Consider the following 533,818-nt stretch of genomic DNA (forward strand, 5'->3'; position numbering starts at 1 on the left):
TGTAATGTTGGGAATGAAAAACTGTACTTTAAACATGCACGATGAAAAATGTCTGAGCCTTTTTGTAATGACTGTCATGTCTATTTTTTTATTGCCTTAAACAGGCGGAAAACACACATTTGACCCAAGGTACTTCAGAGACAGGCACATTTAGCTAATTATTTTGGAAAGTAAAGCTCACAGTGATTTATTTGTCAAATGTGCTCAGAATCTGAAAAGCTCTCCCCTACATTACAGGTTAAAAGTATCGGCATCAGTATTGGCATTACTGCCCCTGTGTTTCCTTGGTATGGAGTATGACACGGCACTACTGCAAGAGAGTGAGAGCATTTACAGGAACAGGCCCCTAGCCGACAGCCTCTCAGTTTAGGATTCACTCACCGCTGAGGTGATAATTCAACAGCTTTGACCCTAAAGCCAAATCTGATTCCAAAAAAGTAAAAATAAAGAAGTAGGAACTGTGCTCCTTTCTGTGTTCGCAATGTTAGCCCATCTGACTGATTTGTGATTTTTGAAATGTCTGTCTGTGCATCTGCTGTTTGCATATTTTAATAACCTAGTTTATGGCTATGTGCAAAAGTTAAAATACCCACATTTCCTTAGGTTTTGCTAGGAACATGAGAAACAGATGGAGAAATCTAAAGGCACATGTGCAAACAGAGATGGAAGTACAGTATATAAAACAAAAGAAAGTTTGTACGACTCTAACAAGCTTGAAAGTCATCGCCTAGGAACTCTCTTAGTCAGCTTTGGATGTTGGCTGTTTTTTGTTGACTTCTCTGTCAAGACGATCCCACACTGCTTTAATAATGTTGAGGTCCGGGCTCTTAAAAGGTCAGTCCATGACTGATAGTTGTCATGGTTAATGGTGAACGAGGACGCCCAGAGCAGAGTCGTGAGCTGGCTAGGATCAAAATACAGATGAACATTAATCGTAGGCGTAACAGGCAACTAAATAACAAGTCCGTGGATAAGCAGAGGAAACGCTGGGGGAAATACCAGGAACTCGGGAACCACAGGGGACGACAGAACAACACAGCAAACACAGTAAAAGCGACAACAAGCAGAAACAAGGGTACATAACACACAGCTGCGGGGAACTCACAGGTGCAAACAATTGGAGAGACTGAGGAAAGTAAAACTAAAACGAACACATGAGATAAAGACTATCAAAATAAAACAGGAAGTAACATAACGGGAACACCTAATGCTAGAGAAGGGAACATGAGGGAAGCAGAGAGCTGTAACTATAAAACCTACAGACTAATACAAAACAAACAGCACCTGTAACGAGAGATCGATACAAATGATGATGGTGCTCTACTGTGTGTTCACTGCTCTGGCAGTGTGTTTGGGATCATTGCCATGCTGAAAAATGCATGACTGGCAATCAGATACTTTCCAGATGGTGTTGCACACTGGGTCACAACCTGACAGCACAGTGCCATTCATAATTTTATTCATTATGATAATGTCAATCCCAGGCCCCTCCAGTAGCCTATCAGTATATACAGCAGGTCACCTGTTAAGCAAGCAAATAAAAAATAATCACTTCAAAATATTTTTTTTAGTTTATACTCTCAATTAAATATTCACATAGAAAAATCTAACTAATAAAACAAATTCATGCACTTAAAGATTTGACATATTTACAATTCTGATTGGCACACAGGGAGTGGAAGTAAGGCTTTTAATGGAAAATCAAACACTTCAAATTAAGTCCAGGTCACAATCGGAACTGCGATCAAAGGGTTAGGGGGGGATGAAGATTGTTGGAGTTTGAAATAGACTGTAATGGAATTAAATTTGGGAATGTCTGCCCGGAATGACTGCTTCCTGTTTCGATTGTTACCGGTGAATGGCTGCAGAGTTACAGCACTCTGAGATCGGATGATTCTCTTTGATACACCCTGCAGTTCAAAAACATAAAACATGTATACCTTCTGGCTGTAACTGCTAATTACTGCCGACATTGTTCTTAATTATGACCTTTTATTTTATTTTTTTTTAAAAAGGAGTAAACTTTAACTTTAAAACACTAATGAATGATCAGAAAATGTGAAAGGATCTGATAAAATGTAATTTTCTGTGAAGCTGAAGGCAGTACTTCTGTCATTGTAAAAAAATGCTCCAAACCATCAACTGTAAGCATCTAATGAACTTATAATGATAATTAAGGTGCAGGATCCCATTTGACTTTATTACACTATTCTAAGAAGCCATTCCTCAGGACCTATAAATATATATATATATATAAATATATATATATATAGATATATATATATATATATATATATATATATATATATATATATATATATATATATATATATATATATATATATATATATATATATCCACATTCATACATATATATATATATAAATGGTGCCTAAAATATTTATTTTAGGGTTTGTTACTACTGTGATCAAGGTCTTTTGTCCTCAGTCGTCTTTTAAAACTATAGAAAACTTTTCTTTCCCGCACAATCACTCAAGGGTCAGTGTGACTTGCCTGTGTAGGTCCATACTCTCAATTAGTTACAGACATTCACACTCATGGAACCCAGGTGAAACACCGACTGCCCAAAAGTAATTGCTTCGACTAATGAAGTGCTGCCGCTTGAAGGTGCCAGCGCAGTGGAGTACACCTGCTGTTCCCAGGTCAGTAAACCCTGCATTAGTCTAGCCATGCTAATGAAAAACACGGGGAACATTTGCAACAGCGTTACCTTGTCATTTGCCTCTTGCATACCTTAAGGAGCAAAAATGATAATGGGAACACAATCCATACCTGACAAGAAGAAATGAGCCAGGGGCCTCAGACCGACGGGTGTGCGAGAAGTAAAGCAAAAAGTAGTGGAAGAGGTAATAATGAAAGCAGATATTCAGCGTAGCAAACTATTAATTTAATGGTTTTTCATCTCCGAGGAGCTCTGTGCCGGTGCATTATTTACCGTCTTTGGCGTGTCTGCGCAGAAAGATGGACGGAGAGCAGACTCTGAAATAATGCAGAGGAACAGATGAAACAGGGCCGGATTAAATGATAAAACTAATGGGGCATTTAGAGGAAAGAAATCCTTTTCCCCCCTTCAAAAATGAGAATGAACATTAAAGAGAGACGAGACGTTCCCACTATCCTTGCCTCTCTGCTTTATACCATCCAACTACTCAGAGAGAGGTAATGTTTGCTGTGATTTACCCAAGTAAAATGATTCGTCACCACACGACCTAGTGGATGGAGTAACAAGCTGCTTTGCAACCCTTATTGATTGTATTGCCCCGGGGGAAACTGAAGAGCAGAAAAGTTCACCCACTGACTTTTTTTTATGTGCATCAAAGTTCAAGCTGGCACTCTTACTCGGCTAGACCCCTGTGTGTGTGCTTCATTTCAATCAATTTCAGCTAAATAAGAGAAATGATTACAGATGAATGCCCAAGTCGATAGCTCAGGCTGCTTACTAAAGACTCGTGGGGGGAGAAAAGCCAGACTGAGAGCCTCTGAGAGATATCGCCTGGACTCGCTTCCAACTCTCCTGGCTGATGAGGTGAGTAGTATGCACTCAGATGACTGTGTTATTTCTTCCTTCCAAGCAGGTGGAGAAGTGTCCTGGGGAGAAGAAAAACCAGAGAAGTTGAGGTAAACAAATAACAGCCTCACTCGACAGATGCTGTTGCCTCTTCCTGCCTACTGGCCATGGCTACAATTGTGTTTGTTTCGACTTTAGCCAGCACAGCCCACACAGACTGTGCAGAGGCAGAGCAACGATTTAAAAAGAAAAAACAACTTACGTGCTCTATTTTGACATCGCCACAGTGGGAACATGGTGTGAGGAAAAACACCAAGGACGCCGGTCACTTTTACATCAGCCATGTACTTTAAAGCTACATTTTTGATCAAGGTGAGATTGCAGCGTTATTGTTCATGAGGAGTCAAACGAGGACTCGGACACTCAGGTATTCAGTGATGTCACCTTTTCCCACCAAATCAGAGGAAGATGCTGTGAATAGGAAAACAAGCAGGCGGTGAATTAAAGGAAAAAGTATTATAAAGCTTCTGAATCAGTGTTTTGCACTGATTGTTTAGGACTTTAATGATTTTAATGAGTAGGGAAACACTGTACAACACTTCACCCCTCCAAAATAAGACTCCTGTACAGAAAGTGTTCGACCAGAATGAGATCTGGTGGACGCACATGATTTATATCAATTTCAGTATTAAGTGACCCCTTCCTACCCCATGAATAGTGTCATTGTGGCGCCACACATATACCGATGTGCTCCCTCCCTCTCTATAGGTTGGAGGTTGCTGGATCAGGAGGAGGGGCATCAGCAGGTCGTCCCGTGCTTCAGTCATAAGTAGGGATGGGCGGAGTTGATTTTATTTTAGGTTTCTCTTTTCAAATTCGCCTCAAATATGAACTACAGCAAAATAAGCCTTTTGTGTTGAATGTCAAGTTTAATTATATACATACATGCCAACCCTCCCGATTTTTCCATGAGAATCCCAAATTTCAGTGCCCCTCCCGAAAATCTCCCGGACCCACCATATCCCAGAATGGTCCAGCCAGTTCCAGTTTTCAACAATAGCTACTACTACTGCAGCTACTTAGTTTTAATATTACTCTTATTACTCTTTCTGGGTCGCAAAATATACTTTTAGCATATTTGCACTCAAGAATGTAGCTGTGTAAACTTCAAATATCTGAGTGGTCATTCATTTATGGTCAGATTCAGCAAACTGACAATGTGTCTCATAAATCATGACTCCCCTACATACACTGCCTTTATAAGGCCACGTATCAAGGTCAAGTATCGGTCTTGGTATCGGTATTAGCGTTGGCTTTACTGGCCCTATATTTACTTGGTGTAGAATCAACACCAAAATTTCGAGTATCGCACAGCTCTAGTCCCCATATCTGTCTCCCGTATTTCCTGATCATCCACAGCGACTCATTCTTCCATGCTCATGCAGACCACTATTGCTCTAGTAGCAGTAATCAGGCTCTAGTTTTTTGTGTGCATTACTTATCATTAGCTTCATAATATGGATTTTCGTCCTCTCTCTCTGGTTCCTCTCCCGGTGCTTGTGGCTAAGGAGTAATATTTTTGTCTTAGGAAACACACCTGTTACAAGTGACTTCCGAAAAACTTGCAAAGGAAAAGAAAGAAAATTAGGTTTCTCACCTGTTTACTTACCTGCTTGCCTATTCCCCGTCTGCATCCAGAAGACTCCCCAGTCAGGTCACTCGCTCCCCTTGATTCTCAAGATACTTTCCACTATGTACAGTCTGCCTTCCTCTAGCCTAAAGAATCGCCTGCCATTTAGGATTTTGGAAGGAGAGGCATCCTAGTGTAGTGGTTAAAGCATTTGCCTAACATGCAAAAGATCCCTTATTTAATACAGGGAAATCCCTGGGAAGGGTGTGTCAGGCTTGGTGTAAAAAAAAAAATGCAGAAGCTTTAGGTAATCTTTGGTTTACAAGAAATTCCTTCACACTCGTGACTGCCTCCTTCTGAGTCCACCTCCTGTAGTTAATCATGACATAAATGTGATGCTCCAGAATAGCTATGTACTAATTTACAGTGACTCTTCCATCTGAGGAGACAGGCGGACAAAAAACCATGGCAGCAAAAAGAAAGAAAACAAATATAGCCGTGGGATTTCCTCGCTGTGGGCTCAAGGGTTCAGGTTTTCTTTCATCCTGAAAAAATAAAGTTAATCTGAACTGACAATGATCTGAATGGCTGCTGTATGGATGGTGAAATCGATGTTCATAATTAGCTCTTCAAAATGGAAATTAATTCTGACTTGTGGTTAAAGTTCCACAAAGTTAGCAAGTACGGGAATTTTACACTGAAACGGATCATTACAGATGATTGTCTTTTGTTCCCCCTCAGTGTTCAAATAGGGATTTAAATTATCAGAATTAAAACTGAGAATTATAGAAGGCATATAAAATACATTTTGCCTGGTTTTTATGACTTCACGTTCATCTGTGGCTCACTGTGGTAGCTGGGGTTCAGAGGGTAGAGCAAGGCATCAACTAATAGGATGGTTAATGGTTCAACCCCAGTCGTGCATGCCTGGGGCAAAATACTGAATCCAGAGTTGCTCACTGAAACATGCTTTCAGTGCCCAAGTAAAAGATAAAAGCATTCTATGAGTTCTATGAGTTCTTGTCCTTGTATCCAAAACATAACTGTGTAATTTGCACATCCTTTTATGTTTATGCTCATCATGGAAAACCAGTGAGGGCTCATAATTTTGCCACTCTACAGCCATCGTCAAAAAAGGGCAAGCATTACCCTCAGTGCACGCCTGCATGAAAACTGCTTTTGAGTGAGTCCGTGTTTTCCAGGAAGTGTACGATTGCATGTTTGCAGCAACAGGAACCAGTGATAGGAAAACTGAGAGGGACTTTCCTTCTCTGCGCATGCGGACAGCCGGTGATCAATGGGCTAATAGACTGCCAGTCCACAGCCAGGTGTGACACCTGCTGCTACACTGGCATGGAGAAACGACAGGAACAACAATGCCAAGGCTGTTCTGTGCCAGCAGTATTGATGGGGCCAAAGTCAGCACAGGTATCATCTGCAGTAGACGGTTCTGCCCCACCGGCTTGGCTAGGTAGAGTACCCACATGTACGGGTGGATATTTCCATCAGACTAAAACGATGCTAACAAGTCTTTCGGGATGCAGGATGCAATGCTGATGTTATCAGTGTCAGAGTGTTATCAATAGCTGGGTTAAGTGAATTCTGCATTTATTATTGATGGCCTTGATGCCCATCTTGACTCAAGAAACATACGTACATCTGCCCATTTTCTTCACCGCTTATGCAGTTCAGGACCTCGGGGAGCTCGAGGCCATCCCAGCTGACTTTAGGGTGAGAGGTGTGGTACATCTGGGACAGGCTGCCAGTCCACCACAGCCAGACAGCAATACAGTCCCACATACACACCTATGGCCAATTTACACTCACCCAGAGGACACCCACGTAGTCACAGAGGGGGCTCAGCTCACATTGGGAACCTGTAGGCTGTGCTGCCCATCTCCAGAAACACAGCGCTGAATTGCTTTGCATATGCTAACTGTCAAAGCTGACTGATTTACAAGATCTGCAAATTGGGTAAGTCGCTCAGACAAGCTTGTTAAAGAGTATTTTGCAAAGCAGGTGTGATTTCTGTGATACAATCCAAACTTTTTTATTCTCTCATTTTTCCAAAATAAAGCCATCGAGCCAATTTACAATCTTAGTTTTCAAAGCAAAAAGCAACAAAATACACCATGCATTAAAGATAAAAGCTGCACTACGAATACAATTTTGTTTTTAAATCTGTATCCCTCCTTGTATTGTGGAGTGTTTGTGCCTTTTTTGAAAATATCTAATCTTCACCATTAAAAGAAACAAATAGGGAACTCAAGAGGAAAGCACACGACATTAAAACCCAAAACTAACTACACAATTTTGAAAATGAAATTCACCTGCCGCTCACTTATCAGGATATTAACATCCATACTGTATAAAGTGTTGGTGCCGTGTGCCGCTACATTATTAATCTTTTCACACGATCCGTACACAAAGACACTTAGACAACAAACAGATATACTTAGCAGCACTACGAGCTCCACGCGGTACTCTTAACCCCACACAGGGTCTGAAAGTAAATTTACCTTAGTATACTTATCCGTCAACCTTATCTGCATTATCCAAACAGTTGCTCACCAGGGCCCAACTGACAGATGGGTTTCTCTGTCCCAGACTGTTTTCAAAATAATCATCACAGCACTATTCTTAATACACTCTTTATGCCGCTTGCAGGTGGAAACTCTCTCAGTCATTATCCGGCACAGACGCACGGATTTTGACCTTATCTAGGCTAATGAATGAACCTGGAAAACGTAGAATATGAAGTGCTTTGGAGAGCCGCTGCACTATAGCTTTAGTTTCTTGTGTTTGGTTGGTTTTAAATACATACGTGAGTCTTGAGGCATCACTGATTATTTTATATTTTGCAAGACAAATGTGCAGTAGCTTCTTGACAGCCACCCTTCCACTGAGACCATTTCTGATGAGGCTTCAGTGAACAGTAGATAAATCAGCTCAAGGCCCAGGTGTATCTCTCAAGTCCTTCCTGGGTTGTTTTTCCTGTTTCTGTTTCTTCTTTCAGATACTGCTCATCTGCTGTATATATATGTGTTTTTCAGTCTGCCACTTCTTTTGTCCTCCATTTGTGCGGTATGCTGAACATTTTTAAGGACAAACTGCGCACAGTGCTGAGATATTTCAGGTAACGAGAAAACGCAAATATTTTCAAATTCTTTAAAAATCTAGTTTAACAAAAAATGAATGAATTCCCTTTTTTATACCCAAATTTGAAGCAGCACACTGGACTTCTCTGAGAAAATAATTCTCTGTGTAATAATTATTACACTCTTAAATCCTGCTACTTATTCCTGCGTCTTTTGTGATCTTACAAAGCTTCAAACGACGCGTCGACTATTAAATCAGTTGTCGACGATTTTGATAGTCGACGTAATCGTGACTAGTCGACTAATCGTGGCAGCCCTAGTTCTGATATTTACATGTTTACACATCTGGATGTTTACACATGCATGTTCAAAGCAGTAATGAGTATGTGTTGAATCTACCTAGTTGTTTTCCCTGCATTGATCCAAGTATAGGATTTCCTGGCTTCTGATTGGCCAGTGAAGTATTCATGAGGGCTGCACACAGGAAGTGTTTTTCGTTGTTGCGGTGCGCTGAGAGTAAAGAGGCTGCTAAGAAAGTTATCCGTCTCCATCTTGCTGTTTCTAATCGTTCGGAGCGATTCCAAACCACACAGCGAACGCTCACGTTACGTTCATAACAACTTTTATATTTTAGCATTAAAAATATAATTTTGATTAAAGATCTCACATATTCCATTAAAGAAACACCGAAAATGATTTTAGTAATTAACAATACTGTTAATTCAGGGCAGCTGTGGCATAAATATTGGCCATTGGTCTAATATACTCAACTAGTACTATACTATACTAATATACTATTCAGGAAAAAAATGGCAATTTCCAGAAATTCAACTAAAGAAATGGGAACAAATTATGTGTTTCTGACCGGCTGCCAGTAACAAAATGCCTAAAGATAAAATTTAGGATTGTTTCTTTGCCAAGTTGTCTGTTTTGTGTAGACACAACACTGGTTCACCCCTTGAGTTTGGTACATGTTTAGGCTTGAATGACTCAAATAGCTAAACAAACAAACCCCGTTCCTCTGAAAATGATCGGGTACAAGGACTGGACTAAAAGTGAGTGAACAAAGAAAAACTGGAAGCTGTTGCTCAACACCACTTTACGAATGCAAAAAAGTGGCACCTTGGAAGCAAAATATAAAGAAATCAGGAATGGCTCAAGACTTTTGCACAGCACTGTAGATGTGAGTGAAAAAAAACCTTTGGCAGATGGACAAGAATAAAAAATCACCCCAAAAAGTTTAAGCATAGACACTGAGTGGCTGTTTTGTTGGTGACAGGTGACATCTTCCTGTCTTCATTCATGCCACACTTTTACTTTTTAAAAAATAGATTGAAAACAATACTCTTTAGGTTTGACAACAATCATTAATGCTTCAGCGTCTTTAAGTGTCGAGCAGGCAGCTCGGGTACGCGTCTTTATCTGAGGTCATAAACAGCAGAAGCTCCTAAAAAAAGATGTTTGTTTGAAGGTAATTAAAAAATAATCTAAATCCAGAAGCCAATTACGGTGCTGTAAAAATGACTAATTTGGTCTCTTTTTCAACATCTTGTCAAAAACTTGGCAGCTGAATGCTGAATTAGCTGCAGGGAATGAACGGCTCAGGATATGAAGACCTACAACACTCAATCCAAGATTTATTACGCAGAAGAAGTCACTTGTTCCCTGTCAAAACATGCCCAATTTGAAGATGCCTCGCATGCCTTTTGAATCAGTCTTGATGAAAATAGGATTGCACAAACCTTTGGAGTTGAATGAAAGATGACATCCAAGTTCTCGGCAGCTAATTTGGTATTTCTTGAATAATTCTGAGAATTTGATGGGTGACAGAGATATTAGAGGGATTTTTAGAGTGGAGGTGGGAAAAGAAATCCACCAAGTTTTGACAGTTTTGACTTTTATTATTAAAGGTAAAAACAACAGGGAATCACTTTCATTGATTAAAATCATTGTGCTTTTATTAAGTGTCTCCTTTGGTGTATTCTCCAGAGTAGAGGTGTAGAAAATGTGGACAGTGGTGGGCTCTTCCCCAAACGCAAAGATCTTTAATTTATAATTTCGTCTTTTCCTACTATCTGGTAAATCTGTCATTTTCCAGTTTGTGCTGCAGCTGAGATACAACTGCTGTCTCTGCTGCGTAACACATAATCATTTTCTACAGCATCCCGTTGATATCCCATTCATCAGCCTCTGCCTTCTAAAATGACTCCCCCAGGTTGTGAATGACAGAGAATCAGGAATCAGTTGAAGCCACAAAACAAATGGAGCCCCACAAATAAACCTGCTCGCGGGTTCAGACTCTTCCATCACGCCATTAAAAAAAACAAGTGTTAAATGCTTCTCAGTGTACAAATATCACATGAATCATAATAAACATCTTCGGCTATCAGAAATCATGTGTGATTGCCGATGTGTCGAGACAGCAAACTCAATAAAACCAGACGATCTGGAGTATCACAGTCTGGGCTGATATCGATCAATAGAAAAATTACAATCATAATTTTCTTCTTCATACCATTACTGCTGATTGTAGCATATACATTTTTGTATATATGTTCATATATTTGTCAAATTTGCATCGGTGAGTGAAATTTGAATCACTGTTAAATATAAAGTGAAGAATTTGAAAAACTATTAGATTTCCAGCGATATTAATATCAACAACGCTGCCTCTGCCTCCTCCACTTAACACCTAACTCCACCAAGTCCCTAGCCAGTTAATGTGAGCTGTTTTAATTAACGATAGCCACATTAGCTGTTGTGATTAAGGTGGAGGCTAGCTGCTATGGCTAATAATAAAACTAGATGGATGCCAGCATACCTCAACTGGCTGAGCAGTAGGGGTGGGTCAATCATAATATTGGCAATACCGACACAGACCAATGGTATCAGACCAGTACTAGTGCGACTGAATAGATGGTGTGTTTTAGTGTTTTAACTAATTATTGTTGAGAGTAAAAAATCACAGTGATCTAGTGGTCAATGCTCTCCCCTGTAAAGAGCCAGGTCGTAATTTTGTGTATTCCTTCAGCTCTTTCACACCTGAGGGTAGCATTGTTCATTTTCGCTTCCGATCATTGGCTGAAAATTGGGACCCGTCAGGACTCGAGTGGTCCAACTCCCTGTTTCCAATCAGGCTGTGTGTTTAGTTGAGTACTCTTCATGATAGGCAAGTTATTTGTGTTTTCCTTCTAGACTGTTTTGGGGTTTTTTTGGCTGTGCCCAACCTGATGTTTCCTACCTCTAACGATAAATAAAGTATTCTGTTGTCGTGAAACTGCAAAACTTGTGGTTTGGACCTACATTGGGAGCAGCTAGCAGATTCGTTTTTGTGTTGCACTTTGGTTTCCCCTATGCATAAGCTGGGTTTTTAAGTTAAAAGTGTCAGTATTAGTGTCAGCAATACTGGCCCTGTATTTACTTGGTATCAAATCCATACTAAAGTTTGCAGTAACACAGACCACTACTGGGCAGGTGACCCCAATGCCAATGACCAGAGTGGTTGCATACTGGTATTCATATTAATCTTAACTGTTGTTTCGCTTATTTTCTTCCTAGATTGATGGCAACTCTTTGTACTGTCCTGTTAATAAAGTAAATATAGAATAACAATGATGATTAAGCTAGGTAGCAAACTGTATAGCATACTATGTCTAAAGTATCAATTATTTGACACTTTAGTATCGTTACTGGCTATCGGTATCGGTATAGGAAATCTAGAACTGCACCACCTACAGGTAGGTGGATATAATGCAAACCTTTCCCACTTAAAGCGCTTAATGTGTTCACGTAAATCTCTGCCACTTTTTGAGTATTTAGTTTTGTGAGTTTTGAATTGTTTTCATTATGTTGTGTGAAGAAAAAAAGAATTAATTCAACATGGTGACATCAGCTTTATTAGCTTTACAATCGCAGCCTTCAATGCATGCCAGTTGTATTGGATTGTATTATTTTGTGCTGAACATCCTATTCATGTCCACCCTGCAATAGGTGCCTCCGGTCATGTTGCCAACAATGTGAAAGTACTACCAAATCATTCCTTTACAAGACTAAATAAAAATAAGATTTGATTGGGTATCGATTACTTCTAGATGAAACAATGGGAGAAAGGCTTCATGCTCCGATCTCTCTCCAGTAAGCCTGGAGCTCATTATGAGTGCTGATAACAGAGCTATTTTTTAGAGCCTCTTCAAAGGACCTTATAAAAAAGAAAAGATAATGAGATCACTGGACATTTTGCACAAGCCTTATTGAATCTATAAAGCAGTGCTGTGCGCTGAAGTATACCCGGACAGAAGAAACTGTCAGAAGTTTGTTGTTTTTTTCACACTGGATCAGCAGACAAAGGCTGTCTCGGTCTGGAGAAGGATGCATTTGCACTAAATGTCCCCACGTAACCGAGGCTTCATCACAGAACTTTATGAGCAATGCTTATAACTCATGTCTCAGGGATCAACCCGTGTTTTGTTCAAATAAAACCAACCTGGATAAGAACAATATCCTCTGAGATCTTGAGCGATCACTGTAGGTCAGCGAGAAAAGGCTTTCTAAGAGACAAAACCAAAAGTTAACCAACCCTACAAACATCTAAGAGAAAAGCAAGTGATGGAACCACAGTCCCCTTTTTGGTTACAGACCCATCACTAATCAACTCCTTTGCTGTTTCAATCTTCTTTCATCTCCAGCTTTATTTTCAGCTATTGTGGGAGCACCTTGGTTCAATATCTAATTACCAGAACTGCTAAAAGTAGTAAGAGGCTCGCACACGGAAACATGGGGCACCCTGTTGAGGTGAGAAAGGGTCACATACGTACATCTCTGTTTTCCCATTACTCAGCATACAAACTGCTTAAAAGTAGACAAACCGTAAGAGGCCATTGTGGTGACGGAGAGAAATTTAGGGGCTTGCTCTGGACACTATACACAACTTCAAAATTATTTATCATACTGTAAAACCTTCAAAGAGAATTAGTGTTTTAATTTGGTGAGTAGTGCGCCGTGCTTGCTGTTTATGATTCCACATCAAAGAAAATGGCAGAGTGCTAATGGTAGGCCATGTTCCCGGAGTAAGCTCTGCACCAACTCAGACACAAATGGGCATGTATTAATGTCAATTAGTACAACCGTCAAATTAGCTTCTAAACTGCAACTTTATGCTTTTATAGAAATGAGGCAGAGATAAGACAGGGGTGTTCATCGAGTTAAATTGTGTAACCTTGCAGGGGTCGCATGTTTCATTAAGTGCTGTTAAAATAAATAAAATTGGGTCGCAGCACAAAACATCTGCAGCTATTCCAGTGAAGCCAACAAAAAAACACCTTTGTATATTGAAGGGTTTTTGTAGGAAAATTTTCACAGCGTGGGAGCTGCTACATCAAAAGTCTACAAACCAGGCGAATAAACCCGCAGTGTGTGATTACAGAATATACTGGCCAAGGCATTATGCAATGAAGACTACATGAATGAAACACATGAAAAGCTGCATAGCAGTATTTTCAAAACAGTTTGGTGAGTAATGTTCAGTCACAGACCCCTAAGTTAGGCACACCTGTTCAACTGTTTGCTCATGAATACTTTGAATCATCTGGCAGCAAGTTGATGGATTTATACATGGTCACAATGACCTGCTGAAGTTGAAGCTGAGCATCAGAATGGACAAGAAAGGTGGTTTAAGTGGCTTTGAACCAGACGTGCTGGTCTAAGGATTGGAAAAATCTACAGCAGCGGTCCCCAATGTGAGTTGTTTAGTACCGGGCCACAAGAGTTGAGGCACGGGTGTGAAATTTATGGTTTTTAGGGCTTTTATTGTTATTTTTTTAAAATGATTTTTAGCATTAACTCGGTTTCCCTGAGACTTTTCCCGTGTGTTATGAATAAATCGTATTTTTTTGGTACCAGTACTGTTTTTATTTGTTGTATTTATCCGCAACACCTTAAAGGCCGGTCTGTGAAAAAACTGTCGGACATAACCGGTCTGTGGCACGAAAAAGGTTTGGGACCGCTGATCTACAGGGATTTTCCCACACAACTATCTTTAGCGTTTATAGAGGATGGTCCAAAAACCAGAAACTATCCAGAGAGCAGCAGTTCTCTGGGTGGAAATGCCTTATTGATGCCAGAGTTCAAATGAGATTGCTTTGAGGTGGTAAGAAGGCAACACTAACTCAAATAACCACTAGTTACAACCAAGGTATGCAGAAGAGCATCTCTGAATGCACAGCATGTCAAACGTTGAAGCAGATGGGCAGCAGAAGAGCACATCGGGTGTCACTGCTGTTAGAGAAGAACAGGAAACTGAGGCTACAGTTTGCACAGGTTCACCAAATTTAAACAACAGAAAACTGATGGGTATTTGGAGTAAACAGCATTTAAAAATAATGGATGTTCCCTAGCTTGTATCAGTGCTTCAAGCTGCTGCTGGTGGTGGTTTTGTGTTCTTGGCACACGTTGGGTGCCTTAGTAGTGCCTGAGCATTGTTTGAACACCACAGCCTTCCTGAATATTGCTTTTGACCAAGTCCATCTCTTCAGGAACACAGTGTACCCATCTTCCGATGGCTGCTTCCAGCAGTATAACACACCATGTCACAAAGTTCAATTCATCTCAAAGTGATTTCTTGAACATGACAATGAGTTCGCTGTACTCAAATGTCCCCCACAGTCACCAGATCCAATCTCAATCCAATAGAGCACCTTTGGGATGTGGTGAAACGGGAGATTCACATCATGGATGTGCAGCAGCGGTGTGATGCTATCGCGTCAATATGGACCAGCACCTTGTTGAAGCCGTGCAACAAAGAAATGAGACATTTCTGAAGGCAAAACTCTGCACCAGAGAGCAAAGTGGCTGGTGAGTGTATACTTCGAACACAGATGGCTTAAAATGATGGCAACAGCGGGCTTGCAGTTTTAAAAGTTTTCTTTTAACAACTTCTTCTGAAAACTTTTTTTTTTTGACTTCATGAACTACACAAAGTAATTTCCACTGAAAATCTCTGAAGTGATTTTTTTTGTTGTTGTTCACATGTTTAACCTATTCACATTTTTGCACCAATTACTCCCTTTATTCACAGAAACCTTAAGCTGTCAAACCGATAATAAGTCAGAACGCTATTACTGATATTAAGGTGGTCATTACATGTAATTAGTTAGAGAGAAATAATATTTCAAAGCTCTCATAACTGTGCTACTCAGATCAACTTGTCAGTCACTTTCATTCCCTGATTACTCATTCATTAGAAATAAATTAAACTGATGAATTAAAAAAGTAATCGCTGGCACTTAAATGACTCATTAAGACACGTACAAAGGTACACGCTATGCGGCATTGCCTATACTTAGCTCACTAGTTGAAGCAGGCCTGGCGTTCATTACACAATCTGATCTTTATTAAACTGATACTTACAGTCCAACACAGACTGAAATCAGGAACTTGTAGTGGTTTATCAGTATGCTTAAAGGAAGTGAAATGCATCTCAGTATCTGAGAATAAAGCATCTGATTAGAGTTCTGCAGGAAGCTACCATACAGCCAATACAAACAACCTGTTTTCCAAGCATGAATATGACATTACTGGTAGTATAGGGCACTCGATAAACCCAAATATATCCTGATGTGAAAGTAAAGTAATGAATGTTTTATATGCTTCCCGTTTTATTAGTCTTCCCGAGCCTGTTTCACGGGTGTGAACATGACAACTCAGTAGGTGTGTAGGAAGTTTCATTAAAGCGAAAGAGCTTTGATCATGTACTTCACCTGTACCATAAAGCCTCTACGTCTGCCATGCAACTGGCTGCACATATGAAGCCTGCCTTTATAGTTACATCACTTTGAGATTTGACTTGAATAAACATGCCGTGCTGCAGTTGTATACCTCCGTTCATTTCGCATCAGCGCCTCGTCTGTCTTCATATCGGCGTTTGAGTGTGTGGACAAACACCAAAACGACAATACGATCTTTTAAAAACAGAAATTGTCTAGTGACAAAAGGACAAACAGGCCTCCCTTTACAAACATCTCCATCTTCACATTAAACTGCCTCCCTTCAGCATTAACGTTACTTTTTTTTTTTTTTTGCACTTTGTTAGCTAGCGTCTGCTCAGAAGAAGCACCTGTTTGTTTAGCTTAGCCTTTGAACAGAGTGCATGCACCAACACAGAAAATAGAGCAGATCTATAAGTGTATTAAGAACCTACAGGTCATTTGCATGCTGGATTCAAAACTGTGAAAGGCCAGATTTGGCACTAGGTCCTTAAATGGGACACTTCACTGGTCGTGGATCGATCCCCCCGCTATTCTTACAGTATCCATGTGTCAAAGTATCCTCAGACAAGATGGAAGACCGTGAGTTCCCCCAGTTCATCATTCAGAGTGTGATTGTTAGATAAAAATGTTAGATATAGATGATCGGGTGAATGAGACTTGAAACAGAAAGCTCTTTGAGTGCTCATACTGGGTAGAAAGGAGATGCATATATAGGGACTATGTCCAAGAAACAACCGAAGCAAGCTTGCAAAATTTCGTTCGTAGCACATTTCATCCTTTGTGGAAGCACAATGTGCTGCACAAAGAATAAGCTGCCACAGAGATTGCAGCACAAACTACTTAAAAATATACAGATGTAAGCCAGTGAATTATTGGCAGTTAATTAGCAGTAAAAGTCAATTGAAAACAATCAAAAAAGGAAATAACAAGTTATGTGATTGTGTGTTTCTTATTATTTTGCCACACCTTTAGAAATCCAAAGACAGCCAGCCTAAAAACACTATAGTCGGTATTTGATTCATTTGTTTCTGTTTCTCACCTGTCCAAAATCCACCGAGCCCTCCTTTGAGTTGGTATGAAGACAGGATTTTAGACATTAGGTAATTATCTTTGATAGAACTACTTACGTTCTCTCGTTGTTAACTTATTACAATTACCTTTTGAATAATAGGTTACACTAAGTGCTGCTATAAGTTAATTTAGCACTTAATTGCTATTTCCTGTAATGGTAGGCACGACTGTCTATATAGGCAAGAGTCACAGCTCTTCTGGAATTTAATTGTGTGTCAGGAAATGGCAGAGAGCAGGTCACAGCGGCTGTACCGCCAGGAGAACGACTAAAGGAGGGTATTATATTTTTCCTTAGCCTGCATGGGCTTTTCATCAGCACTGGTCAAATTGATCTGCACTGCAATAACCCACTATGAAATACTAATACAGTCTGGCATGTTGGGCATTGTGCAAATAGGTGTTGCGCACTGAACTCCAGCTAACAGGACCGACGCGCTATGTCATCGCGCACAATCATACTACAATAATGATCTCTGTTTGACGGTAATTCATAATGCACCGCACACAAAAAACTGTGAGTTCAACTTGTTTTGTGAGAGCATATTCAAGGATACTTTCCTCCGTTTTCTCTCCACATAAATTGAAGAAGATCAAGTTGTTGCTGTGGTCGATTTAACCGAAGGCCGCCGGAGCTTTTAAGTCTAGCCTTGATAAAATTTATATGATAAGGACCATCGAAAGTGGGAATTTAGAAATGAGAAAGGCTTTTGGGCAAAATAAAAAAAATAGAACAAACAACGCAAAACACGATTATATTAATTGCACTATGTGGCAAACAATACAGACAGAAAAGATAGCAAATGGGTCCACATCTCTTCAGACTAGTGTTTAAAAATAATTTCATTTTTAAGTTGTTTTGCATATAAGTCTGTGGCAGTAAGATTATCCTTATTCTTTTAATAAATATGAATGAGAAATGATAATTCGCTCCTTTTGAAAGCAGTAACAGTTTATATGTCTGGTACAATAAAAACATACTCACATTGAACAATTATCTAGCTTACCGAAGCACTGTTTTAGTTTTAATACACCAACTCAGAATAAGATCTGACGACACAAAAGTCCTGAACTATTAGCAAACATCAGAATCTACATTTAGACTATAGTAGGAAAAAAGAAAAATCTGAAAATGTAGTTCTCATTTTTTAAATTATTATTTTCTATTCTTTAGCGCTGCTACTGTGCTGCCACTGAGGTGATGTGTAAAAACCTCTAATCTACCCTGAACACATTTTATGTGTGAATAGACGTGGAATTCTTCCACACATGAACACGTATAATGATTGCCAAAAACTGCCGTCCTAATCTGCCGCGCGAAGCAAGATTTGTTCAGGTTTCATGTGTGAAAAGGAGACTCGCTGAGGCCCGGCTGCAAATAAACTGTAAAGTCATCTTAAATGCTGCGTGTTCATAATGTTCTCCAACGGGACCAGGCTCACACAAACACAGATGTTATAAATTGATCTCAGCGCAATGTTGCAGCCTTGAGCTCTAGCTGGCAATATGGGAAATTGACTTGTATCTTTTCATGCTGTATTTGAGAACAAGAGGTTTCTCTGATTCGCCTCTCTGCATGAGGGAAACGTCGATAACAGGTGGATAAACTGGCTGGAGGATGTTTGCAGGAGCTGCATCAGTCTCTTAATAAAGACCGGCACTGGAACACTGGTTGGATCAGTGTCTGCACGGATGCAGTTTTCCCTGGATTTCTTAAGTAGGCACTCCTACTAGGAAGAGTAATGACAAGTCATTCCCAGCAATATAAGTATATGGTGTATCTGCAACGCACCAGGGCAGCACAAGAAAAATAAGCCAAGTTTTACACCATTTGTATTAATTTACTTTGGTGGAAAGAAAGCTAGCATGCAAGCTGTTACACTCTCACGGTTCACTTGTTCGTGCAGGTTACGTCGCCTAAAGCTATAAATTAACTGTGGTGGAGGCTGGCAAACTAGCACAAAAGGGTGAAACAAAAGGTCCGCACAGTATATATTTTATTTTCTCTTACACATTTTTACTAGCGTTCTTTCTTGTCATGTTTTTGTCTTGCTTTTCTCTGGGTGACAAAGGATATCTAAAAGGTTTGACCTTGGCCTCACACCTCACAGCAGAGACAGCTCGGGCTGATCCAAATTGCTCTCTGTTCAAAGTCTGATTGGCATTTCAAAAAAAAAAAAAGAAAGAAAGAAAAGTCCATCGATTTGTCCAGGTTATTTCCTCCACTATGACACACTCTCCGGGCTGTTATCCCAGCAGGAAGTTGACTTGTGGCCCGGTGTAAAAAGCAGAGCCGGCTGAAACCACCATGTAACAAGTTATGGTTCAAGCACAGCAGAGGTGGACAGATGATGGCGAAGACGCAGAGCAGTACACTAACACAGACTGAACTGTGAGATATATATAAACACAGTTGTATTCAAAAGAAAAGAAAAAAAACACCAATAATGCCAAAGTCACCGAGTGTACAAAGTGCTGAAAATCCATAGGCCCCAGTAACACCCAGCGTGGGCACCAGAGTGATAGTACATCTCCTCTGGCAGTATGGCCTTAGTATACACAGGGGTCTCCAACAATGACTAATGATGCTGTCCCATCTCCCACAGGACTTGGACAACACTTTATCTATGAAGCCAGGGATCTGCCTTGTTCGTCTCTCATCTCATCTCTTTGGAAAAAAAAACACAGCTTAGTGGTACTGTCATCATGGTTTACAGACCGGTACCGCTCCATGAGTTGTTTGGTACCGGGCCGCGAGAGTTGAGGCTCGGGTGTGAAATTGATGATTTTCAGGGTTTTTATCATTAACTCGGTTTTCCTGGGACTTTTCCCGTGTTGTAGTTGTGCGTCTTATTTTGAAAGAAATATTTACACGTTACCATAGCAACCAGAGAGCATTAAGGGGCAGAGACGGAGATGTTACTGTCAATGTTGTTGGCGCATTTCAAGAGGATCCTACTAATAAAGTTACACAATTACACAGTGAATTCACGTTTACTATTATATTTACAAAATACCACAGTTTTTCCCTTGGTTCCCATATGGAAAAGAAATAGTAAAAACTTATATGTGATTACTCATGAAAGTGGCCACTTTCTCATTACTTTCATACATTGTTTTACTAAGTATCAAAAACATACAAGTTTCATTATATAATTTTTCAAGGGATCTTATATCTGTTTTCACTCTTGTATGGTTTTCATACAAGTTTCACACAAGACAGATACAAACTTTATAAGATTTATATATATCTTTTCCATATGGGTTGTATCATTTTATTTTGGCTGGTCCGTGAAAATACTGTCTGACATTAAACTGGTCCGTGGCCTAAAAAAGGTTGGGGGGCCGCTGGTTTACAGGATGATTCACTAAGCCATGTTCAAGCCATTTTGCGTACTACAAAACCACAGGTCACAAGTAGCACAACACTAAGGAAAGAAACAGAGTTACACAGAGTTTCAAACAATGCTGTAGAGCAATCTTTTTATATCACTGTTTTGTGAACACTGATCAGGCCGAACTTTATGACCAATAATGTGGGCATCAGGGAAATGGAAGAAGGTGGTCTGGTCACGGGTTTGATTTGTTGACTTGGTCTCCAAATCCCTCACATCTCGATCAGATCGAGTGTTTGGGATGTGCTGGACAAACATAGAGACCCCCACCTCACCTTACAGGACTTAAAGGATCTGTAGCTTGCTTGGTGCAGATACCTCAGCACACGTTATGGGGTGTAGTGGGGTCCTCGACAGGTCAGGGCTGTTTTGGCAGCAAAACAGGGTCCAACACAATACTAGGCAGGTGTTATTCCTGATCGGTGTACAGATACATCACTCAACAACATGTAAAATGCTAGAGTTCCACTTCATTTGGGTTACACAATGCAGATTAAAACAACTCTACTTCCATTTGTATTAATGTGCTATCAAAATGCTGAAGAATAATGTGGCTTCCTTCGATTTTAGTGGCAAGACTTTGAGTATTTAACTTGCAAATCTTTAAATTCTACCAAGCTGGAACTGGGTAGATGGATTGATTCTTCCTTTTTTTAAGTAAGTCAGTCTCTTTGTGGTTTAACATTTTGTGCTTCAAATTCAGAACAAAATAAATTGTCGGAATTAAATTTAAACTTTCAAGAAGTGAAGATTTCAATTCTTCCTTCATAACGAATGGAAATGAAATTAATACATTAGATGCGATATTTTGTGTAGAAAACCACATATTAAATATATATGTAAACTTAATTTTAAAGTTACAAGCTGTGGTGTAAGTACTATGTATGTATTTAGATCTCTGATAACAGAGGCATGAAAGGCTTGTGACATTGACATTACTTTTATGTTTCAAACTATCAAGTGTATTTTGAAATAATACAAAAGCCTTCACATTTGTCCTCCAGCGACCTGCCATTGCAGACAACAAGGACCATAGAAAGAAAACATACATTCACCTGGAGTTGGTCTCCAAAATGCTGTTTTCAAATCCGCACCCAAATGAACCCTTCATCCACATCTCTCCACAGTAAAGCCACTAGCCTGACAAAAATATTTAGCCCTGCCACTCTCTTGATATTGGATATGTCACCCTCCATTGCCTGTACTATGGAGCAATGTCAAAGTCATTTTGCCTGTGGTGATTTTCTGTACCATGAGCTGCACAATACCTTTCCTGGAGATGATGCTGTCCATGAGAAGAATTTCAAAAAGGAAAAGTCTAAGGGTGCCATTTCTGGAATTGCCCTGCCACAGAGATGCAAACAGGCGATTTAACAGACTCTAGTGAAAATATATAAATTGCTTTACACACAACCGGCCTGCTGATGTCTGCTCACTGAACCAATCTTACCCTAAATACTGACAGACAACTAGCACAGTCTTAGACTGACATCTCCCTCAGTTTCAATTAAGACCTAAAACATGACAAGTCCTGTTAGATTACCTCACATCATTGCCGTCACCTAAATAAAATGCCTTTCCCATCCATATACCAATTATCAGCTTCCTGAAACATACAGCAAATGGATTTGAAATTAACCATTTTTACAAACAGCTGAGGATGCACCTGCTGCAAAGAGGATAGAAAAAAGTTCCCACAATGTTATAAGAGCTTAGATACAGATAGCTTCAATATTTGGGAACAAAGCAATTTACTGTGAATGAATAAAATTAAATGCTAGACATAAGTTTGTATCATACAGTCTTTTTTTTTTTTTTTTTTTTTTTAAATGACATCAGAAACAGCAGTATGCGACATTACGTGATGGCAGAGCTTCAGTTCATCCTTTGTCATTTTTTTTTTTTTTTTTTTTTTTTTTTTTTAATAAATAGGACAGGGGGAATGAATGAGAGAGAGAGGGGGAGAGAAAGAAAGAAAACCCAAGGGGAGAAGAGACGGTGAGAAGGGGGGGGAAGAGAGACAAAAAAAAAAAAACCTCCTGGGTCACCTGTATGGAGAAAAAAAACAAACAAACAAACAAACAAACAAACAAACAGAGGAGACAGCAAACAACAAAGAGCAACATAATAATAGAGAAAACAAAGCACCATCACAATAAACTAGCTAGTCATAGATATCAGTATTTACTAAGTAATAAACGATATTGTGCAGCACGCAAGATAGACAGCGCACAGTGTGCTTTGGGGCAGCAGCCAAGAAAGCTTTAGTCCGCGTCTGTGAATACCCATGTGTGCATACCTGTGTGGATCAGCATGCTTGCATTCCAAAGGTTTCTCCATGTAATGATCTGCTAGGGAGTGTGGGGGGGCCACAGCCCCGTCCTCCAGGGTGTGAAGCGGGTATGGAGGAGATCAAAACTCCAGACATCCAGAGGCCCCCAGTATCATACAGTCTTGTAAACAATATCTACATTTGACATCTGTCAGCATGTCCTAGCTACCATCACACATATTCCAGTGACTAATGACAGCTCGTAGCAATGAAAATGCTAAAGCTAACAGAGGTGAGTTAGCTCTAAATGGTAAAGGGAAGTTACCTGTGCATTTCTTTAAAAAAAAAAAAAGCAATGCACATGAGAAGCACACATCACACAGTTATGACAGTTAAGAGACTGATAAACATTAGCATGGCTGCACGGGCCAAATCTTCTGAAATCACACCTGAAATAACATGTGCTAGCATGCTAAATATATGCTACAGCACATGCTAGAGTTCTTCTCTCCTGACCAATCACAAAAAATAAAGTGTTACCCAACATTATAAAGAAAAGGCACAAATGCTTAATGGGAAAATAACCAACACAGCATTATACCTCATCTGTCCAAAGCCAATTTTCTTCTCTTTTATTATCTGTCATCAATATCTTTAAGCACATCCTTCACGTTATTAGCATTTGAATATCCACCACTTTCACTGAATTATTGCCTCGTTGGACCAGCCAAAATGAAAAGCTTTTAACAGAAAAACTACAATGCCAATATTAATGTATGATACATTATTTGTAAGGTGTCACCTTCGATTTTTTTGAAGATTTGCATTTTTAGCTTGTGGACAAAACTTCTGAATGCATGTCAAACATAAGTCATGTTAGATATCATGGTAGTATCTACCTAAACGTATTTTTAAACGTAACACTGAATTTATTCCTTCTATTTCATAAGAAAAAAACCCCACACCAAAATCCATAAAATTCATCCTGCTGTAGCTAACAGTTAGAGCTGCACGCTGAGCAAACAAGCAGACCTCCACAGACAGTGAAGATGTGCCAGTAATTACCTGGTGCCTCCGTAGCCTACGCATTTTGTTGATGACATTACTGTGTGCTATCTTTCAGCTTTACCACTGTCAAAATAAATATAAAAAAAAAACATGTAACCTTACTGGCAAGATATGAGGACAGACAGGCAAAAAGAAAAAGGATGGGATTATAGTGCACACACTGTGACAACCAATTTGGCAAGACAATCCAGGCTGCTGCAATGTTTCACCAGGGGACGAGAACTTTACATGAAATGTCAGGGCAAACATTGACCGTGACAGGCTGACCATTGAGGTAATCCATTACTGTGCTCTGATAATGGTCCCATGCGTGGAGCCTTCAGAATCTCTCTGAGTCTCCCCCTCAACACCCTTGGGGTTTAGTGAGATGACTGTGAATGATGTGAGTGATGACTGTGAAGATGAATGACTTTCGGTGGAGCCAAGTCTGAGCTGCAAGTAGTGCACAGAGACTTAATATACCACCTTCAAATATGTCTTCCAAGTAAAAGAGCCAAGATCAGCCCATCTGCTTCAGATATTATGCCATCAGGTACAACTCTCATAAACACTTCAGCCGAGAGAGACTTCTAAACCGACTGTAATTTAATAGTGCTAATACCCAGTAAAGCTATATGGAGAGATACAGCCTGGTAACACTAATAAAATTAAAGTGAGAGCGTTTTCTCATACTCACTATACAACAAGATGACACTTCTCAAGTGTGTTTGCCAAAAAATAAACTTCATTTTCTAATTTCATATGTGAAACCGTCGTACCGGGGGAGGACTCACACGAGCACAGGGAAAGCATACAAACCTCAACAGGCCAGTGGATTTCAACCGAGGACTCTCTTGCTGTGAACCTAACCACTGCAGACCCCTGGAAGGCAAAAATAGTGGTCCATCACTCCACTGAACTACTTCTTAGGCCTGCCAATTTATTTTCCATATGCTTCACACCACAAATATTTAGATTGTGTCTTCAAATAAAGATGAAAAAAACATATGTGAACAAACTTCAAGCTTTTGTAATCCATGTACAGAAATAATCACGGCAGTTCACAGTAGATTATTCTGCCAGACCTCTGTGCTGGTAATATTTTATATATATCTTGTGGAGAATCCCACCTCATATTCTGCTGCCAAAATGAACAGCCACAAAAGTACGCTGAGTAAGTATGTCGAAAATGGATCAGTTGATAATGACTCCATCTCAGGAAAGACAAGACAATTCTTGAATGACAAAGCATGCGTGTGAGCTAATTAGCTAACATTAGCTGTCTAAATTGAGCCAAGGTTTGTATCATGGTCATTGTAGTAGGGAGCAGCAATACTTTAGTTAACACAATACCTGCTTGCCAATCTAATAAAACTTATTTCACATGCCTGCTGTAGCTAACAGTTATCTACAGCAGGCATTGCAGGTATATCCTTTTAGTAGCTGCTATTTTTAGTAGCTAATGCTAGCAGTTTGCTGATAACTTAGTACTCCACCTTATCTTCCAAGTAAGTTGAGCTCAGAAAAACTAACCTGGTGATAGAGAGAATCTTGATATTAAAGCCAAGTACACACTAGGAGTGATTTGCGGCGACCAGAGAGCATAAAAAGTGACTGAAGTTTGGCAATTCCCAGCGACTACAGGTAACTGCTGCTGACGCTAAGTGAGCGGGACTCTCTCTATAACCTTTTAGATTAGTCACTGAAGAGACTACCAATGAGAGTGAGGAATACCGGCAGTAAATATATTATACTTTAATGTATTTACTAGCAGGTCACCCTATAATAAGTAGAGGGTCACCTAGGCAACTGGAGCCTGGAATGCTACTAACTGGGAGCGAATCAACGAGCAAATCGCTTGCAGTGTGTTAGACTATTAAGACTAAAATAGACATCCAGATCCAGTGTGTGTGTGATGTCACTGTTTCTACTGCCATTTTTTATATACAGTCAATGGCTTACTTGCGTCCTTTCTGTGAAGAAAAGGGGGAATTGGTCGAATTTACTCACTGCAGACGAGGAGGATTTTGGTTGCGCGTCGATAGTTTTTGCCTTGCACGAAACAGTTGCAGTAAAAACAGATGTAGAGAAATGGGGCGAAAAAGGCCCTGTTTTCCCCTCCGGGTGGGTGTTCCTATAATGATGTGACATCATGTGAAAACCATGAATACAAGACTTAATTTAAAAAAACACACACACACACACACACAGAAAAGAGATTCTGTTGCACTGCAACAGAAAAAGGTCGGACCACAGCGAGGAATTCATTGCCATGTTGCAAGTCAAAGTGAAATGATAATTATAGCCACAGGAACCGCAGCTCTGTGGGCAATAAAGAGGAACATGGGTATGGATGAAAAAAGGGATTATTTTAATGGGTAAGAATTCTGTATTTGATGTACTGAGGGAGCACTGAGTTTGAAAAATAAAATGTGCACATGCATTTAAAGTCTTTAAACGCAGGACTGGCTTTGTCTTTTTGCCAGGAGCGTATTTATTCTTCTAATTAGGCACACTCTACAAAAGCAATTAGATCCGTCAATAATTGCTCAGGTTCCAAAAGTAACTCGTACATTTACTGGAACTTTTTATACGTACATTTTCAGGTAATTCTGATTTCTATTTTAAAACAACAACATTTCAGAGGGGACAGAGGGAATTCATGTGTACACGGTTAATTTTTCTTGACCACTGGCTTGCAGCTTGACATTACATTACAAGAATATATTCAGAGGTTCCTGCACTGCTCACAGGCAGCCACACTGGTTGCAACCCATCATCTGGTTTGCTCACAATATATACACAAGTCAATTTCTTTCTCTACAGAGCAAGTCAAGCTGTCAGGATGCCTGTCAAATAATGATCTACATGCATGCACAATGGGAGGGCACAAGTGCACGTGCCCCTGCCTTTCCTTTTAACAAAGTTCTTTCTGCTGCTCCTGATATTATCTGTGAATATTTCAGCAGCGCTGGAGCAGGCAGGCTGCAAGCTGACAATAAAAGACAAAAAGGGGAAAAAATGAAATAAAGTTACAGAAAGAAGAGAACACTCTCAAGCTGAAATACAAAATTGCCCACCACTGTGGTTTTCCTGTCACCAGAATCCTGGGCCAGTCTGAGATACTCATTTATTTGTTTTATTCTGTCTCTCACTTCACATTCACAAGTTCTGGGGCTTTTCATATCACTCTGTGTAGTAGAATGTACCCATTGTTCCCCCCTGGAGATTAAACACCACGAAATGTCAATTTGAAATAAACACTAGGAGGAAAAAAGTGACTCAAAATCCAAACCCAGCAAAAGGAAGTGAAGGTGCAGGGAGAGAAGAGAGATTAGAGAGAAACTGGGGAGGCATGATAGGATAAGAAAACAGGAAAAAAAAGAGAAAGGGTGGGGTCCAAAATGTCTTCGGTCGTGTCTCCGGTAAAGAAAGAAGAAAGTGTGAAAGTGCTGTAATAAAATGTTAAAAAATAAATACATAAATTTTGGACCGCGATGCCAAGCAAATCCTTTTTATTCCCCGAGCAAAAAACAGCCGTCTCAGAAGAAAAGCATTTCATTCCTGCACATTTTCTGCTACGGGCAGTTGGAGGAACCAGCAGCCAATGCGTTGTAAAGTGCCACAGGAAGCTCGGGTGAGGAAGGTTAATGAACCCACCTTTTCCATCGTCCCAGTGGGCGTTTTTTTATGGGAGAAAAATTAATTACTTGTGACAAATACACCGGCACTTGGATGAGCTGCCATTTCTGCCAGGCGGTCTGTGAACAAAAACATTTTTCCAATGCGGTTATATTAGCCGTGGACTTGCCTAATCAGCGCCCGATGCACAAACTTGCCTCGGCACACACAAAGAGACACAAAACCAAACCCTGCATCCCGAGACACTGACAAAACATGACAGCGTATAAAAAATGCAAAGTTCACAAGCACTGACACTGATGGCGTGCTGTTTCCAGAGTAAAACATTGTACATTCTCTGCCATTATGACTTCGTCCTCTGGGGAAACAGTCGTGTGAACTGACAGACATTCTTCCTTTTGAGCTCCCTGCACAGCAGCGATTGTGCCTGGAACCCTTACAAACACAGGGTTTGAGAGTTTTATTTATTTATTAAATGCATTGCAGCAGCATGCTCAAAACTCCTAATGAAATAATTTGCTCTCATTTCTCCCACGAGTATCGTCACGATTAGAATGACGTTTTAGCTCGTCCCCCCTGCCAGCTGCATATTGACCCTGTTAATCATGCTGCTAAACGCCGTTTCCTTTTCCGGATCGGTCAATTTGATGAACTGTTCATTGGCTTCCAGTTTTTATCTGTTGTACAGTGTCCTTGGGTGCTTTGAAAGGCGCTATTTAAATAAAATGTATTATTATTATTATTATTGGAGGATGCCAGGGTCTGAACCAGGACTATTAAGCCAATAAAGAATATGGAGTTTTAATAATTAAGATCATGCTGGCTTATGATTGCGTTCAGAGTTCCCAGCAGACGCTGTGGAGAACATGATATTGCATACAAATTAATCTTAACTTCGATGAATTAAAAAAAAGAAATGGGAAATAAAATGTTTTGGGAACATTAGACACCCAAAGCGGCATCTGTAAATGATGCTTCTAGAACAAGAATTACAACTAGAGTGCTGTGCAAAAGTCTTAAGTCACCCTTCATTTTGGGGGAAATATGGGAAATAGATGCACCTATAGTCTTCAGGAATAGTTCTACAAGCTTTCTGAAGGACATTCAAAGTTCTTCCTTGATGTTGGCTGCCATTTGTTCTGTTCTCTGTCAAGATGATACCACAATGCTTCAATAACACTGAGGTTTGGAGAGGCTAGTCTATGACTGAAAGAGTGCATTGTGTGTTTTTCTATCCAAGTATATTTTTACTGCAATGTGTTTGGGATTATTGTCATGCATGAAAGATGAAGCCTTTCGAGATAGTATGTCATGGTGGACCAAAATCTCATGTGACTTTGCTTGTTATCAGTTTTTTCTCTATCACACAGGGGTAGAACTTACCCAGTATGTCAGTAGGCAGGCGGTTCTTCCTCAGTGTCCTCAAGAAAAAGAGCCGCTGATGGGCTTTCTTGACCAGGCTGGAAATGTTAGTTGACCAGGACAGATTCTCAGAGATGTGGGTCCCCAAGAACTTGAAGCTGGAGACCCGTTAAAGAGCTGTGCCATTTATGTAGATGTGGGCATGGGTGTCTATCATCTCTCTCCACAAGAAACTGGAACACTGTTGTGTCCTGGGACACTTTATGTTCCAGCTACAAATAATTTCTGAGAATCAGAAGAAAAAACACCAGGAAATAAGCAATACACATGATAGGTAGAAATAAGACTTTGTTTTGAGAATTCTTTTTAAAAAGTCTATTGAGAAGTCTCTGTTCTGTACTTCTTCATCTTCAAAAACGTAAAGATTACGTCAAAAAGAAGTCCAGCCACTTTCTTTCCAAGCTCCTTGGACTACCATGACCTGGATGACTGAGAACCTACACAGACACTACTGTATGAACCGCACTAAAAACTAAAGCGTGTGCACATGTCTTAGCTCACCTTAAATGCTTTCAGCTAATAACAGTAAGTATCCCTTAAGGGACATAAGATTCACACCTTTGTATAATCCTTATAGAGAAATACCAGTAAGAGCGGCAGAGACTTGAGGTAAAGGAAGAAGGGTGCAAAAGGTGACGAGTTTAATGGTGATGTCAAATCAAAATAAAGCAAGAGGAGGTAATTCAGCAAGGCTTTGGACACTACTGTCAGTGAAAGTACTGAAGTATAGCCACAGTAGGACAATTAAATAGCTATCCATTTCCTCTAATGGTCGCGTTTGGTGGCGGAATGACAAATTAGAATTCAATGAAGTTGTACTTATTATAGCTGGATGCTTGCCTTTAATGTCTGTGCAGTGGCACCCTGAACTCACAGACAAATTACCCAGAACATCACAGTGATGAATTATTTATGTGATATTGGATAACGGACACCTTTAGTTGAAACTTCCACACAAAAAAAGGTAAAACTTTGAATGTGTCAAGTGGCTCTGCGGCTCGGTTAGCCTGTTTGATGTGGTACAGAATATCTGGGGGGGAAAAGCTGGAAGCTCTGCTAAAATGTAGATAAAAACAGAATTCAAATAGCACAGAGGCATCATATTAAATGTTTGGGAAAAAAATTTACTTCAGGATATTTTATGTTAAGAAAGATATGCTTTTTTTGGATTTACAGCAAGCAGCATGTTTCAATGAGGATGGCAAAGGGGCAGGAAAAGATTAGAAATGTTGTGTGCTGCCTAAAAAAAACCCCTCAACAATAACAGTGTAAAACTTTTTAGAAAGTCTAACAACTAATTAGGGTAGTAGTGTCATGATAGGTTATTAAAAGATCATCCAGGAACACCAAGCACCAAGAACTTTTTGTTTAATGGAAACATGCCAAAATGTTCTACCCCACAGCAAGGGATGAGTTTGGATTTGATACCAATTTCTTGAAGCATTATAAATCTTGTTTTTTGGTGCCTGTGACCCATCTTATTAATTTATCAATCACGCAGACAGTCGTTCCTCTGAGTTGGAAGGTGGCAAAAGTTACACCAATTTATAAATCGGGTGATAAAACAGACCCTGCTAATTATCGACCTATTAGCATACTCCCTATCTTTTCAAAGATAGCAGAAAAGTGGGTTGCTAACTCTATCATCAAACATCTTAATGACTCCAATCCGGGTTTGCACCCTATGCAATTCGGATTTCGCACTCTTCATTCAACTGAAACGGGTGTCTGTGTTTTTGTTGAGAGAGTGAAATCTTACTTAGACAAGAGCAGTTATGTTGCGGCTGTTTTTCTTGATTTCAAGCGTTCGTTTGACACTGTGAATCATCTTAAGCTCTTGTCTAGACTGTCGACATTTAACTTTAGTAATCACATTGTTAAATGGATACAGTCTTATCTATCAGATAGAAAACAATGCGTGCAAATAAAGAATAGCAAGTCACCCTATCTTTACTGTACGCAAGGTGTCCCCCAGGGTTCAATTCTAGGCCCCCTGTTATTTTCACTTTATGTAAATGACTTGCCTAATGTGTGCAAAAATGTGGACAGGATTATGTATGCGGATGATACGGTAATTTTTACGCAAGCCAAAACTGCTGATGATGCAGCCCATCAGCTTTCACTGGCATTACATGATTTACAAAAATGGCTGAATGACTCATGCTTGTGCCTTAATTTTAAAAAGACTGTATCAATGTTTTTTAGTAAACCTAAAACAACCGTGGCTGCAGTAAAAGTCTGCTTGGGTGCACAAGAATTCATTAATGTTGAGGAATTTAAGTATTTGGGAGTGCTACTAGACTCTAAATTATCCTTTAAAAAACACATTAAAAAAGTAGTGAAAACTGTAAATGTTAATATACAGAACTTTAGACATATCCTCACATCATTAACAGACACAGCAGCGATTACATTCCTGCATTCTATGATACTGGCTCATATTGAATATTGTATTACAAGTTGGTCCTATACGAGCTCTGCTGCTATTGGGCCAATTGAAGTATGCTACAAAAGAGCATTGAAAATATTAGATAAAAAACCTTTTTCATATCACCATTGTCAAATTTTAGAAAAATACAAGTTTTTAAATTTTACTAATTTCAAATTATTTAAATCTGCCTGTCTAATATACAAAGTTATACATGGTCTGGCGCCTCCACCAATGAGTGATTTTATTAAACAAAAGTCTAGCAGTGTTGCCGGGTCTCGACTGACTCGAGCCACTGTTAGAGGTGATTGTGAACTGGCACTCAGGCGGACCACCTTTTCACAGAATGCTCTGTCATATCAGGGAGTGAGCTTCTGGAATAGTCTTCCACTGTCAGTGAGGGAAAGTACAAGTCTACCCATCTTTAAGAGTCACTTAAAAGGGCGGCTGAGGGACACACAAATATGTAATCATGTTTAATAATCATGTTTTATATTGGACGGGAAAAAGAGTTAGTGTATTACAAAAAGGGAAACAACTGTTAGTGCAATGGGTGAACGCAATATCACGATGGTTTGGGCATGTACAATACTGGGGTTTGTGCAATATAATTGATGTGTTTCCATTATTGTTATCTATACTGTCCTCTGTGTCCACTCTCCTTGTCATTGTTTGTTCTAGTATAATGTGATCACTGTTTTTGTCCTTGTCACATGACCTGTAAATAGTGTTTCTGTATGTTTTTACTAACTTGTGTTTAACACCAACCTGCCAGAGGGTCTGCAGATGGAAATTAGCCCAAGGCGATATTCTGGCATATTTACATTTGTTAAAATGTTCATTAATATGTATTGCCCCTCTTTCTAAAAAATAAATAAATAAAATAAATAAATAAATAAAACAAGAGCAACACTGTCCAAGAAAAACTTACTCTTTGATCTTATGTGAGCAGTATTACAGGATGACTACTTCTAATCCTCCTCAGTGTTTATGCAAGCAGTCCACCAACATGCTCTGAGTTACGTCTGGGTGATACTCCATGTGCAGTGAGCTGCTGAATGGTAGAAGGTTTACAGTAAAATCAACAGAGTTAAGTTACATTTTAACAGCTTGTGGCACCCCATTATCAAAAAGGTCCTTTAACATTTCTTGGTCTTTTTGACACTGACCCAACGCAACAGTAGACAGATACAATATATAGATGGAGATGTTCATACAGAGTTTTGATTCCGCAAAGCTCTGAGCAGCACTAATGCAGAACCAGTGCAATATCATGCTGGAGCCTTTAATCAGCTCTGACCTCTGGGCAAAGGGTCTTGCTGCCTTAACTATGTGGTCTGCTAGGAACAGACACACTGAACTGATTCCTCATGGCAGCGATCCACGACTCCTCATTAGCGAAGTACACAATGCTAACTAAGTGTAAAGAAGTGTAGCTTGAGCCAGCATCAGACTTTACAAGCACTGGAAAACAAAGTAGGTTTAAGAGCTAACTGGGCAAGGAAAATAAAGGACAGACCATTTCCTCCAAACTGCAAAGGCCAAAAAAAGGACAATGACAAAGCCTTCCCTTGTGCCCATAGCCAGACATAGCGTAGCATTAGCATAGCATGTTGTAGCAACAGAGTACATGTCAAAGCACAGGACTTCTTCACTTTGATCACTGTTCAGCTAGTTATTTGGATAATTTTGTTTGCCTTTGATCACTTTTCAAGGTTAGGTTATTGGGTTAGTTAATATTACAACAGCTATGCTTCTACAAATCCAGCTTCATGCATGCTATTGTTCATCTTTGAGTTTGCTAACTTTGTATCATTTCCCCACTCTGATCCTCTCCAAATGGCATTAACACTTTAAGAAGACAATATTGAAAAGATATAAACAATGCAATTTTCTTCCTAGCAAGTCCAAGGACCGAATAAGGCTATAATTGCCCATGCTTCAAGCAAACAATGAAAAAACGCATTCAAATGTACAATTTAATCAATTCACTTATCATCTAGGTGGCCTGTTGGGAAACACACTTAATTGACACTATTTGCACTGAACTACTGAAGGAGCAGCAGCATAGATTGCCTTTAAAACTCTCTTAGTGGCACATTTATAATTATGGAAACACAGACACAGATGCTCTGGGTGATATGATGGCATCAGAAGGCTCTTAATTTAATGCAGGCACATCATTTGTCCTATGGGAGCTTCATCCTAATATAGGAGCTTATTGCAGATTTAGTTAGATCCTAATTTCGGTCATCACTTACATAAAGGACAAGCCAGAATTGCTATTACACAAAATGCACTGTAGGACATCTCTCAAGGTTTTGACTCTTTTTTTAGTTTACAACTCAAGGTCTTAAAATTATTATATTGTTGTAGGAGTTATACATTGGAGTGCAATTTCTTCTATGTGCTAAAATTGTAGACATTGTATTTCATAAATATATTTGTATTGCTATAAACACTATAAACAGGGACTACGGCTGTACTTTCCACAATAATAATAGTTGGAACTCTTTCCATCCAGTGGGCCATTTGTTGCCCTAAATTGCTCCCAAGACAAGGCCATTTGGTTCACTCATGTATGGTCTACTACAAATGCTGTATTGTCAGAGGCTTGGAGACTTGTCATGGTTTGGTTATCTTAGCGAAGAGAATACCACAGCTGTCTACGATATAAATGAGGCCATGGCTCTGAATTGAAATAGATCTTCGCAAGCTTTGGGGTCATTACTTCAAGTTAGATGGAAGAAAGGTGAGTTTGACTTAAAGTCGTATCTCAGCAGACAATGTAAGGTCATGGCAGTTGTGCTAATGTTGCGGCAACAGGGTCATATAATATCACGATTCCTGAAAGTGTTCTGCTCTGTTTTAATAATTTAGTTGAATAAAATTTAAAATTAGTCATTAGGATATACATGATACAATGATATAGCTATTCTAAGACAATGCAACTTTTGCAGAAGTTGATGGAGTAGTGGAGTAAATGAAAAAGGCACGTGGGAAAAAAACATCATGTCCAAACTGAAGGGTAAATAGCTGCACTGTTATGAAAAATCTTCAACAAAGTGTTGAAGAAGCAACATATTTTTTTTATATTAACCAATCCAAAACTTTATATTTTGGCTGAGGATTTTAATTTCAGTGTGTGAAAATACAAAAAGGCTTCGAAAAGTATCATTGTCACTGTTTTTGCTCTTTGTTTTCTTATCTGCCACTGTCAAACGGGATGGATTTGACCTGACAGGCTCACAAACCACAAAAACAGAAGAGAGACGAGTATCAACCAGGGAGCTGACAAAAATCAAATGGCTTCAACAACTGCACAGATAAACTGTTAGGCACCAGAAGCCTGTGTTTCTGGGTAATTCCAAATATTGGATTATTGTACTTTGGTGATATTTTCTTATCATTTTTGTCACCTCAAAGAGCCACTTGGCACTATGATGCAGTCTCTTAACAAAGTCCAAATCCAATCTAACTTTTTTTTTCAGAAAGAAAAACAGTTCAGAGGCAAAACTACAGTGTAAATAAATGACTTATTTTTTTAACCTTTAGCAGTTACTGGGAGGATATTTTTCACTGAAATTCCTCATGTTTCAGTCACACTAGAGTACAAACTGGATAGCACCCGATTTGTGATGAGGTAAATAAGAAATCGGTGGTTGTCCAGTGATTACATCAACCTTTTTCACATGGGGTAACCAATTGCAAGTAGCAAGGCAATTGTACAGGACGTCTGGTGGAAGGCAACCTGTCTCCAAACAGTCGTAACTCTGAAACTGCAATCACTCCCTGACAAATACATGAAGGTTTGTAAACAACTCTTATATAAAACCAAATTTCCTCAAATGTGAGGCCATCTGTCCAAGCTAGAACTGTGGGGCTGCAATGGGCCAGTCAAGGTGCACACTTGAACCCAATTAAAACACTGTGGTAAGACCTTCAGAGAGCTGTGCACAAAAGAACACCCTTAAATTTCAATGAACTGAAGCCAAAATGAGACTGATTAAGTCAGAAAATGATTCCTTCAAGTTATTGCTGCTAAATTTGGATCTATAAGCTATTAATTCACATGTTTACTAGTTTTTCACAGGACTGCAAAACTGCAAAAATATTCCTGTTCCCACGACTGGATATCATGAATGTAAACAAGAATACACAAGCGCATCTCTACAATGAATTGCCGCGATAAGAGTCTGCATTGTATCTTTCTTTTTCACGTACAGTATATCATACAGTATTACTGCCATTAAGTGTGACATTTGCACAAGCAGGCCCTCAGCATAACAATCAACTATATTACAAAGTAGCTCCTTCTCCCTCTCCATCCGTCTGACAGTTCAATTTCCTGTGCAAAGCTTTAATTTGGAGCATCCTCTCTGCGCTGTATCGGGGTTTTCGATCTTACAAGGTCATCCTTGCATAGAGAAGAAAGGGCTATTGTGCAGATGTTCATATGAAATGTGATTTTTTTTTTATGTTACCCTTATGCCACGGCACCTCTTGAGCAAAACAAAGCTTATCTGTGGGGTAGGAAGGGGGGTGGGGGTGCACTTTAATCTTATGGATGTGTTCTCGTAAAAAGAGCCAGCGGGCATCTAGTTTTGACAGCTGCTGCTTAGAGCTAACAGAGCGGTTACAAAACACACTTTCACAAAACATAATGAAAAAGTACCGAACACGCTGAAAACGCTGTCCACTCGACCACTTCTTATCCACTGAGGCGGTGGCACAGAGCAGAAAAGGCGGTCAAGTGTTGCACTTCTAAGGCAAATCTAGTATAATAAAATCTATACACACACACACACAAACACACATAAACACACACTAGTGGTATTTTATTGATTAAGGAAAACCCTTAAAGTAATTGGCTAAAGTCAATCTAGCCAGATAAACTGTTTTCTTGCTTCATTAAAGGGAACCACAACTTCTGCTTCAGTCATTCAGAGAAACTTATTGACCCCTCCCACACACACACACACACACACACACACACACACACACACACACACACACACACAACCACCCTGTGACATTTTGATACAAGACCCATGGATCTGAAATAAAAAATAACTGTGTTCGTTGCCCTTTACACTGTACAAGAATTAAGTTTGGTTTTGCCTGCAAGTCCCTGTAAACGCATTTAGTCTCCGACAGGATGGATGAACATGACTTAGAGCTCGATACGCAGTAAATCCTTCAGAAGTGTGATGAGTAGGAACTAAGCATGTCTCGTGCAAGATGATTCATATCAAAAACACTCGGGCATCATGATAACCAGATTATCATTTAATCCTGACTGCAGATTTATTTTTCTTATAATTACATAGTATCAGTTGCATTAGCGGCAGCACTAGATTCCCATTCATTTGCACAGCCAGCACGGTGAGTGCTTGAGTTCGATTACAGCGGCCTTCGTATCCACTCTTGTTTATGTTCCATTACTGCTGCATAGTACATCATCTACCTTTGGAAGTAGCATCGGATTAAAAAGAAAAGGTACTGGATCATTTTCAGCAAACTAGTGCTGCATCACATTAATGCTAATGGGAAAAAAATTGATAAGAGTAATAAAAAAGAGGCGTTAACCCCTGTAAAGGATTACCAAAGCCACGCGTGAGGTCTCAAGTTGATTTTCATGCTTTACAGATTTGGAATGGAAATCAATGGCTACCCTCAAGGTGAAAACCCAGCGTAGATACGGTAACGCATGCTATCTATATGAAAACATTCACTTGTGCGTGCGTAACAGCACCAGCTAACGTTATTCCATTGCACAACCATCCCAAAAGTGCATGAAATGAGGTTTTGAGTTTTCTTTTTATGTATTATTATTTTTATATAACTCCGAAAGCCTCTCATCTACACATCAGCTACAGACAGTGCAATATAACTGCATGTAAGCATGAGGAAGTTTGTCCTTTTGTAGCAGATTACAGGGCGCTCTCCCAACTAGTGACAAATAGGATTTGTAGTGAAAGATAATCCATCGGGATATTTTCTTTTGCTCACTGTCCAACTGCGGTAAATAGTTTAACGCTGGCATTCTGCCTCGAAATTAGTTTTATTCAAGACTTGGAAATAAAACTAAATCCCGATTTAATCACATCCTTCTGATCACATTCAAACATGAAAAAAGGCTAATTATGTAATTATGTTTTGCTGGAAGATAATGTCACCACAAAAAGTCACAGTTAAACCTGAGCTGACTGATAAAAACAGTGGAAAATAAATGTTCGGTACAACAGAGAGTAATATTTAGTTAGGGCATTTTTTCAGAGATTAACCAAAAGTATATTAACATCTAAATAATACCTCAAAATTACAAAGTCAGCACTTTCCGTCACTTTTTCCTTCTTTCTTGTTTCACTGTGAGCTCAGTGCTGCTCCTGCTGTTACAGTGGCCACGTAGGTGGGGGTCTTTTTTTTTGTTTGGCTCTTTTGCCATCAGAATTATTGTCTAAAAGCAAAGAAAGATGCCCAACGGATTTACTTTACCAAATGGACCATCCCAGCTTTGCCGTAATGGTCTATTTGATTCACCTTTCATTGTTTATTTTATTTTTTATTTTCACTTGCTAAATACGGGACAGACTTGACTGAGGAAAAGAAAGGGAGAAAGAAAGCGGGAAAGAAAAACAGCGGGGAAGAGGGACGGGGATAAAGGGCAAAAAAAACAAAAGCCAACAAAATAAGCAGACAAAAAATACATATATCAATCACCTGGATCACCCGTTGAGAAAGAAAAAAGAAAACAAGCAGAAGGAAAAAAAAAAGAGCAACATAATAAACAACATCACAATGATCTATGGGAATATAACAGTAAATACTAAATATTAAACATTATTGTGCAGCACGTAAGATCGACAGCGCACAGTGTGCTTTGAGGTAGCAGCCAAAAAGGGTGTAGTTTGTGTGTGCGAGCACCTGTGTGTACTAGAGATGGCACGATACCACTTTTTTATGTCCGATACCGATATCATAAATTTGGATATCTCCCGATACCGATATGAATCTGATATAGTGTTTTTTAATCAACAAAACTGTTTTTTAAATATCTTGCTGCATTTTGTATAAGTTCATACTCAAGTTTAAAACAACAACTACACTAAAGCTATTCTGTTATACCTGTATGCAAAAAAAAATGTTTCATAGTTCAGCAATACTGATCAATCTAATAAACTTAGACCTACACCATCCTCACTATTCTGGTATTTTAAAGAGTACTTAGCGTAAATATTAAGCAACCTAACTAATAGGGTTTCAACTCCCAGCAACAACAAAAATAAATAAATAAAAAATAAGGAACCACCCCTCACGCTCCACCTCATGATGCTTAATCGACGTAATCAACCTTAATTTGATGCAGTGTGAAAAAAAATGCATAGAAATCAATTATTTTTCAAGAAATATTAAATAGATTCAACATCTTTCTTCAACAAAATTGCAGACTGCACAGATGGTACCTTCCCAAAGGAAAAAGTACTATAGCTTACTAGGGTATATATATTAGACTTAATAGTCACTATATACAGTAATTGACTTCTATTCATTTTACATCAAATTAAAACTTTGGCTGTCAGATAATTATTTATTAAAAGCTAGACATTTTAAATGAGAATAAGAAAGAAAAGTATGTCTTTGTGCCCCCTTTTCCCTGTTCATGCCCTATCGGCCCCCCTGGCTAAACTTTGCTAGATCCGCCCCTGCACAGTTACAGCCGTCAGCTACGTAGAAAAAGATCCTCGAGTAGAAAGTAATATTAATTAAATTCTAACAACAGCTTATCAAGCTTAAACATGCTGCTGTTGTTCAGCCGCTGGTTTCCTCTTTCTGGTGCAAAGTGGGCCAAAAACAAACAAGAGAGACGTACTCGCGACAGAAAAGCCGATCAGCTGATCGTTAAGCAGTTTCATGATTGAAGTAGCAGCCGGAGAGCGAGAGGCAGTCGCTCGTTAAGCTTAACGCAGGAATGCTTTACAAACATTCAGAGATGGACTTACACACTTGCTTTACTTCTCTCGGGATAACTTTGTCGGAGATGAAATGCCGGGTTGGTAGCGAAGCTCCAAATGCTATCCAGACCACCGACAGGTCCCGCACGCCACAGCCGCTCTATCACGTGATGCATACTGCTCCGACGTGCTAACGTTCTGAGGTGAGTTACGGCGTGTTGCAAGTTTTGTGAGGTGTTTTCGTGATATTTAATGGATCGGATTACATTTTTTATTTTTCTCCGATATCCGATCCAGTAATTTAGGTCAGTATCGGACCGATACCGATACGTAATATCGGATCGGTCCATCTCTAGTGTGTACACCTGTGAGCATGAATGCGCTTGTATTTAAAAGGTTCCTTCATGTAATGATCTGCTAGAGGGTGTGGGGGGGCCACAGCCCCGTCCTCCAGGGCATGAAGCAGGTATGGAGGAGATCAAAACTCCAGACATCCAGAGGCCCCCAGAACACAAGAGACCAAGGAAGACCAACAGAGGGGCAGCCGCGCCACTGTCCCAGTAAGAGCTAAGGAGAGTCCCAGATGAGGGCTCACTCAGCAGCCGCGGAGCAGAAGCCAGGGGAGGTTGCAGTGACGCGCCCGTGAGCTCCGCCGGCAGCCAGCCGTGCCTGAGTGACCGAGCCCCAGGCCGAGAGGCCAAGGGCACCCCACCCATAAGCAGCCACCAAGGAGTGAGCCGGTGTGTGCCTGGACGCCCATCCCCGGACACAAAGAACCACCAACGCACCGATGTCTGAGGGTGTCTGCCACTGGAAGGGGAAGTGGTGGGGGGACATAGGCCTCCAAACCTTGGAGGGCCTGAGGTGTCCCCAGAGAGGTGGCGTCTGATACCCAACCTGACATATAGACACAGACATACAGGCACACACAGACACAAACATCCATTCCCACCCTCATGCTCTCATATGCACTTACTCCACACTCAACCACGTGGAGACAGACATAAAGAGACGCTGTACACACGATCACACTCCCCAAGCGTACTCTACGAACCGGGTCTAGGTACCCTTGCCCCTGGAGGGGGGAACTGCACCCAGACCCAGGTGGTGTTACCCTTTTCCCTGCGGTGGGGAGAAGCAGACCGCCCCGACTCCGCAGCAGCAGGGAGGCCCCACACTCCAGACCCCAATCGGACGGCCAACTCCTCCTCCTAGCCCCCCCGCTCCAGCAGGCCACAGAGAATGGGGGTGAGAGAAGACTCCAAACCTCCCTCCACCCGCTCATTGTAGTGTTGATGCATGTGTGTTCTAAGGTGGCAAGGTGGTAACAGCGGCAGTTCTGACAAGAAACACTGATCAGGAAACAACATTAAACACGACACAAAGGGGATTTAATACTGCTGAAAAACCTGTGTCCTCTCCGCCATATTTATATCTGGATCAGCTCTGTTGTTTCACATTAGCAGCTGCGTCTCACTCAAGTAGACAGCCAAACATTCATCAGTGACCCAGCGCGGGAGCTGAATGTAAAATGCCAGCAGAGTTATTTTAAGTCCAAATGAGAGACTGATATTCATTGTTTGGTTTCGTCGCCAGCACTTTCACTGCATATTTCTCTATGATTACCAAAATACAGCATAGCCCTGTATGCGAACACGGACACCTTACAGTGTGAAGATGATTTGTGTTAATGAAACATCTGAACGTTAACTAGATGTTAACACCAAGCAGGCTTTGATTGGATACTTGCTGCCTCTTTGCAACATTGCACTCGTGTAGTAGTGAGCTACTACATCTGTAGTATAGCAATGTACCTAAATACTGCACCGACTGGATTTTTAAGAGTAGGATAATTGCATTTTTGTAGCAGATCCAATGCAAACATATATTTGCACTCTCAAGTACATTCACTCTAAATATACCTGGACTTTAGAGCAATTGACTCACCGTCCTCTCCTAGAGAGCCATTGATTGAAATTAAGCCAACCCAAAAAGGAAAAAAGAAAACCAGAAGCAGCCAATTAGTCTTGAATTCTTAGTTCAACATCTGAAATCAAACTGCTTAATCATTGCACAAATCCTCTGACTCCCTGCAATCGTCTTCTATTGTGCAGAATGCAATTGCATATTTATACTAAAATACTTCCCTGTCAGGCTGTGAAAACAGAGTCTGTTGCACTGTTACCTTAATCATAAAACGCAATTAGAGTTGAATAAAATTACACCTGTGTTATAAGAATGTGTAACCATTTATTAAAAAGAAAACCAAACGAACCTAAAAGCATAACAGAGTCAAACACTAAGTGATATGAAATCAGGAAATTCCTGTTTTTGTGCAGCTTTCATCTTTTAGAATCCAGAGTTCACCTTCGCTCATCCAAGAAGTGCAGACTGAACCAGGTTGCCCGGCGACCAGATTAGAAAACATGGCACTTTACAACTTCATCATTTGTATCTAACTGCGTGCCGCTATGTGCTAGCATCCATGATATACCACGGTGTTGGTATTAGCATCGAGCCATATCCAGCCCCTGTGATGAAAGCAGATGTGTGCACATTAGTGAGAGCATCCCTTTAGGAGATCTCATTAAATTGCTGGATCGCAGCAGTATCCAATCAACAGTATCCACAGAGAATCCAGAGGAATATTTTGTAGCATTCTAGCTGGGGCTGCAAATAATAGTTTGGGTGGGATTTGTCTTTTCTTTTTACATTTATTTAATTATTCCTTCATTTTTGGCTCTAAAATGTTTCCATGCCAGTGATTAGTACATTGAAACATAGACCTCCAACAGCAGACTGCCTTATCTGGGCTCTCAATAGCATATTTCCCAGGAACGCTGATTATTATCAAGCTAGGTCAAGAGATTAATGGATCTGTAAGATTATTTAAGCTACACATGGCCTTCGTGTTGGCTAACATCAGGAAACTCTCCGCTTTCTTCTTTCCCTTTCGGCCAAAGATAGAAAACAATAAAGGAAAATATCTGCAGTGTGGACATGGCTGTATGTTCAAAGGTTTTAAAATGCTGGTGGTGCATCTGGGACCGGCCACCTAGCCTGCCGTGACACTATCGCCACATTCAATCTACAGTATGCTGATTCTATCATAATAAAGAAAATTGGCTCAGCCCCTAAGGAGAAGGGCCCTAATAGAAAATAATTCTGCCCTTGAAACACTCAGGGCCATGCTTTGATTAGATGATGCTATCTTTTGTTTAGACTTGAGCATCTGGGGCAGGACCATGTGTTCATATATTTAATTAAAATACCATTGGCTGCACTGACAAAGGGTACTTATCTCATCAAAGTGTTCACCCTGGATTTTTTCTCTTAATTCAAAAGATTATCTTTGTTGATTGGCCATAGAGGTGGGATGGATGGATGGAGGCGGGAGAGGGGGGGGGGATGCGGGTGTGCGATGATGAGTATGGAACCCATTGGCTCTTCAGAGCACTGGCTTGTCTGTTATCCACCTTGACTGCAAGCCAGACCTCATCACAGAGCGCCATCTGGCTTGGAGACAGAACTATTTTACCTTTATCACCGGATTTTTTTATCATTCATCTAGGAGGTGCAGGAGAGCATAATTACACTGTCATTATCGCTGTCACAACCTTGCGGCAACAAAATTTGTAACACTGACCCACCAAAAATTATAACAAGCCTCCGCTTCTACCGACGCACTGTCAAAGTACAACAGGGGCCAAGCAGGTTTCAGATCCATTACTAAGTGATTATGTCAGTTTTTCAAAATTAATAATCTGGTCTTTCAAATGACAGAAAACTGTAATAATATTTTCATTTTGCAGAGTACACTGACTTGCAGCTTTTATTGATCTGATGCCATCTCGGCCTCACAGAAGCTAAAATGTGCTTTCAAAAAAATTTAATTGACTGTATTGGAGTATATTCCATATTAAAAAATATCATTTGAAAAATATATTTAAAATATAAAACTTTACATTGAAGTGTTTAGTTTTAAATACAAATAATTAGTGTGTAGATTATGTTTACCAGTATGTGCCTGTGCTACTGCACCGTTTGGTGAACAGATATACTGAACTAATTGTGAAAAGTAAAAAAATAGAAGTAGCAGATGTTGTTTATATAAATGAATGGAAGATAATTATGCTGCTGATTGCTTGTTTATAAGCTGCAAAATGTATTTGCACCTATGTATGTTTAAGAGACCACACCATTGCTCCTTTGTCTATAACATAAATGCACTACAACACTCCGATTAAGTGCATAATTCAAAATGTATACAATTGTTCAGCCCAATAAACACCCATATAGTAAAAGAACTATAGAATAACTTCATTGTCATTGAGGTTAAGTTTTATTTGTACCTGTAAATTAAATTCATCTGAAAAAAAGCAGGAAGATGATATGATGCGGGGAAAAGTGGGGGCTATTTCACATTGATATTCCAGTGACATCAATACATTTACACAGTTATTTATCAGACATAAAACTTCTAATCTTATTCTTTCAGCTGCTGCCTTATTCACATCGCATTCTCACATATCATCACAGCAGATGGATCTACATAATTGATTTGGCACATATTTTTATACCAGATGCTCTTCCTGACATTCATCTGATAAATTTGATGTTACTGTTGTCAAATTACAATACTTTTTGCCTTCACTCACCTCTTCACTCCCTATTTGTTCATACACCACTTTGCATTTAGTCATTAGTTAGTATGAAACTCTGGCTTTCTTCCATGGTGTGTTCTTTTGTCCCGTCACCCTCTCCACACCCCCAAACGGTCGTCCTCCTCCCTGGTTCTGCAGGTTTCTTCCTGTCAAACGGGAGTTTTCTCTTCCCACTATTGCCAAGTGTTTGCTCATTATTGGATCGTCTGATCTGATGGGTTTTCTCTCTGTTATTGTAGGTTTTTTTTTTTTTTTTAACTTACAGAGCAATGTGAGGTGACTGATGTTGTAAAAAATGAATAACTGTCCCAGGGGTGTGTGGCTCTTCCTGGTCTCAAACCAGGGATCCTTTGCATGTTATGAAAATGATGCTAATCACTACACTGTGGAGCCATTAAATCTTAACCGTAAACTTGACTTCATCAGTTAACGTGCTGTAAAACTGACGCCAAAAACACTGCTATTTGCAGATATCAAGAATGAGTATTGAGTATTTGCTAAATTAGATGTTACTGTTGTGAAATTAAAAGGATAAGGTTCTTTTCTAAAGTGTTCTAGGTGAACAAATGCTACAAATCTAGTCTGATGGTATGTGGTTGCTAGGCAGCATGATGATGTCATATTATCTGATACAGATGAGAACCTTCAGAACCCTAAGATGCACCTGTGTGGCAGTTTTGGTCGGTCAACTTGTGATTGCGTGGGTGGAGTTTGCGGACAAAAAAAGATACAGTTTGTGGATTATAATAAGATTTTAGGAAACATAAGCATGCCTGCATACAGTCCATTTATTAATCCCAGCTCTAACTGTACAGTATGTAATCTAAAACACTATAATAATAAACTGCTATCTGTGATCCAGTTCAGTTATCCAAGGTCAACGTGTTCAAGTCACAGCCAGCCTGAGTGTAAACAGCACTGCAGCTGAACTGAACTAAAAGCTTTCAGACCACTGAGACCATACCTAGAATTAAGTAAAACGACATCATGCTGCAGTAGTCATCTCGGTTATGTATAGCACACTCATCCCGCGACCTGAAGTAACACTTCAAAAAATTCCCAGGGCAGCCATTACCGCTTTCCAGGCTTCGCGTGCTTCTCCTCCTGTGGCCTGCGCACCGCAAATGATCTTCCAAATGAACTCACAGAGGATTCTCGTGAATGTCACGTAACCTGTTTGCCCGTGGCATGAGGGGCCTGTTTGCTTCTCCCGGGCGAGTAAGTGTTGTGATATAGTCAGGCGTTTAAGAGGTACAAGAGGTTTTGCTGCTTATCCCTTCAGTCATAAAGCCAGGCAATGATGGGACACGATGAAGTGTATTTACGAGTGAACAAAAGTCAGTAAAGCTACTGGGAGTGACTTTAAGATATGGAACAATGCACAAGGGCATACGGATATGCAAAGATGACGCCGTGTGATTTATGAAAACATGCGCAGGATACACAAGAAAATAAAAATAACAGAAACACACTCTGAAGTGACTAAAGCACCCATGTAAAAGGTTGCTGTAGCAGATCTAATGCTAATTAGCACCATGACTCAACCTCCTCTATGACAGTGAACTGAATATCTTCACTGCTGGTTCCACAAAGCAGACACTTAATTGATGTCGCCTTGGTCCCTGGGAAATTGTGATAGGAAATTTTAACTACTTTCTAGCACATTACAGACATTTAAAACTGCTGCTAGCCAGCTTCCAGTGTTTACATTTAATTATAGCAACTGTAGCCACAATTTTAACGTGACCTTAAAACAACACTTAGAGGGAGGCAGAGGGAGAAACAAGAGAGTTCATTCATGTCACTGAGCCAGAAAGTTGACCTTGTTCACTTCATCTGTGCCAATACCCTATCCCTAACCCCAACTCTGACCCCAGTCACTCAGAATATTTAATTCTGGTTTTGATGTTAAATTGTTTTTCGAAGTCTTTGCAGTCATGGAACAAGGGAAAAAAAAACAACAACTCAGTTTTACTTTTCTCCAAAATAGGGTCACCACCTATGTTCACAACCAATGCCATTGCCATAACTCCTTAACTCCATCACTATTTGTGGAAAAATGTCTGAATTTTTGTTTTGAATCTGAATACAATTCTGGCTCATATGTCACAATATTATCACAAACAGATTGAATTAATTGCTCTTTGACCCCATTCAGCTGCAGACTGATAGCAGGCAGCAAGTCCATTGCAAACGGTCACAATAATTTTGGTCCTGCCATGGTCTCCAACCACTGTTTTCCCCAGTGTTACTGTAGCATAAAATACAATGATTGCCACTCTTTCAAATCTTTGCTTTCTTGGTTGCTATGGCGATTGCTGGCTTGGTTCAGACGGGAAAGAAAATTTAGTTGAAATATATTACTTACAAATTTGTGCACTCGCACACAAAAGAACTTGACCATTTATGTCCATGAACATGAAAAACCGGCTGCCTTTTTGTGACTATTTCACATGTTGTTATGAGACCTGGTTGCTCAGTAACACATATTGTTATCTCCTGTTTCACTAAAGCATACACCTTGCCCAAATTAGTTTTCAAACATGTAAGTTTTTCATATGTGCTGTGACAGCCATGTGCTAAAACACTTTTCTGTGTAGGTTAGCTAGTTTTATGGCTAAAAACAAGCTAGGTTAGCTTAGCCCAATGTACTAGGTTAGCTTGTTTATAACCCTTGTGTTGTCCCATACACTTGTTTGCCATACACCTAGTCGTCATTTTTGACCCGAGGACAACAAGCTAGGTTAGCTTGTTTTTAGCCACAATTTAGGATCTCCATCTCTTTTTCTCTCTCTAAACAGCGGGATAGATGATGAGGTTACATCCTGTAAAACAATATTAAAAATAAACCAGCAGAAAACTCATAATGTGATAAACTCTTTTTCTTTTGGAGTCGAGCTCAACAGGAGCAGGTGGGCAGGACGACAAATTAAAACTTGCTAGCAGCATTTGTGCTACTATCATCTCCAAAGATTTCATATTCATTACTTAATGATATTAAGCCATTCAGCCTGTTTAGTTCAATTACAAATTAAGAGAGAAAAAAGACCAGTAATATTTCTAACACTTCCCAAGATAATCTTTCTTCCCTTGAACAACTGTTCTTCTTCTAAAATGACTTGCAACACTGATAAGAGCTCATCCTAAACAAAAACTAACATTTGAAAATTAAAATGAACATAGTAATTTGGTAGAAAGCATTATGTTCATGTGAGGATCATTAATCAAGGTGTCTTAAACTTGGTTGTGTGGATTGAAGACCACAACCCCTTTCCCCTATTGCTAATAAAAATCCCCAAAGTTTGCAGTACAGTGGGGCAAAAAAGTATTTAGTCAGCCACCGATTGTGCAAGTTCCCCCACCTAAAATGATGACAGAGGTCAGTAATTTGCACCAGAGGTACACTTCAACTGTGAGAGACAGAATGTGAAAAAAAAAATCCATGAATCCACATGGTAGGATTTGTAAAGAATTTATTCGTAAATCAGGGTGGAAAATAAGTATTTGGTCAATAACAAAAATACAACTCAATACTTTGTAACATAACCTTTGTTGGCAATAACAGAGGTCAAACGTTTACTATAGGTCTTTACCTGGTTTGCACACACAGTAGCTGGTATTTTGGCCCATTCCTCCATGCAGATCTTCTCGAGAGCAGTGATGTTTTGGGGCTGTCGCCGAGCAACACGGACTTTCAACTCCCGCCACAGATTTTCTATGGGGTTGAGGTCTGGAGACTGGCTAGGCCACTCCAGGACTTTCAAATGCTTCTTACGGAGCCACTCCTTTGTTGCCCGGGCGGTGTGTTTTGGATCATTGTCATGTTGGAAGACCCAGCCTCGTTTCATCTTCAAAGTTCTCACTGATGGAAGGAGGTTTTGGCTCAAAATCTCACGATACATGGCCCCATTCATTCTGTCCTTAACACGGATCAGTCGTCCTGTCCCCTTGGCAGAAAAACAGCCCCATAGCATGATGTTTCCACCCCCATGCTTCACAGTAGGTATGGTGTTCTTGGGATGCAACTCAGTATTCTTCTTCCTCCAAACACGACAAGTTGAGTTTATACCAAAAAGTTCTACTTTGGTTTCATCTGACCACATGACATTCTCCCAATCCTCTGCTGTATCATCCATGTGCTCTCTGGCAAACTTCAGACGGGCCTGGACATGCACTGGCTTCAGCAGCGGAACACGTCTGGCACTGCGGGATTTGATTCCCTGCCGTTGTAGTGTGTTACTGATGGTGACCTTTGTTACTTTGGTCCCAGCTCTCTGCAGGTCATTCACCAGGTCCCCCCGTGTGGTTCTGGGATCTTTGCTCACCGTTCTCATGATCATTTTGACCCCACGGGATGAGATCTTGCGTGGAGCCCCAGATCGAGGGAGATTATCAGTGGTCTTGTATGTCTTCCATTTTCTGATGATTGCTCCCACAGTTGATTTTTTCACACCAAGCTGCTTGCCTATTGTAGATTCACTCTTCCCAGTCTGGTGCAGGTCTACAATACTTTTCCTGGTGTCCTTCGAAAGCTCTTTGGTCTTGGCCATGGCGGAGTTTGGAGTCTGACTGTTTGAGGCTGTGGACAGGTGTCTTTTATACAGATGATGAGTTCAAACAGGTGCCATTCATACAGGTAACGAGTGGGGGACAGAAAAGCTTCTTACAGAAGACGTTACAGGTCTGTGAGAGCCAGAGATTTTCCTTGTTTGAGGTGACCAAATACTTATTTTCCACCCTAATTTACGAATAAATTCTTTACAAATCCTACCATGTGGATTCATGGATTTTTTTTTCCACATTCTGTCTCTCACAGTTGAAGTGTACCTCTGGTGCAAATTACTGACCTCTGTCATCATTTTAGGTGGGGGAACTTGCACAATCGGTGGCTGACTAAATACTTTTTTGCCCCACTGTACATTGGGCCACCAAGGTCCAGAAGCTGAGACGTTCCAAACACCCTATTTTAAATCAATGTGGGCTGCTAAAAAGAAGAAGAAGAAGAAGAAGAAGTAGCTTATTTTATTTTATGTGCTGAGGCTGTCAGGTCGTCCCAATACACATAGCTGTAGATGACATTGATTCACCTTTCATTTGGAATTCTGCCAGGCATTCAGCCATTGATTTTTCAATAGTAGGCAAGATATGAAATGTGCCATTTTATATTATCACATCTCAGCTACTCACATGCTGTTGTTCACACGGCATGCAGGTGTTTCTACCCCCCCTACACACACAAGCAAACATCCACGCAGGCTTGTGTCCTCGCTCACAGACGTGAACTCACACATACACGGCTGCTCGTAATGACACAACACGAGCCGCCAGACAAGTTTTCCAATACCATCTTCTCGACCAGACGGCTCACAAATGGACACTTGTCCTTATCAGTGCAGCCACACTGTTTCTGCTCTACCTTTCCTTCCTCAGTTAATACTGGTTTAAAAGATGCGGAACGAAAAGTAGACCACAGAAAGCAAAAAAGGTACACTTAAACGTATTCTTCGTTTTCCTGTCTGCTGTAGAGTTAACATTAACCATGAGAGAGGCCAAAACTGGGAGATTTAATATACTGTATGCAGCTAAATGAAGAAATGAGGATATAGGCTACTGATTTGCATTTGCTGAAATTCATTTATGCTAACAATAAAATAAATCAGCTATGGATGAAGCGATTAGGAGAACTGGAACGCTGGTAAGAGCTGGAGGAGGAGGATGACGTCAGCAACAAGGATACCTCCAATCACATGGACTGGCCAATGAAACATCCCCTGGAGGTTAAAAGATGTGTACATCTGTCAGTGTTTTCAGCCTCTTTTAACCTGTGAAACACAAAAATGATAACAGCACGTATGTATCATTTAATCTCATTTCATTTAAAAGTAATTTAAAAACTGTGCGGTGCTTTCAAAAGAAACTTTAAGCACTTACAGTGTATATTGAATCTTCCTGTAGAAGCTCCAAAGTGCCCTATTTTAAGAGCTGTGAGCATATGTCAACACTTATTTTGTAGTTAGGGAGGTAAGCAGAAAACATTTAGCAATTAAAGATTTCAATCTAAGGTCTGATGGCCTAGCCGGCAAAATCAATATACATTTGTGGCAGGCAGAAAATATTCTCACTTGGGTAAACAGTGTTAACAAAGCATAATGTCGGGCTTCAAAACAAAAATCGAAAGAAACCTCTATCTCTGCATGTGTCACTAAATATCTGTGGGCACGAGTGTCTCAAGCCAGGGGGAACAAGCCACTGCTAATTCCACAGTGCATTTTGTGCCACGTGAGCACGTCCCTGGTCAGCATCAGGGCTCGTTTATAAAGTGGGTAGGGGCCCGGAGTCACATCTTCAGCACATTTCATGAACTCCGCGGGGACTGCAAATGCCAGTCAATGTCACGCGGCGGTGATGTCCAGAGCACTTTCGGTCATATTTCCAAGTAAAGAGAGCCAATGCTTAAGCATGCGGGCTTGCAAAAGTGCTAGAGCTGAAGCCCCCTTCATCCTTTATCTTGCGACCCGAGATCCTGGCTGTAATAAGAGGAGCGCCACATCTTTGGCAATTTCTCACAATGACTCAGCCATCCATCACAGTTCCAGCTCTGTGAAAATAGGCTGATCTCCCCCCACAGTCTCCCTGCAACAGCTACTTTACATGCAGGACAGAGTAAAATATAATAAGCACACATGGTGAGACAGAAATAAGCCTTGGTCTGTTTATCACATGGTAATTTAATGAGTTCATTACCCCAGTGGGAATGTCTTCAGCTCCAAAAACTTGCATTTGAAGAATCTGTTAATAACTGTAGTTATACAATCTTTAGGTTTGGTTTAATCAATTATTCTACAGAATCTGCAAATGATCTAAGTCTTAATTTAATGTTCACAAAGTCACCTGTCTGTTTGTAAATAGTCCAGTGAAAGAATATATTAGAATGTGCATTAAGTTTTGCTTTCAGTATGAACATTCAATCAAATGCCTCTTTATAATGAAAAATGAAACTTTAATCATTATCAGCGTCTGCTGCTGGATGCACCTGTTTGTCTCCTTATTTTTACCCTTTACTTTTCCAACACACTGACTGGTTTAGCTAACCGCTGTAACCAACTGAGCCACATAAAACTGTAGGCATCCACAAACCAGCCCTGCCAAGAGAGCTGAATTAAATAAGGGATAAAAGGATGTTGTACATTTACTGCAACAAGCTAACATTTTTCAGTTTAGTGCAGTTTTATTTCTTTATATAGCACCAATTCACAAAAAAAGTCACCTTAAGTAGCTTTATATTGTATGGTAACCAGTGTTGGTCAAGTTACTTGAAAAAAGTAATCAGTAACTAATTACTGATTACTTCCCCAAAAAAGTAATCCCGTTACTTTACTGATTACTTATTTTCAAAAGTAATTAATTACTTAGTTACTTTTTAAAAACACGATTTACAACCTGAGTAGGTGATAAAGCGATAGATCTTTCAGCCCAATTCGACTTTTTCTGCATAATCCATCATACAAAATGTAATCAAATGGAAAAGTCTCTTTTTAAAACTTGTTTTATTAGTTTTAATCTTTTAACTTTATGCATCAAGCAAAAATTTAATTATATGCAACATTCTCTGACTGGAATAAATTAGTTTAACATTTAAACCTATTTTCTGCACATTCCAGCACATAAAATAAAATATTTTTTGTGTTTACACTCACTCTTTCAAATAGATGCAAGTAAAACACAGCAGAAAATAAATAAAGTCAAAGACTAGAGGTCCTGTTGCTCTATTTTCACCTGTAAAGCAGGACTGCGGTAGGCGGAGGTTTACCCTGGTGCAGGTGTGCCGCAGCGGTCAGTGGAAGAATCCTCGAGTTTCTCTGAGTTTCCCATTACGTCGTTGCGCACTCGGTGCTTCCTTGGAAGTTTAGGGGTTGTTTTCGCTGTAAAAAGAAGTTTTCTTCCCACGCACGATGGACGCTAATGTTTTTGTCACTTTTTATGGAATCAAACTCAAAGTAAGGTCAGTACTTCCACGCTTTAAACGCTGCACGCTCATACTCTCTCCCACAATCGATATGTGATCCACTGTTGATCTGCACACAGCTGTTGTCACTAACAGCGCACTCGCTTACGTCACTGTCATGAGACATTCTCGCAAAAAAATCACGGTTTTAGTAACGCAGCGTTCCTACGGGAAAATAACGGTAATCTAATTACTGTTTTTGCAATAGTAATCCCTTACTTTACTCGTTACTTGAAAAAAGTAATCGCGTTACAAGTAACGTGTTACTGCCCATCTCTGATGGTAAACACCCTACAGTAATATAGAAAAAAACTCATCAAACAACCTTCTATGAGTAAGCACGTGGCAACAGCGGGAAGGAAAATCTTCCTTTTAACAGGAAGAAACCTCCAGCAGAACCAGGCTCAGGGAGGAGCAGCCACCACCAGTTCGGGATGAGGGTAGTAAGACAGGACAAAACACGAATGATTACTATTGATTATATGGAGAATGGTGTATAAATACATGGAGACTGAAAATAAGTGAATGAATTAAAAAACAACACCAACAGTCATATCAGGGGATCATGGGAAGCCCCCAGCAGCCTAGGCCTATTGCAAGGAAGGATTCAGGGTCATGTGATCCAGTCCTAACTATAAGCTTTTTCAAAATCTTTTAAGCATAACCTTAAAAATAGTTAGGTCGGTCTATCTGCCTCTCCAAACTGGGAGCTGGTTCCCCCTGAAGAGGAGCCTGAAAGCCTCCCATTCTGCTTTTAAATATCCTAGGAAGCATGCTATGAGGGCTTTGGTATAAGACGGGGCCTGATTATTCAAGACCTTGTATGTGAGGAGAAAGAATTTTAATTAGACTCTGGATTCAACAGACAGCCAATGAAGAGAAACCAATATAGGAGAGATATGCTCTCTCTTTATTATCCCTGTCAGTGCTCTCGGTGCAGCATTTTGGATCAACTGAAGGCTTTTCAAGGCGTTAATGATGAATACCGAATAACAGCAGTCCAACCTAGAAATAGTAAATTCATCCTTAATTGTCAGGATCACTCTGAGACAGGATGTTTCTACATATTTGTTTAATGTGAAAGAGTGAAATTCTTCATGTAAGTAGAAACAATCGAAAACATTTGTTTATGTTAGCTAACAAGCTAAGTGTCAAAAACCGATAAGCCGACAGTGCATGGGAGATGCATGTTTCTGAATAGTTTATCCCCAGCGTGGTCAATAATCGCTCCACGGCCTTAAAACATCCCACTTTCCCGCATGTTGTAGCTAAAAATCTGATCAATATCAAAGCATCATTCAGTTCTTTGACACACTCCGACAGGTTTCAGTTTCCTCTTGTGGTGTGTTTTTATCTGATGCTAACATTTGTTTGTTTTGTCACACGAAACAAGCTGCAAGCACACCACCTATACACAAGCAGCACACACAGAGCCATTAACATCCATTAGGAGTTGTGTTTTAGGCCAGCTAATGTAAGTCCAATATTTACTTATAGGTGTTAACCGAATCTCGAGGGAAAGTGTGGCTTTTTAGTAACTAATGGCTCTGCTGCTTTCAAAAGCTAGTTCTTAACTCTTGGTGTGCTGTTTGCTGCAGCACAGCAGAGTTTTTCTGAAGAAGAAAATGACCAAAACTGCAGAGCTGGGTAATAATCCTCTAAGTGAGTCACTATGAGCAACACCATTTTCACTACACCCAATCATCTGATCTGATAAGCAAAGGAACGGCTGTATGTTTGTTTGCCCATCACTTTACCTAACAAGTATTTCGTCACACTTGGAGTGTGTGTATTGCTGAGGACCCAAAGAAAGCACTGTTATGTTGTCTGGATGAACAGTGGCCATTTCAGGTATAGATGTAACCACCTGTCATCATCCACTGGTTGGTGAAATCCTGTGGGGAAGCTATCGCTATCGTCATCCTGGTGTTTTGAAACCAGATGTGACAAGCCAGAGATGGAAATCTCTGAGAAGGGACACATATAGCAACTTGTCAACTGGATTTTAGGTCCTCCCTAAAGAATCCCCTACTTTAATTTTTGACTGTACTGGGGAAAAAATAAACCTTTGTATTTGGTCAAACCTGAAGCTAACAATATAGATCATGAACTCAAGTAAGTGTCCATTGAGTCCATCTTCTCATAGACATCCATAAAACCAGACTTCTGTTTTTAAATAAGATGAATCATCCACTGCTAGCCATCAGTAAGAATGCATCTCCGTATTGGCTTCACTTTTCAGACACTTGAAGGCTACAGTCATACTCTGAAAGCCATCTCTGACTAGAGGGGGAAACAGTAGGTCCCACAATATGCAACTGCGAGCTCAAACTGAAGAAAATGCCTTCAGAATGTTAAAAATATGAGATTTCGTTGCACCAGACGACCATTTTTGATTTTTTTTTTGTTATAAAGCTACAGTTAGCTACATGTTAGCAAATAAATGTGACTCATAGGCCTAAAAAGATGCACATTTCCTTGCTGAAGTTCAAATCGAGCATCCAAATAGGGAAGAAAGATGATTTAGGTGACTTGTTGTTGGTGGCAGACGGGCTGGTCTGAGAATTTCAGAAACTGCTGATCGTCAGGGATTTTTCCCACACAACCTTCTTTAGAGTACAGAGAAAAGTCCGAAAAAGAGAAAACATCCAGTGAAAAAAAAATGTTGATCCCAGTGAACAGAGGAGACTGGCAAGACTGCTTGTAGCGGAGAGAAAGACAACAGTAACTCAAGTAACCACATGTTAGAACCAAGGTATGCAGAGGAGCATTTCTGAAAGCACAAAAACATCGAACCCTGAAGCAGATTAGCTACAGCTGCAGAAGACCGCACTGTCTGCCTCTCCTATCAGTTAAGACGAGGAAAAAGAGGCTACAATTCACACAAGCTCACCAAAATTAACGATGCCTGGTCTGAAGAGTCCCAGAGTCAGAATTTGGTGTAAACAGCATGAAAGCACGGACCCATCCTGCTACGTATCAGCGTTTCAGGTTGTTGGTGGTGTAACGGTGTGGGGGATATTTTCTCTGCACTTTGGGCTCCAAAGTATCAGCTGAGATTTATTTAAATGCCACAGCCTACCTGACTGTTGCCATGTCCATGCCTTTATGAACAAAGTGTACCTATAGCTGCTTGGTGGCTGCTTCCAGCAGGATAACACACCATGTCAAATAATCTTAAACTGGTTTCATGATCAGAACAATGAGTTCCCTGTACTCCAATGGAATAGAGCATCTTTGGGATGTGTTGAAATGAAAGACTGGTGTGATGGATGTTCGGCAAACATATCTGTACCAACTGTGTGATGCTATTGTGTCAATATGGGCAAAAAACTCTGAGAAAGGTTTCTAGCAGCTTGCTGAATCTGTGGCATGAAGAATTAAGGCAGCACTGAAGGCAAAAAGAGGGTTTGAATCGATAAAAGCAAGGTGTACCTATCAAAGTGAGTGCATGAGTCATCAACGCACATGTAAGCATCCTGCCATTACCTAATGTCCTACTGCCTCAGTATAAATGCTCAGCCTTAATTGTGCTTTGTCTTTGTGCTCTATGTGTGATCTCACAGATGTCACTCTGCTCTATGATCTCATAATAATGCCACAAGTTCAGGTAAGAGTTGCTTAACCTTTAAAATCAAATATAAAACAAGCTAAGGTTGACTAGACGGTCATTAAGGGTTTTTTGCCTTTTTGTTTCTTTTTTAATACAAAAAAGCTCTTAGTAAAGTCCAACCAACAAATCCTGTCCAATAAGTGTATAAACATCGACTGCCTTCAGTTGCTACTGTTACTCAGAGGTAAGGCTGCTCACTTGTTTTCAAGCGGTCTGCGGTCCACTTTACTCTCACAACTCCAGCGCAGCTTATCAATATCACATCAAGCACACCGTATCTGTAAAGAATCCATTGGTTACAACAGCAATGATATTGAAATATTTATTACAGCTTATGAAACCACTGCTTCTATTATAAAGCAGACCAGAGCATACAGAGCACATCCACTGTTGCCGGGGCCAAAACTGACTTGGCACTAAAATGGACAGAGGGCTAATGACGAATACGAACTCAGAAGTAAGAAAAGACTCGATCGTTCCGTTATTTGGAGGTCTTCGGCTGTTATCCATACAAAAGTGTCCCGGGACTCAGACAAAACACCAGCACTTTTGTCATAGCTACATGATAAATCTTAATCAGTAATTTATTTGTTGGCAAACAAGTTTCACTGTTACAACAAATATTAGTTATGAGGTCATTCAACTCGGAAACCAATACAAAAAAAAAAGAATAAATAAGAAGCCATAATTATAGCCAATAAGAAAAACTTCTTTTTGCTGCTAAACTTGCTCCCATCCTTTATTACTGTTTATTTAACAAATAAATAAATAGATTTTCTCCTTGAGGAAGAAAAAGAAAAACACTTCCAGTTTTTCTCACTTCAAAAGCTCTTTCTTTAATAAGTAAAACAGCCATCTTTCTTTGTTTTTTTTGCACAAGTGTCTAGTGCTCATCAAGGTTCAATTTGTTCTCTTTCTGAGAAGCACAAGCGTTTTCTGAATGCCAATATAGATGCAGGATGCACTATAAACTTTCTGAGGGACACCTCGTGATTAAATTGGACTGATTCTGTCTCCTTGACAATCTGTGAATCAGAGCTCTGCTATCTACACAGTAAAAAAAAAAGAAAACGAAAGAGAAAACGAACCAGGCGGAAATAATAATAATAAAAAAAAAAACAGACCTGAAAAAGAAAGGTGAATACGGTTCACGAAAATGCGGCACGATAAGTGTGTTCTTGTGGTATTTTTTGTGTAATTTTGCTCCTATTTCGATGGTCATTTCTCAGAAAGTGATAAAAGAGAAAGAAAAAAAACAGACTGGCACCAAAAGCCCAGAAGGGCCAGCACAAGAGAACAAAATTGCTCCTAATCACTACATTTACAGAGACAAAAGGGTTCGCTTGGAACGGGAAAAAAAGCATACTATTATGTGCAATGCTAGTTATCTGTACAGTTACATAGAAATATCTCGCAATTCTCTTATTAGTTTTTTTCTCCCTCTTTTAACAACTGGAATTACAGTAAAATCAAAGAAAGAAACAAAAACAAACAACAACAAAAAAAAGAACAGTTATGCTTAAAAGCATACAATCAATAATTCCTTTATGGTAACTGTCCAAAATGTGTGTGTGCGTATATGTGTGGTTTTTGTCTTTTTTTTTCATTGAAGGGACACTTCAGCAAACAAAATGTGCTGCAACTCACCAAAGAGGAAAAAAATCTCTCAAAAAGTCAATATAGATACAGAAGTATAATAAAATAGTCTTTTTTTTGTTTTTTGTTTCGTTTTAATTCTGGTGAAGTCTTCAGTTTCAAACTTTAGGGGTATGCAGTTCCTGTAGACTGTCAACACTATATCTCTGAGACCTAAAAATCCTGTGTGAGTAATTGTCTCTTTTCACAACGAGACAAAACACGGCAAACCACACAGGGTTTGGGAGGGGACGGGGTGGATGTGGTGTTGTGGGGTGTTCGGTGTGTGGGTTGGGGGCGACGAGTGGAGGAGAGGGGGCACAACATCAACCTTCTGCAGTGTCTAACTAAATAGAGTCACATATTAACTGCCGACGACGCCCCCCACCACCGCATTCGTAGCAATTATTATCCTGCTTATGGTCGGTAACAGCGAGGGTACAGTTCCTTCCTCCGCCTCAGTCTTCGGGACACAGAATAAAGAGAATAAAGGCTACCACTTCCAACGACTGATGGACCAAGGGCACACGGGGGAAGAGTAGAGGACTGCGAGAATACAATGGGCACGGGTGGGAGGGGGTTCGGGCCTATAGGCTGGTGACTAGGTGCGAGGGCTCCTGCTGGGCCTCTTCTGGAGATAGATCCTCTCTGTTGGGGGGAACAATGAAGCCATCACTACTGCCCCGCCCTAGCTGGTAGTAGGAATGCAGCTGATGGAGGTGGTTACGTGAGCCCAAGTTGGGCATGCTTTTGTAGTAAACGTCGTCCGAGCTGGCCTCCGGGCTCTTGGCGTCGCCGCCATCCTTGGAGCCATCTGCCGATTCTCCGGACACGTTGGGCAGGCCGGGCAGCATGGGCATGCTGGTGTAGAGGGAGTCTCTCTGGTGGCTGTGGCTGGGCGACGAGCCTTCGTCCTCAGTGTGCTCGTTGGTGAGTAAAGGGAAGAAGCTTTCGCTGTTCTCCTGGGGGATCCTCCTTCGAGACGAGGAGGAAGCGCTGGCGGACGAGAAGGGGTGGTGCGGCAGCGGCAGGGGTGGGGGTGCCGACTGGTGGAGGTGATTGTGAAGGTTGTCCACCGCCTGCAGGGATGGGGGCGGCCTCTGCGGCAACAGCGGGGCGTTCGACTCCTCGCGTATCAACTCCAAACCGAGGCCTTCGTCGTGGTGGGGGACAAAGGTGGAATGGTCATCAAGGCCCAGCGCGACATTCATGCCCATCCCTACGCCCAAGCCCATCCCGTAGCCGCCATCCTTGCCGCCATTGCTAACATTATTGACCAGCTTATTCATGAGGTTCCGATTCTGCTCGCTTGAGCGCTCGTGGGAATTGTTAAGGTAGGAGGGGATGTAATTGGAGGTGAGCTCTTTTAGGATCTTCTTTTCCAGGGTCGTCTCCTTGTGGTTATAGCCCCGATCAATGATCTGGACGCAGTCACTCATGTACTCAGCGCTGGCAATGCTATAACTGTTGCCATGGTTACCATTCAGTGGTAGAGTATCCATGACACTTGTATCCCGGGCATTGTTCAGGATTCCCTCTGGAATGACAAAGATGAGTAGGGATATAGCAGCTGAATGAGAACAGTGAACTCTTGTGAGACATAAATGCTGTTTTTATCAGCAGCCATCAAATCACCAACCCTCCCAGTTCTATGAAATGCACTCGGACGTAAAGGCCTGGATTAGCATTTTTAATTAAAGCACACAGTTTACAGTAAAATCCTATGAGCTCACACTTACCTTCTTTTAAAAATTGTATTCAATACCAAGACTTACTTCATTTTCATGGAAATCAACAATTAAATGATGGCAGTGATGAAGACATTGATACATGTGCGATACCAGACAGCACCAAACTTCGAGCACGGCACAAAAGCACAAAACGCGTGCAGGCAGAGACAACGGACACATCGAAGCCATGCAATTAACTCTTAAAAGTGAAACACAAACCGGAACACCAGTTGTAGAATTTGGATCCCAACCATATTGTCCCATGTGAGCATTTAGAAACAACATTGTAAAAATGCATAGGCGGGGTGGGTATATATTGATATGTTTTATCAATGTGAACACAACTGATACTTCAAAGTAAAGCCACACTGGAAGGAAGGAGGCTTTCTGCTCTTTCTATTGCATGGACATGAAGCTTTCATAGCTTTATCAGTTAGCCAAGTCCATGCTATCAACATCAAAGCATATATTTGAAGATAATTCAAACTACCTCAGACAAGGCCATCCAGCTCGTTAAAGTGTCAAGCTCGCAGTCTGACCTCTTGAAAATTTGACAAGATGCACGTCTCAGACTTCTAAGAAGGAAATTAGCCTCGTAAAAAAATCTAAATATATATCTATGTACGTTTTTGGTATAATCAAATAAAAGGTGCACGAACGAAGGCACGGCGTTCTATTAAAGATCACAGATCAATTTATATCGACGTGCCTTTTCAAGCGTTGAGGTGAATCTTAATGTTAGCTGTAACTGGCTTCACTTATTCAAGCTGTGATATCAAATAGGCCTAGGACATGTGAGTGGAAGAAGTCTCTCTCTTGTCTTTTTTGAAACTACACCAAGTAGTGTAAATGTCTGTAAGCAGTGGAACTCGGGATGCGATTCAAACCAATTTAACTGGCATTCTTGTCAAGGTGAGGGGCCTTTGTCACAAAGAGAATTGTATTGCTTCCAAAGGGAATGACGTTGTTTTCATTACCCCTTTGTCAGCATCGAGTGAAAAGAAAGCAAAGCCAAAGTCAATTACATTTGATAAGCAATGTTTAGTTTGACTCCCATACTTGTCTCTCTGTAGGGCTCTTTTAGGGACAGCATGAGGGAAAGGAAAGAAGAAAAGAAAACACAGTAAGCATAACAGTGACAGGTAGAAAGAGGAAAACGCACATATAGTATGCTGATGACTCATCAAGAAAATGTTTCTGCAATGCAATAGATTGTTTTAACCCTCATGCAAATTCTGTGCACCCACACAAAGAACCTGAACATATCTCATAACAAACAAATATATATATATATATATATATATAGCAAGAGAGAGAGAGAAAGAGAAAAAAAGATGGAATCCTTGGGTAAAACACACTTTAGTGTCAAATAGACAGATAAATCTTTTGATGCATTAGCAGTCTTACTCTTCCTCATCTATGGCAGTGTAAGTGAGTCATAGCCCTCCATCACAACCTCCAATGTAAGCACTTTGTATTTCATACATAAATTATCAGCTGATCAAAGCTCTCTGAGGTTCTTTGTTGTTGTTGTTGTTTTTTAACTTGAGTTTTCCCAGTTTTACAGACTCGCAAAGTTACAGCAAACACATATTGAGTTGCTGAGAGCTGGAATAGCTCTGCAGAGAGAAAATAAAATAGCATTTCGATAGTCATACTGACCCACGATAGCTTGCCGGTTTCTAATACCCAGCTCTAATACTTGGAATGCTTTAATATCTGCGATACTGAAAATGTTTTTTGTTTTTTTGTTTTTAAATCACAATAAGTAGACTGAATCTATGTTGAGTTGAAAATCTACATTTGAACATATGAATGAGTAATTATGACAGTTACCAAGTTTGAAATGAAGTGCTAAATAGCTATTTCTACGGTGGCCCTGAGAGGCCAAATGGACTGCAACTTAAGAAAACACCAGCAATAAGAAAAACACTGCAAAAGCACACAAAACACAACAGAAATAGAAAAAATGGAAATAGGAAAAAACAGATTTCCAAAATCACAAGAGAAGTGTTTCTGGGGAGACAATAACCCGACGGACCAGTTGCAGGAACCAAAACATGCTAGGTGTGTTTTATTCTCATGATTCATGTAATGCTGATGGCTGATTTTTAGGCTAATAGTTAGGCTAACACACTTACCTCTCATCTTTTCTTTCCTCATAAAACCGATAGATCCTCCACTTCTTTTAAGTGTCACCCAGCGCAATACTTAGCATATTTTGGTTCCTGCAGCTGGTCCGTCTGGTTTTTGTCTCCCCAGAAACACTTCCCTTGTGCTTTTGGAAATCTGTTTTTTCCTATTTCTGCTTTTCCTATTTCCATTGTGTTTTGTGTGCTTTTACAGCGTTTTTCTTATTGCTGGTGTTTTCCTAGGTTGCAGTCCATTTGGCCTTTCAGGGCCACCGTAAATTACAGCTAAAGAAACAAATGAACTGTAACCTCTGAATTTTTCCTTCAAACCGCTCTGTTATGTAGCACCGGCGATTTGCATTTTTAAATTCTTGCTTGCCTCAGCGACATTTATCACAAAACAACAGTGTCTGAGAATCTAACAGCGGTGTTCACGAGAATGCAATGCTAAAAGCTAAAACAAAAAAACAAAACAAGAAAACATTGAGACAAAGCACACACGAGCTTCACTGACAACACAGGAGCACATTTAAAATAAATGACTGGTGTTGTATCTGGCTCCCTATAGGCGCCTACTCTTGATTTCAGAGGATTTCCTCATTTTTACACTGTGTGTTTGGCCAAACAGCCACGAGTGAGTGCAACTTATGTAATCGAATAGCACGGCTCTGAACACAAGCCAAGATGCAACACCACTGAAAAATCCCACAGCAAAACAAACCTGTAGGATTTTTATGATAAAGCTATAGCTTGTTCAAAGCTAACACAAAGACAGCAAGGGCAGTGTTGTTGTTTTTTTTTGTTTCTAAATTAAAGCGCTGTTAAAACTCTCAAGGCGACTGCTGGGATTTCAGCTTAGTGCATTACTTTTAATAGTCCAATCATAAAGTTGCTTTTTGTTTTGGGATGGGAACAAAGATGTGCCCCCTAGAGTACCTCCAGGCTCAGACATGAAAAAAAAAAAAAACACTGCCCTAGCCACAATGTTAAAGAATGAAAGAAGCTTGCACACCTTGTGTGTTGTACATGCCCAGAGGGTTGTTATAGACTGCCGATTCCCCAAGCAATGTATTATAGGGATTGTTAGTGCCATGAGGACGTAGGAGTGCATTAGGTATAAGATGGTTAGCCATAGCCCCTGGAGCAGCCAGAGAAAGACAGAGTGAGACAGGAAAAAAGGAGACAGGAAAAAGGTAGGTGGGTAGATAAATTGAGATATAGACAGAAACAGAGAGAACATACATATCAGTTGGGCAGATGCAGCTGAGCAGTGACAGCCATTAACATCCAAATGATCATATGGTCATTAATGTGAGGGAGGTTTTGCTACATGAAAGTGGCAGAACTGACGCGGCTAATGGAAAGTGTATTAATTGTACCGTTAATGTCGGCCATTAGCTTTAAGCCCTTTTTCGTGCTCCACATTCAGGCAGTATACAGGTAAACTTTCCAAAGGAGAACCGACATGGCCAACACAGCACAGGTATTGGTACGTCTCTGGACTCAAACAGGACAACACAGAGGGCACGCACCTGTCTGAGGGTGTTTTAGGAAACTGCATTACTAATTACTTTTTTTACCCCCAATATTAATGTTAGGAATGTCATAGGTGTGTCTCAACTCCTAGGCCAGGTCCTTCAGAGGCCACATTTGAAGGCCAATTACGTCAGAGCTAGGAGACGAAGGCTGTCCCAATTCGAAGGCTGCTCCAAATGCGGCCAACAAATACGTCTTTCGTTTCCCTGGATTTGAAGGATGAGTCGGGTGTATCCTTCATGGCCCAACCTATCCCAGAATTAATAGCGCGGCCCAGCCAATTCCAGTTTCCAACAATGGCGGCAGCTACTTAGTTTTATTACTCTTTCTTGGTCACAAAATGAATTTTTAAGATATTTTCAGGCGAGAATGTAGCTGTGTAAACTTCAAATATCTGCTCGATTAATCAAGAGATCACACAGGCCACGCAGACCGCGAAGGCCAGGTCCTTTGAAGGATGCGGCCTAGGGGACACAGCTAAAGCTGCATATTTCTTTTAAAAGCAGGGGTGTATTGCTTCTCAGACTGGAGCTGAATATGCAGTACAGCTGTCCACATTCTTCTCTCGCTGTCCCATCCGCCAATTTCACGATGGCCCTCGAGCCGACTCCACTGAGAGTCTTTTTACTGCTTGAGCTCACATTACATTACTACTAGAAGTATGATATAAGGTTGAAGAGAAAGATGTATAAGTGCAGAAGCCTGGGAAGTAAACACAGTCCCAGGAAGAGGTTTTATCTGACAGCCATGGAGTAAAAAAGGAAGGATTGCTTCATCCCTGTAACTGAGCTGCTAGCTAAAAGCTACTGGTATGTTAGCCTAGCTTAGCTGAGCTACTAGCTACTTGCATGTTAGCAAAGCTCTGTTTTTGCTTTAGTTTTTTTGTTTGTTTGTTTTTATTAAGGCCAGCACATGTAGGCTGATAACAGATTTGTGTGTTCATGATATGCTAATTAGCCATGTTCTCGTGATACTTAAGCTAATTAGCATTGTTGAACTATAAAGGAGCATCCAGACAGGGAGTGATTCACTCATCCCGCATTGCTTTCAAGTTGAGCATTGGTCGCTGGCGGACATTCCAGACTGGGTGACATTCCAATACAGGGGTGGGCAATTAGTTTTCCCAATTTGAGAGACTGGGACTGTTGTGGATGCACCAATAAGCTGAAACAATCTGCTCGATATTAATTTTAACTTTATAAGCTTATCGGTGGGCCCTCCACAACAGTCCCAGTGTCTCACATGAACAAATAGGTTCATGGCACAGGTCCCCCACCACCTTTGGGATTGGCTGCTCTAACATGTACTACCCAACCCTATGTCACTCACCAAGAGCAGGTAGCAGCTTCAATTGGCAGTAAGCGTTATATACATGAACTTTTATCAACTCATCACAAGCAAAGCAAAGCATCAGATCCACAATTCAGTTCAACAATGCAAGAACTCTGCTCCGTTTAAAGTGAATGAAATGCACGACCAAGGATGCCTGAAACGCTTACGTGTGTTTACATTTTTAAAGACCCTTCAGGTAAATATTGAACTGGAAAATAATGATCCAAACATCATCGAGCCTTTAAAAAAAAATAATAAAAAGAATTCTCTCCCTTTTTCACACGTTTAAAAACACAACAAAAAATAAGCCTGGGTATAAACGCTAGTTAAAAATAAGATCTATTCACAGCTTTGTTGTTGTTGTCCTGCCTGTGTGGAAGTTCGGCCTGAGTTTAGCTACTTTAGCGCCTCAGCTCTGCTGTTGTGCTCAATTGCGGGAAGTTTACACTCTCTGACATAGCATTGGAAATGAAGTTGACTGCTGCTGAAAAGAAATGATAGGCCTGCTTTTGTCTATCTTTAAAAAAAAAAAGAATTTCAAGAGGCAGAGCCCTGACTATTAGCGCTGTAAATTGCATGCTGTGTGAAAATGGGAAGCTTGACAGGTGCAGCTGTACGAAGGAAGCCTACCAACAGCCGGGGCCTGCACCATTATTATTACTTCTGGCATTGCCAATCTTATGAGATGAAGTGGTCTAATATTTCCTTTTCTCCAAAGAGCAAAGTTCAATACTTGCTCATTCTCTTTGCGCAGTTGCCGAAATAACCTTTGAATGAAGCGATATGTCCTCTCCATAGTGAAGACGGTCATTACTTTGCATCAGCCTCGCCTCTTCCACGGAAACAGAACAGAGGCTCATTTTCTATTTATGCAGCGCTTGTCTTCAGATTCTTGCTGCCAGGATCTGGCCCAAATGACTCATCAGTTTCCCATCCACATACTACCGCACCAAAGCAACCTTCACAGTCTGAGCCCGGTGATTAGCTGCAGATTTGAAGGCTGCAATCTCAAACACGAATGCTGCAGATTCAGTAATGTTTGTTTTTCTTACAGTAGCTGATGGTTAAAAAAAAAAAATCCAAGTGTCTGAATACATTATGCGGGATATCAAGTATGCTGAAAATACTTCTCAGGCGCATTCATTTCCTGTTTACAAGTCGTTGATTTTCTTTTTTTCCTTCTCTCTCCACGTCAACGTATGAGGCTATTATTTTTAAAGGAGACGAATTTAAGACTTGTGAGGGCGTTACATGCGCGCGCCTCCTGTATGCACTGTGCCAGAGCGGGTAAACATCTTTTATCTGAGGTGCGAGTACACCGTAATTAGATCCTCCGGCAGAGTGTACTGTTCTTTTTCCAACGCTCTGAATCTGTCACACCACTGGGGAAAGGTTTTTATAGTACCCCGTGACTCTCCCCTTCCTCTTAAAAGTTAGACTTCTTTTTTTTTTTTTATGGCGTTCTAATTGCACTTGTACTTTTTATGTCTAAAGACTATGCTTAATGAAATTTAAAAGCACTATAGTGCCGCTGCGTTGGTCTCATCTTTCAGCATTATTCCTACTTTTTTGAGTATTAATTAGCCACGTTATCATTTTGCCTGGGAATCTGGATGTTTAGATTTTTAAAACAAGAAAAAAAACCTGTAATTTGATGTTGCTGTTGCTGCTTGCCCTAATTACAGAGTATTCCATAAACACCAGCCCCCCTCTTGAATTCTCCCAATGACAGATCCCCCACTGACTGTGCCTGTGTTTGAATTGGACAATTTGCCCCCCCCCCAAAAAAAGAAAGAATCACACTGATTGTGCAGAAATAATCTTGAATGCTGGGATAAATTGAACATGCAAAGCTATCAAGATGATTGCATGACTCCGCTCTCGAGATAATCACAGTCAGAGCGTCAGCTGCAGGCTCACTCTCTCACACACAAGGAGTTTTGGGGGGGGAAGAAGAATACGGAGCACAAAACAGCTAGGAATATTCGCTCCTCAACATATAATTCCTTAATAACAACACGGGAGCAGCCTCGGAGAAGTGCAAATTCTATTTGCATCTGTTTCTTATAACACGTGGGATGGAAGAACACACTTCCCAGCATGCTCTTTAGCTCATGTGAGTGTTTTCTCAATCAGATCGAGCCTTGTGAGAAGGCCGGGGGGATTGAAATGAACGTATAATTTTTACCTCTTTTTATTTTAACATATATTTACAGGAGATCCATGCAGGCTTTTCTTTCAGTCCTGCCCCGTTTCAGCCTCCCCACTATTGATAAAAGCTGCGTCTGTTGACGGTGCTAAGCCGAGCACCTAATTATTGAGATCATGACACTTCCTCCCCGTGTCGAACATTAATCCATCATTGTAAGTGTGCATTAGCGTCTATGCGAGCAGACGCCCAGAGCGAATTTAGAGAGTGAGCGGTGTGGCACTCGCGTCAAGAGATGTCGGGGAGGGATGCCAGCGAGCGCAGCATTTGCTCCCATTAACCTGAGAGACTCCAAAGTTTACTCTGTCTGTCAATGAATTATATGGAAACTCTTTAGTCACATATATATGAGAGAAGCTCCCAGCCAATTGATTTTTAGGTTTTTCAGTAAGCACTTTTCCTGGTTTCTCACTCAAGGCTTTTACAGGCAGAATGGGTGGGGTGTTCAATATATCCTTTATTGCACACTCATCAAATGAATTAAATGTGATGAACTGCATGATTTACCTAGAACCTGCTATTCTCTCTACCACCTAATCTATTTAGTGTTACTTTTCCTAACAAAACGATAGAAAACGGTTGGTTTGTACTTCAAAATAAGACATAATAAACAATTTTCTGCAGTGGTGAAGCATTTATCCTTTCAATCTGTCACTTGAACAGGTAAGAATTTGCAGCTCTATTGGCAGGAGTTTTCATTTTCGTGATTTCTTACATTGTAAACCTTGCTGTGGTATTTGGTAATAATTAACAGCCAAGTAGGGTGGGGGAGATGCATATTTCACTTGGCGTTTTTAATTATTTCGCAGTATGTGAGGAAAATTGCTGTGAAATGAGTAATTTGCCTTGACTTTTTACAGCTGGATTGAGGTTTGCAGCTGAAAGCTTTAAAGAGGCTTTTAATTCTGCAAAGCCCTCGTGTCATTAAGAGGAATGCAAGTCCAAACGCAATTTGAGAAAAATAGCGTTGCTTTTGTGAGAGAGAGAGAGAAAAAAAAATAAAAAAGTTTCTCAGTCACAGTCATAAATTCTGAGGTGAAGGCTGGTGTATTGAATCACTCAAGAAAAGATGTGCTGCGGAAACAAATACCTCTGTTGAGCGATGCAGAGCTGTTGATGTCCCCGGTCATAAAAGAGGACTCGGACTGTTTTCTGACCGTGTCGTTCCACATTCGACGGATGCGGCTCTGCGGAGAAAAATAACATTTCACCTTATAAAAATATTCACTCTGGGGGAAAAAAATAGAAGTCTGCACATGGAGGACGAGTGAAAAGTCTCAGGCTTTCAGCATATTTCCTCAAGCGTGCACTCATATTCTTCACAGCTCAATAACGGCTGAGATATGAAGAAAAAGAGATGCTATCGGCTTTCGAATCTAGTATTTAACCCTGAAACATGTCAGCTGTAGGGATAAGTAACCTCCAATTAAAAATGAGCATTAGCACTATGACAGGTTAAATCAATAATAAAGTCATCAGTCAAGCTCTCTTGAGTCTGTATCTTGGGTTGGAAAGGGCTCAATCCAACAGAGTTCATCCTGGTTAATTATCACAGTCCCGTGGGCTATTGCACAAGCTAAGGGAGTGCATCTAACCATAGAAAAGAGTCCTTTCTATCCTGTGTGCAGAACATTTGAGAGTTTTCTGATTAAAGTATAAAAAAAATTGTTGTTTTTAAAAATATACATTTGTGATGGTATACTTAACCAGGCCGAAACAAGGCTTGGTTGTCAAATGTAGGGAAAAAAGGGATAAAGGCTGTTTGGTAACCCGTGGCAACATATGAAAAAAATATGCATTCCTCAATCAGTTGGCAGCTGGTTGCAGCAGGTGAAATTGGCCACAAAGAGATGTTTGGTGCTACACGAAAAAACCTCCTTGCGATTGCTCTGGCAGATTGCTACAGTTACCTGTAGTTGGCGTCTTTTATGGAAATCGCCAACTTGTGTGCAGACACTTGCCAACCGCTCACTGAGCAACCTTTAAAATAAAAGGTCCACCTTCTGATCCGTGTTGGTTGCAGCACTGAGGGACGGCCTTTACTTTGAAGGTGAGCAATTTCCACTCTGTCTGTGTCCTCTGTGCAAATTATAGGTGACACTGGCAATCTAGTAGCTACCAAAGAATGCACAAGAGCATGCTGAAGTTGCCAAACGGTCTCTAGGCCTGTGTTATTGGAGCCTTACTAAGGAGTTTTTCCACCACATGTGGCCAGAACAGCTTCAATGCACCTTGGTATTGATTATGTGCATGTGTGAAACTCTCCTGGGGACAATGAACACCCTTCTGCTTTAACATTGCTGGTGAAAAAAGTGGTCTAAATGACCCTGAAATTCCCAGACACGGGATTGATTGGTTTGAGATTTTTTTAACTGAAGGTTAAAAATTCAGTTAACATAGTTTTCATACTTATCAGACCAACGGATTTCAAGGGTCATGGGTTTTTCCTTTAATCTGTCACATCTGTATATAATACATTTTAAGCAAGACTCCAAGTTAGCCAGACTTCTCAGGAGGAAATTATCCTCCCAGTAATCCATTCATCGAGTTTAACAACATTACGCCTTTCATCTGTCTGCTTTTACTGCAGCCTTTACCCCATCACTGGTTCACCCCTTCACCAGTGCACCAATAACAAGTCAAGCCTCCATCTGCACTTCCCTTAGGGGACCTGTGACTGGATGTGAGTTACAGGGCCCTAACCCTATAAATCTAACTAATCGATGCGGCCGACTGCAAATTTTTAATTAAATGAATCTTGTTCATTTTGATGATTTACTACTACTACTAGACTTGTGTGTGGAACAGTTTCCAGTTAAAGCAGAGCTTATTATGGTCCACTTAAAAATAATTTGGGTACTAAATGCAATCTGGCTAAAGTTTTAATTTGGTTTGATTATTCACTCAGTCCTTTAATTTTACCCATGGTGAATTCTTGATTTTCATAAGTGATGGAAAATATTTTTAAATACAGACTCATTGTGTAACCATAAATGGAAGGCTGGTTCAAATCCCTGAAATCCCTGAAAAAATAATGCAGTTCAAAGGTCTAAGACAGCGGTCCCCAACCCCCGGGCCCCGGACCGGTACTGAGTTGAGGCTCAGGTGTGAAATTTATGGTTTTCAGGGTTTTTATCTTTAACTCGGTTTTCCTGGGTCTTTCCCCGTGTTGTAGTTGTGTGTCTTATTTTGAAAGAAATGTTTACGCGTTAACATAGCGACCAGAGAGCATTAATGGGCAGAGAGGAGGATGTTACTCTCAGTGTTGTTGGCGCATTTCAGGAGGACGCTGCTAATAAAGTTACAGAATCACACAGTGAATTTGCGTTTCTTATCATATTTACAAAATATCACAGTTTTTGTCTTGGTCGTATCCTTTTATTTTGTTGTATTTACACCTTAAAGGCTGATCCATGAAAATATTGTCTGACATTAAACCGGTCTGTGGCTCAAAATATGTTCGGGATCGCTTATCTAAGAGGAAACTATCCTCCTGTAATGGGAGCTAGAGCACAATAGAGCAACTGGTTCAAACCCCACATGAAGCATTTTTAGATTTAAACATATATACCTCCACACGCTCAAAATGTAGGTAGGAGGACTTAAAATAAAAGGGAAAGTTACTCAGCACGCTGGCTGTCTTTTTTCATATGCTAAATGCTTTCTTCCACCTTTTCTATATTTCTTCCTACTCCGGCTTTAACTAAAATTGGAGCAGCTGTCACTATACCTCACCTAATCTCTCGCTGAGCTTCCCCATCGCAGTGTGACATTTAAACCGAGGGCATGTTTTTATTTATAAAAGCTTAAAGCATTTTTCACATCATGAATTGGCGTCTGTTTCGAGCCGAGATGACACATCGCTCACATATTCAAACAGCAACATATACTGACACAGCTGATCTCATTATCATATTGCACACGATTCTGTCCCCAGACCTAAGGGACACAGATGGGTTGAAAATGACAGTGCCATTTCTTCTTCTTCTCCTTTTTTTTGGACGGACAAAAACTTGAACCATTCATAGCCGACGGGTTCGAATGTGCTCTGCTGATTACACATTCATTCCGAAGCCTCGGAGTTAGCAATAAACAACCACATCTTTCTGAGTGTTTCCATTCCTGTCTCGCTCATATAAAGTGACTGAGCATGAGGTTAGAGCCATCTTGTCAAACCACTGTGTATAATTAAACGCTTTGATCTGTGTGCGGAATCCAGCTTGTACCGTGGGTTGCCACTGCACGCTTGACTCTAAGGACTATTTATAATTGAACACTGGAAGAAATCGCACTCTTTGGGATATGGATACGATGTTCAGCTACGGCGTATCGCGCCAATTCATCCTATACTTCACGTCAACGTGGGTGGAATCCATTAACAATTTACTTTACAAGGAGACTTACCATCTATGCACCGAATTTACAAACCCTGGCATAGACAGTCAAATTTGAATTTGTAAGCATGAACAAATTCCCCATAAAGCTGAAGCCAGTACTTTCCTCAACGTCACTGTACCGATGCGCAGCCTAAATCCGCCCCAGTGAAAACGAATTGCAGACTTACTCTTTTGCTTGCCTACTTTCTTCAAATCTTACGTAATCCTGAGTATCACTCGGGATCAAATCATTTCCCGCCTCTAGCTGCAGCATGCACATACACTACAAAGAAATCATCTTGCTGTTCACCTTTTTTTCCAAAGAACATATCACGTGGTAAGTTACAGGAGTGAAAAATGCTATTTAACCTGCGATCCCGTCGAATAACGTCCAGGAGCACGCGAGGCGGTGCCCTTGCCAGAGCCAATGGAGCTGTCCACGCTTTTGCCGCTGCAGCAGTGAGTACGCAGGCACTTCCCGTACTCCTTACGCACCTGTAAATTCAAAAGCACAGACAGGTTCGCACTAGCAGCTCACCGCTTTCCAAACTTGCTACACTCCAGCATGCTCGTTATGGAAATCAATTCCAATGTGCATGCAGTTAATTAATGTGAGACCGTGCTATTTTCTGGATACGGGAGAGAACGCAAATGCCGACCTTCTTCTGCAGCACACAGTGGAAGATGAAGATGAACATTCCCTGCAGGGAGTTGAAGATAGTGAAGAGGTAGGCCATCACCACTGTGCTCTCGTTGACGTACATGAGGCCGAAAGCCCAGGTTAGGCCCAGCAGACATAGCAAGGCGATGGCGCCGATCACCCAAGATCTGAAATGTAAGCAAATAGCCATTTGATGAATAATTAATAAAAGCTGTCATTTCAGGAGAAGGAACATAAACTGCACCAAAGATATTAGGTCATAAAGCAATAAGGTACAACTTTAACTGTAAGGTCTGGAAATGAAGAACCTGCTTAATCCACAATTATAAATACAGTTTGAAATGAACAGGGAAAGGAAACTGATGATAAATGAGAATGATTTTTTTTCCCTTTTAGTCTTTTTCTATTCTTTATTTTTACACTTGCACTCTTTCAAACAAAAAGAAAAGCCTTTGATCCTCCCACAAAAATTAAGTGCAGTCTATATGTGTGGGCGACCAGTAAATACAGTCCTCGTTTCCAGGAAAAGAAAATTCATTAGTATATTACATGTTGGATTCTAGTGCCTGAGCTGAGTGTCTTGTAAAATCTTACTCAAGCAGAAGGTTTATCTGAAACAAATGCCCTTGAGATTACAAAGTCTATTAAGAGTAAGGGCTCTATCTTTGTGCTGGTGCACTGCGCAGAGAAGTGGCAGTTTTTTTCCCCCTTCACCTGCACCCTTTTGTATTCTGGTGACCCCTCTGGCAAGATCTAGATAAGTGTTTAATCACATTAATACACGATTCTTGTCAGAATGTGCCGTCTACCCTTACATGTACAGTATCCATGTAGTGCGCTTTGTCAAAGCTTAACCTCCTAAGACCCAAACTCTTCCACGGCATGCATTTTTAATTTCTCTTTGATATTTGGGCTGATTGGGGCCCGATGAATGTAAAAGCAAAGAATCACCAGATTTTTTTTTACCTTATTTTTGTTTTTATGAAAAATAAGAGCAACATATGAGGATATTAGTTTAAAATTTTGATAGAACAGTAGCAGTATAATGTCCTCATAAGTGGATATCAGGCCCTTGTAGAGCAGAATTGAGTATTTTGGTCTAAATAACCCAAAATGTGATGTCCACATACAGTGGGGCAAAAAGTATTTAGTCAGCCACCGATTGTGCAAGTTCCCCCACTCAAAATGATGACAGAGGTCAGTAATTTGCACCAGAGGTACACTTCAACTGTGAGAGACAGAATGTGAAAAAAAATCCATGAATCCACATGGTAGGATTTGTAAAGAATTTATTCGTAAATCAGGGTGGAAAATAAGTATTTGGTCACCTCAAACAAGGAAAATCTCTGGCTCTCACAGACCTGTAACGTCTTCTGTAAGAAGCTTTTCTGTCCCCCACTCGTTACCTGTATGAATGGCACCTGTTTGAACTCATCATCTGTATAAAAGACACCTGTCCACAGCCTCAAACAGTCAGACTCCAAACTCCGCCATGGCCAAGACCAAAGAGCTTTCGAAGGACACCAGGAAAAGTATTGTAGACCTGCACCAGACTGGGAAGAGTGAATCTACAATAGGCAAGCAGCTTGGTGTGAAAAAATCAACTGTGGGAGCAATCATCAGAAAATGGAAGACATACAAGACCACTGATAATCTCCCTCGATCTGGGGCTCCACGCAAGATCTCATCCCGTGGGGTCAAAATGATCATGAGAACGGTGAGCAAAGATCCCAGAACCACACGGGGGGACCTGGTGAATGACCTGCAGAGAGCTGGGACCAAAGTAACAAAGGTCACCATCAGTAACACACTACAACGGCAGGGAATCAAATCCCGCAGTGCCAGACGTGTTCCGCTGCTGAAGCCAGTGCATGTCCAGGCCCGTCTGAAGTTTGCCAGAGAGCACATGGATGATACAGCAGAGGATTGGGAGAATGTCATGTGGTCAGATGAAACCAAAGTAGAACTTTTTGGTATAAACTCAACTCGTCGTGTTTGGAGGAAGAAGAATACTGAGTTGCATCCCAAGAACACCATACCTACTGTGAAGCATGGGGGTGGAAACATCATGCTATGGGGCTGTTTTTCTGCCAAGGGGACAGGACGACTGATCCGTGTTAAGGACAGAATGAATGGGGCCATGTATCGTGAGATTTTGAGCCAAAACCTCCTTCCATCAGTGAGAACTTTGAAGATGAAACGAGGCTGGGTCTTCCAACATGACAATGATCCAAAACACACCGCCCGGGCAACAAAGGAGTGGCTCCGTAAGAAGCATTTGAAAGTCCTGGAGTGGCCTAGCCAGTCTCCAGACCTCAACCCCATAGAAAATCTGTGGCGGGAGTTGAAAGTCCGTGTTGCTCGGCGACAGCCCCAAAACATCACTGCTCTCGAGAAGATCTGCATGGAGGAATGGGCCAAAATACCAGCTACTGTGTGTGCAAACCTGGTAAAGACCTATAGTAAACGTTTGACCTCTGTTATTGCCAACAAAGGTTATGTTACAAAGTATTGAGTTGTACTTTTGTTATTGACCAAATACTTATTTTCCACCCTGATTTACGAATAAATTCTTTACAAATCCTACCATGTGGATTCATGGATTTTTTTTTCACATTCTGTCTCTCACAGTTGAAGTGTACCTCTGGTGCAAATTACTGACCTCTGTCATCATTTTAGGTGGGGGAACTTGCACAATCGGTGGCTGACTAAATACTTTTTTGCCCCACTGTATGTGGACGCCAGGTCCTAGGAGGTTAATTATGCACACCAGAAACATCATGTTGTGGCTACTAAAGACTGCACATACAGCACCAGACTGACTAAACCAACTCTTGTGCACATTAATTTTTGGTTTTATCAGGATTCATCATAGCTGGGCTGTTATAGTTACATTTCTTGGGAGTGTTATTGGTTTTATGCTTTTAATGTGATGAGCTAATGTGATGAGCTTTTCCTTAACAGCAACATTTAAATTCATGTTAATGTGATATTTCTTTGTCTTTAGCAATTATTAAGAATATTATTGATTGTATACATAAATAAGACTTTCATATTTTCTGAGCTGCGATTTGTGCAAACTGTAATTCCAGTCGCCAAGTCTGTTTTCTTGTTGCTATGTGCTCATCTGACCTGGTTTTGAGAAATTATATCATTTTGGTTCAAGAAATTTTATAAGAGTGAACTGATAATCTCTGCTGATAATCCTTGTGCTTATGTCATCTTGAGCTTTCCATTTGTTTTAGCCATTGAGTGCATGTAGCTATTTTATCTGTTTTAATTTAGCTAGCTTATGAAGCTAAGCTTTAGTTATTTTTAGCAATTCATTTTAAACATATATTCACTATTATTAAACTGCGTCAACCTTTTATTCAGCTTTTGCCATTACTTAAGCTTTATATTTCAACTTTTTATTGATTACTTTTAGCTACCAATCAGTTACTTTCAGAAAATTAGTTCTTCCATACAATCACTATTCTTAGCTAACGAGCCATTAGCCATTAATTTTGATGGTTACTTTTAGTTATCATTAAATTGTTTTATACAAAAATCTTATAGTAGAATTCCATCTTTCACTTTTAGTTTTTCAGCTGCTTAAAAGTTACTTTCGTTTATCACTCACTTTTTTTAGCCACTTTTAGCTAGTTTTCAGGTTTAGGTTTTTGTCTCATCTGTAGGCTATGTATATCTAAGATCAGAGTACTTTGTGCACACTAATGTGGCCTTCAATGTGACTGAGTGCTCTACTATAAATCATGTTAATGATTCAGGGAGGCAGCCAGATGGATTTGGGTGCTGATTTGTGGTGGAGTAAATGAAAGATGGCATTATGAGAAAAAAAGGGCCATTCCAATTTTGTCTTACTTCATCTTAGGTTCATAATCCTGATAGCTGAGCCATATAATGAGAACAAAATAAATTAGAGAACAGACAGAAATGAATCAAATCACATATTAAAGCAATGCAGAGGTAAAATAAATAAACAAAGATGTGGCAATAAATCCAGTGTAAAAATTTAGAAATGAAGATGGAAACAACACAACGAGAAGGACGATGGCTTGCTTGCCTGTATGGGATTGATGCTAGCCTGCATTAATCCAATACATTTCCACATTTCCACATTTTGGAAGTGGATTTGTTAGTGATTTACAGATGTTAACAATAATTATCTCTTTTGCATAGGTATCTAGTTCCCTTCATAAATGCTGGCAGACCTTCACATTTAAGCGGTTATAAATGGGCCAGGTGCGCAGCGAAATAAATGATTTATGAATTCACCAGAGCAACCATTAAACATAATTTTCCCAGGGCTGTCTTAATGACCTGGTGGGAAAGGTACTTTATCAAGGCGATTGCCCCCAGATTGGACACAGAAACACAGGCAATGGACACACACAAAAAAAGAACAAAATGTTGTCCTCTAACTAGTGGGAGTTTTGTTGGAGGGATAGCGGATGATAGAGACAAAAGAGGTCATAAGAAATGCGTTGAGAGGACAGGATATGAAGAGGGTACGACTCATATCAGCACGGCACGGCTTATCTTCTTCTGGAGTTATCAGATAAAAATATGAGGGTGATTTTGAGGGCTGCATAGTAGGAGCCTCGAGGCAAAACTTCTGAGACTGCATTACAGTCGCTGAAAAGCATAACAGCTCACTTACAAATGAAGCGGGTGCATCTCAGCTTTTTTAGGCCCCATTCAGAACTGTAGCCTGAAATCTACTAATACAATATCACTTACTGATCTGCTCATATTCTCAGCATCATTAACTTCAAAATAGTTTATGTAAAGTATATTTGACAAAGCTAATTATGTCGTAAAGGAATAATTGTAATTAAATGCTTTAAATACATTTTAGGGTGTCAAATTTAGCATTTTAGCAACTTATGCACTTTAGCTCAATTGTGGTCGTCACAAAGCCCGTACAAAAGCCCGTATAAATATATAATACATATACTGAGTGCTGTAGTAGACAGCTTTCAGCACTTTCCCTCCAAAAAAAGGTTTTATTGTACTAATTGTTGCCAAAGGGGGGCAATTTTAAGCAGAGAACTATTTCAGTCTGTGACATCAAATTACCTATTTCCCTCCAAATGACTTAATTTGCAGAGGTGCCATTCATTGCAATGTCACAGATCATTTATGTATGAGATTGCAATTGGTCAATTCAATTTGTTTTAAATCTACATAAAGTCATTTCATAGGCTCTTTCTGGGAGAGGAAAAAGAAGTGCCGTGATCAGGCCAACAGGGGTGTTAATTATTTAACCAAAGGTATGCTCTAAATGCAAATCACCCCAAAAATGTTTAAGACATCAATAGCGCAAAGTTTTTGATGACGGCACAGACATTTTTTTTTAATCTTTTACATCACAGCATTAGCATATTTCATTTGAAGCTCTTTATCTAAATTGGGAGGACTCTATGCTAAGCTAAAAATGTTCAGTCCATCATCTTCTAAGAAAGCTCAATTCAAGAGTAAGTTTGGTATTCAAAGTTACATCGGTGCAAAAGTCACGCTGCAATCCATGAATCACGGGGCAGCAGCAGCCACTGTCTCCATTACGGGGTGAGGAGGGGGGAAAAAACCACATCAAACACGATATCAATTCTATTCTACTCCTCTTCTGAGAAATGTTGCATCTTACCAGTGCCATTCTACAATAACACATCCATCATAATAACGGTAGCTAAAATGAAGAGGAGGGAGGAAAAAAATAGAAGATGAGAAACAGAAAGATGTTAAAGATAAACACGGCATAAGATAAAAAGGCAGGATGTGAGTGCTAATCAAAAAAAAGAAAAGCAAAGAGGGAGAAAGAGATACTCGGTGAAACAGAGATGAAACACTCATATTAAAACAAGGCAGTATGATGAAATCTGAACAAAAAACATGACATCAAGCCATAAAGAGGAACCAAATAGCAGGAAGATGAAACTAAAGAAGGCATAGCTCATTAAGCTAGGCTAAATTGACTTAATTAACCAATGCTATCATGATCATGTTTTCTAAAAGGGAACGGGGATACAATTTGAGGGGGGAATTAAATTTAAAACATCCTCGTATCCGTACAACATTAAAAAGTTTTTGCATCTCTGTGTGTGGAGTGAAGCTGTGGAACAGACTAAGTAAAGATATGAAGCAATGTCCGAGCATGGCGCAGTTTAAAAAGCGGTTTAAGGATATGGTTTTTACAGGGTACAGGGAAAAGGTAGAGATTTGATAGGGTGTTCTTGTCTAATATTTTCATGTGTGTGCGCATGCACGGGTTTGTTGGTATGGGTATATATGTGTGTGTATGTATATATTATATATATATGTGTATGTATATATTATATATATATATATATATATATATATATATATATTAAATAGTAGGTTGTGTATCCTTCAGGTGTTAATGGGGTTATTGAAAATGTGTATATGTGCGTATGTGTGTATATACGTAGGTATGGATAGATAGAAACATATATATGTATATATAAAAAAAAAAAAAAAAAAAATTACACATAACATATAATGTAATTACAAGGAGGTATTTCTGTAGTCTATTGATACTAGATAGTGGAAAAGGGGTGGGATTAAATAAGCTTATGCTTCTTCCTGCTCCTTTTTGAACATGGACGTTATTTGGAGTTGTGGTTGCTCGTTTTCCTTTTGTTTGCTTTGTTCATTTTTCTCTTTTAATTCTATTTTTTTTTTTTTTATACTTTTTCAACATGTTCAAAATAAAGATTCAATCAATCAATCAATCATTAAAACCGGCTCACCTTGATAGATCATTAAAGGTAAAAAAGCATTGGATATATATATATATATATATATATATATATATATATATATATGTATATAAAAGCCCACAGTAGCCTACACCTAATTCCAGTTTTCTGTGTGTGTTCATAGCGTTTTCTAATGGATGTTGGTGTAAAAACCTCATCAGATGAATGACGGCTGACAAAAAGCTGTACAGATCCATCTCTTTTTCTTTTTCTTTTTTTTTTCTTTTACAAACGGCCAACACTGCAGAGTGTTTTCGAGTCGGTAAGACTTGGGTTGAGGAGGTCAGTGGGTTGCTACATTTAGGAGAGCGCAGTGTTATAAATCACGTGACACTTAGGACCACAGCAATCAATATTTTTCCTGCAGAACCAACTACACAATGTATCTGGCCTTTGGAAAAATGGCCGATGTACATAAGTGGTCACATAATATGCTGGCGTCTTACTGAGTAGTAAGTAGTTACCTACTGCAAACTTTAAGATGAACTAAATCACATTGAATCATTTGTTGTATTTACTTTTTAAAGCATTTTCGATCAGTGTTATAGTCAGCGATGTACTTGCTGGTAATCAGCAATCCATTTCCAGGCTGAGCAGGCTAGGCACAGGGTCTGTGTGGGCAGCAGGTGTCCTGCTTGTAGTTCTCCAAATATCTGAAACATGGCACATTTGTGCTTCATAGTAGATGTTCGAGATTGGCCGTGTGCCTCTCCTTACACATACTACGCATATGTCTTGGTGTGAACGTGCAGTAAATGTGCAGAATCTATTGTTTAAGCATGTCGGTTTCTCGAAGCAGATCTGCCTGTGAGCAGAACACATACTGTGAGCCTACTCCCAACACTCTTCATAAGATTGGGAGGACACAGAAAGAGGCCATATGTTACAACGTTTAAAAGTGAGCTGCCAACACAAATAACAAGAAAATCCTGAAACACTTGGAGAAATGAGGTGGCACTGATTGGCTTTCACCATGAAGCCGCTGCAGGAGGTGTCAAGTTTGGATTAAGTATAGAAACCTCGTTATAGCTTTGACAAAGGATTGCAGAATAAAGAGAAACGAACAAGGTTAGGCTTAGTTAGGTGAACATGCATTAGTCTGCAATTTTGCATTACTAGATGCACTATTAAACTTACCCTGTGACACCGCTCATTGGAAATAATTCCCCTAACTCTAACAGCACTGTGAAAATGATATATCAAACCTAACAACAATACTGTGCGAATGCACGAGGAATTATACGTACATAGAGTCAGTGCTACTGAATGTGTTAGAAATCCAGTTATGCTATAACAGCACAATTATTTGAGACTAATGGATTAATGGATAGTTTTATTTGTTCTTACGAGGAATCTAGGATGTTAGTGATATTCAGTGACTTGCGAAATAACAGTAATGCAAAGTGAGTGGGTCCATAGTTAACTTTTCCCAGTTTTGAGATGAGTAATTGAAGGAAGAATCCATTAAGGGTGGTAAACACAAATTCATTACCTGGTGAGAGGTTGCAAGACGGTGCCTGCTATTGCTAGGCGAAACTGGTAAAATGGTGCTGCACTGAAAACCTCTTTGTGATTGCTTTAGCTGCTAGCAGATATCCGTGGTCGCCTGTAGTTTGTATTGTAGATGGTTAATGGTCTGCAAACACTTACCAAATATGATACTATGTGGTTATAAAAAGTGGAAGGCAAGCTTTCTTCAAAAGTAAAAGTTGTGTCTCAGGCAACTGCAGCAATCTGCAAGTGACCAAACCAAAAGTCATAAGGAGGTTTTTGGTGCAACACGCTCTTTGTGGCTAATCTCAAACAGTGACAGCCAGCAACAACTCACCAAACCATCAGGGAATACACGCCGCTTCTGTAGCGTAAGCTAGTTGACTGGGATGTCCATTAACAAACACCTGTCAGCTACAAAGCAATGTGCTACAAGCAGATCACTTCCAACTTGGATGGGGCTTTACTCTTCACTCTTAACCAAGCTTAGTACTGATAGCTTAGCATAACTAAGTAGGGTACCTTGTTAACCTTAGCAGATATGTTAGCTAAACCACTGAAAATAGCAACTTCAATAAGTCCTCATAGCATGTAGCAGCTCATGTTTGACATTGCCTTTTAATGCAAAACACCAGAATAAGACTGCTGAGGTTAAACGTAGGAGGAACTGATGTAGGGTAACAGTCGGGAAACACAGCTTCAAATCTAGGCAAATAATTTACTTCGCAGAGTTCACAAAACTAGTCAAAGCTTATTATTGTCCAGGTTACATTTTTTGGCACCGCTAAGAAGCAGCATATAAAAACCACAGCTCTGAGAAATCCTGTAGTGAATTTGTGATATGAAAGCACATTGGCACACTAGGGACTGACGTGGCGGAACCAAAGGCTGCCGTATCGAGCCTGCTGAAGATTGTTTTCTTTTCTTTTCCTTTTTTCTTTTTTTAAATGTGTGTATCACTTGGTTGAGAGGAGCGGGGCAGACAGGGGCCACTGTGCTGAGACAACCGGTGATGTGATGCCATGAAAAAACCGCCACAACACGGCCATAAAGCAGACTAATGTGTCCAGAGTGGCTTAAAAAAAAAGCGAGGCAGACAGCAAAAACAGAGCAGAGACCCTTATCCATCATAGCATACAGGCAGCAAAACAACTTTACACCATCTGTGCAAAGAGCCTGCCCTGACACCAGGTAGCTGGAGCTTACGTCAAAAGCAATGACCGAAAATGCTATGTCACCCTACAGTGCAAATACAGAAACTTTCTGTGTGCGCATGAAACTTCTACAATCAAGTAATGAAATAATGCACCTAATGATGAATGAGACTAAAACATGTAAACACTAAAGCAAACTACGGCCTATTATTTTTGAGAAACCAGTGCACATTGACACAAGAGCATGTCTCAACAGGGGTGGGTGTCTTTTTACTATTTATATATACATATATATGAATTATGAGTTCATCTTTTGTGGCAAACATAATTACTGCGTGCAACACAAACACACACTAACAGTGTTGTAATCTCAGGCAGTAGCAGCAGAGGCCCTCATCTATCCTCTGGCGCCATGTGAACATGCAGTTTGATAACCATGGAGGAGCCCGAAGGGAGAACAGGAGGGGAGGTCTGATGTTAGGTACGTTTTGAGCCAGTGATATTTTTCAAGTTTACTTTTAGTCGTCCTGTTGGCTCATTGCTTAATGCAACTTAATAATTTATTACGTCTCTATTGCAAAATATCCTTTTATTCAATTTTCACCAGGCTTTTTTTTTCTCAACACAAATTAAGCATGCACCTTACAAGACAACTTGGCATGTAAGGTCTACTCAAGAAAGAAGTCATAACCCAATGCAGCCTCAGGTTATTATACAACATGATTCATTAGCATAAAGCTTTAGACATGTTGCAGGTTTTTTTAATGTATTGTGCTTTGTTTTGCTTGTGTGCTTATGCATAATCATAGAGCATGTGTTGGGGCAGGAGCTGCTACATGGCAGTGCAGCATACAGGACCGTATCTGATAAGACTGCCAACTCTGCACCGGTAATACCAACTTGTAGCCTGGTCACAAATGTTCCCTTGCAAAAACATGTTTTGATTATGATTAAATACATCCCAAACACACAGCTGTGTTATGTATGCAATCTCAGTTGTAGTTAACTGTTTGTTATTACGGCCGACTGTTGTCTTGGAACAGATCAGGCAGTGCTTTGAGCTTGGCACTAGCTTAATTGCATGCATGAGCATCAGTCTCAAAAGAGAATAACTGGCAATGCAATAAATTGGCTGTGTTCTCAAAAATACAGGCGTGTGCTAACAGGAAAAATCACACAAAAAAAGTTTGTGCTTTTGGCGTGATACTTGTTTATTTGCTCTTTTGTACTGTGTGTCTGCTCCTGATCGCACCAATTTCACCGTTTCCAAGCACTCGAACTCCTCCTTAAAAGACTATCTCATTATTTCACTGCAGCATATACAGCTATGGTAAAAAGAAAGTGCAGGCTAAACAACAACATGACATATTGCACTGTGACATTATTTATGTAGCAAAAACTAAGTCATAATGCAGAAGCAGTGTGTGAAAAGCGAAACACACCCCGTGATTCAATATCTTATAGAGCTAAGTTTAGCAGCAATAACTTGAAGCAATCATTTCCTGTGTGACGTTATCAGCCTCTCACACCATTGTGAAAGCACTTTGTTGTTTTGTAGCTGTGCTTCAGTTCATTGAGGTTTGAAGGCATTTGGGGAGGACCTTAAGAGGACTGTTGAGGTCTGGACTTTACTGGATCCCGCCCCCCCCCCTTTTCAGCCATTATGTTGTAGATTTGCTGCTGTGCCTACTTGCATGAAATGAGCCAATTTTCAGTCATAACATTACACTTTGGTATACAGAGAACTTCATGGTTGACTCAATGAATGCAAGGTTTGCAGGTATTAAATAAAAAATGATAATATGTCATGTTTTGGTGCATCGGATACCCCTGTGTAGGTGTTTTGCATTAATCATAACAATTAATGTCAGTCCAGGTTCAGCATTGCATGTGACCGATGTGCACTCAGGACGAAAAGTCCCAAAAATGGGCCGGTTAGGGTCAAGGTTAGGGGTTCGGATGTGATCGTGTTTAGGGTTATGCTAATGGGGTTGGGGTTAAGGTTTTGTGTGTTGGCGTTTCCACGTCGCAAAACTACGACATCACAACAACGTGACTGGTCACTTGCAATGTTGAACCTGGATGAACATCAGCTTTGATGATCCAGGAACAACACCAACGCACAGATATCAGATCATGCATCATATTTTATATCTTATCTGAGGTTGCATTTAGCTAATGTAATGATTAGATTACTTGTGATTATGTCCGTATGCACGACTACTGAAAGTAACAGATACAGTGAATTTGTCCTGCATTAAAGACATTTTATATCATATTTGAATAGAAATATTTTTCCACCTTGGCCCTAGTTACCTTTGCAACACCGTCATTCATCTCACCTGCAGACTAAGTGTTTTACCAGCAAAGAAAATCTTCACCTTTGTTATAGTCATAATTGTCCCAGAAGCTTTTACATTATCTGAAAGCAGCCATGCATTAGAGGATAAACAGACTGAAACACACATAACGCACACACAAAATGAATATTCATCTACGGCGTGTTGACACCAAGATAACACCGGGTCGGGCCTGTCAGATTGTCTCCTGGCCTTTTCCTGCGCAGACAACAGTTTTCTTCAGATAATGATGGAGACGCAGCAGAATACCTGTTTGATTTTAACCCCATCTGACACAACCTTTCAATGTAATGGGAGGTGCTTACCTCAGATTTCCGCACCCTTGGGTTGGGTGTTCGCAACCTTAAGTGCTTTTAATGAGGTTTTGAAATGTCAAAAGTGGAGGCAAGGCAAAGGGAACTGCTCGGAAACAGAGCCTTGAATACAAAGTACCACACAAAAGTTGCTCTTTAACCAGGGGTTCATTAAACCGAAGGAAACGGGTGGAAAAAGTCAACTCGAGACGACTCATACGAGACACAATCGAGCCGTCAGTGAAAAAGCATGTTTGGTCGGAAGCGAGCCGAGCACGCTCACGTGGAAACATTGTTTCCCTCCCGTAAAAAAACAAGCAGTGCTATTTCTGGGAGACTAATGGATATCTGGGTGATCTGAGTGCTCTTACTTGATGTTGTCCAGGCAACCAGAGTCTGGTTTCAAGATGGCTGTGTGATGGAACATCTTGTAGAGAGCGATGCCCAGAAAGATCACGTTGAGCTGGAAGAGAGAAACAGACGGATTTTTACGGGGGCAAGGAGAAGGGAAAGCGAGAGAGGCAGAGAAGAATGGGAACAAAGCCTGTGTGTTTCCTGTTACTGGTCCATTCATTTTAAATCAGGGCACTTTGTAGCACAAAGCTGGAACAGTGCGGCCAGACTCGGTTTCCCACTTTGCCAAACAGAGCGCAAAATCCTATGAAACCTCTATCGGACTAAACAGGGATCGGTGAGACGAGGCAGCTGCACAGTTGCACGGCGGAGCCTTTCATCTGACTTATTCACACTTGTCTCATCATATTCACACTTACAGGCAGCCATGGGGAATTACCGTCCTTTCCTCTTTGCATTTGGAAAAATAAATAAATGAAATTTGTGCAAACGAGAAAACTTTGAGCCTTTACGGCATCGCAAGCTGCGGCAGACTTCAATGGTTATTCTTACTTCCTGTTTTTCCTGTTTCTGTTCAAAAAGCAGACAAGTAAATAAAACTTAAAAAGAAAGTCAAGCACATCTCAGCGAGTTGAACTTTTGCTCCCGTGTTTGTCAAACACGCTGTGATTACAGAGGGAAATTAATTGGCGGTCTTATATCCGACTGCTCGATTTAAAAAAAAAAAAAACCCACATTAAGCAGATCGACTCTGGTCTGTCTCTTTATTCGCATTTTCTCTGTTGAGTCAGAACAATAATAAGAAAATGAGTCAGTTCTGGTCATGTGGGTTTGCTCAGAATGGCTCCCTCCAAATTACAGCAATTAGGTGGATTTCATTGGCGATTTGCAGGTAGCGTTCAAGCTGACGTAAGACGAGGAGAATTAAAAATTGCACCTTTGTCCAAACACTCGCCAAATTTTCAGGGGCAGAACTGGAAGCGAGCCGAGGCCTTCTCTCCAACGAGATGGATATTCTTGTTTGTAAATCGGAGAGAGAAAGGAGTGAGTCATGAGGCACGCAGAGATGCATTGTGAATGATTACGCCAAACTGGAGCGTGAAAGTGAATTATGCATGTTTGGATTTGACAGCCAGATCGCGGCTGGGCAGCGAGAGATGCGTTTCTCGGGAAATAATCCTATTGGACAAGCATATTGTGACTTCTTTTTTTTTTCTTTGTTGTTAAAGATATCTATAAGTTTTGTGCCAATGCCGGATATTTAGCGTCATGGCTGACTGGTGTTTTTGGAAAATTAGGAGCGCATCTCCTGGTGACAAAGCAGTATTTTAGTGCTCGGCATTAGTGTAAATACTGAGATGAATGCGGGTCTTACATCAGATTTGGATCAATAAATGAGCTGTTTTATTGGGAGAAAATGAGGCCCTGTCCTAGTTGGGAAAGGCACAAAAAGTGTGTGTGTGCTTGCATACCACATACTGTACGCATCTATGTCCGGGGCTGAGTGTGTGCCTGCGAGGAAGAGATGGTTGGGGAAAAAAAGGTAGTGGAGTAGGACTTGGAACGGGAACAAAATCAATCATAATCGCAGTGCGGATTACTCCAGCGCTGCATACTGAGCAGTTCGCTCTCTTTGTCCCTCTCCCTCTATCGCTCTGTATCTCACTTCCCCCACTCCCCCCCAAAATCGTCTCAGCCGGCGACTGCGGCAGGGTGACAAACTCCAATATATTCTCTACACCCCTCATTTGTTTTTCTGGACGGCTCCGTGCCCGGCGGTGGCATGTATGCTCAACCGGGCAGAGAGAAGAGGGCGATGGGAGCTAGGAAAAAAAAATTAAAAAGGGATCTCTGTGGACCATTTAAGCGACGACCCGCAGGCTAAGTAGGGTTAATGAGCAGAGGGGGGAGAGGTAAGGAGGGTTCGTGACGCTTACCATAATTATCAAGGTTGCTGGTCCTATGAAACTCCAAATGAAGTAGGTGTCCAGGCGAAGCCAGCAACTGAAAGAGACAGAAATAAGGTGAGCGGTGAGGGGGATTTGAAGTAAGAGAGAGGACGGGTGAATATGAGTTGAGTGGGCGGTTGGGGGGGATTTGAGGTTATAGCCCTATGCTCCTGCGCAGAGGATATACATCAAGTGGGAGTCTGAGAGTGACACAGAGGAATGGGTACTTCAAATCACAGATTGCCGCAAGTGGCCTAAAGAATTACGAGCACTGGAATTCGGAGGAAAGCGGAGCTTTCAGTGCCAGTGACAGCCATAACGACGTCCTTTCATTGCCAAAACATGTGCACAATTCAAAGTGAGAAAAGTCACGAGCACGTTATGGATAAACCCGCGAAGGAAGGTTGGAAACTACCAGAGTTTAGTTCTTTTCTTGTTCCACTCTGATTAAATCGCCATTAAGGATGATAATATATGGAGATTTAATTAGTTCTCAATTGAATCCTAACTGTATCACTCCAAAGGAATTGGATTGACCTTGACCCCGACAGACACGGCCGCACGCACGGTCCTGAAGCTCTCAACAAAGTGCCTTACGTGTTCGTGTTAAACCGCGGCGACTCCGTGCGGGACTGTTATAATTATGTCAATAATGAGATAAAGCTCTTTCCCGACCCCACGCTTCACATCAAAACATTGCGGGAAGTCAATCGTCCTCTCGGCTGAAGAGAACCGAACACTGAGCAGGAGCAGAAGGTGACAGCGCTCCTTAAAAATGGCAAAAGAAAAGATACAGGAAAAAAAAAAAAACATGATTCATGACCTGTGGTTGAATTATTAATCTTTTAATCTCCGCCGCAGCAGCAGATAGACGGCTCCATTTTTGGCCACTGCAAAATTACAGTCCATACAGCACTGTTGTCATTCGGGCTGACGGGGAGGGGAAAATGGAAGCGGCCGAGAATTCGTTTCAAATCCATTGAAGGTGGAGGTGAAAAATACACTTAAAAAAATGTTTTTTTGTTTTCTTATATGGAGCGAAGGCGACGTCAAAGTCCGTTTTTATTTTTTCATCCAAAAAACCCCCCAAAATTGAGCATCTACAGTATTTACAGCAGTGCCCACAGATTTAGCTGCCACTTTGTGTGCATTTCTTTTTTCTTCCTGTCTGAAAAAAATTAAATAAATATATCCGCAGACAATACTTTGAAACAAGAGAAAATACTGTATAACAAGTGACAGGACAAAAATCGACTGCTCCTTTGCTATTACCGGGACTTGATATGTCTCCCCTTCGCTCGTATCAATGGATGCGACGAGGCATCACAGAAAAACACATATGGACAGATAAAGCGGCGAGCAAACAAAAGCCTAACAACACACGGAGAACTCTGGCAGCTCATCAAAGCGCACGCTCTGAATGACTCTGTTATAAATTAAACTGAAGCTTCCATTGTTCCTTTCGCCTTCTTCTTCAGATCATAGAACGATTTAAAGACTCGGTAGGCGGCAGGAGCTGCAGGCTGTCATTTTGTTTTTGTTTTTTCCTTCCCTTTCCTCCTCTTACCTATCCTTCTCCACTTATGTCATGCTCGTGTTAGGCTTTCGGAGCAGTTTTATCTTCCCCTCCTGGTGTGCTAGTTTTTGCACTACTCCTACAGTAAGTGAGCAATAACAAACAAACACAAAAAAGTGCCGGTGCGCCATTTAAAAAAGAACCCATGTTCATGCCAACAGCCTGTTCTGTTGCCACGCCGTCCTTAGAGTCAAGGAGCCTTACTCTTATTCCCTGCAGCAGGGACAGTAAGCTAATGACCAAACAGGTGAAAAAAGGCATGTGAGATACGTAGGCTAAGAAGATGAGTCAAATCATCTCTTCGGTGTGAAGTTCTGCAGCACTTTTTGCCTCAAAGAGTGATCTGTAACTTTCTGGAGTCAACAGACCTCCCACCGCATCCAAATCACATGACCTACTTAAAATAAGCTTAACTAAAATAAGCAGCTGAGCTAAACTATGTACCAGTTCTGCATCCTAACAGTGCAGTTATGTAAGATTTGATAATGAAACCATTAAACCAGGGGTGTCAAACTCCAGGCCTCGAGGGCCGGTGTCCTGCAGGTTTTAGATGTGTCCTTGATCCAACACAGCTGATTTAAATGGCTAAATGACCTCCTCAACATGTCTTGAAGTTCTCCAGAAGTCTGATAATGAACTAGTGTGTTGACCCAGGGTGAGATCTAAAGCCTGCAGGACACCGGCCCTCAAGGCCCCTTGTGTTAAACTATTTCAAATAATACATATAAAAGCAAAGCTGCTCTGAATCAGACAGTGTTATGTGCTTTGGATCATCTCAACAGATATTTGGGTTTCAAATATTTGTTTTAATTTGATATTAAAGAGCACCGTTTGCTACCAGTTGGTTGGTGTTAAGCTTATTTTCAATTTGATGCCACAAATTTAGGCCAGCAGTATCGAGCTATCAAGAAACTAACTTTTCTATTTATTTATTTATTTTTAAAAAGGTACCTCATGAAGACGTGCAATTTTCTTTGTGAAAAAAAATACAGAAACACATGTAGGGGAGTTTACTTTGTGCCGTCGATGTTATGTAAGCTGCCAACGGACACCCTTCCTGATGCAACCCTCCCAATTATCTAGCCTTGGGATGGGAGTGGGAGTTGCGACTCTCTGATTTTCAGATTTAAATCGCTGATCTTTTGCATGCAAGACAAACGTATCATTTACTACACCACGGAGCTCCTCGTATGGTCCATGTGAAGTACATATAACAAAGTCTAAGCAAACCCTTCCACATCCAGTTCTAGGTAAGCTAGCCTCATGTACCTTTTTCACTGGCACCCTGACATTGTTAACAACACAACAACAAAAAAATAAGCTGAAATAATTAATAAAAAAGGCACTGGATTGGGCCATATTTGAGGCCAGATTAAGGCCCTTTAACCTTTTCTCTGCACGTTCAATGGGATGAAAACGATTAACCAACTACTGTATGTAGATTACTGAATTACTTTAGCTAAGCACTGAGTCTACCCCGTAAATTTCGAGGTGGTGTGATGTATTACTTTCATTAAACTGGAGAAATCACACAGACTCGTGTCCTTATTTGCTGACCATTAAAGCAGCCTCCCTGGACGAGATGAGGGTTAACGTCTTGCTCAAGGGCACATTTGGAGAGTAATTGCTCAAGAAGCTGGATGGAAACCCTACTCAGATCAGCTTTTCCTTTTCAATCTTGGACAGCTAGAATTCAAAAGCTAGCTTGACCTTCAGGCTGCTGTAGCGATTTTTTTTTTGTTGAGTTAATATGAATCGCTCGAGATCGCTTCATTCATCTGCGGCGCCTGGTTCACAGCAACTTGTTGGATATCTCGACTCAAACGACACCACCCACGATAACGCCACCGCGGTACCAAAAATCAATTTGCAGCAGGACCACGCGCCGTCCCCCACCTCCTGATCTTCGCCACGTGTCGCGCCTCGTCCCTTCCCCTCATCCTTCAATGGCTGCGTATAATTGTTCCACCGGTGGCAGGCTTTAATTATTCACATGATGCCAAGGCTCAGGCGGTGGCAGCTATCGCCTCATCCATCACTAAGAACTATTGCTCCGCCAATCTACAAATGCGCCGTCTACCAGTTGCTTATGTGTGGAAGCCTATGTGTGCGAGCCGTTTATGATAAACATCAGAGAAGCAAACTGCTGATGCTGGTCTTCATTATTTTCAGATCGGTTTGAGATTAACTGAGAGGAATGGAGAGTGATCCTCCGCTTGGCACCGCTTTATAGACCGTGCTGCATTTCAGAGAGAAGAGCCAGGGAACCGTATCTTCTGCAGCTCGTGAAGGAAAACACAAAACGGGAGTCTCCGTCACTCCTCATCATTTTGTTAATCTCCTCTCTCTCTGCCAGTCTCCATGTTCACACTCCCTCTCGCCTCCCCGCTGAACCTTTCTCGTCCTCTTTGGTAATTTCGCTTAAGACGCCAACTACAACAGCTCGCCGTTTGCTCGGCTGAACTTTCCCAGAGTTAGCATTTTTTCACTGTCAAAACAATGTCCATTCAGCAAAAAAAGGGGAAACGCACTCAGCTTAAGTAACAGCTGAAGGATGAGTGATAGCTATTGGAGTGTCATCTGTGAGATTATTAAAGCTCTTCAAACCAGCGCAAACACATACAAGGTGCTGGCAGTGTTTTTCATCACAGTCAGTCTCCTCATATAGGGCTTTCATCGTTTCTTCAGGTTAGCGTTAGCGCGGTATTGGATCCAACATGCAGCATGAACATGTGGAAATGTTCTATATTGTGGGTTTTCACCTAGAAAACGTTGGGGGAGTCACAACAGATACAATAATTCACAAAAAGGAACTGAAAAAAAAATGATGCATAGATAAAAAGAAATAAAAAAATATCCCAAGGCTTTGATCCCTGGTATAGAAAATTGGCTTTTGATAGAGGCTTCTTGATGGAAAAGCCATCAAGAAGATCAGAGGCCCTGATATAAGCATTTTGGCCAGCTTCTTCTTGTTCTTTTTCCTCTTTTGGAGCCACATATTTGGAAGAGAGGATGGAGTTAGCAGCAAAGGCTGCCAAGCTTGGTTAGCAAGCCATACCTGTTAATCAGTGCAAGTCAAAGACTTAAAATAACATTTCACTCACTTTTGGATGGGCTGTTAGTAGATTTAACCGTCCAGCAGGCTACATCTAAAAGGCTTAAAAAACCAACAACACCAGACCAACAGGGTCTAGTTGAATTATATAAGATGACCATATCTCCTTGTGTCTGTGCGGGGTTTCTCTGGGTGCCACTGCCTCCTCTCACAATGGCAATTTTGTTTATATAGGGCATTAAATTATATGTAAACTCATATAATGTAAACTATGTAAAAGCTTAACACAGAAGATAAACATAAAAACTACTGCATGAGAGCTACTGAGTGCAGGCCTGTGTGAGCAAGAAGGTCTGTATTTGAATCTTGGTAGAGGTGTAATTGATCTCAGGTCAGCAGCTTGTTTTAAAGAACAGGACCACTGATGACCTGAGAGGTCAAACAGCGAACTTCAAGAATGTGGTGGAGGGGCAGACAAGTCCAAATACATGCAGTTAGTGGGGTTTGGTTAACTGGTGATTCATATAGGTTTGATTTTGAGTTGTCTGCCTCTGTGTGTTAGCCCTGCGACAGAGTGGCAACCGGTCCGGGGCATTCCCCGCCTCTCGCCCTATGACAGCTGGGATAGGCTCCACTGGATTGGCTTGGATACGCGGGAGAAACAAGAGGAGGATAGATGGAAATACTCACTGCACATGATATACAGCCGTCATATTATGGAGGAAATTAGCTATAGAGCTCAAACCCATTTTGTCTACGATGTAAAATCAAGTGTTTCCCATGTCAAGTTCTGGATTTTATGGGTCGAGTAACTTTGGAAACGACACTTTTTGGCTTCATTTTTCAGCCCCGGAGGTTTTACGACTTGGAAAACACCCACATCTGTCATGCCTCTAGTGTAAAAATGAGTCTTTGTATTAAGAGCTGCAGTAGTTTTAAAGCTTAACATTAAATAAAATTGCAAAATACACTGATCTGGATGTGTAATGGGTTTTATTTTTATATTGATTTCATCCCCAGAAAGACCTGCAGAATATTGCCCTCTCTTAGAAGCTGCCCATATACAATAAATGATTAAATCCAAGCAAGAGTATTTTCCATTATGGTCTTAAAAAGATGTCAAAATATTATCTTTGTGGGAATTTCGTAAAGAAAGAAAATCCAATTCATCTGAAGAAATGTGGCAGTTTTGCTCACACGCTCGCTCCACATGTACTCACACTCGGTCGGTGCCGTAGCTGCGGTAGTCCACCGCAGCTGAAACGGCCACAATTAGCGCTGGGACCCCGTAGCCCACCAGATAGAAGTAGCGTCGCCGTGAGTGCTCGCTCTCAAACACCTCCACCAGCATGATGTAGAGCTGCACGCCCTCTAGGAACATCCACGTGAACGCTGCCAGGAAGAAGAAGTGGAGGAGGGCGGCGAAAACAGCACACGCAATCTGGGAAGGTTTAGTGGTGACAGAGAGAAAGAGAGAGCGGTAAATAGGGAATGGAAAAAACAAAACAAAAAAAACAGACAAGCTTCACTCGCTCTTGGCTGTTTTACCAATTTCCTGAAAGATTTAAATGTCACGCTGCAAGGCACAGCAACTGTGGCAAGGTGTGCCGGCAAACGAGCAGCGTTTTTTGACCTCTCCGTGCTCGTACCTTTCTAACAATTAGCATTGCTAAGCTTTGTTTGGCTGAAGTGACTGGATGTTTGCCTGTGTGACTGGCAGAGGAAACGCTGCAGCTACTGAGCCCATGTGCTCTTGTTTGCTGCAGCTGGCATGGATGAAAGAGAGATATGACGGAGTGAAGTCAGCAGTCCAAGAGCCATTTGAAGCAACGCTACGGCCAGGTACGAGCAGATAATGTGCTTCCAAACTTTCCGAGCTGACAAGAGAGCTGTCCGGACCAGATGTGGAAGGCATAGATTGTCATTCGCATGTATGCACACGCCTACGCGCTTCTTAACAATAATAAGATACAGTACTTACATAGACTCATCTAATCATTGGCACAGTTGACCATAACTAGTGTATTTTGTCACTGAAATGGATTCAATTAAATTACTAAAAGGTTGAGTGGACATTAATTGCGGTCCAGGAGAGCGATCTTACAGCTGAGCTGTGAATCGTGCCCATAAAATGTTATAGAAGCAGGGGGGGCTAAAAGCATTATCTTCAACTTCACAGGGAGTTGAGCTAAACTAGGAGGCTTATTTTAGTTCTGATAGCTTTAATGATATTTAAAGAGCAAAATATCAATCTGCTTTGATTGCTCGAGGCTAGAAAGTAAAGGCACTTCCTTTCTTTCTCTGCGAGACATCATCATTTTTCTGCACTTGTAACCCAGCCGTGAACTAGCATGGGAGGACGGGCTATTATGATAAAAACAATGACAATAAATAGATCAAATTATTACGAAGACTGTTTGCAATAATGTGCATTCCAGTGTCTGTGCCCCAGGAACGCAAAGCTAACTGTGTACTCTGGCTCATTAGCAAGTAGAAATGCCGTGATTGCGAGAAGCTGTGGGAGGAAATTAAAAAAAATCCCTCTGCCAACCTGTACACGTGTAATGACTCTGCATTTGTCTCCCGTATGAGTGTCGAGAACACACGCACACTTGAAGATGACTGTACAGTGACAGCAAGCCTCCACCTGCTACCCCAGCTGAGCTCTTGAGGAAAGTAATGCCATCCAAACTACAGTTATTATACTAGGAGGAGGTTTAGTGCATTGAACAGCTTAATCCAGATTAGTCTGAAGTGTTTGCAAATTGAAAAACTGCAACAGGAGGCTGGTTGTGGGGGTGAATGGATGAATTCACGCTGGCGAATGCATATAATATAACAGCGATCGAGATATGAGAATGTGACAGCGAGTTGGCAGGTGTTGCTGTGCGAGTATGTGAGTGCACTTTCAAGTATGTGTTTGCTTCGGCACAACCATAGGTGGGAGCATTTGTTGAATAAGAAGCATCCGATTCTTTTATTTCGCTGTTTCGTCTCACCGAGCCCGGCAGAGGCTGAAGAGTCCGCGGCCACTGACACTCGCTGGGAAGCAGCACTCACAGCACCACAGGACGCCAAAGGTTATATTTTCTCAAAACATTTTAGGCTCTTAAAACTGGGAAGAAGACAGTGGACGTACCTCACAGGCGATTCATCGAGGCAATTTAAATGCATCGCTCCGGTTTTACAATAAAAAGAGTGGCTTTTAGCTGTTTGAATCACTTCTACCTGAATGCCTCCATGGACTAGGAGATGGCAGACACATTCGCATCAGGCAGGTTTTCCACTTTTAAAGGTACGTCTATCGGCAAAACCGATATACTGAGGAAACTGGTTTCAGTGTTTGAGGAATTAGATGACCTTTTGTTCATAAGAAATTCTGGGAACAACAACACCAACAGTCATCTCAGCGTGATTTATACTATAAGGCAAATACTCCAGAGAAAGCACTTGGTGAGAGGTGGGGAGGAAGAACTTCCTTTAACAGGAAGAGACATCTAAGAGAACAAGAATGAGGGAAGAGCAGGCATTTGATGTTGCACCTCAGTGCTCATAAGACCCTTATGAAAAAGGACACCGAGGGAACAGTTTACCCTGCCCGGGATAGGGTCACCGGGGCCCCGCCCTGGAGCCAGGCCCGGGGAGGGTGCCCGAGGGCGAGCGTCTGGTGGCCGGGCCTTAGTCCATGGGGCCCGGCCGGGCACAGCCCGAAGAGGAGACATGGGCCCATCCTCCCGCAGGCCCACCACCCGCAGGAGGCGCCATAGGGGTCGGGTGCATTGTGTGTCGGGTGGCGGCCAGGAGCGGAGGCCCTGGCGGACTGACCCCCGGCTGCCAAGACTGGCAATAGGGACATGGAATGTCACCTCTCTGGTGGGGAAGGAGCCTGAGTTAGTGCGTGAGGTTGAGAGGTACCGGCTAGATATAGTCGGGCTCACCTCTACACATGGCTTGGGCTCTGGAACCAGTCTCCTGGAGAGGGGCTGGACTCTGTCTCAGTCTGGAGTTGCCCCTGGTGAGAGGCGGCGGGCTGGGGTGGGTATCCTAATATCCCCTCGGCTTGCTGCCGGCAGCGAGACCTGGAGGGGCGTGATTGGGAGGAACGGCCTCCCTGATCTGAACCCGAGCGGTGCTCTGTTATTGGACTTCTGTGCTAACCACAGCTTGGCCATAACGAACACCCTGTTCGAACATAAGAGTGTCCATAAGTGCACGTGGCACCAGGACGCTCTAGGCCGTAGGTCGATGATCGATTTTGTAATCGTATCAGCAGACCTGCGACCATATGTTCTGGACACTCGGGTAAAGAGAGGGGCTGAGCTGTCAACTGATCACCACCTGGTGGTGAGTTGGATCAGGTGGCGGGGGAGGACGCTGGACAGACCTGGTGCACCTAAACGCGTAGTGAGGGTGTGCTGGGAACGTCTAGCAGAGGCCCCAGTCCGCGAGATCTTCAACGCACACCTCCGGCAGAGCTTCAACAGCATTCCGAGGGAGACCGGGGACATTGAGTCCGAATGGACCATGTTCAGCGTCTCCATTGCCGAAGCTGCTGCATTGAGCTGCGGCCGCAAGGTGGTGGGTGCCTGCCGTGGTGGTAATCCCCGAACCAAATGGTGGACACCAGAGGTGAAGGGAGCCACCAGGCTGAAGAAGGAGTCCTATCGGGCTTGGTTAGCCTGTGGGACTCCGGAGGCAGCCGACAGGTATCGACAGGCCAAGCGGAATGCGGCTCGGGCAGTGGCTGAAGCAAAAACTCGGGTGTGGGAGGAGTTCGGAGAGGCCATGGAAAAAGACTTTCGGACTGCCTCGAAGAGATTCTGGCAAACCGTCAGACGTCTCAGGAGGGGAAAGCGGTGCTCTACCTGCACTGTGTATAGTGCTGGCGGAGCGCTGCTGACGTCGACTGAGAAAATTGTCAGGCGGTGGAAGGAATACTTCAAGGACCTCCTTAATCCCACTGACACGTCTTCCGAGGAGGAAGCAGAGTCTGGGGATGAGGGGAATGACCCGCCAATTTCCGGGGGCGAGGTCACTGAGGCAGTTAAACAACTCCTTGGTGGCAGAGCCCCTGGTGTTGATGAGGTCCGCCCCGAGTTCCTGAAGGCTCTGGACATTGTAGGGCTGTCCTGGTTGACACGCCTCTGCAATGTTGCGTGGAGATCAGGGGCAGTACCTGTGGACTGGCAGACCGGGGTGGTGGTCCCCATCTTTAAGAAAGGGGACCGGAGGGTGTGTTCCAACTACAGGGGGATCACACTCCTCAGCCTCCCTGGGAAAGTCTATGCCAGGGTGCTGGAAAGGAGAGTTCGTCCGTTAGTCGAACCTCGGATACAGGAGGAACAATGCGGTTTTCGTCCTGGTCGCGGAACACTGGACCAGCTCTTTATCCTCTCCAGGATACTTGAGGGTGCATGGGAGTTTGCCCAACCAGTCTACATGTGTTTTGTGGACTTGGAGAAGGCATTCGACCGTGTCCCTCGGGGTGTCCTGTGGGAGGTGTTGCGGGAATATGGGGTGTCTGGCCCATTGCTACGGGCCATTCGATCCCTATACAACAGTTGCAAGAGCTTGGTTCGCATTGCCGGCAATAAGTCGGACTCGTTCCCGGTGGGTGATGGGCTTCGCCAGGGCTGCCCTTTGTCTCCGGTTCTGTTCATAATTTTTATGGACAGGATTTCTAGGCGCAGCCAAGTGGCAGAGGGCTTTCGCTTTGGTGGCCTCAGAATCTCATCTCTGATTTTTGCAGATGATGTGGTTCTGTTGGCTTCATCGGGTGAAGGCCTCCAGCTCGCACTGGAACGGTTCGCAGCCGAGTGTGAAGCAGCGGGAATGAGGATCAGCACCTCCAAATCTGAGGTCATGGTTCTCAGCCGGAAAAGGGTGGAGTGCCCACTCCGGGTCGGGGATGAGTTCCTGCCCCAAGTGGAGGAGTTCAAGTATCTCGGGGTCTTGTTCGCGAGTGATGGGAGAAGGGAGCCGGAGATCGACAGACGGATTGGGGCTGCAGCTGCAGTAATGCGGACGTTGCACCGGTCCGTCGTGGTGAAGAGGGAGCTGAGTGTAAAAGCGAAGCTCTCAATTTACCGGTCGATCTACGTCCCTACCCTCACCTATGGCCACGAGCTGTGGGTAGTGACCGAAAGAACGAGATCGCGGATACAAGCGGCAGAAATGAGCTTCCTCCGAAGGGTGGCTGGCCTCTCCCTTAGAGATAGGGTGAGAAGTTCGGCCATCCGGGAGGGGCTCAGAGTAGAGCAGCTGCTGCTCCACATCGAAAGGAGCCAGCTGAGGTGGTTCGGGCATCTGACAAGGATGCCCCCTGGGCGCCTCCGGGAGGAGGCCCCGGGGCAGACCCAGGACACGCTGGAGAGATTATATCTCTCGGCTGGCCTGGGAACGCCTTGGTATTCCCCCGGACAAGCTGGAGGAGGTGGCTGGGGAGAGGGAGGTCTGGGCCTCTTTGCTTAGGCTGCTGCCCCCGCGACCCGACCCCGGACAAAGCGGATGACGATGGATGGATGGATGGACCTCAGTGCTTCAGTGATAATGTGAAGTATCAGTCGTAAGAGTTCATGTCCGCAGAAACACACTGGCTTTGAGCCACCCTTCATTTCTTTATATTTTACAAGGAAAATGGGAAGTGACTTACTGAAACATACATGGAAATAGAATATACAAGGCAAAAGCAGAGTCTATAACTCTATAAAGCCTGAAAGTCAATATCTGGTATGGCTCACCTTTATTCTTCAACAGAGAAGGAAAACTATTAGTCAGTTAGGTCAAAGCTCTTCTGTTGTCTGTCCAAATGATCCCACACTGCTTCAATAATGTTGAGGTCCAAGCTATGGGGAGGCCAATCCATGACTGATAGATATATCAGTCATAGTTCCAGAGATAGTTCCAGTTTCTATCCAGGTATGTTTTTCCTGCATTGGCTGTGTTTTTAGGATCAGTTCCAGATGATCCCAAAATTTTGGGATGCTTTCCAGATAGCATTTTAAGTTGCAGATGGATTTCTACATTCATAATTCTATTAGTTTTTTTAGAAGATGCCTAACAACACCGACGGAAATCATAACAGAGCCTACATCTTGTTTCACACATGCCTATCTATGATACAAAACCGCTCCTGAAATCCTCAGGAGGGTCGGATGCATCTCTCAGGCCCTCTTCATCAACTGTTCATCAACTTTTTTTAGGCCTGCCTTCTTATTTTGGCCTTATCAAGTGGTGGAAAAACTTTTAAATACCCTCAGAAAGTCAGGCGAAATATTGTTCAGAAATGAGGGGTGGCTCAAGACCTTTGCAGAGTACTGTTGCTACCTGTGCTTGGCTATTAATAAAGCTTGTCGCTTACAGTGTGAACACTGGAAATTTGAACAGAATGATAATTATGTACAAGATGAATAAAATCCTCCCACCATCACACCGAATTCAACATCATTGCTCACTTATTACACAAAACATAACTATCGATTATTAACATTTTGAAACATCTTATATTGATCATTGATGTGTCCTAGCTTGATCTGCATTCTAACTGCGAGCACACAACAAAGAAATAAAGCAACGTTGTGATAATCTTACCGGCTGGTCACCCCGATTTATCCCCACCAGAAAGAGGGACTCGGCAATGAACAGACTGATGCACAGGTTTTTATGGATGGTGTTGCGATCGCTCTGGAGGCCACGGAAGAAGCAGAAGGTGAAAAGGCTGATGAGCAGGCAGACCAGCGACAGGAGGATGCCAACCCAAGTAATGACGTCTAGAAGCATTTCGTGAACAGGGTTGGTGTTCTGCAACAAAAGTGATGAGAGAAACCGATAAAACCAAGGCCAGTCCACTGTTGGTCATGTCATCAAAGAAAAAAAACAACACAAAACAAAGAAATTTTGAGTTATTTTTCATCTTCTCAAGAAGCATTTTGATGTTTGCCAAGACCGCTTCTTTTATATCGATATAGATTTTACTGGTAAAGGCAAGACAAAAAAAATCTGTGGTGAAAACAACAACAATAACCGTGAATACCAGCGACAATCCTGAAGCTTTTATTTTCATTATTGTTTCGTGGGGTAAAGTGCATTCACTCCACCAGCCAATAAACCACTACCCACAAGCCACAGGTGGCAGAAATGAATCATGAATTAGTCAGTGTGAATCAATTTAAAATGCCCCCCCCCCGTTGTTTCATTTTGGTCGGGCAACAAAGTGAAACAAAGTGAGCCGCGCAAAGGGCCACAGGTGTCGTAGACCAGCACAACAGGAATTCAATCAAACCACTACATGGTCAATGACTTTCACTGTTGCTTTTAGATAATTTGCCCTTTTCACAAAGTAATTTGCCACCACAGCCAGTTTTGGGCACTAAAAAGCCGTTTGCTGACAGTAAATTCAGGCTTTAGCGGTAGAGATAAGAATCAACAGTTATTCTCCTGTAGTCACGAAAGGGAATTTACATCAGCCCATAAAAGGCAAGTGCACATAAGGGATGATTGGACAGGAGTAGGAAAAGGCAAAGTCGACTAAAACAGCAGAATCTGCAGGATGGTTGAGTTATTTGATCTCAGTTAGAACGAACCAAAAACCCAAACAAACCGGTGATGCCTCAAACACTTCTCAATAACGTCCCAACCGTTACACTTATTTAATTTATTTCCACATAGAGTCGGCTGTAACACCTGACACACTGAAACATTTAGCTGAAAGTTAGCTAAACGTAATGGACAAATGGCTAAAACAGCTAACGGTAGAGGAACATTATCTTCTTTCATTCCAAACTCTGTTCACTGGCATTTCATTTCAATTATAACCATCTACTAAGAGTGAAAGCTAAATAATGTACCATTCAAAATCCCATTAAACAGACTCAATTGAAACATAATGGTCAGTGCTAATAAAAGCATGCTAACAAGGCCGATGGGCCTTGGAGCAATGTTGTGAGCCGTGGCTCCGAAGATACAGCATCTAACAAAGCCTGCATGAGTGATTTCCAGTGCAATCCCATCTGGAATCAGGAGAAGGAAAATGCCATTATTCTGATAACTCCGCTACCAGCGAGGAGAAGCAGACTTTCCAAAAACAGACACCATCTATATGTAAAGCGTGTGGTTCAGAGAGCAACATCTTGATTTAATAACTAAACATAATTACTGCATCAAAACATAACGATCAGCTACTGTGGCTTCTATATTTCCCGAAGGGATTGTCCTCTTTCTCGGGACTGCCGGGCATTGATTCAAAAATAAATAGAGGAGGGGGGAGGGGATAAAGTGCAAGTTTGAAAGGTGGGCTGTTAATTTAAAAGAAATCTGCCAACCTCACAGCCGGCTGTCGCTCCTGACGGGGGTCAAAAAAATGTCTGGGTGGAACTTTTGAGTCTTGACTTAAAGATTACGTCTGAATGCTAATGAAGATCAAACAGGCATTATTTTAAATGTCACTTACATTTAAGTGCAGACGGTAAATTTGCATTGATGGGCTGTTAACAAGACCACAGCTAAAAACTAAGCCAACTGTGCAAGCACTGACATTGTATATAACCACCTAGCTGTCTGTTATCAAAGGCTGTGCATGCATACATTGGCCTGCAGCAACTAAACATACGACTTTGAGCTACAGCGCAGCAAGTAAATATTTGCATACACTGAGCAATCACCCTACAAGAGGCATATGCCTAATACGTCACTCAGATGAGTCTCAAAATCAAACTTTTCGAGCACGGTCAGCAGAAGAGTTCGAGCCAGGATGGGGGTGACAGACCAACTTCTGAGTCAGGTAAGGCTGAGGAAGCTTAGGTGATGCAGAATCACAAAGAAGCCTTGTTTAGTAGCAGCTCAGCTAATACTAGCAGAGAGGGGAACAGATGCTGATCATTAACAGGCTCTGGTACAATAACAGCCGCAGTGCTCCTTGAGTCTGGAGAGAGCGCTCTTTTGATTTTCCTGCCTGATGAGCCGTTGTGTATATGTTGGAGGGGTGGATTGGGGGAGGAGTGGGGCTGGCAAGATGTTGTATACAGGAGATGTGTATGTGTGAAACTAAGGCTGATTTCCTTATACTTTAGAAGGACGCTTATGCAGAAGGTGTCAACAGATGCCGATGTTTGCGCTTGCATGCTCTGCGGTGTGCGGTGCGTTAGTCTTGTTTTCAGCCCGACGTGCGACAGAGCCGTCGATGCAGTGGGTGGTACCGGCCATGGTGCATTGCGAGAGGACCCCGAGGTCTCCCGGGCTAGCTGGCTGTGCAGCGACTGCAGCCTCTATCCATCACAATCTCACCTTCAATTGAAGAGGGGCCCGGTCAGAGAGAAAGAAACAGCAAAGGAAGAAGAAGAGAGAAAAAGAGACAAAGCTATAGAAACCGAGAGTAGGAGCAGGGAATGTATCTACACCTGGGTGATGGATTTACTGCGGGATGATTTCTTTGTTCTGGGAGGTGGATGATGACTGAGACGTCGCCAAACACAAAGTCTCTGCTGAAAAGTTCCTTTTACTGCAGGTGGAGGGGGGGTCTGCCCAGGCAGGGTGGCAAATGATGTGATCTACAGTGCCTCTGCGCCTAGCCTTACAACAACAAGCCGGCTTGATGGGACTCCATGTAAGGGTCTCTAAAGTGGGCAGACGTAATTTACTCTGAAATTTACTCACTGCGGCGCAAGGGCGGCCCGGTCGGACGGCGTCCATGTTACTTAGCAGGGCGACGCACATTTGTGCACATTCGATTTGTCCTCCAATGTTTTTCTGCCCCACATTTTTCTTTTATGTCTTAAACACACACGCTTTTTTCATTCCAGACAGACGCCCGGGTGCGCACAACACAAAATAAGGTTTGTGGGAGCTCTAGCAGTGTTACACGAAAGGGCACACACAACAATGCATCGGTAATAATGGCCGAGCCGTCTTAACTTGACGTCACATCACATGCGCTTAATTATGATGACATAATTAAGCGCCGAGTCCCTCACATTTTTTACCCTCTGTGTTTTTATACACCGCTTTGTATTTAATCATTAGTTATTCTTCTCTGACTCTTTTCCACAGTGTGTCATGAGTCCTGTCTCCCTCCCCTCACCCCTAAACTAGTCGTGGCAGATAGCTGCCCCGCCCTGAGCTGGTTTTTCTGGAGGTTTCTACCTGTTAAAATTGAGTTCTTCCTTCCCACTGTTGCCAAGTGCTTGCTCAAAGGGTTTGCTTCATTTTTAGTTTTCTCTCTGTGTTATTGCAGGCGCTTTACCTCACAATATAAAGTGCCCGGAAGGGACTGTGGTTGTGATTTTACGCTATATAAATAAAACTGAATTGAATCCTGTGTCAGAAGCCGGAAACCAGCCTCTGAAATGATGTGGAGGAGGTAAGGAGCAGTGACAAGAGCAGAGTGTCAATCCTTCATACCTCAAATAACCGCTCTTACTGTGGGGCCACGAAGCCAATCCAATTAAAATGCATAAATCTCCCCATATGCCTCCAGAGCTGGGCTCTGACTCATGAAACGCAGTCAGGCAGGGCAGACAGTTGCGCTATGGGGTAGTGGCCCCACTGCGGGGAGTCATGTGACAAGTTCACCTACGGTATGACCAAGGATTTATGATCTGCACGGGGATGAGAAACAGTTTCGGAGAGGGCACATGAATCAGGGCTCTCGGCAAATTCGTCACATTTAAAAGGGCCGGGAGAGAGAGAGAGAGAGGGGGAGAGAGATTCCGGCTCGCGTAGCGGGAGTTGACATTCAGCACATGCACCGAATGTCACACTGTGTTCTAGGCTACAATAACTATGATATAACGTCCAAGCGTGACTTTGAGTTGCTATGGAAGTTAACATGGTTTCTCTTCTCTCCATCTGCGCCTTAAACATATAAATAGATTTATTTTGAACCACTGCTCTCTTGTACAGTGCTGTACCATACTTCCTTTGTTGCTCCATAAAATACACGGCGAACCTTGGCTGCATCATCATAGTTGCTGTCTGATGGTGTAAGCATGGAGATGTTCTATAATGACAGTGATGAATGTTGCCTAAATATCACCCTCTCCATCATCCAGTGGGATGTGTCACTGATTTATACTTACTGGTCTGTTGGGAATAGTGACACTTACTACTATCTCAATGGCTCACACGGGCTTATCTTAGCACATACATTTACTACGCAAATAATGGCCTACAGGTGTATATTCTTTGAGCTGGGGTGTTTAAGCCTATATTAAAAAACTTCTGACTTTGCATTTACCAGAGGTGGGACCAAGTCATTGTTTTGCAAGTCTCAAGTAAGTCTCAAGTCTTTATCCTCAAGTCTCAAGTCAAGTCTCAAGTAATGTCAGGCAAGTCAGAGTCGAGTCTCAAGTCACTGGTGTAAAAGTCCGAGTCAAGTCACAAGTCTGAAACTTTGAATTTCAAGTCCTTTCGAGTCTTTAAAAAAAAAAAACGAAAAAAGAATGTTGCAGTTATGCTAAATGTAAATATTAGACCATGTAATTTTTTAATCTGTGTTTTTCTCAACACATGACAAAATAGTGAACTTAGAAAATATACACAAATTGTGAAATTGCACCTCTTTAAAATGCAGCTCAATTAAACCTAGCTCCAAGAATAATTTTCACCGACAGTTCTGAGATAAGCTGCATGTTATTCTTGGATGCGGTTGTAGGACCAGCTTTAAAATCGCATGACAAAAATATCATACACATTAAAAAAAACTGTATCACCAACGTAGCCTGGACAACATTTGCTAGTTAGATGAAGTCAGCTATCTCATCTTAGCATATTTATATGCATATTTATAATCATACGGTTCTTGGAGTGAGTGCATACACTCATGAAATTTAGTAACTTCAGGTCACTGCAACAAGCCCAGGTACAGTTTACCGACGGATGGGTGCAGGACCTTGAAACGCACCGTGTAGAAAGTAAAGACCATCGTACGTATCATAAGTTTACCAGTCTCACAAATCGTCGTCATAAATACACATTCGTTAACCGTTTATTAATAGGACCTTTGAGCTCAACGGTAATTAATTAGCAGTGGAAATAATTTCTGGTAGCATCACAGAAATGTAGCAGTGACAATAATATTGTATGCTGTAATCGTACTGGGCAATTAGTGATACAAAAAACCTGTTTTATCCTGTGAATAAAAGTATATGTTTTTGTCAATGTACCATAATAACAGAAGCGAAACGCAATATTGTGTCAGGACAATTCACTATTTATGCACAATAAATAAAGGAGCATAGCGCGACAATTTCTGTTCAGCGCCAGACTTGCTTGTAACCTATATCACTAATTATGTTAACTACAACAGCAGACTGACCTTTGTGTAAATGCTTGGAGCAGACTAACCTGTGAGCTGGAGTGTTCTGGGACGTTATATTTGATCTTTGAATGGCTGCAATCCAGGCCATCCGTCGCGTCTTTGTTACTTTGGAAACATGGCTCGAACAATTTCTCTTCAACGACGTAATCCGATAACAACCGATCTCTTTACCCGTCGGCTTCCCGTGGCTGTCATGCGACCGGCTATTGCAGTTAATAATACAACAGCTTCTTGACATTTTTGTGTTTCTTTTTATCGCTGTGTAACTGATTTTAATTGAAAGCCTGCGTGCGCTAGTACCGCTTGCCACGAGTTCCCAGAATCCTTTGCGGTTCTACCCGTGAATGACGTCACATTTTCAATCTCTATATAATATGCATGTTAAATTTTATATTTGGGGTAAAATATCAAGTCTTTTCAAGTAAACCGGTTCAAGTCCAATTCAAGTCCCAAGTCATTGGTGTAAAAGTCCAAGTCAAGTCACAAGTCTTACAACATTTTTTCAAGTCAAGTCTAAAGTCATAAAATTAATGACTCGAGTCTGACTCGAGTCCAAGTCATGTGACTCGAGTCCACACCTCTGGCATTTACCACTAGCAAGCAGATGGTTACATATTAGCATAGAGAGTATGGGGGATGAGCGTTAAATTTACCCTTAAGCAGAAGTTAATGTGATTGTTCCTGATTGACGGAGACAAATGCAGTCATATGGCAGGAAAAACACTGAACACGGACCAAACTTCAGTCGAGAGAACACCTGAGACCAGGGGTGTCAAACTCCAGGTCTCGGGGGCCGGTGTCCTGCAGGTTTTAGATCTCACCCTGGGTCAACACACCTGAATCAAATGATTAGTTCATTACCAGGCCTCCGGAGAACTTCAAGACATGTTGAGGGGGCAGTTTAGCTATTTAAATCAGCTGTGTTGGATCGAGGACGTATCTAAAACCTGCCTGGAGTTCGACACCGCCGGTCTCGGGTGTTCTGTAGACTGAAGTTTGGTCGACGTTTAGGGTTTTTCCTGCCATATGACTGCATTTATCTCTGGCCATCAGGAACTTCTGAGACGATCCATCCAGACAGTCTCAGATAGTCTCCATCCAGAACGCCTGAGACGATCCATCCAGAGCACAAGGTTAGTCATTAATCTGCTGCTGCATGGTTTAGATAACTCACGATTGAAATCTTAATTAGCCTCAGAGTGACTCTTTTCTTAAGCATTTAAATATTTGGTGTCTGGTAAACTTTGAGCCCATTGGTTGCAGTTACGTCTTAAGGTTTTAAAAACTGAGCTTAAAGATGTGTAGCACATGGACAGGGCTAATAAAAAGTCAGTTTTCAGGGGCTTGTTTATACTAACTAAAATAAGATACAGAGCATTACAACACATTAAAGAGCTAACAGCCTTGATGAACGCAGCAGGAGCTTGGAGTCAGAAGCAGGTTGATACGTCATCGCTTAGCAATCGTATGTTGATTCTTCAATAGTGAGACCAACTGACCTACTAGATTGGTTTATACAACAACAAAGCAACATGTAACCGAAAACCAACTGGAGCCGCCAGTGCTAACAAGTACTATGGCGGTCAGATGATTCATTTGAAATTTTAACGGGGTGTCCAAGCTCAGCGCTGCTATGAGAAGCAGCTAAACCCTGTCTTCTTTATGAAGTTGAGTAGAATGAATTTATTAATTGCGGTGAATGTCTTGAGGCTCAGTGAGGGTTGCATCTCAAGGTTAGAGTTATCCTTGCGAAGTCTCATCAAAGTAAACTCATTTGCGTCAATTCCTCCAAAAGCTTTTCTGCAATCGTTCTGAAAAGATACAAGCGACGCGTAATCTCTCACACGCAGACGCCGTCTGTGAGAACGCTTTTAATTTGTTTATGTGGCCAATGGCGTTTCTCTGCTCGGATTGCAGAATCAGTCAAAGGAATCAGCTCTGTGGCCAGATAGACCCAAATTAGCAAACTTAAGTGGTAGCGCATACAGCACTGACAGCGCTCGATGCCCTTGTGATAATCTTAGTCGCAGCTACCCGTTTCTCCCATTTCTGACATATACGCTGCGTGTTAACTCCTTAAATCAAGGAGGCCTTAATTTAGTTCATTGAGGAGAGCTCATTTGGAAGAACTGAACATGATTTATTAAGACAGAGAAATTAATTAATCTATTTGGCGATTAGAGTCCGATGACCCATCGTGGCAGAACAGAAACCCAACGGTGACTGGAATTAGGGCACTTAGATTGGTCTAGACGCTGGTGGTGGTGAAGATGGAGATGGAAGTTTGGATGAGTGACATTGGTTAAATGGAGATTGAGAGGAGGTGGGTTGCAGGAAGAAAATATGAAAGGGAGAATGATGGAAGAGCATTGAGATTTAAAGTAAGCAAAGTGGAAGCTGATTGGCTCAAAGAAGGTGGACAAGAAGGTGATTGGACTAAAGCAATAATGACAGCACTGAGTTTGACAGTGTGGCAAGGAAGAAGTGATGTGAAGAATTGACTGGCAGCAGATGACTGACTACAAGCTTCATTTGTGCGCAACTTCATAAAATTATCAGTTATTATCATGTAATTGTCTCTTAAAGGGGAGCTCATCTGTGTTTTCCCATTCCCCTTATAGCCTGTAACAACAGTGGATGCTCTTACTGACAAGACAGAGGAGACGTGTGAAGCTAAGGCTGATTTCCTTATACTTTAGAAGGACGCTTATGCAGAAGGTGTCAACAGATGCCGATGTTTGCGCTTGCATGCTCTGCGGTGTGCGGTGCGTGACACATTAGTCTTGTTTTCAGCCCGACGTGCGACAGAGCCGTCGATGCAGTGGGTGGTACCGGCCATGGTGCATTGCGAGAGGACCCCGAGGTCTCCCGGGCTAGCTGGCTGTGCAGCGACTGCAGCCTCTATCCATCACAATCTCACCTTCAATTGAAGAGGGGCCCGGTCAGAGAGAAAGAAACAGCAAAGGAAGAAGAAGAGAGAAAAAGAGACAAAGCTATAGAAACCGAGAGTAGGAGCAGGGAATGTATCTACACCTGGGTGATGGATTTACTGCGGGATGATTTCTTTGTTCTGGGAGGTGGATGATGACTGAGACGTCGCCAAACACAAAGTCTCTGCTGAAAAGTTCCTTTTACTGCAGGTGGAGGGGGGGTCTGCCCAGGCAGGGTGGCAAATGATGTGATCTACAGTGCCTCTGCGCCTAGCCTTACAACAACAAGCCGGCTTGATGGGACTCCATGTAAGGGTCTCTAAAGTGGGCAGACGTAATTTACTCTGAAATTTACTCACTGCGGCGCAAGGGCGGCCCGGTCGGACGGCGTCCGTGTTACTTAGCAGGGCGACGCACATTTGTGCACATTCGATTTGTCCTCCAATGTTTTTCTGCCCCACATTTTTCTTTTATGTCTTAAACACACACGCTTTTTTCATTCCAGACAGATGCCCGGGGAGACCGGCGTCTACACACGGAGCAACTAGCAACAACCAGAGACCATGTGACTGACATTCTGCTACGACGGGCCAAATAAAGGCTGGAGAAATGAGCGAAAATAAAACAACTGACAATGAAAGTGATACTGCTGACTGACATAGGGCATGCTGGTAAATATATTAAGGGGTCAACTGGAGCCTTAGTGTGTGTGGTAGCATTGGGTGGTCATCTACAAAGTGATACCCAGTGAACAAATCGCTTACAGTGGACTATGGAAATAAGCATTATTGGGCCCCTTTTGGGAACATTTGACCAGAAGCACTAGAAACAGTTGGGCCTCTGCGTGCTGGCTTGCTCATTTTCTTCAGTGATTCAGAATGCACAATATCTGAATTAGTCTAAGGAACTAATTGACTTCAAAAATAATGAATCCCAATGAGAGACAGTCTGGAATAAACTGCTGAGAGTGTCTACTAACCACGCATACTGTTCAGTAGATTCCAGTGGTGGATACAAATTTACGTTGACCACACTCATCATGGTCAAGTTGAGCGTGATTACAATGTGTCACTCTTACACCGAAAAGTAAAAGAGTGCACATGTATCGCTTTTGTAACAAATGCTTGGCCTAAAAGGAGTGACACCAAAGACTGTATCACGTGTCGAGTAAAATTACATACAAATTGTATTATGATTGCTATTTTGAAACAATGTATCACTTGAGGAATAGCCCTACATTAAAATAAAATGAAGTCAGCGTATTAATTTTTTTTTTAACCAGATTTGAGTTTTACGGGAAAAAACATAAAAACAAAACAAAGAAAGCCCACATTGAAATTCTGCTGGGCACATCCGAAAGCATGCAGCAACTTCAAACCGCTGTCAAGGACAAAAAATGACAGCATTCATAATGTCAGACGGGCAAGCAGAAACATTTCGCCTCTTCTAATTTGACGCGTGCAGATTTTGAATGCAATCATAACTTGGGGTTATAAATGTAACGCCGATACCGATGACAGTTTATTAAGGCCCAACGTGTAGGTCTGTGGATGTAAGGCTCATTATTTCTGGCTAGTGTGCATGCATGGAGGGGGGGTGTTAATGATGATGGCGATACTGCAGTGAGTCTCCGTCCTCAAAAGGAAAAATTGTAATTACAACTTGCCGATCTCCCTCTCTTTTTTCCCTCCTTTTGCTTTGGCGATGCTACTGAGAAATAAACAAGGCAAAAACAATCTGTGGCTCTGAGGGTAATGAGTAATAACAATGCAAAGATGAGCAGTGGTATGTCCTGTTGCCATGGATACAAAAACAGATAGTCTCTTCAGTTTATGAAATTTCTTTCTCTGCCTCTTTCTTGCACACATCCAGTCGTGCGTGCACACACTGCCTATTTTTTTCCCCCCCCTCCATTCAGATCCAGCACGGTGACAGTTTGTCAAATAAAAAGCCTCCGTGGCTTCAATTCAGAGCCACCTTGGAACAAGCCGCCTTTTATAACGTACAAGTAGAAAAGATAAAGAATAGGGCAGGGTGGAAAAAAACACTATCACTCAAAGCCGGGGTGTAACTACTGTCCACTTTCCGCGGCTGAACGCAGTGCCACAAGCAAGCCAAGCTTTCCAAAATGTTAGTGATTGCCTTGACTGAAAGAGCTCCTTTTACTGCATCCCTTTCTTCTCTTTTTTTCTGCTGCTTTGCTTTCATTGCGTGAAGGCTCCCATTCTTCGTGGCTCCCTCACTATTCCAGACTCACCCTGCAGGGAGCTTAGTGGGTCCAAAAGTCATGCTGCTGAGTGACAAACAGTGGCTCTCTCTAGCTAGAAGTAAACCACACCATACAAGACTGTGTGGGTTATGTGTGTAGTGAGAAGAAAAAAAAAACCAAAACATGGTGACTTAGCCACTTTCTCTTATTAAAAAATCACCCTTAGAAGCAGAACACCAAACAAAGACAGCATTTTATGACACGTGAGAGCCAAAAGATAGGACATGATGGTATTACATGATACTCCAACGTGCAGTGTGAACCCTTCTCCTTCAAAAACAATCACTGACGACTATTCTCCACCAATATGGTGCAGATGCCATTGGGTGTACGAGCCAGCGCCCTGGTTGTGCCAGCCGGTGTACTTCCTGGATTTTAGGTGTGCCTGCTTTCCATCAGCTTGAGGCCTGCTGTGAGATCCTCTTCCTGGGTGCCTGCGCTGCTCGGGATGTGCTGTCTCAATAGGAATTGCTGCTCTGTGTTCTAATATCTAAACTTTGTATCCAAACTTGTCATGTAACATATATACAAACTGAACATGTTGTATTTTTGCCAAAAATTTGTCCTAACAAAAAAACAACAACAACAACAAAAAAAAAACACTGTGAAAAAAGTCGACATCAAGCCACGGCGAGCTGGTCGAGACATTTCTCCACAAGAAAAGGAAGAAACTGAGATTCTGGGTTCATCGAATTCTCTCAAGAAAGCAGCAGCAGGGAAAATTTCATGGTTTGATCCAGGAGTTGAAGCTGTATCACGATTTTACACTTCCAGTGTATGAAAGGCTTTACTTCTTAATGTTTCTGCCCGTTTCTTTAGTCGGCGTTTGTTTTATTTGTGGGTTCAAATTTGCTGCACAGGAAACTCGTATTTAATGGACTACTATTTTAATTTTAAAAAGTATTTGGATGTGTGGAAAGCCACCACCTCCAGCTTGCAGTTTAGTTTTTTTTTTTAGTTATGCTCTCTCCAAAAAGCTACCTAATTAAAATATAGGTTAATCTTTTAAAGAGGGTTGGTGAAGATCACGTGCAAAAAAACAATGATGTATCAGAAAAATACAAGATGACTCAACCTGTAGCTTGTGTCAAATATAATGACATGTCAGTTTCCTGCTTCCTGTTTCATCTACAGCAGCAGGAAACCTGCCAATACATTCCCAAAGCTTCAAAAAGAAAAAAGAGTGAAAGAGTGGTGCAGGCGGAGAGCCAATTCTACTGCAGTCTGAGAAGCAGCCATCACTTTGATAGGATTGAGAATCAAATGTTACGTAGCAATACTTTGCAGAGGTTGGTGTCATTTTAGTGGGAATAAGAATCGTGGTGGACGCTGCACCTGCCAATTTTTGGAGAAGTTGTTGCAGTAGTGTCTACCATATCCATTTAGCAGTTCCAACTTTTGGCACAGCAATTTTGCGGTGCTCCTCAGATGCCAAAACCGCTATTTGGGAGGAGAACCTTGAAAATGCATGAAATTGGTACTAGATTGTGAAAAAGATGTACAAATGGCCCCTTACATCTTGTTGGAGTGGACGGGAAAAAGAAAACAACCTTTCCTTTGAGCACAAAGAGACAAAGAGAAACTAAAGAGGCCCCCAAAATATTCCAGAAGAGATATTATCTGCATTAAACATTATAATCACTGGTCTTTCTCTGCCTTTGCTGCGACTCTCTCTGTGAAACACACATCAGCAAACACAGATTTTTAAACGTAACATTTCTCTGAGCACAGGAAGCGTTTCTAGTGAATAGCCTTTGACTTCTTGATATGCGGGCGTGTCTTCAGAGAGGCATTGACACGGACGCCTCCCCCGGGTGACGAACGCTAAGAATTCTGAAGTATAATGAAGAGTCCTTGAAAATAAATTCAAAAGTTGAAGCTGAACCTGAAAGCGGAAACACATAATGATCCTAAGAACACAAGCACATTCACTGAGGAATAGTTGCAAAAAAGGAAGAAAGAGAGGGCTAAGGAAATGGCCTGCTCAGTAAAAAAATTTTTTATTTAAAGCCTGTGGTGAGATTTGAAACCGGCTGTACATGCAACATAACCCTCAGGCATCTTGTATCTGAAGGAATTGTGCTCGGAAAAGTGGTCAAACTTTTTTAGCGAGCTGTTGTCAGAACTGTTGAAAACCTCTACAAGAAGTTGCAGATGCCAGGGGGATTGGCATACTACAATTTGTTGACAGAAGAGTATTAACTTTATCGCTATTCTTATTTAATAAATCACATAAAATATATTTTTCTTGAGAATGTTTGAAGGTACAACATCCTTCCCTTCTTCTAGTTCATAAAGTCAATTTTATCATTTGCTTCTGTGACCATAATGACCCACACCCACCAGATGTTCAAAACCTGGGACACCACAATGGCTTTTAGAACTAAAGAAGCCTCTTGGTTGTGAAGCAAATATAAAATCAATTTTATTTATATGGCACCAACAGTCATCGTAGTTAGGGATGGGAATCGAAAACCAGTTCTTGTTGAGAACCTGTTCCCACTGTTTCAATTAATTGGAATTGTTTGCCATTTTTGCAAACGATCGATTTCAGTCGCCTCGAATGACGTCACCACGTTGCGGAGCGTCATTTACCTGGCAGGAAACATGGCGCCTAAGTGGCACAAACGCTCAAAAGTTTGGTTATACTTTTTCATTTCAGGGAGGAAACACTACGAATATGCAAAAGCATTTGCTCACAGAACACGCGATGACCTTAAATGAATGTCGTGTTTTTAATTCCGCTCCAGACTCGTGAATCTCAACCCAGCAGCAGCGGTAACGTTTGCACGTCCTCTTCCGTTAATGCGGCAGGTAAACTAACAGTGCATATTATGTTAGCGCGATCTGCCTTATTACAAAACCTGCCATTAGTGTGCATTTAGGTGACCATGATGGCAGAGACATTACTGGATATTCTTCTGTAATTGTAATTATTGCTACTGAAGAATATTTATTTTATTATTTTACATTTACAATTTTTTTCCTGGGGACCCTGTGACACCCCATTGAAGAGCCGTAGGCTGTGGATCTCTTAAGATCTCACTGTTGGGTTTGTAAGGCCATGTTACTCCTAAATTTCTATCTTGTTCAAAGAGAAGATATAAAACAAAATTCTAAGCTAATCGGCCTGTGTGTTCTCCTTTTTTAAAAACAAGAATCGATAAAGAATCGAATCGTTCAACAGAATCGAAAATGGAATCGGAATCGTGAAATTCCCATCCCTAATCGTAGTGCGCTTTATATTAAGGTAAAGACCCGACAATAATACAGAGAAAACCCCAACAACGACACCTATAAGCAAGCGCTTGACAACAGTAGGGATGAAAAACAGGAAGAAACCTCTGGCAAAACCAGGCTCAGGGACGGGCGGCCATCTGCTGTGACCAGTTGGGTGTGGGGCGATAACCAAGGGGTGGTTCGGGGTGACCTGATCCAACACTAACTATGAGCTTTATCAAACTGGAAAGTTTTAAGCCTAATCATAGAAGTAGAGATGGTGTCTGTCTACCGAATCCAAACTGGGAGCTGTTTCCACAGAAGCTGAAGCCTCTGCCTTCTTTTACATCTACTTTTAAATACTCTAGGAACCACAAGTAAGCCAGCAGTCTGAGAGGAAAGTGCTCTGTTGGGATAATATGATACTATGAAGTCTTTAAGATAAGATGGAGCCTGATTATTCAAGATGTTGTATGTGAGGGGAAGGAGCCAGTGAACAGAATATAATATGGGAGGAATATGCTCTGCAGCATTTTGGATCAACTGAAGTCTTTTCAGGGAGTTTGTAGAGCGATTTGATAATAATGAACTGCAACAGTCAAGTCTAAAAGTAATAAATGCACAAGCTAGTTTTTCAGCATCACGTTTCTAATTTTAGTGATATTGCAAACATGAATTAAGGAAGTCTTACATATTTGTTTAATATGCGCACTAAGGGACATGTCCTTGACAAAAATAACTCCCCTCACAGGGGTACAAATGTCTTCATGAACCAATAAAAGAAGCCCAGTTGCTTTCAGCTCAAACACTTAGGACTACCAAGACCTGAATGACTGACATATCAAGAGAAATGTTTTTATTAGTCTTAATAACTTTAATTCTGTGGTATTGGTCAGCTATGTTCAATAATTCAGGTTATGCCACATTCCTCTACATTTAAGATTTAACATTTTTTTAACATTTCTTTTTAAATTATGTGCATAATGGTTTAGTTTTTTAAAACATAGATGTATGCTCTGTCACTACGATAAAAAAGCGAGATAGAATCAGACTCGGAAAGACGGGAAGGTGAAGGAAGGTCTAGTGGTTATATGGACAGGGGCCAGCTGGAATGGTGCAGACAGAGTGTATATTTCTTTTCTGCCGCTGAATTATAAGAGACACTCTGAAGAGACAGATGCCATAACAGATACCAAAAACTACTCTGCTCTGTCAGCAGTCAGCTCCTAAACTTCCTGTGACAGAAATAATTAAGCTGTCTGTCAACATCAGAACTAAAACATGGCTTCCTTCGTGGCTGGACACGGAAAAAGACGTTTTTTTATTTGCCAGCTCCAACATGCACAGTATTAACGTCACCCAAAATCTCAACTCCACTATTCTTTTATACTTTTTTGTACAGCTTCCATTAACCCCTCTAAGTTTGTCCAACGCCAGGATAGCAGCCTCCAGTCTTTACGCTAGGCTAACTGCCTCCGGGAATACAATCGAAAGTGGAATTTTGAAGTGGAGAGAAGCTCTCATGTGAGGTTTTTTAAGAGAGAGACCGTACAAGGACAGGTGAAAACACACGTCTTTTAGCACTACATCGACCAAGGCCCATTCACAGAGCTTCAACAAAGGCTTGAAGGCCAAAAACAAATCATTATTTATGAAGGCAAAGCATAAAATGCATTTCTGAAAGCCGCTGCTCACAAAACCCAAAACAACACAACACAGTGGAGCCATCACATATTGGGTTACTTCACACAAATGGAGATTTAAGATGGCTGCAATCAATGACACAGGGTCATTGTTTAAAAGCGTATGAATGCGGGTACTTTAAATGTTAGCAGACAAAAGCCTTGTGAAGGTCAGAAAACAGCTGGCAGTCGATTACCCGCTAAATTGAAAAGCAAAGCAAGTATAAAACATATAATAAACTCCAACGTAGATATCAACTTTATACGACGTGAACCAGCTTTTTATCGCCAGCAAACCACGTCGGAAGGAGTCGCTTGTGTAAACCACAACGGATCAATGTGTTTCTGAGGATTAAACAAGTTAAAAAAAACAGGCTCACCTTTACATCCACGTGAGCCATGAGGACAGCAAAGTTGGTCAGATGTGTACAGGAGCATGTGGTGTGTGTCCTGTTGGTGCCTAGCAAGCGGCAGTCCTGCGTCGACCAGTAACCAGTCATGGTTCGCTTGCTGTAGCTCCAGAACGAACAGTTGGGGTTGAAGTTCTCCTCAGATTGCTGTTCGGAGGGGGAAAGACAGCAAAGGGATTTGAAGTTAATCGCACATTTGCTTGGCTTATTTCTGCTTTACTTTTATTTTCAGAGCAAACATCCCTCAAAAAAACAAAGGGTCCAATTTCTCCCCAATGCAATCCATATCCATTGTAAAGTGAATAGCAGGTGTTTTTGCTGTCATAAAGCATCAAGCGGCCCCCTTGCCTGTCATCCATTGTGCTTTTTTGACCTTTCTCTTTAACTTTCACTGCGTGACAGTGAGCTGCCCCACAGCTTAATGGGCACCACTGCTGTCTGTGCCGGGCTCCGGTCCTAATGACGGGCACGCCTCCCTGCCATCTTGCTCGCCATTTCATAAAAGTCACCCACAACACCGAGGCTGAGTAACAGACAAGCACAACAGAACGCAGCTGCTGATAAATAGACACATCAACAGCCTCTTCCTCTTGAGCCCAATTCTTTTGCAGCTACGAAAACAAAGAGCGAGCGTGCACACAGAGACGCACGATATCCTTTCCACAGCGACCCTCAGCTTCCAAGGTTAAACGCGTCTGCGTTCTTGCTGGAGATGCTGGGCGATGCTGCAGCTTTTCATAGTTTCACACGCTGCAGGGTGATTAGTCTAATAACGTTGATCCTCTGCGAATGTAAATTTGCCGCTGATTGAGTTTACCCTTCACACACCCAAACCCTGCGTTAAATATTACACGGAGAGGAGGTAGGATGACCCTCTGTCCCATTAATGGCTTTAATTGGTCCCATTAAGTGGCGAGGCAAGGAAGCGAAACCATAACTAGAGGACACATCATCATCTCAGAAGACCAGTCATCCAAAACCGCATGGTTTAGATGTTAATTTTCAAGGGCAAAGTTGAGCTAGATTCAACTTAGAAGAGCTATAAGACAAGTACCTTGGATTTAGTATGGAAGCCTAATATAGAAGTAATGTAATGCCTACACTATACAGTGGCTGGATTCGGTTTACATGAAGCTGCTATGTACCTCAAGTTGTTTCACACAGTGGATGGACTGTAGCTGTACTAAGGCCCATATAAATACACCAATACCTAATGCTGTGCTGGTTCCCATTTTACTCCCAGAACAGCCCTGACCAGTCGAGACATGGACTCCATGAGACCCCTGAAGCTTTGCTGTGGTATTTGGCACAAAGATGTTAACAACAAATCCTGCAAGGTGTGAAGTGGAACATCTGTGGATCCGACTCCTTCGTCCAGCACATCCCAAAGATGCTCGATTGGACCGAGATCTGCAGAATTTGGAGGCAAAATCAACACCTCAAACTCGTTGTTGTGCTCCTCAAATTATACCTGAACCATTTCTGCTTTCTGGCCACTATCAGGGAATACAGTTTTTATGAAAGGGTGCACATGATCCACAACAGTGCTTCTGTAGGTGGTGTCAAAGTAACATCTGCATTAACGGCACGACCCGAGGTTTGAAGCATCACATTGCATAATGCATCCTGGTGTCAGGTGTTCCCCAGGTAAGCAACACACACGATTCAACATAGCAGGACACGTCCTTCCACTGCATCCAGTTCTTATGCTCACGTGACCATTGTTGATGGTTTTGGTGGTGAACAGAGGTCAGCACGGGCACCCTGACTCGTCTACAGCTATGCAGCCCCCTACACTTCCTTGGAACCCTTTTTGATAGATAATCACCACTGCAGACTGGCGCCGGCCATCACAGTTTGGTCCTTGTCAAACTCCCTCAAATGTTTACAGTTGGCCATTTCTTCTGCTGCTAACAGATCAACACTGAGGACAAAATGTTCACTTGCTCACTAATATATCCCACCCAGAGCAAAAGCAATCCAAGAACAAACATATGGAGTTGTAAATGAGCAGAGTAGTACTCACATATCACAGTCTTTACAGTTTTATCACACCAGAATATAATAAGCAAATAGAGACCCGTTAAACGAAGAGCTCATTCAGCAGCACCTCTGTTTGGTTTACAAGAACAGGGAGCTCTCGATTTGATGCAACAGTCAATACTATATATAATAATGCAACCAATCAAATTTAATTAACGGAGGAAGACGAGATTATAATCACGACTATCATGCGATTAACTGTACAGCCCCTCATGAGGACGAGATTTGCTTTAAAAATAAATCTTTTTATTTTGGCGAGGGCACATTTACGTGAGGAAAAGACGAGGCGGCTCTCTTGGCACACTGCAGGACTACAAGCAGGAGAAGCTTTTCCAAAAGGGCACTTTTTATTGAAATGACTTGATCTGAGCTAGAAAAGGGTATAAAAAGCGCCAGTACCCTAACATTAGAGCAACAGTAAAATTAGTGAATCTACAGTCCAAATGACAAATTACACTTAAGGCAGGTGAGTCAGAGCAATAACTGCGCTGACATTGCCCCCCTGACATTTCCCCACCACTTAATTTTTGACTTCCATAAGCTATCGTCCCTTTCTCTTATTCCCTCCCTCCCTCTGCGCTCTGGGTCCTTTTCCTTTTTTTTCTGCTGTTGTAGCTTTCTTCCAGGTCCCTCCCACACGCGAGACCCGCCGCAATTCTGCTATGGTTGCTCAACATCTCCGGTAATAGCTGAAGGCTCTGTTTGCAGACAAAACAGGGATATTTTGAGGGTAGCAGAGTGTGGAGAAGATAATACAGTCAAGAGGGGAAAGTCACGACTCCCCACAATGACTAAGCAGCCTCCATCGAGGCCGAATATGACTGATATTTGTTCAGGAGATCAGGTTGCTGTTCAAACTAATAAACAACAAGGTGTTCTTGCCATCACCCTGTGAGCAACGTTGTTTTCCACAATTTAATTTTCCACACCTTTCCTTGAATAAAACTTGTTCACATTCGCTTAATTTTCCCGGGTTTGTGATGGGATTTGTACGTTTTGTTGCGCTTCGGTGATAGAGGAAATCGTGATGACAGGTGCTATCAAGAAAGTGAATGTGTGAGCGCATTTTTTGTACGTGAATGAAAAAAATCAGAGGCACTGACATCAAAGTGAAACCCATCTCTCAGATACACAAACATGCGGACGCACAGAATTACCTGCAGATGTCTAATGGTGAAAATGACCGGGTCAGAGAGGTAGACTTTGTTAGAGTCCTTGTTGATGGCGGCTGTGATGACCGGCGAGTTGACAATCACAGAGTAGTTGGTGGCCAGGGCTTCGCTGCCCAGCTTCATGCTGGCGTTCTCAGTTGAAAGATAGACCCCGATGTGCTTGTACAGGACGAACGCTATTCGGATTTCACCTGCAAGAGGACAGTTATGAACAGTCTCGCACTGATTAAAGAACGCACTGGATGGGGTATCACTTCATTTTAAAATAGATCTTTCACACACACACACACACACACACACACACACACACACACACACACACACACACACACACTCACAGTAAGGCTGGGCACTGATAGGAGAGTCACTGGCCAGTCTTCTAAGCTAAACATGTTTTCAGACAGTAAACAGTTTCCTGCTCGCTTTCAGTGATGATTGAGTGCTTTGACTATTGGCTAAAACTTCCTCAACCAGTGGCTTTAAATCATGTCCCGTCCCCTTTAAAGATGTCCCGTGAAAAGACATTGAACTATAGTTTCTTTCTTTCTTTCTTCTTTTTTCCCTAGCTGGCGGTCAGGAGGACAGGTCGCCCGAAGCCAATACGTCGCAGTGGGTGCCGTAGGGTTTCCATCTTGGTCAACGATGCACTTCCAGGCCTTGTGATATCTGGCCTTGACCTTTGCTTGATCGAGGATGAGACGTCGTTGTTTAAGATCATCTTCAATTTGCTTGATCCAACTCTTCTTGGGCGCATGTCTCCAGTGGGGTGCTGCTACAGCAGAATGCGATATGGCAGGCGATGGTCACTCATGCGGCAGATGAAGTCGTCACTTCTAGATCAGCTCTTCCATCGAGGGCTGCTGGTGACACTGACTACATACCACGCTGTGGCTGAGACGGTCACCGAGCGACACTGAGAATCTGATGCAAACAGCACATTTGGAAGACCTCGAGCTTGTTGAGGTCGTGCTTGATTATGACCCAGGTCTCGGATCCATAGAGAAGAATGGGCAATACCAGTGTGCAGTACAGGCGGATTTAGTGATGAGGGTGACGTTTGTCTTCTTCCAGATGCACCATCGGAGGGAGGCGAAAGCCGCCGCTGCCCCCTGAACGATTCTTGAGTGTACTTCCGCCGTTGATGCCACTTTCTTTTCTTGCACCAGAGAGCCGAGGTATCTGAACTATAGTTTAAAATGGTTTATACTCAATGTTTTTTTGGATTGTGTCCACAAACCTAGGGTGCAGTACTACTTACATAATGTGAAAACAATGCACATGATAACCTGTCGTGTTATTTATACCGCTCACACAGCACACTCAAATTAGAAAAATGCTAAAAGTGATAACGAATGGACCCACTCACTAAACAAAGCTTCTTAAATCTGAAGTCAGAGCAGCACATAGTACAGACAACAGACAGGGCTACAAATATGGCTGCACACGAGGCAGAAAAGCAGAAATCATTCAGAAATCATCAGACTTAAATAAAAAAAACAGGACTCCTATTGGCACTGACAAAGGCAACCATTTTTCTTGTTAATCATTTCCTCCTTTTTCCTCTCCCCATTGCCTCCTGCTGTCTCACTTTTGTGCATTCAAAGTTCCCTCCCGCCGTGTCTGAGATCACTCACTCTGATGAAAAGAAAACAATTTGGGTGCTATGGAATTGCATATCGGGGAAATATTCGCCACCCTGCTATAATGATCCGCCTGGGCACGGCTGGACATGGACTTAGTCATCCAGCACAGACACGGGGACGCAGCTTGAGTCGATTCTGATTTGCATGAGCTGATAATAAAAGTCTAAAAATGGGGCGACACTGCTCCCAAAGATATCTATGTATAGAGTCTAACTGCCTCATTTACAGTTTAGTGGCAGAGCTTGAATGTAACTAATTCAACAGCCAGGGTCTTATTCAGAGGCTGCAGAAAGATCTAAGCGCTTTATATGCAGACCAACAAAGGACTGGGGAAGCAAAGCGAAAGTTATTCACCAGCATCTGTGATAAAATTCCTCCAAAACCAATGGAGGCCCATGCAATGACACAAGTGGAAGAAGCAAAAAAGAAAAGACGACAAACAGCAAAAGAATTTTTGATTAATTACAGCAGCTCTCGTAAGCCAAGTAACATAACAATATTTCTATTGTAGCAAAGTTGAAACTTTTCTCTTAAATTTATCATAACCATGAATAATAAAACACAGAGTGAAGGCGCGCATGAGCCAAGATTGCACTTCAAACCCACAATACGGGAGCAATAAAAGCAAATTCAAAAGGTCGAACTTCTTACCGTTTCTTCCGTGCTGCTTCAGTGTGTTCGCTGAGAGGTGGATAGAGTTGCCTTGTCCTCCGGATTGTGGGAACTTCAGATCAGGCAAATTCCCATCTGTGCTCATTCTCGCTACCTCCAGCTCTGCACAAAATAGAACAAACCCAAGCAAGCAAACAACATTAAGCAATCAATAGAGGGCTACAGCAACCGCTTTGGACACTGGGGTCCTGTCTCTCAACTAAGAATTTAGCTAGAGTATCGAGTACATGGAAAGTATTTTGCAGACTGGCTGAGTCTGACTCACTTCTTTTACAACATTAATAAAAAATCTCAGAGTTATAGCCTTGACACAGAGCTGGATGTTCCTTTCCCCAATTCAAACCAAGCTGACTTTACTTATTTTTTTGACTTTTCTATGACTTCCATGACTGGTTTACAAAATGGCTCCTGGGAAGAACAACAACAAGCAACCGACTGAATCATTGTATCAAATTTTTGTTTTTCCAAGCCCGTAAATAAGCATGCAGAGCAGTACCCAAAAGTTTGGGAACACTTTGAAAAGTCTTCATAAAATATGTACACAGTCAAACAATCACTGCTTTATTTTAATGACATGTTGTATTATCTAATGCAATTTTATCATTTTAATTGATGACATGAGCAAAGATGGTTAAAGAAGCAATAAACTTGGCTTGAGTTTGAAGCACTGGCCCCAGAAAAAGATAAACACCAGGGTTTGCAACTCCCTTCATGGATAACCGTCTTTAAGTCTGACGTCATTAGCCATTTTCCGGGTCCAACCTCAACCTCTGCTTCAGGTCCCAAAGTAAAACATACACTGCAGCATCACAGACAGTCACTGGCTAAATTATTTCATCTGTAATAAAATGTTCGATGTGGCTGCTCTACCAGGTATAACAATTACGTTTAAAATCCAGGCATCCATGAAAACAGAGTTTATTAACTTTAACAGAGTGAGAAGTTAGCCGGACGTTAGCTCGCTAGTTCCCACCTAAACATGATATAGCATGTTCTGACCGAGAGATTTCTGAAAAAATTAAAACGTACAGCTCTGCTATCACTTCCAACATAATTGAAGACAGAAAAGTAAACAGCAGCGACATTTGTAGGGTTACTGAAGTTGGATTAGCTTTATATAATGATGTGCTATGTGGTGGCTAGCTAAACAGCTATGGTTAGCATAACATAAAGACAGTGAAGCTGGAGGATGAACGCTAACTTTTTAATGTGAGGGTTCCTGATAGTTTGGGACAGATGCAATTACATGACAGAATCCTGTAAACGCACTGAACTTCAGTCAGGAGAACAACTGAGATAATCCATCCACAATAAAAGCTTAGTCATTAACATACAGCTGCATGGGCTGGGCTGTAGTTATCGTAAGGCTTTAAAAACTGAGTTTAAAATGAACAGTGACAATAAAAAATGAGAGAGGCCAACAGTGATCACTGACTTTGTAGGGGCTTGTTGAGATTTAATAGAACAAGATACAAAGCAATAAAACACGCTAAAAAGACAACAGCATTAATAAACGCAGAGTAGTTTCGACCCGGAAACAGGGTTCATACGTCATCACCTAAACACTGGATAGGACAAACTGATCAGCATCTTTAACTGGTGAAAAAACATCTGGCCTCGTCAACAAGCTACTCCGATTTATATTTAGGGAAGCCAGATTGCACTGGATAGTGGAGGGAGTAGCAGACAACGCTGCAGGAAATCATCACTTTTTCAGCATTTTTCCAAAAGAAAGTCATTTTTTAGAGCTGCATTTTGACGCTATTATTAGCTGATGCTCCGGCAACTCAACTAGAAAGATCTATTGCTTCTTTAATCAGCACCAAAGTTTCAAACTATGCTAACATAACAAAGTTTCCTCTGATGATCAATCAAACTTTTCACATGATAAGCTCGCATTAGGTAATAACATGTCCCATTCGTGATGGTAACAGATATTAGATTAAAAATCATAAGTCATCCAAATCCATTCATTACTGGTCGTTTACAACTTCTCTCATCAGTTTTTATGCTTCATAGGTACATGAAGAAAAGCAGTTTTCCAAAAGCCAGCATTAATCACTGCATCGCCAAAGAGCTCTAAATACAACACATCCTCACTTGATTCACTCAGCATTGACAGAAGAAGTTATCTGTTGCGACTGTGTACAGTTTACACATGGCAATGTTGTTTTTCCCCTAAACTGTAACAACAAAGGCTGTCTTTGCTTTATTAAAAAAAAAAGACACCTTCATTCTGAGGAATCTTTTTCTCTTGAAGAGCACAGAGAGTGAACGATGCAAGGAGAAAATAAAGACCGACGGGACAAGACAAGCTCGCTTCTGCAGCAGTTCAACAGCTGTTGTGTCTGAAGCGAGCACCGAGCTCCTAATTTATGGTTCAAAGACTCTGGTGTCACGCAGCAGAGGAAAATGAGCTGCTGATAGGAGCCTGGCTCAAATAAAAATCTCGTTCCATCAAAGTTATTACGGCATGATACAATTCAATTTAATAAAGCAGTCTAGTGTGCTCCTCTCTTAAGTGCAGGTGACCTGTGTGAAGTCTAGGCATTCCTAAATGTCAAATTAACTCCCAGAGCGCTGAGATGAGTCTGCTGATTCACAGCTCGGTAGAAATACAGAAAAGAAGTTACACAAATGCACATTTCTAAATGTGCGGTGTGGATTAATAGAGGCTGTGGGTGTAAGTAAACAATGCTGACGTTTATGTAAGAGATTACAGTTTTAGCCACGATTGTGCAGCTCTTGTAAAGAAATGTCACTGCAAATGTGTAAAATCTGGTATAAGCTGAAGAAACAGTAACGGAAATGGTATTAATAGGTTATATTGTAATCTAGACACCTACAGACTTCCATGAGATGGAAAAACAATGGGACAGTCCAACAAGCAGTGACCAGCTTACAGTAAAAACCGAAACCGCAGGAAAACAGCAAATGAAAAGCTGTAAGACCCTACGTCTTCTTCTTAATCCTTATAAAAAAAACTGGCACTCACCAGAGCCACCCCTCAGCATCCTTGTAGATGCACCTGTGGTATAAAGGTCAAAATCCTAGGTGTTTTTCAGAAAAGTTGACCTCTGACCTTGAGGTCAAGGTCACCAGGATTCAATTTGAAAATCCCAAGTGACCACATTTTTAAGTTATGGCATTCACAAGATTGCCTCGACCTCTGACCTCTCATGTAAAGCACAAACTGTGGATAAAAGATGGCCAGTGAGGTGAATTCTTTCTAACGGCCAGCAGGGGGTGGCTACTCTGGTTTCAAAAAGTATGTCCAAATGCATGTGTGTGTGAAAAATATAATCTTAGGAAACATTTCTTTTTCGTTGAGGGTCTTTTTTGTTTTTTTCATTAAAGTATAATGTTTATTTTGTAAATTGTAGTCCCATTTAAACTGAAAATGGATAGAAAAAAAGAGACACTTTTAGGCTGTGTCTACTTTGATTGACAAAGTGCTACCACATGAGCGTGCAATGGTAAATGGATTGGTGCTCAAATAGGACTTTTTAAAGTTGTACTACAGACACTTTCATCCAGCGCCTTTCTACTCACTTCAGCACTCAAATTGCCTTCCACTACAAGTCCCATTCACCCATTCATACATGCATTCATACTTTTATCGACTTCGAAGTGCTTTCTTACCTTCACACACACACAAACACTCTCACACTCTGATGGATGCTTCAAGGGCAACTTGAGGTTCGGTATCTTGCCCAAGGGTACTCCAGCGTGCGGACTGGAGGAGTCAATGATCAATCCACTGACCTTCTAATTAGTAGCCAACCCGCTCTACCTGCTGAGCCTCAGCCGGCAGTCAGACACCTAACCAGTGATGTTTGGCTCAAAGACAAAAAGATGGCGGTTGCCAGCTTGGTACGGATTTCTTTGACTTACATGTCTCTGCTACGTTTTTTTTATGCTTTCTAACGATGGCGACATGATCAGTTTGAGGAATGCGTTCTGAAAAATAGTAACAATCACGTCTTTTTTCCTAGCCTTTATTGATAGGATAGTCAGGAGAACAGTAACGCAGGGGCCGAGTGGGAGAGCGACACGCAGATAATGACTCGAACCCAGGCCTCTGCAACAGCCTTTCCACTTACAGGTCGCCTTCTCGAGTAAGCGAGCCACACCAGTTCACCCAAAACACCGTTTGAATGAGGTGACTGCCGGCTGCGATCAGTCCAGACATCCGATGCCAGCTAAATGCCACTCAGTTATAATGCGACTCGCCAGGAGTGGCAGCCTATCCAGAGTTCTACTTGAACTAGCAGGCAGATTAGTCTGTAGTGGAGAATCTCAACTTGAAACAAAAATTGATTCAGTGTAAGAAAAAGAAACTTAATTAAGGCCGATAAGGCATTCAGCTGATGATCTCACATCAGCGGACTGTGACACCTCTGACTTTGATAAAGGTTACAGCCAACAGGAAGCTACGAAGAGGCCACATTTAATCCTGCCTTTGGATCTGTTCTCATACCAGGGTTTCCCATAAAAAAAATCTTTTGTATTAGCATTCTCCTGCGCTTTTGTAAAGGCCAGGGGGTTGTGATACATTCCTATTCAACTTAGCTAAGACAATACCCCAGATAGCTTACTGTTCCCTGGATTCCAAGAGGCTGCCTTCTGAATAAAGGAAGCATTTTTCCGTCTCCCTCCCTCTCTCCCTCTCCCCCTTGCTGTCTTTCTTTTCCCCTGTGCGGTTGTGTAAAAGAGCTTACGACGGGCTTTAGGGAATTTCTTTGATGCCATAGGAGTTGTTGGACCCCGAAGGCTATACCTTCAAAGCTGGTTTAAATAACACGCTAATCGGCAGAAATCTGTTCACAAGATTATCATGCAGAGAGCGGAGCGCGCGCTCTCTCGCAGACAAAAGCTCGAGACGGGCACACGCAGCGTGACGCGTAAACACAAACACAGACACAATGACTGCAGAAATATCCTTCTTTGAAAGCGCACAGAATAGATCTCATTATCAGCTTGAGCCTAAAATTATAGCAAGGCTTTTTAAAAAGGGTTCGAGATTCGCTTTAAAGCGAGAGAACCAGCACAGCCTGACGCTGAAAGGACGTCTCCAGGTGTCTTAAGTGCAGTGCACCTGCTCTCACACACACACACACACACACACACACACACACACACTCTTAATGTCACATGCAAGGCAAAGTGAGGGATAAGTAATTAGCTGCTGTAGTGATTACAAATGTTTGGAAGGGCCCCCTTGTCCTCATTTAACTACCCTGCATGGCATGAGGGATTGCAGGAGGCGACTGGCTGGGTAAAAAGAAGAAAAAAAAAGCCCAGCAAACAGAGAGATAAGGCCCAGTAAACATGTCACCAGCACATAATTAACCAGACTACCACAGTGTGCTATAAAATCTCACTCGTGTTTTGCAGGCATCGTTTCATCCCCCCTTCTCCAAACGAGCCCAGAATCTCCTTAATACCCAGATGAATTGTGTGCCAGATACAATAAAACCCATTTTATTAATTCTCCTTACGCTCGCCTCCTTTTAAGCCAGCAGACCTATATTTTTAGGTTGCCATGGCAGCAGGAACTTTGGGGGGGGGGGGGGGGGATGGGATAAAAATCCTATGTCTTCAGAGAATAGGGCGATACATCATGGCATTATTTTTGCCCCGCTAGCTCCAATTATTTAAGTTTTACACGGTTCTCGATGTAAGCTGCAAAAAAAAAGAAAGTCCCAGCGACGGATGCATCCAGTTTGGAATTACCCCACCAGAGACAACCGTAATGACACAACTTCTATTATCTGAGCTCGCTTGGTATTTATACACTGAATAATGAGCACCGATCCCTGATCTGCAGCACCAGTGGTTAATTCCTGCTAATAACTGACACGAATATAAACACAATCATTAGAGATAATTGTCAGTTTACAGTCGGCTGCCATCAGCTATAAGCAGCCCTGCCAGATTTCACCTCCTGCAAGACAGAGAGCATTACTCCAGTGACCTTCACACTTGATCCAACACCTCAAAAGCTCCCCTGTCAGCGCGAGGGGATCAATAGTTGCGTGGTGAACTTCGTGTGCAACAAGCAAGATCGGCCAAGGCTCTTTAGGCACGTGAGAGAAAAATACTGGGAAAAACAAACGATAGCAAATAAAAATGCAACGACAGAAACGAACGCTCGGCTCTTTAAACTCATCTTATGATTGTCTGTCATAATTGGAAAATGCAGTGTCTTCCAGATGAGCTAATAATCTGTTTCCCAGCAGCTTGAGAACATAATTCTACCCAAGCTGGTTCACTCAAACAAAGAACGCCAAATTAAATGTAATGTGCTCGCTGGCATTCAATTTCACATCCATCCACTCATCCATATATCCATCCACTAATTCATCCATCTATCATCCACTCATCCATCCATCCACTAATTCATCCATCTATCATCCACTCATCCATCCATCCACTAATACAGCCATCCACCTGTAATTCATCCGTCTATCCATACATCCAACCATCTATCATCCATCCATCCGCTCATCCATGTAACGATCTATCCATCCACTTATCCATCCACTCATCCATCCATCCACTCATCCATCCATCCACTCATCCATCCACTAATACAGCCATCCACCCACTAATTCATCCATCTATCCATCCACTCATTCATCCATCCATCCAACCAATCCATCCATCCACTCATTCATCCATCCATCCATCCATCCATCCACTCATTCATCCATCCATCCATCCATCCATCCATCCACTCATTCATACATCCATCCATCAATCCATTCATCCATCAATCCATTCATCCATCAATCCATTCATCCATCCACCCTAAAAAAAGAAAGCAAAGAGAAATCCGTCCATGAGGTTTTCCCCTCATTCAAACATTTAGATAACTTCAAATAATTAATGTGTATTTTTAACTTGGTAAACAACCGTTTTTGTTTAATGACTACAGCCACTACATTAAACACATTACCACACATACTATATTGCTTAATGATCATTAGAAAAGGAGGCAATAAAATAGTAAATGTTTCATTTACCATATACCGTATACTTTCAAAGGAATGCATTAGTCAGTGTGTTGTAAACTGGCACTCTCTTTCTTACAAATCATCTGATTTTGCATACATGTACGTGTTTTATTTTGCTTTTTTTTTTACATGACAACATGCAAACTGCAAGCGTGGCTGTGCATACTTACGGATGTTGTCGGTGTTCTCTTGCACGATGTCCGTCTTGAGCAGGTTATCAGCCAGGACGAAGGCTCCCTGCTCGACCGTGTCCAGCAGCATGGTGGCGGCCCTCAGCTGCTCGCCTGTGCTCAGCTCCCTCCAAGCCGCCTGGGCCTGCGGCTGTAGCAAATTGTTGACGGTCTCCACCATGGCCTAGGGAGTTCAAATCATTGATTTAGTGAGCGGAAGCTAAGCTGGCCTGGGACTGCGGCAGCTTGACGTGGCGATGTGGTAAATGGTTTGAGTGAAGGAAGATCAAAGGGAGCTGAGCACTGAGAAACAAATTGCACAATCCTGTGGGACTGTGTGAGGAAGAAGCGTGGAGAGTTTCTTTTTTCACCCCTTTCTCTTTTTCATTTTAGCTTAAATTTCATAATAATTTTTATATTGAGCAATTTCACGAGTCTATTTCCCATTCACTTAAAAGACATGGATCATCGACCTGCAGCAGCGACACCTGAATCTGTAATGACAATGGATGTTGCTCTCTTGTGTTTTTGCTGCTGTTTGCTTTTATCTACAGGGAGAAAAAAAATAATCATGTAAATGAATCAGAGTCAGTGCTCACAAGTCCAGAGACCAATTCTTACATGACTTAAGGCAACGGTCTTTAATTGGTGTGATAAATGTTCTTCCATGCAGACAATCCCAATGCACAAACGCACTACAAAATAAATGGATAAATAAATTTTATAAAAATTAATAATTATAACACAACAATTTTCAAGGGATGTAAAAGATCTTTGCTAGCAGCAGCAGCTATCTGCAGCCATTCGAATCGGATCTTCTCTGCATATTAATGTCGTCGAAGGACTAATATGCCATCTTTAATCTCCCCGCAACAATGCCGGAGTGGGTAAGCAAGGAGGAAACAAGAACATCCTCCAGACAAGATGAAAAATTAAGAGCCATTAAAGATTTAAAAATGCCAATGGCGAGATTTAGGAATGGAATACTAATTGGTCAAGCAAGGCAATTCATTCCTGGTACCAGTGCTCCGAAAGAGCTAAAAGAGCCTGACCGCCGCTGGGACAAAAAAAAGAAGCTGTTTCTAAGCCATTACAGTGCAGTAGGTGGCTAATAATGCTAGTAATAGTCGCTTTTCCGGGCTTCATCATGAAAATCACAGATTTAATTCAGTTTAAAAAAAAAAAAAAAGGTCAAATTTGGATTCCCTCTTTACGCTTCTTTAAAAGCAATTGTGACAGTTTGTGCAATTGTGACATCCCGAAAGTGGAAGTGAAGGTGCACGTGAACGTTGGTAATGCCACACCACAGAACGCCCTCTCTTTTTTGATCAATGGATTTATGAAGGGGAATAAGAGTTTTAGTACGACTCCACAACAGCATGGGGATAAAGCTAAAGGCGATAAGAGGAGCCATGTGCTCGAGTGTATTAAAAGCATTCCTCATAAAAAAAAAAGGTGGGGGTGGGGGTTACAGTCACGTGGAATAAATCTAATAGCTCCCCCAGCCTCGGATACTTTATAGTTTTAACTTTATGTTTGTCTCCAGCCACCGTGATAGCAAGAGGAGTCAGAGCACTGATTGGGAATTACAAATAGCACCAGCTGGCTGTTCCCCATTCAAAACATACCCTGTACACATTAATCCGCCCACACACAGTCACAGACACACACAGCACTCAGAGGCTGACGCAAGAGAGAGCACACACCTTTGCACCTGTTAGTATACAGGAACATACACAAAGTCAGTGGCAGGCACATACGCCGACTGCAAGCCGTGCCGGGTAATACAGACACACACACACACACACACACACACACACACACACACACACACACACACACACACACACACACACACACACACAAGCAGTGCACCAACTTTGATGTAATTATTCATTATCTGCAGCCAATCTCCAATCACACCTTCTGACATTCAGCTAGAGGCAAAGGTTGATTCACTCTCAATTAAGGAGCTCTCTTTCTTCAGGCACTGACATTTTTTTTCTCCTTCTTTGTTCCCTCCTGCAAGATTTGCTTTCAGCACTTCTTAAAACACTGAAATAATGGTTCTTCGGGGGGGAACGATTGATGGACTCGCAGACGAGGTCGTCTCGCTTTTTTTCTTCCACATGCACAATAGATGCAAAAAGAGAACAAGGTGGCAGACCAGTCCAATCCTGGGGCTGGAGGGCTGGATCAGAAAACGTGACGTCCGAAATTAATATTGGAATAAAGGATCGGCTCTCACACTGGTCCTTCAGGCATTTTATTTTTTTTATTAGATCAGCTAAAAGAAAAGCAATAAAGCTGACATTGATGCACGCCGCGTCATTTGGATGCAACAGATTAACCAAACCACTGTGACACAAATTACTCATTACTGTTATTAATATGTATAGAGCATGCAAATCTTTACCTCATTTAAACCAGAGAATGATATTATGACACAAACACTATAGGATATTGTCACTGTGTTGGACTGACAGTATATGCTAGACCTGATAAGACCTGAAATTGAGCATGCGGTTCCAATATGCCATTACATTGTAATGCAAAAATGTATTCTTCAGTGTTTATAATAACCGGCAGCCGGGCTGGTTTATGATGAAGAAGCTACAGACAAATTGTGTTGGAAGGAAAATCCAAGGCAAACTTTATCCTTCTGCACCGAAACTCTCATTACCATAATACTTTTTGTGCTCATTTCAGGCCTGTGTTTTGTAAAATAATATGCAACAATTTTGACGGCTAAAATAATTTCAGATAAAGGTCACAGCGAAGGAAAAATAGCTTCTGTGCCAATACACTGTGTCACCCCGTGTTCATCTGTTCATACACTGCAGCAATGAATGAGCACTTTCTTTTAGGGCCTTAAACAATCTGCAATTTAAAGGCTGAACGTGTTGCCGAAATGTCAGATATTTAGTCAAGCAGTATATGGATATACTTTTATTAGATTTCTTGTAGGTAAAGTCATGTGATTGTATGCACTCCTGTGAAAAAATAAGCACATCCTTGTAACCAAGTGCTGCTAACCAAATGTACTTAATTAGCAAATAGTCTGGTTTGGAGCATTCAGCTGTGTATTAGCACAATGCCACAATCTTCCCAGGAGTGGACATCTCAGCAAATGCACTCCAGGGTGCAATGCAAGGCTAAGGGAAACTCTAGAAAACCCCAAGAGCAACATGTCAGACTCTACAGGGCTCAGTTAGAATGTTAAAAGTTCAAGTTCATGACAGCCAAGTTTGGTTGGAAGGGTTAAACAACATGGCAGCATGGCTTAGCTTTGCAAAGCTGCGTCTGAACAAACAAAAAGACTTCTGTAACTTTGGGCAGATGAGACCCAATTGGATGTGTTTGACCATAATGTAGAGCAGTGGTCCCCAACCTTTTTTGCACCACGGACCGGTTTATGTCCGACAATATTTTCACGGACCGGCCTTTAAGGTGTTGCGGATAAATACAACAAAATTAAACCAGTACCTGTAACAAAAAAAGAAGATTGATTCATAACACACGGGACAAGACCCAGGGAAACCGAGTTAACGATAAAAATGATTTTAAAAAATAACGCTAAAAACCGATAAAACCCCTGAAAACCATGAATTTCAAACCCGAGCCTCAATTCTTCCGGCCCGGTACCAAATGACTCACGGTAGCGGTCCGCGGCCTGGGGGGTTGGGGACTGCTGATGTAGAGCACCACGTTTGAGAACACTAAACATGGCGTATCAGCACAAACGCCTAAATCATCCTGAATCATAGTGGTGGTGGAAAGATGACGACTTGTGCTTGTTCAATGGGCTCAGGGTCTGGGCACCTTGAGCGATGGTGACCTCCTCTGTGTATCAAAGTATTCTAGATTCAAATATGAGACCATATGAGGCTAAAACAAAAGGACAAAAGGACAATGATCCCAAATACAGCAACAAATCTACAACAGAACCACTGAAAACAAAGAGAATCAAGATGCCACAATGGCCCAAAGTCCAACCTTCAACCTGAGTACATTAAGGAAATATTGCACATGTTTAAATAATAGGCTTTAGAGATGCTGGCAGCAAATCTGGCTTCCCTTTGGAGAAATCCAGGGTAGTCATGATTTCCTGTTTCCATATTTGTGAGAAGTTTGGGTAAATGGTTACTTTGGTTAGCTTCAAATTTCCAGTATAGGCAGGAAAAGGACACCAAGCTCTTAACCTAATATTCCAAACTGTTTATGTCTAATGTTCAACTGTTTTTCAATGGACGCTATTTTGTGAAGCAATCCATTGTGAATACTCAGTGGTGACACCGTGTTCTTTATTTACGAAAGCTAGCGGCATCTTTACCCGTCTTCCCATTAGATCAGGCTGTCACATTTTACTTTTTCTCCAAGATCTTTCACCCAAAGGCAAATCTCTAGTCTGCAATATGTTGCCATGGATTGATCAAAAAGCAAAGTTTCTTGGCACAGGCAGTAGGTTAAAGAGGTTTGCTTTGAAACATGAATGAATAAAAATAATAACATTAATTAAATAAAGTAAAAGTGAAAAAATGCAGTTAAAGGGAAATACTAACAGTCATTAAGTCAACTTTCCCTTTTCCAGTGAAGACCCTGGCCATTTGCTCACGTCGAAAGTTGTCATTTTGCAGTCCACAGCTCTTATGTTTGAACTCTTAAATTAAATCCACCCACATGTTAAACCATTGTTGAACCCCAGAATTAATGGAAAAGACAACAAACCAAAGAAAAAATGATCAAAGCTCTTTCACTGGACCTAAAAGGTTAATGGCTGTGTTTAGCACAAATAAACACATCCAGAAAATCTTTTTATTAAACTGATGGACCTGAGGAACACGCTAGCCCTGCCTACATCGTCAGGCTACTAGACAGCTAAAATACCCAACAATTCCCAGGAGCTAACAAGTCCAAAGGCATGCTTGTTAGATTAATTGGTGATATCCGCATCCATCTATCCATGCAGCCATACAACAGGCAAGTATGGCTGCCAGTGAAAGTGGGCCTCTAGTGGTTATTGATCATGTGACTGCTGATAGAAGCAGCAGGATGAATTGTGAAGTTCTGAGAGCTATACTCTCTGCTTACATTCCCCCAAATGCTGCAAAAATTATAAGCAGCACTTCACAGGGCAACTAGATAATGGCCAAAAGCACACTGCAAAAGCAACCCAAGAGTTTCTAAATGTAATGAAATAGCATACTTGAATAGACAAGTCGTTCACCTGATCCCAACCCAACAGATGTTTTCCAGCCACTGAAGCTAAAACTGAAAGCAGAGAGACTCAAACAAGCAGCAATTTAAGGAATCTGCAGAAATGGCCAAGCACAGCATCTTGGTGGAGGAAATACAGCACTCGCAGGCTACAAAGAGCTTTCATTGAAATATAAAAAACAATCTTCTTATTTAAAGTTATGTCAATTTGCCCATTTTACCCTTGAGGCAGTGAAATTGGGAGAATATCTATAAAAATGGCTGTAATTCCTAAACAGTTAATGCAACACTTTTTTAAAGCCTTTGAATTAAAGCTGGAAACCTATGCACTTTAATCATTTCTTGATTGGGGCTGAGAACACTGCACATTTGCAGTTAGAGAAATGCAGAAGGGGTGAGGGTGGGAGGTGGAACACCACTGTTATCATCATAGTCTGTGCAGTTAAGTCCTACTGTGCATGTGTGGTGGTGGTTTGCTGCTATTAGCACACTGCCACTCCATCTGTCAAATGTAGCATCTCACTCTGGTGCTGCAAACTCCCAAAGACCCCCCTCCCTTCTTTTTTTGGCTAGTTTATTTTTTTCTACGGTGAAATGTGAGGCAGCAGTTAAAAAGTATATTTCAGTTCCCAGTACATGAGGAAATGCTAATCGTTAGCTGGACTCACTGCTGGAATGTTCCACTTGGAACAAGCATGATGAAAAGCTGCAGTGCAGAGGCCATTTATACCAATGCAGAAGGAAGGAAGAAAGGGAGAGGTGGACATTAGCGCGCGCTTGGCAAGAGCCCAAGCTAACCCGTAGTGTATGTGCCTCTATCTGTGCGCTGATTGATGAAATGAACTCTGGGTCTGGGAAATTGATTCTGGCTGTGGCTGATCTCCCCTCTTTTTCCTCTCTGACTGGCTAGCCTGGTTGGCTCTCCCTGTGCACTTAGCTCTCATCCCTTCATTTCTCCACACTCCTCCCTTCCCGTTTGCCAGTTGGTTCCTCTCGCTTGTTTCCTCTCACTGACGTTGAAGGCTGATCTCAAAATGGTAGGGGGAAAGAACATAAACAAGGTGGGATGCCTTGTTCTCTCTGTCATCTTCTATCTGACTTCTTGTCTCTGGGCTCAAATGAAGCTGTAGCATCATTTCTTGTCTGTTCTATATTAGCTGCTAGCCATATCATCCCTCTTCTTTGAGAATCTCTGAAACCTTCTGCTTTAATATTTTATCAAGCCTTCTTCAGTAAGTGGGTGGTTGCTTCTGTGTAGGTGAGTGTCTGAGGGGTTACCTTTGTATTTCTGCCTTCTGTCTCAGGTTTCATCTCACTACTGTCTTGATAGAAACACTCTATTAACCTCAACAGCTGAAGAAAACAATCCTTTCCTTAAGACTTACACTAAGAGATACAAAATGGATAGATGTTAATCAGTGATACAACAAGTGATGCTGTTATTTTCTTATTTGGTTGCATTTCAGTTAAAAGAAGATTGTTATGAGCATGGCCTAATGGAAAGCCTAAAACAGGGAGAACAGCAGCACTAAACCCCGAGCAGGCTTCAGTGACATGACTCTAAATCCGAAATCACATGGCAAATTGGAGCTTAGGTGGAGGTGGGTTGCAAAGAGGCTTGCACAGGCAACTGTACAGCAGCTGTATTCATGCTAAAACAACTCAGATAGAAAATCTAATGTGAGATTTTCTGATTTTCTTTTTTCTCATTACAGAAAAAAAATTCATTGCTGCACAGATTCCTCCAAAAAGCCTTCTACTGAACAATACTGCGAAACATTTGTATTTAATTTGAATGAACCTGCAGTAGACGGCACTTTGGTCCACAAGTTGCTTCACCTTTTAATTTAAAGCAAGACACAGAAAACTTTATTCAAGACTAGACACTCTAAAACGATCATGAATTGTGTTCAAAGTGTTCAGATTTTCATTTTCAGGCCTTAAAAATTATAACGACTTTACCAAAGAACACCAGAATTTCAGTGTATGCATACACGTGTATGGATAACCCAGACATCCTCTCAACACACACGCATACACGCACACAAAAAATAACCACGGGACTTTCTCAATTATTACACAACACTGATCAGCAGAACCTTCCTCTCTGTGAGGAGAAAGCCCTCATTATTCAGAGAGAGAGCTCTGCACTGCAGGCCAGATGTGGAGGCCTCTGTTTCCGAGGAAGTAGCAATCTTCATCTTCCAACATTTTGTCATCTCGTTACATTTCCGAACAAGGATCCTCCCTGTGTTTCTGCCTGCTCTGAGGTCATCCTGCTTTGCGACACTCCCCCGCCCCCCCTCTGTCATCTTTTCACGCCATCAGTTTAACTCGGGTCGGAGCGCAACATCCTCCCTGTATTGCGCAAATCCACACTCACTTGGCTCCTACTGAGGTATGAGACATTATTTGGGATATTTTCACGTGCTGTACATCCCTCAACTCCCGCACAGTCGTTCGCTCGCTTTAAAACGAAATAAATAAAAAGGAAGAAAACCTTCAAAGCAACTTTGTTTGACATTAGAACAACATGGACGGATATAATCACAGTAATTGGACAACCATAACGTCTCTGCCCATAGACACGCTGCCATTAGTAATGACCAAAAAGGCAAGGGAGGCAGGGCGTCGTTTTTATCCTGTTTATGCAGAATCAAAGGGCACAGCAGAGAAACATCCCTGCAGGGGAAATGCGGAACATAGTGCGTTGATCATTTTATGCTTTGTAGCTCTATCAAGACCAAATTCTGCTCAGTGGGATTAAATTGGCTATGACATGTAGCAGATACGACTCTTTACAAACAAGCGGGAAAGATACAGGGGCACTCATAATTAATCATTGTTGTATCTACACAAGCTCAGCTGAGGCAGGGAAATTGCCACAGGTTGAATTGGTTATGAATATGCGACTAAAACGGCAAATATACAGTAGCTTCGCGCTGAAATTCTCTGACGAGCTGAAGAAGATAAAGACCTCGCGATGAGATGAATTAAAATGTCATTTACTTGTTTACCAATTAAACAAGATAGAAGCCCTCAATTAAGGAAATAATCACTCCTTATCTAATTTAGACATCAACCACAAGCCCTGCACTTTATTTTGGACTCTGCACCTCCTTCGACTCCGCCGCACCTGCACTCCCGCAGCCTGCCTTTTCCCACGGCGCTGTCACAGTCTGTTTTCGGCGCCACGCGTGTTCTCCGAGCAGAGGGACAGCAGAGGCAGGTGCAGCTCTCATTTGCTTTGTATTCCTCTGCTAATCCCACTTATGTCAACCACCAGGGTCCTGTTGGAGAAAACATTGCCCAATTTCCCTAATCAATGAAAGTCTCTCAAAGGCTGCCAGCGCGTGCAGTCAATGCCTGTGTTTACTTAAGGCCACAGATGTTGCTCCATTATTCCAGTTCGTCAAGTGAAAGCGCCTCACTGTTGTGTGAATTTGTCAACATAGCACAGGAACGGAACAGAGGAGGAAGGTGCGCAGCTGGGCTGTGTGCACAGTCATGTATAGATTTACATTGTAAGGTGAAAACATGGCCCAAAACATGAAAGCCAAATCTTCGACGGTATATAATGATGTCTGTGCGTGTTTTAAAGATTCTTGAGGCACGGCTGTGTCTACACTGTAGAGCCTCTGGGTAACTGTTAGCATGAAATATTGTGCCAACAGTCATGAACCCAATCATGGTGACGGTGGCATTGTTGGTTTTTAGCGGCACCGCAGAGAGCATGAAACATGGATGCAGTCCAGGTCGGATAAATGAAGCCAATGGGGAAGCGCCGTTCTGTTTGAAGTCCTACAGATGGTGATTGTCATGGTTACAAAAAGACTTCTGGTCCTATAGAAGTCTGTGGGAAAATATCTTTCTGACTTAACTAGGGTCATCACGACTAACGCAGTTTAGTTTGCGTCAGTTTTTAACGCAATTAACCCATCTGGAGCGCAGAATGAGTCAATATCCCTGAAATGTCTCTGCCAACGCATTTCAGGAAGTTTGACCAAAGTTTGTCCATTCTGCGCTCCAAGATTGCGCTAAAACATTTTATAACCTTAATCATGAAAGCCCTAGACTTGACCTTTGTAAACACTTTCCTATTGAGCTCGTGGGCTCAGGCACTCACGATGAGTAAAAAAAAAAAAGTCTGTTTTTAAATCTGGGTGCACTTTTTCATTTCATTTTGTATTCTGTGGTGTATTGAACTAAACTCAGTCACAGACACAAAGTTTGTTGAGCGCCAAGTTACATGCCAGCAACATGTGCTGAACGTGACACGCGAAACGAGCCCAAGCAGAGACTGTAACACCAATTTATGTGAAAATCAAAAAGGATTAAAAACCTAAATAATTTGGGGTTTTCTTAAATATGGATGTTAATCGCTATACGTGTGATATTCATAAAATATTTGTCTCAGATTGGCTAATTGGAGGATATAGTACAGACGATACGATCATTATAGTAAGAAACAAAATGAAGAGGTATGCTGCCCCTCAACAATTTGTTTTTCTAATTTTAAGATATTATATTAGTCTATGGCACTTGAGGGTTATCAACTTAAGGCCCAGCGTTGACACTCTTAACTCCAACAGGGAATGAATGGACCATTGTACATTTCACTCAGCCACAGTTCTTGTTCTGCTATGATATAGCAGCACATAACAAGCTCAAGGGAGCATTTCTTTTCTACCCATCACAGCAGACTAAACCTTCCTTATATTTTCAAGAAATGTAACATCCACCTAACATAAAGAGAAACATGGCAATTACAAACCTATAGCCTCAACCCCTGAAGAGAAACCCAACAAATACCAACTCAAAGTCTTTGATGTCTGCATTTCTTTTCAATTATACATATGTTGGCTCTCTAAATTGGCACTCAGACATCAAAACTTTGAGAGCCCCTGATCTTTGGCTACACAAAGACCTGACAATAGTTGCATTTCTAGTCCTCCTGTGGCATCTGTCGACAACAAGAAAAACAGAACACCACCTGATTTGTGCTGAAAGCATCTTTCACTCAGAAACCCATTTAAACATATGAGCACACTCAACCATATAAAACCATAAATAACAAAATGCCTTCTGACATGCCTCGGAGGGATCAGTGTGAAATACATGTTTCTTAGCATGCGTGCTACTGAGCCTACATATAAAAAGACAACATCTGGCTGCAGTGTGCAGCTTAATTGAAACCATCTGCATGAAGACAGGGATGTCAACTTCTCCCATAGTTCTCTTGTCAAGGTAGAAATTATCCTGATGGCAGCTAAAAAGTCACCTCAGGGACAACAAATCCCACTCGGTAGCCCGAGAAACAGCTGAGAGAAGCAAGAGAACCCCTCAACCCCCCAAATTGGGACAAATATGTATTATGCATCATGCAGAATCATAACATGTCATACCTTTGGCTGACTTAGTAGCTAGAAGAGTAGTTAGAAGTTGACTTGTTGGTATAATGAGGTCAGTTCTTTTGGCTCTTAAGCTTTTGCTGAGAGATGCAGGCATGTGCTAAGCATTATTTTTGACTGATGCTTTCCACTTATGTGGGTTATTTCACTGGAAAGCAGTGCTGATATGATAGTTCTGGGGCATTTTTAAAATGATTGAGACACTTGAGAAAATCCACAAAGGATCTACGGCATCTCAAAATAGAGGAACTCTCAGGCTCGTGCCAAGAAACTATCATTACATGTCATATGCATGCAGGGTGGTGGGTGAAAAATATGAATAATAAACTAAAAGTTGAGACACGATGACAAAAATGAAATTTGACCCTTTGATTTAAGACAAGCGTTGCAAGGAAAGGCGACACATGGCACACACATGTAGTGACTTTGATACTGTGGCACTGGGCGCCACTTCAAAAGGCCAAGTTTCACATTCTGTGGTTAAAAATGGAAAACGACAGCACAAGTTACCACAATGAGGAAACGAAGAGCAGGAAGTGAGGAATAAAATTTGGTCCAAATACCTGAACATAAAACCGACACGAGCGCTCTCTCTTCTGCAACTGCAACCCAAAGAAATTCAAGAGTTAGCATAAAAAAAGAGTCAGGCAATTCCACATGAAACATTTCAGCTTGAAGTACAGATTTCAAAGTAAGTGAGAAACTAAAACATTCACTCTACAGTTTTATGAAAAGCACTTGGCACAATGACTGCGTAATATGTGGGGGAAAAAAGTAGAGACTCGTGTTAATTAGCCCTAAAATTAGACATACGAGACCAGTAGGAAAAAGCATACTGCATGACACTCTTAACTTTGATTTCTAGGTTGTCACATTTTAAGTTTTATGTTTTATTTGAGAAATTTCCCAAGAGAACACGGTGCAGTTATCCATTAAACGTCTGCCACCACCGAAGAAGAGTTAATGCTAATAGCATTTTAGCATACCTGAAAGAAAGAAAGAAGAAAAAAAACACAGACAGGGAGCTGAGGCACAAAGAAGTGCTGTTAGGACTGCATGGGGAGTGAATCATTTTAATTGAGTTCTGATACAGGCGGTGTAGCCAACAGAGCTGCTGTGTGGCTTAACAGATAGGTTCTAGTACCGTGCTAAATCCCATGCAGATTAGCTCCAAAGAGTACCATTTCCCCATAAAGGAGCCTCTTGCTCTACATCACAGCCCACTCTTCTGGAAGCGTTCCCATCCGCACCGTTAGCCAGCTAACCGTTTGATCATGAAAACGACACTGATCTCACCGTTTGCCAACTCAATCCTTTCATTGTTTGCTGGCAAAGTCTGCTCTGCTTCATTATATTAACAAAAAAAAAGAAGAAAAAAATCTTTAATTTGCTTAGCAGATTGTGTCAAAATGATTGAACTTTGGTATTGCCAAAACAGAGAAGAAGAAGAAGAAGAAGAGTTTTGTGGACTCCGGTGTCTCCGTTGGGAGACGTCTCACTGGCGAGGGATGCGGAGCACAAGAAAAACCCGTAGGGACGTTTTTTTGTTCCATAGATGCACCGTACTGCAAAAAATGGACTGTATATCAGCAGACAGAGAATTATAAATCACTGGTAAGCCCTGACCTCTTGAATAAATTATCCCTGTTGCAAAAGCTTTTCCGCCTCACCCCTTCAATACGGCTGCTTTCTCTCTTTTTTTGCCATTTCATCAACTTTAAAAAAGAGACTAAAGACTTAGGTGGCAACCGACACCACGTTAGTCGCCTCTCCCTCAAACAGTCTGTTTTATGTGAAGCCAGTATTTATTTTTTCGAGAGGTATTATAAACTCTAGTTGCTCCGATGCCATTTCACTCATCAAGTTTCCCTTCTGAGGCCTTTTGGCCATCTTTACTGCCTTCCCTCTCCATTGGAGAAAACTGGCACTAAAACCTCAATAGGGACATCTGTGTCTGTTGCAGCAATGAAATAAAAAACAGTCCCAAAAAAGCAATCCAAGAACAGGTGTTCGAGTTCGTCTACAAGTGATGCCGCTCCAGGAAATTAACGATTGACATTTTGAATTTCACTGATGTTTGCTTTTCTGTTGGCCGCTCAGCAGATAGAAAGTATTATTTTAGCTCTCTCTGCCTGAGTGCCCCTTACTGTGCTCTGCTGTGAATTGGGTAATAAATACATTAGATTCAAGTTCAGCGAATATGAAACGCTCTGCACCCCCCACCGCTCGCATCCAGCCCGCTGGAATCTTACCCCGTCGCATTAGCAAAAACAAAAAACACAAGCGGGGCAAATGTTGGCGCCTGGACGGCAACTTTTAAAACTGCGTCAGTGTAAAAATTGATTGCACTTAGTGTAAGAGAAGTGCTCGAAATTGAAAGTCGGTTTTTATTATGAGGCAGACTACAGGGAAAAACGGGGAATATCATTTTACTCAACAGCACAGAGCCAAGCGGCAGATAATTAAAAGAATATCTACTGGTCGGGTTCCGATTGAAGCCTTGTGGTAGGCAGGCCTCTAGACCGGAAACTTAACAGTCGGAATTAATGGATGCTTACACACAAAAGCAGCTCTAGCAAATCAAATCATTCAAATAAATATGTGTAAACCAGTTTCCTCCAATACCTTATTGAGGCTCCGTGCTGCACTGTCTTTGCCACCTGGTGTGAGGTTCCTCAGCTGCACGTCAAGCAGATCCACCAGCTGAACCATGGCCTTCACCGTGTAGGTGATGTCCCCCGCCTGAAGATTGCTCTTGGTTTGCTCTGCCAGCTCCCGGGCGATGACCGCCGCCGTCTCTCCGGCTTTTATCTAAGGAATGGGACAGCCAATCCAGTTAAAGCTGAATTTGTGAAGTTTTTAAACGAGGCGGCTGGCTTGTACGGAATGTTTTTCTCTATAACTAAAGGCAAATCAAAACAACCCCAGGTCCTTTGCTTTTTGCTGCTGTGGCATTCAAAAAGAACACTCTAGAAAACATGACAAATTACTGTATTCATGTATAATGCCCCCTAAAATAAAAGGTGTTTAACCTAAACCTTTTCTGCAACTGCTGCAATATCGCACACAATTAATGTGGTGAGACGATCCTCAGCCGACTGAACACTAGGAGCCAATATTGCATCCAGACATAATTATGAGACTATTGAGGGAATTTCCCAAGAAAGCCTTACACCTTTGTAAAAACTAATAGAGAGCAGTGCAGCTTGGGGATAACAGTGTATACACAGCACTGAATATATGAAGTTCAACAAGTTATGCGAATGTGCTAGAATCTGACAAGGAAAACGATTACTCTCACCGTCACCCTTTTATTGTTGTATGAAAATTATTGCTTTTTTTTATTTGCACAGTGAACCTTTCATATCTTAAACATTACTTCCAGTTTTCACTGCAGAAATAGTTCAGCCAAATGTATACATACTGTAAAATTAAAGCTTCTGACATTCTCTAAAGCCCTCCTATGAAATGTCATCGTTCAATCATAGCTTAGCTACTTTACAGTACTGTGAGAAAGTCTTGAGCCAACCACCGTTTCTTTATATTTTGCTAAGATAACGGAACATGACTGCAGTGGTTTACTGAAACATGCAAATATACATGTAGATATATAAATATATAAGACAAAAACTGTGCAATTGACAAGCCTGAAAGTCAATACATGGTATTCTTTAACACAGCCCAAACTGTTTCAGGCTTTCCCGTCATTTCTTTAAGTACAGTAGTCATCAGGAATTACACCATACCAAGGGGAATCACTTGGTTGGGGCACAAACACTAATTTATGCCCGTCAAACGATATTATTCTTGCAATTTTTAGTAGAACTGAAGAAATTAAAGCAGTGGGAACAAATTTTATGTTTTGTCGCAGGCTAATAGTTGCAAAGTGGCTAAAATACCAACTTTTTCTGCTCTGTGTAGACAGAACGCTGGTTTATCTATTGAGTTAGGTGCTTTTTTGTGCTTGACAGATTCACAAGTTAGTGTTAATCGGCTTAACAAACAATGAAATATTGCTCTGAAAATTGTCACATGTAAGGACTGGACTAAGAATAAGTGAAAAGCTTCAAATGTCCAAATAAAAACTTGCTAAAGACAAGAACCTCAGCTTCCTCGGAAGCAAAATACAAAGAAGTGAGAGTTTCGCACAGTAAGCAGGTCCGTAAAGCATTGCTGAAGTTTGATTTGTGGAACTTTAACAAAATAAGTACTGGATGCTGTGTTTTGAATCCCTTTGCTGATGAAACATATTAGCAAAAATGTAAAACTAACTTTTTATATGCAGTGAAAGATATCAAATATCAAAATAAGAGTAAAAACTGAGTTTTTTCACTATCACCTAATATAGTATGCTTGCGAAACATAAATTAAAAATATTAAAACACCAACAGATGAGCTAGAGCTAGCTTACTTAGCTAGTAAGCTAAGTAAGCTAGCTTACTTAGCTAGTATAGCTAAGTAACCTTAAAACTGCTACCCACAGTTTTCATTTTAGCTCAGAGTTTCCACCAAAAAGCAAAACCAACAATCTTTCCTCAATAAGTTCCCAAAGAGCACATTATTTAAAACAAAAACAAAGCAGTTACAGGAATTTTTTCAAATAATATATGAAAAGGTTTCCCCTGATGCCAACAAAACGCTGCTTTTGTTCAAAACGCTTTGATGACAGAGATTTAAATGAAAAAGAAATAAAATAAATGCCACATTCTTTTAGAAATAAATCACACAGTAACTGAGAAACAGATCACTTTAATGAGTAATGCTTGAAATTACCTGACAGCAATGGTGACCGATAAGACAGCCCTGCATGTTGCATATGTCGATGACTACAATGGGAAACTGTGTAGCCTCAGTAAATAAATCTAGAGTTGATTAAATGCCCAATACATATCTGGGTCTTACGCTCTGGGTCAGTTCCCTTTAAAGATTGAACTAATCGAGTCGTAAGATGAGCCCCAAAACAGCGGTGGTATCATCTAAAACAGGATCGTCCTGATTTACTCTGACATTACCTGCTATCATCGCCTGTGAGTTTATTAGTGAAGCCAATTAGGCTGCTTAAATTGGTCTTTACAGAGGTGTAAGCAGAGGAATGTTTCTTTGGAAGATGTTTTCCTCTTTACCCTCCCTGCTCTCGTCTCTTAATGAGGGGATGTGGGGATGCTAGGTAAATAGCTCTGCTTTCTTTTTCTCCCTTCTGCTTGTCTCGTGTCATTTCCTTTCCTTTTCGTGCTTTATATCTTCCTTTCTCATTTTGAGAAACCATCTGGTAATGAGCAGTGCCACATACAGGACAATGGCCCTAGATATAAAATAACGAAGTGCCAGATGGGCATTCCAATTGTCTGACAGGTTGATCTTCATTAGAGTCTTCCTGTCTCTGCTCCGACAGGCACGCTGCCGGAGTGTGATTTGTTTTAAAAATAAGAAAAGATTAATAACACCTTTGTTTAAAAAAAGCGTGCATATTTTGATTGTCACATCTTTCTGTAGAACTTAACAGGCATTACTCTACACTAGAGTCACCCTGTTAGACCTGAAGTGAGCCGCCCGCCACAGCAGGTTCAGAAAAAGCTTTGCTGTAGTTAATTTCTCTAAACAGCAGCCAGTTGCTGAGCTTTATTGCACTGCTGAAATGGGCCCGCGCTGCACAGAAATGCACCTGATAATTTCCCCGCCTTCTATTTTGTTACCCAACAGCCGTTCTCCATCCATATCCGCAAACTGCCGTTTGTTTAATGGGCTGAGCTTTGTGCCGTCGAGTACACCATAAGCGTTATAACATGTACGCCTCGGGGTCCTATGAGTTTAAGGGAGAACATTTGCAGCACTGCCTGCAATTCATAACCTGGAACCCTGATCCTCCCTTGCAGTAACCTTCCCCTCCTTTAAGATTTGATTCCCTTACAGATTTTAACAACGGGAGCTTTATAAATATGGAGCTTTGCATAATAAATCGCCTGCAGAGGAGGAGATCCGAATCGTTTGCACTTGAGAAGTATAGAATGCAAATAACCGCCGGTTCATGTAAGACAGAAAGCGGTCTGCATTAGCTGTTACCCACAGCAGGCTATTACACTATGATCCTGTGGTATTGGTTTTCACTCCAACCCAACCCAGCCACCCACTCACGCCAAACACATGCACGCACAAGAATAACCTTTCTATTGAGTAAAGCCTTTGGCTAATCGATGACATTAATGGACCAATTAAGAAGAGACAATAGGACAAAAGGAGAAAAAAAAACCCCACACAAAAACTAAAGTCCTCTGAGTACAAATGATGTACGCATCCCCGATGTGCATTGTGATGTGCGGCGAACGTTCGTCAGAATAAGGTAAAAGGGTGCCGTTGTGTTCAAGCTAAATCCAAATACATTTAAGCTCAAATCCTCCAGGCTATCTTCAAGCTTTTTCCCACAATTTTATTCTAAAGAGAAATGTGTGATAATTGCTAATCAGGAAAAACAAACACACACACAAAAGCAGTCCATGAACTAAATTATATACCCTGTGAATCTGTGCATCTTTCTTTTCCAATACTTTTGTTACCTTTTGGCTGATGATGTTGACCCAAGGCGAGGTACAGTTGCTAAAGTCAGGCCCCTGGGAGTCCCAGTATCCTTCGGGGCCCATGCACATGTATGAGGCCACACCTAGAGAGCGAACGAGAGATAGGGAGGAGAGTTAAGAGGCTTTGTGGGAAGAACTGCGTCAGATTTACTAGATTGGGTTTGTAAACGCTCAGACAATCAACTTTATCCATATTTTGTGTAGTACTTTTGCTATTTGCAAGAAAATCCCAAGGAGCATAATTCTTCAAGTGATTAAATTAATGGATGTAGAAAAATGTAATTGGACAGCTTTATCTTATAGCGACTGAAATGAAGTTGCTTCACTCGAGGCCAGTTGGAGTTGCCCACGCGGCGTCTGTATTTAATCATTAAAAGTCAGACGGCGTCTGCATGTGTGTGACAGTTCGGCTCCTGCATACGCAAGAAAACGCACCAAAATAGGTACCAATTAAGTCTGCCCTAGCTTGAATTCATCAGGAAGGTCAATTAAGACGGGCTCTCTGCTGACAGAGAGGTGCTCCGGTGAGTGAGCTCCTTGCAAAACGCTCCATTTTTGACTTTAGCACAAACACACATCCAGAAACTGACCAGTGTCTGTTAAGCCCCTCTGAATCTGCTGTACCTACCATCGCTTTCAGCTGAACTCACTGTTACTGCAAAATGGCATCGAGGTAGAAATGTAGAAATGCAGCTTGCTTGTTGACTCGTTCTGCCGCGCGCCTCAAATAATTTGCTCCCATATTTTCATAGCTGACATCAGCACGGCTACACGCTGACATTAAATCGCCCTTGCTTGTACTTAAAGGGAGGGTGAGACTGCCGGTATTAACAGATAGAACTTTTGACTGACATATAATTTCCTTCCCCGGTCCACCTTGGACAGCTGTACGTTTGATGGGTTTATAAGATAAGGGACTCTGTATTTCTGCCTATATTTAGAGGCAAAGGGGCATAAAAGACAGAGGGAGAAAGAAGAGGGAGTCGGAGGAATGCTGGGGGATGACAGCGGGCGAAGTGATGGTACATGGAAGAGGAGCTCGAGGAACTTTCAACGAGTGGCAGAGGAAGCTCGCACAGTTGTGTATTGCTTGGCAGTGCCGTCTGAAGTGCAATGGCTTTGAAGAGTAGCGCTGAGAGGAGGTGGGGTATGTGTGCCTCTTATCTTGCCATGTGATGCCTGTTAGTGAGGTCTCGATGGGTGCTGGTGTTACCCAGTAATGAAGACTGTATGTAAATGTGTGGGCCTGAATCTCGGTGCTGATTGATGAAACGAACAGACTTTTTCCAGCATTCGAGCAGGATTTGGGGGCTATGATGTCACTCTACTATGTATAAAATAAAGCATGACAGCTTTTGTTTTATGTTTTAATCATTTATTATTAACACTGAGTTATTTTGCTGATGCAACAACTGTATGAATGTAGTAGGTAACCCCTTTAATTTCTCCTACCATAATCTGGCCCTGCTACAGATTGGCCCTGAACTCTGGATGGAAAATGGATGGATGGACTATAATCTTCATCCGTGTATTACGAGAGGATTGGCCTTAAAAAATAATTTGATCATAGCCAGGTTCCATTTAAATATGAAGTGCTCCCCCCGAGTTTTTACTTCCTGAGGTAAAGCTTTTATATCAAAAGCCGGCCAACGTTGATTTAATCTCGATGTACTCAGGCCTCCATTCTCTTAGTATCGATACGGCGACGGGGCTCGAACGAGACACGCACAAACAAAGGCCCGATGCCTGACAAATGAAGCGCAGCAGCCCTTTCAAAAGAGCCGAACGCAAACGTGTTTAGCCGCTAATTAATTACATGAATTGCGCCCTGAGAGACAAGAAGTAAATATGGCCGTGCGCCGTGCCGGTTACCAGTTTCCACACAGATGCGATGCTAAGCTATCTTTAGCCGTGCATCAGTGAGTCAGGAGGAGAGAGTGAGTTAGGAGGACAGGAGGCGAGAGAATGAGTGCTGCAGGGGGAGTGTAAACATAAACAAAACACACACGGTGACAACATCAAGGCAAAGAGGCTCACAGTAGACTGTGTCTCCTAAGGAGAGAGCTGACATCCTCACACAGACGAGAAGCAAAGAAAGCACATCCGCGTATCTCATCAGGAGAGCGCTTTCAGCTCTAAACATGGGAATCTTTGAGATTTGCAGGGAGTGATTAGGTCAACTGCAGGTCGTTATTTGACGTAATGTCACTGGCATTATGTAAGCGGCAGGAAACGCAATGAATAAATCATACGCCCATCTGAGGTGCGTGAGGCACGTGCAAACCTATTTTCCTGGTTTTGACCAAAGAAAATGAAGAGATCTGGGAGAATAGTTCCAAATGCTACAGCATCCACAACAGAAAAGATGACAACGACAACAACAGAAACAGCGTACAAGCCAACAGCTTCACCAGATAATTAAATCTCTTCTCCGGGGAAAGACCTTAAAAGTGAGTGCACTAAAAATGTCATCACCTACACTGCACGGGATAACTTATGTTATTTGTACCGAGCAACTGTAAAGGAATTCAGCCTGGAAGGATATCTTTTTATTGATCCCTGTAGTGAAACTAATTCTCTATATTTAACCCATGTCCAAGTACTCGGAGCAGCGGACGGCCACTGACCAGAACCTTCTTTCCGTGAAGTTCAATTTTATCTGTGCGTAGGTAGGCTTGTTATGGAAGTCTAGATTGAATATCATGGGTAATTACAGTTGCTGCTACTACTTTTTTATCTCTGAGTTTATTGGGACGATAATACACTACCTTAGCCCCCACTCAGGTGTAAAGACCTGCCATTGACCCCATGTAACCTAGTAACTGGGGAAAAATGTGTATTGACAGTGGTTGTCAGAGGTTGCTAGAAAAATTAGTTGCAAAGTAGCATGCTGCACTGAAACCTCCTTGAGATTGCTTTGGTTGCTATAAGACTGCTGCAGTCACACATTGTTTGCATAAAAGTTGGCAACTTGTCTGCAGTAACTCTGCAACCACTTGAAAAGGAGTCGTTCACCTTCAAAATAAGAGTTGCACCTTTTGAAATTGGTTGGTTTCAGTGATGAGACAACTTTTTCAAGTTTCACTCCATCCACATGGTTACTTTGTGGCTGATTTAGTTTGCAAACACTCACTAACAGGGTGTTGGTGCAGCACCCTCTTTGCAACCGTTTTTTCACCTAGCAACAGCTAGCAAAGTCCAGCAACCACTTGCTAGCTAGTCAGGGAATATACACTTTCCCCTAGCAACAAGATGTTCCTGGCTCTATCCATACATGCTCATGTCTTAGTCCTGCTCTAACTTTTCCTTCAATTCAATTCAATACAATTTTATTTAACTGTACAGTATCAATTCACAACAACAGCCGTCTCAAGGCGCTTTAGCCCAGCAATTACATTCTCCTCAATGAGCAAGCAGTTGGCGACAGTGGGAAAGAAAAACCCTCCTTTAACAGGAAGAAACCTCAAGCAGAACTAGACATCCATCTGCTGCGGCCAGTAAAGTGAGACAGGACAAAATAAATAAATATAAATACCTAATGATCCAGGTGGACAGGGCATCTTGGCTAACGTTCCCTGCTTCGTCCTCGGCCAGGACACGTCCATCATCACCAGTGGACTGCAGTACTCCACCCTAAGATTTGGTAGCTTAGCGGTGGCCGGGGCCGCGTTGACATCTTCTTGCTCCAAATCTTCCAAGACCGTCTGGTACGGTTCCACCACTGCCGATGTGGTTCGTGGCGACTGGACCACCAAAGGCGTCGTGGCGGGCACCTTGGTGGTGGTGGTCCTGGATGTCGTGGTTGTCGTGGTAACAGGAGGTCTGGTGGAGGTCCTCGTTGTTGTGGTCGTGGTATCCATGTACACCATTATCGAGGAGGACGTTTCTAGGAAACGACAAAGAGAAAGGGGACGACAAAGTGAGCCGATGAATTCAAATGTAAAAAAAAAATTTAAGAAACTTGAAAGCAAATAATTTTGCTTTTAATTTAATTTTTAATAATTTTTTTTACTCCGTCTGTGTCGCTGAGAGAAAATTTATTTTGGTGCAGGTAGAAAAAAAAACCAAGCCTGAGTGTATGCATGTGGGTTTATTCTTTCCTCCTTCTCCATGTGTCAGTTGAAAGAAAACAGTTCAAAGAGGATCAACTGGAACTGGCAGGTGTGACTTACACGGGTGTGCGTTTGGTCTAGTTCTAGACCCCCGTCGGCTAAGCTTACACACACTACACAAACTTCCAGCTGTGTAGTCTAAATGCGGCTGTTGACGAGGGCATATCTCTGCGAGTCAATACCCGGGTTTTGTAGCTCCGTGCTATTTCGAGGTCAGCTGGGACAAACTGAAATACCTGTTTCCTGCATGCGAGTCTTCCCTGCGGTTACACTCCAGGAGGTTTTTGCTAATGACGCTGTTTGCCTGAGCTGCTGGGGGACAAAGGCTATCATAACACCGGCGTGCACCGAGATGTGCTCGCACACCGGCTCGGTAATCCTCTTCCTCCTACTCAAAAGCACATACCGCTCTTTGACTCCCTGTCATCAATCACGCCATCTTCTCATCCATCCTGTCCCTTTTAGAAGCTTTCCCTTGGGCCCCTGATTGGAAAATAGAGGTCCCAAATTAATTTAGCTACAGGCTTTTTATGAATGCGTGGACTCGATTAAGCCAGAGAAGGTCAGAGGACACATGGGGAGGCCATGCTTCATAATGCATTTTCCAAAGCTTGGCTTTAGTCTACAAAAATATGCCCAATGGAATATTTTTACTCCATTTTAATAATATGTATAATCTGTATTATTCTTTATACAGTGCTATTTTTGCTACCCTGACATTTCTGTATGTCGTGATCTTATTACTGAAAGCGATTCGAAAGAAGAAAGCTTGCTGTAGACTCTTTAAACAAATGAGAGTGCTCTCCCTCTCTCTCTCACACACACCCACACAATTTGGACCTCAGCAAAAAGAAAAAAAATGCAATTTGTGACATTTGTCGTTTCCGACTCATGCAAAGATACAATCAAGATGACAGAAGTGACAAATGGTACTAATCTCTGTATGAAAGGAGAGCAAAACAAAATGTAATGAGGGTTGATTTTAGGTTGGCACACGTAATGGACGTCACGCGTCCCAGAGAGCTCAGATAACAGACACCCCCTCACTCCCTCCCATCCTCCTCGAAACGCAATTCCCTCTGATTCAATTTACAATCGGACAATTTCTCTGTATGGTAAATTTGGTAGGAGCAAAATAAGACAGCATAAATTAGCGCCGCTGTTGGGGACGCAGAAGCCCCCGGAGGCTGTAATGACATCCGACTTCTATCAGCAGTCAATGCATTTAACGCTTAACAGCGTTCGACGACAGCCACGGTTGATTAAATAGTTTGCCGCCGCGGCGAGAGTTCCAGACTGATTGAGTATTTGTCTTCTCCCGCTAACAAAAGAGTTTGTTGTGTTTTCAAGATCTGCAGGTACCTTGGACACTCCTGTGGAGGCACTCCATCAGTAAAGCGGAACTATAACAAGAACCTCATTGAGCTGCAATGTGAACTAAAGGCACGCAGAGCCTATTTACTCCCGACTACCCGATAATGCAGCTTTTACAACTTCCAAATTTCTATCGCAGGCAGGAAAAAACAAAAACAACACAAATTAGCGCACGTAGCAGACAACAGTGGTAAGTGGGAAACACAAACATTTCAAACAGCAGGCTGTCACAGAAGTGGATATGGGTGCAAGCGCTTAAAATAAGCCCAGCACACACGCCAGCCCTCGTCAGCATCATAAACTGACACTGCCACCCATCAACAGGGCTTTAAAGAAACCACACGAATGCTCAAATACTTATTTAGCATTTCCACCAGCCGACCAAGACATCCCCATTTACATCCTACATCCCCTATTAACCGGCGTCATCAATCTGCTCCGCAGCAGCCTTCAGCTGCGATCATCGTGGAAATGGGACGAAGAAATATCTTCAAGGGCACCACCAGTCTATTTATTTCATTATTTATGAGATAACTCATTTACGCGTATTCATATCTGTATTTGAGAAGAAATGACCTCGTATACGATACGCCAAACCCTGGAAAAGGGGAAGCACAATCAATCTCAGGATAACTGAAATCAGCTGGAGGTGCTAAAACTGCGTGTTGTAAAAGAAAAACCATTAGAGCACCTGATGGGAATCTGATCATGGATATTCACAGCTCATATGGGGGTCAGCAAAGGTCACAGTGCGCCGGCGAAGATAAGCCGGTGGCTAAACAGGTGTGCTGAGGGGCCTGTTAGGATAAGGGGATGATTGTACTGGTCAGGAATGCTGATACTGAAGTGATTGTGACCGTGAGGGATTTTGCTGAGGGCGTGTTTTTTGCTTAGACACCTATAAATGCAGACTAATGTAAGCACACTACTGTAAACGGATAATGAGGTAATTCTTTGCTGAGTAAATATACAGAGGAGTACATTCTTCCTCGTATGACTCATGCTAGAGTTAAAAAAAAAATGAATGTAATCAGCAATAAATTGATCCATTATTTGTTTTAGTGCACTCAAGAGGGCTAAAGCTCCTGTTGGTAATAGACTGTATATAAAAGACACACATAGCTAATGCTTTAAAGCATTAGATGCTAGCGCCGAAACCCTGAAAAGCCTGTACAGTTCTCACATGAAAACAAAGTGGTATTAAGTATGTGATGGCAGGATTTAATTATGCTGTTCCATTCATCTAATTTTTCTGCTTATCTCATTCAGGGTCGCAGGTGTGCTGGAGGCTATCCAATGTTATGTTGGGCTCATGTTGCGTGGTAAGAACCAGACTGAATAGGCAATTGGGAAAAGAAATAGGAATATTCTGTACCACCTCCAAAAACGTGCATGCATACTAGACCCTGAACGATATAGGATTTTTCAGACGATACAGATATTTGGTGATATCGGATGATATTTTCATTATATATTATATTATATATTTCATTTTGCTCGTTTGTGTTGTTGTGTTTGCACATCTCTGTTGCTTGTGGGGCTCGCACACAAGAATTTCACTCGCATGTGCTGTGCCAGTGTGCCTGCACATGTGATGTGACAATAAAAGTGATTTGATTTGATTTGATTTGATTTATAATTTTTATTTCAGCCACACCAAATACAGATTTACCAAACAGTTGCTAGATGTGGTTATTTATTTACTGGTTACGTTCTCCCCAACTACTTAGATTAGCGGTCCCCCGGGCTGTTTGGTACCGGGCCGCGAAAGTTGATGCTCGGGTGTGAAATTTATGGTTTTCATGTTTTTTATTGGTTTTTATATCTTTATTTTTTTAATTGTTTTTATCGTTAATTCAGTTTCCCTGGGTCTTTTCCCATGTGTTATGCATAAATCTTCTTTTTTCTGGTACCGGTACTGGTTTTATTTTGTTATATTTATCCGCGACACCTTAAAGGCCGGTCCATGAAAATATTGTCGGACATAAACCGTTAAGTGGCGCAAAAAATGTTGGGGACTGCTGACTTAGATAATCAAGGTGTTGTGTTTGTCGCACTCCAAATACAAGTTGCCAACAGCAAAGTTGCAGTGCTGGCCTTTACAAATGCCTGAATAGCTAATGTTTGATCAGATTTAATAACATCAATCTGCCGATAAATCAGCTGGCCTCTAATGCATACATAGATTTGTAAGTAAAACACTACAGGAGTGTTAGCACTGATAGCAAAAGAGGTTCAAAGCTCATCAATAAATAACGACAACTAATTTAAAAGACTGCACGACTGTGAGATTCGGTCAGATTTCCCCTGTAAACTATTCTCTTTATACACAGCGTAAAAGGAGGTGATGTACTGACTTTCTTTCCAAGGTAAAGATTACCCCCCAAAATACAACCTCTCTATATTTTATGTTAGTAGCTTTTTGGTGTTACTTCTTATAGATGGTTCTGGCACACTCATCTCCCAGACTAATGTTATTCATTTCGGAGGACAGCTTGTTTTGAAAATGAGATTGTAGCTATTTGTCTGCCGTAAGTTGAATCTGTGAAAATCTTTCCGAGTAAGTAGCCGATGGGGTGAAATTCACGCTTTAAGCATAAAGGATGTTGTGCTGCACGACTCTGCTTAGACGCTAAACCCGCGTACACAAATGAAAATGGAGAAATGACAAATTTTATGTCGTGTGCAATAGCCTTCTGAATATTTTGTCAACAAACACTGCCAAAAAACTGAAAAACGCCAACTGCTTCTCGAAGTCAGAGGCCATAAGATCTCTTTAGTTTACTATTTCTTTTAGAATAGTGATGATAAAACTCATCGTGCCACCTCCCTGAATGCTGCCGGTGATACGACAGAGAAATATGACTGGAGGATATAACCATCACGGCATGAGGTTAATTTAAAGTCACTGGGAACCTCGTCTGGAATGTAATTCCATTCTTCCATTTGATCCCGTTGAGTCCACCGTCAAATTATTTTTCAGAATGTCCTGTCTACATACTGCATGTTAAATATGCCTGCACACACACACACACACACACACACACACACACACACACACACACACACACATATGAAAGAGAAGAAAGTGTCCTTGAGCAAACTTAAATATCTTTTCCATGCGATGAGCACAGGAGAAAAAAAGAGAAAAGCCAGCAGCAGCAGACAGCAGCCACAGTCTGCAGGCACTATCGCCTTGGAGACAACACAAGGACATTTTGTTTTGCTTTCGCCAGCTTCCCCATTCGATTCAAAGTGACAACGAGAGAGCGAGAGGGGGGGAAAACGATGCGAGCAGGTCTTTGGTATGCCCCGAGGAACTACTCTGTGACCTTACGGGACGATATGAAGGGCTTGTCACATTTTGGTTTGAGTCTCTTAATAAACTGGAGTAACTCTTTTATTACCCAGATATTTTATACAGCGATCTTTGTATGAAAAGATTCCACATTATAATGATGCGGAATACCGCAAAGATTCCTCGGGAATAAGGCCATAAGTATGTTCCAATGCCAGCAACCTCTCGATTCATGAAACAAAGCAGGCACTTCAGCGTCCTCTTCGACTTCAATAAAATGACATCAAACCTCAAAGTGATTCCTCTTCTGTATATTTAAGCTTCGATGCGTTCTCAAAGGCATTGCAAAGTTGATTAAAAAGAATAAGAGCTACGAGCTGCTCCTGCTTTCTAAGCTTGAGGGCTCCTGAACGTCCCGAATGTTCGTGCACCACCAGCCACCTTTTCATTCATAGGATAGTAGCGAACTTCTGTGGGCACTCTGACTTCTACTTTCACTGAAACGCAAGCTGCACTCATCATTTACACCTCGCTTCTGTTGCCCCCCGCCCCACGCCGAACGTGTGAAGCCTGTTTCCACCACACATAGAGCTTTGTGCTTCATTTCAAAGCATTCATTTCTAACTAATTAGCCTCTCTTTCTGTATCCCAGGGCTCGTGGCTCCCACAATTAGATAAGCCCGCTCTACTTTGCTCCAGGAAAAAAACCTGCTATGCTATTATGAAATGGATCCGGTTCATGTGACGTGCCTTTCCGCACCGTGAGCAGACTTGCGTCTCGGAGAAACTTCTGCAGACTCGAGATCAAAAGAGCTGGAAAGGGCTTTTGGGGGTAAAAATGAAACGAGCATCAGCCAGTAGAGTGACACTTCCAGCCTCGCGCTGAACCCAATTACCTCCTAATTTTAGCATTTGAACCCTTATGCGTTACATCTTCAGCCGGGCTGTAGTAAATTTTGGACAGTCTATGTGTGATGTCACCCATTAACTTTCTTCAAGTTTGTTTAAAGCGTGTGAAATGAGATTTCTGTGAGCTGCTATATTTTTAGACTGAATCGTACGTGAAGCCAGAATCCACGATCAAGGTTGTTAGCAGGCCATAATGATACTTCTGTCATTTGGATGTTTGATCTGAGAGCGCTGCTTTCACGTTGTAAATTCGTCTGCGTCTTACTTTTTTTTTATGACATCAGCACTGTTTTGTAGAAATAGGAGGTATAAAGTAAAAGTGAGAAGATCTTTTTGAGCAAATTACAGTGTGGCTGTGATGTCCACCCAAGTTGGACATTGTTGGGTACCATGTTGAAGGCAAAGCTTTTGGATTCTTCAAGGAAATGAGGTAGTGTACACGACATTTTTAATCAGTTCCAATTAATCTGTTGAACAAAACAAGAAAAAAATGTTAACATTCCCGTGTGATATACTTGCAATTTAAAAGTCTGATTATTTGTTTCTCCTGTTTGAAGCAATGCATAAGACTGCAGTCTTGTTTGGGCAGCATGCATCAAGACAAACCAGAACATGGTGGCTCTTAACAGTTCATTAGCTTAACAGAGTAGCTAATAGTAGCTAATTGTAATTTGTGGAAAAAAGCGAGTTTTCTTGTCGTTGGTTAGTTTTATTGCACAAAGTAATGAGAACTGAAATCTACTGAGAATAACAAATGTGAGCTTGAGCATAATTTGGGTGAAAACCCATTTGGTGATTAACTATAATTAAAGTCTGACTAACTGTGACCACAGACTTGTGGGTGGTCAGACAGAGGACCATGGATACCTCACTGTGGCATAAGTGCATTCGTCTTTGAGCAAGATAGGTTAAAAATTTGCTATGTAGCTCGCTTAAACTGCAGAGCTTGCTAGTTAGCCCCTTGATTACTTGCAGAAGATTTAATATGATATGATTTTTTTTTGTCTAGGAAGCTTTAAAAAGTGCTTAAATTTAATTTTCCTTCAAGGAGAGAGTCACACCTGTTGCTTCCCCCCGTTAGCAGGGCTTACGCAAAGCTAGCAAGCTTCATCGTACAGAGCAAGGTGTCAATATTTTCATCAACTCTAGACAAAAAAAAACAAACTTCTAATTTCAGACAAGTCCAACAAGTTTGAATCAGCTTTCTGCAGCTTCTCTGTAGAAATGGATATTGAACTAAATTGATAGTCATAAAAGTCAACATACATCAATGCTGCATGTCATGCTAGCAGGCTCAAAAGAAATAAACTTTATGACTCTTTAGCTTCACTTTAAGCACATTTAATTGATGTTTCTAAATGTAAGACAAAATGTTTAATGTAAAATGAAGAGATTACATCCCAATGTGGCTCTAACCTGATATGGCAAAGAGAACTGGCTTGTTCACTCATTCAGACAACAGCTAAGCGATCATAAATCAGAATCATAATGTAAAATTTTATCTTGGGACATTTTTTTTTCATCTATGCAGAGAAAAATAATAAAAGCAGTAGCATCTCTTTCATAACACAACATCAGTAGCCATTACTTTCACGGCTTTATTCACTCATTTCCCTAATGTTTATGTCATACAATCCCACTGAAATGCTACACGTCCTCATGAGTTGAGGGGAATGGGTTGAAAATAAAATGATGATAATTATGATGAAAGTCGTCCTGCCATTAAATGGAACCTTTTGAGACAAGCCTACAAATCCATCAGGGAGTGTAACTGGGGCTGTGGGTGCGGGGCTGCTGCTGCTGCTGCTGTGGGTGTTGGTGGGGAGGAGGTGCAGTAAATTATGCAGCCAGACATCCGGTAATGCTTCGATATCATCTGACATGATGAGAACCATAATGGATGGGAGCCATGCATTGTTTGGCAATTAATTTCTCATTCCCGAGCTCTCTTCCCAGGACTTGAGAGGGCATCGATGGAGGTCACACAGTGCTGGGAGAAGCGTATGCACCGGGCTGATATGTATGCACACATGGACACGGGCCCGGAGAGACACTCACTGTGTTTGAGGTAAATGACAGAAGAGATATGAGCTAAGTCTGCCTGCAAATGCGCTATCCTGAAGTACTGAAGGATGAATTAGCCACAGCTGTGCAGTAAACAAGCAGTGTTTTAGCCTAATGTGAACGTAGCTTTTGTGCATTTGCAAAACAGGATCTTCTGAATTTAATCTCTACATTTATATTTTCACATCTCGAAAAGGCGCTCAATTCGCCCTACCAGTGAAGCGTGGTAATAAGAAGTATGCAAATCTGTTCCAAGTCTACATGTCTACAGTATGAAAGACAAAGCTGTGATAGGGTTGCATTCAAACTCACAGTGTACAGAAACCCAATATTTAGCATCAAGCTACAAGGAAGAATGCTGGAATGAGTTTTTATCCTTAGAGCCAAACCTTGAGTCTCTAGTGGCTAGTGACACAGCCAAACATCGTCAAACATATCAGGGAAGGCAGAAAGAGGAAAAAGTAAGGTGCGAGGACACGCGCAGAGGGAATTGCGAAATCACTAAAGGAAAAGCACGCTCCTCCAAGGTCCCACCGTTTGCCAAAGAAAAAGAAAAAGAGCAAAGCTTCTCAAAATACCGTCAACCAACAGCAGAAAGGGCCAAATGGATACGGCCAATCTGACACTGGTGATAAAGAGAGTTAAAGATGCTTTAGAAGCCTCCAATCAGATTTACTCGGTTGATTGGCCAAAATAAATCACTTTGAGCTTGTGGGCCACCGAGCTTACCAAGCCTGTTAAATTTACTGTGGCAATTTTGGGGGGCTCTAGAGAAACCAGCTTCCACACACATACTCACATAAAATCACACATGAGGAGTTATAAAAGACGAGATGTGGTGGAAAAGATCCCGGAACTAAAACACCCAAATGCATACACTACAAACAATGCGAGAAATCACAAATATTTGTCTTGCAAAGAACTTTGACTGTGACTTTATGTTTTTTTTTCCCATTTCTGCAAACGTCAGGAGAGATGGATTGGTTGTTGGCCTTAATTGAGGGATTGCCTGCCACCTCTCTCACTACACAGGTGATCTGTGTATGATTTCTGGATCAAGGCAGAGCCGCCAAGGCCAGTGATGGATGACCAGTCAGGAGGAGAGACGCATATGATATATATTAGGGTATCACAGAGAGGGTATGAGCACATGGCACATTGTAAACTACCTGAAACATGGGCATACCTGCTCAAAGGTCTCCCCTAATTCAGTCTCAGAAAAATGGGCACAGCAATTATATTTGCTAATATATCACAATTTGTTTTTAGCCCTGCTGTGAAACATCCAAAAACATCTCTTAAACAACGACAACGAGCTCGCTCTCTCAGTGCAAAAAAAATCTAAAGCTGCATTACTAACAGAAGGCCATTGTGTTGCGGCATTAAAGGGTTTGCTAGAAGAATTTGTGCATAAGTTTGTGTATGTGCAACATCAGGGTTGGGTGCACAGATTTGCGTACACGTGTTAGAAAAATCATTTTCGACTATAATCCTAAACCTTGCACTTTCCCTCGAAGAAAATTGCCCTCTGCGAGAGGTGCACCGGGCATGTGATAAGTGCCTCGCCTGCAAATAAGCATGTAGCCTACATTCCTAAGCCCCAACATCAAAAAGGGCTTCATTCAGCAAGCAAAAGGCTGCATTTTTATGGAACGGTAGCATTTGGTTTGAATTGCTCAGCATTATATTCCTCAAAGCATTGTAAGGATAAAAAAAAAACTATGATGATATATGACAAATGCAGGGTATCTCTGAATCTATATAATAGCTTGTCAAAAAAAAAGCAGAAAAAAGTGATGACAGTTATTCTAAGCCAAGCACATGAGCAGTGGAACAGAAAGGACAACAGTTTGTTGCCTTTAAAAGCACACTGAGTCACACTCACATTATCTGCAGCGACTTTGCCAGCCTGCATTTACTGCTTAGACAGTCTTAATCAATTTAGCATGTGTCAGGCTCTTCCAAATAGAGCCAAGATGGCCCGAACGTCCAAAACATTGGCTGTTTCGGCATGAAGGTCGGGGTGTCACGTCTGCTGACTCTCTCCAGGCCAGCAGGGCTGGCGTTGTGCCTGGGCCAGATGGCAACATGTGGCAGAATTACAAGATTGTCAGACAATGAATGTATCCATGACACCAACTGTGCCACATCAAATGCACCAATCATGAGTCGATGAAAACAGTCACTCACGCAGCGACACACGCAGACATGAGAGGGTGTTTGACTAAAACGGCAAGATGAATCAAAGACCACAGAGGCACTGCTGATTTCTGTAAAGTGTCATAATCAGGCATAATTAAAGCCATTCACAACAAACACACCATTATAATTAGGGGTGGGGGAAAAAATCGATACCGTGTAGTATCGTGATATTTTGTTTGCTAATAATGTATCGATACAGGGACAGCAGAAATCGATATTTTGTTACAAAAAAGGTTTTTGTGCTCTGACTTCAGAGCATGTTGATCCTTTTTCTGAGCAAGAATCCTGACATTCCTTCACTGTCCAAATGTGTTTAACTTATTTTTGGCAGCAATAAACATGACAGTTTACTTATTTTAATTTAAGACGTTTTATTTTAATTATGTTTAAAACTTTTTTATTTAATGTAAAATTATTTTTTGTTTTAATTTACTTTCAAATTCTTCAGTTGCTGAATGGGCTGCATAGTTTTCATAAATTGCATAGTTCAGAATAGCTATAATTGTACCAGATGGTTGCATTCAATTAAGTTGGACTAGACTGTAATACAAACCGTTCAGTTTGTCAACAATAAAACTGACTTAAATGAGAGAAAGACTGAGTGTGAGACTTTGATATTAGATAAAATGAATATTGATAAAGTTTACCTTTCTGTACAGAATCTGAATATCGCAAAATATTAAAAAAAATTGCAATAATATCGTATCGTGCGTTAAGTATTGTGAAAATATCGTATCGTGGGATGTATGGTGATTCCCACCTCTAATTATAATGTTTAATCGATGATGTGAGGCTAAACATAGAAATCTCTCAGAGTCTTGGTGTTACGCCGGCATAAAAAGGCTGTGGAAGCAGCTTGGAATATTAACTTATGGATGGTATGTTACTGCTACAGACAGCAGCAGCAGGTGAGAGAGGCTGAGGCAAATTTTCTCATGTGGCTGCCCTTGCCTTTCCTGTCCTGTGGAGTTAATGCAGCGAGCACCTCATGCTCACTGTGGCAGACAGCACAGAGGTTAGTCTGGTAAAGTCGAGGCCTGGAGAAAGTCCTTTCCACAGCTAAGTTTGTCAGGAAAAAAGCTTTATAGTTTTGTAACTGATACCGTCATTGTGGAGATAACTTCATTGGAAGCGAGCTACGCAAAAATATTCATCGCTAAGATCAAGACACATACTGCAAAAGGAAATCACGTGCTTCCATGTTTAGGCTTACATAAGTGTATTTAAGAACATATAAAAAGAAAAAAAGGTTAAAAAAAATAGTATTGTGAACAGCTGTATATATTTCAAGATGATTGCCATCTTGGCAGCATAAGGGAAGATCAGACAATTTTGAGAGGGATCAACAATCAACAGACAATTTTGAGAGGGATATTTAGCTAGCTAGCTAGCTTCTCAATTAGCTAGCTAGCTAGTTTGCTAGCAGGGGCACTATTTTTAAAGCTTTTGAGGTTATATACATGTCTCATTGTTTTAAACTGTTGTAATGACTTAAGAATTTAGTATTACAATCAGAGGCAGGGTATCATTTGTCAAGAGGGGTCCTTTTATTGTTTGTTGTTTTTTCCCGGCACGGTAGTAAATCATGAACTAGAGGGATCTTATATATTCTGAAAGCTGTTAGAATATTTATTACATCAATGTAATGTTTATAGAATAATTATGAACTATTAATTATGACTAGAAGATTCCAAAACTTAATCATAACCACAGTTTACAAGAACATTTCAATGTGTTTTTTAAAATTAAATTAATATGCATAATAATCTCATATATTCCTCTTCACAGACAGGTGATCAAACTAAACATAAAAATACAAATAGCATAACATGCCAGATTTAAATTTCACCCCCACTTAACGTTGCTGCGAGAGTAAGAAAACAGTCTGCTTTGATAATGGATATTTTCTGATTTCCTGCGGAGCACTGTTTGCAGTGCGCTGCCTCTCTTTTACCCACAATTTGCAAAGTTACAGACGGTAAATGAAGCAACTTTATTACATTTACTGAGATCTGCTCAGAAATTTGTAGCTTGAGAGTCAATAAATATGTGAAAATGACTCAGCTCTGTAACCTGTTCTACAGCATCTTGGGTCGCATGTTTTAAATGACGCAGGGAATTGCGGTCAAGTTAGGGTTGATCTGTTCATTCAAGAATGTAAAGCCAACAAATTGTAAAGCCAACAAATGCACAATTCATTACACCGAATTCAGCTTTTGTGTGTCTTCTGATGCTCTGAATCTACTTTATTGTTATTTTATTTAATTAATGGCAGTCTTCTCTTTGAAACAGTGATCCTTAGTGACTTAATGAATAGTTAGAACAGAACTACACAGTGTCATTTCTGTTGTTTCTACTGCGTTGGATGAAAACCCGCAAAGTAAAAGTCCGTTTTTGACTTGACTGTTGTTTGCGCTACATGCAGTGCTAAAAATCAGGAGCGAGGTTAAATATATTTAACCCCAGTATACACTCCAGTATATAGTGAGAACACAGTAGCATCAAAATACAAACGATAATTAGTTATCGTGTTTGTTTATCTAAAGGAGGTCTTTTTTAAGTGAATAATATGCTAACATGTCGTTTAGCATGTTAGCATAATTACCTTTGCTGATTAGCGTAAAGTCCAGCTGAGATGGGTCGTACTAGTTGAAACTGTTAGTTAAAATATGTTTGATTTGGTATTTTCTAAGCAAGGTACAAACCTAAAAACTGGTATATTTCCAAATGAACCATTTCAGGATCTGTTTCAGGGTTATTCATTAGCACTTTGTTGGATGAGAACCAATGACAGTAAACATAAAGCAGTTGAGAGAAGGAGTAATTGTTTTCAGTTGTTACCCGTGGCAGTCCTTCAGTAAGAAAATTGTCCATGTGATGGGACATATTTGGTTTCATTGGAACATCAATTTTTTCAAGGATTTCTTTTTTTTTTTTTTCTTTTGGCTGCCTGGTCTTCAACTAACAGCGTTGATACTAATTTCATGCAGCTCCTCAACTTGCTGGGCGGCAATCTTCGTAGTCCTAAAACAATCCCGTGAAGTCTGTCCTCAGTGAAGGAGATGATTGAGCTGAATCGCAAAGTGATGGAGGAGGTGAAAAACACTACAAAAGGTGAATTTGAAGCGCTGGCTGATGGATAGTTGAGAGTCAGCTACTGTCAGATCAACATGCTCTAGAGAGGTTGCTTTGGCCTTTGTAATATTTTCCATTTACCACCATGTTTTTTTTTTTAAGTTCATGCTTGCATGCATGCTTACTAACCATTCATGTAGTGTTGTCCTCAAGCTTTATTTTCATTTATGCTTTAAAAATATTAACACAGCAAATTTATTTCAGCTGTCCTCACATAATCAGCATTGAATGCGATCATGAAAAGTGATAACAGAGCTTTTATATCTGCCTACTAAAAGCTACACTTTCTACTGCAAGTTAATGAAATTAATTATCAGACGAGCACACTTGTGCATGGATCATCTGTCTTTAAAAACATCCTGTCTGGATCAAAATACTGGTCGGCTTGTTGAGGAGGCTGCAAGTGGACAATTAAGTGAAGCTCACAGCCAGTGTGCACATCCAACCTAATTTGTAGATTTTTTAAATTGGACACATTTTTTAAGGTTGTAATGTGGTTTTGGCAATTCCAGTCATCATCCCCCTGCCCCAACCTACTCCCCCCGTAACATGTGCTGTACCCTGGGCATACGGCAATGGAGCCCCAGCTGTGGGTCTGGCCATGTATCTGCTGCTCTGTTGCCCATGTACCATGCTCCACTGCTGTGGCAGGTCAGGCATGCTCGTGGAAGTGGAAGCACAAGTGGAAATGAGCTTGTGTTAGTGCGATCAGAGAATGACACCTTTCTGTAAGCGCTAACAGGCACTGTGATCATGACACTGGATCAAATTTCAGAAGCTCATGTTTGCAGGAAAAGGAAGAGACTACATCGGCTTTTGACTCTCTAGTGTTCTGTGGTTCATCGAATCATTTGTTCTGGGCTCGCTGAATGACAACAATGACTCAGAATGAACTACAACTAACACTTAGCATTTCTTTTTAGCTTAAAAACAACTCACATTGTTGCATCAAAAGGAATCATATCCTCATTTTCCACACTTTCTCAGCTGGTTCATCGTTGTGCTTTTCTCTGACAGATGTTTCCAGGTTTCCTCTTTGCGCATCCTCACCGGACTAGCAAATTAATGGAAGAAACAATGCAATACAGCTGCGAGTACAGACTAATTTGTGTGCAGTGAAGTGGTACGCCGATGCTGATTCAAACAATGTGGTTGTGACTATCCTGCCATCTTAAAATTAGGCTACTCGTGAGAGACAACCATGTGGAAGCTAACAGCCAGTGCTTTATTCAGATTAAGTCTGTATCCTTCCTTACTCTGGAGCCCATTCAATCACTCTTTCATTCCTCGATCAGTCTGTTTATCTGACGTTTATATTTGCTCTGCAACTCCATCCATTCACTTAATGCAACATTTTACTATCTATATTTATGCAGCAGACTCTTTGGAGGGCAGCCTGTTCTGCAACAGCAGCCAATAACACAATCAAACACTTCTCACTGGAAGTCTGCTGCTGAGACTTTGCACTTGCAAGTTTCTACATGACAGAAATGTGTGACCACTGCGTATAAACGCCGAACCATCTAATATAAAAAGCACATAACACCACTCTAAGGTCCTTAACTACGACATATTACATTTTGGACAGTCATGCATCGTCAAAAGTGAACGCTGTAAGTACGGCCACTGAAAGAATGAATGCATTACAGGGTGTGCTGGAGCGTGACTCGATGTGTAAAAAAAAAAAAAAAAAAAAATTTTTGAGAAAAGTAGCAGCCAGCTAAAGAAAATAAATTAAACTGGCAAGCGGCAGGTAGAATAAAGCTCCATAGAGAAAGCAGGAGTAAGGATTTCACAGTCAAATAACTTGTGACATTTTTGACTGGAGCTGTTGATGAGATAGCGCAAAGAATTACCTTGGTGTGTCAAAACAGGTTCTTTTTCTCCGTTTTATGCTTCCCAACAAGCACCAATTTATAAAAAGAACAATGGAGTGGAGAAATTAGACTTTTCAAAAGAGTTCTGGGAAGTTTAATGTGAGCAGTCACTTGTTCCTTTTTCAAAGTCAACAGCCAGACTGAATAAAAGCCCTAAGCCTGTGGCTAAAGAATGTGCGGAAAAACTCTCGAGTTAAACGGAAAATGTGCGACGCGCCTGAGAATTTAAGACAATAGAATTATTATTTCTGTGCCTAAAAAATCTTTTCTCCTATTGTTACATGTGATGAAAGAAAACACATCATATGAATGCTAAAAATGGTGCTTAGATTTATGCTAGGCACAGTTTTTAATAGTCATCTGTCTGCAGTACGTCGCCATGTGTTAAACTGTGCTTCGCTTCCAATTTGGGACGAATCAAAATACACTGAGCACCATACCCCACAGCCAATTGCCACTAGCCCACACACTCTTTAAGTATAAATGCATATGTTTATCAGTGTTTGACCAAAATCCGACAAAAACAAGACGTGCCATGCCAAGCTGTTCTTCACGCAACACATAAAAAGTGTCAGCCAGAACAAACACGCTAATAAAAAGTTTAAAAATAGCTGGGGTGAGATCAAAAGAGTCATTAGTAAAGTAAAATCACTCATCGCCCAGGGTAGGGGTGTCAAACATAAGGCCCGGGGGACAGAATCAACCCAACCTCAAGTCCAATCTGGACGGAGTTCAAAGATCTTGACATTTTAACTGTATTTTCATCAATTTTAAGCTTGAATTGTCATTCATGCTACACCAAAGTAATTAAGTAACAGATAAACAATTAAAGGGTTGGAAATTCCAATAAATTTTAAAGAAATTTACTTTTCTTACAGTAAGTTCAAAGTAGAGTGCATCTGGCCCTTGATGTAAATTCAGTTTGACATTCCGGTAGGCATGTCAGATCGTATAGCAATGAGCTCACTATGAACCCAGACAGGTCATTGTTGCATTCAGCTTCCTCATATAGTCGCTCATCCAATATTATGTACTACATGACCGCAAGTGATACACAGTCTATGTGGTTATTGTAGAAGGGAAGGGAGGCAAAGTGTAGTAACAAAATAAGATGATTATTAAAGTTCAGCTCATAAACTGTGATTCTGTGACAGCTCAGGGTCTGAAAAAAGACTTCCTTTAGATTTCTGCGAGATTAATTAATTAGATTTTTTTTCATGTTTCTGCTGTTTAGCACGCTCTCAAAATCATATCTTTCAGTGATCTGAATAAATGAATGAGACACATATGCAGTACTTGTCTTGTACGTGCCTTTCCATTAATGTGACTTCATTCAGCGGTGAATGCAATACAAAAACGTTAGTAGGTTCAACCTGAAGCCGCCATGACTTTTATGGAAAAGTGACTCATTCAGATGGAATCAGACACATGAAAAGGAGGGCACGTCTGAAAGTCGTTGACATCAGAATGCTTTTACGGCTTATTTTTAAAATGAAAGGGTAGTGGATAAAAATAATAATAAGCTGGGAATCACTGGTCAAATTTTGGTCAAACATTGATAAACACACTGGGAATGACACCTAGCCAGAAGGCTAGGATTCTGCTACGTGCCTGCCATCTGAAATTGCATCATTGTTTCATTGCAGAAAAAAAAGTAACAATTCAAATTTAATGAGATCCTCATTTCAAATTCTATGTGTGCAAATCAAATCCACTGCTCATGTGATGTTCCTATGCATTCAGATTCTCTTACACCTTCAAGTCTTTCAGTGCCATTTCATGTATATGAAAAATAAAGAAGCTGGTCTTACCTAGCCTGTTGTCCAATGCTCCAAAATCAAGAGAGTACTTGACAACGTGGTAATTGTTCCAAACATACAGCAGATTGTCCCTGGGGTTATAATCCACAGCAGCAATGTACTGATAGGAGTTGGGGAAAGGGATGTCCAGGAAGCCGTCTTTACTGAGTTCTGTGTTGTAGATGTAATCGATCTTGTTTCCCGTCGCTTCATTGTCATCATCCTCATACACCGACTTCACCACATAAAGGATTCCGCAAATCATGAAGGCGTTGGATGCCGAACGCTTGTCATACGCCGTGTCCCAGGTCCCCTCAACGCGCAGTGTGTAGGGATTGAGTTGGCTGATCACAATCCGCCCGTTGTTCTGCTCGGTCGCGTAAATCACCCACAGGCCGTTTTCGTCAACAGCCAAATCAATGTCTGATTTCCCTCCCCAGCGGTACGGCGACGTGTCGTGGTAGTTGGCGTTGGCTATGATGGCCTCGCCGCTCTTGATGCGAGTTCGCAGGTCAAACTTGACAATGTTGCGTGTGCGCTCCTTGTTGAAGAAGAGCGCCCCGTCGTAGACCACAAAGCCCGTTCCGTCAACGCGATGCGGAAGCTTGTAGGTCGTTGTCGGCCTTCCAGCGACAAAGTCTTCTTTGGATGAGTATTCGGTCAAGGTGTCCGTGCGGTAGGGTGTCCAAGGCATGTAGTAGATCTTATCCGAAGCTTGAAGAGGGTCTTTGCACCAAGCTCCGGACTGGTGGTCCGATTCAAAGAGATGCTCGCTCTGGTACACCCTCCGCAGAAGCCCTGGGCACAGGAATACTGAGGAGCCAAAAATGGGGAAAGACAATTACAGAGTTACATTGGCAGGTATTAGACAGACGAATCAGAGACAAAATTGAACAGGTTGAAATCTGTGTTAAGATGGGCAGTTTTAGAAGAAAAGCAGATAAAAAAAGATTTGCGTGAAGAACACTGATAGTTAGAATTATTTGGATTTTATTACTAAAATTAAACAGAACACAATCAATAACAAAAAAACCCAACCCACAATGAGCCTTTTCATTATTTCCAACAGTGTCTCCAGTGCAGTGAGCACTGCTTTGCTTTCAATTACTTACTGTAGTCTTCAGCTGTTACATATGATACTTCGACTACAGTTACCGGACCCCAGAGGCGGGTAGTTACAATCTGTCTGAATAAACTGGCTTTGAGTTTGGAGGGAGAGAAGAGTAAATGAAGTCAGGGTTATCTCTGCTGACTTAATGCAGAGCAGAAACGAGTCAGAAGTCACTGATGGAACTTACCCGAACACCACTAACTCGCCCACAGAAACACACACAAATTACCATTTTGGTTCCCTTTAGTTTCAGTTAAACTTTGCACAATGGCTTCTTTTCACATCCAATTAGATACTGTGCCAGGGAAGAAAATAGGTTTCATTCTTCTCTTTGGTTAAAGCACCCCAGCGGCACTTCTTAGTAAACAGCATTAAAGACACAACCCCCCCCCCCCCCAACCTAAATTTTTTGATAAATAGCTGCAGTTCAATTATTGGCCAAGGTAGAGATTTAGGAGAAAGAAAACAAATTAAAGTGACATCATCTGTGTAATGATAGCCTGTCCATTATTTCACCTACATGACATTTTTCAGCCCCGTGACATGATTTACAGCCCCACACACAATAAACTAATTATATGTAAACCGGTTTGTAGTCAGATCTGATAAAGCCAATACAGCTGGAGAGGGTCAATGGTGGAAAGCTAATTTTAGTTCATTATGGATTATCGTGGACTGAGACAATTATAATTTTCTTTTCTTTCTAAGTAGATTGCATCTGCATACAGAATTACAACAACAACACAGCGTAAGAGTTTAATACTGCAATTAAAATTGTACAAACAATAACACATGTAACAACGAAAGCTAAAACAGCAGACGAAGGAGAAACACAGGCAGAAAAGAAGGCACAATTAAGAGCTTCCCCCACTTTCAACAGGTTTGCTCCAGACGAATATCAGAAATAAAAACGATGTGTGCGAGAAGGCTCTCTCCGCTGTAGCAGGATAGCAGCCTGACAGTGCGCTGACAGCTTCTAGCCGTGGATCCATTGAGAGGTAAAAGCTCTGGGCTCCGTCGAGGAAGAGACAGGGAAGAAAAAAAAAACAAAAAAAACACAGAGGCTTCTTTCCCTTGTAATCTCCTAAGATTAAACATGTTGTCTACCTGCAGGTGAAAATGTGGCGAGATGCGTCCTGTTGACATACAGCCTCGGCACACATCTCAGCGGTGCTCAGCTAAACGCTAAGAGGGCCGTTTCTATGGTTGAGAAACACAAGATGCGCTGGGGTACAAGGTCAGAGTCGGCAAGCTTTGTTCTGACAGCACACTGGGCTCTATGGAGGTTGTAAAATATGCTTTTTTGTTGTTTTCAAGGATGCAAGAGATGGAGGAGTGAATGGAAGACATTAGAGGAGCGATACAAAGGCTCACATGGCTTTCATGGGGAACTTCACAACCGTTACCACAGCACCGCCCGTCACATCGGTAAAACGTTTGTAACTCACCTTCGCTGCTCGTTCTCGTTGCTTTTGGTTTCGCGACACGCCACTAACTAATGACTACAACGAGACCGAAAAAAATGCATTGCCTCGGCCACTTCAGCAGAGCTCTCGACTCGTTTAATGATTTCAATCCCATCTTTAACTCGAACCCGGCTTTATATTTATGGCATCGTGCAAAAAGATAATGCGGCGCAGGTATCAAAGCCAAACTCATTCCATTTCTGCGGTTTGGCTTCGATACATCTTTATTGTTAACATCTGACAACGAACAAATTCTCCAGGTCGTGTTAAAAGGTAAAACTACAAACACGGTGCAAAGCTCCTGGGGCACAAGTGTAGCTTTAGCATATGTTTTGCAGCATCATACAGTGCTGATAAGGTAAGAATACAGCTGCTATGATTTATCCCTAGTATTGACTCTTTTTAGTCCCTGAAGGTTATAGTCATCATCATGTTAGAGGTATAATGAAAAATGCTGACAGCTTACTGGACAAGCTATTGATCAACCTGTATAGCCCTCTGCTTTAATATTATGCAGCTGATAACGCAGAGCTGGAAGAATTTTCAGTTATTACAGGGAATAAAAACACGCCGGGGTTATGAGATTTCAGCAGCGAGGAGGTTTGCGATGGCTTGGATATCAGAACCCGTGTGGTTGATACTGCTGATGAACAAGAAGTGAAGGCACGGGGTCGGAAGGTTAATTAATATTTTGGACGCTGCTGTACATGAAATTCCCTAACGGTGTTTCATGGAAAAACCAGATATTCCCCATGAAATGCATGTTGAGCCACAGTAGCGAACAACACAATGGTCCTACGAAAAGTTGCCGTAGCGGCCCGTCACCGGAAAATAGCAAGCGCGTGCCCAAATGGAAATGCAAGGTGACAAAGACAAAGAAAAGTTGTTGGTATTTAGTTACCTTTTTGTTCCACTTCTATTTTTTTAGGCATGAAGGGGAGAGAGAAAGAAAGAAAAAATACAAAGAACAGGTTAACATCATGATCACTGTCTTTATTTTCCAGACACTCCAAGAGAAACATGGGTTAGTAACAGAGGGACACACAAAATTTGATTGTCAGTTGTTTTTTTTGGTTTTTTTAGAAAGCAGACAGCGTTGCGCCTCATATGAGCCTGCTGGAAAAAGACAGATTAATCAACTCTGAAATTGTTGTAGAACATGCTCTGGGCTTTTGCACTGACGCCTGCACGGCAACAAAAAAACAGAGACATCGCTGTGGGGATGGGAATGTATGAGACGAGGCAGGGCTTTTAGAAAAGGCTTAAAAAACATTTCAACATATTGTCATTTATAGATGGCAGGTTTAAGCTTAATGCTTCTGTTTAAAGCTTATAGTTAGAGCAGGATCAGGTGACCCCGACCCTCCCTTAGTTATGCTGACCTAGGCTAGAACCCTTCCCGGAGTACAATCAAGGCAAAGGGTCATTCACTTCACATCATCATCGTCATCAACTATCAACAAATCAACCATATATACCCGTATTTACCTGCACATATACACCTCTCATTCACCATGACAGTTTTTCAGCATAAATATGAAAATCCTGTAATAATAATAATAATAATATTAATAATAATATAACGTATAACTATCCGCTGTGACTTGAAAACACTTGTTTTTAGAAATAAACCACAAGAAAGGAAAATTTATTCTTATTTCCATTAAGTAATCTACACTAAAAACCAATAATCCAACATTCACCCACGTTAATCTACTTAAATTGACCTAATTCTCCATATACAGCACAATGTGCAGCATTTCTGTTTAACTTAAGTAGCTTCTCTTAGCTTTGATTTCTGTATTTTGGCACTATATAAAATGCAACTGAATTTTCTCCAGTCATATAAAATGTTTACATATTGTAGACTTTTTAAAATGTTATGATAATTAGAAACTTCTGAATTCTTCAGAAATGTTTTAACCATTTTCAAGTTTGTTCAAGCGAAAAGAGAAAATAATCTGTCCAACAATTCAGCCACTGCAAAACACCACACATTGATTTAGCTCCTAAACTAATAATCAGACACTCATAACCTGAACAGACTGATGACAATGATGATGATTACCGTATACGATACCTCCCCTTATTCAATGGGATGCAGCAGATGATGTAAATCATTCTAAATTGACTGGTGCAACTGTTATTAGATTATTATAATGGATGACTTGCTGGATATTGATTTCACTTGGACTGAGATCGAGATTTAAATCTGCATAAACACATTCTTATTGACACACACTTGAAACATTGACATATTTCCAAACACGTTACCATTTGCACGGCAGACAGAGAGCAACGTTAGTATTAAATTTGAGTTTTATTAGTGGTCATCAGTGTTGAGGTAGTAGTTAGATGACTAAGTAAAGGAATAATGTGTTACAGCACTACTCGTTACTCTAAAAAAGTGCTTATGTTACTTAATTACTCTCTGGAGTAAGTAACGCACTACCTGCTGCATTACTTTTGCATTACTCTGTAAATGGCCTGATTATCAGTTAATAATAAAACCCTACAACTAGAGTCTCATTAGCATAAATCCCTATCCTAATGAGGACGTATATACAGTCTTTCTTTTAATGCAAAGCTGAGAACAAAATCAATCCACTGAAATTCTACTGTAGAAATGGAGGCTACAATACTAATGCTGACCACTGCCTGTTTTGAAGATCAGCCTCAGGCGGCTGGTCTGGGGTCAGCATACTTTCAGCTTTAACATCATTCTGGGTGTTTGGCTAGCTTTGTGTTAGCATGCTATCTGCAGAGATCTTTGCAGAGAATTGAAGTTATGTTAGCAGTGTAAAGCAACTGTGTCTGTCTTGGACGCAGTTTGCATTTACTGTCACACCCTTGTTCTTTTGTGCCATTAAAAATTTAAAACGATGCCCTTTAAAACTGAAATCAGGTGATGTAGTGCAAGTGTGAAGAAAGAAACATGCCTGTGCTGCTGTAAAATGTCATCTGATTGTAGCTCATTGTAGCCTGTTTTACCCAACACTGGTGGTCACCTAGCATGTTCAAATTTAGTATTCTCAGCCTTTCTATCTACCCAAAAAATATAAAAATAAACGATTTAAATAATAAAATTAAAAACCTGCTAGCTAAGAGATGCTAAATCACACAGAAGAGCTAAGCAGATCAGCAGAATCAAGTGATTAATTCACTCCAAGAGATCTCTCTCGCATTAGCATTATCCACTGTGAATAATAACTCCATGTACTTCTGAGTTCAGCTTCATCACGGTGACTTCAGGCAAGAAAATATGTTTCTCACTGATCTACTTCTGTTACTCAATTCAAACGTTAAGTAGCTCATTTCAAATTTAAAGTAAATTTATGTAGCATCTCGTATTCAAGTGGGAGCTTGAGTGACCTATTTTTTTAAACATGACTCCTGCAAGTAAGGGAAAAGTAAGAGCTGTTTGCAGTCTACATCTAAACAGGCACGCCGAAAGCCTGCTGAAAACAAACTACTGAGCCTATTACATCTTAACTCTATATATAATTATTTTTTTCCGTGAAGTGAACAAGCCTTTTATGTCAGACATGGCGTTTTGTCAGTCTCCTTCATTCGTAGTTGGCGTTAGCATCCACCCCGTGCGCCTGCTCCTGTCCCTTCCCCTTCAGTAATCCCGGTTCTAATAAGAGAGGATTAACCTCTGTTACTAGGGCTTACAAGAGTCCTCTCCTCCAAATGGAGAGTGCAACAGAGTGAGGTATGGAGGTCAGTGGGCAGGGGGCAGGTGGGGTAAAGTTTGAAAGATGGGAAAGTTATTAGAGGAGAACAATATTAATGAAGGCACTGAGCCAACGAAAAGGAGCGAGAACGAGGACGGAAAGAGCACGAAGGAGAGGAAAACAACGGGGAGGGGAGAGGCTTGAACAAGTCGTCTGTGTTTGTCAGATCATAAACTGGTACAGCACAGCACCTCATTAACAGAAAACACTCCAGCTGTCACTGCAACACAACAAGTCCATACCAAGCGCGAGCAACCATTGCTTCGGGCTGCATGTGAATCGCTGTTACCGACACCCCAAATTTGCCAATAACTCTGAACAGCATGCGGACCCCATAGATCAAATCAAAGTAAACAGCCAAACGCTACCCGATCAAAGCCTCCTCACCTCCCGTGAGCAATGGCCACACAACGGGGACCGCGGGGAGGCCGGCGTTTCTGATTGAGCGATTGCTAACAGCGCCGAGGCGAGAGGAGGGTAATGATCTAAAGAAAAAGGCATTAGTGGCGGGGTTGTGAGAAGCGGTATACAACGCAATCATCGGGGGAGACGGCGTGAGGAGGGAGTAAAGGATGTGGATGAAATCCCTGACAAGGAAATACACCGCTCCCTGGGCGAAGTCCAGCACGGCGGCCCTTTCGCTCGACCGGACGACACCGCCAGATGCAACAAGGTCACCCATCAGAACGCTTGAACCGACTCATGTTTCGCCGTAGACAGTACAGACTGAGATATACACCTGCGATATGCGCCTTGGACAAACTCAGTCACACACACGCAAGAGAAGCAGCGGGGAAAAGCAGAGATGGAGAATTGATTCATTTGAAAAGCTTCTTTACTCCACCGCACCACCCCCATTGTGACCTTAATACGATTTTGGTCACGGCTGTCACTGAGTCACTAAAAAGCACTTAGCTCTCTCATCTCTTTCTTTTCTCTCTCCCTTCTCCTCGCCTTTTTTCCTCTGTCCCCACTTTCACGTCTGAGAAACTATCAAAAAAAGTGCGCACAGATCAAAAAACATAAGGGTCCTTCCAGATGAAACGCGGACCCGGCGCGGAGCCGTCGCATAAAAGAGGCCCTCGAGCATCATATTCATTGACTCGACAAAATATAAATGATCCTTTGCCTGTACCCTATATTTGAAACATTTGATGGAGCCTTGTCCCGATGGCTTCGGAGGGCTATTCGTGAGTTATATACAGCGCTATGTGTCAGTATTATTCACTATAATATCTGGTTTTATTATGGCTTAAAAATTAAGCTTAACTGTAGCCTTTACTCTGCATTTTGCTGGTCGAACTTTTGTAGGTCTTTTTACAGCCAGAAGTTACCATCTGTACCATGCTGGACTGCTCAGCTTTCAGCCAGCTACCTTGATTAGCAAGCAGCAGCAAACTGTGCTAGGTAGCAGAAAACACCATTATGCCTGTCACCAAAACAGAAGCCCAAACTTCTTGGATGGTCTATGCCACACAGCGTGCCATGTCATTTGTCAGATTAGTCCCCGACACAGCAAAGGCAGCTGAGAGGGCGAGTTCAGAGACTGGAATTAGAGGAGGTGAAGCCCAGCAGTCAGCACACCAGTCAATCAGGTGGCCACGGACGTAAATTTAAGCCTTAACACTATCAAAACTGACGAGTTATTTGAAAAAACTCCACCGCCATCCAGCTGTTATGAAGGGGGGGAACTACCTATAGGGACCAAAGCTTTTTTTTTTTAAATGCTGCTAAGTTAGTTGTTTAAATATGGGCGTCCTAGAAGCTTGTCTCCCTTTGTGTTTTTCATCTGTTTTATTAAACTAATTTAAATGTCGTCTTGATGCACCCTCAATCATCCAGTTGAGTAAATCCCTCAAAGTCGATTCTGTTCATATAAACGTAGCGTTTTGTGGGAGAAACGTTTCGTCACTCATCCAAGTGATTTCTTCAGTCTCGGCTGATTGCAGGTTTCCCCAATCCTATGAACAGTGATCAAGGAATTGACCTCCCAGCCCGCTGTTCCTTCAGTGATGCTAGTTTCAGTTATTGTACAAACGTACTGTTTATAAGGTTGGGGAAACCTGCAATCCGCTGAGCATTGAATGTCATTTATATGCTTACAGTTGGGGAGATAATAATTTGATCCGCTGCTGAATTTGTAATTGTGCTCACTTTTTATGGTAGTTTAATTTTGATCAACCAAAAATCCAGAAAAAAACATCATCTGTTGGCATGGGTTTGCCAACAGATAAAACTTTATCTGAGATACATTTTTTTAAAAATGTAACACGTTGCCTCAAACAGCTACATGCTGGCATACCTGGAGGCAGCCCGGTGCAAGCAGGATAATCTTTTAGCCACAGAGAAGCATGGGTGGAGCAGTTTGAGGTTGCAATGCCTAGCTTTAACACACCTCAATGCTCCCGCTCACTTCCACAACCTGATTTATCTAGGGACTGGTCCAGGGTTAGATAACCAGTTGACTCACTAATCTGGGAACATCGGAAACAATTACCCAGTGGACCGTGAGCACGCTACATGCAAAAAATTAGCTATTGTGCTGTGAAGAAGACAAAAACAAGCAGAAACATTAGCAAGATGGCTGAAACAAACCGGAAACCTATGTACGGCTTAAAAAGATGCACGTTACCGGGCACTAGCTGTTTATCTTTCAAAACATGCCACAGTTTGGGGGATATAAACTTCACCTTCAGTTATGTAACTAACAGCTGAACATTGTGCAGTCAGCGCAGGTCAATGTTTAAGGTTAATCAGTCACTGCTCTGCCACTAGGTTAAGTCAAACATCCACCCATTAACTTTCTTCCGCTTACCCAATGCGGAGTCAGCGGTCACAGGTCACAAGGCGAGGTAGACCCCAGACTGGTTGCCAGTCTATCACAGGGCTAAACCATACATTTAGACCAGAAAGTGTAGCTGTAGCCATGCCTCCCCTAAAATGTTCTGATGTAGCGGTGGCTGGATCTAAGGTTTGTTTTTTGCACAGGGCGCACTGAATATATTTTCATAACATTACAGGAAAGCAAAAGGCAAACTTGATCATCTAATCACGACGATGAAGTCACTTTGCAGAGCATGCATGCTAATGCAGAAAGCACCGCAGACACCGCCATGGTTGGCCATTTTGCTAACAACCTCCCCTCCACCCCCTAAATCCCCCATTGGCTACAAATGAGGGCAGCAGCTGTTCGTAACAATGAAAAACTTAAAGGAAACGCAATAAGGATTTTGCTTGTGTGCATATACATATTTCAGTTTTGACAGTTTAGATAATATGATTATATGCACCCCGCCGCTCAGCAATACCATACCCTATAAAATTCAATTTTAAAGCCTCTGTGTAACACAGTCCTTACTTCATTTTTCCCCCCCACAAGATTTCAAGTATAATTTCCACCTGACAGGTTGCTGTGCAGACCTCTCACAGCCCACGTCCTGCAAACGGCGAGCAGCTAACAATGGGGATCTTTAGCCGCTGCGAGCGCATACACGCTGTCATGTGAGCGGCAGCTGTATGGATTTTCATTTGAATAAGTAATGCTTCCCAATTTCACACTAATGGTTGAGAGGTATCAGAATGGTATCATTAGCCACTAATAGAGATTCATGGCAGAATGGCAGCAATATTTTTTACAATACGGCCCCCCCAAACACCCCACCCTGACACACTCCCGTCCCCCCACCCCACTGTCTCAAGCAGGGAGTTGCAGAGAGCAAAACCCTCAACTCCATCCCATCAGCTTTTTAATTAATGACACAAATTACAGGGCTTTGAATAGCATGTGCCTAAGGATGGGGGAGGACACGCAGGCAGCCATCTCTCTTTCTCTGAATTCTCTCTTCATCTCTCTCATTTTTTCCCTATCCCTTCCCTCGCCTGACGCTCATGAGTCTCCCATACCATCATTACAGGTTCCATTTCTCAACAGCCCTCTTTTTTTTTTTTTCTTTCAACCACTTGTCTGCTCTCTTTGTGCTTCCTTCTGGTACTTATTCAATCTCCTCCCTAGCGTCTCCTTTCTGTCTCCATCGCTTTCTGCCTGCCTCCTACTGGGAAGCAGCTATGCCGTCCTATAACCTTGACAATGCAGGATGCTGTGCGCGCGCGCGTCTTCTTCTGTCTGTGCGCGTGTCTGTCTCTCTTTGAGGGACAGGTGCAAGGACTTGGCGCTCATCCAATCTGCTATCAACGTGAGACCGACCAACGGAGGGAGAAAAAATTTAAAAAAATAAAAACAAGGGAATGCTCAGCAAAACAAAATTAAATACATTTTTATGGAACATAGCAGCAACTGGAGCAGAAATAACCCAATTGCACCTCCTAAAATACGTCTTGATTTTCAAGGACCTTGAAATTATGGAGGAGAACAGCGGGGTGGAGGTGGGGGCGGTGGGGGAGATTGTGGAGGAGAGGCAAAAATAACTGTAGTGTTTAGTCTGGTGTGCGGCTGGACGCAGAGGAGCACCAGCGAACAAAGAAAGGGGAAAACAAAAAAAAGCTTTGATTAGTAGGGTGATCATTAAAAAGGAGAGACCCCCTGAAGAGACCGATCTGTAATTAGTAATGTATCCTCGACACTTGGCACCCCAGCATCTCTTCAGACACATGTGCGCGAGTGAGTGTTTGTGTGGGGCTGTGTGCAGTGGGTGGGTTAACACTGAGATAAAAGCTTTGCTTGTGTTACATAAATGGGTGTTTATGAACATTTCTGCAGCTCTTTCGGCGATTGTGCATTATTTTTTTTTAAACAACATAAAAAAGAAAGGCAACGATGATGCTGTATGTATGTCACTGAGCAAAAACAGCAGCTGCTACAGCACAGGAACCTGATAGATTACAGCAGCTTATTCAGCTATTAGTGGGGGGAAACAGCTTCCACATGTCCAGATTCACCCCTTTAACACGGCCATTTATCCACACCGGTAATCACCGCTTCCCTGTGCAATTATATCGCCTCTCAACTGGGAACATCATTTTTTTTTTCCAGGGGATAATCCCACCCCTAGAAATGCCATTTTCTATTTTATGTTTACCTTTTAACCACCGTGGCAGGCAAACTCTGTTTTAAAATTAGTGGCTATCAATTTCATTTTCTGTACATGTGCATTTGCTTAATAGTAAAAATGTTTTTAGTCAGAGTACCTGGCTATATAAACACAAGATTTCAGTTTCACTGTAATATCTACAGTCATGGTAAAAAGTTCACATTAAGGATTTATTAAGACTAGATTATTCTCAGTTGCAGACACCGACATGAACGGCTGAGTGCTGTAGTCCTTCCTGTTCTACTTCTTTATAGTTTGCTTGAAGTCCACTGCCTGAAATTTACGTCACAGGGACACTAGCAGACTCACAAACGTGGAAATTATAAAGTCCTCTTTACTAGTTCCATAGGAATACTGTGGGAATTAACCCTTTAAGACCTACCATAGAACCAAGTCCGCCAGAGCTTACTTTATATTTTTACATGCTGTAGGGCCATTTGTGGGAGCATTTCAAGTTACTATACATTAATACAACCATTATAGCCCAAATATTAATAATATGTAAGCATTAAGTCCATAGTAACTACATAAATTACAAAAAAGTGCAATAAAGTACAAAAAAATAGAAAATCGTTTTTGTTTTCATATATTTCTAGTTAGAGAAATTTAAGAGGTTTATCCCTCAAAACAGTAAATACAAAAAAGTTGCACAAAAGAGTTTGCAACAACAGGAAATCTATTTTGAGTGTCTTCATAGTTTTGTTTTTGAGATACACCAATTTTTATATACTGCAGGAAAAACGAAAATAAATATTACAATCCAAATTTGCAAAAAAACATCATGTGCATCAAAATAAACTATTTTCAGCAGTGCAATTTGAGTTCTAAGCATCCCAGAAACTATTCAGAAAAGCATAAAGTCAAACATGACTTTTAAAAACACCAGTATAGGCTTATAAGGCCCCGAAGGTAAAAAACTACATTTTCCGCAAAATGACGTCACTTCCGGTTTCGGGCAGGTCATGGCGGACATGCGATAGTTCGCGCTGATGGACGTAGGAAGTGTTACAAACAGCTGATCGGATCGGCAAAGTGTGTTTCTGGAATATTATGTTTTTGCTGCTGCAAGTGCTTTTTATGCAATTTTTGCAAAGCTATATGTGGAAGGAAACCATGACCTAGGGCAAGCTAATGGCATAAGATGTAAGTACAACTCCTCTGGTTTCATATGCAAAAAAAATTATTGTGCTAGCTCACGTGGTTCCGGTTCTACAGGGATTTAAAAATAGTTACGCAAAACGGAGCGTGCCCGCTCCGACCGGTTTTAAAGGGCTAAGAGGGTAAATAGTAGCCAAGTGCTGCTAGTCAATCCACTCGATTAACTGATCATCAGCAAGTGTTAGCACCTCTATAAAAGCATAGGTTGTGGCAGTTTACTGCTCTGGAACATTCAGATGTGTGTTAACTCAATGCCAAGGATGAAAGACATTAAAGTGTTATAAGGCCAAGACTTCTGGAACAATGGTTGTTGGACAGATGAGACCAAAGGTGAGATGACTGACCATGTGCCAACACAGCACATCAGCACAAACATCTCAAACCAACCATTAGTCATGGTGGTGGAGGGGTGATGATTTTGGTTGGCTTTCAAGCCACAGGACCTGGACACCTCAAAGTCCATAAACATTAACTATAAACTCTGTATACCAAAGCATTCAGAGAGCGTGAAGTCAACTTTGGCTAAAACTGACTCATGCAACAGGACAATGATCCCAAGCATAGCAGCAAATCTCCAACAGGAGTCCAGAAAGCTTCATACTGACTGAAATGCTGCGGTGGAACGTTAAGACAGCTGTGTACAAATAAATCCCTGCAAACCTCAAATGAACTGAAGGAGCATTGTAAAGAAGAGTGAGCCATAATGTGGTCTAGCTACATCTGCAAAGTACCAGATGAGTTTTAAATGTCCCGGTACATGAGGGCTTGAACTTGCACGAGGCTGTACTTTCTTTATACCTCAAATATATATTCATATGAGCTTGTATTTTCTTTTCATTGTTAATATTACTTTCAAACTGTGTGGAACTTTAAAATGCATCCTTTAGGAAGCTTATTTTCACAAACTGAGACAGAAATCTCTACTTGAGTTGCACATTCATCCATCACACTCTCCAGTTTTACTCCTCTGAAGGGTTTTACCCTGAGTTTCATTCATGGATTATTCAGAGCTGAATTTATGGATTTTTTTTATATGACATTTATTTAGTTTTCTAGTCTGTGGACAGTAGATTGATTTAACAATTGATCCATTTTAAAACAAAATAAAACAAGAACTTTTCTATGTATTGCCTGCAAACCAGCACATAGTTGGTTGAATGATATCTCATTTCTCTTTTTCACACCAGGCATTTTGAATAGTTGCAACAACAAAATGCTACTATGTTTCCATTAATATCAACTATGTCTTTGTGTCCCACTAAACTGCAACAGTGTGACAGGAAGCCAGCATGAACACCCTAATTGGATGGATTCGATAAAGGGCCCCCCCCCCCAAAAAAAAATAGCAAGAAGTTTCTGACCAATCAGTGCGAATTCAGGCCACTGCACCAGTGTGAATCTGGAGTGTGAGATATGTGGCAGGAAGTCACAGTCGTCAAAGCATACCGCGTGGGCTGGGGAGTGGTCAGCCATCTCTGAGTGATGAGATGACATTACAGGGCCCCTTCACACATGGGAGGAAGTGGAGCTGTTCGCCCAGGTGGTAAGATTAAAAAAAGAAGGTGTCTGAACAAGCAGTCTAATGCTCGCTGGCATTTCAGCTGGGAGTGAAGAGGGTGTGGTTTGGTGATGTATCTGCTGTCACAGTACTGACTCCCACGCAGGACCTTATGAACGTGGACTAGAGAGCTCAAGGGCGAAACGCCACTGAACTTCCGTACAATCTGCTAAGAAGATTTACAGATAGCATCTAATGGGGCGATCTACTCTTCAAGAAGCTTAAATGTTGCTGCGAGATTATCCGAGGGGAAAGAGAGCTGACTGGGTGCTCGTAAGGGAGAGCGCTGACGGTGTAGGAACGCCGAGCGCGAGCAACTAAATCAAATCAGATTTGTGCCTCGACATCACCATTTCTGTTATTAATGATCCAAAATCCTTACATGAGTTCACAGCAGCGAGCCGCGCACCCTGTTGAGACGCAGACTCCTGGTCACACAGGTGGTGTTTACTTTAGGTGTAACCGCTGCGTTACAGACTCTGCAAATCGCGCGCATTATAACCAGGCTGCAGTGTAAGCGAGAGCCATGTGTACAGCATCGATTTCACAGTTTAACCTGCCAACAGTGAAGGATAGAGACTGGTAGCAGGTGCTGGGTAAAACCTGCCAAAACAATCTACACCATTATTCAATTACGGGCCCCCAGAACCTGTTAGGTGTGTTGTTATCACTGGCGAAAAGAATTAAAAACCAATTAGGCAAGTTTGAAACGAGAAAAAAACAAAAAGCGAATGGATGAATAAATATGAGAAATTACACCGCAACTTTACGAGGCGTGAGCTCCGGGATTACTGCGGCCCCAATCAAACGAGGCAATCGATTCCATGATCGTATGTCCTGGCTTAGCTTCCAAAGAGTGAGCCGTATCTGACAGGGCTGAGCTGGATCCCACTGTGAAAGGCAGGATTTTACACTGTCCTTATTAGCTGCAAACAGTGGGGGGAACCAGTGGCTTATGTATAGCAACAGACTGCCAGCAGGTTTTTCCTCCTTTGTTCTTCCACTCTCTTCTTGTCTTCTGCCTTTCCGTTTCAGCTCGTCTGCCGAGCACAGTGAAGTGTAAGTTTTGCAAAGTGAACAGCGCAAATACATTTCCCTCATATCCACTACTTCATCTTTTTTGTGTTTGTGTGTGTGGGGGGCAGGTGGTGGGAGGGTAAGGGACATGATCGCCTGCCTGGATCATCGAAAGTGCACAGAAAGATACATGTAATTACCAAAAGATTGCGGCCGACGTGAGGGGAGGAGGACAAGGAAGACAACCACAGGCTGTCAACGGCAGAGCACTGCAGGTCGGAATCTTGTGCGACAAGATGGGGAAGATGACGGGGAAGATGACGGGCCTGCTGAGGAGATCTAAGCGCTTCATTACAGCCGAGGAAGGAGCGGTGGGTGTGTAGGAGGGAGACGCAGTTGTGTTGACCTCTCATGAGCTCGGCCTTCGGGAGGAGTTGTTAAAGTGGAAGTTACACCGAGAGAAAGACGGAGCGAGCAAGGAAAGAAGGCTGTAATAAGGCACGATGAGAATACGCTTGCATCTCTCTGCTTGGCTGCGGAAAGTCAAGGTGAGAGGGCGGGGCGGAGACAGATGTCAGCCATAAGAGCGCGCTCGTGTTTATGAGTCATCATAAAGGGTCAGCGTGTCACTTGTGCCCGAAGTCGGCCTTGCTAATATGTGAACTGAGGGGCGTGTGCAATCTGCTGTGTTGCAAAAAGAAAGAGTCGTCGGGCAGATTAAAAATTAGTCATGTTCACAGGACTCTGATGAATTCCTGAGGTAAATACAAGCGCATGCTATTAAGCTTTATTTAGTAAGAGCTTAATGTTTCAAATGCAAAATGTATAAATTCCTTTTTTATTGTTTCACCTTTATGTCGGCGCTGCTTTCCCACCCTCATCGTTCAACGCGGTGGCATTTCCTCATCCAAGAAACTCGCAGCTCATATCGAATAATTATCCAGACAGCAGCTCAAATGAAAACATGACGGATCGCGCCGCGCGTGCCACAGCGCCAGCACGGGCAAACACTGGCACCCACAACGGTAATTGTTCTAACATTTCTTCCATTACAACTGATGGAGCGGGTCGAATCGCAAATTAATAAAATCAATATTGTATCTGCAACATGTGTCCATCGATTTGGCACAGCCCTCCGCTGTTATTGACAGCGGATCCAATCGCACAATCTCGCCGGCTTATAGAGATGTGGAGAGGACGGCGGTAATTTGTCCTAAAAGGAAAAAGAAAGAAAAAGAAGCTCCTCAAGCAGAAAACAGATAAAAGCTGTCAGCGAAGGTGGTCGGGGAGAAGAGAAGGGGCAGATGAGACTCTGGAGTGAGGGAACAGAGGTGGCAAATAAAGGGAGATAGAGTGGGAGGGGTGGGGGAGGCCAGCGAGAGGACTTAAAGGACGAAATGTTAGAGAAAGTGAGGGTAAAAAAAAAAAAAAAAAGAGTATTAGGATTGAGAGGGAGAGCTTGTCAGTGGAATACAGAGAAAGAAGAGTTGGAGTCATGGGTGGCTGCTCCTCTTATTAAACACTCAAATCCTTCAGTCAGTCTCAGGAACTCTGTAAGGAGACTTGTGTTAAAAGCCGATCCACAATTGAGCTGCCATGTCTCTATCCATACCTCATTTCCAATTAACACACAAACCACTTAAATCTATTGTGCTTTTTTTCCTTCATCCTCCCCATTGAGACTTATTTTCGCAAGACACGTAGCCATAATCAAACACGTAAGCATGACACACAAATGTGAAGGAAGCACTTTCAGTGTGATTCAGTCCAGCCAAAAGGTTCTGATTGATTCATCTGGGAGGTGTGAAGAGAGTTTACCGGGCCGTCACAGATGAATTCATTCATATCCCGCCACCGAATCCGTTTCAAATGCGTCTCCAGTGACCGCTTGTGATTACACTTTGCTTCCACACTCAATATACAAATAAACTGCTACATGACTGCTGCCATGTTTATGCATTGCCAGCAGATTTCTCGATCTTATGGCCATATCTGGGAGCGATCCATAGTTAAACCACACAAGGTGCCTCGGTATTTCTCCCTCGTGGAACCCTAATAGGAGTCCTGGGTATTAAAGCAATTAAGCTGCAGAAACTGTTTTACAGCATTATGGGAATGCAGTCAAGTTATGAGTTATGGTTTCTTTTTTTTTTACTGTTTAAGTCAGACTTATCGAGTAAGAGAAAACATTAAAGAGATCGCTGAATGAAAATGCCACTGGATCCTGAGGGTATTGCAGAATTTTCCATCACCTTAGGGGACAATTGCATGTGTTACAGGGATCCAGACAGGACAGGAAAACCCAGCTTCTGCATTAGGCAGCAGCTTTTTTACAGCATAATATATGGAGCCATAATGTGTGTGTCTATTATTTTAGAAATCTGACACCAATAGAATAAATTGGAAGTAATTGTAAGAGGATGGGATGGGGGTGGAAGTCCTTATGTTTTTTCCATGCTGTTCAAGCATGTGGAAAGGGCAAAAATAATTTCATTTCCCATTGAACTGGAGGTCAATTACATTGCACCACTGGGATAAGGTCCGGCTGAAAACAATGCCTATGTGTTGGAGAAAAGAAAGAAAAAATGACTCCAACCTACACTCGGTGGACTGGAGTAGCAACAATGTAAATTAAGCAACCGACATAATCATGAGGAAAAAAATTGCCATGTCCATCTGAGTAGTCAAAGAGAGCAAGAATCAACCAATCGTATTGTTTCTCTATGATAAGAAAAAATAATGTCCACACTCCCAGTTAAGGTTTCGAAGAACGAGCCTCGTTCACTGATATGTGCACAGAAATGTTCTTACACTGTGCAAAAGTGTGCGCGTGCAATTTCTACAGGTAAAATCTTGAGGACCAAATGATAAAATAATATCTTTTTACGTGTCAGCAAGTATAAAATGGTTTCTCACACATGTGGTAAGTCTTGCTTGCAAGTGACACTGGATGACCCATCTAGGACTGTGTGCTGCAGGCTAATTTCAAAGAATCAGGCCAGTGAATCATCGGTCACTGTCTCCAACTTGCAGCTTGATTATTAACTAAAGAGGGAAAAAAGCCACAAGTTTCTTGCAATAAACCAGTGTAGCTATTAAGCAATGTAGTTATTGTAGCCCTCGAGGACTTGTGCTGTCTTTGTGTTTAAAATGTTAGAATTAAACTCATTTGCTGGCAGTTACTGTGTGTTTTAAGAATTACCCAAAATTAAACACACATAGCTGAGATCTTACTGACCGGTAATAACCCAACCGGCCTAAAGCCCATACCTTAAAGCAGGGGTGAGAAACTAGGACTGTTGTGGAGGGCCACACCAGTAAGTTAAACTCAGTTCTGCTGAAAATAATTTTCCCTCTTTATTATCTCATTGGTAATCACACTAATAATAATTATAATAATTATAATAATTATAATAAAGTTGATTTGTACAGCACTTTTCAAAACTTGAGTTTTAAACTGCTTTCCGTGCGGCGCTCCACAACAGTCCCAGTTTCTGATGTAGCCCCTTGGTAAAAGTGCCCGCCTCCGCTAAAGCCTTTCTCATGATCTTGCGCATATTTCAAGAATCTAGCTGCCTCATGGTCAAAATGGTAAACTAGTGAAATGCTTGAGTTCAAAAGGTTGAAAACTTGAGTAGATGCAAGTGTGACAGACGCAAAAAGTGACTGAAAGTGGGCTACTGTTCATTGCAGTGGCTTTATCCTTGTTAGTATCCCAAGACAATGACACCTAGGAAAGACAGTGGCACTGGGTGACTGAAATAGCATAATGTGCATATTACAGCGAGGAATAAAAAGACCATTTGCTAGCTCTGGATCACAGACAAAAAGGGCTTTCACTTCACAACATGAAAGCTACTGTCAGGCCCACTACTGAGGGAACCATGTAAGGACATCAAATGTTAAAAGATGGCTTTGATTTGAATTACTACAACTCACTTCAATGCAGCCGCTGTAGACTACACAGCTAAATGCCCATGACTAAATATTTCCCCCTTTTTTGAGCATCAGGATTTTTGGCAGGCGTAATTATTGTGACTTTGGTGTTCCACTTCAAAGTTCATTAAAAAGACAATAGCAAAGGTCATATGGCAATGTCCATGCCACTTCCTTTAGCCTCGCCTGGATATCCTCTCAGCACGCTCATCCTGTCACCCCATGCTGATCCTTCCATTCCCTGTCCAAATGCTTTCACTTAGGTTATGTTGCAGCCTCACAGTGTTTTTCACCTGCTGCACTAATTAAATCATTTTTATTTACCCCCTTCAGAGATGCCTCACTAGTCAGAACATTAGCCGGCGTCCACTGAGCTGAACTGAACTGAGAATGAGTACTTTTCTTTTTGATGAAAGTCGAAACGGCCTTTCTTGCTGTGATGGAAATAGAGACTTGACATCATCAGACGTGATTCCTCAAAGATATTAATGCGCTTTGAACCGAGGGAGCTGATGGGAAGGTTGTGACAAGCGCCATTTAAAAAAACAAGAGAAAGCCTGAATGCATTATGGGATATATGCCTTACTCCGTTTTGGAACAGCAGCAGCACTAACAGGTTGACGAAAAACGGATTAAAAGTTCAAAAATGATTTGCTCGCTTCTATTTTTATAAATTGCACGGCTCCAAAAACGCCACTCGGAGTAAAATAAGTGTAAACTGTAACACTGTTGATCTAACTGATGCCACATGGAATTAATACGACGCAGGAAGCGTTAATCACCTGTCAGTTATAACAAAGAGACGGCTTGATAAACAACAGCGCTGCATCAGCAGGTAGCGTTCCTCTAAACTGATAAACTGTATTATTTTTCACAGGTAAGCAACACTGTCATTCACATTTCCTGCGCTCGTGCAGGGTGTTATGTTTTCGGATAACAGAAACCATCGCGTGTCTTCGCACTCACTGCAGGGTCCTAATCTTTTCCACTAGACTGGATGACACATCTGAGATATTTAGTATTTCCGACCATTTCTGATGAGGCGCTGTTGTTAAGAGGAAACGAGAATGGGCAAGAACATTAGGAGAGCTGGGGGATACATACTGTAGGGCACACATTCATACTGGACTTCCAGGTATTTGTAGGTTCCCGGGCACGGGTCAGGAAATACGTCTGGTCCTGCCACAACAGCACACTGGGTCCTGTTGTTACATCTGAAAGCAAAGAAAAGTCATTCTGTTAAAATAAATAAATAAGTAAAGCATTAGATAATCACGTCCTTGTGAATGGCCACAATATACAGTGGCACATTAGTCAGACATTTAGTGTGTGGTTAATGAACTTTAAAGCACTTTATTCCGTAGAAGAGATTAAGACGATCACAAAGCTCCACTGTTTATGAACTCAACTCATCTACTTTTATGCCTCGAATTCACGGGGATACATTTATTTTAATTAATTTATTTCTATTTTTGGATTTCTCGGAGGAAGACTGACAAAATATGCCATCACGATGTCACTAAACCTAGAGACTACACTAACACAAAGTCTGTTACAAACTGGAAATATGAATGGAAGCAAATAAGGGCGGCCTAATCAATCAGGAAATGAATTCACACGTTTATCTATTTATTTATATTTATCTATAACTCCTATGGTTCAACTGCCGTTTCTAAAAACAGAATTTTCAGTGATTCAAGTCGATCCAGACACAAAATAGTTCAACTGTTTGATCGCTATTAGCTGTTAGTGTTTCTAAATTAATGCAAATTTCAGAGTTGATGTATTTTTCTTGTTGCATTTATATGTTTCTAGCCGTACTTTAGACCCCAAGCTACATTTTAACATAGATTCCTACGGTGTTTTATTCTTTACACTTCATCAAGGACTTCATCTACCTCTCATCCACAGCTAATTTTAGAATCACCCATTTGCCTATTATGCATGTCTGTGGACTGTGGGAGGAAGCTGGAGTACACAGAGGAAACCTACACAGGCACCGGGAGAAGATACAAGTCGCCACAGAGAAACGCAGCATTTAGATCTGAACCAGGAACCTTCTTCCTGTGATAGGATTGTGCTACCAATGCACCTCATAGACTGCATATATGGTGTTTTTCACAGCTAATATAATATATGCAATATCTCATACAACACATATGAGCAACGACTAGTGGATAACAATACTGACAAGAGACTTGTTTAGATATGCTGCCCTAAATAAAGTAGAAGAGAGAGAAGATAGCTCTGACATTGGAAGCTCTTGAAATTGCCACAGGCAGCTAGCAGCATAACAGCTGGTGGCTGTCTGCTAGGCAATGAGCTGATTTCACTCATGAACTGAACCTCTAAATTGTATTTGTCGTGATGATGGTCTGGGGAATTTTTCATTCAAATATCCAACAAATAACATGACTTGCTAACTGGTCATTTCACAAGCGAAATTTTAGTATTTATATCTGTAGTATGGATATTTGCACATACACACCAATGTGCAGTGTTGAGAAGGTTACTTTTATACATTTTAAATGTATTCCACGACAGATTACAGATTACATGCCCCAAAATGTATTCCGTTACGTTACTGAATGAGAGTAACGTATTCTGAATACTTTGGATTACTTAATATATTATCATGCTTTTTACAACTACATGAATGTACTATTGCTGTGTGATTTATTACTATTACTGAAGGATACTCACCATACCAACACCAACTAGATTTTTAAATTTTATTATAAAATGAGTAACAGTAGGGTGGACATTAGGTAAGGCTGCACTTTTTGCAGCGATCTCATATAGAAAACTATTCGGCGCGTATATAAAACAGGTGTTTGGGTTTGGCGTGGAATTACCAAAAATAGAGAGGGCATAGCCTAACATATGAAACAGGAAAAGACCACCGGATTACACCCTTAATTTCAACAAAGTAACTGTATTCTGAATACCACCTCTTTGAAAAGTAACTGTAACGGAATAAAGTTACTCATATTCTATATTTTAAATACGTAACGCCGCTACATGTATTCCGTTACTCCCCAACACTGCCAATGTGCTATGATGACAAAACTTGCTACCATTAGCTGAAAACACTAACATTTTGTCTCACTATGGCCTCTTCTGGCCACAACGAAAGCAAAAATGACTAAATTGATAAAACCGGGGCCTAAAAACTAGATTTCACAAAGAACTGTGTGATGCCACAGTGGCCACATCCACGTTTTGTATACAGCCATCGCTTGAGAGACATGTTGTAAATGAATAACGATCATAAAGTTCACTTTAATTTAGGTTCAGGTGACACAGTCAGGGGCAAATTCATCTTTCTGTGAAGGATTAGAGCGGGAAGTCACGGACTTACGACCAGGCTTCAACCACATACAGGTAACATTGTTATGACTGCATGATGGATGGTGGCAGCGGCGGTAGAGAGGACGGAGTAGACACAATCGACCGAGTGCGAAATCAGCTCCCACATAAAATGTAGGTCTTCATTAAAAAAAACAATTACGGTGCCTGTGGTAGTCTCATGTGCCATTTTGTTTTTGGCAGTCATCAATCAAAGCCCCACTCCATATGCACGGAGAGCCTCTCGCCACAGATAATAGCAACACTTATCTCACAACATTAACTCTTAAATCTTTTGACAGGTATCGATCTTTTCCAGCTCTGCATCTATTTAAAAAGTGAAGAAAAATGAGAGGATACGAAGGTGGGACAGGCTTCTGTTCAAAGCACCGGGTTGCATATGTGATCTTAGTGAGGCCCTCCTGCTCCAAGCTCCAGTGTATACAGGATTGCCATTCGTCAGATCTATACTCGTTTACAGACCGCCATTATATTGCCATATATAAAAGGTATTTATGCCCCACCAAGGCCGTTCACAGCGCAAGTCTTGTGAAGGTCAAGGCAGGGTCTGACACAATGATTCATACACCACAATTAAAGGATTCTCTACACCTTAATTAACATTGATTGGCTGCTGACTAATCAATCGCACCAGTGACGGACAAGCAAAAAAGGGGCCCCATCTCATTTCGAGCCAGCCAAGTAATGAGATATGGTCTGCCGACTCTCGACTCGTGTGAGCTTTATGTGTTACGTGACCAGCTCCCACCTCCTTCCAACATCCGCCTCATCTTCTGCCGCTCGCCTCATCTGACCGTCAGCACCATGAAGACTTAAACTGCAGGCAGTAAGCACCAGTCGAACAATAAGAGGTCAAGCCTATGAAAGTGGGGAACAATTATCAGGGCTCATCTCTATACCCTTTTTCTTTGCCATACTTTCTGATTTATTCTACTTAGAGACCGGAGGATTTGTAATCAGCAGGTTCAAAGATGATATGTCAGAAAGAACTGCAAAGGAGATGGTCGGCAGAGATGCAACTAGCTAGAAGCTGGACTGGAGAGTGGATATTGCAACACATACACACATTTTTCCTAACTATATTGCACAGTAGCTGTTGTTGTGCAGAGTACTGAAGTACCGAGCTGATACCGTCTTTTAGGTTTACCGACGCTCACTGAGAATTTAAGCTATGATCAAATCCAAAAATTTAATCATACAGTGGTTTATAATAACTTACTCTTGAGGGAATAACGTGTATTTACCATGTATTTAATATTATTGCAAACTTAATCCCAGCCTTATCATCCATCTTGACCCAAATCCCTCTTATCAGTCCATGTTTTAACCTACACACACAAATGCCTCCTAATCAGTGTTCCTATAGTGTCCTGAAGTCACCCAGACACTGAAAAATAATTACAATTAAATGTATAGATAGAGGGAGATGGAGGGAGAAGCTACGGACACCACAAAGACTTCACAACACCAATTATGGGTGTTAATCGGGATTGCGTCAGACAATTGGCACTGGTTTGATCCTTGAACTAGCAGTGGGGAGGGGTAATAGAGTCAGTATGAGGGATGAATTTAAATATGTATAGGGGTATGTTGCTTACACACAGCACAGCTCACTGAGGGAAGTAAACAGCAGGTGGCACGAGCTGCTGTAGGTATCGCCTTGGAAGGTTTCAGAGGCAATGAGACGCAAACGGATTTGTGTGTAGGTTCAATGGGCACATAAGCCCCTTACAGCGATGCAGTCCTTTCCATTAACCTGGCAGTATCTTAATGTGCTGGCTACATGTCCAAGCCAATGGCACTCTGGTGACAGATCAGATTACTGGAGTCAATCCAGTCAGTTCTTGAAAAAAAAACAACAGGAGCTGACGTTAGCTTGTTGCTTCAAGCTGTTTCTGGAAGTTTTTCTTAGGAGTGACTAAAACCCTAAAAGCCCGCTAAAAAAAGATTGCAGTCCCGTAACAACAAACGGAAACTGCAGGCTTTTATTTGTACGTTTAAACCCTATTTTAAAACACTTGACATAATTCCGAGTATAATATTTTTTGTTGATATAGCTCATGTGTAGCATTCATTTCATTGTCATGTCATTTCTCAAAAACCCAAACAAACCTTTGTTCACTTATTCAAACTGTTATGTATTTAAATGGTTATAACCTGTTACTGTGACTTCATAATAAAATGAATCGGCTATAGCCAAAAAGTATCCCATGCCAATATTACTGTCAGGCTGAAAACCTGCCCTCAGCTCAATCCGTCACATGTCACATGACCTTTGACCTTGAAGGAGAGGTGACAGATCATGTGACATGATATTTTAAATCTTTCTACATGTTGACAATACACAGCACACTTGTCAATTTGCAACCAATAAATCATTAAGTTGACCTTGGAGACCTTGAAGCCAATTTTAACAGACGGCTAACATGACCCGACTCTACACCCCTACGACGTTTTATCAAAATTCATCCATTTTTGAGTCACTGGATGGCACGGATGCGAACGCTGTTTTTACTTCAGATGTGTGAGCTGCGTCTATAAGCTCCACTTCAACAATTGTGAAATAAGTTAACCAGAGCGTGAGCGGATGCATTCACATAACTGTATCTCTGACTGTCAAGACAACTATGAAAACACAGCTGCCGATTTAAGAAATCTCCAACCAGAACACGCCGTGTGTCATTTGATGTGCTGTCCAACTTCCCACAGGGTACACAGCGATGTGGAAGCACCTTGGCTTGTTCCGTGAATGTAACGGGAGAGCGTGTGAACGATGTCATGAGGACCATTAAAGTTAAAGTGTTTCAACGTTTGAATGACAAAATGCCGCCATCGACAGACTGATGAAGGCAGCAACGTTACATACGGCGTGCCTGAAAAGGGCTTTAATGACACCAAATGACAAGGACTGCATCTGGATGCAATCATGTATGAGATATGATCTCAAAAAGACCATAAGAAACATTTTGCTATTTGGTCTCCAACTACCGCATTTCTATCCACATTCCCGATTTCCCCTCCCTTATAGCTTTTTCCTCCTGTTCCCACGTCTGCTGTTTGTTATAACTGGCAGATTAGAACTCAGGCTGCCAGCTGACGAGGGGAGATGTGGCACAAAGCAGCAGAACCCTATGTAAGCACAAACCGTAATCACTATAATCGCCGGGCTGATCCGGCTGCTGCCTGTGACGACAGTAAGTGGGTCGAGTCCCCTTTGGCCCGCTGACCACCGACGCAGGTCAAATACTGTATCAATGGATCAATGGGCGGATGGACGAATGGGTGAACAAACGAATCGATAAAAGAAAAGAGGACGGAGACATGCGAAACAGACGGGGACGGTGCGGCCGCTGTCAAAGACAGACAGATCCGTACACGTTGGAGAGTAATAAAAGAGAACTGGTGTGCACCACTGTTCTCCTTTCAGAACTCAATTGATTTATATCAGGAGGGAAATACCAACCCGAGTGGAAGAAGAGAAAGGTTTGCCAGTTTTTAAAGGTTCAGCGGGGGGAGGGGGAAAAATGCTTTACTGCATTTCCTTCCAGCATGCCAAATTGCTCTGAGCCATTTTCCATTTGTAATCCAGAATCCACATGAAAGAATTTCGCCTGAAGTAAGTCAAATATGAATGGAGACGTTTCAGCTGGCGTTCATGCACTTATTTTCGGCGTGTATGCCGAAAATAAGTGCATGCTGTTTGTTTCCTGTGCCCCTTTGTGTGCTGTGTGCACATTTGTGAGGGTTTATATTTGTGAGGAAGGAAAGGACGGAAGTGAAAGAAGAAAAAAAAGTGACGGACGGGTCAATATCCCCGTCCCTCTGTTGGGACCCATTACGCTTTAGTGATGGTCTTCGCCACCCACGATCGACTTCATTCATTATCTTTCCCAGTTGCATGCAGCAACATCCATCTTTTCCCATTCAGCCTGTCTCCTGGTGCAGCACACACACAAACACAAAAGGAACTCACAACCTTTAAAACACCCAGAAAAAGAAAGAAAAAAATCTCAGAAAACATGATAAGAGGAAGTGAAGCGATGGCCTTGAACGCCTTGTGCATTTGGCTCCTGAGTAAAACCAAGAAGTCTTACAAGTTAGCAATTCAGTGTTGATTAGTGGAGCTCCTTTACAGAACGAGGAATTATCAGTTAAAGCCCTGGTGGAAAAGCTCCTGTTCACACAGAGAGGCTTGTTAGGGAGCATAAGCTTGAAGTTTTCTGTAACGCTGCTATAGAATAATGTGTTTTTGACGCAATTTGGAGTTACTTCAGCCACGAGCTGGGGATTATCAGACACATTAACTACAGCTAGTGTAACAGAAATCAGCCAAATTGAACTAATTCATTAACTCCTCCTGTAAGCTCTGAGGTATAACTCTTAAACCGGACTTTTACGCTCATTTCCAGCTCTATATTTCAGTCCTGGGCTGCACTAGAGTAGCTTTGCATGATTCACAGCTGAAGCTAATCCTTATATATACACCACGCTGGACCATGTGTGGTCCAGAATTATGTTCATCCTCACTCTGAAACAAAGTTTCTTCTGATTGGCCGCCTCTCAAAAAGAGAAGATCTGAACAGATGAGCATATAAATGAACGGCCCCCAACTCGATTTTGGTCATCACACTGTTCTCCAAAAGGAGGAAAAAGCTGTTGGATATTAAATGCTTTGCACGTATGCTTATCTCATTATTTCAAACTATGGTTGGGTTCATAATAGAATCATAATGGGTCAACTTTAATATCCAGCAAGAATAGCACAGTACAGTATCTGAATTAAAGGTGAAAAACTTACGGGGAAAGAAAAAATTTTTTTATTAGCTTCTATATTTCGTCGGCCTTGATGATAAATTGGAAAGGATTGTTTCCTGGCAGCCAATCTTCTATAATCATAACCACATCATACCTGTTACTGGCAGCCCATACATCACTTAACATGATTGACATGTTTCTAGCAACTTGACGACTTTATTATAGGAGTGTGGACTTAGAAGCTAGGAGGAAATACAGTATTTGATTATTTTACTTATTTATTTGCTCTAGATTTCTCTTCAGGCTATGAGAATGGACTCTCTGTTATTTGGTTTACCCTCTGGGACAGTGTTCCTGGGCTTCCAGTGAAACCAGCAGATGTCCAGGCCAGGACTCGTGCGCCTGTGTGTAGGTCAGAGTTCACTCTTGAACTGACATTCAACAGAGCTAATAAAAAGATGAGCAGTGATCAGACAGTAAGAGATGATTTTGAGATTGGATTTCATCAAAACTGTTCCCTGCGTTTACTTTTACTTCCTACCTCCATGCTTCACTTCAGCCTGCTCAAACATGATTGGTTGACAGCACACATTCCCAGCGAATCACCTCAACCCAGCACCTGACGTCCTGAAAGGTAAACTAAAGAATCCTCCAAAAATAATCCAAAGCTGTAGCTGCTGCACGCCCACACCCAGCTCAGCCAGGAGGCACACCCACGTTTTTCTAAATACATGACTAAATCATGCAAAATATACTTTGAGGCGATAAATAACAACAACAAAAAAATGGATGGACTCAGACTCCTACAGACTAAGACGGTGGAAACCGAGGGATAAGACTCACAACAGCAAAATGGAAGAGACAGGGAGCGCCAGCGCTAACTGCTTAACTTTCAAAATAAGAGTGTGGGGCTTGCTAGATAGTAAACAGACCGCATAACTTACCTGGGCAGCCCACCAACATAATTGATATGCAAGGGAAATACTGTATGAGTACAAAATCTGTTCATAAATAATAACCAGTGATGCAGCCTCACTCAGCTACATAGGTCATAACAGAAAACTTTGTGTTTGTGAATGTTTATTTTATCCATTCACAGGCACACATTAGACTATATTAATATATGTACTTAAGCTGTAAAGTTAACATTTTCTAACAAAGTTGTTGATTTGAGGAAGAAGGATTCAGGCTCATTTTAAAGCAACATATATTACATCTACTTAAACTGAAAGATTGAAAACATAATTCACCTCATTGTGTGCCACGTTTCTGTGGTTACTGTATCAGAGTTAGTCCGGTCTGCCAGTCTGCAGGGGAAACAAACGGAAACCAAAACTCTTGTCCTTTGCCTCCAGAGACACAGAACCTATGAAGAGACTTCCTCACTCATATGCAAACACATAACCCCATGCTTTACCCCATCTGTAAAGCAGCGCTGAATGGAGACAACAAATTCCATCGTTTTTCTTGTCTTTTTCCATAACATCAATAGAGAGAGAGCCACTCAACACAGATTAAAAAGCAAAAAGAGGCAGATTGGGAATGAATGCAGTGCATAAAACGTAAATACAATGGCCGAGCGTGGGTGCGAAGGATTTGGAGTGCATTGCCGAAGGAGCTCAATGTTCTTGAGTGCATAAGCTTGCAGAAACGTGCAAACATCTTCATGCTAGTGCACCCGTCCTTAATATTCAATGGATAATCGATGACTGCGAGGAGCGCTAACACACCGAAGCACTTCCTGCACGATGGGTGGCATCTGCAGCACGCCACGAAATGGAAGAAAATCATTTGTCAGACCGTTTGCACACAACAAAACATCAGCCATATTCTTTTTTTTCTTTTCTTTTTTTACAGGATTAACTCAGTGGAGCTGAGTAGAAATAAATAAAGTGCTGAGTGAGTCCACAGTGCGGGGAAGATGGCGCGTCTGCGTGCATGAGCTCTGTGAACGGCCTTTATTGGGCTGCGTTAAGTACGGAATAAGACTTTCATTAAGAGCAGTCAAACAAAGGTCAGGAATGATCATCTCTCATGAACTCCTTCCACTGCTTACATAAATTCAATGCTATTTCTGAAAGAAAAAAAACAGCATCTCATTCTCCTTCCCCCCCCTCCTGACAAGCATAATCCCTCTTAACCATTCACACAGATTAGTAGCTTTCATAAGATTTTACATCACACAGTTTCCTCCCTCTCTAATATTGTATTTGGAAGATAAGCCACAGTTCATTCCGACGCAACGACAAGCTGAGAAAAACACAGCGGTGCTGGGGCACTCTGACTGGATGTGGAAACATGATTAACCACAACACAGACTGCAGTATTTTAAAGATTCAAGTCTACACTGAGTTTACGGACGGGGCGACATATAGATTCACGTGTGACGTCCTTTGCGTAGAGAACCTGAAGCACAAGCTCAGCTCGATGAACATGTGCACTTTAAACATGATTTTAAGGGTCACCTCAGTCAGAGATGTTTCAGTCTAAACATCGGTTATAGCATTTCCCCGTTTTGGTTCTTTTTCCAGTCGCTAAACCCCAAACCCTGCCACATTGTTTCTGTGCTCATTTGCACTTTAGAGTTCCTCCTTTGTGGAGAAAGCTTGTTATCCAACACTCTGCATTCAACTATACACAAACAGCCTGCAGGGCAATGACACATGCTAACGGCGGCATTCATTATGACTATAAGTTGCTAGCGTACAGCCGCCATACATAAGTGCAGAATGACTGCAGCAAAGCAGCTACACCCACAAAACCGTGGCCGATTCAAATGATATCTCTCCACTGCCCACAAGTGCTCATGAGGAGTCCTAATAGTTTCTCTTCACCCTTCTGGAGAGAAACAGACGCTCGGCCACACAGACTTCTGTTTGTCAGACATCATCGCCGAGCCAAGGTCTGGCCAAACAAAGGTTACCACCTCAAGGAAAGCCTTTCTCGCCACGATGATCGGGAGGAATTTATTTACTGCGGTTCACGCCGCTGTTCTGATTTCGCTCTAAACCACCAGCGGTTTCATGACTGCTGAAAGACTGATCTGCTGCAGTAGGCATTTGGTAAATGCACGGGTTGCACTTGCACTCCTACCAAACGTGGACTCACTAGTTTCGTGAGAGAGGTTTAGTTACTCAGCACAACTTGCTGTGCTTTGAAATTTAACTGATTAACAGCAAGCAGTTTGAACTGTTGCACAGGATGTGGTCAAAGAAGACAAGCCCTTGGGGGATTTCTGCTGTTATTTGCTGCATTTTGCAGCACCAGTGAGTGTGACTAAATCTAAAAGAGCTGGAATACTGCTGCGTCTAAGTAACTTGATGCTTGAGAGGAAGACAAACCTTTGAGCTCCTCGGTAGAGGTTTATTTCACCTTTAGTTCACCCTAACAGCTTCCAAGTCACTCTGCTACTGCAGGTAGACAGTTTGAAAAAAGAAAAAGTGTAGCTCATAAAAGTAAGCCCCAGCATTGAACTTGTGAATTCAGAATGTGGAGTACACAAAAGTAAAAAAAAAAAACGCACTGTGTCTCTGGATGTGAAATGGGGAAACAAAGGCAGGTGATAAAAACGTCATCATGGAATAAAAAAATTAGAACAACACCAAATTTCCTTTGCGAGAACTGCAAATCAAACTTCTCTTCTTGGTGTTTTGAAGCGCCCGGCGTCACGCTGTGGACGGCTCAAACTCATTCGGCTAGCCTGCTTCAAATTAATCCATCTATTTATGTGCCACAAAAGGTATTAGATGATGCAATTTCTCTCTCCACCTGAAAGGTCAGTCCGTGATTCTGCACATGCTGTCAACATCCATCTGGCTGCGCACACCGAAATTCCATTAAAGTATAAATTTGGCTCATGCTGGAGAGTGCTGAGGGAGTTCGACGCTTCCAAATTCAACATTAGCCAAAAAAAAAAAAAAACAAGTGAAAGAACAATCCCATGAAGCTGGTTTCATAAGGAGAGCTGCAAGTATATTGCTTAAATTATACAATAAAAGCTCGGCCGTGTAAGATGGTTAATTTAGACGAGTGTTAAGAGTTCAGTTGCACTCCTTCACACATCAGTGACACACTCTTCTGGAGACAACACAGCTCGTGCGGCGGGTCCTCTCTGTCGTAAGTGTTCTTTTTTTCCTCTTTTTTTATGTATATGTATGCATTCACATGTGCAGCTTATCACAGACATGACTGTCTATCTCAAAAGGGCAAAGATAAAACTCCCCTGAATAATCCTCAGCCATTTCCTTGGATGTCTGGAGATAAACATCTTGAAAATTGTGCAGCTCAGAAGAGAGCAAAAGAACAATGTTTTCTTGAAACTTGATAGTGATTCCGAGGCTTGCCAATATTAGTTTAAACACACACACACGCACAATTTCAACCGCAGCCTTACATCCATAGTGGAAATTCGAATAAATAATGCATTATCTGCACACTGTTTCCTTTGTTTTATCCCGTGACTAAACTAAATCCAACACAAACATTTTTTGAAACAGTACATTTCCATTTTGATGCAGACTTTTATCGAACGGCTGTGAAGCGGAGCTCTGTGTAAGTGGTCACATCGCAGACATACGCAGATCAGGCATAACATTATGACCGCTGACAGGTGGAGTGAATAACACTGATTATCTCTACATCATGGCACCTGTTAGTGGGTCAGATATACAGTGGGGCAAAAAAGTATTTAGTCAGCCACCGATTGTGCAAGTTCCCCCACCTAAAATGATGACAGAGGTCAGTAATTTGCACCAGAGGTACACTTCAACTGTGAGAGACAGAATGTGAAAAAAAAATCCATGAATCCACATGGTAGGATTTGTAAAGAATTTATTCGTAAATCAGGGTGGAAAATAAGTATTTGGTCAATAACAAAAATACAACTCAATACTTTGTAACATAACCTTTGTTGGCAATAACAGAGGTCAAACGTTTACTATAGGTCTTTACCAGGTTTGCACACACAGTAGCTGGTATTTTGGCCCATTCCTCCATGCAGATCTTCTCGAGAGCAGTGATGTTTTGGGGCTGTCGCCGAGCAACACGGACTTTCAACTCCCGCCACAGATTTTCTATGGGGTTGAGGTCTGGAGACTGGCTAGGCCACTCCGGGACTTTCAAATGCTTCTTACGGAGCCACTCCTTTGTTGCCCGGGCGGTGTGTTTTGGATCATTGTCATGTTGGAAGACCCAGCCTCGTTTCATCTTCAAAGTTCTCACTGATGGAAGGAGGTTTTGGCTCAAAATCTCACGATACATGGCCCCATTCATTCTGTCCTTAACACGGATCAGTCGTCCTGTCCCCTTGGCAGAAAAACAGCCCCATAGCATGATGTTTCCACCCCCATGCTTCACAGTAGGTATGGTGTTCTTGGGATGCAACTCAGTATTCTTCTTCCTCCAAACACGACGAGTTGAGTTTATACCAAAAAGTTCTACTTTGGTTTCATCTGACCACATGACATTCTCCCAATCCTCTGCTGTATCATCCATGTGCTCTCTGGCAAACTTCAGACGGGCCTGGACATGCACTGGCTTCAGCAGCGCAACACGTCTGGCACTGCGGGATTTGATTCCCTGCCGTTGTAGTGTGTTACTGATGGTGACCTTTGTTACTTTGGTCCCAGCTCTCTGCAGGTCATTCACCAGGTCCCCCCGTGTGGTTCTGGGATCTTTGCTCACCGTTCTCATGATCATTTTGACCCCACGGGATGAGATCTTGCGTGGAGCCCCAGATCGAGGGAGATTATCAGTGGTCTTGTATGTCTTCCATTTTCTGATGATTGCTCCCACAGTTGATTTTTTCACACCAAGCTGCTTGCCTATTGTAGATTCACTCTTCCCAGTCTGGTGCAGGTCTACAATACTTTTCCTGGTGTCCTTCGAAAGCTCTTTGGTCTTGGCCATGGCGGAGTTTGGAGTCTGACTGTTTGAGGCTGTGGACAGGTGTCTTTTATACAGATGATGAGTTCAAACAGGTGCCATTCATACAGGTAACGAGTGGGGGACAGAAAAGCTTCTTACAGAAGACGTTACAGGTCTGTGAGAGCCAGAGATTTTCCTTGTTTGAGGTGACCAAATACTTATTTTCCACCCTGATTTACGAATAAATTCTTTACAAATCCTACCATGTGAATTCATGGATTTTTTTTTCACATTCTGTCTCTCACAGTTGAAGTGTACCTCTGGTGCAAATTACTGACCTCTGTCATCATTTTAAGTGGGGGAACTTGCACAATCGGTGGCTGACTAAATACTTTTTTGCCCCACTGTATTAGGGAGCAAGTGAACACTTAGTCCTTAAAGTTGACAGCCTAAATGGACAGGATCATTGATGCACATGGGGAGGGAAGGCTGGCCCATGTGGTCGGACCCAACGAACTACTACTACGAACTACTGCAGCTCAAACTGCAGAAAAAGTTCACGCTGGTTCTGATAGAAAGATGTCAGAATGCACCGAGCATCACGGCAGACCAGTCAGGCCCTGTCCATCACCCACTGTCCATCACCGAAAGCACCAACAATGAGCAAGTGAGAACTGGTCCATGGACCAATGGAAGAAGGTAGCCTGGTCTGGCGAGTCATGTTTTCGTCTACATCACGTGGATGGATCATGTGGACTACATCACGTGGATGGCTACATGCTTACTTGGGGAACACCTGACACCAGGATGCACTATGGGAATAAGATAAGCCTTCTTAGTGTGATGTTGTGGGCAATGTTCTGCTGGGAAACCTTGGGTCCTTCCATTCATGTGGATGTTACTTTGAAACGTACCAACTACCTATGCATTGTTGGAGACCATGTACGCCCTTTCGTGGAAATGGTATTCCCTGATGGCTATGACCTCTTTCAGAAAGATAATAGGCGCTGCCACGGAGCAAAAAAGATTCAGGATTGGTTTGAGGAGCACAACAAGGAGTTTGAGGTGTTGACTTGGGCTCCAAATTGAATTCGTGGAGGCCCCATGTTGCAGCGTATAAGACTTAAAGTGTCTGTTGTTATCTGTGCCAGATACCACAGCACAACTTCATGGGTCTAGTGGAGTCCATGCCTCAATGTCAATGCCTCAATGGGTCAGGGCTGTTTTGGCAACAAAAAAAAGGGGACTAATCCAATATTATGCAGGTGGTCATAATGTTATGCCTGATCTATGTATATGTTAATCATATGTTGCGATATTTATGACAGTGACTAATTAAAAAGCCAGCATGACCACTCCTTTCAATCTACCAACAGGGGTTTTGGCCATGAAAAGATGCATTGTTTAATCACTTCCCAAGAAGTAACAGTGACTCTCACAGAAAAGTCTTTGCACTGTGCAGAAGCTGTTAGAAGTACCGTGCACTACTCAATTAAATTAACACAAAGACCAAATGTGTGATTATGTCAGAATAAGTAAAAATAATTTTTTTTCTAACAATGGATCGTCAGGACATGTCATGAAATCTTTTTGCACGAGAATAATAGGCACTGATTGGAAAAGTGATTTCACTCCTACTCGACTTACCAGAACCAACTCCCTTAAAACTATCCCGCTGACACCAGTATTCATTGCAGAATATTTGAATAAATCACCCCCATTAAAAAACAGATCAATGTGCGACCTAAGTATTAGTTACTGAAACAAACAAAAAAAAAAAGCAGGAAGTGTCTGATCCCTGGTTATGTATACCGCTATGTAAATCATAACGCCCACAGTGTCTCTCCAGGTGCTTGTATAGAGGCAGAAGGCCGGATTGAAATGTGCAGCAACTCCGCAGATCGATTTGTTTGGAGGGTGAGGCTTATTCACTGGGGCCTGCCCGTCTAATGATTTACGATTTCCAGGATGAATTTTTCTATTCTTGCCAACAAATGATGCTGCTCCACATCTTCCTGGTGACGCTTGATTTATCTTCCAGCCAAAGGCCTCTGGGACTTTCAGCCTGTAGACCCATTTTAGACTAAGCCTCATTCCAGAGGGGGGTGAGGGGGGTGTAAAAGTGAGGATTGGGTCATATTTTTTTTTACAACCACCGTCACATGGATATTGATGTGTCACATATTCAAGAAAAACGATAATTTGATGTGCAAGGTGTGAAGCAAGATTCCTGATGGGTGTGCGGCTGTGCACCAATTCGCGAATTGGGACTTAAATTGAAATTATGCTGCTAGCATCTCTGCAGGCAGTCGAGTGGGCACAGAAATGTGCACACATGCACAGCCTTCAGTATGCTCATTCATAAAGGAATACATTTAGAAATATTATACTGACAGGCTCGGTTGATGGCTGACCGGGGTCAGCCTTTTGAACCGCTCATGCTGAGATTCTAAGCCCATCTCAAGCATCTCTGCGAGCGTCAGATTCTTCAGCCAGATACCCAGTGGTGCCACTGCTGTGCTGGTCTTCAGAGGGATGGATGGGGAATAAAAAAGAGAGGCAGAAATGCCACTGGTTTGACTTTTCAAGGCATCAAGCCTTGTTTGTTACGCACAAAAAGCAATGTCTGCTGCTGGTTGGAGTCAAAGGAATGCTTTGGGGAGCTTATGTGGCTGCGTGCACCGCACAGCGACAACAAAAAGATTCTAATCCTTTTCTCTGGACCGTTATTCAATCTGTGTTTTGGAAAATTGGAAGAAATTCTGAGGACAGTTCTGAAAAAGAAGAAGAAAAAAAGCGCACACACACACACACACACACACACACACACACACACACACAAAACTATACCCAAGCTCAGATAGAATAGCACTCCATTCACTGTATTTATAATCTACACACAAATCAATAAGCACACTGTATCACTGAACCCCCCTCCGCTATCTTTCTCCCTGACTTTCCTGAGTGTGCATACACATACATACACACAAACCGACACACCAACACACCAAGGCCTGCCTTTAAGCACAGATTTTTCATTTCCAGTCGTTGTCACCATGGTAACTTCCAATGTCCGACTTGCGCCAGAATGTGCTTCCAGCGCTTTCCTTCTTCAAAGCCCTTTTTCAAAGCCTAAAACCGCATTGCTTCAGTAACGGTCACCCACAGTGCTTAGCTTCTAGGAGGGTGTTCACCCGCTAATGTGACAAAGGTGCTGCTAATAACAAACTGCTCTACCAGTGCAAGCTATACGATTTAGCAATTTATAAAAAAGTCCATGTACAGCTGCATGGTCTTTTAAGGCAAAATAGCAGCATGAATGAGACCGAATGCTACAAGTCACTCAAAGTGCATGCTCGCCACACACGTGTAACATTTTCTTTTACATTCAAAAAGCCAACCTCTGTTGCAATGAAGAGGAGTGCCTTGGCAGAGCCGCCTGAGCGACAATCAAATATTCCTGTGTTGACCGATCGATGAGAGCCACCCCCTGACCTTCCTCATTCACATCTCAATAATGAAAGACGAGCAGGGGTTATGAGTAACCTCGGTGCTCGATACAGGAGGTAGGGGGGGGTCAGGCGTCGATAGCTCGGCATGAGTCCAGGGCTCCATTGGCATGCGGGAAATCACCGCGGGTCTTAAGGATTTCGGCTGAAAGATGCATGGCTGGGATTAAAAGCTTGGGCTTGACTGAGCTCTCCTGTCTCCGTGGTGTCAATATGCCCAAGGTACTGTCAGTCACTGTGTACAACTTTACCCTGAGAGGAAAGTAATTGACTGACCCTGTGAGAGTACAAAGGTCCACATTCAGTCGAAGACATACCAATTACGTTGATAGTAAGGTGACAGAGTTTATTTTCATAATTTTATCCAAATCTGACATTGCCAACTACGCTTCTTCAAAGTTTTGATAAACTAGCACAATTAATGAATTAGCTATGGATAATCACTACTGCAATAAAACAATATGGAAGAAAACGCAACAATGTGAAGAACCTCTGACAAGCTCTGCAGTGCTTTAGTCGAATGTCTTCTTTATATGAAGTCTTGGAATGCTTTTGAATCAGAGATAATGACATCTTAGCAAGACTAATTTGAAAGTATGTGTGTCGTCTCTGTTTGATCAGATCTGACACAGTTTTGACGCCAAGTTGTAACGTGTCTCATCTGCTCTTTTGTAAAAACTGAAAACCCCAAGCCTATAAAATGTCAGCAAGATCACAAAGAATAACCGTCATAACTGTGAGGAAACCAGAGTGACAACTGAGTTGTTTTTTGTTTTTTTTAATCCTGTGCCAAACCGAAACATGTGAAATTATCAGTAATGTAAGACGGAAAAGAAAGGAAAGTAGTTAGAATTCATGATGCTGCTACTGGCAATTGTACGTTTGCCAGTAGCATACAATTTTCAGTAGTGAGTTGTTTTTTAAGCATTTTTGCTTGAAAAACAATAAATGAATGCATAAATAAGCAGTCTCTTAAAGGTTCTTAAACCTGCATTCCTTCTAAGGGCCAGCAGGGGGCAAGAGTTCTGATTTAGAAACAAACAAGCAAACAAACAAAAAAGTCAGAATGTAAATCAGAAAATTACCCTGCTTCAGCATTCTACATACAACATTCCTCATAACCAGAGCATCAGACTTTATGATGGTTTGGCAAGCTTGTTTTGCTGCTTTTCGTGTGTTCAGCTGCTAGTGGGGGGAGGGGCTGTACAAAGTTGTGTTACAGCTGGAGGAGGCAGTGACAGCACTGCTTGTATGGACATTGTCACAAATAATATTGTCTAATCCATACATTTCTATAGTGATTAGTATTGCAATATCTTTTTCTACAACCCTTTATTTTAACAGCACTTTAATCTGTATTGCTAATTCCTGAACAAGTCCTAAGACTTACATAATACTTTGATTTGACAGAGCAGGAGTTCAGCCAAGGTGAAAAAGAAGGGAACAAGAAGTTCTAAGACTGATACACTTCTGGTCTTTTCCTCTACGGCTAGAGGTGACAAGGCATCTCTTGTATTTCACCCCACGCAGCACCACTGTCCCACTGAATTTGTCAAGGGAAGCCAAGACATTTAGCTGTCTTTTAACTTCTCTTCCATACCAATAGGTCTCCTGAGATATAGCCTGAGGAGGAGGGGAGTCTCATTCTGGTGGAAAACAAAGTCTAGAGTGTGTCATCCTGTCTGTTTGTTTCTGCTCGGCTTGTTTCCCAACTCCGGTATGTATTTGGTGTCAGTGTCTGTTTGTAGCAGAAGATTTATTGCAAAACACTTTGAAAAAAATGACAGTCTTTTGGCTCACACTTTGTTGTGCTGTTGTACGGAACATAAAAACGTGTTATCCTCACCTAATTCCATCATTTCTGGTATCTATTATGACCCGAGGCCTGTCTCGCAAAGCAGGATTAGCGGGTAGGCGAGCTAACTTTGGGTTTAACCTTCACTGCTCGTCACAAAGACGTCTCAAGTTCAAACCGCGCTGCGTTGCAATGGCTGCTAATGCCACAGATCAAACCCCTGAGGTACTGTTTTATTCTGGGACCATTGATATACATGTACATAAAAGGCCATCTCTTCAGCGATCAATTGGGAAGGAAAAAGGGAGACACCATTCCGGGAGATATAAAAATACCATCTTTTTATGAAAGCTCAGCTCAGAGAGGTGTCTTTAGAAGATGAGTTAGAAAGATGTTCCACTTTAAGCACAATTAGAAATCTCACTCTGCCTATAAAACAGGGTCTCCTTCCAAAAAAAAATCCACAGCTACTTATTATCAGTGACAAATTTAATTTAATAGTTCGTATTAATAGCTGCTACAATATTCTGCAGCACTCCTGGCAGTGATTGGTGCAGTGCATTTAAAACCTGTCACTGCAGTTATGACATACATTAAGGGACATGAAGTGAAACTATTTAATGAAGAGCAATTATAAATGTAAAATGATCTGTATATTTGACTGAAATTGCGCTCCAACCAAATTGCTTTGGTTTTATAAGACAAGCTATTCCGTTTATAAGCAATGAAGTGAGAGCGTGTGATGTTTTTTTCATACTTGTGATTGATTATATACCGCTTCTGTGTTTTTAATTCTTTTATTTTTTTATACCTTGCTGAATTTTATTATTTTATGCTCCTATGCAGCCTCCTAATTTCCCAACTGGAGTCAACAGTTCCATCATATCTTTTATTAAATATACTGACAGCAGGTGTTAGACTGCGTGCACAGTTCTCACCTCTTTCATGTGAACTTGCATCACGAAGAACACCCTGGGTGTTAAAAAAAACAATTTTATATATATATATATATATATATATATATATATATATATATATATATATATATATATATATATATATATATATATATATATATATATATATATATATATAAATATATATATAAAATGAAGGGTATACCTTCTTGAAATTCCACAAGAAATGCTAATACATAATGAGACAGCAGAGGCCATTAAAAGGTGGATGAGACAACAATGTTCTGGCTGGCAACATCTAAATGTTTAACATCTTTGTGAAACACGAAGTCAAGTCATGACACTTGAAAGGACAGATTCCTGTGGCAGCGGATCTAAAATAAATTCAATCAACTTTTCAAGGTGACGTGAGAAACCAGATTGTGTGGTGACAGCGTCAGCGAAGAAAAGAGTGGAAAAGGGTCTGCAGTGATGCAGATGAAGCATCTTTTATCTGTGCTGCTTCCCTTGCTGTCATTCTCCAACTATAAAACCAGTGCCTGCCTCCTCCCTCTCTCGTCTCTGCTTCTATGGCGCAGATACAGTATGTAGCCATGATGCATAAAGTTGCCTCAAATAATTATAATTTGAATAATTAAATATAATTTAATTAAAATAGGGAATTCAATAAAAAATCATTTCGTGCACTCAGGTCTCCATTAAAAATGAGACCTTAATCTGAATAGAAAATTACCTGATGAATAGAGGTCATAGAGGAGCTGTTAATTAAAATATCCAAAATTTAAGCAGATATCAGCCCTGATGGGCAGCCGATTTTACATCTTTTTTCTTTTCCTGTTGCTGCAAGCACAGATTTTAAGAACTGATGCAATTTATTTGGGGGTTCCTGTAACATCCAAATAAAGACTCAATCCAGTTGCTGCACCGCTGCACAAATAAGCTTCACGCTACATTCGCTTCCACTGCAAAGTCCATAACGGGAGCCGCGCAGCCTCCACCACCAGCCATCCAGCTTTCACCCTCTTCAACCCCCCCGCCCTCACCCATCTCAATGAGCATGTACATGGGAAAAATAGGTCCATGTCTGCACTCACAAAAGGCCTTTTCTTGCTTTATATGCAGCACTTTGGAACATGTTTTAAGCAAATGGCGAGAGGGCGGGGTTGTAAGCTACTCTCTTTTATGGTATAGCAATCACTCCGTGGCAGCTACAGGCACTTTCCTTAAAATCACACCTTGGTAAGGAATGGCCACGGTCCAGTGGTCTGAGAAAGCCATTGATGGAATTAAGGCTCATGAATACGAATGCAGCGCGCGGCAAGTGAGAGCTCTCCCACTGTGTAATATTGACATGCTCCCTGGTCAGAAAATAGCCTGGTATAATTAGCTTTCACAAGCAAGTACAGGGTCAGCAGGAGAGGCCACTCTAGACACCAACAATACCCTCAACAGGAACATGTTTGCCACTGAAAATGAGTGCGGTGCAGATCTTCAGTTGCCAGCACTATTATTCTGTCTACCTCTACAATATCAAGTGTTATTGATATAGTTATACAATACAAAGACTAATATGGCCCAAAAAATATCAGGTTATGTGAGTAAATGAAATAAATAGTTCCTAAAAGCTGTCTAACTATAAGGTTGGATATAAAAATATAGACAGATTCAAAGCCTATAAACACACCACAGACTGTATATTAAAGACAGATGTAGCCACTGTGACATCACCCTTTGCTTTTGCCATCTCTGTGTTATAAGAAGTGAAGGTGATGAGTGAGGAGGGTTACTACACTCTCGTTAGCAAAGTGACTCTAAACAGGAGAGTAAAAATACATAAACATTATGTTGTATTGAACTGAGACCGTAAACTTATAAAAGTGTTCCAGGTGATAGATAAAGGCCCAAAGGGTTGTTTTCCCATAGATTTCAAAACATTTTGTCGCTTAAGTTGATTTAATCTACAAGAAAGCTAGTCAGAGAGTATTTCTTTTCAGGTAATTATGCAGTTTAGCCAAAACAATTTAGAAAGAGTATGTGTCAGCATGGCTGAAATAGTGAAATTTTAATATTTCAGTCTTGTATGGTTACTTGTAACTGTTGCACACAGGAAGAAATGGGATTGTCAGAACTGCTGGAACAATCATTGGTCGACAACAAACCTCATGAGTTAACCCATATGGAAAAGATATATATAAATCTTATAAAGTTTGTATCTGTCTTGTGTGAAACTTGTATGAAAAGCATATAAGAGTGAAAACAGATATAAGATCCCTTGAAAAATTATATAATGAAACTTGTATGTTTTGGATACTTACTAAAACAATGTATGAAAGTAATGCGAAAGTGGCCACTTTCATGAGTAAATCATGTAAGCCTTATATGATTTACTCATGAAAGTGGCCACTTTCATGAGTGATCACATATAAGTTTTTACTATTTCTTTTCCATATGGGAAGATAAGCCCGGTCTACTGTTGCTGACCGAGAACACCCTCTTTATTCTGATGTAATGTCCTCAGGACGACATTGCAGGATGCTTTGCTAGTAAAAGTGCAATTAGCATGCTAAATAATAATGTCTGTGTGATGTCTGTGATTTATGACTTGGTGAATCTTAGACTAATTTCGACGAACAATAAAGTTATTTTAAGTGTAACAATCTGACCTTTTTAAAAAAGGATTTGCCCCCTGCTGGTCATTAGAAAGAATGCAGATTTAAAGCACTTCCATCTTTTACATACAGTTTATAAAACATGATAGGCCACAGACCATAGATCAGGGAAGTCCAACTCCAGGCCTCAAGGGCCGGTGTCCTGCAGCTTTTAAAAATTATCCTTGATCCAACACAGCTGATTTAAATGACTAAATTAAGTCCTCAACATGCCTTGAAGTTCTCCAGAAGCCTGGTAATGCACTAATCATTTGAGGTGTGTTGACCCAGGGTGAGATCTAAAACCTGCAGGACACCGGCCCTTGAGGCCTGGAGTTCCCCACCCCTGATTTAACACTTGAGTAGAGACTTGAGATAAGACCTGAAAAAAGTTTTGTATGGTAGTCTAAGCATCATAAAGGCACAAAGATTCCCAAAAAAGAGCAAGTGGAAGGTCAGAAACATCACAGAAAGCCATTACGCAGACAATGTTATCTGTGATGGTTAATGACTAATTAATCTGATGGTAAAATACTATTATTACTAGTGATTATCAGAATAATCTTAATCATGTTGCTCACCTAAGGGAGGAGGAATGTCAAATGAGATTCATCTATTGTTAGAAATATAAATAAGTTATACGCAGTCCCCCAAGACAGGAATCTCCTGCTGAGGTTTTCTATGCGCGGTACTGGAAATGCGTAGAGTCCAAGTGGTACAAACTCTATGAATATTCAGCACACTGGAATAGATCAAAGGGAATTACGCAACTGTGCTATGAAACATTAATCACCAGAGAGTGTCATCAGTTTTCCAGCTTCAAGATTGATACACTATGTTTTCCTTGTGTTTTTTTTAACGTGCACATGGATCTGGCAACCACAGATCAAACACAGTGATAATTGAACTATTTTATACCGATTAGTATTTGAAGGTTGTGATGATTCAAAGCAAAAACATTTACCCCATCGGGCAAAATTGAGCTTGAGATCTTTTAATATAAAGAGGAAATGGGATATGAAAATCTTTAAAGTGCTTCTTTCATTTCCAGATGTATCATATGTTCTCGTGACCGGCTGGATAATTCATAAAACAGATACCAGAGACCAAGATACCAAGAAATGTTGAGATTATATTGAATCGAGCTACTTTTACGGAGCGGGCTTCAAGACTGTGCGGAAAGGCAGATGTAGAACGGCAGGTATTCCTGTGAATATCTTTCTAAAAGGCATTTGGAAAACGAAACTTCTAAGGCATTGTGCTTGGTTGGTAAAACAGTAAAACAAGAGTATCTAAGAGTAGCTTTTCACCACTGGATAAAGTGCTTGGACAATAAATAAATGATGATGCTGAGTACAATTCTGATCTGGCTATGCTTCTTCTAGACTGAAAAAGACCAAAGCTGTTAATACTCAATACTGTCCATGTGCTAAGCATCCAACATTACAAACAGTGCAGATGTTCAGCCAGGAAAGCTATAAAGCCTGGTGCAGCAAATCAGTGTAGCATCCATGGAGGGTAGATGCAGTAGGCCAGGAAATTTCATCATAAAACATCATTAAACAGGTAAAGAGACTTTCAGTAATGACATTTTCCTTTATTCTCTATTAATTGATGAGCTTGACCTAAGAATGGCTAATTATCCTACAGTATTGATCAGAACTGAATCAAACTTACACGCAACGATCACCTGGGTCTGCACACAAACTGTGTTCAAGAATATATTTGCTGTTTTATTTTCCAGCAGCTCTTGAGTTTTTAGTTTAACTTGTGCAAAATGATCAGTCTTCTAAAAAAAAACAGTAAAATAAAGAGAAAATTCTGAATCTTTAGACTCAGCATTGGCTCATTGTTTGTGATTAATATGTCACAGCTATGCCACTGATTGCACAGCTTAGAGTCACAGGGCCCATGCTTGTTATCATCAGGCGAGAGGTTTCCACAGAGAAAGCAAAATACTATTTCTCTCATATGTCACTGAACTGTGGGAGAACGCACAAAGTAGACAGGAAGACCCTGCATGAGCAGAAAGTTCAAACCCTCTTACCAAGAGGTGACAGCTGTAACCACTGGACCACTACAGTACAACTTTCTGATAAAACATCTTCATCCACCGGAGAGATTTTCTGGTAGACTTTGCAGATTCGGATTATAAATAGCACCTTTGAGCACAATTCTAGACATATCTTTTCGGCAAATTGGAATTGGGGTAACCAGATGAGAGCACTAACTAAGAGTGGATGGGACCAGGCTAATAAAGCAGATTCATCCTGAAGGTGCTTACTGTGTGCCGCCATTAGAGAATTACAAAGCAAACAAGGTGAAACCTCACCCCGTTTTGCTCCCTTGAACTTGTCTTGCCAAGGTTAGAGGGCGTGTGTCATGAATGTAGATCCTGCTCCCCACGCCCTTGTACAGCGCTGCAGAATTTTGATTGCGGATGCTCATTCATGCCCTCCTCCCAAAGAAAAATTACGTGACAGACACAAAGAAAAAGAATCACTGAGGTAGTTTTTTAAAAAAGAAGCTTAAGACGAAGAGAAGTTCTATGGAGTCAAAAAGGGACTTAAAATCAAAGAGTAATTGAGAGGACAGGGAAACGGGCTGAGAGGTAGTGAGATAGTAGGATTAGGGCGGGAAGAGTATCTTGTAATGCCGTGCTGAGCAGCGACCTGAAGACTTCTCAGCCGAGCAGTTTGAGCCGTCCTCAGTACGACCTAAACTCACAAAGATGGCTGACCTTTCAGCAATGTCAAATGGCGATTACGCCAAGTGACAAACATCCACATAAGCTATTTTCACACATGCGGCGCAATCCTGAACTTCTATGAAGCTTACCTGAGAGAGGTACATGTGAGAACGCAATTCTCCAGCACAGTCGGTACAAAGTACACGGGACGTCAGATTGCACCTATGTGAGAATAGCTCAGCTAATAGCCAGGAGCATTAACCGACTCCTGCACGCAGCTCCTTCACCAAGCTATTTTCACCCTTCTGAAGAGGACCGTTTCTTCCTGTGTGCCACATGTGAAAAGGAATATAACCCAGCCTGATTTTCCTCAAACAGTTTCCAAGGACAAGCGTGTAAATGTTTAAGTTCACTCTTTAAATGTGCATGACAAAAGCTGGCAGATTTGTACTACATTAGAGGAAAAAGAGAAAGCTGTGACCTCTCATGACCAAAGTGAAGGTAATTCTTGAAAGCACAGCAAAAGCCATCAAAAGCAACCAAAAAAAATCAAACCTAATCAAAGAGAGAAATATCATTTATCAAAGTTTTTTCGATGAACACTGAAGGTCACTGCATGGAAAAGCAAGAAGATAGACAGAGATGCGCGATTAATGTGATTATACTGAACTCAAAAAGGTTGGGGAGTTTACATCTAAATGTCAGTGACATTTACATTTATGAAAGCCCCGCACCAGTGATAAACACCTGTTCACCAAAAGCTCAGTCGACTCAAAGTTTTGGTGAGGAGAATCGGTTTAACCAACACCGAGAGCTGGCCTGAAAGGACGTATCACAACATAATCACGACGAACAGCTCTAGGGTGTTTCTTAATGCAGCTGTTATTCTGATTAATTTACCAAAGGCACAGATGAAGTGGAATATAAAAAAAAAATAAAAGAATGTAGTGATTAATCACGACCATCACATTTTAAACAGCTCTGTCACAAACACAGTGTGTGAAAACGAAGTTGTTGCCCTGGAAGTTCACGACAGCGTGCGAGCGCGCGAGGCTGAGGGCAGGTAACGAGCCTCCCGACTCTGTGGTAAAATATAAATGAATTATGTCCCGCATCACATCGAGGTTCGCTTTTGTTTCACTTAAGTGATTAATAAGGCTGGATTCAATTAGATACGCTTACTTTTATATGCACCAGTATCATCGCCACTGCCAACAGACTCAGTTTGTTTAGGCTGTTTATATGATTGCATAAACTGACAATTTCCCGCAATAATCCTGTTTACATGACTACACAGAGCCGAGTTGTTTATTTTTGTTCTTAAATGATAAACTGTCTGCTCGCCCCTATCAAATTTAATCAAAACTATTACAATTACAACACTGCTGTATAAAATTATACTGCAATTCATTTTTTGGGGGGTGGAAGCGAAGGGGGATAATTAGAAGCGCAATGCTATTTTTTCTTTTTTTTCTCTTCGTCAGACTAGTTGAAAGGATGGCGATGACTCACGCAGCTGTTGCCCCTCATAACCCAGGGTTTTTGGATTTGGATATAGAGGCAGGACTGCTGGGAAAACAGTTCACAGAGACGGGAGAAAAAGATCTTTTAAAGTGGCTTAGTGTTATACTGAGTTCCTTAGGATGTCCCCAGCTCTAAAAAACCAATCATTTGTAATGCTCGCAAAATAACGGTCCGTGTGCATGGGCGGCATTTTTGGATTGCTTTTTTTTTCCTCCCGGAAGCACCCATGACCTCATTTTCAGCCCTTACTGTTGCTAGGTTACAAAGTACTTCATCCTAAACCATCTTCTTTAAAATTTTCTCCTCCACCATCATTTACTGATTTAATACCATTAAGTTTCATGTGTAACTGGAGTCAATCCTTTGGGTCCAGTGGGTTGCGGGTTGGGGCCTGCATGGCTCGGGCTTGTTCTGGCACTTTCTAAAGAATGGGATCTGGAGAATTCAGAGGTGAGTAAACGTTTTGGACTGCATCCCATCCATTATTTTACCAGGGGGGAGGCCAGTGCTGTTGAGTGGTGCCATTGTGCATTGGGGGTAGGCAGAGTGTGCAGCAATGTTTAGGTGGGTAAGTAACGTTCATAGGAAACCCAGGGCCCAAGGTTTTCCAGCAAATCTCTGCATTGTAATAGGATAATCAATGTTATCCATTTTAGTAGTTTTACACAAATCATATTTTAAGATTTGGACACACTAATCTAAAAAACTGTCATCATATCAAAGTTTTTAAATTGCAAAAATGATAAACTGATGGGATGAAAGAGCTCCAAGAAGCTCTCAAATTCAGCATCAAAGGATGTTGTTTTTATCTTGGGGGAGAGAGATGAAGAATACCCAGCAAAGTTATTAAAGGTCAGTTAAAGTTGCATGCCCTCACTATGTTGGAGGAAAAATAAACGGATCCAGCTCTTTAGGGCAAAACGAAGAGATGGAGCTGTAGACATCAAATGTGTTGGCTACTCCCAACTGCCAATTAAAAAAAAAGGAATACCAAAAAGAGAAAAAAAAGTGATAAAAAAAATGGTGGAGCGCAGCGAGGAGCAAACATCAGATAGGGGGAAGGAAAAAGCCGAGTCGGCTCCCTCCACTCTGACTAAGCACCTGCTCCTGCCTGAATTAGCCCTTTCTTTACTGTTTGGACTCGTCCAAATGAAACTCACTCCCCTCATGACAAATGGACCAAAGCCTCCCACTTCCACTTTTTTTAACACATTATAAAACCCCATGTTTAGTGAGGCACCACTGTGACAGCTATTAATCTGATAGAACCCAGCTCCCGCTTCCAGGCTTCCTGTGGGGCAAAGAATAATAAAAAAAGAAAAACATTGCTGAAAACTTCCAAAGTTCTGGATTCTCCTGGCAAAGCTTGTAGGGGCATAAAGTCTATGGGGTATTCATCTTGGAATCCAAAAGCGGACACGGTTACGGTAGATTCAAACCACTGGCTTGGTCGTGTCAATCCGCTCTTTTATCTCCATCTCCTGAGAGTTACCAATTTTCTCCGTGTAGGGAGATACTCTTAAACATTTTTTTTCCCCCCACGCAGGCTTCCTTTTCCATCTAATCACCACAGAGTCTCGTATCGCCACGTCTGGGAGACCCGGGCTTACTCAAAAGGCCGCCAGCTTGAAATTTATTGCAACTAATTGGCCAAAATTGAATGCGGCAGGTTCTTATCAAAGACGATTGGAGTGGGGTTCGGAGGCAGGAAGGCTGAAAAATGAGACAGGATAATGAATGTCAGGTGATGTCATCCAATGCGGGAAAAGAATAGAAAGTGGAAGAAATAAAGCTCTTTGATTTAAAAACTCTCCATGAAAAGAGGGTTACGCCGGGGCAGGCGGCAAACAAGCACAGATGGAAAGGCGGTTTGAATTCCTGCAGTAATCCAAAGAAGTTCTGAATGCGTTTACTGCGTCGCATGTTTGGTTTACAGTAAAATGGAATCTTTATCTTCCCTTTCTGTCAGAGCTTTTATTAATACCCTTTTTGCATATTAACGCCGGCTGCAAAGAAAGAAAAAAACACCTCCCACCATTCTCTATTTGTTCACGCTATTACAACAGGCAGTTGTCTCCCGCTGTGCTCATCGGTCATGTTTTTGTTCTGTAATTGTCAGGTGCTCAACACATAATTGTATCATGGAAAAAACAGCCTCCAACCAAGAGTAAGCAAGACAAACCAATGACTCCTGCATAAACAGAGAAAAGCTGGCGGAGAACACTTGTAGTTGAGAAGGAACAATGCCAAATATCGCCTCGATGCAATCTAATAAAATATATATAAACCTATTTCTTAGCCCGTTGGGAATCAGATCAATAAAGGTAGTGGATCTATATATGTATATACATATAACAAAGTGCTAGAGTGCTTCTTTCTTATTGAATCTGCCTGATTGAACTTAGCAAGCGAGGAACACCTGGGTGATATTCTGACATTAATGCAAATGTAAATGTATTAAGTCATCTGACAGCTCTTTGTTTCGGGAGTTAAATGTTTATGCAAACCCTGATTTTAAACAACACGGGCCACTTGTGGTACGGCTTTAAAGTCGTGCCTGAACAATGACTGCATTACGCTCACATCTGCTCGGCATTATAATCGCTCTCAATGCCAGCAGCAGCTGTCTGTTATATTAAAGCTTCATAAATACTTAAAGCTACTTGTGCCGTGTAATTTTGCTTGCTTTTCTGCTTTCTTTGAGCGTTGCACTTTCATCAGAGATATCTTCACTCTCTAGTTTTTGGCCGGGGGCCAAAATCACCCAATCTTACATTTCTTATAATGCAACTTGATTTAATCTTTCGTCAGCTCATTCTGAAAGCTTACATCTGCAGTTTGTCATGCAGGGTTTTCTGATAAAAATGTTAGGCTCGGTCCAGGCTCAGATCATGATCATCACATCGAGAGTTATGGAAGACACTGTAAAGCTGTTTCACAGGGAGAGCTGTACATAAACAGCATGGACTGGGTGAAATTTAATACTGACATCATGCTGGGTTTTTTCCTACTTTTGTTTTTTGTACTTTCAGGGATGTAAGTATAAGGAGACATTTACTGTAAATAGATGTAGACAGCCAGAAAACTTGACCTGTTGACATACAGTACAGTACAAAAGTCATGTATTAACCCTTACTTTGATTTATTTTGTTACGATAATGGAAATTAGTTACTTAGACTTATTAAAATACATGCAAACATACATGGAAATACAGTATATGAGGAGAAACAGAATTTGGACCATTGTAACAAGCTTCAAAGTCAATATTTAGTTTGACGACCTTGATTCTTTACCAGAGAATGAAACCTATTAGTCGAGCTTTCTTGTCATTTCTTAAAGTAATATTTCTCCAGACTTCTTGAAGGATATTCAAAGCTCTTTTTTCCAATGCTGGCTGTCCTTTGTTCTGTTCTCTATCGCGATGATCCCACACTGCTTCAGTAATGTTGAGGTTCAGGCTCTGGCGAGTATTTCATTGTATGTTTTTCTATCCAGGTACACTTTTACTGCATTGGCAGTGTGTTTAGGATCATTGTCATACTGAAAAATAAAGCCACACCCAATCAGACACCTCCCAGATTGTACTGGACTGTGGCTCAAAATCAGATGGTACTTTTCTGTGTTCATAATGCCATCAGTTTTAAAATGGATCCCCAGTCCCACTGGCTGAAATCCAACCCCAAACCATGACACAGCTTCACCCATGTTTTTCAAATGACTGTAGTCACTCACTTTTCCTACCTCTCTCCTGACCTCAATTGCTCCATAAGACTGGTTGCCACTAATTTAAAGTCCAGTCTTTGTGTAAATTGGCATACTTCAGGTATTTGGCTTGTTGACAGCCACTCTTTTCACTGAGACCATTTCTGTTGAGGCTTCGACGAACAGGAGATGGATCAACCGAAAGGCCAGATGCATCTCGCAGGTCCTGTGTTAGCTCTTTGCTGGATTGTTTTTTTCCCATTTCGTAAAGACATTATTTCCACTGTTCATCTGCTACAGGTACGTCTCTTCAGTTTTTTCAGCAATCTTCAGCAAGAGGCTCCACACCATGGACAAGCCAAGTTTTCAAGTTAATAGCAGCCAATGTTCAAAGAAAAACGTTGAAAGATCTTCAGAAAGCCTGGAGAACTCTGCTTAAGACCAGTTTAAAAAATTACAACAAGCCCAGCTCCTGAGGGCTGGCTCAATACTTTTGCACAACACTCGGTTTCTAATTATTTCCTTTTTGACAAACAGCTGTGATGATCAAAGATTTGAAGCACATAAGGATAAAATCAAAAACAATGCCAAGGGTTATAAGGCAGATACTGCAGTCGCCACCCTCTTTGCTGAGGGGATATCAGCACAGATGTGCTTGTTTTTTAAGCTATTAGGAATTACAGGTGCTAGGTCTGTGTTTTGTAAATATCACAACCAGTTAGCCTGAATAACTAATCCTCGTTTGGTCAGTGAAGAATACTGGTTCTTTAATCTGACGTTGAGCTAAATCAGTTAACAGGAACTGTTACTTTAAAGCCTTATGAAGGAAAAAAAGGCGTCAGCGTGTTTCTTCTCAGCGTTTGCACTTTGAGTCCCACGCACGGCCCATTTGCCAAAGACTACGTGTTTTCTTCCAATAAATCATACGTCCCTAATATCCTCCGGAAGCCGATTCTTCAGTTAATCCCACTCTCCTTCTCAAACAAATATCTCATTCAAATCCTCCAACGCTGAAATAAGGTCACAGGAGAAGGATAATGAGAACTGCTACGTATGGGGAAGATCATCGTCAAAGGCGAGAGGATCCTCCCATCTGCTTTTCGCTCCTTATCCCTTAATCACACTTGTCCCTCGGTCAGCACGAGGTTCCATCCGTCATTTGTCTCACGCATTCCCATCCAAGTGCGCTGGGATTGTTTGTTTTCCTCGTGCACGTCATTAACATGAAGTTTGTCAAATGTCAGCTGTCATGCGGCCGGCGGGGTGAAATCACAGGTTGTGTTAATTTAGTTTTGCTGTTCCTCGCGGGACTTATTACGCTGTGACATCCATTAACCTTCATCGTTAGTGTCATCTGCACCAAACACAACACGCTCCATGTCAAAAATACATTTTGTTCTTCTATTTTTTGTTCTGTAAAATGACAAGTGTGACGGCGCAGCGGTGCGAAGGATCCCAGGGAGGCTACAGAAAAGAAATAAAGTGCATATGGAAGAAAAAAGACCAAAAACAGATCAGAACATGTAGGTGTTTAGATGTGTATGTGTTGAAAGGGGGGGGGAGTTGCTCCATCCTGACCTGCTTTTCTCCTTCAGGGGTCGTACACAAGCCTGCCACAATGCTATCAGCTGTCCCTTAAGGTGGCTGCTGAGGTCTACTGAGATATAAGGTGATATATAGCTTTGATATAGCCTGTAATTACTTGCCGTGAAGGCCACACCGCCTTCGGGAAAAGAAAAGGGGAACACACAAAAAAAAAGGGTGGAGAGAGAGACAGAGAGACAGAGACACTGGGGCTCTGATGAGAAAAGGGTCAGTCTTGTTTGATAGCACAAGTGGCCAGCCTCTCCAGCGATTTCACACAGGGAAGTGGCACTAGATGTATACACGTGTTTGAAAGAGGGCAGATTCAACAGATACCTCAGCTGCAGAGAATCGCCTGTGAAAGTGTCCCACGGGGGAATGGCGATGATTGCAAAAAAAAAAATCACAGCGGCGTGTGTGCACACACTATGCAAATGGTGTCAAATTGTGCTAAATTAAAGCTCGGTACCATGTTTCAATTACAGTATCATTAGCCTCCATCTAGCTTTCAGCACAGCACCACCTATAAGTGACATGTTTATCCAGAGGCTATGGATTCTGCACATCCGCAGTGTTCAAAGCACAAAAGGGGGGGAATAGCTAATGAAAGAGACCCATTCATTTCACCCTGTCACAGGATGGTGCGAGACAACCTTCATTTCAAGATGCATTACAGCGCTTGCGAGCTCAGTGACGCGCTAGCACTCACATACAGAGTGCTATTAGCTCTCGCTTAAAAGACTGTAATGGAACCAAACACCTTACCAAAGTAGCTCTTTTATATGGCTTTATAAGTGGGCTAAACTGAAGCAGGTAGAGTTTGGGTTTGATAGCTGAATAACAATGGGGCTCTTCTTAGTGGTTGGTGAGGCAGGTGGAGGAGGGCTGAGCTGGCTAAATGTGTGTTGACAGCGCAAGCGAGCCAGTGACATGGCTGCACTTTTACCAGCGATGGACGCAAGCCTGGCACACAGACTAAGCCTGCAGCAGCGTGGCTCATCTTCAGACGCTACGTGAATGCTAACAACAGGGCTCGGCGGTCACCACGACTTAACTGGTGCCAGCAGGAGAGGCAGGTGGTACACAGGCCATAGTGGGATAAAAAGAGTGCCGAGTACCACAAGAGGAAAATAGCATGAGACCATTCACGAGTATGCCAATTAGTTTTTAATCAGATTAAGGTGACTGTGTTACTAAAACCACTTCTTCAAGTTAAATTGAGAGATTAGAAAGATTAGTCAACGTTTTTTCCCCTTAGTCAGCCGCCTACACTTGTTTCAACAGTCCGCAGTTTTAACAGCCACAACATAAAACTATCATTCATCAGCATTTTATGCATGCAGGAAATTTAATCAAACTTCAGGAAAGAAAATAAACTCTGATCACCTAGTTTCTCTAGTATCTTTCCATTGACTGTATGTTTTTCTATCCAGGTATGCTTTTACTGCACTGGCAGTGTGTTTGGAATCGTCGTCATACTGGAAAACCAAGCCACTGCCGATCAGTCACACTCCAGATGAAACATCAAAAATCTGACAATATTTTTCTGCGTTCATAACTCAATTCTAATTTTGACATGATTCCAAAATGCAAAACTTTCCAAAAAATGTCCAATGAATTCTGCAGTCCATAAGACCGATTGCCATTGATTTTCAGTAATTTGGCATACCTTAGCTTTTCCCCCCCCCCACCGTTTCCCTTCCTTCCCTTCCTTAAGCTTCTTGACAGCCACCGTTCCTCTGAGACCATTGCAGTTAAAAGGACTGCACTGAAATGAGCTAATGTTCAAAGGGAAACTTTGAAAGGCCTGCAGAACTATTGCTCAGGTCTTGGAAGCAAAGTATAAAGAATTTAGACTTTTGCACAGTACTGTACATCAAGATTTATTTTTTTTAGGAAGTGTCCCTGTGCTCGTTTCTAGGTCTATATTTTTATTCTTGGACTCTACTACTCTTTCACCTTTTATTAAAGCCCATTCCAATTTTTCAAACAGAAGGTTTGAAAAACAAATAGGAGGGAACGCTGTGTTTGTGATGACCATTTCATGGGTATCGCCTCCCTTTGACATTTTAGTTCCAAAAGTAGGGAAAACTATCTAAGACAGATCATTTAGAGAAGTTTTTGCTTCACAGGTTCCTGACATTGGTCTTATTATTTGCAACTTTGGCCATGTTTCCTATGAGCGTCCAGGACTTTAACAGTATATACATGATAATAAAAGAAAAAGCCAATATGTCTCCTTTCACCATTTGCTCAAAGCATTTGAGGAAGTTTTATATACTCTAAAAATGGAACAAAGACTTTGATTTACTGACAGATGGTGGTCATTTCTACACAGAACAAACTCAAGTGAGCTCTAAGTGAGTCAGAGTAAGCTTCACAGTTGGTCTTGTCAGCACCAAGCTGTGAGTGTTGATCCCCGCTGTTCTTGAGGACCACAACTGCAGCTTTAGGGAATACCATTTATATTAAACACTGTCCATATTTGCAAGATGCCTTATAGATTGCATCACTCTGGCTGAAGTCTAAACAGTGTCTGCCATACTTCAGAATGAGAACGCATCTGTGGGGTTTTGAATAATTAGCAGAAAGGTTACGCAGGAAGTCAGATATTCGTTAGTTTATCTGTTGGAGTTTAACCAATAACCTATTTTACTGACTGTAGGGCTGTTTTTGACAGGCCTGTTGCACATGTTTGCTTCGCTCGTGTACTATAACACAGACCTGTATGTTATTTTATTATGTTATTCTTTTTGATGCTTATATTTCGTCTTCTTTTTCTTTGCAAGCTACATATTCATGGTATCAGACAATAAGCCAATAACCAGCCACAGGCACTAATAGTGTCATTGTTTGCCAAACATATATTTAAAAGACATGCATGACATACTTAATCGAATCCAGAAACAACAACGTACGTGTAACGTACACGAAATATCTGTATAAGCGTATCCGTAACGTATACGTTATGTAGCTGTTTGAGATCAGCTGCCAAACACAATATATATAATTTAAGGACTTGAGTGTTTTAAAAATTATTCCCAAAAGTTCTACAGATGTGTATGTTGTAAATTTCATTCAGATTGATTAAGTTATCTAGGAGGAGTTGGCGAACAGACGTACACTACGATTAGAGTAAGACACTTTCAGCACTACTAGTCAGTTATTACGTTAAAAGAAGTGCCGTTCAACACAAATGTTTCATTCGTGGTTCTTTAAAAAGAATATATATTTAATCCAGCCAAGTTCTGTATTATGTGTGTTTTTGTAGCCTAACAAATTAGCTCGGTAATCAAATACCTCATGAAAGCCACAATCAGGGGGAAATCAGGTTACTGGAAACCATGTAAATGCTCTAATCAGACTATTACCGTACCTTGTTTGGATTGTTTCCAGTGATTAGGCTATGGACAGAGACAGGAAAGTATGAGGTGAAGAAGGAACGTCTTTTAGTTAGTCAACTAAAAAATAAAAAGACATGAATATCCATAATCTCCCTGTCCTGGCTTTGGCCTTATCTTTGTCTGTTCTAACTGCTTGTTTCTCTTTCAGGCTCATTTTCCTTTTTAACCCCAATGAGCTTAGACGCAGGTGCCTAGCAACGCCTGTGACAGCTCGACAGTGAAATAGTCGGAGGTGGCCATTCATTTGTTGTGCTAACCCCCGCATGCTAATGCCTAGCTGTGTCACTAAAGCCACGACCACATCCCTTCTTTGCCACCCTCCCTCCCAGTTCCAATTCATGCTACCCACACCTTTCATCCACTCAGCAGCTTCCTCTCCCAAGACAAAGTGCCCTGGCTCTGAATCAGGTTGTAGTTCCCTTTAAGCATCATTGAGACACCCCCGGTAGAAATGAGATGCTAAAAAGACACACTTGTCCCTGCTACTTTATGCTAGTTTTGTGTTCTTGACAGTTGCAGGACCCGTTGATTCATTCCTGCAGGGATTTTCGTCTGAGTGGGCGGCTCGGAGAACAAAGGAGCTACAGGGTGCATCAATTATCTGACAACATGTTTCAAACTACCTCGTTTTAGCATCGGCTGCTTTTCACACAGCTGATTATCTGAACTCTGTGTTACCAAACTAAAAAGCAAAGAGCAATAGTTTGATAAAGCCCAAACGTCCATTAGTATTCTCAAGGGGCCGTGACCAATCTGGAACTAAAGCTCTGGTAGAGGTGAACATACATTCAGCTTTGGAAATAAAATGAGGCAGACAAAGTCAATGCAGAGCAGCAATTTAGATAAAGTCCATCGCTTCTGAGTGCTCAAGGGTGTTTTGACCTCAAAGGCAAGGGAAACCATGCTTAGAATGATAGCAGATAGGAGTTTTTATTCTGCTCTTAAGTGCTGCAGTAAGTCAACAACACACCAAAGACTGACTATATGTATATTCACTCGGCACTCTCCCTGAGCTCCCCGTTCACTGCTTTCATACAACTTGCTTCAAACACTGAAAACTTGTTTATATATTACCTTAATGTTAGCAATCTATTACACGCAAAAAGCCGAAGTACAGTAAGAGCATCCTCGCTCTCTGGCCTGACAAATAGGCCTCCATGTCCCGGTTTCTGCACAACAGGCTCATAACTCTGAAAACAAAGCTCACTTCTGGCAGTGAAACTCATCACACATGTTTCTTCTGCTTTAACAAATAACCTGTTCATATTATTTGTAATGATCATTGATTTGTGTCAGTTTAAATTTATGGCTGGCACAGATTAGCAGCCAGGTATGGTGAGGTTTGTGGTTAATGCTGCTTGTGGCTCACTCGTTTTCTCAGTCAAATTAATCCATAACAGAGAAAAGTGTATGCACTATACCCTACCCTAATAATCTGCTCTGCATTCATTTTGTGGCTTTGTTAACTTGGAGCTCTGTTTTATACTTTTAACAAATCTCAAGGGCTGGTCCCAAACCAGACCCAAATAGTATTGAAATAAAGTGTGTACATTCTTGGGAGTAAGTAAAATATATTAAAAAAGCTACTCTTTTAAGAAAACATGTTTCAAAAAGAAGACATTTTAAATTTTTTATTAAATATCAGCAATCCTCAGGTGTGAATTAAAGTATTTCTCATTAACACAAGACTGGTTGATTATGTTTTCAAGATATGGCAATTATTTAAGAGCAAAAAGCAATTTGTTTCCTCTGAGCATGCCTGTGTGTGAACACGTACATATTCATGCATGCAAATAGTCTCAAGCTAGTCTTCTGAATGGGAGCCCAAACAACCTATCATTATTATTATTATCATCATCTGCTGTGGTCAACAATACACCTTTAAAATGAGTGCATATAAAAAGACCTTGCATCGTGGCCCTGGATTTCTTTTAGCGATGCTGCATAAAAGAAAGAAAATAGACTGGGAATGTGTTTTAAATTCTCTTTTTCATCCAAGGATAGAAAAAAACATAACTATACTGCATCTATTATGCATATTTTTCAATCGTCATTATGACCCTTTTCCACCACAATTCTTGGAAACGGTGTAGGAGGGTTTTTGGATCTTGTAATTTCGTTCTAAAGCTAAGTATGTACAGTTTTGACTACTTCCTGTTTAGTAGACTTTGGAGAACACACTGCACGGTTAAGTTTGTAACCCACAATGAAGTGAAAGCTAGCAAAGTAGGCTAATAAGCTTTCAGTGGGAAGGCGGTTTTAGGTTATTTATATCAGCTCCCATGTAGCTGTAGCTACATGTAGCTGTAGCTTCCATAGACTGTATATAAAATATGGATGTAGCCTCCAAATTATCTATGATTTTGTCTTCTAGCATAATGAATACTCAGCGTTAGATTTATGACCATTGCTATAAAAGTTTCTGTGGACAGATGTGACCACTTTTAGACGGAAAAAAGCTAAGTAGAGTTAGCCTGCTAGCTAAGCTAATGCTACCACTTAGCTAACACTAACAGTTAGCTTTGCTAGCAAGCTGCATCCATACACTCTATAGATTAATTACATAGACACTAATAGGATCTAAAGTTTAGAAACAAATAAGATGCTAGATTTTCACTCCGCAAATGTGACTTCTTAGACTTCCCACTTTATTTGTCACATAACAGCATTTAAAATGGTTGGTTCTCCAAACAGAACCAACACCCATGAAGAAAAGTAGTCCAGTTACTTGGCTCTCCTGACCTAAAAACTAACAGGCAGAACCATCTATAGCCACCTGTGTTTGCATTTACCTGTCAGCCCTTAATGTACATTTTAAGCCTCATAGAAAATAAAATGCAGCTATGAAAGGGAAAATTAGCTACAACCATTTTCATCCTGAACTGTAAACATGTTCATTTGTACAGCAGGAACCTTTAACACAGGTGTCTACGGGGAAGTACTCAAGTTTTTTTTACTTCATCACTTTTTAACCTGGTTAAGTCCTCAGTGTGAAATTAAGTTTCATAGCAAAGCTGATTGCTATAATTAAGCTTGAACTCTTAAATATTAATTATATAGCCGATTAAGAATATTTACTACAATTCAGACAAATTCATGTCCGTACCTTTGAGACATGATCTTGTATGCATCTGGAAGGTAACACCGTGTGTTCTCCATCTGTGCTGGGTCTGCGTCGCAGATCTTATCATCAGTACGGCCGTAGTTGGCGCTTTCGATCAGAATGACGTCAGTGCCCGGGCACCGTAGCTCAATGGGGTAGCTCTCGCACGACAGCTCCCTCCTCACCACCGCCATGGGGATGGGTGCTCGACTGAAGGCTGAAAGAATACAAAATAAATAAATAAATCAGTGTGTGAGAATTTCCGTTTTCTTCTTACCGGTGAAAATATTTCTACAAATAAGTGTTAAAGCAACTTCATACTGCAGTTGTGGTTAGCTCAGACCTGCATTTTTTTAAAAAAGTGTATACTACTGCAGGAAAATACAATCAAAAGGTCTGACACAGAGGCATAGGTGAAGAGGTTAGCCACCCTTTTCTAGAGAGTGTGGGTGGTTAGGACGCTGCTTGTTTGGAGTGGGAGGATGAGCGCTAACACAGGGGCCCCGGAGAGGCCAGGAGCTGTCGAAAGAGAGAGTCGGAGATACTACACAGATCAAACATAAGGAAATGGACACGGTGTTTGCTTTTGGCTGTGAGAAAATAAACATTCATTACATGGGCACTCAACTGAGAAATTAGAGACAGGCAGAAACACAAAGGCAAAGGATCCACAGCAGAGTGTGGCCCAAGTAAATTGTTGAAATTTCCCTCTAGACTAAAATCTATAAATCATAAGAAGCGCCAGATTCTTTGTTTTTTAAGGTGAAACAATGCCTTTCAGTTAGACAACACAAAGGCGAGAGGCAGGAGGTCAAAAGGTGGCCCTGTGCCTCAAGCCAAAAATGGGAGTCAAATTGGCAAAAATACGCTGTTTACTGCAGAGCCAAAATGGCCAGGAGACCCCAGTGAGGCTGAGAGGCGGCCGTCCAAAGGTTGCCATTTTTTCCCTTTCCTCTGACACGCACGCACATCTGCGGAGACTCACAGTCGCGCACGAACACGGCATGTGCAGAGCAGTCTGGAGAAGTTCTGTGTTTACAGCGAGAATAAAAAATGAGCGAGAAGCGTAAACATTGGCCTGAGTGACTGCAGGAGGACTGTGGCAGTTACGGATTTCTATAAACATCCTTTCAGACGAGTGTCTGAACTGAAAAAGCCAGCGCTGGATGACATGGAACACAGACATTCATCAGGGAGGACGGATGGAGAAAAAGAGGCACACGGAGTGAATCCACATGTGAAAACGAGAGTGGGTGATACCACATGTATCTCTAAAACTCCAAACGTGGCCCCAATGTGTCACTCGTGTGTGTTTGTGACAGTATGTATACAATAAAGAGCTATGTATGAATGTGAATGGAGAAGAGCGCTATGCGAGTGCAGTCCATTTACCACGAGCTCATTTTGACCTTGGAAACAACAACAGCGACAATAATCTCACCACAAGGTCCTTTTAATCATTCCTCCGCAGCCTTCAATCATATCATAAATACGCCATCAGCAAGTCGAGTGCAACTGCTGCAGATACAAGAAGTCTCCATTTAAAAAGCTCAAATGGGAAAAATTCTTACTTTTAAGGTCACGCAATTGAAAACTCCTGAAAAAAGACAATTAATGAAAGGATCCACATCAGTCACAGTTATTTAAATCCACGATCACAGAGCGTACTTGTCTGTAAAGCACAAACCAGTGTTATTTGCTAATGAAAATCCTAGAATAGGTGATAGCATACAAACCAAGATAACTGAACCTTTTGTCACAGTTTTAAATATATATTTATGGCATCCATCACCTTGGGTGTGAAGCGGCAAATGCTTAAGTAATAAACAGCTGCGTCTGAGATGTGTGAAGTGTACAATTTTCATCCATCGCTCTCTCGTTTTTCCTCACCCTTTTGCAGCCATCTCATTGTTTGGTTGTGATTCACACAAGAAACAAAGCAAAGCACTAACAATGACGGTTTTCTGACGGAAGTTACATTCAAGTTCGTCCAGCGCTGTGCCGCCGCGCACGGCTCGTTTCTTTCTTTACCAGCTCTTCCCAGTACTGCTGCTTTATTGAAGTCAGACTGGCTTATCATGTTTAATTACATATCTTAAAACAGCTAGGCGCAACAATGTCGAGCTGACACTTCATGTAATCTCAGACGGATTGGTTGATGTTGAGATCAAGGCTCTGTGGGGGCCATACCATCTGTTGCAGAACTCTTTGTTCTCGCGTCTTCCCTATGGTATCGTGCCATCGAATGCAAATATAGGAAATGAACACTGAACACTTTAAAAATAAAAGACATTTTTAAAAGTAATGTAGTGGTGGGTGTTTTTTAGCCAGTGGAATAACTCTGAGTAAATGCCTTTCTTTATAACCTAAATCAAACAGCTTAATACAGAACCCTGCCAGATTTTTGTGGATATAATTGTATTACTGTGCATTACAGTAAATTAGTAGATTTACTTAATTTACTGTATTTTCACAGTGAACTTTCATGGAATCCACATTGTGCAGATACAGTACCGTGCAAAAGTCTTGGGCCACCCCTCATTTCTTTAATTTGCTTCCACAGACCCAGATTTATTTAAAAGTAGTCTTAAGCAATAGTTCCCCAGGTTTCTTTTTCATTCATTATCAGCCCAGATCGTGACCTATGAATCACTCAAGCATAAAAACACATCTAACTCAAGGCAGGAACCAGTATTGTGTCTACACACAACTGACAATTTAGCAAAGAATTTTAAATTGTATCTTTAGGCACTTTGTTGCTATCAGCTAGGTTGCAAAAACACATTTGTTCCAATTTATTCAGTTGAGTCTGTGAAAAATGCCAAAGATAACACAGTTTCACAGGAATAAAATTGTAGTTTTGAACCAACAAGGTGATTTTAAAAGAGCTATTAACTGAAAACTTGGAATATCTAAGCATGGATTGTCTTTAAAAAAATAGAAGAAACTGGACTAGAAATGTCCTTAAGCAATAGGGAAAACCCCCCAGAAAAGACCTGACAGAGGACCTGAGAGCTGCATCTGAAAATCAGTGGCAACAGTCATCATCAACATATACAGCGGTCTATACTTATGAAAAGTACAGTCACATTTTGATCCAACACGTAATCCCATCTGGAAAGCATCTGATAGGCTGTATTTTGCAGCATGAGGATGATCACAACCACACTGCCAATGCAGCAAAAGCATGCCTTGGTAGAAAAACACACAATGAATGCTATCAGTCATAGACGAGCATCCCCAGACCTCAATGTTATTGAAGCAGCCTGCGATCGTCTTGATAGAGAACCGAACAAAAAGGCAACCAACATCCAAAGAAGAGCTTTGAATGTCCTTAAAGAAGCACGGAGAACTATTCCCGAAGACTTCTTGAAGAACTTACAAGATATCTTGCCTAAGAGAGTTCAGGCTGACTTAAAGACTAAAGTTGGTCAACCCAAATATCGACTTTCAAGCTTGTTAGAACTGTTCTTTCCAATAAATTGCTGCACCTATTTCCCATTTTCCCAGGGGAATATAAAGAAATGAGGGTCGGCTTGAGACTTTTGCACAGTACTGTGTGTGTCCCATAATAGATCATTATGCCGTATTTATGTAAGGGGACACAATCTCTACCATTAGCAGTTTAAAAAGTCATCCAAGTACCACTTTTTATCTTTCCCTGGAGCTAAACAGAGAAAACACAAAGGCACACGGCGAGGTGAAACAACAAAGTCCCTCATTATTGTGTCATTTCATTTTGTCTCATAAATCATTCAAGCCCCAACACAGTAAAGCACTCTTGCCATTGAAATATCACCGATTGGAATTGTTATATTCAGTGGCGATGAAAGCCATCAATTATCTCCCTCTTAATGGGAATATTTATTCCACCCCCTGAAAAGCACCGCTGTGGATCACACCAAACTTCTTTGAAAGTGACAACAGCAGAGCAAGGGGGATAACACGGGATGAATACGGCAGGTGCACTTAGCTAAATGTCTAAAGTGTAATTGACTTTGATTGAAAAGAATTAATTGTTTATTTATCCTCCTGCTTTTAAGTGTGCATGCTTACTTTGAGAGCTGCCTCAGTTTAAAAAAAAAAAAAAGAGGCCCTATTGAATAGTCTGCATTAATCTCGATAAATACGATCTCATTGATTTGCTATGAAATCTTAGAGTCATTCTCTCAAACCTCATCGCAGCGCTAAGCCAAGGGCTCAGTTGATGCCAGCATCCCCCCCGAAAGAAACATTAAAAAAACATCAGAGAGCGGCGAACACGATGCCGTAAATGGGCACCAGCAATCCCCTAATGCAGGCGAGTAAAAGCAGGCCAGTGATGTCTCAGATTACCCAGCTAGTCAACAACTGTAGTGTAATTACATTTGTGCCCGGAGGCGGTGATTGATAGGGCTCATATTCCTCAGGTGCCAGAGCCGTCATCTCGCCCTGCTTGCACGCATCCCCGTCTACCTGCAGACATCATTGTCAGATCTATTGAAAATCGAAATAGTCTTATTGAAAGTCCATCCTCTACCCTAAGCTCCCATGTTCTATTCACTTCATCTCGCTTTCCCTCTCTTCAACTAATAGAGGTGTATTTATATGCAGTGTGGATCTCTTTTCTCCACTGCAGATTCTCCCTGGATAATTCCTTTGACAAGAGCTCTGCTGAACACATACATATATATATGTGTGTATATATATATATATATATATATATATATATATATATGAAAGAAGTGATTTGGGGTAAGCAAAGCGTAAAGGGCTGGATACTTCCACCGCCTTCATGCGAGCAGTGTTTTTAATCACGATGCTTGCAAATGACATAACTCACAAATGAATATTTCAAAAATTGCAATTACTCGCCAAAAAGGTCAACAGAAAGGTCAGACAGAAAAATGGTCATTTGGAAAATGTCGCACCCCCGCAGAGCTTTTAAAAATCACCCCGAGGGTGGGGGCTTCGGCCTCCTGATTGCGGGTTTGTAAGTGGCAAATGGTGAGACAGCAAGCTAAGAAATCTCGCTGTTAAAAAGCTCATTCTCGGGTCACTGACACTGAGCCCAGACCCCATCGCCTTCCCACCCGAACCGCGAGGCACTGAAGAGCAGACAGAGAACGATGACATTTAAAAGTCAGCACTCGTAACAAAACAGGGGTCCTTCGGGGGCTTGTTTTCCATTTCATCTCCCAAGAAAACATGTCAGGCAGGCGCAATTAAGGTCGACCACCACACACATTTACAATGAACCCCCCCTAACCCCACCAAATGAGCCACCATCAATTGGAAAAACAGATGTCGGGGACATGTGCGGCTCCTAACAAGAGAGTTTTAGATCATTTCGCAGGCTTCAGCTGAAGAGTGCAAGCTCATACGCGGGAGATAATTTCCCAATAAACATGTGCTCTACAATTAGGCAGAATCTGGCAGAGACCCAAATATGTTCCTAGTTTGTTTTTGTTTTTTAAAAAAGGGAGAAAAAGATGTTTAGGCTATGAATATGTAAGAGTTTAACATTTTATTCTTAAAAAGAGGCTCGCTTTCAGCAGCAGACAATTTAAACTGGGCGGGGGGGAGTTTGCATTCAAATGAACTCCTGACTTCATTGAATTAATGTAAGATAGATGGAGGAGAGGGGAGGAGATGGCGAGGGAGCTGATTCAACAGATCAAATGTCTCGTTTTCCACCGAGAATCACTGGATGGGTCCGGCCCCCAGAGCTAGTGATTAATTAGCGCATGAATCTGGATCCTGTTATTTGATTAGACCAATGGGAGCCTGTCACACCGACTTCTTAGTTTGCAAAAAATGACATTTTCTGGTGGGCATGAAGTTGAAGTGGTTGGGGGGGTGGAATAAGTCGCACACACACATACAAGACTGCTTTTCAGTGAATTGCTTGGGAGAAAAGGGGGGGGGAAGGATAGCTTCTTCAATAATGCATGAGGGATTATTTATCTTGAAGTGAGAAACAGTTCAGGCAAATTGTTCTCCCAAATAAATTACGTTTACATATGGCCCAAGGCAGGAGAAATCTCAAAGGCTTTTTTTATGGGGGAGTGCAAAATTATCCAGGAACTGAACTGTCAAAGAACTCCGCAGATGGAGCGCTTAAGAGAACGGCATCAATAAAACATCGTTTTTCTGCTGAGCGTGAAAAATGCGAGGCTCGTGCGCGATCGAGGCGGTCACACAACTTCCGGGACAAAGAAAAAAGTTTTTGAAACTTGAAAAACAACAACAACCCCAAAAAAATGGACTCAATAAGGCGTTTTATCGAAACCTGCAGCCGGGATGACGGATAACACCTCCGTAATGATAAATCCATGAGCCCACCACGGGGATGATCGTGACAAACTTCTCAAATCGACTTGATGGCTTTTGACACTGACCAACGATGCCGCTAAGCACAATTAGCATAACTCATTGTGACAGCACCCAGATATCCATTCACCACGCCAAATGAACGAGCCATTCATTTTGCCTCTGCTCCCGTTCAACAGCGCACGTTTGAGCACATTAATTGGCAACACACCACGAACTTGCAAATTCCAGCAGAGGGGGGGGAAGACTGATGGGTGGGGTTTTGGTTTTTTTTCCTCATTTTCAGTGGAAATTTGTAAACTGTCAGTCAAACTGGCTGTGATTGCCCGGAGCGAAATGAGGTCCTCGGTGTTAACAAATTAGTGCTGAGGGATAGAGATACGGTGAAGATGTAATAAACTACTCCAGCTTATTGGCTCGGCCTCCTCACGTGGTGATGATGTTTTTATGAGAAGCCGCGTGCACCTTCTGTCTGACGCAACCCACGGCGCAGCAATCACTGGAAGTGATTTTCTTCTTTCCTACCGCAACGCAGTATTGACACAGTTCAAGTTAATAACTGTAAGAGTTAATAAATTGGTCACTAGGTGGAGCGAAATCTGCAGAGCTCAGCAGCTTCCCCTTCTCTCTGTGATATACTTCCAGCAGACAGAAGCCTTATGTTTGCACACGCCGGTAACAAATACAAGTGGCTCATCACTCCATAAAGGCTTGATACACATACTCAGAACATAGAGGTGAAGTGTCTTTCCATCCAGCGAGCACTTCCATTTAATTAATCACTACTCCAATTCATTAAGTGCGTAACCATGACAAGAAAAGAATGAGGAAATGGGAAGCAAGTCCCATCGAGGTCTTGCGTTAAAAAACACTTTACTGTGCAAATTACAACATTAGAGTCTGAGGTCAAATCCTCCGCAGCTTGCCCCCGATTCTCTCGCAGCGTTGTACGAACTCTTTGTTTTGTATTGAGATTAACTAGGTTGTTTTGAAAGTCGTCACATGATCAAAACCCCCTTTTCCATGACCACGATCGCTTGAAGTTTCGTAGAACGGTCTGGATGAGTGACGTTAAAAATGAGAGACATTCGCAAAACTAAAAAGGCAAAGAGCTCGTTACTTTGAAGCTGATCTTTATAGAAATACTTTGGATTGCACATAAGAGTGCTGTGTGTCTGCAGCACGCATTATAACTTATTCAACCACCTGAGAAGACACCAGGTAGAGTATAATTAATGCATAAAGGCCAAGAAAAACAATGCAATGGTCGCAAGTGTAAAACATCAACAGCGCATCACTGCATCCATCCAGCTCAAGAAGACGCATTGAAATCACCAACCAGCATCAAAGATATTTAATCAGAAACTGAATCGTTATTAATCATTCGTTATTATTAATCTCTTGCTCTCTCCTACAGTGCGCCTGTTGTCTCATCTCCCTTCCCTTGACTCCAACCGGTCACAGCAGATAGCTGCCCTTCCCTGATCCTGGCTTCTGCTGGAGGTTTCTTCCTGTTAAAAGGGAGTTTTTCTTTCCCACTGTCGCCGAATGTTTGGTCAAAGGGGGTTGTCTCATTGTTGGGGTTTTCTCTGTGTTGTTGTAGGGTCTTTATCTTACAGTATAAAGTGGCTTAAGGTTAGTGTATTTGTGCTTTCACACTGCATAAATAAAACTCAATTGAATCTATTTTTTCAAAAGCGAGAAAACCTGTCCTGTATGCAAACTGTCGCAGAGAAAATAGAGAGTTTTATTCGTATCTACCATCAGGGGCGTAATTTCCAGGGGGGTTAGGGAGGTTATGACCCCCTCAATGATCAGACCTAACTAATATAACCCCCAATAAAATTATGGATTATCTTGCATAAATAGACTGTTGATTTTCTTTACTCGTTTCAGTTATTACCAGCAAAATAGTTGCATGTTTAATCATCTGGGAATTAACCCAGATTTATTTATTTATTTAGACAGAGATCTTGACCCCCCGAATGTTCAGCACAAAGTTACGCCGATGTCCACCATTCACATCTACCATGCCGGCATAGTGAATGGAGTGAAAGACTAAATTATTTGTCTGCAAAGATGAACTTATACAGAGTAATTTCCAGGAATGAAGCTGGATGTAAAGGTGAACGCAGTGCATGGTTACTTTAATTCTGTGTTGTTTTGGTACAGCTATCTTTTTTCATATGTTTTCTTTTTCTTTTGAGACATGCACTGAATTTAGGTGAATAATGAGGGCTAATTGCATTTTCGTGCAAAGGTTCGGACAGACGTGAAGACGTTAAAGAGGTGTTCTGTTTACGTGACGGTGCAATAAAAAAAAAAAAAAGAGTCTGTCTCTAAAAATCAGTGAACAATGATGACACATAATAGCGATTGTCATTTTGAAGCCGTAATCATGCAAGTGTACTAGTACAAATTCTTTCCAATTTCCTTTCCTGCATGCAAATCACGCAGAGGTCCCGCTTTTGTCAGACAGTCCAACCCAGAAGTGAGCCTGCAGAGAGGGCTGCGCCCGTGGCAGCAGCTCATCCCAGCGAACCCGACTTTGTTCACCTCGCCTCTGACATCGTTTTGCCATTTCCCTCTCCTTTCCTCTCCGCACTCCCCCTCCTTCCTGTAATGTTCCCAGATGTGTCAGCATCACTCAAGGGAACATCGCAGCCAAGACTAACGCACCTTGGCCCCCACCTACTGCACGCTGCCTCCTAGTCTTAAATGAACACAATCCCTGTCACACAAGCACATAGGAGATACTCGCACACCTCCCAGAGCAGACATGACTCAACATGCCCCTATAGCAACACATGCCCCCTTAGTAATTGAGGTCAAAGAAAAGAAACAACAGCCTGATTTTTGCCTTGTGTGCGGGGAAAGAGGTCTTTCCCTTGCTCCTCTTTTGCTCCATATCATCAGATGGAATTGCCCAGCAGCGTACTGGAGGCAACAGCTTAGCTAAGTTTAGCTCGGTGAACTGAGACAAACTGCAGTGCAACCTTGCTAATGTGAACTTCTCAAGGAAAGGTGGTTCAGACGAGGAAAACGCAAGTACAAGTGGTGTATCAGTTTTTCTTTTTGGGGTGGAGGTGGGCTGTACTCGTCTTAAACCCATGTTTATAGCAGTCCTTTACTAATGTAATCACATTCTGAAACACAGTTGTTGCTGATATAAACTGACGGTAATATAACTCCAAGTGACATATGCAGTAATCGCTGTCACCACTTAGTCTTTCACTTCAAACCATTATGAGGTTTAAACGAAATGTTTTGTTTCCATGGTCACTCCCATAACATCTGCTCTTAATGAGGAGTATGTTTTAAGAGATACCATCCTCTTCTTAAGTGAAGGAGCAGAGAAGCCAACTTATCTCTTTTTTTTACTGCACTATGAGACATTAAAATCTAGTTGTGGTCAAGCAGCGACACTTTTTAACTGAAAGATGATAGGCTAGTCTCCTGATAAGATGTCAAAAAGTCACGAATAACTAATCTGTTTTTCAGTGTTCACGCACACGTTTTGTTTTTTATCGGCACAAATTTGCAAGTACTAGAGTTATATTTCGTCTTTAAGGTATATATTTTGTGCAGAAAAGCAGGGAGGCCTGACCATGGCAAGTGAAGAAACAAAGCTCCGAAAGTCGCGGTAACCATTGCATTTCACCACAAACCATGAGCTTTATCTAAACTTTAGGCCTCACTCACACGGGACATAGGACACCAGGCGCTGACCCCTTTGCAACCTCCTGTTACTAGGGAAAAATGTTTATTCCCGGAGGGGTTGCTAAGTGGTTGCCGGAGGTTGTCGACTGTCACTTGGGTGAAATTGGTAACAAAGAAGTATACCGATCAGTATTCAAGTTCACAAACTGCCATGAGCCTGTGCTGAAAACGAAGCCAACACAGGTGACAAAGGGTCCTTCTTGAGGCCGACTCCATGCTATCTGGTAAGCTAGACTAAATTCCAATCAGTGGTCCGATCCTCTTGACCATGGACTTGGTCAAGAGGATCGTTTTAGGCTACCTTTCAATGCTGTTCTCTGCTAAATAATACGGCTCACAGGGTAGTTAATTGCGTAGTGGTTTATACATTCGCCTAATAAGCAAAAGATCCCTGGTTTGTTCCCAGGAGGAGACAGAAATCCCTTGGGGGGGTTTGCATCAGGAAAAGCATCCGGCGTAAAAATCTGCCAAATCAAATGTGTGGAGCTACCTGCTGTGGGGACCCCACTGTGAATAATGGAGCAGCTGAAAGTAACTGTTACTGTGTAGACAACTGTGCTAAAAACCTGCCTGCGCTCAGGCTTTTGTCGGTTAAATGCTAGCAGTTTATTTTTACTTTGTCTCAAAAATAACTGTGGTGACATCTTTGAAGCCTTCAAGTCAAAGGGTTAAAGTGTGAGTCCATCAACAAACGTGTTGGATGACAAACCAGACAGTTGTCATATCCAGTTATTATTATTCCATATTACTTTATTTAGCTCATACCTACCATGAAGAGAGTTCTGCTTTTAAATCATAAATGACTTTTACATTTTTAAATTTTACTTTTAAATTTAAAAGTGACTTTTTAATGTGTCTTTTGCCCCGTCTTCCCCCATGGGTGCCCCTCACTGAGCCTGGTTTTTGCCATAGGTTAAAAACTTCCTGTTAAAAGGGAGTTTTTCCTTCCCACTGTCGCCCAGTGCTTATTCATAGGGGGTCATCTGATTGTAGGGTCTTTGCCTCACAATATTAAGCACCTTAAAGCAACTACCAACGTGATTTGGCGCTACATAAATAAAACTGGGTTGATTCTTCAAATCTGTGGTCTCAGCATACACACTCTGGTTTAAAGGACACTTGAATATCTCTTGCTATATCTATTGCTTAACTTTAGGCAGCACCATTCATCTGAACACCTGAGTGCACTTCATTCATTTCCATAGCAACCCACAGTATTGTAAAAGGCCCTTTCACATAAAATATAACACCAACCGATGACAGAACACCAGAAAATGTGTTTCTCATGTAATGAATAGGAACCCAGGCAATATCACTGTCTGAATGGATCCCTGGGGCTCTACTTATTATAACTGTATTAATAGTGCAATACTGAGAGCAAATGGAGCTGAACTCCAGCACTAACACAGTGGCCACCAGGTTAGCACAACGCCAGCTGTCACAACAAAACTGATATTAACTTTCTGCTTTTGGCTCAATCCCGATTTTTGAATCGGTTGATTGTGATCGTAATGAGGTTAAGATTTCATACGAGTTTATCCTGAACGGTGTGCACAGCAGTCTGAAGAACAACAGCGACCACCGCCGCTGCAACATATCTGCTGTTCACACGGCAGTTTGTGATTTGCTGTAGCTTGAGAAAGACAAATGTGTGTTTGAATTGGAAACAAGGAGAAAGAGAGTAAAGTATTTACATAAAACAGCATATTGGCTGTTGATGTAATTTCCCTTTTGAGCGTGTCATTAAGGCGGTATGAAAAATATGCCCTTATTTGGAATTTGTAGCAAGTCGGGGTGAACATTTTTCAATTTCCTGCCATTTGAAGACAAATCCAAGCAAACGGAGTCTCGCTCTCGTCGCCTTCTTTGCGTGAACTTGTTTGCATTCAGTTTTATCAAACGCACCCTCGTACAAGGACCCAAGTCTGAATTACATTGTGGTGATTTGTTTTCTGTGGCAGAGCGCGTTTGGAAATAAACCTAAGCCAATTCTCTTTCTCACACTTCTGCGAGTATTTTATTTATTTTCTTTACACCGCAGTGTAATATCCGAGGGCAAAAAGCATGAATTAATACCAATTAAAGCTGGGTGCTCTAATGTTTACGCACATAATGAAGAACAAGAAATTATTTAAATGACAAAATTAAAATGTAATTTCATGCATATGCATCTGTTATGTTTGTAGGTGAACAGAGACTTTCTATTGTCCCATTATGTGTATCAGTGGAGTCGCTTTCATAATAAAAAAAGATCCTTTTTCTCACACATGCAGTACCTAAGCTAGTTGAGCTATAGGCAGCCATCTGAAATATTCAAGTATCTTTAAGATGCATAAGTACAAATAACAGTGAGATGAAAAAGGGGGAGTGGGTGGGATGGCGGTGGGGGTTTTGCCCTATATACTGTGGTGCAATTCGATGTGCCGGATGATATCAGCAGATTAAAAAGCTGTCTGTATCTGCACTTAACTGCATCTGGCTGCTTTTGTTACCTCCCTTGTGATGTATTCATTTGTGTGCCGTGCACTTGTGTTTGGGTGCGCATGTGCCCATTTTAATACATTATCCAATGGGTGTTTCACCCTGGGGAATCGTGCTGGTGCGTACGCCTAAAGGATGTGACACTGCTCAAGGATGACAATTTTCAAACCGGGCCCCCCACTTGCTTTGTTACACCTCCTCCCTGCTTGGCTAAAACACCACCGACAGTGTGTAGCGCTGATTCAGTGGCGTCAGTCCCTTCACAGTGCACCAGCTTGTCCTGCAGGATAGCGCGAGCCAAACACGGAGGACATTTTAGCACCCCTCCGCCCCCACCCCCCACCAAGACCGCACATCTCTAGTAGAAAGAAGGTCTCTTTTAGTTGGGTCACGGTGCCTTAAGGGCTGATTGTGCTAGCTCGAAGCAAAGCTAAATGGTTTGCACTGACATGATGCCAGTTGAGAAGTAAAAAGACACAGAAGGGAAGAGAATGGAAAGTGTGGATTTGTGAAGGAGAAAAAAGTAACAAGGAAAAAGTGAGATAAAAGGTGTTGGAGTCAAAAAATCTACTGCTGGAAATGAATGCCAAAAACAAAAAAGAGAAGGGAAAAAAAGTGATTCTTTAACCACCCACGAAGAAGAAGTAATCTCATTCCACATGTATGCAATCAAGGCATTGCTGCTGCAATTAGCCTGGGTGGCTACGCTACATCTGAGACACGCGGCTATGATGATTTCCTTTGATCGTCTTTTCTTCTGCATTTCAAATGACAGGTATCAGACGTGGGGTTATTGTGCGGAGATAATGACTTCTGAATATGTATGAAGTAACGTGTACGCGGTTCTCACGCATCGAGTCATCCGGCTACAACTCTTAACATGCGGCACACTGAGAGCTGACAACAAGTGTAAGGCGCATGAAATAGCAGGGAACGTGAGATTTGGGGCAAAACGCGCCATACATGGCTTCACACGAGCAGGTGTGGAGCTGCGATGTGTGCTACAATATCACACCGAGAAAGGATGGCACCTCAAATAACAACTAATTTACTCTGTAAACCTGTTACTGGGAAACAAAGGCTTCAGTGGTTGCATATATTATTTTTAGGCTGAACTCCTGCAAACAATTTCAGGTTTCTCACACATATCTTAGAAAGGTCACGAAAATTTTCACAATTTAATGCTTAATGGAAAAAGTTTTGCAAAAATATTAAGAACTACTTCACTGCTTGCTGGATTAACATGCAGGCGAGACTATGCGCCTTTGTGAAATACAATAGTTAAATGCAAAAAAGAAAAGGCCTGTTTTGGCAGAGTATTGTGCTGGATATGCATGAATAAAAGATATAAGATAAAAGATATGTTGATTGGACACGTACTAACTTGTTGGTTAAGTCCTGTGAAAGTACATGATTTGTGGTTCTGGCTCTGAATTACGTGAGGTGGTAAATAAAAATAAAGATAATAAAATATTATTGATGGGCTCGACATACAGGCCGATATTAGCTACTTGCCAATAAATCGGTATCGGCATTTCTAAAGGCGATGCATGAAAAATTTAAATAAAGAGACAGGAGAAACACCCTTCAACTATGCTATGAGGGTTGATTTTGCACGTCTTGTCCAGCAGAGGGCGCCCTGCAACATCTCTGGGGCCAATACCAGCTTATATTTTGGATTGTTAACTCCTAAACTAAATAAAAGAAGAACAAAAAGCTAATATTATTCCTTTATGCTTGTATTTGCTTGCACTGCAGCTACAGAGCTTGTGCAATAAACATGATAAATAATAGTCTACAGATATTGTCTTCTGGTATCCTCTGGTATCCTAAAGATACATCGTTCCTCATCCATGTAGCTCATCCATGATAAGAGTAATGCATCAGATGGGAGGCTAGGCTAGGATTTAAATCCCGACCGCTCAGTTGAAGGGTGGTCCCCGCCATCCCCACCGTGACCTCGATACAGAATGCACCCCATTGTATGCGCAGATCTAACGTGCAACTGGGAAACATCTGCAGCGGGCCTATAAAAATGGCATGCGATGCGATGCCGTCGCCTGCTGCGGAGTGACATCGCTCACTCTGCCTCTCCGGTTTCAAGCCTTTCCTCAGTCCATATCACGGCAGAGAAAGGAGTGTATTATCGCAGTGAAAAAGGATCTACTTCCACCCCCCACCCTCCTCTTACAGCCTCTGTCTGTGTGTGTGTGCTTGCATGGCCTAATATGTGTGCGGAGAGTGGGAGGCAAGAGGGAGTACACCACTGGGGAATGTGCACCTGCAATTTTTCTCATTTGACACAGTTGGTCTTTTGTAGGGTCTCAGGGATAAGGAAATGTCTGTGAAAGTTATGACTCCTGCCCTCTGCCTCCCCCCCTTCCAACTCCTTAAAAAAAGAGACATCTTCACTATGGTATTCTCCATCTCAGAGAGGGTAACACATTCGGCAGACTGACCGAACCGAAAAAAAAGCTGTACGTGCCGCACTTAACACTGAAGAGCTATCAGATGTATAAACAAAGCTTGCAACAAGCTGTGGACCCATAAGGAAGGAGATAAAACAGACACAGTGTGAGTGGGGGGGGCAAAAAACAAAGTGTAAAAGATGTTTGGAAGATAAACGCTCTGATTTATTTTCATTTACAATTTGTTTAACATATTCATTTCTGCATTTTGCTTGAGCAGTTTGCTGACAAGCCGTTGCAGATTGTGCAATTATATAATATAATCAAGCCAAAAATAGGGAGCAGGAGAAATATCTGAAGAGAAATAAAAAAAATTTAAAAAAAGCTAATGCTTGGATATGGCTTCCACATTAAAAAAAGATTACAACACCAGATTTCACATACAATAAATCTAAATCCAGAAGCAGCGTGTGAAGCGACGCGAGGTAAATAACACGCTTTCGTGTTTTGGCGAGAGGTTTTGGAAAATGTGCGTTGCCTGCAGTGTGTGGATGAGCACAATTACATTTGCAGCTGGTCAAGTTGGTCCTTGGACGTTTTCTCCTGTTTTTTTCTTGACGTTAGTCTCTACGCTCGGTGTTCACTGCAACTCGGTGTTTTCAATTATCCTGGCTTTTGCACGCTCTGATGCAGACTCTCTCCTGCATATGTGAAAGAGAACCGCTACCACACCATCATTAAAAGATGCTAAAAGCTGGATAAGAACAAGTAGAAGCCAGATGACCAAACAGGTTTTCATCGCAGTTCATAGGCCTTCCTCTTGGTCTGGCCTTGTAACCTTCTGTATACAGATTATTACATAAAGAAGGGCTATTGTGAGCATTTTGGCTGTGCTCACGTCCAGGGTGTTTTAATAACCACTAGTATATTAAGCTTTCAGGCTCTCTGATTGCTTGTGGGGGTTGTCTTTTTTCCTACGACTTGTTGCTGTACTCCCAGATCTCAGCATTTAATTCGTCCGGAGCTGTGCTATCATAACTGATAAATCTACTGAAAATATGACCCAGTCTGTAATAAACTGGAATTATACTTTGAGCACAGAGTCAAGGGCTATCTCGGGGAGTCTGTTCGGTCAGGATATCAGTGATCCATGGCCTAAACAGACGACTCCTCCCGTGGGTAACAGCTGTGGTGTGAGACTCAGGGCAAGCTGTGACCCCTTGAGCCTTGGATACTGTACATCTGCAGAGGATGCAGCGGGAGGGGAGCACTATGGAAGATTTGTGTCCTTCTGTGTGGGAGGGTTTGAAAGAAAGATAATAAAGAGGGAGAGGGAGTGTGTGTGTGCGCGCTGCTCATGCAGTACATAAAACGCATAAACTACACTGTATTTTCCACCCAGTGCAAAGCACTGGAACTGTAAACTACTTGACCCTGGCATCCTTCCAAACAAGGAGGCCACGCTGAGGAGCTACCATTACTCTCGGGCTATCCATTCCCCTCTCTCCTTCCTTTTATTTTAATGAGAGCACAATTAATAAGGAAATGGACCAGCTTCCCAAAGGAGGCTGGTTCCTCTACAATGGAAGCCTTCTTTTGTCAATGGCTGTATTGAATTCCTCTACAAGGCCACTGGGCTATACTGAAGGCCATCTCTAGTATCGTCCCCACCCCCACGCGACTAACTCTATCGCTTCTTACCCCTCTTTGTTCTTCTCGAGCTCTCATGGGCTAATCTGTGCCACGGTATCATTTGATCCCCCTATACTTTTGCTATAAATGCACACTTTACAATACTCAATATTGATTCACTGTGCATGGTTGGTTTATTCAATGATAGAGCTGAGGGAAGAGAGAGCAGGGTCCCATGCTACCTTGACTATAATTGGCCTGCTGCATCTGTGGTGAACTTTAGTTTGAGGCAAAATGGCATTGGATCTTTGTTTGTGAATGAATACATTAAAATTCACCCTGTTAGCTCAAGTGCCGCATAAGGGAAGGAAAGGAGATCAAAAGGAGCAGTGGCTGATTAATCCTTTGCCACTTTTGTTTTTCAATTATTCCCTTTGTTGGTCAAATAAAGGAGGTATTGCTTCACACGTCCTCCGAGTCCCACAAAAGAAGGCACCTGTATTTTCCTCTGCATTTGTCTCATGCTCTCAATTGCTCCTACAAGGCTGAACAACAGCAATAATGCCACATGCAGCAAAAGATGTACTGATAATGTGCAAATTAACATTCCCTCATTGTACTGTACTGTACATAATAAGGCTACTGTAATATGCTCTTCATTTGCAAGGCTGTTTTTTTGTTTTGGCAACAGGGAGCCGTTATGCTAATTTCTTTATCAACAGAAAGTTAAAATGTCTCTCGGTTGGGCCAACAGAAAAAAACACATGTTCCACTGATATGAGACCTCAGCATCGCCCACCAGTGCCAAAACACCACAACTTGGTCAGTGCTGCCCTTAATGTGAAAGACACTGGTAGCAAGTTGGCAGTTTAGCTATTAGCTAGACTCAGTAGACCGTCTCGGTCTAACTAGACAGTGATAGCTAGTCTTGCTAACAGCTAGGTTGATTACAATGATTAGTTTTAGCATCAACTTTTTTATTTTAAGAATGTAAAAATATCAAATCCCAGCTGTGCTGAATAGAATAGTAATTTCATCTAGACAACCTAGCTAATAGCTAGAATGTCTAGCTAGGCTGTTTAGCTAGGCCGTTTAGCTAGACTGTAATAGCTAAGCATTTCTAGCTATTAACTAAACAGCTGCAGTTGTTGTGAGGTAAGTTTTAGGATTGAATTAAAAATGTTCTCTTTAAAGCCCAAATAGGATGCAAATTGATTACAATGATTACTTTTGCTATCATTTATTTAATTTTACAAGGGTAAAAATATCAAATCTCAATTGTGTTGAACAGAATGCTGATCTCATTTTGAACCGTGTATTTAGAGAGATAAATAGGAACTAATAAACAGACAGATATTAAGATGGAAATATCCCAGTTCCCAACCACATAAACACAGACATCTATGCAAATATCAACTCACACTATTAGCAACATGTGCTTGGGAATGACAGATTGTAATCTGAGTAATTAGCAAAATGCGTACAGTATGCCTCAAGGCATGTTTAAATCATGCACTGCTGCAGCAGCAATTCATTATGTGGGTGGTTGGGACACAGTTTCACCACCATCATCATACCCTCATCCGTGATTGTGAAAGCCTTATGGTGGAAACAGTGCTTGGAGGAGGAGGGGGGCAATCCTTCCAAGCTGAAAGATTAGCATATACAGCACTGCAGTGTCTTAATATCGCTACATGTAATCACATGCACAGTCTGTCACTGCACCTAATGTGCCATCAGAATACAAATCCCGTATCTCACATACATGCACAGCACATGCACAGTTATTCCACAGACGATGGGAATAAACATGGATTTCACAAAATAAGAAAAAGGTCATTAATTTCACAAATTGAGTAAAGCATGGGTCAGTGCATTGTCTCTCTGCTTGGTTTCTTTTTTGCCCTTCCTGCTCCTCACATTCCGCCCACACCCTAAATTACTCCCTGACCCCTGCTGTTATGCAGTGTGGGAAACCCTGTGGTATTCTACGCCCACCATTTCTGCTGTGCGAGCTGGGCTGCGGGGTTACTTAGCAAATCTCCCTCCAGCCTTCCGGACACTACAAAACACATACACATTATGCAGTCTAATGTAAACTAACATCCACTGCCACTTGACCTTGCTGTCAATATCTGTCCTCATTAAACACCATTCGGCCAGCTCCAAGTCCACTTTAAATGGCATCATTCAGCGCTTAGCAAATTATGCTTGTGCAAGTGGGTTGAGTGAATTGAGATTCTAATTCATGTATTTGGAAGATATACACAGGTCCCGGTGCAGACACCTATAAAACACGGAGAGGTATTTAACCCCACCCTGCCATTCTTAATGTTACTGTCATTCATTCCTCTTGGGTTGCACGTTCTGACAGCAATTTGGCAATGTCAAGCCGTCACTACAGATGCCGCGGGCAGCAAGGGCCATTTTTTTATTCCCCATATCAAGCAGGTATTGATTTTTCACTCATTACAGAAGGACATAAAAAGAGAAGGGAATGTTTGATGCCAAACGCCACACAAAATATATTACGCGGACGTGGAAAATTCAACCGAAACCAAAGATGACGAGTCTTTCAGCGCTGCATATTTAAATCTAATTGAAAAACTTGTATTCAAACGATGCAACACGTCCTAACAACTGAAACTAAAAGTGAAAACTTGAAATAAGCTGTCATTCAAGTGGCAGCTGTGCAACCCATCCTTAGGGTGGGTGTAAAATTTGATTTGTCCAAATATGCATGTTGTTTGTTTTAGTAAGTCTTGTGGGGTTTATTGTAAAACTATAATAGGGATGCAAATTAAAAAGAGAAATAAACCTGTTAATGCATTCAACCAGAGGCATTTTAAAGTATATCATGAAAACCATTTTCAAAGCAATCCAACTTTTATTATAATATCAATTTAAAAAAAAAACCTCTCACACGTTTCTTTATTATTTGATTAAAATCCGTGGCTTTGAAATGAAGTCAAGACTTCCCTCAAGTGCTAGAAATAAGCAGCCATACTCGCCTCGCCCAGAGTCAATGAGGCATACCGTTTTGCACAACAAGGACTGCGCCCTAACAAAAAATACAGCTGGAACTAAAAGTTTTTACTGTGACTCAGGGGGATGGAAGCTTGATTAATGCTAAAATATCTCAACAAATTTTCATGAAATCTTGCAATGACATTCAAGGTCCTCAAAGAAGGCTGATTTCTGTGGGTGTGAGTGTAGTAGCTTTTCGTTATTTATGTATTTATTAATTTTACAATTTAGAATTAAGGATGCTAAACTAAGAAAAATTAACAAGCGTTGTGGTTGTCACAGTGCTAGAATTTCAAACTAAATACTAATATGCAGGAAATAGTGCATACTTGCTACTCCTTTGATACCACAGGGGGGAAAAAACACAATTAAGAGTAATTTTTTAAAGATAAAGATTAGAACAATAGTGTTTGTGAATGCATTCAGCTACAGCTCGGTTTATTTGCTGCACTTCTGTTGACTTGATGCCAAAAAACAAGTGGCGTCACTTTTTCAGAATTTCAATATCCAGCCCGTTTTCACTCACGAGGGGTAATATACCGACGATTTGTCACGTCCCGAGGCGTTCCTGAGGCACGCGAAGGGTGACCATCCGCGTTCTTATGCTACGCACAGGGTTATGGATGAAATCCATTAGAGTGATGCTCCCGTGGTAATACACGTTCCAGCCATGTATCACAGCCCTAACCCTAACCTTAACCACCACTTTAATGACGTTAGATTCTGTTTTCCAATTTAAGTCAAATAAACGTACATGTGTAAATTCATTCCAAACGGTTCTCACGTTTCCTAACTTTTCCGATCTCGTAATATAGGGACGTGTTGGGTGCCCGGAAGCGTAATATACAGACGATTTGTCACCTAGCGTAAAATGTTACGCTTTGGGAGTGAAAATGTGTACCTTAAATATCAGTTCTGGTGACATCCCTAGTCAGTGTCCCTATGTCTGGCTGCACGTCAAATAGATACAAATAATATGGGTGGATTGCACCCATGCAAAAAAATATGCAATAGAGTTAGACAAAATAAATTGATATCGGATACGCTGTGCAAAATGGATGGTAGATAATAGGAATGGGCATGGCACTCAAAAGGACTGAATACTGGCTTGACCTGAAAGTTTAAATAATGAATAGACATGTTTGTTTTGTGATTGCTTATTACATGTGAGGCCGATACCTGCCTCATACCACAAAAACCATTCAGTGAAGACTGCTGTACAAAAGCTACAGTCGTCGAACTCTCGATTTACTCTTACCAAAGCAACACAATGCCTGTCTAAATAAAGTCCTGTTGTTTGGTTTTTTTCTTCATCTAACGTCGCCTTCTAATGCATATATAATTTATCCCTGCCCCAAAGTGCTGTATATGCATGTACATTATGCTGGTGCAAATGAATGCTTGACATCCACCCACTCTGAAGCCCACTTATTTGCAATGCTTGAAGAGGCATCTCGCAGTCACAACACAACAGCACATGCCTCAGTAGGCTCTACAAAGAACTTTCTGCCGCTTTGAAATATGAGCTCAAATAAATCATTTGTTTAATTAATTAAGCAAATTAGGCAAATCCAGGGATGCCTTGGCGGATGGAGTCAGTGCCCTGGCAGTAGAAGATTAATTAAGTGGATCGGGTACGGGAACAGCGAGCCTGACGTCAGAGTTTAATGCTCTTGTTTGGTTAGACACAGCTAACCTTAGCATATTAATGATGATACGGGAATGTGAGAAAGAGAGGGTTGTTCGTAAGGCTTTGTTTAAGGCCTGCAAGAGAATGCAGGCATGCGAGACGGACGTTATGTATGTTCATCTGCAGAACTGCCAATTACCCAACATTGTTCTGCAAGATACAAAAACCTACCCTACCAGTGCAACACCTAACAAACGCTGAACAGATGTGGCAGGCACACATCTGTCTTGCTGCCTCATCCATTCCTCATTACCTACCAACCCCTCCTCACCCAGCAGGATGATATCTGGTTCCACGCTTGATGCCTGCGCTTGTATCTGACCGTACAACCAAGAGTCAGACTTCATGTTCTTCGTCTCCTAAATTTGTTTCTTGAGCCGTCATCCATTATAACACGCCGATGTCTGCGATTGCACGGGGCAGTATTAAGCGGAATGAATCTAAAAGTCATCCAGGAGGATTTTACATGCAGAGAAACGCATGATTAATGCGCCGCTCTGGCATGGCTCGAGTGTTCGGGACATTGTTTTTTCCTTTTGTTAGTTGATCTTACCGAAACAACGCCAAGGTTGCGTTCTGCCTATTTTTCAAGCCCCCGTGACAGCATCAGGGATGGAACTTTTTATTAATCTGGCACGGACTTTGTAGCTCCACTCGCGCACAAACCAGAAGATGATAGGGAAGCACACACACTCGCATACAAGCAAACAAAGAGCCACCCACGTACAAACAGCCACGCATCCTTAACGCTCCTTAAGCTGCGTTCTCTCCTTGACTTTCTTTTCTTTTTTAATCTCGCTGCTGTGACGGTTGTCCAGAAATATTCCTCATTCTGCTCAACAGCAAAAAAAGAAGAAAAAAAAGACAAGGAAGGCCACTGTTGGGCTTCTATTCCAGCCTCTTAGGCTAAAGTGGCGAATGCATCAGCGTGCATGTGTACTGTGATTATTAAAAGTGCGACTTTGCATGTGTGTCAGTGGGAATGGTGCTAGTTTCTTTTGCTTGACGCTAGTCAGCGTGTGCGCGCACGAGGTTGCGTGTGCCTGACTTTCAGACAAAAGGGAATATAGATGCCAAAGTAGGCCAGCATCCCCCAGAGTACACATTTCCAACACTCTCAGGGTGAAACATGCACAATGACATTGTGGTGAATATTCCCTCTCAAGCTTCCCCCAGCTGCAAAACAGTTCACTGGCAACATCTGGCCACGTCTGCTCATAGCATCAGGACGAGGCTGAGTATTAAATGATTGCTCTTGATGAACATGTCAAATTATTTACTGGGTGTCAGCCACTAAATCTGCTACGAAATGCACCAGTGCGGCTGGTTTTTTGCCTTACGGAGTCGGTGGTTTACGAGTTCGATGTCACCTATTGCTCACCGATGAAGGAGAGGTTGATCACAGAGAGAGCAGGATGATTGATTTAAAGGACTGTGAAGGTGTTTTCGCATGGTTCGGCCCGTTTACGAGAAATCACGCGAGCCCCGCAGCTGACCGTTTTTTCAAATGATCGCAAACAGATTTTAAGACTGATGAATTCGCTTTTCTCCCATCTTATTCACACCATACTGACGTAAAATAAATGCAGCCGAGAGGAAAAAAGAAAAAGAAAGGAAAATGCAGTCGTGTTATGCTTGGGGGGGAAAAATGTGAAGTATACTGGATTTATGGCGGCGCTAAAACACGCAAAAGACAGACCTTACTTCCTTTCCATAAACTGAACGTCACAGGGCGTCTACAGCTGACACGTTTCAGCCACATTTCTCGGATGTCTGCCTTATTTCAACCACTTCACCTCCACCCCCGGGGGCGCTTTCTAATGGGCCCCCGGGGGCAACTGTGTAATCCTACAGTTGTTTGTCCAACCGGCAGACGATCGTTATGCATCTTTCTGATGACGACACGTGAGAACGCTCTCATTCCAAAGACGGGAGATTCCTCCAGTAAAGCTGCGGCTTTAAGAGAATTAATTGCAGGTGAAAAGCAGCCGATTTTGATGCAGGCAGAATTTAACACAGATAGCCCAAGAGGTGCTTCTGCGCAGCTTGACTGACATATCTATTTTAAGCAGCACTTTACAGTCAATGCTAATCAAATGAAAGGTCAAAGGGACTAACAACAGTGACCACGCAGAGTGTCTGCTCTAAATATGGCTGCTTGTATATGGATATATGAGTGCCTTTGTGCTGCTCGTAACAGTATTAGTTAAGCATTAGTGTGTGTGCTTTGACATTTATGCTGAGGCTTGATCGCACATCAGTTTACTGGGTTTTATTTTACTACTGTCATTTATTTTAACAAAATCTACTTTGATACAATAGAGAATAAGTTGTGTTATAAGGAGGAAATGGCTCCTCTTGTCTATGTATATCATTTTTTTATGCTGTCAAACAGCCCTCGCTAATAAATATTTGAGGCTGTTCTTGAAAACTGCAAGATTCAGACATAAAAGCAGAGACGATAGAGCATTTTCAATGGCAGCTCCTAATCTTTGGAGCAACCCACCTTTTTAAAACACTGTTATAAAAAGCTGCTCGCTTGCCTTTAGTTCTAATTGAGCAAGGCACCCTGGTTTTTATTATCCAAATGCACTCTTATTTTTCAGAAGGTTATATTTTTTAAATAACGGACATAAAGGCTTAGGGTAAACTTTAAAATTCATAAGGTTTTACATTCAGAAGCACAGCATATGTCCACTTGTCCCATACTCATGTCTGGATGTGTTAGCTACCTGCCCGCATTCAGGGGAAACTCACGAATCCGTTATTTCTATCAGTACGTGTTTTGATCGTTACTCATCTGTGATCAGCTGTGGAGTTAAAGCACTTTTGATATTTTTTATTTTTGAATTCTCAAATTAACCTAAATGACAATGAACCCTCTTTTTTGGAGTGGGCGTTAAAACTTAATGCTTATGATCACGTGAGTGGCCTCGGTCCCAGTGGCCACTCGCATTGTTGCAAAAATGCAAGAGAAAAATGCTCCCTGTCCCACGCCTCCCTCTTTTAACAAGCCCACGTTTCAGTAGCTATCAACTACTATCACCAATTATTTAAACCAAGTGCCACTACACATTTGCGAGGTCCCATTGTGCCGACAAGTTTGTATTTCAACCCGAAAACAGGACCTAGAACGCTAGGCTAACAGTGCTCCACTGGGAAAAGGAAGCCTAGCTCGCCATCATTAGCACTCCTTCCCACCAGACTTTCAATAGTGGCAATCATCAACAGCTCTTACCCACACAGCACCGAGTTCATCCTGCATTCCTCAAGGGAGGGAGTCGAGACAGCTTTATAAATAGTCCTTTCTTTTGCAAAAATGAATTTTCATTTTCAGTTCGACTACCTGGTAATGCCTAAACCTTTACTCAATGGATCTCTCTAAAGACGGATGTAGCCTGCAACGTATTGTTGGCCTCCTGACCTTCTTCTGAGCATTAAGGAAAACCGAAGAAGTGTGCTTTTTACCTGCCCTCCCCCCACACACACAATCCCATCCCATCCACAGATATCACAGCACAAAAACAATTCAATTAGCCTCAAATCTCCCATTAATGGTTCTCGCCATATTAAATTAACATTTTTATGGGCCATTGCCCCACTCCCCGTCACTCCCTACATCTAAACCCAAGCCGCATCCACACCCCGAGCTACCAGACCACCACCACTGACTACTTTTAATCTGAATTTAAATGACTTCATTTACTTTGCCTCTGAAACAATCCACAGAAGGCCAAGGGGAAACGCTGCGATTTCCGTTTACAGAGACGTGGTAAAAGAAAGACCTTGCAAATTAATCTTAAGATCTTAATTCATGAAGTGATAAAAGATCTCCTTTTTTTCTTCTTTTCCTCCCTAATTCTTGCAACTTTCAACAATCCTAAACGTACGCCACAAAGCCAGCGCGGCGTTAGTGATTCTTTGAAAGTAATTTCAGTTCATTTTTCTATTGCCAGGAGAGCAAGAGATGGAGCCAAGAGTAAGAGGGACAGATCTAAAAATAGATCGAAAAATCACAGAAAAAAAAAAAAAAAAAAACAGACAGAAAAATCAAAAGAAGAAAAGTGTAGGGAAAAAAGTTTCTGCGAGTTTTGGGAGTAAAAATAACTGCTAATTAGTGAGAGGAGCTGCATAGACGGCGAAAACAAGACAGACATAAAGTCAGAGGCTTTTACTGCAGTTGGCTGACAGAATCTGGCACTTAAGTAGTGAACACATGAAATTCTGATACAGCTTCAAATCATGCCAATCAGGAAACGCAAGAGGCATGTTTTGTGCCTGCATCTGCACATCCACACAGACACAAACACTTGCTTTAATGAGCCAAACTCACCCAGTGCGGCTGGTGCGAAGAGGCTGGCGAGGACTAGCAGGCGTGCGGTCAACATGGCCTCCTCCTCCTCCTCCTCTTACCGCCCGCTGCTGAAGGTCCCAGATAAGTTCAGTACTCAGTGTTTTGCTGGCAAATGCCCCAGCTGGGTGCTTCCTTTATGGCACCGATCCCTCCACTGCGCCACACTTCCCACAGGACCGCAGCAAGCCTTGTTGCTCGGATTCCAGATGCCTTCCAAAGTCTGTCAGAAACAAAACAACAACAAAAAAAACAACATGCCTATGAGCTGAACAGAAGACAGGAAGTAAATGAGGTTTGGGATCTCAAAAAACTTCTTGGTGAACAATCGGACTGTTGTCTTTTCCAGTAAGAAGCGCGGCAGATGGATGCCCGTGGCTTTATAAATCCTTATGCACAGCCCTTATGGCACTGTGGGTTTCAAGTCACCATCGAGTGACACAGTGCAAGTTGCTCAGTCTGCAGTCATATGAACTCATACCAGGCGTGATCAACCAGACGCTAAGAGAGCGCAAACCACAAAAGGTATTTTTGGATATTCTGTTGTTGTTTGCTCGCCGAAGTGTTAACTCCTTACACCTTACCAACAAATCACTCCCACAGAGAGGCGAACACTGAGCGATGAAGCACACCCTGCTGTATTTGGAGAATTGGTTATGCATATGTGCTCCAGACCTCATGTATTCTCTCAAGGATTGATGGCAATTGACATAAGAAACGCACTAGTGTTTTCACTTTCCTGCGGGTAAGAACCATAACTTAGCAGTTTGAGATTTTGCACCGATGGACATTTTTCTGCTGTGCTGCTGCTGGGCTTCTTTCCAAAATTCTTGTCGGCAAAACAGTTCACAAAGCAGAGCTGCCCTCAACCTCCTCTAACACCGTTAGAGGGCCCCCTGAGTGAACTCCTGACGGAGGAAGTCATTGCTAAGCTATTGCTACTTAGCATAAAATGAGCTGCAAACATCAAATATGTTTTGCATGGCGATTCCTGAAAACTGTGCCACTATTCAAAATGAAGATATGTAACATAACAATGAGATGTGAATGAATAATAGGGTGCACGGTTAAAGAAGGATCAACAATATAATCTGATGCGATTCATAATATGATCCCCATAAAACAAATACCATGATATTAAAGTTAAATCAGCTTTAATGATTATCCCCCCTCATCTACAAAACCCTTCTATTATCCACCATCAGCCATGATCTGCTGCAGAAATGTAATCTCTGTAAAACGACACAAGTCAAAGAGTGCACATAATCCTGGCATCCATTACACAATCGCCACTGCTGCACATTAGGCTGTCAGTACTACATTCAATATTATGGGGGAGCTAATTCCTTTGCGGGAGGGACGAAAATCTGGTTGCGAAAGGTCAAGCGCTGCGTCAAAGGACACGGCACTTGGGAAGTTGACTGACATAAGAATCTCAAGTTACACGAGTAAAACACGTTTATCAGATTTTCCATATCAGCTCAAGCAGTGGCGACTTAACCCATCTCAGAATCTAGCCCTTAATCCTAATTCAAAAAGCCACGATTAGGCTAATCAGATTTTTTTGAACAGATATTAATGGACTTTACAGAAGCCTATCATTGGTCTCTGCATAGGAAGGCCATTTGGGCAATATTAGAGGTTAAAAGTGCTCATTAGCAAAGTCTTGGCAGGCCTCCATGAGTGAACTCAACCGGAGTTTGGAGACCATCTACCGAACCATCCTCTGGTGTACTGTTCGCTCCGTCCCGTGCATGCAGAAATGACTGTGGGACTCTAATGAAGTTAAAATAGCAGTGTGAAAGAGCGTGCTTGATCAAAGCCACGTCCTTATGAGTAAACAGTGCTTTTATTAAAACACTTTGACAGCTGCCAGAGAGCTAAATTAAATACGACATCAAATCGGATGCTGAGACTGCCTTGACAAAATAAAAAATACATTATTCCAGGAATAATCACTCTGTCCAAGCGGCAAATTGGAGTTTTATAGCAAAGGATAAGGTTTGGGAAAATGCAGACTAAAAATATTAAAATAAAATTTTATATATATATATATATATATATATATATATATATATATATATATATATATACATGACAAAGTTCAAAGCTAGGGTTGCTGGCATGTGCTTGTTTCCCCCCTATATCTCAGGAGAGCTTTTTTTCAGTGGGATGGAGACAATTAGAATTTGTGTGTGCTAGTGAGAGCGTACACGGCACATCTCACAGCACAGCCTATTAACCAGCAACTACTTGCACAGGTGTTACTTAAGAAATTATCACATAAAATGAAGAACACTATCACAGTTGTTAATTTTCTCTACAAAAAAAAAAAAAAAAGAGTAGAAGAAGAAAAAAAAAGTGTGGGCTTAGGTACTGAAACTGGCATCGCGCGCCAAAAGAACACATCATAAAATACATATTTATGAGAAAGGCTTGGACCCTGTTCAACGTTAGAGAAAGCGGGGAGAAAAAAGGCCGAACGCTAGTCCAGCATTGCCAGCTCGTCTTGTATTCCAGAAGGAGCCTTATGATACATTATGGTGCTGACGTTTCAAGGGTACTTGTTTTGAGGGGGATTTAGGATAACTCCCTTAGATAAGCTGGCCAACATTTAGCAGACCTAGCAACAACTGTAGCGTCTGTTCTCAGCCACATCAAGGAGACGTCTTCATTACGGCCCTCGCAACTTTTTTCCTTGTCGGTGTCGTTTTGGTTTTTTCTGTAACTGTGGTGCGTGCCAACGGAGCCAAGATGAAACCTGACAGTTTTAATTAACTGAAGAGTTTACCTGACAAAGCCGGGTGATAGGAAAAGTAAGGAATGTGGTTGTTGGGGCGAGAGGGTGGGCGTTGCGTGACTGCATTAAAAAAGAATGGCAAAGAAAAAAAGTAGGAAGCAATGACGGACATAAATCTGTTAAGACAATATAAGTCAGATCCACAGCTGGTGATGGGATCAAAACACCAAATAAATAAATTTAAAAAGTGTACGTTCATTAATCATGTGTGGGTTGTTTTAAATGTGCTGAACACTCATCTCCTTTGGTGTGACATTGCAGTGTTAAAAGCTACAGAAGATGATGTTTGGCTTTGCTGATTTACTACTAAACACCACACGCAATCTTGACATTGATAATGCTCCCGTGCTCCTCCAACCGGGTGAGACTCAAATGTGTTATGCTGCAATTAGTCATGCTGTGTTGACTGCTTTGTCAATGACACCTGATATGAAAAAAAAATCATCTTGGAAAGCCGGATAGGAAAACCTGAATAAATTCCACACACGCATGCTAAAAGGAAATCGTAACACACCGATACCTCGGGATTTGCTGCCGTACCCGTTACCATTACGGTGTAATTCCTCTCCTGCAAAATTGTTGGAGGCCGTTTCATATATTTTACAGAAGCTCTCCTTCTTCCTCTGTTTTTACTCCAATGCTTCGGCGCATTAGAGATAACCAGAAGTCAAATACAGTATGCCAGTTGTTTTACATGCTTTTTCCATGTACTTTACATATTTAAATACACAACTACTAGTTTACATCTGAGTCATTGTCCCCGCACTGTGTTTGCTGCACCACTTCACTCTGCTTTGGGTCAAGAAGACAAATCCACTCTGAAATATATTTCAGAATAAGAAATCAGACGTATACGGTACATTTCACTCATTGAGTGTTTGCATTTTAATTTCGAATACAACGCAGGAATGCTAATGCTTGTTGAGCATTGTTGCTAAAGGTGGAGCACAAGGATAAGAAGTTACTAAAAATGTAAATAGTAATGTTATTTTATTAATTTTATGGAAATATCATTTAAAAAATCAAATTTATTATAACCTGATGTAAATATAAGTTTTTTCCTAAACCAGCGGAATAAAAATCTGATATGAACAATGAGTCAAAATAAAAAAATCCTTGAACTGTACCTACATGGAAGCAGAACTTAAAACTATAAACACATAATTAAATGACCCACATGTCTATTCTCAGAGATAAAGAAGGAGAAGTCCTCCTACTACAGTGCCTGATATGTATTGCTATGTGTAATCATTGTTTTCATTACTGCTCAGGCTTAGTTTTGATGTAAGATATGATTTCTTGCCTTTTAAAATGCCACAAAATAAAAAGAGCTCTCCATTATAATCTCTTAAAGTCCAAGATGTCCAGTCCAGAACCCAAAGATCTTTAATATAACGAAAAACTTAAGCAAACACGAACAATTCAAATCATCTGGACCATGTTATGAAAAATGTTCCCCGGGCAAATAACATCTTTTTAGTGACTCCTCACTTTGACTTGTGGCCGGCGTTGACTGTAGATTTTCATTTTAAACCTTATAAATGTTGGATTTCATCACACACAGCGCTCTCGTTTCACCAATACAGACGGTGAGATAGCCATCGGGCTGATTCGCATCACTGCCCCGGTGGGCACTTCTCCGTCACTTCACGACCTGAGGAAACCGAAAATGATTTCTATTAATCCGGAGACCTTCTATTCAGCGTCGCCGTAACAATGCGAAACTTGATCCTCGCTGTTATCTGATGGGGACATACGAAGTGCGATATAACTAGTCACGCATGCTTGAAGCCCTGCCACGTAACGCTATGTAATGAAGTAGGATCAGGTTAAGTAGCATGTCTCGGATTTTCAACTGCTTCATGTCCAGATGCTTATCACACCGGCAGGGAGGGCTTGGTAATTTTTATGAGACAGACAGTGTGTTCATGCAAATGAAGTGTCTCATATAAAATGAATATTAATCAAGCCCACTGTCTGCATACAGTATGATTGATGAGCACTCACTCGGAAATCTTAGGAGATGAGCTGAGATGATTAAAACCGAGATGATGCTTTCCATCTACGGTTAAAGATTATTTTTTCCACTCGGTTGAGCTTCCAAACCTTGCTGATGGCTTAAAATTGAGCGGTCAATTTTATAACGCTAAACTCAGCTGAAATGTCATAATTGCGCTTTGCTAATGCGAGCTGAAAGGTGTGAAAAACCAAAGGTAAATGGAGAGTGGTCTTTTAAAGGCACTGCGTGCATCCTTGGAGCCTGACAACGTGAGCAGCAAGGCATTCACTCATACAATTGCTTTTCCACAAGGGACCCCAACACAGCTAGCCACTGACAGGCAGATAATAGCGCTAACTTTAGCCTGTACAGTGTCTGAATGCTCCTATATGATAGGCTTGTTGAGTGTGACTGATGGCCTGGGTTAAATAATGGGGCCCTACCTCCGCTCCTCCTCGCACACAAAGGCACTGTAACCCCTCCTGACACATAGGACACTTCCCAACTGGAAGACAATGGCAACACAATCCATTAGAGGAAATTACTTGTGTGCACAATAAAAAAAAAACCTGGGTGCAAAAACAAATAAAACAAATTGCCATTACAAATATTTAACAGTACACCGGGTTGCTATAGGAATGAGCTGAACTCCCACAAGGGAGAGAAATAAAAACACACATGCAGTGAATAAATGCAGATGGATGCCTCGTTTAAAGGCAGGGCAAATCTGCCTTGAGACAGTTCTCCATTATAATGCAAAGCTCAGGCACTATCCATTTTCCACGTCTTCCTTCTTTCAATCCTCCCTCTCTTCTTCTCTCAGCATATCTTGCCTAATGCAGCACAAATGGATCCCAGACAAAGAAAAAGAAAGAGAGAGAGGAAGAGGTGGGTAATAGGAAGGACAGGAAAGAGAGACGGATGGACTATTGAGAATTGGGGAGAAATGTACAGTAAAAAGGACTAGAGGATAAGAGGATGGGAGGACAGAAAGGGAGAGGTAGAGGGGGGGGATAATGAATGATGGATTGAAAAAGGAATAAAACCCATTAAAAGCGAGAGGAAGACGTAAGGTTGGGGGGATCACGTGAACTGATGTTTGAAGGTAATTAATCACTGACTAGATTCAATGTACAGCCTTCACGTCAGCTGTTGTTGCCATACTGGCTCAGGTGGACAGGTTACCATGACAACCTCACCTGTTGGCCATTAATCACCTTGCAGGAGCAATTGGCATGCTGTGCCCACAAACACGGCAAGTCATTATGTGGCCAGGATTGATTTTGGATTCGAGCTAAAACGGGCCTCATATTACGTGGCTACGGGAGACTGAAGCAGACACCAGTCAAAGCAAAGATACTCACATTTGTATGAGCACAACGGGGCTTATAGGTATAAAACACAGTGACCTCAACGTTGAACGCCAGGCAACCTCAGGGAAAGTATGGATTTCCTCTAAGCAGCAGCATCGATATATTGCCATTATGTTATGCTGACAGCTGTTTTCAGAGATACGGATGGATAGCATTGGCAGGGTTGGATATAATTCTGAGGTAAAAACCATTTCTTCAGCTTCTGGCTTTCGACATCGGTGGTTATCACGACTGAATACCACAGTACACGTTTGGCAATGTAGCCACAACAAAAGCATTACGATTTCAGGTTTTGAGTGAAATATCTCACCCATACTTCCCCATCACCATCTGTTTCATGGTAGCATGCCAGCATCCTAAACTATAGATGGCTAAAATTGTGTAGGAGGGTTGTTACAATAGTGGAATTTCAACCGGATACAGATACAATTTTTGATACCAATAATTGTAATAGATCACATTAAGAAAATTTTTAAGTAAGAATATTTAAATAAAGTTAATCAACAATACTAGTCCATGCATATGTTCAGCAACTGCCTGTTTATTTACTGTGCTGCTGGTGGCTTGGCACATTATTTATGTCGCTGATAAAAGAGTTTATTAAATAGAGTTTGTAACACAAGCTGCAATTGTTTCTGTCTTGTTGCTGCTAGACTTTTCTCAGCTTTAGTCTGGTACATAACAGAAACATAACACTTTTTAGACACAACGAATTATGTTGAATTAACACTGTCCTTTAACTTTGCAGACGGGCAGGGCTGATAACATTGGCTGCCTGCCTACCTCCCACCCACATTAACATTAGCTTTTATTATTAGCCGCTAACTTAATAACTTAATAGATGGCTAATGTGGGGTAATTGGTAATAGTCACATGGCTAACGTTTAGATATTTGTTACTGTTCACACGTTCAGCTGCTAGTGAGGGGAGGAGCTTTGTGCCTGCATGTCTGTTGGTACTGATACTGATTCAAATGAGTATCTAAACTCATTTATTTGTTTTTCTGAATATCTTTTTTTTTTTTACTTTTTAAATTACATAGCGCTATTTGCAGGGCATTATGAATGATGGACTTGTAACAGTCAAAACGTCAGATGAAGAACGCAAAAGTAGAAGTAGTATCAACTAATAATCAGCCGGCAGGGGAACACGGGTCACCAACAGCAGTACCAGTGCTAGTTATTCAGGGAGCAATGAAAGAATCTCATAGCACTGATTTGTGTTTAGACTTTGTTAAATTTTCATATATGAGCGTAGAACATCCTTTTTAGCGCCACGGACCGGTTTGCGTCCAACAATATTTTCATGGACCGGCCTTTAAGGTTTCGCGGATAAATACAACAAAATAAAACCAAAAAAACGAAGATTTATTCATAACACACGGGAAAAGACCCAGGGAAACTGAGTTAATGATAAAAACGACTCAAAAATAACGATAAAAGCCCTGAAAACCATAAATTTCACACCCAACCCTCAACTCTCTCGGCCCGGTACCAAATGACTCACGGACCGGTATTGGTCTGTGGTCAGAGGCTTGGCAACTGATTGCCTACGAAGCTAACGTTAGAATCTGCAATCATCTTTTCCAGTAAAGGCACAATTTCTGTGCTTGATTTGAACACAACCCTGTTGAAATTCATGGAGAACACAAGCAAGTGTGTCATTTTCCACTTTGCAATGTTCCAACTCGTGTATCCAAATTGTGGCAAAGTCATGTTAACAGCTTGACATTAGCATTGAGCTCAAACCGTGTGAACGGACATATGGGGAAAGACAGCTAGGCTATCGGCTGTGAAACTCTAGAATCTATATCTGAATTTCCCTCCTAATAAAAGTTTAGTTTGGATTGGCTTTCAAAATATCTACAAGCCACTGCTTTCAGAATGAACAACATATGGTCAGTTGAAAACCACATGAAGCATTGTGAATACGAGCCAGAAAGCTAACAAAGAAATATAATACAAGCTGCACCCTTCAATGCCTGAAACAAAGCCGAACCCAACCATTTTTCTAATTACTGGTGTCATTTTTCAGCACAGTCTGAACTGAGATGAATCCATGTTTGGAGGGCATCTGCTCAGAAAAATCTCAATTTACTTTCTTTGTATTTGACTTTTTCAGATCTCAGTTTCCTTCCATTTTGTATTCCCTCTAACTGCATTTGCATAATTTTCCAATTGACACTTCATTCCCTGCCAGATTTGAGAAGGAAGGGGAAATCGCAACTGTACAAACACACACACACACACACGCAACGCACACACACACGCCCGCAGACACACACAAACAACAACAGCAATTTCAGCTCAGCCTCTGAGTCAGGGGTACAGCAAATTCCAATGTCAATAACACTGATCCCAATGGTGCATGCATTTCAATATCATTATGTGATGCTGAGCCAAGTGCACGAAATATAATGAAATCTTAAAACACGAATTGCATGGCATCCATGGCCAGGCAAATGTGATGCACATTTTCAGCAACTACATAATGTATCATGCTGCATGCACTCAACACAGACTTGATTACAATGTTAATTCTGCCTTCCATCTGGTCCTGCGTGTCTGTGTTAGTGTTGTTGACCGCAAATTGCAATGGTGTGTCTAGGTGGCATAATGATTGTAGCATGAGTGTTACCGATGGCAAGAATATGTTGTAAATGGTCTGGAAATGAGAGGTATGACTGTGTCACAAGCAACCACAGTGGTCACGACCACAGGGAATTCAAATGGCTTCCACCTGGACTCCACTTGCAGCAAAATTAGAGGCAGAGCAAGACAGGCAGAGGAGGTGGAGGAGGGTGAGACGACGGAAGCAGAAAGATCTGGTTGTTTGAACAGAAGGCATGTGTGTTTATATACGCGTACGTGTCCATCAGTGACCACTTGAGCTAGAATTCTTGAACGAAAGCCTGGAGTGATGGTGTAGGTTCACAAAGGGGAAGCAGGGAGGGGAGCCAAGACGGCCCCATGACTCACTGGATCATTTTTGGTTGCCTGGAAGTGTCAAAAAAAGTTTAAAGCGGCGACAGTGGACACAGATAGCAGAGTCGTTAGCTACTAGTCATCATACATGTTTTGCTTCCAAAGCACTAGACTTTCTTGTAATCAGAAAAAGTTCTCAAGGTCTCCCAAAGTTTTTCTTTGGAGATCGGCTGCTTTTTCACTCATTTTCACTTTGGTCCTTGGATTTTTTATTTGTTTTGTTTAAGCCACCTACAACTAATCTACAAATTATTCAAGCCTAAAAAATGCACCTAACTCAAGCGATGAACTTAGCCAAAAAACGCCCCCCCAAAAAACCCAACTTTAAATTGCCTCTATGCACTTTGTTGCTAGCAGCCTGTCATAAAAAGAAAACACATCATTTGTTCCCATTTCTTCAGCTGAATCAATGAAAAATGCCAGATAACACATTTTGACAGGCACAAAATAGTATTTTTTGTACCAACAAGGTGATACACCAAGAGGTGTTAGCCAAAAACTTGGCATATCTCACCATGGCGTGCAGTGCGTCCTTAACAACATTAAGGAAAGCTGACAAGTGGAGGACAAAAGAAGAACTCGCAGCCTTAGAAAAGAAAAACAACTATCTACAGCAGAGGAACAGTATTTGAAAGTCGTGTCTTTAAGAAATACAAAAAAAGATTGTTTTTGAGCATATCAATGATCCCAAACACATGCAGTAAAAGCATACCTGGATGGGAAAAAAACACAGTGGAACACTATCAGTCATGAATTGGCCTCTCGAGAGCCTGGACCTCAACATTGTTGAAGTAGCGTGGGATCATCTTTACAGGGAACGGAACAAAAGGCAGACAACATCCAAAGAAGAGCTTTGAATGTCTTCAAGGAAGCCTGGACAATTATTCCTGAAGGAAATTGCGAGATAGCTGCCTGAGAGTTGAGGCTGTGCTGAGAAACAAAGGTGGTCGTAGCAAATATTGACTTTAAAGCTTGTTAGAATTGTACAAACTCTGTTTTTGGCTGCTATCCTTTATTTCCATGTATGTTTGCAGATGTTTCAATAAATCACCATCTTCCTAGCAAAAAAATGTGCATTTGATTTCAAGTTATGTGCATGTTTTTTTCTTCAGAAAGCTCCCAATAACATATTTTCTGTCACTCTTGATTAATGTCAGTGAGACGATTTTACATTTCCAAACAGAGAAGGACCACACTCCCTGTAAAGAGTAATGTGACAATCTCATTTGTGAACTCAGAAGGAGAAAATTCACTGCTCACTAGAAGGTCCTTTTATCGAGGCTTAACGGTGACATTTCAGTCAAAGCAAATCTTTTGTTACTGCCCTTTTATTGTGTGAAATGTCCCCGTCCTCGCAACGTTCCTAAATGTGCAAATATCAATATGAAGGCGTGAACAAATAATCGATGCAGCAAATATAGTGTGGTATGTTTTCTTTGCAGGAAGTTGTTGGCTCAGTGGGACCAGAACTGGCACATATCCTTTCATTGATCGTTGTCAGGTTTTTATTTTCTTGTTCCCATTTTCATCCTGACCCATGTTTCTACCCCAAACTTTAATTGTGTTAAACCCGTGCATTCAGCGGCTTATTATTTTTAGTGACCTCGTTCAAAGTAGTCTTTAAAAGCCATAAAAAGTACTCAAAGACAACATTTAACACTCGAAGAATGTGTTCGGAGAACCAAAGCAAACAGACCAACGAACCCAGACGCATTCTTTGTGGTCATCGACAGTCGGCGCCCTTGTTGAATCAGACCGCGTCTTATTCACCTGGTAAATAAGGGTAAATAATCATCCAAACATAGTTGGCGCTGGGGTTAAAGGTGAATTGCTTCGTAGGCTCCTTTAGTGTTGTCTGGCGGCTTTTAGAAAATGCAGGCTGAAACGTGAGAGAGCTGCTCTCGTCTGAGACCCCGGTGACCCGGCTTTGGAGTGATCGATTAGGGAGCAAGAATAAACTTGCAAATGCCTGGTGCAAGACCTGAGGGCTGACTTTCAACTAAAAAAAAAGACGCTTATAGGAAGGGGAAGAATGTGGGTAACGCTAAAACTTATATACTGATACATTTATACTGAATTTGACTGTCTGCCCATGCACAATGCTTTGAAAATACTAATACTTTTAAGAAAAGAAGCACTGATAGTAGCTGCCAGCCGAGATAAGATCATATGAAGCATGAGTTAATATGATCTTGGCTCAAATCATTATGGTCCACATTCACCCCGGAAAGCCATCCCTTACCTAACACCTTCTGTTCTCTTCCCTGAGTTCGACTTATCAGGAAATGCTCAAAGATAATCATCTCTAATTGGGCGTTTTGTTTTTTCCCAGCTGTAGGGAAGAGGTGCCTGCCGAGTAATCTATGGAAGAAGTGCAGAGAGCTGGCAGGCAGCGGGGACACAAAGTCCTCACTTAGACTAGTACAGAATGAAGTTTGATGAAAGTCTGATTGGTCTGGGCAAACATCCTCATGGGGTATGTCTCTGGACAAAGAGAGCAATACTCTTCTCTTCTGTCCAGGAAAAAGCTCTCAGGTCTGACAAATCACAGCCAGTCTCGAGGTGCCTGGTCTCACTTCTAGATTTATATCAACCTCAATCTAAATGTCTGCTGAATTTCAGGAAACCTGTTTTTTTTCTCCCTTTTTCTTTCTCCTGATCTTACCTATTGTCCACAGCACACACACACACACACTCACACTTTCAAACACATGCTAACACTACTGTACAGTTACTTATTACTTATTTCACGTTAGGTTTGTGTGTGTGTGTTAAAAAGAAAAAGTGAAAGATGGCATTTGAGCCCCAGCTAATGGACTACTTGTGTTATACACTCAGCAGCATGGACTTACATGCTGTGCTACTTAAAAAAAAAAAAGCCATTTAGGATCTATTGGCTTAATTTCACTAGATGCTGACTAATTCTAATTAAATCATTAAAAACTTGGTGTGATGTACAAATCTGCAAAGGCGAGGGACTTAATGAAGTGAAATGAAGGCCGGCGAAGTGCGAACCACACCGACACCGGGTAGATGCTATCGGTGGCGACTCTGTCTGTGTGAGCGCAATAGTAAAGGCCAGTTAGTTAGATGTTTTAGACATCAAACCAGGAGAGTACCTGCAGTGTGCAGCGGGGGGAGATAATGCATTGTGGGAGTGTGTGCGCACCTTTTTGCATTTTTATGCACCTTCACTTTGGGAAGGCAACCACACACACTTATATATACACAATCCAACGACCTTGCCCTGCCTGTGTCTCTTGGCTGAGTGGTAGAACGTGTTTGGGTTGGACTCAGCAGGCAACCTATCTAAATCTAAAAGAGGAGGTCTCCTGGGGTGAGGCAGCCACACAACGGTCGGGGGTAGTTAGCGAATGTCAAAGTACAGAAACGCTGTGTAAAATGTGGCTTTTACAGCGCTGTGATTGGAGCGTGCATGTGGACTGATGCGACGCACTTTAATGGAAAGTCTATTACAGGAAAATCTCTAGTCCAAGACTTAAGAATGCACAATATGGATTCAAATGAGGGGTTTGGACGGATGGACCTGGAAGGCATAACAATTGTGGTGTGATTGGCCTGGAAAGCATAATAATAAGGTTTGCACCCAGAAGACGTGATATGGTGTGTTTGTTGGCAGCTCGGATACACCACAGAAGACGCGCGGTCTCATTGTATAACAAACGCTCTTGCACAATTGCTCCCGCAAACTCTCTCACGCCCCCACCCCACCACCGAGCACGTGCTCTGCCCCATTCCTCCTTTGTCTCTCCAAAATACACTTTAATTTACATAGCGTACAATCATCAAGACTTGTGATCCTGGTCCAAGTCCTAATTGCACTCTGGTGTAATGTTATTCATCCACTTTACTCCACAGCCACAAACACCGTTCTGCCATCTCCACGGAGTGAATGAAAACGAGGGAGTCGGTAATTGCTTTGGACTTCCCGGAGTACACCAACTCAAATATACAGAAAAACTGCACAAAGCCCCTCAGAACTCAACATTATTAATGAGACTGCCTCCTGTGTGTGCCGGTGGTACAACAGAAGACACAGTGGATGTCATTAGCTCTTTTCTAATCAATACAGAATATGTCAATGCTGGGCTGGTCTTTGGGAATGACCTACAGTGCAATTTGGCCAAAGAGAGTGGCCCAAAAAAAAAGAAAGAGAGGAAGTGATCCAAAAAGTTTTTTTCATGCCAAAGTAAGGATTTTGAACCAATTAGGAATAATTAATACATACTACGTACGTGCATAATAGAATAATGCAAGAGTTTTTTAAGACACTCGATCGTATAATACTTTTTAGTAACTATATTGGCTCAATAGGGATTATAATGTTAATCTGTCAGTTAGAGAACTAGACTGAAATATGTGACATAATATGAGTTTTTCATCATATTAAGTCTCTTTATTGACAGTCGTATGAGTTGTCATAACGTTTGTATATGCATTCATGGTTCCCAGATGATGAGCCTCTAATGAGCCCTTTTATCCGCTGCCTATTCCTATTATGGGCTGTATGTTTCAAAAATTATACAAAATACTTATACTGCACATGTAGGCTGTGCCCGTGATCACATTTCCAACAAGCTGACCCCTTATGAGCCCCGCTACACCCGAAGATCCTGTGGTAGAGGTCTGCTTTTAATTACTAGGTCAAGGTTAAAAACGAGAGGAGGGCCTCTCGACTCTGAAACAATCAAGGGATCGGGGAGGCTCGCTCTGTTTCCCCATTTAGATCTTCTTAAAAAGGCTCTATTTTCAGTTAAACTTACTATCTTTATCAATTATCTAGCAGTGTCACTTTCATCAGCATCGCTTGTAGTTTGCGTTTAGTGCTAATTAGCGACGCTAGCACACATGACACACACACTAACAACAGTTAGCTTAAATCCAGCGTCACCGTTTAACTCGAAGGGACAGGCTGGCGTTTTGAAAAATCCTGTAAGACAAAAATCTGATGATGTATTCCCATCTGGATTGCCGCTTGTTGTAAATTTAGAAACTCTGCGGGCCACGCGCTGACTCACGGTGTCAGTATCAAACCGTTTTGACACTGATGCCAATCTGACAGTGGTTTGTTTTGCATCACTGTTGAGTCTCATTCATCCAAACCCCTCTCAGACGGAATAATATTGACTCCAATTCTGGGGAGTCCTGTCAGCCACCTCTCTAGAGGGGCACCCGAAGCTCAGCCGAAAGTGACTTCCCACCCCTCCATCCTTTCTCGTTCGATTCTCCTCATTTCATTTCTGCATCAGCCCGACACTGGAATGTTATTCAACCTGCACGACAGGCCATCAGGAGCGAGGAGGGGGGCTAACTTTAAAGCAGGCTCTGAAACTCTATCCTACACGCTACCCCTTCTCCATGCACCCCAACCCAGAGTCCCCCGCTAACGCTCGCCAGAAGAAAGGAGACTTTTTTCTTATATTTCGGGAGTGCGAGGGCCTCGGTTTCAGCGCCAGAGACTTTCTTCTGACTTGGACATGGAGCAAAGAGGGGTCTCTGCGAGTCACCACAAGGCTGGCACGCAGCTCCTGGACCAGTTGGTTTCAGCACAGGGGGGGAGTCTGGAATGGGGGAGGGGAGCTCCCGGCTCTGACACTCGTCCAATACACACAGCTGATGCCTCGGGCTGGCAAGTCTAATAACATCATCTGTGTGAGACATTACTGGTGGATCTCATGTTTAATATGTCCATCGGGAGGGGTGGAAATATTATGACTGCAGCCAACACCACAATGCTCATGTCAAGAATTTCAGAATGGATATGGTTAGGCAACTCTTGGCAAAGCCAGTCGTACAAATTGAAAAATGAAAACTGCTCCACGACTAGCATAATTACGGGTGCCTCTGATTAACAGATGACTTAGAGCTCCCACAGCAGGGGCAGCCGTCCCTCTAAAAATCTGTTGCCATCTTGTGTTTGAAGAGGCTTCATCAAATTCGATGGATACTTCCAAACCGAGGCTGACAAATGAGTAGTGTGACACATGCAGTAAAGGGAGGATTAATATGTGAACATTTAAGTGGCAGAGCCTTATTTTAGAAATGACCAGAGGTGGTGGGGAGAGTGAAGATTTTATAGCGAACAGTATTTTATTGACAATATAAGAAATGGCCTTATTTGTAATACCATATGCCTAACATTGACTCCGCATGGTGTCATCTGCATGTGCTTGTAATCTGATGCATTTTAGCAGTAAAGAGGGGAGAATCGGCTGCGTGTGTGCGCAGATGTCACCTTTGGAAGGGTGTTTAGTCTCGCGTGGCTCAAAGCTGGTAAAAATCTTTTCACACATTGCATCGTTTTTGCAAACTTGATGGTTAGTTATGTAAAGAAACTATTAAAGTTCAGGACTGTGATTGTGTTTGTTAAAAAGCCACACTTATTGCCCAGTCCTATGTACTGTATGACTGGGCACACGTTACTTGTTGAGCTTCCTTAAACTAGAACCTGACCAATATAGGACTTAAGTCTGATACCGATATTTGATGGTTTTAAAAAGCCGATATCTCGCCGATATTACACGCATGTACCAGCAGAGGGAGATATTTTACCTCAAGCCAACATGAAAGTAATCCTGGGAAAGCATTTATATACATAGCTACCTAGCTTAATTGTTTCTGGCACAGAATGAGCCTGGGATGTACTTCACACCTTACTTGATCAGTAGCGACTTCTTAGCTTTCAGTATATCATCTCCCCCTGCTGGTAATCCAACTTCTGTATGCGTGTCCGTTTCACGCTCTGATATCGGTTTGGTTTCTCAGAATCAGAATCAGAATCAGAATGGGGTTTATTGCCAAATGTTGAGCAGGTTTACAACATTAGGAAATTGCTGCGGTGCTTCAGTGCAAACATAGTGTCATAAATAGCACTTAAATAGACATGGAAAAAAATAAAAGTAGGGATAAGAATTAAAAGTGCTACGTGGGAAGATATGTGCATGAGATATACATGAGATATATACATGAGAATAAGAATTAAGAGTGCTACGTTGAAAGATATATACATGAGTGCAGGTGGTGATCAGTGCCAAACATGGAATGATGCAGTGAACACAGCGTAGGGTCATGTGTTAGTGGCGGGGACAGTCATATGGTTATTGTTCATGTGTCCAACAGCAGAGGGGAAGAAACTGTTCTTATGGCGAGAGGTTCTGGTGCGAATGGACCGGAGCCTCCTGCCTGAGGGGAGCAGGTCAAACAGACTGTGTCCAGGGTGAGAAGGGTCAGCTGAGATCCGAGCTGCACGCCGCAATGTCCTGGAGGTGTACAGGTCCTGCAAAGATGGGAGTCTGCAGCCAATCACCTTCTCAGCAGAGCGCACAACACGCTGCAGTCTCTGTTTGTCCCTGATAGTGGCTCCAGCGTACCACACGGTGATGGAGGAGGTGAGGATGGACTCGATGATTGCAGTGTAGAACTGCATCATCGTCCGTGTTGGCAGGTTGAATTTCTTCAGCTGCCTCAGGAAGTACATCCTCTGCTGGGCTTTCTTGATGACGGAGGTGATGGTGGGCTCCCACTTCAGGTCCTGGGCGATGGTGGTACCCAGGAAGCGGAATGAGTCCACAGAGGTGATGGGGGTGTCAGTCAGGATGATGGGGGGGAGTGGGGCTGTGTGCTTCCTGAAGTCCACAATAATCTCCACTCATTTACTCACTTTTTAAAATTTTCATCCATTGACGATCACAGATGTTCATACCGATACATGAACAAGTGAAGGGTATCGGCCAGGAGCTAATATCGGTATTTCACATCGGTCGGGATCTATTTCACCCCGTCACAAACACTCAAATTAATTGTATTTTTAAAAAGGACAGTGAGAGAAAAAAAAAAAACTTAATGCTTTACTTTCTTCAGCCAATAAAAAGCCCTGAACCAAACAGTGATTTTATACAAGTAAAGCCTGAAGCAGCTATTTGTCTACTCTACAGAGCCTCACCACAGCTCAGACACTGTTGAAAACACATGACTGAGTTAGAGTATTGCACTGGGTAACATATTCCTCCATCATCATGATCATGGGCATTGTAGTTATATTTTAAATCAATCCCTCATCATCTTTGCTGCTGTAAATTCTCTCTACAGCTGCAGAAGTGTATTAGACACAGCTACAGTTCCCAACCAATGCGACATTTGTTGCTGCCGGAAAATAATTTTGCTCTTTATAATGTGACTCAGTTAAACAAACAAACAAAAAAATCCAGTTTTCTGTTGGTATAAGGGTTTGTCAGAAACTCCACTAACACTGCTACTTACGAGATTGCATCTTTGCCTATGTATTCAATTGAAAGACGCAAGCCTAAAACAGTGGGGAAAAAAGAAACATCGTCTGAAACTGAAAAAAACTGTAGTGGGAGAATTTATGATTGCTGATTATGTGCATGTAATCACAACTTTTACAGTTATCGTGACAACAAACGGAGAAACACTCTACAGCCGATTTCCCTTAATCAATTGCTTTCATGTCTGCATGTAAGCATGGTGGCTCCGTGAGATGAGCTCCCCTGCCAGTTCTGCCCCGATGGCGCCTTGCGCCCCGACATATCCCGACGCCATCTACTGAGAAGCCTGAAATTTTAACAGCCCTATCTTTGAAAAACATAGCTTTCATTCTTCTGACACATCACAGTGACTGAGTCTCTGAAGAGCTGGATGATGGCAACATGTACTGCTGTGCTGCTGTTTTCTGTTGTCTAAACTGTGTGAGGAAAAGCCCACGAGCGTGAACTGCAATCATTTCTGCTCCGATCGCCGCAGCCTTATCTGCATTTAAGCGGCATCTACTTTGACCGCAGATACTGCCCAAAGCTGAATTTATGTGTTTGTGTGTTTGTGTGCGTGTGTATATTAACAGTAATGTGAGCATGGGAAAGATTTCTCTGAATCATCATAATGAGAACGAAGGTTTACAAAGGGTAATGCAATGTAATTTTATGTTACCAATAGTTGCACAAATTGGATTCGGAAAATGAGGCAGGAACGATAATTAAACTCATTCCAAAGAAACAATAACATAATAAACCAGGTGTAATATCAAAGGATGATGTCAAGTGGTAAGCAACGTTTTTAGACCCTGATACCGACTGTAGCATTTCTTCTAAATCTCACTTCCACTGCCCTTTCCATCAGATGTGTTGGAAACCTGAGCAAATCATATTTCTCTCCCTGTTCTTTTCTCACGTTTCACCCGGGACTGTCTGTGCTGCCTTTGAATAACGCTGCGCTTTAATTTAGTTTCTTTAAGGACAGCAACACGCGAGATATATCAACAACTATCCCAGCAGACGATCTGTCAAATGCACGGACCTGTCACCGCGATCGAAAGGGCACGTGTTAAGTGGAGTGACACGGAGAAATGTCCTCTGTTCAGTCTGACTCTGCGAGTCATTATTCAGATTGAAGCACACCTCAGCGATCCAGGGCCCGTATCCATGCACTGACGCTCGGCACAAATAGCGCCAATAACTCAGCGGATTTGAGCGATTTCCCCCATGTGCATTGTCGATGACAGCTTTTTTTGACGACCCCTTAAATATTTAAATGACTTAGACGAAGCTGTGTGTACGAGTATGGGATAAGGGCATGCATAAACAAGCAGCACAATCGTGACTCAAATTTCATGACAACTTTATTAAAATTTGATTAAACTTAGCGCTGCTGCTTAGCACCTCAGGTATTTTAACATGGCAATTATTGCCTATGAATATGCTGTTTCTTGCTTTTAGTATTATGCAGTGACTCATAATGTGGCCCGCATATACAAGTGCCAATGCAACGAGTGATTTCAGAAGAATTTAATAACTTGATTCGTGCTATATGCCTGCTGTAACTTTAATGGCTAATTCAGTGATGGCACAGAAAGAGTAGGAGGGGAGAAATGAGGAAGACAGCCAGAGAGAGGCACTGGGAAGTTTTTTTCTCTCTTGAAACATGAGCTGAAAGCAGCATCAGTAGCAGCGGGCGTGCACCAAATCCCAACTGACCTCGTTCACATGCAACTGGAAATGGTTTAGCCTGCCTCCATCAGTGCACACACCTGGATGAACATTAGCTAAACACATAAAACACCACTGAAAATTATCAATCAGTCAATCGATCAGACTATTTATAGAGCAATTTTCATTCAACTTGAAAACAACAACAATGGCCTGTTTTTGTACCGTTTTTAACATTTTCTTTTTTTCAGGTCTTTTCACTTGTGTAAATCGTTACCAGGAACAGTTACTAAGCTAGTAACTTAGTAACTGCTACTAAGATAAAGATGATAACAATAGCCTCCAACCTTTGACAAACACTCGCAACCGGTCATTTCTCCCCTAGAAAACAGTGAATGCCAGGCAGTTGCCAACTGCTATATGGGTACATGTGAAAGGGCCAGTAAAATTTAGCAAAAGCTTCCATCTGAAATGAATGAATGAAAGTTAACGTAGGCCAAGAGGGCCCTAAGGCTTATGATGCAATTGCAGAAACCCCAAACTAGCTTAACCCTAACCCAGCAGGGGTGATCAACTCTGATGATCTTATGTTGTTGACAATCGTGATTTTGCACATAACCTGCTTTTGGGAGGGGAAACCCAAATCCATCCATTCATCTATTTTCTTCTATTTATCTGATTCAGGGTTGCAGGGTAGCTGAAGACTCTCCCAGCTGTCACTGAGTGAGACATGCGGTACGCCCACATCCATGCAGTTTGAATTATTGAATAAAAAAAATATCAATCGTCCAAATTTTCCAACACTGCATTGACACAGCAGCATTGTGAATAGCTGTGAACTACGGCAGGAACAAGAAGTCACAGAGAGCAGAAGCTTCAATTCAGGTCTGAAGTTTTGGAATAAAATCAGAGCGAAAAGAAGATGTAGGTTTGTAAGTTAGGTCTTACAGTTACGTTTTTGCATTCACAACCATATGCACAGCTAATCATGTGACTGCATGAATCATCATTCACAGAGGATAACAGTGTGCACAGAGTCTGTTTTAGCATCATACCTTTAATGACACACATGTATGCAGGCATAAAGAGTATATTTAAAATCCCCTTTTAACGGATTATAATTTTAGAGAGCACTTAAGTAACCTGATTACTTGGAAAAACCTGGCTATTCCAGAAATCAGATTATGTGAAATTACGTCATCCTTGACCCTGATTACTGCCAACGAGCTTCTCATTTATATAACAGATTGAAAAGACAAAAAAGAAGCTGAGTGTAACCAGGTTACTTAAGTGCATGTAAACAGCGTGATTGTGAACTACATAATTTATTGTATGAAAGCAAAATGCTAGGTTTCGCAGCTGCGACTGGGCAAAGGGCTCAAGAACATCTGGTTAAAGTATCTGTATGTTTTTACTCTCTATGCATGCCAGCTTCGAGTAGCTCACTTTCCTTCAGCACGTTTCCTGCACTAAGTGGCACGTCAGCGCCGTGCAGCTGCAATCAAAACACACAGGGCACAAATGGCAAAGTCAGAACATGTCTTCATCCACATCTTCAGCCCGACATGCACGTTAAGCACCAGGGCGACGCAGTTAAGCCGAGCCCCGAAGCTCGGCTCACGTTTCAGACCAAATTGAGTGCGATAAGCACGAATGTACAGCTGCGCTCACACGGCGCTTTCTGCACAACAGGAAACAAGCGCTAAGTGCATAGCTCGACTTTGTACAAACATGTTGACGGATAAGCTACGACCTAGACTTAAAATTTGATACTTTCCACTAAATAAATACAGCAGCGCCATTCCAGTCATGCAAAAAAACAAACAACAACCCCAAATCATTATTGTTTAATTTCCAGTGATGGGTCCTATTTGAAATGATTGAAAATGAAATTATTTAGCGCCTGCAGTCTTTTTACACTGCTCCTTTATTATGCATCTGCAAAGCCATTTATCCCGTTATTACTTTCTAATAGGGCAACATATTCTGGGTCACACTGTCAAACAGCCAGGGAGAAAAAAAACAGTAAATAAATAAAAAATCTTCTTGAATTAAAGCAGACAAGGCGTCCGCAATTTGTGGGTGTTGAAATCGCTTAAATATGCGTAGAACGTCCCGGCTATCCGTGTGAAACTTGCCCTTCTCCTACATGAATTATAAATAACACAGACCTCGTGTTAGTGTGAAAAATGAAGCACTCAGATGAGTATAGTTTGAGGGTTCAAGGTGCCATATGGCTTCATATCAACTTTCAGCAGTGTTGTCGGTAAACTGATGGACAAAAGGATAAACTCAAGCTGTCTGTGAGAGATTTAAAAAAAGAAAGAAGAAGAAGTGGAAAATACTCATAAGAAGGATATCCTTGAGCTATTGCCTTCAGTATTGTAAGGCTTTGTCAAGACCTCAGTGAAGGTTACAAACACTGGCTTGCCTCTAACACATATATATACACTCAAAAAAATAAGTCATTGGATGAACTCAATTGGACTGATGGCAGGTTTTCCACGTAATACATCTATTTTGGTCCAACCTAATCTACATACATCATGACAATTCAATTAAATTGAGTCAGTAGAACACAATTTCGTAAATACTGCTAAAATGAAAAAAAGTACATTAAAATGATGTGAAAGGTTTTGGTTGGTCCAACTCAATACAATGTCATTCACTTGAGCTAGATTTTCATTGCATTGAAATCATTATTTTGAGTTCAACTAAATCATAATTTTCATTACCAGAAAACTAATTTAATTATTAAAATAATGACAAAATGAATTTGTTTTTACAACTCAGGTTTATTCACTTGAATTAAAAGCAGAAACAGAATATTTTGTAAATAAACATACATGTCACATGGTCAAATCAACCTTAACAAAAATCAAAGTGCTCACAAAAAAGTGCTGACGTACATTTGTAATGAATGTCAAATCTGAATAGCACACACCTCTGTACTACTAGGCAATACTGAAAACAAACTGGAATCTGTAAAATCAGATTTCACTTCAGAATCATTGTATATATTTATAGTGACACTTGCAAATTCACAATGATAACCTACTAAACATTGCAATTCACACCATAGTATGGCAGTCACTGAAGATTTGAAACAACCCAACAATACATAAATACACACACACACACACACACACACACACACACACACACACACACACATATATGTATGTGTATATATACACATACATATATATATATATATATATATATATATATATATATATATATATATATATATATATATATATATATATATATATATATATACACACACACACACACACATACATATATATATATATATATATAAAAACACCCAGCACGCCCCTGCGGGCGGTTTATCCTTCAAGCTCGGGTCCTCTACCAGAGGCCTGGGAGCTTGAGGGTCCTGCGCAGTATCTTAGCTGTTCCCAGGACTGCGCTCTTCTGGACAGAGATCTCCGATGTTGTTCCCGGGATCTGCTGGAGCCACTCGCCTATCTTGGGAGTCACCGCACCTAGTATATATATATATATATATATATATATATATATATATATATATATATATATATCAGGTTATATGGTCAGGTTATGAAAGTGAGATGTATCTGACGGGAGGCTGAAATGTGGGCAAAAAAAAAAAAAAAAGAACAACAGCTTTGGTGCCACTTGTCATGACGTGTTGAGTAATACATCCCAAGGGTGCCCAAGTAAAGTACATCGATCTGTTTATCTTCGGAGGGGAGCTGGGGAGGTATTGGCCGAGAACACTACAAGAAAACCAGCTTGAAAATCTTTCCGCTTCACCGTCCTTGATATTTCCGTGCGAGTTAAAAAATCACTGTATTTGTTTTTAGTCCCCCAAATAGATCTGCTTTGAAGGTCAAAAGGAAAACTGCAGTCAAGCAACCTGATAGAGTTTTCTTGTGCATCATCTTGCTTTTTCTGGTCGTCTCCACAGTAGCGCCATGCAAATAACACACTCTGCTGGTTTATCGATCGGTTCCACAGATGCAAACAGCAGGTTTAAATGGAAAAGCTAAGGCCGCGTGGAGAGAAAAGTAATACGAACTGATGAGCTCGGTCTATGTGGGAAAGCTGCCCGTTTAATGTGTCTTTAAGACCACGAGAGCAGCAACATGCAGATATCATTAGAATCTCGTTTCTGCAAGGGGAAATTATTAGTTGGTTGATCGCGTCGAGGTTCAGCCAGAAAGATTGATTAAATCTGTCAGATCGTGTTTAGAATTAATGATCCTTGGGAGACGCGGCACATCCAAATACAGATCGTTGTTGTTTACAAACAAAAAACCCCAGACTTGTCCATACAACAATAAAAAATCATAATCACATTTTTGGATTAACGTGCTCCAGAAATTTCCTATAGCCTGAGTAAGAACTGAACAGAAACGCAGCATTTGATGTCCTTTTCCATGCACAATCAGTGGAGACTGAAAGAACAGGCAGGGGAACCGAAATGGCTCATTATTCAATCTTACTATTTACCTCTTGAAATCTGGATAATGGTCTCCTGTCCACTAAACACAGCCTACTTTGAAATTAAAGGACAAATGCCAGATTTCCATCTTTATAGGACGTTAAACAAAAGAGCCAGAAAAAATACATCCAATATTCCTCCCTATGTTCTGGCAGCAGAAATGGATTACAACATCCAAGCCATAGATTACTGAAATCCAAACCAGTGGACAATGCAGTGGAAAAAACACGTCGCGCAAGGATTATGGGGAAAGAGGCATGGAAAGTAGAATGTATGGACAAAGAAAAGAAGAGAGGTTCACAGTAAACGCAGTTTATTTACATCATCCTCGTCTTCGTTACAGTAAAAAATAGAGCACTTTCTCCGGGGATTCGGAATGACAATGTTCCTTTTCGGTTTTACACCAGAGGATCTTTTTCCTGTGAGCATTACGTGCTGGAAATAACTCCTCAGGTGAGAGCCCTTAGGGACACATCCGGAGGAAGTGGGCTGCTATCATAACCAGCTCGTCTCCAAATACTTCATCTGAGAAGCTGACTTCTTGAGGAGGGGGTGGAAAAAGTGCCTTCCGAAGTATTATTTTCACACAGTGTAGTAGCCCTCTCCCAACGGGAGAGAACAGTGAGCTCAAGAGAACGACTAAAATAAATTTATATGAGCTGGACAATGAAAGCCCAATATAGTCTCTAAAGTGTGCTTTGGTTCAAAGTTTAGGTAAAGATATAAATAAAGTTTTCTCTCTTCCTTGCGGTCGTTTTATGTCCAAGCTGACGTGCATCTATTTAGTTAAAAGCACAGAAAAGGCCAGGGCCATTTTTCAAAAATTGATGACGGCCTTGCATAAATTATGCAAACTTTTGTCCTTGTGCCAAGCAGTGCATCTACTGAATAATAATTACAAAAGGGACTTGAGGATTCGAGTATGCTGAATATGAAACACATGCCAGTGTCCCCCCATCCTCGCTGCCCAAATCAGGGAAAAAGGAGACAAGGGTGCATAATAAAAAGTGCCACGCGTGACGTAACTTTTATGCTTGATGTCTCTCAAATGCAAACTGCGGTGCGGTTGCCCAACGCTTTCAACATTTAAGCCACGAACTCCCTAGATACGCTCCTAACGTCATCTCTCCGATAGACACCAATTACATCTCTAGCCTGGCATGTAAATTAATAATCAGTTCCTTTAATGTCACGATAGAGGCTTAGATCGTGGCTGGACATTTACAAGAAGTTAGCGGAGTTTAACGGTTTGAAGATGAGGTTGTAAAGATGAAGTTTATGAACAAAAATCTAGAACTGTCTGCCGAACATCTGGCTTTAACAGCGCTCAAATATAATCCGATATAGTTTTAAATGAAAAGCAAGCATTTTTATAACAGCACATATGATACATATATGCACATGATGTATATTAGACACTGCTTTGGCATGAGATACTGAAACTAACAGTGCATCCGCACTAATCTGTTTTTTGGCTAAAATCAAAGCCCTGGCATGAACAAAGCAGCAGAAGGACAGTTTTTGGTGATTTGATATGCTAATGCAATTACCTTATTTGCTAATCTGGTGTTCCCCCGTTCACCACCCCATCCTGCTTTGGCAAGGCAAAGGTGTCCAATTTCAGGTGAATCCAACCCCCCCTTTTTTTGTACCTGAAAGTAGAGAGCGGTTTGTTGTGTGCCTCATTAGTTAAACAGCTTCCTTTTCTTTGTTTGAGTCACTTTGAAGCTCTGATTGTCGACAGATTTTGGCCTCGATTCCTGTCTTCCAGCGACGTGCTTTCGCAGTTTTTTCAGCCTCTGATGCTGGCGGCCGAGGAGCTGAATCTTGTGATGAATTAAGTTTTTCTGTTTGTACTTTCCCCCCACTATAATGCCCACTGTACACTCACTGCACACTTTGTTAGATGCAGCTGTTCAGCTGCTCATTGATGCAAATATCTAACCCGCAAATCGCATGGCAGGAAGACACAGGCGAGACAACATGCTGAAGATCAAACCGAACATCAGAACGGGGAAGAGAGATGATTTAAGTGACTTTGAATGTGGCATCATTGTTGGTGCCAGACAGGCTGAGCTGAGTATTTCAGAAACTGCTGATCTACTGGGATTTTCCCACACAGCCATCTCTGGGGTTTACAGAGAATGGTCTGAAAAAGAGGAAATATCCAGTGAGCTGTAGTTCTCTGGGAGAAAAGGCCATGTTGATGCTAGAGAATAGCCAGACTGCTTTGACCTGACTGCAAGACACAAATGACACAACTAAAAGCTTGTTACAACCAAAGTATGCAGAAGAGCATCTCTTCCAGCAGCAGAAGACCACACCAGTTGGCACTCTTCTCTGAGAAACTGAGGGTACAGTTCACACGGGGTCAACTAAATTGGACAACAGAAGATTATAAAGAAGTTGCCTGGTCTCACTGACAAATCTGCAGCAACTGTGTGATGCCAAAGAGTGTCAATATGGGCCGAAATGTCTGGAGGTTTCCAGCACAAAGGGGCTCCCAATAAATCAACTAGCCCTGAAAATGCATGGCGCCACGTTAGGCTCATGTCGGGATGTCACTGGTAGTAAGAGCTATGAGGGCTGTGACGATGAGGAGGGAAGCACAGAAGTGTAAGGGATGAATCAGGACGGAGCTGCCGTGGGTGCGCTGGTAATCTCGTCCCCAACTGGTCACAGCAGATGGCCGCCCCTCCCTGAGCCTGGTTTTGCTGGAGGTTTCGTCCTGCTAAAAGGGAGTTTTTCCTTCCCACTGTCGCCAAGTGCTTGCTCATAGAGGGTCATCTGCAGTGTTGGGACTAACGCGTTATTAAGTAACGCGTTACAGTAACTACGTTATTATTGTGGTAACGAGCACAGTAACTAGTTATTATGCCAAAATCAGGAACGCGTTACTCGTTACTGGGATTTAGATAGGGTCGTTACTCGTTACTTCGTGTGGTGGCTATCGCGGAGCTTCCACAGATTCAGTAACATTAGCAAGTGGTGGAGGGCAGCAGGTGGATGAAGGAAAGGGGACGCAGAAGGAAAAGAGACCCGAGGCGGCCGCCGGTCCAAGTGTGAACTGAACTTCAGGTAAGAAGTTATGACCTGCAGTCTCTCTGGGTCAGATATGAACCAAGTTTAGGTGGAGTTTATTTTCGTTATTCTGACTTTTTCCGTACTGCGTGCTAGCTAGCATGACGGAGTTTCTATACAGCTGGGTGGTGCTATGAAGTTAATGTTGCTGCACTTTATTTTGTTCATAAGGTTAATTATTAGAGTTGCCAACCGTCCGTCTGGTATTCAGAGAAAATATTACGTGTTTCTTATTGAGGTGAAAAGGAACAGTTTGTCCCGTAATTCAGCTACAATGAAAAAAGCACAAAGCTGGAGTTATTCTGTGTTTACGCTGCACAGCTGCCTCTTCTTCTTTCATCCTCTCCCCCCTCCCTCTCCCGTTTCTACTTCAGTCATGAAAACTGATCAGTGATCAGCTGATCGGCTCTCTTGTTTGTTTATCGTCCACTTTGCGCCGAAAGAGGAAACCAGCGGATGTCGCGCTAAACAACAGCAGCACGTTTAAGCTTGATCAGCTGTTGTTAGAATTTATTTAATATTAATTTCTAGTATCAGCTGATGTTTGCTGGAGCCACAGCTGCAAAGCTGCTGGTCATGATATCGGTTTGGTTATCTGGTGAGAGGGAAACATGAAGATGAAACCAGGAGATGTCCTTACTGGATCATCAGAGCTGAACAGGTGATGGAGAAACAGGTTTACCTTTTAGGTGACATGAATGAGTTGAAGGGAAGTTATGAACTGTTTCTGAGAGACAAATAACCCCAGGATCCTTTTTTAGGTAGCTGACAGCTGGTAACTCTGCAGGGGCGGGTCTAGCAAAGTGTTGCCAGGGGTCCATGTAGGGCATTAACAGGGAGAGGTGGGCACAAAGAAATACTTTTCTTTCTTATTCTCATTTCAAATGTCTCGCTTTTAAAAAATAATTATCTGAATCTTACAACAAACGATTGATAGATTGATGCATATATACCATCAGAACAGTGTACATCACTGTCACAACAGCGTTTGTTTTCATTCAAAGGCTTTATGATTTTTGCTATAATGGTGGGCCGGTCTCTAGTCAAAATGCCCGGGCCAATTTTCTGTCCCAGTCCAGCCCTGTATGCAGCTCATCTGCAGTCTGGTGTTACCTACATCTTCCTATTCAGAAGGCAGAATGTCCGAGTTCTGAGTACAATCAAAGCACCACGACTGCAGTTTTTGTGTTGGATGTAAAAGGCGCACATGACGCTGTGACATAGGCTAGAATCATGGCAGCAGTCAATGATGGTCCAGGCGTGGGATTTCTCTCGTGGAAATATGCACATTATCTTTTCCTTTCTATTGGTAGGTGTCACAGCGCACTTGTGGCAAGTAAGCAAGCTAGAAGCCTGGCAAAGTTATGGAAGAAACACATTAACAAGAGAATTCTGAGTAAAACCAAAGTTACTTTCCCTAGTAACTAGTTACTTTGAAAGTAACGAGTAACTTGAAGTAACTGAGTTACTTTTGAGAGAAGTAACTAGTAATGTAACTAAGTTACTATTTTAAAGTAACTTACCCAACACTGGTCATCTGACAGTTCGAGTTTTCTCTGTATCATTGTCTTTTATCTTGCAACATAAAGAGCCTTGAGGCAACTGTTGTTGTGATTTGGCTCTATATATAAAACTAAACTGAACTGAACTGAATGCATGTCGTCCCTTTGGTATTCGGCGACTTTCAGTACATTAAAAGCACTCCGTAACAAAATGCAGCCAGTTTAGCATTTCTTTATGCTAATAACGCTAACCTGATCTAAGTGGCAGCTTTTCATTTACCAAAGAGTAATAAATAAATAACTCAAGAAATGAATAAATAATAACGACATCTTTTAATCTAAATGTCAACAAGAAAACTAATAAGCGCACGTAGCAAAAAAAAATTACACTATTCCTTTTAAATTAGAAATTACATATCTCAGCGGACTGATCTAATAAAGAATTTCCTCTGTGTTCTTGGTAGCTGCCTTGTTAATAGATGTGATAACGGCACGTTTGATTTGAATAAACTCCCCTCCTTGGCTATCTCCGTGAATACCAAATGAATTTACTGGATAAATTAGCATGCATGTTTTGTGAAGAGCATTTTCTTTTGTTTAATTCCACTGGCGATCTGTTTCATTGTGGCGATGGGGGGGGTAGGCGTGGTTGATTGATTTATGGAAATCCACTCTGTGCCGATGACATTTGTCAGGCTGTTATATCAATAGCATTTCTGACAGAAACCGTAACCACTCCACCATTACAGACAGACCAAAATTATGACAAACACGAGGCAGCGTTACGCACAGGGAGATTTAATTATGCAAAAAAGAGCTTTCACAATATGCATTTGCACGTCAGGTCTCTGTAACTCAAGACTTTTTTGTCTTCATTCTCCCTCTCTCTCAAAAAACAAAGAAGCGATCACAAAGTAAAGAGGGACTGACGTGCTCTAAACGCACACGCGTGCGCATGCACGAGGCCTGCACACATCTGCTCGTCAGTGAGCCTGTTGGAAACTGTCACATGCCTGGCAGGTTCTTTAACTTGGCCAGATGGTGCAGTGCAATTAGGCCCACCAAATCTTTCAATCAATCTCCTGTACGCCATATGAAGAATCTGGACCTGAGCTGGCAGTTTCTGTTAAACCAATGCGCTTGTCCACTTTGTATTCCGCTCGCTACTTTTTCCAAATTGTCTCTATTCTCACTGAAACCCATTCCTGTCCCTCCCTGCTCCTGATACGGCCCGAATAGTTTCTTTGTTTTCCCTCATTTTCTGCAAGCGACAATAACTCCCCTTTCTTTAATAATTTTCCTCACATAGTTCTCTACTCTTGCGAGGTCTACCCTAATCCTCCGCAGCCCCGGCACACACACAAACAATTTTTCTCTATCCGTCTCTGCCCTCTCTCTCGGCTTATTTAACCAATGGCCTGAATACAAGACTGTACTGTAGACAATAGTCAAGCGCAAGTGTTTTATTCACACCCAATTACTGTGAAAGGGATTTTTCTGGCCAGAAATTCACAGAGGAGCACAATGAGAGTGTCAGAGAGGAACAAGATATCCCTGGCGTTTCGCGTTCTGTCCCATGTTCCACACACAAAGGAGAAGAAAAGCGATCTGGTGTATCCGACACCAGCGAGAGCCATTAGCAAGCAGGGAGCCGCTTAAATAAGGATAGCTCTAACTGAAGTGCTAACAGAGAAGGGAAACATCTGCTGCTCGAGCTGGGCCCTCGTTGGCCCCGAGGAGTCCGCCTTTGATCAGCGGCCCTCGCAGCCACCTTGCTACAAGAGCGCAGATGAAACAGCCTCTCAAATACACGTGGGGAGAGGGGGTGCGAGAGAAACGCGGCCACAGTAACAGAAATGCAAACACGCAAACAATCAGGGTTAAAGCTTCACGGAGGCGCAGACAGACCCTGTGATGGGTTTCGAAATCTAGGTATTACCTTAAAAATCTGCAGCATCACTGGTGTACCGTTTCAGGGCGGAGGGGAAATATAAAGTTGCTTAACTACTTTCTTTCCTCCTGCATAAGAAAAAAAGACACATAGTCTTTTACAGGGGAAGCAAGAGAGCCAAACACCTCACTCAAGAGCGGGCCAGATGCCACCTTTGGACTGCCAATCCCGCTGTTGTATTTCCCCCACCTGTGACGGGAAGATGATTCACTAGGCCTGCCAGACTGCATCTAGGGACTGTGTGTACTGGGGCGTGCTCACTGCCAGCACAGACAGAGGGGAGGGGGAAAAAAACCCCAAAAAACAAAAAAAATAACCCAAACCCGCCACATTCTCGGCTGCACTGTGACCTGAAAAAAGCAGTTGATAAAATAATGCGGAATGTGAGCTGGTGTATCATACACTACCTAGTCGGGGTGTAACAATTCACCAAATCAAGGCATCGGGCCAAGTGATTATGATATGGCAGACAGGAGGAAATCTGGGTCTACACGGGCAGAATGAAATAAAAATCACAGTCGCCCTGCATGAACACACCAGCTGCACCACAAATGCGATATCACAATTATAAATGAAATTGGATTTTTTTTTGAAACAAGAGCATGTATATGTAATTTTAAGGTCCATATTTTTAGCTGTGGAACCCACGCTCCACCTGTGCCGCTTTCCTCTCTGAATACAAATATGGCGCTGAGGCGGCTCTGCTTTGCTGATGCAAATGGAATACCAGTTATAACCGGGGTACACGTGATTTGACGATGGATTTACAGCCTCTCAAAGGTATCCAAACAACACACACAACAGTGCGTTTCTGCAAAATACTTTTCCTTCCCTTGCATTACCTTCAGTCACGCTTTTCTAGAATTTTTATATTCGTCGCGCTTTTATTCATGTTGCACACGCTGGCATTTGAAATAACTCTGCGGTAGGATGAATGAAAGTAATTTTTTTAAAGGTGTTTTTACAGGCTACAGCAAACTTTATAAAAGTATGCAGTTCTTTCAACACGATATTGGACAAATTGTTGAAGAAAAATTCAATACTGCAGCCTAGGGCTGAACGATTATGGAAAATAATCTAATTGCGATTTTTTGCCCCAATATTGCGATTGCGATGCGATATGCGATTATTTTTTAAGGTCTTTGTCTTCTGTATTATTAAACAAAGACAAGCAATACATCATATAGTATGGCCAATACTATATTACATTAATTTTAAACTGTTCTTTCCTGGAAGACAGACCTCTGTTATGATGACATGAGGTGATGCATGAATTGATGACTGACATTTTTATTTAACTTCTTCAATCACAACAGTATATTTGAACATACACAATAGTTTATTTTTAGCTTACAAACATCTGAGCATAAAGTGCTGACAAGGAACCCTGGTGTAAACATTAAAATGAAAGTCAGTACAATGTGCAGATTGCAGAAATATACATAAAAAAAATCAGTGGCTTTACCACACTCAGTTTTTCGACATCTGTGAACTACTAGACAGTCATTCAATTAAAAAATAATATTAAATAAATAAAACTAATAAATAAAAAATACACACATCTTACTGATCTCTGCAGTCAGTAACATTACACATAAAGTGCAAACATAATAGCAATTGTATAAACACACACACAAACACGCCTTTAAAATTTAAAGGCGTGAAATTGGACGGTCTAGTTCTGATTAGCGTCACCGCTGTCTCGGTGGAGTTTAATAAACTCGGCCGTCTGCTTCTTGCTATCTAAAATATAACCAGACACTGGCGTAAATTCTCGACTGTCTCATACTTCTGTTTAATAAGTTTTCTGTTTGACGTTTAGTCAGCTGTGTGAAAACCAAGGAGGAACCCACCCGGGGGATTAATAAAGTTTTATTTTATCTAATCTAATAACTTTAATCTCAGCCAAACCGATTTACTCACGAACAAACAAAACACTGAAAAAAGCCCAACAATAACATTTTTAGGTTGTCTAAGTGACTTATATATCACGTTTAACCCGAGCAGCGAAACTCCGCGGTGATCTGAAAATGATGTGCCGGGAGTTGTGCCGTTCTCGGCCGCATCAGTAATCCTCGAGCTCCCGGCTAGCTGTCGAGCTGGTGGGTAGCAGACGCCTCTGAAAACGTCGAAGCACTTTTGCAAATATGGGATATCTTGATAAACCGAGCAGATATTTGATGTTTACACAACTACTTTCTCGCCTGAAAATATGTTAAAAGTTTATTTTGTGACCCAGAAAGATTAGTATGAGTAATTTTAAAACTTAGTAGCGGCCGCCATTGCTGGAAACTGGAGTTTGGCTGGGCCGCGCTATGAATTCTGGGATATGGTAGTAATTTGGACAGCCTTCGGCACGTCGCTGTGACGTAATCGGTCTACAAATGCGGCCTCAGGAGGATGCAGCCCATGAATTTGGACATGTCCAGAGTATAATCGCAGCCTTTGCGGTTAGAAAATTGCACTTGATCATGTCGCGATATTATCGCAAATGCGATATATCGTTCAGCCCTACTGCAGCCCCTATAAAACATTGTTAAACCATACCAAGGATACTTGCTACACCACTTAGCAAAACCCATATTTTTATTCGTGAACTATACCAGAGTAGCTTTGCATGACTGACAAAAATAATCTTTATTTATCTTACACTGAGGCTCGGCACAACCTCTCACATCATCCCCGTTGTAAACAAGCTTATATAGCTCCCTTCAGCATTACTTTAAGCCAGCTTTTTTCTGATTGGCTGCCCCTCATAAATGAAAGGATGACTATATTATGGATATCTGCTCTTATGGACACCACAGAGATTTAACAGGAAAGGACATAACAGTCTATAACAGCAAGGTAATTCTTGGACAATAAATAGGACTATATTAAATTTAACCTATGCTGATTGCTTTTAGCTTAGATCTAAGTGCCACAGAATGGAAATTACATTTATCCGGCTGCGTGACACTACCTCATTCCCTTTAAGGGGACAAAAAAGAAATGGAAGAAAATCCTGGGAGTAGAATTATAAAGGCCACAGGAGTTTAAAAGTCACAATGCGGTGACTTGTGCACAAGCTCCAGAATTTCCAGGTGTTCATTACTCTAACGTAGATAACATCCTGAGGGTCATGCCTGTTCTAATTCCTAATTAACTGGCCAGAACAGAGGTCGTGGTGGGCAGTGACCCTGACCAGCGAACAGGACCAGTTTCTGTCTCAGGGCATTGCTTTTTACTCTGGGTTGGAAACGCTCACTCCCTCCTTTAATGCAGTTTACTGTAGCGAGTGTCAGAACAGAGTCATGCTTTGAAAAAGATGGCGTAACCCCCCCCCCGGAGTCTACACAGCAAACAACCGTAGACTAAGGGGTAACCGCAGTTAAAAGCTTCATGCGGGATTCTGTTTGTTTTGTGCGTGCCATTCATCAGTCAACCAGAAATAAAAAGGGCACAAACACAACAGTTGAATAATTCCTGACTTCATGGCTAATCTCGGGTAAAGCTGCGTACCTATCAGTGGTATGTTGCCACGCTGTCTCCGAGATTAGTCATGTGTACACTTGCAGTACACATGCATATTGGGGCATTACCAGCACTTGTAGAGAATACAAAAGAGGTGACTACATGTCTGTGTTTGCTGTGGGGAGATCAGGCGTGCCCTCTACGTTACAACACAGGCCACCTGCAGTCTGGGAAAATAGCTTTCTAGAGGGAATTAGAGGATTGTGAGGAATGAACAAGACAGACATGAGTAACCCGGCCCAATATACTACTTATCTACAAGCTTATATTTCACAAAGGAGGCAGATAAGGTAATACATGCCGGCGCAAGGGAGGAAAAGAGCAGAAATTAGACCGGCGAGCGTGGAGGGTGGGGAGCGAGGGCGAAGAAAACGTATCCAGGTCGAGATCCGTATACGAGCGGTCACTCGCAACAGAGCCCGGATGCTTTGAATCACTGCAGAGCAGTTAACCATTGACCAGAGGGACTCATAGCATGAGATCCATGTCATTTGTGGTTATTCTATTCCAGGGACCATGAAAACAAAGCATAAAGCCGTTATTAAGGCCTCCACCTGCCCTGGGCAGTGAATGCAAGACTAATCAATAAGAAAGGAAGGTATTGTGGTTTGTCTTAGAGGTCAGGTGATTTCATGTTGGTGTGCACCGATCTGTGCGTGTTTGAATATAGATAAGATTATCCTGTTCTCTTTGAGGTAGGTGGTCTGGATTGCAGAGGCAGGCGTCATGTTGCAAGTATTCAAGTGTAACGGTGAAGGAAGGACTCTGATGCAACACACATTCTGTCACCGTTCTTGCTTCTTATCTTACTGATTAGTAATCATTAACTTTATAAACCCAGACTTGAGTGTGTAATATATTTACCTTTATGTGATAACGTCATGTAGCAGGTCACTGTTGTGCAAAAGGGTACGTTAGACTATATTTCATATTTATGCTCTAAAATCTAGCATTAAACAGCATTAAACTTCTATTTTTATTATTTATAGCAGCTATTCTGTTTGCATAGGTTTTTCCCCCCTCATCTTTTCTGCCGTCTACCACAATATCTTTGTTTGACACTACCAGGAGGTGCTGCCAAGATCGAACCCAACATTGGTTTTGATGTATATTATTGTTATTTCCTTTTAAATTTGTATTTGATTAAAGGTACTAGTACATGCCTTTTTCTTGATCCTGACAAACTGAAACACACTAACAGCACCCAAAAAAATAGCTGCTGTAGTTTGTTTAGATGTAATAACAGGTTCATTTTAGCCTGTTGCTAGGTGGCTGCTAGGCATCTATAATTCAGCTTTGTGGTTGTCACTGTTGTGCAATGAAAACAAAATGGTTTTATGAGGTGCTGTAGATGCACAAAAGCATTTATTCCAATGCTAAGAAGCCGGCTGAGAGGCAACCTGATGGCGTCATAATGCATCATGCATAATTCAGCTTTTGCATATATGCTGTGGTGGTGAAATAAAAATGATACAATCCCACCACACAGGAAAAGACCCAGGGAAACCGAGTTAACGATAAAAATGGTTTCAAAAATAACAATAAAAACTGATAAAAACCCTGAAAGTCATAAATTTCACACCCAAGCCTGAACTCTCGCGGCCCAGTACCAAACGACTCCGGTTCGTAGCCCGGGGTTTGAGGACTTGAGTTCACAGTCAGAGAAACAAACAACCGAACACGTTAAATGTGTTGTAGTAAGACACATATTTGTGTTTGACTGCTATAACAGTGGAATTTTACAACTTTGGGAAATCAAAAATATATCTTGTGTTTTCTTTTATCCACATGATAAAAATATATTAAATGATGATTAACATTTTTATTAAGTAAGCTGTCTAATAATCAAAAGCCAGGCACAAGCTAGCTAAAGCTTTTGAAATATGACACTTTGGAGCTTTCCCTTTTGCTGCATCCCTGATTTGATTTCACACAACTATTTCCCCCCAGTTCCCTGACATTTTAGAAGTATAATGGCGCGTGTTAGTTATAGTCCTGTGCAAAATTACAGCCGATTTTGTCTGATCGCTCTGTGGAGTTGTCTGGATTGTGGAAAACGGCACCGATTTAAGCACAGCGCATGTCACGTTTGAACACTTCACAATAAGCCGCAAGTGACAAAAATTGAACTTCAATCGTCAAGTACCACAATTCCATTCCCCGGTGTATATTACGCAATTATCTGCAGCGCCAGGAAACAAATCCCATTGACTTGATTCCTATTTAATTATTCTACTTGAAAATCCTTTTTGCTCCCTCTTTTTCTCTGAACCTGAGAGAAAGAGGAAACCACTTTGCCCAATAAAAAAAAAAAAGAAACTAAAAAAGTCCCCCCTCTATCTGAGAAATGCATTTCTCCCAGCTTGTCAGTTTCCATTCACAAGAACCCACCTTCAGCACTTATTTTATTTAAACTTTAGCAAATGTGGCACAAAACACAATAGGGGTTTCGGGTAGTAAAATAATTACCTAAATACAGTGTGACAGGGGAGGTTGATTCATTCTGTAGAAAACACTGCCTGTTGAGAGGAAAAAAGTGTTGACAGAGTTGCGAGAGACAGTAAAATGGAAAGAAGAATAATGAGAGAGACACAGAGAAGGGCAGCGTACAGTTCCCGTCACCAAACAAAACACTTCATATTTCTTTGAAAGACAAAGTGTTAAGTTAGGCTACTTTGCGCTCTGTCAATAGAGACGTTTATCATAGGCCCAGCCACGGTCTATATATTGATTAAACCATCCATCACTTAAACTCTACAAGACATTATTTCTAATTAAAAAGTAAGTCATAAATTTCGGGCTTTATTGCCAGGCTGGGGCTGTAAATAAAACTCAAGGGAGGGCAGAAACGGATCGCGGCCCCTATCAACGGTTTTAGAGCCACCGTAAAAAGGACAGACGGGTGCGACGGCACCTTCGGGATCCTCGCGTGGAGGGCGGCATCCCGACTAAACAGATGCAAATCAATAATTCCTCTTCGCTTGTGGGGGTATTTTTTATAAGACAGGTGCTTCCTCACAGAGGAGCACCCCATGCATATGGGGAACAAATTAAATTTTCACAAGCTACCTGGGAATATGTAAACAAACGAAAACCAAAAAAGAAAGGATTGCATTCCAAGCACTTGAAAATGATGTATGATCATAGGAGGTCATGAAAGCGTATGAGGCGCTCCATCCCACGACAGAGTTGGCCAGCAGGCTGGCAGCGAATGCGGGCTCCCATTATCTATCCGTGTCTCCATTTTCCTCAGCTAAACAACAATTTTGCTGCCAAAATATGCAGTCGCAGGACATTATTTAATGATCCCTGATGACAAAGAGGCCATTAGTACACCTACACCGCAGCCAAAGCTCCCGGTGTTGGACGGGACCGCACAAGCTCAGTCAAAGCAGAGGACACTTCACTTTTGACAACTTCTGATTACCTCAGTGCGCGCGCAAGTTGTCAGGCGGTGAACTCCCCTGACAGCCGGTTGCAGCTGCAGATGTGGTTATTTTTTGACAGGCACAGAAGGATGTCTGATTTCACAGGTACTGACCGAAGGGAGGGAGGGAGAGAGGAAATGGAGGGAATTGGGCGATGGAAATGAAGAAAAGGCATGTCGCCGGCTCCATGGCTGACAAAGGGAGGCATGTGCAATCATTATTCATCCCCTTCTCTCTCCTGGGCTGCTTTAAAAAAAAATTATTTTTTAAATACCTGCCAAAGTGGGAACCACACAAGCACTTTTTTGACTCTGACTTTGTGATAACGGAAACACTGTTGGATCATATTTGCCTAAATGATGGTCAGACAAGGGTTTTTTTTCTTTGTTTTGTTTTTTTTGCCAAAGTGAAAGAAGAGGCCTCAGTTTTGGTGAGAGACAGAACGAGAGAATCACCCTCCGGGGGGAAGCGAGAACTAATGAGTGAGCTAAAAAGGACAAGATGGAGTGATCCTCTATAAAAAGACTAGCAGTAATCTCTTCCTCTCCTCCCTCTCCTCTAGCCTTAATGTCCTAAGAGATCTTGGCTCCTCCATAAAGCCTGCTGCCTCCACACATCAAACAGAGCTGATTAGAACAGCACACCTTTGCTGGAATTGAAGCTTTTGGATAGGGTGCAGCAGAAGTTCAAGGGAGAATGAGTGCTACGAAAACCAGAAGGCGAAGGAAAAAGGCTCTTGAGGTTAGTTAGATACACCTGAGTAACAAATAAAGAGTATAAAAAGAGTATAAAGAGTGGCTTTGAATGTAGGCCAGTTGTTGCTTTGCTACAGTATATCAAATGGGATAATGGCAGACCCCCCCCCCCCCCCAGAGGTGCAAGCTATGCATGAATCTAATAGCAATCAACAGATCGTCCTGTTCATTTAAATCAGCTTGAGCGGTCACAGCGAGGAGCTGGGCGATACATGGGCACAGTGGGGAAGCCAAGGAGAGGAAGGGCTGGCGGAAGATGATGGAGCGAAACCACTGAGCTGCTGTGTGAGCTCGCTGTCAGGGGTGTTGTTTTATTAAGACACCCAAACTGTCAGGCTGGGTATCAGGAGAGCGACCAGGCACATGACAGTGACCCCTCCTCTTTCCCTTACCGAAAATAGCCCCGTCCAAATTTAATGCTCTCTCTGTCAGACCTGGGTGGGCATCGGTGCTGAAGGGACTTTTACTTTTACCAGTCACGAAAAGTGAAACACTCACCTGCAAAGCCCTGTGGGACTGTGGAGGTGGGCTGTGACATGCAATAGCTAAGTGGGTATGTAGAGGTGGAGAGATGGAATGGAAAAGAGGAAGTGTTATCTCAGAAATCCCTCCACTAAACAGACGCACAGGGTTAAGGGAAGAGGTCAACAGTGTGGGAAATGTGTTCTTTCACTTTCTTACTGAGTTAGCATTAGCATGTTTAGCATTTAGCATTAGCACTGACTTTGAGTAGAATATAGGAAAAACAGTTAGCATGACTCAACCTGTCCACAAATAACATAATCAGTTTATCAGGACCTTTAAAGCTCTTTTTTTTAAATACATATATTATATTTTGACAGATAAAATAGCATAACCCGAACTTGCTTTAACAGCAGTTATGCTAGCCTAGCTAGCTGGGCAGTGATTTCCTGAAATACTTCAGTTAGCATGTGCTAAATTCACAAATCCTGCTTCTTACATTTCTATAAGCATCAAAACAAAACAAAAAATAATTAATAAGTCCAAAATAATAATTCTCCTCTTCTTTCCCACCTTTGTGTTGTAGTTAAGCTAACCTACCTACTGTCACCGGACACTTTATACCTGTTCAACCAAACGCAAATATCTAATCAGCCAATCACATGGCAGCTCAATGCATTTAAGAGTGTAGATGTGCTCGAGACCACCTGCTGAAGTTCAAACTGAGCATCAGAATGGGGAAGAAATTTAGGCAATTTAAATGGCTCTGAATCCGGCATGGTTGTGCCGGATGGATCAAAAATTCCTGATCTACTGTGATTTTCCCGTACATTTCTAGCGTTACAGAGAATGGTCGGAAAAACAGAAGATATCCAGTGAGCGATAGTTCTCTTTGTTGATGCCAGAGGTCAGAGGAGAAAACTAGACGGCAACAGTAACTAAAAAAAAAACACTCATTAAACGACGATATCCGTCCCCCAAGGTATCCGCTTTGTGCCTTATCGTACCAAATGAGCATGACTTAAGCAAAACATGTTGCCGACTATGTGATTCAAGCTGGGTAACGCACCCTGTCTCAAAGCTCAGTTTATCTCAAACCGGTTTCTTGAATGTGACAATGAGTTTACTGTACTCAAATAACCTCCACAGTCATCAGATCTAAATCCAATAGAGCACCTTTGGGATGTGGAGGAATGCAAGATTTGTACAATGTGTGTGCTGGCAACAAATATACAGCACCTGTTTTGTTATCATGTCAAAGGAATGTCTCCAGCACAACAGGGTGTCCAACCCAGTGCTAACGAGGTGTACCTAATATTGTCCCCGATATTTCCTAAAACTTTTAAACTAAATGCAGCTATTGATTTGTTTTAAACTCTTCTTTGAGAGCTATATTTATTCTGTACCGTTGATACCAAATTTTGCAGGCGTTACAGATGCATGGAGAAATCATAGATGGCATTACCATGATAATGCAGTTCAAGAGAGTGACGAATTGCCACTGAAGACATGAATATTATATTGGAATAGATGGGCGTTGGAGCTATATATAGTGCAGTGTCACAGCAAGCACCACATAAAGCACAGGTACACGCACATACAGCGCGCAGACACATTCCAGGTGACGTAACACTAAATAATTACGGTTACATCCGCTCGATGTGTCCTTGTGTGGAGTTTTATTGTGCAAGTTTACCCTCAGCTATAAACAAATGGCTTAAAACTGCCTGCCCCTTACTGACTGTGAGAGTAATTAGAGTATGAGACTGTTAACACATGCTCTCAAAGAGAAATGATCACGTATGACCTCAACGGCAGAATGGAAACTTTTTTTTTGGAGTCCCGTCTGCAAAAAACGTTCACCTCGAAAACACGCCATCTTTGATGATTCTAATAGCATATTAGCTATTGGACACAAATTTGCTTGAGGTTAAAATCAATAATCATCAAATCAACATAAAGAAATGACTAAGCAGCATTTTCATAAAGCTGCGGGAGCACTTTCACATCAGGTCCCCCTCGCGCCCCACTACCCACTGGGAGAAAATGACCACAAACACGTCATAATAAATCTATCCCCCAGCAAGGTGCGGTTGTCTTGACAACAACACTTTTCACAGAGGGTCATCATTATCAGCCGTGCACTACACAAAACAATGTGTGCCTTTTAAATAATTTGGTCATTTAGAGGGTTTCGATGCTGTCTGGTATCCTCGGAGCAGCCTGCTTCTGGCCTGACCATAGTTGCCCCAAGTAACAGGACACGAAAAACAAAGACGTGCAAAGTCAACTACCTCTGGATAGGATTCAAATTCAAGAACACTGCTGACATTGGCCGAAAGGATTTCACTGCCTTTTCCATTCAAATGACCTGTTTTGCATCATTTCAACAAGTCCAGGCAGGATCACGCTATGAAAACAAACGGCAGGGCTTTAAGCTAACAGAACCAAAAACCTGGCGGGGCTAAAGTCATCTCTGGCCACTGTGGTTAAAGTAACCTGAATGGTTGACGCTAAAGGAAGCCACTTTGGCTATGCAAAGCACTGCAGACAGACACGGAGCTTCAATTCTCTAACAGGCTAAAAAGCTCTGCAGCTTTGTAGATGTTCAGATAAAAATGGGGTCTATTATATTAATTTCCAGCTCTAAACTTTTATTCTTGGACTTCACCCAGAGTATCTATTAACCACATAAAATCCTTGCTAATCTTTAAGCAGCACCTTAAAGGTCGCCTTGTGTCTGCAACACTGCATCACTCGTCTCTTTAAGGCTCCCTTTCCTAAAAGCCTTTCGCTGATTGGCTGCTCCTTGTCAGGTAAACAAAACCTGGTGCTCGTGGGCATTGAAACTCTTTGTCTTGACATTGTGGACCTCCGGAAACAAACTGTAAACATTGGACACAGTTTGGCAATATAACGGTAGTTACACTTTGCGTTCTGATACCTCGATCTTGCTCTTTACAGATGGAAGAGCCGTGTCTTTTAGCATGAAGTGGCATGAATAAACAAACAATGAACCTGAGATGACCATATAAGGAAATCCTGTGCCTCTGACATCAATCAGACACAAGAGTAGAAAAACAGCACCTGAAACTGAGTGTTTAGCGCAGGCTAAAGCAAGAGCATCTGAGCATTTGGTCAGTGGCTGTGGCTACAATGTAGCTTGCCATCACCAGTGTGTGAATGTGTGTGTGAATGGGTGGATGACTGGGTGTGTAAAGTGCTTTGGGGTCCTTAGGGACTAGAAAAGCGCTATACAAATACAGGCCATTTACCATTTACAGGTTTGTAACAGCACAAGTATCAGAGAAAAAGGAAGTATAATCGGTCTACTTTAGGATTCTTCTCGCGTATTAGCTTGAAAAATATCCTTCTGCCAAATGACACTTGTTTGTAAATCAAACGTTTTCTTTAAAGCCCCACAAAGTCATTGCCTTCAAGTGAATTAAACATAATCGGCAGTGACCACAAATCAGGCAAAAAAAAGGTACATCAAACGAAGGTCGTAATTCCACGTCAGAGTGCATTAGGACGTTTATCATCAAAGCGATGCCTAGCTTTTAATTCATTTGACATCTTTCAGCACTAATACAGTATCTGATTTCTGAGGAGCACTGGTACACAGTCACACAGCGTGACATCTGAAGGAAAGCAGCGGGTTACAGGACAAGTCCCTGAAATATGTTTCTACACAGAACAGAGACCAGGGCCATTATGTCTGTACCAGATTTTCACTTCATATCTAAAACTACAAGCCAGCAGCATGCATAAGTACCGCCTGCTGCTCTCAATGTTATTCAAATGACAGCACAATTCTATTTTCACCTTGCAACTAATGTGGCCATTACTCCTATGTCAGCAACATTTACTGCCCTTCCCTTTATGCTGGATATGCTAGAAAATGGGAAAATTAATTCTGGAACAAAAAATGGGGGTGGGGATTATCTTGAAATGTGTGTGTGTAGCTGCTGGGATTAAGCTCAAATAAAACAGTTCCCATCTGAAAAATCCCATCCCAGCAACTCTCACGAAACAGCCTCATGAAGAATATGAGTCCCTGTGGTCTTATCAAAGAGGTGATATGACACATTTTCCCCACTGTGCCAATTTTTATGCCTTGATCATGTTGAATGCGATGTCACAAAATAGCATAAAAACATCAACGAGGGCCTGAAAAGCAACGTAAACAGTGTACACACCAAAAAAAAAAGAAGGAAATGGAAATAGAAAGGCAAGTGCACTGCCAAAAGGAAGTTGTTAGGAGAAAGAGGAAAGGAAGGGTGTCTACACTGAGTCAGATGAAGGGGAAACAGGGTAGATGGATGTAGTGGTGTGTCTTTGTGTGTGGAAGAGTGTGTGTGTATGAGTGAGGGAGGAGGAGGACGTGGGGAGAAGGGGAAGTCGGCAGGCAAACCTATCATCCACGGAGCCCACCAGTAAACTCTGCAGGGCAAACAATCTCCCTAATTGAATTCAATCCAGGCTCACCGCAGGAGGCACCGAGGCTAGTGGATCCATTCAATATGAAGAGGGTTGCTTGGAGGTGGTGGCAGTGGAGAGAAGTGTGTGTGTGTGTGTGTGTGTGTGTGTGTGTGTGTGTGTGTGTGTGTGTGATGATGGGATGAAAAGGGGAGGGCTGGTATGGCAAGTGACACAGGAAAGGGAAAGAAGATAACTACAAGAAGCAGAGAGCAAACACAAGGGCTGCAGGAGACAACAACGGCAAACAGACGGGAAGAGGAGACAGGAGCCCGGCGCAAGGAAGGTTCTGGTGGTTAAGAGTCAGCAGTGAGGGGGTGCGGGGGAGCAACAGGCTCGAGGTGTGGAGAAATGGAAGCCAGCTGTGCTTTTGCATGATTACACCGAAAACATCATTTGCATCAGGGAATGAAATCCAAGCACGCTCCGTAGATACGTATGGTTACCGACCAAAAGAAAAGAAAAGAAAAAAAACACCCTCCTCGCCGCCGCCGGCACAAATTAGAGGCCTAACAGTGGTGTCCCACAGATTTGCATATGAAGATGAGCACCTATCGTGAATCATTTTCATAAACATCCTATTGCGCGCAGAGTACCAGCCCAATTGGCCCACATGAATGCTCTTCATTACTGTGCTGTGCTGGGTGGGGTTGGTGGTGTATGGGTTGCAGACTTAATCTGGGTTGCGCTGCATATTCATGACTTGCACGGAGTCGTTTTCAGGCCCATTTGCTGGGCCTGAGAGTTCAAACGCACCGCAACTGAAGAAAACACCAGCAACTAGAAGAACGCCAAAGACAACAGAAGTAGGAAAAAAAATCTCACAAAATAAAAGTGTTTTTGGGGAGACGATAGTGTGACGGACCAGCTGCAAAAATGATAGCAACCAAAACATGGGAAGAATTGCACTGAGACACCCTTAAAAGAAGTAGGATTCACCGGTGTAAACGATAAGAAGATGCCATGGTAACGTGTGTTTTAATAAATATATTATCAAGTTAGCTTTGCTGTCCGCCAAATTTAGGTTACTCGTTTCGGTTTGCTTATGGTAGCTTTTAATAGCATTAGCTAACTTCTTCGCCAATGCTAACTGAGTGTTTGTGATTGGTCCGTTGTGATGTTGACCAACATTATTTTGATGATAACGCAGAGATATCATTCATATAATGCTGTAGCTACGTGTTTGCTATTAGCCATTTACTGTTAGCTTGTCTCTTCCACAGTGTGTCGTTCATCCCAACTTCCTCCCCTCGCCTTTAGCCAATCACGGCTGATGACTGCCCCTCCTGTCCCTAGGCTTCTTCCTGTTAGAAGGGAGTTTTTCCTTGCCACTGTCGCCAAGTCTGAGTTATTGTAGGGTCTTTACCTGACAGTATTATAGAGTCCCTTGAGGTAACTGTTGTTGAATTGAATTTGTGACTTTTTGTGTGCTTTTGCAGCATTTTTTTTTTTCGATTTGCTGGTGTTTTCTTAAGCTGCAGTGCGTCTAAACTCTCAGGGCCGCCGTACATTTACAGTCTGATGCTGTCAGAAATGCTGATAAAAAGTGTACAATACCTCAGTTCGAGAGAGGAGAGCGGTCCTTGAGTGCTGCTGCTGAACAAATCCCGTATATCACATTCCAGATAGGGAAAGCACTTCCTGTCCTGGAAGAGAACACAAAAGTTAGAGCAGGGCATACTTATGTTAGAGCAACACACCGACTCTCGCTGTATTCTCTCCAAACGGGCGACAGGGGACGCAATTAAAAGGCAGGAACCTTTAACGTCTGCCAACATGAAGAGGCATCTGCACGTCTACTGTATGACACAGATTTACTTAAAAAAAACCAAAAAATTAAAAAAAAAAAAAAAGGAGTCCAAGCGTTACTTTCTCCAAGCCACATCACACAGACACTTTTTATTTTGCTCGCTTCTGGGTCGACCGTTATTAAGTGGCATCTTCATAAATTTTTCAGCTGCTTTCTGGTTCCCATACTGGTGCTACGGCCCGATTGCCGCTGTATGAAGTGCTATTCAGGTCACATCAGCTTTTAATGGCTGATTTATTAGGGCCCAACAGGAGCTTGGTGATGGGCTGCAGGACAAAGAGCCTGTTTTAAACTACATTAACACTCTGCAGTAAATATCCCACACAACATTAGCATTTTGATGGCAACCTCCCCCAGTCACCTTTCACACTTTCCAGTTTTCCCCTCGTTATCCCTCCCTGCCTCTTTAGCCATCGTATCAATCCATCTTTGGAGTGCTTTCTTTCAGAGATTTCTCGTCTCCCATCCTTAGCGTTGCCCTGTTCACTATATATATTTCAACTGAACGCATTCAATTTATATCTGTGCTGGCACCATATCCGTGTGCGAGGGGTGAAGTGGTTAGGTTTAATTATAGACGTATTAATGAAGAGCATGCACACAGAGGTAAAATCAAATGGCATTCAGCGGTTCTGGGAAAGAGCAATTCTTCGGCATCCCTGATGAAACACACGACGAGCTGTTCTCTTTGTTATTGTGACGCAAAACAATCATTACATGATTTATAATTAAATCTCACATGCAATCATAAAACTGATGAGCACCAAAGCTTTTGTAATTGAGGTGTCTATGACACTGGATGGTCTTGAATAATAAGCTAAAAACAAAAAAAAGAAAAAGGATTAATCGGTAGCACTGTGTTTACTATGCAAATTAGGTAGATTTTCCTTTTGACTTAATTAAAACAACCTTTTTTTCTTTCCTCTCACCTATTTGGGTTGTCCGCCTCATGTCCACGTCTCTTTTAAAAGCACTGGCTGTGATTTAAAATGACAGAGACACTGGGAAAACGAGAGTCTATAATTTGTGCATGTGTGCCAATGATAAAAAAAAAAAGGTACTTAGTGAAATGATTCCTTTACTTCTGTCAGATTGTGCAAAGATGCTTGCAAATGAAAAGAAAAAGAATGGCTCTCAATTATATTGCCAAATTTCTAAATATTATCTAGGCACAATGGCCAACCGGTCTTGGCTTTCGAACAAGTGCCGGGGACGTGCTTCATCAAATCTGCTGTTCATTATGTTTGATCAAATTTGAGACTTTGGCAGAGAAAACAGATGCGATAGGTCAATTTAGCTGAACTGCTGAAACTAGTTTGGTCAACAGAGCATCTGCCAGTCATTTAGCAGGCCTGCAAGTGTTTGGAAAGGAGCACGGTCGCACCATATTGCAACAATCCTAACCACATACTGCTGCACAAAAAGGAGAAATCAATTGCACCGAGAACAGAAAGCAAAAATTATGTTCTGGGCGGTATGGTAGGCTTTCATCGTGTGCTTTCGCTTGATTTCACTTCTTTTTCTGATCAAACCTAATTAACAGTAATTACAGCAACTGGACAGAGCTTTAATTTTACACATTTACCTCTTATAAACTCCTTGCTGCTCTCCTTGGTCTTTCGCACTCAGCAGAAACACTATCAGAGCCAAATTTACTGCTCTCGTCCAATCATTAGTGTTAAAGTACTGGCAGTAGTTGGGAGGTGAGGCTTCCAACACATCATCAGTGAGTTCTGGACAGAGAAATATACATCCATAAGGCTGAATGACCGACGCATTATCTGGAAAATCACCTAATTTTCTTGTTGGAGACAGACACTACCAATGTCTACTTTACCAGTGTTGTATAATCATATACATTTTTTAACTGCAAACAATCATGCCACCTTATCCATATATTAGCTGCTCCTTTAAAGATGAGTTTTTAAAGGATTGCACTCAATTAGCAGCCTAGCAAAACATAAGAAAGTGTACATTTACAGTAGTGCTGTGAGATACTACAGATTTGGTATCGATCCGATACAAAGTAAATACAGGGCCAAAATTACCGATACTAATACCGATACCAAGTAAACACGGGGGCCAATATTACCGATACTAATACAGATACCAATACCAAGTAATTACAAGGCCAAAATTACCGATACTAATACCAATACCAAGTAAACGCGGGGGCCAATATTACCGATACTAATACAGATACCAATACCAAGTAATTACAAGGCCAAAATTACCGATACCAATACCAAGTAAACATGGGGGCCAATATTACCAATACAGATACCAATCCCAACTAATTACAGGGCCAAAATTACCAATACTAATACCGATACCACGGGTTTTAACCTACAAAGGCAGCTCATGTGGAGTAGAGAAATGTGTCATTTATGTGATAAATTATCCTCTATTTGCAACCTCTAAAAACACTTTAATGACCACTAAATCAGTGTGATTTGTACTTTCCACAGTATCTTGTTAATGCAACAAAACGTAACATCTTTTGGCTTTTCATGTATTTTGAAACTGGGTTATTTGGAGTCCTGGAATGTGTATCAGCTATAAATAAAACAGACTTGACAATCAACACAAAACGGTTCAGACAGTTTTCATAATGCGTGATTTCCAAAAAAACAACATGTACTTAATAGAGTTCAGTGGGCTGCATTGTAGAAACAAAGTATCGATCTGATCGCACTGGTATTGATCCAAAACCAATACAAGAGCTGGTGTCTGGTTTTGAGCCACCCTCTAATTTCACCCTCAATAAACATGAAGCAGTAATTTTGAGTAAAATGCATCTTTCTTACTTTCTTTTTCTTTCTTTTTTACTTTTTTTTTTTTTTTTTTTTTTTAGAAAACTGCACATCTGAGTAAAATACATGTGAAATATATACAATTAAAGGTGTCTTTATTTGCATAATTAATAATTAAGTATAATGTGATTGGTATCCATTCAAGCTTATACCAATCAACTTCATTTGAACAGACTGCAATAAATTCAACGATTTTAAACAGCTTTTTGATTTCATCCTTTTATTTACAGGTTGAGCTACATTTACCGCAGGCACTGCAACTTTACTCACTGATTATTTTCATCTTCCTTTTATTGCAACTATTGTAAGAACCTCAATTAAAGTGGGGCTTGTAAGGTAAAGCTGGAAATATGCCTATTTCTGTCAGAAATCATGTGCAGAAACAGTCGTTTCGGAGAGATGCTCAAAGCAGCAACCTGCTGGCTGCTAGTCATCTCCTCTCATCTCTTATCTTTGTTGCCCAAAACCAGCCCTGAACCTGCCCCGTAGTGTGTAAATCCTTGCAGTGGGATGCATTTAAGGGAAGAATTTCTAATTCTAAAAAGTGTATTTTTGTTACTTATAGGTATAATTGTTACTTGTTAATAAAATAATCCATCCGTGATTTAAAAAGCATCCTGACTTTAACTGGAAGTAAGCAAGACGTGAACATAGCATGTTTAATCAAAAAGCTTGGCATTCTTGCATGCACAGAAAAAACGCTTTAGTCTGTGCATGCTTGCATTTTAGAGTTTTGCATTAAAACATCCGAGTAAAGGCTGGTATTTCTAATAATGGCAAGTAGAGAAAAGGCTTGCATGTTAATCTCAGTCTCAGTTGTGAGACAACTGAGACTGAGATTAATTTTACATCCTGTTATTAACTTTTCACCGGCTGCTAAGGATATGCCACCAGTTAGAGCAGGAGGCACCGGGAAAGCAAAGTAAAAGAATTTTGTTGAAGTGCCAAGAAAGCTAGCCAGGCTCACTGGATATCCACAAGTGCATGATTGCCAATTGGTGAAACGCATGAGCGCAAAAGGAGGCTCTGTACAGTATGTAGCAACTCCATTGCATTAAGACAGAGAAAACTGCTTCTTTTCTTTGTTACATTATCCACTGTAGCCTGTTTCTTTTTTTTTCCTTTCAGTCCCCTTGGCAAAAGGAGTGCTTTCCAAATTACAAAGTGATGAAACACAGCATGACTATCCAGCTTTCGCTGCCATGAACTTAAACCTGAATTTGATTTCACACCCCAAAAGTGATTCATTGTGGTACAGTGTGCTGAATATCACTGCTGAGTGTGGTTGTAGAGCAGCAGGCCATATTTCTGACCACGCCTGACAGTAATATTGGGTGTAACCGTGCTTTTCTTCTGTGTAAGATTTACGGTTACACCGTGGTTTGTAATGTTAATTTTAACAAAACTAAAGAAGGAAGTGCAAGCAGTGCAAGCTATCCCGGCCTTATGACACTCTAGTGTATGGCAGCAGCATTTTTCCTCACGTTCGTGAGTGTGCATTTGAGCCTGGTGGCAGCTGTCTAGCTTTTCCTTCAAAGGACGAGTAAACGAGCTGACTTCCCGGCCTTAATTATCCTACAAAGTCTCTGTTGATAACAGCAAAGTGAATTAATCAAAGAGCACAGAGCTGGCTATTGCAGATTTAGTTTAGTATTTATGTATACAGTATAAGTAAGTATGTAGAACACTTTAATCTGAACAAGCAATTACACACCTACACAAAAGCATACAAAACAACTGCTAGCTTATGTTGTTCCTGCCCAGATAAAGCATTCAGCCCGAGTGTGTTGTTTCCAACTACCAAGAGCTAAAAATAAGAGGAGAGAAAGCAACACAAGCGGCACAAGACAAAGTAGATTTAGCCACAGCCGCCTCACCGACTACATCAGTGTGCTTTAACAGGACAAATCCCAGAATTTTGGAGGCAGCAAGCGATGCTTGAACAGCTACTGTGTGAGCACTGCTAAAGAAAAGTGCCTACTCTACCTGCTTGCGGTGCCAGACAATGAGATTCACTATATAAAATGGTCCTATATTACAGAATGTAAATACGTCAAGACACTGAATGTAGTGGGGTTTATATTAAAAGGAAAACTACATTTGCAGTGGCCTTCCTTTCTATGGATTGCTTCTCTGCTGTCTTTGCTACAGCTCCTGGTTACCTAAGCATTCATACTGTCTTAACATAGACAACAAATCACTTTGAAGAAAAGTTGTCCATTACAGAACTTTTTATTTTTTACCCGTTTATCATCATGCATCAAAACAACCCGTTATCAGGACATGGCGTCCCAATATGAGACGGCAAGCGGACGCAGGCGGCCGCTGTATGACTGATCCGAGTCGACAGCCTGTGGTGTGTCTTTATAAAAGCATTTATTGAAGCACAACGCCGCGGCCTGCCGAAAGCTCATCAAAGAGTGGCTTATTTTATCAGCCAAGTGGAAAATGTGCTGAGAGAGAGAGAGAGGCAATAGTGAGGAAGTCAGCGAGAGTAACTAAGCTATTGTGCCCATCGCTGACCCAAACACTCGCATTACAGTAGTCACGGCGGCTCACCACAAAAGCTCTAATCGGCGGAGCAGGCCTTTAAATTAAATGACCCTGTAGTTGTGACACTGTAACTGACAAGCCGGCCCGAGCACGCCGGGGCCAAAGGCAAAGGAGATATGGCTAATGAACAGAAAATGTATTGAAATGGCGGCATCTTTTACAAGCCCAGACAGCCTTAAGTAACCTACATACTCCTCTGTGAAGTATGTAATACGCCATGTTGGTACTTATTCGCCTACTTGCAGCTATTTCATAGATTATACGGACTTTAAAATGAGCTGCTCTTGGAGACAGAAATAACCAGGCTTCATAAAGATTCCATTTGCACCCTCAGGTAAACTGCACTTCGAGTATAACGTGCCATGACACTCACCAAATGTAACTATTGCGGCTCCGTGTGGAGGAAGCTTCGCATAACCCAGGGGTGTCAGACTCCAGGACTCGAGGGCCGGTGTCCTGCAGGTAGATCTCACCGTGGGTCAACACGCCTGAATCAAATGATTACTTCATTACCAGCCTCTGGAGAACTTCAAGACATGTTGAGGAGGTCATTTAGCCATTTCAATCAGCTGTGTTGGTTCAAGGACACATCTAAAACCTGCAGGACACCGGCCCTCGAGGCCTGGAGTTCGACACCTGTGACATAACCGATCGGCCATTGCATTAAAACCACGGACAGGCGATGTAAAGTAGTGTTGCTGGTCTCCCTGCACTGCAATATTCAGCCGGGAAACCTAGCATTCATGCCTCCCTCCCTGCAAGGCAACGCTACAAACAAACCCAGGAATACCAGAAACTGGAGCGTAGGGTGTGCCGAATAAACCTGATCCACGGACGGAGCTGAAAGACCAACGGAGACCCCCATAGGTCCTCATATGCCTTATAATATTATCCAGATGATTTTGAAGTGCTTAAATCTCACTGATACAATTAACAAGTCAAACTGCGAAATAAAAACAAGGGCTCCGTTCGTGAAACGCGATTTTAATGAATTATACTGCACACCACGGTCACTTAAGAAATCACGGTGAGTCAGAGCCTGCTCGTTCTGAGGGGAGGGAAAGCTCACCAACTGAAATCAATGGGCAGCATTTATAATGCATGGGCAGCATCTACACTCCCAAGGGTCACATTAAATTCAAGGGAAGCTGATAACAATTGACTGAGGTAGCTGCCAACTGCAGGTAGATTATGTATAGTTACGTGTCTGCTTCCTCATTGTTGAGGCTCACTAATTCGCTACCTCTTCGCCTCTCTGTATCCCTGCTTTAGCTGCCGTAGATCCCCCCCACCCCCACCCCACCTCACCCACTCCCCCGTTCTTTTCTTCTCACCTTTTCCTTTCTTTTTTTTAAGCCCTCATCATTTCTATCATCTTCTTTATGCTTTCCCTGTAGCTCCCATTTCTCTCTCACACCGCTCTGGCATACAAATGAGAAGAGATGATGAGGGATGTACAGCATTGAGCACTACAGTGCATCCCCACAAGACCTTCTCATACACTGGCCCTAATTGGTCTTAATTGGAGAGGGACGAACACTGGGATACGAGTCTGTAGGTTAGTCTGCGCCGCATGCACGCGTACTCTTGTTTGCGAGCTTTTGTCTGTGGACATATTTATTAAAAAACGGGGGGGGGGGGGGGGGGGGGGGGAAGAAAAGCACAAACAAAACAAGTCGATGAACACATAGCCTCGAGTATAAAGCATTCAGCTAAAGTGGTACGCGGCACCTCGATTTTAAATTTTCATACGTGGGTGTATGCAGGCTCATGCGTTTGAATATTTATGTAAATATCATGTTTTTGTAGTCCTCGGGCCCTAGATTGCTTCTCAAGCCACAGCCAGATTTCTGTGTTATCACATGATCTCACCAACAAGCCAAGCTCAGAGAGGCTTCTCTAAAAAACAAACAAAAAAAAGCAGCCAACGCCAAACGTGCAAAAACCTATGGTCAAAAAATAAAGCTGTCAAAACACCACATTCACACCACAACTCCCTCTTCAGAGCTGTTTACCTTGGTAGAGCAATATCATTATTACTATCACACACGTCTTTATTTAGAATGCATATATATTCCCACCATGATGACCAACCTTGCAACAGAACATAAAAGTCAATAGAGGGGAAAATTGTATGGGTAACACTAGTGGGACTTGACACGTAGGTCCTTCACGAGGGTGCACGGCGCGTGCATCTACAATCGAGGCATTTAGCATTTTTCTTTGATGATAATGTCACACGCAGAGGCGCGTTTGTTCTGTGAAGGGCTACCGGCGCAAGGCCACGGAGAGAGAGAGACAGATAGGGAAGATGCAAATGAGACGTCATAAAACAGAGGAGTGCGTTCGACAGATCAGGACGCACGCTTGGGTGCTTTTTCCCGCGTGTGTCAAGTCACGTAGAACCGTGACATTTTGGAACGATTTTAGATAAATTGGCCGGTTGTTGAGTCTATGAGAGGTCCTAAAATAAACCCAAGCAACCCAAGAAAAAAGTGAAAGACAATTGGATCTGATTGAGAGCTTAAACCTGTCAGCTTTCTCAGAGTTGTAATGACTCAGGGCTAATCGCTTAGACTGCTAAACAGCAGAAAACTGTGAAAATTACCCTTAAAATTCTCCAGAGCCACGAATCTTTTTGTACTATTGAAAATAGCAGCTCCAAAATAATTACCGTAAATGTCGGGCTATAAGCCGCTACTTTTTGCACAAGCTTTGAACCCTGCGGCTTTTAGTCAGGTGCGGCTTTTCTATGGATTGTCCATGATTTTTGTCATATCGTAAGACGATTTGTTTTGTTTGTTCCGCTGTTGTACGGCACTACGTTGCCTGGCGGAAGGATCGGGGTTCAAGAGTGGTATGTTAGTCACATGTCCGTCCGCCAGGCAACGTAGTGCCGTACGAAGTAGCGCGAAAAACAAACTTCAAAGTAGCGCTACGCGTTCAGCGGGAGTCGTGGATGATGAGCGGCGATAAACTTGCGAAAAGCAAGTTATGCCCAACTCCACCGGTGGATTCTGACAGCGTGGAAAAGTGTGAAAACATCCACGATCACCAACGGATTTTGAAGGGCTGGACTGCTGCATGATGAAGAGGAGGACACCGCCACGGCCCTTCTGAGGGTGTTCGACTCTGACACTGACAATGAGGATTTCTTTGGTTTTGAAAGTGACACCGAAGGAGAGAAGAAGAGTGGATGACGAAGCCATCCTGAGCCTGTTCGTATCCGACACTGGAGAAGAGGACTTGGTTTTAGTGCGTAGGAAGAAGAGAAAGATGGTGAATGACTGACTTTTCTTCTTGTTAAAGCCGTGTCACTGCACCTGAGCCTAAAAGGTAGGCCGAATCTATTGTTCTGGTGTGCTGTAGGTTATTGTTATGTACTACATGTGCAAATATGTACCCATAACTTGTTTTTCAAAATATTAATAAAAGTGATGTCTCCAAACAGCCATCTCTTTCCTGACAATTCCCTTTGTGCATATTCTCTTACATATGATAAGTCAACATTGAAACACCTGCGGCTTTTGGTCAGGTGCGGCTAATGTATGTACAAAACAGGATTTTCCCCTGATTTTAGCTTGTGCGGCTAATATTTAGGTGCGCTTTGTAGTCCGGGAAATACGGTAATCAAAACTAATTAATGAGTCATTTTCAAATTAGTTACTTTTTAACTGGATAATCTTTTCGGAGCTAACGTTAACTACGGTATATGTATTTCCCTGTGAGAAAGGGATACTGTGGCTATCCCCGAAGCAGGCCTCCTCTCCGCTTCAAGACCAAAAATCTGCAACTGATTGAACCTGTGGATCGGGTTACAGGTAATTTACTCCTGAATGCAATGGGAAGGGGGTCCCATGTGCAAATGCGTGCACCCCGACCAACCTTTCCTGCCCTTGCCGTCCCCATCCAGTCAAATATGGAACTTGACCCTTTCTGAATTCTGAAGCCGAGCTCCACACTGAATATAACTTTTGGCTTAGCGAGCGAGGCGTGTTTCCAATAAACTCCAACTCTATAACGGTGTGTGTGTGTGTGTTTGTTGGGTGCTGCTCCATGTGAATGCATGCATGCTCTGTGTTTAGGCGAAATTCAATTGTGTGTGTCTCTGTGTATACACGCCCGCGTCTTTACATAGGTCCAAGTGATTATTTGTTCATGTATCACTGCTTTTCGGATGTGTGCGTGCGTGTGTTTCTACGGGTGTGCAAAGGTTCAGCGATCATGTGTGTGCTGGAAGGAGGGGGTGGCTGTGGAGTGCCGCAGTACCCAAGGCGCCGAGGACATGGCTTGACAGGTGTGTGTGAAGGAACCTAGTGGTCTGCAGAACAGCAGCGGGCGGCAGCACAATGTGCCCATTCAGGCCTGGAAGGAGACAACCGAGATATCACAGGACCCCTGTGAGGTGGGGGTGGTCATCCGGGGGCACGGCAACCTTTCACTCTGACTACAGAGAAAGACATAATGGCATCGCCGCAGTAATGGGCTGTGTGACCTCACGCTGGGGAGCTGTCCACTGATATGTGACAGATTGAGGTTGTCTACAGTTTCTGCGCTGATAACTTTGACTCCTCGAGCTAAAAACTGGGTTTAATGTGGACCAACAGGTCTCTGTGTGGATGAATAAAGTGGGCATGTGAGCCTTGTCTTTATTTATGTAACAATGTAGCCATCTTAAACAAAAGCTCAGGGTCTAAATGCTCCAAAAGCGGCTTCTGACAGGTTTTCTTCGCTTGGTTCTGTATGATGTCAGTGAGAGTGGATATTCCCAATATGGCTATCTCCCACAGCGGGTGTCCCACCTACCTGCTGTGGAAACCTTTTGATCAATTTGATGAACGTTAGATAAAAGGAGGGGGACGGGAGCTAAAACAGCTCCTTTTAGACAGTGGATGAACTGAGGCAGCGGTTCTACACCCTACAGGTGAGGCCCAGAGGACAAACACTCCTCACTCCTCCTCTATGTGCACATGTAACCACAGTAATTGGACTCGAGTGAGGACCAAAATAACTGCACCGAGACCCTTCAGAGTAGGTGTGCGTGTCCAGAAAGGTGTCACGTAAATAAGAAGCAACTCGAGTCCACTAATAAACATATCGAGGTGGAAATGAACACAATAGCTGAGGAATTACCAAAGGAATACAGAAAGTGCTTGTTTGTGCAGTTGCATTTCATGTTTTTCATGTTTTTTGATGTTCGTTGCACAGTCTCAGGTCACGCGGGGAGCAGTCAGAAAGTCACAAGCAGATGGTTTAATCTGCACTGGGACAAGTGCGCAGTTGTACACTTCATCATAATATAGCACAGTTTGATTTCCATTTCATCCATCCACAATATGCAGCAAGGCCTAAAGTCCAACGTACACCATCAGTTACTCTCCAAAACACTTCAACAACTAATGTAAGTGCTTTGACTCATTTCCAGCTCGGCGTTCTCGCCTTATTTACAAGGAGGAACAAAGTGACAGCACAACGCACACCAGCGCGCACGCGTACACAGACAGATCAAAGCAACTCGCATGACAAACCACTGTGATACACAAGCTAACGGCAGGATGTGACAGAAATGGGCAACGCGCGGAAGAATCGCACGACAGTGTGGTCCATACGTCTTTAACGCACATCTGACAAGAGCTTTTAAAACGCTCGCACGCACACGCGCGCACACAGACACAATGCCACCAGCACTGCTATCCATGCAGAAAATTGGACAGCCATCCTTCAGCTCCGACATAAATCTGTGGGGTGGCAAAACGCATCGGAGAGCAATATAGCATAGAACGAGTCTCCGCTGAATCCAAAAAAGTAATTGAATCGGGGATGAATATAGACGGGGTGGGATGAGAGTTGACGGAAAACACGTCTTTGGAATTTGATGCTCGGCAACACAACATTTACACGGAAGATGCGGGTAGGTGCTGTGAAGGGATCAAACGGCAAATTATCACAGAGAACGGGAAAGTAACCAGCGAGTTTGAAAGGTTTTTGTTGTATGTGCTGTTTGTCCTTCGTGCAAAGCTAAAACCCCTCAACTCCCAATAACGCGCCTCTTCTGTAAGATTTCCTCTGCTGCTCAAAATATCCACTATCAGCCGATAACCTTAACCTAGATACAATGTTGCCACGTACTGAGCGGCAAAGGTCTCTTCCTCCGAGTCCCAAGGCTACCTGCCAGCTAAATCACATTTGTAGGGTCATATTAAACATGTAGCCCTGAGGGGAGAAAAAGCCCAGCAAATAATGATGAGCATTTTTCTATTACTGAACGCCTGCATTGCATTATTTCCATGCTTCTGCGGTACCATGTGGCGATGGACTGTTTTATCTTACTATATGGGCTGTAGAAACAGGTTTAATTCTTCGCCAGCACAGGAGGAGATAAGCTCCAAGTTTTCATCAGGCCACCTGCAAAGACCAAATGTGACTGGATTCAGTGAAATGAAGAAAAAAAACCCCAGTTGCTAGTCTGGGCAAAAAAAAAGTTAGAAGAAGACAGGGCGGCACCGATTCTCTACCTTACATGCATTTTCTCTACGGGGTATTGAACAAAACAAGGATAACCTTTACAATACAATCTAAAAGTGCCTTTAACCCCTCCTCCCCAAAACCCACCTGTAATGCCAGACTGTCACTGACAAGAAACAAGAAAATATCATGGACGTGAGCAGCAATCTGTTCAATCGCAAACTGAAGACATACTGATGTAAAAGCTGCTCTTTGATGCAGGCAGCACATGTGCCATATCTACCTGTTTTCGGTAAATGCAAAAAAAGCAAACACTGCATCTGGTTTAGCCAAATATCCTCAGTGCACAACGAAGTGTTTGCCGTTTGCTTGGTGGATGGTTGTGTTGGATATCTGACTTTATCAATTAAAGACAACATTTCACCTCCAGCCACAGACCTGCAATTTCCCTTTCATTAACCGTAATCCTTCTTAAACTACGACCATGTGTTTTAATTGTCTTGCCCCAAAAGCGTTCCGACATAACCAAGTATTCATCCTTCATGAAAGTTCATTTCCCATAACTACGAAACATGTAATAGCTGCCAGGTGCAAAGTTAGCCAAAATAAATTACTGAACATTTAAATTAAAATACTTTAAAAAGAAATAGCATTGTATAACTATCCAATGTTCCAGAGTTTCACGAGTTCTTCCAATGTGCTCACATTTCAAATTAGTACATTTTACCCTTTTATTTATTATTATAATGTGATAATAATTGTACAATGAAGTGAATATGGAATAGCGACAAATGTGGTGTTAAGATTAGTTTTTTGTATCTATAGGTTTACAACTATAGATGGTTGGATGGTTGTGTTGGATATCTGACTTTATCAATTAAAGACAACATTTCACCTCCAGCCACAGACCTGCAATTTCCCTTTCATTAACCGTAATCCTTCTTAAACTACGACCATGGGTGGCTGTAGCTCAGGTGGTAGAGCAGGTCATCTACTGATCGGAAGGTTGGTGGTTCGATTCCCGGCTTCCCCTAGTCTGCATGCCAAATATCCTTGGGCAAGATACTAACCCGAAATTGCTCTCCGATGCATCCATCGGAGTATGAATGTGTGTGAATGTCGGTTGTGCTTGTGTGAATGGGTGAATGCACAAGTTGTGTAAAGCGCTTTGAGTGCTCAGAAGAGTGGAAAAGCGCTATATAAGAACTAGTCCATTTACCATTTAATACCAATATTTAATAAGTTAAAAATCAGCTATATTGGACTATATATACCTATATGTCAACTTGTGTTTATGGTGTTACAAACGCATGTCGCCAACATACCCCTAAAACGACTGAAATTGGCAAATAGCTAAAATCAGCAGATAATATGGGTCAGGCCCTAGTTCTGCTGTAACACTGCACAACTCCTAACTACAGAGTTTTCGTGATGGCCGATTAATTTTCCACGGACTTCACAGGAAGTGAGTGGTTGGCATTAAGTGCCCTAAATATGAAGTGTTCACTCAGCCCAGGCAGCTCTTGCCTAAAATATGTCTGAAACGGACTAGCTGCTGGTCCGTGCGAAATATAAGAAAAGATGCTGGTCCTCCAGGAATCGGGTTTGTGGACCAGACGACATTTTAACTGGGCGTGATAACTTGTTCCATCCACGCAGCTGAGGTAACAGGATAGCGAGACACCAAATGGCAAAGCTTTCCACAGGTCTCAGAAACTGTTGACTGTCAGCATCTTTCTCGGTTTCAGTTACATGGGTTACGCATAGGTCGAGAATGAAATTTTAAAACAAGGCTTGTAGGTCGTAAGATTGGTTCAGCATATTTTGAATTCCATTAAAATTGTATATGAAAACAAACTGCCGGTGCATGGTAACAGACACAACCAGACAGATGGCTGCCAGAGTGGGGTTTCTTATGCATGACGAATTGCCGCATCTGTTGGTGTGACTGTGCAAAGCTCGCGGTCGGGAAAAGTTCTCAAGAAAACAGGAGGAAGCGTCATCTGAAAACAGGCAAACAAAAGATACACTTGTCGTCTGACTCCGACGTAAAAGCTCTTTTTAGAGTCGTGTACCACAGCTGAGTCGGACAGGACTCCTACGAGAACCCGAGGGCACTCAAGGTGGCAGTAACTCTCCAGATACCCAGGTGAGATCACCAGACGCCGTGTCTGAAATGGGCACGAATCCTCAGGGTAAACGTGCAGAAAGAACTCGAGGGATCCATCCACAAGCTTTGTCACACGTTGTCATCCAAGTTACAAAAATCCCCACGAACGGTTGGCCAAACTTTGTCAGATGTCAAAACAGATCACAAAAATCATCAAAACCCCATCGAGATAAAGTGCTCAGGTGGCATCTTTCCAGACCTGAGTTCCTTTTCAATTCAGTTGTACTCCCTAATTGGATAAAAAGCATTGTTTGATGTGCATGCTCTTATTGTATTAAAAAAGAAAAAGAAGCAGGAAAGTCATACACGAAGCCCACCTTGTTTGTCTGCAGTGCAGCGATAGCGAAGGTTACAATTGTCTCTGCCTCCCTCAGAGGCGTCTGGAGATGCAGGGCGAAAAAAATCGATGCACAAAAAGCACTTCATTCCAACTCAGTTTCAACCTTTACTGCCAGTATAATTAAAAGTGGTTTCTATGGACATTCCAATCCAAATTTCTCCATCAGCTGGATGTATCCTGCTCCAAGTCATCAGGACTAAATTCAAAGGGGAAAAAGGCTTCCCACAGGAATGTCATGGCATCACGTATGAAGGACCCGTCATTATTGAAGGTTGGTTATCGTCCAGCTGTTTGGTGACTGGATGTGTACAACAGCACCAAGAAATGGAAAAAGAGGTCGAGACACTGATGATATTAGCTGCTTCATTTTAACTCCTGTATTATTATCACAACAGGAATCTGTGACCTCAGAAAGCAATCGGAAAACCCGCAAAACCTTGTTTGTCGTGTTTAATTCCTATCAAAGCGACAGAAAAAGTGTGAAGCTAATTTTTTTTATTTACACGCGGCGTCCAACACTGATAACACCAGCTGAGAGACAGAAATTACCAAATTACCTGTGTGTCATGGCTGCATCCAAGCTGCTGGACCAATTATTTCTGCACTGCTGCAATTGCAAAGGCCTCTCCAGCTGTGTTTGACACAAAGCTGGCTTAGGGAGGCTTACTACTGACCAAAAACATAAACAAGATTACAGGAGCCTAACCTTTCAGAGCGCTCATGAGTGACAGCACAACTCACGCTAAATGGACCTTTGGTTTGGCGCTGTCAAAAGGGGCGGATTGTCTCTTCAAGACGAGACAAAAACGCTTCGGGATTGAACAGTCGGGCAACGGCAGAACAAGGTGATCCTTGTTGTCCATACCGATCGATGACGGCTTGTTCATTAGCGGAAACTGCACAGCACACAGAAATATTAGAAAAAGACAACAGCAGGTGCAATAAAACAGGATTACAGATGACTGCCGAGCTCCAGCATTCCACTGATTGCTTCCAAAGCAATAACTACTACCTTATTAATCATTAAGGGCAAAATGAATTCCACAAAGGGTTGACCTACATTGACCCGAGTTAACTCAGTTGTCTGCAGTTTCACAATTTCCCCAAGCAGGACTAGCATGCTTACTGTGTTAAGCTATTTGCTCCATGTCAACCTGACTTTTAGCTGCATTTATTATGTATGAGAGGGTTAAAAGGGGTCCATGAGAAGATTATAAAAGCTTAACATTTTGATGAGATTAATCTAGCTATCAATCTTTGCATGCACAGGGTAGTGAACCAATTATGATGTGGAAGTCAGTGAACAAATAACGTTTCCATCTTTGCATGACTGTATGTTCTGAACAGCTTCAAACGCATTAATTGGAGGGAGCATTATTCCTCTGCCATCCACCCTTAAGAAAAATTTATATCATAAGCATGTCAAGTGTTCTCGCGAGGAACAGAGAAGTGGAGGGGATGTGGGGAAGGTTCGGTGCTCGCAACTAGCGCACACTGTCAGAAGATAGAGAATCACTGTGGAGAGCAGGAAGGGGAGTGGATGTCATTTGCCTGGAGAGGCCGATCTGACATCTCAACTCCCACTGTCTGTCAGTCTGCCTTCCCCGTGATGTATGGATGTTATATGGCACCGCTCACCCAGCAGAACCAGTCAATACTACCATGCTGAGGAATGTTAGAGCATGAGACAATGGGAGCCTGTGACCCTTGTTATGGAATGACAAAACTCCGAGAGGGTGGGGGGGGGCTGAAGCGATCTGGGCTTACGAAGAGGAGGGGGGAGGGAGGCTGTTTCATCATTCAATATCACATAGTCTGCAGTCCTGTGGTGGCATTTGAGAAATTGCACGTTGGAAAACAACTAAACAAAAACGGCTTTATGGATGCCATCTGTGGCTGCGTTTAGGTTGGTTTACTGGCAATAATCCAATGTGTATTTTAAATACAAAAATAATAGAAATCAAACATTGTCGGGTAAAGAGAAAGGGAGGGGGGGACCCAACCCTACTGGGCTTATTTTCTTTATTGCTTCTGGTATTTGTGTCTCCAACCAGCCTCCATCAGGACAGAATCAGGCTTTCAATGTACTGCATTAAGAAGTATTACAAAAAGACTGGATTACGTGAGGAAACAACATCGTTTAAATTCATCTGTGTGCACAATCTGTAGTACTACATCTGAAATAAGAACTTAACTAAGAAGGAAAACATTTTTGCTCTGCGTTTTTAGCCACATCGCAGCTAAAAAGTCACATTTCTACTTGCAGTCGTTAGGCGAAATGCTGAAAATTACCAAAAGGGACACAAAGTGTCGATTTCTTAACTGATCGCACACGTCGCCTATTAGGACCCCCGAGATGTGTTTGCTCGTAACGGAAGAGAGGGGTGAAAAATTCTGCACGCCACATAAAACGCCCGATACGGCCCTCGAACCGAGGTGAGGTCTCTGCGCATGCAGGCGACAAGCAAAAGACCCCCGTTTCTCCAGCTCGTAGCCCACGGGGGCTCTGTTCCTGCCTGCACGCCAGTGCCGTTATCTGCTGCTTATTATTTGGCTGAATGAGCCGGAGCGGGGCTCATGGGGCTCGCTTCTGACATAATGACTGATTACAGTCTTGTGGCTCCCTTCTAAGAAATCCCACTGTTGCCACCATTTCGCCAAGGCAGCTCAACATCACACAGGCGAGACCAATGTACGAGTGGAATCAGAGGAGGACGGGGGTGGCTGTTTTTTTTACAGTGACAGCATAACTGTTACCCAGTCACTGAGCTGTCATGACTGACAGAGACCCCGGTGGACACCTGGGTCATCAACCTACTTGTCATCAGGTGTCTTGTTAACAAGCACCTCTTGAAATAATAACTAGACTGCAAAGAAGAGAAAAAAAGTGGCTAAATAATATTCTGCATTTTTTAATTGGACCTCGAATAGTTAGGCTACATTTGCTCTTCTCCTTCCTGCAGGAATGTGATACATACTAATGCCTACCGACATCAAGCCCATAACATGAGCCTTCTATGTCTGGAATGAACCATCCGCAAAGCACAAAACCTTTTATTTCCGAAGGCACAATGCATTCTCACTTGTGAATATGAAATACAGATGCCTGTGTGACAGGAAGTCGGAAAACAACACAGAACAGGCGCTGTCAATAGCTACCGTTTCCAAACAAGAAGAGTCACGCTGTCAGCACTTTTCAAACGCCAGCTTTCAGGCAGTCAATTAGGTTCAAGGTGAGACAAAAATGTGTTGTCATTTAAACGGTTTTGCTCCATTGGGGCGGTGCATCAATTCAGTCATCTCCATTCCAGAGGTGACAAAGGGCTGGCAGGGAAGTTTATATTTGCCAGTAGATACACAGTTCTGCTGTCATTACACCAACCTGAGATGAAGTGGGGATTTGCAGGTGCGCACATTTAAAATGCGCCATTCCCTGCGAGCAAAGCTTCATAAAGACGGGAATAAAAAAAACAAAAACAAAAAAAGGGGGGCTACCGCCGAGGAAGCTGCTGGCTGAGGTGCAGCGCCGGCCCCCTCCTACTCCCACACTCCTAAACCCAATCCCGTGCCATCGATTAGGAAAAAATCAATTTAAGTCACAAGCTCAGAGAGGAGACGCTAAAATGCTGCAATACATTTTGAAGTTGCAAATGGAATGAGGTTTTGATGAACTCCACGAATTCACCTTGGTTTAATAAATGACAAATATGCCCTCTCTTAATTAAGAAAAAGAGAAAACGACCCTCGTGCGATAGAAGCATAAATCTTTCAGCGCGGAGCTATCCACGTGTATGAAAACACTTTAATTATCTGCCTTCAAAGAAAAAAAATAGCGTCTGCTCTCAGGAAATCTTATCAGGTATGAATGGAGAAATGGTATTTTAATTTAAAAACATTAAGCAGGATATTGTAATGCACATTTCTGCGAGGCATTCATGTTTTGTGTTCAATTACAAGCTCTTTTGAACTGAAAGCATGTCAGAAAAAAAAATGTTATAATGGATTTTTTTATAACCCACAGATAACAGCGTAACACTATTAAAATTTATGTTTTTCAGTTTGCTCGGATCTTTTCAAAGATGTTGAACTGAAGCGTGGATAGATACCTGAACCGGCATACTAGCCTTGAGCCCGAGGACCCGAGGGTCGGAGGGTTCGTCTGTGCCAGGCGGGCAGGCGATTCAGTGCCTCACAACAAAGAAGCTCAAAACAGCTACAAACAGAGAGCTTAAGGAGACGAAACAACCCAAACTCGACATCGTTTAAATGGCACATGTACACGTCTGTGCCCAGAGGTCCCAATTACTTGTGGTACTTCTAGAGTTGGCGGAAGCACCTTTAGCTATCAGGGTCTTTTTCTGTGGGACAAGCTCCCAGGTTGGATTCAGGAGGCAGACACCTTCTTTACCTTTAAAAACAAGCTTCAGACCATCCTCAGGGCTGGACTTTAATCCTCGCTGCCATGAACTCCTTGAGTACTTCTCCGCATACATCCTCATTCTCTTTTGTCTTTTTTTCCTCACTCCTCAAGCCGGTCATGGCAAACCGATGTCCCTTACTGAGCACAGGGGTCTTTTCCCATCAACGCAAAGTCTGTCGCCAAGTTGACTCAGAGAGGACTGTCAAAGCACCGGGGTTCGCTTTCTAACACTGCAGGACGGATTCAAGAGACGAGTACAGTTGTCCCTCGATATAACGCGGTTCACCTTTCGCGGCCTGACTGTTTCGCGGATTTTTTTGCTTTTTTTTATTACAGTGTATTGCGTTCTGCGTCCCAATCGGCTGTAGACCACCGTCAAACAATCTCCTCTGTGCCGTGTCTCCTGTACAGTACAGAATGGGGTCAGCTTGGCAACTTTACAAAAATCTTCGATCGCTAGCAGTGCGACTCCGAAGTGCTGTACCGCATGTTTGTAAGTTTTCTCCTCAACAAACACAACAATGTCTACGAAACATTTTGCACCATCAAAGGCACCTGCGGTAGCACCCAAAAGGCAGTGGAAGATGCTAACCATTGCACAAAAAGTAGGACTTCTGGACATGCTAAAGGAAGGTACAAGTTAACGTATTTTTCGGATTGTAATATAATACTGGACAAAGGTTTGAACTTGGCTACTTTGCAGATTTCACCTATTATTTTTAAAATGTAACTCCCGCGATAAACGAGGAATGACTGTATTGTTAATTTTATATCACTTCCTGGTTTATTTCTTGATTCATCATCAAAAAACATGAATGCAACCAACCATTTAGCGATACCCCTTTTTATTCAAATGGCTAGACTGAGAGGGGGGCTAAGTTGTTATGTGCAAATCTGCACCTGATATTTGCAGATACAGCAGCCAGAGAACAAGGAAGCTATCTTCATCTCTCTTTGCTGGCCAATTAGTGGTCAGATCAGGAGGTCCCGATGGTTTAGGGAGGCGTAAATACTAACCGTCCATTTCCATTCATTTGTATGCGGCTGCAGGTGCACTACCTTATTATGTATTCAAGCCCAAACCTGCCTCCCAAACAGGCCATAAATTAACTTCTTTTAGGGCTTCGGTCTCAGAGAAGCATTGCATCTTTGTTTGAAATCCTCTTCCCTCGTCTAAAGTTCACAAAGGAAGGGGTTGAGGAGGGGACTTCAGAACAAAAGAAAGCTATCGATATAGTAGCAAAAAAACTTTGGTGCTATACTATAAAATGCACATAGACAAATGTATCAGATTTTACAGAGTAGTAAAGAGGCTGATGTACTGCGGCTCCGTCAGGCTTTGTCAGTTTGATAGCTTTTGGATACCTTTTAACACCACCGACAGGGTCGTAAGAGTGGCTTGGCTTGCTTTAAATGCTAAGTTGACATTTTTGGGTCCATATCTGCACTCCAGACGAGAATCTATCCTTTTTCCCCCTCCCTCTTAAACCTTCATTTTCCCCGGTCCGGGTCTGCCATCGTGGGCCTCGTGTTAACAGCGCCGTACGAGAAACCGCTTTTTATGGAGATACAGATCCAGTGAGTGCTTACTTCATCAAGTAAGTAGCGACTGATTGGACTCTTCTGCTGTTCAGTGGTCATGTACTGCAGCCGCTCTTATCTGCAAGCATTACAAGAAAAACAGAAAGCACGCATTCTGCATTTATATCTGCGGAAGCTAGTTAATGTTTTGTGCTCGCGCCTTCTTGTCATGCAGTCTTTGTATCTGTGCCTGCAGAGGTTGTTGAGTGTTAAAATGTGCCTGCTAAGTGTTTTGACCCCCCCAGGGACAACTTAACTAAGTGTCAAATTAAGGGTGCAGGGTTGGCTTGCAGATAATTAAAACTGCAGTCTGAAAAACATAAGAATTTTTTAAAGCGCACTGACACCGGTCACGGTAACGTATAAACTCGAGCTTGACAGCGAACCAGCCTTGCAGGCCTTTATTAAAATTGAATGCATAAATTAATGTGACATGCCAGGGCAATTCAAAGCACAGCCGAAGACTGGGGTGTTCCGCCAGTGCGGGAGCGGAAGCAACACTGAAGCAACAGTCGAATTCACATGCAACCGGTGATCTTCCGCCTACCTAAGAACTGCTCAACGTCCTTTTCCTATTCACCGGATGAACGGGGGCGTGCCCACCCACTCTTTTCTATACAATTTAGCAAATAATACTATGAAAGGGTGCTCCTGTGGAAATATAAGCAGGCCTACGTTGTGACAGAGTTATCAACAGCAGCACATGAACCAGCTTGCACTGTTCTCTAAGATAATTTGCCAAAGACACTGAGGCAGACCACCCAGCTATATTAACACCCACATAAGCAAAGTTTCTATGTAGGGAAACTGCAAAATATCCTGAGAAATCAGAAAATGATGCTACTACAGGTGCATTGTTGGAAAATTGGTCGGGTTTACTAAATACCAGATGAACTCACTAATCCAGAAATAGATGTTTTTGCCTCACCCTGTGTTTTTCTGACATGTATTTTACTATATATCTAAAAAAAATGGTAAAAGTGTTATGTTTCTACACTGCAATAAATACACAAAAAAGATAATATTGATGCCTTGCGTTCAAACCCTTCCTCGAGTAACCTCTGCTACAACTTTGCTCTTGACGTAACAAATATTGATGCATTTCCCTGCATCCTACAACTATAGCGGCATTTTAAAAGGCATCTAAAATGCTCTCAAACACCGGGGTCACTGTCTCCACAGCTACGCAGAATCAGGGAACTAATTGTCCGTCCTTTCCATCGAGCACCAGCTGAAGTCTCCATTTCAACTCTAACCCCATTTCCTACAGTTTAGTGTTCATGGGGTTGTGAAAGCTTGTGTCAAAACCTTTGTGTCCAAGCTCTTTATGAGACAGGACAGCTAAAGTGTTGAGAGGCACAGACCTCAAGGACCTTTCCGTGGCCATGTGCCTCCTTTTTTTTTTTTTTTCAGCCTTTGCTTTTCTTCTTGTGTGACATTCCTGACAGAGAAAGGGCCCCAGCAGACTGACCTGTCTCACTCCTAACAGCATGATAACTCCAGTCTTGGGGACGTTTGAAAAACCAAGAGCCCTGAGGAATGTGAATCCGCTCCAGCAGGTGGCCAGCTGGTGATTTCTTTATTTACTTTTAAAGGAAACAGGTTTAAATAAAGTAAAGACAAAAAAACCCTGCACATTTGGAAACTGTATCTAGACTACATATGTGTGTTTATAGGATTATACAGGAGACACAGCTACCTATCATTTAAAACACACAGGAGAAAAATCAGCCACCAAATACAAAACTCCCTGAAGATGTTCGTGTGATGCTTAGCACGTCAGCATCCAGCCGCAGGGATAAACAATCATTCGACTGCAAAATAGGTTTTTTAAATCCATCACTTAGACAGCCTTTATGAGAATTCAGAAAGCTCTTCTTCTGTAGTGTCCTTATTTTAAAAAACACACTTGTCATGGATTTTATGCAGTTCTGAGTTATGCTTATGATAGGTAGGAAAAAAGGTATACTCTTCAAACATCTGTGTCAACCTGCATACAAAAGCTGCAGAATCAGTGCTGACCAGCAGTCCAAAGAACCAAGTGTTGCTAATTACACTATATGTTCATCTAATTAACCATTTAGTGCATCTGTGGTTTGAAACCAGATGGGCTACATGTGACCCTCCTACCAGCTAACAATAGAGAAGACTGGAAAAACGCTGCCTGGACTGATGAGTCTCGAGTTTTGCTATGACATTCGGATGGTAACGTCAGAATTTGGACGTAAACAACATGAAAGCATGGCTCCATCGGTTGAGGCTGGTGTTGGTGGTTCAATGGTGTGGGGGGATAATTTCCTGACACACTTTAAGTACTTTAGGGTGTTCCTCCATGCTGTCTCCATGCTAACACATTTGCCTTACATGCGAAAGACCTCTGATTTGAGACCAGGAGATACAAATCCAGCCTCAGGTGGGGTTCACTAGCTAGTGCACTTCCTAGTGCGGCTCAAAAGTTAGGATAAACGGGATGGTTACATCAGGAAAACCATCAGGTGTAAAATCTGTACTGTTGGAGCAGCTGAAACTCTGGACCTACTTGTACCAATCAAATTGTTGAAATCCGGCCGTCACCTGAATGCTGTTGCTGATCATGCCTATCCCTCCATGACTGCAGAAACTGTTTCCTTGAACATAACATCGAGTCACCAGATCTCAGTCCGATAGAGATCTTTTGGGATGCTTCGTAGATTTGCTGTCATTTTCATGTCAACACGGACCAAAATATCTGAGGAATATTCGCAGCACCTTGTTGACTCCATGCTGTGAGAATGAAGGCAGTTATGAAGGCTTAACCTAGTACTAGCCAGGTGTAAACTCAGGCTCTTTGTCCCACAGTGTGTCTTTGTCCTGTCTCCCTCCCCTCATCTCCAGCCTGTCAACAGATGGCCATCCCTCCACGAGCCTGATTCTTCTGGAGGCTTCTTCCTGTTAAAAAGGGAGATTTTCCTTCCCGCTGTCTCCAAGTGCTTCCTCACAGTGGGAGTTTTTTCTGTTACTGTAGGGTCTTTACCTTACAATATAAAACACCTTGAGATGACTGTTGTTGGGATTTGGCACTGCATAAATAAAGCTGAATAGAATTATTACTAAGGTGTGCAATGACTGTCATTGTCATGATTTCACCCAGCTCGTTCTTATAGATGTTGCTGCGCTATCCCCCAGCTGTTTATTACATCAATTGAGCTTTCCTATTGGTGGTGCAAGTATGACCACAGAAGGCTTATGAGGGCATGTAATTCTAGTGGGAGCTCCATGGGGAGCAGTTAGCCTCAGCAAGCCCACAGAACTCTGGACTAAGAGCACCTTTTCCTCACTAGATTTACTCTTCATAGCCTTTTCGGACCTTTCCCCCCCCAAAAATAGCACATAGCAAAAATATCAGTGGGCAGTACAGCAGGGCTCTTTCTGTACTGTACAGTAAGTAAGCCCCCAGACTTTTAGTATGAGCAAATATCAAAGCACAGCCATCATCTTGGATGATAACACGGTTTTAAAATCACAAGGCTTTCTAAAGCTTCAGATATTTTGTCGTATCTCCAGGAGCCCCAAAACAATGGACAGCTGCAGTCATTAGACTGACAGAAAACACAACTCTCAACTTGTTAATCTCAGTTTCCATTTCCAGTCTGGCAGCGCCTCCAACGCTTACCGATTTCCGTGTGGGAAGGAGATTTTTTTGTGTGTTTTTTTCTCCACTGAACCAATCACCAAAGACCAAACTATTCTCCTGGAATTTAACATCACTTTAAGTTAACACTGATGTCAACATAGCGTCGTGTCGGGGTTTTAAGAGACGAGCGTGTACAAACAGCTCAGGATCTTCCTCCGTTTGCCGTTCAGTCGCCGTGCCTCGGGGGTGCCAAAAACAAGCAAGCACCGACGGTTTAAAATATCCCTGTCGCAGCAGACAGCTTGATAATGCTTGACAATGGATTTAAAGGTCTGGGTCCAGGCAAACAATCTCATCTAGCCCTACAGTAATTGCTAGTTGCCAAAAAAACAAGTGTTGTGTTTTGCCATCTCCACCTCTTCCGATTTCTCCTAAATAAATAATACAAATAAATCCTCTCCTCCATTAGCGCTAATGTACAAAATGAAAAGAAAATCACAGTCAGAGCTCTGGTCCCACTGTGCACTGTTTGTATGAGCGCAAAAATAAAGAAACAAAGAAAAGAAAATATAACTGTGACCTCTGCTGCTGTGCATGTAGTACGTGACCTTGAGCATTATTCAGGTTTGCAGTTTCAGTCTGACGACTACACCACAGGCAGTTGTGTAAGAGAATAAAGAGGGATTCATTTACTCAGTGATTCTGCTGTAGTGCTTCTCAAATAAGGGTCAATTAGTACAGCGTTTGGAGTCTTTATCGCTGGTTTTAACTTACCACCAGAGGGGTAGCTTTTACAGCACAGGTCCAGCATCTCTAGAGTCTAATTGATTTCTTGAAAGCCAGAAAGTTTGCACTTCATTTTTAATCCTGTTTCTAGCAGGGATGCACCGATATATCGGTATATTTATATAATCCTCGCTGACTGCAACTAGAAGATGTTTACCAGTGGCTCTGGTTTGTGTTAAAATGCCCTAAATTTGAATGCAAAATCACAAAAGATGTTGACAAATGCAACTCTCCGGAGAGTAGAGTGGGTTTTTTCCCCCCCCAATTGATACACCAGTAAAAGCCCTCGCTGTACATAATATGAGCCTGCATAAGCTAACCTATGAAGAAAATTGAGAGGCCTATATCTCCATTCATACGCCAACAAGAAATTGGATTCCTCCCGACTGGCAATTGTGTCCAAAAAGAAAGAAAAAGAAAAAGAAAAAGAAAATCAAATAAATGGAGCTGCCTAAGGAGAGAAATTCTCTTGCTGAAAAGCTACACAACATCAGCGGAGTTTTAAAAAAAACAGGGTGGGGATGGGGGCATCATAGAGATCCGACAAAATGAGAAGGGGGGGAGCTTTCCAGCAAGGGCACTGAATTAACCCATATTAGTGTAATACAATGCAACAGGAAGAAATATGTGCCAGCACAAAGTGTTGGGCTCACACTGTGAGGAAAAAAGAAAAAAAAAAGCACGATGGAGTGAGTCACTCAGCAGACAAAAGCATGCATGAATTTGTCTCTCACGCCGCCTCTAATGAGTCATGTCAGTGGTTTTCAAGGTGAAGGGTTGTGATCATTCCCGGGAAAAATAAAATAAAATTAAAGAAAATTGATTTAATTTCTAAGAGCTTAGGAAAAAGAGGGTTAGGGGGGAAATAATAGCTGAGAGACAATTAAGAGCATAAGAAGTGACAGTGCAGCAGGGCTGTTTCTGTGTCCATCCCTCCCCACCTGGCGTCATCTCCCCGCGTTCCCTTACCCGAGGTAACCGATTCAATCAATACATCAGGCGGCAGCTCGAGTCAAGCTCCATTTTCCTACCGTGACGGCAGCTCAGGGAAAAGCAAGGGAAGAATTATTTTATTTTCATACAGCTCCGTCCCGTCAGGTATCCCACCGGACGTCGGGTTCAGCCGCTGTTACGTTAAATGTAACCTAGTTTATATTCCGCAAGGAGCGACGTTTAGCTGAATCAAGACCGATGAGACACGTGGAAAAACAAAGTGCAAGTTGACATTGCGGTTTAGTCATAAAGCATCGGATGTCCCCTCCAGTTTCCCCTGGAGGAGGAAGGCAAAGTTTTTATTGTTGGTAGAGGAAAACTGACTGTGTGCGTTTCTGTGCACACGCTGTGCATATGTCTGCTTCTCGCCTGCTTGGGGGCATTTTCACCGATGGAGATTATATGACAGATGGTGCTGCAGTCCCCGGCATAATGAATGTAATTGTCAGATAAGGATACAGCCAACAACGGCGTTAATGACATCCTGAAAAGGAGTTTTTAGGAGGGCTGGGGTGGGGTGCGTGGAAGTTAGTCACAATTCTGAAGTACAAGAAGCCAAAAGCCTGGCTGAAAAACTCATGAAAGATCACCCCCACAGGCCACAGCTGTTATATTATTCAGCATCAAATAGAACAAGTAGAAGAAGAAGGAAGGAAGAAAATCAAACCATATTCTAAATGATGAATTGGAAATGAAGGGCGTCACTGTGCAGCGATGAGAAAACTTCTGATCCGATTCAAAGCGATGGGCTTAGTTACCTTTTCCGCTTTGATTCTGATGTTGAAAGACAGTGTGCTGTCTTCACATCAAAGAATTCGGTGCAGTGCCCCCCCCTCAACCTCAACCCTGCATTTCTCTCACACAGACGCCGGGCAACACGGCTTCCTTCAGCTCAGGACTCACCTTTCTCTCTTTTTACGTGCATGCATAAATTAATCCGTGCATTATTTGCGTGGTTGCTGTTGCTTTGTTTGGTTTTATTTCCCCGCGCTGCAGCACACGTTCAGCTGCAAACACTGACACTTTTAGAAAATGTAAACAAGTCATGCTGACTGAGAGTGGAGGTATATGAAGATCCCGCACAGCCTACGCCAATATTTCGCTCTTGAGGCACAGTCTACCTATTATAAAATATTTAGACCACTCACACCACTGCATCTACCCTCACACAACACAGGCCTATTCGGGCATCTTTGAAAGACACACACACCCTTCAGCCCTTGCAATCACGTCTCAGCTGCATCCCATTCAAACCACAGCGAGACATCCTCCTTAAATCATGAGGCAAAGAAACTAAGAAAAAGAAAACTTCATTCATAGGAATGCAGCGGATATGCAACTTATTTAAAAAGACATTTAACAAATGGGGGAAAGCACTACATGTCGTTTTAAGCGCCTTTTGATTGGTATGGAAACCAGCTCACTTTAACCCTCCAACAGGACGTTTAATAAGTCCAAAAATACACGAATAAATAAAAAGGGGTGAAATTTCATATTTCCAAATTTCGATCTGACGGGCGCTGATTGCACCTGAACGCACCGATAGCCCGGCTAAAGTAATTAAAGAGTGGAGGGGACGCCGAGGTTGACATTATACATCACACAGAGCGTTTCTGCACCGCTGCAGGGGGGCGTCCATTCACGGGGATCATCATCATCACCATCACTCCCATCATCATCATCATCATCGCCCCGAAGCCCCCCAAATCTGAAGACAGCGGCGGGTATGCGCACAAACTGACGGCCGAATGCATTTTGAAGAAACACGAGCGTCACACTTACCGCGCATTTAGAAACGGCGGAGGAAATAGCACTCCGTCCTCAAAGTCAGCGTTAATTTCAAGTGTCTTTTCAGGTACAGTCCTTTACTGCACAGCGAGTGTGTGTTTGTGTGTGTGGGGGAAAGAGAGAGACTTGATGGGGGTCGAAGAGAGAGAGGGAGAGAGGAGGGCAGCGATTCCAAAGTGTTGCCTCCTGTCGCTCCGTTCAATATCCCCGTAAAAATCGCCTCTATCTGCCGCTGCTGCTCCACTATCCAGTGATGAAACAGCGGCTTCCTCGCGTTGCATCCACGGTACACTGTCCCCTTAGATCCCTTTATGGCACAAGGCGTCCTTTCTGTGTGCGGGGAGGCTACATCACGTCCCGTAAAAAGCTTGAAAAACGCCAGCAGCCCCTCTCGCCACCATGCGCTCACGCACACCAACACACGATTTAAAATAGAAGAAAAAAAGAGTATCCAGATGAATTTAAGTGGGGGGCAAATGAGGAGTGGGGACAAGAGGAGGTAGGGAAGGGAGGGTATCTTGTGAGAAAAGCTCCACGGAAGAGGTGAGGAGTGTGAAGAAGAAGAAAAAAGAAAAAGAAGCTAAGTTGTTTGGGTCCAGAAAAACTGAGCTCTCTGCGACTATGACAAACCAATTGCGCGCACTGGCTGGGAGTAATTCTGTACGGAGACCAAGGGGTTTTGGAGAGCCAGTGAAAGGTGAGAGGAAAAACTCGGATGTGGACTGCCGCTCTCGCCGTGTACTCGGGCTCCACCTAGCAGCAAACACGAGATAACATCCTGCAAAGCAAGGGGAAGAAGAAAAAACCCTCCACCTATATCTCGCCTGAGGCTGGCAAGGAGTCCTATGTTATATTACATTCTGTGTGTGCGCCTGTGAATGCAATATTTATAAAGAAATCCTCTGCTTCTCTCTCAGAAGCTTCAGCGATTTTTAAGAATATAACTGGAGTAAGAAGTGTCCATCAAAAGCTTAATGGAGAGAAAGAAGGGGGGAGATTTTAGGTGATTATTAAGAAGAGTAATTCAGACGACTTAGCTGGAGGCTGGTACATATTTAAACCATGTAACTCCAGCTGTTCCCTTTACTTATATTATATAGCCAAGAGTATTCACTCCCCCATTGAAATCATTGAATTCAGGTGTTAGAATGTGCTTCAGCATACCAAGAAATTTTGGGCTATTTCAAAGTCCCTACTTTGTTAGAAAAGTTTGGAAATAGCCCCTTCCTGTTCCAACACGACTGTGCAAGAGTGCAAAAAGCAAGGCCCATAAAGACGTGGATGAACGAGTTTGGTGTGGAAGAAGTTCACTGGCCTGCACAGAGTACTGACCCCAACCCAACTGAACACCTTTGGGATGAATTAGAGCAAGACTGCAAGCCAGGCCTTCTCATCCAATACCAGTGTCTGACCTCACAAATGCGCTTGTGGAAGAATGGTCAAAAATTCTCATGAGCACACTACTGAACCTTGTGGAAAATCTTCCCAGAAGTCTTGAAGCTGTTATAGCTGCAAAGGGTGGAAACATTATATTAAGCCTCGTGGATTAGGAATGGGGTGTCGCTCAATTCATACGCATGTGAAAGCAGACAAGGGAAAACCTTTGCCAGTATAATGCATTTTAAGCCTCAATCGAAGACAGTTTTACAAAATGTAACCCCGGGGTGGCAGATCGATGTAGAGATTAAAAAAACAAAACACTAAAATCTTTGATGACCTTTGAAAGCAGCCCCAGCTGCACCCCATCTCCAGCTGGAGCCAGCCAGCCACTCGCCCTCTCAATCATCCTATAGCCAATTAATCACTTTAATAATCCTAATTACAATCAAACAATAAGTAATCATCCAATCACTCACCCAGTGCTCCGCTAATGAGCCCATGCAAACACAGAGCTCGTAAAGCACATTTTTGCACTTGTTTCCCGTCTGAAGAACACCTTGAATTCCTCAACACGCCGATGAAAAATAACCGGACGGCCGCTCTTGCAAAGATGCAGCGTTATCTCTGCCTGGCACTGCTTTCTTTGCGCTCGCAGCGCAAATGGATTTCTTCAGGTAGAGGACTGACCAAAGCTCCCCGACATTACACTTGCATAAAAACCCAGGTAGCTTCAAAGTGACAGCTTAAGTGCCATGCAATACCAGTGCACATTAAAAGCCTACACTTTAGCAGTGGAGCGAACACCACAGCAATACTGGGAGAACCAGTTTCCTGCGGATTAAAAGAATACAGGCCCGATTCAGATCAGATCCTTTTTGTTTGACTTCCGGATAACACACACTTCAGGAGTTAAGTATAAACAGTTTTATCCCAGCACTGGGACAGAACGGCATTTCAAACACATGGAAATGAAGGCAAAGTTAGACTTATTTCTAGTGTTATTGAAGAAACGCGAAATCATGAAAGTGATAAGAAATGTTCACGGACAGCATGAATGTAGCAGTCTCCTTTGTTGAATTTTGAAAAACGAAATGAAAAATAAAATCTGTGCCAATAAAAGTTTGACAAAAAAAGAGTATTCAAGAATTAATGGTATTTTTAATTTATTCTTGTCAGTATTCAGAAATGTTCTCTTGTGTAGCAAAGAAAAAAAGTCAGATCAGACAATGACAGTAATGGACAATAAACAGCAAACTGACAAACGTGTCAAGTAGTCATCCACACGTTTAAAAATACCTTCTGTTTCTTCACATTCACTCTCATTTGTAGCAAGTGTATCAGCTCAGTCCTTACTTTGTACTGAAAGAGATTTCTTTACGCAAATTCTTTGTTAAATTATCCTCAATACAGAGATAACATTATGCTGTTGATAAAAACATTTCATTTCAGCCAAAGCATCCTTCAAGGAATTTTTTTTTATTATTTTTTTTAAGCACGCACATTTATTTTCATATTCCTCTTCGAAAATGCTAAATTAGAATGGGTTCAATTTTGGAGGTGAAGTGCTTTTATTAAATCAAACTCAACACTGCGTAAACATGGTTATCATGGTCCAGATATCAACGGCTGAAATCATCTAATCATAAACTGAACATCTTTCGCATAAGGTGGGCCCTGGGCAATTTTACAACTTTAAAGCCGCTGTGATCATTATTTTTATATTAAGAACTGATCGCACAGCTGCTTGCAAATGCGAGGGGTCGCTTGTAGAGATGAACCCGCGAAGAAACACGGCTAAGATCGTCAGATGCGTGCAGCTCTGTGAAGCCTTGGAGTTTCAGCCCATAACCTTACTGTTTTGGTTCACTCTCACAGCTCTCATCAGCCTTGTTTTCAGACACAGCAGAAAGCAATTTCAGTATAAAGGTTTGGATAAAGGAAAAAACTCAACAAAAAAGGTCTGTACAGCAGCTTCCCAGTGCAAAACAAAGGACAGATATATGGAGCATTTAGCTGCTAAAGAGAGAGTGAATATTGGGCAGGTTGCTAGCGTTGCATTATGCTAATTTAAGGCAATATAATAGTTTTATATCAGTGTTTTTGCTCCTAATTCATTCCATCATAACCCATGCCCAAAAAGTCAGTAACTACTGGACAAAAGAAAAAAAGATAACCTTCAGGGCTAAAGAAAAATACTAATGCATGGGAGCCAACAACTGAAGTTGTTTACCCGAGGCTAGTTTCAAAACCTTAGCTTATCAGAAATAAACACGTTTACAACCTGGTGCAGGAAAATGTTTTGGTCTCTTTGGCTAATAACCTGCTGCATGACAGCTACACAGGGTAAATAAATCTATAACTAACTCCTTTAATTTGTAATAAGTTTGTATTAATCAAGAAAGAGGTATATGTTTTTAAATAAGCAGATGCTAATTTGGTTGCTAGGTGTATGTTAGCTAATTCAGCTAATTCATCCCAGGACTGGACCTCAAGACCATTTTTTGTGTACTTTGTTGCTTTTTAGAGAAATTTAAAGACAATTATCTAACTAGACACATCTTTTTTTTATTTTGCACTTTTATTTAAATATGCCACAAAACGTAAATGGGTAAAATATTCAGGAGGAAATGGAGTATGTAGCAAACAGTTTTTCCCCCCGACTGGCTCATTTCAATATCTATTTCCTTGTAAACAGCAACATTTCAGTTCTATCACACTGTGTTATTGTATAATTGTGTGTCTAACATGCTAATGCTAAATATCCATCTGCCAACAGATTTGCTAAATACAGAGAGTTAAGCACCTGAGACACAATCATAATCGAACACCATAAAGTGACGCATGGCACTATAAAAACCTCTGTACAGCTACTCACCATGCTGTTGTAAGAAACTCTTGCCAAATACAAAGCTGCTCAGGAAAATTAAGGCTTATGGGGACAGTTGTTGTGCAAAGTGAATCCAGTAATGAAGAAGCCATTTTGCCCGTTTAACCATGCTACCATGCCTAGGAATTATCTTCTTCACTGCACTCAGACAGCTTATATAGTGTTACTCAGCTGTTTGTGGGGAAGCACATAGAGGTTGGAAAAGTACTATTTGCGTTGTTGTAAAAACACATACATACACACACAGAAAAATGTGGTTGAACATACAAGTTGGCCGCATATAGTTAGTCCCGTGATGAGATAAGAGCACCAAATGATTGAATAGTTTGTAGCAGCATCCTTAGCAGCGATAGCTTGAAGTAATGGTTTTCTGTAAGACTCTACCAGCCTCTCACATGCTGCTGTTGTTAGCTGTTGGATAGATGGCCTCACATTTGACTGTATACTTTGGTATATGCAGAGGAGTTCACATTCAACTACATGACAGGAAGGTGTTCAGATCCTGTGGATTAAAAAAAAAAAACAAATCACCACCCCTCCACCACCGTGCTTGACAGTTGGTAAGAGGTGTTTGTAATGATATGCTCTGTTTGGTTTTTGCCTAACGTTGAGTTGTGCATTATGGTCAAACACCTCCACTTTGTTCTCATCTGTACAAATCTTGTGGTTTGTTCAGATGCAAGTTGGCAAATCTAAGCCGTGCTGCTATGTTCTTTTTAAGGACTCTTTGGTTTCACCTGACAAACCTTTCAAACAAGCCAGACTTAGTCTTTTTCTAATTGTAATGTCACAAACTTTGACTTCCATGACCGATGCCTGTAGAGTATGAGATGTAGCTCTTGGGTTTGTTTGTTTTTTTGCAGTTTCTCTGAGCATTGCAAAGTCTGACCTTGGGGTGAATTTGCTGGGGCATCCACTCTTGTGAAAATTGTGATTATGATCCAGACCATCAAACTGTCAAAACCTCTGCTTTTATAGAGGTGCTCACACTTGCTGATGATGAGTTAATCAAGTGTAAATGATTATCAGCACCAGACTTACTCTCTTACATAGAGTGCATAGAGTCCTGTGAAAAATCTCATATTCACACGACTGGTAAAATGACCAACATGACAATCGTTCCATTGAGTGGCACTGACTTCCAAAATTACATATGAGTGTATTTTAAACTAATGTCCACATATTACATGATTGCCTAAATCAAAGCATGTGATTTCACAGCGCACAACTTTAGTCCTCTATGACTGATAAATGATTGATGATTTATGATCTATGAATTCATTAAGGTTACACACAATTAAAGTAAGACTATATAACTTTTGAAAAAAGCAAAGACACAAATAAAAAGTCTCCTTCTTAAGCTACAAGAGCACTTTTGCTCTTTCGACACACTTTCCAGAGCTGTAATTGGCATGACATGACCCGTAGCATATGGTGGCAAATGTAAACATTAGCTGAAGTGATGTTATTGACAGTGGTTATCTAGTCATAGCACTCTGTGCTACATGAAGTTTAGCATTTAAACTGTCTGAATTCCACTTGTGCTCACACAAAAGCCCCTTTCAGACATGAGATAGGCCGGGTTCTGTGACTTGTGACAGAAGATTGTCACTAACTTGCCAGACTTGTTGCCAGACTATTATGAGGATCGACTCTAGTGAAATGCAGTCACTAAGCACAGTTCGTCTGAGTGTGCTGTGCAGAACTTCCAGTTGAAAGAGCTCTCTTCTGCAATGAGAGTATTGAAAGATACACCAGAAATGTCTTGATCTTATTGAAATTGAGAAACACACTTGACTAAACACAGGAGACGTGCAGACATACAGCTTGTGTGTACCTATTAATTAATTAAACTGCATGCCACTGTTGTTGAACGTGATGATTAAATGTTACTAGATATAGTGAGATTGCCTCTAAAAGTTTGACATAAAAGTGACATGAAGCTGGCGTGTTCAGATGAGGGCAGATTAAAGGGAAAGCTTCGTCTTCTGTTTTTTCTGATGAGGAAGAAGACATACGACAGCCTCTCATAGCCACACATTGATCGCTTTTGTCTTGTAGCCTCCATTGGAAAAGGGCTAATCAGCATTCTGAGAGTCAATTAAATGCATATAGAAATTGTGTGCATGGCTGAAATTTACTTCTGCTTATCTGCTTATTTTATCTCACTTTAATTAACCTGTTTTGTTGCTTTAATTTGTTATATATTGAATTTATCTTCAGTGCATGCACACTCACAACTACCCACAGTCAGTGGGCACGACGTGCCTGCCTACCTACATCTAACATTACATCAGCTGCAATAAACTTTACTAAGCAACACCTACGTTTCTTTCACCCACTTCAAGCTAAGTTCACTTTTTTGGCAAAACTCTCAGGCAATCATGTCATTCCAAACCCTCACATTCCAAAACAGAAATGCAAAAATTAACTAACACTTCAGAATAGACAACCAGATTTAGCCAAAATGGTCAAAGTTGGTCTAGCAGCTATTACCGTCATGACTTCCTCAACACAGTGGCTGTGAGCTGTTTTGTTTGTGTTTCCAGCTGTGTGGGTGTCCATGCGCGTGTTGGCTTGTTTCTTTTTTCAGAACAATAAATCTTCTCCTAAAAATCTCATCCATATGAGGTCTAAGACATATCAGACTCGTCCCTGATAGAAAAATTTGAATAATTTGACAGCAAATCATCACTTGAGATTAATTTGTGTCCTAATGACTAGGGGAATAATGATTTTGACAAAAACCTGGAAAAAATGAGTTTATAATTGAATGTAGTGAAATTAAAGACTAGATCGATGGTTCTCTCATGCATTTGGAATCCCATCAGTGTGTGTGTGTGCTGTGAGCAGGTGTGGGGGGGAGGTTAGATGTATCCTACACACTCCTACTACCATGTAGGCAAAGGTTGTGTTCGTGCAAGCGTGCATGAAAAAGACAAAGAGCAGATTACACACACATAGAAAAATGTAACATCAGCAAATCCTGCCAAAAGTTTTCTGCAAGCATGTGGGCAAATATCAAACACTATTTAAAAAGCTTTAACAATAGGAGTTCTGTTAGTAATCACATATAGGTAGAATTTAGCCATCTCCTCCTTGAGATTTGAGTTTGACCTTTGCTGTGTTTAAACCTCCACATGTCTGAAAAAAAAAACCCCAGTCGCTACATGTACACACAGTACATTCATAGAGACGATACAAATAGAAAGACTGAGGCTTTGTGCTAAAAAGAGACTTCCTCAACCCACATCTCAGCGTTTCAGAACACCTGCACTCGGCTTTGGCCCGGCAAAAATCAGCACACTTATTGAAAAGTTTATTTTGAAAAGTTAAGTTTATCTTATATTGTGCCATTCATGTTATTTAAAGGCGTAGGTAAGTCTGGGAAAGACGAGATCAAATCTACAGGAATTCAAAGAGGCACGGAGAATGGTGCATGTCCTACTTCTGCTTTCTCTTGTTCTGGAGTTCTCATTGGTCGGGTGGATTTCCACGCATTACACTTTGAAATGAGATCAGTGGAATGTAAAAGGAAAGACTCTTTTACTGTTTATGTCATCCCTTTTTATGCCAATGCAATGACTTGTGCACATTATATTTGTATTATTAGTAAATTATATGGAGTCAAGACACAATCGCTACCTTTAGAGAGACCGTTGTGCAGAGAAATGCAGTCAAATATGGGCATGCAGTTAGGAACAGTATAAATAGAACTTCCTCCTTCAAGAGTTATAGCTTCAAAAGAGCCAATTTAGTAAACTTATCTTTCGGCAAATTGCTTTGACCGAAAACATGAAAGGAATGGTAAGTGAACATTTTAGGAAATATTCTTATTTGCTTTCTTTACGAGAGTTAAATTAAAGGAGGACTACTCGCTCTGTGGAATACTCAATGATGCCAAAGTGAAAGGCCATAGTAAGAGGCTATTAGATTAGCTTAGCATGAAGACTGGAGGCACTGGTTCTTTCCAGAGCTAAAAAATGCAATTACCAGCAGCACTAAGGCACATTTTGTAATATGTTGTATCTCATTTGCTTCATCTGCAGTCAAAAAGGTACAAAGGAAGCACCACAGTGTTGTTCATCGGTGATAGATTGTCACAGCGAAGGTGCCAGGAAGCTAGCAGGGCGATTGCACAAATACTGGATAGATAAGCAGGTTAATTACATAATTAATTGAAACTTCAGCTTTGTGTTACATTATATGTTCATTTGAGGGAAAAGATATCCAGGTTACCAAATGTAAAAATGTCACACTGATCCGTCATTACATGTATTGTATGTATTAAATGAAACAATATGTTACAAAGTTACAAAATATAAAAAACGACCTCTAATATATACAAATAGCTCAATTATAAATATCCCAGTATATAACACAAGTTAAATATATATGGTTGAAACTGAGGTGCCCCTCATATCAAACTGTAAAACTTTATTATTTTCTCTGTAAAGGATGTGCAAACATTAACTGTGTACAGTTACTGCAGTGTGTACTGTGCATTAGATGAAGGAGTGGTACAGATAGCCACAGACAGGAGTGATTTCCTGTGTCGTTCAGCTGTGCATTTGGGTAATCTCAGAGTCTCGCTGAACGCGCTCCCGTGACTGGCCAATGAAATCATAAATATTTTATAGATGCCTGGCATAAAACAATTAAAAAACCAAATACTTACCCATTGTTTCTATCATTTTTGTCCAGCATTGTCCTCATCTTGGACAAAATCCACCTCTACAACAACACCTTAAAGGAGACCAGCTCCATCCCCACAATGTTACTGGCCTTGCGTATGAGTTTATTAAATTTATCGCCATCTGTGACCCTCAACCTGCTGCCCCAGCATGCAACAGTATAGAGGATGGCACCGGCCACAACACACTCATAGAAAACCTCAGAAAATAGAAACTCTGGCCCATTCCTAAACAATCCAGTAGTGTTTAATCATGTCCAGTTTATTGTGAGTGTGTACTCTGAGGTATTTATAGTCTTCCACTACATCCACATCGACCTCCTGGACTGAACAGGGGTCACTGGTTTCCTGGTCCTCCTAAAGTCCACAATCAATTCCTTGCTCTTTGTCACTTTGACTTGAAGATTCTACTCATGCTTCTGACAAAGGAGTCCACCACAGCCCAGAACTCCATCTGATCACCCTCACTGATGCATCTTACCACCATAGACATCGGAAAACCTCAGAAGATAGCAGGTCTTTGGCTGAAATCCGTGGTGTGGAGGGTGAATAGGAACGGATAAGGATACCCCTTTGTGGTACTGCTGTGTTGCTGATATCCTTTTTATACACAATGTTGAAGACGCACATATTGTCGTCTTCCTGTCAGGTGATCAACAATCCAGGACACGAAAGAGACATCCACTTGCCTCGCTGTCAGCTTATCACCCTGGAGGGTTGACCTGAAGGTATTGAATGCACTGGAAAAGTAAAAAACACGACCCTCACAGTGCCTGCAGGTAGATCCAGATTTGTGTAGACACAATTGAGCATGTAGATGATGGCATTCCCAACTCTGTAAGCAAGCTGAATGTGATCCAGATGTGCTCTCAGGGTCTTCATGACACTTGGATTTTTGTCCTTCTGGGATCTCTCTTTCTCTCCCATTGCTCCCAGTAGCCAATCAGTCCTGGACAAATGAGCAGGATCAATCTTTCCACTAACCCTTGAACTGTCACTTAAACTGCTTCTGTCTGTGGAACATTGTATGATAGCTGTTCTAGAAATAAAATGGGTGAAATACCTGCCCAGCACCAGACAACAAAGAATGTTAGCATCTACACTCATGTGGAAAAAAGAAAAAGCTTAAAAGCAGAATTTTGTTGATCTGAAGCATTCAGGTGTGTGTTAACACAATGCCACAATCTTCCCAAGAGTGGACGTCCCAGCAAATTCACTCCAAGGTCAGACTGTGCACTGCTGCAAGAAACTGCTAAATCCCAAGAGCTATATGTCATTATACAGACCTCAGATAACATGTTAAATGTTAAAGTTCATGGCAGCACAATTAGTAACAGACTCAATAAGTATGGCTTGCTTGGAGAGATTTTTCTCTCTAAAAAAACATGGTAGCAAAGATTATGTTTGCAAAATTGCAGCTGCACAAACCACAAGACCCCTGGAACAATGTCCCTGGGACAGACATACAAACATGGAGATGTTTGACCATAATGCACACCACCATATTTAGTGAAAACCAAACACAGCGTATGAGCATAAATGCCTATCGAGCATGGTGGTGGGAGGGTAATGATTTGGTTGTTTTGTAGCCACGGGATATGGGAATCTTGCAGTCACCGAGTTGACCATGAACTCCTGAAGATTTGAGGCCATCTGTCCAACAGCTAACGTAGGACAACATAATGATCCTAAAAACAGCAGTAAATGTACAACAGAATGTTTGGGGGAAACAAAAAGGAAATATGCTGTTGTCCAGTTAAAGTCCAGACTTCAGCCTGATTGATATACTGTGGTGGGTCCTCTAGAGAAACTGTACATAAATGAATACCCACAAATATCAATGACATGAACCAACACTGTAAAGAAGAGCGGGTCAAAATTCCCCCACAACAGTGTGAGATACTGATAAAGTCATACAGAAGATGGCTACTACAAGTTATTGCTGCTAAGATGGTTATACAAGTTATTGAATTGTGGTGTACTTAGTTTTTCACAGACCTGCATAAAGTCCTGTGAAAACTAGGCATCTGTTTGCTAGCACATCTGGCTTTGATTTAGAAGCTGATGAAATTCAGTGTATTGTGTTTCTATAGGCTCATACTCAAAATGTAAGTGGCTGTCTAGAAATGTTGCCGTACTGTAAGCAGGTGGTCATGTTTATCGCTACATCAAAGATCAGTTAAAAAGCAGTTTTCTTAGAGATTCTTGACAAGAACCACTTTTTATACCCTGTCACACATGCAACATGGCAGCTACTTCCTCAGCTTTTCAACAAACAACACTACATTATTTATTATCATCGTGACAGGCAACTCCTTGATCATCTCCCTTAAAAGTGTGGTGTGAAAATGCTGATAAAATAAGATGCTGACAAAGTGATTTAGATGCAAATACAAGCCACGTCAGTGTAACTTGGCTTTAAAAATTATGACAAATATTCAAACGCCTGTACCCACAGTATTTTTACTTACCTTAAAAGGTAACATTATTAGCTTAACTCTCTCATCTTCTCCAGGGAGATACTAGCTGTGTCCCAAAACCTAGGCCGCATCCTTCGGAGGATCGAGAAGGCTGGAAGTGCAAGGCTGTGAAATGGGGCGGTCTAGGCTTCAGATTTCAGCCAAACCGATTTACTCCGGAACAAATAAAACACCAAAAAAAGCCAAACAATAACATTTTTTCAGTTATCTGAGTAACTTATATATCATGTTTAACCTGAGCAGTGAAAGACCGCGGGGGTCTGAAAATGATTAAGCCGGGAGTCTGCTGTTCTCGCCGCTGTTCTAGTGACCCTTGAACCCCCAGCTCACTATGGATCTGGTGGGTAACAGACGTCTCTGAAAACGTCTGAGCACTTGTGCAAATATGTGACGTCTTGATAAACCAAGCAGATATTTGAAGTTTACACAGCTACTTTTCCCCCTGAAAATATGTTAAAAGTTTATTTTGTAACACACAAAGAGTAATAAGAGTAATATTAAAACTTAGTAGCAGCCGCCATTGTCGGAAACTGGAATTGGCTAGGCTGCACTATGAATTCTGGGATATGGTGGGCCACCCATCCTTCAAATCTGGGGAAAAGGAGGATGCATTTGTCGGCCAGATTCGGAGCAGTCTACGAATTGGTACAACATTCGTCGCGTCGCTGTGACGTAATCGGTCTAAAAAAGTGGGCTCCGGAGGATGCAGCCTACGTTTTGGGACACAGCTACTGTATGCTAGTCATGTCTCAGCTAGCACACAGCTACATTAGAGCCATAAATACTTAATAAATTTCCAATGTATTGGGTTCTTTTTTTAAAGGTCACATTTCAAAATCAACTGTATTTTTTGTTTAGTGCTAATTCACATACATATTAAATATGGTCAACCAAGAAGCAAAGCTAAACATGCTAAAAAAATTTACTATCAACAAGTTAGCATGCTAACTAGCCTCCTCACACAGCTGTTAGCATGGCTACTATTCATTTTAAGGTTCTTCAAGAAACAAATTGGGTTTAAATTCTTATAATCTGAGTTATAATAGAAGAAATATGTGAAAATCTTTCTTAAGACAAAGGCTAAAACTATTACCCAAGAGTTATCAACCTAAAGTTGAACATTTAAATTCAGTTTTAAAGGCAACATTATATAATGTGTCACAGTCGGATAGAGTCTGTATGACATGCCTTCATAACAGCAGTGAATGTAGTCAAACCACCTGTAGAGTTGTTCAAAGAAGACTTGCAATTTAACACAGTGAAAAGCATGCTGTGACGGTGTCAATCAAATACAATAATAGGTGAAGACTCAAATATAAAGACATTTGGTGAAAGGAGCAGTTTGGTCATATATAAATTAACCAAAGTTTTTTTTTTCCCTCTTCGAAACAGAGCAACGCTAGCCTTTAAAGACTGAATGGACATTTAATACATCATTCATTCAACGTTATAGCTGCTCACCTCACCTGCTGTGACTCACAGTGCATTCAGAAGCCCTTCAGTGCTATATAATGAAACCGAGAGCAGTACTCACTGTGAAATATGAGCTTTAAGGCCCTAATTTCAGCTGTCAGATTCCCTGAGGTCAGATATTGAGGACTTGTCTGTCTGTTACCTTCTCTCACAGCTTTTTCACATAATGCAGGTTGTAATTTCCTTTTAGTGTAGCATTACAGAAAGCTGAAAAGACGGTGGAGGCAATAAATTGTCGGTAATAAGCTAGCAGGTCGGGTTAGCAATCAACGACTTATACCTGTTAGGATGCCTGGGTCGTTGACCCAGGGTTTTTGAGTTTACGATATTATTTATACTGTCTAGTTTTTGGTTTCTTTGAGTTCTGTCTTATGGCTTATGTCTATGTCTTCTTTAGTTGCTCTGTCTCCCTTATCACCTGCATCCCCTTGTCTAGTTCGCGTCTATGTGTATCCTAAGTTCCTATATCCCCGTGTTCAGTCAGTGTTTGTGTCTGCCCTGGTCCCACGTCTCTGTTCCCTCTGTAGTGCCTGCATGTGAGTCTGTTATGTGTTTCCTGTTTTACTTTGAAGGTCTCTGTCTTATCTCAGTGTGTTCAGTTTACGCTTCCTTTTGTCTCGTCAGTTCTGATTTGCCCCAGCTGTGTTTCCCTCCTGTTATTCATTCCCTGATTGCTCCCTCTGTGTATTTAAGCCCTGTGTTTCTCTGTGTCTGTGTCGTGATCTACCGTTTTCTTAGCTGTGTGTTCTGTCATTTCTCTAGTTTAAGTTTGTTTTGAGTTTTTTTAGTTTTGTTATATTTTGAGTATTAAATTAAAGCCTTTTTTGAGTTCACGTCTGTCTCCGGAGTCTGCACCTTGGGTCCTATTCCTGCCTGCACACAGCCACACCTAACAATACCAAGTAATGGCACAGATGCCAACGCTCACACATTTAAGATACTTGATGACTAATCACGTTCACTCATATCACAACTGTTGGTTATTGCACATTGAAATTGTGAAATAATATACTCTAATCTTTCATAGCACGTAAAGCTCTTTATTGATTATACTGTACTTGCAATATACCACCATTGTCTTGTAAACTCGTTTTTCTTACTTTAGTATTGCATGTCTGACCCGGATCTGTGCTGAGTACCAGAGAAAAGCAAGGGTTGCAGTTCAGCAGTCATTTAAAAAAAACTCTTTTCATTTGATTTTATTTTTGTCTCGATTGGCTTGACATTTGCCACGGACATTCATGCTCTCAAGTGGCAGAGGGTGATTGATTTTTGGGTGACCCTATGACTTCCCTTCTGACTAAACCCTCCAAGACACAAAACGACCTCTCAAAGTGTCTAAAATCTTCAAAAGTAGCCCCGAGACCGGCATTAAATTCCATCTGCACATTCACATTCCCAACAGGACCAGGCTTATTGATTTCCTACGATTCATGTGACCTTTGCTCGACGACAATATCAGGCCAAACTTTCAATTTTCAGTTTACTGACCCTGAGGAACCACTGATACAAGACTAGAAATACCTACTGTAAGGCCGCTATCAAGACAACCTTCTAGTTTTAAAACTCTTAAATCTTCTAGTCTTTTCCTTTTGTTTTGCCATTTACTAGCACTGACCCAACACGCACTCCCACAGTGGTCAAGAAGCTGTATTATAGAGTGCTGCACAAGTACTTAGTGAATTATTCAGGCTAGACCTTTTAATATGAAAAATAAAAGTACGACTTTCAGATCTTTCCGTGAGCTTTTTTATACCATTTGGGAAAATTTTGTTCCAAAGGCTATTTGAATGTTGATGGATTTATTGGCAATAAATCAAGACAGTCAGACAATACCAGCATTCACTCTGCCAATATGATTCAGACACTGAATTTGTGATTCCTTCAGGTTTTTTTTTTATTACACCATATGACTTCATATAGCAAGTGTGTTTCCAACAAAACATGATATCTAGAAAGCTGTACTTTTCATGAAAATGTGTAGTTTTCGTGCAGTGTAGAGGAAGTAACTGTGATTTTTTTAAAATGTTGTTGTATTGCGGAATCACAGCGCCCTTGAATAATCACTCGTCGGATTAATCTCCACAGTCAATTGCAATGAGGCTGTGTGAACGTAAGTGGTGCAAAGTACTGTGTATTAGCTTTCCGCACACTATTCACACAACATATATGTTGGTAATAGTGTTAATCATGTTAACATGGATATTAAGTGTGCCAGTCCCTTTGTTACTGTTAGCACAGTCACATATAGTCACATAGAAAGACTTTGGTCCCAACAGAACTGGGAGTTTATTGTTATATGTGTAAGGTGCAGAGTTAGATTGTTGTACTAGAAATTACACCAACTCTAATATTGGACACATATGAGTATCAAATTTGAAATACTGACACATTTTACTTTCTTATATTCATATTTTTGAACACTTGGAAATTTAAATCATAATAAATTGTATAAAATGTAGAACTGAACAACTAACTTGAACTTTCCTTTGCTCAGAAAATGTGAAATAATAATAATTTCTTTCAGCAGTCTTCAGGAATAGTTCTCCAGGCTTCTTGAATGACATTCAAAGCTCTTCTTTGGCTCCCTTTTGTTCTGTTCCCTGTCAAGAGGATCCCACATGACTTTAATAACGTTGAGATCCAGGCTCTGAGGAGGCCAATCCATGACTGATAATGTTCCACTGTGTGTTTTTCTATCCAGGTATAATATTAATGCAACGGCAGTGTGTTTGGGATCATTGTCATGTTAAAAAATGAAGTCAGTCAGTCGTTTCCAGATGGTATTGCATGGTGGATCCAAATCTGACTGTACATTTCTGTGTAATTATGTTTCCAATTCATTGTTTCTGTAAATAATATTTGAATCCCTGAACATTACTGACTGAAATGCAGCTCCAACCCATCATAGTGCCTCTGTTGACAATGATTTGAACCCAAAATTTCAAATATGGATTAATTGCTCCATGAGACTTGTTGGCACTGATTTTCAGTCCAGTTGCTGTGTAATTTGGCATATCTCAGGCTTGTCTCCCTGTTTCCCTTTCTTAAGAAAGGCTTCTTGACAGCCACTCTTCCACTGAGACTATTTCTGATGAGGCTTCAGTAACAGTAAACGGATCAACTGAAGGTCCAGTAGCATCTCTCATGTCCTGTGTCAACTCTTTGCTGTCTTTTTCCCACCTTTTTCTTAAGGACATTGCTTTCACATACTGTTCATTTGCAACAGATAACGTTTTAGGTCTGCTACTTTTTCTTCTATACTTCACTTGCCCAGTTTCTGAGGTGCTGTGCCGAAATATGCCAAGTTTTCAGCTAATATCTCTTTGAATGAGTAAAAAGCAGCCCGTGACCAAAGATAAACTTTGACAGACCTTCAGAAACCCTGGAGAACTACTGCTCAAGAGCAATAAAACCTGACTCCTTGGAAGCAAAATATAAGGACATAAGGGATGATTTGTGACTTTTGCAAAGCTTTGTACATCAAATGCTGAATTGGTCCAAAAAACAGTTAAATGCAGCTAAAATAATCCTTTTTCAGAGTATTGAGAAAAGAGATCTGAATCCATTTATGACAGATGTAACTAGGCTGTCTCAAACAATGACTAATGCTGAAGGCCTGTGACAGGCAGGTATAAAAATATAAAATGCTGAAGCTGCTTAACACTGAGCTAAGATGTTTTTTTCCACCTCTCTTCCTTTCTATCTTGTTTCAATCTCTTGTCTTTCTCAGCATTTGGCTGAGTCAGACCTCCCACATAAAAGTGGCTTATTGTCAGAGTAAGAGGGGAGTTACAGGGTGGATAAGCAGGGAGGTGGAAGTAAAGATATAAATGGTGAAGGGATTTAGTCAGTATCAGCTCCCTGAAAGCAGCTTGTATCCCTCTCCCCGTTGGTGAAATGACTTCTTACAGACTGACCCTGTTCTTTCCTGCTCTCCTCTGAGGTCTTGATCCATAAAAATAAAAGCAATTCTGGAGAGGGCAGAAATAGTATTAAGAGGCTTTCTTGACCAGCCAGTGCCTAATAGTTGCTTTTCCTTTGCAACAATGTGGAAAACAATGCAAATTACAGCACTTCTACATTTCTGTTGTGCTGCTAGATCTGAGTCACAATTAACAGATGACAAGTTCTTTTCTCGTGTCTACTAAATGTTCTGCATTTTGAGTTAAAATCACATCATCTTGTGAAGTAATAAAAGCACAGAGTATACTGTTCATTACACTTAAATGCATATTAGACAAATATCTAGCTTTTCCATGAACTTGTGTGGGTGGCAGCATGAAGTATTCATGCATAAGTGTGTGGGTGAGCTGTATGTGGTTAACAAGCTAGCAGTGCATGGGAGTCATATTTAATTAGAAGCATAAACTGCCCTGTTGATTGGACTCTCACACAAATGCTTTGGATTGACTGAAAACCGTTCCAACAATTCGCTGAATTGTTTATAATTAGTGCCGCATATAAAAAAAATGCAGAGAAAACATGAATTATTAAAACAAATACATCCCCGGGCTCCAGCCATGGTAGGCATGGGCCTCACGGTAACTTCAATATATCTAATATGAATGAGCGCAATATTACTCTTCCTTTATAGTGTATTTTATGCATTTTAGAGACTGTGTGTTTGCTCAAGGGCACTTAAACAAATACACTTCTGCACCTGTGATTCACGTTCGGGTCGCTGAGGTCAGGTGTTCCTCAAAAGTAATAATTTTAAGGGCCAAGTTTAACTGCCTCAGACAAAATCGCTGGGCTGTGTGTGTTTGTCTCCCAGACCAACTTTTTTCAGGTAATAACCTTCTGTGAAAGTTTTGCTGTGATTTATCTGTAATTTCCTGTTGTTTGCCCCATGAAAGCAGTTGGAAAGCTGTTTTCTGCTGTCTTTTCTCCACTTAAATGTCGGTTTATAGGCAGGGTAGGTTAACCCCTCATGCCCCTCTGTCTCTCTTGTTACAGCATCTATTAAGTCGGGTAGCACTTTGGCAGGAGAAGGCATAGACTGGTAAAGAGGGCCAGCTCCATCCTGGCCAGCCCCTAGACTCCATAGAGGTGATGGGTGAGAGGATACTAGCCAAGATAATGTCCATTACAGACATTACCTCTCACCCTCTCCCAAATGCCACCCAGCGAAGGCTCTGATCTGGCTCACTGGACAGCTTTGGAAAATTTGAGGGAGGCCATAACTTTTTTACTTTAAAATGTATTTTGAAAAGTTTTACAGCTCTTCCTAGTGATAAAGAAATCCCTTGTTTTCATTAATAATACACCAAACTAACAAATAAGCAAATAAATAACAGAAAGATTCATGTTTTTAAAAAATCTATATAAATTTCTGGGTTTTTTCTAACAGTAATTTAAACAAGATCCTCTTCTATTAAATAACCCCCCCCCCCCCCCCCCAAAAAAAAGTGTTATAATCACAGTTTAATCTGAGAAATTAGATAATTTTACACATTTATTTCTTACAATTTATGCACAAATAGTTATTTCATTTACAGGAGCAGGATTTCTCTGTTCTGCAGACAAACTTAATTGTACTGTTGAAATTGCACTTCTTTTTAAGTGTGCATTTAAAGTTTATGTGAGTTTGCTTTGTTTTTGGGACTTTAGCTCTGGCCCTACACGGCAGCCAGGCCTTCTTCCATGTATGTAGGGCCTAGTTGTCAGGGCAGCCAGCAAGCGGCGCCTCAGCCCCAGCTGAACTGTCGGTGCGGCTATCGCTGGAAGTGTCCACATAGGATCGAGTTACTCTACGCCCCATCTTTAAGCCCCAGTCAGTGCGCCGTTAGCCGCAGGACAACAGAGGATAGCTCAAGATCCTGGCCGCCGGGAAAGCAGAGCGTCCACACTCATGTAAGTGACTCTCTTTAAACGGGATTCGCTTAAGGAAACGTTACTGAAGTCTTCGGTGTGTACTAACTTCAGCTTTTCTCAAGCTAGACACCCCCTTTGTTAGCTTTAATGTCGCTAATTAGAGGAAAACATTGTGAGACGTCTTCTGTAGCGGTTGGTCACATAATCACACCAGACTGCCTTTAAATAGATCCAAGAGGCTTTTTTTTTCAAGTAAAAGTGTTTATATATACTGCAAGAAGCCAGCTTGGGCGATTTTCTGTGGCCATACAGAGCCCTGATAGTGTGTAACTTCTTTCCCGTCCCCGCGTCGGGAAGCCTGTTGCTTTCTTGCTAGATGAGATGGGGAAAGAGGAGGAGGAGGAGGGGTTGAGAAAATCGGATTGTCCCGAGTGCCTTGTCGACTGTATTCAAAACACCACCGAACCTGGGCAGGATATACCAGCTTTAAACAAATACGACGTACTAAACGCTTTATTAAGCAAGAAATAACACGGGTATAGTGCTAATTTCTTTGATTTTTGGTGGGTAGGAACTCCGCGATAAAATAACTGCGTTTTCTTATTAGCTAACTATACTCGCCACAAACCTCACTAATGATTATTTTCGCAAGGAAATGCTACCCGCGGAGCTAAACGACTTTTTTGGAGGCTGATATCTAGTGTGTAATAGCGGCTAATGAGCTCCTCCGGCCTTCTGTGATTCATTACATACCACTATAGTGTGTGCATCCTTAAGCGATTCACTTAAGGAATGGTAAAGCTACTTTCAGACACTGAACCACATATGTCATTGAAAAAAACCCACATATAGTATACTACTGTTGCCACAAGTGACTGTAAGGTGCGTGTGAAGGCAGATTTATTACATAAATACACCACTACATGAGTGAAATACACGGCTAACATACTAGCTCATCACTCAGCATAAAAGGTAGGACACATGCAGTAATGAGTGAAGCAAATGCATAAACAAACCAGAGCTGTGGTGATCCTTTTGCCACAGATGCTGCAGCTATTCTGAGAGTCTATACAGGGCTTTTAATTGTCTGAGCAATCTCCTTTAATCGTGTAACGTCTCCCTGAGTCATATCATGCTTGCTTACAAAGCCACTCTCTGCAGCCAAGTGCCATGTTCCCTGCATGGGCTCTGTTAGCAAGCACCCCTTAAAAGAATTAATATAAACAACATGATCACCTTCATCATGCATTACTGTTAGCTTTTAAAGCTTTAAAGGTACTGAGAGTCTTTATGAGCTTATTGGCACTGTCTTTTTTTTTTTTTTTTTTACACAGTAGAGGAGTCACTGCTCCTTCTCTTGCCTTTCTGATCTGATTGCATGCACTTTGAAGGTAACAGTTTTTTTTCCAAGGCAGCATTTGGAGTCAGTTTCACAAAGATATATTTTTTTTGACAGATTCGATAGAACAAATAGCCAGACTTCACATAGATGTTTGAATCCACCCATTGTGCAAAATGAGACTTTGATTTCAAGCACAATGGTACAATGAAATATTGGTAAATTAAGACTTTTTCCAGGTAAAATAGTCAGAAAATATGTGTCTGAAAGGAACAGTGAGCAGGATGACACCAGTCAATAGCAAGGGTGATTTACTGAAGCAGCTTTTAGGGAATTTAAAATAATAACTATAAATTCCTGAGCTGATTACTTCATAATCAGGTATCCCTTTAGGTATTTTTTTGTGCAGAATATAAGCGCTTTTTTCCTCTTTTGCTGTGTGTTACCATAGACATTATAAAAGCCAGTGGTAACCATCATAATGTTGTTGTTCAATGATAATGAAAAGGCAAATGACAATTAAACACACCAGCACTGTCACTAAAACCTGACATTAATGTTGCCATAAGACCAGCTCACTGTGCTATAATATCAATCTACGATTGATTGGGGTCAGTTTGACAATTACATGTAATCTGTCTGCATAACTATTACATTTACACTCAGCAGCCTTCCGGCTCTACGGGAATATAACCAGAATACAAACAACTGGCAGCCAGTGGAGTTGAGTCCTCTCGCGTTGTGCTCATTGACAAAGACTCAATCTATCTGTAAATTAGACAGCAATTATTTGCAAACCTTTGACAATCTCCCTGAGAGCGATTGCAGTCATTCCAAGTCAGTCTGCAACTATTTGCAGAAAGGTTACCTCGTATCAGGTGACCTGTGCTATCACCTTACCTTACCCTCAAGCTCTGGACAATCACAAGTTTGGTCGAGCCAGTGTAAAGTAAGTTTGCACACTTACCATTATCTCAGATTGGTGTTGCACGAGATGATCCATCTTGTTTGTAGTAATACCCAACGAATTTTAATTTAGCTAATAAAAATGTATTTTTTGGTGTCGCAGAACTAATACAATATCACCACCTAAATTAGTGCGATACTGTGCTCTATCTGCTCGCCCACCCCCCACTCCTAATATTGACCAACAGTTTAAACACTCATTTATGAGCTAAGTAACACTGCAAATAAAAAGTCAGTGTAAACTTGTAATTTATAAGGAAAAAAATGAACAACAATTAAATACGAAAATTGTCATGTTAGCAGGGTGTTGTGTTAGTTTTAAAGCAGCTTATAAGATTGTTGTATGAGAGGATAATTAATTATCATTGTTGTATGAGAAGTGAGGTGATATTTATCTGATAAAAGCAAAATGGATACTCAAGCTTCATCTAATACCGGCTGTATGAAATTTCAGTAATGTAAATTACTTGGTATTTATTCATCAATAAGAGCATTAGTGGAATACAAGGGAACTAAGAAGCTTGAGTAGAAGCGCTTTTCTGGCAGCCGGTTTGTCGAGAGACTCGACAAACTGGGACAGCTATTCAGCACAATGGTGCTCTGATGCACACAGTGAAGCATTCTTCAGAGATAAATATGGACCTAACAGAAATGAAATAAATCTAGTTTCTTTTTAATGTTAATCTTTTGAACAGAAAATGTGTAAGTTGGGAGGAGAACCCAGGAGGAGCATGAGCCATTTTTCTTGCTCTGAGAGCTTTGTGGAAGTTAAAAATAAAAGGAAAGAGCGTGAATTAGTGGTCTAATATTTAGTTCTCTGATTGCTCACAAAAAGACATTAAATACTGAATTTGTCATTTTCAGGCCTTGATGAAGGGAACACTACACATTCATCCGACGCTCTAAAAATGATAGAAACAATGGGTAAGTGTTTGGTTTTTTAATTGTTTTATGCCAGGCATCTATAAAATATTCATGATTTCATCCATGATTGAACCAGCTTTAGGGTTGAGTGTGGTCATGATAGCAGACTGCTGAATCCAGTACCAGTACTCGGTTTAATTAAGATTCAACACTGCCATAATCAAAAAAAAAAGAAAATCTTCTTTTAAAAATGAGCAGTTTTTGCACGGGGGTTTGGGTGTCCGTCTCTGCTGGCTGTGCTTTGCACATTTGGCTTAAGCTGAGAGTTTTCTCAACCAGCGTAAGAGGCCCTGGATTCAGTTCAATGTCCGTGGGCTGCCAATGTTGCCATATCTGATAATGTTGCCATAAATTTGATTGTTTGTTTGTGCCCATAGAGATTTATTTGCCCAACTGTCAAGCATGACGCCAAATTGGTGCTGCCAGCTTCTTTCTTTAAAACAGCAATCTGTGGTCACTCTCAGGACGCGAATGTTGACTGTGTGTTTGTCAGCTGCAAATGATGAACTGTGATGAATACGTGTGCTCCAGGCACTGCTCTGCTGGAAAAACTGATAACACTAATTCTAAATTAGCCTAAGCATCGTTTCTGCGTTATTATTAAAAAACAAAATCAGAGTTTTCATATAGCTCCAGATCTTTAATAAGTCCATTTTGGCTGAAAATACAGATTTATTGGTTGGGTTTCACAAAAAAAGAAGCTTGTTTTAACGTATTTCAACTCTTTATCACTCTACAGTTAAACATTTAGTCAGCTCATTATTCCTGCCATTGGTAAATGTCATCTTCTTTCCCAGTAGGTCTATGGCAATTAGCACATTTGGCTGATGTATCTGTGACTCCTTAGGCTTTGCTCAAGGACCACCTTTTCTTCTGCAAACTCACACATAGTTAGGTCCTTAGGTTTCTGGACAGTGACGCATTATTTGTGATTTTGCCTCTGTACACAGTCACAGTGGATTTCTAATTAAATTAGTCAAGATGTGACTGAAGTGCAGACTTTTAACTTTAATTCAAGGGGTTTTGCAACAGTTTTGCATTAACTGTTTAGGAATTACCGTCATTTTTATACATAGCACCCCATTTTCAGACGTTCAAATGTAGTTGGACATTTGACTGACAAGTAGTTTCATTGGCAGGTGAGGTCGATTCCCTCATTACTCATTTATGAGGGAAGTAATGAGTCCAAATGTTGAACTTTATGCCAGCATTAGCAGTTCAATAGAACTCTCAATCTGAGGTTTTAAAGAGACAATGATGCAAATGAGGGACGCTATCATTAAGCTGAAAAACCCAAATAAACCTGTCAGAGAGTTCGTCAGTCTGGTGCATTCAACATCGAAAGAAAACTAAAGTGGGTAGTTACAGAATTACTTCAACGACTAATCAAAACAACTTTGCAACAACATATAACCAAGTCAAGACTACACTCCAGGATGTAGGCATATCATACAATCAAGAGACGCCTTCATGCAACAAGGTACAAACTCCTGGTTACCCCCAACACCAGGAAGGACAGATTAGACTTTGACTAGACCAGAAATAATCGAAAAGAGCCGGCACAGTTTTGAAAAAAGTCTTTTGAGAGATGAAACCAAGGTTAACTTAGACCAGAATTATGGGAAGAGAGAAGCATGAGAGAAGGCAAGGAACAGTTCACGATCCAAAGCATACGTGAAGCCAATGTTATTCTATGGGTATGTAAGGCTACAGGTAGACCTAGGTCACACGTGTTTATTGTTGATGTGGATGCTGGTAAAAGCAGCAGGATACATTCTGAAGTATAAAGAGCTATACACTTCTCAGATTCAGCCAAATGCAAAACTGGTTGGATGGTGTTTCAGAGTGTAAATGGAAAATGACCCAAAGAATACTACAGAATCAATTCAATGAACATGTAAGGGACCTAGTGTTCAACAGAGCATGCTTTTCAGTTACTAAAGACAAAACTAATTGCAGCAAAGGGCTTCAAACAAGCAGCACATGAAGGTGACTGCAGTAAACACCTAGCAGCATCTACACGGGCGAAAAACAGCATTAACTTATGCTAATGGGTTCTTACAGTCCTTATATTAAAAATTATGTTAGCTTGACTGCAATTCGTAAACAGTTAATGCAATACTTTTGTGGAAAAGTGTCTTTGTTCAGACACTTATGGACCTAACTGTCCATGCCACATTGATTTAGTATTCCTAATTATCCACATGGAGGGAAGGACAGTGGAAATTTTACATTTGTCTGGACTGAGCCAGTGGTGAGCAGAAAAAAATCTTACAGGGCTCAAGTGTTATTGGCCTATTTACAACTTTTTGTTCAAACAACAAAGCTTTTCAGTGCAAAAAGTGTTTTGGACCTCGTGCACGGCCTATTAGGTGTTAGTCACGGTTGGTGAGCTTCTGAAATTGCTTCATTTTTGCTCAGATGACGTCTGGCTGGCCCATCCTTACTAACAAGCCACTCTGGAGTTACTCGGTTGTAGGGCTTATAGAGGATCCAGCAAACAAAGCGTGGAGGTCCCAGTCCTTTTATCTTTTCCTCCTGATAACCATTCATTCTACGCTCCTGTGTAACCCACCATTTGACCCTAAAGTCAAGAAAAGGAAACATTGCTATTCCAAAAACAAGCAGTGCATTGAAAATTGAGTTTTTTTCTTCTGTGCAAAAGCTTGTGGCTACATGATTTTGATATAGGCCTGTTGAGAGTCAACCGGCCTTAACTAAGCCTAGCCTATACATTTACAAGTCATTGAGTTATTGTTAAACATAAATATGTTAAAGTCATGTTTCAAATGGTTGTGGAGGCTTTTTTTTAAAAAGAATCCTCTTAATAATTAAATCAGGATGCCTAAATGAATAAATGAGGTAATATCCAAACACTCTTCCCACCCTCGCTATCTTCACCCATGAACTGATGAAGTCTTTGTCCTCGCCACCTCTCTCCACCTCTGTCACTCCCACACCTCCGGCTGCCTGCATCGTCGCCTTCACTCTGGCGCTGTCACTGAAACATGCGACGGTTTGCAGACACGCAGCGTGCCTTGCAGGCGGTGGAGCGACTCCAGGCCAAACTCAAGGAGCGGGGAGAAGTGCCCACTGAGGAGAAGCTCAGCCTGCTCAAGTCAGTGCTCCAGAGCCCCCTCTTCCATCAGATCCTGGCCTTGCAGAAGTCTGTCCAGCATCTCAGAGATCAGGTAAACCCCAAATCTTTTTGCTTAAAGGTTTTATATTTCCTCCAATTTGGCTCACATTTCTTATGCCATGTTTTTCTTAGACTGTGTGTCTTAAGGATAGAGATTATATGATGTCACAGATGGTTAAAAACACTTTCTACTTACTTTAAATGTAATATTTATACATTAATATAACTTATCAATAGTTGTCTCAAAAGACACTGCGGGAGAGAGCCACAGATTCGTAAAACACCTAACAATTAAATGCAGAGTGGTTTATAAACACAGTGAGTGAAAAGAGGTGAATCAATAAGAACCATCCAGTGCATCATGGCCCAAAAACTAGGCCTGTGGTAGCTTAACTAAGGGTAATAATAAGAATGATGTATTTATAACACGCTGATCCCGGGTTCATTTAATCAGATTTCATAAACTACAAAAATGATGGGATAGCAGAGGATAGTAGAAACAGATGCATTTGTGTCATTTGATATGAACTAAAACCTGCTGTTCATTTTTCATAGTACCATTGTAGTGGAGGAGTGCTTGAGCCAGGACCTTGTTCCTGGTGACATTTGATGTTGAGACATAACCTAGCCTTTAATGGGACCTGCCCAGACTTAATGTAAAACTGAAGGTATTATTTCAGCCACAGGCTCCTTGAATTCCCATTTTAATGGCTTCACACTGGCGACAGTTGTGGCAGGACTCATTTTGGATACTGCCGTTAGTTACATGTCGTACACTGTGTGCACTAAATGCCTTCTTGAGTGTTGAAGTTGTGTATGCAGTGGAAGTGATGCTGGAGTTGTTGGGCTGACTGGTGCGTTTTGAGAATATTTGGCTTCTGACCACTGAAATTATGCTAGATTCTAATATTTAACACACATAAACTCCAGACAGCAACCATTTAAGGGATGGTCAGTGCCTTAAACACGTATTTATTGTAATTCTATGTTGAGTGTTTTCCGTCATCACGTCTCATCCTCCTCTGCCTCACTGTTTGGCGCACTTCCTATTTTATTTTGAAGGTTAGCTCCTCATGCGGCCTCCTGTGCTTTTACTTCCCTCCTTTGTTCTTTTCCCAATCTCATTAGCGTTTGATTGACTTCACCTTTTGCACCTTGACCAGCCTGCTGTTGTGGCTAAAGTGTCTGTTCTTACAGGTCAGCTATTGTCTATTTCTACATGTCTGTGGGACAATCTGAATTCGTTCACTCTGACCGGCCTGTAACAGTATTCAGTGAACCTGCAGTGGGATTTTGTCAGTGGTTTTTTCAGCATCATGACAAAAAAAAAAAAAAGGAATTTCTAAGATAAAACTGGAACTCCTGCTTTAGCTCTACCTCAGCTAGGCTGGAATGTTTCTGATATCCTTATTCAGGTTTTTATCTCTCCCTGCTTCCTTGGTGACCTCACTGATTCTACTTCTGGCTTATGTCAAGACATCCTCCACTCACCCTTTCAATCCCCATTCCCAGTAGTGTTTGCCGCTATGGCCAAATTGCTGTCAGGGTCCACACAAGCCAGATATAATATGGGTACATGAGCAGAGATACTTTTTTCTGGCTGATTCTCCCCATTGAGAATTAAACATCTGAGTGGAAGGAAAGCACTCTCAAGTCACAGAGGAAAGGGGCCAGGGTAAGCGTTTCAGAGAAAGAGACGAAAGTATGCGAGCTATGCACTGGGAGGAAGGGATGTTCGCTTTTTTACCCCTTGTGGAATTTAGATTTAAAAAGCCCCGTGGCATTTTTGTGCGCCAGCGATTTGACTTATTTCAAGAATAGGTACCTTCTTTTGTGTGTGTGTGTGTGCAGATTCCTCTGTTTTATAATAGAAAACTTAAGAAGCAGCCATTCAACTTAAAGTTCGTTCAAACCAAAGGATGGACCTTTTCTGTGTTATAACAATAGTAATATTTTTGAGAAATGAATAGATAAAAAAGCAACAACTATAAGTGTGTTATGTTTCTTTGGGGCTTTCAGACCCAAGCTGTGTTTGTGTGGCCGTGTAAATCAGAACCAATTTGGGGAGATGGTTTGTTTTTGTGTTTTGAGGCTGACACGCAAACACACACACACAGTCACTGCCCATCTTCTGGCTCTGCTAGTTAGGCCTTGCTTAGCCCACGTCGCTATGGCGACAAGGCCCTACTCTCCAATGAGAAAGAGGCCGCTGCCACTGTGTGAAGTGGGGCAGAAACAATTTCTTAAATGTTCAAGAACCAAACTGGAACTTTAATCCTCTTAGCTGGGCCCCAGCTAACAAAGCTCATGCATGAGCACGGCAACTTAGCAGCATGCTACGCTAACTTAGCCGGGCCCACGGGGTTTTGTTTGCTGTGTGCGGCACTAATGCATCCTGTCCAATGGAGTTTTGTTTCTGAGTGCTAATCTGGGACTGTATTTAAAGGAAGCGTGATGTACAGTACATGTTCTCGAAGCTCTGAAAGTCGCACAGTCCAACTTCCTAATGCAAATTTCACAAGTTCACAAGGACAGCTTTAGCCTGGCAGCGCCATATGCCAAATGGAGTGTTTATAGAATTATTGCCGTGCATTACGTCCGTCCTTTTGAATCCAATTCGGAAAGTCATAAGCATTACACCCTTTGGCTAATGAAATCGGGAAAACACTGTTTTATGTAGTTGTCGCCTTCATGTAATTCATCTGTCACACAAGTAAAGTCATTGCAGTAATTAAGAGCCGAGCATATTAAAGCATCCAGATGGCCAGCGATGCTTCTCCCTGGCCCCGATAAAAATATTGTATTTGGAGCCTCATCACTGTTGGAACATCAGCTAAGAGCTATTATCTCCTGAAGGATTAGAGTGCCATAGATGCAGCTAATCATGGAGGGATAACAAACTGTCTGCCATCTCGGTGGTTTTTTTAGACACTCAGATCCAGAGTTTTGGTGTCTAAAATTTAATTTGCAAGATCTTTATGTTCAGAGTACAAATGAGGCATAATGGGCCTTTTTTTGTTTTTTCCCTTAAAACTTTTAATTGTCTTTGGTTGGATTAAAGCCAGCAACTGCTGCTGTGTACAGGATCGCTTTGGAGATTTTCTGAGCTGTTATGCCCCATTCAAACTGAAAGCCCAGCAGTTTTGGATTTGATTCAATAGCATTCATGTGTTTGAATGTGGACCTATTATGCTTTTCTTTATGTTTTGTCTATATACTACAGCACTGTATGCCAGCCAATCAGGAGAAAGATGGGTAAACTTTTATATATGTAGTGTTTCATGTTCACTTTAAAGGAATGTAGAAGGAAGATCCAAAATCCAGGAGTAAACATAGAAGTGTCAGGGAGGTATCTGTAGTTTTCACATTTCTGTTTTATCATTTCAGGGGAGTGTCCCTTTATCACGAGGGAGTGATCTCACAGCAGCCAAGCCCAATGGCAGCCATGTTTCCTGCTCAGACACCCCAGCTCCCACGCACGCCAATGGGAAGACGTCATCCGAAGAATTTGAACATATTATCCACTCCATGGCGCAGGTACAAACAGCTAGAAGGGAGGCAGTTATTGTAATGCGTGCTAACATTTTGTTAATTTATTGTCGGTTTAAGCTAGATGGCATATATTGACAAAGCGTGTGGAATCTGCATGTCGTCCCCGTGTCTGTGTGGGTACTCAGGCTCTCTCCCACAGTCCAAAGTGTCTCTCTGTGTGACTGCCCAGGGTGTACCTTGTGTTTCGCCCTACGACAGCTGGGATAGGCTTATGAATAGAATAGAACTGGATATGCAGAAGAAAAGGGATGCGCATAAGCTAAAATAATGCTATTGTGGCAAGTCTATTTTGAAACCCCAGTAGACTTTTTTTGTCAATCTTTTAACATTTTACTGATTTTTTACACAAAAATAAGCAAGATTACTTTTTAATAAGTCCTATAACTCAAACCAAACATTCAAAGAGAGTCAAAAAAAGAAGAAAACTCCGCAGTGCTCCTCTCTCTTGAGGCACTTCAAATAGACTTCTAAAGGCTGCCTGTAGCTTTGATGCTTTAGTGAATCAGCACAAGGCCAATGTGTATATATATATATATATATATATATATATATATATATATATATATGTAATACAAGGTTTGTGTGTGTATTACGCAGGGACGTTATGTGACGCATGTGGATCTGCAGAAGCCAGTGTCCGGAGGTCTTGGCTTCAGCGTGGTGGGCCTAAAGAGCGAGAACCGCGGAGAGCTCGGCATCTTCATCCAGGAAATTCAACCAGGAAGTGTCGCTCACTGGTATGCAGGAAAAACATACTGCTATGCAGTCTTCCAGACATTCTTTCAGCATCTGGTTAATTGTTGATTTCTAATTTGAAATTTCTAGGACTTTGTTTCAGACAGTCAGGTGGGTGCGTTTACAGATTGTCTTGGGAGATTAGAGATACTTTTATACTTGCCAGGAAATACCAGAGTAAAGCTGTTGTGAGCTGTTGCAACACATGTTGCGTCACACCAATCCTAAAAGAGTGGAAGCTGCATTTTTCATGTTTCAGATATAAACACCCTTAAATGTATTCACCCAAAGACAAATTCAAAGTTACAGGTACAAAGATTAAAGCTATAATGTGGTATCTGGTGACTATAAGGGTTCTCATTCTGTGTCCTTGCCTCTGCTGCATGCTTCTTCCCCGTTACAGCGATGGGAAACTCAAAGAAGCCGACCAGATATTGGCCATTAATGGCCAGCCTCTGGACAAGACAGTGACCCACCAGCAGGCTATAGGCATCCTGCAGAGTGCTTCAGACAGGGTGCAGCTCACAGTGGCCAGAGGGCCAATACCTCAGCTGGCCAGTCCTGCAGTGTCCCGCACGCCCTCTGCTGCCAGCACATTATCAGCCAACTCCAGCGCGGTAATGAGTACACTGACACACCAGTGGGGCCTCTGCAAGGAGCGTGTTGTGATCTGACACAGTTTCCATGTGGGGACTTAAGAAACTACATGCACTTTGCTCTTTGCTCTGCAATCCCCATCCAGCACCACGACACAGAAAACAAAAATACCTGTTAAGTGATGTACATTTTTCCTAATAAGACACTGGGTAACATTGTGTTTCACTTCTGTTACTGTCTCAGTGGCAACATGTGGAGACGATTGAGCTTGTCAACGATGGCACCGGTCTTGGCTTTGGTATTGTTGGAGGAAAAACCACCGGGGTTATAGTCAAAACTATACTTCCTGGAGGCATTGCTGATCAGGTGACTCTTTAGCTGTGTCTGTCACTTCTTTAGGACATGTCTTTTTTCATCGCTCACAGCCAATGACACTTTCAGTGTTCTAGACAGATGACTCCTGTCAGTTATGTGTAATGAGTAATTGCAGGAAAGCACAGAATTACCTGTCACTTAGGAGTGACAATGCCATAATGAGCGCAGAGTTAATATAGAAATCATTTCTTGCCACAGGATGGCCGCCTGCGCAGCGGGGACCATATCCTGAGAATCGGAGACACCGACCTGCTCGGCATGGGCAGCGACCAGGTGGCCCAGGTCCTGAGGCAGTGCGGGAACAGGGTGAAGCTGGTTGTTACCAGAGGTCCTTTGGAAGAGACTCCCTCTGCTTCTGTCATGCCTGTGGTGCTCCCCACTGTCAGCGAACAGCAGGTAAGGGCATCTGTTCCTCTGTAAACCCAAATACCTCTTTTTAATTTTTTTTTACATCACAGAGACGCGTGTCTCATTCAAATTGATTTTATGACTCGCACTATCCTCGCAATAAAGCGTTTTCTGGAGAACCCGTCATCCTGATGGTAATTGCCTGCCATGCAAGACACACCATACACAGTTATATATATAAAAAACTTCACACATAAACTTCAGGTCCTTCATATCCAGTTTTATCTTTTCTTCCTGCTTGACAAGCCAGTACAAATGCAATTAAAGAAAATTGCAGGTTGCATCACCTGTGACTCACACTTTGCTTTACGTTCCCAGAAAAAGAAGGAAAAAAAAAAGCTCAGAGCCTCCTACAAACAGCGATTTCATGGCCATTTTCAGCACTCGCTTCTATTTTGACTTGATTGAATGATTAGTGACTCACAATGTGAATGACAAACATCATATCCCTGTGATCACACACAGTAACTGTGAGTCTTATTTTTGGCTGACAGGTACTGAGCGCTCATTAATCAAAGTTAAACAATGTATTTTGATGTGCCGCAATTTTCCTTTCTTCTGTTCCAAAGTAAAACATCGCTTTCATTTGGTTTCTGCTGTGATGCTGACTCATTTCTCTGCGTCTACACGCAGGGCTACGAGGAAGAGGATGCTGAGGCATTTGATGTGAGCCTTACTAAGAACACCCAAGGACTCGGGATCACTATTGCTGGTTATGTTGGAGATAAGAATTCAGGTGAAAAACTGATTTTTTTAAAAATAATATGGAGATTTTATATTTCTATTATATATGCCAGTTTTTAAATTGTGTTGATAGGCCACGTAAAACCAGAGTAGAAACCAGGTAGAAACAGGAGCAGTGATACGCCTGCTGCTGTCAGGCCTGCAGGTATCAGGCTGTGACGTTCTCCTTTATAGTGGAGTGGTACAAATAATTTGTGTGGCATCTTATTGAATGCCGAACACCTGATCGTTCTGTAAATAGTTTGAAATTTCTGATTATATTCAGGGATCTGTAATTTGTAAAGTTAGTAAAAAGTGCCCTCCGTTTATTGAAACACAAATTGAAACACATTTAATGTCTTCACCCATTTATGTGTCTCAACTGTTCTGATTCCTCAGAGCCCTCTGGTATCTTTGTTAAGAGCATAACAAAAGACAGCACTGTAGACCAAGATGGCCGTATTCACATTGGAGACCAGATTATAGCAGTAAGTACACTAATTATGCTCTTTTGGTTACGGCTGGCTTCTGTTTTCAGCAGAACGAGATCAAACATGCAGCAAATGTTTCATATTATCATTGATTGTGATCAAATTTACACATTTAGGCAATGGAGGGAAATTATGAGATGCATGAATTTGAATAATTCCCAATTATGCTTTTTATTTGTTCTTCTTGCGACTCTGAATATAAAAGAGTTTTGAAACAGGACACCGAGCAGTTAAGTCTGTAATTTCATTACTGTAGGTCATTAACAGTGAAGCCATGAGTGGATGTTTTTACATGTTTTCTTGAAGAAGTTCTGACTTACTTGTGTGCTGGTGTGTGAGGATGGACTTGCTTTGGGAGTTCACCTAAACGCTCATGATTGTGAGGGATTTAAAACTATCTACTTCCTACCTGCCCTGAATGACCTAAATGAATGAAGTCGTGGATTAGACGACACTCGGGTGCAGAAATCAGTTTTTAGTTAATGCCATTGCAGTTCATCTCTTTCCAGCAAGAACATAGATGGCGCTTCAGCACACTCATATTGTGCAAGCAAGCCGTTCTGCCTCTCCTTTAATCCACCGGCTCACGAGAGATCGCCCTCTGCAGGTCGACGGCGTGAACATCCAGGAATACACCAATCAACAGGCAGTTGAAGTGCTGAGACACACGGGCCAGACGGTCCACCTTAAGCTGATCCGGCGGGGCTTCAGGCCCGATGAGATCCCCCCTGTCACAGCCCCCGTTGTCACCGTCCTCCCCCCTTCCACCACCATCCCCACAACCACCACCGTCATGAAGGAGCTGGAGCTGGAGAGAAAGAAAGCTGAGGAGGCTGCTGAAGGTAGGATGGATTAAGTGAGAGAAATTTAATGAGGATAGATTTAAAAAAAAAATCCCTTACTTCTCATCATCCTGTCAAAAAAGGTGTCATTTGATGTGTAAATTTGGCTCAGACAGGAGTTTCATGATGCAGTGAGGAGTCATTTCCATGTGACTCCAAAAGGAAATTTCAGACACTTTTATGGTGTTGTAAACAGATGCAAACAGAACTTACTCCTGCCACACACAAATGTTGTTGGCTGGAGTTAGGGCCTAAAACAACATCATATGCATAGAGTGAGGAAGCTGAAGCCTGAACACAGGATCATTCAGTTGCAGAGAAATCGACTTTTTCATATTGCGAGTAACCATTTTACACCAATTCCTAATATTGAAAAATAATTGCTTATTGCAGGTTAAAAGGTTCCTCCTCATAATAGCAGCAGAATACTCCCACGTTACAGCCCCGTCGCTCCTAATTAGAGGTTGAAATGTGCTAATTAACGCTGCTGACAAATGCCAAGAGGACAAAAACTATTTTCTCAGATATGGCAATATAGTTAAGTGCTTTTTAAGCACTACCCTTCGTAGCAGTCAGACTGGCTAGAAATTTAACAGCCGTCTTTGTACGGAATCCAAAACTTAGCATCATGTTGGTTGAGAGTTGAAGTAGATCAACTTTCAGAATAGTAAAATAGTGCACAATGCATAACATCCCAACCAAGGAGAAACCTGCATTTATCTTCGTTCTTGTGTGTTTTTCTAATACCTTTGCATTTATGTAATATTGGCATTAAATAAGAAGAAACTTATTTAATGCCAGGACCTCTGGGCTGTTGCAGAAGAAAGTCAAGCAACTTGCACAAGTTATTTAGTGTCGGCAGTAATAGATGGAGACTGAAAGTGATTATTTTTAGCACTAGGAAGTTGAAACATGAAGAAAACCAGAAAACCAACAGCTATGAGAGAGACTAAAGGGAAGAAGGGTAGAGTAGTTTTTGGCTGCTTTGAAAACTCTGAGTATAGGAGAAACAGGAGTGTGTGTGTGTATGTGCACAGTGTGCTTTTTGCTCAATCATTAAATGAATGAAACAACAGAAAGAAATCGAACCATTAACTTAAACTGTTGTCACATCCTTCCATAACAATCTGCTGAGTCGTATTTGTATGCTGGAACTTAAAAGACTTTAATATAAAATTCACTTCATGGCAAGTATTCATTTCATGGGTGACCAGTTCTGTGCCTTGCGGAACCCCAAAGACAAAAATGAGTCCCAGGCTCATTAAACGTGTATTAAAAGTCCTGGTATTTTTATGGATTAGCAAACATTAGCAAAGGCGCTTTATGTGTTTTTGATATAAAGGGAAAAGAGAGAAGGTCCTCTTTCAAAGCAAGAGTGATTAGGCACTAACAGATTCTGTGTCAGTGTTGAGGGTTTTTTGTGCTGTGCGTGTGCTGCTGGTGGAAGGTCGATGGCTCCTTTGTGCGTCTCACTGTCCGTTGTGTGTTTACCGTCTCCACAGATGAAAAGCAGCTCCACACAAAGAGTGAAGGATCTGATGTCAGCCCTGCCACGGATCAGCTAACAGAAGACAAACATGGTAGGAGGCTGAGATGCTTTTTCCGTGTGCTTTAGCAGTGATATTGGGCCCAAATCTGACAGATAAGGGCTTCTATTGACAGGACCGCACCGACTAGCAGCACACAATGTGAGGACATGCTGAGACGGCTGCTGTTGCTAGGTTCAGACATTTAAATGGTAGCAGATAAGGGTTTATTTGATCTTCCACGACACATTTTCAAGTACTTTGCTTATACTTGGAAGTTTATGGTGCAGTGCCACCTGTGAATGGCTTATGACAACACCGTCTTAATTTTTGTGTGTTATTGCATAACATATTGTGTTTTTGAAGAACCGAGCTTAACACCTTTTGAAGAGGAGGAGTTAATGAAGAAGTGGCAGGAAATTCTGGGCCCAAGTAATGAAGTTGTGGTAAGTTTACTGTTTAGATTCATAGCAGATATTGTAAAAAATAACAGTGACCTGGGTCATCAAACAAAAGGGTCTGAATCATTGACAGACTTCACATAAAGAGATGTGATTTACTGTTACCCTGACAGGTGGCTCAGGTGGAGAAGTTTACCGAGAACAGCGGTCTGGGCATCAGTCTAGAAGCCAACAGCGGACATCATTACATCCGATCTGTCCTTCCTGAGGGACCGGTCGGTCGCTGTGGCAAGCTGTTCAGTGGAGATGAGCTTCTTGAGGTATAATACTCGAAAATTACATTTGTTATTAGTATTTACAGAAGGTTGGTTGGTTGGTTCATGGAGCTCAGTTTTAGTGCAGTACATATTGTCATACAGCAACTCTGGAAGTACTTACATTGATTATAATGGTCTTTGTGGTGTTTCCTTTGTAGTTATAACACAGTGCCTGACAACTGCTGTATATGCCAATAAGGCATGTATGGGCTTCACTTATTAGGAATGATTCCTACCTAAAAATTCACCAACAGAGGATAAGCTTCTGATACAACTTCACCTAATTCAAGGATGCTTGGGGAAGAGGGTGAAGTCTGAGGAGGTTACGCTCCATATATTTCCCCAAATATAGTTCCCCCAAAGAAAGTAATAAAAATCACTCCACATAGAGCTGAAAGCTGGATTAATCAGTGGTGTATCAGCTGTTTAAGTATGTTTCCAAATGAGTTATTTGGAGTTATGGTAAATAAATTCCTGGTTTTACATTTGTTTTTGCTACTTTTAGGTCTTTGTTTTGTATTCATGGCTTGCCTTTTAGCTGTTCCGGTTTATTCTCACCACTCTCATTTCCATCTCTGGCAGGAGGCCGTTTCAGTACAAAGGTCTAAAAACCTCCTGTTTTCTGCAAGAGTGGCGCCAACCTGCAGATTAATGCTAATGTTGCTATGTTGCTCCCTTTCTGCTGGGCAACTGTTGCCACAATAACTTAAGTCAGTGGTTTGCAAACTGTGCAGCGTAGTAGGCTACTGGGAAAATATGGGGTGAATCAATGTTAAATGAATCTGATTTAGCTGGAGAAAATAAACAGGGATTTGCTACTGCAGCTGTGTTAAGCTTTTTTAAAATGAACTGGATTCTTTCGTATGGTTAATGATCCCTTCTCTCTTTTTGAGGAGGGTTGAGGTGCCAAAATAAGTTTGAGAACTGCAAACGTAGGTTGAAAAGGTGTCAGTACTGAGTTTACAACTTTTTCCACTTCCCACACATAAATAAAATAAATAAGTAAATAAATAAATATAAGAAGTGCTTCTTGGGATTACTAAAATTATTCTTTGGCATTTTGCCTTTTTTTTTTAGGAGGAATAGTAAGAAAATGTCCACAAAGATCTGCAGCAGAGATCCGTTTAGCTAAGGCTCAGCTGCTGAGAGGCACTTTATCCCACGTGACATGTACTGTAACCACTTGGTCCTGATTTTAAATTCATATTATGATTAGTTTTAAGTTTTAACCTTTCCTTTCTTAGGTCAATGGCATTTCCTTGATTGGTGAGAGCCACAAAGAAGTAGTGAGAATCTTGAAGGAGCTTCCGCTCCACGTGTACGTGACATGCTGCAGGCCGGCCCCCGACCTTCAGCCTGAGGTGGATGCTGAGCAGAGAGAATCAGAGGCTTTGTCCACAACATCGAAATTGAAGGTACCTGCACTCATGATGCTGCAGTCCGTTTAATACTTAATACTACGAAAAACATCCAAGTAAAAGGGTACAAACTTGCAGTCTGCACTTACAGGACACTTTATTAGGTACACCTAGCTAGTACTGGGTTGGACCTCCTTTTGCCTGCAGAGCTGCTTTATTTCTTCATGGCACAGATTCAACAAGGTTCTGATGCTCTGTTTGAACAGCACATCGTGTTGACCCTATCCACATACCTAAATGCATTGAGTTTCTGCCATGTGATTGGCTGGTTAGATATCTGTGTTAACACTCAGATAATCAGTTGTCCGGTGTATATTACTAAGAAAGTACTGTTGCAGACGATGCATATGCAGGCCTCCTTTTGAAAGCATTACCACATCATAGAATATGTTTTCCTGCCTGTGCATATAAAGCAATTTGAGAATGATGCTCTTTAAGTCTTCCTTCTCTGTTCTAACCCATCAACCATTATTAGCTTGCTGTCAATTGCTCTATCGGGTTTCCACACTGCCAGCCATGATGGATTAAGACTTAGTGATAAGCAGGGAAGGCTGAGTGTTTATTAAGACCAATTCTAGCAATACCTCAGCAGTAGCCAGCAACATTTGCTAGAGATATGAGACATCAAAAGCAGCTTTCCTTTGGGTAAGGGGGTTTTCATCTCTCTCGCCTTATCTGTGATAATGTACTAAGGCCCGAGCATCCCAAAGATATTTCCCTTTCATCTGCTGCCAGAAACCTGAGCCAGAAACAGAACTAGAGGGGAGCAGCCTATGGGTTGAGAGTCAAAGCGACGAAGGCATGGGGTTACATAGTGATTTTGGGTTTTTCCTTTCTGTGCAGAATCAAATAGACCTCAGCGGTGTAGTGGTTGCTGAACACCCAGAGGTGAATACAATAGCGGCGACACAGGGCAACGTGAGCGAGGAGGCGATAGGATCCCCTTTGGCTATGTGGGAGTTGGAGATCCAGAATATCGAGCTCGAAAAAGGAGAAGGGGGATTGGGATTCAGCATTTTGGATTACCAGGTGGGATTATGTTCTAGGGTTTAATGGAAATGTAACAAATATCAATATTCAGGTAACAGATCCTTTTTTAACATGTTTAGATGATGAGTTTTTTTCTTTAGTTTTTTAAACGTGTCTACATTGTGCGTATTTCTGTATTATAGGATATTTAAACGTGGCCATATTCACAATATGGGCTACTTTTATTAGATGGAAAAAGCTCGGTGGTGTGTGTGTGTCTGAGTGTGTATTCATATCTTTGTGGAGGCCAAAAATTGGAAGTTTATTTGTGGGGACCAGGATTATGGTCGCCTCAAGTTTGAAGGCATTTTTGAGACTCAAAATGTGGTTTCAGTGACAATATGTTAGGTTTAGGCTAAGGGTTAGGCATTCATTTTTCATGGTTAGGGTTGGGGTAAGGGGCTAGAGAAAGCATTATGTCAATTAGATGTCCCCACAAGAAATGAATACCCCACGTGTGTGTGTGGGAGTGGTTAAGAAAATGACCTGAATTCGATGTGATCTCCATATGAGGCTGTGATAATTTACTCATTGACTTGTGCTGGCTTAACATCACCACAGGACCCACTGGACCCGGCCAAAACGGTGATTGTGATTCGCTCTCTGGTTCCCAATGGTGTCGCAGAGAAGGATGGCAGGCTGTTGCCAGGAGACCGACTCATGTACGTTAACAGCAGCAACCTGGAGAACGCCAGCCTGGAGGATGCCGTCCAGGCCCTTAAGGGGGCCAAGCTCGGCAAGGTCCAGATCGGAGTCGCCAAACCACTGCCTGTAAGAATTGTTATTAGAAAGCATTTGCTTTTCCCCCCTCTACTTTAAATCGCTTTGAAAATCAAAGTTCAAATGTGTTTTGCGTGATTGTAGTATTAAGTGTACGTGTACCTGTCAGAGTTACTGAGATTTACTCTGTGCTTTTGTGAATTTTCTGCAGTATTTGTCAGGGATCTGTCCCTCTACGTATGCAGGGTTTTAAATCCAGCAGTCCATATATCACACAAGTTAGTCTCCAGTCATGACAGCTCAGCTTACAAGGGCTTGAATTTTTCATGCAGGAAACAGTGTGGAGGTAGGCTGCATGGTTTAGCATTCCACCCACTATTCTTTCAGGGGAGGTGACCAGCCTAAAATGCCCTGGACCCTTTGTTTTATATTATTATGTTATCGAATTCTCCAGTAGCACATCCCCTCTTGTACATTTAAACATACAAGGGCACCTGTCAAGATATTAGGTCCGTCCAACGGCATATTCATTGCTCCAGGCAGCTGTGCTCCTTGTACAGGATGTTTCTCTCCCTGCAAAAACAGCTTGCATTCTTTCAGCTGTAGAGCCGCAGTTCTCTTGTATTGAATCTGTTGTTGGATTACTCAGCGAGACCTCTGGGCTGCCAGGGTTAGCTGGATTACAGAGCTGCTGGAAGCCTCTGTGGAGTTATCCTGCTCTGCTGCAGGACGTGGAATGGACTTCTGAGAAGTATTTTGTTGTGTTGCCTCTCAAAATTGAGTCTTACTAGTGTAATCCTGCAATATGCCATCTTGGTTTTCATACATTTCTAGGGTGCACGCTACTCACAGTAAATTGCAAAAGTTCTTTTGCTTTCCATAGAATGCATGTAAAAAACATGAAATTCAGAACGTCGAGATGATTGAACTCTATAGTTAAATAACAGCATCCTCAAAAATGTAACATTGCTTTCCATCATCATTCCATGTTAATTTATTTGCTCTAGGTTTTGGTTAATGTAGTGTAATTCCATAAAGCCGGGGACACTGAAAGAATTTCTCCACTTTCTTAGGGAATATGTGGATATTCCCACTCTCCACACCCATATGGTGAGCAGGAAATAACTTCATCACCCACCATCCAATCATTTGACTTCAACAGTATTTTGGTTGAAGAAGGAGAGGAAGAAGGACTGACTGAGGGCATCCTTTACCGAGCAGAGCCTGCATTGGTTAGTTAGCTTCTGGGAAAACTGAAAAAAATCAATCAATCAATCACAGCTCATGAAAAGGGAAACACAACTTATACTTTTGCTTCCTTCTCGTAATTTTGAAGCGTACCATGCTTGTAATCATGCAACAGTTAGCTTATATGAATGGTATTCTAATAAATACACGCAGTCGATTGAGGGTTTTATTGTTAAGGCTTCATTAGCTGTAGCTACATCAATTCTGATTGACTTGCATTACATTCCTACAATAGCATGATTAGTGATTCTTCCTAAGTGTCCCAGCTATTTGTATTTTGATCCATTACGGCAGATTGATACCAGTGATGCAGACCTGCCTGATGAAAAGATGTTAGGTCATTCTTACTCCGGGATCGAGGACGACACTTTCCAAGCTTCCATGATCGCTCTCCATGGTAGCACCTGTAGCACAGACCTGGATTACCTACACTCATCCACACCTAAGGTAAGGACCTTTATTTATAAAATGTAACTGAAATGAGAAGCACAGCTTGATATTGTTTTCCTCATTTCATTAAATGTTACCGCACCATCTCGTGCCCTTTGTCACAATGAGCTTTACAGCATGTAGTCATTATTCTTTGGGGTTTTTTGCTATGGAGGGCCAAAATGTCATGAGACATGTTTTCTGTTCTTTGTTAGGGCAGTAACTACATTACTGAACTCGGTGTTATATCCACAGCCCCAAGAACTGAAACTCTCCAAATGGATATTAAATTATAAGGAAAATAACCCCGCAAAAAAAGAGTAAGGAGCAGACAAACTATTTTCCTAAGGGTATCTGTGTGTTTCCAGTTTTCCCAAAGGCCACAGCCGACCTTATTTGTAGGGCCTCGCTGCGTAATTTATCGTATAATAGGGCGGCCCAGAGGGACGAACGTGGGGCAGGACGACTCGTGGCAATTTATAGTACTGAGGGATTTCACAAAATACATTTCAGCTGTTTGTACCAAGCCCGACAGCTCAGCCTCAGCGTGATCATGTGCTCCAGAGGAAAGCAACAAGTCTCTTGATAAATTTACATCAGTGACCGTAAGAAATGCACCAGCTTTTCCGGACTGTGAGGCTGGATGTTTTTTTTAACCTTTCACTCCGTGCCTGTTTCCTGAACAACAATGTAAAGTTCACCACATTGTAACTCGCCTCAAGAATGTCTCTGCCTATAAGTTAGTGAGTTCTCTGTTTACCTGACTATCAGCTTGTTCGTTTGGATGGGGAATGATTTGTAACTTTAATTAGAAAATTGGGACATTCTGCATTCATTTTCTTCAGCATATATCTTATCTCTTTGGCACGTGTTGGTTACAAGTAACGCGTTACTGTAATCTGATTACTTTTTTCAAGTAACGAGTAAAGTAAGGGATTACTATTGCAAAAACGGTAATTCGATTACAGTTACTTTCCCGTAGGAACGCTGCGTTACTGCGTTACTAAAACCGTGATTTTTTGCGAGAATGTCTCACGACAGTGACGTAAGCGAGTGCGCCGTTAGTGACAACAGCTGTGTGCAGATCAACAATGGATCATATATCGATTGTGGGAGAGAGTATGAGCGTGCAGCGTTTAAAGCGTGGAAGTACTGACCTTACTTTGAGTTTGATTCCATAAAAAGTGACAAAAACATTAGCGTCCATCGTGCGTGGGAAGAAAACTTATTTTTACAGTGAAAAAAACCCCTAAACTTCCAAGCAAGCACCGAGTGCGCTACGACGTAATGGGAAACTCACAGAGAAACTCGCGGATTCTTCCACTGACCGCGGCACACCTGCACCAGGGTAAACCTCCGCCTACCGCAGTCCTGCTTTACAGGTGAAAATAGAGCAACAGGAGCGCTGAGTCTTTGACTTTATTTATTTTCTGCTGTGTTTTACTTGCATCTATTTGAAAGAGTGAGTGTAAACACAAAAAATATTTTATTTTATGTGCTGGAATGTGCAGAAAATAGGTTTAAATGTTAAACTAATTTATTCAAGTCAGAGAATGTTGCATATAATTAAATTTTTGCTTGATGCATAAAGTTAAAAGATTAAAACTAATAAAACAAGTTTTAAAAAGAGACTTTTCCATTTGATTACATTTTGTATGATGGATTATGTAGAAAAAGTAGAATTGGGCTGAAAGATCTATCGCTTTATCACCTACTCAGGTTGTAAATCGTGTTTTAAAAAAGTAACTAAGTAATTAATTACTTTTGAAAATAAGTAATCAGTAAAGTAATGGGATTACTTTTTTGGGGAAGTGATCAGTAATTAGTTACTGATTACTTTTTTCAAGTAACTTGACCAACACTGTTAACGACATCAGGTGAACTAGAGGGGCAACAATGAGACAACCTCCACAACAGGAATGCTTTTGCATTTGATTAGGGTCAGTGTCACAAGAGCTAGCATGAGGCAATACCTGGACCCTACAGAGGTTGCACAGGTAGTTCAACTCATCCAGGGTGGCACATCAATATGTGCCACTGTCTCCCAGCACAGAGCATGGAGTAGATTTCAGGAGACAGGTAGTTTCTCTAGGAGAGAATTGATACCATTGATTGCTCCCCATGCTTGCCCGACCTAAATCAAAAGAACACCTCTGGGACATTATGTTTCTGCCCATCCAGCAGAAACATAATGGTTGCAGGTTGCATCTCAGGAGCTTGTCCAGGAGCTCAGTGATGCCCTGGTCCAGACCTGGAACCATCCATCGTCTCATTTGGAGCCATACAAGCACATGAGGGTCATACAAACGTCTGAGTACCATTTGGAGTTGGAGTGCAATGAAATTTCAGCCAAATGGACTCGCCTGCCGCATCATTATTTGACGTTGATTTTCAGAGTCTCTTTGATTTCTTCCCTCTGTAGTTGATCATTTTCATTTCCATCAAATGAGGTGGAATCCTTTCATCCCTAACACATTATCCAGTCCAAATCAGTGTAGCTATCCAGCAGGTTTCCCCACATAGATCTCATGTGTTTTCAAAGTGTTCCTGTGCATTTTTTGAGCAGTATATTTATAAATTTGAAACAGTTTGGTCCTGTCTATTCTGACTGAGGTGTGTATATAGTGATTCTTACTGAACTATTAGTTTGTAGTACTGCTTTGCATGCCAAAAAATTACTTATTTAATATTTTGTACATCCATGAGGGGGTTCTGACCTCAAGCTTTGAAACAACTGGTGTAATAAATGACCCCTAATAATAACAACAGTTTAATCCCTAACTTTGGAAGCTGCCTTTAGTAAAACCATCTCACTTTCCTCCATTTGTCAAAGCCCAGTTCAGTGCTGTCTTATTTCAAATTACACTTCATATTTCCTGTTTTAAGTACATATCTATATACTGAGACTCTCATGTTTTATATATTTGCACATTTGCATTTTTTTTAACTTCTGTTCAGACTCCCAGAAGGATTTTTTGCTGAGAACCATTACTATTCAGCCTGGTTCTAATAAAGTCTTAAACGCTGTTATAATAAAACTGCATAATGCACTCGGCTCTCAAGATCTTCAGTAATTTATGCCACTTTCTACTGGCCTCCGATGGCTTTTCTGTGGCTCATTACAAGGAGGGCACGGCAGCGATGGAGGGAGATGAATTGTCCCTGTTGGGCAGTTGTCTAACTAACAGAGTGGGAATGTTCACTCAATCTGCTCTACTTTGTTTTACTCCAGCTTACAGCCCGACTGAACTTGCTGGAGGAGCATCCCTGCTTTGCAGACAATAGTCAAGTCTTCTCTCCGGAGGAGTCGGCCTCTTACGCTCCTCCGAGTCTGACCAGCCACATCCCGGCTTTTAATGCTATTCTGAGCAGCTCCGACCAGTACCTGGGACAGCTCCCGAGCAAAGAAGACCCAGAGGACGGCACAAATTCATACAGCCCATTTGCTGAAATTGGGAGCAGATCGAATGTGCTGGAGGAACCTGTGGAGAGCCTTAACTATCAGAAGGAGCCTGCTATCTCTTTCGGAGAGATTGTAGACATAAGAGTTTTGATGAAGGTAAGAATTTAACAAGTCTAAATTTTTGCTCGCGATAAGATCAGGAGATAAGATTAAAATGGATATTCTATGCTGTGCACATGTGACAAGGTGCGTTATAACAGCGAGGAAATAATCCTCCATCATTTCTTTTTTAAAGTCTCTCCACTCAGAGGCTGCCTTCAAACGCGAGATAAAAAAGGTTCTAAGCTGATTTGTTTAAAATGATTTTCACAGTCAAATCGCTGCCTTTTTCTCCAGAGACCCTGCTTTGTTTTGGAATCCGGCCTTATTAATATATTTATTTACTGTCATGACTAAGTGTGCTGAATTATCACCTTAAAGGACGAGGAGGCTGGTGCGAAAGAATCTGCAGAAGACGGAGACAAAGCAACGTTGACCTCAGGGAGCAATTTTGAAAGGACTATCACAGTCGTCAAGGGCAACTCCAGCCTGGGTTTGTGCTCATTTCTTTACAATCGTTAATTTGTTCTTTTTATTTGTTTTCTTCTCATTTTCCACAGAAGTGTTAATGAGGTTTCAGGATTGAAAGGTGCATTTGGCCTTTACTTTTATCTCCTGTTTTCTAAATCCAGTTTTATGGAAAAATGATAGAAGCAATTTTTGACTGTTTTCCACTCAGAAAGTCTAATCCCATCGCCATACTCATTATTTGCATTTCAAAACCTGCCCAAGGGGCTGCTACTGGCTCCATGAATATTAAGTATGAACTTCTAAAACAAATAGGTGTTATGAAGTTACAGTTTAAAATCTTCAATTCCTCAATGAAAATCGTCTCTTATTTTGCTCGTTTGTGCTCTTTCAAGGTTTTTATTGGGTGGAGAATATTCGGCATATTTTGCTCTCAATTTGCAGCTTACTTAGACCGAATTCATTCTTAAATAGAGCACACTAATCGTATTTTTAAACAGTTTGTAAATGAACTCTCACACATCAAGCTGTTGCAAAAGGGAGTTTAAAATGTAGTCGAAGGCTTTAGCCGGAGTGTCTCCCATCTGGATAAAAAGAATGATGGACAGTATGTGCAGATGAAGACGAGCCTCCAGAGATATTATGTCACACTCCATTGAGACAGATGTGAAAATTAAATTTATCAACATGTTGACAGTTTCTAGAATGAATGGATTTTCTTGTAGAAGAGAATCAAAAATATAGTCTAACTGTGTTCCTGAGGTAACTAAATGTTGGGATATTTTCTCTCACTGATGTTTTACAGAGCCAAGAGTAGGCACAGTATAAAAACACAAAGTGTAAAAATGGCTCAGAGTGTGCCAAGAAAATATCCCCACACCATTAAACCACAAAAAAGGCCGATACAAGGCAACATGCATCCATGCTTTCGTGTTCTTTATACTAAACTGTGACCCTACCATCCGAATGAGACTCCTTGGTGAGCTGGCGTGAACTGTAGCCTCCGTTTCCTTTTGTTAGCTAACAGGAGTGGCAGCTAATGGTGTGGTCTTCTGCCTCAAGGTCCGATGTGCTGTTGGTCTTGGTTATGATGAGTGGTAGTTTGAGTTACTGTTGCCTTTAGCTCAAAGCCATCTGGCCATTCTCCTCTGACCTCTGACATCAACAAGGCGTTTTCTTTGGATATTTTCCCTTGTTAAAGCTAGTTGTGTGGGAAAATCCCAGCAGATCAACAGTTTCTGAAATACTCAAGTCACTTAAATCACTTAAATCAAACAGTTGCTCATCTTCTTCAAAGGGATGACAGTGAGCGCCTTGAAAGACGGTTTGGGGATGTTGATCCGCAGCATAATCCACGGAGGATCCATTAGCCGGGATGGACGTCTCGGGGTTGGCGATCTCATCCTGGCTATCAACGGAGAGCCCACTGCCAACCTGACCAACGCCCAGGCCCGCGCCATGCTCAGGAGGCACTCTCTCATTGGGCCAGATATGGGGTAAAGGCTATAATCTATATACACGTTTATGCGAAACAATAGCATGCATTATGATTTCAATGAGACCATTATTGTGGCCAAAAATAACAGATTGCGGTTTGCAGTAATTCATTTGACTTAAATGTGAAGCTTATGCCTGTATCATTTTAAATTCAAGCGGTTAGTTTTCATTTAGCCCATATGCACATAATTAGTAATGTCTGGCATTACCGAGTGCATGAAATGATTATTAGCTCCTCTCAGCTATTTCTATGTAAGCCGCGTGGTAGAGTCCGTTTAAATGAGCCTATAAATGCAGAATACAGCAGGCTCAGTAGTTACTGACAGATTATTTTTTTAAAGAAATGAGCACTACTAAAGTTACACTGTTGGCCTGAAACCCTGCCCTGTGAAGGACTTGCCTTACAGGTAAATCGAATGTTGTATTTGACAAGTTCTGCTTGCTGAACTAAACTTGGCAGTTTGTTAGCTTCGGTGCATAAAAAAGCCAACTCTTCACATTCTAGATCTGCTTGTGCACCCGAGGACGATCTGTGCCCATTTTATGTGTGAGTATGACTAACTTCCATGCTGGTGGTCTTTCTGCAACAACAACAACAACAACAAACTCTCTTTCTTTCCATCTGCTGCCGACCTTCATGACAGTCTATTAGAGTTTTATCCAGACAGTTACTTACAGCAGAGTGCCAAAGCAACAGCGAAATATGACTATAGCTGCTAAAGATGCTGTTTTTAATGTCTGTCAGATACACCGAGTAGCATTTAAATAATAATACTGTGAAGCTGCGCACCAGCTTTAACAAATGTTTTAATTTTTATTCCTGTGACAACAGATCTGGATAAATCTTGATTGACTACCACTTTTTTTTTAGCACCTAACCTGCTGTACGTCTTCTTCTTGCTTCCATTGTGACTAACATGTTTAAACACCATAACGCACTGTTTTTCCTGTTTTTCCCTCCACTCATCATTCCTTTATAAGCTCTGCCACGTCTCTCACCGCCTGTTGTGATGTTCTTAGTTAATGAACTGACTCATCCGTTTCATTATTTCATTCATTTTCCTCTGTCTGCATGCCATGTATTTTTTTTAAAAAAACACACACACAAATCAAAATCAACCCATCTGCTGAAGATCTGTTAGCTTCACTCAGATGTGCTAATGCGCCCCCGAGAATCAGCCTCACTCTGAATTGTTGTGAAACGTCAGTTTGTCAGCTTTCTTTTGTTTCATTTCCTAAAGGGAGTTTGTTTGTGTTAATAATAGAGCCATCAAATTTGTTCCACGTCGGTCACGCAGTAGGTGATGCAGGACTTCGAAAGCGTCTCAACCTCGTCACAGGGAAGTTTTTTGCAAATAGACTGAGGTCAGTTTTGCTGCAGTCTCGTTCGTGAAGTAAAATCTGATGCAGGGACAACGGCTTCTAAATGTAAATGAGCAGGTTTAAAAGTAGCTGTTTTGTTTAATGAAAAGGTGGCGGCGGGGGGTAGCTGTAAGGATTTGGTTCCAGTTTGCACTTGACTGCGTGTTCTCCTCTATTTTTGTTAAATTACTTTGTGCTTTTGCAATGAATGGGGGCATAATTGCCAATAACGGTGAGTAATAGGGTTTATAAATATGGAGGCCAGGTTGTTGTGTAGTTTGTGAATATCCACTCATTCATGTGTGTGTGTGCTTATGTTTATGTGTGTGGTGGGGGGGGTTCAGCATTACGTATGTCCCAGCTGAGTATCTGGAGGAGTACAAGGCCAGCCTGGAGCAGCCTAAAGACGACGTCTTCACTGACGCAGCTCCAGTGGCAGCTCCAGCGCTGAAGTACGTCCCCCTGCCACAGTGATACTTGTTATGCAATTTGCAGGCAAACCTAAAGGTGAACAGACAAATGTTTATATGCGGAGCCTCTTTTCTATTTTTAGAGAAATTCCCAACCTCCCCGAGCGCGAAGACGGAGAAGGAGAAGAAAGCGCATCTTATAACATCTGGAACCAACCGAGGAAGTGTGTGAACACAGACACATACACATGTGTACCTGACCTTTTGATTCAATTTTGTACACGTATCAAATGTCACAAGGTTTAAAGTGAAAACTCTTGCAATCCCTTATTGGTACCTTCCTCAGAGTGGAGCTTTTCCGAGAGCCGGGCAAGTCCCTGGGGATCAGTATCGTCGGTGGCCGAGGGATGGGCAGCCGGCTGAGCTCTGGAGAGGTGATGCGGGGCATTTTTATCAAGCACATCCTGGAGGACAGTCCTGCTGGACAGAACGGGACTCTGAAGACTGGGGATCGAATTGTAGAGGTAAAGGGACTTTTTGTGTCACAGAACAATCGATGTAATTTATTCGTTTGGACTAAAGTGCTCAAATGTTTGAAATAAATGGCTAGAATTTTTTTTTTTTATGCTTCCTTCAGGTGGACGGAGTAAACCTAAGAGATGCTAGTCATGAGGAGGCAGTGGAGGCCATACGGAGGGCAGGGAACCCTGTCTCCTTCCTGGTCCAGAGTATTATCCAGAGGCCCAGGGTAAGTCTGTATATTAGCGTCTGCTTCCCAGTAACTACCTCGTAATGTAAAGGTCACAATATCCTCACTCTGCAGCTTCTTTTTTGTTACCTCGTGTAAAACTTTTGTGTTTCAGCACAGGCCGTTTAGGGCACTTTCAAAAAGCTAACAGGTACCGTATACGACCCCTTTATTGTCCTGGGTTGTCTGTACGTTGAAAGTAAATGTGAACTCTTTTATGGAGCGACAGCAAACCCTGCCTGGCATATTAAATGTATTAGCGTGTTTTAACCTTTAAGAGCAGCGCTGAAACAGTGTATCAACAACACCGTTTGTTGCTTGAAAGTGCCCTCAGGCCTTTAAAGCATGACTAAATCGTTTCCTGCTGAGGCTGCTACTGGCGTGGCTCCAGTGTCAGATCTCCCTGCTTTCATCACCTTTCACACATTAGGAGATAGTCCCTCATGCTTTCCTAAACATTCTGGTTACTCATTAAGCATACAACAAACCATAATCTTATGTAAAACAGGGGAAGGACACGAGGAGGGCAAGAATGATATTAAAGCTGCTATGATCAGTGTTTTTGGAACAATGGCATAAGGGCCATTGACCGAACCTGACTTTGCAGTTCCCCTGAGCTCTGCGTGGATTTGTAGCATCATTTGATTTATTCTTTTGGTTTTCCAAACAGTAACTGTAGTATTTTGGGTAAGAGGTTCTCGGCCTTGTTGTCTTATTATTTTTGATATGTTTTTTAGCAGTTAGCTCGACAGTACTAAAGTTATTATCTAAAAAGTTAACACTGTTTAGAATAAACCTTTTAGCTTTTAGTTGCTAAAAGCTAGCTAACTGTCATGGTTGTTAGCTAAAGAAATACTGAAATACAGTGTGCACTTGATACTAGCATGAGCTAGGCTAACAAAAACATTAGCAGGCTAATTCAGTAGCCTGCTAATATTTAATTGTTTAATGTTTAATTAGTGGCTGATTGTAACTTCAAAACAATACAATAAAAAAGAGACACGTAATTAGTTACCTTTTAACTATATGTCTTATTTGGTCAAAGTTACAGTACTGTGCAAAAGTCTTGAGCTTTTTTTATTAAAGACTTAAAAAACTGACCTTCAGAATCTTCAGACTTTTTTTACGTGTTAAGCGACTTAACTTTGACCTATGAATTATTCAAATTAAAGACAAAGTAAGTAAAGGAAAGAACTGATGTTGTATCTACACGTGACAGACAACCTAGCAAATACAAATATAAATTCTTTATACTTTACACACGTTGTTACAAGCAGTCTGTCACAAAAACATACATTTTTAACAAAAAATGCCAACGAGATATTAACTGAAAGCTTGGCATATCTCAGCGTGTTGTGCAGTTTGTCCATTTTTTAGGAAACTTGAAAAGTGAAGAACTAAAGAAATACAAGGACAAAGCTACCTGTGTCTGAAAGTGTCTGAAAGTCAGCTTTTAAGAAGTAGGAAAAAATTAGGAAAAAACCTGAGAGATGCATCTGACCATTCACTTGATCCATCTACTGTTCACTGATGCCTCATCAGAAATGGTGTCAGTAGACGGGTGGCTGTCAATAATTCAAGGGAAACTGGGAGAAAAGGCTGAGTGTAATGCCAAATTACACAATCAGTGGCAACAGCGCAAATTTGAAGTTCTCAGTACAAATCATCTTAAATAAATAAATGGAGGAGGTCAAGAGAGAAGGACAACAGTATCTACAGGCATCTGTAAAACACACAGTGGAGACTCTGTCATGGCTTCGGGATAAATTTCAGTCAGTGGTGTGGGGATCTTGACAAAACTGATGGAATTATGACCGCAGAAAAGTACCATCAGATTTTGATCCACCATGCAATGCCATCTGGAAAGCATCTGCCTGAGAACAGCTTCATTTTTCAACAAGACAATGATTCTGGACACACTGCCAACGCAGTAAAAGCATACCTGGATTTAGAAACACACAATGAAACTCTATCAGTCATGAATTGGCCTCCCCAGAGATCAGACCTCAACATTATTGAAGCAGTGTGGGATCATCTTGAAAGAGAACAGAACAAACAGGCCGAAACATCCAAAGAAGAGCTTTGAATGTAATTCCTGATGATTACTTCAGGAAATGATTCACTCTGTTTACTCATTTTCTATTTTTGCTAGCAAAATGTAGGAAACATTTACACAGTACTGTATACCAAACTAGTTCTTTAAAGTACTCAGAACAGTTTTAAGTAGTTACTACAATATGAGCTGCCTCAACCTACATCTCTGTTCCTCTACATGGCGTTCTCAGCCTGAGTCAGTTTATTGCCCAGTTTCATTGCCCGCAGTAAAGAAACTCACCACCGCTTTCACACACATGCCACCTCGCACATGTCAGGTAATCTGTCTTTCTCTTTTTGTCTCCCTCATTTTTATTGCTTAAGCTATCCATCACACTTTATCTTAGTTGCATTATCTGCACTCCCTACTCTTTCCCTTTGTCTCTCAGACTGGTGGCTGAGTCTTTCTTTTTATGTCCTTCTTTGACTTTGAAATAAACACGATGTGCGCATTAATGGAAATAAAGCAGAATTCTAAATTCCCTCCAGGAGAAAAAGAACTGAATCATTTGTTTAATGTCAGCGACCCCAAATGCTGCTTTTAACCAAGCGCTAAAATCAATGTGGCCACTATTTTAGACACATCTGTGCTGAAGGTGAGCTTTGGTGACATTTATTGCACATGCACACTAGATTCTAACCACGGGGCTTATTAAAATTTAATTGATACCTCATATAAAGATGGTCATTATCAACTCTACAATATCAGGGTTGCCAGCTTTTTGTGGGAATAGCACAGCTGGGACTTTTTATCTTTATATCAGCCGAAAAATCTTTTGTGCTGTATTGTAGGGCATACTGATAGACGAACGTCAGCCACCGCCTTTTTAGTTTTGTCTTGTTTTGAGCTCTCGAATTAAGGATTTTGGTCCTCTTTGGCCATTTCTTTTATAAAATCGGGGTGATATGCATTTAAGAACTGAGGATATATTACCACACCCATATATCTGTGTATTTTACTCTAAATGGGCCAACATTGTGTTGTATTACGCTAGCAATTAAGTATAAACCCATCACTAAAATAGGTACTGCACTATTAAATCCAATGCACAGGGAGGTCATTTCATCATAGACTTCTAAACAACTGGACTGCTTTCGATAGCCAGAGATGTCGCCCCCTGTTGGCCATTAAAAAGAATACATTAGGCTGCCTCCATTTTTGTATACAGTCTATGCTAAAAACATATAAAACCTAGACGGAAAAAAAAGTCTGCACGTAAAAAGCCGAGGGCATATTGAAGGCATAAAAACATTTTCGTTTTAGTTTTTCATCCAGTTGCTTTTTCGTTTTCTTATTAGTTTCATTATTAAAAAGGTTGCAGCCGTGTATATATATTTTTCCTCAGAAATGGCCTTAAATATAAACTAGCCGATGAATAATTAAGTTGTCGCCATTGCTGTTAATGTGTTCAGGAACACATCCAGTGATACAAGGAGACATTATTAGCAAGGCTCATTAGTCAAACTTGCTGGAGAATCTGTTTAAATCGACCTCGTGGATGGTAATATATGTGGATTTGAGTTATGATGGGTGAAAGTCTGTATATATTTAAAAAATTAGATTTTTCCAGGGGATTTAAGTTGGCAACCCTGAAAGTATAAGAGAAAATAATAAGGGCATTAATTGTGGCTCTGCGGCTGCAGGAAGACGTTCTTCTAATTCACTCCAGAGTCACTGGGGTCAGCGCTGAGTGCGGCTAAAGTGAAATCCACGACAATAAACCGAATCATGAGATAAATACCATTTTTAATGGATGATATATCTGAGCAGTGGAGTCCGAGCAGTAGTAGCTGTTTTAAAATGCAGCCACCGAGGGCCACCTAAGAGAGCACAGTAACTACATCTGTGCTGTTTCCCTTGAAGTTTCAAATCACTCTGTTGTAAGCAGTGAATAATCTCAAGGTAGCCCGGAGGAGTCTTTGAAACATTTACGCTTTCAGAGAGCGAGAGGCTTTCTTCAGTTCCTCCACGTGAAGGAAATATCCGTCTTCGAGGAACCCGTTAGTTAAACGTTAATGATTTCAATCTCTCTCTGTCTCCTCAGTTACCTTTGATTAAATTTTGTCAGAAAGGCTCAGACATCATCTCTAATGTTTGTCAGCTTGTCGGTCTTGTGTTGCTTTTAGAAGCCACCCCTGCCCTTCCTTCAGCTAAATAGCCACAGCGGGTCGAGCCTTCGCTGCACTCGTCAAACCTCCCTGCCTCAGGTTAGAAACCTAGCCTGCGTCTGCTGTGTCTCCTCGCGTTTGTGTGGGCGTGTCTTTCGTTTGGACCTGCGTGCAACTTGATTGGACCTGTTCGACACGGATACTATTTTCCAACCTGTGCACGATGCCTGTTTTTAAATTTACCTCTGATAGCAGGTGTTTATATTCATTTTCTGTCTCTGTAACTTTGCTTTCTTTCCCATCTGTTGCACCCGCAGAAAGCGAAAACGATAGTTGAGGCTTTTACTGTAAGTGCTTTTTCTTCTTCTTCTCCTTTTCTTTTTAATTTTTCTCCTGTCATCAGCTTTGAAAGGCGATTTATTCAAATTATCCCTCCAACATCGTCCCGAGTGCCTCGTTGCCAATGTAAAAAAGACAACTTGATTAGACGGTCGGCAGTCAACACAAATACTGTTGTGTGAAGAATTATAAACTGCAAGTTTCTGGCAAACAAAGAAGAAAACATTTCAGAGCGGTGCTGGGCACGCTTTCCTCACTCGACACATCAGTGTTTTGGCATGTCCGAGTGTTTGTGTGCTTTCAGTTCTCGGCTTTGCCAAGCTTCAAGTTAGCAGAAGCAGTGAAAGTTTTGCCTTTATTTGAGAAATGCGGATTTCCAAAACAGATGGTTTATCATAACACAGCATACCGAGCACAGCTTTAGTCATTCCGAACACTTAAGACTTAGCGTGGACCCATTAATATTTATGGGATTACTGCCCGTGCGTCGCACCGCACTGTGATACAGTATCTTTCACTATCTGGTGACATTGAAGTGGATGTTATGAATTTGCTGTCCATACGTGACGTAAATTAATTTCAAAGTCCTTTTTTGTTGTTGCTATCTGGTGCAGAGTAGTGATTTACCTTCATGTCTGTCTTAAATGCAACAGTCATCGATAACAGACTCGAGTGAGGAGAGAGCTGCTGCAGCCGCAACAAGGGACAACAAGGACAAGGTTGGTACTTCTAATTACCGAGCACGCAGAGCGCCTATCAGTGTTGTTGTGTTTGTTGTCAGATTTCAGTAGGTGTCGCTCACGGCGTTAAAATAGATTCAGTAAAAAAAAAACAACTTTCACCATAAACTCGAGATATGTTGTCGACGCAACGCTGGCACACGCCTTTGACTTGACCTGTCAGAACGATGCTGTCTGTTAAAGTTGCCCTTTTTGTCTTCTCCGTAGGAAGGTGACAGTCACAGTAGACTTTTCCTCCGCCTCTCCCCAACTAACCCTTTCACTCCTACCCCGTTTAAGGTTCGTGGGTCTCTGTGTTGTGCTTTCCACCTTCCATTTCCGTGTATGCTTGCACGAATATGTCAGCGTGTCACACGGCAGCCCGTGAATCGGAGATGTCCTGACGTGCTATACATGCATATGCGTGGCCTAACGCCTCCACCGTCCGACTTCCTGTGTGTGTGTTTCTTTTTGTGGAATCGTGAACATCTTTCTTCCTTTACTTTAGTTTTTGCCTTTTTTGCTTTTAGTCCGTTTTCGGAAGCGTAACAGAATCAAAACTCTGGTTTTAAATGGATGATTTTGAGTTTCGAGCATTATATTTAAGATCAACAATGAATGAAGTGATCAGAAGTCAGAGTTGTTACAGGTAAGTGCGCTTATGAATTACTGATGGGTGAATATTTTAAATTTAGAGATGATCATTAAATTAATAATTATATAGTAGAGATCAAAATTTACTGTAACACCAGTCGTCCACTTAAAAAAAAGAAAAGAATGTGCAGCGACCAAGCCCATCATCGGGAGAAGTAATCACAAGGCCACAGAGGGACACATCACATGGACGGTGAAGAAGAACTGTAGTGATGACAGCAAGGTTCAGTTTCGACGCGAGGTTTTGTGTTCGGGGTCAAACGGGAGCAGAGGGGGGTCAGTTTGGAGGACGGGGCTTCATGGTTTGGTGCTTGAGTAATGTCTATGAGAAGCTTCTACGCCAACAGAGTCAGCCAAGACTTTCTATGGAGGCCGGTGCCTCTTGTCACCCCGTGAAACAGAAGCACTTGTTGAATGTGAGAGCATTAAAAATAATGCATGATGGCTAGCCTGGAATCCTGATCCTGAACCTAGCTGTGGCTATGAAAGTCAAGCAGTGGCTAAACTGTGGACAAGACCAAGATCAAACCAGAGCAGTGTGGGAAATTGATAACAATCATTGTGTTGTGTTAGTTAGTAGTGTTACAGTCATTTAGAGAAAAGGCCCCCCCCTACAAGAGACCTGCTGGTATACTGGCCCAGCGTATTAGCCAGTATTAGCTATTTGCTAACTCCATCGCTCTTGTTCATGGATTTTGTTACATTTATTAGAAGAAGCAGTGACTTAAATACAGGACATTTAGGCATGTAAGGTGTTCTCTAATTTTGATCTCTGCTTTTCATTAAATTAAAAAGAAAAAGTAGCAAAAATACACATGTTGGTGCGAGCTGGAGTAGTGCTGCTATCCCAGTGGTGATCAGAGCTCATAGAATCAATAACTTCCAGCTAACGTACATGTAAAAGGAAACCAAGCATATGGCTTCTTGTTGATTGCATCGGCGCCTTCCTCTCGCTGTGAACCTGACAGCCAATTGATTTAAACATTAATGGAGAGATGAAACCTTCTTTATCTTCTTTACCTTTCACTCATCAACTGTTTTCTGCCTCCATCTGTGGCGCGACAGCTGGCGAAGCGTGAAGCGGCAAAGGCATCTCCCACCAGCGCTGTCCTCACCCTGCCAGTGGTGCCTCATGTGGGAGAGACTGATACAGACACGCTGACAGAGATTCCTGGCAGTCCTGCTGAGACTGCTGAGGAGAAAAAGGAGGAGGGGGAGGAGCCCGAGGACGAGTACGGATATAATTGGAGTGAGTTTAGTTTGTCTGGTTTTTATTGTGTTTTTTGCAGTAGGGTGTTTAATTTTGCAGTGAAATATCACAAGGTTGTAAATGTTTGATGTAAATGTAATCCTGCATCACATACAGCAGGAATATTTTAACCCAGTTTGTAGTGGGAGGAAGTAAAAATATATGCTTACATACTACACTATGTAGTAACAGCAAATGGCCACAAGAGGTCCTCCAAGTTACATGTCTGCCCATAAAGTCTCCTGCATGGCATAAACGTGCACTGATTCACATGCTTGAGCTGGTTGTGCCTCAGCAAAAACCTGAAGGACTCAGTGTCCCAATTAGGCCATTATCATCCTGCAGACACTCTGATGTCAACTGTAGGATGAACTCACTGCTCCAGAGAGAAAGATGGCGAGCAATCAGCATAAAGAACAGCCTCCAAACACCTGGGATTGTGGAGTATATGTGTATATGTGCCCTTGTGTGTGTGTGTGTGTGTGTGTGTGTGTGAAAGCGAGATAGACAGAGCCCATCCTGCAGGAATAAGATTGATGAGGTTGAGCCCGGGGAGGTGAGTTGTGGAGATTAGTACAGGACTGATGGTTCAACAGTGGCAGGGAGCCCAGAACAACAGGAGCCCACTGGTCTGAACAGTGGCTATCTAACACACCAGAGACAGGAGAGGTGGAGAGACAAAGAAAAGAGACTGGAACCAGAACAAAAGAGCCAAGATTGAGACAAAAATGGGAGAGGGTGAAGCTGAAATAGAAAATTCTGCTGACAAACTTCTACCTTTTACTTTTGGTTCCTCTGCAATTTACACATTTCAAATATCTGCTCTTCTTTCGGGAAACGTTACACGGAGCGATAGGGCTCGAGGCCAGTCTGGCGCTATTTTACTTGTATTGTCAGCTTACATCTGTCTGCCGCGACTTCGCCTGCCTCTTTCAGAGAACATAATCCAGCGTTATGGCAGCCTCCCAGGTGTCCTCCACATGATTGAGCTGGAGAAAGGCAAAACAGGCCTGGGCCTCAGCCTGGCAGGGAACAGGGACCGCTCACGCATGAGCGTGTTCGTGGTGGGAATAGACCCCAGCGGGTCGGCCGGCAGGGACGGACGTATGGTTGTTGGGGATGAGCTGCTGGAGGTGAGATGCGTATAAAATTAGTTTCACTGTTCATTTGCTTTTTTTTTTTTTTTTAAAAAGTCTCAAAATCTGTAAATGCTTTTCTGAGCAATAAACTTTATGTTGTGCTACAGATCAACGGACAAGTTCTGTACGGCCACAGTCATCAGAACGCGTCCTCCATCATCAAGAGCGCTCCATCCAAAGTCAAAATCATCTTTGTCAGGTATCAACAGTTATTTTCATCACTATTAAAGCTCCTGTGAAACTATGCATGCAGTTATTGAGCCTCAGGAAAGTTATTGTAATGTTAGTGAAAAGCCAATAGATGGAGCTATTGTCATTCAACAGAAGGATGCAGCACAGGTTGAATATAATGGCCTCTGTTCTGTAATGCTTAATAACACAGTCTCTCACATGCACATACCAAACGTATACATGCATTCATAAAGTATAGTTTAACTTGAAATATTTTGTAATCAATAAATATTAATAAAAACTATATTAAACCCATCACACCAGCTGGCACTTGGCTGATGATTGTGAAGGTTTTCAGATTTAGTGGTACACTCACTAAAATATACAACATTTCTACAGCATACAGATGATATTTATTTAGATATTTATTTTATTTAGTTACCAAAAGAGATAAAGAGCAAAAGTTGAACGTTAGTGACAAATATAAATAACAGACTTCCAAAGTAAATCCATAAACTATATTTTAATTTAATATTTAGTGGTCAAAAAGTGTAAAATGTGCAAAATAGCTTGCTTAAAGCATGGCTAATACGTCACACTGTTAACTAGTAATATGGGCATAGATAGTCTAAGCTTGCCAGCTAAAAATATGAGATATACTTAGCTTGAATTATTAATAAAAACCAAAAAAAAAAACAATGAAAGTTATCAAACAAATGTGAATTAAAATAGTAGTTTATATTGTTAATTTAGATATCTACATGCAGACACGATGGAAAAATGTATTTGCGAGGAAATGCGTTTTAAATAGTTAGTTAAAAATATAGTGACAGTGACTGTAAATATAGCTGGAGTACGAAGCTAGAATTAGGGCTAAAGGGAGAAATGCAAATGTAGTGCAGTTCTTATCAGAGAGTGTATCCCTCCATAGTGTAGGGGTTGATGTCTAGCAAGCAAAAGCTGCCAGGATGCGATACCGATACCTTTGGGGCCTAGAAAGGCATCTACTGTAACAAAATCAAGTACGTAGATCTACGTGCTGTACTGACCCCTGCTTGTGAATAAGAGAGCAGCTACAGAGTTGAGATAGTTGACATGATGTTGTTAGGCTGTGTGAATATTTACTAAATAAAATCTACTTTTTGCATGTTAATCTAGAAGTTTTCACATTTTGGGAAACATAAAATAAAGATTAAGTATGTCTCCATTTACCCCATCTCCTCCTTAACGGGTGGGCCAATGAAACGGCACAAAACGTTGCAAATGCAGCGCTTATTAACATGAAAATTATTTCGATTTTTATATGTATTATGATTACTTTATCATCCCCCTGCGATTGCGATGTTACATTCTCCGTTTGTGTTGGCGTTATGTCTCAAATTCATCGTATGACACCAAAGGGTAGAATTACAAATTTGAAAAAGCACCGTGGAAGTTGAAAGTAGTGAAATGTAAAAGGTGTTGGTGCAGGAGTTGTTGAGTCGGTCAGCTTTGGGAGTCAAACAGATGTAGTTAGCATGTAATACGGATACATTAGCTCACATATCCCTACAGAGTTTGACGTATTTGACCTTTGACCTACTTTTGGCCCTCTTCCGGATCACAGTACTTAGCCTCCCACTTGACTCACATCCTTTTCCTGAAAGATACGCTGTGATCAGCTGGCGTAAATCACAGCTCTGCTGTCACAAAGCTGAGAAGCGACGATTTACGTGAGTTATGACTGTGTGAAACAGGAACACCGAAGCGCTCGACCAGATGGCGGTGGGACCAGTGAGGGAGCACGAGGGAGACGCTGTGGAGCCCCACGCTGAGGTACAACTCTGCTTATGGGCACGCATAGAAAACACACGATGCACACATGCAGAAGCCCTGGAACAGACACGACTCCTACAGCTACTACACAGCCACGTTGGTGCTTCGTAATGAGATTTTAAACGTGTAAACAGAACCATTACTTTTACATCTGGGCGTGTAATTTGGCTTTTAGTCTGTCTCGTGCTCGGCACGCATGCATGTGAAGTTTCTTTGTGTGGTCCCGTGCCTGTGTGTGACTCCCAGTAAAACAAACCACAAGCAGTAATGTAGACGCATCCGGCACTGTACTCCCACCAGCTAAAATTTAGCTGATTTATTTACTTCATGGTGTGCTCACTACTCCTGCTCCTTCACAGCCAGAAGAAGCTGCTGCTAATGGCGACGCCGATACTTCGAACTACGTTCATCACATCGTAAATCTGAAGGTGAGAGGCGCAGGATGACCCGCGGACATCGCAAAACACACAGCGTTACAGGCAGTAACGGGGAGAAAGTCTCAGGAACAGTGCGGTAATGAGGGAGGTGTATACTCTTACGCACACACACTAAATAAGCCAGCGGGGCACGTCAGAGACAGACAGATCGGGAGCACACCACTCAAGTTTGACAGGATGCCAAAACGCTGAGAAAAGACAGAAAATTTTGAGGGAAAAGAAGGTGAAGTAAACAAAACAGACGTTCCAATGGGAGTTAAAGGCTCAGTTCACTGAAATATTAAATAAGGAATGGATCCCGACTCCTTGTGGGGTCCACGTCCTAGCTCGCAGAAAGCAGGCAGTTTTCCAAAGGTCATTGTCTGATCCTCTGAGCAGCAGCGATAAAATTGCATCCAGTTGCACAACACGAGCGGAAGCAGAGATCTCAACATTAGACATCTCACCACCTCAACAAATAAAGGAAACTTTCTACAAGATCAGTTACAACACGGATCAAGTGGGAACATGCTTTTCAGGCAGATTCAGGTGAAGTTGGCCTTTGAAGAGCGCTAAAACAAACTGCAAAAGAGACAGGAGAGAGGAAAAACTATGCAATCCCTACAATTGTTGAATCATTCATGCGGTAGAGGTGGCAACAGTGTAGCACATAGGCAGCTCATTAATATGAAGACAAATGCCCTGAAAGGCCTCTCTGGGAGCAAAAGATCAGAAGTGTGAAGGATGTGAGCTGAAGCTGGGGCTGATTCATCTCTGGAGGCGACTTGATTTCTTGAACTGGTACAGTACGGCTCCATTACCCAGCACGTGTTAAAGAAAAGGGTTTGTCAGCGTGGGTATTGCGTGTGCGGTGGTGCAATTTCAAACGTTTTTTATCACTAATGAGCGTTTCTCTTCATCAGGAGGACGGAGGACTCGGCATCACTTTTGTTGAGGGCGACACAGAGGCCGGGGTTGAGATTGAGAGTATATCTGAAGTGCAGGGACACACCGGCAAAGTATGTCATGCCTAATGAGACCTTCTGTACCGTGGACGTTTAGCTGCCTTTGCTAATCAAAGCTGTTTATGCGCTGTGAGCAGGAGGGGTGCATGAAACCTGGGGACACACTCTTAGCTGTGAACGGCGAGTCTGTGCTCGGATACACTGTTGAAAAGGTAAGGGCGTTACTCTGGAAATAACCTTTCATGTCTGTGCTGTTTATTAGTAGCCACAAGGTGAAAGGTGTGATTGGTATTCTTGTTTTTTTAGGTCTCATCACTGCTGAGAAAAGCCACAGGTCCTGTGAAGCTAACCTTTGCTACAAAGGAGATCCCCTCTTCTTTCTCCTGTGTCCAGTCGATCTGCCAGGACGCAAGCTTTTCAGATGGAGTCCTCGCTAGCGTACCCAGCATGCCTAGCATCTTCCCAAGTCAGCCAGAGGCGGAAGCAGCCATCAGTGAGTTCGTTTTACTTGGTTTTAATTTTCTAGAACTGTATTGTCAGTTTTGTCAGGTGAAAAGAACAGACATGCTTCTCCGTTTTAGGTCTTAGTCGCTCATCCACCCCTTCCGCTCTGGCCTCTGACCCGACGACCTGCCCCATCATCCCCGGCTGTGAAACAACCATCGACATCTCCAAGGGCCGCACAGGCCTGGGCCTCAGCATCGTGGGAGGCTGTGACACTCTGCTGGTAGGAAACCAGACAAATAGCAGTAGCAATCAGCTAATGAGGGGGAAAACGTGAGCTGGTCTCCCTGATGTGCTTAGATTTAGTCAATAATAATAATAAAACGTGACTCTTTTCCACAGTTTGTTTTCGTCTTGTCTTCCTGGGTCTGTCGGGTGTTTCTTCCTGTGGAAAGGGAGTTTTTCCTTCCCACTGTCGCCCAGTGCCTGCTCGCAGGAGGGTCCTCATATTGTTGAGGTTTTCTCTGTATTATTGTATCCACTACAAAGCGCCTTGAGGCAACTTCTGTTGTGATTTGACACTTTATATAAATAAACTTTTATTGATTTGAATAATAACAAACAGTAAATCTGCAGGTTTAGCTGTGCGTTCCCAGCCACAATGCCACCCACTTAGATTCTTTGCTGGTAGCATAACTCATAAGCCACGGAGGCTCAGGAATGTAGGAAACGATGCTGTCACGGCCTTCGTCTCCTCCTCCTCTTCTTCTCGTTGCCCCTGCCATCCTCCCCTCGTCCCATCTATTCTGTCTGCTCAGTCAGGCTTGGGGGAGCAGCTCTTTGTCTGGCCTCAGCCGTGGCGGACAACGTCCTGCCCCTGGAATGCAACCTCAGGAGCACAGGAACACACACATTCACAGAAGCAGTAATCCAAATTTATGTCTGTTTGCCAACAAACACACACAAAAAAATTTGCTGTGTACACATACTTTAAAAAGTCAACAAATACTCTTTCCCCTCCCGGCCCAATCTGTTTTGTATCCATTTAATATCCTCCAAATAAATGCTAAATGTCTCCCTTCCATCTTTTTTTTTTTGTTTTGTTTTGTGTGTTTTTATTTTGTCCTAATTAACTCACTTTTTCCACTCTCTCTCTCTTTATCTCCAGGGGGCCATCATTATCCACGAAGTTTATGAAGAAGGGGCGGCCTCCAAAGATGGGAGGTTATGGGCAGGAGACCAAATCTTAGAGGTGAGCTGCAGCATAATGAGCGTAACTATATTTCGATGAGACATGCCCGAAGAGTCTCAGCATGAACGCTTGGATTTTTAAAGTCTGACAATACGATATATGTTGAGCAACAGCATAGATATATATTAACAGCAATAAGAACCTCTAAAAGCACCGCTTTTTGCTTTTAGCAAGATAATATACCGCAGACCGAGGCGATTATGAGTGAGAAGTGAAAGAAAACCTGTACAAATCCCGTGTGCATTATGCGCCTTGACAAGTTAAGCACCCGAGCTCTTACTTGGGTTTGCCCTCCGTCTGACCCCGTGCTTTGTCACGGAGAGAGGGCAGGGGTGGAGCCCGGGAGTTGAGTTATTGTAGCTCAATCACTAGATCTGAATTGAAACACACGCCCTTATGACTTAATAGCTCTCCACTATTCACTCCTGTCCCTGAGCCAGGCTGCTGTGTTTAGAAAATAAGGTCAGCGAGGGAAAGTGAAAAGAGCAGTTTCCCACTCTGCAGTCATGCCATTAGATACTATGGGGAAAAAATAAAATCCACTGCGTGTGCACGGTGAAAGATAATATGGTATTTTCCCTCCTTTAAATGTGGTTTGAAAAAAGAAAAGAAGAAAAGCTGGGCATCGCTCTTAGACTGACCACTGGAGCATCTCACAGGGGTTTGTGGGAAGGTTTCCCTGCTGTACTTTAAGTCAAGCATCAGCCTGTGATTTCAAAGGAATGACCTAGTTTCCTTATATCTAAAGCAGAAACGGTTTAAAGGAAACTTTGTGCAATAAATGAGGCTGTTAGAACTTTTTATATATAATCCTCCGCTGCAGTTAACTTATACACTGGAACAGAAGATAAGGCCTCTGCTACTTTAACCAAATATGGCCGAGCGAGTAGCTGGATCAAAACCTACGCACGCATTCTCTCATCACAGGTGAACGGCATCGACCTGCGAGCGGCCAGTCACGACGAAGCCATCAACGTGCTGCGGCAGACGCCGCACAGGGTCCGGCTGGCGGTCTACAGGGACGAGGCCCAGTACAAGGAGGAAGACCTGTGGGACTCCTTCACCGTGGAGCTGCACAAGAATCCCGGCCAGGGCCTGGGACTGAGCATTGTCGGGAGGAGGTGGGAACGTTGTTAGAATCAGCTCTGCTGCTGAGAGCGTCAGGCGACGAGCCTTTACATATAACAATAGCAGAGTAGTGACTCCACTAGGTGCTTTCTGGCTCACAGTAGGTGTTAGCGTGTTGGAAAATACATAGAAGCAAACAAGGAATTGAAAACATTCTAGATTTTTGAAATGTAATTATCAGCCTACTTTATAATTATATTGTTTTGACCTTTTTTTTAATGCAGATCGCGGGATCAGAGGTAACCTTTTGTATTTTATCTGTTTTTATACTCCATAGTTGGGAGAGTGAGGTCATTGCTTTTACTTCTATCATGTTTCTGTCCATGCAGCCATCAGTTAAACCAGTTTTACTTACCAACAAAAGTCATTGTGTTTGGTGTAAGCACGCAGATTAAGTAAAATCCCTTCTTTCCCACACGACATGTCTGTTACAAAGACATGAAATCGTTATGTTTTTTTCAGCAGGAAATCAAAAAGAGATCATAATTTTTTTATGTGTAGCTTGAACAGATCGTGGCTAAATGAAGGTTTTTTTTCTGCGTGACTGCATTTTCATATGAGTCAGCAGAACAGGTTTGTATTTCAGTCATTCTCCTCGGTACTAGTGGCGGTTCTCGCCTCGCTGTGTTACCAGAGACGGAGCTGAAAGCACTTGTTGCGTCAGCGTGAAAATCCCGCTATTGTTGCTAGCACTCGATCAGCAAAGACAGATTTACAAAGTTATCACTGGGATAAGAGCAGGCAGGTTGCGGAGCGTCTATAAGCCCTCTGGATTTCTGCGTGCCTGTAAATGTTTTATGCTGACAGATTCGGTCCCGTGGTCGAAGTTTGTGAGGAGACAGGGGTCAGGGTTAAATATCCCAAGCTAGTGTCAAAGGTTAAACAGTTTGGACAGTTTTTAACACAGTTGTAACATTTCGGCCTCTGTCACAGTGGTTTTGCTACACACGTGGCAAGAAAAAGGCTAAAATGCTCAAAAGGATGGAAAAGACAGGAGCCCAGACGACCTACGAGAAAGGAAAATATGCAAGCTAGCAGTTAGTGGTGAGCAGTTGTGACAGCCAAGTATCTCTGGCACCGAGGACTGAGTGGGATCAAGTTGCCTTGCTTCACAGCTACTGCTTGTGCTAGTTCTTATCCACGTGGAGATTGGCACCTCAGATATGCAAAGTCCACGGCTCAGATGTGCTTCTGAACAAAGAAGAAAAGGCAGAGGCTTAAGATAAGTCATCTTTTCTTCCTGCACGTTATATTCTCGCTCACAGCGAGCGCAGAATTTGACTCTGTTGACCGTGAACCGAAGCCTCCAACAGCACAATACTGTCAAAGTGATCGCTGGTTAATATTCTGTTATACAAGCCACACTCAGGCAGCTCCATTGGAAAAGCCTGAAATTGCCAGATCAATACTGTACCAGCAATAACAAGTTAAAAAACAGAGCTCTGGAAAATTGTAGGATTAAGGTCAGCAATTTGAGAAAGGGGGCTTAGCGATCCTCAGCAGAGTGCTGCACGCGGTCACAGACGTGTCGTGCCTACTGCCGCGTCTCAGTCTTCCCGTCTCTCCGAGCAGGAACGACACAGGGGTGTTTGTGTCCGACATCGTGAAAGGAGGTTTGGTGGAGGCTGACGGTCGGCTGATGCAGGGCGACCAGATACTGTCGGTCAACGGTGAGGACGTCCGGTCAGCCACTCAGGAGGCCGTGGCTGCGCTGCTGAAGGTAGTCCCGCCCCGCATGCGCAATCGTCAAATGTGTGCAGGACAATTAAAGACGAATAACCGTACAATAATGCCTGTGTGTTGTGTTGCAGTGCTGCGTGGGATCTATCAAAATGGAAGTGGGGCGGTTTAAGGCGGGGCCCTTCCACTCGGAAAGAAGGCTGTCTCAAAGCAGCCAGGTAATGTAGCTGATGAGATAGTGGTTAAAATAGAAGTAGCTTATTTTTAACCCAATCATGCAAAATTACACTAGTAAAAAAATAAAGGCAGAAAATGAACGCGTTGGAGCTGAATAGAAATTCCTCTTATCTAATGCCTGACAAGAAAGCGCTCTGAATGCTTTTGTTTCAGATGAGTGAGACAGGAAGCGCCAAGGTGGTCTCTCAGCCATGTTCAGATCCTGGTGACCCTGACAGGCTTAGTACAAGCCAAGAATGTAAGTACGGCAAGACTGTAAGTGTAAACAAGCAGATCGAAATCCACTGCGAATGTCGGTCAAATTGCGGGAAAAGAAAAGACGAGTCATCAGAGCGACGCGTTTGTTTCAGACCCGGAGCATCAGGAAGTCAGAACAGTGGAGTTCACTAAAGGCCCCGCTGATTCTTTGGGCATCAGCATAGCGGGCGGAGTGGGCAGCCCCCTGGGCGACATCCCCATCTTCATCGCCATGATGAATCCCGTCGGACTGGCTGCTCAGACCCAGAATCTCAAGGTATGAGACCTTTTCTTGGCCACCTCCCTCTCAAATCTTTGGCTCTCATCAGAAATTATGCATATCTCCAATTCTTGTGTGGGATTTAATGCGAATCTCATTTATTTACTCCCACTCACTCAGTGTATGTATTCTCAGCGGCTCCCAGAGGCCGCGAGCCCTTAACCTTTAGCTGTGACCTTCACAGAAAAACTGACAATTGAAACTGTGTTAGACTGAGGCTGGAGGAGGACAATAGCCATTTGCTAACGTGGATAATAAATCTCCCACTCCTGTATTAAGGCCATTAAGCCCACAGAAAGACTCATTGAAATGAATAGGGTGAATCCTGAATGGTATATTCATGCCGTTTTATCATTTCAGCCTGAAAGAGAAAAGAGAGCGCGGCGTAATGAAATTACTCAGCTGAACCGTGAATTTACGTTTTTTGTGCGGTCTAATAATGAAAGCACAGAAATCAGCAGTGACAGATGCGAGTTTCAGGCGGTGGGCACCGCTTTTATGACGCTGACATGCAGCAGGCTGCTCGAGACATCCAAACTGTTCTTTGGAAAGTGTGAAAAGTTTCTGCTGCACTGCACATCTGCACTGTTTCCCCCCCAAAATGTTCTAAACTCTCACTTTTTCAGATCGGCGACCGAATCGTCAGCATATGTGGAACCTCTGCTGAAGGCATGAGCCACTCTCAGGCCGTCGCCCTGCTCAAGAACGCGACAGGAACGATACAGCTGCAGGTCTCCTATAAACGTCTTCTCTCACCTCCTGTGTTTCTACCAGATAAATCGGCAGATAAGCTGCAGCTTGTGTCGTATTCTTCCCTTTATCTCTGTTCAAAGTGTTCAGCTGAGCACAGACGAGACAAAGGGTGGCGGTCACAGGCTTTGAAGCACCATAAAGCGCCCTCATCCAGCACTACCATCATGCTATCAGTCTTTATCTGGGCAGTAAATCAACGCCAGTATTACTATAACAGAGCTGTGTTCTGTGTCTGTGTGTTAACGCACCTCCAGGTGGTTGCAGGTGGCGACACCACCGTGACGGGTCCCCCTCAGGAGCAGGTCGGTGGGGCTCTCACGCCCAGCTGCATCTTCCAGGACGACCTCAGGTATGATGTTCTTAGACGCAGGGGCGCTCAGAGGAGGAGAACTACAGGTTGTTGCTTTGGTTTTCCTTTAAATGCCTTCTACCTTTTCCCTCAGCCCTCCTCAGTATAAGACCATCACTCTTGATAGAGGACCAGACGGGCTGGGTTTCAGTATAGTCGGAGGGTACGGCAGCCCCCACGGAGACCTGCCCATATATGTGAAAACTGTTTTTGGAAAGGTGAGAGGCGTTTATCTGTGCCACTGTTTATCTTTGCAGAACCGACAGCCTCTGTTATTGATGGTGTGCACACGTGTGTGTGTGTTTAGGGCGCAGCTGCAGAGGACGGGCGCCTGAAGCGAGGAGACCAGATCATGGCCGTCAACGGGCAGACTCTGGAGGGGGTTTCCCACGAAGAGGCCGTCAGCATTCTGAAGAGGACCAAAGGAACCGTCACGCTCACCGTGCTGTCATAGACCGCCCCCACCTCCACACGCACTATACCCACTCCTTATCCTCTGCTCACAACAGCATTCTCTTCACCTCCGCGCACCTTTTCTGCAAACTCGCAGCAGCAGCGAGGCGCTCGTCTGTGAAAGCACCCGCACACTGAAACACAAACAGTGTGATCATGAAGAAGCTTACGCCACTGTGATGTTTGAAGGCCTGTTACAAGCACGTGTTGTGCTGAAGGCTTTACTTAGTCGTAATGGGAATCTCAACGAGGCTGTAAATAGTATTAGAAACATTCCACCACTCTGGATTTGAAGTATTCACTGGACACTTTGGATTGTGTTTAGTGCTGTCAGCGTTAATCCCGTTAAAATTACTTTATCGCCATAACGCGGGAAATCTCCGTGAGCGAGTTAACGCGGATCCCCACGTGCGTGGGGCTGGATGGCGTCAACACATTAGCGCGGTTAGCTCGTTAACACGTTAGCGCTATCCAGCCCCACACACTGGGGGATACGCGCTAATTCGCTAACGGTGATTTGCCGCGTTAATGGCGTTAACGTCATTTTAACGAGATTAACGCTGGCAGCACTAATTGTATTCCTGTATTATTATTATTATTACTTTGTTAACAGTCTGAGGGGTGACCCCGGACTCAGTTCAGAGCACAGAATTAAAGAAGTACCCTCGAGACAATTAGGAGATTATAGCAGGATTTAGCTAACGCCTGCATTAGCTTAAAACAGCGTTATTTGTCCGTTGCGTTGCACTGCTGTCGGCACACGCCCGTTTCCGCCACAAAAACCCCCAAAAAGCAAGTATCCATAAATTTCAAGCTATTTTCTTGAAATTTCGACCTATTAACTCGAAATTTAAAAAAAAAAGCATCCATGACTCGAAATTTCGAGTTATTTTCTTGAAATTTCGAGTCATGGATGCTTTTTTTGTTTTCCGTTAGTGGCGGAAACGGGCTTCCATACGCTGCTGAGACCGCTCTTAATCAAATGTATCGTGAAGTCACTGTAGTTTTTAGTTCTGAAGCGGCGAGAAGTCGGATATCGGAAACGTGAAGCGTGTTGACTTTGAAGGGAAAGATGTGAAAGTGCGGCTTGAGTGTGTCTGTGTGTGAGTGTATGTGAGAGCCGTTCACTGAAATATAGTGCTGCTAAAGCTGATGTGTAAGGTGTTATGTCACAGTATTTTTTAAGTATTATTGTTCACTTCCTGCAAGTGCACAGAAAAGTAAACTGACTGCTATTTAGGTTTGTATGAATGAGTGGTTAAAGAGTCCTTTATGACCTTGTTGTTTACCCGAAACAGAGTCATCCATTCTGTAGTTTTCGACGTCATTGGACAGGTGTTGTGCAGCGTAGCGTGTTCTCTGTCTGTTCTCTGTCTTATATCCCCGTAAATGCATTTTCAAGAGCTGTCAAAAGTGACAGTATTGCATTTATTCACACTGAATTAAATAAAAGTGACCTTTGGATTCAATCAGCGTCCCAATTTTTCTTCATCTTGCACTTTATTGAACGTGAGATAAGAGTTCAAACGCATTCTGTCATTAAATCCAGCAGGAATAGAAGCTTATCAAGCCATAAACGTGTGTTTATTAAATTAGCTATCGCATTTGAGCGGCGTGCCAACTTTTCAAGTGCGCCAGCTGTTGTTGAAACTGCCACCGAAGGGGTTATTGTGCCGCACTCATCCCGTGCTACAGCGATACATCAGCTATATAAATTTTCTATCTGGGAGAGAAGCGGTGTGCTGTCGCTGCAGGTCATGTTTAAATGAAAGGCGAACAGATCTAAGTCAGGGGATAAAGTAAGTTTAAATGAAAAGCGGCCTACGCATGAACAAAGATTTATGTGGAACAGCATGTATGGTCTTGCTTGAATAGAGTCTCTGTTGTCACTAGGGACCTAATAAAGCCTGGATAGAAAGAGACGAAGCTCTCCATTAAAATATGGCATCCCATCTGTCCACACGCTGACAAGCACAGCTGCTCCACAGCTCATGCACAGCCACAAGTCCTCTGTCTAATGAGGTCTGGGGGCTTTTTTTGGTTTCGGCGGACTCTCAGAGAAGAACATGGCGGGACTTTTCTTGTAGAAGTTCACGCGATCAACCATCGGGTCACTCCTTCACCCAGGCCCTCCCAGGTCAAGACCCAGTGCTTCTACCTGCAGCTGCTCCAAAGCAAACCCCAAGTCAGTCACCCCCTGCTTTCGACAGCTGAGCTTCCTCCCCCCAAAGCACCTGTTGTTTTAACTGCCCCCAGTGGGATTAGTGGTTTCTCCAGCCCTCCTCCAGGTTCAAGAGACCCTGCTTGGTTTACACACGGCTTGTCTGCACAAGCCTTTTAGATGCGGGATCAGGTGTTGCCGCTGTTCACGCTTGACATGAATGTATGGCCAAATGGTGTAACGTTCCACGACAATGGCGCTGAAGCTAAATCTCTCTTTTAAAAACCAAAAACATAAAAAGACTGAAGTATCAACATATCAGACAAATCTTCATTTGATTCTTACATGGGAAAAAAGACTTCTCTCTTGACCTCATAAATACGAATTATAACAGTTACATTATTTGATGTACTGTTGCATACATGTCGACTCCATGACTCATGTGTTTGACCCTGCAGCTTAGATTTGTCGATGCCTTTCGAACATTTCGGCGCTCAGTGTTACTGCCAGCTCCAGCGACGACTGAACGTTAAGCAGATAGAAACATAGTTTGTGAGTGGGCTCGGCAGCAGGCATTCCTCATGGGCAGGGAAGGCATCGGCATTACTGGAGGCCCTGGGGCTTCCAATGGCATGTGGGCCCCCGGACCCCACCACCACCATGCAGTTGGATGCATAGATAGTTTTTTTCCCAATTTTTTTGAGAAAAATTAATTTGTCCAAATCTAGTATCACAAAAGGTCCCATGCTAGATATAGTTCTGGAAACATTCATGCCTACATAGCAGTTTGAACAGATAAAGGAAAAATGTTAAAAAGTTAGTAAACAGAGTCTTTTTCTAACAGCTATTACGGGGCTCAGACATCTACGTGAGTTATCTAACTGTAAAGCTATCACTGAGCGCTCGCTTAGTTGAAGTGTGAAAAATCTACACACTATGATTTACCATTTTCTGGCTTTGGAAGAACCTCTGAAGCTGCACAAATCAATGGAAAAACTCCTACAGACAGCTGTGGGCAACAAACACATTCATCAGTCTCCACGTGCATCTCTGTGAACTTTACCCTGACTGAGAGTTCTCGAGTGTTTATTAATGTAATTGAGCATTTTAGTTTTTCCTCACACTGCCACATAAAATAAACAAGCTAATTCGTGTTTTAATCTCAGCAAATGTTAGCCTACTTGCTAATACAGGACTTTTCATTGTGATGCGTTGCGACACTTCCATGCAGGTTAAGGGTTTACTCAGAGGGCAAACATAGATGAGCTAGTGGGAAAGCTTTAACTGATGACAGACAAAGCAGCTTTTTATTAGCCATGAAAGTAAAAAAAAAAATGTTATCATTTGTGTCATCTGTGAAGGAATTTGTCCATGAACCTGTGCTAAACATGCTGAGCCTCAAGTAGAATAATCTATGTTTCTGTTCAATGTAATACCGAGTGAACTCCTGGTGTAATGATGCTTTGGTAATACCGGTAGTTAACATGTATGAGAGTGTCAGTAGTGAAGCTGAGTAGATGGAAAAGAAACAGACTCTTAAATACTCCCAAATAAAAAAAACCCCAATGGTAAATGTGTATGTCTTCATAATCTTGTTTGTCTAATAATTTACTCATAAAAGTGGAAACATTCACATGTTATTCTTCCCCTTTTCCTATTCTGGTTTGCATGAAAGGCAAGTACACCCAGGACAGGTCACCAGTCTGTCGCTGTCACATCTACAACTTTAACCCTATAAACAAACACGCTAGGCTAAACAAGGTCCCTCATCTCTAACTACCTCATTGGCTTCATATATAATTTCCCCTCTTTAACCTCTGTATTTGGAGAAGTCTCACTATTTTGGAGAGAACTGTGACAAAAGTCGAGCACGATGGCGCCTTTAGGAGCGCAGTGACCTGCCTTCTGTTTGCTGCTGTTTGTTTTGGCTCTATGATGCGCGTCAAGGACACCCGAGCTGCTTGTTGATAGTGCACACACATGCTCCTGTCTACTCTCCTTATCTGAAGAGGCGACTTTTAAGAAGGGTATGCGGAAGTCTATGTGACATTAGAACTACACAAAGGGAGGACCATGCCTACTTGAACAATGCGTCTCCCATTTCTTTCCACCATAAGCGTATCTGTGTGTGACTCGTTTCAACCCCATCTCCTGAACAATCATAATGCCACGGACCCTTCGGCATCATTGAAAAGAGGCTTGCATCTTTAGCTTCATCAGACAACTCCTTTACATGTCTCTATGATGACGCTCTCTTGCGTGGCTTACACAAGCAAAACTAATTAAATTTCCACTGCGGCGCTGGTGTTAAATTGCTTCATGATGAGCACACTGAGTATACAGTACCCCCCCCCCCCCCCCCCCCCCAGCGGTTGTCAAAGCTGAGGCAGTCGTTTGACCTTCCTGGAAAGTGACGCCATTGCCTCGAGTCTTTACTTACCTGTCAGGAAGATCAGCCCATGACACGCTCCCACAATCCCCTGCATTGTTTGAGTCAGCGTGCGTTAGTTGCTCTTTAACAGCCTTTCCTCTTGACACAGTGGTGCAACTGTAGATAACAAGAGCAGGGTGGGGGTGCTCGCTGGCGACAAGTGGAGACACATGTGACAGATGGCTTCGGGAGAGAGTTTATCTGAACTGACGTTTTGAATGGATTGATTCAGCGTAATTAGATTATTAATAAAGATTGGAATGTGAGGAAACGGCTGGTTATGCTCGAAGATCAGGATCGAACTGCATCTTTAAACTTTACTGACGTGGGCCCTAATGATTAATGGCTGAGGCTAAATATTATCTAAGACCAGTAAACAAGTCTTAACAATTCAAACCCACAGTGAGGAGCATTTATACCATACCATACCAACTTTATTTCTAAAGCACTTTAACATAAAACCAGAGTTTCACATACGTAAAGAAAATTAAAATGAGATACAATAAAATAAATAGATACAATAAATTGAAACATGTTAAAACAAATTGAGTCAACCCCTCTAATCAATGCCAAAGGCTTCAGCGAATAAATATGTTTTAAGAAGACTTTTAAATTCAGAGAGAGAAGAGGCCTGCCTAACATGCAAGGGCAGATCATTCCACAACTTTGGAGCAGCTACAGCAAAAGCACGATCACCTTTAAGTTTATACTTAGTTTTCGGTACCTTAAGGAGTTGCTGATTGGCGGACCTAAGGGAACGGGCAGGTGTATATGGTTGTAGTAGCTCCGAGAGGTAGGGGGGGGCCAGGCCATTAAGAGATTTAAAAGCAAATAAGAGAATTTTAAAAACAATCCTAAAATGTACAGGTAGCCAGTGGAGTGAAATTAAAATAGGGGTAATGTGCTCAAACTTTTTTGTTCCAGTTAAAAGACGTGCTGCAGCATTTTGCACAACCTGCAGGCGCCTAATGGACGCATCACTAACCCCAAAATAAAGTGCGTTACAATAATCCAGCCTAGAAGTAACAAAGGCATGGATTACTGTCTGAAAATGCTGTTTCGATAAGATAGGCTTTATTTTGGCTAATTCCCTCAAATGAAAAAAGCTAGATCTTACAACAGCTCTGACCTGGCTTTCAAGTTTAAGATTTGCCTCTATTTTAACTCCCAGATTAGTGATGACTGGTTTAACATACTGTGCCAGTGAACCAAGATCTATAATAGTGGCCTCAGAAGCGCCACCAAAAACCATCACTTCTGTTTTCTGTTCATTAAAATGTAAAAAGTTCAAAGCCATCCAAGTCCTTATTTCATCAAGGCATCTGAGCAGCGGGTCTACTGAGAAGCCATTTATCTTTTTAAGTGGGAAATAAATCTGGGAGTCATCGGCGTAGCAGTGGAAAGAAATCCCATGTTTCCTGAAAATAGACCCAAGGGGTAGGAGATATAGAGAGAAAAGAAGCGGGCCTAAAACTGAACCCTGTGGAACCCCACATTGAAGAGAAGCAGTAGAGGATACAAACTCCCCTAGTTTCACAGAGAAAGTTCGCTCTGCCAAATAGGATCTGAGCCACTGCAGTGCGGTACTCCGCATACCCACCAACTGCTCTAAGCGGGAAATTAAAATATTATGATCCACTGTATCAAAAGCAGCAGTTAAATCTAACAGCACAATAATAACACAGTCACCTGAGTCATTTGCCAAAAACACATCATTAAAAACTCTTAAAAGGGCAGATTCAGTACTATGTAAAGCTTTAAAACCAGATTGGAAAACTTCTAAAATACCGTGTTCTTCTAGGAAGGACATTAATTGCTTGTAAACTACCTTTTCAAGAATCTTTGAGATAAAAGGCAGTTTGGAAATAGGTCTGTAATTCGCAATAATATCAGGATCAAGAGCAGGTTTTTTGAGTAGAGGCTGAATCACTGCATGTTTGAGATTGACAGGTACAACACCAGAGGACAGACTACTATTTACAATGGATTGTACAGCTGATGCTATAGTGAGAAAAACCTCTTTGAAAAATCGAGGAGGGAGAGCATCATAAGGGGAACCTAAGGGCTTCATGTGAGCAACCAACTCCTGCAGGCAGAGCATGGAAACTGGCTCGATGCTGCAAGAATGAACGGGGAAGAAGAAGAAGAAGAAGAAGGAAAGGGCTTTGCTTATGTGGCGTTTTCAGTCTTTGACTCGTATGTTTCACGTCTGACTTTGTCAGGCTTGTTTACGAAAAAGAAAAAAAAGAAGAGGCTTGAATTACCCACTTTAAATTTATACGGTGACAATTATATTCCTCTGAGTAAACATCCAAACAAACAAACACATACTTTCCGTCTTCTCCATCATAACCCCAAATTATGTCAAGGTCCCACTTTGCAAGCAGGAAGCGGAGCGCTGTCATGATTTACAGTGAGGTTTTTCCCTCCTTGCGAGTATAGCTGCAGGTCATTGCACTCCCTCCTGTTCCTTGACTGTTAAAGTAAACCTGCAAGTTAGCCACATTACATCACATGCAGGATGGGCTTTCCACCTTCCCTTTGGTGTGTTTGCACAAAGTGGAGCGTCAGGGTCGTTTACACAGACAACGGCAACGCACGTCGGATGAAGGAGCACCAAGCACTGGCGTTAAATGTTTGGTATTGACCCCCTTTAATTACATGTTGGCAATACAAACAGTTCAGGACTCAGCTCTGGCTAGACAGACAAGACGGTGTTAATGAGCCATATTACACAGACTATCTCACGAGTGTGCAGGGGTAATGTGAAGCTACTTCACCCTTGCTTGCCTCAAACACACCTCATGTGTTTCCCCTGGTATGTTTGCATTTCAGTTACAGCCTCGAATTACATCACCGCAGCTGGGGTCTGATAAGAACCGGTGTGTAATCATTGCTTTATGAGCTGTGTCTAAAGTAATGCAGTGACATAGTTGCTGGGAAATGTTTGCTGAGCTCGGGGTGGAAGAATTACCTGTGTTTGCCTATTGGAGGTGTGCATAGGGCTATCTGAGCTTGAAGCAAGGCAAGGCTTTTGAACAGCATGCTTTTTATTGTGCATGCTTGGTATTTCCTCATCAAATACTCATTTAATTTCAGAACACAGCCCTCAATTGTTATGCTTAACCAAACAGCCTACAGCCATGCTATGTGCTACTTTGCCTGTCCAGGTGAAGATGATGTAGCATTGCACAAGAAACAATTCTGCACTTGTTGTTCCTCACTAGATTTCTTTTTATGGCCTTAATTAAGCATTGGGTCTGTGGATTTTATTTACTTTATTTATTTATGTTACCAAAACTGAAAAAGAGGTATGTGGAAGAGTGCTAAGCGTTTAGCTAAACCTAGCAAACTTAGCTAGCTAGGCTAGAGGGCAATTAGCGCTAAAGCTGGAGTACAGACTTCTTGGAAATTAACCTTGCATAAACTAAGTGTGCAATATATAACTATATAAACAGTATCGGCATTAAAAATACTCCAACACGGGCAAAACTTTAAGCGTGAACGAATTTAAACAGGAGATGCATAAAAGAGCTCTTTCATAGGTGTCACAATTTCTTCGTGTTATTGTATTTTTTTTTGAGTCTGTGGGTACTGACTGGTCTGGACATCATTTTCCAGCTCTGGAGTTTGTCGCTTACTGCAAATCATCCTGTGTGGAAGGTCAAGTGCAAAATTAAATGGATACTTCTTTTTTTTTTTATCACAGTTTATCTTTTAAAAGGTCAAAAATATTATTCTAATAAAGAAATCTGCAAACCTACTGGCACCTACTACCTAAAGTTCAAGAAATCACTAAAGCCAATCAGCTTCACAGTTTGAGTATCTTTAATATCAGCATAAAGCAATATATCATCGGGAATCAAACATCAGCGGAGCAAAACAGTGTTGCAAAATAACACTGTGTCGCAACATGTCAAAGGTCTCGCAGACACATTGGAATGCACTCGTTCCTCATCTGTTAATGGGGCATAGTATTGACTGACACCTATCTGCACCGCTGGGCTGAGAACGAGAGCATCCTATTGATTTCAATGCATCATGGAAGAGCGAGTGTGATGAAAGCCCATTCATGCCTCCAGGCCTCGCTGCTGTTTGAGCCAGTTTTCCATCTTTGTTCCACAAGCCTGACAGCGCCATTAGGCTGATCGTCAAATCGCATGGCACGCTATAAATAATCCCGCTCAGGCTTCAACTTGCTCGCCTAACTTTGGATTCACGTCGATATGCCTTTACAATCGTGAAGATGACATTATTTAGAGGCATTGTTGTTAGTCCTTCAGGCTATAACAGCTATTTAAAACTGGGCTGCAATGGTTGTGAACTGGAAAGTTTGGTGGAGGGCAACACAACCCATCTGGAGCTATCAACCACAGAAATCTTTATTTTTATCTGGAAGGTTACCAAGTCATTACTTGCATCACACGTCTATTATCTCCCCTTAACCTTCAATTGTCATTGTACTGTTGTAAAAGGTTAATAAAGTCATAAAATACAGCCTTTGTAGAGTCACAGAGCAGGTCATAGCTTCAAGGCTGCGAGGATTTCATCTCACTGAAGCTGCAGGGAATTCAAAAGGAAGAAGGACAAAAAAAACCCTTTCCATCAGACCTGCGTGAACTTGTTGCTTGCAGTCAGGTGAACAGATTTATGCTCTTCTGATACGCGGAGAGTCCTGCAGGCAAACTAAACGACAGAGGCGCTACCCGTTCATCACTGTTTATTATTATTCCAGTGAAATCTGATTCATTTTTGGCTAAGTTTCCGCCTCGCTCCGAGGATCTAGTTAATGGCTTTTCGGAATAAAGGCACACGTTGGCCCAGTCGGTGTTGTTCCTGTCGTGCTCGTCACAGAGTCAGCACATTTCTGTTTGTTGACAGGCGCACAAAACGAGCTGCCAACAGACATGGCTGCAGGGCCGTGCAAACACATAAGACCATTAAGGGGCACTTTCTCATGACTTGACAGATTTCATTGGTAGGAGGGTTGACATTCATTATTGATACGGTGTGTGTGAAGAAACAAAGTGTTCTTACAGACTTTATTTGGAGATGAGCTGCAGATTCTCGACAACACATCATTCTTGAGTTATTCTGCTTTAAGGTGGACTCCTGGGATTATATTCTGGACTCTACTAGAACAGCTTGATACAGCCCCCTCAATTCATCCATTCTCCCTAAACAAGGTGTTTTGGCTCCTCCGCCTTTAATGCCAATCCTCCTTTAAGTCAGCTTTCTTGCCTCTTATAAATAGAGGGTTTACGCAGCATGTGGTGTCTGTGTTCACAGACAGTGCTGTTTCCCTCAGTTGGCCATATTAAAGATATCTGATCTTACAGACATGATACTGAGCCAAGAGTACAAAGAAGCTTTAGAGTAGTCTGAAGCTTCGGGCTCTTTTCTTTAGTATGTGCAGGCAGTACTGCAACACTAAATACTGCTGCAAAAATAAAAGGAACACTTATAGAACTCGTCAGATCTTAATGGGGGGGGGGGGGGGGGGGGGGAAACAAATCATGCTGATATGGAAGGGGCATTGTTTTACGAACTAAAGCAGCCGTCCCCAACCTTTTTTGCGGCACAGACCGGTTTATGTCCGACAATATTTTCACGGACCGGCCTTTAAGGTGTCGTGGATTTATTCATAACACACTGGAAAAGACCCAGGGAAACCGAGTTAATGACGATAAAAAAATAACGATAAAAACCCTGAAAACCATAAATTTCACACCTGAACTATAACTCTCGCGGCCCAGTACCAAACGATGGGGTTGGGGACCGCTGAACTAAAGGATGTCACGGAAATGAAACCTATAGAAGGCTGAATTCAAAGACACCCTGAAAATTAAAGCAAAAATAATGATGCGGCAGGCTAGTACATTTTCTCTGAAATTTCATTGCAGCAACTCATAATGGTACTCAGTAGTTTGTATGACCCCCACAGATATGTACACGTCTGACAATGTCGGAGCATGCTTTTAATGAGATGAGGGATGGTGGTCCAGATCTGGATCTGGTCATCACTGAGCTCAACCCAGTGCACCAGCGTAGGATCTGACAATGGGTCCAAGGATTTGATTCCGATACCTAATGCCAATCACGGTTCAGTTGCCAAGCTGGTAGAGGTCTATATGTTCCTCCACGGATATGGCTCCCCAGACCATCCCTGACCAACCACCTAACTGGTCATCCTGAACAGTAACAAGTATGACTCCACGCCTTCTCCAGACCATTTCACGTCTGCCACATGTGCTCAAGATGAACCTGCTCTTATCTGCGAAAAGCACAGAGTTCTGGTATTCTATGACAAATGCTAACCAGGCTCCACAAAATGTCAGTGGCCTCCACGTCTTACAGCACTCCTGTTTTGGGGGTTGTTCATTTAATTAACAGCAAAGCAGCTGAAACTAATCAGCAACTCCGTGTGCTACTTATCTAACCACATCAGTATCACAGAAGTCTAAACAACTTGATGCCACAACGTAGAGCTAAAAAAAGCACTATTATAAGCAAAAATCCCACAGCAAACATTTACACTGCTGTAAAATGTTTCCTGAAGCTGGAATGTCAACATCTGTACAACAAAAGAGGATGCCTGTTTGAAAGGCTTGCAGCCACACATCTATCATCCCTCTGTTTTCAGAAGTGGGCTGCAGTGGAATCCATGCTATGTTGCATTGCTTGCCAAGCTGCAGAGATTCCCCATGAATTTATTCTAATGAAGAGCTTGCAAGTAGAAGAAAATTAACTATACTACCATATTACTCATGTGATACCAAACACCTCAATAATGTAGAAGGTTGGCACTTTTTTCATGTATAAGTATAAATATCTGAAGAGGTGTTCCTGAGTGGCCATTAGCAGGATATTTTACAGCTCGATAGTTTTTCAGTCGAGGAAATCTGACTTGCTTTTCCAGCGCTTTTACCCTATCAGCAATGTGCAAGATCATTAGTCTTCATTAGTCTCCGAGCAGAAAGTACAACATCCTCACCTGTGTGGCTACATCAGGCAGGAGCACACTATCTGGTCATCTATCTACATAAGCGGACAAGCTGTCAACGCGCCGCGCAGCAGTGATTCACACGATGATCCAGCACAGAGGAAATCATTAATGCAACCAGCAGCCTGCACACTGTCAGGTCAGCTTTTGCTCTCTCCAGTCACCATATTGTATTTTAAAGCTGGTGTCATCTCAGCTGGTCTGTACTGCACTATTGACTATATGGATTAACCCTAATCCTTCATTTGAGCAAACCCATGAATGCAAACCTGAAATCAGTAATGACAACAAAAAATACAGGAAGTGAACCCTGTTAGTCTTTGTCACTTCTGTAAACCTTCCCAGACAGCAGAAGTCTCCTGAGTCCTATCAGTAACAGCCGGCTAAGAGGCTTTAGCCCCACTCACCCCACCCCAGCACAATGGGGCTGTCTGTAAGGCCAAAGAGGCATCCCAGGAGTCAGCTGAGACAGGTGGCTATCCCCATAGGGTATGTACATGGGGGCTGGGAGGCTGAATGAAGGAGTAATCAGAGACAAAAGCATGGCCTATTTTCAGCAGTGTCAGTTTTCAGCAGCTGAATGTGTGGAGAGGAATGCCAGAAAACACAAGTACAGTATTATTAATAAAGAAAAGTTTTTTTTAACCCACTTTTTATACTTTCAGGTTAAACACATTGACCAGTTCGTAACTTTACTAAAATTAATTGGGGGTGTTTTTTTCCCTTTTATATTTTTCTAATTAAATGACACGCTTCAGTTTTATGAAACAGATTGCAGTGGATCTTATATACAATATCATCACTAATGGTCATTTAATAATACTGCAAAGTATACAAGTACCAAGGCTTGCTTGCTCTTGTTTACTCAGTCAGCAGCAGTAAAAACCACAATCCATTGTGTGCTATTGATGTAGTTTAATTCTTTGTCCTCTTTCAGCTCTGTGAAAAGAGTTTAATACACCAGAGATGTTGATTTAAATGGATTAAACTAAATAGTCCACATATCAAAAACTAAGTAAACATTCATAAAAAAGTATAGTTTAAAGGACAAAGTTAAACATTATCCCAACCGGTACTGTGTATGTTTCATATGAAGCTATTTATCACGTCCACGTGTCTTTACTGAATGTCATGATGGATTGCACCAGTCTAGCTGTCCAATTGGACATTGCTTACATGTGTTTACTCATTTGTACATAAAATATGACTGATTGGCTTAGTCGATTAGTATTTCAAGTGCTCAATAGCAAGTGTTGCCTACTAATAATTATTAACACTAGTACATCCACATATTACAATAATGTTTGGTCTGTAACTACCAACACCCACCCACGTGTGGCAACGTGATGACATCATAATATATCATGTAAAATGTAAGATTTGTGGATATAAATTACATGTCATGAAAATAAATGGATATAATGATTTTACAAGGTCTTACAAGAGCATAAAATCTATTTTATGCCCATTAGGTGGTTGCCAAGCAACATGATGTCCCCTGGTATAGATAAGAACCTTCAGGGCCCAAGTTGTAACTGTGTGCCAGTTTTAAGTGGAATTTATGGTTCAACAGCGAGAGCCTGTATGCAGTGGGAGTCCAGGGACGGAGAGAGCTCCGCTGTCCTTGCAGGCAGTGTACAAAGTATGTGGTACAACCGGTCTGTGGGCCACTCTCACCTGTGCTGTTATTGGTCCGTCAGCCAGCCGTGGAAAAGAGTGACGTTATAATGCACAAAGACCTGAAGCGAAACAGAAAAGTGTTCACTGCAATGTCTGCCTTTGGTTTTGTTTTTTCCTTTCCTTCCTTCCCATCAACCAATTAGCATTCGACTAATGCATAGTTCAGCCATTTAAAGTGATGTGCAATTGAAATTTTGGAGGACTGCAGTGCACTGAAAAAAATATGTTGTTGGATTTACTTAATTCAATGGTGGACATTTGTTGCACACAGATGTTTTGCTTTGGCAGCAACTTAAACAATTGAGTTAAATTAACACAATTTATTCATGTTCAATAAACCTGTGCAATTTGTGTTGATAAAATGTGACTTAAACATGTTTTGATGAAGTAATTTGAGCTCTTGAAATATTTTAATCCTTCACAATTTTCTCACTTTATCCCAACACCATTCAATAACTTTTACCCAATACTACTTGGTCACTTAAATACTACATGTTATCTTCAAATTACATTTTGCTATTATATTCTAGTATCAAATACACAATTTTCAAATGGAGGCCTTATAACAGATTATATTGTTCTCTTCCAAGATGGTTGCTGGCATCCACCAGTAACCTTTCAAAACAAAATGTCTAATTTCACTGCATTGACAGTAGGTAAAGAATTAAACTGACATTACTCCACTACTGAATCTATATAAACCAACAGTTAAATAATGTCAGTTCTTCCGTGTTCTCTGGAATCAATCACAGCAAAGAAATTAGACTCTTTCTTTTGAAAAATGTTGGGAAAGAACAATACAAAACATTCTATTTAAGGCCTCTAACGTCAAGATTCAGTTAAACAACAATTATAACTAAACAATTTGAGGTAATGTTAGTTTCCATTAACATTAAATTAGGTTACTGAATTGGCAAACACCTTCCTATTAACATTACCCATTTTACCCCAATAACTAAAGAAATTAGCACTTGCAGGTCAAAACCTTTATTCAAGAGATGCAAAAATAACATTGATACAGTGACTGTCAAAAATTACGGCACTGATCATACTGTGACATCTTGGTTCAAAACAGCACACTTAGAAATATTCAACGTTCCTTACTTCAACTGAATGAAACTGAAAATACCATTTCACACGGCCCATATGGGATATTTAGACTGCATAACTGTTCATGCTACATCTCTTCACTAGTAAAAGAAAGAAAAAATACAAAGAGAAATTTAAAAATGCTGCCAAACAGACAGAGAACTTGTACAGAGCAAAAGGAAAAACAAACAACAACAACAACAAAAAAACGGCTCGTCCTCATGGCAGTTGCAGTGTATATAAAAATGAACCCTGCGATCTGTTCCTGGAATTGAGCTTCAAAAATGCAGCAGAACAAGTGTGAGATTTAAATGTCTTCTCACCTAGAGCTGGTCACCTCACATGCATAACAGTGAGCTTCGTTGCAGGAGCAGTTTTGTCTTAGTTGTGAGCTTTTCTTGAGAGCTGAGTTGCTTCCAACTCCATTACCACCCTTTGAATCACCTCAAAAGTGTAGCAGAGTTGTGATGGGTAACTCATATTGAAGGAATAAAAAAGGTCCAAACAGCATGGCTACTGCAAAGGTCACGTTATCCAGATCTTGAAGAACTACTATACCCTCGATGATGATGCCAACGTCAGAAAAGTCATTGCCTGGTGCATCCTCTGGAGACAGATGTTCATTGTGGTTTTCTCAATCTGTGCAGTGGCCTCAGTCAAGTCCTGGTTAAACACAAAACATTTCTTTAAGATTCCTTTTTAAACTCATCTCTTTTGAATCTACCAGTTCTAATGTTAGAGTAATTTAAACCAATGCAAGCAACATAGTAAATAGCTATAGCCAAAGAGTGGCCTGCCATGCTGCCATTCATGGTCTAACAGAGTTTCTAAGAGAGGGTGAAAAACATAATTTCAAATGCTTTACATTAGTTTTTCTTAGAAAGACACCGGCCCATCAGAAATCCAGGTTTTGTCACTCAGAAGATGTTAGAATTTAGACTTTCAGCCCCACAATTTGGTTAGCTGTTGGTCTTTTTTTTTTTTCAAACAAAAGCTAATGTAAATATTGGTGGGATTTTCCTTTGTTCACTAGAATGACAAATTTAAAGTTTTTTCACACTGATGTGACCCCTAATACAGGGGTGGGGCCTCAAGGGCCGGCGGCTGAGTTCACTACCAGGCCTCATGTGAACTTCAAATTATTAAAGAGGACTACTGGTCCTAACTGGTCCAATGAGGATCAAGTGGATAACTAAATGCATTTTTAAATGTTGCAAAGCCACAATCTACTCATAAAACACTCACCATGAACTCCTGCACCAAGATGTTGCAATTGTCTTTCACACAGATGCGGAGCACTTTGATGAGACTCCCTTTGAGCATTAATGTCATCCTAAAGTATTATAACAAAGAAAACAGAGATTTGTGAACTTTTCAGTAGCACAGAAGAAAATGATCCCAGACCAAAACTTAAACCAGTCAACATGCAACACCAGCATCTACAAAGCAATATCAAAAGTTCCTGTTTGACATCAACTTTATGGATATATAGTTTCCAGAACATTTATTTTTTTAAAAAGATCAATTTTTCTCAGTGGGCCAGTAAATGCATGACGAAAATTATGGCATCCTTTCGGTGGAATCAGTACTCACAGGTAATAGTTGACTGTTTCAATGGATGCAGCATAAAAATCTTTTACTGACCTAATGCAATACATATACACTTTGTAGTTAAAGAATTTTAAAGTTCTTACTGTCATCATGGCAGCTACATCCTTTAGCTTTGTGCCCTGTTCCCCCGATCACTTTGCAAACACTTTCAGCAGACTGTCAGAGAGAAACTCAGCTCCGTCAGAAACCTTGACTGTAAAGGCATGGTTGGGATGCACTGGAATGCTGCATTTCATCTGAAATGACATAAAATTATTTTGAAATAACAGCAGGCACTGTGCTTGGTTAATAATCAGTAATGTTTTGTTGAATAAAAACTGTGTTTCCAGATCTTATGGGATTAAAAAAATCCAAAGATGTTTATTTCTGATTTGCAACCCAAGAACCCACAAGTTACAACCTCATTTTAGTTCAAGTGTGCATTAATGTGAGTCCAGTAATCACCTTTCTGACAATACATACAGGTATAAGTTAAACCTATGGCAGATTTTGGATTTCTCAGTTGTATTAATAGGGTGGTCTATTTGAGTATGCATGCACCTAATAATTATAAAAAACCTATTATAATTAAGTTACAGAAACCTTAAGCGAAAATAGAATATACTTTCTTACCATAACACCTTGAACCCACAATCCATCAGCTGACTCCTGGTGAAATGCAGAATAGATGTGGTCTCTCAATGTGCATCAACAAAAACAAAAACAAAAACAAAAGGACAGCAGGTGAGGGCAGGAGGGGTAGGGATGTAAGCTAGCATAATACCGCTGATGATATTAGCTAAAGCTGTTCAATGTCCAAAATCTCACTAACACCACGGTGCAGTAAATACACAATGTAACTGAAGAGTCAGTTGACAAATCTATTCACACAGAAAACCAAATTATGTTATGAGTGCCTCGTAATTAGGTTTAATGTGATATTACGGCTCTTGTGCCAAAGACAAATTCAAATGAAAAAGCGCCAATTCTTTGATAACAGATAAAACAGCAAATAAGCTAACGGCTCTTTTTTAGCATGTTACATGGCGGCACTTTAGACGTTTAACTACATTTGGCTGAAATATGGTAAATATTAATTCAAAAAATCAAGACATACCAAAAAACGTAGAGTTGGCTGCTCGACTTGACTGAGATGGATGCATTTTTTAAACCACGATCCAAAGCCCGCGAGATGAAATCACGCGTGGTTTCACGAGATTTAACGTTGCTATCTTATTGACTTACTTCACCTGAACATGATATGAACAATTTAATACACCCTTTCTGCATATCATGTAGTTTTTACACTATATAGTTACATTTATCTTTAAAACATGAGGCAATTGTGTTAAATACATGCAAGATGCTTACATAAATCCAAGAGATGGCCAGTCCCTTTTTTTCAGTGTGGGTGAAAACCCCTTTCCGCTCGTATGTAGATGGAGGTATTTGCAGGACTCTAAATTGTGTTTTAGTTGGTCAGCTCATTTTCTATATTATAGTAAGATGATGGATGGATATGCATAATAATCCCGTCCCAGTGCCACCGCTTCATCTCTCTTTCTCCAGACCATTAAATTTTGTACAATCTCTGCTATAGCTCAGAACATATCAGACCATGCTTGTGATGTTTTAGGTGATGACAAATGTAGAAAGAGATATTTTGGAAGGCTACAATTTTGGTCAAAATCAAAAAGTCATGCCGAGGAAACCGACTCTTCTCCAGATTTCCACAGTCCCTAAATCTGCTTCTCCTTGGCATGCAAACTTGTGGGTAATTTGAATCTACCAAAATTACATCTCAACAGTGGAGAGCATCCAAATCCTCCTCTAGGAGAAATGACCCTGTGTTTTCATTGAAGCTGTGTATTTGAATGAGGGGGCTTTAAGAGGGTGCCAAGGAAACCTTGCCGGTTTGCACCCTGATCCCTCTTTGGATATTAGAGGTCTTTTACCTCTTAAACCAAAGCACTTGAGTGAAACCTTCATGGTCCCGTTACACCAGCTTTGCAGTGCAGAGGAAGCTTTTAGTGGCAAATTTGGTGGTTTGAACTTGGATGGCCCTCCAGAGAGGTGGGACACTAACGGCATTGTGTGTCTGTCAGTGTGGATTTGTTAGAAAGACTGAGAAGGAGCAGAAACAGGCAGATTTGATGTGATACAAAAAAGCAGATGACAGCTACGAATGCACGAAGATGAGCCACAAACATTACAACATATCTGATGTTGTATAGTTTCAGAAGAAATGGCGATACGATTGTTTTCTTTTACTGTCTAATTTTATAACACGACTCCAGATCACAGCGGCGACTACAGCATCTCCGCAAAGACCATGGGAGAATCCCTCCTTGCAGGACATTGAGCAGAATTTGTACTTTCCCAAGAGGATCACATCTCTTTTGCATGAAGGATGACGGTTTATAGGGGAGCACAGATCCAACAGTGACAAGAAAGCTGCAGTATCTGGTGTAACATGTGCAGAAATGATGACAGAAGAGCACTCACATGGGCAGAACTAGGGAAAAGATCAAAAACAGCAGATGAGTGAATATACTGGTGATAGGTCATCATTAAGTCATCAGATAAAGGTTTCCTGACCTCAATGGTCAATCAATTGTAACGCTTTCCTGCCGACCCCGAGCTGCCCTCATTTAGCTCAATGAGCGTCTGTTGAATCACGAATCTGTCATTTTGGGGAAAAACAAAACAAACTACGCTTGCCTACAACGATGGTATTCCCCAGCGCAGGGTCATCTTGTTGCCAGGAAACACTTGAAAAGATTCTTGACCTCTTTGGCCTGTCGCTAGGAGAGCTCCTTATTGGCGCTAGTTCGACCCAGCGAGGAAATAATTAATGTGGGAATAACTCAGTGTAGTCTGTTTGTGTCTGTTTTCAGCTGCACGGCTACTTTGTTCACATTACAAATCAAACACGCTGAATGGCTGAGGTTTATCTCAAAGGCAAAATAGACCGAAGTAATGAGAAACGCTACGACTTCTGTAAACTTCAAAGCAAAAATGAATACCACATATTTTTTCTTTCAGTCTCCTCCGTGACTCACGAGCTCGCTATCGGGAGAGCAAAGCAAAAGTTCAAACGCTCTGACGGGGTCAGTGCCTTCTGTACAAGTCTCTTTGATTCCTAATATAGTCACGGAAAGGCTTCCTGGCCTGGATAGAAAGAGCAAAAGGGGAGTGAAAAAAGGGGAGATCAAATGGGATAGACGCTTGTTTTGTTCTGTTCTCTCTATCTGCCGAAGGTTCCCGGCTTATTTAGCTGCTGTTTAATCTCAGCTGGCTCAACGGCTCAGGCTGCTGCCGAGCGGTCAGGAAAAGGCACCCCATCCAAAAATGCATCAACCGCAGCCAGGCAGTCACTGGGCAACCCCACATATCGTAAGACAAAAGGAGTAATGAAGGCAAAGAACAGGCTGGGTAGAGAGAATACAGAAAGAAATAACTAAACCACAGAAAAAAGAAGAGGGGTGGTTGTTTTTATGTGACGTATTTTATATAGCACTTAAGATGTCGTGAGTAAAATGCAGGTGAATCAGTCAGCGGGATAAAGGTTACAATTTTGTGGTTACTGATGACTAATTAGCCAATCCTCAGTTCCCAGTACAAAAGAAAGGATTTCATTCAGTGGAATACATCCTCAACAGTTGAGACATGTTGACATTAGAGGTGGTCATAGAGTAAAACTGGTTCTACCAGTTTGTGCCTGTGTAAAAAAAAAAAAGGAATTCTTTCACAACCAGTATGAGTCAGTATAACAACATTCAAAAACCAATGATTCTGGTTCTTTTAGCTAGTTTTCAGCTATTTTCATTTTCCGTTATCAGGAGCAGTTGTTAGTAGCTACTATAGGTGTTAATAAAAGACGTGCAAAATCAGTTAGAAACCTCAACTTTTAACAGATTTGGCTTGGTTGTGAGATACTACTATTAGCCATCTAAGTCTAATCCAATAAGCTGTGAGATCATGCAGGAAGTATAGAGTCAGGCTTGATTGTTAGGAGTATTAATGTATTTTAAATTGAATGAGGCATGATCCTTAATTCAGACTAAGTCAATGTCAGTTTAGGCTAAGATTTAAACTTAATCTTTCTTTTAGCTGCTCTCTTATTCATAATGGGTCATGCCACCAGATGAATCTGCATATTTGATTTGGCAAATCTTTAGGTGGGATGCCCTTCCTGATACAACCCTCCAAGAAATTTGCATCTCCTCCTCATCTCGAACTAGGGAGTTTTTATGTTTTGGGTCTACACTATGTTAGCTTTCAACGACTTAGGCTAATTTTACTGGTAGAGTATTTTATAATTTTAGGCTTGTAGATGTGCTGGTTGCAAAAGTTTTCAGAGATTCCCACTTCAATCTCAGACGGAGACATAAATCCCTCTGGAACTGCATCGGGAGGGCATCCAGTGTAAAAAAAATAGATTAACAAGTCTCTCTAACCAAGCATGTGGAGCTTTCCACTGTGCTGATCGGGACCAGCTGCTGAAAGTAGCATTTTGTACTTTTTAATGATATACTACTGATTAGAAATATAAATGAATAAATCTTATCAGTTTCAATTTCAGTTTAAATCAACTTAAAAATCTGAAGCCAACAACTGCAGTTCCTCAAATGGCCACTTGAGGACAGCTTCTAAAGTGAGTCACTCCCCATAGACGCTCATGTTAAAATATCAAACTTTACAGCAAAGATAAACATGCACATACTACCTAGTGCAAACAACTGCTTTGGCAACAAGAGCCAATTTATCCCCCCACCCCAGCATTTTTACAACCCGTCCACTTAAATTGTATCAAAGCACAGACAGCATAAAAAGTGGGCGGAGCTATTGTACTTTCTCTTATTGGTTTTGGACATCTGATTCTGAAGTGTTGAAATGAGCGGGGCACTTGTGACTGTGAAACTGTATCCTTTGGCATGCGCAGTTTCAAATCACAGATAATCCTCCATTTATAAACACAGTATGACCAATAGTTATTTTTTAAAAAGTCTTAATTTTTTTTATTCAGTACGACCCAAAATGAATGAGTTAGCCCATAAATTCATCAGGTAAGTGTTTCCAGAGGTCAATTCAGAAAGCTGATTTCTCATAGACTAATATAGGACTGGACGTTTTTCTGAAACCACAACTATCGCAATCTAACGGCCTTCAGACAGAATGCAGCTTTTTAGGCATTTTTCGGACCCAGAACATACGTCAGTGTTTTACAGTATCTGTGTTTGACTGACAGGTGGGAGTTTCTGAAGATAATGAGTTATGGCGTCACCAGATTTACTCTAAAGTAGTAAAAAAAAAACAAATTATAAAAGCAACTAGAAGTGTAGAAAAGAGTTGAGTTGAAAAATAAACAAATTGAGGTTCACTGTACCAGTAAAACACTACGGTGAATTAGGTGTAATTTGTTACATCCAGTGAGATTCCTGAACAGCAGAGTGCAGATTAGGTCTCATGGGTTACTGTTCTAATCTTTGTAGTTGCACATCTGATAAGTAACCAAGCACTCCCTGTATTTAGCGTGCATCCTTTGCCAATGCCAACGCTCTTTTTTTGGACTGTTAAAGGAAGAAATCCAGCTCTGCATCCGAGTTATTGCTTTAGCGCACTCTGCATCAAGTTTCATAACTCAGCTCTGGCTTAATTATGACTGGAATGCAGCCTGACCAGCCTGGAGGGCAACAAGTTCTCAAGCTGTCCAATTTCTGTATTTGGGTTTCTCCGATGTTCCTATGTGATGTTTACAGAAGCTCCCAAAGGGCACTTCTCTAAATGCCAGCAGAGTAATTTAAGAGGGCGCAGACAGCCATCGTTAACATCTATTATTTGCAGCGACGGAAACAGTTTCAAGCATCTTGTGCTGTGAACATAGCAGATCCCAAGAGTGGCCAAGTTTCACAAAGCCTTTTTAGAACAATTCACAGATTCACAGCGTGGCAGACGGCCAACGAAGCTCCTTCAAGACCTTCTCTTTAAAGTTTATCTGACTTTAAAGCAAAAAATAATCTAACGAGAATGAATCTGCGTGCCATCATCCCATCGGCACTGCAGAAAATGCCATGTGAGGGAAAACATTACAGCAGACCTTGACATTCATTAAGTGATTTTTCCTACAGAAACTTTTCCACAGCTTCATTACTTCCCAGCATGATGCTCCTCTTGCCTGCTATTGTAATAGAGCTAAAAAAAAGAGAAAAGATAACTTAAAGCACTACTGTCCACCACAAGTGTGACTGCACATCCCACCGAGCCACATTCATTCTACATCCTGGTATAAAAGAAATAGATTATTTTAGCACTGATATTTATTCATATAGAACTTTTCCAGTTGATATAAAGTTGCAGAAGAACTTCCAGCACTCTGAAACAAAGTAAACAGCCGCAGAGAGAAAAGCTAATTAAAGTAGAATAAAATAAGGCGACATGTTTAGCCTGTATGTGCCGCTTCCCGTTTGAGGGGTGCGTGCCGTCTCCGGCTCTTTTGATTCCCCCCCCCCCCCCGAACCCCTTTCCAGTACCCATATCCCGTATCCTCATTTGGTACCGTGGTGACAGTTTCCCAGATACCAGACAGTATTGGTTTCCCTTCATCTTGTGGCACAGGTCCAACCCCAGTGTCTAATTTGCTAATGGATCCCCGTTGGAAGCTGCTGTCTCGACTGTACGGCGGTGGAATTATATGTGCACAAGTGAAGTAACGGAGGACTAACTGAAGGAATGAATAAATCATTGTTTTGTACTTTTCCCCCCCGAACACGGGCGACTGCAGCCGATTTTCCTCTCGTTTGTTTTCTGCAAAGCCTTGGTGTCATTCACCCCCAGAGTAGTGTGGCCGTCGCTGCTGATGGGAGAAACTGCAAACTTGACTGTAATAAAGCACGGACAGCAGCATTCCTTGCTTAAATTTCTAAAGATGTCATTACATGTTGGCATCAAGAGGAAATGAAGTATGACGATGGGCTCAAGTTTAATCTTGATGAAAGTTTGAGTCTTGCATGCTGCGCTGAAAGACGGCAGCTGTCTTTATCTTAAAAGCTCCATCAACTGGTAGTCCCTTTCACGTAGCAAACTTACACTTGTTAAAACCACAGAAAATGGGCAAATGGCAGCTGCCATTCATGTGTAGTGTACCATGCAACACTCTGACTCAAGACTCATTCAGCATAAACTGACAGAACCTGCTCGGTAGGTCCAATTCTTTCACGGCCACTAACTCTAGTCTCAACAGTTTCCCTGCAAGTAATGAGCTATCAGTTGTTGGATATGGATATATTTTTTGGGACATTACATTTGGGAAAGTTTAGAGAATATTTTTTTGTTTTTAATTGAATTGCTGACATGAAGGTCACGCTGTCATTTACGCGGATCTTTTGGTTTTAATGGAATCAGCCCGGTTCAGCTTTACAGGGGTCTTTAGCTACGCCGAAGCCTCTGGGTGGTAGAGATAAGGCAGCGTAAAACCAAATAAAGCTGCTCTGCACTTGGAGCGAGACAAAGTTAAAAGCATGCTTAATGTGCCTGGATGCAGTGATTATATCTGTCTGGACCTAATGTAACACTTAAAAGTGTCCTTTGTGTCCAATCTTGAGATTGCTGCCACCGTTTAGTAAACACCCTAAACAGCATTCGTCACAGCGCACATGGAGCTCTGTGGACAAAGGGAGCAAGGCAGCATTTCCAAGCGAGCGTAACAGCTACTGAAGTACAGTGGGTAAAGGCCACTCATTCATTTGCAGGCCGATGAGAGCAGGGTTCTCATCTTTCCCATGAAGACTTACCCTCTATAGCTCGTCTGGACCTGCAATTATCACATGAAAGATAAGGAGCCAGCGCGATGCATTGCAAATGAGAATAACATAACAGCCCGTCAATGACTCTGCATGGCTGGCATTTCAGCAATAGCTCTGTCTCGTCTTTGTTTGCCTTAGTTACTCTCAAGTGACGCAGTCCAGTCATTCCAGCCAGATGACAGATACTCGTGAGTTTCTGGCAGCATGATTTGTCATCTTTAATAACGCTAGTTTATGCCAGCCAAAGAAAATGACTCCAAACACTCCTCCTTTGTTAACAGCTTGGATATTTTAAAGGTTACAAATAAACAGCTATTTGCCCAATTTAGAGTTTTTAACAATGTGAATTAACAAGGGTAATTTTCCACGGCACATTACACGGGGCACCGCGGAGTCTGACCTCATTATTAAGAGATTATTCTCAACTTCAATCAGCTAAAAAAGGCGAGCACTGTGAGGTTCACGTTCCATCTCATTTGGATCCCAAAATGAGGTTTGTTTCTAAAAACGGGACCTAAAGGTTCAGAATGCATCATGCTTAGAAGTTTCTTTGCTTAAAGAAAAAACAAAACAACTTAGCACAATGAGCAAGAAAAATCACAATATATTATTTCATTTTCCACAACAGATCATCAGCAATCAAACAAAAACAAAACAACAACAAAAAACAGTTTTTGCTTTAAAAAGCAGGCGAATACAAACGTCAGATACGTCAACACAGGAGCTTTAAAGCTAAAAATAACACATGTATGTACAGCGGTGTATCGCTCTCGCTAAACTGTTCTTTAACAACAGTGAATTTAAAATCTGCCCACAGAGCAAAACATGTGTCCCACATATGTCCATCATTTATAAACCTCCCATCTGCTGTTAAAGCAGGCCCTAAACTATCTATGAGACAATCAAACTGCTTTGGTTTTCAGTCAAGAATCTGTGCAACGAATCTCTTGTGTTTTAGGCTACATGCTTTAACTACTACTGCTGAGCAGAGTTTGACTTGGGAACTCTTGTCGGTAAACAAAACAAAAACAATAAAAAGCAGAACTAAAAGTTTCACACATACAGCAGTGGAGCTCAGGATTTGGCGTGGAAGCAAAGTGCACTTGCTGTGACACTTAGACTAATCACTTGAAACTGTTTTACCTCGAGAATCGCTCAGCATGAAATGTCCAATTTTCCAAATGGCTGCTAAATCCCAATCTAGTCTGGATCAGCTGATTGTGGTTGACCTGACGCAAACTCAGAGTCGGGTTTTCCACAGATAGTGAGGAAAATCGGCTGTTCAGTTGATGTTTCTACTTTTTCCACACCCACCTTTGAAAATACCTTTAGGCTAAAAAGTGTGACAGATACACCCAGTGAGGTATTGGATAGCTGAAAACAAGAACTTTGAATCATGATAAAACACCCTTTCAATTAACCTGCGTTTAAAGTGTTAAGACATGAATGTTAAGCGTGAACGCTTTGAAGAGGCGCGTCGATTCGACAGAGTCAGGAAAGTAAAACGTAACATTAGTCATCAGGTAAGACTTGCTAACATCTTGCTACAATTTGAGGAAAAAAAAAAATAGCATTTTGTTTTAAAAGTGAAGAATACTTTTGAAAACCATTCTTCACAAATTACAGTAGTCCCTCTGTAATCGCCACATTTAGCTTATCATTATTATCCAAAGCAGTAGTATTCATCTGACTCCACCCTGAGTTTCAAAGGCGATTTGGCAAAGGCGTCGCCGTCGATCACCGTTTTATCCACAAAACAATCAAGGTCCGTAGGCGAGGGTTCATCCGGGAGGTCCTCTGCTAGTGTGTCCAGGTAACTACCCACAGACAGACCATCCAGGCCGTCACTGTTGCCATCATTCAAACTATTGAAGCTTCCTCGCAGCGAGGCGCCGTCCTGGCTGTCCGACAGGCTGTATAAGCTGCCGGTTAGGCTGCTGTCATGGCTGGCGACGCTTCCTTTGTCATCTATCATCCAGCGGATGGACTCGATGCCCTCGTTGATGGACATAAGCTGCTGCATGAGCTTTACGTCAATGGCTCGCAGATTTGCCTGTATTGTGGAGAAAAATAAACATTCAAGTAAGGTCACTGCATTTCGCATTTCAGGAAATATGGTTAACAGATCAATATGTCTGTTCTCTAAATACATGGCTAATGTAAGCAGTGGGTAAGCTTAACTTAAAGGGGGGAAAGAAAAATTAACCTACACCTTGTAATATTAGACCCTTTCACATATGCCTAGAGACTGGTTGACGATCTCCAGTTGGGTTGTGGGCAATTGCTCGAACTTGATGTCATTTGCAAGCTCAAATTAGTTGTAACAAGGTATAGAGGGCTGCATGAAAAACCATCCTGTGATTACTCTGGCCACTAGCAGATTGCAGTGGCCACTGTAGTTTGTATGAAAAACTTCAACTTGTCTACAAACACTTGCAAAATGTGCCTAGGGTATTCGGTAGCTGTTGGCAGACATGTAGGCATTTTCCATACAAACTACAGGCAATCTGCTAGTGACCGAAGCAATCACAAAAAGGTTTTTGATGTAGGACCCTCTTTAGTACCAATTTCACCCAGCAACTCTCAGCAACGACTTGACAACTGGTTGGGGAATACAGGAGGTCATCCAGGCCTCTGTAACTTACCTACTTTTATTTTACTAGTAACTGATTTAATCTTTTTTAAAGACATTGTTTGTCTTAGTTCAAGTACTTCTGTTACTAAAATGAAGAAGTTCCCTTTTTAAATATGCCACTAGTGTTTAGAGCCTTTGTTTGAAACGCCATAAACAGTTACCAGCTGATCTGACCAAAGTCAGGTAAACGAGTTATCCATTACTTGTCGTGACAACAAAACAAGACTATTTTTAAAGCGCGCGGTCATATCATCTTAGTGAGGATTCATAAATAACTACACATGATAAATGTCTGAGAAGTCTGTTTACATTTCATGTGCCCGACAGATCAAATTTTTAAATCAGCAGATATCGGCATTGGTCATAAAAATCTCAGTTGGGTTCTAGCAGTCTTCCTCTTTGCTCAGCTTGAGACAAAGAGTTGTGGGCTGACTTAAAATGACATTTGCAAAGTCTTATCATGCTTCACATACCAAATTATTTTCTCCCCAGCCAGTATATTCTTCTTCTACTGTGTGACTTGTCTGTTGGTCCCACTATTTTCTCATCATCTCCAGAGCAAAGATGGTATTCCAGATTCAACTGTCTGACTGTTCTGAGCACACTGCAGGGGAGCTTGTAGAGTATTTTATTTAGTTGTAATTGCCTAACAGTTATGCATTCAAAAGAACAAACACAGTAGTGAAAAGTGTACTTCTTAGCATTTATAATGACAGAACTGGAGCAAATGACCCAGCAATTACGTAACCTGTAACAGCCACGTGAGCAACACCAGCACCCTATTTAAATCTGTAGATAAACAGACAGGTATGAGTTATGCCAGATATAGACTTCCGAGGAAAATCGAAGTCGTAACTGGAAACTCCTTTTAACCTCATGTTGTAACCTTCCAGGTAACCTGAAGGGACCTGAGAAATGTAACTACATGTCCGGTCAACACAGATCACAATGAGTCCGACTGGTCTGGAAGATTATGGCGTAGATTTCGCGCTGAAGCGTAATTCAGGCATTGGACTACTTCTTGCCAGTAGCTGTGGCGTGACAATTTAAAGACAGAGTCAAAGTCCACTAACAGTGCAAGAAATAGAGCTCATAAGTAAAGTGGAAGCCAAGAAAACAACTAAAAACGAGCAGTGTCAGTATTGCTACTGTAAGCATCAAGGTTCAAGGATCATTCCTGGTCTCAGAAATAGTACTCTCCCCCACAGATAAATTAGTCAGAGAAAACACAATCTACTCCAGTCATTGTTGGGTCATGTGACACCGGAAAAACGACTTGTACGCATGTCAAATCACAGCCAAGAGACAGTTTTTATTCAGGACAATGGATAAACGATGCCTACTTTACACAGTATGGCCATTGACTAAACTTCCTGCCCTGACAAACCATGCTATTGAGGGTGGATGGAACTGCCTAGGGAGTCATTCAAAAGGGATTCCCCCTGCGTCTACTTGGTGACAAACGCCCGGTCTGAATGAAAATTGGTAAAGGGGCAGCTGCAACATCCTGCTACAGTGAAAACACTCTGAGGCAGATGAAGGCAGACAGGGTTGGTAGACTGTTCCAGACAGCTGCTTTGACACAACAGCCTTTCTTTAGAGTGGATTTGTAACCACCCTTCATTTGGCTCACATTGCTGCCGGTGTGTTTGTTTTGCAAGTATAACCACCTGCCTTATGCACAAACACACACACAGAAGCTCAGCAGATGGAGTTACACCAGAATTATAGGCCAAGCAGCTATGTTGTGTTAATAGGATGGCACCACTGGGTCTCTATCACAAAATGAATATCAGAAACACAATTAGTGCAGCACAGTTTTTGTCTGCACTGGATGCAAAACATGATTTGTGATACAAAACCCCAAACAGACCTGGTGGGACTGCAGTTTACAGTTCATTTGCTCCTTTGATTAGTTTGGGCTCGCAAATAATGCAATAGAAAAGCTAAATGCTACTTTCTTGGCACAAACTTGTGAGTGTGCATGCAGGAAGTGGTCTGATTGGATTAGTGGCTGAAATGAGAGACCAGTCACAGTTGGGATTACACTCACTTCATTTAAAATAAATTCATTTAGTATTTTTTTCCTTTTACAGGATGCTTGCATAACAAAATAACTGCCACCAAAAATTTAAGTCTAAAAAAAGCCAATTACAGATCTACTATTGTCCTTACAGTAATCTTTAATAAACTAATCCTATCAGAGCGAGATCTGTGGCAGCGGGTCAGTCTGCTGGCTATGACACACCATCTGCTCGGGACTCCTAATACCAGTCTTGACCTTTTTAAAATGGCGCGTTGCTGCGACTCTGTCGGAGTTTGAGACTAGCAGGACATTCCAGGGACATTTGAGAACAATTTGAGTGATTGCAGATAAAACTATGCAAGCATGGGGAGATAATTACAGCTGCACAACTGCAGTGGACTGGATCATACGACAGGAGAGGGGGCGAGCGCCCTGAGGTGACGGGAGTTCACAAACAGTCCTCTGCCCGCAGCACAGTGTGAACGGCTGTCACCTGCCCCCGTGACAGTCGTTCACAGTTAATGGTTATACCTGGAGCTCAGGTAATGCTGTTGTGTCTAGGTAAGGTCCTTGAACGCAACAGAAGAAACAAGACCACCCTGGCAGTAAACAACGATGCCACCACATTTATCTGAAAGTAATTATTAAAATATTACTTACAACACCTGAAACTAAGCTTTAAAGAGAAGACTTAAACTGTTTGCAAGCTATTATAGAGCTCAGACAATACACTCACCATCTCTTGTTTGAGAAACATCATTTTGCTTTCCAGTCTTTTTATGTCCGCAGAGTTAGCGCAACATTTGCAGTTCCCTGAATGCGGCGCTGCGGACTTGTCGTGTTTCCCTCCGGCGAGAGAGCGAAAGAGACTGTCCGGAACTTTTCGGCCCAACTTCGTCTCTATGTCCTTCAAGTCTCGCATGACGCTGTTGTCCTCCTCCATCGCGGGGTGTCACACACGCAGTCAGGACAGTTATCTGCGACCACGGAGGTTATATTCCCACAGCCTGGCGGGCTGTTCGCGTGAGCTTTAATCAGAGAGGAGTGGAGTCAAAGTATGCTAATAAAAGTTTTAAGGCGCGCGCTCATCGCAGCTTCTTCGCTGTGACGCTAAACTCACCGCTGCCACAGCAACAGACCTCCCATTTAAGCTCGTGAATGGACAGTTTAACGACAACGCGCTCTCCGCGGACCCTCCCATTGGGGGAGCTTCCTCTGAAACCAGACTCCCTACAGGTGAGACGAGAGAGCGAGAGAAATAAAAAAGCAGAGGTGTTTCCAGGATATTATTTTTCAAAAGCGGTGGCAAAAGCCCACAAAGAAAATAAGCATGACTGTTTAAAATTTTATTATGAATAACTTTTTGCAAGGTCTTTTAATTCTCTTTATTTTCTCACCTCGTGACCCCCCCGACAAGCTGAGCTCGTGTTGTCAAGGGAAACTAGTCACAGTCAACTGGTGCTTTCAGAGTCCTGTAACTGTAATAAAAGACGGTTGCTAGAAGTGATAAATGAAGTTATAGCAGGGGCGTGTCCAGAGGGGTGAAGGGCATGGTTACTGCCCCCCCTGAAAATATAATGCCTCTTTTCGTTAGCGACTACTCAGCCTGAGTTTGCTCTGCTTGGTTTTGGTCATTTTCCATTACAATTGAGTACCACCTCAATGTGTATGGGGGTCGTTATAGCATTGTTTGTGTCATATGTATGCGACAGTGTAGGATGTTGAGGCGATGGTCGTCCCTGTCAGACACAGGGACGACACACGCACACAACACCATGCCAGATTACTGTTAGGCTGCTCCCTTGTCACGAGGGGTCAATACAACAAGTAGGTCCATGTTGTACCCCTCGATTTGTCAGACTTCCTGACCCAACAACAAAGGAGACTTGGGTCTCTGTGGAGACTTTAAGCATTAAGTTTATTTTAATGCTAAAACCTTTGTAATATTAGGGCACTTATTAGGATTAGTGGCTCCATAGTACAGGGGTTTACACACTTGGCTAACAAGCAAAAGATCCCTGGTGTCACCCAAGGCCTCTGGGGCTCTTATCAAGAAGGCCATCTGGTGTAAAAACTAAACACCCTTTGTGAATAATGAAGCAGCTGAAGCTAACTTCTTCTAGTTTTTTCTTGAGTAAAGAGTTTAAATACGTCTCTGCGCAGATTCTCAATCATCCAGGTCATGGTAGTGTAAAGAGCCTGGAAAGAAAGCGTCATGGTTTCATGACATTTCAAGACGTTTCACAAAAAGTCTAAACATTTGTTTCACTGCTTTGCAAAAAACTCAATGCAAACAGTGTTTAACCTCGTGGGCAGTGCCGCTTATCGCGTAACACCATCTGCACGAGGGCGCAGGGCAGCAAATGAGCCTGAAATCCATGCCCACTGCTATCTATGCCAATTTTCTACACTGTATTTGTTCCACATCAAATTCTGTGATTTTCCCGTGGGCCTGCATTGTTCACACCCTTAAGTAGCATAAATGATTCCCAGATGCCAAACTATTTAATGTATAGCCCCTAAGTTCAACAGAATTATTTATGTAAAAATACAAAAGTATAAATTACATTTTTCAACTATTGTATGAAAAATGTGTTTCAGCTAAAAAGACAGAAAATAAAGACTCTTGACACTCTTTTACATTTGATCTAAATCACCACTGTGCTTTATTTTCCTTCTACTTCTTCGTTTATTAGCAACATTTCAAGTCAGGTGAAACAGTAACTTAACACATCATAAAAAAGCACATCTATCTATTGAACGTTCAGTAGGTCCTGCAGAGTTCTAGAAATTAAACTACAGCACCCCCTTGTGGGTAATATGGCTTAATTGCATGGGCACTTTGATAAAATATACCTTTTCTGGTATTGTGCAGCTAAACCAAGCGAACCTAAAAAGTCAGATAAACTCAGGGGATGATGTAGAGTATGCAGTTAGTAAAACGATAGTCATGTTCAGGAAGTATTACTTCCTTCATTACTTTAAATGGATGTAAAACGCTCACTGGCACATTCCTTTCAGGCGTGCCCCCTTTTTGTTAAGTGAATCAGCAAACACTGAACTTAGAAGTCAGCTGATCTTGATATGCAATTCCTGATTTAAGGCCTTTTTTTAACCACTGATCAAATTCAGGGTCCTGGAGGGGTGACGCTGGGCAGAGACGGGGTGAAAGTCTATTTCAGGGCCTTTTCATTATAAAAAGTCTTCAGTAAGTAGGAAATGTAAAAGTCAATATTTACATCTGCACTATTTGTAAATATAGATGCACAAATGCAGCAACAAAAGAGATGATTTTATGTTCTAGTGAGAACAGATTCAGACTTTAACAAACCACACAAGCGTGTCACTGTGAGACAAAGAGGCGCTTTAAAGTGGGGCTTGTGTGTGTCTGTGTGTGTGAGAGAGAGTTTATACAACAGATTGGCTTTTCTCATCATCGTAGCGCTGGTACTGATCCCCGAGCAGAGGCTGGTGGCCCTCCTTCCTGTGAGACCGGGCACGCACAGCACACGTGGTGAGAGCGAAAACGACCGCGACGACCACAAGGGCAGCGACTATGGCCATGGTTATTATTTCGCTCAGGGTGAAATTTTCACCTGGAAAGGCAGGAGTAAACAATGATTACAGGTCATCTGAGCATTTCTCTGAAGGCGAGATTAAAGGCGTGCGGGTCAAATGTGTACCTGGCCATTCGGCTTGGTAAGAGTAACCGAGGTTTTCAGGGGCGGTCACAAACATCTCCGAGTTGGTCACCGGAGGCCAGAAGGGCACCATGTTGTAGCGCCTGTTGTGACCGATGGGAGCATCTTGTTCTGGGTACACAGCCGCATCTGTCGGGAAGCACTTTAAATTAGCACAAAAGCTCACCGCGCCATTATGAAGGACAATACGTTTTTTTAAAAACAGATGCTACTGAAAGACCTGGGCTGTGCCTCCTCAACCATTCATCAAATATTGCGTCGGTAAAGGTGTGGAGCAGGACGAAGATGGGGTCGTTCGGGGAGAGGTGAGTCTGTCCTCCTGTCCCGTTCAGGAACAAATGAGCCAGGTTGTGGAGGCTCCTCACTATAGGGTCGTAGTTCCCCTTGGGGGCGCTGTAGCCTGCCAAAATAGCACGAAAGGGCACGAAAAGCTGTGTATGTGAACGCAAAAGAGTTGTATGACAGACAGACAGAAATATCTTTGTGCTCGCTCACCTTCAATGGTGTTCCTGAAGCTTTCAGAGGAGGTGGAGAAAAATGGCGGCGTGTCAAAAGTGTTGACCTGCAGGCAGTCTGCCACGTCCTGGGGCTCCGGGAGACGCTGGACCATAGGCCTGTTCACATTTCCTGCCGGGTTTCTTCTAATGGGAGAAGACTCGGTGCCTGGAGGGAGGGAGGGAAAGGAAAACAACCTGGATATTACCGTATTTTCAAAAAGAACTCCAAAACAAAACCCCCCCACAGATCACTGCAACATCACCAGTCTCCAGCCTCACTGTTGCAGATGGTTCCCAGCGTGTCGTAGTCCTCCACGCTCTCACAGACGACTCTCCACTGGGAGAATATGGAGTTAGAACTCAGAGAGTTCATGTCAAAATTGCTCCTGGCTCCCATCAGGTCATCTGTGCAGATGTCACATGTGTTTCCCCCGATAGCAAAGTTCCAGTAGGGCAGGGCGAAGGAAGGGTTTTGCAGCATGTCCTGGGTATTGAGTATGAATAAAATCAAAGCATGGCTGGGTTAGAGTGTGTCGCCATAGATAAGGATGTATTTGACTGTGATGCAAACCAAATGCATTCAGTCTGAAGAGTCGGTATTGCAATCTTTCTGATCTAATTTAAAGTTTCGTTTATTTTTAATAAATTGTGCTAAAAAAGAAAGCTCTAGTGGAAGTCTTTTTAATCCCTTTAGTTATGTAGAACGTCTATATGAAGACAGAAGTTGGGGGGATGTATACGGCGCTATAAAGTCACGATGGATTCAGAAATGATGAAACTTTGTGAAAGGAAGTTGCAGTGCAGCGCTCTTGCTCTGCTTCCGACTTATTTCATGACTTTCCAATGCAAAACCTCGTAGTTTAAGATAAGGCGTAAAGGTAAAGAAAATGTTTCAATAGAGGATTTATAGGGGCAAAATATTCATGAATCTCAAAGGAACATAGCCTGTCTGCTTGGCTGTGAATTATTCCCTCCTTCAATTCTTCTTCTCCGGTGGTTTATCAAAGGAAAACTTACCAAATCCCACTTTTAAAGTCTATGCTTGCTGATATGAAACCAGTCGGGTAAAAGAGTGAGTTGAAGATAGAAACCCCCCCACCACACTAATAAAATCCAGGCATTCTTACCTATATGATTTAAATGCAGCAGGACAAGAAGCAGAGACAGTTCATTCTAATTCTTACTGGAGAAAAAAAGAGCCTCCACCAGTGTGTGAATGTGAGAGTGAATGAATAGTAGAATTGTAAAGCGCTTTGAGGGCCCCGAAAAGCGCTATATAAATGCAATCCATTATTATTATTATTATTATTTCCCTCAAACTTCACCAGTGTGACAGATTTGAGGATGAAAACAGAACAACAAAAAACAAGGCACTAATTAGGGATCCCAATTTAAACCAGAAACTTGCTCAGGATAAGGAAGGAGCTTCTCTGCAGGAGTCCAACACTGACAGGGTTCAAACCCACACAGCACACACAGCAGCCTCATTCTCTGCCCTTAATTGTGACCCGACTGATGCATGCAACACCGACCCTGGAGCGGATTATTAACATTCTCCACGTGTCACTTTCGTGATCGTTAAAGTCTAATAACGCCTCTTCAACAGAGCTCCTTTCAGTGCTGTTTTCTCCAAATGGATGGTGTGCAGACCGAATCCAATCTCTAATTTGAAGTGGTTAAAGTCACATTTTGCGCGCTGCTCGCTTATTAAGGTGTGACATTGCTTCGTCAATTATGATTTCTTCGCCATTACAGCGCATTAGACAAAACAAAACAAGCGGGCAGGGGAGGGTGGGGTGGTGGGAGGCAAGAAGGACATTTGTCGGTGTTGAACTGGTAAATTAAAGATGTCGATAAACAATTAAGTGATGATTAGCGACTCTCAGGCAACAAAATCAGTTAGTTTTTTTTTCTTTTTCAAATTTGAGTTAAAAAGACCCTAATGACATCCGCAATACTACAGTGTACGCTGTTATAGATCTAATTATCTGCACTATCTCACCTGCATGTCTCGCTCCAGCTGGAGCAGGTGGTACCTGTGCCAGGTCAGGAAACCGGGGCCCTCGTGCGAAAAATCCACGCCCCCAAAACTGGCCTGCCCCGCGCCCAGGAAGGTCTTGCTGACGGAGTAATAGTGGGACCAAACGAAGTAATTGTAGATGGAGACGTTTTCAAACTGCGTGGTGTTCCCGTCAGGGCCAAAGATGCCCGGATAGTGCCGCGTTGCGATCACCAGATCGGGGTGCACCGTGCGCTTGGCCTGGTCCAATGCGTTCACGAACGCACGCTTTTCCTCCGCGCTGAGCTGCATCACGTTTCTTCTCACTGGAGGATTATAGCATTGGAGAAAAAAAACCATATTAGCTCAACCGGTCGCGCTAATTGGAAATCAGTTTTTAATACCCAAGATGCGCGTAATTGGTACATTTTTGGCAGCTTTTTTGCACTTACCAACAGGAACTCTTTGGTCACAGTTGGGCCCGGTCAATCCGTGTTTACAGCGGCCGCAGTTATGACCACTGAAGTTTCCGTTACACTGACAGGTACGGCTGAAAAAACGGCTGGGCCATCGTTCCCGATCATCCCGTCCGTCGTGCGGGTACTGAGGCCCATGCGGCTGTGTGTCCACCGCCACCGACACACACTGTCCACGCCCGGTGCTGGAGCCACACGGGTCATTAGGCAGTCCAGAAGGCGACGGGCAGCACTGTCCACTCCTGAGACCCTCTGGAGTCACACACTCTCTGGGGAACTGAGCGCTCACAACCACCGCGCCCACAATCACCAAAAAGCAGAACTGCCACATTATCCAAAAAAGAAAAGTCGCTGCCAAAGTTTTACGCACGGCTGGTTTCGAGTCTGTTTTTACTGACTGACTTCGAGTACAAACCTGAACTAATTATTTTCCCCCAAAATACACTTGCATCACTTCACATCAGAAGTTATTTCTTCTCTGCCAAATGAGTGGGTGTAAACCTCCACCTTCCATGCACCCACGCAAGACTCCACTTCTGTTTCCCCCCCAAAACCACTGAACCGACGACCTTAAATACCGGATTAGCGCATGACTACCGGATTTACTGACTCCCGCGTGATCCCATCACATAACATCATATTTGCTAGGGATGGAGAAGGTAGTGTGATCCGGTCATGCACACTTTTATTCCTCTAAAAAAAAGTCCCTGGATGTCTACAGTCGACCGAATAAACACAGCATTAAATGTAAGAAAGTCCAATTAATAACTGACTCTAAGAAACACAAATTATGATAAATGACTACTTCCACACACACAGTGTAACGTCTCAGTGCGCTTTTATGAGCACTGTATGAAAATTAATTAGCTATGAAGTAATAGTTCCCCCCTCACAAATCTTTTAGCAAAGGAATAGATGTTTGGAGAGTTAAAATAATAATAAAATTTTTTTTTCAGCATGTTGAAGAAATTCAACCTAGTGTGTGTGACACTGGAATTTAATCTTGCCTCAGAGGTTTGCTAAAGTGATCATATTTCAGGTCATTTGACTTCTCAGGAAGGCCCCTCCACCCTCCCTCTCCACCTCCTTCTTTCCCCAAACCCGAGCCTGATTTTACTGTCCAGAGTATGTGAGACTTGAAAGCACGAACAGCATTTATCCCACAAGAAAAAGTCTTTGAGAAATGTAAAAATGTCTCTGTGTTTTAAATCAGAATAAATAACAATGCAACAGGTTCCTATTTCCTTGCACGTCATGCATGGAAATTTAAAATCTGAATTCAAAACAGATCAATAAATACTTTGCTGGTTTAATCAGCCTTTTAAATGCTCCGCGTGATAGATTGTTATAACTTGCCTACAAGGAAATTTGTCGTCCCAGTCAGAGCTTACACAGAAACACACAGTGTTTGTTGAGGGCTTGTACTGCACGCACAAACCTAAGGCACACTCTTCTCCATCTGAAAGTTCCCTATCTCCAGCCCCTCTGGCAGTAATGTGACGTGGGGAATGAGGTGATCAGTGTCATGAGAACTAGCTGTGTGATGTCAGACCGGAGGGATTGCATGTAGGAAGGCTTTTGAGGTAATAATGGTGGCAAGTCTGGTTGTTGGAGATAAAGAAGGTAAAATGATGTTTCATGCAGGGAGGGGAAACCCAAGATGTGGCCTGGGGAGGTCACACCACACAATAATGTCATCTGGGTTCCCCACACAACCAGTGCTGAAGCTGGTTCTGCTGGCTGAAGTGCTGTAGTTCCCATGGAAACACACAGTACTTATCGGCGATTAATAAAGGGCAAGCTCAGATTTTTTGTTAGCCAACTGTGTGTTATGTAGACAAGGTCATTATATTTCGAATATATCCAAAATCTTTGCAAAAGTCTCGAAAAAAATCCTCAGGACTACAAAAACTTTATAGTGCAAGATGTAAATGGTAAAGAGGTAAACAGTTTCTCGGCATGTCTGTTATAAAAGACCATAAAAAGTAAGAATATATGAATTTTACAATCCCAGAGAAGCAGAAGGTGGGACATCATGTTGTCTCATCAGGAGTAAATTCAGACACAGCAGGAGGGAAAGCTGTATACCTGTCACACATAAGGACCTTCTGTTTCCAACTAACTTTAAGGAATTATTTAATATTCTTCAACACGGAGTACAACACACTCCTAAAGATGGCTGTAATTTAAAAACATAGATACGACATGTTTGCTAGCAAGCCTCCCAAATGTTTAACAGCTTGGACGTGTGACCATACGATGAATCTTTCAACCACCAAAGACACCAGAGAGAGAGAAAAACATGTTTTCCTGCAGCTCTAAGTTAAATTCACTTCTAAAGAATGAGTTACAGCTCACTTCACAACGAAGACTGAATGTAAGCCTTCACAACAAACCATTCACATGACACCTTGGCTTCTTTTCTTCATTTGTTTATGATAAATGTGTATCTTTTTATTTTATCTGCATTTTTCTTTTATGTTGATACTGTTGATTGACAGTGAACAACTGTGGTTAAGCTAAGTGACAAAAGAAGCAAAGATGTCTGCTTGTGCTTGCTAAATAAATTCTGGCAGGACCGATCAGGCGAACAGCAGCGTGTTTCCTCTGCTCATTATTTCTCCTGTTTTACAGAACGCTAATCTGCCCACCGTTACGCTTGATGCCATGATAATCCAAACAGTGCTGAGAGTCTGAATTTGAATTAAATCTCCAGGACTTATTTTCCTGTTACGTCAGTTCAAAAGTCACATTTTTGAGAATAGCCACTGAATGATAAACAGATTCGCTATTGGTCCGATGTGACTTTTGTGGATTTATCTTCAAAGGCTCACATATAAAGAGACCATAAGTCTTTGTGCAGCTTTGAATTACTTTGTGTAACCACAGCAAGCAACCTTCAGAAAAATGCTGACCCACATACAAGAAGTATCCAGACTTCTTCTGTTTGCTCAGTTTCCAAAACTTTAAACGACTTTCTTCTTTTAAATACGATTCTGATCTCACCACATTATTTATCAGCTGCATTTGAGGTGAAGGTTACTGTTAATTGTCATTCATTAATCATGTACAACTCTTGTTTTACGTGTAGTTACGGCATTTATTATGTTTAATTTGTGCCTTTGCTTGTGTTAGTTCTAATAAAAGTTTTATACGTATAAAGATATTACATATAAGATAACTCAGTCCTTGTGTTAGATGGAATGTTACCTAATTTTCAGTTAAAATCTCTTTCAAAGTTACTAGTAACTATCTATAATTATTTTGCTAACTCTCACCATCAGACTGTGTTATTGGGTAGTGGTCTAACTGGTTATGCTTACTAACTCTGATTCTCTCCACATAATTTTTTATCTTTGTTGGCCGTAATTAATGCATTTAGCTAATTTTCTTGATTCACTGTGATGTTTGTATCCAGGGTCATGCCTCCACAAACAAAGAGTAACACCCCAAATTAATTATCTGGATAAAGTTATTTTATTATGATGATTCTTAAATCCTTTAAACATGCAGCCTCGCTGAGATCGGGACCTTGGCTCTTTTTTTCCTGCTGTATTTTGATAGATACAGTGAAGAAAGGACAGAAAAGCAGGGGCAGAGAGAGAGAGAGAGGAGAAGGCATGATGCACAGGGCTGCAGGTCAGACTCAAACTTGGGCCTGCTGCTCTCAGCCGTATGTCACGTGGTCGCCCGCTCAACACACTGAGCGCCCATTCATCCAGTTTTTCTAAGCCCAGCGTGAGTAAAATGTATAGCTGGTGTTAGAAAGTCCTGTGACCTGACACTGTAAATACTCTATTTAAATGTAATAAGAGATTACAGGTGACCAGAAAGTCTTTGAAGTAGAGCCTTATAAATAAACACCAGACACTCTGGCTGTCTTCTTTTTGTTAAAGAAGGCCACCCTACCTTTTATATAAGAGAAAAGCATCACTGCCGATGCACACTGTTGATATATGCTCTAAAGCCCTCCTCCCGGTGGGACATGCCCGGAACACCAACCCCAGGAGGCGCCCAGGAGGCATCCTTGTCAGATGCCCGAACCACCTCAGCTGGCTCCTTTCGATGTGGAGGAGCAGCTGCTCTACTCTGAGCCCCTCCCGGATGGCCGAACTTCTCACCCTATCTCTAAGGGAGAGGCCAGCCACCCTTCGGAGGAAGCTCATTTCCGCCGCTTGTATCCGCGATCTCGTTCTTTCGGTCACTACCCACAGCTCGTGGCCATAGGTGAGGGTAGGGACGTAGATCGACTGGTAAATTGAGAGCTTCGCTTTTACACTCAGCTCCCTCTTCACCACGACGGACCGGTGCAGCGTCCGCATCACTGCAGCCGCCGCACCAATCCGTCTGTCGATCTCTGGTTACCTCCAGGGCCGGAGATACAGTAATGTTAGATTCAATAGAAAACACACGATATGTGCAAATACCCAAAATCATCAGTCTTTGTGAGAGGTGTTTCTTATGAGTCTTATACTGTGTGAGTTCATAGTTTTCAATTGTTTCCACGACTATAAAAAGTTTAATATGCAGAAGAAGCAAAAAACCAAAACTAAAAAACAACAAGAACTTTCCTCTGCTTTGTGTCATTTCCCCCCAGTTTAGCTGTTCTATGAATTATTTCTACAACATTCAATTGAAATCTCCCCTCAACTGCCCCTCGAGCACGTGGATGTTGATTTGCTTCATTGTTCCTCAGGTGAAGGAGCTGAGGTGGAAACAAAAAAGAAAAGCACTGATTACTCCAAATAAGCTGATGATACCAGTGAAAAATCTTGATTATTTTGGTGTGCTGCTATCATAACCTCAAGGCAGTTTTGCAATTAGAGAAAAAAAAGTCTGTTTTTGCTTACAGACTCTGCAGCCATAACCCTAAGGACTTAAAATCTAGGGCAGGATCAGCAAGGCAGATGCTTTCAAAAACATCTTACAGTCTGCCCTTAATTCACAGCAAGCCTTACCCTGGATTTCAGAGGGCACTTGATAGCTTTTAATTGTTAGATATTATCTAACAACATCGAGGACATGTATATTAGCTATCCTCCAGGGGGATCAACATCCTCTAATTAGCAACCAGATGCTTTGCAAATTCACACATCAAATGCTCGTCATAGGGAGATCTTTCAGGAGAGGAAGAAAAACAAGTTCATGTCAAGGGTCTGACTTTAAATAACAACATCTGCTTTCTGTTGAATGGCAAGTAAAGAGTAAAGCAGCAGAAAATGAGTGTTCCTCAAAAACAACACTTGCAGTTAAATGCATGGAATAGTTGTGCAGTAAGTACAAAATTTAGGCAGCTTTTCTTTAAATATCCAACTGAAGCTACGATATGTATCATATCGGGGTGGATCCACTTTGCTCTCAGAACTGCTTTAATCTATCATGGCGCAGATTCAACAAGTGCTGGAAACATTCCTTGAGAGTTTGGTTCACATTGACGCAATAACATCATTCATCCATAATGTGAATCTCCTATCCTAAAGGTGCTCTATTGGACTGAGATCTGGTGACTGGAGGTCATTTGAGTGCAGAGAACTCATTGTCATGTTCAAGAAACCGGTGTGAACTTGATGACTTGGTGCGTTATCTGCTGGAAGCAGCCATAAGAAGATGGGTACACTGTGCTCATACGGGATGGACGTGATCAGCAGCAACACTCGGATAGGTTGTGGTGTTTAAACAATTCTCAGTAAGTACAAAGCAGGATCAAAGTGTGCCACAAAAATACCCCCCACATCTCCACCAGCAACTGGAACCCATGAAGTCAGCATGGGTCCATGGTTGTTTATGTCCAATTGTGTCGCATCAGAAACCATCAGACGAGGAAACATCTTTCTGATCTTTTATTGTACAAGTTTTGTGAAACCCAGGAAACTGTAGCGGCATCCGGTGCGGTTGTCTCCCGCTGCAGGTCATCTGCTTTAATGTTCGACGTGTTGCACGCTCAAGAGGGCCTTCTGCAGATTTTGGTGGTGATTCGACTTACTGTTGCCTTCCTATCAGCTCAAAGCACTGGTCTTTCTTTCACCTCTGGTATCAACCAGGCATTTTCACCCAGAGATCTGCTGCTCACTGGATATTTTCTCTTTTTCAGCCCGTTCTTTAAATCCTCGAGATGGTCACGTGGGAAAATCCCCGTAGATCAGCAGCTTCTGAAACACTCAGAGCAACCATGGCACATTCAAAGTTACTTAAATCAGCTTTCTTTCTTATTCTGATCTCTGGTTTTTAGCTTTAGCAGGTTGTGTTGACCGTGTCTACATGTCTGAATGTATTAAGTAGCTGCCATGCGATTGGCTTAATTGCATATATGTGTTAACGAACAGAGGAACAGGTGTGCTAATGAGTGTATTCCTACTTGAGTGTGTTAGCATTTCCAGCTCTCTATGATCTCAGTCAAAGCATGGTCATCTCAGGCACACAGCTATGGCAGAAGCCCCGCCTATGGTTCAAAAAGAGTTTGGAGAGGGGCAGCCAATCAGGAGAAACTTAGCTTAAAGGGAAATTAGCCCTAACTGAAACAGCTTGTTTCAGACAGGACCTGCACCAAGACCCATCATAACACAAACAAGGATTATTTTGAACTTTATTCCCAGAATAAACAAAGGTGTTTAGAGTCAAAAAAAAGATAAAAGCATACATTATTTAGATACAAATAAAACATTTGTAAGAAAATAAGGTATATTTAAAAAAGAACCAAACCAACCAACCAAACCTTTGAGAGGGCGTGACTCTTCAGCTGGAAAATAACAGGGTTATTTATAAAAAGTGGCTAAAACTAGCTTCACTTTCACCAGGTGTTGCACTAAAAACATGCTCAGCTCACAATACAAGAGTAAGGTAGTAAATGCCGCAGTTTTGCTTGCAACAGAGTACTTCATGTTGTTAGCACTCCTTCCTCCCTGCTGATAAAAAGTCTCATTTCATTGTCAAAGATCTAACTGAGTAATGTTTTGATGTAGTTTGCTTTAAAGCTAATATGTTTCAGTCTGGGGCAAGTTGTCACTACCACTTTGTTCTTGCTAAGACAGAAGGGTACTGATGCTGTCAGTATTAATAATTTGCATGCCAAGTCATTCATCATTTAAATGTTCTCCTCGGGCTTATAAAACAATGTCACTTTCTTTCCCCAACGTGACTCCTTACACCGTAAGGCAAAGACTCTTAACTGAGTCACATGAGTTTCACGTTGGTTATCATGATTCCAGCTGGCTTGTATTGTTTCATAATTGGGGTGTGACGGAGAGGATTTTACAAAGCTAGCGCTAAGCTCATTCTCATGTTGTAACTTTTGAAAGTAGAGCCACATTCCTCATGCATCTGCTGTTCCTATGTGCCCTTGAGGACTATAAGGAGGCCTGTTAGTGTTGCAAAGTTGTTTGGACCATTTAAACATTATTTCTTTCCCCGAGTTCTTATCTTCTACTTTTTTTTAAAGTCAAGATGAATACTGTAATAGACATGATTATGAATTATTCTGACCTTAGAGTGTTATATCTGCCCTAAATGAATTTTCTATGATTTATTGTCATGGGTGTTTAATAATTCAAAGTTCTATTGACCTGAAAATGCACTGCAGTGTTTTAAGGTCATATTCCAGGACAGAAGCCACCAGCTTTTCCTACGAATCATTCAATCATAAAAAAAGGCACCTAACTCAAGAGATAAGCCGCTGTGGTGTCTACACCTAACTGACACTATGTTAGTAGCAGCCTGTTGCAAAAACACATAATTTGTTCCAATTTTTTTAGTCGACTCTATGAAAAATTCTAAAGATAGCAAAGTCTGACAGGCATAAATTAGTATTTTTTAAATCAACGGTGCTCTATCCGGTCGTTAAGTCTGACGTCACTAGCCGTGTCTGGGCCTAAACTCCGCTGCAGGTCCATATATCAAACGATCACTATGGCATTACTGAGAGTTGAAAAACTGTCTAAAGTCTTTCATCTTTAATAAAATGATCAGCGTTCTGCTCTACCAGGTGTAACAATTGAGTTTAACATCCAGGCATCCATGAAAACAGAATTTATGACATTTAACGGAGTTAGAAGTTAGCAGGAAGTTAGCTCGCTAGCTTCTATCTAAATACAATATAGCATGTCCTGACTGCGGGGTTTTGGAAACAAATTAAAACGTACAGCTCTGTTATTACTTCCAACATAAATGAAGACAGAAAACTAAACAGCAGTGACGTTTGTAGGGTTACTGAAGTTTGGCTAGCTGGTATATAATGATGTGCTACGTGACCGCTAGCGACACAGCTATGTTAGCATAATATAAACAAGCTAACTTTTTGATACCCGATAAAAGTTAACATGAGTGTTCTCGTGGTCAGGAACAAATGTAATCGCATGGCAGGATGCTGTAAAAGGACCAAACTTCAGCCAGGAGAACAACTGAGATAATCCATCCACAATACGAGGATAGTCATTCATATACTGCTGCATGGGCTGGGCTGTAGTTACATCCTAAGGTTTTAAAAACTGAGCTTAAATAAATGATTAGCGGTAATAAAAGCCGAGGGAGGTCAACAGTGATCACTGACTGTTTTAGGAGCTTTTTGAGATTAAATAGAAGAAAATACATAACATTAAACATGTTAACAACACAAAAGCCATATTAAACGCAGACTACTTTAGACCCGGAAGTAGGATTCGTCACGTCATCACTGAACAACCGGATAAATAAAATTGGATTCATTTCCCAAAGAGTTATAAACTGAAAACTATGTTGTGCAGCATGTCCTTAAAAAACTTTGAGGAAACTGGTAGAGGACAAAAAAAAAAAATAAATCATGTCCCGGTTTCATTTTTCAACATGACAAAGATCCCCAAAACACTAAATGATAAATGACTGGTACTTACACAGTATTGCAATATATTGACTCAACATTGAAAAAGATAAATCAGGGGTATGACAAGATTTTCCAAAGGCTGACATTGATATCACATCACTAAGATGCCCATAAAATAACACTTTTGGCTGATCCTTGCTATCAATCAAACAGGCTGATTCGCTATGTGAGCCACATGTAAATATCCAACAGAGCCTTGTGGCACTTTGGGAAACAGCCTTTAAATTTTTATTTCTTTATTTTTTCACGGATCATTAACCTCAGTCTTTTTTAATGATTGTATTTATTATCGTTACATTACATGTTTTGTTTTCTCTTGCTGTTTAGTGTATCTTCCATCTCACTCTTGGTTTGATTTAGGCAACAAAACCACTTAGGAAAAGACAAACACACTCAGCTGCGCTCTCCTCTGGGATCACTTTTGAAGTCTTGCTGTGGACTTTGTTTTACTGTTGTTTGGTTAAAACTCCTGGGTTTGGTTAAAAAAAATAAAGAATGTGCAAACAACACGGCACTTTTAAAATCAAAAGTCGGTCATGCTTAATGTCTTGAGAAAAAAAGAAAAAGAAAGAAAAATTCACATAAAAGAAATTTCATGACTTTTTCATGAACTGCGGCCAGGCTCTGTTAGTCCTGTGACCACCGCTCACGCTCGCACTGCCTCGCTGCCATTCTTCGTGTGCTCACAGCTCTGCCTGTGTGTGTGAGTAAACCTTGGGCAGGATGGAGGATCATGTGAGAAGATGTGACTTGGGCTTAATGATAATCCCCGCCTTTGGTAAAAATGGCGCAGTGGGAGACATTAGGAGGGAGCTATACAGCAGCGGTTCATATGACTGTCAGCCTCTCTGTCTGTCTCCTCCTCCCCGCTCCTCTTCTCTAAGACAACGCCTGCAACTGCTTGTCATTCCTCTTCACTTTTTCATCACAGGTTGCCTTCATGCCATTTATTTGATCCCAGCCCCGAGTCCTCGTGTTCATTTCCTCCTCTGTATTTTGCACCTTTACGAATGAGTCCCATGTGAACACCCCGTTACAGCTTGAGGCATCTATGCAATAACAGCTGTAGAGTCTATAGAGCCGAGCTAGTTACTTTGTGAGGCTGCACTTGGACTACATCGGTACACAAGCAAAATAAAATGCCAACGATAAGTTTGCCAGGCTCTGAAATCTGGTAATCAGCACTAAACAGAACAGCAGAGCTCCAGGCTATGAAGCCAAAGGGAGGTTTTTATGTATGGATGGCACAAGACGAAAAGCCTGAGGATAACCAAGCTCACCCGGATAACTCAATGTTTAATGGCAGTCATCCAGTACTCCTCATGGGATTTAACATTAATTTAACTTTAACTTAACCTCAGTGCGGCGATAGCTTCTGAAAACCATTACAGTGTCTGCATAAAACTGTTGTGGCAAATAATCTAGTGGCGGTTATCTTTAATTTTTAACTGCTGACCTTTGACTAAATCAACCATATTGATTCTCTTCTCTTTTAAAATGTAGCAGATTAGGATCAAATAAGGAGTTTGAGCAATTTACATTGTCAATAATTGAGCGGTGAGGAAAAAAACCCATATGTAATTGTTACAGAGTGCATATAGGAGACAAAAGTAGGAGTTTCTGATAGGTTGGGCTAATGATGATATTATATGTCACGTTCCAAATGATCTAAATGCAATCAGTCGATTATTAACAGCGTGCGAGCATTTTCTCTGGCTGAAAATCCGCTTCACTACTTATTTGAGGTGGGAGTGAATGAAGGTTTATACTGTGGGACTGTCTGGGTACGGAAGGAGGCAACCTCATGACCAAAGCCCCGGGGATGCATGTGTGGAGGGGCGTGTGTTTGAGAAAGGAAGGGGGGTGGCGTGAGTTCTTCCGTCCTTGCATGTTTGCATTTCATATCAGCTGCTGAAACTGCAGAACTACCCAGTGGGGCTCAGATCCTTGAGTAATGTGTGTTGTTTCCCCCCACTGCCCGGTATCTCAAAAGAATTACCAAAACGAATGCAAAGAACGACACTGTGTGATATATACAGGCACTACAGCTGTTACCTCATACCTGACAACATTTCCCATATCCTTAGATTTTCAGTGGTCATGACCGATATATCTGTGCTGCGGAGAAATCAATTTGGATCCTTGAATAGGTGGGAAAGGGAAAAAAACAGGAGAAAACTCTATTGAGCTTCACACCATATCTGGCACAGGAATACAAATAAGCTGGGGAATAAGGGAGTGCATTCCTATTACAAAACGCCTATGCGCCGGGAAAGACAACAGAGACTTTTAAACAATTAAGCAATTAATCCGCGCAATGGAGTTTTTTGTGATAAGCACATTAACAGTCACAAGCTCGGATTCCGGCGCAAATTAGTTGCGCTTGGCGGCTGAGTGATAGTTAGGGAAGGTGGGAAATAATGGCTGAAGTAGTTTAATTACACTTTGTTGAAATTCTGAACAGGAAGTGATTAACAATGAGACAAAGTTTAAGCTTTCACTCTCTGGGTGTAATACTGTAAAAGAGCCAGCAGAGGACAGTGACAACTCATGTAAAGATTTGTGCTTACACATGTATCCAACTTGTATGTTTTTTTTTGCAGCTCATAAGGGTGGGGCTCCATTTCCTATCATAATCTTATACATTACAGACAGAAAACTGCAATTTTTTTTAGCAGCAATTTTAACCAGGAGCCCTTATTTTGCATGCAATGTAGCAACTAGATGTCATGGAACCCAATTCAAAGAAAACTGTTACAGGTATTGTTTTATAGCACCTGCATTCACACTGGTCCCAGAAAGATTTGCATGCACTGGACCCTGAATGCAAATCTCTTTGGGACGAATACGAGTGCTGTCACATATAAGGTAAAAGTGCTCCCACTTCAGGGTAGTTCAGAACTTTTCAGGCACTATGCTTCACATCCATTTTGCAGAAATACAGAATAAGCATTTTATATGTGAGTCAGGGAGAACTTCATTTGTTCCGCCAGGGAACTTCTGAGAATGTAGTGCCAGCTTGAGGTAGACTGACACGCTGATGAATAGCGGGAGTTAGTCCCTCAAATGGAGGCCTCGGCGAATATCGGGATACTGTCTACTTAGCACATGCACCAGCATCTTAAATCTGCTGCTTTCCAATACCAAAGCACTTCAGGTGATTTACATAGCAATAATTTAAACAGCAGAGGTGCTGTGACCGGGCGTTAGCAATAAACTACAGAGATCTACCACCCAGACTGCTGCTACCACTTGATTGCTTTTTAACAGTCATTCGTCTTGCCGGAGCTTCTTTAGAAGGCATCATTTTTTGGTCAGCCCTTTGCACTCCTATGTAGATTTCTTACTGATGTATGAAAATCAGGAAGGATATTGACACGGGAAAAGGCGAGGGTAATTCAACGGGAGCCGGCCGTGTCACAGTTCATCGCAGGCAGTGGCGGTAATTAGTGAAGAACAAGTCTTGCTGCAGGATGCTGCAAGAAAACAGCTGGGTTGGAGGGGGCTGCTCCAGCCCCGGCCAATTAAAATGCCGGAAAGAAGAGGATGATGACAGGGATGGAGGTTAAGAGCGTGCTCCTCGTTACTGGAGAAACAACACTTTTCAGAAAAATTATGCTGGCCTAGTTTATGTGACATCATCAGTGGGAGCTGTGAGTTGAATCAGATATATAAAAAATTGGAAGAGATTGCCTTTAAATTGCTGAAATCTTGACCGCATTTGGCTGAACTTCAAAACAGGGATGTTTGCTTTTGCGAGTTTGAGAGCAGTGAGAGCAAATGGTTCAAGTGACCATATTTCATTCCAGTTACCAGTGAGAGCCTTTGGCTATAGTGGTAGCTAGTTTTATTAGTAGAGTAACACTACTGCTAGAGATGCTTGAGGCTTGAAGACTGAGTGAGAAAAGCAAAATGGAGAATGGACACCCAGCAAACAACACAAAGATGAAGTGAGGTTTCATGGACTGTGCAAATGTCTTGATTTAACATTCATTTCTTTATATGTTGCATCTAAGGAGTCAGACTCTTTTTGTGGTCTTGAGCAACCTTTTCAAGTTGTTCTCTGGACATTGGCTGCTTTTTCATTCATTTTCAGTCCAGTCCTTGAACTCGACCATTTCCAGAGGAATGTTTGTTACTATCAGTCTGTCACAAAAACATATAATTTGTTGCCAAAGTTAGTCAAAGATAACAGTTTGACAGGCATAAAATGTTTCACTAACAGGGTGATTCCCAAGTAGCTATTAGTAGAAAAATTGACCTATCTTGGCATGGTTGAAATGTGCCCTTATGAAATTGAACAAACTGGATGAGCGGAAGCTTGAAAAACTAAGCACGTGAGCAACATCTGGAAGTCATCGTTATGAAAAAAGAAAAACCTGAACCCCCCTTAGATTCAAATCCAGCAAAGACCTGACAGGATCTAAGAGATGCATCTGGTTCCTCAGCTGAACCATGTACTGATCTTTGAAGCCTCAACAGAAATGGACTTATTTGAAGGGTTGCTGTCAACAAGCAATAATCTTAAGGAAGGGAAACGGGGGGAAAAAGGCTCAAGTTTGTCAAATTACACAAGAACTGGACTGAACATCAGTTGCAACAGGTTTTATGAAGCAGCTAATAAAAATTTTGGATCATCATGAGTGTGTACAGTCGGGAGAGAGTTAAATCAGTGTCTACGGCTATCTGTAAAACATGGTGAAGGATCTATCATGCATTTTAGCCATAGATATTAGAGATCTTTCACAATTCATGGAATTTTGACAGTGATCCCAAACACACTTCCAAAACCATACCTGGGTAGAAAAACATACAGTCGAACACTATGAGTCATGGGCCTCCCCAAAGCCTGAACATCAACATTATCGAAGTGGTGTGGCATCATTTTGACAGAGAACAGGAAAAAGAAAAAGTCAGAAACATCCAAAGAAGAGCTTTGGATTTCCGTCAGGAAGTCTGAAGAACTATTCCTGAAGACTCCTGAAAGAATGACAAGAAAATGTGTTTTTAATAGCTTGTATTCAATAAAGGTGGTCATACCAAATGTTGAGTTTCAAGGTTGTTAGAACTGCATAAACTCTGTTTTTCCTTCTATGCTGTATTTCCTTTTATATTTCCACATTTCAATAAATCACTACAACTTTTTCCCATTTTTAATCAAATCAAATCAAATCACTTTTATTGTCACATCACATGTGCAGGTACATTGGTACAGCACATGTGAGTGAAATTCTTGTGTGCGAGCTTCACAAGGAACAGAGTTGTGCAAAATACAATAATGTAAACAAGCAAAATACAAGAATGGCTACATCTGAAACTAATAAATATATGTACAATATATAATAGTGTATGCATTTCTGGATGTGTATACTAAATATTTTTCTACGTGTGTGTGTGTGTGTGTGTGTATACACATATTTTACAAATTAAATAGAGTAAACAATAAATAAAATATATAAAAATATACAGAGTGAGACATGTGCAAAACAGTGGCGTTACTGTACAGTATGGAGTGCATAATGTTAAAGTTCCAGTAGTGAAGCTGAGGTGTCTATGAAGTGTTCAGCAGTCTAATGGCCTGATGGAAGAAGCTGTCTCTCAGTCTGCTGGTACGGGACCGGATGCTGCAGAACCTCCTTCCTGATGGAAGCAGTCTGAACAGTTTATGGCTGGGGTGACTGGAGTCCTTGATGATCCTCCCCGCTTTCCTCAGGCAGCGCTTCCTGTAGATGTCTTGGAGGGAGGGAAGCTCACCTCCAATTATCCGTTCAGAGCACCGCACTACTCGCTGGAGAGCTTTGCAGTTGTAGGCGGTGCTGTTGCCATACCAGGTGGTGATGCATCCAGTGAGGATGCTCTCAATGGCACAGTGATAGAAGGTCCTGAGGATGCGGGGGCTCATGCCGAATCTTTTCAGTCTCCTGAGAAAGAAGAGGCGCCGCTGCGCCTTCTTCACTGTTTTGTTTGTGTGTACTGACCACGTAAGATCCTCAGCCAGATGTACGCCAAGGAACCGGAAGCTGCTCACTCTCTCCACAGCAGCGCCGTTGATGGTGATGGGGGTGTGTACTTCTCTGCACCTCCGGAAGTCCACTATCAACTCCTTTGTCTTTGCGACGTTGAGGGTGAGATGGTTGTCTTGACACCAGTGGGTCAGGGCGCTGACCTCCTCCCTGTAAGCTGTCTCATCACTGTTGGTGATAAGACCCACCACTGTAGTGTCGTCCGCAAACTTCACAATGATGTTGGAGTTGTTAGTGGCCGTGCAGTCGTGGGTGTAGAGTGAGTACAGGAGAGGGCTCAGTACACACCCCTGTGGAGCACCAGTGTTCAGTGTGACGGGGGATGAGGTGATGCTGCCCAGTCTGACCACTTGGCGTCTGTCAGACAGGAAGCTAAGGATCCAGCTGCAGAGGGAGCTGCTCAGTCCTAGATCCTGCAGTTTCCTGTCCAGCTTCGAGGGAACGATGGTATTGAATGCTGAGCTGTAATCTACAAACAGCATTCTCACATACGTGTCTCTCTTCTCCAGGTGTGACAGGGCAGTGTGTAGTGTCAGGGCTATGGCATCATCAGTGGACCTGTTGTGGCGGTATGCAAACTGTAGAGGGTCCAGTGAGTCGGGTAGTGCAGAGCGGATGAAGTCCCTGACCAGCTTCTCGAAGCATTTGCTCACGATGGGGGTCAGGGCTATAGGTCGCCAGTCGTTCAATGAGGAGATGGTGGAGGATTTGGGTACAGGGACGACGGTGGCCATTTTGAAGCAGGCTGGGACTACAGACAGAGAGAGGGAAAGGTTGAAGATGTGCGTGAACACTCCAGCCAGCTGAGCCGCGCATGACTTGAGGACGCGGCCGGGAATCCCGTCCGGACCAGTAGCTTTGCGTGCGTTCACCTTCCTGAAGCACTTCCGCACATCCTCCTCAGACACAGTGTGCGCACTGACGTCATCCGCGGTGCGCACACTGTCCGGTCTCATGGTGTTCGCTGTGTCGAATCTAGCGTAGAATACGTTTAGATCCCCACACAGAGAGGCCGTGGTCTGCGGTGTGCTGGTTTTCCCTCTAAAGTCTGTGATCGTGTTTAGTCCCTGCCACATACTCCGAGGTTGTTTTACAGCAAAATATAAAGAAATGAGAAGTGGCTCAAGACATTTGCACAGTACTGTAGATAAAAGTGAAAGCAACACAGAGACAGTCCTAGAAAGCAAAACAATCTGACTCTGTATTTCAAATTTTCTCCAGGCTTTTCTGTTCAGACAGACAGTGTCGAGGAAAGCAAACAGGGATTCTGATACACTATTTTTCACTTTATTTTTAGGGGCCGAGAAAGCACCAGCATGTACAACATGATATATACAGAATCCATCAGTGGCCTTTCAGTTCAGTCACATGCTCTCTTCACTACGTTCTTTATGATGCCCTTGAATTCATTTATTAAGATAACGGTGTTTCAGTCTAGATCTTCATGCAAATGACTTCATGTCTGAGGGACATAGTAAGAAAATTAAGTTTTCCCCTAGACTTCTCAGAACCTGCGGCACATTAGAAAGAAACTATTGGAAGAGAGTAGCTGCTGACTACCAGAGCTCAGATAGAAAAAGGGTACAGAGAGTTTTACCTAGTATCTCTCTATAGTTGAAAAAAATTATTAATATCCGATTGTTCGTGAAATGGTAGCAGCTACGTCTGGAGGTGTTCTTTTCTCAGGTTCTAAAGCATGAACATGAAATCATTTAATGCCATGTCGGACTTTGATCATGAGAGAAGTATCAAAATATCAGCCTCCATTTGTGTCATTCGTGGTAAGTGCCTGAGGAACACTTTGTGAATGTTTATTAGATGTGACTGAATGTTCTCCAACTTGCACATCACCGATTTTAAAACATCGCAACTCCCAGAGATGCATATGCAACAGGATTGGTTGCAAAAAATAGAGGCGGGTCGATCCATCCGAATATTGGCAGTATCGATACCAAAGCTGGTATTGGTATAGATACAATCAATATTATTTATATTTTCAGTATTGATCCTATCTATACTAGCATGACAGGAGTGATACTTTATTTCTATCCTCACCGTGATTTCAATAAATTGTGTTCATAATTTGCAAATTGATGATGATTCATCTCATAAGTCAGGACACGCTGCTTTCTCCTACATTAATTGCCTTTATGGGTTAAAATGATCGGTTTCGGTATGATGTTAGCAATAATGACTCTACATTTACTTGGTATAGAGATCGACAGACTTGAGCATGTTGCATTGCAGGTACGAGTGGCAGCAAAATCAAAACACTGCATCAAGCGCTAGCACTTCCAGCACCGGTAACCATTCATTCTGTGGTTTTAATCCCTACTTGCATTTTATTTGCTCCAAAAACAGTTATGTACAAAAAGGAGAACACGGCAGGTCCGTACAATATGGAAGCCCATTTCTGCCCCTAAAAAAAAAAGAAAAAGAAAAAGTATCCATAACTCAAAATTTCAGCTTATTTTCACAAATTTTGACTTATTAACTCGAAAAATTAGCTCGAAATTTTGACTTACTTTTCTCAAAATTATGAGTGAATAACTAAAAATTTTGAGTTAGCTCTGCCAATTAGTCATCTACGTGAATGACATCATTTCCTTGTTACCCGGAAGCTGAAGCTCTCAGATACAAATGCTACAGCTAAGCTACCAGTATTACAGCCAGTCGTGAATGCACAAATTGCTGATTATTTTCGGTGTGGCTTCACAAATGATGAAATCGTTGTGTTATTAGCTGAATCACATGGCGTTACTATCAGCAAACGTACTCTTGAAAGTGCCAATTTGTTGTGATCTGGTTTTGAGTGCGCATTCCACGTAGATTACTAATTCGCAGAGCTAACAGAGCTAACTCAAAATTTCGAGAAAATAAGTCGAAATTTTGAGTTAATAACTTGGAATTTTGAGTTATGGATACTCCCATGGTACAAAGACAGACTTGACGAAAAGGCAAAAAAAAGGTACGAGGAAAAAAATCAAAGGAGTTGTAACAGCCGTTATGGTGTGGTGTCCCTTTAAGACACCCAAGTCGAGGGTTGATGGTGTCATCAGTGTGTGCCACTGCTCTCTCTCTCTCTCTCTCTCTCTCTGTGATTATGAGGACACGTGCCTTCACGCTCGTGCTTAACGAGGGACGGACTTATGTTTTCTTTTCCAGACCCTTTTTTTGTTTTGTTTGCAGCGCTTGGGTTGTATGAACGCTGGGCATTTTGTTGTTGAGCCGCAGCCGTTCAGCCGGGCTTTTATACGGTTGCTGAAGAATGCGTATTAAAGAACCACCGTGGATTACTGATACCAGTGTGGGTGTGTATCCTTCCGCCTAGCCTGCTAGGTGTTTTGCCGCCTCTTCTCAACTACACAACACAACACAACGTTACAGAGTGAAAGGGTTAGACCAATACGAGCATTCAGAGTGGACTAAAGACGTTAGCGTGCTGCCCAACTTTCATCACGCTCATATTTATAATTATATGGTCCTAAGGAGTGTTGGGCAAGTTACTTTGAAAAAGTAATTAATGATAGTTACTAGTTACTTCTTCAAAAAAGTAACTTAGTTAGTAACTGAGTTACACGATTCTAAAAGTAATTACTTGAAAAGTAACTATTGTGTTACTTAAAAAAAATGTTTAACCCTCTGGGGTCCAGGGTATAATTGGCCATTTTTAACTACTTTTGATTTGACGTCTACATTTCACCTTTAAAAACTATTTACTTTGCCTTGTTTGGTATCATTCTTTTCAGCACAACCTCACGTGTCTGAATTTACAGTTATGTTTTCATGTTGACGTACTGTATTAACACAATTGATCTAAAATCAGGCAAAAAACATACAATCTGAGTAGAAAGTTATATTTTCACTGTAACAACCACAAACATGTTTAATGAATCATATTTCATAACTTTAAATGCAAATATAAATTGACAATTTTAAAATCATATGCACAAGTTTTGTAAACAACAAAGTTATTTGCAGCCATTTACCTTTTACCTTGATTTTTTAAATAACCATTTCAAACTACAGAACAATCAGCTGTTCTGCATTCAATAAGATGCCACACAAATTATTTGTGCCACTCCAAATATTTCTGTCCACTATAAAGGAGAACATCACAGCCTGATACCTGCAGGTCTGACAGCAGCAGGTGTATCACTCCTGTTTCTACCCGGAGACAGCAGTCGCCTCATTGTTCTGACAGACAACACAAAACTATCCACCACACTACACACTAACTACACAAGACAACACATTAACTACACACTCCAAGCACGCTAAACGTCACAAATCTCTCACGTCTCAAAACTCTCTCTCTCTCTTTTCTGCTGTCTTTCTCTCTCTCTCTCTCTTTCTCTCTCTCTTTCTCTCTCTCTTGCCATCATTCCTGAAACTTCCCGCTCTTCCTAAACAACCAAATCTCATGTTATCATTTTTGATTGGTCGACATGGTGCATTTTTATTTTTCCACCAAGACGAGTTTTTTGTTTGGTTTTTTTTTTTATTTGATCATAAGCAGAGAGTGCTCGCTAGCGCTGTCCTTAGACGTTAAACGTGACGAAACTATTGAGGAAAAAACACCACATATATATTGTTTATCATGACTCTGGTTTTACGTGGCCTCTCAACACAATTTAAAAACTGGTTATATCACCTTGTTGCTTTGTCATCTTAAAGTGGTCGTGTGATTGGCTTACCACGACTACTTTATTCTTCCTCAGTCAAACAGCAGCACTCATGTGATTGTTTTGCCCCCTTAGCTCCAGGTGTTGTGCCAAAAAGTGATCGTTTGGCAGAAAGTGATTGCCGTCTGCGGAAGCGCATAGTTGCTTAAAGCTGTAGCGCCCAGATTAATTACATAGTCAGCTACTTCCGTGCAACTGATATAAGATGCGGTAAGCTGAACACAGCTTCAACCGTCTGTTTGTCATAAAAAAAAAGAAAACTAATCAGACAGTATTCCAGTTACACCCGTTTACATACAAGTCTTATATTGCAGGTTTGTTTTAAGATTTCTGGTTCAGTGCCATATTAAGGTGGACCCATCTTCCTGTACTACAAATGTCATTCACTACATACATACTTTGGTGTATCTATTTTCTGATTTGGACTATTTCACTTTTACAGCTGTCGTTAAATTTTTTTCTTTATTTCCTGTACAGGCCAATGCCATCTATTTGGCTTTTCAGGTTGTAAAATAAGTGTTTCATAATTCATTCAATTTATTGTCTTTATTTATATCAAAATATGCAGTAGCAAAAAATCTCAAGAATCCCCACCTCTTACTTGTCACTACACTTCTTTTGTAAACACCAAAAGTGCTTTTTAATTATTTTTTTTTACACCAAAAACCCAGTTTGCAATTTTGCAGGACGTTATAAATCTGGCCCATAGTGTATCAGTCTGGACAGACATGGATGTAAACTGTTTGGCAGGACATGCGATCACAATTGAGCAATACTAGTTTTGGCAGAGGATTGTGGTATGAGCTAATACCCGATAAGCTGTATGTTCCATGACTGTAATCCGTGCTGCATAACCAAACTGATTTGTTCCTTCCAGTGGAACCGACGAGAGGACAAATTATTATAATCAATACGCAACAACCGCTCATCACTCATACAGGTGGCTTCATTTTATGGCACAACCCACACTTTTCCCTTCTCCTGTATTGAATTACACAACATACTGTACTGTCACCCCCCTGTTCCATCTCCCCCAGCTCTGCTGTTAGGTATCTACTGCCGGACAAACACCGGTATTGGCTGCAATCAGGCTTCTCGACTGCTGTCAGCCTTTGTGCAAATGATCTGATATTTATAGACGGAGGTGGCTGTTGCTCACCTGCTCTGTATTTCACTTCTGCACTGGGTGAAAATCACAAAGACCAGTTAAGAATGACAATGTTGTTGTTTCCTTGGCACCAAAGGGGGAATTTTTAAAAAATGCATCCAAGCGGCGTCTCACACGCTGCTTTCCAATGCAGCTAGTTAAATCCCTCAGCCGCCATGAACAAAGGGGTTGGAAGAAAGCAGCAGAAGATCTAAGGCCTTGGACAACGATTTGTAAACTCCAGATTTGGATTCCACTGTGACTCTTTTTTGGACAGATGGCTATCGCTGTGTGAACAATGTGTGGAAAATGTTTTTTGTTTTTGTTTTGTTGAAAGATTGCCTCAAACTTTTCTGCTTCGGCAAAAGAGAGACGTTTCTTACAGTCTACATTAGCGTGGAGTCGGTCGGAGTGTGGCGCAATGTGCTGTGGGCGGATGAGAGTCAGCTACTGATGTGGCAAGAGTTTTACAAAAATGGATGCGCATTGCCCGTCAGGGTAAGACATGCTGGAGTAACAGAAGGAAAAAATAAATGTAAATGAGCCCCTGACTCATTGTCTATTGATTACAGCTGTATGCATGAGTTTGTCCCATCTCTAATAAAGTGTGCACCCCCCTCCATCACACGTGTGCCACTAAAAGTTTTGTGACAGATACCAACTTTTCACATACTTATTGGCAACGTGTTAATCCACGCTCTCTCCGAATCAGCTTCCTCAGTATGCGCCAGAGCGTCCCTAAAGGAAATTAATTCAGCAGAACTTCTGGATATAGACCTGCATTGATCTGTTGCTGCGGCACGTCTTTTTTTGTTTGATGGAAACTCTGATAACAATCCAAACACGGCAAATGCGAAGCTTCTCTGCGATAATGATGCCGCTGTGTGTGTATGTGGTGCAGGGGGCATTTTTTTATGAAATCAACACTTGTTAAATTTCAGAGCGCTGTCTGCAGAGGTGAGCTCGATTAGACTGTTTTCTAATGAGACAGAGCGTAAATAAACTTCAGAGTCTACAGAGCTACTGCCACCTGGGTGCAGAATAATGTCAGTCAAGTCTTGCATACTATACTGGGAGGATGAGTCATTGTAGTGCATTCTAATCCCCCTTTTTTCTTTACGGTACTCTCAAACTATCCGGGAAATCATTATCTGACAAAATCCCCACAGAGAGCAAAAAATGTCTCCAGATTCACTTCCACCACCTAAATCTGCCTTACCTGCACATTTTTTTTGCCCCATCCCCATCTCTCTGTCTCTTTCCACCACTCCCAGATGTGATGAGGTGCCGGCAAACGCTGTTCACCTGCCACCGTCTCCCTGCACCTTGCTCGGGTTGGCGAGTCATTTATTAGCACTCCATTATGTCACGTAGCCAAATGTATTTCATTTGTTATGCGTGCAGGGGTGACGAAGGTTGAAATGTTCTTGCTAATTTAATGCCTATTGAGACAGAAAATTGGATCTACTTCAGGGAGCCGTGATGAGTGTCGGGGATGCCATAGCTGCCAATTTCTGCCCAAGATTAATTAAAATGAAATTTCCATGGGACCTGTGACAGTCGCCCGTCTCCTGTCCATATTTCTTCATAATTGGAATCTCAGTCAGTCTCTAGAAGAGGAAGGGGGTTTCTTGGACAAGTCAGGGAACCGTGAGGGATTTGCTGAGGTTCACAACCGGTGAGAGTCCCGATTGTGTTTGGACAAAGAAAAAAAATACCCCCACACACTTTGAAACCCTGGAACGCGACACATGAAAGAGTATAACTCATTTCAGGAAGGAAGATGAATAAATGACTTACGGCACGCTGAAGGACAATGAAAGCCCACTTACACTCCACCAGAGGCTAAAACCAGCATACAGGAGAAAAAGACCCAACTACGAGGCTGGGATACTGTGTTTAGCTGTGTAGTGGAAAGTCATGCATAACCAGAGCGGCTATTACTTCACACAGGTGTGCTGGCACAGCATGAAAACCACAACACGCTATATCACTTTGTGATTCAGGACAGGTGTGCTGCTTTCATTCTGCCGGGTGCTCTGCTACAGTCGGAACTGTGAATCATTTCAAACAGCAGCACAGCAAAACAAAAAAGATGTTGCACCACGGGGGCCTCGGTTTACCACTTTTGTTCTTCTGTCAGGTTTATGCATTTCAAAAAAACCCAGCCATTTATCAGCACATTGTAATGACTGTGGTTCCAGCTTCGCTTTTTATGATATTACAACAATAGCACCAAAGTATGTCAGGGTAGAATTAACAGCTGTTACTGTAACAAGCTCTGGCAGCTTTTATTCAGCGTGGCGCTGAAGGAGTCCGCCAATTAAGTGACTCGTCACTTTGATAGAAAACATTTCGTTTAAAATTCGTAACTGTTTTTTGCTCTTTTTTTTTTTCTTTTTATAAGGGAAGCTCCACTGATTTGCATGTTGTACAAGTTCAGCTTAGTCATCACAATTTGTAGTAAACTTGTCTAAAGCCTTCTGTGGCTCTGGAGTGAGCTCTTTAAAGTTTGAAAAGATACTCTGAACAGAAGGTTTGTGAAACCCAAAAGCCGTGAGGATTTTCCAGTCAGAAAGTCTGCACTGAAATTGCTGCTAAATTACATAAATGTAGGTTTAATGGAAATTTACACTGAGCGGTTGGGAAAGTTACAGGGAAAATCTATATTTTATGCATAGACAGAAATAACTGTCAGTATAGGTTTTTGCTTATCTTGTCTAATTCATATCTGTATTTTGTATATCCTGTATAATTGCAGAACTGGGATACAGTCGGCTTGCAAAAAAACCTCCAAAACAAAGCCAAAACCTAATGTAAAAAACTGCAGTTCCTCCAAAAAAACCCAGTCAAACCCAGTTGGCACTCCATGTTTAAATTCCTATCTTTAAAGTTGAAAATAAAGATATATACAGTGATATAAATGTTTTTGTTCCCTACAGCTAATTCTCTCCCTCATAACAAGCGAGAGAATTTTTATACAACCCTCTCTTTCAAATTGTATTAAGACTTAAAGTTAAGCATTTTTTGTTATTTTGTTTCGATAGGACACTGTGTAGTTGATAGAAAAGAGGACGGGGAACAACATGCAGAAGTATATTTTAGTTTATTATACTTTCTCTGTCTTTGATCCTTTTCCTTGGTGTCATTGATATTTATAGAAAGAACAGAAACTCACTCAGATTGTTAAATGGTCTAACAGGCTGATTAGTGAGCCATGGCTAAACCCAGCATCCCTGCTCATCGGGCGGTTACAGAGGTTACAGAGCCAGTTTGATTTTACTTGACGACTTGTACCCTTTGCATAATGAGTTTTCAGTTTCCTGGTTCTGCATCCAGGCTTTCAGTCCCAAAGTGCACACCAACATGGCTTATACAGTAATTATCTTTGTTCCAACAGCCATCAGACGAACAAGTCATGATGCATTTGCAACACTGTTTTTTGGGAAATAATGGTTTTTGGGTGAAATTCGTTGCAAGGAGTTTATGCTTTACACTCTATAAACTGATAGTATTATTTCACCGATCTGTGTCTGTAACTTTGTGAATTTATGTACGTACCTTGCTAACCAAATTAGCTAGCTTTCTTTTGTAAGTATGATCACATATAGTGCCAAAAACAAAAGCTCAAGGATTAAAAACGAGGAATCAGAAGGTAACTGCTGACTTTATGTCCATCCTTTATATACAGACTATTATTACAGGAACTGTAGACACTTTTGGAGTTTGTCTCATATGACGATGGATAAAATGATCAGTAGTATATCATTTTCTCCTTTAATGATCCCGATGTACCTAACAATATAAAAGCACAGTAGATTGTTGAACCCTTCAATGAAAGCTAGCATGAGCATAAACATTTAAAAAAAAGATTGGAAACAATGTAGAACATCCTTAACTAGGCAGAAATGTAATACATATTTGCAAAATACACTCAACAAAAATATAAACGCAACACCTTTGTTACTGCTCCCATTCCCCATGGGATGGACGTAGAGACCTAAAATTCATTCCAGATACACAATATAACCATCCCTCCCAAACAGTGGTCACAAATCAGTCCAAATGTGTGGTAGTGGGCACATCTGCTATATTGAGATAATCCATCCCACCTCACAGGTGTGCCACATCAGGATGCTGATCTGACATCATGAGTAGTGCACAGGTGTACCTCAGACTGCCCACAACAAAAGGCCACCCTGGAATGTGCAGTTTTTTGCGCTATTGGGGGTCTGGGGACCCAGAACCGGTCAGTATCTGGTGTGACCACCATTTGCCTCATGCGGTGCAACACATCGTCGCATGGAGTCTATCAGATTGTCAATTGTGGCCTGTGGAATGTTGGTCCACTCCACTTCAATGGCTGTGCGAGGTTGTTGGATATTCGTGGGAACTGGTACACGCTGTCGTATACGCCGGTCAAGCACATCCCGAACATGCTCAATGGGTGACATGTCCGGTGAGTATGCTGGCCATGCAAGAACTGGGACATTCTCAGCTGCCATCTGCCCTGAACAATGTGAACCATGATTCATCCGTGAAGCGCACACCTCTCCAACGTGCCAGACGCCATCGAATGTGAGCATTTGCCCACACAAGTCTGTTACGGCGACGAGCTGGAGTCAGGTCAAGACCCCGATGAGGACGACGGGCATGCAGTTGAGCGTCCCTGAGACGGTTTCTGACAGTTTGTGCAGAAATTGTTTGGTTGTGCAAACCAATTGTTCCAGCAGCTGTCTGGGTGGCTGGTCTCAGACGATCTTGGAGGTGAACCTGCTGGATGTGGAGGTCCTGGGCTGGTGTGGTTACACGAGGTCTGCGGTTGTGAGGCCGGTTGGATGTGCTGCCATATTCTCTGAAACGCCTGTGGAGACGGCTTATGGTTGAGAAATGAACATTCAATGCACGGGCGACAGATCTGGTTGACATTCCTGCTGTCAGCATGCCAATTGCACGCTCCCTCATTGCTTGTGGCATCTGTGGCATTTTGCTGTGAGACAAAACTGCACATTCCAGGGTGGCCTTTTGTTGTGGGCAGTCTGAGGTACACCTGTGCACTACTCATGATGTCAGATCAGCATCTTGATGTGGCACACCTGTGAGGTGGGATGGATTATCTCAATATAGCAGATGTGCCCACTACCACACATTTGGACTGATTTGTGACCACTGTTTGGGAGGGATGGTTATATTGTGTATCTGGAATGAATTTTAGGTCTCTACGTCCATCCCATGGGGAATGGGAGCAGTAACAAAGGTGTTGCGTTTATATTTTTGTTGAGTGTATGTTTACACAGTTTGGAAGTGACAACCATATGGTATCCAGATGCTGTGCAGTGTTTTAAATTTCAATTCTAACCTTATTAGAAAAGTGACTGCGTGTACCTTTGATGCAGCTACAATCACGGCTGGTAGAGCAAGAAAAATGTTCAGGAACACAATCAGAAGGATTTTTTAGCCTGTGTTACTCTAGATATAACAGCCCAATCACCAAAATGCAATATGACCTACAGGGAAAACTTTGCGATAACATTTTTTTGTGTGATTAACAATTGTATTACACTCCTGAGAACAATCATGCAATCCACAGCGTATCTATCCAAATAAGTAGAGTGCTTTTCCCCGCTTTCATCCATTCTGTAATCCTCAGTCAAAAGATCAAGCTGCTTTCTTACCTTTCTAGGTAGACAGGGGCTTAAGTACTGTCACTGGATGGATTTGGGTTAGAACTGGGATGACTCTAAAGTCTGCTTTTTTTACTTACTTGGTCAAAGCAGAAGTGCTCATAAGCTAAATGCAGGTTTCTGTGGGAATTAAGGGCAGCTGTGCACACAGGCGCATCGTTAAACACACACCTCAGAGGTAAGTGAGCAAAATAATAATGAAAGCAGAGGGAGCTAGCGAAGGCTGCTGCAAAAAAGCGTACTGCTTAATTACATTAGGAGTTCAACATGATCAAAAAGTGCAAAAGGAAAGAATTTCATCTCTTAGACAGTAAGTGAAAACACATATCAACTGGGATTCCTGCTAATTAAGGACCAGCACAACACACGCATCTGTCCTTATTTCCTTTGTGGGGCTCTTCTTAGCCCACACGAAGTCTCCAACAAAGCAACAAACTTAATTATACATTTAAGAATTTGTTTCTTTTAAGTTACAGAATCAAAACATTTTTTCTCCCTTTGTAGAAGTAGACTGTAAGTACCACTACCACGGAGAGCGCAGCGCACTGACGTTCCGCTTATTGCCGAGGCTCATCGCTTTCCCTAAGAACAAGCTGCTTGGAACCTGTCCCCTGGGAATGGCTCTAGTTACGAAGATGAAGAACATCAGCGTGGAAGTTTCGGAATAAAAGAGAAAATCCTCATCGAATTCAAAACCTTCACTAACCACATCTGCCCGATTGTCCTTTCCATAGGAAATGTTCTGCTGAAAAGGAAAAGATCTCCATGTCCGTTTCCACACGGAAATCACAAATAAAGGACTTAATATCAAGCCTTAACATGGTTGATGTAGCGCAGAGTTCAGAAATATACGCTGATCAGGCATAACCTTGCGATCACCTGTCTAATATGTTGTTGGTTTCTCTTCGGCCCTTTGTTTGTTCTTCACACAGATGCTTGATTGGATTGAGATCTGTGAACTTTGGAGGCCAAGTCAACACCTCAAACTTGTTGTTGTGCTTTATGGCAGTGTGTATTATCCTGCTGAATGAGACCACAGCCATCAGGGAGGACTGTTTCCATGAAAGGGTGTAAATGGTCTACAACCAAAGTCGTACTAAAACATTTTTTTGACAGATTTTTGAGCATATAAAAATAAAATCGGTTCAAGCTCAGTAAGCACAACCAGAATTCATACATAAGGCGCACCAGATTATAAGGCACACTGTCGATTTTTGAGATTTTAAGTGTGCCTTATGGTGCGGAAAATATGGTACATAATGCTCTACTACTCTATTTGAGTGCTTTCTTACTACAAGGCTGATACACTCATTCACAGGCACATTCATATTAAGGCCTTTTTCTATGCCAAAGCACTTTTTAACCTAATATTGACACAATCACACTTCAGTGGGTGCATCTGTGGAAACTCAGGGTTCAGCATCAAGGATACGCTGGCATGACACAGACATGCAGATGGAACCGCCGAAGTTCCAATCAACAGGTGACCTGCTGGATAGTCTATCCTGATAGTGGATCAGAGTTATTACTTGCATGTAGGTAGTCAGAGTATAACTGGTTACTGGTGACTCCGACCAGGGTAATACTCTTTAGGGGCACAGAGAGCAGGTGCAGAACCTCCTCCCTCTAACAGTTCAAAATCCAGCCAGTGTGATTTAGTCTTTTCTTTTAAATTAGTTAGCTGTCATAATATCAAACTGATTCCAAGACGTCACCGTACCAGTCAAGGTTTAGCTGATAAGCATCACCCAAGGATGCATGTCGATTTGAGTTCAATCTTTGCTTTTTTCCCTATTTCTTCTTTTGTATTTGAGGCAATTTACCTAAATAGCAGACCATTCTTTGCCTCACAGTAACTGCTGCCTGCAGTTTTATCATATCCTACAGCCATTTGTGCAAGGGAAACAATTACTTCATTTTTAAATGTAAGAAACCATAAAAAAATAAAACAATCTGGGACAATGAAAAGAAGAAAAATGTGTTTAAATATATACTTAAAGTAGAACAATAAAGGAGTTCAGTTGAGGCTGCAATCTGAAGTTGCATTCAGAACACAAAAGCAGCACACAGGGACGGCAATTCATCGAGCCTCGGGATCTGCTATTTATTTTTTATGTTCTGAGGGAAATAGTGTACAGTGCCTCAGCCATTCATACCTCAAACAGAGCAGCCTTGATGCGGAATCGAGGCAACAAGGAGACGGAACAGAAAAGGTCGACTTCTGAGGAGGTGACAGGCTGAAGGCACCTTGACAATGGGGAAAAATCAGAGCGTTCGAAATTTGTCTCTCATACGTACAGCACATGTACAGGATCGGCACACGCAGAGCTAAACGAACGTGGTGACGTATCAAATCGGACACGGGGGAATTAAAAAAAAGGCACAAAGGCATGCCCACTGTCATTCGAGTAAAAGATAATACCCTGTCTGTTCTTCGTATTTGGGCCACTTACATAACTAACTGTCATGAATTATGTAATGACCTCCATTATTAATTTTTAAATGCACCCCGCTTTGAAGCATCTATAATTGGGCATTTATATGTTTTGTGCCTTGTCTCTGCGGTATGGGCGCTCAGTGGCAGCGAAACAAAAGCCTCAAAAGTGGAGAGCGCACACTTCGCCTCATTGCTATGTGGCTCAAGAGTACAGGCTGGATCTCTCCGATTAAAACTAAAGCAAGAAGAGGTTTCATCCTGTCACAGGGAATAAAAATGTGACACGCTGCTTTCTCTCTTTTTCTTCTCTCCCTCCCCTCCTGCTCACGGAAAGTTTCACAGAAAAATCTCGCAGACTGAGGAGAAAGCAGACTGAGGGGTGTTGACTCTGTGACAGCTGTCACGAAGCATTGTCAGCTGTTGTTAAGCCATGTGTATTTTGATAGCGCTACACTGAAGGCTTCAGCGTCTTGGAGCAGGTGTGCTAATTTACACAACAGTGAGGTTTACTCAGTAATGCCGCGCCGATGCTATAGCTGCTGTGCTTTGACACCACGTCACCGCCAAATTAGCCCGCCCGTCTCGGAACGTTCCCTCCATAAAACTGAAACTTTGAGGCAACGTTTTGGGAAAGCATTTGCAAGGCCATCATCGTAACACTAAAGCTTTTAATTAACGCCACTTTCTTTATTAAACGTATGCAGTGAGCTGCAGTGATTCACAATCAGCACTGCTCATAATTAGAGCAGAGAAGTCTCTATTGGAGTATCATGGTTAAAGCAGCATTCATGCATAATGTTAAAAGGAAGAAAAAAATCAAAACAAAACAAAGAGAGACTATTGTTAACGAGCCCCCTGGTTATCAAAAAAAAAAAAAAAAAGCTAAATAAAGCTAAAGTAGCTCGCTGATACCGAGGCTGCCTGTATGAAAAGATTTGCAAAAACCAAACAAAACACATAAATGACACATGGGACTCAAACACACGACACTTCATAATCCCTAATTAGGGATGGGTATCGTTTAGGTTTTATCCGATACCAGTACCAAACTGGTACTTTTGAAATGGTGCAGGTGCTTAAATGGTGCTCGACCCGGTGCTTAATCAATGGAAAAAACACACACTTTGTCCAAAAACCTCTCATGTTTAGCTGTTTTCCACTTTTTCTTTGGTCATTTTAGCCTTTTTGGCCAGGGTGAAGGGAGTATCTGCCATCAAACAAGAAGACAGCCTCATGTAACTATGACGGTGTTTGCTAGTTCACCTTACATGCATTAATGTAATATCGTGGTTAGCCTACTCAACGTAAATTACACACGAACAGCATTAAGCTACTCAAGCAGAGAAGAACGGCTGCTGCTGCCATCATCATCGTCATCATTTCTGCTACACTACTACATTTCTGCAGGGCTAGGGGCCAGGACTCTTCGGGTTCTTGGGAGATGTTGCTAACTCCGGGTCCGATACAGGCAGCACACCCGCACTCGGTGTAAGGTCTTGCCGCAAGCTATCAAATACGGTGAATTTCTCGGCTTTTAAAAAAACCGCTATGTGTTGTCAGGTGTTTCATCAGATTCGAGGTGTTACCTCGTTTGCACAATATCAGCTTAAAGCACTTGTTGCTGGCTGCTGAGTTTGCATCTTTTGCTGTGAAGTACAGCCAGACTTTTGACCGCTTCGCCTTGGGCGTTTTTAATCTGTAGCTCTGCTCTAAAAGAACGTACGTACCTGGGCCCGCCTACTGTCCTTGGAAACGTAAAACGATTGGCTAGAATCCAAAGTGTGTGACGTCTCAAAAAAAAGAAAAGCACTGAAATAAAGCACCGTAATGTGCGCTGCTTTTCGGTCTGATTACTACCGTTTATGTCAGAAACGGTAACATAATGGCACCGGATACCGATACCCATCCCTATCCCTAACCTTGTTCCAAACCTTTGTAAGTGGAAATAAACTCAATCCCTTAAAATGGAAAATAAATGGAATAAAATTGCACTTTTTCTGTGGTGACAAATTTTACTGATCTCAGTTTCTTCTAAGAATCAATAGCCTAAATTTGCAAACAATCAGGTAGTTTTCAAAAAATAAAAACCAACCTTTTGACTATGGGGAGTTAAGACCATGCATTATACCATCTAGTCTCATAGTACACCATGACATCACTGTTTTCCACATGGGGATCATGAAAGTTTGATCAGCGTTGGCACAAAGAGAGCCTAAATACATTTTTCATTATCATTCACCATCCATCATTCATGGTAATCAGCTGCAGTCAGAAGTCTTAAAATCCACATGCGCACATATACGAAGTGGAATCTGTCGGTCCTGGCCGGCCACCCTTCCTTCCAGGAGACGCGCTGTTAATGCCCAGTGATTAACCGTTCTCCCCAAAGTGCCGTCTGCGTTTAAGTAACTGTAGCAACATTTGAAAGGAGGAAGCCAGGCTTTCTCCCCACGCAGACTGACAATGAGGGAAGACTCCTCCATCATACCATTGATCAGAAATGTGCCCGGTATTGTGAGATGCCCTTAGGCCTAATTAAATATTAAACCTTTTATTGGCTTCCACAAAGGTATTTGTAAATACATTTCATGCCAGGGAAAGCATCAAAGATTCCAAAATCCCCCTCCTGACACAAAGTTGCGGTTATTGCTGCCCCCCCGCTCCACCCAAACCATTTAGGCACATTTAGAATGATGAAAGAGGAAGGAAATTGCTGCCGATGGCTTCCAGGGGAATGGATAGTATATACATCTCAGTCTATCTGTGAGAAATTATATGTTCCTGACTTCTATGAGGTTATAAAATGAAGCCGTAAAACACTGCTATGTATAGGGTCGTATCCTAGTTTACAGTTACTGTAATTCTGATTATCAGATAAAAAGAAGAAAAAAAAAAAGGAAGAAGTCGGTTGGAGCTCGAAAGCAGACGCTGCTGGTTCGGGTGGTTGCTGCACGGAGCTGAATAACACACATGGTTTTACTGCCCCACGCCTGAAAGTAATCACAGGACGGGTGGACGCTGACTTGCAGGAGCACAGTCAGTCAGTCATAAACAACAAGTGACAGTACATTCGGCATGTCTGTCCTGACAAAGCGCTTTAATTGAGTGCCTTGCCTGACTCGAGCAGATAAATCAGGATATCCATCATCAACAGAACGGCACGCTATTAAGTCATAACCCCAGCCAAAATAAATGGAGGGAAGCGTGGTATAAAACATATATTGGCCTTCACTTGCTCGGTATATCCATAATTCACAGGCATAAATTATACTGCCTCAGCCTCACTGCTGAGTATAGCTGTCCCTCCTTGTTTGCTGGAAGGGGAGGGCGAGGGTGGGGAGGGTGAACTGAGTCAGCTGGAGCACTGTCAGAAGACACAGTGTGAAGTTCTCAGCGGCAAACAGTAGATGGAGCCCCTGGCATTGGCTTCACCTACAGCAGAAACATTACATCAGTGATTTATTCCCCCGCTGCACCCCCTCCCAGCTCCGTATCATGATCATTACACGCCATTTATGTCATTAAGGTTTTGGTGTGTGCTGTTACGTTTCGGTGTGTCAGTGTTTTGTTTTTGCGTGACTGTTATGTATTTCCTGCTTTACTTTGAAAGTCTGTGTTATTTTAGTGTGTTCAGTTTACGTTTTCCCTGTCTCGTCAGTTCTAATTTGCCCCAGCTGTGTTTCCCTCCTGTGGTCCATTCCCTGATTGCTCCTTCTATGTATTTAAGCCTTGTGTTTCAGTATGTCATGGTCGCGATCTCCCCCGTGTTGTAAATAGTTTGGTGTGTTTGTTGTAAATAAATGGTCTGTTGTAAATAGTTGTGAATGGGTTTGTTAATATTTTCGTTTGAGACACCTTCGTTTTGGGATTTTGGTGGAGGGCCTTCGTGGTTTTTTTTTTTTTTTTTTTTTTTTTTTTTTTTTTTTTTCCCTGCGTTGCACCCCGGTTGCCTAGGCCGGGGTGTAACATATGGGGGCTCGTCCAATCGCTGGGGGGTCCGAGGGCCGCTCCAGCCTCCGTCTGTCTTCGCTGGAGGGCCCGGGGACCGCTTCAGCCGTCCGCCGTCGCTGGAGGGTCCGAGGGAGGGACCGCTTCAGCCGTCTGCCTTCGCTGGAGGGTCCGAGGGACCGCTCCAGCCTCCGTCTGTCTTCGCTGGAGGGTCCGTGGGACCGCTCCACACTTCATCCGCCTTCGCTGGAGGGTCCGTGGGACCGCTCCAGCCTTCATCCGCCTTCGCTGGAGGGTCCGTGGGACCGCTCCAGCCTTCATCTGCCTTCGCTGGAGAGTCCGAGGGACCGCTCCGGCCTTCGTCTGCTGGAGGGTCAGTGGGACCGCTCCAGCCTTCGTCAGCCTTCGTTTGTCTTCGCTGGAGGGTCCGAGGGACCGCTCCAGCCTTCGTCGTCTGCTGGAGGGTCAGTGGGACCGCTCCAGCCTTCATCAGCCTTCGTCCGTCTTCGCTGGAGGGTCCGTTGGAGGGACCGCTTCAGCCTTCGTCCGCCTTCGCTGGAGGGTCCGAGGCACCGCTCCGGCCTTCGTCTGCCTTTGCTGGAGGGTCCGAGGCACCGCTTCAGTCTTCGTTTGTCTTCGCTGGAGGGTCCGAGGCACCGCTCCAGCCTTCGTCTGCCTTCGCTGGAGGGTCCGTGGGACCGCTCCAGACTTCATCCGTCTTCGCTGGAGGGTCCGTGGGACCGCTCCAGCCTCCACCAGCCTTCATCCGGTTTTGATCAAACATTTCACTTGGGGTTACATGTTTGATTTTTGGGTAGGGGGAAATGTTACGTTTCGGTGTGTCAGTGTTTTGTTTTTGCGTGACTGTTATGTATTTCCTGCTTTACTTTGAAAGTCTGTGTTATTTTAGTGTGTTCAGTTTACGTTTTCCCTGTCTCGTCAGTTCTAATTTGCCCCAGCTGTGTTTCCCTCCTGTGGTCCATTCCCTGATTGCTCCTATGTATTTAAGCCTTGTGTTTCAGTATGTCATGGTCGCGATCTCCCCCGTGTTGTAAATAGTTTGGTGTGTTTGTTGTAAATAAATGGTCTGTTGTAAATAGTTGTGAATGGGTTTGTTAATATTTTCGTTTGAGACACCTTCGTTTTGGGATTTTGGTGGAGGGCCTTCGTGGTTTTATTTTCCTTATTTTTATTTTCCTGCGTTGCACCCCGGTTGCCTAGGCCGGGGTGTAACAGTGCGCTGTCTCAACAAGAGAGGTGCACAGAGCACAACACGAGTTTACTTTAACAAAAAACACACAAAAAGCTAAAAAGATCTCTGCAGCAACATATTAGCCGTAGCTGGTCGCGTGCCAATTTGCCGTATTTGTCATCCCGAATTTATGCTCCGTTTTTCCATCATACACCCTCGGGTTAGTTAGTTTCAACTTTTGACCGCTGTCCCTCTTCGTGGTCTGCGTCTGGGGCTTTTTGTTGTCATGATTTTATTCCCTGCTTCTTTTGACATATTATATAATTTCCCTTTTTTCTCCCCACTGGTGCTCGTGCTTTTTTGGCACAAATAATCAGGGCGGATATTTGCTCTGAAAGACTGCATATTGAATTAATATGCAGGATACTCCTGTTACATCAGCGAGTTAACAAAGTTGTGAATAGACATTCATCCTAATGCGATACCCTGTCTCACTCTGAATTTAATCACACGCCGGTTAGGAGTTTGAGTGTTTTTCCGTGAGGCGTCTGTGTGTCAGATGGGGCGCTCGTCTTTTTTTAAGTTGTAACATATACCTCGCCGTAAAGAGAGGAATGCGGCCTTAATAGTGAAAGAACATTGGTGCCTTGATGGTTGTTTGCCGGAGGAACACAATGGGAGATGAGCACGAGAGATGACATTTAGGAAAAAAGAAAAAAAAAGGAAGTAGTAGAAGAAAAGCAGTGTGGAAAGCTTCTGGCTTGGGCACCGAGGCATGGACGCCACTTCTCAGTGCTGATTACTGCCACAGCTGAGGAAACCTGTGGGTGTAAAGGCAAACCGATGACATTTTGAGCTTTCTTTAACAAACTCTGGATAGAGTGGGCTTGTAGCTTGTACTATACTTGGGAAACGTTGCCTGGCAAACAACAATCGAACAACCGGTGCTGCTACCTCTGCATGCGACTCTGTTCCATATGCACATACACCTCTGCACAAACTCCCGAACTCTTTGTCCTCCCGTAGAAAAAGCGTATTCACTGTCACAGCCAGACAGATCTGCACACACACACACACACAGACACACACATGCATGCATAGCACAGCAGTAGAGCCAGGCCAGATTGCTGTGGCTGAAGATATGTGGTGGAATCATCAATCATAAGAGCCTCCCTCTGGTCAAATCAAGTTTGTCCTGGTGTGAACAGAACGCGATGCCAGCCGAGCAAAGACAGGCCCTCGCTGGCTGGCGGGTGCGCGGGCACGCCGGGGCCTTTCACGACATCTGGGGGCATATCAGTCTGGTGGCAGATGGATGGACGGCCGATGATTAGGGCCTCCTTAGGCCAACTGGGATGCAGCTTCCACTGGTGACAGATTTTCCTGTTCTTCAGTCCACCCTACAGCGAAATGAAAAAAACAGCTGGAGGGACGGGGAGCTCTGTACGACCAGCATCTGTTCTCCAGAAAGTAAAACTCTAAAGGAAGGCTTTAGAGTTTTTTGACTCAGCGATCTTGGTACCTGACGATTAAGGCGACCTCGAGTTGCCGTGAAAAATGTTGCCCATTCAAAGTTGGAGGCAGAATCGTGTATCTAGACCTTGAAGTGAGCCATTAAGCATGATCAGGTCCAGGTTAAATCAGTGAAAATATGAGCCTCCGACTGCCTGTTCGGCAAATTCAATCTGCCGCTGCATTCACACGAGCCTTGAGCAACAAAGCTGTTCGCACTTCTGCTCATAAAAATACAAACCAATGTAGCTCATGCACGACGGATACTGCTGCTTTACACGGAAGCTGCAGAGATGCTGAAATACCCCATGCTGTGCCCAAGTTACCAATTCCTCTCTGCATTCTGCTATTTGTCAAGGTCAACTATTTCATCGGAACTGAACGGAAATCTGGGCTATAACCATGTTTGAGCAGCAGGATTCAGGGAAATGAGAAAGCTGAAGTGCAGCTCACGAGTGTAATTGGTCTCCTGGCATCTCCACACACAGCCTGATTAACATGCCTTTGAAGCATTCCAGGCACATTTACAGACAGAACAAAGACACAGGAGATAATAATGATCAGAAATGTTAGAATTTCTACCGGTTATTGACGGACAAGGTGTTCGAACGTCTCGGACATCCACCTTTGATGTGAATTGATAGATACGCTCGGTTTCCCTTTAAGGTGCAGTTATCTTCAAAAAGCCAGACAGGATTAAAAAGAAAATGGGGCTGAGCGAGAGGAACATTAATATTAAGGTTCTGTCAGGGCAGGACAGACAGCCTTCAGTCATTGCCTTAGCTTGAAACAATCAGGAACTGGCTGAATTCTTTGAAAACGCACTAATGAGAACTGATTGATACTAGACTTCCATAGTTATACTTGGGTATAATATACTTGATCATTTATTAATTGCCTTTACCAGTGAATTCATGTAAGGATCACTGGAGGCAATATGACAGTATCCACTAAGAGACAATGAAAGAAAGTATCCCTAACAGAAGTACGACGGCTTTGATCGTTTCTTCCACCGCTTAAAGTGACCCGTGTCTTCCAGTTTTTCATTGCTAGGTTAAGGTCATTTGTTGAAGTGATGAAGTGGCAGAAGTTTCTTTTCTTTCCCCCCTCTAGCGCTATACTGTCCTTTGTGAGAACCTGGTTAAAAGTACTATACAGGCCAGTGGATTCCAGTCAGATAATATGACCATGAACGCAGTCCTTTTAAATACTAAAAAGCAGCTGCACAAAATTCCTAATTGGAAAAAATAATATGGTTCCAGTGTGGTACAGCATTGGTAGTGCTTTAGTGCTAAAATGAGCTTTAATTTCATGTGGTAACTGTCTGCTGCAAATTTGAGGGAAAGACTCAAATTTTGACAGAAAACAAAAATTCAGTTTCTTCCACTTCTCCAGCCTATCCCAGCTGCCATAAGGTGACAGACAGGTCAACGCAGACAACGCAGTGTTAATTTTGACAGAAAATTCTGATTTAGTTTTATATGATAAGATCTATCTATCTATCTATCTATCTATCTATCTATCTATCTATCTATCTATCTATCTCTCTATCTCTCTATCTATCTATCTATCTATCTATCTCTCTATCTATCTATCTATCTATCTATCTATCTATCTATCTATCTATCTATCTATCTACCTACCTTCTGTGCAAAGTGTCTGAACAGAGAGCATGAGACAAATAAAGATAAATTAAAAAGTGAATCAAGCTACTTTAATACATGCCAGGAATAAAAAATATTAAGCAGAAAATTTGCAAAATAGGTCCATAACATTTTGTGGGATGATTTGATGTGGATTTAGTAACACATGCCAGCAGAAACTAGAGGAGCATCTCACCATGTAATATTTATAAAGGATACAGATCTGCAAAAAATCAAAGTCATGTATGAGCCCCCCCACACCTTTTTTTCCCAAGAATGCATTCAATCAGAAAAGGCTGGAGAGGATGAATGCTCGCTTTAGCTTCACAAGGTCACACAGCTACACACTTTTGCACTTAAAGGTGCCTGATTCAACCACCGAGCTCTGATGTTGGACACTGCGCAGTTCCACTGGAGCAGCTCGCTCAATTCAATGAGTTCTGCTCGATGGCATTTTTACGTTCGCTATTGAAGGGTAGTAGTGTCTGCCATTGATTTCCTCCATCCACAGGTCCAGAAATACCACACCAACGAGCAGTGTTTAAGCTATTATTTTTCAGACTGATTCATCAAAGAATGACAAAGGGTCACTGTGTGCTTCTTTACAAATTAGTTCCAAATTCACTTTAGCTTTCTCTACCTTTTCTTTCGTGTATTGTCTGTGTTGTTTCAACAGTCTTTGTACTAAATGTCATCTTACACCTTGGGTGGCAGATGCCCTGCACAACGTGGAAATTAATCAGAGCAACAGCAATTATCTGATCTTAGGCCTGGTTTTAATTTAGCTTTAAAATGACATCAAGTATAGTTAGTGAATTCGGCTGCATAGAGAAAATACTCCCTAAAAGACAAAAGCACTGTAATCACAAACCCAATCAGCGTGACATTAACATCCAACAAGCCATTATCACAAACACATTTGGTCATAAAATAGTGTTTGTAATAAACAGTGTGGGAAGTTTTTTGTGCTTGTGAAATAAAGTTTTCTTCACCTGCAGGGTGTGCCGCAGTCCTTGCCCAAATAAGATATTCATGTTCGTGCACATATTTGATTCCAAAACAAGACTTGAACACGCAAATTAGTTTCAAGGCTGCATTTTCCATTTGAGAAAACTGCAGTTGCATGACACAACTTTGCTATTAAAGCATTGCTTCTAAACAGGCAAGCAAATTGAGGAGAGACAGAACAGAAGAGCCACAAAGGTGGTTTCGTATCCATCGTGTCGCATTATTTTTAAAAAAGAGATGCTAAAAGCAAACTCAGCTGGATTCCAGCCAAATAGACTTCGGCATTTTCCACGCATGGTCAAACTATGCAGCTCTCCTTAATGCACCATTGATGTCATACCCATGTTTTTATGACAGCACATGTACATAGCAACATCAGGAGGAAGGAGCACAGGAAGACCTACTGAGGGCTTAGAGAGGAGCTGGAGAAGATGTGGAAGGTGGAGGCAACAGATTCAAGGACTGTGTCAAAGGTCTGTACTAAAGTTTGGACCCAAATGCAAACAAAAAAGTCTGTTTTTTCAAAAGTAAAAATTTATTAAACTCGATGGTCTGAATGAACAGAGGGGTGCAAAAATCGAGCGTCCTTTCAGTGGAGAGAGTCCACCTAAAGAGAGGGAAAGGCGGATTAATTCAGGCCATATGAACACAAAGTAGGAGTAGGTATTTTTAGATGTGTGATTTAAATTGAATTGCTTAATTTGAGGAGCAAAAGTCAGTGGTTTAAGGGGGGGAAGCAGCTAGTGAGTATCCGAAAGCAGAGTACTGGAAGTGAAAAATGTCCATCCTTTCCCTTTTTCCAGAGTACCGAGGAGTGGTGTGAGCAGGAGGACAGGCAGGTAAGTGCCCAGCAAGAAACAAGATGACCGAGTTGACCAGGGTCAGGAAACCAGGTAAACAACAGGTGAATAGTGGGTACTGATCCAAGAATGTGAATTACTGGAGACTGAAGGAAGCCTAGTGTTAACTTAAGGTGGAGAGTTGAAGTATGAGCTAGTCCTATGTACTGGTTGGCAATTGCTGCTGATGCGAGGCAAAAGCGGGAAACCTGGAACTCTGCCCTGAAGGAAGGAACTTGGACTAAGGGATCGGGAAATAGACCACAAAACCATAACAACCATGATGAGTGCTATCTGAGATCTCTGTCCAGGAGAGTGCAATCCTAGGACAGGAACCTCAAGCTCGAAGGATAAAGAGTGCTCACAGAGCATCTATAAAACGCTGGTCTTCCTATTTGTATATGTGTGACATCATATTTTCGCTATCTGAACACTCCACCGGTGGAGCTTTGTTACATAATCACGGAAAATTACTGTGGAGTTTTAAAGTCGTTACTTTCTTTCCAAAAACACTTCGAATCAGATCAAGGCAGAAAATGAGGTTAACTCCTCTTTGAGCACCATCCAGTTTAAGCCAGATCTGTTTTCATCCAAACTCTCACAGTATATATATCCTTGGGAGTACAAGTGCTCCTCTTCTTTTGCATGCATATTCAAATAGAGAGGAAAAGAAAGAGGGTAAACAATTAAAGAGACACTGTGCATACTTCTGAATCTGGAGCACTACTCTGTTGAAAGAAGGGAATTAATGTAATACCATATCACACCCTGCTGTAGTACTCTACCGTCACACAGAAAGTGCTAAACTGCAGATGAACGCATGTTGGAATCTGCATAGTGCAAAGCATGTTTAAAGAATCGTATGTCCTTCACCCTTCTGGGACACAACATTATGCTAACAGGACGTCTAATCACAATTACGTCAGAATTAATGAACCTGTTATTTCATCGCGGAGTCACAGCGAGTGCTTCCTCTTGTATTGCTTTCATATTGCTTCCAATATTTTTCTAAATTAAAGTGTGGCTAAGCTGATTATGTCATGACAAACTGCCGCTCCTGGCTGCAGGTCATTAGCTTCACTGTCTAGGAGGTCACATGTGGGGTGTTTAAATTTTTTGTTGTTCAGAGTTCAATAGATGATTTAATTTGTTGCCTTGGAGAAAGAGTTAATTAGATAATGTCATCACCACAGTACGATCCGCACTTTGGTGATGACTGATGCACTTAGCAGTCTTAAACTTAAATTCAGGTTATTATATTACTTTAAAATGTATAGACTCTCCAGACATTTTATTAGATACACCAGATTAGATCATTTTTGAGCTTCTCAACTTCCTTAAATCTTCCTGGTACAAATTCTGGAAACATTCAAAAGACAATTTGGTCCACGTTGACGCGACAGCATCATGCAGTTGTTACAAATTTCTCTGCTGCACATCCATTATGCAAATCTTCTGTTCCACCACATCCCAAAGGTGCTCTATTGTGTTGACTTTCAACTGTCGAGGTTGTCTAAGTACAGAGATCTCATTGTCATGTTTGCAAAGCCAGTTTGAGATGATTTAAGCTTTGTGACACGACACATCATGCATGTAAGCACGGGTATACAGTAGCCATAAATGGACGCACATCAGCAGCAGCAATACTCAGGTAGGCCGTAGCACTGAAGTGATGCACAGCTGGTACTAAGTGGACTCAAGTGTGCAAAGAAGATATCTCCTACACCATTACACCACCTCCACCAGACTGAACCATTTATACAAAGCAGGAAGTATCCATGAATTCATGTTGCTTCCACTAAATCCTGACCTCACCGTCCAAATATCACAGCAGAAAAAACAGCAGAAGCTAATAAGAGTGTCACGTGGTGTAGTCTTACCTTCACTCCCCATTCTAATGCTTAATTTAAACTTCTGTCCTGATTATGTCTAAATACCTAAATGCATTGAATTACTGTTTTATGATTGGTCAAATAGATATATGCGTTGAACAGGTGAGTGTATATAGGTAAAATGTGCATGTGTATTGATTTGAACCCATTACTAATCTCGCTAGAGCCTTAATTTCCCTGACATTACTAGTTATTCTTTTTCTCAGCGGGGTGACAGCCAATCATAATTAACATCTTAACTGAGCATTACATACTTAATAACAGCTTTGATTATCACCACCTGTGTGACCTATGTTGAATCAGCAGGTAGGAAGAAGTACAATAACAAATCTGTCAAGATGAAGGGAAGAATAGGGCACTTAAGAATAGGGCACTTAAGAGCTAGTGAATATGGAGGATTAAACTATATATATATATATATATATATATATATATATATATATATATATATATATATATATATATATATATATATATATATATATATATAAATTAGTTGGAACAGTTGCTATAAATAGTTAAATTCTGCCTGTTGAATAGATGTGTGTTTTTGTATAACGCAGTACTCTGTTCCACAGCCTGTTTGATGGCCATATGGGTACACAGAGAGGGGGTTCTGTTTCTGCTTCACCCAAAATGTGTCCAAAAAGAGAAGAAGAAGAAAGAAAAAAGAGAGAAGTGAGTGATTCATCACATTCTGCTTCTTTGTTGGTACAAATGAAGGCAACGCTTTTGAAGTCACTTATGAGTTTGTAATTCCCAAACTGAGGACAGTTTGAGTCGATTTTTTAACTGTTCAAACAGCAGTCTGAACAACTGACATGAAGAGAGAGCAAATACCAGCAAACCACATATAAAAAAGGAAGCCCCCAACAGCTATTGATGTCTTTGAACAAATTCTTAAAAGAAAAAAAAAAAACTATATTTTTTGAGCACAGCTGGCCCGAATATATCTGAGCAGCAGTCCAGTTGCAGTGTTACTACCTGGATGTGTCGGTGTAATTTCCAGGTGAGAGAAACCTCACCATACAAATGGACAAACCTTTGGGCGGCCTTGTGACTTTCCCGTATCTTCTTCAATATTTGACGAGGTCAACATTTTCTTTTTGTTTCACGGTCAATAAGGCATCAAAATATCAGACAACATTTTACTCCAACGTCGTCTAGCTAACGCAGCTTCCGTCTCGAGGCGCTGTCAGTTCTTGGGGAGCTTTTATGCTACAGATCAAAGCATTGCAAAGCTTCTGTTTTTACCTGACTGCATAAAAGATCAAGGCATATAATGAGGCAGCCTGAAAGGTGATAGTTCAGAAGATGAAAGTATTGGCTGCTTTGGGCATGTCAAAGAGATGCATACCATTCTGAAATGTTACCGCCGCATTCTTCCGTTGCTATAATGATCACGATTATGATTAATTGCATAATATGCACTTGATCTCTGCTCACCTTCATTACATTATCTAATACCTACATGTGCCACCTTATGTGGGATATTTTCAGTGTGTGTGTTCCTAATATGCTGCATATAAAAGGATTTTTATGCTTGTTAGGTGATATCATCATCTTTAAATAGTCGTCAGTGCACAATTATAGCTATCGGCTCTCTGAAAGGTTGTGTTGAAGGTGTGTAGGTGGGGATGTTCTTGCCATGTATGGAGTCAAAAAGTTTCCAATACTGAGAAGAAAAAGAAGAAGAAGAAATAACAGAATATTGCAAAATTTTACTTTTAATAGAGTTTTTTTCCTTTTTGTTTTCAAACTATTTCCCCCCCAAAAGATTAATTATTTAATTGAAGCTTTTTTAAAAATGTATTTTTTGCTTTGTTTACAAGGTCATTTTACCTACATGCTTGTGTTAAAAAAAAGTCATGAAAAACTAGGAAAAATTTGCATTGAATTTTTCATATTTGGTAACGGATTGCAAGCAGTTGCATTTACCAACTGGACTGCCAGAGTTTAAACATGCAGTGGCTTCAACCTTTTGATGAAGGCATTGCATACGTTACCTCTGAGTGGAGGCAATCTGTCTACAATCGCACTCTAATTTAGACTGACTGTAGTCTCAAACATACCTGCAAAACGTTGCAAATACCTGCCGTACTCTGCACCAAAGAGTGCACTTGTCTGTTTGCAACAGGGGACTCAGCTCAGCTGGTTTTCAGCTTGTTGTACTCTTGTTATATCTCTACATAAAAGCAAGGTTGATTTTGCAGTTACACTGCTGTCCTGCAGCAACCATGTCACTATTTCGGAGGAATTTCTGAATTCCCGTTTTTGAATCTGTGAAGTTCTGTCCGAACGGTTAATGGTTGTCTGAACACAAATAGATTGCATGTAATTACCAACTTAATCCCATCCAATCACAAACTGATGCAGACTAATTCCATCTTATTGCCATTTTAGTGCTGTCTTAATGCACCAAAGTTAGATTGAAGACAGTAAGTGGTTGTAGAGCAACTATTTTAAAGGCAATGAGACAACAAGTTCATTGCACACAATCATTTTCGTTCACAATAATTTTGGTCATGGAGCGGTCTCCAACCACTGTTTACTCTAGTATAAGTCTAATATTATGTATATTGTATCTTATCCAATAGAGATCAGTGTATTTTTCAGTATCAAAATCAGAGAAACTTTATTAATCCCAGAGCGATATTGAGTTTTCATAGCAGCAAATATACAATAAACAAGCACTCATATAAAATAAGTGTAGAAACAGAGATATTGACAGAAAAATATTAAAATAAATAGAGATGTAGGTATAAATATAAATGGACAAGTATGTGTGCAAATACATGTCGTAGGTTCTTGGGTATAAATTAATCAATAAGTAAATACATTTTTAATTCAAGTGTACCAAAGGCAGCTCTGAATAACTTAAATTTAACTTAGAACTAACATCAGTATGAGACAGACAAAAATCTTGGCTGAAGAATCTCAAAGTCTACAAGTTACCAGCTAGTTAGGTAGCAAAGGGTGCCTTGGTAGATAAATGGTTTAATACCGACTCGATGTACTATTATTATTTAGCTGCAAAACTCATTCAATATACGCGTAAAATACTGACGCATGTGGCAAATCGTCGGTGTGTTACCTGTTCGGTAACAGGTAACACACCTGGAATGGACGGCTGGAGCCTCTGCTCTAAGCGTGTGTTAGTGGCATGCTATTGGATTCAACTGGGAACCCGGAGCGTCTCGTAAGGATGTGGAAGGGTACCTTTCGCGTAACTATGAGACGCCTTAGGTTGAGACAAATCGTCGGTATGTTACGTGTTGGGAATGAGAATGCTCTGGTCAGAAATCATTAATTCCAGCTGCTATGAACACTATTAGCAATTCATAATAAAGTTTAGATGTGTATGTATACATGCAGAGATATATGTATGTATTTGCGCATGTGCTTTTATTTTTTCTGTTTTATTTGTTTACAATGAGAGCCACGAAGTCTGACTGCGAATTACTTTGATATTACTGTTCAGGTAAAAGGACTTTACCAGGTGTTTAAGTTGCTAGCATATATAAGAAAGAGGGTTGCTAGTTAAGCAAATGTTGATAACAATGCTCTTGTACAAAGAGACTGTGAAATAAAACAGGCTTTGGCAAGAGGTGAAAATCCTGGAAAAAAACAATTAACTAATGACAGTGTTATAAATTGTTAAATGATAATAGGATGGTATAAAACACAAAAACAAAATCAAAACGTAATCAGATAACCTCCATAATTAGAGTCATATAGCATGTTACGGTTGCTGAGCTAATCTAGTTATTATAGCTGATCCCTGGAAGCGATAATAACACGGGACACTATAATCTGTCAGGCACCTCACAGCGATTTAATTCTAATGGGTCATCAATACAGTAAACAAAATAAATCTGTAGGCTACTGTTAGTCGTGCAAAGTGAAGGAAGACAGCCGACGAGATCGTAGCGCTTCATTTTCACTTAAACCCCTGTGGCTGGGTGGTTTGGGAACTATTTAAACGTTCCCCCAAGCACCATAAAGTTGTCACTCTAAAGTCAAATACGACATGAAACCATTGAGAAGATGTTTTGTGAGCAACTGATTTCCAAACGTCCTCCATTTAGTTCAATCAAAGTACATAAATGCATGTTTTATCCGCCATTGCCTCTGGGATTACAAAATGAAAACTGATAATGTCAAGTACAGTAGACAAAACAGAAGGTGGTCACAACAAATATAATAGAAAGTTTTAAAAAAGGTGTTTGTGCTGCTACATCTATAAATCTCAGAGACTTACAGGTCAGTCAGTGACCTCTCCTTGTGTTTGAGAACAATGATTAAAAATCCCGCAATTATCCGTGTGGTTTGAAACCCAGCAGGGTTCTAATTTGAATCTAATAATGCTCGCACCCCTATGACTAATTCTGTGAAGGACGCAGCAACACACTCAAAATTTACATTACTGCCAAGAGTCTAAGCACCCACATTGCTTCTTCAGGGTGTTGGAAAAGAATAGCTCAATTGAGGAGGGCCATCTGGAGGAGGCATTACAGTTAAGACCATACCAATAACAATAGACCATACCAATATGATGTAATGTCAGAGACTGTCTGGTACAAAGTCTATTACAAGGCGCATTATCATATCTTTTAAACACATGTATAGCATTGCAAAATGAATGTGTATCCCACTGAATATAATATGTTTCGGATTAAATCACAGGTAGCTTAAAGTGATAGCTCATGTAGAGTAGAGTAGTTCTTAATTCCCTCCATCACTCATCATGCTAAGGGAGGGACGGGACTACAAGGTCAGGAAAATGTGTCAAAAGAAATCTGGTGCATACAGCCATCGGGGATTCTGTTTCAACAAAAACACCAAAACACGTCAGTCTTTGAAGGAAACAGTTTTTGAGTATTTGAGTATATTTATTATACATGTGTATATTTTTAAATTTTCAAACACAGGACATGCATATCAAAGGATTTTTTGAGAAACTTCATCCCCACTTGCAGAACAATTGAGCACAATTGCAGAGGAAAAGACAGCCGCTCATGAAGGACAAAGGAAATGTACGTATGCCTGGAGGGAACATATTTAGAAATACCCTTCAACTACAACAGGGGCAGGCAACTCCGGGCCTCAAGTGCAGCTGATTCAAATAGCTAAATTACCTCAACATGTCTCGAAGGTCTCCAGAGGCCTGGTAATGAACTAATCATTTGATTCAGGTGTGTTGAATCAATTCAGGGTGATATCTGAAACCTCCAGGACTCCGGCCCTTGAAGCCTGGAGTTGCCCACCCCTGATCTACAATCTATAGCGTGCGAATGGCAATAGCACACTTCTGGCTAATTTAAGTTATATGTGAAGGGACATCTGAGGCCTCTGTATATTGAGTTTGCATGTTGGCCCAGATCTGCATAGGGTTCCTGCACCCTGCAGTCCAAGGACATGCTTGAAGGTTAACAGTGTTCTTTATTGACCGTCAGTGTAGAAGCGAGAGAATGTGGTCGACCGTTTCTGCGTGTTGACCCTGTGATCGACTGGTGACCCCGCCTCTCGCTCTATGACAGCTCAGATAGGCTCCAGCACCCACCATCCCTGGGACTCTAAGTTGGTAAATGGTGAAGAAAATGAATTAACCTTTGGGGTTTATTGTATTTCTCGTATGTATTATGTTAAGATCGGTGGGAATTATGTCATTATGTGTCCCCCTCCCGTCTTTAACGTTGATAATCTAGTCCAGTATTTACTTCAGCTGTTACTTAACCAATTAACCTATTAACCAATACCAACCTGCTATATGTCAGCTGGTTTACCTATGAAGATGTGATTGGTTAATTGGAATTATTTTTCTATTTTTCCTTTTTCCTGTCCTTTATTTAGCACAAATTGCATTATGTGTTACTATGACCCTGATGAAGGCCACAAACCGAAACGTGTTGGTCAGTTAACAAAGTTGTTCCTCTTTACTTTTAAGTGTTGCTGGAGTCCCTGCATTGCTAGTTTCTCATCCGTCTCCATGCACCTTGGAAGTAGGTGAAGTTGTGCCAGAAATTTTTTGCTGGGTTTAGTCGAGCAGACAAGTTTACGTTACATGGAAACCATTCACAGGTGGAATTACAAGCACCAAAATTAGTACGTAAACATTTTTATGATTCAGTTTTTTACTAAGCTTATTAGACTTTTGAAAAAACAAGACAGTGGTCATCAGAGCTAAAGAAAGAGTAAAGAACTCTACATGCTTTAAATACATGAAATACATGAATTTCTTTGAGCTGCAGAGGTTAGATGTCCTGAACCAGCTGAATGATTTATAGTGCTATCAAAGGGGTAAAAGCGTTGACCTGCAATTGTCATCGACCCGTCTGAGCCACATGTATCATTTGTGTCACTGCACATATTTTGTTTTCCTTGAAACAAATGAGCTCCAACGAAGTTCTGAAGTTATCTACTCTTCTAGTTAGATTTTTTCGACTTATCCTTCATTCGTTTTTCATCAAAGCGACGTGAACATTTTACTTAAACCTGATTAATTTGGCTCTACAGTTATTAACACCATGACTGATTCACACCGTTCCAAACTGACTCACAGTCATGAGTGACGTGCTGGTATTATGCTAACTAGCTAGCTGATGCCTCTATTGTAACTGACTTTCTTTAGCTAATATCAGCTTCGCGGTGTTAATGGAGGAGCTTTTTTACAGCCCTGGAGGTTTTAAAGCACTACTTGGGTGAAAACTTAAAGCTATAATGTGCCGTGCTTAAAATCAAACTGGGGTATTTAAATAACTGTGCTCACCAGCTGTCAGAAGATGGCATTTAGCACAACCCTCAACTGTCGACTTCTCTGAGTAGGCAATTTGGAAACAAAGAGCGAATCCACGCCACTTGCCGTGACAAACCAGCTTCGTTCAAATTCTTTTAACTACTAATGACACTTTCTCCATGGGACAGAAAGCCTACATGAAGTATGGAAAACCCATCTGCTCCCTCGAGGAGTTTGTTCAATCTGTAGTCTCCTCTGTCATCTATTCTCGCTCCATTTCTGTCAGGACAGAAACACACAGAGCTCTGATGATATGACAACACTTTCTTCTCATTTGGCAAATGAATGGAGTCAGTAAACATGGTACGCCTTCCCGTTCAGCGGCTTTGAAGATTTGCTACTTCTTCTCTGTAAAACATTAACACTACAGGTTTTTACCATGCCTATCAGTCTTTTATATATGAGATGCACCACAAAGGTTCAAGACGAAAAAAAAGAAAAAGCAGAGCAATAATAAGATCTGGGAACTCCCTTTTCATAAATGTGTAGCCAGAGGAAAAGTAGCAGGAAACTGCTTTAGGAAGACACAATTATGTGCAACATAAGTGATGATGACAATAAAAAGATGAGAGAAAAAGCAGACCAGTAAAAAGAACAATGCTGTTGCTGCGGTGTTTTTTTTTTAAAATTTAATTAAATTAATTTATTTATTTCACAGCTGCAATAAAATTACCCAAGAACAGCGTTAAGATAAACAAATACATCATTTTACTCATTAGCATTTGAGGTTTTGAACATGTAAATGTCGATGCAGACGGCAGTTGTACGTGCTATAGTAATTTAATTTGTACTTTCAATTGCGCCTCTGAATACCTGGAAAAACCTGAATTCTGCTGCAGCTCAAAAAGCAGACAGAGAGCAAAGCTTTATGCCCTTATGTGCCAACTTTTTGATGAGCACAAAGAGACATCTTAACCACTTGTCAGTCAGCTATCGTAGCAGCAGGTCCAGAAGACAGGCAGGCCAGCAAAACAAACAACCAACACTCCTCTATCTAACCTATCTCAGAATAAATGGACAAAAGCAGCGAGGGAGGCAATAACCAGACTACTAAGCCTGCTCTGCCCACACCAGCAAACCAGCCAATTCAGCTTCAAGACACCCAAATGATATTGCATATGTGGAGGCTTGGCCCAGCCGAGTGTAAATAAGCATTTCCACGCTCAGCATTGGGTGTATAACATGGTGTCAGGTAGCTACAATGAATGTAGAGAGGCAGAAAGAGCAATCAGCCAACCTTCGCCTTGCTGAGATGGAGGGCCACAGCCGCACACACAAACAACCAATCACCACGGGACAGTGATTGATGCCTCATCCCGCTTTGAAATCTATCACCCCGACCAAGTGGCTGTCGAGAGCTCGCTTGACAGATTGTTAAACATAGCTTAATATGCATCACTCGGGCAAATAGTTCATTAATTCTTTATTATGTGGACTTGTGTGGTGAAAGCCATTGTCCAGGCCTGTATTTAATACACAAAGTGCTTTTGTGCCCGTAAGTGACGGCATTTTCCGTTTTGTTTGATCGCTCCTAATTTCATTTCTGATGCTTAAAAATCCCAAAGTGTAGCGTCCGTCTCACGTGGCACTAATTTAATTGTATTGTCTCGTAACAAAGTGGGTACAAAGGGAAGCGGGCGCATGATGCGCGGTGTCATGAGGATATCTGGCTGCAACACTTCATTTGCAAAAATCCAATTCGGCTCTACTTGCGAGCGTGGTGAGGCAACAGTTTGGTTTATTCTTAGATCTGTGAAATCACGTTGCATCTCGCCAGTGCCATTTATGCTACCTCACCGCACCCTTTAAAGTTAACTGCAAGACTGTGAAGAACACAGGCAGTCACTGTCTCCTTGCCAGGATCTTTAAAGCACCCCACCAGCCCTGATATTTCTCAGCGCTTCTCTGTTCCACAAAGACCTATTTTGTAGCAAATAGGTATAGAGGATCTTGCACTGAGGTAGTTAACTATTTAATAAACTTTGGCTCTTTGACGCTCCTATGGCAGAGCCCGCGCATTTGATATCCTGCACAAACCGTGACTGATGTAAGTAAAAGCCTTGCCAAAAAGGTCTGAATGATGAATGCCAATGCGACACGAGCTGCATTCGTTACGAAAGTGTAGGTAAGCCACCCAAGGGGCAAGCGGTATCACTTAGTTCCTCCACCCACATGGCGCGTTCTGTTTATCATCAACCATCTTGACAAGTTGTTCCTCATCCCCGCACTTATATGTCCTCCTCGACCGCTCGTCCCCACCCTCTGTCGGCTGAGGAAGTCGCAGGAAAGGGGAGGAGAGGTGCCTTCGCGGCAAGGGTTATTTTTCTTCCTCGATCCCTGTCTGATAAGCGTGTTTGCTCTTTTGTGTCTGGGGCTACTCTTAATCAGGAGGAGGTGGAACACAGAAAGAATTTGAAGGGGCTCCTGATAAGGAAAGCATCTGTTTAACATTTTTTCTTACATGCAGGGTTACAAACGAAAGACAATTTGGCCGTAGGGGAGGCAGATAAAACGTTATAGGGCATTAATGCAGATATATTCTGCCCTCGCCTGAACGTTGCACAGTGGTGCAGCTTTTCCTTAAAATGATCTTTAGCTGATTTCAGTCGTTGATCAAAGCTATATCACCTTACATTGATAAGAGTGTCATTAACTTCATGCAATGTCAACAATCACTGCACAATTTTCTTCTGATAATTAGGCCTACCCAATATAGACACATCACTCATATATATATATTTATATATATATGAGTGAAATGAAGCACATCGCAAAAGATGATGACAATCATCCTTTTTGAGCGCAGTATCTGTGACAGGCAGTGACCTGGACACTAATTTAGCATTTCAAAGTCTTGTTCACATCAGATTTTACACCTGTAATCGCCTCTCGCAAATATATGTTTAGCCTCTTGCATTCTGTTGTCCCCACTGGCTGGTTCCCAGGGGAAATAACCATTCCCGGAGCTGACATCCACGGTGCGTTCTCTATAGATCAAACTGGGCCGGTCGTGAATTGCCAAGGCCATAAGGACCCACGCTCCCAGACACATGAACTGCCTTTCTTAATACCTGCCAGTCAGCCGTTTGCAACTCCTGAAGGGTTTTTACTTATTCCTCTAAGACACGCCGCGCCGAAAAGCATCACCCACTGGATAAAATTACAAGTTATAAAACAAGCTAAACTTGATCTCCAAGATCTTGAGTGGCTTGAAGATGCAGTATCCGCCTTTGCCAGAATATCAGATTTATCTTCCTTCCTTTTTCCGTCTTTTCCCTACCCACTCTCATCCTTTAAAAACCCCAATTAAGAAAAAAGTATTTGTGTGTGGGCCTCTACTCGGTTCAAACAAAGACCTAATCATAGAGCATCACTGGCATTTTGAAAAAAGAAAAAAAAAAAGGGAAAAAAAACAACACTTGGCAGAGGGGCAAAGCATTGGCCTGGATTCTGAGGAAAAGTTTGTTCCACTTTCTCTCCACTTTCCACTGGTCTCACACTGTGTTGTGTTTGTTGCTCCAAAAATCGGAGATCAGCACAATTGTTTAATGTGGAAATTAACTTTCATCCTGTCACGCTAAATTTAACATAGTACAAAGCAACCTTTATTTCACGGGGAGCTGAACGGTGGTGATTCTCATTTTGGGAAACCTTCACAGACAGAGGAGAGAGAAGACATATCATATTCTCTTTTCCTGCAGCCATTTTCAGGAGTAATTTCTGCCACATAGGCCCATCAAGGAAGCTTTCTTGAGAAATGAAGGAAATACACAGGCTCTTTCATTCTGACATCAGAGGTGACCGCTACTCATTCAAGCCATTTGGTGGAGGTTTCTTATTAGCAGCATCTCTCTTGTACATTGTTGAGAGAGCTGCGAGAAAATATGGATTTTTTTTCCTTTGTTTTTTTTTGGTGCTGTTGTGTGTCTGTGCAGGGAGGTTTGTGATCAACGTAAAGAAAGCTACTAACACAAGTCCTCATAACCCTAGAACACAGTTACAAAATGTAAAAAAACTATAACGTGGCAGTTTTAGTGATCGTGGTGGTCAAATTTATCATTAGAGTCACTCTCAAAGCAAATCCAAAGCAAAGAGGCTTTGCTCTTAAATCCACACACATACTGTAAATATATTGTGTAGATGTTTATATAGTTTATATGTGAGCTGGTACAGCTTTGCTAACTGAGTAAAGAAAAGCCAGTGTTTGCACTATGATCATTTCATAGAGCTGGATATTCAATTCTCTTAGCAGACGTCCCATAGATTCCCATGGGTTTAATTAACTGTAAAGGGGTCAGTTGTAATTAACACATTCTTACATTCACTTAGTGTCACATTCCTGACTTCCAGCTGGAAGGCAGGAGTTTGAATTACATTTGATTTTTGCTTTGGTTAGGTTTAGGTAAAAAATTATGGTCTAAGTTAAATGGTGAATTGTCTCAGTTCTTGGTTCATGGTCTAGGGCAGCGGTCCCCAACCCCCGGGCCATGGACCGGTACGGGTCCGTGAGTCGTTAGGTCCCGGCCGCGAGAGTTGAGGCCTCGGTGTGAAATTTATGGTTTTCAAGATTTTTAATTGTTTTTTTTATCGTAATTTTTGTATTGTCTTTATCGTTAACTTGGTTTCCCTGGGTCTTTTTCCATGTGTTATGACTAAATCTTCTTTTTTTGGTATCGGTACTGGTTTTATTTTGTTGTATTTATCCGCGACACCTTAAAGGCCGGTCCGTGAAAATATTGTCGGACATAAACTGGTCCGTGGCGCAAAAAAGTTTGGGGAGCGCTGGTCTAGGGCAGCGGTCCTCAACCCTGGGCTCACAGACCAGAGTCGCTTGGTACCGGGCCGTGAGTGTTGAGGCTCGGGTGTGAAATTGATGGTTTTCAGGGTTTTGTTTTTCCTCTGCTGTAGTTGTGCGTCTTATTTTGAAAGGAATATTTACACATTTCCATAGCAACCAGAGAGCATTAAGGGGCAGAGAGGAGGATGTTACTCTCAGTGTTGTTGGCGCATTTTAGGAGGACGCTGCTAAGTTACACAATTACACAGTGAATTCGTGTTTATTTTAATATTTACAAAATACCACAGTTTTTGTCTTGGTCGTATAATTTTATTTTGTTGTATTTATTGGCGATACCTTTAAGGCCGGTCCGTGAAAATATTGTCCGGTCCGTGGCACAAAAACGGTTGGGGACCACTGGTGTAGGAGACCATGCTAAAGGGTTACTCAATGTTAAACACGATGCTTGCAGTTCCCGACTTAGGATCAATAATTAATGAGCAGGGATGAAAATAACAAAAGAGTAAATTTATTTTGTTGTACCGGTATTTGTACTTTACTGAAGGGAAAATGGTCTTGTTTGCAAAGATCGCAAGTCAGTCAGTTATGCCGTGAATAAAGAGTAAAAAAGGGCAGTCAAAGATCAGTGACAGCTCCAGCTTCATTATGCAGTCCTTTCCTGCAAAAATGTGGTGATAGCTGTTTACAGTAACACTGCATCTCACATGCATAAGCATATGCGTTGTCGCCACTTATGTTCAAATGTATCTCTGGTAGCAGCCGTGGATAGTGTATTTTAGCTCATCTTTAATGTTTTCCATTTGCATAAACCTGGTGGTCTAGGAAATTTAGCTCACTGGCTTTGCTTCACATCCATACCAGAGAAATTAGCATTCTGACTCACTGATGTTTGATATGCCAGAGAAAAGCTAAAACCCCTGTGTTTTGTGTGAGTGTTGGGTAAGAGCATTACGCGGTGTGTAAAAGTTATGCAGCCCTCTTTGCTTTAAAATGTTTATGAGCTGCATGTTGTCTTCCTTTAGTGATAGTGATAGTGGTTTATTCCTGCTGTTAATGCTTTAAAAGTGGGTGGTTATGGGACTTATACGGCTAAATATTACAACATAAACTCTGTGGACACTTGCTGTGGTGGTTTTGTCCTTTTTTCTGGGTAATTCTTGTAAGGCAGGGAAGGCAGTTATATATTTATAATTGATAATCAGTTATTTGCACAGGCAGCAAAGTGCTTGTCTACATAGAACATATTCACAATGCTCCGTGTGGCATGAATTTGGCATGAATATACGCTAATAATTTAATGCACTGTATGTCATAAACTGAAACGATTCTTTAATTTATTAGTTATGTCACGAGGCTGTATAACAACGTATCTCAATTCTTCTCTTTACCCTGTGAAAAATTTAACACTGTGATGTTTAGTCAGATTACACTTAACTGACCTACTTTTTACTGTTATCAGAGTAAATTTTGACACAAGCAATATTCAAGTGCAATGAGGTTACAGCACTTAATTAATTTCGAATAGTGATCATTTCTTCTGCAAAAATCACACAGAGATAAGAAAGAAATGGCCCATGGCGTAAGGAAGGGAAATAAGCCTTGATAGATTTATAAGGTTTACATAAAAACTGGTTTACATCGCAAACTGTCAAGGAAGAAAAATATATGGTTAACCCATTTATCAACATTTATAGGCGCAGATATTAAGAACGGCCTTGATAAATCCGATAACACGCTTCTATACTGTCCCACAAGAGCTCTACGTAAGATTCTAATGAAAGATGAAACAGCGTTTGTATAACACCACCTTTATTATTCATATGTTTCATGTTCAAGTGCCCTCCTCATTAATCTAGGCTAATTATGGCTGTAACACTTTGGAGAGTGGATGGTGGAAACATGATTGGAGAGAGGAATACTCTCGCAAAGATAGGCAAAAACCACTACAGAGGCAGTGTAATTTACAGCAAGCTGCCCTAGATAACAGAGAGGCTTGTTTGTAGTCGTACATGAATCTTCAGAACTATTTTCTTTGCACTTTTAGCTTCACCCTCAATGCAAAGTCTTTTCACACGTCATCACTGACAACATTTTATTTTTGACAGAAAGCACAAATCCTTTTCACTTTTTTTTCAGCCATGCTAACTATACCACCTAAATCATAATACTAGAGACATGATTAAAACATCACAACATCCATCAGAAGAAATTATTTGTTTCATTACACTGCATGCATAAGGGGTGAGTTTGCACATCGCATCTGGCGCATTTAAAGGACAAACAATAACAATGAAGTAAATGTAAAAGTAATAAGAAAAAGTATTCTATATTGTATTGTATATTGTTATTAAAGTCTACAATATACATATTCCAGTATGTATAACAATAATGTATATTGTTGTTATAACACACACCAAATATCTTGAGCTGAACACTGATCAGAAAGATCTAAACAACATAAAGCTAAATGCTAATGGCTCATAGTGAAAAATGAAGCACCTAGCTAGTAGCCTAAATCCTTCGCTAAAGGTATTTATAAATAGTTAACAGTAACTGAAATGTTAAATGAATTGTTTATGTAGGCTATATACTGTGTAGTAGATTAGTGACATGCAGCTAAAAGGCTTGGCTAAATTAAAATAACTCAAATACGTAGCTAAAAAAATAAGCTAACAGATAAAAATGGCTAACAGAAAGAAAAGAGTGAAAAAGCTAGCTGAAAGAATAGCTAAACAGCAGGATTACCTAAATAATTGTGAAATACATTGAAGCTTATAATACACAGTAGGAAAGAGATTCAATAAAGCACATGGATACACAGATGAAATAGCTGAATAAATGGCTAAAAAACTGAATACTTAGCTAGGAATAAGGAATAAATGGTTAATCAGAGCTAATCACAGAAATGGATATAATAATTAGTTGAAAGCGACGTGGCACGTGGTTGAAAACCCAAGTTAAAATCAGTTAAATACGGAAGGCACATAATTACTTTGTAAAATTAATAGTATTAAATTAAATAACACTGTCTTGTTCTGAATTGCTGTACAGTGTCTGTAACAGCTTTCACACCACAAAAAATTTTGTGTTGTCAAAGCTGTTTTTAACCTATTTATGGATATTCTCCACACTGTTTGAGCCATGGGAGCAGAACAGTGCAGCATGTTTAGATTCTATGATTCCCTATTGGTTAAACACACACTAGGACTACATAGCTGTTATCAGAATTCCTATAATTAGACTAGTGCTATTTGTGCCGGTGCATGTTCACCTCAGAGACAATATGTACTTCACTAACTTCAGTAAAACCATTAAATTCCCAGTGAGACCTGCTGGCAGACTGCTTCTGGCTCTTTGAAAGTAAGTTAGAAAATGTAATCAGGTTGTTTGTGATCCACTTTGCCATTAACTATTGATATTCCAAGCCTCGTGTGATTACATGGCACGGTAAGACTAATTACATTATATTATAATACTAATTATATTCCTAAGGGTCGCATAAAATTGTTGGCTGTCATTTCCATACCAAACTAACATCCACGGGGCAGGGTGTGCCTAATTAGCCTTCAAAATGAGATGTGTGCATATTGGATTACACTGCACTTATGCTGTCTGTGTCTCTGTGCCTGTTTTTTTTCTCCCCATCAACATTGATTACAATAATGCAAGCTGATGACTGTGTGTGCTTCTTAAAATAAGCAGAACACCCATACAGAAATACGCTACTCTTGTATATTAATCTGCAGAGCATAAACAGAGTATCGTTTGCTTCATTTCCAGAGTCGAGGGCCTTATTATTCTGGTTCTTCAGTATGACACTTCTGGGTTGCGTCCCAGTAGAGAACCTCGCTGAAACTGGGTCGAATGTTAAATCGGCTGTTGAATCAAGAACAGAGCAGGAGAGCCTCAAAAGGAGGCTTTAAAAAAGGTACGGTGGTATCAGCACTTTCTAATTCGATGATAGTTTCATCATTTGGACTGATGTGACATTCAAAAACAGATTTGTTAATGTGTAAATGAAGTACTGCTTGTTAGTCAGGTATTAAATAATCACTTGTAAATTTTGGAGCATGATGCAATTAGTATGCACTTTGAGCTCAGTGTTGTGAAGATTTCTGAACATTATACCACCACTGTGTGCTCATGTGCTCTTTTGAAATACTGTAATTTCAAAGAGGTTATCATCTTTAATGGCAAAGACCTTTCTACCCTTTTCGGCTGAGTGATTTGCATGTTCCCAGGATTTTCATGCTTTTTGAGATCAGTACAGAATGAACTCGATAATATTCAAATATATGTGCGCATAATTTTAAAACGCTCAGTGCAAGTCACCTCCAGATGTAACACCTCTGAGGTTTCATCTTGACAGTGTCAATTGGTCCCTGATGCAGTGTCTCTCTTGCCTCCTGGCACACATTATTCTCAAACTCTCATATAGAGAAGTTTCCCACCTAATCTTTTCAGTCAAAGTCTACCACAAACCTACGACTCCACCAACGAAAGTGACGCGTCAAAAAAAGCCTTTTGGAGTCCTTCCACTGTTTCCTGCCTCATCGAGCTTCTTTTCTTTTTTTTATTTCATAGTAGAGTCACAAGTTACACATCCAACACAGCAGGGAAGGCAGTCATTAGAAAGCAGCTCTGACAGACTCCGGGATGTCCCAATAATGTTACAACAATGCGTGATGATTGTTGCCTTAGGTTGCACATCGTGGATCGTTGAGGTGTTAGGTCAGGGGTGGGCAGAGTTGTCTGCAGCCGTTACGAGTTCATAAATAAAGTATCTGAGGATAAGGGGAGACTTGCTGATGCAATACCTGCAAACAGCTTGCAAAATAGAACAGAGATCCTTGGCTCTTGCCATGTCTTGGTATGATAGGTTTTTTTTGAGCACAAAGAAAATGTAGCGCCTGAAGGTAGAAAATCTGGAAGTATTGACTAAAGTTTGCTCTCTCCTTGACATGGGAAAATCTAAAGGACCAAATCTTTGGGAGGGTAAAGCATTAAAATATTTTTTCTAAAGGTACAACCATGTACAAGTGGCAAAATATGACAAAACCAGCACACTTCAAAAGGTTCCCGATAGTTAGACATAACAGCTTAGTTACTTCTGATGCTTTAATTGGACTCTCAGTTTTCTGCTGACAAAAGGCCCTTGGTTATCCAGATAAGAGGAGTGAAAGAAGCCATCTATTTCCACTGTGAACGGCCATCTTTGAACAGAGGTTGCGGTTTACAATACCAACTGTCTGCCATCTATAATCCAGTTTTGAGATCCCTTCCCAGAGGCCTTAACGGCCACTCACGTCCTGGGCCATTTGACTTCAATAAATCACATGATAGACTTGGGCCAGGTTTCACTTTGGGTTCACCCAAAACCTTGGCTGATTGTGACCCACACCCGTTTTCACACCTTGGCTCGTGTGATTAGGTAGAGGATCAATAAGGGGTCCATAACCCTCTTGGGGTCACTCCCAGGAAGTCCAAGAAGTCCAGATGCTTTTCTTTCCAAGTTCCTTAAACTACGATGACCTGGATGACTGAGAATCTTCACAAACACACTTGGGGATACCAAATAAAGGTATTTTGCTTGGTTGCTTCATGATTTGGTCTACTAGTAAAGAACTACATCGGAATCTGTAAAAACTGTAGTTTATTTTAAAGAGTGTATTTGTCAGTATATTATAGACTAATGCTCTAGCTTTTACAATGGATTGAAAAGCAGAATACAGTGACTGATCGCTGTCTTTTTCCTTGCGTATATCATGTGCTTCAGACTCTCCCTGAACTCTTCATCATCTCCCTTGACTTGTAATGAGACGAGACGTTAATTATTTTGAAGAATGATGTGTATCATTTTCTCAGCAACGTTTTATTGAACACGTTTAACCTGAAAATATCACAATTAGGATCATCAAGGTAGCACAATGTAGCAGCTGTTAATAACCATATTTTTTTGTCAGTGCAACCAAGTATTGGAATATGTCAATGCCATTTTTTAAAGCCAGAGAGTTCAGAGAGCTATTACTCTGATGACAAGGATATAAGAGTGGCAATGGATTTCATTCAATATTCAATATTCTTCCATTTCTTTCAGGTTAGATTTTCTATATTTATCTTTCTTACAGTTTTCTCAAATATCTTTTAATGCACTCTGACGTTGATTCCAAATATTCAGAGTTTTAAGTGCTCTAGCTTCCCATACTTCCATCCTTCAAATGCACTGTGAGCTGTAAAACCAAAACAATGACATCATTATATTTGGAGAAAAAAAATGCACTTTTTAACCTGTCCTGGATTTTAATGTGGGATGTTATTTTAAGTGTCCATCCATATGTGGCAGCTTTGCAGACCTTCTGTGAACTGATTTTTACACATGGACAGTATAAAAGATGAAGTCCTGGTGTAAAGCATCCAGATGAGTGCTTCCACCATCGCCATATTGGTGTTTTGGAAACAGATGTGAAGACAGAGGGGTGGGTTAGAGCGTGAAAGGCATGTCCACTGACCAATGACTCATAGCCCAGTAGTCCTCTTTTTTAAAACACAGTATGATCGAAATTTACAAAACGGACAGAAGTTTTTTACTCATTGTGACCTGAAATGAGCGACTGAGCCATAGACCTCTATTTCTGCGACTACATACATACATACTTTACTTTCTCAGGCGGCTGTGGCTCAGGTGGTAGGGTGGGTTGTTAACCAATCTGATGGTTATCCTTTGGCAAAATAGTGAACCCTGAGTTTCCTGCAGCGTATCCACTGGAGCGTGTACATGTGTGAATGTTAGAAAGCACTTAGGCAAAGATGAAAGCACCGTATGAAGTGTTCGATTAGGTGAACGAAAATTGTAGTAAAAATTACTTTGAGTGCTCAGCTAAGTAGAAAGACACTATATAAATACCAGTCCACCTATTATAGGGACTTAAAAGAGAAAACAGTGCAATCTTTAGCTGAGGCATTGAGTTTTAGCATAAAGCTAATAGTGGTTATTTAATTATCCATATGGTTACTTTGATACTTATATATAGTATATAGTATAATTACATTGCTTTATCAAGTGGAAGCTATTTATTCACAGCATTGTAATTTTGGGTCTGTTAAATGTGAATATATAGTGAAGTGTGTGATTTTTTCCCCCTGTAGATTGTTTAGGTCTGTGGAAGGAAACAAAATCTAAGACCAGAACATTTATTTTTTTGGTATTTGCCACGTGAATCCGAGCTGTCTTTCTCCTGTTTATCCAGGAATGAACTGTCATCGACTTACAATGTCGGACCTGTAACACACGCATTAACCTGGCACCTGATATCGTGAGGGCAAACTGTTTTCTTTTTGTATATTAGGCTAAACATCCAGATAAGTGTGAGCAGGTTTGATTGCGTATTACCACTGACGATTAATTACATTTTTAAGAGATACTGAGCCCCAACCAGCCATTCCAGAAGCAGAGTCAGAGACAAACAGGAGACTCGGGGTAATTCCCAGAACTGACACGAGAAACGTATTATTCCGTCCTTATCTGAGCAGGGAAAACTGAATTCGGAGCGCTGGCTAGGAAGATAGAGGGTGCACAAATTGCCGCACAGGTTCAAGACAAAAGCGTACTGTAGAAACTATATCTGAGGTTCTAATGTTGCAAGAAAAGGTTAATCATGCTGCTCAGATTCTCAGGGGATATTCATTACACGGGATAATGGAAATACCAACAGTCAGTTTTCAAAGGGGGATATTGCCTGAATATTGCTCTTAAGCGACTTTCTTTGTGTTGAGGAGAAGTGCTCATTACGAACACCTACTGTAAGTCAGTGTCATCAGTTCAATGTCACAACTGAAGGGACGACTGAACGTTGTCCTACAAACCTCGCAAAGTTTTCGCCTGCATGCGTTGTGCATTCAGAGTTTAAGAAACAAATGTATTCTTGACACCGTCTTCCATTTTGTATGAGCCCAGAATAACACCAGTGTTTTTCAAAAGAATAGTAATTAGGCTGTACACCTCACAACTCAGTGTGCCGATATAATTTAATAATAGTCCTATTCAGCTGAGAAATCCATCTGCTTTTTTTGTGTCGAGAGTTGCATACATTTTGCACGTTCGCACTTCAAAGTAAAGAGAAAAAGAAAAAAAAAAGAAAAAAACTGACTTCCCGAATCACACGAGCAAATTTCGAATTCTCATACACAGCCGAGTGATGGGAAAATAAGAGCATGCACTTTTCATTTTGCTACTTTTATCAAATTCACTTTGGAAACTGAGTTTTTGACACTTGCTTCCCATAAACAACAGTTGGGGGTAGAAAATAACAGTTTCCCTGCATATCACAGCGACTGAATCTCACATAAAGAAAACATGTCTTCAGTCGTCAAACTGCTTTGTGAGCACTGCAAAGGGGCTGCAGACAAATACACTTCACAGTAGAAAAAAAAGAGGGGGAGAGAAAAAAAAAAAAGGTACAGTGGGCTTTCACGCACCCCTTTTTCTCTGCCTTTCTCCTGCTCATAAACTGTGAGCCCTGACAACATGGACCATTTTGTTCAGTACAGCTCAGATGCACCTTTCATATTTTTTTCCCTCCTTCTGTTCCAATTGAGGGGCTTTGATTTTGTCCAGAATGAGAAAGTGCAGAAGGCATGCAACAGTGTGCCATTTGCAAATCATCAACAGACAAACAGACTGATGGCATGCATCATTACTGTGAGTTAATGGAGCAGTAGTTAAGATTCTGCATATATGCAGACTCCCAGACTCCGTGTCCAAATCGTTTCAAGTTTTGAGTCGCGCAATTTAAACAAGTCGTGAATGTAAAGTCTGCACATGAGAATACAACGAATTTCCCCCCCAAAAAAGCAAGTTGAGGACTCTTACGGCTGAGAGGAATAGGAGGACACGGGCTCTTATCACCAACAAGAAGTCCAAAACATCAAGAGCTGGATTATCTTGGAAAAGGCCACCAGCTGTTCCTGCTTGTCTTTAACAATGCATCAGCCTGATGGCAATTTCCTCTCCATCACGAAGCTCAGTTTCCAAAATGTGCTGCCAGACTATCTGATATTTATCGTGGAATTGGCAAGTACTGTTAGCTTCTGTTCTGAAACATACCAGCAGCCAAGACCCTGCATTACTCATGCAGCCGCAGTATGGTAGACTTTGGCCTATTCATTTCGTTTCGGGATATGAGTAATGGCTCTGCCATTCTTTGTGTGGCCACAGGGGTATTTACCTTGCATTTCTTCGCCATACAGAAACTCTCGATTTCAAACAATATAAGGCTGTGCTTACTTTTCCCCCCTCTATATTATAATTGGAATATTAGCAGCACGTACAAATGACCCTTAGCAAAGCAATCAAAGTAGGGTGTCGTTTCATTTCCGGCTGTTATAAATTACAAATTTTGGTGGTGTCACGGTAAAACTGTGGAATGAGTCCCCCGTCAAAGCCCGCTGCCACCTGCAAGCCGTGGATGTATCTGATGAAAGCGCATCCTTATTTGACCTTAGATTAGCCGGTTTCTGCCGTCTGTCACATTTTACCTCTCGCATGCGTTCGTCAAGCAAAGCAGGCTGCACTTTCTCATTCTCTCTTTCTTCCCATTTAATCAATGCAGACTTATACTCACAGTCTTGCAGCGAGCCAGACGACAAATGATTAGCAATCATTTTGTTTAGGCTGCTGCCAGGGGAAATCTGCCTCTCAGGGTTAATGTCCTATATGACGTGAGGTAAACTGAAGAGGAGGCATCTTCCAGCTTATGTGCTGGTCAGCACTTTGGGATATCCCACATCAGGTGATTGATATTAAGTAAGGTGCTGCTGAGGTGTTAGGTTCACTGTAAATGTAGCCAAATTATCTTGAGAAGAAAGTCTACCCCTTCTCTGCTGAATATCAATGAACAGGCTCAGGGCCCTGCCTAATCAATCAGAGCCAAAAGCCAAATCACTCAGGTTTTAGATGTCAGTTTTCTGGCCATCTTTGGCGTCCCTGATGCCCGACTTCTTGGGAAAGGGAAAGCAGACAGTAGTTTTGCTGGTGCTGTGTAGTACATCCAAATTGTTAATGAGTTTTCGCTATTCAGAAACAACACATAAAAGTAACAAACGAGGTGCACTGAAAATCAGGCTTTCACTTGATAGGCGTAATTCTCTTTTACCACCTGCAGAAATTGATGGTGAAGCGGTCTTCACACTGAGTGGAAGGGAACCAGTTGCAATCAAACAGATCTCTTAAAGCAGGAGCTGCTCTCTGGTGTCAAAGCAGTTCGCTAAATTTAAATGAGATGTCTCCCACGCCTCTTTGAATGACCCACTTTGGTTTGTTTTTTAGAACAAACAAGGATATTTGCAGTCAAAAGAGTCACTTTAAAGGTCCCGTAAAACTTTTATAGTTTAATTAACGCATGTGAAATTATTTAAATCAAATTAACTCTGATTCCAATCAAAACAAACCAAAAATACCCCAGTGTTCGGGGGTCTTCGTTTCTGCAACAAAAACACCTTCCCAGCCGCACAGTTATTAATGCTTTTGATGCTTTTTCTGTTTTGCAGCTCCTTTACCAGACGCTGACTCGGCTTTAGCTTTAAGTAAAAACAGAAAAAAAGCACAAGACAAGAAAGAAAAGAGTCAATAATTATAATGGAAAACCCTTGAGAGATCACGGAGACCATTAATAATGGCTATAATTCCCCCGCTGGCCACTCTTTCCCTTGATGTTTGACATATTAGTTTCAGCAGCACATATAAAACGAACGTTTTTACAAACACGAAGAAGCAATACCGTCTCATTGCACCAAAGTACCTACAAAGTTGCTTAAGGATGAAAAGTTTGGTAATGTTGGTGACGCTATACATCAGCTTCAAAGCGCCGTGGTGTCTTTCTTTTTTCTTTTTCTTGGGAAAAAAACAGAAACTTTTTCTTCATCTACCTCCCTGCTACCTTTAGACCTGGTCGCAACTAGGGGTGGGTTCTTATAATCGATTCATCGATTAAAATCGATTCTGGCTTGGATAACGTAAAATCGATTCATTAAAATCCTGAATCGATTTTTTAATATAAATTTATTTTGCCCAAAATGCCAGAATCTCAGGTGAAATCTCACAAAATTTCAAGAACCACCAAACAGTTAAGACAGTAAATGAGAGCAGGAACACGGATTCTGCACAAAGACTTAAACACACAGCGGGACCCGCGGATCAGAATCAGTTAGATGTCGCTTTTCTCACAGTCGGGGCTGAAAGCCGACAGCTCGCTGACTCTGATCTGTCGGCGGGTCTGCGCTTTGTGTTCACGCCCTTTATGCGCCGATTCTAAAGCTGTTAGTTTGATCTCTCTCCAAACAATATTGACCGAACCAGCAGCAAAAGAAGATCCAAACGCTTCACATAAACATCGTCATGAATTCACTCAGACTTTTACTGTTTTGCTTCCACTGCGATGCACAGCTCTCTCTCTGTACTTCAAGAACAGTTTCCCTTTCTTCATTATTCGCTTGCTTGTTACGCACAAGTCTACTGTTGTTTACAGGCTGTCGGCCGCTGTTTTTTCCCTTTTACATTCTTCCGAAAAGAAAACCTCATTTCTGCTGTTCAATACTGAACAAATTTAAACTTTTTAAAATTATTCAAAATGCAAAACGCTGTGTCTGTAATAAAACCGCTGTAACTTCAGAGGTGATGTTCATATGTTGATTAATGGTTTTCTTTCGTTTTTGATGTACTGCAGAATATTTTTATAAAATCCCAGGCCAGGAAAATCACCTTCATGTTTTTCTGTGTTTTATCCTCAGCTACTTTGACACAAAGGCCTCTGCTGTGATGCTCACACCTGTGATAAAGTCTTGCGTGTGTCAGCTTCCTTTTTATTGATACAAAAATATGTAAATGTACTGATCTGAATTATAATATTTCTGACTGTCAAAATTTCCCAGATTTAAATCGAATCGAATTAAATCGAATCGTGGATCGAATCGATTCGGGGCCTTGTGAATCGGAATTGAATCGATTCTAGAAATCAGTGACGATACCCAGCCCTAGTCGCAACCCAAGACAGATGAATGCAATTAAAGACGGCAGGTTGTCAGCTTTCAGCAGAGTGCTATTCACTGCTATACAATAAACACCGTACGCTGTATGAACAGTAACAAGGTTTTGTAAGAAATAACAACTTGGATTGGGGGGAGAGAACAGGCGAAAGCACATGAAAGGAGAACTTTTGCGAAGGTTATCTTCAGATCTGTCCCATATTATGGAAAAGAAAAGCATACCTTTCTCGACACTTTATACATAACACCGGCAATAAAAAGCAGGTACGTCAGCAAGAAAAGGACCGATTCCGTAGAGTCCAGGTGGGAGCAAATGAGAGGAGGGGGCAGATACTAAGAAAAGAGATGGTGGTGGAAACTGTTAATGAATGGCTATTGGAAACTCTGGGCGGACACTGTGTTGAAATGCTTACTCGTCTGTGATTAATGACTACTAGGCTGCCGTAATAGGTACCACTGGGACCTCAGACACTGGCACCTTTTTATAGAATAGCCCCAGAAGAAAAAAAAGATGAAGTCCCCATTACAGTGCTTCTTTAAGTAAAACAAAGAAAGAAAGGAAGGAAAAAAGCTCCACTGTTGCCCTAGAAGCTATAGTAATATCATAATGTAGCTTTTCTCCACCCAGCAAAATGCTTTGTCAAATCAACTGAAAAAAATTTATCACATGAAACACCTGATTCTTTTTTTTTTTCAGTGCTCAGCATCCCTGAGCAACTGCAAATGTGGACAGCTGCATTTTTCCGGTGTGCACGGGTGAAGAACATCATTAAAAATTGATTCTGGGGTTATAAATGGAGCGGTGATTACGAAGACGCACGCCGCAGACGATTTGATCCCGAGGTGAAGAAAATCTAAACTTCAAATCTGTCTGAAGAGCATCAGAATTAAAGATTTGACGTAAGATAAAAGGAAACTTTGACGTCCTTGCAGTCGTTTTAATAGCGCTAAAAGGGTCTTTGTGTAATCTGTCTAAGATTCACACACTGAATCGGAAAATGACACTTGTATGTGTATGACCACAGTGCATGCAATGGTCAATAAATTATTCACAACTCTTTTGTTCTACACATTACCTAATCCTCGGAGTAAGGAACAGAGTGCATCTTGGGTTCCTATTACAATCCATTTGACTTTAAAACAACTTTGACTGCATGTGTGTGTTCAGGCCACAGAGTAACGCTATATCTCGGCTGCTTCGTGCAAATAAGCATTTGTCTTTGCACGCTCCAAAAGCACTTTAACAAAATATATAAATTTCCAAAATTAATCTTAGTGTCTTCAACATTCAGTCAGGCGCAGCAATCCAGAAATGAATTAATCGCCCCGACTCGATTGCCTTGTTTGCATTTTTCAAGGTTGTATTGAACTGATTACATGTCTGCAGGGTTGGTTAGGGAAAAAATATTAGTTAACAAATGAACACAAGATGTTTTGTTGATTTTGTTTTGTTCAAGTGCTTGAAATGGGGAGATGAATATTTAAGTTTGTAATACAGTTGGTATTGAGTTTCAATTTGTGCCATCTCCATGGCACTGCACGGTACTCGTGTATAAATGTTCTGTATATTTCTGTGTGATGATTAATGTCTATAAATTGCATTATCAGTAAAATGAGTTTTAGCAGTTAAGGCAGTGTGACAAGTTGGAACATTGAGGCAACACAGCAGTCGAATAAAAGTTTGTGGAGAAAAACACAAATTGCACTAAAATAGAAAAAGGGGAGATTTTGAGTGAAATGTGACTGAAATATATTAAATCGAAAGTTTATTTACTCAAATTATTATTTATTAAGGAAAATGTGCTCTCTATACAGCACTTTGATTTAATGAGTCTCTCTCTATCCCACCTTTCTCCACGGCGTGAACTGCATGTATCACAGGCAAGTAAATTTCATGTGACAGGAATCCCTTAAATGTTTTACACTGTACTTATGTAACAAAATTACAAGGAAAAATTTACATGTAATCTAATTAATTAAAGCTTGCATATGGGCATAAATATGTTTTGAGTAACTCTCATGGAGCATTACAGGAGCATTACACCATAATACTAGAATTAGTCGATACTGTATTGGACTCCTTTGATTTTGATGATTTTCTGAATGTGTTTGAATTTGGTAAAGTTTACATAAGTGTGATAATGTAATCAGCAGGAGCAATTTCTAATGATTAGGCTGACAGTGTACTCACTGAAGTTTATATTCAGATAAACCTATGTGCTTAAATGATCTAATATTTTCTTGTTCAGGAGGAATGAAATCAATCGCATCTGAAATATAGCTAATAACTCAGCACTGGACAGAAAAATTAATAACCTCTATATGTATTCTGGGGTTTATTTTTCTCAGCAAACTCACTCACACAGCGGATTTTTTAAATCTGTAAAACAGTTTCATGTGACCCGTTTTCCTTTGGGACTTTTGGTTTTGCAGACTTCAGCATTTACTCATAACCAAGACAAACAATAGGAAAACCTACAAAAGTAGGTGAGAAATCTATCATCTATGACAAGATTTTTTTAAAAGTGCCCCTTTCATGCTTTTTCTTATTTTTCCTCAGTTATATAATGTTAATAGGAATGTTTATATTGAGCATAGTCAAATATTCAAACAATGCGGAAATACTTACATGGGTAAATATAGGTAAATAGTTATGCCTGCAAAGATATTATTCCATTTCTTTCTGTTTTTGTTGGAATTGTGTAACAACACAACACACTGGAAAATAAATGTATTAATGAGTCCTAAGGTAACGATTGCATCATATATATATAATAATAATAACGTCAGAAAGTAATCATGCCATGAGGAGCTTGGAGAGTTTGGTGGCAGAACAAGCAACACTATATTTGCAATGTTACATTGCAGATATAACAGGTCCAGGTCCTTCTCGGATTTTTGCATAGGAAAGTGAATGAAAATAGAATTTAGAAAATAGAACCTAGCCCAGAAACTAAGTATTGTGTAATTTAAAGTTACAGTTTTTTTCGCACTGACTGCATAGTTTGTGAAATCTGCACACAGACGCCACACTGGGATTGGTTTTAGTTAAATTGAATGAAAAATTGGACCAAACTGAAATGTAGAGATCAGTCTGTGAAATGTTTCTTCCAAGCCAAACACTTTCTGTCAGATGTAACAGCACAGCATTATCTATACACAATCAGAATCGCCCGGCTACATCCTCTCTTCCCCAGTTTACTCTTATATGACATAATCCCTCTTTGTTCTCCTTTAACACTGAAAGCCAACCTGCTCACAATCTCTTTTGAAAAAGTCTCTTTTCATGGGGTTGGTACAGAAGAGAATAAAAAGATTTGGCTCTGAGATTAATTGAAGAGGGACCTTTACAAGAAATGAGAGAGGGACAGTGTGATTGTCCCAAACCTTAGCCAGATAATAGTGTCTTGGCTATAGGGATCCCTCTGGAGGTGTCTCTAAGCCTCAAACAATGAAAGAAAAATAACCTTGCAATAGCCCATGCTGACACTGGGCCCACCCAACACAGATTGGTACCATTGTGCCACAAAAGCAATCTTAATTAGATTTGACGTCACTATCCTGCCGATTGTATTGATTTAGGTCTGAGGTTTATCTCTGGAGATCGCAATTTGTAAAGCACACTTGCAGTTTAAGGTTTTCCAACCATGTCCAATCAACACTTTTTTTTAAAAGGAATTTCTGCTTCTCTGATAAATAGGTGAGCTACATGTAGCCATCTGTCTGTCCATGGATAAAACTAAACTGACAAATAAGAACAGATCAGCTGTGTTTACGACATTAAAACCTAATTGGAATATTGTTCTTTTTCCCTATAGGAATTGTTTCAAACCTGAACAGTGTGGGTGTTAAATTGAAGGTGTACTTATTCTTTTCGACCCTTTTCACACATTTTCTACCTATTTTTGATTAATTTCAATAAATTGTCAAATAGTGTCCATAGTGGGCGACGTCTAGGTGACTCCACACCTGTGTTTTTCCATTCAAAGTTGGCCCAGTGCACAAGTTAACTAAATGCTGGCTAAGCACCTCAGTTACCAGATAGATCTGAAATTACTCTCAAAAGACGTGGCATGATTACAAATGAACACCTAAAAAAAACAAAAGTAAATAAGTCAGGTAAATGTGTTTGATGTCAGTAGGTTTTATAAACTTTATCTCTGTCCTAGCTTATAGTTTCTCTGGGCACATTTTGTACAGACAGCTAGTGCACATACAAAGAGTTCTCCACAAAAGATTCTGAAGAGCCAGTACAGGCCCTGGATACAGAATTGTTGGGCCTCTTCATTGTGTTTCCCCATGAAATTAAAATGAATATAATGATTTTTAAGGTAGGGGAGATACATAAATGCAAAGATAATTTTAGTTCATTGCTAGGTGGTTTCTAGGCAACAAGACTGTATTGTCTTATAAAATTCAGCTCTTTGAGATGTTACTGTCATGAAATTAAAATCACAGGAATCTGTGATTCAAGTGCATAAAGGGACACAAAGACAATGTCAATTAGCCCGTTGCTAGGTGGTTGCCTTGCAGCTTGTTGGGAACATAATATGCATAAGTCTTAATATAAATGAACGATGCTGCCATTAAACACAAAAAACTGTCCTTTCACAGTATAAGGTGTTGCAGATGCAAAAATATTAAAATCAGGTCATTTTAGCCCATTGCTAATTGGTTGCTAGGCAACAATATGACGCTGTCATATTTTGTGACATAGATGAGAACCTATAGTGGTCTGTCTGCTATGTTTGGTTTCTTAAGTCCTGATTGTTTAGGACGAGTTGGAATCCAAAAACAACAATAAGGGCAAACAGAGATTTGATGTATTTGTGTAAGAAATCACATGTGTGTGACTGTTAAACACCTTTTATGTCAGTCTAGACAGCCCTCTTGTCTCTCCAGCAAAATGAAAAAAATGCAATATGAAAACACAATTTTGCATGAAATGAAGCCATAAAACAGATAATGTCAAACAAGGACAAACATAGAGTGTGAGGAATTTTTAGTGGGTAAGGATATGCCACGTTTGTTGAGAAGTCTTCTCCTTTTAAAATGTAATTTAAAAAAAATAATAATAATTTTAAATAATTTGAAAATTATTGCATTCTGTTTCTATTAATAATATTGTTTGTTTAAACCTCATTGATTATCAGTCTGCTTGTCCTCAAACCAGCAGATGAAGCAAACTCTTTTAAGTGTTGTATTGGGAACACTGGGGTGTATGGTGTAACTGTGTGTCAGTCGCAAATAGTTTACATGGCTCCTGGGTCAGGTGGGAGAGCCCCCTGGTAATATTTGCTTACAAGCCTCAGGGAGGTCGGCACCGGCTCTGATTCCATCTTCACCAGCCCTCCCGGCTTCACTGAAACCATCTCTCACCGCTCTAAGGTCCTGTCATACATTCTTTATGATGGGCTGATAACCAGGCACGGGATTGGTCAGGAATTCAGCTGGGAGGGGAAGGGGGAGACAAATGCAATGCTGTCAATATATCATGGGAGACAGGGACAGATTTGATGATCGAGGCCTGACTGAGACAGGTTTAAGCAGCAGCATCAGCAACCTGTTTGTGTCTGCCGTGATCTTGACAGATAAGCAATCTGCCTGCAACATCACCTCAACCCTGACAGGATGCGATTCAGCTTCAACTAGACATGAAAAGATAGTTCTCCTTTAGAGTGGACTGGTACAAGCAGAATTAATTTAAAAACCGTTAAAGGGAACTTGGCTGAAACCACAAATACCAAAATTCTGTGCACTTGTGATTGAATCTGCCAGCAAAGACATGTATCTATCTATATTTGGCTCAAAACAGGATTCACATTTTGTTTATGTCCTGTTCTAAGTAATTCATACAATACAGCACTGTAAATGTTTGCAGACTGAGCGCCACATTATCAGTCATCAAAGCAGACGGGAAGCTCATGCACAGGTCCCTGTGCCCAACAAGAGCTCCTCTTAGTAAAGTAAAAAAGGCAGCTGCAGCCTGGCTAATGGCAGCTGTATGCTAATGTCGTTTTCTGAGTCAGCAAATGCAGGCAGGTTCATGGCCGCCCGCCACGGCTCTTCTGTATGTCATCCCCTCCAATAATTTGAGGAGGAATCATCATGGAGGAAGAAGTTGATTTTGCTTGGCTGGAAAGAATTTTTGCACACGCTTGCAAGAGGGTGTGCTGCAAAATAACTAGAGGGGTTACCCAACAGTAACATTTGAAGAGCTTAGAAAAGACATTTGAGTGTTTGATTTTTAAATTCTGAACATGGATATTCCACTTTAATTGAAATACAAGGCCCTTGGCATTATTAACCTTCTCAAGGCAGGCGTTGCCGATTTGCAACAGTTAAAAACTAACAACCTGATTACCCCACATACATATTTTATGAGTTTTTTTTACTCAGAAGTACCACTGCAAGACTTGGTTGTGCATTAGCAACAAAAAGTTTAATTTGAGCCTGAGATGGTTAAAAGAAATTGATATGACAAGCGCGGCGCTCATATCCTACGAATAATTGAAATGGTTCATTATTACAGCAAAATCCTAGTGAATACAGAATTTTAGCAATAAGTATAAGCTTAATCTGAATTCCCATAAGTAGTGACCTAAAAATCACTTGTGTTACAGCAGCTTCCTTTGAAAGAGATCTGCAAAGAAAGTTGAATAGTACCTACCAAAGTTCCTCACCCAAATACAAGTTAGCTAGCTGCTAGCTAGTTTAGAGTGTGCTAAAAGCTGCAGTTCCTTAAGTGGCCCCTTAAGGTGGAGTCCAAGAGCAAGAAGCTGATAACCTAGCACAACAAGCTCCAGCTCTCTAAAGACAATCTGTTAAATCCCAAAATAATGGTGTCCAAAGTGCAAATGTTGAGACTTCAAAATGCCAGCCAGAAACCAGTGGGTGATGTCACGGTGTCTGTGGCCTCCTGTTGGGGTGCAGCTGAATAGACAAACACTTTACTGCTAAGAGGTTTTGAGAAATTAATCAGCTTCATTATTTCAGGTGACCTGCCTTAATGAACTCACAAGGAGAGCTACCACACTCTAATCAGTTTCCAAAGTAGTATAATATGATGCTTACAGTACGGGACTGTAATGCGTATATACATTAAATACATTAAATGACATTGCAATAGAAGTATTGTAACTTTTCAAAGTAAGTTTCACACCAAGTTACTGTAATTTAATTCACAATTTCACACCTACATCTCTAAAGGATAGACATGAGCAGATTGCAATCTTGTTTCCTGTTTAGTAATCAGTAACAATGAAAATGAATGAACTTCTAATTGTTATGGCACATCCTTAAATGTGTGTAAATCTTGCTTTGGGGTTGCACACATGGACTCCATGGGCAACCATATAAAGCTGCAGGTTTTTAATAACAGATGGAAGACTCCTAGAGTCAGCTGGTGGTCTTGATTCTGCTTTTTATTTGTTTAACTTTCAAACCCCTCATATACTTTATTAATATACTCTGCATGTCACTCAGTTTCTGTGTTATAGAACATCCAAATTATCACCCTGGGAGTGCTGTTGAACCAATACATATTGTTCCCTTTGCATTAACTCTCTGACAAATTCACAAACGGATGCCCTTCTTTCTCAAATGCTGACAGCTGTTGTTATAATAAATGAAACATTATTCATGTCCAGGACCTAATTACACAAATTATGTGATGAAATAGACCATTATCGAGCAGAGCAAGAGATGGAGCGGCACTCATTTGAGAATGAAATACTGTACCTGCACATACTGTACTTCATATTCAAGGGTCTCATTTTCTATTACCCTTTCTCTCTCTTTTGTCTGACTGTGAAACTTCGTGCCTACACATGCACATATATACTATACAAAGCTGCTTTCCATCTCACTTTTGTTCCTCATAATGCAGCTTCTACAAATAAATGAAAAGCAGGTGAATGAAATTCCGAATGCTCTCATTAATCACCAGCCAATGTACATACATCTACATGTGCACACATGCACACTGTGATATGTAAATGTGCACAGATGCTCTTGCATAACATTTGCAAGTCATTCCTTAAAATGAATTACTATCTGAAAATGGAGCACTCCTCCAGCAGGTGCACTCAGTCCTGTCAGTGCGTGCCATGGGTAGTTGTGGTTGCATGTTAAAGGTGGGGAAAAGTTGCTCTTAATGGCCTCTAGAAGTCACCCAAATAGTGCACTAGGAAATGACAGATCTTTTTCTGGCCGGATTCTATTAAAAACACAAGTGCCTGCTGGCTCCCTGGCATTTCTCCTCAGGCTCCGAGCCGTCAGGGATTCCGACCCTTGAGCTCTATTCCTGCGCCTGACAGGGAGATGACACTGTGTCAATCAATAGATGGTGCAGAGATTCTCTGGAAAGCAGGGTCCTTGCACAGTTGTGCAGTCCACAAGATGGCACAGCAATCCCTAACCATCCCAGGTCCTGTGAATATATCCCCCACCCCCCTTTTTTTTCCAGTCCCGTTTGATCTGTTCAGAGAGTTTGTTTTCATGTAAAATGATTGTGGCTGATATGACTTAACATGCATTTTTACTAAATGGAAGGACCTGTCAGCATGAAGCACATTTGACGGTTTAATGATGTCAGCCACTTCCTTGATTCCTTGATTTAACATAAGAGCACCAAAATGGCGCGTTACAAGCGTCGTGAAGACAATGTGGGCTCTCGCTATTGTCGTACTTTGTTGTTAAAGTATCTTAAAACCCAAACACACTGCAGAGATGAAGCGTCTTTAAACAAAAGATTTACTCTGCCTTGTTTTGATGTGTGAATAAACCGATTAGTTCAGCAGAGATAATGTCATTGTTATCGATCTCCTTCGTGTTTATGCTAATTACAAATCCATAAATCTTTACAAACGGATTTAGCCAGTGATGGAATTAATCGTAAGCTATTCCGCTGGCTTTTCCCTTCATTCCTCCTCGGGTTAGTTGATGTCTTATGGATTTAATGCTGTTAATGATGGATTTGGTTGGCAGAGTTTGCAAAAGAGAAATGCAGAAGAGAACTTTTTTCGTGGAACTATGTTGAATGTATCCATTTTTCATTATCGCTGACACCCTGCAGTTGTTTTTGCATGTAAGAGGGATGCATTATTCAATCATGAAGCAGCTAAATATAAACAGATTAAATTTTGAATGTTTGTCAAAGCAGTTCTCAGAGGGAACTGTCAGCGTAACCCAGTTTTAAATGCCTCTCTTGTGCAATCATTTCATCTCATTACACAATAGGACTGTGATAAAGAGGGGCACTGACTCTTCACTATATTCCTTTTTTATTTTTATTTTGATGTATTCTCTGCCTGACAATGGAGTTTTTCCTATTGTGTGGCCCCTTTCATACATAATTACCATATTAACAGGTAAAGCAATATCTACTGGGTGAGGTAATGCAGCACTTTTGCTTGTTTCATTGAGGGAAAACCACCTCATATTCTACATTTGTTTCTTTGACTTATAAGCTTTCAGTGCTTGATATAAAAAAATCCAAAAAAACGTAGCTGCAGTGCATTAATAACCATGGATCTGAATGGACTCTTTTCAAAAAATATCTGGTTGATGATATTTGACTTTCATGAACTCAAATGTCAACATCTTTTGGGTGAAATTCAGGTGGCCTTGTTCTCGTACTCATTTAGTGTCAAGATGCATCAGTCAAACATATTTTCAGACCAGACCAGAATTTCGCAAATAGCCCGATCCCGTATAGAAATCACTGCCTTGTCATAACAGTTTTAGAAAGGGACTGAAAAGTCTTCTTCGTTAATTAAAATATAATGAGTGGTGCATACTCGTACTTAGCTGAAAAACCACTTTCCATCCAAATTCCCTAACAGAGTATTTCACATGCAGAAGAAGAAATCGAAAGGTAAGACTGGGACTAGTGATAGTTTTTCCTACACAGAAGGGAGACCTGAATGTTTTCCATAGTCAGGTCAAACTCCCGACGAGTGCAAACTTGACCAATGGGGAACAAATAGCTGCTGTTCATTTGAGAATGACAAATATAACACCTTTCCCCTGCCGCGGTAATGGATTTTTCCTTGTAGCTCTGACAACTCGCCATTGACCTTGACATTGAGCAACTGCCCGGGGGGGGGGGGGGGTCAGTTTCCCCCCGTTCCTCTCTGTAAACCAAAGCTCTATCAAGGAAATGTTAAAAGTAAGGTTTGTTTTGACTGCTTTGTCATGTGACTTGATTGACGATGAGCATGAACGCAGTTGCGAAACATAAGTATAATGGACTGGAAAAGGTGAGAATGATTCATTGCTAGGATTGAGTGCTGACACTGAAGTCTCAACACACAAAAGCACAAAAAAACTTCAGTTGGATGGTTCAAGGCGACTAGGTATGGTATAACTGCTTTTATTGTGTTCCTAGTCGTTATCGCATCTATCACATGTAGACACTTTATTATGAGGGTTTATGGGTTTTGAAAATAGACGCTGCTGTCCTTGGCACAAGTAAATCCTCTGCTTTGTCTTTTAATTATTTCAAGTTTATTTCATTTGCTAAAGCAGATCCAAATATATCTTCAAGAGTGGTTACACAATGCAGAAAACAGAAAAAACAAGGAAAGAAAACAAAGACAACCTTAACCTCATGTCAGGATCACAGCGTGCGTTAACTTTAGAATGACTTCATTAACACTCATTTTGCAGCTTTTGCAGCATCATAATGTAATCCAACCACATAAACAACATTAAAATCAACTCTAGCAAATTAAGAATGAACCAGTTTTCATCGAAATACATGAAAGTTTAGCACAACAGCTTCTCCTCTCGTTTACTCCATCCGCCGCTCATGTGCTAAATCCCAAATGATTGCATTTATCCTGCACCGCAGTGGGCTGTTGAACGCATCTCAGGGTAACAATAGGGGGGGGAGGACAAACAGGCTGATGACCTGACATGTACTAGCTGAGATTGTAAAAGACAAATGAGAGCAGGATGGCGGGTGGATGATGGTCCTGCTCAGACAACAAGGTATTTGAAGTGTTAGAGGCACGGACATTAAGGGCAGACATGAGGTAAGCTGCAAAAGCAAGAGAGGAGGGAAAAAAAATCATCATTATGGCTCGTACCCTCATACACACAATCCATTTTTAAAAAGAAAAAAAAAAGATCATTAAAATTCAAAAGATTATTTTTCCTGCTGTTAACCACTTTTGGGTTTTGGAACACGCTATTACAGTCAAACCGAGCAACGTGCAAGATCACAGTCCACAGCCACCGATGTTTATGCCAAATAATGTTGTCTTAACAATTATCCATGTACGTCACCGTTTGGCAGGTTTCGCTTTTGGGAAGCAGCCCATTATTAGTTACATTTGCTTAATTTTGCATTTCTGGAGCCATGAACAGGACAGTCAGACAGAATAAGAACACAAATTCTTCCCATCCTCTTGCAGCGAGCAGATTTGGTACATAGACAGTAACAAGGACACATCTGCCTGTTATGACAATGGAAAGTTTTACAAGGCTACACTAATGTGCCACTCATTAGCAGGGCAGCAGGACAAAAAACTGTCCAGCTTTCCTCATGGCATCAGCACAACTGCCTGCTTCACTCCCAAAACTGTGACAAATACGGGGCATTTCGTAATGCATGCCATTTCCACACCTGTGCAAAAGTCTGTCACAGGCCTAAGTGACAGTTACAGGTGTAGATTATGCTTTCTTAGCAGCAAGTAATAAAAATAAAAACTTCAAAAGGTTTACATACATTAGTCTAATGCAGTGGTGTAATGAAGTTTTAGGTGCATACTTAGGCACTCACACTTTCAATCTACAGTATTTGTCCTTGTCATCAGGCTTGATAAAAGTCACACACTGCACGGATGCGTCCTATATGGTTTGCAGAGGTACAGAGAAGCTATCGATATTTTCAAAGGCAATGTAAAGCTGCTGCAAAACGAACACAAGTGCAAATTCAGCAGATGCTACATCACATTCAATTAAGAGGACACTACGGTGGCGGCATGTGCGGTTGAACATGTCGCAGTATTGATTTCGCATCAAGGGGGGAAACATTGTAATGCTTCGCCATATACCTGTCACGCCCTGTGTTGATAAGGAGCAAGATATTTAACATGCCTTGCTTGCCTTTTCCATTAGTGCCTCGTATATTGTCCCTGCTAAATGGTAGAAGAAGACAAGCTTTGGCTCAGAGTGGAATAGCAGTAAACTTTCCATTACGCTGTACCTCATAAATCCTCTTGTTTCAGTCTGCAAACATTAGATATGTGACCTGCAATCAATGGCATAACAAAATTACGAATGCTTAAGCCCCTTTCCTCAATTTTGCCTCCCCCTCCCGATAACCTCACATATATCAGCTGATCGGCTCCCTGCGTTTAAAATGTTGTGGCCTCCAGCCACCTCTTTGGCCACAGCGAAGTACAGTAAACCAGCTATGAGCGGTAATTTGTCTCTATCATCAGCCTTCTGTAACAGACAAACTGGATGCATTGGTGTGGAGCCCGGCAAAGGGAAAAACTCAACAGCCGGTATTATCATGCATTAAGATGGATCGTCAAATGACAGCAGAAGCAAAAAGCTACATCTATCTTTTTATGAATAACCTTGCCTGTTTCAAATTGGTGTGAGCTTTGGGGACAGTTTGTATGTATGTGTTGTCTGTGTACACACAAATCAATCTGTAGCCAAAAGCGCTTCCTTCGCCAAGCTCTTTGTTCTTCATAACGACAGTATGTGTCTTGAAATGTGTCAAAAACGGGATAAATTCAAAGATCCGTCCATCTCCACAGCAGTCATTATTAACCAGCAATCCACTGTCTTTGATTTCAGACTTGCATTGATTAAAATATTATGTATTTTGCATGAGACCCTTTCTAAGACAAACCTTTTTTTTTTTTTAACATTGAAACTGGGTCATCACTAGAATCCGTCACACCATGCCACGAATTGAAGATGACTACAGATAAGACTCTCCAAAAAAAAAAGTTTTGAAGTTTTTAAATCTACCTTTCACATTTGGTTGAGAAGACATTTCCGTTTAAAGTATGAGTTGTGCATTTTAACTCTAGGTTTGTCTTTTCTTAAATCCTATATTCATCTTTAAATCGTTGAAGACTTGAAGAGAAAAGATCAAATGACTGCAGCTCTAAAGAGCGGAACAACACAAAGCAGTCGCATCAGAAGACACAGTAACTGAAATGTCACTCTAGTAATGATGCAATGGACAAAGTGACAGGCTAACCAAGCTTTAATATCATAATGCGACATGACGCAGCAGTCTGAACTAAAACGATTAAGTCTCACTACCTTCAAACTGGGAAGCATAACATAGTACTGAGCTCAGAAGAATTGGAATTTAAAATGTCCAGTGAGCAAGATTAGCAAACACAGGGGCACATTTGCCACTGTATGAACTTTATTATCATTTATTCTTATTTAAAAGTAACTGGTTTCTTATTTTGCAACTAGCTTCAAGCAATTGGGAAGGCCAGCCAGTTGCCCAGAAGTTCAAGGTGTTACACACTCAACTTTCAATTGAAAGCCAATTGCAGAGGTGGCCTGACGGGAGGCAAACAATTATGTACCAACTTAGTCTGACTGGAATCACTCTCAAAGAGCTTTGCAAAGAACTGCAATACTTGATGTTTAATTTATAAATTTGATCATTTTGAGTTTGATGACATTAAAACAAAAGTTTTAAAACAGACTGGAAAAGTGATATGTAGCCTACTAAAAGAAAAAACTGGAGGAATAAGTTTGCAACTAAATAGGCTAATTGGCAACAGGTTCATAAAATGATTGGGTATAAAAAGAACATCTAAGAGTCACATAGTTAAGTAATGATTACTGAGATTACTCAATCCACAAAAAAACAAAATACTGCATCTACAAATTGTGGAACAGTTTCACGATAATTCTCAACGTAAAATTGTCAAGAAAATCTCATCATCTACAGTACACGATATCATCAAAAGAAGTGACCGTCTTAGAAATGATTGTGAGCAGACTTTACTGTCCTATCCGTAAATGCTTATTACAGCTCTGTCATGCAAAACAGGAGCCACATGTGAACATGAGCCAGACATTCAGCTGTTTTCTCTGGACCTGTTTAAAATCAACTGAGGCAAAATAGAAAACTGTTCTGTGATCAGAAAAATGGACATTTGAAATTCTGCTGCATCATCCAGACTAAAGGGGAGAGGGACCATCCAACCTGTTGTCAGACTGCCAGAAACATCTCTGCATCTTTGATGGTATGTCTGTGGAACTGGAAACTTGAACTGGACTGTCACCATCAATACCAAAAGGTAGATACAGATTTTAGAGTGGTCCAGGTAAAGGCCAAAAAAATGTCAAGAAAACCCAGGACTGCTGATATTGAATCATAGACTTTTTGAGATGTGTTGCAGCCATCAAATTAAAAAAATAGTTTTCTTAAAATTGCATGTTTTCTCAGTTAAAAATTTGGGCTTTATGGCATTATGAGATTTGCAGATCATTACATTCTGTTTTTTTAATCTTCTTTTTACGGTTTTGCGTTTTCAGAAATTGGGTTTATGAATTTTTTTGTGGTTTCTACAGTTAAATCCCTGTCCTGCAGCACCTAGATCTCTATTTGTGGATGACTTTCTTTCAGATCTATGAGGTTCTGGCTGGATTCTGACTTCGTACGTAGACAAATCAACCCCGTTCAGAAGCAACGTGATAGCAGACTGACTCCAGCTTCCTGTCGCTTTATCACCATCTTGATAGGAGCTTACTGCAAGTGGTTGCAGACCTGGTCTCACCTTCGAAGCAATCATTTCAAAGGCAACAGGATCACAGCTCTTTGCACAAGGTCACAATAATTTTGGTTATGCCAGTCTCCAAGTGCTGTTTTCACTTGTGTGACTGTAGCACAAAGCAGTGTTTCCCAACCTTTTGGAGCTACGGTACACCACCAAACAAAAATGTCTCAAAAAGCACCAGGCATAGAGGAATTGGCTCGGTTTGTTCCCAATATACCTTTTTTGCTTTCTTCTGACCACTACTCATGCTAGGGCCTTCCTGACCCAGGTCAGATTGACTACTTTTTCTTTTCAAATATTTATCTATTGCTATTACGCGCTGTGTCATCTCACAGCATGACCATCATGTAAGTTCTTCTTTGTCTTCTTCTGTTTTACTGGAAGTTGGCAACCCATTTAATTAGAGCAGGTAGTTGTACTGCCCTCTAGTGGAAGAGAATGTAATTGTTCTGCCCGTTACTCACGCCGATCGCTTAGAGTACTAATTAGGTGGAACCAGATAATCTTCCATGGCACACCTGATCATTTCTCACAGCACACCTATGTGCCGCGGCACAGTGGTTGGGAAAAGCTGGCATAAAGCAAACCAGTGCTGCTAAATAAATCTGCAAAGCCACCTTAGACCAGCTTTAAAACAACAAAAAACCTTCCCTGTCATGTAAAGCTTCTGGTACTGTACTGCTCACCCTGGTCTCAGTGGGGATAGTTGGTGAAGAGGTCAGAGAGTGAATTAACACTTCAAAGAGCCAAACGTACTCCTGACAGACAAAAAATGAGCATCTGTACCCGGATATAGGAGGTCTTTTTAGGTCATTGCATCTCCACAACGGATACTCAGCATTTAAGGAAACAGCTAAAAAAAACAGTGTGATGTGTCACCTTTCCAATAAAGATGGCGATCAGCTTAATTTGTCTAATGAAGGCTCATCTCATCTACGTAACACAATGCAAGAGTCAGTGAGCAAGTCTCTGTTTGGTTTCTGTGACTGTGCATGTGACAGAGACCCACTGAATATAAGTGGGGGATAGTTTTAGCCTGTTGGAGCTTCTGTGCCCACCATTCATATTATTATTATTATTATCCTTCATTTCTATCCTCAATTTCCAACGCCTTTCACCACGTCTCACCAGTTGCTCACCAGAGAGACGATCATGAATGTGATTAAGGGAGAATGATATGAAGGAATTGATTGTCTGTTGCGCAGCACTCAGTGTTTCTGCTCCTCGTTCGCTCGTCTAGTGATGGAGGCCCGGCAGTATTGAGTGAAGCCAATCCCCTGTGTTGCCTGAGTGGATCACGGGGTAAGCTCTTAATTACTCTGAGGGGCAGTTCTGTGGCATTACGAGCTGTGTAAACACACACAAACACCCACACACAAACAAGAATTGAGGACTCACTGAGCTGAGAGGATGAAAAGCATCCCACACACTCGATGATAAACAAAGTAAAAATTTCAGATAAAACATCTTTGACAGCATGCCTCGACTTTTGAGCGACAGCAGAGGCTGTTCTCTTCTCACGGAGTGTAAAAAAAAAAAAAACACGTAAAAAATCAGGAGTTTGAGAAAGCTGTGGAAAATATAAAGGTCAAGTTAGGTGAATGAAAACAAAAATGACTGGGAAGACAGCACACCAACGGGTGACACTGACTAATTAATACTTAAACATACCAATAAATAAAACCTGCATTTATAGTCACCACGTGTAGGGAAAAGTAAGATTACTGCTTTCATAGCCAGGAATAATTAAATCTCAGTGAGCAGGGTATATGCATAATTATATATCTTCCTGTCTGAAGTGTGCTCATGCTTATCCTTTGTATGGTAATTCCTTAATTCTTTGTTTTTCAGGTATCTGTGAAGCGGTGGTAAGCTCTTTGAAACCGAATGACCATTGCAACACGACTCTCAGCGAGGCAGCCACGAGTGGAGCGGGCCATGCGAGGTCACAATAAGTAAGTTCCCCAGGGGCCTGCATGCTGCTGTTCTCCAGCTTCCTTGTTGGGTTCATTTCCCGCTGACACAAGAGGCCACGGTGATGGCCTCTACTTCTAAGTGCCTCAAAATATGCCACTAACATGCTGCACAGAGCAACAACTGTAAAATCAATAACATGTTTTTTAAACCTCAGGAGTGCTCGAGGTTGCCTTAGATGGTTACTGCACTGAAATGACAATAGAATCCATCATTTATTAGTTGAGCTGCCTTTGTGCTTTGTATTTGTTCATTTTTCATTGGGTTTGCCTCATACTTTAAGGCGTTTTATCTGATATAATAAAATATGTTTTAAATAAGCAACATGCACATGATGAATTGGTACAAAACTTTCATATAGTTGGCTATTCCCGCTTCTTTTTTTTGTGTTTTTCTAGCATGCAGTTTCATATGGTTTTCTATATCAGAAGAACACATAACCATATTTCATGTACTGACTCAGCTTGCTGCAACACCCCAAGCCATAAATAACCCCTTGTTTGTCATCATCCTACCAGTAAGCTCATTTTAGTTCCCCACCTACGGGCTTTTTATGCTGTGTAAACACTGTGATTTTGGGCTATCCCAGATGAAAGATGATCAGTGTGGAAGAACTGTGGCGATATCTTTGATTGTGTCTCTAAAACCGCCACACTATGGTAGAAGTTCAAAAGTTGAACGTGACAAAAAAAGTGTAGCAAAGTTGGGATGACCGTGCCAGAGTGTGTTCACTGCTACTACGAGCAACAGGAATACAAGAGAGACACACACACACACACAAAAAAAACCCCCCAAACACATGTTATTCAAGCCCAGTTGGAATCTATGAAATCAAAAGTCAAAGTCAATCTGAAACAATCTTGACCACAGTGAAACCCGAGCGTAGCTGTGTCCACACAGGAGGCAATTGGCTGTGACCAGGCAATCAGAGCCTATAGAAAGTCAATGACATTCAGTGACTTTAAGCAGCTGCTGGCAAAAAAAAGAATAAAACCCACATGAAGTAAGTGGATCATCAGATAGATGTTTCTGAACTTTGAGGAAAGTGTTTCAAGCAATTACCAGTGAGAGCGCAGGATACTGTTGACTGACCTATGACAGGGTAGTAAATACAATTCAATAAGGAGAGATCATTGGAAGGTATTAAACATCATTTATTGATCTGCACAATTCAATCATGCTATTTGGCAATTAGACTCCGATGGCCCATCATAGCAGAATGAAATCCCAGCAGTGATAGGAATCAGGGCAGGAGCTCCCAGGGTCTAGATGTTGGTGGTGATGATGATAAGATGAAGGCTTGGATGGAATGACTTGTGTGAGATGGTGATGGGAAGAAGGTGGGTTGCATTAAGGAGCAAGGGAGAAGGAAAAATGAAGAGTGCAATTTAAAGTAAGCAGAGATTTGACTACAGCAGAGATGTCAGCATTGGGTTTTACAGCATTGGAGAGTGGAAATAATGTAGAAGCATAGACTAGAGGCCAAACACCTGGAAAGAAGAGAGATGAGTCAATACAGATCTTTCTTATTGAACTTAGACAGTCTGAGCCTGGAATGTCCGATAGTGACCAGCTTCAAAACGACGCGTGACAAGCAAATCGCTCCGTGTTTGGATACAGTTTAGCAGCAGGGGACTGGCAGTGATGCTGCGACCAGATCTCTGAAAGTCAGGGACATTCAGGAGCTTCTATGATGGAAAAATCTGCTTGTGACACAAAGTTCAAATATTTCTCAAGATGCCTAATGTCATTGACTTTCTGTGGAAGAACTGTGGACACACTAGTGACCTGTTAATGACAGCTGCTGTCAAAAAGAAAGTATTGGTCATCTTTACATACCCTCTCTGCACTAAAAATGCATTAATTATTACTATTATCCTGCAATATGCACAAGACTTTAGGAATTGGAACAATTTGCATCTTGTCCAAATATTGTAGACCTCCAACTTTAACACAAACTCAGGCCTCTTACAGTAAATGTTCAATTAATGCACATGATTGCATGAAGGTGTAAGGTCCTTAAAAGGTAATGGGGAAAAAAAAATGAAAGAACACTTTAGATATCAAATATTTTGATTTTCAGAAGCTTTTCTCTTACTTTAAGTGACTGGGAAGTCCTTATGTGCTGTCTGTTAGTAATTAAACTAAACTTACTGGATAGAATTAATCATTTTTTTCTAAACTTACTTCATACAAGGACAAACAACCACATGCCACTGATATGCTCTCTACATGTCGGTCTGTTTTGAACGCTCATTCCATAATTTTTTACCACATGTTCAAAGTGGTTTGTTTAAAAGACTCAAAAACAGTCAGGAACACACTTCATACAATTGTCATTTCCACATGTGAATAACCAAGAGCCCCTCTGGAGAAATATCAAAAACAAACATCAAAGTGTTTGACACTGTGAGGGCGGACATTGGGATTGGACCATTACTTATTCATTCCTGGGGGCCGTTTAGGAGATTCAGTCAAACAGCCTTTATACCTTTGGACTGTGGGATGCAAAAATTCTGTATTTTGAGAAGCAAAAATCATTCTTGTAATAGCTTTTTGACATTAATGTTTTTTTCCCTGTCAAATCCAGTTTTTCGTCTTGTATTTGTTATGCTGTTACTGTGCCCAAATGTCTTTATTTCATTCCCTTAATGGTAAACTGTGGGTGTAATAACTCCATTGTAGTCATGGAGATTTATACACTTCCTGTATAGCGGATCCTGAGAGTTACTTTTCTTCGTATACTAAAAGGATAGTCTCTGGAGATTTTCACATTGCTTGGTTGACTAATGTTTCTGACTACTTGATGGAGATTTTTTCAAGCTTCATGTTCTCAAATAATCTTAAAACCAGGCCTACTTTTTATGATTCTGACTTCTTATACAGACTTAAAATGTCTAATAGACACAGCGGTCCACCGTGTCCATTTCTTGCTTTGCCTTTCAAAAGCATGAAATGTACACGCATGCAGAAGTTGCAGTAAGCTGCAGTAACAGCAGAGAAAGCATTTACACAGACATCATTAACACATTTGCATGTCTGCCTAGCTTAATCATTTCTGGCGATTAAGGACCATGGGGTGTGTATTTCATGTGTTTTGGCTCAATACCGCTTTCAATATGTTATCGCCCCCTGCTGGTAATGCAACTTCTGCATGGTGGAACCGGTGCGTCTATTTCACATCTTGCCATGATGCATTAACGATTTAGTAAAGGAACCATCTCACTGATTATTTTACAGCAATATTAAAGAACAAAAAGAAAAAAATGTGACCTTCATCTTTCATTTATTTTATTCATTCATTCCAACATTTGTTACTGTTGTGAATAATTATGGCATTAAAATGATCAACCCAGACCATAGTTCATATTTTTCCATAGAGTATTTTTGTCAATAAAGAAAGCTTGGTACCTTGCCACTGGACTTTGTTTGCAATGATTAGAAAGTAATAAACTTCCCTTGTGAGTAAAACTCCTTGAATTTGGTCTCAACCTCTTATTCATTTAATCCTGCAGGATTTTTGGCAGATGGTGAAATCCAATAACAGCATTTCTGCTGCTTCTCTGCCTCCCCATGTTGCTGGGTACGTGCTTACTGCAAAACCACATTGGTTTTACCTTACCTTTAGTACACGTTGCTGTATCATTTTATTTTCCTTTTTGGGTTTATATCAATAAACTTCTGTAAAAAAAAAAAAAAAATGTTCTGGCAGAAATTTACAAGGACATTTTCCATTATTTACATTTGTTTTTTGTGTTGTCACGACGGGGTGCGCCGGTGTGAGGAAAGAGGTAGACCCAGATGCAGACACGGTGGAGACAAAACGTAGTTTCAAAAATAAAGCGAGCCTTTATTGGCTGATTGCAGAAGAAAAAACAAGGAACTAGGGAAACTAAGGAGGCTATGAACACTGTGTTAACAAAAAGGCTGTGACACTCAGTGAAAAACGATGACAAACTGTGAACACTGAGGAAACTATAAAACACAGAGAAACAATGGAGTAAACCTATGAAAACTGTGGTGAGGTTAACAGACGATCTGACGCTGACTGAGTGGAACACACAGACTAAATACACATAAGGAATGATCAAAGGAAGTAGAAGCACATGGGGAAAACAGCTGACAACAATTAACATAATGACAGGACACGTGAAACTAAACATAATAAACACAAAACTCTTTCAAAATAAAACAGGAAACATAAGGAAATCCAGACATGACTTGAACTTGACAAACAAAGAAAACTTAGACATGAAACATGAAGCAGAATGTAACTAGATAAACCGAAATGAAACTAGACTAAAAAGAATAACAAAACACCAAGAAACTCAGAATACAGGGTCACATGGCCCAGGGCCATGACAAATGTGCCCTAGTATGAAAACCCAACCACACAGACCAATATGTAAATTATACAACATTATGCAGTTGCCTACACAATGCCAACTTAAAATTGTCAACAAATCAGCTCTAAGCTCATATCAATCTGGTTTCTGACAATAACGAATCATTGTTTTATGAATAACATTGTCAATGCACTAAATGAGATAATTATTTTGTACTTTTATATATTGTAAATAGTTTTGGTTTCAGTTTAGGCAAATGTTTCTGTAATTACCAATTATATTGGAACTACTACAGAAAGTGATTTTCTTCCAGTCTTTTACTTATGACCGAGGTTTTTCCCACAAAGTTTGGTTCTTGGTCCAGGACCATAAATAGTTCCATTTTTGATCATTGTTCTGCACATTTGTATGCAGATGACACATTGTATTATATTGCTGATTTTATAAGTAGCTTGGAAAGAAAAGGGTCTGGACTCACAGACATATTGCTGATTTTGTTCAACTAGATATAGAAGATATTTAATGTCTGTAACATGCTCCAGTCTGCACCTAATACTCTTAAACGTATACATGTGATACACTTAAAGGTTTTTGTTTTATAGAGCCAGAGGTGATTGCAGCAATAGTCTTCATATATCCACAATACAAAGATGAATATCAAGAGAGTTAAATAAATACCTGTAATATCTGGATAGATGACAAAGTTACACTGAAGTATGATGGGCAATGACTTCACTTCTGTTTAGACTTGTTCTTATTGATTTGGCTCTTGTTTCTGTATCTTGTACACTTAATACAACTGCAGAAAGCATTTTATTTAGCTGTTTTTTCCCCTTTTTATCTGACAGTTTTCATTTGGGTTTTCATACAATCATCACAAATTACATTATGATTCAAACAAAGCAGCTATGCCTACCAACATTCACTCCACAGAGGAAAGAAAATAGATAACATAGAGAATGCAGATGTTGTCACCAAGATATACTGAGGTGGAGTGACCCAAGTATCAAGCAACGCACGATACTTACTTTGATTTGACATGTTCGCCTATACTGGCTGCGTCCCATTTTAACACCGCACGGATCGAGAACGGTGATGCTCCTTTCTTCTCAAAGTTTGCAAGTGAGCTCTGTGCAGGTACGCGTACGTGTGTGGGCAAAACCCCGCTCTGTTTTGAAATGTATTTCCAGACCCCGGTGCTTGAGTTGTGGGGGAAGAAAAGAGGGGAGATTGAAATGTAAGGAGCTGCTGCAGTGGCGCCACAGTGATCTGAAGGGTGCCATGGAGACGCCTGTCACGGGTTGGGGGGGTCCTGTGATGTTGATGTGTCTCTGTCTGCAAAGGCTGACAATCTGCTAAAGTCACACTGTGTAGATGAGCGCTGCGTGCTCTTACCGCGTGTGTCTATGAATGTGCAAACGTATGAATTTCTGTATATTCTATGACAGTGTGTTTGTGTTTGAGTTTCGCTCGCTGCGTAGGTGTGCGCTCGCTCTTTGTAGAAGTCTACTTTGATTTCAATACATCCAAAGAAGGTGCTGCCTGCAGTGCAGTGACAGGTTCAAAAGCAAATCCACCCAATTAGGACCAGAAAATGTTATTTTCATTTAGAACCAATGAGCACAACCAAATGCAGCCAAAGAAACATAACACAAAAGTACATTATCCTTGTACTGCTCGACTGATAAAAAACAAGAGTGTAATTTTGCACTATTGGCTCCGAGTGATCAAGTGAGTTTGCCGAACAGTCTTGAACCATTACTGGACAGTTTGAACACCCAGTGTGTTTGTAAACTGTTCTTCCTTATCTTCCTGAACAAGTACATCAAACAAACTTGTCCTGAACTGACTCCGGGCTTGAAAAGCCAGTGGAAATCAAGTTAGTCAATCTGCCTCGAGAGCACAATTTTATTCATGTTAACTCGGTGGCATTAGTAGAAATGACAACCTACTGTAATTTTCCAGACTGTTTGCCTTGACATTTTAATTAATTTAGCAGTTTTTGACCAAAGCGGATGCGGCCTGGGTATAGATGAGCTGCCCTCACCGGAGCTCTGTTAGTGTCTTTGAAACATCGCATTAGATCTTTCATCGACTAAAACTGCTACTTATTGTATAGTAAAATACGATCACCTGCTGATTTTCATTTCATCCTCTGTAATATTTGTTAATTCTTATTGCAAACTGTGACCACTAACCGAATCTTGCATTTTCACTCAGGATTCAGTCCAGCACTACCTGTTCCTGAGTGTTCTGAACTCTTGATTTGTGGTTTGATATACTGCTTCCTAACTCCCAGCCAATCTCACCCATATTGCTAAATCAATATGTCCCCTGATGAATGTTCGCCCTGACAGATTGTGGGTGACAAAAATCAACTCAAACATTTGCTGCATGTCCATTTAACAATCCATTTGTACATAGCGGATGAGGCGATGGTACCGGGCTCGGAGACACTATTCCTATTTCAATTACAGCAGGACTCTCCCGAGGATAAGGTTGAAATAGAGTTCACATCAACAGACACACAAAGAGAAGTGTGTCTTTGACATCTAGGGAGTTGATTTTATTGCATTAATTTGCTGCGTCTTCCATTTGTTTTTGATAGGTTACAATCACAGCACTCCAGTTTTTACAACTCACCCACAGCATGTCCAGAATGATAAAACCTAATTAAAAACTCATTTAATTGACTTCATTTCCCAGACCTTTAATGTGATTAAACTCTTTTCAGAAAATCAGGTTAAATGATAATTCTTTCAGAGTTAAGATATTCAGAAAATTTCCATGTGTGATATTCAAGTGTTATGGGTTCACTCGAGAACAAATTCTGAGTGAGAATGTGTGAGAGTCGGCAGGAGGAGGGAAGTTCTTAGTGAGAAACTGTGTTATTTTTAAATGTCTGACTCATCCCTATGTACTTGTACTTCTCTGTCACCACGAGAGTTCGCCTGTATGACAGGAGCTAAATATTTTAAAAGTAATAACAGTATACTTATACAAACTTTTTTGTCTCGCACTGCGGTATATCAGGGAGGCGTTCTTTACCAATCCATGCAGCAGATAAAAAAAGACACTAATGGCATATTTATGACTATATTTCTGTGGTGATTGAAGCATAAAACAAATTTTGACACTGACATTTGACTGCAACTATCTATCTTGTTTGCGCAAGACATGTTAGGGTACTTCGCTTCCATTCAGTATTGATATAACGAGACAAAAAAAAAAGAGGGTAATTGCTGAAAGTGGCTCACTCGTGCTTTGTCCCAGCAGCTCGAACCTCTTTACACGAGAATACCATCATCAGGGTCTAGAGGGAAACCCGCTAAGTCTGGCTCTTCAGGGGGTCTCGATTGCGACTGGGCAGGATTTTTAGCCAGCAAAAGGAATTAGACACAATGAGGGAGCCGGCAAATCTGCCATGATGAGGCTTGGCTGGCAAAGACAGCCAGATTCTCCAGTGTAGCATGAGCAATTCTCTACATAAGCACATATCTGTGTCCAGAGAGGCCCCCAAACTGAAGTCTGAATGTCCTCCCAGTCAAAGCAGCAATCAGCCATAAACCAAAATACAGAAAAATAAATGGAGATAAAGATGTAGAGAAGCATGCTGGAAAATTAATAATTTCTCGCATATTTTTAGGTCCACGCAGCAGTTTTTCCCCCCCCTAGTCAGATCAGTGTGCTCTTCTCCTGTTGGCAGTAAAAATGTTGAATTTGCTGAGGCTGTTTTGACTCTACAGAGCAAATTATGTTGAAAAAGAAAAGACAGTCTCATAAAATCCAGGAGGAGATAACACAGTCGGTGGCATTTATCGTACGGTCCAGTGATCGCTTAGTATTTACGGAGCTCTTACATTTAGTCTGATCTGCAACCAGGACCACATTTGTATCTGCATCTGTAATTGTCATTAAACTAGATTTATGAATTTATTATTAGCATATCTTACTGGCAGTTAACTAGAACAGTCCTTTTTACAGCATAAAAACAGGGCTCATTGTGAAGGTCAGTGTGCATTCACTGGAGGGGCTGTCTGTGTAGGTTCTCAGCCATGATAACCAGCTCAGCTCACTGCACTTTGATAGTATTTAGGCACAATGGTCCTTTTTACTCTTTTGGATAGCATGTATAATGTTTACTATGAGCCTTACAGACTGGCAACATGTCCAGTGTGTACCCTGCCTCTCACCCTATGACTGGAATAGGCTCCAGCCCCTCTGGACCCTGAATTGGACAGTCTGGGGCTGGCGGTTGCCAGGGGAACGGTACTTGTCTGAGTGCATTGTGCCAAGTGTAAAGTTTGGTGGTGCGGGGTCAACATGCCGAGATATTCTAGACAATTTCATGCTCCCAACAATGTTGACTTTCCGCTCCAACATGACTGCTAAAGGTCCATAAAGACATGGATGTGCAAGTTTGGTGTGGAAGAACTTTACTGGCCTCCACAGAGTCCTGATTTCAACCCAAGACAACACCTTTGGGATGAATTTGAGTGGAGTGGAGCTTCTTGTCCAACATCAGTGTCTGACCTCACAAATGTGCTTTTGGAAGAATGGTCAAAAGTTCCCATAAACACCTTCCCAGAAGAGTTGAAGCAGTTATAGCTGCAAAGGGTAGGCCGACATCATATTAAGGATTAAGAATGGGATGTCGCTGAAATTGTGTGAAGGCAGACAGGCGAATAGTTTTGGCAATATAGTTTAGCAAATGACTGAAATTCATGCACATGAAACATACTTATACAAGTAAGTCATGAAGTGCTGCTTTGAGTCTGTTGTTTTTCCGGGATTAACACAAAAATTGAAGCGTTAAGGCGAGGGTTAGCAGGCATCTTTATTATCCGTATAGCACCTCTCAATACCAAAGTATTTTATGCACAATCAACTCTTGAAAAAACAGGACTCGTGGGTGCATTCTAGGATGTCAAGAAGCAGTCGCACAATGATATCAATGCAACGTGCATGACAGCCTGCATGCTGAAAGGCAATATGTAAGAGAGCAGTCCTGAACTTCTCTGTGTCACACACTCATCTGCATCTGTCACAATCCCCGTTTACAGGCCCCCCGGTCATGTCACACAGACATGTGAAAATAGTTGTTGAGAGAAAAGTGGATAGGGAGAAGTAGGCAACAGGGGCTGGGAGTGAGAAATCAAGCAATGATGAAATGAAAGCAAGTGGGATAAACAGGGGAGCAAAATAAAGAGAGAAGAAATGTGAAGGCAGGGTGGGAGATCGGAGAGAAAATATAGAAAGAAGGTAAAGAAAATCACCAAATCAAAGTGGCAGGGAATACCAGACAGCTTTCAATTTGAAGCTAAACCTCCCATTTTCAATGCGATTCAGACAGCTGTACAGCTACAGCTATATATCTTTATTTTAAGAAAAACAAAGCACATTATGTTCACTTTTACACATGCTATGTTTAAAGCATATATACGGAATTATTCTTAATCTTTGGCTGTGCTCTAACTTTGATTTCCTTTTTTTGCTCAAGCAAAGTACATCTTAAAATAAGTACATCGTGTGAGTCACAGACAAGGGCCAGTTTACTGTAGGACATCACGCGCGGCATAAAACGCAGAGCACTCGAAAAAGGAATTTATTTATACTAATGAGCTACACAGGCTGGCCATTTAAAAAGCACGAGAGCATCGAACAAAACCGATAAGAAATTACCCTTTGAAAGATGAAAAAAAGTTACATCAGAGGCACTTAGGTGGGAACTGAAATCATAAAGCAGCAAACGCCCTGACGTCATATCGACACACCAATTAGAAGAGTCATGTAACACCCTCTGGTAATATCACCAGACATAATTGCAGCGCTAAAATAGAATGATGGCTAGATCAATACAGAAAACCTTAGAGGGAGCGAGAATGTGTATGTGTGTTTTATTGTGTAGAAGTCGATGTGTGGGAAGAAAGAAAAAAAAGGTGGGAGAGAGAGTCGGAGAGGAGGGTTCCCAAAGGATACCACCATTTCATAGCACAGCGCTCGGTGGTACCTCCTGGGCTGGAACTAATTGGTGCAAGATTAACTTTCCAGTGGGATATAACGACCCCGAGCAATGCCACACATCTATGGATCAGTGACATCGGAAGAGGCCGGTTTCCGCGCCACGCGCCTCAAATGATTATTTGGCTCTGGACTGTCTGGCTACCACTTTAGGGACAAAAACAGAATGCGTCTGGAAATCCTGCCGGGCCTCGATATCTGTTTATGAGAATGTGGAATGCTGACGCGTGTTGCACCAGCAGACGCTGTATTATGGTTACAGTATCAAACAGGATCACATAAGGAGAAGGATGCTCAGATAGCTAAAAAAATGCAAGTTTAATGAGTGTCATCTGGTGCAATATGCGAAAATAATCAGGTGTACATTTGTGAGAAGTAGGGAAATTGCTTCTCCCTGCAGCGAGGACAAAACTGTATTTCTTTAAAGGTTTCCGTGTACACTTTTTTGATCGTGCTTAGGCTGCAGTTTTGTGCAGTTTGCATTTAGCCCTCGAACAACCGCTTGTTTTCCCTCCCGCCCACTCCCACTCTCACCAACCCAGTCTCGACAAAGTGAGGGCAGCGTCGGTCAATTTCGATGTTGAACTAGCGGTTGGTATCAGACAGGCTCATTGTTGACATGTTGATCTCCGCCACCATCGATCCAGCCTCTATTTGATTATTGGATGACAGCTTGTTTTGGCAGGATTAGGACTCCAACCTACAAACTCGGCCGGCTGCACTGCTGTGTTCTTTGCAAAGTTGGTGTTGATTCCCATAGCGGTACGGAGCATGTCACCTTGATGTGGAAACACTGTTGTTTTTAAAGTTGTTTTTCTCCAATGCAGCTCTAAAAGTTTATTCTAAAGACTATTTCGGTTGAATAATGCTCATTAAGCTTATGCTATAACATAAACGTGCTTCACGATTTCTTCCTGCTTCAATGAATTTTGAGCCTTTCTAGGTCTTTTTTTCAGATACATCCTCAGTCGCTGCATTCAACTGATTTTAAATTGTCACGCCTAACTCCTTTACCATTTGCAGCTTTCCTTCCCTTCCTCTTCTTTTTCCATTATATTAATGAAAACACACTTCTGCACACACATACACACAAACACAAAAATGAGCATAATTGCTGTCCTTTTCTGCCATTCTCATATTTTCACGCAATCACTGTTTCTCTTCTCCATGTACCCTTGGGGCGACCAATTGTTATTTTTACCCAAGATGCTTCTGAACATAATCGGCCTTTTGACAGAATTCATAGTGAGTTAAATAAAAAACGTTAAAAAAAGAAAAAGGGAAAGGAAAGGGGGAAAAAAAACCCTCATTCATCCGGGAAAAGAACGGTTTGAATATAAGTCAGACGTCCCAGTTATCGCAGCAGACTTGACAAGGTGCCACTACCACAACTCATTTCACCTGTCAACGGCGGGTGTATTGACACATGGAGGGGAGATGGCGTTTTCATGGGTGAGCGGCACCCAGTAGTGGAAACCATTTTGCAAGGTAACCAGACTATTTGTGGGTCATATCCCCTTTCAGGATGGTGTAGCGTTTCATAACGCCTCGCCAGCTCCCTGCGATCAGCGAAATTGTTGTGTTTGACTTCCAGTGTGACATCCCGTCTTTATTTCAGTAAAAGCGCCGTGCTGAGGTCTCACAGAAAACACCAAATCTACAGTCAGCACAGCACAGTGTATAAAGTGTATAAATAGAGGCAGTGCTGATCAGGGTGACTCAGAACAAGACTGGAAGTTTCATTTAACCAATACACCAGTAAGTGGAATACATTAAATGCAAAGAAATTCATATAAGAAAATATTCCCCCATTGTTTTGACCTTTTTTTGTTCCTGTGGCTCCATTGTTTTAATGTATTATTCTCATTTTAAACCTGGCATGTGCCTGCTGTGCTTGTGTGGGTCTCGATTAATTTCCACCATCACAGCAGGGATACAATTAAGCAGGTGAAAAGTGGTTATTTTCATGCCTACAGTACGTGCTCTCAGGTCTTTTCTGACCTGAAAGAGCAGTGCCCTGTTGTCCACTGTTAGCATGAGAATGCTAAGCTGCAAAAGTGGGACGTAATAAGTACAAATACTTCCTTATGTTACTTAGGTACAATTTTCAGGTTATTTTTCTGATACTTCTCTACATTTTGACACTAATATCTGTACTTTCTGCTTCTTACCTTTTTAAAACAGGCTTGTTACCTTTGGGTTAACACAGTTGAGAGAGATTTTTATTTCACATCACCGCACGCCTTCAAACATCAAACCCATCTCAGACTAAACAGAGGGAACATTAACACATACAAGGCACTCGTATTGGCGTAGCCATCTCCAAGGCTTGTTACACAAAAAGAGATCAATGAAATAAAAACATCCTCAGTGAGCCAGAATGACCCAGGGGGGCGTTTTTGGACCCACTGGGTCCATAAGGTCCTTATACTTCAGTATCTAGCTGGTGCTACAGAAGAGGCGCAAGCACAAAAAGGGTAACGCTTTTTTAAGTGGCAGGTAATTTTAAATGCAACCTTTCAAACTCAGCTTATGTCGGCAAACACATAAAACGGTTTGTGTTTGCAGTTTATTGCACACTGTGTCTGCTAAAGGTCCAGCTGCTCTACTCCACAGGGAGAGAAGAGAGTGGGAGATAAGTTCACTGTGAGATAGACGTTATATTTAAAGGTAAGGACTGCTCAGTGAGATTTGATAAACTGGAAATTGAAAGCTTACATGTGAAGTCATCTTTTTAAAAAATTAGTGCATCTGAATATAATGCGAGTTGTGCTGAGGTATAATAACTGTGTGTTGTTCGATGGTTGTGTGAAAATACTCTGTAGTTTACTGCAGGATGAACAGGTTAGCTTGCAGTATTATTGTGAATTCATAGTAAAACACTGGTGCACAGCAGCTGTAATGTTCATGGTCAGAACTGCTAGAACTCTATATTCCCATATACTAAAATCATTTTATTTTCGAAATTCAGTTAGCTTTGCACGAAAATAGCAGGTAGAAACATCCTTCATAGAGCTACGTTTTACTTTAGGGCTTGTACTTTTCACTTTCACTTGAGTAAAGAAACCGAATAAGTACTTCAACTTTTACCAAAATATTTTTAATACAAGTATCTGTACTTCTACGTAAGTACAGAAAGTTTGTACTTTTACTAAGATGGTGGTATGACAGACTAAATGGATTCAAATGTGCTTTTGATTTAACCTCCTAGGACCTGGCGTCCACATATGTGGACGTCACATTTTGGGTTATTTTGACCAAAATACTAAATTTTGCTCTACAAGGGCCTGATATCCACTTATGAGTAGGGATGGGTATCGTTTAGGTTTTATCCGATACCAGTACCAAACCGGTACTTTTGAAATGGTGCCGGTGCTTAAACGGTGCTCGAACCGGTGCTTAAAGAATGGAGAACACAAAAGTGGTGCAAAAACCTCTCATGTTCAGCTGTTTTTTTTTGTAAAAAGATAACAATGTTAGCCTTTTCTGCAGCTATAGGGCATATATGGCATCACTCTTGGCTGGAAGCAGTGCTTAATCAATGGAAAAAACACAAACTTTGTCCAAAAACCTCTCGTGTTTAACTGTTTCCCACTTTTTCTTTGGTCATTTTAGCCTTTTTGGCCAGGGTGAAGGGAGTATCTGCCATCAAACAAGAAGACAGCTGCATGTAGCTACGACGGTGTTTGCTAGTTCACCTTACATGCATTAATGTAATAACGTGGTTAGCCTACTCAACGTAAATTACACACGGACAACATTAAGCTACTCACGCAGAGAATAACTGCTGCTGCTGCCATCATCATCTGTCATCATTTCTGCTACACTGGCAGGGCTAGGGCCAGGACTCTCCTCTTCGGGTTTTTGGGGGATGTTGCTAACACCGGGTCTGATAACAGGCACCACACCCGCAGTAGATGTGCTCGGTGTGAGGTCTCGCAGCAAGCTAGCAAGCTTACGAGGACATTAAACTGCCACTGATCTATCGAAATTTTAAACGAATATCCTCATATGTGGCTCTCATTTTTCTTAGAAACAAAAATCAGGTTAAAAAAATCTGGTAATTCTTTATTTTTACATTCATCGGGTCCCAATCAGCCCAAATATCAAAGAGAAATTAAAAATACATGCCGTGGAAGAGTTCGAGTCAATTAATTTTGAGTTAGTTAATTTTTTTTTGTTATTAGACAGATTTTATATCTGCTTAATGTTTCTTATGACTTTGTTTTCATCACCTCAGTTTTAATTTTACTTTTTAATTTCCTATGTTTTTTTCTTAATTGGTACTGCTGATGTTATATTTTCACTATACCTAGTGTGTGTTACAGCCTTGGATACGTTTCTCCGCTGACTGAAATAAGCCCTTTCAGCTCCCTTTTTTTTTTTCAAAAACACAGCCTCCCTTGAAGTCGGCTTTCTTCTGACTGACTAAAGAAGAGGAGCAACTGAATAGGATAACCATATCTGAGACATCTGGTGAATTTAAGGCTGTCTGAAAACAAGTATTTAGACCAAGATATGCATTTTGTTCTAAATACTTTATGTGTGTCCAACATTATAACTGTATTTAAGATGGCAAATAAAGAAACTGGGCTACTTTAAGCACCTACAAGTCGTGCAACCCAAGGGTTCCGAAATGTCACTGTACCCTAAAACTCTGCACAATGAAGCCTCTGGGGACCAACAATGTCCTACAAAATATCTTCGCCATCCCTCAAGGGCTTGTTAAGATATTTTACAGTGGCTCTAGCTGAGGAATGACCAGCTGCCTGCAAACCCAATTAGCTAGTCCTATAGCCATTGTGCTATAAGCATGGCTGTAGGAATACCCAACAAAATAAAGTGTCTTAAAACAGAAGTTATAATGATGTTATATCCCTGATTTGGTTTGCCATTCCCAGAGGAAATCACCTGGCTATCTGTGGTCTGTCAAATGGTAATTAGCAATTACCAGACCCATGTTTACTTTGGCTCCCTACCAATAACTTGTGCAACTATTCACACTGAACACTCAGAACAATGAACTGCACAGTAAGCTGTGGATTCTCAGTGGATCAACAGACGTGCTTTAGTTCTTATTTTTTGTTAATATCACACAGAAAAATTTGATTTAATGTCAAATTGTTTTCTCCATATTTTTCTTTTCATGTATTTTCATGCAGCAGAGAGGAAAAAACACGGTGTTTCTTGTGCGTTAATAAGTGCTATGTACCCATCCAGCCATTTCCCTGGGTAAAATTATTTATAGTTGTGCTGCAACTGCCACGCTATGACTAAGACTTTAATGTCTATATGAGACAAAAGGGCCTGTGTAAGAAGTGCATCAGAGTATATTCGGTATATTTGTTGAAATGATAAATTACAGCAGAGACACAACTTCTGCCTCTTGTTACAAATGGGCGCTGTTAGAGTAACAAGTTTGGGGTCCACACAACACATTTACGTACATCGACTTAAATTTAATAAAAGCGATGATTTTGTGTGAAATTCAGCCACCCATGTGAGTAATGGATGCATGTGTGTCATATTTCCTGTGGAGCTACTGAAGGTACAAATGCAAAAGAAGATTGATGGGAAAGAGAGAGGGTGAACACGTAGGCCAGCTGTCCAAGATAGTCTTTACAATGGAAAGAAGAGCAGGCCATGCAGGTTTCAAAGGTAATAAAGGAGCAACTTAGTAACTTTACTGTCCTTTAAGATAAAAGTTAACAAGTGCAAATGATATTTGCGTTATAATACTGTCACAGGTTGATTCCTCTGTTCCTCTATTTCAGAGATTCCAGCTTGCAGTGATTTTTGCCAGACTGTGCATCACATTCAAGTATTAAATTAAGCTTAAATTCTCTACAAACACTCCCGAAGTAGCAGCCCTCATTTTTAGTATGTATAGCAGTATAATGCATCACTATTATCACATTAAGTTTCTATTCCAAGACCTAATGCCATTTACAGGAAGGCTCCAAAACTTAGCCCTGACCAGTATAGCTAGACTTCACTTCATCATATCGGTGGGGATAAAACAGCCTAGGCTCTACTTAGCTTACCAAACATGGCACAAGTTTGCCCGAGTAATGCCTGTTACCCAAAAACCTGGGGCTTCACACTGCTCTAAACGCTTGTTTTGTGTGTGTTTTTTTTCTAATATTGAATTTTAATGATGTCAGTGAGAGAGAGCCCACAGCTATGACTCTGAGCACCACTGACCTGCTGTTCAAACCTTCTGTTTATGATAGGGACACAGAAAGTTGCCTTAAAGCAAGGGTGAGGGAGGAGAGCTTCGTTTCGACAGTGGGTGATGTGAGGGTCTGCATCATTGCCCAGCATGAGGTAAATAGGATTATTTTGAACTGTGAATCACACAAAGCCACTTTAGTAGAGTTCAAGAATAATATTACATAGGTATAGTAAGTCAGCAGTCCCCAACCTCTTTTGCGCCACGGACCGGTTTATGTCATAATATTTTCACAGACCGGCCTTTAAGATAAATACAACAAATGAAACCAGTACCAAAAAAGACGATTTATTCATAACACACAGGAAAAGATCCAGGGAAACCGTGTTAACAATAAAAACGATAAAAAAAATAATGCTAAAAACCACACAACTCATGGACCGGTACTGGTCTGTTGCCTGGAAGTTGGGAACCGCTGTACTATAAGTAATACTGGACTGAACAGTCAGTTTGGGAATAGCAGCAGATTCCAGTTATTAAAGCCTTAGAAATCTTGGAAGTTACCAGAATGACTTAATTATTTGTTAATTTTGATCAGAGTTCTTTGGTTCAAAAAACTTTAATGTTTTCTCTAGAATCAAAATACTGTTTTTAATTACCCAGAAGCCTCTGTCATCGACTCGCCCTGCTCTCTGCCTTTACCTGACATAGTTGGTACACTGAGACTAAATGAGGAGCACAAACGAAGCTGTGCGCACCCACAAATGAATATTTAAAAATTGAGTTATGCAACGAACATGTATTTATGATAAGACAGAGCTGTGACGTCAACACAGGCAGTGATGCAACAATGTCTTGTATGTTTTTTAATCACATTCGGATTAATTATGCAGACGGGATCTATTTGCAGGCTCCCAAATTTCAGAAATCTGCGTATGTGTGCGCATGCACGCGGGCCTTTCCCTTGACACACGATGTGGAAACACAAAATACATGCCCAGAGACATGTGAATAATTTACAGGCTTACCAGGCTGAGGTTGTTAGGCCTGTTTTGATAATACCTCTCCAGACCACAGAAGGAGGAGGAAATATGAACAGCGAAAGGATAGGAGACAACACGCAACACTTCTACAGTTTCCTGTTTTGATATCATTTGTAAGTCAAACCTGATTCACCCAAAGTCAAAAAGTGTACTTTTAGTAAGTCCCAATTTGGCTAATATATTATAGCTGTCAGCTTGATGATATTTCTTAGGTGATTTGTTGACTTTTGAGACTCTTTAGTGACTTTTTTCTTCTTACAAGTCTCAAAAATCACACATGCTTATTTCTGTAACCTAAGAGAGCCTGGTTATTACAGCCCAGCAATTCACTTAATCATCACCTCTGACTTAATTGACACTCTGTTACACATTTTACTGCCAGCTGTTCAGAACTTAAGGTCAAAAGGTGCCACTAAAAAAGGTCATGCTTCATCAGTACCTATTTTAGTTTTACATTCAAAGGCATATAAATATCAATGCAAAAAAATGCAAAAACCTCACAAATCCAACAAATAAAAAACTAAAAAGTCCAAAGACTTCATGGTATTTTTGCAGCAAACGCCGTCCTATCAGAAAACCTTCTGAGTTGCATGCCTCAGTGCTGACAACAGTATTCACTCAAAATAGTTTTTCCTCAGTCACACATACTTACGTTAGATGCTGCACACAATCTCCAAAAAGCAGAGGTGGAAATAAAACCACGACTGAAAGTCATTAGACCTCTGCTTTTCTATCATCCGAGTTTCATCTGGTGCCTGCCATCTCGTCACCTCTGACAATGCTGGAATAATTGATACGAACATAGAGCTGGATCCCCATAATAAAAACACTCTGCATCTGAATTAACTGTAATGATACAATCACACTAGGGAAAACAGTGCCTGGAGGCCGCGGTCTTCCCTTTAAAATGTTTGCGTAGAAGATGGAGACCAGGAATCACTCGCCATCTTCAAATCTACTTTGAGGCATCAGGACAGCAAAAAAAAAAAACAGAAAAAAGATCGAATTAGTCTCCAATCAGTTTGCGGTAAATTGTTATAAATTGTTGAAAATTGCAAATCTAATGCTGCCTATTGTAAATCTATTGCGGTTTACATACATTATCAGTTTACATTAAACTGAAATCACATTAAATACTTTCATTCAGAGTTCAGACAGTTTGTCTTAGCTTTGCAACCAGCTGAGACGAGTTGCAGACGAGTTGTGTTCATCAGCACAGACCGACTCAGATTGATTTCAAAGTGTTGGCATTCACCTTGAGATCAAAAGCGGCTGCCCAGTGGTTAAGAGTGTTGCACACTCAACCTTTGGGGGATCATTTGGTTGCAGGAATTACTTGCAATTGATCACTGAATGCAAGAAAAGTGGGTGCAGTTGGTGGTATCACTGAGCAACTCCTTATGGTCTCTTCTCTCTCACTACGAGTCATAAAATCAGAGAATAACCAATAAATATCAGTTTGATAAAATGCATCAAAATACATATATTCAGACCAAATCCACAGTCCTTTCCACTTGCACCTGTCCACTAAAGATTTTCATGGTAACCATGGTGCCAAGTGGCTACAACATCCATTAATGAGACACTGCAGTTTGTGACTGACCAGGCAGCAAATTAGGCAAATTCTAGGACACGTTATGTATGACCTTATTTTTTTTATGACAGTTTATCCTAGCATTTGACTGATTTATGTAATATTAATTACTCACTTATCGATTAACATTAACACACACTAACATTTTCAGGTCAGATATGTTTGGCTTTTGCATGCGTGTCTGCTAGACTCCATTAGAGCAATGCTTAGGTAGAAGGAGAGCGTGCAGGCTTCCATCTAACTTTGTGCTGGCAGGGAGCTGCTGTTAAAAATAGCCTCAAGCTGAACACACAAGTTTCCTCCTACTTGCCTCACACCAAAAACCACACCACAGTATTTGCCACTGAAATACATACAGTACCTCTGTGAAGATAAACGTGTTCTCAGAGTGCACTGGTGGTGGTGTAATATTGCTTTCCGTGTTTGTCTTTGTGGTGTAGTACACCTGCTGTGTCTAGGTCCATTCTCAAATTTGTGCTTCCTGGTTTGGCAGAGATTTCATAGAAATGTACATGCTGCAAAGAATAAAGTAAGCAAACGTAGCCCCAGGCTATCAGCTGAATTAAATACTTGATCATTTTCCTCGCTGAAGGTTTCCTCGTTGCGCTGAAAAGGAAAATTCACGAAACAAGGTGAAAACAAAATGGACGAAAAATAAAAATACAGCAGTCCGTGGATGTCCGTTGTTGCACTGCTAACAAGAGCAATCCCCGACTGCGTACCTCCACCAAGGTAGAAAAATCCACCTATGTAGGACCAAGTGTAAAGATCTGATGCAAAAGGTCAGCTTTGCTTAAGAGTAAGGAATCCTTTCAAAAATCCTATGGATCCATCTGCATTTCTAAAGTGGAACTAGTCCCATATTTGTTAAAATCTCCTTGCAAATTGGTTAATAACTGCTAGAGTAATTCTGCTAAGTTGGCCAATCACATATAACTCTTGGAAATGGTAAAAAATGGAGGCTATGTTACAAATGAGCTCGGATAACGCATGCATTAAAAGATAAAGACGATAAAGGTGACGTGAAAGGACAAAGCTGTGGGGGCTTTAAAAGGAGTGGAAACCCCAGTTAGAGGTTCCAGTCTGCCCGCACAAGGACAAAACAAAAATCATCCTTCTGCTTTGGGATTTTTTTAGACTTCTCTTCCAGACATAATGATGACACCCAGTCATGCATGAGATAGTTCTGTCTTTGGGCCATTCATAAGATATTTTTCTCCCACATACATTCCAATTTTGATTCAATCTGACATCAGTTTTGTGAGCACAAACCAACACCACATTAGCCTCTATTACAGCACTGTTTATCACAGATGGGTATCTAAGAAATCAGTAAATAGACATTAATGTTGGCAGTGTCTACCGGCCACTTCCGTCCAAATGCTGCTATCTCTCCCGATGAGCTCAGCCAGGAAATAACAAAGAATGGCTTCTCCATTTCACAAACACTGACACAGAACTTTGTTTGCGGTGACATTTTTCACCGAACTATAACCCAGACACTTACAGCCGAATCACACTAGGAAGAGATCTCTTTACTGAAAACAGTAGGAATGTTTACAATCAATAACACATACATCCTTTTAACCAAAACTGCTGACGCCACAGGGGAAATCAACACCCATCATTTGAATCAACAACAGCAGGTGACAAACAGTGTGTAGGGTTTCCTCATGACTTACTCCTGATTGCATCAAGTCCACAAGGGCGAAATGAGGAGCCAGTCAAAATGCCATAGCATGTGAGGTGTATTTTTTCAGGAGTGTACAGCATGTCCAAGTATATTTTTTTGGGTCATGTAAAGGCAGAGCCCTTGTGATCAATAGTCAGTGAAAACTAGCATAGATGAAGGTGACCGGTGGATCACTGATGGTTCAAATCAAACTTTATTAGAATATTTGGACTACGAACAGGAAATGGATCATAGTTCATAAAAAGAAATGTGGCACTGCTACTGAGAATATAATCCCCTTAGAATTACACAGAATCAGTGTGTTTTATCTGAAAGTATGATGTAATCATATTTACCAAGTAGTTTCCAATAATTATTAATAATAAATACTTATATTGTAAGAATTTTTATGCAGTGGTTGACTTGATGTATCTTACAGGAAATAATATGAATATTAAACAATTAAATCATTTTAAGTAGAGAGAAACTTCTATGTATTTTTATCATAAAAACACACATTTTTACACTTTAAATATGCAGTACTTTCTTTGTAATATTATATTATGGTGATAATAATGTTCATTTGTTTTTAAATTGTAAATAGGAAAAGGAAAATGGTCCATATCACATTCTTTTATGCATTATCAGAGTGCAACTGAATAGTCAAAAATCCACCATGCTCACTAAAACAAAGCATAAACTCTGATTTTAAGCCACTCTAAAATATAAAAGTGCTGCATATTTACAGTGTAAGTTGGGGAAATATTTTTTGCATTTACACCAAAATACACGAAAGTTTCTTATGAATTACAGTATAAATATTTCATCTTTCTTGTAAAGACTTCTTATTCTCATGTACCTAACCAGTAAGTATGTGTTGGTAAATAAAAATACATCATAATTTCAGATCAAATACAGTAAAAAAAAAAAATCCCATTCCATTAATTCTACAGGAATTACACCCTTAGTCATGGGTTGTGTGCTAGCTGCTAGCACTTTCTAACAGCTAACAGCTAGCATAATAGAGAAGTCAAAATGGCAATTTTAGTTAAAGGCTATGTTTAAGTAAATCTACATCTGTGATCACTGGAACAGTACCACAGAGCGATGCACTTTAGGTATAAAAGAACTGTGTATAAGTTGGATGATCTGATATCGTCGTGTTGGTGTTGTTCCCAGATCATCATTCTTTTGCGCACCAAGCCATTCGTGCATTTATGAAATTCCAATGTTGCAAGGACAATATCAGTTCTGCTTACCGTTTATTAAAGGGTTACGGTTAGGGTTAGGGTCCGTTGATCGGCGGACAGAAGCGGTTTCTCGCAGCTTAAGTACAGTTTTTTTACGGCGGTTTTTCCCGAAGTCGAAAAAGTATGACGTCACAACATTCTGATTGGTCACTTGCAATGTTGATCCTGGAACAACATTAGTATGATGATCTGGGAACAACACCAACACGAGGATATCAGATCGTGCGTATAAGTTAAACCAGTATGTGTTACCTGCACACAGTTCTTTAAGGCCCAGCGATGGAGAAATTCTAATCCAGGAACCTCCAAGGAATTCAAAAGTTAAATTCTAAAACTCATGATGAAAATAGAGGTGAACATATCCCCAGTTTCTCTACTGCATATTTTATTATTTTTTCATGTCCACCATAAATGATCTACTGTAATATTTACTGAATTTCACTGAAAACTTTCATTTGCTGGAGGTGCTATAGAAAAAGTCAGAGGTCAGATATTCACACTATGCAAGATGCTCTCGAGGATCTTGAACATCTTGTTAGATTATAATATTATTTTATGCCATGTTATACCCCTAATTAAAGATTGTGAATTATTATGTAGTTTTAGTTTGCATTATTCTCCTGAATTAGAAGAAGCTGATAACTATTGCATTAGTTAAACTGATTTGCATTACATTAAACTGCTGACTTGTTGTGAATGAATGATATTGTTTTATGATGCATTATACTGCTGAGTTATAAGAAATCTAATTTGTCTGAGTAGAAGAGAACAGAGTGTGCTGGAGTTTTCTGCCCCATTTCAGCAGGAGCAGATAAACAGGGAGCCAAGGTCGTAGCTTAGGCGCTGTGTGAGAGAAAGCATGTGAATGTTTAGGCTTTGTATGATAAGGTGGAGGCACCAGAGGCTATAAAAGTTTGAGCAATGCTCCACCATTTTGAGATTTTGAGGCTGTCTGCATCAGTGTCCATCTCCCACGTGTGTGATCATTAAATCATCGTTTGACTCAACCCGACCGGACCAGTGTTGTTATTGTGGTTTTTCTCTTGTCTCCATCCCCAATATTTTGAACCTTAACAATCTTCAGCAGCACACTGTAGATTTTTACATATATTAACACCGTTCACACAAATGCAAACCTCGTGATGGTGATAGAAGCTAAAGTAGAAGTCATCAGTTTTTAATGGAAGTGATGGGCTGACCAAGTGAAAACAAAACTAGCAACACCTCCCCTTTAGTCGTTCTTCAATTTTACAGTTGAAGCGTTAAGATAATGACCATGAAACACAAATAGTGAAGCATTACATGTTATATTTCCCCCACTAAGAAACTGCATGCAGATTTCATGAAGGAATTGATATGTCACATGTTAATTCTAACCTCGGGCCTTTCAAGGATTAGTCGAACTATAAAAGCACAGCCTCAAAGATGCATCCTACAATCCGAGCGCCCAGAGGGAGTGACAACAAACAGATGGAGCAATTAAAAGAGTTTGAGCAAGCAACAGACACACAAAGTTAAGACATGATGCGGAAGTTGCGTGAAGTCGCAGAGCGCGAGAGGTAGTAGCAGATATTCAGCTGCACAGCCCACACAGTCTAATCTGTCATCACCGACTCAGATGGCTATTATGCATATACCCATGTGCTGCTCTCAGACACAGAAACTAACATCTGTTTACCTAAGCTGTGAGCAACTTCTTCTCAGTGGGACAGGAGAGGGCACACTGATTCACCCTGACAAGAAGCAACAGCAGGTGTTCCACGAAAAGAAAAAGAAAAAAACTAAAATAAAGCAACTTTCTTTCTTTCACGGGAACGAGGGCGGTATGTCAGGCGCAGTGGCCCGTGGACATGGGATGGACTCAAGCGCAGATTCAAAACCGGAGGCCAGGGGTGAGGTGTAACGAAAAGAGACTTTATTTTTACAATGCTCAGAGGCTAACAGAAAGTGCAGACTAGAATCAATGAACATAAACTAGATGTCTGAGGCGAGAGAAAAATACTGTGGTGAAAACTAGATGGCAGGGATAACTGGGTGCAGGTACTGGGCAGGGAAAACTGTGGCGGGCCCGGGCACTGAAACAGAGGACAGAGCAGTCAGGGGAATCCCACAGAGGGTTGCGAGTGAATCTAAAAAATAGTACACTGAGCTGTCTTACAAGCTTGCAGGTGGGGGTTGCGTGGAGGGGGGAGGCAGGAGAGGTCCAGGTGGGTGCTGCATGCAAGGCAGGGAGGCAGGCAGGAGAAAATGGCAGCTCCAAAACGGAGAGGGATTACCGGTGGCAGCAAACTGGTATCCAGGAGAGCTTGGTAGGTGGTTTTCAGAGGCTGACGAAAAAAACAGAGATACGGTTAATACACACGATTAGTCACCAAGGAACGGACGTGAGGCCGAGAACTGACTAAAGTTGGCAGATAATCTGGCGAAGACCAGTTGAGTGCGCCGGTCATAAATACTGCTGGTCCGATTGCCATCAGGTGAGGAACAACAAAGACTCCACCCAGTGGGGAGGAGCTGATGCTGTGGAAAACCACCCAGACCACGACACGGTAAGGACGGCAAAGAGGAAACACGGAGTACAACGCGCGACCGAGTGGCCTGAAATTTAGAAGAAAAATAAAAGAAAAAGTGCAAAGGCACAAAACTGCAAGGGACATGAACATGCTGCAAGTTGTTTTAACCGATTCTGAATGTGGTGCTCTGTGTTCTCTCTGCAAATCATAGGGGTGTGCACATTAGCAGTGGAAAGAGCCACTTATCGTCCTGCTTTACTCATTAATGCAGTACATGTTCGCCGGTTTGCCTCATAATGCCGAAGCCATTTCTAATGGTCTCATTTTCTCCGGCTCATCTCAATGTAACCTATCATTGAGGTTGAGTGCTCCTATCAATGGCCAGGGTAAGTGTGCTGCACTTATATACACAGTAGTATAGCTTGGTTTAGGCTTGGTTTATTACTAAGGTGAGGAGAGACTAGGCTGTTCTTAGCTCTCTTTCTGGAAGCTCCTGTTCTCTCCCTCCTGTCCTCTCAACCATATATCAAACCATGCATTCATGCCAAGCAATTGAATTCTCATTGGATATAAATCCGGGCAGTGACAAATGAGGCCTCTATCCGCTGTCTTCGTCTTATAAACTGACACGCATCCCTCGTGACTGATACCTTTAATTAGCACTGCAGTCTGAGAGATCCACGGCTCTGTGTCTTTCACCTCCAGAGCCAAGACACAGTCACAGATAAGGACCACCATCTTGCCAGGCTAACAGTAGCTGCCGGGCATTTTCAGAGCTTTTTTTGAAGGCGAATTATGAGATGTTCATATTTTAACTTGCTTAAAAATAAAAATATCCCTGCTACTGATATGTCCTACCAATTAGATGAAAACAGCAGGCATAAATACTGAAAAACTAATGCAGAAATTGCCTACCTACCAAAAAGTTTGATTTAAAGCTCCTGGATTAATGAACCGGTGATGTTAATTCTATTAATGACTAACAGAAAACTAAATCGACCGCTCGAGTTGAATAGTAATGAGTTTTTCCAAGGAGAATTGCCAATTAAGCAGGATTTCCTATCTGTTATTGTTGCTTGGTGTCATTGCTATATTTCTGAGTTTTTCACAGAAAAGCAACAAATGCATTCGCTTCTATAATTTGATGAACATATTTCACTATTTTCTGACATTTATCAAATGTCACATTAATCAAGTAATCAAGAGAATAGCTGTCAGTTGAGAGTCGAATGAGATTCTAATGGCACAGGCCTTTAAGCGGGGCATTATTTGTGTCGGGTTTTATTCATTTCCCTTCTCCATGATTTGGGAAGATTACTAAAGAAGACACTTGGGTAGCCTTAAAGAGGTTCTGAAGAATCATTTGGAGGCTGAGAGAGAGGACAAATCATGCCCAGGCTTTCCTGTAAGAGCTTGAAATTGGTGTCATCAGTGGTGGAAAAGTAATTAAAAGATGGAAGGAGTGCTTTGAGTATCTCCCAGACCCAAGAGACTTGCCCCTCTTAACAGGAGGCAGAGCTGCAACTGGAGGGTTTTCAGTCCATCTCTGTGGTTCTGCACACTAGAGTAGTCAGTAAGCTACCCAGTGGCACAGTTATGAACTCGGATCACCCTGAATGCAAAAGGATTTGAATCTTGTTGGCCTGACGTCACTGACATATCTTTAGAGTTCAGTAACTGAGCTCTTTGATTGGTTATCAGATGTCCGTGTGAAAACCGATGCCTTCAAAACAGATGTATTCCGTTTATTCCCCAGTTTCTGCTTGGTGAGTTTATTATATTTTGATTCATAATTAAGAGTAGTGGTAAAAGCGTCATTAGTTAGCTTAGCTTTTTGCACAGCACATGTAGTTGGAAAGGAGTTTCTCTTTAAATGTGTTGCCAAAAAGCATCGATCACTTTGTAGCCTGTGGCCGAGAAGATGCTGAATTTTAGAGATGTTAATGGAGATGTTTTGGATCGAGCTCCATATAAAGATTTGCAACCTGTAACATTTAGATGTGCTACTTAAGAAGGTTTAATTCTGAGAAAAGACCTCCTTATTGCCTGTTTCCAGTTCACAGATTATCCAGATGTGTCCTTATGGAGTGACCATGAGGTAGACCTTGGATTGCTGAAGAAGGCTGCAAGGTAAAAGGACATATGGTCTCCTCTATGTGCCCAACTGCTGCCATCATTAACCCTCTCAGTCTCAAATTATACTTTTTGTTGCTAATGCGCAACCAAGTCCTGCAGTGGTACTTCTGAGTAAAAAAAAAACTCATAAAATATGTATGTGGGGTGATCAGGTTGTTAGTTTTTAACTGTTGCAAATCTGCAACGCCTACCTTGAGAGGGTTAAGGCGAAAATAAAAATAGTCATTAGTTCAACAGTGAAGCAATTAATGTTTGCTGTGCCATCAGAGCGACAGCCAAATCCTTGAAGGATGCAGTATAATATGGGTATATATATATATATATTTATTGGTGAGATGTTTTCATTATTCTTTCACTGCATCTTTACAAAAAATAATCAAATAAATGCTCGTACTTCAAGTCTGAGGGTTTCATTTTGCAAGTTCATGAACTGCTTGTCACATGACTAAGCACATCAACACTCTTCACCCCTTAAAAACATAGCGGCCAAGGACAAAATGACATAAATCATTTATGATGAAAAACCAATACCTATAGCTTATGACTTATATCAGGGATGTCACAATACCTATAGCCCACTTTGATATCAAGTGGGGCAGACTGGTGAAATTCTTGTTTCTCCCAGTGTGAAGAAGTTCCACAGTTTTTCTACATGATAAAGAAATCCTGCTGGAGTAAAGGACCAAAATCTGTCAGCTCAACTCGTTGGGCTTTAACTTGAAAAAGTCTCTTTTTTTCAGATTACACAAAAACATTCTGCTGAGTCCTTTTTGTGTGGACCGATTGTAATAAAAAAAACAAAACAAAAAAGTTGCATTTTTACAATACATTGTGACAAAAACAGGACTTTTCTGTAATTTAAATGTTTATTTATCACTCAGTTACTTTGGTGCAGTGTGAATGGCCATGTGGGAGGCCTTTATCAACAGTAAAAACTCTAAAACTAATGAAAACACGTCTTCACATTTTCTAAAATCAACCAGTCGGCCCAAATTGGAGTCATTGCTGGGCCGATTCTGGCCTTATGTTTGACACCCCTGACTTATATGATAATGAAAGATGGGGCAGTAAAGCTATTTGCTGCCACTGATGCTGATAATGACTAAGATCATAATCACTTTAAATGTCGTTTTAGTCCAAAAGTACATGATTTTCTTTTGAACTAATCATAAAGCACTAAATTTTCCTATTATATTCTCCCTGGTTCAAGTGTACGTCAACGTCACATCCTTGTTAACTTGCCATTTGAGATACAGCACACATGTCTACCAGGAGACAGCTTTAGTGTTTCAAATGAGGGAGAAAGATTTATTATAGCCTGAAAAGGAATCATGGCTTCACAAATCTATCCACGAGGCTACAGAGAAACACTGATCTCCCAGCTTTGCAATTATTGTATTTTGTATTCAGAGGAATGTGTAGGGCCTGCCTTCAAAGCATATGCAATAGAGACACTCACTCTTTTAATGTGTTTTCTACTATACGATAAAACAGCAATAATCTCAGCAGGAGGATTGTTTCTGGAAAGAACAGCGGGTATTTATTGTAAATATAGAGTCAGTGGGCACTTTATTGGGTGCGCCTTGCTAGAAACCAGTTTGAAATGATTTAAGCTTTGTGACAAGGCGAATTCTCCTGCTGTCAGTAGATGGGTACACTGTAGTCATAAAGGGATGGACAGCAACAACACTCACTTAGGCTATGAGGGTTTAAAGATGCTTAATTGGTACTAAGGGGCCTAAAGTGTGCCAAAAATATATCCCCCACTCCTTTCCACCAGCAGCAGCAGCCTGAACCGTTGATACAAGAGAGGATGGATCCATGCTTTCACGTTGTTCACCTACCAACCCAATGCCGCAGTAGAAAACGAGGCTGGTCAGATCGGGGAACGTTTTTCCCTAGAGATGGCTGTGTGGGAGGATTCTAGTAGATCAGCAGTTTTCTGAAACACTTAGATCAGCGCATCTGGCACCAACAGCCATGCCACATTCAAAATCACTTAAATCACCTTTCCTCCCCTCCCTGAGCCTGGTTCTGCCGGAGGTTTCTTCCTGTTAAAAGGAAGTTTTTCCTTTGTCGCCAAAGTGCTTGCTCATAGGGGGTCATATGATTGTTGGGTTTTTCTCTGTATGTATTATTGTAGGGTCTACCTTACAATATAAAACACCTTGAGGCGGCTGTTGTTGTGATTTGGCGCTTTATAAATAAAATTGAATTGAACTGAACTGAATTTGAATGAGTATATGTATATAATCTTGAGTAATAGTATGCACTGAAGCTTTTGGTGCAAAACAACACATTTTTGAGCTTAAAAAACTGACTTACATGGACACACCTTAGAGCGTGGAGCAGCTCATAGGGGATTGGTCCAGTGCCTAATATTCTCAACATCTGTGAGTTGCAACTGTGAACTAAAACAATGCGTGAGAAATCGATATTTACTTCTCTCACTTATTTTCTGGCTTCATTTCCTTGCAGTTCTTGTTCTTGGATCCAGCTACCATATAGTTACAGATCAGCCACTTTTCCAGATTCATCTTTATATAATTAAAATCATCATAACTCAGCAAATCTTCAGGTCTGAAAATATCTATGCCACCTCGTTTAAAAAGAATCCTGAACACCCTTTCATCACAGAGGCTCTTATCTACATGCTGGAGGCATGCTTCTATAAAAGCCAAGGGTTTTTTGTTTTGTTTTTTTAATCATAAATTGCTGTGATTTTTGAGGCCAGCTCATAAAAACTTACTCTGTTACTGTCAACAAAAGTACGAGGAACCACACACTCGGTTTTTTGGCATGCACGTTTGCTTTCGCGCCAGAGAGAGAAGTCCTTCAAATGGAGACGGGAGAGAATCAGAGCACAAAAAAAACCCCCAAAACAACCCACAAAAAAAATACACAGCAGACAAAGTGGGGTCAAAATTCAAATGGCAGAACAGCAACGTCTGAAACATCTCAGCTTATCGCTCTTGGCTCAGCTCTTCATGGCTCAGCAAGGTTTTGTCTCATTAACCTCTCAAATCTCTTCCTCTTTTTCTTTGTCTTATCCCCCCCCCCCCCCCCCCCCCCACCACCCTCCGACCCCTTCACACACACTCGCACACACACACTCCACCCTAATCATCCTCTTTCTTCTTCTCTGTCTCCCCTCTCTCCCCACCTTCCACTTTCTCAAACGCGCAAGAATATACCCGAGCACCGGTGCTCTTCTCATTTACGCGGGGCCTTCACAAGGCCAATCGCGGGCTGACATTTTGTCTCACAGTTCAGTGCGTGCTTTTCCCAAAGGGATCTATTAAGTTATGGTATCCAGTGAGCCAAAGAAAAGGAGAGCCAGGCTTCCTAGTGGATTAGTTAATCAATAATATGGGGAAGCATAAAAAAAAAATGCATTCATAGGTTGGTAGAAACAGTGGTGTGGCTCTGTCTAGCCTCTGGTATTGACTCCACTAACTGGCGAGGAGACTTTTCCAGTGATAATCATCAAAACATGAGCTCAGCTATAAAAGTACAACATTTGGCCAAGTCTTGCTTTGCCAGATGTTTAAATGATGTTCTGAAAAGCAGAATATTTCCCGTATCCGTGGTTATTTCAGCCACTTTCCGGCCTTTTAAGGACACAATGACCGTGAAAGAATTTCTTTGGTCCTCACGGAAATCATGCTTTCTTCAATTCTCACGGGAAGAGAAACTGACCTCATTATAATGCAACTTTGCTGCATTACTGCACCACTGAACCCCTTTTACCTTGGCTAACATCATACTAAACCTAATCTGTTCACCTTGTTTCACTGCAAGATACTCCGGTCCCTGAAACTTGCCCAAAGGGACACTAAGCAGCTGCTCAGCTGGGACTTACAAAGGAAGCAATGGATGATAAAATGATGTGCAACACAGACGAGTACTGTAACTGTAACAACACTGTAACAACAGCAGTCTCGAGCTTTGGGGCATTTTTCATAATGCAATTATATTTCATTGCTAAGTGGACAAAAGAACCTTTTTCAAATCAAATCACTTTTTATTGTCACATCACATGTGCAGGCACACTGGC

At 41.5% G+C, this 533,818-nt stretch overlaps 4 protein-coding genes and 1 long non-coding RNA gene across 23 annotated transcripts; 1 reads left to right on the forward strand and 4 right to left on the reverse strand.

Moving 5' to 3' along the window:
- Positions 1–55,839: 55,839 nt before the first annotated feature.
- On the reverse strand, positions 55,840–320,985 carry LOC146580351 (adhesion G protein-coupled receptor L3). Of its 12 annotated transcripts, none has more exons than XM_085267031.1 (27): positions 320,292–320,984; positions 292,523–292,611; positions 248,167–248,407; positions 222,567–222,780; positions 184,803–184,912; positions 168,146–168,160; positions 164,680–165,480; positions 147,433–147,783; positions 143,877–143,980; positions 139,951–140,136; positions 137,889–137,927; positions 126,698–126,881; positions 119,488–119,610; positions 117,179–117,384; positions 113,949–114,125; positions 97,747–97,956; positions 91,377–91,597; positions 85,514–85,580; positions 83,594–83,685; positions 76,793–76,834; positions 75,007–75,033; positions 71,141–71,309; positions 70,851–70,976; positions 67,196–67,292; positions 62,041–62,166; positions 59,956–59,973; positions 55,840–58,703 (listed from the first exon to the last, which is right to left on the reverse strand). In XM_085267031.1, the coding sequence occupies exons 3-27, from the start codon at positions 248,219–248,221 to the stop codon at positions 57,754–57,756; spliced, it is 4,710 nt and encodes a 1,569-aa protein (XP_085123157.1). In that variant the 5' UTR covers positions 248,222–248,407; positions 292,523–292,611; positions 320,292–320,984; the 3' UTR covers positions 55,840–57,753. The 12 variants fall into 12 exon arrangements, with proteins under 12 accessions (XP_085123157.1, XP_085123161.1, XP_085123158.1 ...); XM_085267038.1 differs by having other exon boundaries at positions 58,509–58,703; positions 59,922–59,973; positions 320,292–320,985; XM_085267035.1 differs by lacking the exon at positions 62,041–62,166.
- A 17,944-nt stretch (positions 320,986–338,929) lies between these two features.
- On the forward strand, positions 338,930–388,145 carry mpdz (multiple PDZ domain crumbs cell polarity complex component). Of its 8 annotated transcripts, XM_085267029.1 has the most exons (51): positions 338,930–339,066; positions 342,197–342,256; positions 345,281–345,447; positions 348,783–348,932; positions 349,545–349,684; positions 350,086–350,299; positions 350,523–350,645; positions 350,853–351,050; positions 351,696–351,798; positions 352,185–352,273; positions 352,884–353,118; positions 354,621–354,698; positions 355,011–355,090; positions 355,219–355,365; positions 356,607–356,777; positions 357,624–357,809; positions 358,371–358,580; positions 359,603–359,761; positions 360,072–360,224; positions 363,439–363,765; positions 364,090–364,201; positions 365,474–365,672; positions 366,179–366,220; positions 367,380–367,487; positions 367,589–367,669; positions 367,792–367,969; positions 368,083–368,193; positions 372,415–372,495; positions 372,714–372,743; positions 373,389–373,454; positions 373,683–373,754; positions 375,174–375,357; positions 376,294–376,490; positions 376,604–376,695; positions 378,404–378,482; positions 378,842–378,910; positions 379,822–379,917; positions 380,001–380,075; positions 380,170–380,356; positions 380,445–380,590; positions 381,476–381,559; positions 382,487–382,680; positions 382,912–382,926; positions 384,260–384,407; positions 384,499–384,585; positions 384,758–384,842; positions 384,955–385,118; positions 385,748–385,852; positions 386,129–386,223; positions 386,318–386,441; positions 386,531–388,145. In XM_085267029.1, exons 2-51 carry the CDS (start codon positions 342,241–342,243, stop codon positions 386,675–386,677), a joined length of 6,399 nt encoding a protein of 2,132 aa, XP_085123155.1. In that variant the 5' UTR covers positions 338,930–339,066; positions 342,197–342,240; the 3' UTR covers positions 386,678–388,145. The 8 variants fall into 8 exon arrangements, with proteins under 8 accessions (XP_085123155.1, XP_085123148.1, XP_085123149.1 ...); XM_085267022.1 differs by lacking the exons at positions 372,415–372,495; positions 373,683–373,754 and adding an exon at positions 370,479–370,565; XM_085267023.1 differs by lacking the exon at positions 372,415–372,495.
- A 12,028-nt stretch (positions 388,146–400,173) lies between these two features.
- On the reverse strand, positions 400,174–404,047 carry LOC146580353 (uncharacterized). The gene is made up of 4 exons (XR_014891256.1): positions 403,264–404,047; positions 402,735–402,887; positions 402,286–402,373; positions 400,174–401,703 (listed from the first exon to the last, which is right to left on the reverse strand). It is a non-coding gene; the product is annotated as an uncharacterized LOC146580353 (long non-coding RNA).
- A 6,672-nt stretch (positions 404,048–410,719) lies between these two features.
- Positions 410,720–416,595, reverse strand: lurap1l (leucine rich adaptor protein 1 like). The gene is made up of 4 exons (XM_085267045.1): positions 416,494–416,595; positions 416,217–416,326; positions 415,833–416,124; positions 410,720–412,488 (listed from the first exon to the last, which is right to left on the reverse strand). The coding sequence occupies exons 3-4, from the start codon at positions 416,037–416,039 to the stop codon at positions 412,099–412,101; spliced, it is 597 nt and encodes a 198-aa protein (XP_085123171.1). The 5' UTR covers positions 416,040–416,124; positions 416,217–416,326; positions 416,494–416,595; the 3' UTR covers positions 410,720–412,098.
- Positions 416,596–417,731: 1,136 nt separating this feature from the next.
- On the reverse strand, positions 417,732–422,336 carry LOC146580355 (5,6-dihydroxyindole-2-carboxylic acid oxidase-like). The gene is made up of 7 exons (XM_085267044.1): positions 421,746–422,336; positions 421,297–421,619; positions 419,574–419,778; positions 419,293–419,460; positions 419,018–419,197; positions 418,780–418,926; positions 417,732–418,692 (listed from the first exon to the last, which is right to left on the reverse strand). The coding sequence occupies exons 1-7, from the start codon at positions 422,098–422,100 to the stop codon at positions 418,505–418,507; spliced, it is 1,566 nt and encodes a 521-aa protein (XP_085123170.1). The 5' UTR covers positions 422,101–422,336; the 3' UTR covers positions 417,732–418,504.
- Between the last annotated feature and the right edge of the window lie 111,482 nt (positions 422,337–533,818).

This window comes from Mchenga conophoros, linkage group LG3, assembly GCF_057382185.1.
Source record: "Mchenga conophoros isolate Kocher_MC1m ecotype Shallow Benthic linkage group LG3, M_conophoros_male_GT1.1, whole genome shotgun sequence".
Taxonomy (NCBI): domain Eukaryota; kingdom Metazoa; phylum Chordata; class Actinopteri; order Cichliformes; family Cichlidae; genus Mchenga; species Mchenga conophoros.

Excerpts from the sequence above, each read along its gene's own strand:
- LOC146580351 (XM_085267031.1), bottom strand. The coding sequence starts at position 248,221 with ATGTTGACCGCACGCCTGCTAGTCCTCGCCAGCCTCTTCGCACCAGCC. Across the intron at positions 140,137-143,876 it reads TCAACATCATCAGCCAAAAG|ATAAAAGCCGGAGAGACGGC; the intron begins GTAACAAAAGTA and ends CCCATTCCTTAG. Across the intron at positions 67,293-70,850 it reads GTTATTCGACGGGATCGCAG|AGCCGCATCCGTCGAATGTG; the intron begins GTTAAATAGCAT and ends TTTTCTCCGCAG.
- mpdz (XM_085267029.1), top strand. Across the intron at positions 351,051-351,695 it reads CCACTGTCAGCGAACAGCAG|GGCTACGAGGAAGAGGATGC; the intron begins GTAAGGGCATCT and ends GTCTACACGCAG. Across the intron at positions 359,762-360,071 it reads ACCGAGCAGAGCCTGCATTG|ATTGATACCAGTGATGCAGA; the intron begins GTTAGTTAGCTT and ends CCATTACGGCAG.
- lurap1l (XM_085267045.1), bottom strand. The coding sequence starts at position 416,039 with ATGGAGGAGGACAACAGCGTCATGCGAGACTTGAAGGACATAGAGACG. Across the intron at positions 412,489-415,832 it reads TGTTTCTCAAACAAGAGATG|GCAAATCTGCGAGCCATTGA; the intron begins GTGAGTGTATTG and ends TCCACAATACAG.
- LOC146580355 (XM_085267044.1), bottom strand. The coding sequence starts at position 422,100 with ATGTGGCAGTTCTGCTTTTTGGTGATTGTGGGCGCGGTGGTTGTGAGC. Across the intron at positions 419,461-419,573 it reads GCTGGGAACCATCTGCAACA|GCACCGAGTCTTCTCCCATT; the intron begins GTGAGGCTGGAG and ends CCCTCCCTCCAG. Across the intron at positions 419,198-419,292 it reads CTTCAGGAACACCATTGAAG|GCTACAGCGCCCCCAAGGGG; the intron begins GTGAGCGAGCAC and ends CTATTTTGGCAG.